This window comes from Puma concolor, chromosome A2 (genome assembly GCF_028749965.1).
Source record: "Puma concolor isolate L17-30 chromosome A2, mPumCon1.1.hap2, whole genome shotgun sequence".
Taxonomy (NCBI): Eukaryota; Metazoa; Chordata; class Mammalia; order Carnivora; family Felidae; genus Puma; species Puma concolor.
In genome coordinates this window covers 50,082,267-50,634,266 of record NC_141668.1, presented here as the reverse complement: position 1 = coordinate 50,634,266, position 552,000 = coordinate 50,082,267, and the positions used below count along the sequence as shown (strand labels likewise).

Below are 552,000 nucleotides of genomic sequence, written 5' to 3'. Positions count from 1 at the left end.
GGACATTATATATAAAACAAATTAAAGAAACTCTGAAAAGTAGAGGAAAAACAGCACACTAGCTAGGGACCTCAGGACCCAAAGACGAACACAGAGGTAAGTTCCTGGGTGTTTGTTTAGCCTTATACTCCCATACTGTGTACTAGAGAAGCCAAAAACTAGAACCCTGGGGCACCTGGGTGGCTCAGTTGGTGAAGCGTCCCGACTCTTGATCTCAGCTCAGGTGCTGGTCTCAGGGTTGTAAGTTCAAGCCCTGTAGTAGGCTCTACACTTTGTGTGGAGTCTACTTAAAAAACAAACAAACAGGGGCGCCTGGGTGGCGCAGTCGGTTGAGCGTCCGACTTCAGCCAGGTCACGATCTCGCGGTCCGGGAGTTCGAGCCCCGCGTCAGGCTCTGGGCTGATGGCTCAGAGCCTGGAGCCTGTTTCCGATTCTGTGTCTCCCTCTCTCTCTGCCCCTCCCCCGTTCATGCTCTGTCTCTCTGTCCCAAAAATAAATAAAAACGTTGGAAAAAAAAATTTAAAAACAAACAAACAAACAAACAAACAAACAAAAACCTAGAAACCCAAAAATGCCAAGAGACACAGACGGAACTCCCCCAGTAAAAGGCTACCCCCTTTAGGCAGAGGATGAGGAAAGGACAGCCTACCAAGACATTAGAAAATAACTACTCTGCTGTAGATAAACACCAACAGTCAAAACCTATGACCCCCCCCCCCATTCCTACAAAGGCCAAGCAAGGAGCCTAGACTTGCACACTCTATAGGCTATAATGAAACACCCCAACATCCTAATACCCCAGTACCCCTGTACCTCAATCCCACTGGTGTGATGTTGGAGATGGCAAAGTCGAGAGCCAGGACTTCTATCCCCACTGCTGAATTATAACAAGTACCCCTCCACACACACGTGTCCCCATCCCGTTGCTCACAGTGCCATTGGAGACTACATGGGGAACCTGGATTTCCACCCCTACCTGACAGTAATGAGACACCCCTCCTCCTCCCTGTTGAGATGCAGTCAGAGGAGAAGCCTAACTGAGAGTCAAGAGTCAGGACTTTCGCCACTGTCTCCTGTAAGGAGGCCAAGCATCCCCACTATAACACCAGTGGAGGCCACATAGGGAGCAGTAATGAGGCCCTCTTACCCCTCCCAGCTAAGGAAGTATCAGTGGAAGCCTAGTGGAGAGTTGTAGTTCCTAGTGGGAGCCTAGCCCACCAATAATGAGGACCCCCACCCCTACTCCCTCAATGTCTACATGGACAGAAGAGGGAACCTACACTTCTGCCCTTACCTGGCATTGACAAAGACCATGCACCCTCTATTCCTTTGCCAGGGCAGTGTCAGGGGAAGTCAGGCTCTGCTTTGTTTGTTTGGTTTCTGTTTAAAGATATAATTACCAGAGAGGCCCGTGACATAATTTTGGTAGCCTTCAATCACTCTGATATTTCCCGTTCAGATGATTTCTACATCTGGCCCAGTTCACCTGTAAAGAGTATAAATCAGTGGTTTGCAATCCCAAATGCATGTTAAACTGTCTTCAAAATACCAAAGCTCAGTTCTTGTCCACAAGCATTTTCTGGAGTAAGTCATAGAGCATTTGAATTTGGTTTTAATTTCTTCAAATGATTCTGCTGCACAGTGAATACTGAGAGCCATAGCCATAGTAAAACAAAAGCCATAAAAGATGCTTAGGAACTAATCATGCTGGCAGTGACAGTGGGCATAGAGGAAAAAAAGACAGGTATGAAATATACCTGGGAGGCAAACTGTTATTGCCAATTACTTCCGGAAGTTGAAGCACGCTTGAAAGAAAAATATTCTAGGTAGAGCCCTAGGTTTTTGGCTTGGGTGACTGAATAAATGAAAGTGTCATTGCCCCATGTGGGGAACGGGGTCATGTTGAGTTTGAGATAGATATGTCCAGGGGCAATTGGCCAGTTGAAGAATCCAAGTTAGAAACATATTTGGAAATTACGGGCTAAAAATGAACAAATCAGGAGACTATAGATGCTGGAGAGGATGTGGAAAAATGGGAACCCTCCGGCACTGTTGGTGGGAATGCAAATTGGTGCAGCCACTCTGGAAAACAGTGTGGAGGTTCCTCAAAAAATTAAAAACAGAAATACCCTATGGCCCAGCAATGGCACTACTAGGAATTTACCCAAGGGATGCATAGGGACATAGGGGCACTTGTACCCCAATGTTTATAGCAGCACTCTCAACAATGGCCAAATTATGGAAAGAGCCTAAGTGTCCATCAACTGATGAATGGATAAAGAAATGGTGGTTTATATACACAATGGAGTACTACATGGCAATGAGAAAGAATGAAATATGGCCCTTTGTAGCAACGTGGATGGAACTGGAGAGTGTGATGCTAAGTGAAATAAGCCATAAAGAGAAAGACAGATACCATATGGTTTCACTCTTATGTGGATCCTGAGAAACTTAACAGAAACCCATGGGGGAGGGGAAGGAAAAAAAAAAAAAAGAGGTTAGAGTGGGAGAGAGCCAAAGCATAAGAGACTCTTAAAAACTGAGAACAAACTGAAGGTTGATGGGGGGTGGGAGGGAGGGAGGGGCGGGTGGGTGATGGGTATTGAGGAGGGCACCTTTTGGGATGAGCACTGGGTGTTGTATGGAAACCAATTTGACAATAAATTTCATATATTAAAAAAAAAGGAAATTACGGGCTAATAGATGGTAATGTAGGTCATGAGTATAGATGGCATCATTATGAACATTTTATTTTTTAGTTTTTCATTATGAGTGTTTTTTTTTTTTTAATTTTTTTTAACGTTTTATTTATTTTTGAGACAGAGAGAGACAGAGCATGAACAGGGAAGGGGCAGAGAGAGAGGGAGACACAGAACCTGAAACAGGCTCCAGGCTCTGAGCCGTCAGCACAGAGCCTGACTCGGGGCTCGAACTCACGGACCGCGAGATCATGACCTGAGCCGAAGTCGGACGCTTAACCGACTGAGCCACCCAGGCGCCCCTCATTATGAGAGTTTTAAAGGAACATGATTGGGGCGTCTGCCTGGCTCAGTCATTAGAGCAAGCAACTCTTGATCTCTGGGTCATGAATTCCAGCCCCATGTTATGGGTAGAGTTAACTTAAAAAAAAATTTTTTTTAATATTAAAAAAAAAAAACAATAAAGGAACACGGTTGATGATAAAACTCCAGAGAACACCCTAAGGAAGAATTAGAGCTTGTGAAAACAGAGGGAGGGGCCAGAGGAGGAGAAAAACAGGGAGCAGGCATCAGAGAAAAGTCCAAGGCAGGAGAAAAATTCAAGGGGGGAGGATTTCACAGGGGGCAGTTATTATCAAATAAGTGGTAAGATAAGTGCAAAGATAAGTCTTTGTAGGCTTTTGCCACCGAGAGTTCGTGTTGGCTTTAGTAAGGGAGAGCAGATATAGTGAAACCACGGAGCCAGATCACAGTACGTCAAGGAGAGAATGACACGTGGCAAAATGGAGAAATCAAGGCAGTGATTACTGTCCACTTATTCAAGAAACTTGGCCTGTGAAGGAAGGAAGAAATGAGAGGGAAGTAAATTCAAACAGAGGCTTTTATTTATGTGTTTTCATTTGAAAGGGGAAAGACATCTGAGTTATGTTTAAATGCTAAGAGGAAGAAGTAAGGAGACTGAGTTGAAGGAGGGGATGCCGGTAGATAATAGTTTGGGGGTTATCACTGAATAATCCCCAGGACTCTTCCTCTTCAATTAAAAAAAAAAAATTCTTTCTCGTTTAGTTTCTATGTGAGACCTGTAGTCAAAAGAAAGCATGCAGAAAGCCTCAGTTAATAAAGCTGTGGATTTTCTTTCCAGAACAATCCTACAAACACAAGTATAGTGAGGTGTAATAACTTTTTTTTTAATGTTTATTTATTTTTGAGAGAGAGACAGAGCACGAACGGGGCTCGAACTCACAGACTGCAGTATCATGACCTAAGCCAGCGTCAGACACTTAACTGACTGAGCCATCCAGGTGCCCTAATAACTTTTAAAAATATAGATCAAGGGGTGCCTGGGTGGCTCAGTCGGTTGAGTGTCCAGCTTCAGCTCGGGTCACGATCTCACGGTTGGTGGGTTCGAGCCCTGCTCAGAGCCTGGAGCCTGCTTCCGATTCTGTGTCTCCCTCCCTTTCTGTCCCTCCCCTGCTCACACTCTGTCTGTCTGTCTGTCTGTCTCTCTCTCTCTCTCAAAATCAATAAACATTAAATTTAAAATTTTTTTCATAGAAAAAAAGAATTGATTACAGTTCTAATCAGAGGGACAAACTAGTTGCCAATTCTTGTTCGCTTATGGTTCCTGTTTTCTATTACCCGATGATACGAAAATGACCATGGGTTGAGCAGAAGCCCCAATCTACTCAATGACTTTCTGCCCTAAGTTACTCATCCCTTAGGGAAATGAATCTTGACATAGGTAACATTCTGGGTGCCCATTCAGATCAAAAGAATAACTTTTGGTCAAGCATATATTGAGACTATATTTATCCATTGTTCCAATTTTTTTTAAGAAGCACTTAAAAAAAGCATGCTTTCTGATCCATAGGTTGTAACACTAGAAATCTACCAGAAAGAAATAATCATAGAAGGATATGTTCATAGAAGTGTTATTTATAAAAGGAGGGACAATAAAAGTATACAAAAAGGAAGGACTAGACTAAACATATTCTGTTAGCTAGAGACTGTAGAGCCCTCTCCCCCAATATCTGTTCTTCCTTTCTTCCAGGATAATAGAATTTCTAGCTGGAGACGTGGCTAACTAGCATAAAAACTGAATTGCCCAGCGTCTGTTGCAGGTAGGTTTGGCAATATAACTAAGTTCTGGCCATAGGGACATAAGCATAGTAGAAACCAAGAGAATTTAACTTCTGTCTTGTTAACTCATTGTTATTTTGTGGTTTGGGTCACTCACAGACAAACCGAATGCTAACTTATAGATACATACACGTTTATGAAAACATTTACTTATGTATTTATGTATTTATTTCTTTAAATGCTTATTTATTTTTTAGAGAGTGCGAGCAGGGGAGGGGCAGAGAGAGAGGGTGACAGAGAATTCCAAGCAGGCTCCCCACTGTCAGCACAGAGCCTGACATGAGGCTCAAACCCACAAACCGCGAGATCACGACCTGGACATTTAACTGACTGAAACACCGAGGCACCCCTATGAAAACATTTAAAATATTGTTTCCTAAAAATGTTTACTAGTACAGGAAAATTCCCCTTATATAATGTTAAGTGAAAAAAAAAATCAAGATTCAAAACTGTTCTTGCAATGTTTTGCAATTTTGTATTATATTAAGTATATACATATATGCATAGGAAAAAAGTAGGATTAAGGATGTTTTTTTCTTCTCTCTGATTTTCTTTACCTTTCCAACCTCACCATCCACAAAAATCAATTCCAGATGAATAAAAGAGTTATGTATGGAAAGAAAAACTTTAAAGCTATTTGAAGAAAATATGGAAGAGTATCTTTGGAATAAGGAAAATTTTTTTTCTCTTTTTTTTGAATGTCTACTTATTTTTTATTTTTATTTTTTTAACTTTTTTTAATGTTTATTTACTTTTGAGAGAGACAGAATATGAGTGGGGGAGGGGCAGAGAGAGAGGGAGACACAGAATCTGAAGCAGGCTCCAGCTCTGAGCCGTCAGCACAGAGCATGACGCGGGGCTCGAACTCACGAACCATGAGATCATGACCTGAGCTGAAGTCAGAAGCTCAACCGACTGAGTCACCCAGGCGCCCCGGAATGTTTACTTATTTTTTAAAGAGAGAGAGAGCACGAACAGGGAAGGGGCAGCGGGGTGGGGGGTGGGGGCAGAGGATCCAAAACGGGCTCTGCACTGACAGCAGCAAGCCTGACGCAGGGCTCAAGCTCATGAACCATGAGATCGTGGCCTAGCCAAAGTCCGATGTTCAACCAACTGAACCACCCAGGCACCACAGGAGGAATTTTTTTAACAAGTCACAAAAACACAAACAATAAAAAATGTATTAATACATTCAATAGCATTATAATTAAGAACATCTGCTCATCGGGGCGCCTGGGTGGCGCAGTCGGTTAAGCGTCCGACTTCAGCCAGGTCACGATCTCGCGGTCCGTGAGTTCGAGCCCCGCGTCAGGCTCTGGGCTGATGGCTCGGAGCCTGGAGCCTGTTTCCGATGCTGTGTCTCCCTCTCTCTCTGCCCCTCCCCCGTTCATGCTCTGTTTCTCTCTGTCCCAAAAATAAATAAAAAACGTTGAAAAAAAAAAAAATTAAAAAAAAAAAAAAAAGAACATCTGCTCATCAAAATATAGCAAAAAATAAAGAAACAAGCCACTGGGAAAAGATGTTTGCAACACATAAAACGATCAAAGGATCAGTATCCAAAATATAAATATATTTTTAAAAGTTTTTATTTTTAAGTAATCTCCACACCCAATGTGGGGCTCAAACTCACAGACCCAGATCAAGGGTCATATGCGACACCAGCTGAGCCAAGCCAGGTACCCCACCACAATAAATTTTTTAAATCCTACAAATCAACATGAAACACATAAACAACCAATAGAAAAAGAAGTAAAAGCTAAAAAAACAGGCATTAATAGTCATGAGATGTATATTAAAATCACAATGAAGAGGTGGAGGAACTGGAACTTTCTTACCACGGGTAGAAGGAGTGTAAATTAGGTCAACAACATTGGAAAATTCTTTGGCATTACCCAGTAAAGTTGCCTAAACTCAGTAATTCCTCTCTTAAATATTCAGTTTAGTGAAATGCATCTATATGTTCATCAGGAGTCCTATGCAGGAAAAATCATATTATTGTTCCAGTGGCAAAAAACTGGAAACAATCCAAGTATCCAACAGAACAGGGAAATACATAGTGGTATATGCATAAAAAGGAATGTCATTTTAGCAGTGAGAATGAATGCAAATCACTGTTCTCACTAACATGCGTGACCCTCAAAAACAATGTTGAGTGAGTCGCAAAAGAAAAAAATACCTTTTTTTTTTTTTTTTTTTTTAGGTAGGCTTCATGCCCAGTGAACAGGGCTTGAACTCATGACCCTGAGATCAAGACCTGAGCTGAGATCAAGAGTCCAACACTTAACTGACTGAGCCACCCAGGCGCCCCAATAGAAAAAATAGAGCTCAGAAGAGGCAGAACAAAAAGTATTTCTTTGTATGATTATATACACATGTAGTAAAACAATGTTAAAGTAAGAGACTGATTAACACCAATTTTGGTGTAGAGGTCACCTCTGAACAGGAGGAAGGGGAGGCAGGATGATTAGGAAGAGGCACATGGCAACCTACAAAGCTATTAGCCAAATTCTGTCTCTTTCTTACAAGTTTATTTATCTATTTTGAGAGCGAGAGAAAGAACAAGTCAGGAGCTGTCCACTGTCAACACAAAGCCTGACTTGGGACTTGAACACAGCAACCGCGAGATCATGACCTGAGCCAAAGCTGGACACTTCGTCGACTGAACCACCCAGGTGCCTCAGTGAAGTTCTGTTTCTTAAGCTTGTGATAGATACGAGCAATCGTTTTATTCTTCTTTAAATAATAATGTCATTGGGGCACCTGGGTGGCTCAGTCAGTTAAGCGTCTGACTTCGGCTCAGGTCATGATCTCCCAGCTTGTGAATTCAAGCCCCGAGTTGGGCTCTGTGCTGACAGCTCAAGAGCCTGGAGCCTGCTTCAGATTCTCTGTCTCCCTCTCTCTCTCTGCCCCTCCCCCACTCACACTCTGTATCTCTCTCTCAAAAAAAATAAATAAACATTAAAAACAATAATAATAATGCCATTATTAAACATATATATATCATACACTCTTGTGGGTATATTTTATAATTTAAAAGAGTTCTATAAAAGGAACAACTTGGAGCTAATTTTTTTTTTTATTCTTTTATTTTGAGAGAGATAAAGACAGTGAGAGTGGGAAAGGGGCAGAGGGAGAGGGAGAGAATCCCAAGCAGATTCTGCTGCCAGCACAGAGCCCGACACGGGGCTCGAACCCACGAAGCCGTGAGATCATGACCTGAGCCGAAACCAAGAGTCAGATGCTCAACCAACTGAGCCACCCAGGTGCCCCATTGGAGCTAATTTTTAAAAACTAAGCACATATCCCTAGTGTGCCTGAGAATGTACATTTGTTAAGGTTAGGACACCCTTCATGGGGATCATTTACAGGTTCAGACAAATTATTCAAAGAAATCAAGGTGTTTTATATATTCTTGGTCACAGAGCATGACAATGAACAGAACTTCCCAGTCTCATTTGCAACTAAACATGGCTATGTGACTAAATTTGGGCTAACAGGCTATGAGCTGAAGTGCTGTGTGCCACTTCTAAATCTTTCATTAAGTTGGACCTCCTTGCCCTGGACATTTTCTTTCTAATTCCCCCATGTATTGAGTTTGAACCATGTGGTTGAAGATAATACTCAGGGAGTGATGGAAAAAAACCTGCATCTCTGATGGAACCTGGGCCTCTGTTCTTATGGACCAGGATTACATGGATAGCCCTGAACCTCTTACCTAGACAATACATTTAAGTCCCTATACCCGGAAATCTTTTTTTGCAGCAGGAAGTTGTCCCTTGATTAATAAAGCCATTGTCCTTCATTGTCCATGTTCCTTGGAAACATCTGTAAATAAGGCATGACTCTGAAAACGGAACAGTGCACGTGTGGTATCATCATGGAAAAGAGCAGCTGCTTCCACGCCTTAGAAATTTCACTTTCTCACTTCCTAGGAGTTCCAGGCCCTGACACCCTGGGACAAGTTGGCTAAAAACCACAAGAGACCAAAGCTGACACCAGAATGCAAATTGATTAATTTATTAGGTAAATTAAAACAGCAACACCCACGCAGGCATAATTAGCACATTCCATCCCCCTACAACCAAGCTACACGGAAAGCTAAGTCATCAGAAGTTGTTTCAGTGACTTGACAGAAAAGTGTAAAGTTCATGTGGTAAACTCGTTCTCTCCCCCGAGGGAGACCTGACGGGAATATAGAAGATGGCTTCCTGAGCATAAAATCAAAACAAGAGGAAACAGGTGAGGTAAGTGTATAGCGATGATCCTTTTACCTTGGAAACTGGAGTGACAGGAGTAAAATAAAACCCCAAAATCTCTTATCTTTATCTTTTCATCTGAAATGGCGTTGCAGCTGTGAGCAAAAATAGGTCAAAGGCAGAAGGTAAGGCTTCCTTTTCCTGACCCTAACCCTGTATCCTCCCACAGATGAACAACTGACACATTCTTTTTTTTCTTTTTAATGTTTTACGTTTTTTTTCTTTCCTTTTCTTTCTTTCTTTTTTTTCTTTTTTCTTTTATTTTTTTTTTAATTTTTTTTTTCAACGTTTATTTATTTTTGGGACAGACAGAGACAGAGCATGAACGGGGGAGGGGCAGAGAGAGAGGGAGACACAGAATCTGAAGCAGGCTCCAGGCTCCAGGCCCTGAGCTGTCATCACAGAGCCCGATGCAGGGCTTAAACTCACAGACCATGAGATCATTGGTAACGGACTGAGCCACCCAAGCGCCCCATTGACTGACACATTCTTAAGATGTGATAATAACTTCAAACTGGTTACACTGCAGTTTTCTGAGCCCTCAAGCTATCCTTCAGGTTTGTTTGTTTTATAGCTAAACTCCTGGATTTTTTTATTTTATCTCCTTTACTAGTTATCAGGGCATATCGTGATAGCCCTGAAGTATGTAGAACATCCCATGAATTCACTTTCTAAGAAAACAGTAATTATAACAGTAATAATAACATCTGTAATTTTTTGAATGTGTACCATATGCCAGGCACTGTAAGTTCTTTACATGGATTAATTCAGGTTTTCCTTTCAACAACCCTAGGAAGTAATTATAATTATTATTTACATTTTAAGATGAGATGATCAGAGCATAAAGAGGTCATTAATTTGTCTAAGATCACACTGGACTCAAAAACCAAGCAATCTGATTTTAAAGTCCATGCTCATTTTCTGTCTCAAAAAAATCAGGTCACCTTCCCATTAACAAATTAAACCCTGCTTTTTTTTTAATGTTTATTTACTTTTAAAAAAATTAATCTTTATTTATTATTGAGAGAGAGAGAGGACTGTGAGCAGAGGAGGAACAGATAGAGAGAGAGAGAGAGAGAGAATCCCAAGCAGGCTCCATGCTGCCAACACAGAGCCCTATGCAGGGCTCGAACCCACAAACCATGTGATCAGGACCTGAGCTAAAATCTACAGTTGGATGCTCAACCGACTGAGCCACCCAGGTGCCCCTAAACCTTGCTTTTCTGTGAGACAGAAAAACTGATGAGGCCTCATAGGGCTTTGTTTAGTATATTTTTGAATATTTGTTACTTAAAAAATATTCAGTGCTATAGCTAATCTACCCTGTCCATAAAAATACACAAACAACTTGCACTTTCTAGGGTTGAAAAATGAAAATCCTTCTTAATAACTCCTTCCATACTTTTTTACTCTTCTATTTGTGAACATTTTGTCCCTAAAATGATTCCTGACTGCAGCTGTATCAAGAATGGTATTCTGGTGCACCTCAGTGGCTCAGTCAGTGAAGCGTCCAATTCTTGGTTTCGGCTCAAGTCATGATCTTGCAGTTCTGTGAGTTTGAGCCCCTCATCAGGCTTTGCGCTGGCAGCTCAGAGCTTGCTTACGATTATCTCTTTCCCTCTCTCTTTGGCCCTCCCCCACTCATGCTGTCTCTATCTCTCTCAAATAAATAAACTTCAAAAAATGGTATTTCTTAAGACATTCATTACAGCAAAAAGATACAAAGCAAAAGCAGTGAAGGTAAAAGGTACATGGGCAAAATCCAGAGGAAACCACATGCAAGTTTCTAAGAACCATCCCCCAATGGAGTCACATGGGATACACTTAATTCCCCAACAATGAGGTCTGATTACATATGTAAAATGTTGTCTACCAGGGAAGCTCATTAGAGATTCAGTGCCCAAAGTTTTTACTGGAGGCTGGTCACATAGGCAGCCACTACCCTAGGACAAAATTCTAGACTCCAGAAGGAAAGCAGGTGTTCAGCATTAACCACATCATCAGTACAAGCACTTTAGGTTCAGTGAGCCATTCTTATTAGTTAGGATGGTGGGAACCCTTCCCAAATCCAAGATCCCAGGCACTCACCAAGGGCTAACCTTGTAAGGATACTTTTCAAAGGATAGCATTTGGTCTGCGGAATTAACTCTTTTTTGAACACCTAAGGAAGCACAAATAAAGGCGATCTGGTAGAACACGTTTAAGGCAAAGTCCTTGAGGGAGAGCCAAGAGTCTGAATCTGCAGCTCCCAGATATATATATTGTCAAGTCCAAAGGTTCTGCAGCCAGACAGTGAATGAGAAAGAAAACCAAAGATGGGAAAGCAAGCAGGAACCTGACTGAATTAAAGCCCACTGATGGTTTTGATCAGAGGCGATTGGTCCCAAATGCCGCTGTGTGCCCAGGGTACCCCTCCTGGTGCACAGCTGAATCAACTGCTTAAAACTACAGAGTCAAGTCTGGCAAATGCTCTCCAGATGCCCCAGACCATGGCAAAGACACATCAGGGAAGAAAGCCTGAGGCTGGTCACTGAGGTGAGTATTGTCTTAGAAAGCCAGGGTCATGCCAGTTTTGGGGGCCTCGCCCTTCCCACTGTTCCAACTTCTTTGGTACCAGGCAGAGTCTAAAGTCTCTACAGTGTTTGACACATATCTAAGCAACCGTTCTGAGTATCACAGAGGCTGACTTCCGTGGACAGTATTCCCATAACATATAGCCAACTGTTCCTACATCTGTCCGTGCTTGGCAAAGCTCTGGAAAAACTCTGACAGCAGTGTGATCTGGGAGAAAGGAAGTCCTCCCATACAACTCTAGCCAGTTATATGTCCCAGCAGACAAAGCTTGGATCCAGGCCTTTCTGCTGTGCCAGGATGCAAACTGAGAGGGCCACTGGGACCCTTTCAAGAGAACTAATTTGACTCATTAGGGAATCTAATAGTCCCATATGCAACATAACTTCTTTCATTAGTCAGACAAATAAAGGATACTCTTGACCAAAAGATAAGTCAGTGATTCCCAGGGAGCTCTTATTCCTTTTCCTGTCCCCTAAGCCTGCTAGGGATAGTGTCATACAATTTAATCATAAACCATCTTTTTTTCTGTGGGCCTATCTCAGGCGTGATGGGGCTGCTGATAAAGATAATTTATCTGTCATCTGTTCCCACTCATGCTTGGCACTTGACACTCAACCATGCACCTGCAAGATGCACCTGAACCATGTACCTGCAAAATATGGTGAAATAGCATAGACCACCAAATGGTTTCCTTTCCTACAGAGCCCTTATACCTGTAGCTCATACTTGTAAGGCATTTTAAATCCAGGTCCAAGTCGATTTCCCCCTACCCTACACCGATGACGAAGGATCCATGAACCAAGTGCTAGAATATTTCAGATTTCGGCCATCTTCTTTTTTTTAATAGGCCATCTTCTTGGGGCGCCTGGATGACTCAGTCGGTTAAGCGTCTGACTTTGGCTCAGGTCATGATCTCACGTTTCATGACTTTGAGCCCTGCGTCAAGCTCTGTGCTGACAGCTCAAGAGCCTGGATCCTGCTTCAGATTCTGTGTCCCCCTCTCTCTCTGTCCCTCCCCCTGCTCACACTCTGTCTCTCTCTCTCTCTCTCTCTCTCTCTCTCAAAAACAAACAAACGTTTAAAAAAATTAATAAAAAGAAAAAAAGAATTTAAAAAAATAGGCCATCTTCTTAATAGAGGTGGCACCACTCACTTTAAAAGTATTTTGACGCTTTACAAAAATTTTTACAAGCATATGGTAAAATTCAAGCAGCATGAAAGGACAATGAAAGCGAATGTCCATCTCATTTCAGGTATCGTCCACCTCTCTAGAGTCAACCGTGGACTCATTTCACACACGTATATGTATATGTTCTTGTTTCTATTCAAACACAAGCTCAATATACACATTGTTCTATTGTGTTCTATTGTTCTATTGTTTTTGTACTTTGGGTATATTTCACGGAGATCATTTCAAATCACGTGTACAGATTTATCTCATTCTTTAAAAAATTGTTTTAAACGTTTATTTATTTTGAGAGAGAGAGAGACAGAATGTGAGCAGGGGAGTGGCAGAGAGAGACACACGCACAGAATCTGAAGCAGGCTCCAGGCTCTGAGCCGTCAGCACAGAGCCCAAAGTAGGGCTCCAACCCTCGAGCTGTGAGATCACGACTTGAGCCAAAGTTGGACGCCCAACCGACTGAGCCACCCAGGTGCCCCTATCTCATTCTTTTTAAAGGCTGCATGATATTCTATTGTATGGATGCACCACAATTCATTTAACTAATTCTAATTTTTTGCCACTGTGAATAATGGTGAAATGAACATCCTTAAATTGACATATTTGAAGAAGATGTGAGTACACATGGGAGGATAAATTTCTAGAAATATAATAAGTGGGTCAGAAAGTATATACATTTTAGAATTTAATGGTTATTGTCAAATTGGTAGAACCCCTTTACAAGGGCTTTGGCAGTATCCATTAAAATAAAAGATGCATACACATTTTACATGGCAGAATATTTAATGTCTGTAGATGTGCCTCATCCTCCCATTCTTGTTGTGATTCAACAGCCTCCCCTAACTGGCAGTACTAGAGAAAACATGGGTACTTTTTCTCAGCAGTATTAAGGCCCTGGTTCTCTTGACTTGGAAATGATTGCAGGTGAGATCATTCCACAGCATGCCTCAGGCCCCTCTGCTCAAGGAAAGTAGCCCCCCAGTTCTACAGGACTCCTGAGGTCTCCTGTTCTTCTGCAGCCTGGCATTGGGAGCGGTGCCACTGGAGATAGTGGTAGGCTTGGCACTGCAGAAGTAGTCCCCATGTACAGCGAAGAGCATCATGGAGGTAAAGAAGGTCTTGTAGCCAATGTCAGCAGGTTGCTTGGCAGTTGATATGTTGTCCCCACCTAGGACTCAGCTCTGGACATGAGAGTGGGCACCATGTGCCCAACACAGCACAGATCCACTCCACTGAGCCAGATACATACATGTATGTATATAAATTCGAGTTAGTTAACATATCGTGTAATAATGATTTCAGGAATAGAATTTAGTGATTCATCACTTACGTGTAACACCCAGAGCTCTTCCCAACAGTGCCCTCCTTAATGCCCCTCACCCATTTAGCCCGTCTCCCCACCCAACACCCCACCAGCAACCTTCAGTTTGTTCTCTGTATTTAAGAGTCTCTGAGGGTTTGTCTCCCTCTCTGTTTTTATATTATTTTTTGCTTCCCTTCCCCTATATTCATCTGTTTTGTTTCTTAAATTCCACATATGTGTGAAGTCATATGATATTTGTCTTTCTCTGACTGCCTTATTTCACTTGGCATAATATACTCTAGTTCCATCCACATTGTTGCAAATGGCAAGATTTCGTTCTTTTTGATCACCGTGTAATATTCCATTGTATATATGTATACCACATCTTCTTTACCCATTCATCAGCCGATGGACATTCAGGCTCTTTCCATACTTCGGCTATGGTTGATAGGATGCATACACTTTTTAAACATCATAGTCAAATGGATTGTTTTTCCTTATCCTCTTCCATTAAAATAAGAAATGCATGCATTTTTTATATCATAGTCAAATAGATTTTTTTTCCTTATACCACTCCAGTTGCTCAAAATTATACTATATTTTAGATTGATTAACAGACTGTGGCTTTATGTGAGTTTTGTTTGTTTTCCTGGAGTTTCTAATTGCCTTGCTTTCTATTTTTTTTTCCTTTGTGAAATGGAACATGCCTTCTTCACCACATCCAAATATCTTCCAACACCTTATTTATTCTATGTGTAGCATAGAATTTATTCCTTTTTAATTACATTTTTAATATATATATATATATATATATATATATATATATATATATATATTTAGTTTCCACTGAATAGTTGCTCTAATTTGGAAAAACGTATTTCTAGACATGCAGCATTAGCAGTCATTTGGAATTTCTGTTGACTAAAGACTGGGTAGTTCCATGTTTTCTGTATTCCAGGTCATTTTCTTTCTGATTTCCCTCTTTGTGTTTTCTCAGGTACAATGAGTAACTTCTCATGAAAGGGAGCTCTGAGTCCTTGAATATCTTTATCTTGTTTTATTGCTCACTTGACAGTTTGACTCCAAGTTTCGAACTCCAGAAAGTCTCTGTGATTCCACTAGACAGATTTACTCCTCCTGCCACTGATTGTATCTGGGTTGTGGCTTCCTTCCCTCTGTTTAATCCATCACATTGTTCCATCTCTTTTCTGACTTCCATAAATTAACAAAACAAAACAAAACAAAACTGTCATCCGTTGGTGAGTCTCATCCTACTCTCTTCATTCTTGTGATTTTATTTCCTTTTTTGATTTTTATTCCTTTACTATCATATGAATTGCATCCAGATCAAACAGTGCAGTTTGCCATTCGAATGGGAAGCTGCTCCCTAATCCTTCTGATTTTTTTTTTTAGAGCCTCAAAATAATTGCGTTGGTTGTTATCATGGACAAGGATTCACCTGTCTACTTTTTTCCACGAGCAAGTAGCCCGTGGTGAGATCTAACCACTTGTGTAGTCATGTAAAATTGAACTATATGGGTGGGAATAAAATGTCATCTTTTGGAAATATTAAGCACTTAGCATTTCACAATTGTTTTAAAGTATTACCACAGGAGCACCTGGGTGGTTCAGTCGGTTAAGTGTCCAACTGTGGCTCAGGTCACGATCTCGTGGTTTGTGAGTTTGAGCCCCCCGTCGGGGTCTGCACTGACAGTGCAGAGCCTGCTTGGGATTCTCTCTGTCTCCCTTTCTCTCTGCCCTTTCCCTGCTCTCTCACTCTCTGTCTTTCTCTCTCAAAATAAATAAATAAACTTAAAAAAATAAAGTATTACCATAGACGTTATAGGAATCTACTTGACTATCAAAACATTCAAGGAAATAACTGAATGAATATTCCTTTTAAGCATTAGTAACAGCCTGACCTTGTTGTAGCATTGATAGTGTATGATTCGGGATGAAGTCATATTAGTGTGGAACTAAGCGGGCGAGTGGAATGAAATGATGCATTATTTATGTTTTGTTATTATTAGCAATCCATTATAAACATATAACCTATGAGCAGTGGTGTGCTAGTAAATATTTAACAGCCAACTCTTCAGGGGTAAAAAAAAGTACGTATAAATATGTTTATTATAAATGTGTATAATATAAAGGATGCATGGCATACAATTTACAAATAACAATAAAATCATAAATAACAAAAACTTTTATTGTAACTTCCACATAGCCAATGGGTTCATAGAGAATGCTTTTGTTGAGTTTTGCTAAATTTTTGTATCTGCAGCCAACCTATGGTTACGGTTGGACTATGATTTGGCAAATGGAGTTGCATCTCAATCTGCTCTTTTCCTAATAAATCTATTGTCATTAGATCTGACCCATGTCATCAATTGTTCACTACAGCTTTGCTTAACAACTGGCTTGCGGAATTATTGCAAATGTAGCAATCAGCCCTTGCAAATTGGCACAAGTCAACTCCAGTACACCACTCCCTATGACCTCCACTTCTCTGACCTAGGGATCAAAATGAGGACCCATCTACGTTTGTTATCCAAATAATACTTCTGGGATATTGTGAAAATATCTTTCTTCTCCGTAATGCCTGCTCTCTAACCATTCTCCATCTCCTACCACAAGAAATCCATACCTCGGGGACTGGATGGTTAGCCCTACTTAGAGACCTCCAGAAGAGAAAACTAGAAATTCAGCTGGTTGATCAAGGTGGCATATTGGGCTCAGGCTAGGCTGTTGCTGGTGTCACAGCCACATGGTGGCACTATTGAAACACAGGTATCACAGCTGCCTCAGTACCCCTCCATACACCCATCCCATCCCCCAGCTTGCTCCCAGCCTTGCAAAACTTGACAGTGAACCAGCCTACATCTCCTCTAAAAACCTAGCATCCCTCTCCCCTTGCAGACATACTTCCCTTCAGCACAGGAAATTCCATCCATGCGAGCAAGAGCAAGCCTGTTGGCATGCTGCCTGCCTAAAAGTGACATAACAGGCCTTTCCTGTTGCATCCATCCCAGCCACTTCTACTTGTTGACCACTGGTTTTTAGACCCTGTCATCTATATGTCACGGGGAGCCTCCCTGTCTCAGATTTACCTGTGATGTAAGTAAATATTTGAATACCAGTCCAGGGCCTGGGAAAGCTCGTGCCCTTTTTCTAATTTATATGTCCTTACTTGTGTCTTTCTACCTTTCACTGTCCACTGTATATCCACGTAGGCTGCTGGGTTCTGGTCTATATTAGACCCCAGTGGAAAAACTCCACTCTTTATCATCTTCCAGAAGAAACTGAACAAAACTGAGGACTTTTGTATTTGGGCAACGTCATCGAAGTGATCCCAGTTTATATGAATTGGCCCGCCATGGGCGTATGCCTACCATGGACCAGTGTATGATCAGGAGGATGGGATAGTCTAACCAACTAGACCTATACCACATGCCAACTTCTATGATGGAGGAGTGTAAGTGGCCGCCCAGAACTGTGAGAAGTGAGGGAAATGGAAATTTCCTCCAGAGGAAATGGGGAAATAGTACCCAAAGAGCAAAGACAGCAGTGCCGAGAAAAACAAAAGCAGCAAACACCTACTACCAGGAGAGACCCGGCCCTTCCTCCGGACTAGTTCTCTCTTTTTGGGTGTTTTTACAATTCCTGGAGAATAACAGGGAAAGTTACACTCTGTGGGAAAGAATGGTAAAATGGAAACTTACTTAACATAGAGGAATCCCGAAGGATGTCCTTCGAAGCATTCCTTTGACATATTAGCTTTTCTTTTACGAAGCTTAAATTTTCGTACACTTGGCATTCTCTAAGTCGGGCACACTTTTTGCGTGCTTTCAACCCCTCTGACCTGTGGCAGTACTTTAAGTTTTTGCCTAACGTGATAGGACAACTTAGAACCTTCAGTGGAAACATCAAATCAGAAGATGACTCGTGCTGCTTCGGCAGAGGCAAAAAATAATAATTAAATAATCTCATTGCCGTTTCCTCGCTGCCACTATTCTAGCTTTATAATGTTGTGTCTTACAGGCTTTTTCATCTCTAGAAATTCTGTGTCCAAATATGAGACTTAGGCCTTGGAATGCGAACTATTCCGATAATGGGAAGCATTAAAATAGTTCCCTTTGACCTACTGAGTTTGTGGAATACCTATGGCTGTTTGAGGGTCTCACCACTGGAAGGCTACCTTGTATACAGGTTGTATCTCTGTAGCACAGACACTTCTCTTCCAAAACAGACTACGCGCTGGGTACTCATACTCCTGGCATAGATGAAGAGTCTCCTTTTAAAAACACATGGCCGGGCGCCTGAGTGGCTCAGTTGTCGAGAGTCAGACTCTTGGGTTTGGCTCAGGTCATGATCTCACGATTTCATGGGTTCGGACCCCATGTGGGGCTCTCTGCTGACAGCACAGAGCCTGTTTGGGATCCTCGGTCTCCCTCTCCCTCTACCCTTCCTCCACTTTCCCTGTCTCTGTTTCTTTCAAAAATAAAAAAACTTAAAAAAAAAAAAACACACATACACACATGGCGTGGGGCACCTGGGTGGCTCAGACAGTTAAGCATCTGGCTCCTGATTTCGGCTCAGGTCATGATCTCATGGTTGTGAGATCCACCAAGAGTCCTGCGTGGAGCTCTGAGCTGGGCACTGGGCGTGGAGCCTTGCTTAAGATTTTCTCTCTCCCTCTCCTTTTGCCCCTCCCCCGTGCTCTCTCCCTTTCTCTCTCAAAATAAATAAACTTTAAAAAGATGGCGCTTAGATTGTTTTAATGCAATTTCCAGATTCTCACCTTCCACTTGTCTCTTTCCTCAACAGACCTCCTCCAGAGGCCTGCCAGATCTTTCCATGTTCAATTCACCCATTTCCCACCTCACAGAAGAGTTCTCTTCCAACTTGAGTCTTATATTGGCGCATTGCTCTGGGCTCTAAAAAATCTGGGAGGAACCTCCAAGTGGATAACAAAACTTGTACTGCCTCTGAGGGGGCAACCTCCCAGGAAAAAGCCCTGAAGTCTTACTTTATCTAGGCAACAAACTCTTGGCAAGTCTCCACGCCTTCTCTATCTCTCCTCTGTCTCTGTCCCGGTGAAATTAAGATTCAAAATGATATTATCCCAATCATTTAAATATTATAATGATAGACAGTAAGTCTGGTTTAGCTGATTGGTTTGACCACAAAGACTGGCTTCAAAAGCAATACATAGTGGCCCCTGGGTAGCTTAGTTGGTTGAGCGTCCAACTCTTGGTTCTGCTCAGGTCATGGTCTCACGGTTTTGTGAGTTCGAGCTGCCAGCACAGAGCCTGCTTGGGATTCTCTCTCCCTCTCTCTCTGTCCCTCCCCAGCTCACACTGCCTCTCTCTCTCTCTCAAAAAGAAATAAACTTAAAAAAAGTGATATATATCTATGACTTATCCTCAAAAATTTTATATATATGTAAATAAATATATGAATATATATAATAAATATATAAATAAATAAAATATATACACAAATAAATATAGAAAATGACATTTCAGGGGCGCCTGGGTGGCGCAGTCGGTTAAGCGTCCGACTTCAGCCAGGTCACGATCTCACGGTCCGTGAGTTCGAGCCCCGCGTCGGGCTCTGGGCTGATGGCTCAGAGCCTGGAGCCTGTTTCCGATTCTGTGTCTCCCTCTCTCTCTGCCCCTCCCCCGTTCATGCTCTGTCTCTCTCTGTCCCAAAAATAAATAAATGTTGAAAAAAAAAAATAAAAAAAATAAAAAAAAAAAAAAAGAAAATGACATTTCATAAACTGAACGAGTGAAACCGACATTTCCAACGACATGATAAAAAGTAAAAGTGTATATTCAAATTACAACACACCAGGAAGTACATTCTTCACAGTGACTTAAACTTAAGGTAAATATGTTTAGATATCAATGTAAAATGTTGAAGGGACCCTATATTTTTCAAAATTCTTTCAGGCTTACATATGCAAAGAATTTTGAAGATCTGTGGTCTAAAGCACCAGGAAACTACCTCAGCAATTTAAACTCTTCATTAGGAAAATATAACCATATAACTTATAGCTATAATTAACTATGAAAAATGTCCTGTTTAAAGAAGGATGTAAAAGAATTAACATCTTAGTAAAAATTCATACTTAACTAAGCTAACATTTTTCTTATGTTGACTTAATTTTTTTTACTCTTGAGTCTAATCAAATGTGGGTTTCACCCTGTTAAATATAGAATTTGGCCAGAGGACATACTAAAGCTTTCCGTCCACCATCTTTCAGCCTGTTTGTTTATGCTAGGTGGGAAGTGACTAGTGCTTAAACTCTATTTTCCTGATGTTTAAGCCTATGAAGCCTATATTTGAACCCCCACAAGACCAAAACTTTCCAATTACAGTTCTCCTGGTGGTGGTCCTCCCCACACACTAAATATCAAAAGAGAAAATAGCAATTTTTCCAGACTCTGGTAGATCCCATGCCTTTTTTGACCCTATGGAAAAGAAAATTCCAAGAGCGCTGCTAACTTTTACCTTCCCTCTCCTATCTCTGTGGCTTAGATATCCTTAGGGTCGTTTAACACAATACGATGCAAAATTAATTACTGAGGTTTGATTCTATTAAATTGCCAGATGGGTTTACTGACCCAGAGCCAAACTGGTTTTTCTACGAACTCGAATTTTCCTCTCTGTTTCTAATAACTGAAAGACGTTGAAACATATAAAGACATTGTAAATCCTTAGCAGCACAGTTTTCTCTACAAATGTACCCTCTTACCCATTAATTAGCTGCCAAGTGAGAGCAAAATTTAGCCAAGGACAGAGAGATCCCTGAGAGCAGGAGAGAGAGAGGAGGCAAGGTGGTTACAAAGGGCAAAGGGATCTGTTTGGAGACAGAGTGAGTGTTCCAGGGACACGCTTCTTATTGCCCAAGCTTGCCTCTGGCCTGGCCAGTCCTGGAGGACAAGGCCTTCTTTAGTCACCACATTTAGCCTGGTGTAACCTTGGTTTGGGGAGAAATAGTCATTTCTTAATATGCATTTGGAGCTGAAGGTTTCCTTTAATTTTATTTTTCTTTGTTTAATTTTTGTTTTCTAGCTGCATTGTGGGCAGAGCCCTTAAAAAAGTAATAAATGGGCCCAACTGTATCTCTGGGTACAAAGATCCAGCTTTCAGAAAGATACTCTCGTTATAGGATTTGAGGGGTTTTCTCCTGTTTTCACAATACATTCAATGTTATGGCTGTTTCATCTACATTTTGCATTTGCATCCTGTAAAGATTTTCCTGTCCACTTATTTGGGGAATAAAAACTCCATCAAGTTTGTTGTTGTTTTTTTTTTTTTTTTTTTTTTTTTTTCAAGAAAATAATACCCAGGGGCACCTGGGTGGCTCAGTCGGTTAAGCATCCGACTGCGGCTCAAGTCATGATCTCATGGCTCGTGAGTTCGAGCCCCGCGTCGGGCTCTGTGCTGACAGCTTGGAGCCTGGAGCCTGCTTCAGATTCTGTGTCTCCCTATCTCTCTGCTCCTCCCCTGTTCACGCTCTCTCTGTCTCAAAAAATAAACATTAAAAAAAAAAGAAAGAAAAGAAAAGAATCCCCAAAGGGTAATTACGTGTTTCCTGTGGTGACAGGAACATTTTCTAGTCTCATCAGCAGAGACTGAAGAGCACAGTGAATAATTGCCAATGATGACAAAGCCATAAATAAGCAACGTTAAGAAGGTGTGGATTCATTATCAGTAGATGATGCAATGGTGAACTTGTTATGGAGAAGAAACAACTTAATTATTCATGTGATATGTTTTAAAATGATAAGAGAACCACTGGTTTGTCGAGTAACTCTTCGCCAGCTCAGATTAAATGAAGATTTAAGCGCAGTTAAGTTCCTGCACATTCACTTGAGAGTAGACAGAATCTTTTAAAAATCTCATACGAATAAGAACACGGAGGTCACTGAGAACTCGCTGAGACTTTGTCTACACAAAGCCTCAAACTGGCCTGTTTTGAGACAACGACTTGCAAATCTGTTTTCAGTATCACGAAGGAACAACCTTCATTTTTAAATATCGGCATGGTCTATTTTGTAACTCCTCTGCGGCCCTAAAAAGATTCCCTCAATTCCTCCATAGGCACTGCTGTTGGTAGTGCAGGTACTATTGAAACCTTCTGTTTCCCCTAGACTTTTAAGGTTAAACTAATAAATATTAAATTATATTCTGACTTACTTCTTCAAGGTCCCAAATCTAGTTTCCTTTTAAAGAATGAGAGGATAACGCACCAAAAAGCAAATTGCAAACCCACAGAACTGACGAGCCACTTTAGTACGATATAAGATGAAATGTGGGACAAGAAAGTAGAGGCAAAAGAAAACGAATGTCTGGGGAATAGATCTTGTTTGGAACACAAATTCAAAGCATTTCCTTTGATGAACTTCTGATCAAGATTGGCCGAGTGAGTTCGCTCAAAAGGAACATCTCCTCCGTACAAACCACTTCCTGCCCTCCACAGCATGATAGAATGTTTAGCAAATTCTGCTGAAAAGTCACCACCAAGCACCAAAATGAGATGGGTAAAATGGAATACAAAATATAAAATGGTGTGCCTCTATGTAAGTGTAGAGAAATAAGAAAAATGGTAAAGTTAAATGTATATGTTTTGGTGTCGAGAGAGGTTCACGGTATGTTAAGTAAAAAACAATTTATGGAGTAATGTGTGTAATAGGATTCAATTTCACAGAAAGCAGGTAAACTTAAAAATCAATTTCTCTTTTCCTTTTCTGCATGTGTGTGTGTGTGTGTGTGTGTGTGTGTGTGTGTGATGAACAAATTGCATAGGTTTGACGGTAGTACGTAATTTGCAGAAAGATACCTGTCACTCTTTTAACATGTTTACCCTGGACAGATAGCAGGGATGGAACAGCAGGTGAAATCAGTTTTTTCTTTATAAAACGTTGTATTGTTTCAGTTGTTACCACCAGCCTGTATCATTTGTATAATTTGGAAACCTCCAAACTAAGGAAACTGTAGAAAATTACACAGGCTCCGTTTTACATGGTTCCTAGTTCAGGATTCATCTGCAAATTTTCTAATTACAAAAGTAATCGATATTCACTTTAGGAAGTCTGAAAAATATAGAAAATCACACACACACACACACAGAGAATAAATCTCATCAATAATCCCAAACCCTAAACATAAACATTATGAATACTTTTACATAATTATTGTTGGTCTTTTTTTTTCTATGTGTGTCTATGTGTTTGTGTATTTTTTTTAAAGTTGCACACTGTGCATAACCCACCTTTTAGAAACCTAACAAAAGTACGTTTTCCCAATAATCAAATCCTTTAGCAGTGATTTAGTGGCCACGATATACTACAAGTGTCGCTTAGGACTAGATTCGACTATAACAAAATGACTGATTGATTTTTAATTTTTTTAACGTTTTCATTTATTTTTGAGACGGAGAGAGACAGAGCATGAACGGGGGAGGGGCAGAGAGAGAGGGAGACACAGAATCGGAAGCAGGCTCCAGGCTCTGAGCCATCAGCCCAGAGCCCGACGCGGGCTCGAACTCACGGACCGCGAGATCGTGACCTGAGCTGAAGTCGGACGCTTAACCGACTGAGCCATCCAGGCGCCCCTGATTGATTGATTTTTAAATGTGTACACTTTTCTCCTGTTTGTTTGTCATAACCCAGGTTTTTAAATTTTTTTTTAAGTTTACTTATTTATTTATTTAGAGAGAGAGCAAGAGAGCACGAGCAGAGAGAGAGGATCCCAAGCACTTCCCACACCATCAGTGCAGAGGCCAATGCAAGGCTCGAACCCACAAATCATGAGATCGTGACCTGAGCTGAAATCAAGAGTCAGATTCTTAACCGACTGAGCCCCCCCCCCCAGGCGCCCCCAAAATAACAGTGACTTAAACACAAAAGTGGGGGGGGCACCTGGCTGTCTCAGTTGGTAAAGCATGCAACCCTTGATGTTGGGGATGTCAATTAGACCCCCATGTTGGGTGGGGATTACTTAAAAATAAAATCTTTAAAAATAAATAAATAAACACAAAAGTAGGCAGATCACAGATGGTGGATTGGCTCCAAGAAGTCAAAACTGGCTACATAATGGCAAGGGCTGGTGCAAAATGAAGATGTGGATCCTCTGGTTTAAAAACTAGAGGTTGCATTAAAAAGACTAAAATACAAAGATTCTTCTTTTTCTTTTTTAGGGCACCTGACTGGCTCAGTCAAGGAAGCATGCAATGCTTGATCTCGGGTTGTGAGTTCAAGCCCCACAAACAAGACTCTTAGGGTGCCTGGGTGGCTTAGTCGGCTGGGCGTCCGACTTCAGCTCAGGTCATGATCTCATGGTTTGTGGGTTTAAGCCCCACGTTGGGCCCTGTGCTGACAGCTCAGAGCCTGGAGCCTGCTTCAGATTCTCTGTCTCCCTTTCTCTCTGCTCCTCGCCCACTCATCCTCTGTTTCTGTCTCACAAAAATAAACACTAAAAAATTTTTCTAAAAAGATTCTTATTTACTTCTGAAAACTCCCTCTTGACTTGTTATGGTGTTTTTAAATTTTCTACATAATGGCATTCTGAGTAACAAAATAGAGAAAAATTTAAATTGCTTGTATGAATTTTACCTTTCATCTTTATATTGAGCAATGCCAGTTTTAATTTTTTTTTTTAATGTTTATTTCTGAGAGAGAGAGAGACAGAGCATGAGTGGGGGGAGGAGCAGAGAGAGAGAGAGACAGAATCCAAAGCAGGTTCCAGGCTCCGAGCTGTCAGCACACAGCCGGATGCGGGGCTCGAACTCGTGAACTGTGAGATCATGTTTTATTTTTAAATGCCAGTTTTATTTTTTTTAATTTTTTTTTTAATTTTTTTTTCAACATTTATTTATTTTTGGGACAGAGAGAGACAGAGCATGAACGGGGGAGGGGCAGAGAGAGAGGGAGACACAGAATCGGAAGCAGGCTCCAGGCTCTGAGCCATCAGCCCAGAGCCTGACGCGGGGCTCGAACTCACGGACCGCGAGATCGTGACCCAGCTGAAGTCGGACGCTTAACCGACTGCGCTACCCAGGCGCCCCGCAATGCCAGTTTTAAATGCAAACATAAGAACACTTAAGTTGTATGTGGAATCACCGAAATCACATAATGCATATATCATAATCTGTGCAAGTATTTGTACTTTGTTCTTACCAGGACAGTGACAACATCGCACAAAATCAAATCAACTGGTTTTCTTTCACTTCTTGAAACACACACCTCCTACCAACACTCTCTACCTTCAACTCACTGACGAGTAAGAAGGACTGAAAGGAAAAGGAACTATGGGTTGCCTATCTGTCTTCCTTTTCCTTTTCTGTCATCATTTCCAGGGGAAGTTGTTGACCACTGCAGGGAAGTAATAAGAGTCAGAAATGATATAGCAGCATTCCTTGCTTGTCACGTCCCTAGGAATGCCACTGTCGTCTTTCCGCATAGAAAGTTCTGGTTCAAATGAAAGTGTAGCCTCTCAGGGATGTCTGAGACCCGGCTTAATCAGTTGTAGATGTAACACTCTTTCCTTCAACTCACTGAGTCTTGGTGAACTCCTGGCTCATTGTGGGACCCCAGGAATTCTGAGCTCTTGGGGCTGCATGCAAACAGTACAACAAGGAACAGGAAACAAGCATATGGCACCCACCATCTTCTCACCACGCACACGCTCTGTTGCTCTCTCAGACATCAGTTAAAAAACACAACTTCAGGGACGCCTGGGTGCCTCGGTCAGTTAAGCACCCAACTCGTGATTTCGGCTCAGGTCATGACCGCATGGTTCATGAGTCTGAACCTCGAGTCAGGCTCTGTGCCCACAGCCGGCTTCGGATTCTCGGTGTCCCTCTCCTTGCTCCTTCCCCCTTGCGCACATGCAATGTCTCTCTCTCTCTCAAAAGTAAATATTTGGGGCACCTGGGTGGCTCAGTCGGTTAAGCCTGGTTTCAGCTCAGGTCATGATCTTGCAGCTTTGCGGGTTCAAGCCTCGCGTCAGGCTCAGCGCTGGCAGCGCAGAGGCTGCTTCGGATTCTCTCTCTCTCCCTCTCTCTCTGCCCCTCCCCCACCTGCGCTGTCTCTCTCTCTCTCTCTGAATATAAATAAACTTTAAAAATAAAAAAGAGAATCTCAGTAGACCATCACTCCATTTAAATAAATACATAAATAAATGCGTGTTAAATAAATAAATAAATGTTAAAAAATTTAAAAAGAGATAAAGAGGGGCGCCTGGGTGGCTCAGTCGGTTAAGCGTCCGACTTCGGCTCAGGTCACGATCTCGCGGTCCATGAGTTCAAGCCCCGCGTCGGGCTCTCTGCTGACAGCTCAGAGCCTGGAGCCTGTTTCAGATTCTGTGTCTCCTTCTCTCTCTCTGACCCTCCCCCATTCATGCTCTCTCTCTGTCTCAAAAATAAATAAACGTTAAAAACATTTTTTTAAAAAGATAAAGAAAGAAAACACAACTTCAAAAACAGAATTATTAAGAATTTTAAGATAGGGACAATAGAGCATTAAGCTAAGCTGGAGGTCTTCTAAGCCGGGCTCCTTTCATGCCCATGAAGGTGGCATGTTCAGCCAAGTCTGCGAGGACGCGGACTCCTTTTACCTTTTTCCTCCTTAAGACTCGGTGTGTGTAGGGTTTCCACCCTCAAGGTCATCTCATGACCTGAGTAGTCCGCTGGAGTTCAGCATGGGCAGAAAAGAGAAAGGGAGAACTGCAAAGAGCCAACTCTCCAGGCTGAATCAATGCCCTCAAGGGACCTTCTCAGAAGCCCAGCTCTGCTTGTCTTTTTTTTTAGCCAGAGCCTAGCCCTGAGGCTATGCTAACTCTAAGGGCTGCTGGAAAATGGAGTCTTTCTGTTGGAGACTCCACCACCCTGAATGAAATCAGGCTATTACTAAAAAATAAAGATTGGGGCGCCTGGGTGGCGCAGTCGGTTAAGCGTCCGACTTCAGCCAGGTCACGATCTCGCGGTCCGGGAGTTCGAGCCCCGCGTCGGGCTCTGGGCTGACGGCTAGGAGCCTGGAGCCTGTTTCCGATTCTGTGTCTCCCTCTCTCTCTGCCCCTCCCCCGTTCATGCTCTGTCTCTCTCTGTCCCAAAAATAAATAAAAAAACGTTGAAAAAAATTAAAAAAATAAAATAAAATAAAATAAAAAATAAAGATTAACTGATATGGATAAGCTACTAATTGTCTCTGCCACGCCACCATAAAGATGTAATTTATTTCATCAAGGCTTAATTTTTATTTATGGGGATCGTTTCTGATTTTTCACCATGATCAACGTCATTTACAAACTTTAAAATTGTATATTACTCTAAATTTAAACTCATTCCTAGATAGCTAGCACATTTCTTTGGAAGAACCTTCCCGTTATTAAATCGAACTGAACACTATGTACTTAATTAAACTTGCAATGGTAACAACAGCAGGTTCGGGTTGTTTTGGTTTTTTTTTTTTTAACACACAAAAGGAACAATTAAACGTTTATATTGATATTTGTCCTGACATAAACACTGCATGTGGCAAGGAATAGCCAGCTAAAGATAAAGACGTGGGAGCCCCTGGGTGGCTCACTTGGTTAAGTGTGCTGACAGCTCAGAGCCTGGAGCCTGCTTGGGATTCTGTGTCTCCTCTCTCTGCCCCTCCCCCACTTGTGTGTGTGTGTGTGTGTGTGTGTGTGTGTGTGTGTGTGCGCTCTCTCTCTCTCTCTCAAAAGTAAATAAATATTTTTTTTTTTAGAAAAAGATAAAGACACGTTAAATGATGTGGCTTTTATGGTCCTCTAATCCTGTACAGAATCATTAATTTATGAATGTCTAGGGGCTTCTGGGTGGCTCAGTCAGTTAAGCGTCCGACTTCGGCTCAGGTCATGATGTCGCAGTCCGGTCAGTGAGTTCGAGCCCCGCTGCGGTCTCTGTGCTGACAGCTCAGAGCCTGGAGCTTGCTTTGGATTCTGTGTCTCCCTCTGTCTCTCACCCTCCCCTGTTCATGTTCTGTCTCTGTCTCTCTCTCTGACCCTCCCCCGTTCATGTTCTGTCTCTGTGTCAAAAATAAATAAACGTTAAAAAAAATTTTTTTAAATTTATGAATGTCTAGATGACACAAAGCAAAAATGATATAAGCAGGTCCTGAAGGTTGCTGATCTTTTTGAAGAACACTTACGGCTACCTGAATCAATCTGCTGTCAATATCTGGATTCGTTGTATCATCTTTATGCTAACACTGTTGTTAATATCTGTCTCCAATATTGAACATCAGGATGCTTTCTACGATCTTTTGTTAATGTTACCTAATTTCTAATATTGAGTAGCTGATTGTGTAGTGTCATCTTGCTTTAATGTTATCTGCTTGAAGCACACCCGAATACCAAACCCAAGTGAGAAGGCGCTGTTGCTCATTTTCACATTAGCATTAGCATAGCATATAATCAGGCTGTTCTTTCATTGGTGAAAACTTGTTTTTTTTTTTTTTTTTTTGTTCCGTGCTGGTAACTCAAGACTAAAATAACTTGAAAGTTCTTAGCTCATTTGTTTGTCACATCTTTGCCAAGCTTATCAAATGATTTCCAGATGAAATGAAAAAGATTTTTTGGCCTCCAAAACACTTTTATTCGAAGTAAATAACTATGAAAGAATTTACTTATTCTATTTTTTAACCAATTCTTAAATAACAAGAACTTGTAATATATTAAAACAGAATGGCCTCTGCATATTCAGATCCGAATGTGAAGTTTTCCTGAATGAATTTGGGTACAATTAGGTTTCAGAAATGGAACCATTAAAATCTGAGTATTATGAGCAAACTATTATTTATAGAGTATGGTTCTACATACTCTAACATTTTGTCCTTTACATATAAATATCTGGGTACATGCACCATCTGAGTGTATAAAATTAAACTACCCGAACACCTTTAAAAAATTAGAGTAAAATGTAAAAAATGGCTATAAAAAGAAATTCATTAGAGATTTCAAAATATCCGTAAGTGCTAAATAAGGTTTCCAGAAATCGGTGATTATGCTGAAACGTGTCACAAGGGGAACTGTTAACAAGTGTTACTTTGCCAATGGTAGGAAGATTGCCAACCTTTAATTGGCTTTAAAGTTGGTGTTCTATCAATGGTGTATTGTAAAAGGCAATAATGCCCACATTTATGATCTAAGTCTGAAATGGGAACTCTAGATTTGACTAACTGCGGCACTATACGCTAGACCTTCTAATTAAAAATATTCAAATGCCTGCCTTTTCAATTTGATCAGGATGTTTATTATCATGTTTTTAACAACAGCAACGAAACAAAAGATGTTTGTCCATACTTTACAATACACAATGACCAGTCAACTACCCCCCCCCCTTGTTATGCTATGCATTACCTATTTTGTTCTAATGAAAATAGCTCTAATGAGAATAGCTCTTTCTAAGGCTATTGGGAAGGGGGGATTCTCCTGAATGGAACAAAAATCTGGCATGGCACCATTCTTTGGATTCTGTAGAGAGGGTGTCCTCATTAATAAATGCAAATGAGAGATCATATTCTCTTTAATAAGCGGATTCAATAATACTCTGCCCATTGGCTTCTGGATTTCTTTTTTTCTTTTTCTTTTTCTTTTTTTTTTTTAAGATTTATTTATTTTTGAGAGAGAGAGGGCAAGCAGGGAAGGGGAAGTAGAGAGGACAGAAGATACGAGGCAGACTCCATGCTGACAGCAGTGAGCTCAATGTGGGGCTCGAACTCACAAGCTGTGAGATCATGACCTGAGCTGAAGTCGGACGCTCAGCCGGCTGAGCCACTTAGGTGCCCCTCTGGATTTCTAAGTGTGAATTCCTCTGGATTTCTAAGTGTGAATTCCTAACTGCCTGCTAGGACAGTGCGACAGAACTCCTGAATAACAAGGTGAACAAACAAATGCAAAGTCAATTTCCAGTCAAACCAGTAGGAGGGGAAACCCCAACAGAAAGATCACTTTCAATATGCAGGAGGTTTCAGAGGGCTGGAAAAAGATCCAGAGAGGATTTTTGAGGGAACGCTGAGCAGCTGACATTCAGTCTTCAGCTGACTAACCGGGCAGTTTTGTCCTGCTGACTTGAATAGCTTTGTGAATTAGGGAGAGTTTGCAGCTTTTCTGACTCTTGCAGGTTACTGATTCATCAGACTGCCTTTCTATACCAGCCACTTGTTTTCCACTCTCTAATCTTCCTCCTACCCCATGTGACAGCGCACACTCCATATTTTAGCTCCTTGGCCATAAGAAACCAGCAAGGCACATTCAAGTGACCATAGCTACAAGGCCCCTGTGGCAGATACTGTTGGCTGCCTTCCCAAGGTCATACCTCCTCTCCCGCCTTCCTCGCTGGCAGGACCGCCTCCCACAGTAGGGGCAGACAATGCTGAGTAGTTGCATTCTCAGCCTCTCTTGTGACCTTAGTCCTGGCCTGTGACATAAGGGCAAGTCTGTTGGGAATTTCTGGGAAAGAAAAAGAAGTTTCTCCATACTTCCCTCCCCAGTCTTTCTGGTTTTGCTGTGATTGCATAGAAGGGGTGAAGCTTGAATGTCAGAGGACCATCTTGTGACAGTGGTCAAGAAATTGCATGGGTACCTGGGTGGCTCAGTCAGCTAAGTGTCTGACTTCAATTTAGGTCATGATCTTGCTGTTTGTGAGTTCAAGCCCCACGGCAGGCTTTGTGCTCGTAGGGCGGAGCCTGCCTGGGATTCTCTCTCCCCCTCCTTCTCTGACCCTTCCCCATTGTGCTCTTTCTCTCAAAGTAGAAATTAAAAAATGTATATATTTTAAAAAAAATTTTTAAATTAAAAAAAAAAAGAAATGCAGAAAAGCCAGCTTAGAGATCTTTGAACTTCTGTTTTGTGCCAAAAATAAGTTATTTTTTAAATTATTTTTTAAATGTTTATTTTATTTTTAAGAGAGAGACAGAGAGAGCGAGCACGAGTCGGGGAGGGGCAGAGAGCAAGGGAGACACAAAACCCAAAGCAGGCTCCAGACTCTGAGTTGTCAGCACAGAGCCTGACTCGGGGCTTGAATCCACCAACCGTGAGATCATAACCTGAGCCAAAGTCAGACACTCAGCCGACTGATCCACCCAGGTGCCCCTAAAAATAAGTTGTGTTTAAAGCCACTTTAATTTTTATTTATTATTTTACTTCCACCCAAAAGCACCTTTACTAATTTCTTTTTACTATTTTTTTTTTAATTTAAATTTTATTTTATATTTAAGTAAACTCTATACCCAACCTGGTGCTTGAACTCATGACCCGAGATCAAGAATTGCTGGCTTCACTGACTGAGCCAGCCAGATGCCCCTAATATTTATTCTTAATATCAATATAGCTTGCCAACGTGAACAGACAGATTCTGTGATGATTCGAATTGCCTTTCAGACAGTTCATGGTATCTACTTGGTTATTTCTCAATCTAGTTTCTTTGATGCTATAGAAAAACAGTCTTCGACCAAAGGTATACAATGCCGTTTATTGAACTTTAAGTAAAATCTGAATGGAACAATGGTCTGTGAAACAATGGCTTATCCTTCATGACAAAATTCACCCACCGCAACACTAAGTCAATTTTGATATTTCTTTGTCTTTGATACTTCTGTACATATAAGGCAGAATGCCCGTGGACATAAAAAATGTTTCTCAGAAAAGATGTATTTTTTTTTTCAACATTTATTTATTTTTGGGACAGAGAGAGACAGAGCATGAACAGGGGAGGGGCAGAGAGAGAGGGAGACACAGAATCGGAAACAGGCTCCAGGCTCCGAGCCATCAGCCCAGAGCCCGACGCGGGGCTCGAACTCACTGACCGCGAGATCGTGACCTGGCTGAAGTCGGATGCTTAACTGACTGCGCCACCCAGGCGCCCCAAAGATGTATTTTTTTTTTATCATTGTGGGTAAAATAGCTCGTGGAATGTAACATGGAAAAGATGAGAATCATAGCTACCAAGAGCTGCAAATAGTGATAGAAATTCAAAAAGAAAAACCAAAATTGATGTCCGTATTTTGTTCACACGACTCATTCTCATATAACCACAAATTATAATAAAAATACCAGTTTTTAAACCTGGAGTTTTGTGGTCACCTTAGGAATGTTAGCAAAAGAAATCTTTGCATCTATTTTCAGCTAGGAAATTTGGCAAAACCTACTGTCTCCCATAAGCATCACAATTATTCGCTTAGTCAGAAGAATAAAATATGGAAAGGATATTGAATGTGTTTGGGAATTGGCTTCAGAGTCAGAGCTCTCTCTCCTGAGGTCATCGCTGAAGTCACGTGGAAAAAGTCACGGTAATCTACCGACTGAGCCACCTAGGTGCCCTGCAGTAGATATTATTGACAGCACGTGAATCTCCCTGTGAGCTTGGAAAATTTGAGTTAACCCCCCAGCAGCATATGGGGTTATATCACTAAGGAGTAGGCTCAACTGTTGGCCGCAGAGACCCAAGTATAGTGGTTTAAACATATTGTCTATTAGCTCTTTTAAAATACATCCAAACGGTACAAACTCCCATGACAGTAAAAATAGAGTTGAAGGTGCGCCTGGGTGGCTCAGTCGGTTGGGCGGCCGACTTCGGCTCAGGTCATGATCTTGCAGTCCGTGAGTTTGAGCCCCGCGTCGGGCTCTGTGCTGACAGCTCAGAGCCTGGAGCCTGTTTCGGATTCTATGTCTCCCTCTCTCTGACCCTCCCCTGTTCATGCTCTGTCTCTCCCTGTCTCAAAAATAAATAAAACGTTAAAAAAAAAAAAATAGAGTTGAAGCAAAGATAGCTTTTCCTCTAGGGAGAAAAAGCATAAAATGTGTAGACCCAAACCTGTATTTGGTTCTACCTCTGGTACTTACTAGCTACACTGCCTCAGGCAAGCTGCTCTCTGAGCCCTAATTTTCTCTTGAATAAATGGGAAGAAAAAAATGTGCCCGGCAAAATTATTGTGCCGATTAAATGAGATAATAAGTGGGAGCTTTTTTATAACATATCTGCTGGAAAATGATTTTTTAAAAATATTTACTTACATTAGAGAGAGAGACAGACAGGGTGCAAGTGGGGGAGGGGTAGAGAGAGGGAGGCAGCATCCTAAGCAGGCATCAAGCTCCAAGCTATCAGCACAGAGCCCTACGTGGAGCTTGAACCCACAAGCCATGAGATCATGACTTGAACTGAAGTTGGATGCTTAACCAAGTGAGACGCCCAGGTGCCCCTGGAAGATGATTTTAAAAGAAGAGTCCACCAGGGGCATCTAGCTGGCTCAGCTGGAGGGGCATGGGACTCTCGATCTCAAGGTCATGAGTTCAAGCTCCACATTGGATGTAGAGGTTACTAAAAAAAGTAAATAAACTTAAAAACAATAAAAATAGGGGCGCCTGGGTGGCTCAGTCAGTTCGCTTCTGACTTTGGCTTAGGTCATGATCTCACAGTCTGTGAGTTCGAGCCCCACATCGGGCTCTGTGCTGGCAGCCTGGAGCCTGCTTCGGCTTCTGTGTCTCCCTCTCTCTGCCCCTCCCCTGCTCATGCTCTGTCTCTCTCTGTCTCAAAAATAAATTTAAAAACATTAAAAAAAATTAAAAAAATAAAAAAATAAAAATAAAAAAATAAAAAAGGAGTCCACTGAAAAATAGAAAATAAAATAAGTAAAGTAAGAAAAATAAAAAATAAAAAAATAAAAAATAAAAAAAATTTAAAATAATAAAATAAAATAAAATAAAATAAAATAAAATAAAATAAAATAAAATAAAATAAAACAAAATAAAATAGTCCAGGACTGAAGCTGCACTTAGAAGATCTTCTAAGGATCAGCACTTCATGTTGAAAGCAAAACTAATTGGTTCTATGATCTCAAAATTATCTGCAATGGGCTGTTGACTAGTCAGCACCAGGTGCTCTTGTTTCTTTCTGGGAGGCCCAGAACTTTTTCTGCCAGAGTGGTCAAGTTCTCTGTGACGGTTAATTTTATGTCACCTTGGCTGGGCCGTGGTGCTCAGATATGTGATCAAACATTCTAGATGTTTCTGTGAGGATGTTTGGGATGAGATTAGCATTTAAACTGGTATATTTTGCATAAGAGATTGCCTTCCATTATGTGGGTGGGCCTCATTTAATTAGTTAAAGGCCTGAAGAGAACAAAAGACTAACCTCCTCCAGGCAAGAGGGAATTCTGGCAGCAGAGGGACTTTGGATCTGAACTACAACATCAAGCCTTTCCTGGGCAATCAGTCCGACGATCTTTGGACTTGAATTGCAGATTTTGAACTTGCCAGTCTCCATAATTACTTGAGCCAATTTCTTAAGATAAAGCCTTTTCTCTCTCTGTTGTGTGTGTGTGTGTGTGTGTGTGTACTAAACTTTCTCCAGCAGTCTCAAAATTTTGTTTTCTGTGGTGCCTGGGTGACTCAGTCAGTTTAGCATTCGACTTCAGCTCAGGTCATGATCTCATGGTTCACGAGTTCGAGCCCCACATCAGGCTCTGAGCTGAACCCTCAGAGCCTGGAGCCTGCTTTGGATTCTGTGTCTCCCTCTCTCTGCCCCTCTCCCACATGTACTCTCTCTCTCTGTCTCTCTCTCTCAAAAAATAAACTTAAAAAAAAAATGACCCCTCTTGAGATGTGTCATTAAAACATCACTGTATTTGAACATCCAGATGGCCAACTGACACATGAAAAAAAATGCTCAACATCAATCATCATCAGGGAAACACAAATCAAAACCACAATGAGATACCACCTTATACCTGTCAGAATGGCTAACATTAACAACTCAGGCAACAACAGATGTTGGTGAGAATCCAGAGAAAGAGAATCTCTTTTGCACTGCTGGTGGGAATGCAAGCTGGTGCAGCCACTCTGGAAAACGGTATGGAGGTTCCTCAAAAAAATAAAAATAGACCTACCCTACGACCCAGCAATTGCACTACTAGGCATTTACCCACGGGATACAGGTGTGCTGTTTCGAAGGGACCCGTGCACCCCCATGTTTATAACAGCACTATCAACAATAGCCAAAGTATGGAAAGAGCCTAAATGTCCATCGATGGATGAATGGATAAAGAAAATGTGATACACACACACACACACACACACACACACACACACACACACAATGGAGTATTACTCGGCAATCAAAAAGAATGATATCTTGCCATTTGCAACTACATGGATGGAACTGGAGGGTATTATGCTAAATGAAATTAGTCAGAGAAAGACAAAAATCATATGACTTCACTCATATGAGGACTTTAAGAGACAAAACAGATGAACATAAGGGAAGAGAAGCAAAAACAATATAAAAACAGGGAGGAGGACAAAACAGAAGAGACTCTTAAATATGGAGAGCAAACAGGGTTACTGGAGGGGTTGTGGGAGGGAGGATGGGCTAAATGGGTAAGGGGTATTAAGGAATCTACTCCTGAAATCATTGTTGCACTATATGCTAACTGACTTGGATGTAAACTAAAAAAATAAATTAAATGAACATTTTTAAAGAAGAAAAAAAAATCACTGTATTTGATATCACAAGATAATGACCCAATACCAAGAATATCGGTTATAATGAGCCTCTGTTAGGATGGTTAAATGGGGAAAGAATGAACTTTTAGCTGGGTATAACTGTGCCTTGCCTATTCCAGCCTTGTTAAGGACAGACAATGCCTTCACACATAAAGTAGGGGTAATATAAGTAAAGTATTATATTAACTATATGTTTTATTCATACTACTTTTCAATATTAAGCTGGTGATTTCCTGGAATGCTTATGAATGTGCATATTAATTGCATTTCTAAAAGTGTTCTGCAGATTTTAAAACACAATTTATTAGCAAATATAGTCCACAGCCACAAATACTAACTACTTCCAACTGTGAATGTGTCAATTCATCATTCCTTGACACTTTTTCATCACACATTTTAGAATGGCATTCTCAGTGTTTGGTTGGAAAAACTTCATGTTGGTGCTAAAATAAAATTATTGAGCATGAATGTGATTTTCCTATTATAAAATATAAAATTATACATGTAATGATGACTCACTTATACAGGCAAACTAGAGTTTTATGTAGAAGAGAAAGAAGTGATATCTTCATTTATTATTTCTCTACTGTGAAATATGTATTTTGTGACTATATGCAGGCCTTTAGATTATAAAGTAATAATTAATTTCCCACTAACTATAATAGATGTCTTTTGTGCATTTAGGTGTTTTTGATCACTTAAAGCTTACCGCTTTATTTTTAACTTTTGCATTCTAAACAGCTGAAATATTTTTTTTTATTAACTGAAATGGTTTTATGAATTGTCTCGTTAATCTTCATAATACTACCCAGAGCAAAATTGGGAATCAGTCATAGTTTGGGGGGAACACAATGTTAATGTAACATTATTTATATTTATTAATATAAGTATATATGTTATATGTAAAATACACATCTACTCTGAGTATGCTTAGTTCTTCACATTTTTACTTAAACACAGGATAAGTAACAGAGCCAAGTAAATGAATGTCTTTTATTCATTTTTATGCCATTGGTAACTCACATGTAAAACTTAGTGTTTATGAAGCTCTAAAGACCCTGATGATTAAATTTATATAAAACATACACAAAATAGGACTATATTTTCCCTATGTATATAAATGCATAGAAAAATCTGGAAGGATACATGCTTACCTGATAAAAATGAACACTTCTGGGGAAGTAGGGCTGGCATCAGGATGGAGGTAATGTTCTAAGAGGATTTTAGTTTTGTCTATAGTGTATATATAATTTACGATTTTAATAATTAAAAGATTTTTTTAAATGAAAATTTTTAATGTGATTGATTGCTAGCAGTTTATTTGTCATGCCCATTACCTGAGTCCCTATAATCCTACATTCATAGGTCACTAGATGACCCCGGCCATCTAGTGCATGGATATGTAGACTCTTCATCACAAAGGAATGGGCATTGTAGAGATTTGTTCTACACGAGGCTCCTGCATACATAGATGTTAGCTGAGAAAGAATAATTAACACATCTCTCTCTCTCTCTCTCTCTCTCTCTCTCTCTCTTAAGGCTCTGTTTGCAGGTTTGTTGAGAATAATCATGGTTTAAATAACAGTTATGTATTCAATGTCTATTCTTTTTTTTTAATTTTTTTAATGTTTATTTATTGTTGAGAGAGAGAGACAGAGTGCGAGTGGGGGAAGGGCAAAGAGAGAGGGAGACACAGAATCTGAAGCAGGCTCCAAGCTCTGAGCTGCCAGCACAGAGCCTGACGTGGGGCTTGAACCCACAAACAGTGAGATCATGATCTGAGCCAAAGTCGGATGCTTAACCGACTGAGCCACCCGGGGGCCGCTCAATGTCTCTTCTGTGCCAGGACCAGGGTAGACACTGGACATCCAAAGAGGCATAAAAGTGATCGTGCCCCTAAGGACAGGTGGAGAGACTGGGGAGACATACATAAAAGAATACAAATACAGTACATATGGTGAAAGAAAAGCTAATGAACATCTGAGCCCAGTGAATGGGGAACACACGGGATGGGGTAACAAATGGTGCTGAGGACTGAGGTGAAGAAGGAATTGGGAAAGAGTTGTAGTGATAGTTAGATGGATTCTTGAAACATAAGAAGGCAAACAAGAAAATCGGCACGACCAGGAAAAGAATTGTTAAACTCCCTAATCAAAGATCACTAGGGGAACCTGCTGATCGTCCAAAACTGGGTCTACACATAGTGAGCAAGTCACAGTACCACCATTAGGGCATCTCAAAAGGTAGGAGTTAAGGAAGGTTGCTTACTTAGAAGTTGCCATTTTTCATCAGATGGGTCTTACTTAGGTGGCAGCTGGTAAGTGTGGTCTGAGCAGAATTTGGTGAGAATTTGTAAATGAGGTGAGCTGTTGAAAGAGCCAGTGGTCTCATTGATAGAGTACATGAGCCAAATTCATTGTTGATCTCTGGTCTCACTTAGAAGATGTGAATCAGAAGGAGCTGGGGTTCAATCAGTTCCATCTTAGAGAGTGTGCGTGGCATGTTTAGCATATACGGGTTAGCACAGTAGAGTTTTGTGATCATGATGCATTTTTCAAGTCACATTTCGGTGTCATCTTAGGACCTATTCATGCAAATGTACAGGACGTGAAAGGCCATGGCCTGATTACAAATGTCGCACGAAAGTAATTACTGAGATTGGGTGTCAGCCTCAGGGCCAAACAGTGCTAAGCGTTTTCTGTTCCTCATTATCTAGCAAGTCCCTGGGTCTTTCCTGGTAGCAGGTCAGCCATGGCTTCGTGTGTGGCAGGAGGGCAAGAACAGGTCTGTGAGCATTCTGATATCAGAGACAGAGAGATGTGTCCGGACAGGTTGCCAAAAGGAGGAAGGCCTGGGATGAGGATCTTAAGCCAATAAAAGAGAGAATAAGGAATAAAGCTTAAGGTGAACAAGTGGGATTCTTGGCGATGTGGTTACATATAACACCAGAGACCAAGAAGACGGTCAAAAATCCACACACCAGATAAGAACTAGATGGTCTTCCAAATCTAAAACTTAATGTACCAAAATCATAAAGAAAGGGGGGAAAAGCATAAAGGTGGAAAAGGCCGAGGTAGAACAATCGGACATAAGGATAAGGAGGTGGTCATAAAATATACAACATTTTATCAAGGGCGACTTGATACTCACTGATTGCAACGTCCCCCGATGGGTGGTCATCTGCCCCCTCTATGAACTACTTTGAAAGAGGCCATATACTTGTGTGTGCGTGTGGACAGTTTTAATCATTATCTGAGCTGAAACTGCATCATCTGTAATTTCTGCTCTTTATTTCTGCCTCGGCCACTGTACAGCATATATCTTGTCTTCCACCCAAGAGGCCTGCATGTTTTTGAAGAAAGTAATCAATGTTATCAACTCACCAAAGTGTTCCTTCTTCCTGGCTGACGTCCATTTAAAAAATTCCTTTCTGGGGCACCTGGGTGGCTCAGTTGGTTAAGCGTCCGACTTGGTTTTGGCCCAGGTCATGATCTCACTGTCAGTTTGAGCCCCGCGTCCGGCTCGGTGTTAACAATACAGAACCTGCTTGGGATCCTCTCTCTCTGCCCCTCCTGCATTCTCCCTCTCTCTCTCCCAAGATAATTAAATAAACTTTAAAAATAAAATTAAAAAAATTCCTTTCGTTTTTATTCTGATATTCTGTGCACAGAGAAATATTATGTACAGATAGGAATAAATTGTAAACGTATGTATAACTTTTGACTTCTTATAGTTTTGATATTAATAGATATTTTCATAGCTCATACATTTTTTACTTTAGGATACTTTTAGATGGATAAGAAAGTTACAGTAATATTATAGAGTTTCCATTTATCCCATACCTCACTTTTCTGTTATTAACATTTACTAAGGTACATTTGTCATAGAAAATGAACCGATATTATTAACTAAAGTCCACACTTTGTTCATTTCCTTTAGTTTTTATCTAATGTCTAAAAGTCCATTTTTCACATGCCAGATTTCTAATCCTGGTCAAAGAGGTGAACAAAAATAAGAAAAGCTGGGGCAACCTCATGGACAGATGTGAGGTTCACACCCAGGAGACTATTGAGTAAAAGCTATAAACTTTATTAAATTAACTCATTTAATCCTCCCAACAATTTAGGAGGTAGGTGCTCTCATTATCTCCACCTTAAAAAAATTTTTTTTTAATCTTTATTTAGTTTTGAGAGAGAGACAGTGTGAGCAGGAGAGAAGGAGATACAGAATCGGAAGCAGGCTCCAGGCTCTGAGCTGTCAGCACAGAGCCTGACGTGGGGGTTGAACTCACGAACTGTGAGATCACGACCCAAGCCAAAGTCTGACCCTTGAATGACTGAGCCACCCAGGTGCCCCTCATTATCTCCGTCTTTAAGAGGCTCGAAGAGATAAACTTACCTTCCCAGAGTCACATTGAGCCAAACCTCCAGTCCGAGTGTGTCTGACTCAGCAGCATAGCTCTGTCCCTCACTGGTATATTTCCAAAAAAAAAAAAAAAAAAAAAAAAAGGTATTCTGTGTCTGGAATCCATGATCCACTCATTGTTCAGATAAGATGGCAACATGAGGGCCATTTAGCCATCTTCTACCTGTGGATTTACTTATTTAACACACATAAAAAAATGTTTTTACCTCCTACTATGGAGAAGAAATGGCTGTATTTTGTAGGAGGGACTTTGGACAGAAGCAAAGACTAGGGAGACGGGTCCCGATGGTAACCATGAGTGTGAAATGTAAACATTTTAGTAGTCAAATTCTTTACTGCAATTGACAGGCTTCCGAGAACAATAAATGTAGGGAAATTTTGTTTAATCATGTGATTGGAGTTGGCAATAACGAATGCCCCTAAATAGAAAATCAATAGTATCCAGGTCCATAAATGTATTATTTCTACTTCTGTCTAAAGTGAATAGGACATTTATCAAGGGTCAGAGGTAAACAGGTGATGCTTATGAACCTCAACGTTGAGAACCACTGGCTTACTAAGTTCTATGTGAATGAGAGATTGTATAAAAGAAAGTCCTTTTTAAATCTTTGGATATAAATTGTCCACTTAATTGTTCATATAATGTAATTGTAGTATGGTAAACACGTAGTGATAATGTCAGCCACCATTTATTGGGCCTTAAGTGCCTGACATTCATTTTCTCATTTCATCTTCAAAGGCTCTGTTAGGAAGGTATTCTAAACACAATCCCACAAAGAGTGAACTGAAGCTTAGAAAGATTAAGCACTTAATGTCAGTAATTTAATACTGAGCCAAGGTTTGAGCCTGGGTCTGTTTGATGCCTGGATGGGGCCTGTGGTTTTGCCTGTGGTTCTGCCTGTGGTTCACCTGCTCAAACAGGAGCCTTAGGAGTTGGGGAAAATGTGATGACCAGTGGTCGACCTTGAGGTTCACCCTCTACGTTTTAGAAATGAAGATGTCCTTCAGAGAAGAAACAGAAATGTCCAGCTAGTCCTGGGATGTAATAATGTGCCATGGTATGAAGGTTCTTTGGTCCAGATGCCAGCTAAGCTTTGGGGCACCTGGGTGGCTCAGTCAGTTTAAGTGACTGGCTCTTGATTTTGGCTCAGGTCATGATCTCAGCTCAGGTCATGATCGCACAGTTCGTGAGCTTGAGCCCCGCATGGAGTTCTGCACTGGCAGCATGGAGCCTGCTTGGGACTCTCTGTTTCACTCTCTCTCTGCCCCTCCCTTGCTTGCACGCTCTCTCTCTCAAATATAAATAAATAAACTTAAAAAAAGAAGAAGAAGAAGAAGCTAAGTTTCTCCTATGTGTGGATTGATGAGTTATATGATTTATTCCCATAAACCTATAATACGGTTTGTTCACATCGATAGGGCAACCTGTTGGATATATCCAGGTATGAAAAAATGAACTTTACCTACCCATGAGGGTAGGAGGAATGTAAAAAAGAATGGGGAGATGGAAACATAATACACAGGGAGAAGAAGGAAGACAATACGAGGTGGTTTTGAAACCATCCAGCTTTGTCTTCCTATACTGAATAATGATGATAATAACACTTTTTATTTTTATTATTTATTTTTAAAAAATTTTTTAACATTTATTTATTTTGAGAGACAGAGTGTGAGAGGGGGTGGGGCAGAGAGAGAGGGAGACCAAATCTGAGGCAGGCTCCAGGCTCGAGCTGTCAGCACGGAGCCTGACGCGGGGCTCGAACTCATGAACCACGAAATCATGACCTGAGCTGAGGTCGGCCGCTTAATGGACTGAGCCACCCAGGCGCCCCATGTATTTTTTATTTTTTAAGTGTTTATGTATTTGTTTTTGAGAGAGAGAGGGCACAAGCAGGGGAAGGGCAGAGAGAGAGAAGGAGACATCGAATCTGAAACAGGCTCCAGGCTCTGAGCGGTCAACCCAACACAGGGCTTGAACCCACAAACTGCGAAACCATGACCTGAGTCAGAGTCAGATGTTTAACCCACTGAGCCCCCCAGGCATTCCAGCAAACGTTTTTTAAATTGAATTAGAGCTGGCATACCATGTTACAGTTTCAGGTGGCCCATTTAGGTCCACAAGTCTATACAACATGCTACGCTCACCGCAGATGTAGCCATCATCGGTCACCATACGACACTACTACAATATCATTCACTGTATTCTCTCTGTTGGCAAATACTTTTTGAGTACTTACCACATGCAAGCATTTACATGAGCACTTTGCAACTCTACCCAGTCCATGCCATATAGATAGACAAAATAGGGTTGGAAGAGGTACAACGTTCTCCCAAAGCCAGTCATGCCTGTCCGACTCAAAAGCTTAGAAAGTGTGACATTTCTTAATCTATGTACGTATCACCCATGGTTCCACCACGGGTCTTTCACACCCTCCTCCAAGAAGGCATTGGAAATAAAGGTGTGGAGAGAAGGTCTGTGGAAGATATGATGTAGAGTTTCTCTGGACAGGACTCTGAGAGAGGGTGTGGGACAGGGCAGTTGAGAGCTTGGCACAGTTTGGCTCCTGTAGGGTTGGAAATATGTACTCTGTTAGCTTGACTCTAACTATGAACTTTGTGTTTTCCTTGCTTGTGTTTCTTTGTCTTCAGTTTCCTTTGGAAAATTCCAGCCTGCTTTGCTGGGCTGACAGAAACAACGTGCTTTTTGTTCATGCTTGAGCCAGAGAGTCAGGAACAACAATTTCTCTGTCAGGGTTGGAGGAAAGGTTGGAATAGGATGGAAGGTGGTAGGGGGTTAACCATGGACATCAAAGGGAGAGAAGCCCAAAAGGGAGACCCACATGCACATACACTCCTGGCTCCTTTTCTCCGGTATTGTGCCAAAGGGGAAGGCATTGCAAAGGGGCAAATACCATGTTGCTTAATTTGTACTGTGCTCCCTCTTGACTGTAGATTCTCTCCGTCAAACAGGCATCCAGTGGAGCGTGTGTAGAGGTTCTTTGGGGCACCCTATAGGAGGGGTCTCCACTGTTTCTCTGATTTGGGATAAACCAGCCTGATGCATTTTCAAGCCCATCAACCCCTTCTTCTCTCCGCCGTATAACCCTACTGACCCCCTTGACGCTGCTCTTGCCCCACAGGCAGTTTCTCTTGAGTGGGGTACCGGTGAGATAGCTCCAACCTGCCTATCTTTGTGATTGCACACTTGACCAGAGAAATTCCCACGTCCTTGCCATACCTGTTGAGAATCTGACTAATTAAAACAACAACGACTGCACTTTAATGGACGCATTGTGTTTTACTAGCTAAGCCTACAATAGTGCCCTCTCTGAGGGCATTCTTTAGCATTCTTTAGCCATTCTTTAGCAAAGGGGCAGGCCACTCTTCGCTCTTCGAATGTCCCTTCTCTCCTCCTTGTCATCACTCTCCAAGTCTTTTTCCCTCTGCTCAGACAGGCATAGAGGGTAGGTACGCAATTCCAGGGCATGATCCTGACTTCAGCCGGAAAATGGCTCTCTTCTTCCAGGCACTCCCCAAATTTATGAACCTACCAGTGGTCCTCTTAGTGTCCCCTTCACTTGGTCCGGGTGGAGGGTGGGAAAGGAAGAAGCAGGGGGAAAAGCACGGTGGAAGGAGGGAACTCATAATCCTAGTATATCTCCTAGAAGTTTAGTTTTCGTGTATAAGCTGCTGGGTGTTTGGGGTGCTAGCTGGCATAGCAAAAGCTTTGCTTTCAGCAAGTTCCGAGGGCACACATCTGAAGGCTTTCTTCAGAACTGAAGGTAGGAAGTGCAATCGCTTCTTGTCCTCGGTTCTGGCACCTGATGTTCTCACCTTTGGGGCAATCAGAAGCAACAAGAAAAATCTTACTCAGCAATCAGAGGTGACAGGAAGAATCTTCATTAACATTCCAGTATGTGTTAAAGCAACAGTAAAGATGCAGAGATGTGCTTATCTCAATCGTAGAGCTGATGGACCATGGAGTAGTAAAAGCAATGACAACTCTAGCCCACAGTAGCTGTTAAACCAGTGGGAGCCATTACCGTTTGACGATCTCTAATTTAAAACCTGTATGGGGCGCCTGGGTGGCGCAGTCGGTTAAGCGTCCGACTTCAGCCAGGTCACGATCTCGCGGTCCGTGAGTTCGAGCCCCGCGTCGGGCTCTGGGCTGATGGCTCAGAGCCTGGAGCCTGTTTCCGATTCTGTGTCTCCCTCTCTCTCTGCCTCTCCCCCGTTCATGCTCTGTCTCTCTCTGTCCCAAAAATAAATAAAAAAAAAAACGTTGAAAAAAAAAATTTTAAAACCTGTAGGGCCAGCTACGTTCTAGAATTCAGACGTTTGGGGATTTTAAAACGGTAATTGTATATATTGTGTGGCTATTCCCTCCCGAGAGGTCTGGAGAAAAACCCTCTCACCAAATACATTAATGTCTCTGCAACGAAACGTAGAAATCATCACAAGAACTGGTTAAATAAAGACTTTAAATAGCCTGATGTCAGTTCAAGCGACGATGCGCCCTTAAATGAGTTCAGACCGGTACACGGTTTTGGCATCTACCGAGTTTTGAACAAGTTGTCAGCTTCCAGAGTTCCTTAGATTTCAGTTTTAGATAAAGGACTGTGGGTTTGAATTAATCATACCAGGTCATTGTTCCGGGAACTGGAAAGCAACAAGCCAAACCACTGGACTATAGCTTATCCTCGCTGCTGATTCCCAACAATGCTTCATTAATCTGGCCCTTCACAAAATAAACTGTGTTCACTTGACCCATTCATATTTTACTGAGCTAGCCTAAAACAATGCCCTTTCTAAATGCAGCAGCTGTTCTGCCATTCTGGCACAAGTATTTGCTGTCTGGTAGACATGCCTCTCGGACGACTGTCATGGTGCAGAGATTCAGCAAAATGGTGCCTTGCTGGTTAACATTCATACAACTCTGAAACATGCCTAATTATTACCAGGGAGTGTCGGGCACAAGGCTGAGTTCGTTGGGAATTTGGCCAACCTTAAAGAGGATAGAGTACACCTCTTAGTTACCAGTCCCTTTAAAGGGTTACGTTCTGGCTACTGCCCGTTGATAATAAATGCCCCGGACCTTGGCCAAGCTCCAGGCAATCAAGGATGCCTTCTGCTTTTGAATGGCCACGTTTTTTTTCTTTTTAAGTTCTAAAAAAGGTAGAGTAAAAACTATTCATCCACAGAGTCCCCGGACTACTTGAATTTATTGTTACCATGAGATATTTACTACCAATTAATTGACTCATTTAAAATAATACACTGTAGAAAGCTTCATGTGATGCTAAAAATATTTTTAGTATTAACTTATTAGAGCAATAAGAGAGATATTTTTAGCACAATTTAAAAAGTGCCCTAGGGCTTTGGAATTGAAAGAGTATGTTCATAATTTCCACGGGGTTGGCATGAAATATAATTTTCAAGAAATGCATGGGATGATAAACGCTCAATTCAGAATACTAGTTCTCTCTGCAGGGAGGGGAACGCAATCTCTGAGGAACGTATAGGGGCTGACAATTGCACCGATAAAATTCTATTCTTTAAACTGGATTAAGGGTACATGGGTATTTATAATTCTTTACGTTTTTTCAATGTCTAAAATATTTCATGATAAATATTTGTATGATTTGCATGAACTCATCCAGGCTAGGGCAAGAGAAGCACAAAATAGACTTCCTGTGTCAAATATCTTGATACTGATGAACGATTTGCTATTCAGCCATCCTTCCAAGGATTTGCTTAGTGTGTCCTACAATGTTTGTTTCATTTTGTTTTTTGTCCTTCAATGTTTCTTGATCACTGAATGCCCTCCAGGCTCTGAATTCTTTGTAGGGGTTACTTGGGAGACAAAGGGAAGCATCTGTGGAAAAGAATTATGTTTGGAATGTGAAGTGTGACATTTTATCCTGAGGGAGATTGAAAGGACAGTAGAAACTCCTGGTCTGCTCCAAAGCCCGCTGCTATCACATTTCTGCCCCCATCACACTTCTCCCCCCAACAGTCTGCTCTTGCACGGCTCCTCCTAGCCTTACCTTTGTGTGCTGCAGAAGTTGGTCATTCGTCATGCTCTCTGCCATTGCAAATGAGGCACCATTATTACAGGGGAGTGGCCTTTCCCAGAATCCCAGGCTTTTTTCCATAAACATTTGTATGCAAAGGAGCCAGAGTCCCATCCGTCAGCTTCACCAGATGTGGGGAATCTGATCATTGGTCTACTTTGTCTGCAGAAAAATCTTCTTGAAAGCAAATGTTAAGCAAACATTATGAAAATGCTTATTTAACATTGTTTATATAAACTTTAGTATATTAAACAGTTTCTCATATTAACATTTTGCTCGCCTTTTAGATATTATCCCAGTAATTATGTGACATTCTGTTATGAGGGTAGTGCAGATAAGAAACCTCTTGGATATCATGTACACACATGTTATGTATGTTTGCAGTGTGATTGTTCTTAGAATCTTGGGGACGTATATTTATTTCTCTAAAGTAAAATATGCTACATTTGAAATCCTCAAATAAACTTACGATTTCCAAAATTTGTTATTTCATAAAGAGGACAACTAGGTTGTGTTGGTGATGTTTATCCTCTGCTTATGGGCTGGTATTTGGGGGAATGGACAGCTCTAAGGCCTTCTGGCTCAGTAGCTGTCTCTGCTATGAATCCACCCCAAAAGAGGTGTTGGGAATAATAGCAGGACCCGAAACAAAGAAAAAGAGGAAGTCAAAGTCTGGTAAGAGTATCTAGAAATCTCTGTTGTCACATTAAACAGAGTAAAGGAGGGGCACCTGGGTGACTCAGTCAGTTAAGCATCTGACTTCAGCTTAGGTCATGATCTCACGGTTGGAGCATCGCATCGGGCTCTGTGCTGATGGCTCATGGAACCTGCAGCCTGCTTTGGATTCTGTCTCCCTCTCTCTCTGCCCCAACCCCCCATCCCAACTTGTGCTCTGCCTGTCTCTCTCTCTCTCTCAAAAAATAGACACTAAAAAGGGGTGGCTGGGTGGCTCAGTTAGTAAAGCGTCTGACTTCAGCTCAGGTCACGATCTCACCGCTCATGAGTTCGAGTCCCACATCCTGCATCGGGCTCTGTGCTGACAGCTCGGAGCCTGGAGCCTGCTTCGGAGTTCGTGTCTCCCTCTCTCTGCCCCTTCCCCAGCTCACACTCTGTCTCTGTTTCTGTCTCTGTCTCTGTCTCTCTCTCTCTCAAAAATAAACATTTAAAAAAATAGACATTTAAAAAAATATTAAACAGGTTAAAGGAACGAGAACTAGGGTCATGGGTCCTACAAGGCTCTGGTTTTGGTAAATAAAACCAGGACCCTGGTTTTCTTGGTTCCATGGGCCAAGGCCTGGTCAGTTTTTGCTAATCTACAAAAGTGGGGAGGAGAAGGACCAATCTGTAGCTGTGGAACCTGGAGTAAATTCACTTCTGTTGGAAAAGCAATCCAAAACTATGTTCTTTGAAGGATAGGGTGGTTACATTATCCCAGGAAAAGGAGACCCTAGTGTTCAATTCTGAAATATCATAATGGTTCATGTTTCTAAGGGTTAAATTAGCCAGAGTACATTTGCTTATAGGCAATGGCTTTGAAAAGAGCTGATTTTGGGGCGCCTGGGTGGCGCAGTCGGTTAAGCGTCCGACTTCAGCCAGGTCACGATCTCGCGGTCCGGGAGTTCGAGCCCCGCGTCAGGCTCTGGGCTGATGGCTCGGAGCCTGGAGCCTGTTTCCGATTCTGTGTCTCCCTCTCTCTCTGCCCCTCCCCCGTTCATGCTCTGTCTCTCTCTGTCCCAAAAAAAATAAATAAAAACGTTGAAAAAAAAGAAAAGAGCTGATTTTAAAATGGAAGCTTTTCTAAGACATTGCAGACCTGGTGACCTCGGAGTAGTAATCTGATAATTTTTTTTTTTTTTTAGTGCTCCAAACTGGATTGGGAATGATAATAACAAACCTATATAGCACCTTAGCATTTACAACTTTCTCCCGTCCTTAAGTGTATGAGAGAACTCTGGGCAGAGAATTAATCTGGGTAGGTAAAGGTACTCAATACAGAAGTTCTGATCTGGCTTTGATGGGGACTCTAAGCTGAATAACATATACATTCATTTATTTTATTAATATTATTTGAGTTTCCCTCATGTGCCAGGCACTGTGGAAGGCATGGAAACGTTGCAATAAATGAAACAAAGTCCCTATCCTAATGCAGCCTACATTTTTACAAATGAAAATATGGCATATTGTAGCAAGTGAGAAGTGATAAAAAGAAAAACCAAAGCAGGATAAAGAGCTAGAAAAGTAAATCAGGGGAAGAGGGATCTGTTTTGCCTAAGGTAGTAAGAGAAAATCCCTCTAAGGTGGTGACATTTGAGCAGAGGCTAGAATAAATCAAGGAAGTATGCTATGTGGCTGTCTGAGGGAATAACATTCCAGGCAGAGGTAACAGCACATGCAAAGCATATTCTGAAGCAGAAGTATATGTACGTATATTACTTTCTGTTATAGAAAATTTTAAACATATGCAAAAGGAGAGAGAATTGTCCAATGAACTCCAAGTATCCATTACTCTGCTTCCAACCAATTGACCAGACTCCGCCACCGCCCCCGCCCCCATATTGGGTTATTTGAAAGCAAATTCAAGCCATCATATAAATACTGAGTATGTATTTCTAGCGTAAGAACACTCTTCTTTGACATGCCACAATACCACAATCATACGTAAAAATTTATCAATAATTCATTAATATCGTCTAATATTCTCTAGTATTCAACCTTTTCCAGATTGGTTCATATATATTTTTTTTCTAGTTGGCTTGTTAAAATCAATTAAAAAGAATTTTTTTTTAATGTTTATTTTTAAGAGAGAGAGAGAGACAGACAGAGCACGAGCGGGGAAGGGGCAGAGAGAGAGGGAGACACAGAATCCAAAGCAGGCTCCAGGCTCCGAGCTGTCAGCCCGGAGCCCGACGCGGGGCTCGAACTCACGGACCGTGAGATCATGACCTGAGCCAAAGTTGGATGCTCAACTGACTGAGCCACCCAGGCGCCCCTAAAATCAATTTTTAAATAAAGTTATCAGAGGTGTAGGAGAAACAGCAAAGAAGATTGTGTGGCTGGAAAAAACAGAATTCAATACCTCACAAAGGGCGACAAAAGCAGAATCAGAATCAAAACATCAGTTCAAGTAAGTGAGAGAAGGCTATCAGTGGTCAAGCAGATAAAAGGAGCAGGCTTTCATTTCTATTTAGGAGGAGTGTCGCCCTGTGGGCCTACCTCCACGACACTAGGGGATGAGATTGCCCCACCCTTGAGGTCCTTAAATTCCTTGCCCTGAGAACCTTTTCAAAGTGGCCAAACAGGAGACAATGCCCTTTCTGTTCAGCACTAAACTTAATTCTCACACTAACCGTGCAAGATAATAATTGTTGTTTATAAGAAATGAAACTAGGGGAGCCTGGGTGGCTCAGTTGGTTGAGCTTCTGACTTCGGCCGAGGTCATGATCTCGTGGTTTCGGAGTTCGAGCCTCGCCTCAGGCTTTCTGCTGTCAGCACAGAGCCGATTTGGATCCTCTGTCTCCCTCTCTCTCAGCCCCCTCCCCCGCTCACTCTGTCTCTCTCAAAAAAGAAATAAACATTAAAAAAAAAAAAGAAAAAGAAAAAGAGGGGCGCCTGGATGGCTCAGTCAGTTGAGCATCCGACTTTGGCTGAGGCCATGATATCACCGTTTGTGGGTTGGAGCCCCACAACGGGCTCCGTGCTGACAGCTCAGAGGCTGGAGCCGGCTTCAGATTCTGTGTCTCCCTCTCTCTCTCTGCCCCTCTCTCACTTGTGCTCCGTCTCTCTCTCTCTCTCTCAAAAATAATTATTTTTTTAAAAGTGAAACTGAGGCTCAGAGAGGTCAAGAGAATGGACTTGAGTGCTGGCCTCTGTGGCCCCAAAGCTGATCTCAACTTTCCAATATTACGTCAAATATTCATCTGTTTGTTGTCTGTTTCCTCCCTGATGAGAATGTAAGCTCAAAGAGGCAAGGACCTTGTCTGCCACTGATTGTCATTTTCCTGGGCCCAGGAAAGTGTCTGGCACACAGGTGAGACTAAAAATGTTAATTCAATGGATGATGTATATGTTACATGACCGTGAGTCTCACAGGGGTCAATTCTACAAATTTCAGTGTCTTCATGGTTCAACATGAAACTTTCCATCCTTCTCTACCTCCTTCAATGCCTTCTGGATCCACAGCTCTGGGATGGCCTGGAATGTTGTCAGGGTTGCGCAAGCAAAGAGAGCTCAGGATTGCTCCCACGTGAGATACTATTTTTACCTCCTAGGTCTCGATAACATCAAGCATTGATGAGACTGTGGGTTTACAGGAATTCTTGCATACCGCTGGTGGGAGTGTGATAGAATTACTTTGAAAATCGTGGGCACCAACTTGCGAAATAGGGTCTCATTCCTAGAGACCCCTTGAGAGAGAGAGAGCCAGCAGGGGAGGGGCAGAGAGAGGGGGGACAGATCTGAAGCAGGCTCCTCGCTGACAGCAGTAAGTCCGATGGGAGGCTCAAACCCACGAACCGTGAGATCGTGACCTGAGCCGAAGTCGGACGTTTAACCAACTGAGCCACCCAGGCACCCCGGTATCATTTTTATAAAGCATAAAACAAGGAAAATGAAACAATACAAAGTTTAAAGGGCTATACATATGTGCCAAATCCTTTTTTTTTTTTTTTTTAAGTAGGAAATATAAACACAGTTCAAGATTGTGGTTACTTCTAAAGAGGAGGCAGAGGAATGAGGCAGGTAGAGGCAAAAAACTGATAACGTTCTAGTTCTCCTTTTTTTTTAAAAATTTTTTTCAACGTTTTTTATTTATTTTTGGGACAGAGAGAGACAGAGCATGAACGGGGGAGGGGCAGAGAGAGAGGGAGACACAGAATCGGAAGCAGGCTCCAGGCTCTGGGCCGTCAGCCCAGAGCCCGACGCGGGGCTCGAACCCACGGACCGCGAGATCGTGACCTGGCTGAAGTCGGACACCCAACCGACTGTGCCACCCAGGCGCCCCCGTTCTAGTTCTCCTTAATTTTGTGTGGTGTATTCATGCTTTACTATGATGCTTCAAGGCTCAGCTATAAATTATGTGGCTTCCATTGTATGTATCAGATGTCGAATAATTAAATAAACAAGCCAGTTCAGGATGGAGCTGTGTCTTAGGGCTCGTGTCTGTCATCTGCACAGCCGTCTGCTGGATGCTGGCAGGAGTGTACCTCTGGTATCTGGAAGCTGTTGTTTACTGCATCATGGGTGCCAAGAGGTGAGCTGAATCCGTTAAGTGAGAAATGACACTCACTCAAACTTGGAACTCCCAAGTACATATCCAGTAATTACACACCAGAGAGCAGACTTCATTCAAGGAGAGCATTATTTATTTGTATGTAAGCATTCCCTTACTGTTCGACAATGTAGTGATCCTGCCAAGAGATACCAGGGATCGGAATGTACTCTTTTTTTTTTTTTACGTTGATTCATTTATTTTGGGAGACAGAGAGAGTGCAAGTGGGGGAACAGCAGAGAGGGGGAGACAGAGAAAATCCCAAGCAGGCTCCGCACAGTCAGCGTGGAGCCCGATGTGGGGCTCGAACTCACACGCCATAAGATCATGACCTGAGCTGAAGTCGGACTCTTAACTGAATGAGCCACCCAGGTGCCCCTGGAATGGATTCTTTAATAAACATTTTTCTTCATGTCATTGTGCTGCATAAAGCTGAAAAGATCACGCCTTAGATTCATGTAGCCTCTCCCACATAGATAGGGAGGCACACGAGTTCTCAACTACACATGAAGTATCATTATAGGAAAGTCACAGATTTCATCACTCTTTCTAGTCATTTTAGGAGTCTTGCAATCTGTAAATGGGGTAACTTCATTAATTCTAATTAAAGGTCAGAAATGAAAATCAAAAACACACAGAGAGGCTTTTCCTTAATGAGGAATTTTAACAACATGTGACCTTAGCTGTGTGACAAAGACCATATTTGTATTGCAGTCTAAGGTGTGGGACTATTTTGGAGAGTATTAAAAGTGCTCTGAAAAGGAAATTTCTTCATTATTTTTAATAAGTTTTAAGTAGATAGGAGAAATGGGTGAACTGTTTTGTTTTTTAGTTTAAGCAAACTGAATTTAAACATTTTTTTTTTTCAACGTTTATTTATTTTTGGGACAGAGAGAGACAGAGCATGAACGGGGGAGGGGCAGAGAGAGAGGGAGACACAGAATCGGAAACAGGCTCCAGGCTCCAAGCCATCAGCCCAGAGCCCGACGCGGGGCTCGAACTCACGGAGCACGAGATCGTGACCTGGCTGAAGTCGGACGCTTAACCGACTGCGCCACCCAGGCGCCCCTAAGCAAACTGAATTTAAAGAGTCTGTTAACTGGGGCGCCTGGGCGGCCCAGTCAGTTAAGTGTCCAACTTCGGCTCAGGTCATGATCTCATGGTGGTTCATGAGTTCAAGCCCCGTATCGGGCTCTGTGCTGACAGCACAGAGCCTGGAGCCTGCTTCAGATTCTGTGTCTCTCTCTATCTGCCCCTCCCCTGCTTGCTCTCTCTCTCTCTCTCTCTCTCTCAAAAATAAATAAATGTAAAAAAGTAAAACTAAACTAAAAATAAATAAACTAAAAGTAAAATAAACTAAAAAAATTTAAAAAGTCTGTAAGTATGCTTACTCTCCTTGTAATGAAAATGAAGATTTATAAGTCACCCTGAAGATATGATCAATGTGAATAAGCTCGTAATTTAGACACTTCTTTTTCTATGTTTATGTTTTCACTTGTGTGTCTTTATCACATGAGCAGATAATTGCTAAATCTTGACCTTAATTTTTTCAGATTAGACACAGTGTCCATCACTGATTCAGGCTACAAGGCAGTTTTCTTACAAACTTAATAACAGCTTTTAACAAAACAAATGAAGGAGTTTTGTGTGTGTATTACATATATCACATATGCCTACACATATATAAATGAAAAAATATATATATTATTTAATTTTTTTAAATGTTTATTGTATATTTGAGACAGAGACAGACAGAGCATGAACGGGGGAGGAGCAGAGAGAGAGGGAGACACAGAATCCGAAGCAGGCTCCAGGCTCTAAGCTGCCAGCACAGAGCCCAACGGCGGGGCTTGAACCACAAACCGTGAGATCATGACCTGAGCCAGAAGTCAGACGCTCAATCTACTGAGTCACCCAGGCGTCCCCATGAAACTATATTTTAAAAAATACTCTAGAACATTTTTACTGAATGTGAGGCATACACTTTGGGCCTTTCAGTATAGATGGGAATTTGAAGATAGACGTAGAGGAAAGAGCATGTTAGGTGGAATGTACAGGGGGGAACACATGAAACATATTCCAGAAAGTGTGGGTCCAGTCTGAGTTTGCAAGAGGAAGTGGTAAGGGTTGAGAATGGAAAGTTAGATTGGAATCAGGCAGTGACATCCTTGATTGCTGTGCTGAGATGTTCTATATAGGATTCACAAAGTCCCAGAAGATAAATTATTAGATGTCTGTCACTCAGCCTCACTCAACTCTTCCGTTCCGTGATGTAGACCTGAGCCACCGAAATGACTAACTTATATTCCCCGTGTCTGTCCATTCCTTGAGCTGGTTAAAGGCGAGAACAACAAATTGCGTGTGGTTGGAGCAACACAGAGATCTTGTATCATTGAGTTCAGGGACCTTGTCTTATTCATTCAGTCTTGCACGAAGGTTGGCATGTGATTAGTGCTTAATAACTGTTCTGATAGTTATCTCGTCGATCACTTGGTAGAAATCATTAAAAGAAAAACCAGAGCCCATATATTTCCCTTTTTTTAATTACATTTTTTAAATTACAAAAGGACACTGAGTAGACATAACCAAATACAATGTACTGTATTGGTTTGAAAAAAAAAAATAGGTGCAGAAGGGCATTTCTGAGACATTTGGGAGATTTGAATACAGTCCAGATATATGAGGATATAATGGACTCATTACTCATTTTCTTAGGTGCCTGAAACTAACTTTCAAATGTTCAGCAAAGAATATACACACATATACACACACACAGGTAAAGAAAATTCGTGAGACCATCATGAATTGTTGAATCTGGTTGGAGGGTATGCAAATACTTATCTTTACTATTCTTTTAATTTTTGAAATTCTTTTAATCTTTGAAATTGTTCCTAAGTAAAAAGTTACGAAAATTGTTAATTTCAAAAATATACCCCATCAGTCGGGGTTCTTGGCTCCTAGAAGGAAACTAACTCTGGCTAATTTAGGGAAAGGTTTTTATTTAAAAGACAGTGAGTAGCTCACAGATCCTTTGGGAAGATTTGAAAGTCGTAGGCCGGCTTGCCCTGTGAAGACCTCCTCATCCTGCCCCTGCCAACCTCACAGCTGGTTCTGCTAACCCTCTGATGCTACAATTACTGCCACTCTTCCTCTGGAAATAGAATGTCGCTGCCACCAAGCTGCTGCCTCTCCTGGGCCCGAATGGATTCTGGAAGTATCTGGCTGGTGTAGCACGTGCCCTGACTGCAAGGAAGCAGGGGAAAGCATGTAGCTTGCATTTCAGTTTCTAGAGTGGATGCTTGGCCTACTTCATAAGGTGGGGGATTCTCCAGAAAGAGCAGGTGGTTCAGATGTGGATGGGCCAAGGACAATCACAAAAGTCAACTGTTTCTGCAACTGATAAAGAAGTCTAGAGGGGCACCTGGGTGACCCAGTCGGTTAAGCGTCAGACTTCAGCTCAGGTCATGATCTCAACGGTTCATGGGTTCAAGCCCTGAGTCGGGCTCTGTGCTGACAGCTCAGAGCCTGGAAACTGCTTGGGATTCTGTGTCTCCCCCTCTCTCTGCCCCTCTGCCGCTCATGCTCTGTCTCTCTCTCTCTCTCTCTCTCTCAAAAATAAATAAACATTAAAAGAATTAAAAAAAAAAAGAAGTCTATACTATTAAAAGTGAAAGTTATACTACTCAGAGGAAGTCACAATTTGATATGCAGGCATACATGTATGTATGTATCTATCTGAAGTATTGATAACATATATAGATTTTTAACATAAACAATAATAATGGTAATAGCTAACATTTACAGAACAATTGCTGCGTACCAGATACCATTTTAATGTACACATAAATGAATTAACTAATTTAATGCTCATAACGACTCTATCAGATAGATAAAAATAAAACTCAAGTTCCAAAGGTTAAGTAAATATTCAAATTATCAATGTTCCCAGAGCTAGTACGTGATGAAGCCAGGTTTATGAATCCAAATAGAGCCTATGCTCTTTAAATATGGCCTCTTTGGGGGTGCCTGGGTGGCTCAGTCGGTTGAGCGCCCGACCTCGGCTCAGGTCATGATCTCACAGTTTGTGAGTTCGAGCCCCGCATCGGGCTCTGGGCTGATGGCTCGGAGCCTGGAGCCTGCTTCCAATTCTGTGTCCCTCTCTCTCTGCCCTTCCCCCGTTCATGCTCTGTCTCTCTCTGTCTCAAAAATAAATAAACGTTAAAAAATATTTAAAAATACAAAACAAAACAAAAAAAAGAAGTCTAGAGGGGCACCTGGGTGGCCCAGTCGGTTAAGCGTCAGACTTCAGCTCAGGTCATGATCTCAACGGTTCATGGGTTCAAGCCCTGAGTCGGGCTCTGTGTTGACAGCTCAGGGCCTGGAGCCTGCTTCGGATTCTCTGTCTCCCTCTCTCTCTGCTCCTCCCCTGCTCACACTCTGTCTCTCTCTCAAAATAAATAAAGATCAAAAAAAATTTTTTAAATATGGCCTCTCTGAAACCTACTGTTGTAGTGGTTTTTTGATTCATATATCAATATATCATTGCTTGTCTACTTCATTCTTTTAAAGGCTGCATAATGTGGGCATATCAAAATGGATGTAAGTATTCCTTTATTGATCAACATTTAGGTTGTCCTGATTTTTCCCTATTCAAACAACATTTCAGTAAATGTTTTTGTGCACATTATCTTTGCGCTTATGTGTAAGTATTTCCAAGAATCCTAGAAATGCACTGCTGGGTCAAATAGTACAAGCATCTAAAATTCTATAGATACTGTCAAATTGTCTTCCTAAAAATTTTGTTCTAATGTACATCCCACCTCCCTAACATGAGTATCTCTTTCTCTTATCAGTCTCTACATTTGTGACTATTTAATGGCAAAAAGTATTTCTTTTTTTTTTTTTTTTTTTAATTTTTTTTTTTCAACGTTTATTTATTTTTGGGACAGAGAGAGACAGAGCATGAACGGGGGAGGGGCAGAGAGAGAGGGAGACACAGAATCGGAAACAGGCTCCAGGCTCTGAGCCATCAGCCCAGAGCCTGACGCGGGGCTCGAACTCACGGACCGCGAGATCGTGACCTGGCTGAAGTCGGACGCTTAACCGACTGCGCCACCCAGGCGCCCCTGGTTAGTCTTTTTCTTGATTTGAGGGTGCACTTCATATAAAAATCCTTTGACGTGTATGCCACCAATGATTAGACCTTTGTCTAAACTAAGACCCTAGGAACATAGAGAGCAGTGGAAATGCCGCGTGTGTGTGGGTGTGTGCGTGCACGTGCACGCACACGAGTGTGCATACTTCTCTGTGATTAAAAAAATCAATCTAGGGTATAATCTGAGCAAGGCCTGTAGTCTAGGTAATAGTATCATGCCAATGTCAATTCCCTTCCTCTAACATTGTGCTATCTAGTAAATTAAATATTACCATTGGGGAAAGCTGAGTGTTTTAGTCCGCTAAGGCTGCTGTAATAAATTAACGCAAACTGGGTGACTTAAAACACCAGAAATTTTGGGGGTGCCTGGGTGGCTCAGTATGTTCAAGCGTCAGACTTTGGCTCAGGTCATGATCTCACAGTTCATAAGTTCAAGCCTGGCATCATTTTGGATCCTCTCTTCCCCCCTCTCTCTGTCTTCTTTCACTTGTGCACTCAAGCACGCACACGCTCCCTCTCTCCCTCTCGATCTCGAAAATGAATAAACATTTAAAAAAAAAAAAGCCACAGAAATTTATTCTCACATTTCTGGAGGCTAACATGAAATCAAGGTGTTGGTAGGGCTGCTCTCTCTGAAGACAGCCCTAGAGGAGGATAGAGATTTTAATTGATCCAAATAGAGGAGGATGTTTCTTAGCCTCTTCCCAGCTTCCGGGACTTGCCAGTAATTCTTTTTCCTGGGCTTGTACAGACACGTTCTAAGGTCTGCCTTTGTTGTCGTATGGTATTCTGTGTCTGTGTTCAAATCTCCCTCTTTTGCTAAGGACACCAATTATTGGACTAGGGCCCACCCTAATCCAGTATGACTTCATTTTAACTTGATTATACCTAATAAGACCCCATTTTCAAATAAGGTTGCATTCATTGGCACCCCGGATCCTAGGATTTGAATTCATATTTGGTGAGGGGCACAATTCAACCCACAACACTGGGCGAACTACTGGGTCTCTGTACCATTGTTTGCAACTTCCTCTAAGTCTATAATTAATTTAAAATAAAAAGTAGGGGCGCCTGCGTGGCTCAGTCGGTTGAGCGTCCGACTTCGGCTCAGGTCATGATCTCACGGTCCGTGAGTTCGAGCCCCACATCGGGCTCTGTGCTGATGGCTCAGAGCCTGGAGCCTGCTTCTGATTCTGTGCCTCCCTCTCTCTCTCTGCCCCTCCCCTGTTCATGCTCTGTCTCTCTCTGTCTCAAAAATAAATAAACGTTAAAAAAAAAAATTAAAAAAAAAAAGAAATTAAGTATAAAAAAAAATAAAATAAAATAAAAAGTAAAAAAAAAATATGTCAATCATATCTCAGTAACAAAACAAAACAAAAAAACAAAACAAAGCCCTCTCTGGAAAAACAAAACAAAATTATTAACAATTACAAATAAAACAAATGATTAACAATTACTTCTTTAGAAGATTTTATTTAACACATCAATACTTCTTGCTTTCCTTGGAATTACTGTGTGTGATTTTCATAATTTATTTGATTATAATTATGTAATTTTGTAATTCATTAAAAATTTTTAAAAGATGTTTTATTATTTATTTTTGAGAGAGAGAGAGACAGAGTGTGAGCAGGGGAGGGGCAGAGAGAGAGGGAGACACAGAATTTGAATTTGAGCTGTCAGTACAGAGCCTGATGTGGGGCTTGAACTCACGAATCATGAGATCATGACCTGAGCCAAAGTCGGACACTCAACTGACTGAGCCACCCAGGCGCCCCTAAAAAATTTTTTAATGTTTATTTTTTTATTTTTGAGAGAGAGAGAGAGAGAGAGAGAGAGCATGCATATGAGCAGGGGAGGGGGAGAGAGCGAGGGGGACAGAGGTATCCAAAGTGGGCTCTGCACTGTCAGCAGCTAGCCTGAGGCTGGGCTTGAATTCATGAACTGTAAGATCATGACCTCAGCAAAAGTTGAACACTCAATCGACTAAGCTACCCAGGCGCCCCTTAAAATTAAAAAAAAAAAAAATTAAAACCTGAGAGTAAAAGCACCGTCCTGCCCTTAAAGTGCTTCGAACTTAGAGCTTAGCCTTTTAGAAAGATAACTTCAGTAGTGGTGCACCTGGCTGGCTCAGTCAGTTAAGCGACTTGGCTCTTGATTTCGGCTCAGCTCATGATCTCATGGTCATGAGATCAAGCCCCGCACTGGGCTCCTCGCTGACAGCAGGAGCCTGCTTGGGATTCTCACTCTCCTCTCTCTCTGCCCCTCCCCCATGTACACGCATGGGCTCTCTCTCTTAAAATAATTAAATAAACATTAAAAAAAAAAAAAAAAGACGGGGCGCCTGGGTGGCGCAGTCGGTTAAGCGTCCGGCTTCAGCCAGGTCACGATCTCGCGGTCTGTGAGTTCGAGCCCCGCGTCGGGCTCTGGGCTGATGGCTCGGAGCCTGGAGCCTGTTTCCGATTCTGTGTCTCCCTCTCTCTCTGCCCCTCCCCCGTTCATGCTCTGTCTCTCTCTGTCCCAAAAATAAATAAAAACGTTGAAAAAAAAAAAATTAAAAAAAAAAAAAAAGAAAAAAGAAAGATAGCTTCAATAGCCCCGTGATGGGATGGTGAAGGAATGATTGAAGCTAGAAGCTGAAAGACTAAATAAGAGATGCACAAATTTATCAAGATGAGAAGAGCTGGGGCACTGGTGGGATGCAAGGAGGGGATGAATGTGAGAAACACTCAGAAAGTAACATGCACACGATTTGGTGACTGATTGGATACAGTGGAGGAAGTGAGACAGAGGAGGTGAGGAAAACTCTCAGATTCTTGGCTGGAAAGACTGGGTAACCGGTGATGCCATTCACGGCAGCGATGTGCTAATGAGTCTCCGTTTGCCCCACCAGCGCCCTTCTCCACTCTTTACCCCACTGCTTTGTGGCCCCGGGAGCTGACCTCTGTGGACATGGTCACCTGTGCTCCTTTGACCTTTGGTTTCAGGTTGGGTTTGGCCAATGGGTATCAGTAAGAGATCATGAAGACAGACATAGTGGTCATGGGTGTGGCCACAGCTTCTGTCTGGAAGCCCTTTCTCCACCTGCAGGTAACATCTCCTTCCCCAGCACCTTTAGGCCTGATGGGGGATAACTGCTTCCCTCTGTTGCTAGAGAATCCTTACGGAATCTCTCAAACACTTTACTAAACTCCCTTCAATGACTTCTTTAGTCTATTATCTGTTTCCTGTGGGACTTTGAGTTTATGATGTTTGTGCTGACTTTACGATGACGTACGAGTGGCAATGTGTACATGGGGTTGATGTCAGCAGGAAAGTCTGGGCTGGAGATCTGGTCGTTATTAACACAAGTATTAGTATATTTGGCAGTTGAACATAGGTAATAATAACAGGAGAGAATTGAAAGCTGAAGGTACAGCCAGCTGGACTCTGAGAAGATCAGTATTCAGGGAGGCATTTGCAAAGTCAGAAGCGCGCAAGTGAAATTGAGGACGAGTGTTCAGAGAAACAGAAGAAAGACTGGGATCCAATTGCATCACGGAGGGGTGGTAGGAAACAGTTTCAGGAAGGAAGGCGTGGACAATAATATCGACAACAGTTTCCTGTCCGTTGAAAAGTATGTGGGGTGAGGTCTGAGAATTGAAAATCAGGTTGGGAAATCTGAGGGTTATTGATGACCTTATCATGGGACTTTGCAGTGGACCTGTGTGGGTGAGCACATTGTGTGAAGTGAGGAAAGAATGGTGAGTGAAGAAATGGGGGCACAAAGTTAATGAACATGTAGAATATGAAGGGACGCCTGGGTGGCTCTGTTGGTTAAGTGCCCGACTCTTGATTTCGGCTCAGGTCATGACCCCAGTGTTGTGGGATTGAGCCCTGCATTGGGGTCTGGGCTGACAGCACAGAACCCACACGGGATTCTCTCTCCCTCTCTCTCTCTGTCCCTCCTCCACTCTCTCTGTCTCTCACTCTAATAAATAAAACAAAATAATGAACATGTAGAGTATGAATATTAGTCCATGGCTCAAGTCTGTCAAAAAAGCTAATAATTCATTGATCTAGTCCACCATTTCAATTTCTATTTTGGGTTCCTCAAGCCCAGTTTTGTTAGGATTTTGGAATATTACTCAGTACTAAGATGGGGCAGGGATATTTGGAGACCGGCAAGGTTAGACAGGTTGGGTGGTTTTGTCCACTGACAGGTACCCTTTTACTTTTCCCCAGATCCAGGGAAATCCATTTCCAGAGTTGGGGAAAAGGATGCTGTCTGTTCTCGCTCCACGTTTATTCCCCGATCCTTGCCTTCTTTTCAAGCTATTTTCTCTATATCCTAAATCCTCTCCCTGTTTTGGGGTTTGAGATCTTGGAAACAAATGCCAGAAAGATTTTCCTTCTATATCTCTCCCCCATGGCAACAAACCTATGGGTTTGATAGTGGGCAACATTTGGGAAGGTGGCAAGATATAGAAGGGGGAGACACCAAAAAAAAAAAAAAAGAAGAAGAAGAAGGTTAATATTTCAAATATATTTTGTCGTATAGATTGCTTTTTTTAAAAAAAATTTTAATGTTTATTTTTGAGAGAGACAGAGCGTGAGCGGGGGAGGGGAAGAGAGAGAGAGAGAGAGAGAGAGAGAGAGAGAGAGAGGGAGAGAGAGAGAGGGAGACACAGAATCTGAAGCAGGCTCCAGGCTCTGAGCTGTCAGCACAGGGCCCGACATGGGGCTCGAACTCACAAAGATCGTGACCTGAGCAGAAGTCAGATGCTTAACGAACTGAGCCACCTAGGTGCCCTAGATTGCTATTTAAAGAACTTAAGTTGGGAAGGGAAGAAGAAAAATAGCATAATAGTTGGATATGGGATTAAAAAAAAAAGTTCTTCTGGAATGACAGCAATTGTGATTTTATTTTATTTTTTTTTTTAAATTTTTTCAACGTTTTTTATTTATTTTTGGGACAGAGAGAGACAGAGCATGAACGGGGGAGGGGCAGAGAGAGAGGGAGACACAGAATCGGAAACAGGCTCCAGGCTCTGAGCCATCAGCCCAGAGCCCGACGCGGGGCTCGAACTCAGGGAGCGCGAGATCGTGACCTGGCTGAAGTCGGACGCTTAACCGACTGCGCCACCCAGGCGCCCCCACAATTGTGATTTTAAAAAGCACAAGAAGGGTCGCTTCTCTATGGAGATTTCCCCATGGCCGTATGGAAATCTACAATGACAGTTTCATTTGTTCAAGCTCACAAGTCTTTTTTCTTTTTTTAAATGTTTGTTTATTTTTGACAGAAAGAGCATGAACTGGGAGGAGCAGAGTTAGAAGGGGACAGAAGATCTGAAGGGGGCTCTGCACTGACAGCAGCGAGCCTGATGCACGGCTCAAATTCACGGACTGTGAGTTCATGACCTGAGTCACCCGGGTGCCCCATGCTCGGGTCTTATTTCGAGATCCCCATACTTGTATTAAGTCCCTCATAGTCACAGAGATTAATATTGAACTTAAGCTTCTTTTCTTTCCCTGTACAAGACTGCTTGCTGCCTGAGGGTTAGGGGTTGTTGAGCCTGGGAAAGAGTTCCTGAAGAGGAGGAAGAAGTGTAGAGAAGGAAGGATTCTAGAAGGGGAATTTTATCTACTCTCAGCTTCTTAGAACTTGCTTTATTATATACTAACCAAACTCAAAAGTCAATTTTCACAATTAACCAATAAAGTGTACTACAAATCACTTTCTAAACATGCTCAACATAGGTACTTAGTAATAATTTCATTTTTCCCTTTGTCCTCATGGCAGGATCAGCATAGCCGTGGCCTCATCTGGGAATAAAGGCATTTCTTTCATCAAGGAAAGCCAATGCTAAATGGCAATAAATCATTGTTCATTGAATCCTACAACCTAAACTATATGTTACAGAAGAAATTCTAGCCCCTAGGCATCATAATTAACATCAAATAGTAGTACAAGATTGCAGCACAACAAAGAGCTACATGGCAATAACCCTAGCTGGTCAGAAATAAATTAACTCACTGAGCAATTACTTAAGGGGAAGAAGGAAAAATAATCAAGACAGTTTCTACCTATGAAGCTAAAGTAAGGGGCATAGTGGTTATATCAGTCTGGGTCCAATCAATAGAGGGAAACTACACAGTGATTTGAACAGTGAAACTTAAATAGAAAGAATTCTTGGGGGTGCCTGGGTGGCTCAGTCGGTTAAGCGTCCAACTCTGATCTAGGTCACGATCTTGTGGTTTGTGAGTTTGAGCCCGGTGTTGGACTCTGTCCTGACAGCTCAGAGTCTGGATCCTGCTTTGGGTTCTGTGTCTCCCTCTCTCTCTGCCCCTCCCCTGCTCACGTTCTGTCTGTCTCAAAAACATAAACATTAAAAAAAAAAAAAAAGAATTCTTGACTCTAACAAGGGATTGAATTAACCAGGCGAATAAGGTGTAAAGGGAACTAAAAGGATCATAAGAAAAAATATAAAAGGAACAGACACTATCCCCATGGCTGAGACACATGCCCAAGCAAGAGCACCTCCGGGGCCGAGATCAGGAGATCTCATGGAGAGGGCATGGATATGAGTCATTGAAGGAAGAAGTTTCACAAAGAAGTACCTGTATTACTGAGCTAGTGGAACTTGCTGGAAACTCACTCTCTGGAACTAGCCAGAAATCCACCTTTTGGAACCTGCTGGACAGCCACTATGTAGAACTTGCTGGAAATCTGCCCTCTAGGGTTGTAGAGAAAAATGTTCATGAAGTATTTCAGGACAGGAATGAGGAAGCAGAATTCTTGTCTACTGCAATGTCTCTCCAGCACTTTCTACTGACAAAGCTTTGTATTAAGCCAGCTGGCAAAGAAAAAAAAAATTAAAGGACTTAGGTGCACTTTCACAAAGCAGGGAAAAAGGGAGAATGTAAAATGGACAAGCAACAAACTGGTAATTGATGTGGCAATAACCCACAAACTCTTTCCCCCCACTCCTAATTTTAAGCCCATCAAAAATGTTTTGTTCTATGAGTAGGATGGGTATCAATCAGGGGAATGACCAAATTCTCCAATACAGATAAAATTTAAATTCCTTTTCATGGATTTTTGAGTTCCTGGCAAATCATGAGATGTGGTCAGAAACCAGGTTAGCACCCGTGGGACGTGAATGGATATTAAGATAGATTCGCCTGTCTAGAGCACATTATGTACATTCTGGTATTAATGCAACCTGTTTTGATGTGATGGGGGCAGCGTGCAGAATGAAGGGGGGGATAAGAAAGAGTGGGGAATGATGAGGAGGAATATTGACAATTCTTTTCAAAAGTGAGAAGTTTGGTTGTGAAGGTGAAGGCAAGAGGCAATAGCAGTTGAAGGAAAATAAGGAGGAAATTTTGTTTTTTAAGATTTTATTTTATTTCATTTAAGATTTTATTCAAATAATGTCTACACCCAACATGGAGCCTGAACTCACCATCCCAAGACTAAGAGTTGCACGCTCCGTTGACCAAGCCAGCCAGGCTCCCCTGGAATCAGGAAATATTTAAAAAATTAAATAGAAGAGGCATGCCTGGGTGGCTCAGTTGGTTAAGTGCCAGACTTCACTCAGGTCATGACCTCATGGTTCACGGGTTCGACCCCGCGATGGGCTCTGTGCTGACAGCTAGAGCCTGGAGCCTGCTTCAGATTCTTTGTCTCTTTCTCTCTCTCTGCCCCTTCTTGGCTCACACTCTGCCTCTCTCTCTCTCTCAAAAATAAATAAACATTAAAAAAAAATTAAATAGAAGAGACAATGGGAAGGACCTTGTGGAGACAGAGGGCTTGAATATAAGAGAGAAAATACAGAGTTCCTGAGAAGGCGGGAGGAGATGAAATCTGAAGTAAAAACATATTTCAACCTAAAATTTTGATTCAGCTTTTGTTAAAATTTAAAAGTTCAGGAGATTATATTAATAACATTTTGTTCTTTTACTTTTTTGAAAAAAGGTTTATTTACTTATTTTGAGAGAGAGAGAGAGAGAGAGAGAGAGAGAGAGAGAGAGAATCCCGAGCAGGATCCACACTGTCAATGCAGAGCTGGATGCGGGGCTCGAACCCATGAACCCTGAGATCATGACCAAGCTGAAGTCGGGAGCTTACCAACTGAGCCACCCAGGTGCCCCAACATTTTCTTAAAATAACTTTTATTTGTTTTGTTCGGGCGCCTGGCTGGCTCAGTTAGTAGAGCATGTGATTCGATCTCGGGGTCGTGAGTTCCAGCCCCGCATTAGGGGTTAGAGATTACCTTTAAAAAAGTACCTTTATTAACTTTCATTACCACTGATATGCAAGCGAGCCCAAAAAATAAAGGTGTGTAATTTAAAACACTGAGAGGAAAGAATCTTCTTGACATAGTATCTTAAGAATTCAAAGAATTCTCCTCTCAGTAAGGAAGAGAGGAGAATATTTACTTCCAGTGACCTCCAGTTTCATAAGGATCAGAGAGCACTGTTAGGAACTGGGTGGGGCAAATGTCTTACTCAAGTATAAATCTCTACAGGCTCTGTTTCTTTTCTTTTCTGTTCTTTTCTTTTTAAGGCTTATTTATTTATTTTGAGAGAGAGAGAGAGAGAGAGAGAGAGGAAGAGCTTGTGTGCGTGCATGCGCACACGTGACCAAAGGAGGGTTAGAGAGAGGGAGAGAGAGAGAGAATCCCAAGTGGGCCCCAAGCTCAGCACACAGCTGGATGCGGGGCTCCATCCCATAATGGCAAGATCATGACCTGAGCTGATTTCAAGAGTCAGACGCTTCACTGACTGAGCCACCCAGGCACCCCAGGCTGTGTTTATTAATATCATGAATTACATAGTTTCTCTCTTTATAGTGCAAGAAACTTCCGAAGACACTCATTTTATTCCTTTAACTTGTTAATTTTTAATGTTTTTATGATAAATGCTTTTCTTTTATTAGTTGAAAGACAATTTGTATGTTCTACATCGTATATAATTTTATTTGAAACTTGAATAAAGTTATCTTTAAGTGTTGCTTAGGCTAATAGAAACTCTAAAGACTCTATATTTCTTTTTTTTCTTATTTTTTTAATCTTTATTTATTTTGAGAGGAAGAGAGAGACAGGGTGGGAGTGAGGTGTGACAGAGAGTGAGGGAGACACAGAATCCAAAGCAGGCTCCAGGCTCTGAGCTCTCAGCACAGAACCTGACATGGGGCTCAAACCTATGACTGTGAGATCGTGACCTGAGCTGAAGTTGGACTCTTAATTGACTGAGCCACCCAGGTGCCCCAAGACTATATATTTCTAGAAAATAAATTCTAAGTATAATCAGTTACAAAATAATTGTCAAGAAAGTTTGAGAATGAAAATGCTATAAAAGGGGCGCCTGGGTGGCGCAGTCGGTTAAGCGTCCGACTTCAACCAGGTCACGATCTCGCGGTCCGTGAGTTCGAGCCCCGCGTCGGGCTCTGGGCTGATGGCTCAGAGCCTGGAGCCTGTTTCCGATTCTGTGTCTCCCTCTCTCTCTGCCCCTCGCCCATTCATGCTCTGTCTCTCTCTGTCCCAAAAATAAATAAACGTTGAAAAAAAAAAAAAATTAAAAAAAAAAAAAAAAAAAAAAAGAAAATGCTATAAAGGATACAATGCTGTACCTAAAGACTGCTAAGGTGGTTTTAGGTGCCTAGTTTAATTTTTAAAGTTTTTTTTTAATTATGTATGTATGTGTGTGTGTACATATTTGTTGAAGTATAGTTGACATACAATGTTACATTAATTTCAGGGGTACAACATAGTGATTTAGCAAGCTTATAGGGGCGTCTGGGTGGCTCAGTCGGTTAAGCGACCGACTTCAGCTCAGGTCACGATCTCGCAGTCCGTGGGTTCGAGCCCTGTGTCGGGCTCTGGGCTGATGGCTCAGAGCTTGGAGCCTGCTTCCGATTCTGTGTCTCCCTCTCTCTCTGTCCCTCCCCCCATTCATGTTCTGTCTCTCTCTGTCTCAAAAATAAATAAACGTTAAAAAAAAAAAAACAAGCTTATAGATCATACTATGCTCACGAGCATAACTACTATCTGTTACCATACAATACTATTATATTACCATTGACTGTATTCCCTATGCTATACCTTTCATCCGGGTAACTTATTCATTCCATAACTGTATCTCCCACTTCCTTTCACCCATTTTGTTCATCCTCCCACCCCAAACCCCTCTGGCAACCATCAGTTGGTTCTCTGTATTTATGTATTTCTTTTTGTTCATTTATTCATTTTTGTTGTTGTTTTTTAGATTCCTTCTATAGTGACATCATATATTACTTGTTCTTACTCTGACTTATTTCACCTGGCATAATATCCTTTAGGTCCATGCATGTTGTCACAAGTGGCAAGATCTCATCCTTTTCGATGGTTGAATAGTATTCCACTGTGTGTATATGTCACATCTTCCTTATCCATTCATCTATCAGTTGATACCTGGGTCCCAAAACATTCAATTTTAAGACCAAAGTTTTTGCTTAGTACTCTCAGACATAACTTTTGTGGTAAAGCATATGACGATTCCAGAGTCTATAAACACATTTGTTATGGGAAATTGCACTTCATTTGTAAGATAGAAAATCGAAATATTGGATAGGATATTGAACATATGTTAACAAAATGAGAATCCATGGACTTGGAGTTGGATAAGAAGGGAAGTATTAAAAGGAGAAAGCTGGATGGATTAGAGATCTCAATGAGTTTGAGAAAGAGAGTGGGCATATTTGAACAAGCAAGTTAGAAGAATAAAAGGTTGGGGCGTTGGGGTGGCTCAGTCAGTTAAGCATCTGACTCTTTTTTTTTTTTTTTTTTAATTTTTTTTTTCAACATTTATTTATTTTTGGGACAGAGAGAGACAGAGCATGAACGGGGGAGGGGCAGAGAGAGAGGGAGACACAGAATCGGAAACAGGCTCCAGGCTCTGAGCCATCAGCCCAGAGCCTGACGCGGGGCTCGAACTCACGGACCGCGAGATCGTGACCTGGCTGAAGTCGGACGCCCAACCGACTGCGCCACCCAGGCGCCCCAAGCATCTGACTCTTGATTGCAGCTCAGGTCTCGATCTCAGGGTCCTGAATTCAAGCCCTCAAGGTTGTTGTCAAAGAGCAAGATGCTTAATTTTGAAGGTTAAGGAGTTACAGGTGGGGACAAGGTTCAAGGTATGAGCATGGAAATAGGTATCTGGAGTGGGGTGGAGGTTATTGGAGATGAGGGGGTTCAAGAAATTAAAAGCCCAGGGGCGCCTGGGTGGCTCAGTCGGTTAAGCATCCTACTTTGGCTCAGGTCATGATCTCGCGGTTTGTGAGATTGAGCCCCGCGTCGGGCTCTGCGTTGACCGCTCAGAGCCTGGAGCCTGCCTGGGATTCTGCGTCTCCTTCTCTCTCTGCCCCTCCCCCACTTGTGCTCTGTCTCTCTCTGCCTCTCAAAAAGAAATAAATGTAGAAAAAAAATTAAAAAAAAAAGAAGAAATTAAAAGCCCAGCCTGTTGGCCTTCTAATTTTGATCTCATCCAAGGAGACACCAAACGGAGAGGAAGACTGCACGAGGTGATATTCTTCACTGAATGAGGAAGAGTGACTTGGAGATCAGCAGATGACAGAAACAAGGACAGAAGAGAGGGTAATGGCTCCTTGGCACGCACCCCAAAGGAGCGAAGGTTTTTTTTTTTTTTTCAACATTTACTTATTTTTGGGACAGAGAGAGACAGAGCATGAATGGGGGAGGGGCAGAGAGAGAGGGAGACACAGAATCGGAAACAGGCTCCAGGCTCCGAGCCATCAGCCCAGAGCCCGACGCGGGGCTCGAACTCACGGAGCGCGAGATCGTGACCTGGCTGAAGTCGGACGCTTAACCGACTGCGCCACCCAGGCGCCCCTGAGCGAAGTTTTTTATAAACAATTGGGAGAGTAGCAGAAGAGAGGCAATGTGGGTAAGGAGTAAGCACATCAAGACCATCTCCTAACAGAGTAAGAGAAGATAACCCTATTGACAGTGTTGGAATCCTCTGTTTCTCTATCCAGAACCCACCATTATTCAAGTCCTATCTTAAAAAGCCCTGTTTTTAAAACAAAGGTTTACAGATGTATTGATTAAAAAAAAATTTTTTTTTTTAATGTTTATTTCGTTTTGAGAGAGACAGAGAATGCGAGTGGGTTAGGGGCAGAGAGAGGGAGACACAGAATCCGAAGCAGGCTTCAGGCTCTGAGCTGTCAGCACAGAGCTCGACGCGGGGCTGGAACTCACGAGCTGTGAGATCATGACATGAGCTGAAGTCGGATGCTCAACCGACTGAGCCACGCAGGCACCCCAAACAGTTGTACTGATTTTTAAGGAAAGAATCGTTTCTAGCAAAGGGAATCTTTAATATAAACTCTGAGGAAAATCACCGTTCCGAAAGACGAAAACGATTTATTTTGCCTGGTTTTCAAAACTCGTAATATTTCTATAACATGTCTATTGGAACTTAGTTTTTCCAATTTTCAAACCATGTTGTCCCACCTATTCGTCAAATTTGTGCCCTTTTAATTATTCTTTCCAATAAGCCCTTTGTCTGCCTTCTCAGATCCTGTTCACCTTTCAAGGCCTAGTTCAGTTTAACAGAGTCTTGCTAATTCAAAATGAAGTATTTTGTATCGTGCCTTCTTTCTCCTTTACTTCTCAAGGTCCATTTCTTACCATGCTTTATTCTGTCTTCCCAGAGCACCTGGCATAACCCAGCTCACATTCTGTATGACCAAAAAGCATTTATCAAGAAACAGCATAACAAAAAGAAAGAAAGAAAGAAAGAAAGAGAAAGAAAGAAAGAAAGAAAGAGAAAGAGAGAGAGAAAGAAAGAAAGAAAGAAAGAAAGAAAGAAAGAAAGAAAAGAAAAGAAACAGCATGGTACGGGGGAAAATGGATGAACTTTGAGAGTTACAGATTTGAGTGCAAGTCTGGTTTGCCCTTTTCATGATCATGGGCAAGCTGTTTAACTTTTCCGAAGCTACATTTCCCTGCATATTGGGGTGATACCGTATAGGATTGCTGTGACGAGTGGAGGCAACCGAAATATCCAGCAGAGTGGCTGGTCAGCACTGTGTACCAAACAGATGGCGATTGTTTTTTGTTAACGATCTTCTCCCTGCCTGACTCCTGTGCCCAAGCTCTTATATTCTGACTTGGTCTTCTTCCTTCCATGCCTTCATCAAAATGCTTTACCAGCGGTCTACCTCCTCCACGAAAAGTATACTGCTCACGCAAGACTACACTGAGTTCTCTCATCTCTGAGTATCTTTTATACCTGTTTTATTGTCATATTTTAGAGTCACCCACATTTTCACAGATTCATTTATTTTCTTCCCTTTGTTATCATGAATCCTTCTAACAGAGGAATGGTGTCTTTTAGATATTTGCTCAATCTAAACACGGGACAGATGGTAGGTGATAGATTAGGAGAACCATCTAGAAACTACTTGAAATTATAACTGCTCCAGAAATATTATGAGATCCTAAGGGGTTTACTTTCCAATAATTCTTGGAACAGGTCTACAATCCCTTATTCACTGTTTTGTAGGTAAAATGTTCTCTTCACGTTTTGTGGCAAAACCTGTCTTGACCTGAACTCACCTGAATGCATCATAGCAGAGTGGCAAAGCTTGATCTGAAAAACCTGATCTGAATTGAAGACTGTGTGCTTTATCCTACTTTGTAGTGTGGTAGTCATAATTTTTCCTCAAAAAATGTTAACTTGATTATGATGTGCTGTTGCAGACCTTGTGCAATGTCATGGAACATAAAGCAAGTACATTTTTCGGAAGTCTAAAAAATTTCTGAATTCTGAAACCCACCTGGCCCAAAGGCTTCATGTGTGGATCCATATCCCTTACGGCCCAAGTACACTGCTGTATCTACAATAGGCTAATTTTTAACAATTCAATTAAATACCGAAAGGATATATATTTAGCTTACTGGGAGAAACATGGTCTAAAAATTCAAGGGGCCATTATTAACTGGATTAAAGCAAGTTACAGTTTCTAAGCAAATACCTTCATGGGGAAAATAAGGTCTAAAAATTCAAGAAATTATCAAAAATAACAAAATAAAGTAAAAAGACTTGCATAAAAATGCTTTCCAATTATGGCTTTTCTTTTTTTTAAAATTTTTTTTTCAACGGTTTTTATTTATTTTTGGGACAGAGAGAGACAGAGCATGAACGGGGGAAGGGCAGAGAGAGAGGGAGACACAGAATCGGAAACAGGCTCCAGGCTCCGAGCCATCAGCCCAGAGCCCGACGCGGGGCTCGAACTCACGGACCGCGAGATCGTGACCTGGCTGAAGTCCGACGCTTAACCGACTGCGCCACCCAGGCGCCCCTATTTATGGCTTTTCTTAAGCACATTGTTTTTCTGATTTCATTAACTGAAAATTGGTGACAATTAGAAATTACATATAAACAAGTAATGTGGTTAAAAAAGAGTGACACCTCTGAAAAATTGTGCTTATAAAATTTACTACTATCTTTACATTTCTTTAAAAAGATTTTTTTATTAAAAAATTTTTTTAATGTTTATTTATCATTGAGAGGCAGAGCATGAGAGCATGAGAGGGGCAGAGAGAGGGGGAGACACAGAATCTGAAGCAGGCTCTAGGATCCAGCTGTCAGCACAGAGCCTGACGTGGAGCTTGAACTCACCAACCGAGAGATATGACCTGAGCCGAAGTCAGATGCTTAACTGACTGAGCCACCCAGGTGCCCCCAAAAATTTTTCTTTAGTGTTTATTTTTTAGTGAGGAAGAGAGACAGGGCTTGAGTGGGCAAGGGGCAGAGAGAGACGGAGGCAGGGAATCAGAAGCAGGCTCCAGGCTCCCAGCTGTCAGCACAGAGGCCGACGTGGGCTCGAACCCACCAACCTTGAGATCATGACCTGAGCCTAAGTAGGAAGCTCAACAGACTGAGCCACCCAGGCGCCCCTACTATACTTTCATTTCTTAAGGGATGCAGTTATTTCCACTACTAGAAGACTGCTACTGGTAACACTAGTGATCAGTGATATTATCCCACCAATATCATCATCTGTAAAATAGGAGGTTGGTACTAAATGACCTATAAAGTTCTTCCGAAATTCTACCATCAAGTATGATATACAACAGAACCAAGTTCAAAGGTTTTTATAGGAAGCAATCGAGCAAACATTGAGAACCTGTATTATTGAAGGTATTGTAACCTTTTTTTAATTTTTAATGTTTATTTTTGAGAGACAGAGTGAGAGTGGAGGAGGGATAGAGAGAGAGGGAGACACAGAATCCAAAGCAGGCTTCAGGTTCTGAGCTGTTGGCACAGAGCAGGAGGCCGGGCCTTGAGATCATGACCTGAGCCCAAGTCAGACACTCAACCGACTGAGCCACCCAGGTGCCCCTGAAGGTATTGTAATCTTAAGCATGTGGAAGAAAAAAATGAAAGACTATGACAAGATTCTGTATGTTCTGTATTTAGAGCATTTAATGTGAGGTAATTATCCTTTCTTTACTGGAGATATTGACGATTTTAAAAGGGTTTTATAGCAACAGAGGAATATGATGAAATAGAACAGAAACACTTGCTTCCGTGGAGTTTGGATTCAAACTGAATGCCTGCTATAGGAAGGTAAGAGACATCACAGTCAAAAGTGATTTTAGAAAATATATTTGAACAGAAAACACAGGACAAAATTTACACACACACACACACACACACACACACACACACACACACACACAATAACACAGATAATAAAAGCAGGTAACCACTCATAGAAGTGCGGGCAGAAAGAGACCACTGCTGGGACAAGAGGAAATAGAATCCTAGAGCATTGGAAGTGTATCGCGTCTAGAACCGAGGTCTTCCAATGAACAAAATCTCAGTCAAGCAAGCACAGGACTGGACCAGGAGTTGGACTAGAGCCTTCGAGTTAGGGGTTGCAGTCCGAGCCCTGTGGTCCGCTCCTTCACTTCTCTCGTTTCCCTACTTTGTCATCTATAAAATAAACGGATTCATTTAGACAGGATTTTTAAGAGCTGGGCAATGCCATGGTAATAGTCCATGTAACTTTGCACTACCCTTTCAACCTAACTGGTAAGTTACCTAACTTTCCGGTCAAAGTAATAATTAAATGAAAAACGCAAATCCAAACGGACCCTGTTTGACTAGGTCTGCGAGCGATTCCTGTGAGGCCGAAGAAAGAGGAGGAGTAGCCGAGCCGGGTTAAAAGGCCGGTCTGGAGTTTGGATCCGCCCGCAGAGCTGGTGAAAGGTCACGTTTGCAGAGACCTCGTTTCAGCTGAATGGCCCGGCCCACCAAGCGCGGCGGTGGCGGAAGGGGCGGGCCCACAGCCGGAAGTGACGTATCGCCGGCTTTTTGGCACTGAGGGGAGGTGTAGCCGGTCGGCGGAGAGAGGTAGTGGTGGCGGAAGAGGTTCGGCGGCTGATGGCGGCACCGGCTCGGAAGCCTCTCTAACGCTCCCTCTGTCTTGGGGCTCCTCGCAGGGTAAGTACCTTCCCCGACCGGCTCCAGCGACTTGTGTGGGGCCCCAGCTGGAGCTCTTTGGGGGCTCGCGGTACGCTCCTCAGCTCTTAAGAGTCTAGGGGCCTGGCCAGTCTCGGGAATGATCGCCGTGGTGACGACGCAGCCAAATGACGATGCTTTCCTTCCCCAGGACAAACTTTTCCTTCTGGACTACGGTTGTAACGGGGGTGTGGGCAACTTCGGTTAGCAGTGGGGCTGGGAAAAACGACGGGTGGCCGCCCCACACGGCGGGGAGGCCCCGGGATAGGCCTTCGCGATTTGGGGGGAGCCCTGGGGGACGTGGGCACTGTGGCGGGGGCGAGTGACACGGGGGACCCCCGAAGAAGAACCTGTCTTGCCCGAGGCCCATTCCAGGGTGTGCTCTGAGGGCAGTATGTGTGCTGCCGGCGTAGGCGAGCTTGGGAAAACAGGTCGAGTCCGAGGCTTGGGTTTGCTCGGGTGGGGTGAAACCCAGGTGTTTTGGTTTGTGTCGCCGTTGGAGAAAGAGGCGCAGACTCACTGCGCCGCCTCCGTTTGCGGGCGGGGGGCGGAGTTAGCTGTTGGGGCCGGATCGCAGCCTTCACCTGGGCTACAGGTCTGGTAAACGTTTCTTTCGTCTGTTTATGGGTGGCTTCTACGCTTAACGTTCCGAGGGATCTCAAAAAAAAAAAAAAAAAAAAAAAAAAGTCTTAAGAGGGCCACATGTCTTCTTTTGCTTAGGCAACTTTTCTTGATTTCACAACCCCCCCTTTCCTCCACCCAACACCCTGCAGGCTAGCAAGTTGTGGTCTGGTTCCGACCGGTCTCCTCGCCTGGGGCAATCTTTGTTTGAATTGGGTGTGGGTGGGGTTTTGTGCGTGTGTGTGTGTGTGTGTGTCGGTCTGTGTGTCTGTGTCTGTCTGTGACTGTTGATACATTTAGTTCCCTTTTTAATGATAGGTTTATTTGAAAACACGGTGGCATTTGACTTTCTGTATAATAGGTTTTAAGGCTTCAAACGTTGCTTAGGACAAAGATTTACGACAAGGATTTAGACGGGAAATCTTACTCAAGTCTGCGTTATACTCATTGTAAAAGTTCTACGAACAGCGCGAACTGTGGCACTAATTACGATTTTCGTGCTCCGTTCCAAATCATTTAAAGAGATGAATTCAATAACATGTTAATCCAAAAGTGGGACGATTGCCCCTCAAAGTCCCATGCAGGTAGAGAGAAGGGCCTGAGGTCAGGCCTTTGTTTTGTTCTTAAACTTGGTTTCTCGAAGTATTGATTACGTTAGAAATGACTTATTAGGTCTTTTCAATTTATTTTTTGCAACTTCAAACAACATCCTGTTGTTTTTTCTTGTAGTCACATTGAGTTGTATACCTGTTTACAGTTAATGCTGTAGCCATTTTAATGTTAAATATGAAACATTCTAACGATGCTCATGTACTTTGGGGGAATACATATGTGAGGTTTATTGGATTTTAGTTTTTTGGATTTTGGATATTACTAAGTAAAATTTTGGCTGTATGCTCTTCTGGCTTTTAAAGTTTATTTTGGCTCAAATCCTTACAGAAAGATAAAAATTCTCTTTATATGGGCCAAGATCATAGCTTTTTTATTTTCTCTCTTTCTCTTTTTTTTTTAAAGTTTATTTTGAGGGGCGCCTGGGTGGCTCAGTCGGTTAGCCATCAGACTTTAGCTCAGGTCATGATCTCACAGTTCGTGGGTTCCAGCCCCGCATTGGCCTTTCTGCTCTCACTGCAGAACCAGCTTCTCCCACCCGCCCCCCTCAAAAATAAAAATAAAATCTTTAAGTAAGTTTATTTTGAGAGAGCGTGAGCAGGGGGAGGGGCGCAGGAGCGAGAGAACACCACGCAGAGCGGTGCTGACAGTGCAGAGCTAGTCGCTGGACTGGAACTCACCAATCGTGAGATCAGGACCTGAGCGACATCAAGAGTTGGAGGCTTAACTGACTGAGCCACTCAGGTGCTCCAATATAGAGTTTTTTAGAAACCACCTTTAAAAACAATCTACGGAGTAAATAAAAGTGGTATGAGTGACACCTGGGCAGAGTGTAGTGGTACTCAGCTGTAAAGAATTCTAGAGATAGGGATGCTGATTGTAAGAGTGCAAATTAACAGATTGTTGGCTTTGCTTCTGCCTTCCAAAAAGATTTCAGATAACATTTTTCTGCTCTATAAACCAGCTGATAATCTTTGAACTAAAGTATGAATAATTGGAAACTATTAGAATGTTAAACAGTTTTTCCTTCAGATATTTGTGTGTCCTATGGGACTGAAGTTTGGAGATAATTTTAAAAGTTCATATATTTTTAACTGAAGATTTTAAAGACTTTTTTTTTTTTTTTTTTTGCTGAGTTTGTCATTCACTATATACAAGGTGTTCTATTGCAGGTCATACATGGAGTTTTTATTACTGATCTTTACTTACAAACATACGCAAAAGGAGAACAAACAGTGGAAGGAACGACCGTTTTGCTAATCTTGTTTTATCTCCTCCAAAACATTTTTCCCCCTGGAGTTTTAAAAGCAAATAAATCCTGGACATCAGGATATTTCACTTATAATTAGTTTAGTGTCTTTAACTTGATAAGGACTTTGGGGGAAAAAACCCCACAATTACCACAATCATATCACACAGAACAAAATTCAGAGTATATTTTCTAGTTCGCTTGGCTGAGGCTTACATTTTGGACTAATCCAGCAAAATAAAATAAGTAGCAGAAGCCACTGGAAAAATACTACCACAAAAGACAGATTTGTTTTGGGCTTGAAAAAGTTCCAGCGGGAATAAATACAACATTGAAGTGCTTCCACCTCTTCCCTACCCGCCCCCCCATTTATTTTAGCTACTTAACTGAGTGCCCACTGCACGTTGTCTTTTCCTTAGATATTGATGAATCCCCAGAATAACACAATTGGATTTTAGACCAAAGACTTAATAGTATAAAGTTTACAGCATAATTCATACAAAGCGACTCTAGAGATGTTCGGGAATACAGTAGGAAACATGGAAGAGGTCACTGCAGGCAGCAGGTGTATGCATTTCAGACTTGGTTTCCCAGCTGAATGTGTTTGGTTCTTTAATTCTTGAGTCGAAAATTTTTGCTTAGCCTTCGTTTGCATCTTAGCGTACCCACGTTTCTGGAGATGTACTTTAGAGAATGGGAAGTAGAATTTGGTCTAGTCCCGCTGCTTCCATTTCCCTTTGTGTGTAGGGGGGGCTATATTTCCTCTCCAGCTGAGGTGCAGTTTGTTCTTTTCCTCAGGATGTTAGTGAAGCTACACTTCCCAAGCATTACCACAAGGTGATGCAGTGACTGCACATTAACCTCTCCCCTGGGCTTTGTGTCTCTGCGTGCGTGTGTGTGTGTGTGTGTGTGTGTGAGAGCGGGTGTGCATGGATATTGTATAAATCTGCCTGTGAATCATCTTGATACATTGACATTCTCAGTGAATTTCAGCATTTTTTAAAGCTTGCCCATCTTTTCATTTCTTTATCTGAGTAAGGAGTGAAACAGGACTTCTATGGGAAATCTTTATTTTATTATTTGAAATGGATTAATTCATGTGGTAATTACATTCAGATTACATTTACCCTTGTTAAGTTTTTATGACTAGGAAATATATTGGAATTTAATTTTTAAAGTTTGAAAAACTAGTAATGAGAGTGGAATGACTTGTAAAACATTTCTGTAGTTATAATTGCATTGAAATTTTTGAAAAGGGAGGAAGGGGTGTTGGAGAGAGATTAAGGTTATTAGGATCACAAATTATCTTAAGATTTATAATCATGAATATATTTAAAGTCTGATTTAGGGTTTTCTGTTAAAAACTTGAATTTTGGGGGGAAGGTTTAAAAATGCAATTTTATGTTAATATGTTTATTTAAAACAGTGAAAACAATGCATTTATCTATACTAGTAAAATATCAATTAAAAGTTGTCTTCACACAGATTCCTCTTGAGTAAAGACTGTTGTGTGTACTTTTTGAGTCCTTTTTGATCAACTTATAAGCATATAAACAAACATCCATAAATATATAGATCTGTACCTTCTTGCTGTTTTTCATCTTTTCAGTGAAGTAAAAGTGTAAGATTGATTATGGATTTTTAAGACACTTTTGTAGTTGAGGTTAAACAAAAGTTTAAACGTCACTGCCTTGTTTTATAACATAATCACAGCTTTGTTAATTCAGTTTACTTTAGGAAACATGTTAAATTTTAAGAAAAAGTTTCATTCTTAAACTGCTTTTAATTAAAAACATGGCAACTCATTCTAATCTAGCCTTATTTTCTCCTTAATAAATACCCTCCTCAGAGAAACCGAAATATTCATTTTCTTTGTAGAAAAATATTACTGATTCACTTGTCTCAGTTTTGGTAGGTGAGTCTGCTAGAGGTTGGTTTCATTGATTTAGCTATAGCTTCTCTTACTGATATAACCAGTACTGAACAATATTTCAAAACTGGAATTGATGGGTTATTTTTTCCTTCTTTATGAAGCCATTGACTTGAAAAGAGATTATCATTAGTGACTTTATTAGCACCATGACATCCCCCTGAGCCCAAATTAGGTCAGACAATTCAAATTTTTTTTTTTTTCAACGTTTATTTATTTTTGGGACAGAGAGAGACAGAGCATGAACGGGGGAGGGTCAGAGAGAGAGGGAGACACAGAATCGGAAACAGGCTCCAGGCTCTGAGCCATCAGCCCAGAGCCTGACGCGGGGCTCGAACTCACGGACCGCGAGATCGTGACCTGGCTGAAGTCGGACGCTTAACTGACTGCGCCACCCAGGCGCCCCTAGGTCAGACAATTCAAAGCAGCAAAGTAAATAACACTTCATTTATTTTATGCAGAGTTCCCAATATTTGTAAGTAAGTGCTACCTTTTTTCATTTTACTGAAGGCTTTGGCATACCAGCTGGGGAATACTAGTTAAGTCCTTCTGTGAAATAGGGCTGCTGGTCATAAAGCCTTTTTGTTAGTGCAGAGATCTTACCTAGAAGGATTGCTACTGAATGCGCTCTCCTTACCTTGGAATCCTGGCAGAGCTCACAGCTAGCTAACAGTCAACCAGATTGGTATTCTAGCAGTGGCCTCTAGGTTCACCATTGACATTCTCTTTATGAGATGTCCAGTATATTCAGTAAAGCAGTACTTGAATAGAAGTTGAGCAGACACAAGAAGAAAAGTGCATATTTTCTGAAGTGTTTATTATTTTGAAACTTCAAAAATTTGCTAGTATTTCAAATAGGTCAGCAAAAGAAACATATTGTAAAAGCATGTTGTCTGAGATCTTCTTAGCAATAAAGAGTTTTTTAACCTTTATTTTTGAGAGACAGAGACAGAGCATGAGCATGGGAGGGACAGAGAGAGCGGGAGACATAGAATCCAAAGCAGGCTCCAGGCTCCGAGCTGTCAGCACAGAGCCCAACATGGGGCTCGAACTCACAAACCATGACTTGAGCTCAAGTCAGATGCTTACCGACTGAGCCACCCAGGCGCCCCAAGACTTTTTTAATAGTTAAAATATGAGTATAGACTAACTGCTGTGTTTGCCCTATAGAGACTTTATTGATTGTGAAGTAAATGAGATTAATTTGGTTGGCAAAAATCTTGCCTCTTTTTTCCCCATCACGGAGATTTCTGTTGTGATGACTAAGAAGCAAGTACCATAGGGATGTTGTCTAGTTCATGTGTACTGTAGAATCAATAATAATTGTACTGAGTCTGTGACACACGTATAGATGGCTTTTACGAGTAAATTCTCAGTTGTATCCTTTTTCTCAAAAAGTCGAGTACAAAATATGGAAAATATTTGTGTCTTGCAGATTTTTATAGTTCATTTTCACCATCTCTCATGCTTGGTGTTCACTAAGCAGTGAACATTCACTGAATCTGTAATAGATTTTCAACAGCTATGTATTTCATTGGCACTATACGTTAAAAAACAAACAAACACAACAACTTAGTTTTTGAGAGAGAGGGCGCAGTTGAGCAAGGGGCAGAGAAAGAGAATCCTATGAGGAGCTGAGAGAGAGGGAGGAAGGGGTGGGACTGAGAGAAAGCGGGGATAGTGTTTTACTCAAAGTGGAGTTCGAGCTCACCCAATGTGGAACTTGAACTCCTGAACTGTGAGATCATGATCTGAGCTGAAGCCAGATACTTGACGACTGAGCCACCTGGGTGCCCATAAAAAATAACTTATTTTTAAATCAGTAAATCTATGGAAAGAGCCAAGGTAGGATTATTATACCCAGAATGAAAGGGTATAAAATCAGTATAGGCTGAAAGGAACAGATAAGCTGAGTTGTGTCAAGTAGACCAGCTGAGATTTTGTGTGATTTGAGATATCTGAACAAGCATGTACCAGAAGTCCTGAATGAAGACAGGCTAGGTCTGGGCATTTGTGGAAATGAGTGAGAGGTGGTAATGAATACTTAAGATTACTTGGGGAGGGGTGCCTTGGTGGCTTAGTTGGTACAGCATGAGACTCTTGATCTCTGGGTTTGTGAGTTCGAGCCTCTTGTTGTAGAGGTTATTTAAAAATCTTAAAACGTCTCCCCAAGTAATCTTTATTTTTTAAAGAAAAAAAAAAATGCATGCACACACCCATACTTCCCCAGATCCTGCTTTCAGAAAGTCATTGTCATCTTTTCATTTTTTTAAAGTTTTTTATTTATTATTTTTTATAATATTTTATAATATTTTATTATTTTTTATATTTTATGTTTATTATATCTTTATAATTTTTATAATTTTTATTTATATAATTTTATATTTTATATTTATAATAAATTTTATAATTTATTATATTTTATAATTTTTATAATTTTTTATAAAATTTTTATAATTTATTATTATTTTTTATATATTGTTCTTTGAGAGAGCGTGTATGGGTGGGGGCAGAGAGAGGGGGGGACAGGGTATCCAAAGCAGGGAGCCTGATGTTGGGCTCCCAGCTCATGAACTGTGAGATCATGACCTGAACTGAAGTTGGCTGCTTAGCTGACTGAGCCACCAGACACCCCTAAAGATTTTATTTTTAAGTAACTTCTGTAACCATTGTGGGTCTCTAACTCACAACCTTGAGATCAGGAGTCACATGCTCTACGTACCGACTGAGCCAGCCAGATGCCACCCAACCCCCCTTTTTGGAGAGCCCCTAATGATTTTAATATGTAGCTCAGGTTGAGAATGTTGGTCTAAGGGATCACGAACATGGGTCAGGAATGCAGACACAGAGAGGTTAACATCAATTAATAGGGGCCTAAGACCTAGAGGAGGATGGGTCAGATTGAGGAAGAAAATTACTAAGTTCCAAGGTTCAGCATAGAAACACTTCTGGTTCATTTGCTTTTGCTTGCAAACGAAACAGTGGGCTAGGCTTTCCAAGAGAGTTGAGAGTTTTTGATTTTGGTTTTAACGTTTTTTTTAATCCTTATGTAACTTCCTGAGTCATTTTATAACTTGTTATTTCCTGGTTGTGTTTTTATATTTAAGCACATTTAAAAAAATTTAACCACATTTTTAAAGACGAGTTCTAACTATATATCTTGTCAATAATTATGGCATGCAAATTCTCATGTAATTTGCATTCAATGTTATGCATTTTCTGAAGGTGTAAGGTTTTTTTTTTGTTGGTTTTTTTTTTGGTTTCATTCAACTTACATGATTTACTTGTTACAGATTCACAATGACATCCTTTCAAGAAGTCCCCTTGCAGACTTCCAACTTTGCCCATGTCATCTTTCAAAATGTGGCCAAGAGTTATCTTCCTAATGCACACCTGGAATGTCATTACACCTTAACTCCATATATTCATCCACATCCAAAAGATTGGGTTGGTATATTCAAGGTAAGAACTTTCTGTGTATTTCTTCCACTTAGGTATTCTGTTTTCTATTTAAGTAGGTTGATATGTAGCTTATATAAGCCTCGTCTTAACTCTGCATTGAGGGCCTTTGTTACAGTTGTAAACTTAAACGTTTTGTAAACATGAAATATTTAACAGTACTGAGTAGTATACAACAAATACTGGGAACTTGAATTTGCCAGACTCACCTCTCTTTGATCAAAAGGTTCAGTGTCACTCCAGGTCTTGTGAAAACTTTTCAGAATCCTTTTTTTTTTTTCCTTCTGTTTTCTCCATTCCTTACCTGAAAAAAGATCTTTTCCTTTGAGTTGTTATATCATTTACTGTCTCTTCCAGTCATTTGTAATTAGTGTTAATTATACAATTCTATAGCCATGTTACTCTACTATTCACTTGCTTAAATATTGTTCATATTGTCTTATGCTTTTATAAGAGTTTTCTGTTTTACATGACTAAATAGTAAACTCTATGATGGCAGGTATCCTAGTCCTTAAATTTTGCCATTTTTTATAATATTTGTGAATTACATTGAGGTGATCATTATGGTGGTGCTTTACTGTGCTACAGATTTTCTGGCAATTTCAACTCTTTACAATGTAGTAGAGAACTAAAACAAGAGAATCTCTTCAGGGTGCCTGGCTGGCTTAGTTGGAAGAGCATGTGACTCTTGATCTTGGAGTCGAGTTCAAGCCCCACTTAGAATGTAGAGATTACTTAAATAAAATTTTAAGTCATTTGAATATTCAAAATGTCATAAATGTCAACAGTAAAACTTTTCTACTGGGTTCCTCTAGATTCTCCCTCAGAATAAATTTATTTTAGATCTGATTTTAATGGTTCTGAAATTTTGATTGGTGTGTATAGGTTAAGCAGCAAACTAGAAAAGAAGAGTTGCTGCTAGAATTAGGGACATTGAGGGTATCTAGAAGTGAAAAATGGTTGTACAGAGTGAGGAGGGCAGAAAAACTATTGAACAAGGGGCACCTGGGTAGCTAGTTGGTTAAGCGACTTTGAGCCCTGCATCGGGCTCTGTGCTGACAGCTTGGAGCCTGGAGCCTGCTAGTGATTCTGTGTCTCCCTTTCTCTCTCTCTACCTGTCTCCTGCTCATACTCTGTCTCTCTCTCTCTCCCTCTCTCTCAAAAATAAACATTATTTTGTTGAATTTTAAAGTTTGGCATGCAATGACATTTCCTTTTATTATTAGAGAGTGTGTGCGTGGGGGAGAGGGAGAGAGAATCTTTTATTATTTGTTAAATAATTGATTAATTTTTTAAATTTACATCAAGTTAGCATACAGTGCAACAATGATTTCAGGAATAGATTCCTTAATGCCCCTTACCTATTTAGTCCATTCCCTCCCCCCCCCCCCCACAACCCCTCCAGGAACCTTGTGTTTGTTCTCTATATTTAAGAATCTTTTATGTTTTGTCCCCTCCCTGTTTTTATATTATTTTTGCTTCCCTTCCCTTATGTTCATCTGTTTTGTATCTTAAAGTCCTCATATGAGTGAAGTCCTATATTTGTCTTTCTCTGACTAATTCGCTTAGCATAACATCCTCTAGTTCCATCCATGTAGTTGCATATGGCAAGATTTCATTCTTTTTGATTGCCAAGTAATACTCCATTTGTGTGTAGACACACACACACACACACACCCACGCACCCCACCTCTTCTTTATCCATTCATCCATCAATGGGCATTTGGGCTCTTTCCATACTTTGGCTATTGTCGATAGTGCTGCTATAAACATGGGGGTGCACGTGCCCCTTCAAAACAGCATCCCTGTATCCCTTGGATAAATGCCTAGCAGTGCAGTTGCTGGGTCATAAGGTAGTTCTATTTTTAATGTTTTGAGCAGCCTCCATACTGTTTCCCAGAGTGGCTGTGCCAGCTTGCATTCCCACCAGTAGTGCAAAAGAGATCCTCTTTCTCCACGACCTCACTAACATCTGTCGTTGCCTGAGTTGTTAATGTTAGCCATTCTGACAGCTGTGAGGGTGGTATCTCATTGTGGTTTGGATTTGTATTTCCCTGATGATGAGTGATGTGGAGCATTTTTTCATGTGATGGTTGGCCATCTGGATGTCTTCTTTGGAGAAGCATCTGTTCATGTCTTTTGCCCATTTCTTCACTGGATTATTTGTTTTTTTGGGTGTTGAGCTTGATAAGTTCTTTATAGATTTTGGATACTAACCCTTTATCTGATATGTCACTTGCAAATATCTTCTCCCATTCTGTCACTTGCCTTTTAGTTTTGCCGATTGTTTCCTTTGCTGTGCAGAACCTTTTATTTTGATGAGGTCCCAGTAGTTCATTTTTGCTTTTCTTTCCCTTGCCTCCGGAGACGTGTTGAGTAAGAAGTTGCTGCAGCCAAGGTCAAAGAGGTTTTTGCCTGCTTTCTCCTCAAGGATTTTGATGGTTTCCTGTCTTACATTGAGAACTTTCATCCATTTTGAGTTTATTTTTGTGTATGGTGTAAGAAAGTGGTCCAGGTTCATTCTTCTGCATGTCGCTGTCCACTTTTCCCAGCACCACTTGCTGAAGAGACTGTCTTTATTCCATTGAATATTCTTTCCTGCTTTGTCAAAGATTAGTTGGCTAGAGGGAGAGAGAATCTTAAGCAGGCTCCCCATTTGGTGTGGAGCCCGCAGGGCTTGATCAGTGACCTTGAGATAATGACCTGAGCCGAAATCAAGAGTTGGATGCTCAGCTGACTGAGCCACCCAGTTGCCCCTTCAGTTTCATTTTGAATCCCTCCTGCCTTGATTTTGCCTGATAGAGGAGTCATTTACTATTTTTTTGTTTTGTTTCTTAAGTCAAATTCCAAAATGGAGACACATTCATTGCAACATTTTATGAAATCAGTACCTGTTTTGATTTTATGTGAGCTAAGAGTATCAAGTTAAACTGAGTGAGAATTGGTGTTTTGTGCAAGAATGGGTCAGGGAAGAATACAGTAGGGAAATAAGATTAAAGGAAGGGAGGGGCGCCTGGGTGGCTCAGTTGGTTGGGCCTCCACCTTGGGCTCTGGTCTTGTTCTTGCAGTCCTCTAGTTCAAGCCCCGCCCTGCGTCAGGCTCTGTGCTCACAGCTCAGAGCCTGGAGCCTGCTTCAGATTCTGTGTCCCTGCTCTCTCTCTCTGCCCCTCTCCCACTTGTGCTCTGTCTCACTATGTCTCTCAAAAATAAATGTTAAAAAAAAATTTAAAAATTTTAATGTTTTATTTATTTTTAAGACAGCATGAGTGGGGATGGGGCAGAGAGAGGGGGAGACACAGAATTCAAAGCAGGCTCCAGGCTCTGAGCTGTCAGCACAGAGCTCAACGCAGGGCTTGAACTCACCAACCGTGAGATCATGACCTGAGCCGAAGTCAGATGTTCAACTGACTGAGCCACCCGGGCGCCCCTAAAAAAAATTTTTTTAAAGGAAGGGAGGGGCATTTCTGACAGGAAAGTGGTATAAGCAAAGGCATTAAGTTGAGAATGTTATGAGTACAGGTTAGTTTGACTGGAACATATGTTTCATTTAGGGAAGTGGAGAGAGATAAGTGTGGAATTAAGCTTTAGTCTGTTAATGGAGGACCTTCAGTGTTAGTCTAAACTGTTTGTAGGTTTGTTATGGGTAGTGGTATGTCTTTGTATATGTAGGTATTTAGGCTGGTGTATGATAAATTGCATTTCAAGAAGATGAATCTTTCCCTTTTTTCCTTCAGACTGCTTATTCTGATTTTTAATTTAAAAAATTTTTAGTTAATGGCCTGTTGCCTAAGCCACAAGCTTATGACTTTCCCTTCAAATTTAGTCAAACACCAGTTCCATCCATTTTACTTCCTATTTATTTCTTTATTTGTAATTTCACTGCCGTAGACTTATGCCTCCTTATCTCTTTACAGGACTATTGCAATAGGTTACTTGTTTTCTCTGCTTTCATTCTTGCCCCCCCCCCAATCTATTCGTCAAACTACTCTATAAAAACTATAATATAAAATGAAAATCTGAGCATATCTTCCTTTGGTTTTATTTTTTATTTTTTATTTTTTTAGAATTTTTTTTTTTTCAACGTTTATTTATTTTTGGGACAGAGAGAGACAGAGCATGAACGGGCGAGGGGCAGAGAGAGAGGGAGACACAGAATCGGAAACAGGCTCCAGGCTCTGAGCCATCAGCCCAGAGCCCGACGCGGGGCTCGAACTCACGGACTGCAAGATCATGACCTGGCTGAAGTCGGACGCCTAACCGACTGCGCCACCCAGGCGCCCCTTCCTTTGGTTTTAAACTCTTAAGTGGTTCTTTATCATCTATGGAATAATGCCAACATTAAATAACTTTACCACTGTGCCTTATAAGGCTTCTTTATATGATTTGATTGAAAACTTATTTTTTTGTCATTGCCTGCTTTATATTTTGTGCTTTGGTAATGCTAAACTATCTCTTGTGTACTCCAGGGACTATAACTTTTCTTTAAGAAATAAATATATAAATGAATACAATTGTGTAGAATGCCCTTGGATTATAGAATTCCCTAGATAATACTTTAAAACTCCATAGTAATTTCAGGCATATAGTAAAAATTTCAGAATCTATGGGAAGACTCAAGAAATCATGTTTAATAAAGTGGAATTGCCATGTTTATTGCATGTTTTAAACACTTTATGCATACTGCAAATTGCCCTCTAGGATGATTTTGATAGATATGATATTGACAGGCAAGCAGGGAGAAAGTGCCCAGATGGTAGCTCTAAGGGAGAAGGAATGAAAGGAAGGTGTGTGCGGTATGTTTTGAGAAAGTGTTAAGGAATTTGATTTGCCTGGGACAGGTAACAGTTTTAGAAGATAAATGGGGGGGACATCTGGGTGGCTCAGTTAAGTGTCCAACTCTTGATTTTAGCTCAGGTCATGATCTCACAGTTTGAGATTGAATCCTGCTTTGGTCTCTGTACTGACAGCTTGGAGCCTGCTTGGGATTCTTTTTCTTTCCCTCTGCCCCTCTCCCCTGCTTGTGCTTGCGTGCATGCTCTCTCTCAAAATAAATAAACATTAAAAAAAGATGAATGGTTGGTTTGGATTACGTTATGGATTTAATATCTGGCTGAGGAATAAAGTAAAAAGAGTAATAAAGTTTAGAGGTGAATTTTTATTTTGGAGGGTTGAGTGAGATTAATTGGAATTAGAAGAGAATGGAGGCAGGGAAAATGTTTAGACTATCCTAATTTCCTAGGTGGGATAATGAAGGCCGACGGTAGAAAAGGGAGTCAGTTGTAGGTAATAATCCCTAAGTAGAATCCATGGGGGTTTGTCAGCAATTATTTGAATGAATTTGGAGTGGAACTCATTCATGGCTTCGGTATATTCAGTAAGGAGGAACAAGGTTATGTGTTAAATAAGAGTTGAGGGGACTTGAGTATGCAGAAGATTTGGTTCTGCTACTGTGGAAGAATGTCCTAGGGAATTGGAGATTGCTGAGCATCAGTTTTAGGATTTTATCCAGAAAGGTTTAGCACCCAGAATTATGAGTGAAGAATTCCAAGGTGGTAATCATTGAGATTGCGATTTGGAGAGGTAAAGGTGGGGGAGAGAATGGGAAGGGAATTCAAGAAGACAAAGGATACTAGGGTGGATTTAGGTGCTCTGTTGATATGATTAACTGATTATGAAGTTGGGTAGGGAAATGAATGAAGCTAGTCAAGGGATGTAGACTGGGTTGGAGATTTTTATTTTTTCCTTGTAGTTTCCCTCTCCTCTGTATGGACTGTTTTTGATTATAACTAAAATAAACACGTAACATTGGTTTATTTATACTTTGCAAAGATTTTTCATCAGAACATTATAGTTCCCATTTTACAGATAATGGAATGGAGGTCCAGAGAGAAGTGACTTACAGTTATTCATTAAACTTTGGAGCTGAATCTTAAACCTCATGTAAATTGGCATTCAAGAATTGTTCTCTGGGGGCGCCTGGGTGGCTCATTTGGTTAAGCAGCTGACTCTTGGTTTCAGCTCAGGTCATGATCTCACAGTTTCATGAGTTCGGCCTTGTATTGGGCTCTGGGCTGAGAGTGTGGAGCCTGTTTGGGATTCTCCCTCACCCCCTCCCACTCTCTTAAAATAATAAACTTTAAAAAAAAATGTTCTCTGGCAGTTTGAGAGATCTGGTTATCTAAAATTAGCAACAGAGTTCCTAGTAAGTTCAACATGCATTTTATGAGTGATAGAGTTGAAGTAAAAATATAGGAAAAGATTTAGAATTATACCTCATGCTGTATTTTTATTGTAAATGCAACATTAATTGCAGTAAAATATATGTCACATTATGTTTGAGTTTTGTTTTATTTATGTTTGTGTTTATTATTTGTTTTAATTTTTAAATTTATTTTCGAGCATGTGAGTGGGGGAGATGGGGGCGGGGGGTGGGGAGAGAATCTTAAGCAGGCTCCATGCTCAGTGGGGAGCCCAATATGGGGCTCGATCCATGACCCTGGAGTTGTGACCTGAGCCAGAATCAAGAGTTGGATGCTCAACCGACTGAGCTACCCAGGTGCCCCTAGTTGTTATGAATTTGATTTGGTTTTAGTTGTACAAATATATAAGCACAAGGAATTTACATTTAGATTTATGCTTAGTACAAATTAAATTACCTTATAATTAAAATAATTTTTAATAAACTAAAGGTCCATGAGGTTTTTTTTTTTTTTTTTTTAAGACTTGAGAAGGAGACTTAACAGTTCTCATGTTTCAGATACTTTTCTAGGTGAGGAAATTGGGAGTGCAGTGATCGTTGTTTCCAAAGTCTTTTTAGGCAGACCATGCTTCCCAGTAAGATACTGTTTTCACGCATCACACTGCCAACCAGGTTAAAAAAAAAAAAAAACCCTTAATTTCCTGGCGTGGACAGTGAACCTGAGCAGTGATTTTTATGCATGAATATCTTGTTTCAAGCTTTTGTTTATTTTTCCTTGTTTCTCCTTTCCTTCTCATACTTCCTTTTCATATTCTCTTCTTTTTGCTTTTTCTGCTTTTCTGCTTTGGTCTCCCTTGAACCTTGTCTCATTTTTGTTTTTAAAAAGTATTCTCCTAAAAATAAAATAATTGTAAAATAATCATAATGTTAGAAAACTTGGAATAAAGTATTAAAAAAATTAAGATGATCAGCAGTCTTCTTGCCCAGCTATATTCCTGTCTAATAACAGTGGCTAATACTATTAATGTTTAAGTATTTCCTTCCAGTCTTTTTTTAATTAAAGGAAGACTTTCACTTTTTCTATTGCATATATTTGAAAGTAGTTTGAATAATATTGCATGCCCTTTTTTATGCCCTGAATTTTTTCACTTAGGATTATAATCACTTCTTTACAAGATTTTTTGACAGATTTTTAAAGATTTTAATCTATATCCAGCATGGGGTTCAAACCCACGGTCCTGAGTAAAGAGTTGCATACTCCACCAACCACACCAGACAGGCACCCTGATAGTCCCTTTCTTTATCTTTTTCTTCTTGTTTTTTTAATTTTTAAAATGTTTTTATTTATTTTTGGGAGACAGAGTGTAAGCAGGAGAGGGGCAGAGAGAGAGGGAGACACAGAATCTGAAGCAGATTCTAGGTTCCGAGCCATCAGCACAGAGCCTGATGAGGGGCTCAAACTCACAAATCCTAAGATCATGACCTGAGCTGAACCAACTGAGCCACCTGGGTGCCCCTGTCACTTTCTTAATATAAGTAGCTTTGTAACGTTTTGTCTTATGGAGGGACGTTTATACTGGTTGATACTTCTATTTTACAATCAGCATTACTTTCTCATGTATATTTAGGCATTTTTGGAGTTCTTTTTCTTTTAAAAAGGGAGGATCTTTATTCTTATAAGTGATTTTGGGAAACTACAGAATATACAAAAGAAAGAAAATGCATGTCCTTATCCATTGTACCCCCACCTTCCCCAGAAATACCTGTTGTTAAGTTTGGTGTATATTTTTCTAGCTTTTAAACATCCATAGGCTCATTTTATACTATTTTGTAGATTATATATTTATCCATATGTAACTAACAAATTTATTTTCAGTGCCTTTCTTACTCCCAACTCTTAAGTCTGTCTTCCTTTACCTCTCCCCTAAAATCAGTCCCTCTGAGTCTGTTTCTCACTTTACAAGTGCTCTTTGTATGCTGTCCCTAATGTTTGTCTTTTGTTGTGTTAAGGTTTCTCCAGAATTTATTAATATCTTAGTTTTACTAGGTAATCTTGATGTCCTTCTGATCTTTACGTTCCGTCTCAGAATTTCCTTTATTGTCCGTGCTTCTCATCCAACATATTTTTCTGAAATGTTAATCCTATTTAAAGGGAAAACATGGGCACCTGGGTGACTCAGTCGGTTAAGTGCCCACTCTTGGTTTCGGCTCAAGTCATGATCTCACGGTTTCTTGAGTTCGAGCCCTGCATCCGGCTTGGTGCTGACAGTGCAGAGCTTGCTTGGGATTCTCTCCCTCTTTCTCTGCCCCTCCCCTGCTTGCTCTGTCTCTCTCTCAAAATAAATAAATCAGTTTAAAAAGAATAAAGGGAAAACATTTGTGGTTTTTTTTCCTTCCATGTTATCCTTGTTTCTTTTCCTTTTTATGCTTTTGTTTTGCTGTTGCATTAGTAGAAGAATTATGCCCAGTACTTTGGTAATTCCTCAAACTAAACTATGTGCAATAACGGTTGCTTTGGTTCCTTCCTTAGTATAGATATGCCCTCTTAACTTGATTCAAGTGCAGCTCTTAGAAGCAAAGTGTTTTGACAGTCATGGGAACTTTGTTCCTTTGTTCTAAGTTGTTGTTGTTGTTGTCATTTTTCATTGTTTTAAAATTGCTGTTATCAATTCTAAATGTATTTTCTTTCCATTTGCTGTTAGTAGACTAAAAGGCAAATTCCCTTGCATTTTAAGGGATTGAAATCTGTAGTCTGAGTTGTGAAATCTGAATTCCAATCATGTTTTAACCACGTGACCAGGAAAATAAAAACAAGCTGTGACTTGGACACTTTGTTGTCTGACTTTTTAAATTAGATATTTACTGTTCTTATGCACTTGTACATAATTTCCAGAGGTGTACTGTGTTTTTTCCATTGTGACCTGCTCTGCTGTATTTTCACATGAGTTTAGGTGCAAGCCATACCTATCCTAAAGGAGCCTGTACTTTGTATCTTTCCAGATAGAGAGACTTTTACATTTATTTATTTATTATTAAAAAAATTTTTTTTTTTAACTTTTACTTATTTTTGAGAGACAGAGAGAGACAGAACAAGTAGGGGCAGAGCAGAGAGAAAGGGAGACACAGCATCCGAAGCAGGCTCCAGGCTCTTAGCTGTCAGCACAGAGCCCGACGCGGGGCTTGAACCCAGAAACCACGAGATCACGACCTGAGCTGAGGTCAGTTGCTTAACCGACTGAGCCACCCAGGCGCCCCTACATTTATTTTTTTATGTATGCCTGACATGGCCCTTCCAGAGTGACCTAAGATCCATTGTTCAGTGTTTCTTACTCAAAAGGAGTTTAAAATACAGTTTTATACTTTATACTCTGGGTTGCATCTTGACCGTCTCCTCAGTGGTCTCAGCAGGGGATACCTGTGACATCTCGTAGCACTGTCAGCTACTTCTCTTGAGAAGAGTTGCCCAGACATAGAGGCAGTAAAGGAAAGCAAAATGTTAGATAGACTTTCTAAGTTACCAGTGTAGGCAACCAATAAGGAATAGCCTGAGCTATTGTGATTCACTTGGAGAAAACACAGCAAAGACCAAACCACTCAACATCTCTTTTGTTACACATATTTTTCTTATATGATAATGGATCTCATTTCTCCCATTTTGTTTTTCTTAGCTACAAACAGAGCTTTCGCTCTTTGCTGTTTCTCTTTTGTCAACTGCACTTCTTTTAAGAATTATGTGGTTACCGACTCAGTGTTGAAAGTGGTGGAATTTCAGAAGGTATGAAAGTATTACATATCTTGCCAGGAAAGGAGTGAGTAGTGTCCTGGTGGTTAAGAGTTTAAACTTTACGTTCAAATCCTAACTCTGCTATTTCCTAGCCTTTTACTAGTTTCTTAATTTGTAAGATGATAATACTTACTACAAAACAAACATTCAGTAAGTCTCTGTTAACTGCTATTCCCAGTGCCACTTGAATCAGATACCTGTAATTGTGATGTTTGCAGTTTTGTGTGTCAGTCATTCAGAAGTTAAATGGCACACTGTTTTTCCTTCTCTTGACTACCTGGTCCAGGTAGAGCCTGTTCACTTAGGGAGCTTCCTTCCTTCCTTCCTTCCTTCCTTCCTTCCTTCCTTCCTTCCTTCCTTCCTTCCTTCCTTCCTTCCTTCCTTCGCTCTAGATAAGTGTTTCTTTCAAGATCAGTAAATGGAGACAAAGAATACAAGCTTTGATTTGTACCAGGTGTATCTGTTGGGGGAAGAACTTCAGATGGGCTCTTTTTTAGGAGATGGTGAAGCATTGGGGGATCTAAAGTGAGGGGAGAGAGCATCATAAAATCAAGATCACTGTCCCTAATAGGCTCTGTGTCCTTGGGTATTAATGAATGGTAACATTTAATGAATACCAGTGTGCTCAGCTCTGTGCTGATTGCTTTATGGGAATTATTTAATACACAGCCCTTTGAGATTGTTACCATCATCTCCATTTTAAAGAGGAGGGAACAGAATAACTTGTCTGAAGTCATATAGCTAGTAAGTGCTCTTTCTGGCAGTCTGACCTGAACTTCCTGTGGTCTTAGTCACTGTAATATACTGTGCTTGCAAAAACTACCGTTTATGGAGTGCTTACCGTGGGTCAGGCACTCTGTTGGGTGTTGCTTTTATGTTCATCATCTAATCTCATTCTTCTAACAGTTCTGAGAGAAAAAATAGCAGCCTTTAAGTGAAGTAGATCATCATGGATTACTCAAACTTCTCATCTATAGAGACGAATAGCATCTTTCAAATGTTTTCAAATGGTTTTCTTGACTGTGACATACAGAAAGAAAGAAATGTGATTTGACCTAGCAAAGACTTGTACGCAAATACACTGGAAATAAATTTTCAGGAAGTGTAATTTAGCCTTCATGCACTCATACTTCTAATTCTGTATAATTAAAAAATAAATAGGGCTGTGAACCACTAAATTGATATTACCACTTCTTACTGGATTGTGACCTACAGTTTGAAAACATTCCTTGAGAGACTAAAGATTGCTAATATTCTTCTAGTTTCAGTGTTCTGTAATCTATAATCCTAGGTTTATCAGAATTATAGAACATATGTATAATCTAACCCTGTGGATGAGGCATAATTTCTTATATTACCTGCAAATAGATATCTAGTATAGGCATAGCTTGGTTGGGTTCCAGGTCACTACAGTGAAGTAAGTCATGATTTTCTTTGGTTTCCCAGCACATATAAAGATATGTTTACACTGTATTGTAGTCTGTTAAGTGCGTAATAGCATTATGTCTAAAAAAAATGATGTATATCTTAACTAAAAAATACTTTATGCTAAAATGTTAACCATCATCTGAGCTTTCAGTGATTTATAATATTTTTGCTGGTTATGCCTTGATGATTCATGGCTGCTGACTGGTCAGGGTGATGGTTGCTGAAGGTTGGGGTGGCTGTGGCAATTTCTTAAAATAAGACAACAAAAGGGGCACGTGGATGGCTCAGTTGGTGGAGCATGTGACTCTTGATCTTGGGGTTGTGAGTTTGAGCCCCATACTGGGGAGTGGAGTTTGCTTAAAAAAAAAACCAAAAAAAAAAAAAACCAGTGAAGTTGGTCACATGCATTGACTCTTCCTTTCACAGTTTTTGTGTAGCATGCAGTGAATGCTGTTTGGTAGCATTTTACCCACAGTAGGACGTTTTTCCAGATCTGGAGTCAATCCTCTGAAACGCTACTGCTGTTTTATAAACTAAGTTCCTATAATATTCTAAATCCTTTGTTGTCATTTCAACAGTCTGCACCATCTCAAGAACACATTCTTTGCTCCTCCATAAGACGCAAATCCTCACCCACTCAAGTTTTATCATCAGATTGCAGCAATTCAGTCACATCTTCAGGCTTTACATCTAGTTTTCCTGTTTCCGCCACATCTGTAGTTACTGTTTCCACTGAAGTCTTGAACCCTCCAAGTCAGCCGTGAGGGTTGGAATCAGCTTCTTCAAGCTCCTGTTTATGTTTTGAGCTGTTCCCATGAATAACGTTTTAGAATCGTGAATTCTTTCTAGAAGGTTTTCCAGATCCATCAGAGGAATCGCTATGGCAGCTATAGCCTTACAGAATGTATTTCTTGAGTAATAAGACTTGAAAGTTGAAATTCCTCTTGATCCATGGGCTGTAGAATGGATGTTGTGTTAGCAGGCATGAAAACAACATTAACCTTGTATATCTTCATCAGAGGTCTTGAGTGAACAGCTGCTTTGTGAGTGAGCAGGATTTTGAAAGGAATCTTTTTTTCTGAGCAGTAGGTCTCAATAGTGGGCTTAAAATTATTTAGTAAACCATGTTACGGACAGATGTGCCATCGTACAGGCTTTGCTCCATTTATAAAGCATAAGCAGAGTAGATTTAGCATAATTCTAGAAATTTTGAGACGGTAAATGAGAATTGGCTTCAACTTAAAATTACCAGCTGCATCGGCCCTTAACAAGAAAGTTGGCCTGTCCTTTGAAGCTTTGAAGCCAGGCATTGACTTTTCTCTCTAGCTCTGAAGCCCTAGATGGCTCCTTCTTTCAATATAAAGGCTGTTTCATCTACATTGAAAATCTGTTGTTTAGTGTAGCCACCTTCATTAAATATCTTAGCTATGTCTTCTGGATAACTTATTATAGCTTCTACATTAACATTTGCTGCTTTGCTTTGTGCTTTATATTATGGAGACATTTCTTTCCTTAAATCTCCTGACCCAACTTTTGCTAGTTTTTTTTCTGCACTTTCCTTACTTCTCTCAGCCTTAATGGAATTGAAGATAGGATAGGGCCTTGCTCTAGATTAGGCTTTGGCTTGAGATAGTGTTGTGGTGGTGTTTGATCTTCTATCCAGACCACTAAAACTTTCTCCATATGAGCAATTAGGCTGTTTGGCTTTCTTACCATTCATGTGTTCACTGGAGTAGTACTTTTTTTTTTTTTTTAACATTCATTTTTGAGAGAGAGAGAGACAGAGCATGAGTGGGGGAGGGGCAGAGAGAGAGGGAGACAGAATCCAAAGCAGGCTTCAGGCTCTGAGCTGTCAGCACAGGGCCCCACGGGGGCTCAAACTCAAGGAGTGGGAGATGATGACCTGAGCTGAAGTCGGATGTTCAACTGATTGAGCCACCCAGGTGCCCCTGGAGTAGTAGTTTTATGTCCTTCAAGAACTTTCCTTTGCATTCCTTTTTTTTTTTTTTTAAATGTTTTATTTTTGAGAGAGAGCAAGCATGAGCAGGGGAGGGGCAGAGAGAGAGAGAGAGAGGGAGAGAGAGAGGGAGATAGAGGGTCGAAGTGGGCTCTGTACTGATAGCAGTGAGCCCGATGCAGGGCTTGAACTCACAAACCCTCAGATCACGACTGCGTTGGACTCTCAACGCATTGAGCCACCCAGCCACTTCTCCTTTGCATTCCTAATTGGGCTGTTTGGTGCAAGACACATAGCTTTTGGCTTGTCTTGGCTTTTGACATACTTCCTTGCTAAGCTGAATCACTTCTTTGATTTTAAGAGTGAGATGTGCAACTTTTCCTTTCACTTGAACATTTAAAGGCCACTGTAGGTTTATTAAATGGCCTGATTTCAGTATCGTGTCTCAGGGAATAGGGAAGTCTGAGGAGAGGGAGAGAGTAATGGGCCAGTTGGTGGAGCAGTCAGAACATACATATTAAGTTCATTATTTTATATGGCTGTGGTTCATGACACTCCAAAATAATTATAACATTGAAGACCACTGCTTACAGATCACCATAATAAATACAATAGTAATGAAAAAGTTTGAAATATTGTGAGAATTACCAAAAATGTGATAGTTATGAAGCGACAAATGCTGTTGGAAAGATGGTGCTGATAGACTTGTTTGATTCAGTTATCCCAAACCTTCACTTTGTAAAAACAACAGCTACAACAAAAAAAACCCAAATGTAGTATTTGTGAAGCACAGTAGAATGAATTATGTGTGTACTTGTTTTAAACATCTCTAATACTCAGTATTTAACACTGTACAGTTTGTCTAGAAAATATAGACTGATATATGTAACATAGACATTTTGTAAGTTGAAGATGTTTTAGATATAGGTGGGACATAGGTTTTCTATATGTGTATATTAATGTCTGGGCAATACATGCCTTTTTACAAAATTTACCAATTGGCTGCAGGTAAGACTTGATATGAGAGATTAGTGAAGTTTTAGTTACCACGTTAATGGGGAGAAGGAAATCTAAACACACTGAAATTTGAGATCTAAAATAGTAAGTTTTAAAAACTTAACGTATAGTGAAGTTATAAAGAGAAACATGAGTTGTTATATTTGATCACGTGCATACTAAGATTTTCCTTGAGAAATTGGGTATCAAATTGTATTTTTAATACATAATAGAAACTGGACTGTTGCATTTACATAGGTCTTTATAACACTATGTTATAGCTTAATAAAAATCATAAAAATTTGACAGGCTTGTTAAAATACCCAATAATTTGTAAACATAGCAACCCATGTTTTAATTTTAGGATGCAGTAAAAGACAATATGCTATATCACTCTAGTATTAAACTACTTATAATCTCTGTGTTCTTATTATTTTCCTTTAGGTTGGATGGAGTACTGCTCGTGATTATTACACATTTTTATGGTCTCCTATGCCTGAACATTACATAGAAGGATCAACAGTTAATTGTGTATTAGCATTTCAAGGTAAGAACCGAAAACTGCACAACTTGATGAAATTAAATGTTTTAATTTAATTTTTATGCCATTAAAAATGTTGTTCTCCATTGTAATGGTCTACTTAGGCATGTCCAACATACCAAAGTTGAATTAATTAGTGTCTTTGTTTAGCAAAAGTCATAAGAATATAAATATGAGTGTAGGATACATATTTTATCTAGGCATTTAAAAGGATTTTTATTTTTGCTTGGGGCACCTGGGTGGCTCAGTCGGTTAAGTGTCAGACTTCGGCTCAGGTCTTGATCTTGTAGTTTGTACTGCACATTGGGCTCGCTGCTGTCAGTGCAGAGCCTGCTTCGGATCCTGTGTGCCCCTCTCTCTGCCGCTCCTGCTTGTGCTCTCTCAAATATAAACATTTTTTTTTTAAGTTTTTTTGCTTATTTTTCATTGAAGAGTGAGTGTCTTTCCAGAGCCCAATGTGGGGCTCGATCTCACAAACTGAGATCATGACCTGAGCCGAAAACAAGAGTTGAATGCTCAATGTTCAGTCATTTTTAATGTGATTAATTTTCTTCAGTTAACTTAATGAATTTGTTACAGTGACTAATGATTTCACTGGTGGTTGGTTTACCATGAAGTTAAAATGCAGTAAATAAAGAGAAAAGTATCCAGTTAGTTAAGAGCATTTTCATGGGAGCTAAGCATAAATGCAGTTGTTTTCCAAGCTTTTAAAAATTTACCAGGTGAAATATTACTTTGAAATTCAGAAATAAAAGCTTCTGCCTGCCTAAAACTCATTTGTTATATAAAGTCAAGATAGTCATGAAAAACTTAGTCATAGAGTATTAGAGCTAGAAGAGATTTTAAGCACAATCCAAAATGACCTTGCTCATTTTGTGAATGAGTCATGAGAATCTTGAAATGCAAAACTCAAAACAACTAACACAGATATATAAATGTAATTCTTTGCCCAAATGAACTCTTGTTGTAATTCAACTGATTGCTTTCCTATTTTCTTTTCAATGTTATTAACCTAATGAGAGATTTTTCTAGATAGCTTTAGATTTCAGCTCTGAATAACTACATCTGGTATCTCAAACAACATTTGAACCATTTCTTAGTGGATTACCTTTGTGTGATTTATCAGACCTTGAGTATCTAGTTTGTAGAATTTTTAAGTTTATTTATTTATTTTGAGAGAGACAGACACAGCGTGGGTGGTGGAGAGGGAGAGAAAACTTTGAACAGGTCCATGCCTTTTTTTTTTTATGTTTATTTTGAGAGAGAGAGAGAGACCGCATGTGCACGCACATGTGCACAAGTGGGGGAAGGGGCAGAGACAGGGAGAGAGAGAATTCCAAGCAGGCTCCATGTTGTCAGCAGAGAGCCTGATGTGGGGCTTGATCATTTGAACCATGAGATCATGACCTGAGCCAAAACTGAGAGTCGGATGCCTAACCGACTGAGCCATCTAGGTGCCTCTAGTTGATAGAATTTCTAATGTCACGATACTAGAGCCGATTAGTCAGACTATATGTATTTTTTCTATTTAAACTTTTTATGTAAGTCTCTTGGCCATTTGCAAAGTTACTCAGCCATGGCTTAATAAATTTGGTTGTATATACTAGGAGGGTGGGGTTTTTAAAAGCTTTTAAAAATATATTGCTAGAGCTACCCTTATTTTTAAACTATATATTTTGAAATAATTTTGGATGTAAAGTGGCAAAAATAGTACACAGAATTTCTGTGTACCCATTGTCCAGCTTCCGTTAATGTTAACATCTTACATAGTACATTTATTTAAAAAATTAGGAATTTAACATTGGTGCACTGCTAGTGACTAAAGTATAAACCTTATTTAAATTTTATTGTTTCCAGTAGTGTTCTTTTTTCTGTTCCTGGATCCGATCCAAAATTCCACATTACATTTAATTGTCCTATCTTCTTATCTCCTCCAATCTGTGACAGTTCCTCATTCTGTCCTCTTTCATGACTTTTACAATCTTATTTTTTATTTTATTAAAACATTTTTTTTAAGAAAAAAAAATTTTTTAAACGTTTATTTTTGAGACAGAGACAGAGCATGAATGGGGGAGGGTCAGAGAGAGGGAGACACAAAATCTGAAACAGGCTCCAGGCTCTGAGCTGTCAGCACAGAGCCCGATGCGGGGCTTGAACTCACGGACCGCGAGATCACGACCTGAGCCGAAGTCGGACACTTAACCGACTGAGCGAGCCACCCAGGTGCCCCACATTTTTTAAGTTTTTTAAAATGTATTTTGAGATAGTGTGCACAAGTGGGGGAGGGGAGAGAGAGAATCCCAAGTAAGCTCCCCACTGTCAGTGCAGAGCCTAATGTGGAGCTGGAATTCATGAACCGTGAGATCCTGACCTGAGCTAAAATCGAGAGTAGGACACTGAACTGACTGAGCCACCCAGGCACTTCTGTGTGGTGGTGTTTTTTCATGATTAGATTAAGGGTATACATTTTTTGGAAGAATATCGTATAAGTGCTGTTTTATAGTCACTCTTCAGTGCGTTGTATCAGGGAGTACTTGATGTTCCTCTCTCATTCCTGGTGATGTTAATCTTTTTTTTAATTTAAAAAAAGAATTTTTTTTAAAAAAACGTTTATTCATTTTAGAGAGAGAGAGGGAGACTCAGAATCTGAAGCAGGCTCCAGGCTCTGAGCTGTCAGCACACAGCCTGATGCGGGGCTCAAACTCACGAGCCTTGAGATCATGAGCTGAAGTTGGATGATTAACTGACTGAGCCACCCAGGTGGCCCTGGTGTTGTTAATCTTGATCACTTGGTATCTGCTGGGTTTCTCTACTGTAAAGTTAGTATTTTTCCTTTTGTAATTAATGAATACTATGGGGGAGTTAGTTTGAGACTAAGGAAATACCTTGTTTTTCCTCAAATTTTCACCCTCTAATTTTAGTATCAGTAAGATCTTGCCTATAACAATTAAAAAAATTTTTTTTTTCATGTGTGTTTATGTTTTTGAGAGAGAGTGAGAGTGAGAGAGTGAGTGTGTTCAAGCAGGGGAGGGGCAGAGAGAATTTTCAAGCAGACTCTGTGCTGTCAGCTGAGACAGCCGGATGCAGGGCTCGAACCCACAAACCGTGAGACCATGACATGAGCTGGAACCAAGAGTCTGGCACTTAACCAACTGAGCCACCCAGGAGTCCCTAGCTTGCAACAATTTTTATTGTTGTGTTTCACTAATGGTGCTTTTCTATGCTCATTCCTTGGACATTTACTAGTTGGAATTACTATGTTGAGTAGTTGTCTCTTTCCCCATAAGCTCATAGGTATTTATTTTTTTCTATGGAATAAAATCTAATACTATCCTTTTTTGTTGTGCAAATTATTCTAGCTTTCTTTGGCCATTGGGAGCTCCATCAGGTGGGCTCGTGTGTTTTTTGACATTCCCTCCACCCCCTGCCACTTTGAATTCTTTTTTGGGAACTTCTTTCTTGCAAGCACCACAAGTTGTCCCAGGCTTTTCTTGTATTTTCAATGATCCTCTCTCTTTTTGCTTAGGAAGAGAGTTAAATATTTTTTTAAAGAAGGAAATCAAGTGAAGTAGATATAATAATGAGGTTGAAAATTTCAAGTTATGAAAGACTAGATGTAGTGATTACAAATTTCTGGGTAGTTATGAATATTCAAGATAAGGTGAATGTATTGATCTTTGTGTAGTCATTTCACCACCACTGAATGCTTCCTTCTTATAAAGTCATTGTGGGGGATGCTAGAATTTTTATATATATTATATATTTGCCCTCAGTATTTCTGAGTTCTTGATAGGATATAAAGCAAGGTAATTGAAAGTACTATGGAGTGTGGTAGGTATGTATGTATGTATTTTAACTGTAAAAAATACTGGGAGCTTTGGAGAAGAAGAGGTGAAGTTTAATTTTGAGCAGGGATAATCCAGCAAATCTTAAAAGGGGGTAACAGTTGAGACGAAGGAAGAAGGAACAAATATCAAACCTATTCATCAGATAATGGGCTAGATGGTGTAAATATGTTATAGATTGTAATTCTGAGGTAGATGGCTTCATAGCTGTTTTACAGATAAGAAACTGGGACTCAGGGAGGTTGAGTTACAATGTCTAGTAGTACAGCTGAATAAAGCTGTGTGATTCCAAAGGTTATTTTTTATTCTGCAAAAGTGGACTTCATCTGCCTTTCTTTTATACAATTCATGTACAGCACATTCCTTCCGTTCAATATCTTTCTTTTCGTGGAATGAGTGTCAAATTTGAGGGAAGATTTCTTTATATGATATATTCCCACCTGCAACCTAAACAGGGTCAGGAATGAGCAGGCAAGGTGTGGCAAGGTGTGTTAAATGGGGGGAAAAAACCCCATTAATTTCATAATAGGAAAGTTAATCAATTTTTTAATTAATTTTCTTTTAGGATATTACCTTCCAAATGATGATGGAGAATTTTATCAGTTCTGTTATGTTACCCATAAGGGTGAAATTCGTGGAGCAAGTACACCTTTCCAGTTTCGGGCTTCTTCTCCAGTTGAAGAGTTACTTACTATGGAAGATGAAGGAAATTCTGACATGTTGGTGGTGACCACAAAAGCTGGTCTTCTTGAGGTTAGTACCAACAGTGAACTAGTGATTTATAGATAATTTAAGAACAGGGCTCATGTTGGCATTTAAAGAATTTAAAAGAATAACCTGAAAATCAAATGGTTTTTAAATAATAAACTTAGAGTGTTGTTTTTGGAATACTTTAAAAATCTTCCTGTCAGTTATTGATTTCACTGTGGAAGGGTGAATCAGGGAATATCCCTGTCTCTTAGGTTGAGCATTTTTAGAATGATTTCCGTGTTCATTTTATCAAGTAAATAGCCTGGATTAACCATAATTTAAAGAGAGAAGGTGAAAGCCTTCTTACATTCTTTTAATTGACTATTTGGGAGTCATCTCATTGGCTCTAATAGAAATTTACTGTGCAGATGGTCTAATGTCTTACGTCTTAAATTTTAGTAATTATTGAAGGAGAAAATAGAACAACATTCTTACTTTAAGATCTTTTTCAGTATCTTTAAAATCTAAGAAACCAGAATGTTACATTTGAATTTCTGAAAAACGGCTTATTTAGTTGGTTCGCTATGTATTTTTGGTTAATTTACATTCATGTTTAATCCGGCAGGTCATTGCTTTTTCTTTATAGTCAGGTGGATTTTTAAAGTTTATTTATTTATTTTGAGAGAGAGAGAGAAAGACCACATGAGGGAGGGGGAAGAAAGAGAATCTGAAGCAGGCTCCGAACTGTCAGCGCAGAGTCTGACATGGGGCTCGAACCCACAAATTGTGAGATCATGAGCTGAACTGAAACCAAGAGTCAGACGCTTAACCAACTGAGCCACCCGAGTGCCCCAGATGGATATTTTTTATATGTAAATATTTTATGCCTTTGATTTTATTGATTTTATATCCTTATCTTCAAAAATTGAGGCTAGAGAAAAAACACAACAGGTCATAGATACAATACTTTCATTAGGTAGTCAAACTGAAGGAACCATTTTTTATTGTGAATTCTTCATATCTTCCCTTTCCCTTCCAGAAATTCCTTTCTTATCTTAAATAAAGAAATGTAACTTTTATAGGGTGACTGAAACATTTTGTGGTGACAGCCGCCTGATGATCAAGGTTTTTAGCCTGGTATTTGAATGCTAGTCAAAGATGCTGAAACCAGCCCAGCTCTTAAAAAGAATGCAGTTAGTGTTTATATTGCAGCTTTTTGAATACTTGTTAGACCACCCTGATTTCAGGACGTCCAGCAGAAAAACAGACATTCAGGCATCGGTGTCTCTCTTATGTTCCTTCTCTAAGTTAATTGGGATGTCGCACAATTTATTCCACTTCTTCCTACTCATAAGGGGTACTTGATAAAGAAAATTGAAATTTCTGTCTCTTAAATGCTGAGATAAAATATTTTTATATCTGACCCAATTTTTTTGATAAATATTTTGAATTTCCACATTCATCAAAATCTTTAATGGTTTTATCTAAAACTACACAAAAATAGTACAAATACATGAGATATTATTTGTGGCACTGTTGTTGACATTGAAGGGTTATGTCTTGTGTTAATTTAACAGGTGAACCTTGATTGAATTTTCGATTTTTTAAAAAATAGGTCATAGTTATCTACCATTATTCCCAAAATATCTATCTATTGGATGTTATAAAATTATTAATTTTCTTATTTATGATAGTGGTAGTTGTTGAAAAGGAGACTGTCTTTAGGAGATGCTTGCTCTGAGTAGTTAGGGGTGAAATGTCTGCAATTTCAAATGGTTGTAACAAAAAACAAAAACATAAGCAAGTGATAAAGGGAGATGGAGCTAAACATGGTGAAATATTAATAATCAGTGAATTTAGGTGATGGGTGTCAGTTATAAAATTTTCACTATTTTGTGTGCTTGGAAGATTTCAGATACAAAATTGGAGGCAGGAATTAGACTTGTATACATTTTTATCTAATTTGAATTCCTTTTTAAAATTTCTATTTAACATTCAGTAAACTCTTCAAAAAGTATATGCCAGTTAAGTGTATCACTGGGAAAATTGGTTCTTTCATAATGTTTCTGTTGCACCATGTCAAGATATGTTTTCACTTTTAAGCTGCCAGAAAATTTAGAGCCAGAAATTGGTTTTCAGAATATAAGGTATAAAGGAAGTTTAGTGAATAAATAAACTTTTCTTTTTTGAGGGCATTTGATTGCTGTTATTTTCATTTGGTCTGATGGAAGAGGTAGAAGGGTCATTCTAAAAATTTGCTGCTCTTCCAACTTTCATAAGACCCATTTTAGAGTTTAATCAGTTTGATTCCATGACCCTGGAGAAACAAATTTAGTGTACCAGGAGAAAACTTTATTTTAGCTAAATGTATGATGCCTCCTTTGCAGAATTTTCCCTCTGAGTCTTCATTATTCCCATTTGAATCAAAGACTGTTTCTTGTAAGAGAAAAGTTAACTATTTTATTTACTACTATTTTACGTCCTTTAATTAGTAATTTTAGAATATTGGAGGTTTTGCTGAATTGAGTTACTGTTAGTGTGCCCCCCAAAATCAATTATGTAATTTATTGTTACAATCTGCATTTTTGTCCTAAAATTTGCAGTTTTTTAAAGTTTGTTTTAATTTAGCTAAATAGAGCAGCTGTTATTCTTTAGTACCAAAAGTTTTAAGAGTAATGCCATAGGTGATGGTCTTCTATAACACACAAGGGAGTTCTTAGTACATTCAAAGATCTCTCCTAGCTTTACATTTAAGAAGAGTTATGAAATAGATATGTGATTTCACTCATGTAGAATTTGAGAAACTCACCAGATGAACATAGAGGAAGGGAAGGAAAAATAAGATAAAAACAGAGGGAGGTAAACCATAAAGAGACACTTAAATACGGAGAACAAACTGAGGGCTGCTGGTTAGGGGGGTGGGTGGGTTAAATGCGTGATGGGCATTAAGGAGGGCACCTTTTGGGGGATGAGCACTGTGTGTCATATATAAGAGATGAATCACTGGGTTCTACTAAAGCTAAGACTGTACTGTATGTTAACTAACTTGAATTTAAATAAAAAAAAAAGTGGTATACATTTTCTTCTTGATAAATACTCAAGAAAAACCCAGAATTAAGTCACTTAGAAAACTTAATATGCCCTGTTTTTGGTACTAATTTGAAAATTGATTAGCAGGCAACTTCATAATAAAGTTTATTGATTTTATACCTTTTAATGTTTCCTTTTTTGCCCAAAGAAGGTTTAAATTTGATTTATGAGTTTTTATTTACATGTATGATTCATGAAGTAAATCGTATGTAAAAGTTCTTTTTGTGCATTTCTTTACTATTTTTTTGAGATGGAAAACAACTAATCACATTTTAGGATTATAAAAAATCAATGTGAGTTTTTTGTTTTATAGTTGAAAATTGAGAAAACCATGAAAGAAAAAGAAGAACTATTAAAGTTAATTGCTGTCCTGGAAAAAGATACAACACAACTTCGAGAACAAGTTGGAAGAATGGAAAGAGAGCTTAACCATGAGAAAGAGAGATGTGACCAGCTGCAAGCAGAGCATAAGGTTAGTTGTGTTTTATGTCACTGTTTGGAGTTGATAGTATATTGCTTGAAACTCCACTTTTTCAAGAACTTAAACCAGTTAAAGTGAATAAAAACTACCTGTTTAAAAAAAAAGCATTTAGATACATACTTAGAGGAGAATAGGTCTGTTCCTGTCAGTTTTCTTCCACAGCTTCTTTTATGTTATAAATGTTTAAAATACTTTTAGCTTTTTTTGGTACCAGACTTGATGAGGTGGTTCCTGACAACTGTTTTTTTTTGTTTTTTTGTTTTGTAAATTTATTCATTTATTATTTCTGAGAGAGCACACAAGCAGGGAAGGGACAGAGAGAGAGAAGGAGACACAGAATCTGAAGCAGGCTCCGGGATTTGAGCTGTCAGCACAGAGTGCCCATGTGGGGCTCAAACTCATGAACTTGAGATCCTGACCTGAGCTGCAGTTGGTTACCGACTGAGCGACCCAGGCACCCCACTGTGTTTTTTGTTTTGTTTTTTAATGTTTGTTTATTTTGACAGAGAAAGAGAGCATGTGAGTAGGGAGAGGGGGAGAGAGAATCCCCAGGCTCAGTGTAGAGCTTGACGTGGGGTTCAGTCCCACCTGCACGAGGTTGCAACCTGAACTGAGATCAAGAGTTGGATGCTTAACCAACTGAGCCACCCAGGTGCCGCAACTGACAACTGTTTCTATATGATTTATATCTAATTGTAAAATAATTGATCAGTATTTGGGGGGGGGGGCGGTTGGAAGTACAATTAGGAGTGATAAATGCTGATTAAGGGGAGAATAGAACAAAATAGTTAAAGTTACTTTTCCAAAAAGTGGAATTCAATGAAATGTAGTATTAGGCAAAATTTTGAAATCTTTGATGTGAGCAGTGCTATAAATTATCCTAAAAAAAAAAAACCCACATAATTAAAATTGGCACAATTTCTTGAGGCAAGAAAAAGAAGTATAAGTATAAAACAGTGTAGTTTCATTAGAGATGCAAATGGATTTAATTTAGGGTGGCTCAGTTGTGCTCAGCTGAGCATCTGACTCTTGATTTCAGCTCAGGTCACGATCTCAAGGTTCGTGAGTTTGAGCCTCACATCGGGCTCTGTGCTGACAGTGTGGATCCTGCTTGGAATTCTCTCTCTCCCCTCTCTGCTCACTCTTTGTCTTTCTGTCTCTCAAAATAAACATTAAAAAAAAATGATATAACTTAATAGTTGAAAATAAAAAGCAATCACCTGGTCATTGACCTGTTATTTTCATAAGAAAAGTAATTGGTTAGTTTTTCAAACACAGATTGCGATGATACATATCACAATCTCACAACTAGTTGGATATTCTTATGTCTTTTGACATGATTGACCCTAAAGATGGGATGTGTTCCATTCTCTTGTCCAACAAGGCCTAGAGCAGTTAATTATTACTTGAACCAACAGTACAATGATTTTCAATAATTTTTATACTCCAGTAGAGTAGTTGTAAATTGCACACCTGAACAGAGATGATACAGAAATAGGGCTTAAATTCTGAAAAACTTTCTCTTGACTTGTAGTTGTTTGAAGAGTATTCTTTTGAGTTAGAGGGTGACCTATCAAACAATGTGTACAATTCTAACTCTTCCTTTAGATATCTGTAATGTCTCTGTTATTACCATTTGCCTTTTTTGTTTAAAATAAGCAGTTATTCCCCCAGTTTTACTATTAGTATCTTGCAGTAAAAGCAGGTATACTGAATTAAAATATGATAAGATACCAAATGTGCCTACCTTGATTGTTAGGACATTTCAGCTAAATTATGTATCCAGTTATTTTAACTCCCTGGCTGTTTTGTATAGTTCTTATTCTTTTCTCTCTATTCTTTACATGTTTATTTCGTTTGTGCCTGGGTTTGTCGGTTTTCCAAAGTGGAATGCCAATCTTTTTTTCTTTCACTCAATTACAACAAATTAGAGGGGTGGAAGTGAGATGGAAGATGATATTCATGAAAATGGCCCATCACAGCATGTACTTGGCCCATAAGATCAAAAATGCCCTGAAATGTGGCCTTTGAGGTTTCAAATCTGATCAACTTGAAATCCAAGGGAAGAATGGATGATTGGAAGAATAGGAATGGTGGAATGGTAGGCTTTCAATTGTGTGAGATTACTCATGTGCATCAGGTCGTGCCTCTGGTTCAGTCGAGTATTAGCTGAGAGTTAATGCTGTCCACATGACGAGGGTTAAGCGCTACAGATAAGACTATTATAAGAGAGCTTATTCTGACATACTTAGATTGAGAAAGTGGTAGATTGAGGGCAGGGGATTAATGAAGCAAAATAAAATTTGTAGGAGATTGTGGCTCTTGTATCTAGAAGAGGTCTTCAGAAGTTTTTATGGCAACTCATAAGTCTTGATGACAGACACTAATCTTGGAGGGGACTTCTTCCCTGCTACTATTCTTGTGTTGGTATTGTACTCTGGGAAGATGAAACAGGTAGAAGTGATATATTTTTTTTTTAATTGTATTCTATACTATGAAAATGGTAATTAAAAAAAGGACCTAGAACGGTGTTTGTTACATAATAGATTCTCACTACATGTAGCTATTATTTTACTAGTTTTCATAATGATGATCTAGAGAAAGAACCAAAATGTGAATAAAATCTAAATATGAAATCCATGCCATTTTCCTCAGATTCTAGAAATGATACTTATATAATGTTGAAAAAAATTTCTTAGTCATATGTTGGCAATTGCCTGTTTATTTCTGGGGATGAAATAACGGGCTTGTAGGGAAAAATAGTTCCTTTTCTTTTCTAATCACGGGGCTTTTCAATGAATTTTTTTTTTTTTTCACCTCCGGAATCAGTCTTCCTCTAATCAGGCAGGCCTGCTGGGCAGCTAGATGTCGCTTGCCTTAGTTGGGTGGCTTATAAAATCCATGACATTTCTTGGCACTTGTTTTAAATCTCTTTTGTGGTGTGAATTCTAAAAAACAATCTTGATGCTTGTTAAGAATTGTCTTCTAAATGTTTTCTCTTTGAGGTCCTGGGTGTATGTACTGCTGAATATCTGAAGGGCTATTACGATGTATCATCTACAATTTCACTTAAAATTTTAGAATGGACAGTATGGAACAGAATGATCTGTAGCACCCTTCAGTTTCTTCATGATAGAAGAAATTGTGTTTTCATTGTTTTATAAAATAAGATTAGCTTGTTAGCCATTCAGTACCTGACAGATACTGAGTTAAATGTTTATAAAATAAAAACTTTGATCTTTTACAAATATTGACTTTTTTCATTGTAAAATGCCAATAGAAACACTCCTATTTTGTAAATTAAAAGAATTGGATGTGTTAAGGTTATCAAAAACAGATTGGCTTAAATGTTATGTTTAATTATGTTTTAGATTATTTTGTGTAATTGGCTGCTTAAAGGAATAAATTAGGATTACAAAGTAGGTTAAAACTGAAACCAACTAACATCTATAAATAATTATAAAATACATATTATATTTCACCTGTATTTTAATGTGATCTGTATGTGTTCTGTCATTCATGGGTACCCTAGATTTAAAAAGTAATTATTTTCATAATTAAGGATAATTTTTACATTCATTTCTAATTCACCTCTAAGTGTAGATTTTTCTCTCCTATAATAGGCTGATTAATAAAAATAAGTCATTATACTTAATGCAAGCCAGGTGCAGTTCCTAGTGTTTACTTATGTTAACTCATTTAATCCTATAAGGTGGGCATTGTTACGTAGGAATTTTACAAAGATAGCACAGAGGTGTTACTTAACCTGCCTAAGATTGAACAGTTTGTAAAGTGGTAGAGGCAGGCTATGTGTCTCCTTCTAGTACTCTTAATGACGCTCTATACTTTTGCCTGAAAGGACTAAAGATTTGAGCTTATCTAATTGATCTTTTTTTAAAAACAGCTTTATTGAAATGTGATTTATAACTGGCATACCATAAAGTCCAACACTTTACAATAGACAGTTCAGTGGTTTTTATTACATGTATAGAATTATGCAGTCATTTCCATAACCTAATTTTAGCACACTTTCATCACCACAGAAGAAACCTGTTACCTGTTGGTGGTCATTCTCTATTTCCTTTCCCCTCAGTCCCAGGCAACCACTAAACTAAATTTCTTTCTCTGTGGATTTGTGTATTTTGGGCATTGCATACAAATGGAATCATGTGTGGCCTTTTGTGACTGGTTTCTTTCACTTAGCATAATGTTTTCAAGGCCCATCCATAGTATGATAATTATCAGTACTTTATTTCATTTTATTGTCAAGTAATATTCCATTGTATCGATTAGTCTTTTTTTACCCTAACCTTACATTTTTTAGACTTACATAAAAATGAGCAGTTTCGGGACGCCTGGGTGGCTCAAGTCAGTTAAGCAGCCGACTTTGGCTGAGGTCATGATCTGGTGGTTCACAAGTTCAAGCCCTGTGTCAGGCTCTGTGCTGAAAGCTCAGAGCCTGGAGTCTGCCTCAGAGTCTCTCTTTCTTTCTTGGCCCCTCCCCTGCTTACGCATGTATGTGCTCTTTCTCTCACAAATAAATGAAAAAACATTTTAAAAAATTAAAAAAATGAATAGTTTGTAGGTATATTCATTATGTATTTGAAAATTAGAAGATTAAAAACTGAGGCTCAGGAAACCAAATGATAATAACGAGTCTTGTTTTTCAAATAGGACTAAATAAAACAAACTATGGCTTTAAGTTTTGTAGTTTTCTTTTGGAGCCTAAACTATGAATTGAGTTTTTTTAATAAGATACATTTTTTTTTTTAATGTTTATTTTTGAAAGAGAGAGAGGAAGACACAGAATCTGAAGCAGGCTCTTGGCCCTGAGCTGTCAGCACAGAGCCATGTGGGGCTCGAACCCATGAACTGTGAGATCATGACCTGAGCTGAAGTCGAACACTTAATTGACTGAGTCACCCAGGCACCCCACCATAAAATATATTAACTTGAATGTTGATAATATAAGATGTACTTCAGTGTATTTTTTGGTATGATTTTTAAAATAATTGTGGATAGTAACCCTTTACCACATGGTTGATTTGCAAATATTTTCTCCCATTTTGGAAGTCACTTCTTATTTATTTATTTTTTTTAATTTTTTTTTTAATGTTTATTTATTTTTGAGACAGAGAGCATGAACGGGGGAGGGTCAGAGAGAGAGGGAGACACAGAATCTGAAACAGGCTCCAGGCTCTGAGCTGTCAGCACAGAGCCCGACGCGGGGCTCGAACTCGCAGACCGCGAGATCACGACCTGAGCCGGAGTTGGACGCTCAACCGACTGAGCCACCCAGGCGCCCTGGGAGTCACTTTCATTTTGATAATTTGATTTGTTGTGCAGAAGCCTTTTAGTTTGCTGTAGTCCACTTCTTTATTTTTCACTTTTGGTGTCAAATTCAGAAAATTCCAAGACCAGTGTCAAGGAGCTTCTTTCTCGGAGTTTCATGGTTTCAGGTCTTAAGTCTTTGAGTTGATTTGTTGTATGTGGTGTAAGGTAGTAGTTCAGTTTCATTCTTTGGCATGTAGCTGTCCACTTTTCCCAACACCATTTAGAGAAGAGTTTGTTTTTTTCCCCGTTGTATATTCTTGGCTCCTTTTCCGTGAATTAATTGACCATATATGCATTGGTGTATTTCTCTTTTCTTCTGTTCCCTTGATCTGTGTGTAAATATGTTACATATCTATGTGTAATAAGCATTATAATGGAATACACAGAAATCATTCAGTTTCATTAAAAGACCGTGTAAGTAAAATTATACTGTCCTATTTTTTTCATATTCCCTTATTAATAAATACACATGAAATCTAATTTAAAAATTATTTGTCTGTGGATGGGGTGCCCGGTTGGCTCAGTCAGTTGAGTGTCTGACTTTGGCTTAGGTTATGATCTTGCGTTTGTGGGTTTAAGCCCCGCATTGGGCTCTGTGCTGACAGCTCGGAGCCTGGGGCCTGCTTCAGATTCTGTGTGTCCCTCTCTCTCTGCCGCTCCCCTGCTCATGCTCTGTCCCTCTTTGTCTCTGAAAAAATAAAATAAAATGTTAAAAAAATTAAAAATTACTTGTCTGTGGAATGTATATGTGTTCAGGAAATAACTTAAACAATAAATTTATTTGTAGGCTAGCTTCCCTTTTAGCTCTAACCAAAAAATTTAATCCTTTGAATCTGGTATTATAAAGGTAGAGTATAAGTGTATTTGCTCTTAGCAGATTTTCGACAGAAGTAGTCTTCTTGGAAAAGAAGAATAGTTATTCTTGATGCAGATTTTTTTAAGTGAATTTGTTGTTGCTCCTCAAATAAAGTATGTTTTTCTCAAGATAAATTTGTTACCGAAGAGATTATATGAATTTTTAACTTTTAAAGATATTTTAATTCAGAGATCTAAAATAAACTGAAGGGCGCCTAGGTGGCTCAGTCGGCTGGGCATTGACTCTTGATTTTGGCTCAGGTCGTGATCCCAGGGTCATGGGATTGAGCCCTCTGTTGGGCTCTGAGCTCAGCATGGAGCCTGCTTAAGATTCTCTCTCTCCTCTGCCCTTCTCCCCTGCTAGCACTCTCTCTAAAACAAAAATAAAAAATAAACTGAAATAAACATGCTAAAATAACTTATTTCAGATTAGTTTACAAAAACAAATAACCCAACTGTAACCTGAACAGGTTGTATTTATGGGGGCAGTGTTAATGAAAGAGGAATTGCCTAATTATCATTTATTTTGTTTTTTATCCTGTCATTTTAATGCCGTGAAGATGTTATTAAACATTGTTAATTATATCTTTGGTATGTTTCTAGAAACCAGAGAAGATGCACTTATATTCTATGTAGATAACTGTATATAGCTCAGTGTTTTAGTTGATTTCAGGAAGCAGAGTGTTTGAGAAAAGCCAGATTAAGTCAGATGAGTAAGGTTCATTTTAAAATCTAACAATTTCCATAAAAAACATAATCCTTTAAAATGTTTATTTTTGAGAGAGAGAGCATAAGTGGGGGAAGGGTGAGAGAGAGAAAGAGAAAAGAGAATCCAAAGCAGGCTTCCTGCTGTCCTTGCAGAGCCTGATGTGGGGCTCAAACTCATGAACCTTGAGATCAACACCTGAGCTGAAGTCAGATGCTTAACCAACTGAGCCACCCAAGGGCCTCAATAACATAATCCATTTGCCAATAATTTGCTGTTTAGAGCATTCAGGTACTAATTTACTAAATTTTACCACTGTATACATTTGAATCCAGAATACTTTTTCGAAATAGTTGTCCATGATAATATTTATTTATTTTGAGGGGGGAAGAGAGGCAGAGAGGGAGCGAGAATCCCAAGCAGGCCCCAAGCTCAGTCTGGAGCCCTATGTTGGACTCGATCCCATGATGGTGAGATCATGACCCGAGCCAAAATTAAGAGTCAGTTGCTCAACCCACGGAGCTACCCAGGCACCCCAGTTGTCCTAATATTATATCTGTTTTTTTTCAGATTGTATTCATTTGAAATCAGAATTTGGTGTTTTTTTAAACATGAGAATAAGTATGTTCTGTTACTTCAGATTTTTTTAGTGTGTGCTTAGCCACCCAAGTGGCTGGCTTACTTATTTATTTTTATCTGGTTCATATTTGAGAGTTGACTTGAAGGAATTGCTAATAGTGGCTCGTGGTAGCAGGGATTCTTTAATCTCAGAGGAGGGGATGAAGTCGGCTCCATGAATTTGAAATGTCCAAATCCCTTAATCTCCTTTTGTCTCCATTGTTGTAATTGTTCTTATCTTGGTACACAGTGTAGCAGACTTAATCTGTTTAAGTTTTACTTTAATATTAGAATTATGTTTTGGGGCATGATTTGCAAATATTGACTGAATATTTATCTTAAATTTCAAGTGCTTTTCAAAGATTGTGTTCTAAATTCTTTTTTAAAAAGTTGGTTTTTGAAAGAAAGCAGGAGTTTTAGTTTGTGTGTACTACTACAGACTTTAATGTCATTTTCATGCTAAGAAGGACCTAGCCATATTGAGATGCTATATGCTTCACTCAGACATGGGAACTAGAGGCCTGAAAAAGAATCTCAAGCATTTTCATGCCTTTAGAAAATTGGTATGGATGCTGAGAAGCTATTAGGTGCTTTAATGGGTACTGGAGAAAGATGTTAAGACTCTTCAAGTTACATTAGAATTAATTTGTGACTCACTGTAGAGTTAACTTGGCTCATAGGTAAAGCAGTTAGTTAATATTTTGCATTTAGTTGCTTATGAATCTTCTGATTCTTGGCCCATACATTTTTTAGAATGCTGTTTACCTGATATAGAACTTCATTAGTTACAGATTCAGAAACTAGTTTTTGCTTCTAGGCAATCTAATCTTTGTTTTAGGAAGAAATACCTAGATTAAATCTGTAAGCTATTTACTGTGCAAAAAGAGCATTTGGTAAAACCAGCAATACAAAATTAAAAAAAAGAAAACAAAACACAGCTATTAGAAACCTCTCTGGCTATCTTTATAAATGAGCAAGACAAATAAATGAAAAATGTGTCAGATTTTGCAAGAATCCTTGGATATTGACAGCAGTTTACAGCAGAGGGAATGAATATTATTTGCTTTCTGTGGTCATTGGAATCAGACAAGCATTTAGTTTTTTTGTATGACAGTCTTTAGTTAATGTTGCAGATTCAGTAAACATTTGCTTTGAGCAAAAATAAAACCAAGAGAGTGTATCTGACCATTATTGTGATGAGCTCTTTAATGAAGATGCAACATAGCAATTTTCATATTCTTAAGTAATCTCTACACCCAGTATGGGGCTGGAGCAATTTTTATATTTTAGTGATATATTTAAAGTGGTGTTTCCCTTATAAGTAAAAAATTTGGCTGACTTTATGAAAAAGTTGTTTGTAAATACTGTATAACATTTGTTACATTTAAATTGTAAGACTGGTGCTTTCCTTTAGCCTCTGCTGTTGCCTAGATGGGTGGTACTTTTATATGTGGAAAGTTAAAAGTATTTTTTAACAAAACCAGTTTGTTTTAATTTATCAGTTCTTTGAGGTATAGTTTTCCATAACAGTACTTTCATATGCACTGATACATTTGATTCTCATGATTTTATAAAGTGAGGGAGAAGAGGCTTTATAATCTTCATTTTACAGACATAAATTGGGCTTAGTGAGGAGCTTGACCAAGTTCTTATAAGTTAAATGTCTGGATGTGTTAAAATTTTTTTAAACTTTTAAATTATTTGTCCAAAGTGGAATATTCTATTTTAAATAGAAGTAATTTTTTTTTTTTTAACTGCATTTACTACTTTTGTATTTCAGTTTCTTTGAGTATTCAGGCCTCTGAGCCACAGTGGCAGGATCATTAGGAACCTTGCTTTAGACTTGTATCTTAACTTAGTGCTTTGGTATAATTATCAGTGGCACTTAGCGATCTGTGCTGTAATAAGTTGTTAACCTTGGTAGTATCATTTGAAACCTGATTTGTCACTGGAGTAGCATTGAAAAACAGGATGTCAAAAATGAAAGTGACCAGTTTAAAATGTTTTCTCTCATATTTTGTTGCCTGCCCTCTGGTGGAGAAGTTTGTGAAATCAACAATTGGTGGTTGAGAAGTCTGGAAAGGAAATTAATAATTGTTTCATTTGGTATATATAAAGTTGAATGTATATTTCAGTTTCAGGTTTAGTTTTTAATCTAGTTTATAAACTTTAGAGGGGACAAATGTGGGATTAACAATTTAAGAATACATAGATTTCTTAAAGATTTGCAAATTTGTCATAGAAATTTTGTTTCCCAAAATACTCCTTGTTGTTTCTAAGGGTCTTGTTGAAGTATCACAAAGTTTAAGAACGGAAAATGAAGAGTTTAAGAAGAGATACAATGATGCTACATCCAAAGCTCTCCAGCTTGAGGAAGATATTGTGTCGGTGACACATAAAGCGATCGAAAAAGAAACTGAATTAGACAGGTATTTCTGATGGTTTTAAAAAATAAGTTTATGTTCCAAAAATGTTTTAAAGAAGGTTTTTTTGGGTCTGTATTAATGTTATTTTAATTCAGTTTAAAGGATAAACTCAGGAAGACACAGTGTGAAAGAGAACAACTGGAATGTCAATTGAAGACCGAAAAGGATGAGAAGGAACTTTATAAGGTAGTTTATTCTTTCCATTTCTTTTTTAAAAAAAAAAAATTTTTTTTTTCAACGTTTATTTTTGGGACAGAAAGACAGAGCATGAACGGGGGAGGGGCAGAGAGAGAGGGAGACACAGAATCGGAAACAGGCTCCAGGCTCTGAGCCATCAGCCCAGAGCCTGATGCGGGGCTCGAACTCACGGACCGCGAGATCGTGACCTGGCTGAAGTCGGACGCTTAACTGACTGCGCCACCCAGGCGCCCCTATTCTTTCCATTTCTATTTGTTATCTCTTGCTGTGTAACTTGTATCTTAAGTGATCCCAAAACTTAGTGGTTAGGGATTTGGGAGCAGCTTAGCTACGTGGTTCTGGCTCAGGGTCTCCTGGTCAGTTGCAGTTAGTTAGGATGTTGGTAAGGGCTGCAGTCAGCTTAAAGGCTTGATTGGAACCAGAGGATCTGTCAGGGTGGCTCATGCAAATGACTTTTGGCAGGATGTCCTTCAATTTCTTGTTGTGTGGCCTCCTCAGTGGCTGCTTGAATGTTTTCACAACATGGCAGTCCGTTTCCCTTGGAGTGAGCTATCCAAGAGAGAGCAAGGAGGAGGTCCCAGTGCACTTTGTGACCTAGCCAGCGAAGTTGTATGCTGGTGCTTCTACTTTGTCTTATTCATTAAAGACAACTCACTTGGTACAGTCAACACTTAAGGAGAAGGGAATTGAGTTCCACTTCTTGCAGAGAGGAAGTATGAAAGGATTTGGGGACCTTTTAAGACTACCCCATGGTGTATAGTCCCTAAAAGTTTTCAGGGAATTTGCTGGTATTTTAGTTGCTTAGCAGGTAATACATGATAAGTCAAAGAGATTTAATACTATAACAAGATACTTATTTATTAGAATTTATAAAACCTAATTGTTTTCCCCTTTAAGAACATATAAATCTTAGAACATTAATTTATTTCTGTGATGATCATTATGTTTCAGAGTTTGACTTTTAGAATAATCTTCAGAGAATGTCATTTTAAAAAATAATCTTTCTGGGGTGCCTGAGTGGCTCAGTTAAGTGTCCGACTTCCACTCAGTCATGATCGTGTGGTCTGTGAGTTTGAGCCCCACATCAGGCTCTGTGATGACAGCTTGGAGCCTGAAACCTGTTTTGGATTCTGTGTCTCCCTCTCTCTGCCCCTCCCCTGCTCATGATCTGTCAGTCTCCATCTCAAAAATAAATAAACGTTAAAAAATAATTTAAGAAATCTGACAGATCATTACCTTTTGAAATTGTTCTTCATTTTTAAATGATTCTGAAATAGAATGGTTAGCCTAAATATCAATAATGTTGTGGATATAAATTGAGACATGTTTATCTTAAGTGTTCTTATCTTAGCAGTTTTTTTTTTTTTTAATGTTTGTTTATTTTTGAGAGAGAGACTGGGTTATGGGGTAGAGAGAGGGGGAGACACAGAAGAACAAGCAGACTCCAGGCTCTGAGCTGTCAGCCCAGAGCCCGACGGAGGGCTCGAACTCACGAGCCTCGAGATCATGACCTTAGCTGAAGTCAGACGCTTAGCCAACTGAGCCACCCAGGTGCTCAGCAGTTCTTGAAGGCAGTTCCAGATGAGGAATTTCAAGAACTTTTTGAGTTTAGTCAGTATTATTTGGAGAGATTCAGTCTCTTGATTAGATTAGAAAAGGGCTCGCTTATGTATTGTGGTATATATTTGATTAGAGAAAAACCTACACCTGTGCATATATATATTTAGTATTTGAGACCTACAATTTGCACGTAGAAACTGGAATATGATTTGTATTGCCAGTGGTTTTTTCCTTTTTATTTGTGGTGGTGGTGGTGGTTTGTTGTTGGGTTTTTTTTGTTTGTTTCGTTTTGTTTTTGGTTTTTTTTTTTTTTTTTAGGAAGATAAAAATTAAAAAAAAATATTGAATCCACCATGCAACTTAGAGCAGAGAGCATGGATGGGGACGTTTTACATGCCATGGATTATACTCATTTTATTTCTTGAATAGCTTATCCCCAGAGCATGTGTGTGTGCGCATGTGTGTCACTCTCAAAACAGGAAGAAAAATAGTGATGATTCACTTGTAGGTGGTTTTATGATTTGACCCTTTATAAGAATTTATACCTCAAAGTAATGTTTGATTTTTGAACAAGATTTTGTGAAAAAGGGAAATAATACAGATACCTAGAGAAATTGATGTAGTTGGGTTACTGTTGACATAGTGTTTTTGCAAACACTCTCCAAAAATGCAGCTTAAACTTTTAAAGTTATAAAGCATTTTTTAACAAAGTGAAAATCTGGCATCTCATAATTTTTTACTCACTGTTACTGTGAATTTCACTGAGAGGATTTCAGGTTTTTTGCCAGGAAAAGACCTGAGCATTATTTCTCTGTGGATAAAGTGCTTTCCGTGTCGTTTTCTTGTTAACACAGTGGGAGATAATAAGAGAAACACAATGTCTATGTCTTCGGTCACTTCAATTCAGTAATAAAATGAATTCTGAAGGCAGACTAGTTAGTATTGGGAAGGGTTTGGGAAGATCCTAAGTAAACCAGTGATGGTGGAGAGGTGTAGTGAATGATAATAACAAGGACAAGTTATTGGAAAGAGAAAAGACCTATCCTTAAAATGGTCATTTTTCACACTGCCTTTCTTTTCTTTCTGTTATTAGAATAGGACTTGTGGTGTTTGTAGAGGATTGGTAAGCACATTTTAGGGCAAATCCAAAATTTATTTTTCCTTTACAGCTCTAAATTGTTTCTCCCTTAGGTCTTGTGCTTTTTTTCCACTTTCTGTGTCTGTTTTACACCTGAATGACAAGTCCTTTGCTAAAAGACTTCGTATCTGGAAGGAAGAGAAAGAATGAGGTGTCTTGGGGATTTATTCTTTTATAGTGTGATAATATCTCCAGTTTTCTGTAAGCATTATCAGTAGGGATCAAAGTGACATTGAACTCTTCATTTGAATACACTCTGCCCCAACCTCCCAGCATTCCAAACAGTATTTCATTTGTGTCCCCAAAACTGGAAGTAAAACTCTTCCTTAGAGACTTTTGTTTTGTCGTTTTTCTTTTTTATGGAAAGGAGTCTCCATTTAGTGTGATAAGACATCGTGTTCTACTTTTAACCTCAGAAACATGCTTTCCTTTCCATATTGTTTATAAAAATAACCAGAGAGATTACTTTTGTCTCTCTCCTCAGCCCCCCATTAGATCATATGACCCATCCCTGTCCTATCAGAATTTAGAGGAATTGATAAAACACTTGAGCTGGTAATTACGAAAATTAGATAGTGTTTCTAAAGTGATGCTGCAAAGGTCTTGGCTGGTGACACCTTCAGAGAATCTGGAATACTTTGCTATTTTTATTATTATTTTTTTAACGTTTATTTGAGAGAGAGCAGTGGGGAGGGGCAGAGAGAGACAGAACATCCCAAGCAGGCTCTGTGCTGTCAGCACAGAACCCAATGTGGAGCTTGGTCCCGTGAACTGTGAGCGAGATCGTGACCTGAGCCAAAACCAAGAGTTGGACACTCAACTGACTGAGCCACCCAGAGACTCCTGGAGTTTTTTTCCATCCTTGTGAGCAGGAATTAGTGTTTCATTAGTCACACATTTAGAGTCAAGTGTGAAAAGTATGTCAATTCATTTCTCTCTGGTACTCTTAACCAAAGCAAGATACTCTTTATAGTGAAAACAAGATATCTATACTCTTTATAATTCCAGTTATGGAATTTGACTTGTGCATCTGTTAATGGGCAAACTGCTGCCAAAGTTCCTGGGAAAATTAATATAGTTGAGTTAATGAATCAAATGTATTTTTAGGCACACAGGAAGCAAATGACAGTACTTCTCACCAGCCAGAAATTGAATTGCTTAAGATGTTGTTCTTGAATGTACCCCTTTAGTTTTCCAGAATCTCGCCATACCTTTGTATCTGACTATATAACAATAATTTGTTCCCCCAACAGCAACCAAATTGATTTGCATTTTTAAAGAGAACTTAAAAATCTTAAAAAAAAAAAAAAAAAGCATTAATCGAAGGAGAAAACTTCAGAGATGAGGTAATATTGTTAGACCTTAGATATAATCTCTATGGAAAATTTACAACAACAAAAAAGCTTAGAAAGGTTATGTTCTGTTCCCACATATTAGCTAGTTATTTGGTACAACTTGGGTCTCCTGACTCCTGATCTAGTAGGTCTTCCCATCACTTGATCATAATTGGGCTAAACAGTGGTATTTTGAAATTTGAGTAATTTAGATTATGGAGTTAGGATATTCTTGACATTTTCAAGCACTGTTAACAGGTACATTTGAAGAATACCGAAATAGAAAATACCAAGCTTGTGTCAGAGGTCCAGACTCTAAAGAATTTAGATGGGAATAAAGAAAGCATGATTACTCATTTTAAAGAAGAGATTGGCAGGCTGCAGTTCTGTTTGGCTGAAAAGGAAAATCTGCAAAGGACATTCTTGCTTACAACTTCAAGTAAGGTAAGTATTTTTGTGATACGTGTTTGAAGATTGTAAAACCTGTGTCTATTAAATGTATGCGATATTCTTTGTTTTTTATTTTTAATCTTCCCTTTTCCCAACCTTTTCTTTTGAAAAAGTTCAGTTTTACAGAGAAGTTGGAAGAACAGAACAACGAAAACATGTATCCTCAAATATTTTGCCATCTTTATCTCCCCATTTGTATGACCTTTTTTTCCTCTGAGTCATTTGAAGTCAGTTGCAGGCATTATATCACACCCTAGATATTTTAGCATGTCTTCCCTATCTACAGTTGTGGTTCATTATTCTGTATAACCATAAAACCATGATCATACCTAAGAAATTTAACGTTGATAATACTCATTCATAATACAGTTTTAGTATAATCAAATTATCCCAAGTATATATATATATTTTTTTCAATGTTTATTTATTTTTGGGACAGAGAGAGACAGAGCATGAACGGGGGAGGGGCAGAGAGAGAGGGAGACACAGAATCAGAAACAGGCTCCAGTCTCGGAGCCATCAACCCAGAGCCTGACGCGGGGCTCGAACTCCCGGACCGCGAGATCATGACCTGGCTGAAGTCGGACGCTTAACTGACTGCGCCCCCCAGGCGCCCCCCAAGTATATATTTTTTATAAAGCGTTTAAGTTTATTTAAAATTTGTAACAGAGACACAGAGAGCATGAGTAGGGGAGAGGCAGAGAGAGGAGGACAGGGAGAGGGGAGAGAGAGAATCCCAAGCAGGTTCTGCACTTTCAGCACAGAGCCTGACATAGGGCTAGAACTCAAGAAACCACGAGATCATGACCTGAGCCAGAACTGAGAGTCAGATGCTTAACTGACTGAGCCACCCAGGGGCTGCCACCACGCCCCCCCCCCCCCCCCCGCCACTATATATTTATATATAACCTTTACAATTTCTTGACCTGGTGGTAAAGATCCACACATTCATTTGATTATTGTTGTGTTTTTGCTCTAATCTAGAATAGGGTCCCTATACACCTTTTATGATACTGATATTTTTGAAGAATTCAGGCTTGTCTGAGAAGATGGTTTGTAATCTAGATTTATTTATTGTTTCCTCAAAGCTAGATTTAGGTCATACATTTTTGGCAAGAAAAAGCCTAAATAGATGATGTCTTGTACATTATTTTGCATCAATACCAAATGTCACATAATGTTGATGTAACATTAATCATTTGTTTAAAGTTGTGTCTGCCTGAATTCATTATATGGGTGCTTTCCCCCTCTTTGTGATTATTGAGTAATATGTAGGGTAATACTTTGAGATTATGGTAACATCCTGTAATGCCAATAGCTTTTCACCCAGTATTTTTGATCCCTTAATGATCCTCACCTGCATCAGTTATTATTAAATTAATGATTACAAAATGGTCACTTAAAAATTTTTCTTTTACACTTATTAGTAGGTATTCTTTCTTAGTTTTTTTTTTTTAATGTTTATTTTTGAGAGAGAGAGTAAGCAGAGCTAGGGAGGGGCAGAGAGAAAGGGACACGCAGAATCGGAAGCAGGCTCCAAGCCCCATGCTGTCAGCACAGAGCTCGACATGGGCCTCGAACTCAACAGACCATGAGATCATGACCTGAGCTGAAGTCGGATGCCTAACTGACAGAGCCACCCAGGCGCCCCTATTCTTTAAATCTTTTGATTGAGTCTTGTGTTTGGAATATGTTAAATAGTTGCATCATTCAAAAGTGAAAATAATTACAAAAATATTTACTGTCTCTTCCCTAAAAAAAACCTTTTTTTTTTTTTACATATACACATATGTAAAGATTTCCCATTAGTTTTTAGTTTATCCTCTTTTTGCAAAAATAAGCATGTGCATACATACACACTCTTAAAAATAGGTGCCATGCTATATACATACTTTTTTGCACCTTTTTTTGTCATTTAAAATGTGTAGTTTAATGGTTTTCAGTGTATTCACAGAGTTATACAACTAATACTGCAGTAAATTTAGGAATATTTTTATTACCCCCCAAAGAAACTGTACCCATTAGCAGTTACTCCATATTCTCATTTGCTTCTCCCCCTCCCCCCATCCTAATTAATCATTGATTTACTTTTTTTTTTTTTTTTTGGATATATAAAGAGCTTTATATTTATTTCTCATTAACCATGAGAACATGACCTGAGCTGAAGTTGGCCGCTTAACCGAATGAGCCACCCAGGCACCCCTAAAATTTACATTTTATAAAAAATTAGAATATTTATAACAGTGTTCCAAAACCTCTTAAATTTTTTTTATGGAAAATCTGGACATCTTGTATGAGTACGCATATAGATCTTTCTCATTCACTATAACAGCTATATAGTATCCCTCGTTTAATAGCTGTGTATGTAATTGTTTTTTAGTTGTGTATAGTCCTTAGCTTTTATAAGCATGCCGCTTATGCAAACATCATCCTTGTACAAATATCTAGGCATGTGTATATATAAAAAAAAAATTAGTTATTTTCAAATTGCTTTTCAAAAAAATTAATACCCCAGCATTTGTATTTACTAGTGTTTGTGATGGTAGCACAGACTTCCATCGTGTGAAGGATATATAATAGAATTTATAATAAATTCTCATATTAGATATTCTATAAATATTATAAATATTTTAAATAATTTTAAATAATTTTTCATTATTTTAATATTGTACTGAATCCCTGTAAAGCTAAATTTAATGTCCATACCTTTTATTAATTTTCTTGGAAACTCATAAAAATAAAATTGCTAGATCAAAACCTGTGTGCTTTTTCAAGGTGTTGATGAATGTTATAAAAATCTGGTGAAAAACTTTACACCAGCTACATGTACATAAGCCTAACCGTTCATGAATTTGCTAATTTCCCTAAAGTCATCTGAATATTGGAGTATTCCTGTTTTTTAATCTTTGTTAATTGAAAGAAATTGATGTTTGTTTTAACTTCTTTATTTGTTGATGAGTGGAGTATTTTTTTTTTATTTTTTGTATGCATAATGGCCATTTCTGTCTTTTAAAAAAAATTTCACGGTAGGGGTGCCTGGATGGCTTAGTTAGGTGTGTGACTTCAGCTCAGGTCATTGTCTTCATGGTCATGTGTTCGAGCCCTGCGTCGGGCCCTGTGCTCCCAGCTCAGAGCCTGGAGCCTGCTTCCCATTCTGTGTCTCCCTCTCTCTCTGCCCCTCTCCTGCTCATGCTCTGTCTCTCAAAAATAAACAATTTTTAAAAATTTCATGGTTATGCCTTTCTCCAATTTTTTGGGTTTTTTTATGGTTAGAGTTTTTTGATTTGAAAAAATGCTGATTAGAAAATAATTTTATATTCCAAACATTTTCTTCTACTAGTTTTATTGTTGCTCTTTTGCTGATGACATTTACATAGTTAGATCTGTTAATGTTGTATCTACAAATATTTTCTTCACCTCAGTGTACATAATCCTTTATATTTCCTTCTAAGGAGCTAACAGTTTTTTAAAAATGTTTATTTATTTTGAGAGAGAGAGAGAGAGAGTGTGCGCATGTGAGTGTGGTAGGGGCAGAGTGAGAGGCTGACAGCAGAGACCCTGATGCAGGGCTCGAACTCACGAACTGTGAGATCATGACCTGAACCGAAGTTGAATGGTTAACGAACTGAACCACCCATGCGCCCCAGGAGCTAACAGTTTAAAAACCAAGAATGGATTGCACTTTTTCTCAGTTCATATTATTTGTAGTACAAAGATAAAAAATAGGAAACTAGATGTGTTGGGCTCATAATGTTAAAGGAAATAATTTTACTATGGCAATTTAAACTTTTTTTCTCTTTTTTTTTTTTCCTTAACAGTAATTTTAACTTTTTAAGATACTTTTAGGTTAGGTAAGAGGTTAGGCTGATTACTTTTTTATCTTCCCATTGTCTCAACTTTGATATTTGTGTATCAAATGTTTTATTTTTAGAACTAAGTTTTCAATCTGCCCTGTGGTTTCATAACGATATGGTATATGAATATTATATCGGATATGTTTTCGGTTAGTTAATAGGAAACTTAACCAAAATTTTTGTAATTACAGAGAAGTTTTTGAAATTATTTTTATTGGTAATCATAAAAAGTGTGAGTCAGTAAGTAGTTCTAGCTGCTAGAGATTTTGGGGGACAGGAACTTTCATTCAAATTTCTTTTTAACCAGGGATTTAAATATTGGGCATGTTGCTTATCAACTTAAGTGTACATGTGTTTAATGTGGTAGAGATACTGAGTGCATTGGATTGTTATCTGGGGATTCCAACACAAAGTCCTATCATAAGTTTTTTTTAATAGACTTCTGTATTTTATTTTAAGTCATGAGTAGAAAACCAGTGTTTAATTTAAAACTTTGATGTGTTGAAATATGAGTAAAACTTGTTTCTGCTACTGTTTTTACTTTAATGGTTTCGTTGCTAACGTATTTATTTGCTTTTCTTCAGGAAGATACTTTTCTTTTAAAGGAGCAACTTCGTAAAGCAGAGGAACAGGTTCAGGCAACTCGGCAGGAAATTGTCTTTCTGGCTAAAGAACTTAGTGATGCTGTAAATGTGAGAGATAAAACAATGGCAGATCTGCATACTGCACGCTTGGAAAATGAGAAAGTAAAAAAGCAGTTAGCTGATGCAGTGGCAGAACTTAAACTAAATGCTGTGAAAAAAGACCAGGTAAAGTGGGCTAATTTTGAATTTTCATTTTGATCAAAAGCTCACTAGAACTTACAAAATAGATTGGGTTATGTCAGAATAAGGTCAGATTCCTGATCACAGAAATTTAAATTTCCATTCATTTTGTTTAGTCATTGTAACTTCTTGGGTTGAAATTAATGTAAACTTTAAGAAAAACTTAAGTAGGCAAATGCTTAATGGTTAGTAAGAACTGCTCTGTTATTAAACTTTCTGATGTCAGGTATATATTGCTTTGTTTGGAATTTTTTATTTATTAGCTTCATAAAGTGGTATTATGGTTATTTAACAGGGTAATACTTATTCCTCAGGAGGGGGATTGTTCTTCTTTAGTTTTTTAATGAACTTAGTCCTAAGAATATAAAGCTAGATTTATTAGGAGCTAATGTGGCTCTGTTGCCCAAACTCCAAAACAAATAAAAACTAGAAGCCAGAAAGAAAAAAGTGAAAAGGAAGTTGGGATTTACTATTACATGTGAGATAGGAGATTTTTATCTTTTATTTTTCTCATAGGAAAAGTCTGATACACTAGAACACGAACTGAGAAGAGAAGTTGAAGATTTGAAACTTCGTCTTCAAATGGCAGCAGATCATTATAAAGAAAAATTCAAGGAATGCCAGAGGCTCCAAAAACAAATAAACAAACTTTCAGACCAATCAGTAAGGACAATTGAATTCTTACCGAATAGTTCCTTTATCAGTATTTTTGTTTACAAATCAAATTTATAGTAGCTAAAGTTTTATTTATTTAACTAATCTCTACACCCCACACGGGGCTCAAACTCAACAACCTCAACGTCAAGAGTTGTGTACTCTTCTGACTGACCCAGCCTGGCACCCCCAAATTTATAATACTCTAAATATCAACCTTTTGGATATAATTTATCTCTGCATGAATTGAAGTGATTGGCCTAATGTTTGTAATGATATATGTTTAAATTTGAAATTTTTGTGTGCTGGAAACCCAAGAAAGGAAGCAAGGGCAGCAGCAGGGGAAAACAGGGAGGGAAGGCCCTCTTTTTTGACCGTTTCCCTCTAAGTTCTTGTTAAATGTCTTCACTTAAAAACTCTGTACATATTGAATCCCTCCTGTGACTGATGCCTGTCCTCAGTGGGGTTCACTGTTGGTTATCCTCAGAGTCAAAGATGGTTTCTCGTTGTCATTATTGGGTTCTTCCATCCTACTCATAGCCACTAGATTAGGAAGAGTTAATGTAGCTAATTATTTTGTATTCCATCTGAGAGGGTAAGCAGATTTAATGAAAACAAAGAAATTGTTTCTGTTTTGGTGTGTGATTTATTTATTTGAGAGGGCATGCTGCATGTGCCATTGGTGGGGATGGAGGAGAGAGAGAGACTATCTCAAGCAGGTGCCACGCTTCGTGCAGAGCCTGCTGTGGGGCTCAATCCCATGACCTTGGGATCGTGACCCACGGCTAATTTTTTTTTTTTTTTTAATTTTTTTTTTTTCAACGTTTATTTATTTTTGGGACAGAGAGAGACAGAGCATGAACGGGGGAGGGGCAGAGAGAGAGGGAGACACAGAATCGGAAACAGGCTCCGAGCCATCAGCCCAGAGCCTGACGCGGGGCTCGAACTCACGGACCGTGAGATCGTGACCTGGCTGAAGTCAGACGCTTAACCGACTGCGCCACCCAGGAGCCCCGTCCCCACGGCTAATTTAAGAGTTGGATGCTTAACTGAGCCATCCAGGTGCCCCTTGGTGTGTGTTTTAATGTGGGTCCTTAAATTGTACTTAAATATAAGGTTTGCTATGTAATGGAATGCTGGAAGTAAAGAAACACATTTAAAACCTGCGGTTGAAAATGATACCAAGTTATCTCTGCAAACAAAATGTGCTATAAAGACTTTTATTTGTATACTGTATTGATACAGATGATATTTACACAGAAATGCATGTGGTAAGCTAGGAATGCTTTTGTGAAAAAATATACTTTAAGTATGACCCACATGTACGGGTTTTGGTTGAGGCCTGTAAGTATATTATGACTTTGTAGTAGATGACTTATGAGATTTCTGTGATTGGCTTGCTTTGGTAGTAGTTTGATTATTTGGCAAGGAAAACCAAAATAAAGTTTTTGTTGTAACTTTTAGGTCAGTTAGTAAAGTGATGGGTGTTACCTTTAGTCTTTGCTGGTCTTTAAGACACAATAGCAGCTTTGTAGACTTCTCAGAATTTCTTTACGTGACAATTACTGAAGGAAGGAAATATAACTCATATAACAGTTTGTTACATTTTGAATAGGCCAGTAGCACCAGTGTCTTAACAAAGAAAATCGGAAATCAGCAAAAAGTGAATGATGCTTCAATAAACACAGACCCAGCTACTACTGCCTCTAATGTAGATGTAAAGCCTTCTACAGGTAAAAATCTTTTAGCCATTTTGTGTAGTGTCCTGCCTTGATGAGTATTGATACTTATTTATACTGCCTTATTCCAAGTGTGTGAGTCTTAGGGAGCTTCTGAAAATTCTTATGAGAGGATTAAGGCAAAGATAAAGTAAGGGGCTTAATAATAAGAAAGTCTTACATGTGAAATACATAAAATGAGTGTGAACTAGTATTTATCTTCATGAGAATATTCATAAGTATTAAATGAGCTGGAGTTTGTAAGCTTAAATGGTTACAGCAGTTAGGCTATAGGATAGAAGCCAATAATTGAATTTTTAATTAATATTCCACTAAATCTGTGGAATCTCGAGGCATTTATGGTAATTCAGTTGTATAGTTCTGTTGCAGGGGGTGGGGTGGGGATTAATCTCCTGTTCTATTTATGTTTCTCTCTTTTTTTTTTTCTTTTAATTTTTTTGACCCGGGTACTATGTGGTTAGTATACCTATTGGTGGGCAAGTTAAATTTTTATTAGTTTATTAACTTCTAGAATAGATTAGGAAGATCTGGTGAATGTATGAACATGACAATTTGAATTAAGTCTAGGTTTTCACTTGTCCTAATTTCTTTTTTTCACTTTATGTTAAAGATTGACAATAATGGAAGTCAGCACTCCAGTATATAAAAATACATTTCCTAATGTAGTGTTTGGGGTAATTGCTGTTTTAGACTTTTTAAATGTATTGTAAATTTCCCATGCTATTAAATATTTAATCAGGTTCAGCCACTATATAACAGGATCCTGACTTCCATTTATTTACACTTTTTGTAGTATGTAGAGTGGTGTTGTGTAAGTTACTTAATACTCACTGAATAGTAATGAAGGACTAGAAAAATAATTTAAAGTGTTTTCTCAGAGTATGGCTTTCTGTTTATCCTGTGTATTCAGTTACATGAAGAGAACAAGCATGCCATTTAAGAACTATTTTTAGCTGATTAAAAAAATCACTTTTCGTTACTGAATGTGATCTTGTTTCTGGCCAGACTGACATTTTAAAAAATCTCATGTAGAGTTTATACTATCTTTATTTAGTGTATGATTAGATGTTTTTAAATAGATATTTCTCTCCTTCATTGTCCCATTTATTGTATCTCACAGTATACTGACCTTTAAGTTATTTTGAACAGGAAGGTAATATGGGGGCAAAATAATTTTTAATATTATTTTCTGTTTTGATAATTGATAATATTATTTTCTTGTCTAATAGCTGAGACAGATTCTGACATTGTAACAAAGGGACAAGTCTGTGAAATGACCAAAGAAATTGCTGACAAAACAGAAAAATACAATAAATGTAAACAGCTCTTGCAGGTAAGCTGGCTCTCTTGTGTGAGATTTATCAGATATAATGGCTTAGCTTACCTATATTTATATTTATTTATAAATCTTGGGGTTTCTTTTTCGTATCCATATACTGGTATTGAGTTTCACTTTTGAGATGATGAGAGGGGTTGTTCTGTGTACCTGCACACATAGGCCTGTATGTAAAATTATCCTAACATCATTAGTGTCCTTTCTTGATAATGGGCAAGTGATTAATTGAGGCTGGATAGAACTTGATAAAGGGAAGTGCTCTTTTTATAGTCCCTGTATTAATAGCAAAGAATTTTACCACATCTTAAATTGACCAGAATTATAAAGTGGGAAAAGAGAATGTTAACCAAATGAGCTATTGCTTTTATGGTGTTACTTATGGTGACTATTTTAAAACTGTATTCTTCATACATTTCAGTTTTACAACTGTCTTGGTAGCATTCACTCCCGGAGTATTTCAAGGACAGAGGGAAAATGCTTCTCATTTATACCTGATTTGGAGAAGGGAGGCAAAGGCATTTTGTGTTTGTGATTTTTTAATTTTTTGTGAGTGTGTGTATTTTTCTGTGCATGTAGAGAGGAAAGAGATATTTAGAACTATAGAATAATGTTCATACATTAGTTCAATGTTACTGTAGTAATTAAAATATTTTGTTACTGCCTTCTAAATAGTACTTAATCTTTTAAACTTTGAAAGTTTTTGTTCCTTTCTTCTGTAGAAGGATCGATGAGAATAGTTTTGTTAAAAGTAGTTGTTTATGAGGGACTAAACTTTTTTCATCAAGTCTGAAACAATTCAGGATGCCTGTTTTTTAAAATGGTATCATACAGTATTACTGAAAGGATGATAGAATGTTCCTAAGCCAAAAACTTCCTCAAGGTACATATTTTTTCCAAGTTGTGTTGAGGTGCAGTAAACTGCATATATTTGTTGAAATCCAATGAACTGCTTATATTTGTTTAAAAAAATGTTTTTTAATGTTTATTTTTGAGAGAGACAGAGCTCAAGTGGGGGAGGGGCAGAGAGAGAGAGGGAAACACAGAGTCCCAAGCAGGCTCCAGGCTCTGAGCTGTTAGCACAGAGCCCGATGCGGGCTCAAACCCACAAACCCTGAGATCATGACCTGAGCTGAAGTTGGACACTTAATCAACTGAGCCACCCAGGCGCCTTGAGCTGTATAAAATCTGCAGTTTGATCAGTTTTGCCATACATACAGTGGTGAAAATATTATAGTGCCAAGATAACATTTCTATTACTTGCCAAAGTTTTTATGTACCCATTTGGTATACGTGCTGCTGAAATGAGCAGTTCTATTTGGAACTCATTCCTCCCTCTATTGCCACCCCCAGGAAACTGTTGGCTTGCTTTCTGCCACTGTAGCCTACCTTTTATACAGTTTGTATAAATGCGGTCATATGGTATATACTCTTTTTTTTTTCCTGTCCTCTTTCAGCATAATTATTTTGAAATTTATCCATGTTGTTGCTTTTATTGGTAGTTCATTTTCCTTTTTATTGGGAGAGTTCAGATCTTTGCTGTTTTAAACATTGAGTTCATTTTATTACTGAATTGTAAGCTTTATTGTGGGTAGAAGTCTTTTGAAACATGTTTGGGAAATATTTTCTCCCAGTCTGTAACTTGCCTTTTCATTTCCTTAACGGTGTTTTTAGAAAAACTTTTGATTAAGTACAGATTTGTCAGTTTGCTCTTTAATGTTTTGTGCTTTTTATGTTCTTTTTTTTAAGTTTATTTATTTTGAGAGATAGCAAGTGGGGAAGGGGCAGAAAGAGGCAGACAGAATCCCAGGTAGACTCTGTGCTGTCAGTGCAGGGCCTGATGGGGCTTGAACTCAAGAGCCGTGAGATCATGACCTGAACTGAAATCAAGAGTCAGATGCTCAACTGACTGAGCCACCCACGCACCCCTCTGCTTTTTATGTTCTAAGAAACACACACCTATAATCCAACTTGTAAAGATTTTTTTCTTCCATAAGTTTTATAGTCCTGGGTTTCACTAAATTTAGGCCTGTTAACAATTTTAAGTTTATTTTTGTGTGTGGTGTGAGGTATGGTAATGGATAGTAAGTTGATCTAGGATTAATTGCTAAAAAGTTGCTTAGAGCATATTTTTAAACTTTTACCTTGAATATAAGACATTCAAAATGAAATTGCCAATTTACCCTTTTGTCATGGTTTGTAACTCCTTTCTTTTAATATTCTTGGTTGTAGAGAAGAGCATTGTATAAGAAGTCAACCTAGATAATATCTTGGTTAGGAAATCCCAGAGTTTTGTTTGTCTACATCTGGAAGCAGCGTCATTATAATCATATGATTCTTTTTTCTTTTTTCTTTTTTCTTACCTCTCTTTGCAAAAGTTGTATATGCTTATTGTGAAATCTTAGGCATTATAGAAATAAAGAGTAAAAATGGTAAAAGGTACCATCATGATCCTGATTCCAAGTGATGAGAGCTATTCATATTTTGTTTATATTTTTCTACACAACATGATATAGAGTCATATAAGATTGTGCTAACTTTTAAAACAAAAATAAGATTATACTGTATATTTTGTTTTTGCAACTTGCTATTTTAAATTAATGTATCTTGTTCCTTATTAATGTGTGGATCTACTTTGTTCTGTTACATATATACTATTTCATTGTATGGACTTAAAATGATTTTTCCCATTGTCTACTGACATTATTTCAGTTTTTCTATTGTTAGTGTTAAAATGAAACATTCAGTACATATCTAAATATGTTCATAAAGATAATGGCTGTATCTGTGTTTTTAAAAGTCTTTGGTAATTCTAATTTCATTTAGGATGAGAAAACAAAATGCAATAAATATGCCGATGAACTTGCAAAAATGGAACTGAAATGGAAAGAACAAGTGGAGATTGCTGAAAATATAAAACTAGCACTAGCTGAAGTAGAGGACAATTACAAAGTAAGTCAGTATTTGTATAACATGAGGCAGGTGCACCTGGTACTTTTGCAGATGTGTTAGCTATAATTTTTATCAATCTGATGTGCAGTTTTAACATAGATAATTGGGATAGTATTTTTGTGTATAAGTAAAAATGTACTACATGTTTAGTGGAGTATAGTTAATTAACTATGAACTGAGAAAATGAATACCCATACATATTACCATTGTGGCTTTAATTCTGTTCATTTTGATGGCTGATTAAAATGATATCTTTTAATTGCTTCATTTCTAAGATGAAAAGTGATCATTTCATTATCATATTTGTTCATTAATAAGTTTTTTAATGTTTATTTATTTTTAAGAGAGACACAGAGTGCAAGTGGGGGAAGAGCAGAGAAAGAGGGGGAGACACAGAATCCAAAGCAGGCTTCAGGGTCTGAGCTGTCAGCACAGAGCCCGATGTGGGTTTCTAACCCACAGACTGCAAGATCATGACCTGAGCCGATGCTTAACTGACTGAGTCACCCAGGCATCCCCCTATTTATTCATTTAGAAACAAACATGGGTGTATGTAAAATTATTTTAGGGCCTCAGGGCTCCTGGGTGACTCAGTTTGTTGAGTGTCTGACTCTTGGTTTCAGCTTAGGTCATGATCTCATCGTATGTGGATTCGAGCCCTGCATTGGGCTCCACGCTGACGGTGTGAGGCCTGCGTGGGATTCTCATTCTGTCTCTGTCTCCCTCTCAACCTCTCTCAAATATATTGAAAAAAATAATTTTAGGGCCTTGACATTTTTGTGGGGATATAATAATATGATTAGTAATTTTAAAATTTATATGAGTGTTATTAAATGAATCACCAAAATGTGTTACCTGTGATCCTAAAAAGTACTGCAGAGTGATGTAATCTTTTTTTAATTATGTCATTAGGAGGCCACATGTTTATTATTATTTTTCTTGTTTATTTTGAGAGAGAGCGAGCGTGTGCACAGAAGAGAGGGCAGAGGGAGAGGAGAGAGAGAATTCCAAACAGGCTCCAAACTGTCAGTGCAGAGCCTGACCTGGGCCTTGATCACATGAACTGAGAGATCACGACCTGAGCCGAAATCAAGAGTCAGATGTTTGACTGAGTCACCCAGGCACCCCAGTAATACAATCTTAATTAAAATTGTTTTTGCCAGTGTGATAATAGGCAACAAACAAGCTTAAATACTAAATTATATTTGTAAGAGTGTTAGAGAAAAAAAATAGCAGGCTGTTTAGCTAATTAATAAGTAGGAAGATATTTTTATTCTAAGGAATAAAGTATAATCTTACATATTTTGGTATCTATATGTACATGTAATTTGCATATTTTGTGTGACTAAAGATCAGGAAGTTTTGAATGATTTAACTTTGCTATAGTGTAGCTAATTCTACTTACAATTTTTAAATGTTCTTAAAGACACCAAAGATTAGGTTTCTCCCTGGGGGCTGGAGAGGGTGCACATTATATACTAAGGTAATTTTACTGGTGGTCTTTTTTTCGATCTTGATCTATTGTCAGAATGAAATTTTCAGACTTTTAATCAATGAGATTATTGTTTCTGGAATCTCTGTGGATATTGTTTTCAATGACTGGCAACTTTCCTTATTATAAAGTGTGAATACTGAATTTATGTGAACTTTATCTTTGCATATTGACTAGAAAAAAACTCATTTAGTAAAATTAAAGCCTACTATATAGAGAGAGCACTGTGTTAGCTTTTATCTGGGTGATCACACAGGTATGGCACAATGCTGTCTATGCTTAAGGAGTTTACAGTCTACTAGAGATTGCTAGTGGTATCATGGTGATACTCACAACTCCTTGATATTCGTGACCCAGCTAATCATCTGTCAGATTCATGGGAAGTTAAATAATGTTTTTAGTTCATTAATGATCAAAGTGAGCATCAAAATTAATGTTCTAGATTATGCTGCTGGTAAAGGTGCTTGGCTTTTTGTTTAATGCCCTTTGACTTCTTTTGCACTGTTGAGATAGTACTCACTAAACAGATACTCGTTGGACAAAGCAAAATGGGATGAAGTTCTATATGAATGATAAGTCTAAGAAGTACCTTAGAGCTGTTTTCAGGGGAATATTTAGGAGTTAAACATGGAGAAAACAGACCCTTGAAAGAGAAAACTGGAGGGGAGGAGAAGCAGAGCTCGGGAAAGAAAGAAGCGGCATTCTAAGCAGATAGAAAAGCATTAATATACAGGTTTGGGGGTGAAAAGTGCAGAGCATAGTCTGGAGATTATGAGCAATCTTGAGTAATAAGACTTCAATGTCTGTAATGGAGTAGATTGGACTTGATAGATTGAAGCCACGTTTTGGGGGGCCTAAAATGGAATTTTATTGCTATTTGTTGTTAAGAATTTTCTAGGAGTAAAGAAAGGGACCCAACTATAGTGAGTCTTTGTGAAGTAATTTGGTAACACTGAGGAGATTTACAGGTGGAAAGAGTTTTTGAAGGTGAGAAAATCAGATAGAAATATTAGAGAATTACTTGATAAAGGCCACCCCTTTGGGGACCGTCCTTGATCACTTACTCTTGAATAGGACATGAGTCTGTCAAGGAAATCTTTGAAAGGCATCCTCAGGGAAAAATTATTTGAAGGATAGTTTTGTGTTTGTATCCATAATGCTTATAATGCAAATGGGCGGTGGTTAAATGAATGAATGACTTAGACTGACGATGGTGGGAAGAGGAGTAGGAAGTGTAACATAGCTTCCTAGCTTCAGTCACACTGGGCTCTGAGATTGGTAATATCTGTTAGCAAAAGTTAGAAAAGTAGGTTTGGGACCCCTTGCCCTCAAAATGTAGAAAGACAATAATGAAAACATGTCATCCGTCAATTGAAAAGACAGATTTGAGGGTGCCTACGGTAGTTCAGTTAGTTAAGTGTGCGACTCTTGATTTTGGCTCAGGTCATGATCTCACAGCCCACATTGGACTCTGTGCTGACAGTGCAGAGTCTGCTTTGGATTCTCTCTCCTTCCCTCTCTGCTTCCCCACCACCACTTGAATGTGACCGTCCTTCTCTCTCCCGCTCTCCTCCTGCCCCAAAATAAGTCAATAAACTTAAAAAGAGAGGCACCTGGGTCGCTCAGTCGGTTAAACATCCAGCTTCGGCTCAGTCATGATCTTGTGGTTCACCATTTTGGGCCCTGTGTTGGGCTCTGTGTTGACAGCTCAGATTCTGTGTCTGCCCCTCCCCTGCTTGCTCTGTCTCTCTCTCTCTCAAAAGTAAATAAACACTTAAAAAAGAAAAGTACTGTATCTATAAAAAAGATTTGGAACTTGGGGAAGAAAGAGGTGTGCCACATTAGTTAATAGTTGTGATTTTTCCCATGGGGATCATAGTTGAAGGCATAGAAAAAAGGAAGTTTTTAGGGGGAATATAGAGAGAAGAAGCCAGAGAAGAAACTTCGAGAACACTCACATTTAAACAAATTTTGGGGGGGGGGGGGATATATCCAGAGATGTCAAAGAATAAGACCCAAGGAAATACATGGGTTATGGTAATAGTAAGTATTTTGATAGAATGGTATAAACTAGCTCTTGATGTGTAGGGAGAGAGTGGATAATGAAAAAAATGATTTCTTTTTTCAGCTTCAGTTGGCAGAGAAAGACAAAGAAATAAATGGACTGACGACACATTTGGAAAAACTCTCCGGGGAGAAGGTATCGAATGGTGTACTTTAACATCTTTCATGAGACAGTGAATGATACTACAGCTTTATGAAGACACACATTTTATAATCACGTGAGGGTGGCTAAAAAAAGTTAAATTAAGGGCGCCTGGGTGGCTCCGTGGGTTGAGCGTTCGACTCTTGATTTTGGCTGGGTCATGATGCTAGGGTCATGGGCTCGAGCCCTGCTGAGCTCCTCGCTGAGCATGGAGCATGCTTAGGATCCTCTCTGTCCCTCTGCCCCTCTCCCCTGCTCTGCATGCTGCGCGCTCGCGCTCTCTCTCTGTCAAAAAAAAAAAAAAAAATTAAAGTTAGGATAAAGAAAAGACTGAAGCAGATCTTAGTATGCTTAGGTGCAGAATCTTTTTGGTTAAATAATATTTTTAAAATACTTTATGAGGAAAAGGCTGAAGTGTTTAAGTTTAGCTTGCTCTTTGTTACATATATTGTATTTAATAATAAAGAAATTTTAGGATGTTTAAATTTAGAAAGAGTAAAAAATTTAAAAGTTATACATGATACTGTCTTTATCTGGTTTTCTTTTGTGAAGGAAACATTTTAGAAGTTATTTAATGATTTATAGTGTAACTTACCAGTGAAACAGAATGTACACTTATAATGTAAAAAATGCTACGGTGCAGTATTTCACAAAGTATTGTTTGAGCTCTTTTGGGGGCCCCTATCCCCTTTTAGAGGTCTACAAAGTTACAAGCTATTTTCATAATACTAGAGTGTTATTTGCCCCCCACCCCCACCCCCCCGTGTTACATTTAAACATGCTGGTATGTAAGCAGTGGTGTTAAAACTGCTGGTGTGTTAGTTTTTGAATCAAGGCAGTTGCACCAAACTCCGTTGGTGTAGTTACCATACATGGGAGGACCCTGCCACCCCACCTTTCCTGTGCCTGTTATCTCTGCCCCGCAGCAGCATCTGGGCAATGCCAGTGGCTGCTGGTTTCTCCTGGGGCCAAAACAGATTTCCCAGCCGCCAGCGGCCCAAAAGTCTGGAGAAAATTTGCTTGCCATTCTTGCTGTTGGGCAGCTCTCCAGTCCAGCGGAAAGGCTACGTGTCATGAGGGAAGCCAGGCTGTGAAGAGCCGGGTTGCTTCTGTGGCACGGGCAGAGCTTTAGAAAGATGGTCCTCGAAGTGCACCTGGTAATTGTTGCATGACGAAAGGTAATTGTCGCATGATGATCCTGCCCTGCTGCCCCGAAAATAAAAATGGATTCGTGTTGGTCCCTCCCCCCTCCCCCCAACCACACACACTTGGGCACTAAGGGAGGTCGGTCGGTTGTCCCCCTCCCCTCCTTTGCCGGGACTTGGCAACCCCAGAGAGGAGCCGCTGTGCCCTGAGTCCCAAGAGGGTCTCTGAGGGCTCCCTGCCTTGCAGCCTCCAGCAGGGGCGCCTCTGTAGTGTGAGGGCGCTGGGGCTCGCGTGGGAGGCCATGTGGCGCGGCCATTCCCACGGGAATGGCACTAGCCGCAGACTTGGCACCTCTGCTCTGGATCCTGGGTTAAACTTGAAGTTGTGTTTTAGCTGGCGTGTCTTGGCTCATGGTCCGTGTGAGTCGGCTCTGTCAAGTCGCCATAATAAAGCTTTGTAAGGTGGCAAAAAACATGTTAACCGTTCATCTTAACCAGTGCAGTAAAGGTTAAAACCAAAAAGCCTGATGATGAAACAGTAAAATAGTAATCTTTTATTTTCAAAACGTTTTTTTAATCTTTGTTTTTGAGAGAGAGAGACACGGTGTGACCAGAGGAAGGGTAGAGAGAGCAGGAGACACAGAATCCGAAGCAGGCTCCAGGCTCTGAGCTGTCAGCACAGAGCCCGATGCGAGGCTCGAACTCATGAACTGCAAGATCATGACCTGAGCTGAAGTCAGATGCTCAACCGACTCGGCCACCCAGGTGCCCTGAAACAGTAAAATAGTAATCTTAATCGAAGCTTGATCTCAGGGTGTGCATGTCTTTTTAATATTCTATGTGATGAAATGGGAAGTACCCCCAAAGTGCTTCTGCCTGAAGTATGATGGTTATCTTAAAGTGAAGTACTTGTGCAGTTGTTTGGGTTGTGAGCTGAACTAGCTGCTTTTTTCCTAGCATATCGTTTCTGTATTAAAGAACGACTAATGGGGCGCCTGGGTGGCGCAGTTGGTTAAGCGTCCGACTTCAGCCAGGTCACGATCTCGCGGTCCGTGAGTTCGAGCCCTGTGTCAGGTTCTGGGCTGATGGCTCAGAGCCTGGAGCCTGTTTCCGATTCTGTGTCTCCCTCTCTCTCTGCCCCTCCCCCGTTCATGCTCTGTCTCTCTCTGTCCCAAAAATAAATAAACGTTGGAAAAAAAAAAAAAAAAGAATGACTAATAAGGGTACCTGGGTGGCTCAGGTGGTTGTCTGACTCTTGATTTTGGCTCAGGTCATGATCCCAGGGTCATGGGAATGAGCCCTGTATCGGCTTTCATGCTGAGCGTGGAGCCTGCTTAAGATATCCCCACCCTCTCCTCTCCCCGCCCCACTCCTTGTCCCTCTCCCTCCCTCCTCGTTCCTCTCCCCTGCTTATGCGCTCTCGTGCACTCTAAAATATATATAAAAAAAATGACTAGTAGACAAAATATATTGTTATTTTAAAGGTAAGGTATTTGGTAGGTGTTTTCTTGAAAAGAAGTGACCTTTAAGGAAAAAACAAATGATAGTATTTATTGCCAGTGATAAAATTCAGGCTTTTAAGCAAAAACTAGAACTTTGGGTAACTTGTATCTGCTACCGTGAGCTTGATAATTCCCAGTGCTTACACACTTTTCTGATGAGATGGGCAGTAATATTAAGACTGATTTTTAAAAAGTGTTCAGTTAAATTGGCCAGCATTTGGAAGATCTACATGACTCAGTGAATCAGTCAAGTTTCCCAAATGACCAATGATGATACTACAGAATCACCCATGATAAGGAGGCCATTCAGATCTTACGGTTGAGTGGCGTTGCTGTGTGACAGTTGCAGAATTCTGACTTATCTTTTTTTTGTTGTTTTTAAAGTTTATTTAGAGAGAGAGAGAGAGAGTGTGTGTGTGTGTGTGTAAGTGGGAGGAGGGGCAGAGGGAGAGAGAGAATCCCAAGCAGGTTCTGTACTGTCCGCACAGAGCCCAGCACGTGGCTTGATCCCATGAACTCTGAGATCATGACCTGAGTTAAAATCAAGAGTTGGATGCATATCCGACTGAGCCACCCAGGCTCCCTGAATTCTGATTTTTCAAATCCATCATTTTCTGTTTGTCCCTTAGCATTCTATAAGGAAGAAGAAGAACCTTCGGGGTGTCACAGAGCTTCCCTACCCTCTCCAGGCATGGCACTGTCTTAGCACATTGGTGTGTTCACCAATTGGAATTGTTTAAAAATTTTAAATCTGGGGTTTGAATATAATAGCATGGTTAATTAAATCATTGGTCAGATGATTTAACTCAGTCTCCATCTTCCCTCCTATCCCTGATGTAGAGGGGGGCTGTTAGTAAAATTTCTAACTCTCTGTAGTCACGTGCTTGGTTCTTCTGGTGGAACTGTCTGAGGGCTTCCCAGGAGTCACCTTGTTAGCATAAATTATATTAGTCTAAAGGGACTTACTATGAATGACAGAAGACATTGTTGCTATTCAGGAAATTCTAAGAGTTTTAGGAGATCTTTGCTAGGAACCAGGGACAAAGGCCAAGTACATTTTTGTATCTGTGTGTGTGTATGAATATATTTTTAATTTATATTTAGGTGTCTGTGTCCATCTGTCTATCTTCCTGACAGTCATGAGTATGAACTCTTTAGTCAGTGGATTGGAATTTGTTGCTCTTTGGTTTTGTTTTAAATATTTGTGTATTTTGAGGTGAGCGTGCAGAGGAAGAGGGAGAGACAACCTCGGGCAGGCACCACACTGAGTGTGGAGCCCAGCATGAGTTGAGATCATGACCTGAGCTGAAATCAAGAGTTGGATGCTTAATGGACTGAGCCACCCTGGCACCCCTAGAATTTTTTTTTTTTAAATGTTTGTTTATTTTTGTAAAATAAAGTGTGAGTAGGGGAGGGGCCAGAGAGAGAGAGAGAGAGAGAGAGAGAGAGAGAGAGACAGAATCTGAAGCAGGCTCCAGGCTCCAAGCTGTCAACACAGAACCCGGTGCAGGACTTGAACTCACAAACCACGAGATCATGACCTGAGCCGAAGTCGGAAGCTTAACCGACTGAGCTACCCAGGTGCCCCGGGCACCCCTAGAATTTATTACTGTTCTTAATTTGATGTTTCTACAGTTCTAGATTTGGTCAATGGAAGCACTTTGAAACTGGTTTCCTGATATTCACCTGTATCAAAAGGGTGTTGTTGATTTTTTGAGTACTTAATATCTTTCCAGCGTTGCAAGATACTCTGGCTTATCTTTGTACCCTTCTTCCTCCTGCCTTGCGGAGGTTGTAACAAGGTTTGAGGGAGGCATATGTCATACAACAATGGGAACAAACAAACACCCAGTCATCACGCTTTTGAACTACAAAAGGATCTCATCGTGTACCCTTCTTAACTCATTTTTGGTTTGTCCGTTGTTGTGTTTGTTCTTTTTTAAAGTTTATTTAATTTGTTTTGAGAGAGACAGAGATAGCATGAGTGGGGAGGGGCAGTAAGAGGGAGAGAGAGAATCTCAAGCAGGCTCCATGCTGCCAGTGCAGAGCCCGACATGGGGCTCAAACCCACGAAACTGTGAGATGATCACCTGAGCTGAAATCAAGAGTTGGACACTTAACTGCTGACCCACCCAGGCACCCCTGGAATTGTCCTTTTTTTTTTTTTTTTTTTTTTTTTTTGTAATAAGAACAGAGTTTTTGGCTTATTATTAGAGATGGTATTTAGAAACCAAAATATGGGCCCTCGGTGTGTCCATGATTCCTGGTGCTCAGTGCCTCTAGATCTTTTCAGTGGACAGAACTAAGAAATGTTATTTTAGATATCATGAATTCTGGTCCAACTCCGCACAGTTCTTCTCCTTCCTCATTTCCTGTCTGTATGTCCCGTCTACCGTGAGAATTCTGGTGTCCAACAATACCGACACTTGTATGCATTTGCCAAACCCAATAATCCACAAATATTACTATGAGACAGAAACCTATTAAGTAAGAATAGAATTTGAGGGGCATCTGGTGGCTCAGTTAGTTAAGCATCCAACTCTTTTTTGACTCAGGTCATGATCTCAACAGTTTTGTGAGTTCAAGCCCCACATTGGGCTCTGTGCTGACAGTGTGGAGCCTGCTTGGGCCTCTCTCTGCCCTTACCCTGCTCTCGAGCGCTCTCTCTCTCCTCCTCCCGCAAAATAAATAAACCTAGAAAAGAAAAAAAAGAATTTGAGATTGAAGTTGTTTTTCCTGCCTCTTACACTTTAGAGTATTATGTTGAAATAGTTTTTTCTTCCTCCTCTCTCCCCTTCCTCTTTGCTTTTAGTGTGTGGGAACACAAAATGAAAAGTGGGTTATAAAGATTCCTGCAAAGGGACACCTGGGTGACTTAGCGGTGGCTCCTGATTTGGGCTCAGGTCATGATCTCACTGTTTGTGGGAGGGAGCACGGAGCCTGCTTGGGATTCTCTCCCTTCCACTCTCTGCCCCTCCCCCATTTCCATGTGCTAGTGCTTGCTTTTTCTAAAAAAAAATAAATAAAAAAGATTGCTGCAAGTAAACAATTAAAGATAATTAAAACAATAGCACAAATGAAGAGTGAGAAAATGATTTTTTTTAAATTTCTGGTATGAGTTTTGGTCAAGCGTATTGCAAAGTTAAAACAATGATGCTTTAATCATGGGGCACCTGGGTGGCTCAGTCAGTTGAGTGTCTGACTCTTGATTTCTGCTCCGGTCATGATCCTAGGGTTGTGGAATTGAGCCCTGGGTCCAGCTCCTTACTGAGTGTGGAGTCTGCCTGGGGTTTGTTCTCTCTCCCCTCTCCCTCCACCCCCCTCTCCCTTTCTCCCTTCCCCTTTCTCCCCCCTCCCTCCCCTCTCCCCCCTCCCTCCCTCCCTTCCTCTCTCTCTCCCCCCTCTCCCTCCCTCTCTCCCCCCTCTCCGCCCTCTCCCCCTCTCTCCCCCCTCTCCCTCCCTCTCTCCCCCCTCTCCCTCCCTCTCTCCCCCCTCTCCCTCCCTCTCTCCCCCCTCTCCCTCCCCCCTCTCCCCCCCTCTCTCCCTCCCCCACCTCTCCCTCTACTCCTCCCCCTGCTCACTCTCTTTCTGTAAGATAAAAAATCAGTGATGCTGTAATCAGAGCTGACAAGAAGTTGGGAAGAGATGTATATATATTACAAATGCTTCAGACAACTTTGAGATACGGATTTATTTTCAGTATTGTGAATAAGAAACCCAGCTCTAAGTGTGTATTGTGCTTAGAGATATTTGCTAATGCTAGAGAGAAGCAGTCAAGATACTTTATATGTTTTACAAGTATAAAAAGACATTTTTATATGAAATATTTATATATATGATACATATATAAGATTGTTTAGAATTTATATAATGGTTATATTACGTACCTTACAATTAATATTTCTACATTAAAATGTGTTTGAGGGGCACCTGGGTGGCTCAGTCGGTTAAGCATCCGACTTCAGCTCAGGTCGTGATCTCAACGGTCCGTAAGTTCGAACCCCGCATCAGGCTCTGTGCTGAGAGCTCAGAGCCTGGAGCCTGTTTCAGATTCTGTATTTCCCTCTCTCTGCCCCTTCCCCGCTCATGCCGTCTCTCTCTCTCTCTCAAAAATGAATAAACGTTAAAAAAATAAAATAAAAATAAATAAATAAAATAAAATGTGTTTGAAGTTTTATATAGGATATAGTCCTGAATGATTATAACTGCTTGTATGTTTTATTATGATATAAATGGCTGAAATCACATAAAATAGCATTGTAACTGTAATATACTGCACTAACAAATTTTCCCCAAACTTAATGGCTCAAAGCATTTGTTATTTCACAGCTTCTGTGAGTGAGGAGTTCGGGTGTGACTTAACTGTGTCTGCTGGCTTTAGACCTCTCACAAGCCTGCAGTTAGGTTGTCAGAGGGCTCAGTCATCTCATGGATGTAGATTTGTTTCCAATCCCACTCAGGTGATGTCAGGATTCAGTTCCTTGGTGGTTATTAGTCCAAGGGACAGACACACTTCCTCTGCTGCCATCTTCCATGCGGTCACTCCTCTCCTGTACTCTTGACTCAGGTGAAAGGTTACTCAAAACACAGGGTAACCTTTAAAAATGTAAAGCTGATCACTTCCTTGCTTAAAGCTCCTTAATGGGCCTGTTGTGCACTTAAGATTAAACCTTAACATGTGATATTTTGTATGACTGGCCTCCATTTCTCTCTCTGTTCCCATCTTAAGCCACAATGTCCTGTTTCACTATCCTCCATTGCAGAGTCTCTCCCAGTAGTTCTCAAACTTGAGCTTGTGTCAGAATCCCCCGTAGTGCCTGTTAAACCCTAGATTCCTGGGTTCCATTCCCAAAGTTTCTAATTCAGTAGGTTTGTAGTGGGGCTTGAGATTTGTGTTTCTAAGTTCCTGGTGCTGCTGGTCTGGGCACCACACTTTGAGAACTGTTCTAGTCACTCAGTCTGTACAATTCACCAATTGCCTTGTTTTCTCAGGGCCCGCATTCACGTCCTTTGTCAGGAATATTCTTGCCTACAATTCCTTATTATTTTGTTAGACTTTTTTGTAAGTTTAAACCTAAGAGGGGCCCTTGGGTGGCTCAGTCAGTTAAGCATCCAGCTTCAGCTCCGGTCATGATCTCATGGTTTGGTTTGCGAGTTTAAGCCCTGCATTGGGCTTCGTGCTGAGAGTGTGGATCCTGCTTGGGGTCCTGGCTCTTTCCTCTCTCTCTCTCTGTTCCTCCCCCACTCACACTTTCTCTCTCAGGATAAATAAGTAAACTTTAAAAAAAGAGTTTAGGGGTGCCTGGGTGGCTCAGTCGATTAAGCATCCAGTTTCGGCTCAGGTCATGATCTCATGGTTCATGGGTTCGAGCCCTGCATTGAGCTCCACACTGACAGTATGGAGCCTGCTTGGGATTCTCATTCATTCTCTCTCCCTCCCTCCCCCACTTGCACTTTCTCACTCTCTCAAAAATAAATACAAAAAAAAAAAAAAGTTTAAATATATGAGAATAGAGAGAATAATAGAATGAACTGTTGTACTCCTCACCCAACATCAGTAATTGTTATTTTATGGCTGTCTTATCTATGCAACCATAATTACCTTTTTCCCCAGTGATTTTTTTTTCAACTATATTCCAGAATTCATATTACTTCCCTCTGAATATTTAAATATTCTTTTCTTGATTCATCCTTCAAGTCCCAGATTTACTGACTCTTCCTCAGTGAGGCCTTCTTTGACCTCCCACTCTGAAGTATATACCTTTATTGAATTCACACCTGGGACCTGTTACTTTTATTTCGTAGCATTTAACATAATTTGTAATTAATGTTTATTTCTGCCTCTGCTTAATTGTAAGATACATGAAGATAGGAATTGTCCATTTTATTCACCATTTGTAGCTCCTAGTATAGTGCCTGATACTTGAAGTTAAGTATTAGTTGAATTAATAAATTAATGGGGCAAACATAATTTATAGCTTTTGCTTATAAAAACATTTGGTGAAAGAAATGTACTGGAATCAGCAATTTTATTGTAAGTACCCTGCCCTGTCAGGGTGCAATAGAAGTAGGACAGTTTGGGGGCGCCTGGGTGGCTCAGTCGGTTAAGCGGCCGGCTTCGGCTCAGGTCATGATCTCGCGGTCCGTGAGTTCGAGCCCTGCGTCGGGCTCTGTGCTGACAGCTCAGAGCCTGGAGCCCGTTTCAGATTCTGTGTCTCCCTCCCTCTGACCCTTCCCTGTTCATGCTCTGTCTCTCCCTGTCTCAAAAATAAATAAAAACGTTAAAAAAAAAAAAAAAAGAAGTAGGACAGTTTGTTTTCTGCTTCTGGTCTCCCTGAGTTACTCCTGATTTTCTTGCTGGTGACACTGTAGTTTTATGTTACTTAAAAAGTCTGTATTTATAAGAATTTCTGTTTCCTATTTTAACAGCTTATTTAATGTTTATCTCCCCAATGTTATCTCAGAACCATCAGAACCCCTACCCTAGTAGGGTACAAGGTTAGGACTAAGTCCCTTTTGTGTATCACTAAAACCTAGATCCACACATAGTACCTAGAATGAACCAAGTGATTGTTGAGTGGATAAATGAAAAGTACTTACCACCATCTATTTATTTTACATATTTTGTGTATTGTAGTTTTTCTTTGCCCTAGAGTATAAACTCCATATGAGTGGGAATTTTTGTCTGTTTTGGTTATTCCAGAATCCCTAGTGCCTACCACATAGTACTCCCTAAATATTTATTGAACATGTGTGTGAATAAAAGAACTAATAGTATGAAGTAGTAGCTCTCTTAAGATTAAAAACCCTACTAATTTAGGGATGCCTGACCGGCTCAATCGCTAGAGCATGTGACTCTTGATCTCAGGGTCGTGAGTTCAAGCCCCACATTGGGTGTGGAGTCTACTATGAACAAATAAACACATACATGCATGCATGCATACATACATACATACATACATACACAAATAAATAAATCCCTACCAGTTTAACTTCATTTAGGAACTTAATAGCTTAAAGTATCTTTTCATGTCATTCAAAAACTATTTAATAGAATTATCATTTTCATATTTTCATACTATTTCAAATATTCTGCATAAACGCCTTAGTAGAAACATAAAGGGGGAGAGTAAAGAAAATAAGCAAAAGCAAAATGGCAAATAATGATTTAAAAGAAAGATTGTGGGAAATACAAAAATTTTTTTTTTTAAATTTTCTTTTTTTTTTTTTTTTTTTTTCAACGTTTATTTATTTTTGGGACAGAGAGAGACAGAGCATGAACGGGGGAGGGGCAGAGAGAGAGGGAGACACAGAATCGGAAACAGGCTCCAGGCTCTGAGCCATCAGCCCAGAGCCCGACGCGGGGCTCGAACTCACGGACCGCGAGATCGTGACCTGGTTGAAGTCGGACGCTTAACCGACTGCGCCACCCAGGCGCCCCTACAAAAATTTTTTAAATTAAAAACCATTTCAGAATATTTAACATCATATACCTATTTTTTTCTGAATCATTTTGTGTTTCCAGACGGTTTGCTTCCTACCTGACAATGGAAGAGTAGCATATATACTTAAAATTAACGGGAGATAGCTGTAATGAAATGTTATAATAATAGCACGATTAAATAATCGTGACCCCACACAACTGGTCCTAGAAAAGTCGTAGACTACCATGTTTCCCTTTGTAGCTATAACTTAGCAGCTATCTAGGAGTGATAAAAGGAGGTTATGAGAATTCTATAATACCTTGAACAACTTGTTCAGAGTTGTAATTCCAAATATTTAATGTCTTTCCTCCTCTACTTCTGATTGGGTCGACATGTGGCATATAAGAGAAATATATTACTCATCCTGTTTAACAGTTGGGAGTACCAGAGACCTCCTTAATTCGTTGGGTAATTTGTAAAACCAAGGCTACTGTGAGCCATTTTGGGGCCTTGAAGAAGAAAAAAAGATGTAGGCATTCTAGCAGAGGCAAACCAGCTAACCACACTTTTGTGCCTTAGAACTATAAAAGAGGATTCCTAACAAAATCTATTAGTTAAATTGTGGAGGCTTTTATTTTAGGAGGATTCTAAGTCAGCCATTAACACTGTTTTGCCCAGGTGACATAGCTGTATCCTGTCATGCATGTCTTTGAAGGTAGAGGAGGTCTTGGAGGAGTTCTGAGTTCTTGGCCATTTTTCTTTTTTTTTGTACTTCTTTATTTTTGAGGGAGAGGGAGAGAGAGGGGGAGAAGGGGAGTGGGAGAGAGGGAGAGAGAGAGAGAATTCCAAACAGGCTCCGCACTGTCAACACAGAGCCTGACATGGGTCTCAAACTCCCGAACTGTGACAGCGTGACCTGAGCTGAAACCGAGAGATGCTTAACCAGCTGAGCACCCAGGTGCCCCTTGACCATTTTTGTTCTAAGGGCCTTTTGATATAGTCTGGTGAAGTCTGTTTTCAGAAATAGTTTTAAGTGATTAAAGCAAAATATACAGAATCACAAAGGAATCAAATTCTAAAAGTTATCAAAATTTTCAGTTTATGATCTATGTGACAGGTAGTATATGTGCTTATTTTAAAATGTTAAGATTTAGCATGTCTAATAATTACTAATTTCAAAGTAGTGAAATATAAAGGCTGTTTTGAGATGGCTGCAGTGACTGTAATATGAAGTGAACATATCTTTGATTCTGTAGGTGACAAAGGTATTGGAACCGTTCTCTACTGTGGTTTTTTGGCCTTCATAATCGAAGAAAATGCTAAATTTCAGTTAGAAGTTAGTGAAAAGATACACATTTATTTTCCCCATCTAAATTGATTTATCTCTTGAATTCTAAACGTGGACCCTTTGGGGGGTGTTGTAAATGCAAATTTAAGAATCTTCTCTAAGTCAACAGTTCAGTCTTCCAATTTACCAAACAGCCTACCTATAACTGTCTTGTTCATATCCCTGTGTTCTCTTCACCCCACCTCCAGTTTCCGTCATGAGGAATCAAAGTTGCTTGTTACTGGACCTTTTCTTACCCTGCATCCTATTTGCAGGGGATTTATTGCATCTCTGATGGTAGAGGAGAGGGGTATTAACTTAAGAGTGAACTCTTTATTGTGTTGGAATCTCTGAAGTTGCTTGACTATACCAATGAATGCATAAATCTCTTGTTGAAACCCTTGACTCCATATAATTTGCTTAAACTTTTGTAGCAGTTGACCCGGTCTAAACCTTTTACTCTTTCCTGTCCTTTTCCTCATTTCTTGAATCCTTTTGGAAATATTTTTTGGGGGTGCCTGGGTGGCTCAGTCAGTTAAGCATCTGACTCTTTATTTCAGCCATGGTCGTGCTTTCATTGTTTGGGAGTTAGAGCCCCGCGTCAGGTTCTGCACTGACAGCTCAGAGCCTTGAATCTCAATCCCTCCCTCCTTCTCCCCCACGTCTCCCCCCTCCACCCCTCTCTCCCCCCTCCCCTCCGCCCCTCCCCCCACCCCAGCTCTCTGCTCTCCACAGCTTGGTGTGCTCGCCTTCACACGCATGCATAGGTGTGTTCTCTCTCTCTCTGAAAAAATAAAAAAAAAAATTTTTTTTTTTTTTTTTTAATTTACTCTCACTTTTTCTCTACTCACATTGCACTTTCACAATACTGAATTACGGTGGCAGCGCTTCTGGGGTTTTTTGATTCATGGCAGAAGATGAGGGAACCTCTATTGAGGTCCTGCTGTGTTCTAAACACTCTACTCATTTCTCAGTAGTCCTCCTAGGGCTGGAAAAGATAGATTCTTCAGGGTTATTAGTGCTGGAGAAGTCTGACTCCAGTCTGCCATATGATTTGTTTCTAATTTCTGCTTATTTATTTCTAATTTCAAGTATGCCCAGAATAGCTTTGCTAGAATAACCTTAGTAAGGACCATTTTACCATGTTATTACTGTTCAAGAACAGTTAGACCCATTGTAATAAACTGTATGACAAAGATTTGGCACATCTGGCCTTCACTTGACTTTTTAGCTACATATTTCTTGCTCTTAACATGCAACCTGTGCTCTAGCCACATTGGTCACTTAACCAATCCTGCAATATGATTATTATTTCATGTATCTTCTATACTTAAAAAAAAAAATTTTTTTTCTAACATTTATTTATTATTGAGAGACAGAGCATGAGCTGAGCATGGGAAGAGCAGAGAGGAGTAGACACAATCCAAAGCAGGCTCCAGGTTCTGAGCTATCAGCACCGAGCCTGACACGGGGCTCAAACTCATGAACTGCGAGATCATGACCTGAGCCGAAGTCAGACGCTCAGTCGACTGAGCCACCCAGGCACCCCCATGCTCTTTTCACAGGCTTAGGACAGCTGGTAATTGCTGTATCTCTTCTCATCTCTTCTCTGCTGTATCTCCTAAATTGACTTGAATTTTTCATGTTTACCAGTTTCTCTTTCTATGATAGTGACTTTAAGAGTCTTATCTGTTTTCTCATAGATGACATTCAGCAAAACCAGCTGAGTTTTGCTTTACAGATAAACTTTTCCACTCTTATATTCTATGTTAAAATTTCTGGTTGATTTTTTAAATGACTCTATTGATGTACAGTTTAATGAAACCCACCTATTTTAAGTGTAACTTGATGAATTCTGGTAAATATATATAGTCTTGTAATTACCACTGTATTCAAACTATAGAATGTTTCCATTATTGTACAGACTTCCTTCATGCTCATTTTTAGTCAGCTCCTTCAGTTATCCCCAGTCCCAGACTGTCACTGATCTGTCTTCTGCTACTGTATAGTTTTACCTTTTCTAGCATTTCATGTAAATGCAATCATGCAGAATTTATCCATTCACTAGTTGGACATTAATCCTTTTACCAGCTGATGGACATAGGGATTATTTCTAATGTTTTGCTGTGAATAATGGTGCTGTGAACATTCTCATCTCTCTGTGGGCATGTGTTTTCATTTTTCTTGGGTAGATACCTACAAATGAATTGCTCTCTTATATGATGGATTTGTTTTTAAGAAACAGCCAAACTGTGGGGCGCCTGGGTGGTTCAGTCAGTTGAATGTCTGACTTCGGCCCAAGTCATGATCCCGTGCTTCATGGGCTCAGGCCCATGTCAGGCTCTGTGCCGATAGCTCTGAGCCTGGAGCCTGCTTCGGATTCTGTGTCTCCCTCTCTCTCTACCCCTCCCCTCTTGCCCTCTATCCCTCCCCTCTTGCTCTCTGTCTGTCTCCCTGTCTCCCCAGAATAAATAGACATTAAAAAAATTTTTTTTAAGAAACAGCCAAATTGTTTTTCAGAGTGACTGTACCATTTTGCATTCCCACTGGCAGTGTGTGAGCATTTCAATTGCTCTGTAGGCTCTTAGTACTTGGTATTATCAGATTTTAATTTTAGTCTTTCTGGTGGGTATGTAGTATTAACTCATTATGGTTTAAGTTTTAATTTGATTTGATGATTAGTGGTGATGGGTATCTTTTCATGTGCTTATAGGCTATTCATATATACTTTTTTTTTTTTTTTTTTTGAGCAAGAGCATGAGCGGGGAAGGGGCAGAGAGAAGAGGGTGGGGGGTGAGGGACAGAGGATCAAAGTGGGCTCTGTGCTGATAGCAAAGAGCCCAGTGCAGGACTTGAACTCTCAAACCATGAGATCATGACCTGGGCCAGAGCCAGACGCTTAACCGAGTCACCCAGGCGTCTCTTGATTCTTTTGTAAAGTGTTCATATCTTTTACCTGTTTTTTTTATTGAGTTATCGTTATTGGTTGTATTTAGTTTTAAGAGTTCTTTATGTATTGTACGTACAATTCCTTTGTCATATATTTTGGAAATACTTACTCCCAATATGTAGCTTTCTTTTTCACTTTTAAAAATACTATCGTTGAGGGCCTTCTCAGTGGCTCAGTCAGTTAGGTGTCAGACTTTGGCTCAAGTCATGATCTCATGGTCTGTGAGTTGGAGCCCTGCATCAGGATCTCTGCTGTTAGCAGAGCCCACTTCAGATCTTGGGTACCTTGCCCTGCCCCCATCTGCCCCTCCCTCCCCCCCACCCCCAACTAAGCATTTAAGAAAAATATATATCTTTGAAGAGCTAAATCTTCTCATTTTGAAAATAGTTTAATTTAGCAGTATTTTTCTTTTTTTTTTTTTTTTTTAAATTTTTTTTTTTTTCAACGTTTATTTATTTTTGGGACAGAGAGAGACAGAGCATGAACGGGGGAGGGGCAGAGAGAGAGGGAGACACAGAATCGGAAACAGGCTCCAGGCTCTGAGCCATCAGCCCAGAGCCCGACGCGGGGCTCGAACTCACGGACCGCAAGATCGTGACCTGGCTGAAGTCGGACGCTTAACCGACTGCGCCACCCAGGCGCCCCCTTTTTTTTTTTTTTTTAAATTTTTTTTTTTTTTCAACGTTTATTTATTTTTGGGACAGAGAGAGACAGAGCATGAACGGGGGAGGGGCAGAGAGAGAGGGAGACACAGAATCGGAAACAGGCTCCAGGCTCTGAGCCATCAGCCCAGAGCCCGACGCGGGGCTCGAACTCACGGACCGCAAGATCGTGACCTGGCTGAAGTCGGACGCTTAACCGACTGCGCCACCCAGGCGCCCCTAGCAGTATTTTTCTTAATGGTTCATGCTGTTTGTGTCCTAACACATTTTTGCCTCATTCAAGGTTACAAAGAATTTTCTTTTATTTTCTTCTACTAGATTTATAGCATTAGCTCTTATGTTTAGATTTATGATCTACTTAAAGTTAATTGTTTTGTATGGTATGGTATATAATCAGGATTTGTCCATTCCAGTTCTTCTAAGCTTATGCTTAAAAAAGCCCATCCCTGGGGCGCCTGGGTGGCGCAGTCGGTTGGGCGGCCGACTTCAGCCAGGTCACGATCTCGCGGTCCGGGAGTTCGAGCCCCGCGTCGGGCTCTGGGCTGATGGCCCAGAGCCTGGAGCCTGTTTCCGATTCTGTGTCTCCCTCTCTCTCTGCCCCTCCCCCGTTCATGCTCTGTCTCTCTCTGTCCCAAAAATAAATAAACGTTGAAAAAAAAATTTAAAAAAAAAAAAGCCCATCCCTGTCCTTCATTGAATTACTTCTGCATCTTTGTTGAAATTGAATGGACTATGAATATGGGTATTTTGGGGCTCTGTCCTTTACTGATTTATATCAGGGGTCAGCAAACTAACATCTACAAGCCAAATATGACCCATGGCCTATTTTATAAATAAAGTTTTATTAGCATATGGCCATGCCCATTCACTTAGGTATTACCTCTGGCTGCAACAGTAGAGGCATATTTGAGTAGTTGTGACAGACTGTTTCTTACAAAGCTGAAAATGTCTATCAGGCCCTTTATGGGAAAAATTTGCCAGCCCCTAATCTGTATGTTTAGTCATAGGCCAACATTGTTGTCTCCTGATTTTATAGCTTCTTATATCATAAATCTTGAAATCAGGCATAAGTCTTTGTTTTTTTTTTTAAATGGGCTATTTTAGCACCTTTGTATTTCAGTCTTTATTTTCGAATCAGCTTGTCAATTTATACAAAAGCCTGCTGGGATTTTGTTGGGATTGTATTGAATGTATAGATCAATTTGGGAGGAGTTAATAGCATAAAAATGCTGTTTTCCAGTCCATAAATGTGGTATATTTCTTTCTGTTGAGGCTTTCTTTAGTATCTCAGTAAGTTTGTGGTTTTTAGTGTATAGGCCTTGCACATTTTTAAATTAATTTATATCGGAATATTTTAATATTATCTATTGATGCTACTATAAATGGTATCTTTAAAAACTTCATTTTTCAATTGTGTGTTGCTTATATATAGAAATACAGTTGATTTTATGTATTGACCTTGTATACTGCAGTCTTGGTAACCCACTCATTCTCCTAGTTTTAGTAGATTCCTTAGGATTTTCTACATATGTAATCATATCTCCTATGAATAAAGATGATTTTACTTCTTCCATTCCAGTCTGCTTTAGTCTTAATCTTGCCTTAATCCACTGTTTAGTATCTCTAGTATGATGTGGAGTAGAAGTGGTAGAGCAGGTGGAATTATTTAGTTTCTCACCATTAAGGTTCACTGTAGGCACTTTGTTGTTGTTCAGTCTGGCTATTTGAAATGTCTTTTTTCATATTAAGGAAGTTCCTCTTTATTTCTGGTTTGCGGAGATCTAAAATATATATATGTGAGACTGTTGAGTTTTGTAAAATGTTTTTTTTACATCTATTGAAATGATCATACGGGGTTTTTTTTCCATTAGTCTGTGAACATAGTGATTTACATTGATTTTTGCATGTTAAGCGAACTTTGTTTTCTTGTGATAAAACCCACTTGGTCATGTTATTTTTAAATATCATATTTGATTTTTTTTTGTTTTGAGAAAGTTGTGCACGCACACGAGCAGGGGAGGGACAGAGGGGGAGAGAGAGAATCTTAATCTCGAGCCTGACGGGGGGCTCGATCTCATGACTATGAGATAATGACCTAAGCTGAAATCAAGAGTCAGATGTTTAATCAACTGAGCCACCCAGGCACCCCATGTTTGATATTTTAATGAAGATTTTTGCATCAGTATTTATGAAGGATGGGGTCTGCAGTTTTCCTTAATGTCATTGTTTGGCTTTGGTATTAGAATAGTGCTGGCCTTATAGAGTAAGTTCAGAAGTGTTTTTTGAAAGACTTTATATGGGTTTGGTATTTTTTAAAAATAAATTTCTTAAATGTTTGATAGAGTTTACTAGAGAAGCAGCCTGGTTTGTTTTTTGTTTTCTGACTTTTATTGACAGCTAACTTGTAAGAGCTGCCCAGTTTCCTCTTAGCTCAATAAAAAGAGTATCATCGTGGCACAAATTTGAAAATACATTGGGCTTTTTTATTCTGCCTTCTGATGTTGGAAGGGACAATTATGCGTAGTTGAGAGCCACCTGTATTCTTTGAACATAAAAGGGAAATAATTTTATTTTATTTTGACCAAATGTTTAATGCTGCCCCTAAAATATTTCATTGCTTATTCACCTTTGGTTTTGTTAATTTTAGGAACTTAAAATGAGTCTAGAAAATCAAGCAGAAAGGAAAACAGAAGGTCCGAATTCCCAGAGTCCTCGGAAGATCTCACAGTGTCTCAGTACATGCTCAGAGCAAAATGGTCATGTTGCTGCAGTGCCAAATGTACAGCCAGTTCTGCAATATGGTAATCCTTATGCCACACAGGAAACCAGAGGTTATTGAAATATTTTTGGCTTTGGGTTAACTGAATATGAAGTTTTTGGTTTGCATCTTCCTGAGATTAGAGAACTATTAGTACAGTTAACTGTAATAGAAATCTTATTTATTTATTTATCTATCTGTTTATTTATTCATTTTAAAGCTATCTCTAGACCGAGATTCTTTTAATTTTTTTTTTTCAACGTTTATTTATTTTTGGGACAGAGAGAGACAGAGCATGAACGGGGGAGGGGCAGAGAGAGAGGGAGACACAGAATCGGAAACAGGCTCCAGGCTCTGAGCCATCAGCCCAGAGCCTGATGCGGGGCTCGAGCTCACGGACCGCGAGATCGTGACCTGGCTGAAGTCGGACGCTTAACCGACTGCGCCACCCAGGCGCCCCTAGACCGAGATTCTTTTAAAGTTTATTTATTTTTGAGACAGAGCACCAGCAGGGGAGGGACAGAGAGAGAAGGAGACACAGAGTATGAAGCAGGCTCTAGGCTCTGAGCTGTCAGCACAGAGTCCAACGTGGGGCTCGAACTCAGGAACCACAAGATCGTGACCTGAGCCACCCAGGCGCCCCAGAAACATTATCTTGTAACCAGTAGTTTTAATGTTTAACTAGGGTTCATCTAGGAGTGCTGCAGCGTGAATGAGTAGTCTTTTTGCTTATTACATGTAGTTCTTATTTTAAAAAAATCACTTGGGTTAAAAGACATCATTTTTGTGATGCCCTAAAATGGTTCTTATATCCTGTTCGTCATAGCTATACACAAAGATTCTCATTTTAGTACCAAGTTTCATTCTACTCTTCCAAAATTTTATTTCAGATGGAGCAGATGGTGCTTTTTACCCCGATGAAATCCAAAGGCCACCTGTAAGAGTACCTTCTTGGGGAGTGGAAGATAATGTTGTCTGCAGCCAGCCTGCTCGAAACCTTAGTCGGCCGGATGGTTTAGAAGACCCTGAGGATAGTAAAGTAAATTGAATTTCCATTTTCTGAGCCTGTCCCTTTTATTTTTTGTTTCCTGTAGAGAGGTTTGTGGAAGAAGGGAGTGTGTGTGCTTGTGTATACATGTGATTGCTTACTTAATTTTTGGAAAAATCTGCTTTTATTTAAATTTGAAAAATCAACCATCAATATGCGTCAGACTTACACTTTAGGATTTATACTAAAGTAAAAGATTAAGTTCAGAGAATGGCCTCAGAATATCATAGCTATCAGTTTAATCTTTAAAAAATGTTTTTGAGATATAATGGACATATAACATTAGTTCAAGTATACAACATGATTCCATATTTATATATATTGCTAAATGATCACTACAACAAGTCTAGTTAACTTTCATTATCACACATAGTTACAAATTGTTTTCCCTTTTGTGATGAAAACCTTTAAGATGTGCTCTCGGTGGCTTTCAGATGTATGATACATTATTATTAGCTATAATCACGGATAGGTTAGTCTTAATTATCACTAAGTAATTTATTCTTTTGAATGTAGATGTACTAGGTTGGAAGAAGCAGTGTTAATGACAATATTATGCTTCAGTATGTGTCCTTTAATTTTAACATTTATGCCCCATTTTAAATTTTAAGATGGACTATATATAGCTAGAAAAAGAGCAATCTTTATATATATATAATATTTAAAATATATATTAAAATATTTAAAATATTTTAATATATATATAAAATATATATATATAATTATATCACAATTTTCTTCTTCTGAGAAATAATTCTTTTAGACATCATCAGTATTTAATATTTTAGCAACCCAATACTGATTATTGAATTCGTTTATGTAGCATGTCATTTTTACTTTTACTTCATTGAAGAGATTTCTTCACTATTTAATAATAAATTCTTTTCCTCATAGCAGCTCTTTTTGGATTTCCTGTGCATTAAGATGAATTTAAAAGAAATGCTTTATTGTGCTCTTTGCAAGTACAGCAGTATCATGACCTGTTTCTCATTTAATCTAGTTTGCTGCATTTAATTGCTATTAACCTTTGCAGAAACTGATCAGTGTTCAGACAGGCATGATTTTAGCCCTGGTGCTCAACACCCATAATGGAGAAAAATGTATTTCTCCCGCCTGCCTTTTGGCCTTCTATGTCCATTACTGGGAATAATTAGAAAAACTGTCAGAACTTTTGTAGCCTATTTAAGGTCTAGAGTATAATCTTACTGCTTTTTCACACCTTTACTTCACATTTTGCATATTTAATCTGATCATTCTTGGCACAGATGTTACATGTGACAAGCCCTTCACTTCCATAGTCATCTGCTTCAGTTTAATTAGGAGAATGTTCTTTCTGATCTGTGTGCTTTGCCCTTCTGCAAACCCATGAGAAGCAGTGTTAGAGTCTTGTGCTCATTTGCTGACATGCTTAGATTTGGTAATGAGATGGAAGGACTCTTAATAGGCAACACCTTGGGGAATTGTATTTTGCAATCAGAAGATTTTTCACTTTAGACAGAAACTAATTTTTATGTACATTTAGACTTTTCAAAAAATCTTGTCATTACAACAATCACTTGCAAGTAAAGTATTTTAATGAATAATTTTTAGAATATAGAAAGCAGATTTGAGTTGACCTATTCCTTTTCTGTGGTTCCCTGCCCAGGGAGTAATTAACAACCACAGGACCCTGGAGTCAGGGTTGAGGTTGCCTGTTCTCCAGCCTACCTCAGTCATAAACTTGCCATATCTCCTCCTCCCTTCTGTACCAGAAACTGGTCAGCTATAAGATCAAAGGCCTTTTGTGACTCCCTTTTCCCTAATAATTGTAGTAGCAATAACTATAGCATCATAATTATAATGGTGCTTGGCTGTTTAAATATATCAACTCATTTATTCTTCATAGCAGTCCTGTGAGGTAGGAACTATTATGATCTTTTCTTTTATAATGGAGGAAACCGAAAGAATAACAGGCTTGCTTCATCACACAGCTGGTTAAGGGTACAGTCAGATGAGGATTTGAACCTCATCAGTTTGGCTATAAGAGCTGTGGTCCTAATCACCTATCAAATAGACTAAACCAGAGGTTCATGGCATGACACCATATAGGCGAAAAGAAATACTGAACAATTTCCTAATGAATGTAGTAACCATTTGAAAAAAATAACGTATTCTGAATTGAAAGAAAAACTCATATATATTTTTTAAGCTTATTTATTTCTTTTGAGAGGGTGGGGGAGAGAGAGAGTCCTTCTATGAGCATGGAGCCTGATGCAGGGCTCTGTCTCACAAGTGTGAGATCATGACCTGAACTAAAATCAGGAGTCAGATGCTTAACTGACTGAACCACCCAGGCTCCCCGAAAAATGCATATTTTTATTTCACTTTTAAATAAGCATAGTTATTAATGGGATATATGTGGTTGCTGACCACTGTACAGCTGCTTAAACCTCAGAGTCAGATTGGACAAGCCACCTTCATTTCCTCATTCACATTGATTTTCACAAAGCACATGCTTTGTTTCATCAACTGCCAAAAACCCACCTTCTTCTCAAAGATAAGGTGTCACTGAAAGGAATGTAGCACTATCTAATGTTGAAATTGTGGGCTATCTTGAACTAGTTGTTCATGTAGTATCTGACAATTAACGTAGAAAATTAAAAATCTCCCATAGTACTCTGTGAATTTGATGTGGTGCCTTAGCAATAGAGGAACCATGTAAGCCCTTGATACTAAGAAATACAGTATGTGGACCAACAGTATTGTATCTCCTGGGAGTTTGGTAGAGATGCAGAATCTCCAGCTTCACTCTGTACCTAGTGAGACTCAGACTGGATTTAACAAAAATCCTTTCATGATCATATGCTCAGTAGAGTTTGAGTTGCATTGGTCTAAACATCCTAAGCCCATCATTCAAGACAGGAATACATTTTCTTCCTTTAACACACATCCTACTTTTCAGTTGTTTTCATGCCTTTGTTCACTAAACTCCTTGGACTGCCTTTATTCCTTTTCCTTCTCTCTATCTCTGAAAGACTAAAGCCCACACATTCTATTGATGTGTGGTTTGTTTGCAGCTTTTCATAAGATTCCTTCACTGTGAATCCTTGAACTGAAGACAGTTTTGTTGGTGAACATTTTTTTCCTGATGAGTGATTCTCAACAAGAGTCTGTGACTGAAATTATTAAAACTACATTTTGAAAGAATCAGGGCCTCTTTCCTGTCTGTCATGGTGCATTTGAGTTCTGGGTTGGTAATTGTCTTTTTTGGGTAAATACCTAATGTGTGATTACTGGATCATAGGGTGTTTCTATTTTAATTTTTTGAGGAACCCTCATATTGTTTTCCACAGTTAGCTGCATCAATTTGTATGCCTACCAACAGTGCATGAGGAATCCTTTTTCTCCACATCCTCACCAACACTAGTTGTTTCTTGTGTTTTTGATTTTAGCCATTCTGACAGGTGTGGAAGTGATAGCTAATTATGTTTCTGATTTGCATTTCCCTGATGATGAGTGATGCTGAGCATCTTTTCATGTGTCTGTTGGCCACCTGAATGTGTTCTTTGGAGAAATGTTTGTGTCTTCTCATTTTAAAAAAAAAAAAAAAAATTTTTTAATGTTTTTTTTGGGGGGGGGGGGGAGAGTCAGAGGCAGGGGACGGCAGAGAGATGGAGACATAGAATTGGAAGCAGGCTCCAGGTTCCGAGCTGTCAGCACAGAGCCTGACATAGGGCCCGAATTCACAAACCGTGAGATCATGACCCAAGTCAAAGTTGGATGCCCAGCCAACTGAGCCACCCAGGCGCCCCTCTTCTGCTTGTTTTTTACTTGGATTATTTGTTTTTTGGGTTGTATCAGTTCTTTATATATTTTGGATACTACCCTTCTATCAGACATGTCATTTGCAAATCTCTCAGTAGGTTGCCTTTTAGTTTTGTTTTTTGTTTTTTTTTAGAGTGCGAGCAGGGGAGAGAGGCAAAGGGAGAGAGAATCTTTTTTTAAGTCTACTAGAAATTTTTTTATGTTTATTTTTGTAGAGAGAGAGCAGCAGAACATAAGCAGGGGAGGGCAGAGAGAGAGAGGGAGACATAGAATCCAAAGCAGGATCCAGGCTCTGAGCTGTCAGTCAGCACAGAGCCCAATGCAGGGCTTGAACTCCCAAACCGTGAGACCATGACCTGAGCCGAAGTTGGACGCTTAACCGACTGAGCCACCCAGGCACCCCTATTGGTAGTTTTTTGATTACCGATTTAGTTTTATAGCTGGTTATCAGTCTGTTAAAAGTTTCTATTTTTTCTCATTTTAGTTTGGGTAGGTTATGTGTTTCTAGGAATTTATCCCTTTCTTCTAGGTTGTCCAATTTGTTGGCATGGAGTTTTTCATAATATTCTCTTAGAATTGCTTGTATTTCTGTGACGTTGGTTGTTTCTCCTCTTTCATTTGTGATTTTGAGGTTGTTTTTTTTTTTTTTTTTTGAGTCTGGCTAGAGGTTTATCAATTTTGTGGTTTTTAAAAATTTTTTTTTAATGTTTTTATTTATTTTTGAGACAGAGTGTGAGTGGGTTAGGGGCAGAGAGAGAGGGAGACACAGAAGCAGAAGCAGGCTCCAGGCTCTGACCTGTCAGCACAGGGCTCGAACTCATGAGCTGTGAGATCATGACCTGAGCCAAAGTCGGACGCTCAACCGACTGAGCCACCCAGGCGCCCCTATTTTATGTTCTTTTGAGAACCAGCTCCTGGTTTCATTGATCTGTTCCATTTTTTTTTTTTTTGTTTCTGTATCATTTATTTCTCTCTAATCTTTATTATTTTCTTCCTTCTGCTGGTTTCAGGTTTTTGTTTTTCTAGCTTATTTAGGTGTAAGGTTAGGTTGAGATTTTTCTTGCTTCTTGAGGCAGACCCATTATAAACTTCCTTGTTAGGACCACTTTTGCTGCATCCCAAAGATTTTGGACTGCTCTGTGGTCATTTTCATTTGTTCCCATGGAATTTTTAACTTCTTTCATTTCTTGGTTGGCCCCCCTTCATTGTTAGGAGCAGGTTATTTAACCTCTGTGTATTCTCTTTCCTGATCTTTTCTTGTGTATTGTAGTCAGAAAGGATGCCTGGTGTGATTTCGATCTTTTTTAACTTGTTGAGACCAATGTTTTGTGGCCTAATATGTGGTCTGCTCTGGAGAATGTTCCGTGTGCACTTGAAAAGAATGTATGTTCTGTTCCAGGATGGAATGTTCTGAATATTTAAATATTTATGTTTATATATGTTAAATCTATCTGGTCCAGTGTGGCATTCAAAGCCACTGTTAATTTTCTGTTTGGATAATCTGTCCATTGAGGTAAGTGAGGTGTTAAGGTCTTCTACTGTTATTCCATTACTGATTAGTTAGTTCCTTTATGTTTGTTATGAACAGTTTTATGTATTTGGGTGCTCCTATATTGGGCGCATTTTTATGTCTTCTCGTTGGATTGTTGTCTCTATGAATTTGACTATTGATCCCTCATATAAGTAGAGTCATGTAGAATTTGGTTTTTTTATTACTGGCTTTTTCACTTAGCATAATATCTTCAAGATGTATCCATTTTGTGATGTGTCAGAATTTCCTTTTTGAGGCTAATTAATATTCCATTTTGTTTATCCATTTATCCATTGATAAGACATTTGGGTTGTTGTCACTTTTTGGCTAATGTAAATAATGTTGCCATGACCATAGGTGTACAAATCTGAGTTCCTCCTTCCAGTTCTTGTACATGTATACCCAGAAATGGAATTGCTGTATCAAAGGGTAATTTTATTTTTGTAATCATTTTGCATTTGAATTATGATTGCATTTTGAATTTAGTATGATTAATCTTATTTTATTATGATTGTCCTCTTTTATTGTCCAAGAGATTAACCCCTCTTAATACTATTTCAGACATTCAAGTTATGTACTTTAATAAGAAAGAATTACACTGTTTTTATTTTATTCTATGTTTTGAGTTACTTTTTATGTTTTAGTAATCTGTACATCCAGCACGGGGCTCAAACTCACGACCCCACAATCAAGAATTGTATGCCAATCGAGCCAGCTAGGTGCCCGAAGAATTTTTTTTTATGATTTATTGTTGTTTTTAATGTATGTTTATTTTGAGAGAGAGCATGGGGAAGGGGCAGAGAGAGAATCCCAAGCAGACTCCTTGCTCTGCAGAGCCTCGCATGGGGCTCGATCTCATAATTGTGAGATCATGACCTGAGCTGAAATCAAGAGTTGCATGCTTAGCCAACTGAGCTACCCAGGTGTCCCCACTAAGAATTTTTTTATAGGCTAGATTTTGAGTTGGGAATCGCATGAGAAGATTTTGAGTTTCATATGGAGCTTCAGTTTACTGTAGCTTGTTTGCTTTGTTTTGTTACAGAAATAGTATTGTCATGGTGAGTCTAAAGGCAGATGAACAATGTAAAGTGGTTTAGATGTTTCTGGAGATTAAAATGCTATGAAAAATGTTAGTTTTTAATTATTTGCAGTTTTTCATAAATATCTCTCAGTTTGGTATTCCCAGTAAAATTTGCTTACGAGATTATTTTGGCAGTTTAGGTAACAGACTAGGTGCTGGTATTTTAATGCCTATTTACAAATTGTTTTTGCATTGACAACTTTCAGTACTAAACTGTTGATTATTTTAGCAGCTTGGGGAAGGAATCTTTCTCAAATACGTGATTCTCTCTGCCTTCCTAAAGAATACCTAATCTTGATGATTCAAGTTTATTAATTGAAACATCAACAGTAAACAGTGTGTTCATGTTCTGTTACTAAAGCTGTGTGATCCACTATTGAAATGTTATTGGATGTTTTGAGTTGTCTGCTTTTCTTTTTACTGGTAGCCATTTTTTTGTTGTTGACAGTGGGCCTGCCTGAATAGCCTTACTTCCCAAACTAATTTGTTATATTTAATCTAGTATGGTTTTGGAAACTAATTAACCAGGCTTGATGAGTAAAATAGAATAAATGCATTTGTGAGTGAAAATGTCATTTTCCATGTCAGGATCATAAGACTTGGTATGAATTGGCTACTCAGAGAACTTACAACCTATTTTCTGGTTTTGAATTAGTAGGTGATTTTTCTTAGTTCATGAGCTCTTATGTCTCATTATAACATCAGAATTCTACTCTTGAATCCCTTTCCCCTTTTATTAGGTAATAGGTGGTTAGAAGATACAGAATAATAGGGTTATCATTGCCAAATTACATATGGCTTCAGAAAGTATAAAGGTAAGAAAAAAAAGGTATGCGTTGCTTCGCACCCTTCTACCTGATGTTGAACGTGTCAGATTAGGTTGGTCTAAGTCTAGCACTTGAGCAACAGACTCTGTTGTTAGCTGGTTCATGGGAGCAGTGAATTGGTATAGGCTCTAAGTTATTCCAAAACAGGGAAAAAAGGTTATGAGATTTTTGGTTCCATTATATTTTTGATCCTTAGAAAGTTGAGTTTTATTAGAAGTATCTGTCATCAAGAATTTTGATAGTGGAGCTTCAAGACCTTTCCTTTTTTCTTTTCCATTATTTTCTTAGACAGTATTTGAAAATAGGTTTTATGCTTTTTTCCGAGATAATTGGGAAAATTGTGTTCATTATCATTTTATATGTACTTCTTTAAGCAGATTCATTGTTCAAATATTGCTGCTGGAAGCCCTAAATCTGGCAGCTAATGTGGCACAGAATTAAAATTTATTGTCCTAAATACTAGGGTTAGCAGATTCAACTACTGTATCATTTTACTGTACCTACAGATTTAAAAGCTATCTAGATTTTAGTTACTTGAAGACTTAATATTCTTGAAGTATATTCCCCAATTTCTCAGTCCCTCATTAGGTTATATCTATTTTGTTTTTGTGCAGTGAGCAGTTTCCTCTTGACTGTGACCACCAGGGGATTGAAAAGCATGTGCAGACTCATTATGATCAGAATGTTTTAAATTTTGACTCCTTTTTATTGTGAGTTAGTAATACAGTTTAGCAGTTAAAGAAAAAATCACCTCAAATAGGCCACTATGGAGACCACAAAGTATCACTTCCATGCACCCTCTACCACACTTTTCTGACCAAGAGCTACTTTGAGTTTGGGTCAAGGTCGATCTTCAGCTTATCAGTAAATGTAACCTCTTAATCTTACTGAAGATTAAAACTTGTTTTTCTGTGTTGGTATCTATTTCCTAGTTTGAAAACTATGAATAAAGGAAACAGGGATTATCTTAATGTTACCACACTGAAAAAATATGTACATAGTGTAGTATTTAACAGGGAATCATATGTAAACAAAAATATTTTCTCATGTGATGAATATGAAAAAAAAAAAAAAAAAGATCTCCCTTACCCTTTCTTGGACTGTTTCGGAAGCAATAATCAGAGTAATAGCCAGGTAACCTCTCCTACCTCCCACTTCTGATGAAAGAACTCAGTTTGTCTTTTGTTTCCTTAGAATTTCACACTGTATACACTTTGTTGGTACCTTTTCCCATGACAGACTCGATTGCTTAGCCCATTTGTAGTGGCTCTGGAACAAGCATAACTACCCAGCAATATAAGGACTTTCATCAGTGCCTGGTATACCTGTTTACGTATTGTTCATGACATGAGAGCAGTCAACAGCTGCTCAGAGGAAGAAAGCACATGGGCACTTTATGGCGATGTGGTTGGCTTTTGATGTGACGTGAGTCTATATTTAGCTGTTGATGTAGCTCATGCACATCTCTAAAAAGTGACCACAGGGATGTGGGCATGGAAATCCAAGCCAGCATTTGCTTTGATTCAAACTCAGATTTACAGGTTTTTAGCAATTTTCCTTGGCAATCTGTCAGACACTTAATACTGAATTTCCTTCTTTCACAACAGAGTTATGAGGCCTGTAGTTTGGTACATTCTTTGCTTTATCATAGTTTTCCAGTTTGATTTGCCTGTGTGTGTGCCCCCAAGAACATACACATGCAAAGTCGTATTTTACTAGTTTTCCTTGATAATTTCTGTGTATCATGTGATGGGATGTAGGTTACAAATTCATTGAATAATAGGAAACAAAGCAATCTTAAAATTTTTATGAAAGTGGTGATCTAGTCTCGTGTATGGAACAATAAAAAGTCAAAAGGTTACCTACACGTAATAGGTTTAAAAAAGTTTATGGATCCGTACTTTATATACAGGTGTGGTACATTCTTCCACTAAATACTGCTTTTATTTCACGAAGACTTAGTCCATACTGAATGCTTTTAATGTTTATTTGGGGGGGGGGGCGGGCACGGGCGAGGGGCAGAGAGAGAGGGAGACACAGAATCTGAACGGGCTCCAAGCTGTCAGCACAGAGCCCGACGCAGGGCTCGAACCCACAAACTGTGAGATCACGACCTAAGTTGTGAGATCATGACCTAAGCTGAAGTTGGATGCTTAACCGACTGAGCTACCCAGGCGCCCCATGGTGAATGCTTTTAAAATTGACTTTTAAACCTTTATGTGAAAACTAATTGGTAACGGAAGTAAAATTTTAAAAAGTATAATCTTGATTCCTTTGTACTGTGCTTGAATTAAAGAGCATTCAGTTTCTCTCTTCTCAAAAGTTGCAAAATTATGTTTTGCCTAGGAAGATGAACATGTGCCCACTGCTCCCGATCCTCCAAGTGAGCATTTACGTGGGCATGGAACAGGCTTCTGCTTTGATTCCAGGTAATTTTTCTTTCCCTTGTGTAGAGCTTGGATTATGTAGATGAGTGGTTCTCAAAGTATGGTCCCTAGAAACTTGTTAGAAATGTATATGATCGGGGCTGTACCTGGACCTTCTCAACCCCAAACTCTTGGTGTGGGTCCCAGGAGTATGTGTTTTAACATGCCTTCCTGGTGATTTGGATGCATGCAATCCTTTAAGAAGCAGTGCTCATGAATACTCGTAGTGGTCAAACTGAATGAATACTGTAGGTACATTATAAGTTCTGTTAATCTTTAGAGTTTTACAAAAGGCATTTTCTGTTAAAAATTGAGGAATTCTTGTCACTAAGCTTCATTTTACATAATGTGATTGCATTTTGGGGCTTTTAATGGAAAAGTTTTTGTCAGTCTAATTGTAAAACTCCATTGAGAGGCTTTAACAGTGGTTTATTACATAATTGTCAATAGCAAGCGTTTAGAAGCAGAGGTTTCTGAAGTGAAGACTTTCAAGGTAAGTTTAGTGTGAAATATCGGCTTACGTAGATAAATGTAACATCTATCCTGAAGATTATTGCTGTTTAGAAATTTTACTTTTTGGAAATAGTAATTCTTTCATTTTTCTGTTTCTTCAAGCTTTGATGTTCACAAGAAGTGTCCCCTCTGTGAATTAATGTTCCCTCCCAACTATGATCAGAGCAAATTTGAAGAACATGTTGAAAGTCACTGGAAGGTGTGCCCAATGTGCAGCGAGCAGTTCCCTCCTGACTATGACCAGCAGGGCTTTGAAAGGCACGTGCAGACCCATTTTGATCAGAATGTTTTAAATTTTGACTAGTTACTTTTTATTATGAGTTAGCAATATAGTTTAACAATTTAAAAAAATCACCTCCAATAGACCACTATGGAGACCACAAGGTATCCCTTCCACGTACCCTCTACCACACTTTTCTGAACAAGCGCTGCTTTGGAGTTTTGTGTTACTAGGGTCAATCTTCAGCTTACCAATAAATATAATTGTAACCCCTGTTAATCTTACAGCTTAAGAAAACTTTTTCTGTGTTTGTATCTTTATTTATTCCCCAGTTTGCAGAACTATATGAATAAAGGAAATGGATTGTTTTAATGTTACCACACTGAATATATATGTGGAGTGTGTGACTTAGCATAATATTTACAAGTTTCTGTTGACCTTGTTGATTGAGCATGACTACTAAATATTATGTAATAAAAATAATTTATCATAAGTGTGGCAAAATAATTATTTGAATACAGAAACTTCCATAATTTAACCCATGAAAGGATTTTTTTTAACTTTCTTTAAAAATGGAGCTGCATGTAGAATCAGCTCACATGCTTGCAGTATAGCAAATGCTTTTTGATATTTGAAATGTTTGCTTTAGGAATAGAAGGCATATTTTGCTACTTTTATGACCAAAACATTTTAGAATGACTTGAGTGATTATTTTTAAGCCATCTTGAAGTTGTATTTCTGTCTAATGGGAAAATGGAACAAATACACCAGTGCAGTTGTTTCATAACAACTGTTGCATAGAAAGGATCTACTAAACAGTGGTGTTTGTGGCATAAAATCACAGAAAGTGTATCCATAACTTTTCCACATTTTCCTGATGGAGAATTTTGAAAGAAGATTCTAAGTGATTGAAAATGTGATGTATAAATGCAAATCAATGTGTTCATTGTGTCTCTATGTAGTATTCTCATTAACATTAAAGAGGACACATTTTTGGAGATGTGTAATTTCATTGTCAAATTTATTTACGATAGCTTTTCATTAAGTGTAAACATCATTAACATCTTTTTTTTTTTGGTTTGGGCTGTTAAGTTTCCAAACAGTGTTTCTCTTAAAATATGAATGGTAAGAATTTACTGTGATTTTGCTGCTTTTGTAGTTATCAAAATGTTTAAGCTTAAGCAAGGTAGCTGGGATGTTAACCTTATAATCGGCGTGGTGGCATTTCGGTGTGCTGTGTGAACTGCATTCACATCGTGTTGCTTGTGTTGGTTTCTGAAAGCCGAAGTTGGAATCCTTGAAAAAGAATTGTGAGTGCAGGGCAAGACGGGCTGTGGCAGACTAGAAGGCAGCAGTAGCCGAGACGCCCGCGGCTCACCTTCCCGGGAGGCGGACGTGCGGGTAAAACACGTTCAGTGGGGGTAGTCTCACGCCACGTCCGTTCGTTACGGAGCAAGCCAACCTACGAGTATCCTCCCCGTGTTAGGGTGGTAAGGGACACTACTGAAAATACAGAGCCCTGTTTGTTTTGGGTCAGAGGCAGTTTATTTTAAATGATTTCATTTACATTTATAAGCAGCTTTTCTTGACAGCAATTTTGATTAAGTTGCCTTCAGTTCTAAAACAAACCTCTGTTGCTTTCAAACTTAATGTGCTCTGTCCCCAACAAAACATATGAAAATATAATTTAAAGCACAGTTTTCACAGACACAGTACGATACATTCACTATACACGGTATAACAAAATATTCCCATCCTTACCTGTTTAGTAATACTGTCACAAGGAATAAGTAAATAGAAATTGAATTTGTTTTATAGTTGAAAGAAATTTAACATGCACAATGACTATTTTATGACTGTTTAGCTGTTGAACTACTGATCCAGCCTACATTTCTTGCACTAGAAGGAGCAAAGCTAAATAATGATTGCTGGCCTAAAAAAATTTTGGTCAATTATAGGTAGATATGAAGTATCCAAGCAGGGCCTTCTTATGCACCAACTAGTTGCTTCTCATTGTCTGGATCACCCTTTTTGAACCTAGAACACTGTATATTCAGGACCAAGACCACTCTTCAGAGATCTGAGGAAATTTTTCGAGGGCAGTGTCTTTAGAAATACTTTAAAATCCCTCATTATGAGGGATCGACAACTGAAGAATATAGAAGCTTACCCATCTGGCCAGTCATCCTTTCAGACTGTGTGAAGAATTGAGGAGGGACACCTTCTTCCCAGCTGTAAGACTTTCATCAAATGGGAACATGGAAAGTTATTTTGTAAGCAGTTCGAGTTTGCTTTTCACCAGTTTTGTGGGCAGTTAGCCATCTCAGAGCAATTTTTATTGCATAATGAGGCAGTTGGTAAACTCTTGCATGTTTAAGGAATAGCACTTGGGAGAAAAGAACACTCAAGGCATGATGGTATTGTTGGTGAGAAAAACTTCAGGAATGGTCCAGACGTAGGTCACTCTAATGGGTCATATTAGTCACTCTCTGACCACCTGCCACAAGAAGCACTTAATTGTCAATAAGGCTCAATTTCGTGTTTCGGCAAAATGTTTTATAAAGCTAAACAGACGTTGCCAATGGGAACACAGACCTCTACAATGTGATGGGAAAAGTGCCTTCAAAAAAAAAGTCTAAAAACACAATGAGCGTGAAGAAGAGGCAGTTGGGGGGTGGCGTGGGGGGATCTTACCAAAAATGTTCTTTGAAACGTGCTTGTAATTTTCTTATTTGCAACCCATAGGTTTGTTAGGGCAGTGGTTGCAAGAATTGGCAACACATAAAACATTAAATCTGTTGGCAATAGAGAACTACAAAGTGCTTTAAAACTTCACCTAAAGATGAAGATAGAACTAAATTTCACACACACAAAATTTGCACTTAAGTATTTCAAAGTGTTTTCTAACAGATTTCAGGGAAAAGTATTTCACTAAACTTGTATCTTGGTCCACAAATATCAACAGGCATTAACTGAATCCCTTGCACCCAGCAGGCACTCCATGAATGTGTGTGAAATTAATGAGTGAACTGAATAGACTATTTTGTACAAAAATGCCATTTATAACACAAATGACTGGTAAGTCAGATGGCAAGATTTTCAGCTTTTTAAGGGGCAGAAGGATTTGCAAGATAATATAAAACACAGAAAGCACACCTTTTACGTATGTTATTTAAATATGAAAATACTTTTAGCATATTATGTTAAACATTCTTATTTATATTTCCATTACCTAAAGTCTTTCTACTCACAAATACTAACTCCATTATGTAAGGCATGGTAACCAGTCTGATAATGAAGGTATTATTTTGGTTTTGAACATAGTGAGTTGATGTGTTGAAAAACTTCAATCACATTACAATCTTGGGGGAAAAAAAAAATCTCAGTGCCAGCCCCTCCTCCCCCCAGTTGATATCACTGCAATACAACCTAATAATATGCAACATGCCCTCAATCTTATTTTCTTTTGGGGGAAATGTGCTGAAGAACCTAGAGCTTTTTCTGTTTAGCACCTTATATCAAAGTAATGAAAATGGGTATGATGATGACATGTGCAAATGTACAAAATCATTAACTCTACAAAGATACATCATTCCAAAATTACAGAAAAGTTTTAAAGCATGCATTTAATTCTTTAAAGGGTTGCTGAATGCTTCCCCTGCAAAAAGGTGGCTGTTTTCAAAATCAGCAACTGCTGGTGAGGGTTTCTTGGCACAGTTGGGGACCAGCATGTTATTGCTGCATCTTCCTGATAATCTCAGCCGACACCGGGGGGTGGAAATTGATTGTGTGGTGCCGCAGGCCCTGAGCTGTCTTGTAACTCTTACCACAACGACATTTGAATGGTTTGCGGACGCGGATCTGTGTTCTGTGACCATTCTTAGCGTGGTACTTTATGCCATTCACATTCTGTGGAGAAGACAAAACGTCACCGATTAGATGCAACCAAGATGTCAGACTGGGGAAAACCTCGGTGTGGGTCTGGATTACAATGGACGTCTCCTGGATGGCAGGTGTGTACAGGGTAGGCTTTGCCTGAGCTCTAGTGCCAGCAGCCTGATGTGATCGTGGGCCGTGCAGAGTGGGTCATTTACTCTGACAAATTTTACATAGACTATGTATTCGAGACTGTAGAAGGAAGCACAGTGAGTTCCTCTGCCTAGAACTGTACTTCCTTTCTGGATCATTTTTTCCATTTGGAAGAGCGTTAACAACAAACAGTCATCTAAACATAGCCTCAGGATGACCAAAAAAACTGTCTTTCGAAAGAAGACACAGGGCAATAGAGTTCAAGATCTATATAAATCCCTGGTGCGGAAACTCACCTCAGTGTTTTGCTTCCAGACGGCTGGAATAACCTACCTTACCTGGAATTTTCGTCCATTTTCTACTTTGCATTAAGGCAGGGTCTCTGCCCCAAATCTTGCCCCAAATCATGCCGTGACCCAGTTGTGTGTGTTAAATAAGCACCCGTTGGGGCGCCTGGGTGGCGCAGTCGGTTAAGCGTCCGACTTCAGCCAGGTCACGATCTCGCGGTCCGTGAGTTCGAGCCCCGCGTCGGGCTCTGGGCTGATGGCTCGGAGCCTGGAGCCTGTTTCCGATTCTGTGTCTCCCTCTCTCTCTGCCCCTCCCCCGTTCATGCTCTGTCTCTCTCTGTCCCAAAAATAAAACGTTGAAAAAAAAAATTTAATAAAAAAAAAAAAATAAATAAATAAATAAATAAGCACCCGTGGACAGACTGAACATTTATGTGCTGCATTCCAAACATAGGTTATGGAAGTCTCAACAATGTAAGAGTTCCAAAGTTCAAGCTGGCGTGCACATTCTGGATTTCTACTAAGATTCCATGCTTTGAATCACTCTACGGACTTAATTTCCTATTGCTCAGTCCCAATTAAGTGGGGAGAAAACGGGCATTGAGTGATGAAAGATTTAAGTAAAAATAAATGGCCTAAAAAAATTAGATGATTAGGTGATATTAGAGCATAGGTTCTCAACTCCCAGGTCTGCCACTGCCAGATTTGGGAGTAAGGGAGGACACAAGAGCGAGCTTGAAACAAAGACGGGAGAACAGGTCGTCAGAAGAGTGGGCCGTTTCCTAAAGTATCACATGAATCTGATTCCACTGAGCCTAGTCCTAAACCCAACTCAGATTCCAACATAGCAGTCTTGAACTTTACTCATCAGATGCCCTTCCTGAGCTCCCAGGTACAGGGACAGCCTGCTGTTCCATGGGCATCTAGGACAGTGCCTGGCCCGTAGTAGATGCTCCATAAGCATCTGTGAGTGGCGAATTTGTTAGAACGTGGTTCACTATTCTGGAATAAGTTGAGTTGCCATTAAAATGGGTTCAGTGATGATTATTACTATTTACAGGGGTGCCAAACAGCAATCAGTTGGCTGTGTTCAGAGCCTGACGGTACTCAGACCCGAATAAATACAATATGTGACATGTGCCCTTGATATAAAAACTAACTTTCAGTTCCCCGCAGGCCTTGATACTCTACATAAAGGAGAGGATGAAATCACTTGGGGATTTGATAAGGAAGAAAAATTAAACGAGCTGGGGTTGGAGGGGGTGGTGATGTTAGAGTGGAAAGTAAAGCCACCTGTAGCAGCGTGGTGACACCAACCAGCCTGAGAGCTGAAATGGAAATCACTCCCCCACTGGACTCCGCATGGCCGCAAATACAACGTCCAGGATGAGTCAGGTGGGAGTCACATCTTTAAAGTCCCTTTATTAAAGCAATCTGTGTCGAGGGTAGGTAATTGTACAAATGTAGAAAATGCAAAGGAACATAAAAAAAGAACAGGTTAATCACTACTGAACATCTGAGCTACCTCCTTCCAGCATTTTCCCCATGAGAGATCTATCATAGGAGATTGGAGTCTCCCATCATTATGTATTTTTTTTGAAAGAAGGATTTTGAGGGCATCATTTTATTCCATTGCCCTACTGTTAGAAATTTAGTGTTTCCTAAATTTGTGCTGTCATAGTGTGATGAACATCCTTGTATATCAATCTCTGCATCCCTGACGATGTGCTTGGGATGCATTTCTAGGAGACTATGGAGCTAAGAACATGGACTTTTTTTTTCTTTTTCTTTCTTTCTTTTTTTTTTTTTTTTTTGAAGTTCTGATTATTTACTGCCAAGTTGCTTTCTGGAAAGGTTGCCTGTTATACCCCCACCAGGGCTTCTGATGGGACAGGAGAGGGAAGGAGATTTAGATCCGCTGAAGAAGAGAAGGGCTGATGTGGCCTTCCCGGAAACCTCGAGCTCACACCTGCCTGGCTGTGTATCTGGACATTAGAGGCCGCCTTCACGCTTTCTTCACGATGCTGAAACCACTAAAGTTCTCCATGTAGCAGAGGGACCCTTCCAGAGAAAGTGCAGGGGACAGCTTGTTCTGTTGCCTATTTCTTAAAAATACCCTTAATTCTAACAACTCTAATATTTAAACTTATCAAAGGCAAAAAAACCTCAAAGCACCACAGCCCATCTTTTAAAGCCATTCCCAGTTACAAGCCTGGGGGGTCCTCTCTCTCTTGCCTGCAGTCAGAAGGAGAGTGTGGGTTGCACCAAGGTGGATGGGATCAGTTATTCCAGGCCTGAAACGTGTCTGGGACAAATCCAAAATCACGTTACTGCTCTGGGGTCCTGGTGGTTGGCTGGGGGCGGGGAGGGGCGTTGTCTTCTTCCCCATACATTTTGCCTCTGCTCCTTTATCCTCAGAGTATCTACTTGTCCAAGCCCTGTGATCGATGCTGAAGGGTCTATGAGCTGTGTGGACCCTTGGGGTGAAAAGCTAGTAAGTGCTCTCTCCAGTGGTATGAACAGAGCGAGCGGAAAGGTCAGGGGATCGAACTCCAGTTGGGGAATGAGCGCCGGGAAACTTGGTACAGCCTCCCCCAGAGGAGGTGGCATTTGAGCCGTGCCTTGAGAAGTGAGGGGAATTCAAATGAGAAGTGCTGATGGAGAGAGGAGGGAAAGGGAGCACCCCAGGCAAAGGGATTCATCCGGGAAACAACATGGAGACTCGGCTGTCCTGCCGGGCCCCTCTCCCTTGCCCAGCTCAGCATGAAGTCTAGAAAGTTAGGAACGGCACCTCTCTGTTCTGCAAATGCTGGGAAGTGGCTAGAAGCACTGATCTGGGGTCGGTGCCCAAGCGGCTAACGGGTTAGAGACTCCCTGCCAACAGCGGACGAGTCTGAAGAGAGCCCTGGGAATGAACAACAAGATGGCACCACTTCTGGATTCTGCCTGACGCCACAGCACAGCCGCTCATTAAACCTTCCTCAAGCCAATACCCAATCTGACCGTCGCGCAGTAAATAAGAGGCAGGAATTACACCAGAGCTCACCACTGCCCTGCGGCCAGTAACTTCCCAGCAGGAAGAGTCAAACCGAAGCTTGAAAGGAGTATGACCACGCTTCCTCAAGCACCCGGTTAGAAGCAGTTACGTGTTTGTTCTTGGCCCACGTAGCATTGCTTGGCATTCTGGCCCCGAAAAGGAAACTCACACCTCCCTCATGGAAATCAGGACCACTCATTGCCACCCGGGGTCATCTGTCAGCTGGAGGTACTGAGTCAGGCAGCCTCCGCAGCCCAAGCTTCACTCAATTTTCTTTTGGCCTTCCGTGCAGAAAGAACACTCAAGTCCCCAACCACCCAGATGCAGACAACTACAGGGGGAATTGCTGGAAACCCAAGAGCAAAATTACAGCAGAAGAATAATGGTAGGAAAACAAGTGAGGTGGGGAGGCGGGGGGAGGCTGTGGAGAAGGAATGAAGGGTGCAGGGAAGCCTGGAGAGAGGGCCATCTGGAAAGCAGGCAGGAATCAATGAGCGAGTTCTCGGTCTAGCTTTGTCCCCTTTGAAATAAATAGAGCAGGAAAACTCTCTTTCTGCCACGCAAGAGCTACCCTCTGGAAAAATGGGCCTGGCAATCCCTTGGCTTTCTGGCCTCCCGAGGTAACAGCCTCCTGGCCTTTCCTACTCTGCCTTCCATGCCTCTGACGTAGAAAATGTGTGTCCGGGGGCGCCTGGGTGGCTCAGTCGGCTAAGCGTCCGACTTCGGCTCAGGTCACGATCTCGCGGTCCGCGAGTTCGAGCTCCGCGTCGGGCTCTGTGCGGACGGCTCGGAGCCTGGAGCCTGTTTCAGATTCTGTGTCCCCCTCTTTCTCTGACCCTCCCCTGTTCATGCTCTCTGTCTCAAAAAAATAAATAAACGTTAACAAAAAAATTAAAAAAAAAAAAAAAAAAAGAAAGAAAATGTGCGTCTGTAACTCTGAGTCATGTTCTGACCCCAACAGCTCCCCTGTCCTGATGGGAGATTCTCACACCTCCACCTTGGCGTTTTCATTTTACACAAAGCATATCTGGACTTTTCCATGATAAAATGCTAACAGTATAAAATAGGTGAAACCTTGGCCACTTAGTCTTGTGATTCATTTGTGTTGCATGCTTCTATATAGTGGCTGGCACAAAAAATACTGAAGTCGTTTTCTTTTTTAGTGTTCAGGGACATATTTAAGAGCAATGTGAGAACTGCTTATGCTGTTGCACATCTTTTAAGCCTTTTTATTAAAAAAAAGGTCAACCTGCTGAGCTATGGGTAAATTCGCATATCATCAAATGTACCAAGTATGTTTCTGATTTTTATATTTCTGTCTCACAGCTGGATCTTAAAGAGTTGCTGACACTTGGCAGAAGTGTTGCAATTTTTTTTTTTTAAAGTGTTTGTTTATTTAGTTTTGAGGGGGAGAGGGGCAGAGAGAGGGAGACAGAATCCCAAGCAGGCTCCACACGGTCAGCCCAGAACCCGATGTGGGGCTCGCACTCATAAACCGTGAGATGGTGACCTGAGCTGAAGTCAGACACTTAACCGATGGAGCCACCCAGGCGCCCCGAAAAGTAAAAGACTTTTTAATCAAGTATATATCATCAGCTAAGAATGTATAGATTTTAATATTTATATAATAAATATTCTTCCTTCCTAAAAAAAAAAAAATTGTTTTTTAAGGCGCCCTCTGGACTGACACCTGAATGTTGTGGGTGTTTCTCATTGTTTTGTCCCTTTGAGTTTACTTAACAGAAGATCTAGTGCCCCGGGCTGTTCATGACACCCAGCCAGGCTCTCGGAGACACGGGTTCCACATCATCTATATAGAGAGGGCACTGAGGTGGGCCATTAGTGAGAAAGATTTCAAAGCCCCCTTTTCTGCCTTTCCTGCCAGTAAGGGGGGGCTGGTGGGGGGGGGAGGGGGCAAGAGCTCCCTCCCCGAAAGCTAAATACCCTAGCACATCCACTACTTTTACGTCAAGGCCGCCTTCTGTGAGCCACCTACACAGCCAACCACTGAGGCAGGTGCTTGGCAAACAGGTGACACACTTGATATTCTGACTGATAGGACATGAGTTTGAAGACCACCGGGAACACGATCCTCCTACCAAAAACACCCCTCTTTCGACCTGCAGCTCCCGCGCAGATGAGCAAAGGGGAAACCCCACCGAACTGCCAGGGACCAGGGGCCCGCGTGTGCCCAGGCACATGTCTCCGGGAGGACCGGGCACTCAGCCGGCACGGGAGAGGGGGGCGTCTCTGCCCGGGCTGCACGCTCGCTTCGGAAGGAGGAGCTGCTACCCGACGTGGGGCTTGTTTTTCCACGCAGTCATGCCCGGTGGGGTGGTGGTACCGCGTTTACCTTGTATCTCTTTTTACATCCAGGAACCGGGCAGGCAAAAGGCTTCTCTTCCCCTCCGTTCATGCACATCGAGCTGAGGATGGCTTCGGAGCTTATGGCGCTCTCCGTGGTCCAGGACTCATCGCTGTCGGACTCCTCGTAGTCGACCTCCTCCTCGTCGTACTCGCTGCCTGCAGGGTCAGACAAGCGCAAGAGCCGTCAGCAGCGGTCCTAGGGCTCCCTCCAGTTTGCTCCTGCCACCCGCAGGGCAGGGAGGAATGGGTGACCACACGGGGGCCACTCCTCCTGCCCTGGGAGAACATTCCAGGCACAAAGGGACTGCCCTGGGGGCAGAGAGACCTGCGTTTCCACTAAGAGACCAGATTAAGAGCTGCCCGACGACTCCTGGCGGGCAATTAGCTGAGCAAGAACTTGACCGGGACGTCCTGGAAGGACAGTCCGTGACTCCAAAGGTGCCGGGAAGGCTCTGAGGCCCAAGCCGAAGACGCCCAGCCACGGCAGACACCCCTGCCCGAACACGTACACACCGGCTACGCCTGACGTTCCAATGCACAGAACTCTGTCCCCAGAAGTTCACGCGTATTAGCCTCGTAAATGCAAACACCTGCGGGGGGGGGGGTTACACTTGACACTGAATAGCTATCTACGCTTCAGTGGGACTTAATTTCAGATCTTTTCCTTTACAGCTCGAGCTGAGAGGACTACGAGGAAATCTGGAACTAAAAGGGGGTTACCAGAAGCTAGGGAGCGGGGGGCTGGGGGGACCCGGAAACACCTGAAGCTCCAAACCCAACTCATGTCCCAGTACAAGTTGCAGCTCATGGAGGACCAAACACCTCCCTGCCACACCTGTCCCCAGGGTCCTGTCTACACCTGTCTTTTCACGGCATTCCCTGCGAGGGCGGGCTCACCCATCCCAGTCAGACTGCTCGGATGGGAGGAGGGGACTCCCCTGTGTTCCTGACGTTAAGAGCTCTGTTCGGAATTGAATCAAAAATGTGCTTCCCAGACTTCTGTTCAGGACGGTGGGGACGGAGAACCACTTCAACAAGCAGCCGCTTTTTGCTCTTTTTTTAATGAGGCCCAAAGCCATTTATGTCGAGCTTTTGCACAATACAACCCCGAAGGACATAATTCTAAAGATCATAAACAGTGTAAAATAATATGTTGACAAGTCTTAATGCATTTACAAGCCCCGTGGAATAAATAGGAATTATAGCACAACATTAATAAGAATTATATGGTAGCAATTACAGTTGTGAAATTCATCCCCCAGGTGTGAGGCTAAATTGCACCAGGGGCCTGCCTGGGTGCTCCGTGGTCTGTCTCTGCCACATCAATTATTTCAACACCAAATATTGGCATTTTTATTGGGTTTCATTTTAATAGGCATTAATAAGATTGTTTGAAGAGCCAATTGAGCCAGGCACAAGGACGCCGGCCTCTGAAGCTAACACTTAAAAGGATCCACGAAGGAAGGAAGGGACTTCAGGTTGATGGCGCGCCTCTTGTGTTTCAGGCACGGCCGATGCATTATCTCATTCAACCCTGGAGAGGACTGTTGCTTTCGAAACAGGAGGAAACCGAGTCCGGTGAGGTTCAAGAGCTTATGAGCTTTCAATGAGCTATTAAGGGACACTGCTTTTTTCCCCCACCGTGCCTCCCGGCCTCCACTGCCAGCTGCACTCCCTTTCGCTGGTTCTTTATCATCTATCACTCTGGAGTCCAGAGCAGTCTGTTTTGAGGCCTATTTAGAAACTCGGCTGGCACAGAAAAATCAATTTGGCAAAAGGTTTGGAATTCAACTTTCAACTGGGTTGAAATAACTCTGGGTTTCGGTAACCCTGCTGTATTGGCCTGTAGCCCCCAGGAATAAGAGACCCGTTTGGAAATGCTTCTACGAGACAACACAGGGGTACATACTCCGCCGTGTTTCGGAGTCTGTGAGCAACTTCTGAAATCTGTTTTTAAGTAGGGCATTGTTTAGGACATTTTACTCTTAAACAAATGCCACATGCTGGTGTCCTTTAAATTGCTTGTTAGAAAACTATAAATGCTATTTCACAAAGCTCCTCCAGCAGGCCTTCGGAAAGTTCGAATGACTAATTTACCCATCTAATTGGGCTAATTTGTTAACCTGAATACCAAGAACCATGCGACATTTACAACTGGGGGGGAAAACCTCAGACCAACTGAGGGCTTAATGAAGCCCAGCAGAAGAGAAAACTTCAAGACTCCGCTGGATCAAAGGGAGCCAGCCCCTGAGGGGTGGAGGCTGGGGACACAGTCGCCTGGAAACCACGCGGCATCCTGCAGGTAGGGGGGCCACACAATTCATCATCCGAGCTGGGGCGCCTGTGAGGGGAAACGCCAGCCCCGGATGACAGGCGTGAAGGGGCACTGTCCCTGGCTAACTGCCCACCCCCCCACCCCCTGGCAACGCACCAGTTCACCACAGGGACCGCTGGGGCGCTCTGCGAAATTAACCGGCTCCCTTGGTAGGGGATCAAGAAGCACCTGTTTACACTGAATTCTATCCTATAACAGACATCAGTGCACGTCTTGGCTGGGCATGTCAGCTGAGTGACAAGCTACTGGCATCCGCTTTCTCTTCTGTGAAAGGGACACAAATCTCTTCCCTGCAGTTTAAGGATTACAATTAACGCCTACAGAACATCTGCACATAGTAAGTGCTCAAAAACGTGGAAGACAACGTAACATCATTTTTGTGATAACGTTACATGAACACGTTGCATATAATACGTTTAGAAAGGCCTGTTGTGAAATCAAGCAAAAACTAAGATGATTCTGAAAGACATGGGGGGGCGCCTGGGGGGCGCAGTCGGTTAAGCGTCCGACTTCAGCCAGGTCACGATCTCGCGGTCCGGGAGTTCGAGCCCCGCGTCAGGCTCTGGGCTGATGGCTCAGAGCCTGGAGCCTGTTTCCGATTCCGTGTCTCCCTCTCTCTCTGCTCCTCCCCCGTTCATGCTCTGTCTCTCTCTGTCCCAAAAATAAATAAACGTTGAAAAAAAAATTATAAAAAAAAAAAAAAAGACATGGGAATCTCCACTAGAAAGATAAGCGCATTGTGTGGACTTCTCAGTGTGGGCAGAGCTAAGCACCTCCCCATCTACAGGGAGGTCTGTGAGCCCAGGTCTGGGGGCTTGTGTGAGCCCTGGTCTGCCACTGACAAGCTGTGTGGCCCCGGGCAAGTGACGTCACCTCTCTGATCTTTAAGACTCCTCACCTGTAAAATGGGCTAATGCTACTAACCAGCCCTTAAGGCTGCGTGAAGCATAGCTGAGTTCCTGTTTTTCTTTTTTAAATTTTTTTTTCAACGTTTATTTATTTTTGGGACAGAGAGAGACAGAGCATGAACGGGCGAGGGGCAGAGAGAGAGGGAGACACAGAATCGGAAACAGGCTCCAGGCTCCGAGCCATCAGCCCAGAGCCTGACGCGGGGCTCGAACTCACGGACCGTGAGATCGTGACCTGGCTGAAGTCGGACGCTTAACCGACTGTGCCACCCAGGCGCCCCGAGTTCCTGTTTTTCAAAACAATATACCAACGGGGCGCCTAGGTGGCGCAGTCAGTTAAGCGGCCGACTTCGGCTCAGGTCACGATCTCACAGTTTGTGAGTTCAAGCCCCGCGTCGGGCTCTGTGCTGACAGCTCGGAGCCTGGAGCCTGTTTTGGATTCTGTTTCCCTCGCTCTCTCTGGCCCTCCCCCACCCATGCGCTCGCATGCTCTCTCTCTGTCAAAAATAAGTAAATGTTAAAAAAGAGTTGTTTTTTTTTAAATTTAAAACAATACACCGAGAACAACGCCTGGCACAGGATAAACATTAAAGGAGTATTTGGTACATAAACAAGTAAAACATTATAAAAACAGGTTCCTCATTTCGCCCACCGTTCCCTCGCTCTTGAGGGTACAGAAGTGTGTGTGTGTCGGGGGGGGGGGGCTCTGTTGCTTATCTTAACTGTACCCGAAATGCCACCCTGTCGTCCAACAGAGCTGTGAGCAGCTGGAAGGCGAGGCCTGGTCCTCAGCTGCTGGCCGTCTTTCATTCTGCAGCCAGGGGACCTGCGGCAGGTGGGGACAGGCGCGCTCTGCTCCCAGGCCACACGCACGCACGTGCCAGCACCCGCCTGGTGCTGACATCTGGAAGACGTGCCAGCAGGGCCCGGGGTGTCCTGCAGAAAACATCTGCAAACGGCCACCGCCCTTCGTCTGCTCTTGAACATCTTTGCGCCCTAGGAAGAGCGAACCCGAAACTAAAGTTACCTCCGGAGTTACGAAAACATTTGGGCCAAGCCCCTCTCTTTCGTGCTGTATTCATTTCCTCGCATCTTTGCATGGAGAAAAAATAAGCCCCAGGGCGGTTCATTTGTCATGTGTGCTGCATCTGCGATTTTCAAAACGAACTTCATGAGTTCCTGGTAGCTTCCAGACCATTGCCGGAGTTGCCCCGCCCGTTATGGGAAGTGGGGCGTGGCAAAGCTGGTTCTCCCAGCAGGGGCCGCCCGACAATTTGGTCCTACATCCGATCAATTAAACCTTGTTGAGTATGAGCATGTGGGAATGTATTTATTGGAAAAGGCATGTGTGCACGAACACGTTACTGTACAAACATACGCAAATCAAAGGATGAGGATAAAAGAAAAAGTAAATGTATCATAATAGAGGGGCGCCTGGGCGGCTCAGTCGGTTAGGCGTCCGACTTCGGCTCAGGTCATGGTCTCACGGTCCGTGGGTTCGATCCCCGCATTGGGCTCTGTGCTGACAGCTCGGGGCCTGGAGCCTGCTTCGGACTCTGTGTGTGTCCCTCTGTCCCTCCTCCGCTCATGCTGTCTCAATCAATGAGTCAATCAATCAAGTTCTGCTGGGGGACACTGGGTCATGGAATCAGAATCCTGGAACTTACGGGCCACTGCACCCCACACTCAGCTGGCCCACGGCGGTCTGTGCGGAGGGCTTGCCTTCTCAGAGCTACCTGGCCCAGGATCGTAAGCGGCAAAAGGTTATGGTTCTCCCTTTCGTCTTCATCTTCCTTTCTTCTCCCCACTCTCGCTCTCTCCTTTCTACAGGGCAGCCCCAGATCCTCGCAAGGGCCCGTTGAAAGGGGCGAGGTGCTCAGACACAAAACAGGAAAACACCGGCCACGAACGGACAGCCCCTCGTCAACTTCATGCTTAGAGGGCCCCGAGGAAGGCTTTCTGACAAAACAGAGCGAAAGCTTACGGACCCTAATTAAGAAGAACAGGTGAAAACTGCCAGCGGGTTTGACGGATCCCAGTCGTGGCGCCCCTGTGCCCTGGGTTGTGCTACCTGGGAAACAGCGCAAGAGAGAACCCTCTCGGAGACATTTCCCCTGCATTTTGAAACAAACATCGGTTGGCCTGATCAGGTGTCCAAACGTGACGAACCCGTTGTTCCCTATTAGAAGAGAGTACACCCTCCCAGATCTGCATCTCAAAAGGGAGCCCAAGAACGAAAGACAGGCTGCTGAGCACTCTGGCGGACGCTAGCCCAGCCACCTCTCTGTTACGATGGTCACTGCCTTTGCAGGTCCTCTGGCTACAACACTCCATGGCACGGAGGGCCTGTCCTAACACGGCCTGTTCATTTCAGTCCACCGGTGGGCCGCAAGGGAAGATTTTGGGGAGGCATTTATGACACAGTAACAATGCCTGCTTTCTGTTGGCCTCCTTTTGCTTTTAGTCATTTGCTCCCCAAATTCTGGCGCTTCCCCCCCCCCACCTAACCTCCCCCCCCCATGCCTAAACCTCTCTGTGTTTACTTGGACTTCTTTTTTTAAATTTTTTTTTTTTTCAACATTTATTTATTTTTGGGACAGAGAGAGACAGAGCATGAACGGGGGAGGGGCAGAGAGAGAGGGAGACACAGAATCGGAAACAGGCTCCAGGCTCTGAGCTGTCAGCCCAGAGCCCGACGCGGGGCTCGAACTCACGGACCGGGAGATCGTGACCTGGCTGAAGTCGGACGCTTAACCGACTGCGCCACCCAGGCGCCCTACTTGGACTTCTTAATGAGAATCGCAGCCAAGAACGAGCAGGTTTTGTTTTTACACGCGTCGTTCTGGAACCAGAAGGAGTGGGGAGCTGCTCCTGCCGCTTAGGGTTTGGGTGCCTCCTGTGTGCCTGGTGCTTGTCCCGCAACCAACCTTCTACTGCCCCAATTTAACAGAGGGGAGAGCAGGGGGTTCAGGAAGTGACAGATGTGCCGAAGGTCACCTGGCCAGAAACAGGCAGACTGGACGGGTGCGAGGGTACTTGGTCCCAAACCTCGTGCTCCTTTCTTTTCAAATTGAACATCCCCTGCGTGACGGATAAAGACGTGACACACGAAACAAGGCCCTGGAGAGACCGGAGAGGAAGGACGCATCGTCGTGTGGAGTCACAGCCGCTCGTGGGGTGCACACGGGAGTGTGTGGGAAGCACTGGGCTCGAACACCAAGTGGTTTCAACACTGCCTTCCCAGGGTGGTCACAGTCGCGTCTTCCAAAGAGGAGCTACATGAGCTGGTTTTTCAGATTCTCCTCTGTCTTAGATACTATGACTTTTAAAATGCCACCGGTCAATGTGAGAGTTTCTCCAAGAAAATGTCATTTCACCGCGCCCTGCCCACATAAACAGTGGCTGCCAGTGGTCTGCCTCGGGCTGACTTTTCTATCGCCACCATCCACACTGCACAATCCCCACGCGGGGCCTGCGGTGGGCAGGACAGCAGCCAAGAGAGGCAACCCCGAGCGCCCCATTTTGGCATCTCAGTTTGGGGAGGAGCACAACTTAGCAGAGAGGGTTTCGTGATAAGGCAATTACCATTCTGCAGGACTGCCAGAAAGATCCTACCGGTGGTTGGCAAAGGAAGTAAAAACCAGAGCCTTTCTCATGCATCACATGAGAAAGCAAGGTGGTCCAGAGCCTCTGCGCGCGCGCGCGCACACACACACACACACACACACACACACACACACACACGCGCGCGCGCGCGCAGATTCACCCACCTGGACCCACATCACTGCCCGGGAGCCCTGCTGAGTGCCTCTGGCAAGCTCACTGTCACTCGCCCCAGGAGCCACTTCAAATCTTGTCTACTCCCCTCCAACCTCTGCCCATCTGTCCTTTGCTTACCCCTTTAGCCTGTGCGCATGGCCTGCTCTCCATTGGAGCACCTACAGTGTTCTCATTCCTTGTATTCATAAACATAAAACACTGACACACAGATAGATGAAAACAAGTCAACCTTTTCCAGAAACCCAGCATACCCCATTTTCCCTATAATGCAGATCATTAATATTCATGCACAAGTGCTAACTGCAGTGACAGCAAATTAAAACTCTCCTGGGGTGTCAAATTCTGGCAAATACATTAGCAAAGAGTCGCCTGCCTTATAGATTTATCATTATAAATTAGCTTTAATTGGTACTGACCCAATTTATAGAAGCTACAGCAACAATCGTCTAAATAATTGGCAACATTATGATGACCATGGAAGACACGCTAATGGCTGGGGACTATGTGTCGAGCCTCGAAAGTTCTTGACCTCCTTGCTCCTGGCCTCAGTTTATTCCTGGATGTCATTCTCCCCCAACTGCTCCTTAACTATGCAAATGGTCCTGGCTCTCCAAGCCAGAAGCAACCTTTCCCTCATAGGATTCAACACTTTCTAACTTACTTGGAGGTGCCTGGCCATTATCTTTGATAATGTGCCCAGTGCTGTGCTTGCACTTAAGGAGCCAAAGACATGAGCTTGTTGGGTGAATTAATGAGGGAATATAGGGGCGCCTGGGTGGCGCAGTCGGTTAAGCGTCCGACTTCAGCCAGGTCACGATCTCGCGGTCCGGGAGTTCGAGCCCCGTGTCGGGCTCTGGGCTGATGGCTCAGAGCCTGGAGCCTGTTTCCGATTCTGTGTCTCCCTCTCTCTCTGCCCCTCCCCCGTTCATGCTCTGTCTCTGTCCCAAAAATAAATAAACGTTGAAAAAAAAAAATTAAAAAAAAAAAATGAGGGAATATAATTCTCCGGCTCTAGTAGAAAGGGACCCCATATTACACAGCTCTTGACCTCCCACAGTCTTAAAAAAAGAAAAAGTGAGGGGCGCCTGGGTGGCTCAGTTAAACATCCGACGTCGGCTCAGGTCATGATCTCAAGACTCATGAGTTCGAGCCCTGCATCAGGCTCTGTGCTGACAGCTCGGAGCCAGGAACCTGGAGCCTGTTTCAGATTCTGTGTCTCTCTCTCTCTCTCTCTGCCCCTCCTCCACTCACATTCTGTCTCTCTCTCTCTCTCTCCTTCAAAAATAAAAAAAAAACATTAAACAAATTGTTTTTTAAAGTGAATATATTATCTTACTTGCCTTTTAAAACCCTCTAATGACTTCCCATATCAAGGAGCAACCCGATGCCTCATCATGACCTTATTCCATGTCATAGCTGCTTGGAACTTTATTATCCGAAGGACTTCTTCTCCCACCCTGGAGGGGTCCCCTTGCCAACTGAGGGCTCCAGCTGGGCATACTTCTCTGGGTCCCCAATCTCCCAGCTCTTCATGCTGGCTGGAGGAGAAAGAAACTGCCCCCCCAAAACAAAATATCATTTCCTCCTTTATTGTCCCCAGCTCTTGGCTATTTTTCAGGACAAATGGGCACCGAGAAATGACATCTCATACATGTGAAACTAACGTAACGTTGTGTGTCAACCATAAGAAAACATGGCAATGTCTCTTCAGTACAGCCCAGATTTCAGCAATACCCACCATTAGGAATTCCACTCTTTTACCTTTGGGGAAGAGTAAAAGGACTTATTTTCCCTTAGCCTTCGAGTGGTTGCTCAAGAGTCATAGAGATTTAACCTAAAAGTTTTCTGTGACAATTGGCTGCTCTGGAGACCTACCCCCGATGCAGAGTCGTAGTGTTTTAAAAATGCAGACTGGGGGCGCCTGGGTGGCGCAGTCGGTTAAGCGTCCGACTTCAGCCAGGTCACGATCTCGCGGTCCGTGAGTTCGAGCCCCGCGTCGGGCTCTGGGCTGATGGCTCGGAGCCTGGAGCCTGTTTCCGATTCTGTGTCTCCCTCTCTCTCTGCCCCTCCCCCGTTCATGCTCTGTCTCTCTCTGTCCCCAAAATAAATAAACGTTGAAAAAAAAATTAAAAAAAAAAATGCAGACTGTGACCCAGAAGCGGGTCATACAATCAATTTGGTGGGGCATGAAAGAAATAAAATAAAGACAGAATGGAATAGAAGGTGTCAGAGTCTAAGAAGTCTTCATAAAACTTGTCTCAGGTGTGCATCTCAATTTAAAATACAGTTCTTAACTATGTGTCACGCTAAAACAAGCTTAAGGCTATTTTTGACCGTTAGCATCTCAGTTTATAGCACTTCTAACTACAAGAACCATTTCATCCAGATTAGAAAACCACCAAAGAGTTTTAACCAACATTTAAGTAGGATGTAAGACAGGCTAAAAGAGAAGAGAAAGGTCATTTTTGGCGACCGTCACCAAGGTATTGCGTCAGCTGGCAGGAACCTACAATCTACCTGAGAACGTGGACTGTTGGCAAGCCAACCTCAGGACCATCTGGAGGGCACACATAGACGGGGGGCCAACAGGTGAAATAGGAAAGTGACAGGTGTATACAATGGGCACCAAGTATGAAGACAGTTCGTCACAAAACGAAAAAGATTGTGGTACCCTTTATGACTGCGTCCCACCATGATCTTGGTCAATGCTCTCAGGGACAATCTCTGTTTTCAGAGTAGGTGCATCCGGTTCTAAAGAATGGCACAAGTCATTCACAGACCTTGTGCTGAACTAAGAAGGGTCACCCACGGTACCCTGGACTCTGCCCGGTCTGTCATCAGGTTGCCGAACAGAATGGGTTCTCAGAGTTTCGAATCAGCCAAGCTAAGTAGGGCAGGTAGCAAGCACAGGCCTGTGAGTGGTGAGTGGGCCTTCTGGAGCCAATGCTTTGGGCCAGACCCAGAGAATCACAACTGCCCTGAACCAGGAAGGAGCTGGAGCCAAACTCAGGAAGGAGAGACCTAAGTGTGTCCAAGGGCAGTGGGGAGATCCGCCTTCCCCATCACCCTGATCGGCTCACTGGGAAATCACCGTCCCAGGGGAAGTTCTCCTTATTCCCCGCAGCATCCCCAGAACCGAGCACAGCGCCTGGCCTCAGGGCGCCTTAGCTCGTCTTTGTAAAATGAACGAAATCCACAGGAGAGACCCCTGCACCGGAAGAACATTTGCTGTGTGCGTAATGTGCACATCTTGTACTTCGTGATTATGCTTCTTTAAAATACGCCATCTGTGCATGACATAACGAAAGGATGCATGATGACGACGTTAGGGATGACCTTGGATCTGGGGATCTGCGAGACGCACATCCTCCAGTTAACCCTGATGAGCACGGCTGCAAGACCACACCCAACCCTGTGCAGAGGCTGTGTGGGAAGGCAGGTGGCTCAGGGGCTTGGGAGCAGGCTGCCCGCATTAGGATTCTGGCTCTGCCATCGCTAGCCTTATTTCACCTCTCTCTACCTCCTTTCTGTTATCGGTGAAACTGAAACAACACTAGGGTTGACCTCACACAGCTACCGGGAAGACCGTACGGTTCAGCGTGGATAAGGTGATCAGATTAATTTCTGGCACATAGTCGTGTACATATTAGCACTAGCTGGAATTATTATTTTAATCAGTAATTAAAATTGTCTAGACTTGGGCGCCTGGGTGGCTCAGGCGGTGAAGCGTCTGGCTTCGGCTCAGGGCATGATCTCACGGTCCGTGGGTTCGAGCCCCGCGTCGGGCTCTGGGCTGACAGCTCGGAACCCGGAGCCTGCTTTGGATTCTGTGTCTACCTTCTCTTTGCCCCTCCCGCACTCATGCTTGCTCATACTCTCTCTCTCAAAAATAAATAAACTTTAAAAAAGTCTCAATTTGAAAGAAATGACATAGGCTAGACAAAGCCTAACAAGAAATCACCTGGTTACAGTCATCTGCCTAAAACGCACAGACAAAAATACCTGTACTTTGCATTTCCAATACAATGGATCGAGGTACTGATTTCTAACGCTGTCGGGGGGAAAAAAATAAAACGCTGATTTGGGATAAGACCGCTGAACTGACTTTTGTTAATTGGTTCACCGTACTGGAGACCCGGGGATGAAAAAGACAGACTCTCTGCCCTCGAGGCGTGCAGTGAGGATGCGGGCACCCCGGTGGTCTGTCCTCACACCTCAGACTCCTCCGCTGGGGAAATGACCTGCTTCTAAAAACATGAACTCTGAGGGTCCCTGGGTGGCTCAGCTGGTTAAGAGTCTGACTCCGGCTCGGGCCGTGCTCTCCTGGTTTGTGCGTTCGAGCCCTGCGTCAGGCTCTCTGCCGGCAGACGCACTGAGCCTGCTTTAGCTACTCTGTCTCCCTCCTCCCCCTTCTCCCTTCCTCTCTCTCAAAAATAAAAAAACATTAAAAACATTATTAAAAACATAAAAACACGAACTCGACAAACAGTAGGGGGCGGGAGGATCTTTTGAACCCAGCACAGCCTCTCTGTGCAGTACAGGCACCTGCGACAGGTGACGATCGGTTCGAAGGGTCTTGCCTTCGAACTCCGAAATACGGTGTGCTGTGTTCACAGAGCGCACACCTACAGACGGGGTGAGTGTTTTTGTGCCGAGAGAGGGCTCGAAGAAGAGGGCTGGGAAGGAGAGGATGACGGATACTGAGGAAAAGCCTGCAATCACTGAGCTGAGAAATAATTAGGGTCCGCCCGCAGGAACCAGTTTCCACTGCACCGGAGTAACGGTCCCTTTCCAGACACAGCCGATGACAGGGAAACGCACCACCGCAGAAAATAAGTTATTCCTCTGGGGAATAATGTCATGGGAGTCACTGAAAGTTCACACAAATCTCCGAGATCTCCCATAAAAGCTCAGTTTCACACTTCGTCCCATGTGGAAACTACAGCCTGTGCCGCGTGAAAAACGAGTTTTATGAGAGTACTTCTGATTTTTAAGAAGGCTATTTGGCTTCGTAACAAGGCAGCTTCCTGAAAGCACCAGTGATGTCGTTTTTTTTACATACTGCCCCTATCAGGCCGGCTTCAGACTCATCAGGGCCGCGTTAAAATCCGGCGGAACGTTACGCGTGGGACAAACCTTGACAACAGCGATCGGGAGGGAGGAACTGCAGGGGCAAGAACTTCCCAGCCAAAGAGATCGTTTTGGACATGTTATAAAAGCGAGTCAGACTTTTTCCACTCCGGACATGATAGGACATGATAATAAAGGCTCAGGTGAGAAGCAGACAACGTGGCCTTGTCTGTTCCTAGCTCCGCCCATAGCTCCACCCACTCCCTACGAGCTGATTTACCAGGCTTTTCCTAGGCCCGGGGGCGGGGCGCCATGGAGTGATTCCCCCTCCCCCCATGGCACTTTGCTTTTTATTTCTATTTCTTTGGCAATATCTCACAGGGTCACAAGAGGACACCGTGGAGCCCGACAGCGTGCGTCCCGGCGCTGGCTCCTTCAGTGACTCACTAGGTGACCTTGGGCCATTCACTCAGGTCCCTCCTGGGCACAGCACCCACGGCCGAGGGCTAAATGAGTTAATACACACATAGGTGCTTCAACCAGTACCTGCCATTTAGCAACAACTATCTGCTGTTGGCGTTTTCACGGGCTGAGCAGACATGTGACTTCACAAACTGAAACGTCCATCAGGCCAATGGACGATGCTCAGCTGCTTTTGAAGATCTTGGGTCACTGACAGACCCCAGGAGCCGCAGAAGTCAACAAAGCTGCCCACTGGCATGCGCATGGCCGTGGCTGGCTCCTGCCCCCTTGCTCAGCTCCCTGGGCTGGCTCCCGTGCTCCTGCCTCTCGCCCTTGGCTTGCTCTGGCCTGCTTGGGTTTGACCTACGCTGGGACGTGCTTCAGCAACCCTGCACCTGGCCACCACACCTCCAGATTCATCCACGCCGAGCGCGGTTCATGGTCAACCCCATTGGGGTTTCTCTAGCCTTCCACCCTGGACATACATGTGGAATGGGTTGCTCCGGCCTGACTCCCTCAACTCCCCTGACATATGACGTGTTGTGTGACAAAGACACGATGCTACTTCCTCAGAGGACGACGACCTTCTTCTCTAAGGTGGACACAGCTGATTTGAGAAATGGCTTTGAGCTTTCCCTGTTGCCGAGACACAGAAGCATCAACTCTGGCCACGGGAGGTGGCCCGGTGATAAGAGCGAGGCCCCGGGACTCGGACTGCCAAAATTCACGTCCTGTTTGCGGGATCTTGGGCGACTTACCTCCTTTCAGGCCCCAGTTACCTCACTGAAAAATGAGAACCGCATGGGGCGCCTGGGGGGCTCAGTCGGTTAAGCGTCCGACTTCGGCTCAGGTCACGGTCTCGCGGTCCGTGAGTTCGAGCCCCGCGTCGGGCTCTGTGCTGACAGCTCGGAGCCTGGAGCCTGCTTCAGATTCCGTGTCTCCCTCTCTCCCTGCCCCTCCCTCATTCACGCCATGTCTGTCTCAGAAATAAATAAATATTAAAAAAAAAAAAAAAAAAAAAAGAGGATACAGCAGTGTCTATGTGCCCACTGGTAAGAACTGGGCCAGGTCACAGAACAGGCTTTCCACAGGGCCCGGCAGAGAACAGGGTGGATGGTCACACGCACTGGTAGCACGAGGTCTTTCTTCCTTGCCCAGAAGAGAGGGGGGTGGACTCTTTTTCTTTCCTCCATCTTTGTCCCCTCTTCAACTACAGGGTCTCTCTGGACACAAGCATCATTAGACTGCAAATCCCGACTCGCAGGCTGCCTCTCCTCAGCGTGTTTACGGCAAGTCACGTCTAACAGAACGACGCCATATAAACGCCACGGGGCGAAAAACAAGAGGCGTCCCCCTGGTTTAGTAACAAGACTAAAGGTTTATGATTAGCTATCTATTGAAGGCTGGAAACAGGAATAGTCCTGGCCCCAATAAACCACATCTATCGGTCCCCAGGCAAGCAGCAACAGACATAAGGAAAGACCTGTCATCCCGCCCAAACCCTCACACGGAAACGTGACGGGTGATGTATTTACAAGCCGGACTCCGAAATCACCAGGTGCTTCAGTTCTGTTCTGCCTGAACTGCCCGTGGCCAGTCGGATGGGAATCTGTCTGTATGACAATGGATGAAGATGAAGCTGTTATTTCGGAGACTTTAGACATCTGTGTCCTGATGGCACCAACACGGAGGAGCAGACGCCGTGGCATTGGCTTGGCTTCTCCCATTCTTCGCGCCCGGCCTCCCCCGCTTCCGAGATACGTTATCAAACCGAAGCAGGGGCTTCTATTTGGGTCACTTCCTGGTGTGCTAATCCCCCGAGAGCGCTGACGGGCTGCTTTCTGGCCTCTTTTCCAGAATCCTATCCAGGAGAGGGCAGGCCAGGAAGATGCCCCACCCGCCATCTTTGACATGTGGTAGGAAGTAGGCTTTGCCCATAAAAAGCAAAAACAGAAACACAGTGACAAAAGACCAAGGTCCTTTTGCCCATTTTCTTCTCTTTTAGAGCTGGGAAACGGCATTTCTAGCAAGATCTGACCCTCTGTGCAAGATAAAGGAGAAATGGTGAATTTCTGGGTCTCCTCTTCCGAGAGCCTCCACTAACGGGCCCCACCTCGCTAATCTCATTTTAAAAAGCACCCCTTGGGGCGCCTGGGTGGCGCAGTCGGTTAAGCGTCCGACTTCAGCCAGGTCACGATCTCGCGGTCCGGGAGTTCGAGCCCCGCGTCAGGCTCTGGGCTGATGGCTCAGAGCCTGAAGCCTGTTTCCGATTCTGTGTCTCCCTCTCTCTCTGCCCCTCCCCCGTTCATGCTCTGTCTCTCTCTGTCCCAAAAATAAATAAACGTTGGAAAAAAAAAATTAAAAAAAAAAAAAAAAGCACCCCTTGCCCCAATTAGTTCCCCTCCCCTGGGACCTTACAGGGGGTGTTCACTCCTCTGACCCTCCAGTCTCCCTCGGCTCCTGCTCTTCTGCCCCTGTTCCAGCCTCTACCTGTGCCCCTTTCATGTACATCTTTCAGCTGTTTTCAGTTCCAGAAGAGTCCGGACTTGGCTTGTATGCTTCCCACCTACACTTACAAATCCCGAGTACACCATCAGTACCTACTTTCCGACTGATTTTATTTTATTTTATTTTATTTTATTTTTTTAAATTTTTTTTTCAACGTTTATTTATTTTTTGGGACAGAGAGAGACAGAGCATGAACGGGGGAGGGGCAGAGAGAGAGGGAGACACAGAATCGGAAACAGGCTCCAGGCTCTGAGCCATCAGCCCAGAGCCTGACGCGGGGCTCGAACTCACGGACCGCGAGATCGTGACCTGGCTGAAGTCGGACGCTTAACCGACTGCGCCACCCAGGCGCCCCTCCGACTGATTTTAAAATGCCCAAGCTGGGGGCACCTGGGTGGCGCAGTCGGTTAAGCGTCCGACTTCAGCCAGGTCACGATCTCGCGGTCCGTGAGTTCGAGCCCTGCGTCAGGCTCTGGGCTGATGGCTCAGAGCCTGGAGCCTGTTTCCGATTCTGTGTCTCCCTCTCTCTCTGCCCCTCCCCCGTTCATGCTCTGTCTCTCTGTCCCAAAAATAAATAAACGTTGAAAAAAAAAAAATTAAAAAAAAAAATGCCCAAGCTGGACCTTTAGAGAATGTCATCACTGAGTCACAAAACGATAACATTTCAAGCCTGGAAAGGACCTCCGATATTCTGCGCCGACCTCCCCTCCGACAGAGGACTACCTGCATCGATGCCCGGGGAGGTGACCTGTCCCCGGGCACATACTCAGCGCGAGTCCCGACGGGGGCGAAAGTCTGCCACCCAGGTCTGAGTCTCCTGTCTGGTCAGCGGCTTCCATGGGCCGAGGAAGTGGGAACCCCAGCCCTTGCAAGCCAGGTGATCGAGACCTCCGTCACCTCACAGATCCTGAGCCGTAAAAGCTGTTCAAAGCGTATGACCAGAAATGGGCTCGGGACACACACTCAGTCTTCTGATACCACGTCTACCCAAACAGGTTGCCTATCTACTTTTCAGAAGGTGATGCTGCAAGAATTAAGTTCTTTCCAAAACTACCAGCCGTTAACAGTGCTTCCTAGGTAGCTCTGACGGAGTCCAGGCGCTCCCCAGCCATGATCTGCACACACAGAGGCAGCTTCGTGGCTATACAAGGGATAAGAGGTTTAAACCCTTCTCTTAAACGGTTACTCTAATATCAAGGTAGAAGTTGGGTCCTGAGGGGAAAATCAAGGTGAGAATTCTTCTTTCTAAGTTCTCGCATCACTGAGTCACTTCACGGCCCCGTCCTCCTCCTCCACTGTGTTTGATTTGTGGCCAGCGCTAAATCCAAATGGCCCGTTTTTCAAATCAGCCCTGGCCCAGAGACATAAAGGTCGACCTTGAAGAAGCAAACCCAGTCCTGCGTGCCAGAGGGGTTGTGGTATTTGTAATTCGACTATTACAACCCTTAGCTTACCTCCCATTTTCCAGCGGGGGGTCTCCTACTTCCTCCCTGGCATTGTTTTGCTCCGTAAGGAGAATGCACTTGATCCAAAGACAAACCCAACGACCCTTTGCAAGGCCTGTAAGTTCTACGTCATCCACAGATTTCCTCAGGGGCGAATCTGTGTGTCACAGACCAACAAGGGATGTGTTTTCCAGTTGCCTCAATGAGGATGAATGGACAGATATTCAGCAAACCTCTGGGGAGACGCAAGGAAACCTCTGGAATGGGCATTATCATCGGAGCCCACGCCACCGGCACGGGTGGCATTTGTAAATTTCGGGCTCTTTCAGGGGCACAATCTTCAAGTTTCAGCCGTCCACGAGACACGCTTTGTAGGCCTGCGGTTTTCTGGAAAGTCAACGCTCAGCAAGCCAAACCCCAAATGTAAATGATGTGACGGTCTCCTCAATCTTTTGGAAGCGGGTTCTACCTGAGCTGACTATCAAACGGTGATCCCGTGACACGCACACACGCAGGTCATGGGATCAAAGACGGGGACAAAAGTCGACTGGTGCTATCCCATGCGCCTTGTCCCGCAATTCTCCAGAAAATCCAGCTGAACTACTTCGAAGGGGCGAAGGCAACTTGTTGTGATGTCATCACGCGAGGTGCCGTTGAGGCTTTATAGCTCGAGTGCCCACAGTCTCTGGCAGTCGTTCTGCATTCTTACATAAACGCGTCCCCCAGCACCCCCAAACTCCACTCTCCACAGAAACGGGCTTTTCAATAACGAACAGCCGGCTCTGTTCCACAGAGCACAGGAAAAACATGATAAACCCAAGTCGCACGGCCTTGGCTGTAAACATATTCTTACCCAAGATTTCTGTATAAACAAAACACGAGCTATTAACCACTTGCAGAACAACAACCAAAAAATGCGCCGGGTTTCCTGCAATTAAGCTGCAATGTTTTACAGTGTCATTTTATTTATAACTGAAAAAGAGTAAATAAATAAATATATAAAAAGTCCAGCAGACCCCTCCCGCCAAAGGCTTATTCTGCAAATTAACTTTGCAGTAATAAAACGTGTGCCAGCTGGAATCCTTCCCCGGTGCTCTGTGGCACAGACAGCCAAAGCAGGTATACGGCTGAGAAAAAACAAAGTAGGGCATTTTCCACCTTCAGCCAGGGATGTTAATTGAACTTTGGCAAATGTTTAAAGATTTCTCTCTCCATGTACAAGAAAGAATTAAAAACAGTTGAGCTGGGGAAAATGAACATCTGTTACTGCCTTACGCTCACAACCACAATGAAAAACATTCGTAATTAAAGCGATTTTGCTTCCCTGCTCGTTAGATCTGTAATCTTGGGTTAAAAATATAAATGCAGAGGCTCCTTATTGTCTTTGGGGCTTTCTTCTCATGGCTGCTTGTAAAAAAGGTAGTTTACGCTGGGCTGCATTTTTTCCCGTCGGAAGAACAATACCAGGAAACAGATTTGCGTGGAAAGATAGGGGATGACAACAGGCAGCACCTACGCAATCGAGGCTCGTTTTATGAAGCTATGAAACAGTAGTCAAGAAGTGTTTTATATTTGGGAGTTAAATACACTTTACAGCTGTGTAAAAAACCAGAGCCATTTTGGACTGAACATAAACATTCCAATGTCTACGAGGTTTACCTCTTTCTGTTGAGCAAGCCGGGCAGGCTCCTATCAACCTGGAGGAATTTGTGTGTTACACACGACGGCGCCGAAAAGCCTCCCGCACCAAGTCATTTCCCCTTCGACACGCAGACGTTTCATCAAGAAAATCAAATGTGCTTCCATACGTGCACCATGGCTACTGAAATAACCTCCTAACTGAGACGCCAGCGGCCTCTGGTCTCGCGCCCTCCAACCCGTCCTCCTTCCTCTGCCAGATGAACATTCTCGGAAATCACTGCGATCGCGAAGATCATTCTTCTCTGATTGCATTACTTGCCTCTCGTATGAAAAATGTCTCCCCGCTGCCAACTCTATTAAACACGAATTCCCCAGCCTAGCGTTTGAGGCTGTTATATCTGTGTGTACGCTTTGTGAACCCGGTACAGCCACCAAACTGGTGCATCAACTGTGACAGGTCCCCACACCGTCTCCATGCTATCTGGGCACGGTTTGGGGGCTTGGAGTCCACAACACCCACTCCATCATACATACAACGCTTACCTGTCCTCATCCTTGAAGGCCTATCCCAAACGCTACCGTTCCCCAGGTAACTACATGGTAACTGAATTGTTCCCAAGTGGAAGTGACTGCCCCTTTCTTTGACGACACTTAATTTTAGGCTCTTAGGTTCCGGGTCTTAGAGGAGCTTGATTCGTACACTTGTCTTCCTCTGCAACTAGATTCTCCTCTCCCAGAGGCTAGTGATTCTTTTATTCACCTTTCATCCCCTCCCTGCGGCACGCGGCACTGGGTCTTTCAGGCAGAGCCATCAGACCCAGTTCTTTGGGTGTCGTTCTTCTAGAGAGCTGGTGGAACATTTTTTGGCTCTTGTCTGATGCGTTGCTGCGAAGGTAGATGCAGATACTTTGATCCACTGTTGTGTGAACTAGAAACGATCATACTCACTTTCACCAACGCAAGGCGTGATTTGGTTGCACAGATTGGCCAGGCGTGGATTCTAACTGGAATGGCAGCCTTCATTAGTCCCTTTTCTTGGTCAGGCCAAGAGGGGAATTCATTGTTAGCCATCAACATTGCTTTGGAAGGATCTTAAAACACGGCGTGAATGAGCTTTTCTCAAGTTCAGCACACCTTGCCTGCTTAAAGGTCTAGGGCCCCTGCCGGAGGAGGCTGGCCCCACCTTGGAATGTGTCCATAAGCTCCAGCCAATTGGGGCCCCATTCCCACACCACGGAACCCACTCGGGTAAAGGTGATGGGAAAATCTCCAGGGCGAGAAGACCAGAGGGCAGAAAACTGGCATACTCTTAGCAGAACATGGGGCTTTGTCTGAGGTTTTGGAAAATAAGTCGAGATGGTCTTCTTTCGAAGCGGTATTGGTTCAGCACGCTTCTCCGTTCCCTTGCCGCCCCCCTCAGGAACGAAAACCAGAAGTGCCGAGGGAGCGATGATGTTATTCCTGGCCTCCACAGGAACAGGAAGTGCCATAAATCTCTCAAGAAAGCTGAGGCTCATGGGATTTCCAGAACCAATCCGCCGATTTACGAGGATCGGAGCATTCGGACAGACATCCGAGCCTTAGGTCCTTATGAAAAGCATCAGCATGTGGGAACATTCCCGTCACTTAGGAAAAGGCTATTCTTTCAAGGTTCCCCACTTACTAGAATACGCCTGACATCCAGGGAAAAACATCAAAGAAGCATAGGCCAGTCAGCAAACCTTTAATCTGAGAATGACTTCTCTGGGAAAATTGCAACAATAAAAAGGAGAGACGGCGCGGCATGACACGGGTTTTGCATCTGGGTGGGAATATCGCTCAAAGAGTCCCCAAGTTATCAAGACTGGCCTTCACAAATATGAAACGGCAGTGGTTCGCACACAACGTCCGTGGCCTGATGCTGGGCTGGCGGGGCTAGGATCACCTGGGAACTGCCGAGAGCTCCCGATTCCTGGCTCTGCCCTTCAAATCTGACTAAACCTAGAGTGGATTCCGGGGAATCCATATTCGTAAGATGCTCGCGGGTCACTGGCAAAAATTTGGGAACTACTGAAATACAGTATATCGTGATAGAGGTAGTCGATGATTTAAGATCATGCCTTGCTTCTAAAAGAGAGCCCCGGACTGTATATTGCCCCTGCAAACCTGTTCGTGCCCCGCCATACCCAAGAAATGGCACCATCACCCACTCAGCTCCTCCGGCGAAGAATTCAGGACTCACTCCTGCCTTTCCCTGTCCATCCACTCCTGTAACTCCCATAAGGCTCCACCTCCAAGCACTCCAAGCCCCTCCACACCTCCACCCTATGCTCTGGTCCTGTCACTGCCACCTCTCTTGGAAGGCTGCGGTCGATACCAACCACCCTTCAGCCATTCTTAGCCCTGTCCCCCAGAATCAGCAGGATCATCTTTTAAAAAACATAAAACGAGCCATGACGTTCCTGTTTAAAACTCTCCAGTGGTTTCCTACCATACTGTGAAAATAAGGCAAACTCTGGCCAACTGGGCATTCTTCCCCCTCAGTACCCATCTGAACCAGCCAGCTCACCCATCCTCTTTCTTTTTCATCTAAGATGTATTTTTAAATTTTTAATTATTATTATTTTTTTAATTTACATCCAAGTTAGTTGGCATATAGTGCAATAATGACTTCAGAAGTAGAATCCAGTGATTCGTTCCCTAGATATAATACCCTGTGCCCATCCCAACAAGTGTCCTCCTTAATGCCCCTTGCCCATTGAGCCCAACCCCCCCATCCACAACCCCTCCAGCAACCCTCAGTTTGTTCTCAGTATTTAAGAGTCTCTTATGTTTCAGAGGGCCTGGGTGGCTCAGTTGGTTAAGCATCCGACTGCGGCTCAGGTCATGATCTCATGGTTCATGGGTTCGAGCTCCGCGTCAGGCTCTGTGCTGACAGCTCAGAGCCTGGAGCCTGTTTCAGATCTGTGTATCCCCCTCTCTCTCTGCCCCTCCCCTGCTCCCACCCTATCTCTCGCCCTCTAAAATAAACATAAAAAAATTTTTTTTAAATAAAAAAGTCTCTTGGGGCGCCTGGGTGGCTCAGTCGGTTAAGCGTCCGACTTCGGCTCAGGTCATGATCTCACGGTCCGTGGGTTCGAGCCCCGCGTTGGGCTCTGTGCTGACAGCTCAGAGCCTGGAGCCTGCTTCAGATTCTGTGTCTCCCTCTCTCTCTGACCCTCCCCTGTTCATGCTCTGTCTCTGTCTCAAAAATAAATAAACATTAAAAAAAATTTAACAACAACAAAAAAGTCTTATGTTTTGTCCCCCTCCCTGTTTTGATATTATTTTTCCTTCTCTTCCCTTATGTTCATCTGTTTTGTATCTTAAATTCCACATCTGAGTGAATTCATATGATATTTGTCTTTCTCTAATTTTGCTTAGCATAATACACTCTAGTTCCATCCACGTAGTTGCAAATGGCAAGATTTCATTCATTTTGATCGCCGAGTAATGCTCCATTGTAAAAAGATACCACATCTTCCTTACCCATTCTTCAGTCAATGGACATTTGGGCTCTTTCCATACTTTGGCTACTGTCGATAGTGTTGCTATAAACATTGGGGTGCATGTGCCCCTTCGTAAGAGCACACCTGTATCCTTTGAATAAATACCAAGTAATGCAATTGCTGGGTCGGAAGGTAGTTCTATTTTTTATTTTTTTGAGGAACCTCCATACTGTTTTCCAGAGTGGCTGCCCCAGTTTGCATTCCCACCGGCAGTGCAAAGGGTTCCTCTTTCTCTGCATCTTCGCCAACATAAGATGAACTGCTTCTTAAAATTCAGAGTCAATGTCGTCGCCACCAAGAAGTTCTCCATGACTCTTCACTTCAAGGCTGGGCTAGGTGTCCCTTCCTTATAGGTACAAGCCAAGTTTGCCTCCATCAAAGGAACTTAGCATCCTGTGTGGGTCTCATCATCTCTCTCTTCCCCACTTGTCTCCGGGCTACTTGAGGATGTGGCTTATGGGTTTTATCTTGGCGCATACACTTGGCACACGGTAGATGCTCATGTTTTTTTTTTCTGTGTATTAACAAGAATAATTCTCCCAATGATTCCTGGGAAATAGTTATTCTAGAGGAAGGGCATGTACTGAATATTTCTGAAGGGCACACAGATGCATCACATCTCCTATTTCACGTCTCCATGAGTCACAGAGGAAAGGAACCAGAGGCTGCTTTGGGGAAAGGCACACCTGGGTTAAGATCCAGGTGCCTACGTGTACTAAAATCCACCCTTGGGCAAGTTACTCAACATCTCCGACTTTCAGTTTCCATCCAAATAGAAAATGAGGATGTGAAAAAACATGCTTAGCAAAGGGCACAGCACATTCTAGGTGTCCCCACACAGTGACTAATGTTGTTAGTTTTAGTCCTCCAGGTGGGCATACCGCAGGCTAACTCGAATGTCCTTTACCAAGCTGCGGTTGGGGTCAGAGGGTCTTCCTTCAACTTGCTTTCATAACTATTTTGTTCCATAAGTCAGATCTCCTGATTTGTCTTCCTCCTTAGGTGATCTCTGTTTTAACATCATTTCTGGGGTGCCTGGCTGGCCTCGTCAGTAGAGCATGCAACTCTTGACTTCGGGGTTGTGACTTTGAGCCCCACGTTGGGTGTAGAGTTTACTTACACACACACACACACACACACACACACACACACACACACACACACACACACACACACACACACACCAAAAAAAGACCCACATCATCATTTCTGAAAAGAAAAGTCTACCAGCAGTAGAATTCAGTCATCTGATTCCACTCTACGCAGAAGAGAATCTGCCGGGGGACACCTTACCCCTTGTGCCCTTCTCCCTCCGGCATGAACATTCCTGCTGTCCAGTGTCACGAACGCTATTGTCATCACACCCGCCCAAACCTTGCTAAATACCTAAAGTGGAAGGAACACTGGGTTAGGAGTCTGAACCCTTTTTCTCTCTCTCTGGGTAAGTCTTGCCAGCCTGGTTTCTTAAAATGCCAAGCATTAAGCTGCTTTTATCTCACTAATGAATAATTAGCTGTGGCAAGCAAGAAAGTAAACGGCACAGCTCGATCATTCTCAAAAAGAAACTGTAATAATAAAATCCCAGATAGCGTAAGTAGGGTTAAAACGGGAGGGGATGGCAAGGCCGTGTAGATGCCAATAAAGCAGAAATCGCAAGCTGGGTGTCTTTCCTTGGTTGATGGGGGTCAGTGGGAGAGTTTCCATTACTCTTTCGGGAGAGAGGTGCGTGCACGGGTGTGGATGGCTGGTCTCCACAATGGATGCTCTATGTTTGAAAGCCCTGAGAGACTAGAGGCAGTCTTTCCCACTGCTGCTTTGTAGCTTGGAAATCCCAGCTAGTGATGACTTTATGGGTTTGTACGGTCTAGACAAGCGGGTTACTCTTTGGTGAAACTGCTCCTCGGGGAGGTTACCGTAAAAATTCCCATACTACTAATTACCATTCCGAAGGGCAGGCTACCGAGAGGACGCTGGGCTTTGGCAGAGGCTGAGGTTGGAAAGCCAGTACTCCCAGATTTATCACCGACTACGTTTATTTTCTCCCCTGTCAAAACAGGGACAGGAAAGGGGGACGAGAGCCCTAGGGAGACAAATCAACTCTAGGTAACCAGGAGGACCAAAAAAACCCAAACCAAACCAAACCAAAACCCCACAAAAAAACAAACGAAGGCTGCCCGTAGCTGTGCCTGAGGAAGCAGAGCTTTCTTGGAGAAACAGGGGGATGCTGACCCTCTCTCTGCTTTCTATTTTCTCCGTAAGTTATTTCAGCTTTTCTCTGCATCTGTAGATCTTTGGAAGAGAGGGTGTAAAGACACAGTGTTGTGAACTGCGTATGGGTGTAAAATGCTTCCCGAAATATCAGAGCCGTGGTGCGAAAACCCCGAGGGACTCACAGCTATTTTTTTTTTTTCCCCGAGGACTGAGCCAAGACACCTGTCGAGTAAGCCTCGGACTCTGGTTGACGGACTCTTTGGGAGGAAACACGGGCTCCTGTGAAGGGGAATCAAGGCCTGGGCTCCCAGGTGTCACAGCCAAATGCAAACAAGTTCTGGTAGATCATTTTCTCCGGAAGCCCTTCCAGACCACGCCTGCCCCACACAGGGGCCCTCTCTGCCCTCTGCACCCCTCCCTGCTCTCTTACGACCTTGCACGGATACAGTTTTCTCACCAGTATCTTATTTGTTGTGACAGTTTCTTCTCTTTCCCACTGAGTTGCTTAGGGTATAGACTGCACCTTTTTCTATGAGTGTTTCATTCTGATGAACCCAATGATGCTCTTACGTGCTAAGGGCTCAGCTAAGTGCATGCTAAGTGGATCACTGATAAAACAAAGGAGAAATCTCTGCCCACCCTCCCCCCGCCCCCAACAGGCAAATAGAGTGGGGCACCTGCGTGGCTCAGTCAGTTGAGCATCTGACTTGGGCTCAGGTCATGATCTCACAGTTCACGAGTTTGAGCCTGGAGTCGGGCTCACTGCAGCCATCACAGAGCCAGCTCTGGATCCTCTGTCTCCCTCCCTCCCTCTCTCTCTGCCCCTCCCTTGCTCACACACACACACACACACTCTCTCTCTCTCTCTCTCTCTCAAAAATAAACATTAAAAAAAAAAGGTAAATAGAGAAAAAGCATTTTTCTTCCTCTTGGTGGTTAAGCTCCAGTAAAAAACCTTGTGTTTGTTCTGGGGATGGGAGTCTAGGCATGCTCTGAGGTCTGCAGGCCCAGAAGGAATTGCACGGCCACGGTCTGATGAGGTCTTGGGAACGGAGAACTCCAAATCTAACACAACCGGCTATGAAAGCCCACTCAGTATTTTGTAGTGGCTGGAGTGTGATGGAGACGGAAAGCACCAGAGTGGGAACGGTGGCCTCTGTTTTGGCCCAGTGTGGCTACGTGACCTTGAGTCTGACACTACCCTTGCATGAGCCTGTATCACATGGCCATTCAAACTTTCTGACCGTGATTCAGTAAGAAATAACATTTTATGTCACAACGCAGAAAACAACACACACGAGCATGAAACTAAGTTTCCCCAGACAATACTTACGGTTACTGAGTGTAAATTACCCTATTTTCTATTTCTTCTTTTGTTGGTTTTTGTTTTCAATGCTGGCGATAACTTACAATTACAAAACAGCCAAAATGATCGCTACTACATCTGATGCTGTTTTATGCCATGTGGTCTTTCCTCTTTTGCTTTTTCCTCTGTCGTGGGGAGGAGTTTGGAGCAGTACCATACCTCCTAATTTCAGGGGTGTTAAGGAACCACGACTTCCATAATAAGGCACCACCCACCTGCCACTCTCTTCCAAAAACTCTCTCCGTGGGGCGAAGGAGGGAACGGGCTGCTCTAGCGTCTCTGACCATCAGGTTATTTTACTTTGCTTATTTTTAAAGGTTTATTTTTTGAGGCACCTGGGTGGGTGGCTTTGTCAGTTGGGCGTCCGACTTCGGCTCAGGTCATGATCTCATGGTTTGAGCCACCCATCGGGCTCAGCGCTGACAGCTCAGAGCCTGGAGCCTGCTTCAGATTCCGCGTCTCTCTCTCTCTCTCTCTCAAAAATAAACATTTTTTAGGGGCGCCTGGGTGGCGCAGTCGGTTAAGCGTCCGACTTTAGCCAGGTCACGATCTCGCGGTCCGTGAGTTCGAGCCCCGCATCAGGCTCTGGGCTGATGGCTCAGAGCCTGGAGCCTGTTTCCGATCTGTGTCTTCCTCTCTCTCTGCCCCTCCCCTGTTCATGCTCTGTCTCTCTCTGTCCCAAAAATAAATAAACGTTGAAAAAAAAAAAAAATTAAAAAAAAAAAATTAAACATTTTTTAAAAAGTTTACTTTTTTAAAGTAATCTCCACCCCTGACGTGGGGCTCGACTTCACAACCCTGAGACCAAGAGTCGTATGATGATCCTCTAACAGAGCCAGCCAGGCGGCCCTCCGACCATCATTTCAAAGGGACTAAGGTAGTGTAACTGGGCCCCTCCCACCCAAGCCGTAGAATCTCCGTCCTTTCTCAGCAACAAGCATCAAAATGGTTTGAGGCCTCCCCAGTTTTAAAACATTTATTTTTACCAATTCATCTTCGTTAGTCTCCCATTCCTCTGAATATTCCAAACACGTTTGTACTGAACGAGAAAGACCATGGAAGATGAACGTGTCACGGCTAATATATTGCTTGCTGTCACTGAATAAGTTGAGGCCATTCAGAGTACTTCAGAGACAAGCACTCTGAGTTGTTTTCTTCCCGATCATATGGCCACTGACCTCGATCCCCTTGGGCCAAGCCAGAGGATAAAGGCAAATCTCTGAGAACCCAATTCGCCCCTGGGTGTTTGCCAGAACTTCACCATCTCTTTCTCGAGAGGTTTCAAGGGACCATACTACACGCTGTTTGACATTCAGCTAGCATCAATCAAGGGCACGGTTCGTGGTCCCAGGTGCAGCCAAGTGAACTGACCCACATGGCGATCAAGTCCAAGACCTCAGTAACACCATGCTGTGGTCACTGGAGCTAACTTCAAGCCACAGAATTCCAGATGAACCCAGGGGAAGACGGTTTACTACGAGAGTGTGAAGAATCAGTACGCAGAGCTGATTCTGTTTCGTATCTTTCTCTGTCAATGAGAAGAACCAACAACAACTATTAATTGGGCACCTGAGTAACTACATGGTTTATTACGTTAATAAATTCAGGCCACTCAGAACACTTTCTAGACATGACCTTGACACATCACTCTGAAGGAGCCATAAACTGCCATCTTCTGGAAGACGACAAAAGAGGCAAAACGTTCTGAGAAAACACCCGTTCGCTTTTCAGTCCTGTCATCTTTCCAAAATATACAATTATATAATAGAAAATACAGACAAAGTGAAGAGAAATTCTGGGAGGCTGTGAGATGCTATTTTTAAGAGGCACCACTACCGTGAACATGAAGCTCCTTTCAAGTTTATATATAGCATAATTCATTTTCCAGTTTGGTCTCCTTGCTGGATAGAACTAAAGGGACGATGCTCCTCAGTCTGCCACATCGATAGCTTTAGCTCAAGGGCTCCCACGTGGCAAAGGACAAACTTTCTAGGCCTGGCAAACCTTCCTCTTCTGATGATGCCGGGAAACAGTTCTTTGTTGGGAAGCAGAAAAGGGAGGGGGGAAAAAAAGGAATCCTTTTTTGGAATGTGTGTTACTGATTCCTTTTTGGAAACACGGCCCTATGGATTATTTATAAATATGTTAACTGGGTTTATTTAACTTTTAATTTGCTCCGTACTCGCCCAAGTGTCACGTATTAATTACCAATGGCGTCCGTATGCTTCCGTAATGCACACTTCCTACGTAGCTATCCCAGAACCTCTGGTTTATTTTTGAAACGATTTTTAAAATCCCAATTTTTGTATCTGCAGTTACTTCATAATTTTATGGTTTTAGTTTCCCAAAGGGGCTTATTCCTCTCCCAGGGGGTTAAAAAACAACAAAAAAAACAAGACCCCAAACCCACGAACCCTTCTAGGCTGAGGTGGCATCGTCCACAGGTCGTGCAAGGAACCCATCTAGCTTGTCACAACCAACTCCAGGCCCCTTGGGCAGTTCACGCACAACGGAGGTGCAACATTTTCATTTTATGCTTTTAACAGTTAATGATTTGTCAGGTTTTGTTAGTCTCGAGGAAATAATTTCTTTTAGGTGCAACGTAGCATATTCTAAATCACACACGCGTATGTTACTGAAGCCAAGTGGCTTTACTCGAACAATGTTTTCAAAGACTATTTCTTGGTAATGGCAGTGAAATACTGTTCACGGCACCTGCGTGTTCTACCAGAATGAACTTGATCGAGTTGAATTTTCGGGAGACTTTCAACACAATAATGGTCTAGAGCTTTATTTTAGAGAGTAGCCACTGCCGGCGGTGGTGAGGGGGCCTGTTGAAGACACAGGGTCATAACTGTGTCCCCAAACCATCATCCAAAGTTGCGTGACTGACAGCGGTCTTTGTCATTGTTAGTGCACCCGAGGTTAGCCTAAATAACACCACACGGTTCTGCCTGGTGGCCAGAAACTAGCCAACAGCAGCCAGTGGAAAAGCATGTTGCGGTCCTTTCCACCGCTGAGTTTAAGAGTCAGTGCAGGGGCGCCTGGGTGGCTCAGTCGGTTGAGCGTCCGACTTCAGCTCAGGTCACGATCTCACGGTTCGTGAGTTCGAGCCCCGCGTCGGGCTCTGTGCTGACAGCTCAGAGCCTGGAGCCTGTTTCCGATTCTGTGTCTCCCTCTCTCTCTGCCCCTCCCCCATTCATGCTCTGTCTCTGTCTCAAAAATAAATAAACATTAAAAAAAAAATTAAAAAAAAAAAGTCAATGCAACTGCTTTCTAGTCAAGCTTTGTGACTGAAATTTTAACTATGCAGTTACATAGCCTGTGACGTATCTCATACAGAAAACGCCTTTTTCGCTATTTGCTACAAGGGAAATCTGCTTTACACGTGTTTTTAAAAATATTATTTGGGGGGCGCCTGGGTGGCTCAGTCGGTTGGGCGACTGACTTCGGCTCAGGTCATGATCTCACGGTCCATGAGTTCGAGCCCCGCATCGGCCTCTGTGCTGACAGCTCAGAGCCTGGAGCCTGTTTCGGATTCTGTGTCTCCCTCTCTCTCTGACCCAACCCCATTCATGCTCTGTCCCTCTCTGTCTCAAAAATAAATAAATGTAAAATAAATAAATAAATAAATAAATAAATAAATAAATAAATAATTATTTGGTATTCCTTGTTATTCTGGTAAGTCTGAAAAAAAAATGTATCAATTTAGAAACTAAAAACTCCCCCCAGACCCAGGTTGTAAAGAGACATCTTAGCTAGTAGACAACGGCAGGCACTGTCTAGCTACTTTATCTATTTTAGCCAAAGTTATTCGACAGGAGGAAAAGCGAGTTCTTTCAGAGCGACTTGCTCTCAGGCCTGGCACCATCTGGAACACCTTGGCTGCCCTTTTTTGCCATTAGGGAAAAAATAATAATAATAATAATAATAATTGGGTACCTGCGTAGAGACATAGCACGTCATGGCATTGTTAAATCTCAGATTCCTACACGGCTGTCCCCCAACCAACTTTACTTTCTCGGGGGTCGTTTCGTTTTGTTTTTTTAAGAGTATGAAACACATCTGCGACCTGATAAGATCAAGCCAACTCGTGGCTGCTCTGATGGATATAAATTAACACCAGCAACCAGGCTCCCGAGGAGGAACTAAGTTAACTCTGGTGGCAAGGTGCTAGAAACCTCTCCATCCCCGGCACCGGAGAGGCTCCAGCCGCCTGACGTTTCTCCCTTCCTGTCAAATACCACTCCCTTCTTAGTGCATTTCCAAGACGTGCGCAGAGAGATACTGTACTTCGGTTGTCCTTTTAGCAGGAACACATTAGCTTAAAGCGTTCCCATTTTCCTGCTGAGTCTGTCTGTAATGCTGTGCCGTTGGATGTGCCTGGGGATCATTTTAGTCTGAAAAACCGGACCCACATGGAAAAGACATTAAAACAAGTTTGCTGCCGTGATACCCACGAAGATGAAAGGGCCTCTCTGATTTTCATACGCTGTGTTTCAGGTGGGAGGGAAAAGAAAACGGTTCTTTGGAAACGCAGGCATTTGGCCGGGCGACAAATTCATCAGGTGTTAAATCCCCATCACCTTCGCGGTAGAGGCGCACCTCGTGTCTGTTTGTTTATTCGTGTTTCCAGTGGAATCTGCACCGTTTTCCCGGCTTACAATACATTGCTCTCTTTAGCATTCGTATTTCGGTTCTGGTACTTGCTTCCAAAGGAAAATTACTGAGACGTGTGCACTGATGGGTGTTGGCATACAAGTGAGCTCTGGATCTTGGCTTGAAGAGACTGCATTCTTTCTGGGGGGTTGGGGGGGGGGGGTGTGGGCAGCAGAGTCGTAATGTGTGCCCTTTAAGACAACTTTATCTTGTGATCTTTCCCGATATTTTTTTGGCCGGCGCAGAGACCCCTGCTGGGACAAAGAAAAAGCAACACTGACAGGGAGCCAAAGCCTCGCCGCGAACGGTTTCTAGCACGAGGTGAAACAGGGCTGTCAAGACTTTTAGGATGTCTTGTGGGAATTCTTAACAGTGGACATATTATTTTTATTGGGTTTGATTAAACAACGCAGTTCATAGCAGAGATGACATTGAGATGTATAACTAAGCGGGCAGGGTTCAGCAGGGCATTGCTAGAATGGCAGGCCTCAAAAATGGCTTCTTTAGCGAGCGTGAGTTACAGGTACCTTCTGTCGCCGCGAATAGCACATCTGAAGGTAAGCAAGCTGCCATTAAGTCGCTGCGCATGATGGAAACCGGGTCTCTTTAGAGGCAAAGATTGTTTTATTTGACCGCACTATTGATTTCCTCACGGTGCCTAAGAAAGTTGAGGATAAGGGATTCCACTTACTGTCCATCTTCAACGGAGAGGAAATTCCAGAGATTTTCGCACTCAAAGGACCACATGTATTTACTTCCCTTGTTCTTCAACGGATTGTTTACAGCAGAGGAAACCACTATTTGCTCGCTCAAGGAGGGGGTGGAAATTGTGGGGTCTTGCCTCCTCACTTCTGCCCGGGCCCCAAGTCGTCTAACGGAGGCAAACACCCGGTGCAATGCACAGATCTCGAGCGTGTAACTGGTAAGTGGGATAAACGTATGCCTCTGTGTAACCAACATCTCAATCAAGACACGGAACAGGCCTTGATTCTAGAAAGTTCCAGAGGTCCAGAAAGTTCTCTTGTGCGTACACCCCTCTCTCCACTCTCCTGGGGTCCAATACTGTTCTGATTTCTGTCACCGCGAACCGGTTTGCTTGTGCTTGAACTTCCTGTGTCCGTCTTCGTGTCTGCCTCCTCGCAGCCGGTGCCATGGTTTTGAGATTCACCCCCGTTTTTCGGCGAAACATTACTTTGTTCCTCTATGTGGCTAAGTGGTATTCTACTGTATGGACAGATCACAGTTTGTTTATCCATTTACCTCTAAGTGAATTAAAAGTTTGGGGCTACCGTGAATAAAGCCGCTCTGTACCTCCTTGTACTTGTCTTTGGTGGACGTGTTTCCGTTCCCCTTGGGCAAATTCCTAGCGTGGGATTGCCCGGCCAACACCGTTTTGGTTCTGGAAGAAGCCCTGTGATCTCTGCAGGTCTGGCCCTCCTCAGCCGGTGGAGAGGCAGTGACCTCTGACGCTCTCTCCCCTCAGAGCAGCTCTGAGGATGTTCTCTGCCCTTCATGGGAACGAGGGCAGGGAGTTTCCAACATGCTCTTGTCAAAATCCACGTGGTCCTAACGGCTTTGGGATGACCTTTACGTGGCCCTGTGACCTAGACATATCTTATCAGTGAACTGTTTAGACCTTCCACATCTTAAAAGGCACTGAAAACGGAAAAGAACCTCAAAGAAGGTGGGGCCGAGGGATGCCTGTGGCCTCTGGCTGCAACGGTGGTTGGGCCTACGTGGGCATATCGGGCATATCGTTCAACAAGAAAGGGCACAGAGCTCAATAATGAATGTGTGCATCTGTTAGAAACATCCAATATTCCATTTTTTTAGTGCTTTGAATTTCCACAATTAAAAGGGCTATTATTACTTCACTTACTAAAATAACAAAACAAGGGGTGCCTGGGTGGCTTAGCTGGTTAAGCATCTGACTTCGGCTCAGGTCACGATCTCATGGTTTGTGGGTTCGAGCCCCACATTGAGCTCTGTGCCGACAGCTCGGAGCCGGGAGCCTGCCTCGGATTCTGCGTCTTCCTCTCTCTCTCTCTGCCCCTCCCCTGCTTGCGCGTGCTCTCTCTCTCTCTCAAAAATAAACATAGGGGCGCCTGGGTGGCACAGTCGGTTAAGCGTCCGACTTCAGCCAGGTCACAATCTTGCGGTCCGTGAGTTCGAGCCCCGCGTCGGGCTCTGGGCTGATGGCTCGGAGCCTGGAGCCTGTTTCCGATTCTGTGTCTCCCTCTCTCTCTGCCCCTTCCCCGTTCGTGCTCTGTCTCTCTCTGTCCCAAAAATAAATAAACGTTGAAAAAAAAAATTTAATAAAAATAAACATTAAAATTAAAAAAAAATTAAGATATGAAAATCTGTAAACCTGCTAACTCTTTGCTCCTGCCATCCTTGGTCATAAGATGGTTTATCTCAAATGCTCCTGTGTTAATACCATATCGGGTCATTTGTGTCTCCAGATAGGACCCCCCCGTGCCCCTTCCTTGAGAGAACGCGCCCATGCCCAGAGCAGGTCATTAGCAAATACCACCTGTAATGCACATTCCTGGAACCAGCCTTTTCTGAGGTTAGTGCAGACCAAAAATAAACACACACAGGCAGTCCTGGCCGGGGCCGGCGAAATACTGTCTGCCCGAGAAGGCAGGGTTCAGTTAAGAGCAGATAGTGTTTTCTTTGTTTTGAACATGCCATGCAGCCACTTCGAGGAGCCCTAACCCACCTGCCAGCGTCCGCCATTCCCACCATAGACAGCCAACAGTTCCTGAACACATTGGGCTTGTTTACCGGGGCAGAGCGTCTTGCTGCCGAGGAGGGCACTTCCAAAGCCAATGTCCTTTCTAAACCGGTGGCTTAAGTAGAGTGTTCACACAAGTGGTTCTCTCCGTCCCTGTCTCTGTGTCATTAATCTTCCCAGTGAGGTGGGCATTGCCTCCAACGTGCAGACCCGGAAATGGAGAAGCGGGAAAGTTTAAGGCCAATTCTGTCTCGAGCAGCAGAACCAAAATCTGAATTCAGATCCGCCTGACGGCCTGAGGCTCTCACCCCTTTACTTACACGTTCCCTGAGGTTTCAAAAGCGACCCAGAGAACCCCAGATACACTATGATGTGTTTTGTCAACATACCCAAGTCTGATTACGAATTCCCCAAGCTGACATTCCAGAATGATCATGGAGTATAAAACTGTCTGCCCCAAATCGCTTTCCCGCTGATCTCACCTTATTCCAGCTCCTTCGGACTTTACATTTGACTTACAATATCTAAGACATTTTGTGGGTGTGACTACACAGCTCAGAACTGTGCTAAAACAGCACAGAGGGACTGACGCCACATGTTTCTCTCTTGTCTTGGTCACTCCTGAGAATTTAGGGCATCTGCGATTAAGTCATGTTCATTATGTGTCCGTCCTGCACGTGTACAACTGGCTTCTACTAAAAGATGGAAGTTCTAATCCACTAGGGCTATGGCTATGCTTTTCTGTATCCACAATGCCTGGCACAGCACTTATAAAAAACCAGATACTTAGTAAATTATGTCAAATGAAAAGATGCCCAATCCACGGGGTGCCTGGGTGGCTCAGTTGGTTAGGCGTCTGACTTCGGCTGAGATCATGACCTCGTGGTTCGTGAGTTTGAGCCCCACTTTGGGCTCTCTGACAGCGTGAAGCCCGCTTCGGATCCTCTGTCCTGCTCTCTCTCTCCCCCACTTGCTTTCTGTCTCAAAAATAAACATTAAAGAAAAAAAAATAAAAGAAAGAAAAGATGCCCAATCCTAGTGCCATGGAAAACAGTGGCTATGCCATTTGGGAACCACTTGAACTTGGGCAAGTTATCATTGAAGTGAGGCTCAATTTCTTTTGTCCTTAAATTGGGGTGAATTTCTTTTGTCCTTAAATTGGTCCTTAATCATGGTGAATATGAATGCTTTTGTGCACCATAAAATGCTATAAAGATATAACCCATTATTATTATTATTACACATCACCATTGATTTGATGGTTTTCTTCCAGTCACGAAAGAGTTTTGTTTAGGAACGTTTCTTATTGAGCTGTGGAGTTCTAGAAGAATAATGAAATACTTCTTCATTGTTGCCATCCTTACTCTGCCAACACTTTGAAGGGCAAGAGGAGATTCAAAACAAGGGAACGGAAGCAGAATTAGCGTAAGATTGGGCCATGACCCTCAGGAAGCAGGATAAAGGTTTTACGAGTCAATCAGAAAAGAAGATGAAAGAACAATCAGACCAAAGTAGTATATAAACAAACAAGCAAAGCAGCCATGGGCCAGGAAAGGGTGTGTTAGTGACCCTGAACATAACGCAAGCCAGATAATACGGCAACATCTTGTCATTCTCCAGCAACAAGACAGCACTTGTATATGAAAGGGAAATGTCAATCAAGGCCATTTTCTTTCTTTCTTTTTTTTTAAATTTTTTTAAGGTTCATTTATTTTGGAAGGAGAGAGAGAGAGAGAGAGAGAGAGAGAGAGAGAGAGAGAGACAGCGTGTGGGTGGGGGAGGGGCAGAGAGACAGAGGCAGACACAGAATCTGAAGCAGGCTCCAGACTCTGAGCTGTCAGCACAGAGCCTGATGTGGGGCTCGAACTCATGAACCGTGAGATCATGACCTGAGCTGAAGTCAGAGGCTTAACCGACTGAGCCACCCAGGTGCCCCAAGGCCATTTTCTTAATAGGAAGATTTGGGGAAATGTTTCTTAGGCACTGTCTAGATATTCAACTCTTTAGGGCAGAGCCTGTCCATGAGAAAAAGCCACTCATGTGGCTTCAGGAATTCATAAATAGGCCACGAAGTTCAGTCATGCTGAAATATTTCCCGTTGCTTTTCTCATTTTCCACCATTAAGCAGAATAGATTTCCTTCTTTGAGGTTTTTCTTTCTATTTCATCCTCTTCCTTGGATGGGCAGGGGGAGGTATGTTAGTTTAGACCTCACCTTAGTCATCTCAGAGGTTTTCTGTTTCTCTTAAGCCTACTTCAGTTTATTTTGTCTTCCCAAAACGGCAGGCGTGGGGAGAGTTACCTCGAAGCCATTTATTTATTTTTTTCAAGATTTTATTTTTAAGGAATCTCCACACCCAACTTGAGGCTCGAACTTACAACCCAGAGACCAAGAATCCCATGCTCCACTGACTGAACAGCCAGGCGCCCCCACCTCAGCTCCATTTAAGTAGTTTCTAAATGTCAAGCAAAATTTTATTAGTTGTACAAGTCTATGTTGTAATTCCCATCCTTAGAGAAAAATTAGTACTTTCTTAAAAGATCTGTTGTGTATCAGTAACTCCTGGAAGTTTAAAAATCTTATAGTTTGAATAACTTATTGCAAAAGCCACAAAGGAATGTTAAGGATCTACTGTAAGGCCATACAGCAGGAGACACAGGAATATAAAGTGAAATAACACAACATAAAAACTCAAATTAGGCATTAATACACATAATCTGTGACTTCACAGTCATTTTAGGGAGCCTAAACAAGAAAACAAAAAAAATGGGCTTAATTCCCATGGGCGCCTTTCACCGGTTTAATATTTGCATTCTGGCTCCTGTTTCCTGAGTGGGCCAAAATATATATACAAATATTTTCCAGGAGAAGACTATGCAATGCTATTATAACCAGAAATCCAGCCAACTCTTTCTGTGGCTTCTCCCTCCATTAAGACATAAGCGAGCATCTGTTCAGTCCCATTGGACCCATCTCTGGAGTTCTATCAAGTAGACTACAGTAACCTTTCTCCAGGCGAGGTGGAAATATGTTAACCCAAGCGAGAAAACACGCGGCTGACAACTAGACAGATCACATTTTAAAAAGTAGTTTCCCTGGGAATGCAGGCTGGTGCAGCCACTGTGGAAGACAGTATGGAGTTTCCTCAAAAAACTAAAAATAGAACTACCCTACGACCGAGCAATTGCACCCCTAGGTATTTATCCACGGGATACAGGTGTGCTGTTTCGAAGGGACCCATGCACCCCCATGTTTATAGCAGCACTATCGACAATGGCCAAAGTAGGGAAAGAGCCCGAATGCCCATCGATGGATGAATGGATGAAGAAGTGGTACGTATATACAGTGGAGTATTACTCAGCAATTACAGAGAATGAAATCTTGCCATTTGCAACTACGTGGATGGAACTGGAGGGTATTATGCTAAGTGAAATGAGTCAGTCAGTCAGAGAAAGACAAAAATCATATGACTTCACTCATATGAGGACTTTAAGAGACAACACAAAAAAAAAAAAAAAAAAAGAGAGACAACACAAATGAACATAAGGGAAGGGAAACAAAAATAATATAAAAACAGGGAGGGGGACAAAACATAAGAGACTCTTAAATATGGAGAACAAACAGAGGGTTGCTGGAGGCGTTGTGGGAGGGGGGATGGGCTAAATGGGCAAGGGGCATTAAGGAATCTACTCCTGAAATCATTGTGGCACTATATGCTAACTAATTTGTATGTAAATTTTAAAAAATGAAAAATAAAACAAGTTAAAAAAAAAAAAGTAGTTTCCCAACTTGGGCTATAGGTTAGAATTATCTAGTTTGGGAGAGCTTTTAAAAATGCCCAGTGTCTGAGCTGCACCCACCAACTGAATCAGAGTTTCAGGGATGGAGCCCAGGCAAAAAGTGGTTTAAAAATCCTTGAGGTTGGGGCACTTCGCTGGCTCAGTGGGTAGAATAATGTGACCCTTGATCTTGGGGTAGTGAGTTTGAGCCCCATGTGTAGTGTAGAGTTTATTTAAGATTAAAATAATAATAATAATAATAATAATAATAATAATAATAATAAATAAATAAATAAAAATCTTCCAAGTGATTTTGATTTCAGCCTGATGGAGAATCACTGTTTTAAGAGATTCAGTGGGAGGGGTGCCTGGGTGGCTCAATCGGTCATGATCTCACGGTTCATGAGTTCAAGCCCCACATCGGGTTCTGTGCTGACAGCTCAGAGCCTGGAGTCTGCTTCAGATTCTGTGTTTCCCTCGCTCTCTGCCCCTTACCTGCTCATGATCTGTCTCTCTCTCTCAAAAATAAATACACATTAAAAAGAAAAAAAAACAATTTCAATTAAAAAAAAAAAAGGAGATTCAGTGGGTAGATATGGGGGTGCTGGGGAGGGGAGAAATTACTTTCTTAACGAATCTATAGACACTGATAACCAATACAATCTGCAAAAGTTAACCCAGGCCTTTCCTACGGGATGATCTCACTCCTCCCAGAAAAGATAGTTAAATTAATTTGAAGAAAACAAAATTCACTAAACTCTTTTTTAGCGGGGGGAAGGAGCCATCAGTAATTCTGTCCAGATCTTCCAGTTATATGCACTGAATAGTTGTTTTAGTTATAAAAGTAAAACGGACTCAACTTTGTAAATAGGGGGAAAAAAAAAAAAAGAAAGAAGAAAATATCACCATTTTCCTGTCATTTTAAGGTAACCACAGTTAAGTTTTTTTTGGAGTAAAAAAATAAAATCGGGACCATGCACATATGGTTTTGTAATCCAATAATGTGAAAACCTTTCCTTGTCATTACACAGTCCCCCACAACACTGCTGTGAATGACTGCCGAGCAGTCCATTGTTTGAAACGGCCATTATTTATTGGTGACTGATGTTTGCTTTAGGTTTACTCACGGACACAATTAGGACCGTGATCCCTCCGACACGAAGTATGATTAGCCTGATAACTACCGAAAGGATAAACCACTGGTATAACACGTAAACAGGTGGTGGGTGGGGTGGGAGGGTCTTGATAGGTCGCATTTGCCGATTTGATCCGTGTAAATACTCCCACCATGGCCAATTTCAAGATCGTCCTTCTACCAGCTGGTTTGCCCCCTGAACATGGAACAATTGGCTCTCTGGAATCAGCTCCAACTCATCCTTCAAGAAAACCCTGGCTAAACTAAACTGGCCAGTTCTCCAGTTGTGACATGTTGTTTGAATGGTACAGTGGAAGTTCTGTGGATGAAGGTGAGCCGTAATTACAGTCATCTTAACACTCTGTTGTATTTTGGTTTGGGAGCTGTCAGGTTGGTAACTGGGGCAGCTAGATGGCTGAAGGTCTAATAAGAGTTCTCTAAACGGTCTTAATATGGAAAGTTCTAGTACACTGGAAAGACCACCTTTTTTTTGAATAGACGGACATGGGGCTTTGCGAAGTTAACCTTATCATGCTTCTATGTGTTTAATCTGTATATGGGAATGATAATGTTGTCTCAATAGAGGTGGTGTTGGGATTAAAAACCTCACTCATAGGGCCGCCTGAGTGACTCAGCCGGTTAAGCATCTGACTTCGGCTCAGGTCATGATTTCACTGTTCGTGGGTTTAAGCCCGCATCGGGCTCTGTGCTGATGGCTCCCTCTCTCTCTGCCCCTCCCCCACTTGTGCTCTGTCTCTCTCAGAAATAAACAGTAAAAAAACAACCTCATGCATAAAGTATATAGTAAGCATATAATACAGTCAGCACTCCATAAATGTTAGTTGTCTTTCCCCCTTAGTGATCATACTCTAGATGTTCTTCTATGACAGTGTGAATTCTGTTGACACTTTATTTGCAGGGAATTTAATTAAGTTGATCTTTAAATTATATACCTTTATGATTTAAACCAGGGATTGGCAAACTATGACCCGTGGGCCAAATCTGTTTTTTTAATAAAGAAGGTTTTACAGAAACTTTCAGTTTTAAAGGAACACACCATGTCCGTTCATTTATGGAGTTCTCTAGCTCAATGGCAGAACTGAGTAACTGAAACAGAGACCCCGTGGCCTACAAAGCAGGAAATATTTACTATCTGGTCCTTTACAGAAAAGGTTTGCTACACCCGTGATTTAAACCATTCTAACCTTTCCTTAACTGAATACTTTCTTTTTCATAATATGCATCTATATTTAAAGAAAACAAAACAGAGAGAAAATGAAAAAGATGAGGAAAGGAAATTTTCCTAGGATTTAGAAATTGCAAAATAAATATTAGGTCCAAGAGCACTGGAGAAATACTTGAAACTGTAGGATGAAGCTCAGCTCTAATTCAGTCAAGACGGTATAGTTAAAAGAATATTTTTATAAGTGAGATTTTCTACAAGGGGATTATTACTCCTGGACCTGGAATACACCTTGAATGTATATAGAACTTGGAAGAGTGAATTTAGGAGGCAGAAACTTGGAATATTATTTATAACTTGGCCATGAAAGTGAACGAAACCACATTAGTCAGGCAATACAAGCTGATCTCTCTAACTACAGGTAAAATAACATTTCAAACGTTGAAAAATGTACACATTCAAAACTGTACAGGGTAGGGGTTTAAGCAACCATTTCCCCTAATTTTTGATGTTTACACGGAATGTTCTTCAAGCAGCAAATAAGTTACCAGTGATTGTGACAGACTGAACATGACACGTCTTTACCACGACATAAATTAATTCTCTCAGTGGGAAATTGTTAAAATAGGCAAGCTGTCAGAAAGATTTCTTTATGTCTGAAGGAAAGGAAATGATTCCATTTCTTCCAAACATTCTTATATGAACAATAATAAACTCTCACTTTTAAACTGCCTATTTTCATTGGGTCCTATGGCACTGGTTACTAATTGGGGCAGTCATGGTTATCTGCTGTTGGCCACGAATCAGTCCACATGAAGTCAGGTATAAAACACTCTCCGGTACAAAACTGCCCCCATAATTCATGTTATAAATGAATAAATATCCATAGAAACACCCAAAAAAAGAGGATCGCAGACTTACACTACGCTCTCATAGCATTTCTTAGATTCACACAAAGATCCTGGCAAGTAAATCTTCACAGAATAAAATATGGTGGCTTATCTAAAGAAGGGATATAGGGTGGCTTATTAAAGAAATGGGCAAGTACCCAACACATATGAGTGACCCTGATTCTGTTCCTGAAGCATAGAGTTGAAAACTCCAGACCACAGAGATGAACATTTATTGGATGCCGGGTGTATACGTAGGCTCTCACATTTAACACACACATACCTATATAATGGGTATTATTAGTGATCTGTAAAGGGAGACGTACAGGTGGGAACTCTGATGGGTCCGCCTCAAATGCCCTAACTTCGAAATGCTTAATCCTGACAGGACACAGGGTATCTGTTAGCCATGAGCCCCCCAAAACTGCCCTTACAAAGGAGGTCCCATGACCAGAGTCAACTAAGTTTGGGAAACTTACTAAATCTTTCCCTTGGAGAAGAACAATATATATTAAAGCCCCACATTAAAGAAATCAGTCTGCTTTGGTTTAACCCATCAACTTCCCCCATCTTGTTAGGAAATGCCTTTCTTCCCGCTACTATTTCGTGAAAGTCAATATTCTGAAACACACTTTGAGAAATAGCACTGTAGTCCCCTCCCTTGCTGGGAGATGGCCAAAAGAGAAATCCACAAACTGTGAGAGAAAATAAACATTTTTACCCACAGTCAAGGGGGTGATGCTACAGAGATGACGGTGTGATTCCAGGTGGCTTCTCTTTACTCTTAGGATCAACCCATGGTGCCCTGGCTCCTGTCCAAAGCCCCGGCCTCATCCCACACTGGTCAGCGGGCCTATTTCAGTACCTGGGACCTGCCAGGCTCCTCCTCATAGAACTTCTGTAGAAGGTTGTTCCCTGGCTGGACGTTCCACTTGAGTCCTATTTATCTTTCAGGGGAAGCGTTTTCTCCATTTCTGTCTGGGTGCCCTCCTATCACTGAGTTCTATATAGCACTTGTCATGGTTACAATGTTCCATTTATTTAACGCCTGCCTAAACTCCCACTGTGGAGAAGGAGGAGGGAAATATATCGCAGGGCGATCCCAGGACGCCCTCTGGTCTGCCCCGCCTCCAGGCAGAAGGGCAGTCTGGGAAAGAAGTTAAAGTCAGGGAAGACACACTCAGAAGCCTGGTGGTCACGGGTCCAAATTCCATCCTGCGATTTAGCTTTATTCACTAATGAAGTGGATTTTGATCTCTCCTTGGGCTCCTGTTCTACTTTTCCAGTTGCTTCTACATTTGGGAGGGGAAGACAAGAGTGTGCTTCCTCACCGCCTACAACGCCCACATCTCCCACTAGGGCCCAACTGCCTTCAGGAAGCGGACGAGGTCTCCTTTGGCTCGCTAATTATAGCTCAGTGTCTGGCAGGTAGAAGGCACTCTGATTGGTTTTGTTTTTTTACATTTATTATGGAAAATGTTTAAAATAAGCAAGCATAGGGAAAATCACATAACGAACCCCTGGGTAGTCATCAGCCGATGCCAACAGTAATCAACGTATGGCCATCTTGTCTCATTTACTCTTCCACCCGACCGAAGCCAGTCCAAGACACTGTGTCAGCTCATACGTCGCAAATGGTAAAGGCTTGAAAACATATCTATAGAACCATTATCACCTACATACTCCCAGTAATTCATAAATATTTCTTCAGCGATAAACAGAAGACTAAATCAACAAACTCTACAGAGACCAGTAAAGGGTCAAAGATGGGGGTGGCTCTGAATCATCATCTGTCCTCAGCCCCCTCCTGCCCCCCAGCATATCAGACCTCAACGCGCACGCACACATTCCACACGCTCTTCCCCAGTAACTCCAACCCCACCCCCAAGATGGCAGGGCCAAGCCACTCACCCGTTGGGGTGCTGCTGCGGAACGAAGAGGAGGGGGTGATGGGCGGGGTCACAGGAGGGGTAAGGCTTCCACTGCTGTGGCGTGGTGGAGTGGACACATTCCCTCGAGACACCGAGCTGGACAAGGTCAGCGAGAGCTTCGGCTGAATCTTCTTCTTCAGGGACTCCTGCTCTCGGCGGGCAGCATCTGTCATGAATCTGAAGCAACAACGGAGGGTGAGCAGCCAGGACCATTTATGGAGCGTGAGGAATGAGGACAGTTACCCAGAGTTGGACAGATGCCCCACCCTGGGAAAGGGGCTCATTCATAGGTCTCGAATCTCAGAGACTCACAACAGATTCCCTTCTCCTACACGACGGAATGATCTCTAGCTCAGCGTCTTCAGGTTCCTCACGGCGGGGGGGGGGGGGGGGGGGGGGGCGTTTCTTCCTGAGGCAAACCCTCCTTGTGGGAAACGTGTACACACAGACTATGTCTGTACTCAGGGCAGTGCCTTTGGTGACAAGACTTCCTCTCTCTTGGAAGGTTCTCTCTTGTCTTTCGACTCATAGAAAGCCCACCCATCTCACAGTTCCCCAACCTTCCCAGGGGGAAAGGGCTTCCTTCATCTGTAGATTGGTAGAATTTACTGTTCATAGCACTTCACTGCCACCTCCCATCTATGACCCCCTGAAAATGGATTCTTTTTTTTTGGTCTTACTCCAGTTCCTCATACTGTTATTTGGGATTTGAAAATTGTCTTGGCAGACGGAAGGTCTTGTCTCCCTAACCGTTAGCTGAAAGGGAAGGACACCCGTCCCCACAGATCGCTGCCAGCACACCACCAAGTCAATCTCAGTCAACAGAGTGAGTAAATCTGCCCAAAGCAGATTCATGAAGAAGGGAAGAGAGCAGTACAAGGAGGAAGCTCACAGCTGAAGACCTGTTTATATTGTGATTTTATTACTCATAAAGGGAAAGGTGACTGATCATTTCACTTTGGAAACGTCAAAGTTATCCCTTCAACCCCTCTCTTACGTTAGTCATATTCAAACTTCGTTCTTTTCTCACTGTATAACATTTCATAAGTTCATGTTATACGAGATTCAAAACAATCTACGAAATGGTATCTGTCGCTTAAAGAGCAAACTATTTTTTTGGATTATACATTTTTTTTTTTTTAAGTATAGGCTCCATGCCCAATGTGGGTCTTGAACTCATGACCCTGAGATTAAGAGTTGCATACTCTACTGACTGAGCCAGCCAGGTGCCAGCAAACTTTTTTTTGTATTACCCGCAGGTGGGGCTTTGTCAACTGCATTTTTAAAAATTGTGGCAGAGGGGCGCCTGGGTGGCTCAGTCGGTTAAGTGGCCGACTTCAGCTCAGGTCATGATCTCACAGACCGTGAGTTCGAGCCCCGCGTCGGGCTCTGTGCTGACAGCTCAGAGCCTGGAGCCTGTTTCAGATTCTGTGTCTCCCTCTTTCTGACCCTCCCTCGTTCATGCTCTGTCTCTCTCTGTCTCAAAAATAAATAAACGTTAAAAAATTAAAAAATAAAATAAAATAAAATTGTGGCAGAAAGCCTAGTGCATAGAACACATGAAAGCTTTTAGGCAATAAAAGAAGCACCTATGCCCACTGCCTTGGCCAAGAGGACCTAACCAGGCCTCTCAAGTCCTCCCTGTACCCCACCCCCATCATTACGTTCCATTTTAATACAATTCATCATTAATTAATTCCATCGCACTTAAACACAGTGTTAATTACCCAACACATTGCACATTCTGTCTACAAAATTTCTTAGTATCTGCCTTCATTACACTAGGGAGTTTTGGAAGTCAACAGATAGTCCCCATGCCTGGTTAAAAAGCTTTAAACACTCAATGAAACAATATTACAGTATTGTTACAACGTCTTACAATGTCTACTTTTGTACTTGGAACATGCATGGCTCATTTCTTGAACGGCCTCTGCAATACAATAAAGATATATACTAAACCAGATATTTATGACGATCTGAACGGTAATAAAGCTAAATGCTTTGCCTTGAGCTCTTTGGTTTTGTGCTACAAGATGGCAATGGTTTAAAAAGAAATGAAGGACAATGCAAAACAGAATTGTTTGTGCCTCGTATCCAGTACTCATTTACTTTCAGATGCCAAAGTTGGCTCTATTGTTCTTAAAACTGCTTCCCCACCCCCCTCAGAAACCTCTAGTCAAAATATGGACTCTCAAAATATGGCAACTACTCAAAATAAGGAAAAAGAACAAGTGCTTTCCTCTATTATTCTAAGTAGAATTACTAAGTGGCACAGCACCAAGCTTCTCGAATGGGGGTTCACAGTATGCCCGGGAGCGGGCACAACCACGGGACGGACATGCTGCTTCCTCTAGAAAGACCAATTGTTCTCCATGTAGGGATTTCAGGTCAGTTTTTTAAATGGTAAAAAGAAAAGAGACTTTTTGAAGTAGACTCTATGGAGAGACTCTATGGAGTAGAAGGTAAAATGTACATCTTGCACCTTAGTTAGGAGCATGGGACTTGGAGCCAGGCTGCATGTGTTACTTTCTTTTTTTTCTTTTAATTTTTTTTTTTTAAGGTTTTATTTATTTTTGAGACAGAGACAGAGCACGAACAGGGGAGGGGCAGAGAGAGAGGGAGACGCAGAATCGGAAGCACGCTCCAGGCTCTGAGCTGTCAGCACAGAGCCCGACGCGGGGCTTGAACTCACGGACCGTGAGATCATGACCTGAGCCGAAGTCGGCCGCTTAACAGACTGAGCCACCCAGGCGCCCCTGCATGTGTTACTTTCTATGTGACTTGAGGCAAGGTTGATAAACCTCTCTAAACCTCAGCTTTATTCTCCGTAAAATGGGACTAAGGACCATCGGCAGAGGGTTAAGACACATCTCTTCCTTTTCTGCAGGAGACTCTGATCTTTGGTTAGCTCAGATGGTAGGCCAACTATGCTAGTAGGCAAGCACTCCCTGTGATCACACTGACCCCCGATTGGTAAATCGCTTCTCGACTGGGAGGAGTGAGAAACCATTTATTCATTCGTGACAGGAAGCCACAGCTCGGGCTTCCTGCGTGCGGTGATCTTGTATCTAGACCATTCCGGCGGGGAACTGAGGAGTATGCCCGTGGAGGGTTATGGGACTTTTGGCTCCTCTTCTGCCAGGGCAGCCCCCACCCTTGCCCGCGGGGCATCCTGACTCCCTGCCTCTGTACAGACCACTGTGTGCCAGCGAGGACTCCACAGAAGGCCCGATGCTGTCCTGCTGGCCAGCTGTGGCCCTGCCCACTGTTCCTCTGAAGAGACCCAGCGCCCACTCCGGCTTCCAGTCGTCTTGAGAGTCTGAACGTTCATCACGGGAGAAAATCACCCACTAGCGGACAGGATAGCGCTGACTTTAGGAGTGCCTGTCATACAGAAGTGGCTCAAAAACACAGAAGCTACTGTCATTTATACAACCCTGTGATACGGTTTTAGCTACATATTCGGTCTATCTTCCCTAACTCCCAAGTTTCTTGCGGATGCGTTGCACGTTCGTAGGTCTGAGCTTTTTGTGTTTGTGCCTGACGTATAGAACGGGCTGTGGCTGGGCTGATGGGGAATCAGCCCAGGGAGTGCACATACGGCGTTAGATGGAAACTCTTGTCAAAAGAGGGAGGGAGAGAGGAAGGAGAGAGGAAGGGAGGGAGGCGACGGGCTTCTCGGTGTCTTCTCTCACCCCAGTTAAATAGTATCAATAGCTCATGCTTTTTATTGTACAATATTCTCCTACAGCTCAGGCATGAAACAACAACCATAAAAAACCACAACAAGGTCCACACATACCCCCCCCCCACCTTCACCCCCACATGAGTTTGGTCAGCTATGGACAGCAATCTATTTTCGGCTTATACCTGCTAAGTGCTTTCTAGAAGTGAGAACGAGACATCATGTTAAAAGCATTAAACATGAAACCCATAAAGCACTTCTGCCAACCTTCTTCTCCCTCCCTCCTTGGATTGGTGGTTGTGAACTTGCTTGCAGCTATACTCATAAATCCTGGCAACCCTGCCATATTAAGATACACAGCTGCAGGGTTTATTCCCGGTGACGACACACACGTGCACACGGGTGTACAAACGCCTTGGGAGCATTGGTTACGACTCACCAGTTTCTCACTGGCAATATTGCACTGCTCCTCTCTCTTATCAACCACGACATCACCTATTTTTTGAGACTTATGAAACCCTAAAGTGTTAAAGCAACGTTCCACCAAGATGGCCGCTTGTCAAAAGATGGGCAGATTCCCAACGGCAAGGAATCACTCAGGGAGACGAGTTCATAAAGAACCTGATACGGCAGAGGAAGGCCGTGAATACAGTCAGGGGCTAAAGACTCATTGGCTTTGACCAGAAAGCCAGACAAATCCACTCCCCACCTTTGAAGGCAGCTGCACTCTGACAAGCGTCCTTGAAGGATCACAGCCCAGACCTTTCTGCGGTCCGTCTTAGAAATGTCCCCCTGTATTCCCATTGCTGACAGGGAATTCCAACTTGGGAAGTCATACCACCCTGTGGTCTGGTGAGTTTTTCTCAATGGGTTTTGACGTGCTGGGTTTTTCACCTTTTCTGAAGCCTTCAGTAATAGCTGCCAACATGGGGGTCTTCGAGCTGGAAGAAACCTAGAAAAGACAGATCGCCTGGTCTAACCCCCTCATTTTTCACATTAACTGGGAACGGAGGTGTCGCGGCCTGTTTAAGGTCACTTTGCTGGCGAGGGGCAGAGAGCTGGCAGCAGAGAAATTCAGCCTCAGCGCTGAATCAAATGGTCCTACTCTGCCAGGCTGCTATGGGCATATCAAAGAACCCTGAGCTTTCTGGTTTTTGCTTCAGAGCCTTGGTCTTCAAAGTTGCAAGGGCTTATGGAACCAGAGCTTGGGGCTTGGGGAAATGCACAGGGAATCCCTCTGGGGGGTTCCATGTTGGAAGTGAGGTGGCTGGGAGAATAGAAGGCTTCACCCCTCCATGTCAGCCACGTTCTGCTGTGTGGGGCTCCTTGGCTCCCGGGGGCCCTGGATTTGTAACCTCACCAAGCTGTGATGTGGGGAAGCTGGCCGTGTCCACCTCCTTGAATTCTTTCTGCTTTGCAATGGGAACTGTTCTAATCTTGTAGAAGCTGTGTGCTATTGTGGGCTCATACAGCTCATCAGCTCGTGAGAGCTGATCATTAAACGTTCAGGGATTCTTGTGAGCCAGCTGTGAAACATACCCATTATTAAAAATTAAATTATACGAGCTTATAATTAAACAAGTATATTTTTAAAAGGTAATACACAAAGCCTATCAGTTCTTAATTATTTTATTCCATTTTACTATTATCTATGTCGTTGGGGTCATTTACATTAATATCCTGTCTGCTATAATTTCCATCTAATGATAATGGTGCTCCCATACACCTCTTCCCAACTCTGTTCAATGACATCATGTTGGTAGCTTGAAACTGTCCATACTGGGAGTATTTACACCACGGAAATTGGCAAATATTACCAATCAGGGATTTTTTCCTCTCTAAAAGTCATTTATTAAAAATCTGTCAGAGGGGCACCTGGGTGGCTCAGTCAGTTAAGCATCCAACTCTTGATTTCGCCTCAGGTCATGATCTCACGATTTGTAAGTCTGAGCCCCCCATTGGGCTCTGCGCTGACAGTGCGTAGCCTGCTTGGGATTCTCTCTCTCCCCCTCTCTCTCAAAATAAATAAATAAACTTAAAAAAAAAAACTTATCAGGGGGCGCCTGGGTGGCTCAGTCGGCTGGGCATCCGACTTCGGCTCAGGTTATGATCTCATGTCATGAGTTCGAGCCCCGTGTCGGGGTCTGTGCTGACAGCTCAGAGCCTGGAGCCTGCTTCAGATTCTGTGTCTCTCCCACTCTCTGCTCCTCCCCTGCTGGTGCTCTGTCTCTCTCTCAAAATAAATAAAGAAAAAAAAACTTATCAGAATACCTTGTAATTATTTATTTTCTTTTTAGTGTAGAAAAGAGCATTTGAACTAGGCTCCTTGCCTACTCACTAATGGAGCCAATCACAGAAGGGATGAAGAATATATATAAGGAAGGGTTCCTTTCCTTTCAAAAATTATAAGAATACATCTCATTAAAATACACTTATGTAAACATTTTTATGGATTTGTGACATTTTTTTCAAATTGTGGAAAATACACATACACAAATGAGAGCACATAATCCACATGCGCAGTTTATTTATTTATTTTGCAACGTTTGTTTATTTTTGGGACAGAGAGAGACAGAGCATGAACGGGGGAGGGGCAGAGAGAGAGGGAGACACAGAATCGGAAACAGGCTCCAGGCTCTGAGCCATCAGCCCAGAGCCTGACGCGGCGCTCGAACTCACGGACCGCGAGATCGTGACCTGGCTGAAGTCGGACGCTTAACCGACTGCGCCACCCAGGCACCCCACACATGCGCAGTTTAAAGAGCAATAATAAAATGACAGTCTATAGGTTCGCCACTCAGCTTCTTACCAGAACTTCTGAAGTTTCCGTATACAAGTATGGTTGATTTTTGAGGGTATTTTCCTCCAAGTATTGCCTTTCTACACATAGAGAAAACGGAATATTTCTCAAAGAAAAAACACGGTCACCTGAGAGTTCATTCACTGTTGACTAACAGCCTGGAAATCTGTGGTCAGCCAGAGCCGTGTTTTCATTTTGAAACCGAAACTGCCGTAAGATTAATTTTAACTTTCCTACAAATCAGAAATGCCTAAGTTACTTTAATTTAATATGGTCATTTGTAGTAATATTTGTTATTGCTTGGGGAAGTACATATTCCTTAAGTAAATTTTCAAGACTCCATTATAAATCTTTTAAACCCTTCGACCACAATGTTCATTCAGTCTGACATGTTAAATGTGGAAACATGAATATAACACCACAGGGGGAAAATGTCAAACTGCTAGTCCAGGGAGACCAGTTTCAACCACAAACTCAGGAAATTTACAGATTTCACTGGAACCTGGACAGAAACCCCACTGCCACCCACTCTACGGCCAAACACCTGAGCCTAAGTGTCCTGCTGGGGAAAAAAACCACATGGCTTTCCCCGGCTCTGGAGAACCCAGGGATGGAAATGACCACTCGAAACTGGAGGCTCTCTCGGAAAAACTTGAAAAGAATCCAAACTATGAGATGCGTGGTGTGGTTTGGCTGTTATTATAAGACTCTGGAGAGGGCGTGTGGTCCAGAGGCCTGAGTCGTGCGTCAGGAGGCTTGTGCTGGGGCGAAGAAGCGGGTGGCCTCCGGAAGTCCCAATGCTCTCCGCTCTGGCCCTGGGTTTGTCTACTTGTTAAAATTGAAGCGTTCTGGTGTTATGGGTATATGTAATATATCACCCCTAAGTTCCTTCCCAGCTCCAACAGTCAATGATTTTAGCAATAGCACTGTGCAGTGTTCTCCAAACGTTTTTACCACAGCCCGATACGAGACAGATCTCCTATTGGGAGCCCGTACACATACGTATAATTAGGTCTGCAATTGGCAATTTTGAAATATGCAAAGCTCTGAAAACTGGGAAATTTGTTTTTACAAGTTTGGCAGCGAAATTAATTGGGAGACAAACCCTGAATTGAACTGCTTAAAAGCTACTACACTATTGATGGTATTTAGTGTGAATATTCATACGCCTCCCTACGCGAATGTTAATGTATTTATTTGATTTACAAGGGCTGCCTCGGACTTTTCAGGGAGTGTTATGTAATATGCAGCACTTGCTCTGTATTACCTTTCTGAAATTAGAAAAACTGCAAAACATATCTGGACACACAAAGAATTTTTATGTAATCCGTCTGAAACAAAAATGTCATGAAACAACCCTTACTCTGTGTAAGATACCCTGATATTTTTCTATTCTATTTCATTTTAACAAAATCTCCTGGTCATGACCACAACACTGATTTCTCGACCCACAAACGGGTCACGGCCCCCAACTTTGAAAATATTAGTGTGGCAGTTAAGAGGGTGGTGGGCTTTGGAGGTAGACCATTGAGATTCTAATCTCTGCCCTATGCTCTCCTGCTGTGTGACCCTGGGCAAGTTACCTCTCTGTGCTCCAAGTTCTCTCATCTGTGAATAGTGACATCTAATAACAAGGCCTATTTTACAGCGTTGTGAAGACAAAGTGAGTTCATACACCTGACGCACTTGTGACAGGGCCTGGCACCTTGACCTTGCTACATTTCAGGTTCCTGGCACATAGTGGATATGAACACGATCTGTTCTGGAAATTCTAATTCATAAACCTTTCCTCTCTGCCACTTATGCCGGCAACTGGTCACTTCTGGGCCGAATTACTGAATAAAAGGATAGGTAGTGCCATCATTAATTCTGCTGCTTCTGAAACCAAAGAGCCACGCTTATGCTTACGGATGGTGCACATGTTTATTACGCTAGTGTTGCAATCACAGGTATATTTGAGAAGGTAGTTACCGTGGCTGGAATACAAACAGAAAGTCCTTCTCCTGAGGGACAACAGGCTTTGGCGGGGGGGAAGGGAGCTATCTGTAAACCCATATGCTTCCTCTTTACTTTTCTGCCTTGATTTCTTAAGAAGAAATGAACTGCAGAAGGCCTTTCCAGCCGGGCAAGCAACAGACCATCCACAGAGCCGACACAAAGACGTCTCTCGCTTTCTTTTTTTTTTTTCAAAGTTTATTCATTTATTTTGAGAGAGAGAGAGAGAGAGTACAAGCAGGGAGGGCCAGAGAGAGAGAGAGAGAGAGAGAGAGAGAGAGAGAGAGAGAGAGAGAGGCTCTGCACTGACAGCGTGGAGCCCGGCATGAGGCTCGAACTCACCAACCGTGAGAGCATAACTTGAGCCAAAACCAAGAATCAGACGCTTAACTGAGTCACCAGGTGCCCCAGAAAGACATCTTTCTATGGAGCTCAAGCCTGCCCTCGCCTTGGGAGATCCATAAAGTTGCACTGGTCCACAACCACAGCCTCTGTACAAGGCGCCACATCCAGCTACCTCATTGGAAGTCCCAAGCTTTGTTCTGCTGTTTCAATGGCCCCTTGGGCATGGCCATTTTTCAGTGAAAACAAATTTCTGAAACCCAGAAAGCCTTTGAAGAAAGCTGCTGGGAGCTGGCACATAGACCACGAGATTCCAAGCACTCCCAAATCTGGCTCCAGACAATGGGATTTCTGACCTGACGAGGACCCAATCCATCTTTCCAGGGGAGAATCCAACTTGTACATTACCAATCCAACTTGTACATGACTTTTCTTTCCTCTGACTACTGACTGCTACATGCGCTCCAGGACAAAGACGGACAGAGAGCCAGTAAGGAAGGCCGTGGGAAATGACCATGGGAATAATGGGTACATTTCAGCCTGCGATCATGTGTGGCCCACATGTCAGAAGATCTGGCGGCCGCTCTAGGTCTCCAAGTAACAATGGCTTTCGAAATACACATCTGCTAATAAACTCACGAGGCAGGTCTTCACATTTTCACAGCAACTTAAAGCCGCAGTGCGGCTGAAGGAGTACTTGCTCGACACAGCTGGCCAGTGAAACATAACCTGGAAGCAACAAGTGGAGTAATCCCTTGTCCACTTGGCCCCTTTACGAACAGAGGGGTCTTCTCTGGTGATCACTGAGAACTTAAATAAATGTGGTTCCTTTCAGGAGACAGAAGTCGACCGAATTTAGACTCCCAAGTAATGCTAATTTCAGAAAGTTTCTAATAATGTTTCGAATTAGTAAGCGTTTCACTTCTCATCCCAGAGCCACTTTTGACTTCATCATCTGAAGCCGATGGGGTGGATTTTGAAGCTTCATTAAAATTTCTGCAATGTCACCAGAATTCTGAGCCTCTTTTAACACGCTGCTATTAAAAATGTAGTGCTAAATAATAAAACTAAAAGCAGCACCAGGAAAAAACCCATGCCATCAGATCAGATCAGTTTAGCACTTAACTTGTGAGGCTTTTCTTGTGTGTGATTTTCATCTGATATTCACATGGGGGAGGGAGTACTTTGTGAAGTACATAGCCAATGAATCAGATTTTGTTCTTGGGGACCAAACCAAGCTGACAGATTTATTGCATTAAGTAAGACTTTTCTCTCTATTTTTCCTTTTACTTTATATCTGACACATACAGGATATAATTCCCGGACTTTGAGGAGCTCTGGTCTAATCTGCGCAAGATAAATTAACATTGAAGGCAAGCCAATTTCCTATCAGATCTTGTAGCTCATTTTTCTTATAAACTTTCACTTTATTTTTGGGGACAGTGAGAGGAAAAGAGAGAGGAGAGTAAGGCAAAAAATAAAAAAGAGGTGATTAAAAAAAAAAAAATCTACTCCTGCGATACCTGGCTGGCTCAGTGGGAAAAGCATGGGACTCTTGATCTCGGCATCATGAGTTTGAGCCCCTATTGGGTGTAGACATTACTTACTCAAAAATAAATACATTAAAAAAATCTATTCTCTTGACATCATATTTTATTTATTTTTATGTATGTATCTATTTAAAACAATTTTTTTTTAATTTTTTTTTTTAATTTTTCAACGTTTATTTATTTTTGGGACAGAGAGAGACAGAGCATGAACGGGGGAGGGGCAGAGAGAGAGGGAGACACAGAATTGGAAACAGGCTCCAGGCTCTGAGCCATCAGCCCAGAGCCCGACGCGGGGCTCGAACTCACGGACCGCGAGATCGTGACCTGGCTGAAGTCGGATGCTTAACCGACTGCGCCACCCAGGCGCCCCTAAAACAATTTTTTTTAATGTTTACTTATTTCTGAGACAGAGAGAGACAGAGCATGAGTGGGGGAGGGTCAGAGAGAGGGAGACACAGAATGTGAAGCAAGCTCCGGGCTCTGAGCCGTCAGCACAGAGCCCGACGCGGGGCTCGAACTCACAAACCGTGAGATCATGACCTGAGCCAAAGTCGGTCGCTCAACCGACTGAGCCACCCAAGCGCCCCTGTATGTATGTATTTTTAAAGGCAGCTACAGTTAATTTACTTCTCTATGGCATCTAGCCCAGATATTATAAGCCTTTAAAAAATATTTAATAACTAACACTGGTCTGCCAATTTCTATATTGCCAAGTGGTGTGCCTTATCTAACTACCATCTACCGTCTTTGGCCTCTTGTTGAAAAAAAAAGGTCATTTTAACATAAAGTAGAAGGAGGACATAATCTTCAAATAAAATCATCCTTTCTTGAGATTTTTTTTTAATGTTTATTTAATTCTGAGAGAGACGGAGCACAAGCAGGGGAGGGTCCAGAGAGAGAAGGGGACACAGAATCCGAAGCAGGCTCCAGGCTCTGAGCTGTCAGCACAGAGCCTATGTGGGGCTCGAACTCACGAACACGAGACCATGACCTGAGCTGAAGTCGGATACTTAACTGACTGAGCCACCCAGGTGTCCCTAGAAAGACTGTTTTTTTATTCTGAGATTATGATAACAATAGCACACAGGAAAAAATGTGCCTAAAAACTTTTGACATGCAGACAATATATATTGAGTTCTATCATTATTTTCTAATCATATCATCTGTACACTAGAGTGTATTGTTTATATTATTCATAATTTTTCTCTAGATGCAAGTTAATAATAACATCCAATTTTATCTTCTGTCACTGCCATTGCTAAAAATTCCACTTCAAGGAATGTGGACAAAATGAAACTCTTACATTTGGGAGGAATCATATGCAATCTGCTGAGCAAAACGAAAGACGCCAAAGAGAAGAGACCCAAACCCAGTAGTTTCTCCAAGGGCTGGGAGAAAGGCGAGAAGAGCAGGTGTCCTCCTTTGTCAGGGCACACAGAGGGGCCGTGGGGGTGTTGGAGGCTCCCTGCACCCTGGCCCCGCTCCCCCTTGGCATGTTGAAGACTAGAAACATCCTCATGAACAGCATCATTCAAAGGCTAGCAGCTGTTCTGTGAATAGCACTTAGGAGTTACTTTTTTTTTTTCTTTTTTCGCCAATAATCTCTTCTGGAATCTTAGCACTCAAATGAAATTCATGTACTGAAGGTGAATAACGGGCCTAACGCACAAAATCCCATTCCTGCGTACCATTACTCTGTACCTTCCCGATAAATATTGGGTATTTTCTCACAAGGAAGGAGTAATAAAGTCCATCTATCTTAACGAAAGCTCTGGTTCTTGGTTCCAGCAACCACTATTTTAAGCCACAGGTCAGCATAAATTATCAGCGAAGCAATTAGTTTTGATTTACTTTAGCCTGAATAGAGTAAACCATGGTCTTTTTCATCGCCAAGGCCAAGAATAAAAACCACTTCTGAAAGCGACATCCACAAATCTTTGGTTTGGAGGCCAACTGGAATATCCCTCGCCTGGCAGCATTTCTCTCACCCTTCCATTTCTCTTTTACGTTCGTCGAGCTGGGAATAACTATGGCTGTTTCTTACACATGGTTTTCATTGCTAATTTCACATCTGTGTCAAAACCAATGAGCAAAACGAAGAAGCTGCATTTTATGAGCTTTGGTGGCACAAAACTACAAATAGCTTTGGAGGGTTTTGTTTTGTTTCTGGTAGTAAATGAAATGAGTTATTTGAGGTTTCCACGTGAACGGCTAATGAGAGGATACATAATTCTCTCCATGAGCAGGGAGAAGTTTCAAACCTAAAGAACAAAACTGGATTTAGGGTCTCTGGAGTCATAGTTCTAGTATCACGAACAGTTGTGAACACGGCCTAGTGGTTGAAAGTCTAGTCTCTGGAGGCAAACTCCTAATCTGATTTACTAGGTATTCGAACTGCAGCAAAGTACTTACCCTCTCTAGTCCGGGGATCGTGATTTATACAACAGAGGTAACCCTAACACATACCCTATGGGGACTACTGTCGAGATCTCATTAGATATATGCATGGAAAACATAATACTCAAGAGGCGACTCAGAGTCTTGGTTTGTCCTTGGGCGTTGGCCCTAAGCGCTGGACTGTCACCCAGAAATTATGAGAAACTGTTTCTAAATGTAACACTCCTTTGACTGGATAATCCCTGCATCAGAGGACATTTTGCAGGGGGGGAGCTATGCAGTCCACAGATGGGCTTAGATAGATACATTAAGTCTGGGATCAAAAGCCTCCATTTCTTTTTATCTTTTTAAAATTTTTTTAAAAATGTTCGTATTTATTTTTGAGACAGAGAGAAACAGAGCAAGCGAGGGGGGAGGGGCAGAGAGAGAGGAGACACAGAATCCGAAGCAGGCTCCAGGCTCTGAGCTGTCAGCACAGCCCCAGACGTGGGGCTCGAACCCACGAACCATGAGATCATGGCCTGAGCCAAAGTCGGACGCTCAACCGAGTGAGCCACCCAGGCGCCCCAAAAGTCTCCGTTTCTAAGGAGAAGTACTTCTCTGATGCTGCCATGACCTTCCGCTTGGGTGAGCTCTTCTAAACAGGTGACAGTCAACGTTTAGCTGAGAACAAGGGACTCCAGCACCAAAGGATGGTGGACTGAGAAAGGGGAGATATGAGAAGACTCTCAATGTCAGAGGAGATCTCAAATGGGCAGGATTTGTTTATGCCAGGGATGGCACATACCAGGCCACTGGTGCCATCTATAACCAACTCTGCCCATGAGAGGCACCGCTAATTGATCAGAGCCCTCTTCCTTGTGTTGTTTTTGCATTCCACCTTAGAAACGTCTTCATTACCAGGCCTGACGTGGTCACTAGCCACCGATGAAGGGAATGCATAAAATGAAGGTCTGTGCCATATCTGACTTGTACATTTTCCCCTGTATACACTGATATTGATAGGGAAAAATCTGCTATAAGATGGCCGACAGGACTGATAGGGAAATTCCAGTCCCCGCCCCAAGACTCACCTTCTGGGTTCTTCTTCCTACCCAGCTTGCCGTGCGCAAGAAATTACTACTAATGGGGAATGCAGAAGTAACAGACTATAAATTGTTCCTTCTGCTTAGGCTCCGAACTCAGGCCTTTGGAGAGTGATCTCCTCTGAGCCCAGCGTATGAAATAAAACTCCTGCCTTCCAAGATCTCTGAGTGCCGCTTGGTTCTTGCACCAGGTGATCCAGACCAGGTTCCATAACACTATTTCCACTAATAGCCCAGCCTAGGCATATCCTAATTCATTTGGACCACCCTGTCTCCTGTCTCAGGGAATCAGGCCTGGCTGGCTGCATGTGACTCCTGATCTTGGGGTGATAAGTCTGAGTCCCACATTGGGTGTAGAGATTACTTCAATAAATAAAACCTAAAAAAAATTATCTGAGAGAGAAAGCCACGTGCGAGACAAGAGCTGTCTCCAAAGTAAGGCACGCATGTTAAGCATACAGTCGGATAACTGCATATATTCGTGAATATAATCATAAGGCCAACTGCTCACTGAAATTTATTTTTGTATATTTGTGACTCACTTATACACAGAGTAGCAGTCAGTAGATTAGCATTGTTTAGAAACGGTGGAGTCAACAGCAACTTTACTTAAAAGCATTAATCCGGGGCGCCTGGGTGGCTCAGTCGGTTAAGCGTCCGACTTCAGCTCAGGTCACGATCTCACAGTCCGTGAGTTCAAGCCCCGCGTGGGGCTCTGGGCTGACAGCTCAGAGACTGGAGCCTGCTTCCAATTCTGTGTCTCCCTCTCTCTCTGCCCCTCCCCTGCTCATGCTCTGTCTCTCTCTGTCTCAAAAATAAATAAACGTTTAAAAAAAAAAAGCATTAATCCATTTAGGCAGTGAAATAATTTGGGAGGCAAAGTCACTTCTACACATGGGTTGTCCTTTACAAAGTACTCACCTGAGGGTGTCACAAGCTTACAGACCTCAAGTTTTGTGGGCCTCGGGGACCGATTTTTTTTTTTTTTCAAAGTGATGTTTTTCTTTTTGTGGCAAGAGCTCAGTTAAGCTGCTTCTGGACTAGGATTTGATCTTCCCTGTTTTCCAGGAGGCTGGCATCTGATAAATGTGTTTACGTATTTGGTTCTTCAGAAAAACACTCACATCAGGGGACTGAATTATTTTTTAAAAAATCAAAGATAGGAACTCCCATGTCTTCCTGCTTAATCAAATCCAATCAATGAGTTCGCGGATGCTAAAGATACTCGGTAAACTGTAAGCTGTATGTAAACACCAGGGGAAGGGAAGATGGGTCGACTGACGATAGTGGGAATTTATACTTTTTATTAGAGATCATTTCAAAAGCACTCATTAATACTATCTTGCCTTCTTGTTTAAGCTTTCTCCCGCCCACTCCCTTTTCAGACCAATGATTATTGATCATTCTTCTCTATACCATTCTGTGCTCACATAATCTCTTGAGAAACACATAGGGACAAAAAAATGGAAGAAGAGAGAGAAGGGGAAAAAAAGGGAAAAAAAGAAAATTTTCAACATAGTCCCTGGGAAATACCTACTGAAGATGTAAAAATCGAATGAGATGGTTAGCACATCACAATTGCAGGGTCTCTCTCTCTCTCTCTCACCCCCGCACCCCACCCCCCCAAGCCATTTTGCTTGCAAAGTTAGAGCGTGGTTATATTATACCCAGTACATACTACTGAATGACATAATGGAAGTTTACTCATTTGGAAGCTCTGAGCCAATGGTTCCCAACTCTTTCAGCTATGGGGACCCCATCATATAGTGTCAGTGTGCCACTTTGACTATCATAATGGTATTTCTAGTGTCCCTTAAATTGTGTGTGTGTGGTGGGGGGGGGGGAGAGAGAATAATACAAAACTACTATTCAGTATTGCTTTGAAATGAATTTGTATTTTACAAGATCCCCTAGGCACCTTTCCTCCGCAAGTTCCACCCCAAATGGGGAATTTACAGGTTATTCTGGGGGAAAAAATTCAGGTGTGTTTGTGCGTTTAAAATTTTCAAGAATGTCACTGTATTTAACTGCTAATGAAGTGTTTCTTGGAGGGGGGCCCCCAGCCCTTCTGCTGATTTACAATGAAGGGCCTTCATTTGCATGCCAAAAGCATGCACTAATCCTTAGCATCGACCGGGACGGTTCCCAGAAATACCTACGCGTGCCCCCACAATCCTGTTTATCCTGCTGGTTTATTTCCCAAACCTTTTCTTACAAAGACTACAGGCCCCATTTCAAGCAGGCCAACCTGATTATCCCAAATCCCTAATTAGTGTAATTAAAGCTTTAATGGATTGCAGCCAGGATATAAACCATGCAAACCCCTTTCTTAAACTTGTTGAGTGTGCAAGGCTGGTCCAAGCCAGAGGGCTTCCTGTTGAGGCCCTGAAGGCCCTGGACGCCCCTGCACCCTACACCCAGGCCATTTCTGATGCCCAGGGAGCCTCTTCACCGGGTTCCCCCAAATAACCAAGCTGCTCCCGCACGGTATCTACTGAAGAAACGGGCATTTTCATTAAGGAGACACCTCTCCACCCTTCCACTGATACTAGCCTCACGGGGATTTTTCCCCTGTCACAATGCCCTGGAAAGCAAAGCTAATCAAAATAATTCCAAGCAACCTAGGAGAACCTTGTTAGTTCCTGCAGAGGACTCTTGTATTAACTCTTCACAGAATCGCTCAGAACTTTTCCAATAACCAAGGCCTGCAGCTTAAACCTATACTTTTTTTTTTTTTTTTAAGGTGTTCCCTAAAACGTGTAAACTTACATCCTTAAAATGGCTCTGGTGAGTGTTCACGTTCTCTAAGCTCCAGATGGATGTTTGCAAATTAATATTAGAGAGGGGAAAGGAGAGAAGGATCTATGATTCAAAATAAAAGCCTTTTCAGTGTATACTATGCTAGATGCCTTGTAATAGCATCTAGTTATTCTAGAATCCTCATTACAAACTTATCAGGGGTTATTATCAGTCCTCTTCTTTCTTTCTCTTTCTTTCTTTCTTTCTCTCTTTCTCCCTTTCTTTCTTTCTTTCTTTCTTTCTTTCTTTTCTTTCTTTCTTTCTTTCTTCCACTCTCTCTCTCTCTCTCTCTTTCCTTCTTTCTTTAAGTAACCTTTATGCCCAACGTGGGGCTTGAACTCACAACACCAAGACCAAGAGTCACATGCTCTACCGACTGAGCCGGTCAGGCACCCATATCGGTCCCATTTTACAGATGATAAAGTTGAGCCTCAGAGACATTAGGTAGTTCGCCAAGGACCCACAGCTAATAAAATGCTATAGGAAAGATATAAACAAAAATGCTAAAGATATGATGTCCAATCCAACAGCCAACAGTCAAACGGGGCTACTGAACACTTGAAATGTGGTTAGTGAAATTGAGCAACTGTTATTTCCAATTTTATTTGATTTTGACTGATTTAAATTTAAATAGCTACATGTGATTAGCGGCTACCATATTGGGTAGCAGAGAAAGAGCACATTCTCATCATCAAAGACAGTTTTACTGGGCAGTGTTGCTATAGAGGATAGGGTTCCGAATATGAAATGGTGGCGGGACACCCAAGGGGTGTAAGCAAATAGCTCAGCAACTGACATCAGGAGTCATCCATTTCCTTCTAGAGAAGGAAAGCAGGAGAGCGTGTAAGGGAGAAGAGGGACCAGGGTCGAGAAGAGAGTATGGGGGGAAATGCCCACAATTTTAGAGAGTAGGGGGAAGAGGAGCTCCCAGAGTTACTGAGGGAAAGAATTCTTACACTTTTTTCAGGCTTAATAATCAATTTCTCCTCTTACATTTTTAGATGGGGGACAAATATATTAAGGCTGAAGATCTGCATTTTTTTAATGAAAAGACACATTGGCTTATTCGTTCTATTGTTCTGTGCAAAAATGTCTTCTCTTTGAAAGGCATGGTATTTATACCTTCCATCTCAGAGCGGGGAACACTATGTGCAGTGAAACATTAGGGCAGGACACTGCCTCACGTGGCTTTGACGCAATTTGCAGGAAGTGGTTCAAATGCAACTGCAAAACGTACACGAACCTCCTTAAATCGGGAGATCCCCAAAACCTGCTGAAATAAGAACTCTGACGCAGGTCCCTGCTGTGAAGGGTACTTTTACGATGATTTTTGCCTCCCTCCCCTTCTTTCATTTGCCTGGGGGATTCTTCATCAAGTTATCTGATCCTGTATTTCTTACTGCCTAACCAAAGTCACTCAGAGAAAAAGCCTAATCCTCTTCCTTATAGGGATTGAAAAGACGGCTCAGGAAGCCTTTGCGGTGAGGAATGTTAGTTTGGTGAGATCTGAGATGAGACAAACTCTGTTTTCCCTCGGAGAGGATGAGAAAAATCTTGGGCCAGTTTACTCCATACTTTTCATCCTACAGAATAGTAGAGACTGGAACTCCCACAGACTTCAAAAGGGGGTTTCTCACCCACCCCGGGGAATAGAGCTGGGTGACACAGAGTGGGGGGGGGGGGATAGTGAGAAAAGCATTAGCAAGGTGATAAATGAGCCTCCTCACATTAGGTTAGAGTTAAAGCAAAAACCTTGAAATTTCGAGTTCTGAAAAGCCCATTAAAACCTCTCCAACTTTTTTCCTATATAATTTACAACAGGGCTTTGGTGACTACTCACAGTGCAAGTGGCCCTACAATGCACAATGCGGAATCTGGAGAGAGGAATTCTGGGAGTTAAAATGCGTGAAGTGTGCAAACAGAAGGCCAGCTCTGCCTATTAATACGGCGGGGGGGGGGGGGGGGGGGAGGGGGAGGGGGGGAGACTGGAGGATGCCAACATTAAACTCCCCTTCTCCCCTCCTCACTCCTGACTGTAGCAGATAGTATTTGCAGTCATGGTGCTGAATTTACATACAGCCGGCTCTTGGCCCATTTGTGCAATTAACCACATTTTCTCTGTGCTGGCATCACTCCCTGGGAGAACATGAGGAATTTGCAGGGAGGCATTATATCTTTCCGGATACCTGGGAGCCATTTAGTGGGTAATTCACTGAATGGAACCCCAGTGCCTTTGAAAGAGTTAACTCACCTCCTGAGGGTCCCCGAGAATGTGCTTCATCATGCCTAATGGGACCAAAGGGAGGTCATTACAGAATAGTTTATGTGATTTTTGTTTTTAAGTAACCAAATTGACTTTCTCTGATCTCTCTTTATGTTACATTTTCCACCACAACATTGCAATGCATTATTAAGGCAAAGAAAAAACCAAAAACTAGGAGTCCCCACTGTTTGGGCAAGTAGGATGGGTGAGAAGAAGGTGTTTTTTCCTAAGGACAGGCAGAGTAGAGACAGCAGGTGGAGACTTCCCTTGTGAAGAGAGCCTGGGGCGGGGGGGGGCACTGCGGATGCTTGGGGCATGGTCAGCGCTCTTACTGCAGGCAAGATCTGTGTCCAGCTCTACTGCGTGCTAATTATATGCCTGTGATCAAAATTTTAAGTTGCTCCGGGCCTCAGTTTTCTTATCTGTAAAATGGGAGTTTTACCTACTCATTTATTTCCACCAGTACTGGAAGAATGAAAGGTGGCTTTCCAGAATACATGAAGTACAATAAAAAAGAATGAATGGTAAGGGCAGAAGAAATAAGGCAAAACAAGGCCGGGGACATAGCACAGAGGCAGGAATGGGGCTGAAACAAACTGGAGTGTTACGCAGCTACCGCGTGGACTGAATGAATGTTCCTGAAAATCCCCGCAAATGGGAAAGTTCTGGACAAACGCAAGGGGTTGCTCCCCACATTCCCATCCACTGAGCACAGGACTACACGTGCCAGGATCCATTTAACAAGCACCTATGGAGGTAACTGGGCTGAGGGAGACACGGAGGGGAGGGAGCCGGGTCCCTGCTCCCCGAGGCTGTCCCCTCTCTGGTAGGAGGAGTCTGAGGGGAGCACAGATGATCTGAAAGCAGCCTGTGGGGAGAATGTCAGCAACAGGGGGGAGAGCGCTGTGTATGGCTGGGCTGGGGTCCTGGAGGGAGAGTAAGAACTGTGCGCGCACGTCACCCCAACTCCTGTTGTCTCTCCTGTAGGAATTCTGTGTACCTTTTCTTTCCAGACTGCATTTCTGGCTCTCACGTGGTCAGGCAGGACTGCCAGAAAGCAGCCCTCACATCCCTTGCTAAAACATGGAAAATCCTGCTGGTCAACCGAAGAGAAGAGGGGCGTGTGGCCAACGTTGACCTCGCCATTCTTACCCAGTCCCCCGGACAGACTAGACGATATTAGCTTTATTTTCACACGGGCTTCTTTTAGTGCCTCCTGCGTCTGTCGAACCATGACCCCACCTCATGCTCAACGTTCCTGTAGAAAACGGGCGTCGAAATTTCCCAAGACATGCACCGGGCTCCTCTGTCTTTTAGAATCTCCCCCTCTGGTGTGCTAATGGAACCCATTTAATTTGTAGTAGTAACCAGAGCACCGTTTACTTTAAGTGAAGAATTTTAGCTGGTGAAGAAATGAGCCCCAGCTCTTAAGCAAGGATTAGACTTCGCCTCGGTAACCAAGAAGATGCCAACCGGCAGCCATTTTTAGCTACAAATTACCGTTAAGAGTTTACTATCAGGATGATCCCTTCAAGCAGGCCCTATTAAAAAAATAATCACCATCTGCTAGACTCCCTTCTTTTTTATTAAACTGGTCATTAATTACTGGTAACAACTAATTTCGCCTAGATTTTATTGAGTAATTATAAAATAAACCGGGGAGGATATCAACCTTCCTGCCTTGCTGAGGGCAGGGATTCTTTACAATGCTACATTTCAAAAGGGGGTTGTAATGAACCACCAAATTCCATTTAATATGGTAATTATAATTCTCAAAATTCATCCTTCCTGTGGTTAATGAGTGCCTTCTTTCAGCTTAGCTCAGCCTGACTTCAGCGTGGGTCATTAAATAGCAAACTAGTTTTCACCCACTGGTAACAATAGATCTTTCATGGGTTACTGCCTAATTAATTGAGGTGCAAAATTCGATCACTACAACTTCTTAAAAATTTCATATTCCGGGTATCATGTAACAATACAACATTATCGTAATTTTTTTTTTTTAATTTTTTTTTCAACGTTTATTTATTTTTGGGACAGAGAGAGACAGAGCATGAACGGGGGAGGGGCAGAGAGAGAGGGAGACACAGAATCGGAAACAGGCTCCAGGCTCTGAGCCATCAGCCCAGAGCCTGACCCGGGGCTCGAACTCACAGACCGCGAGATCGTGACCTGGCTGAAGTCGGACGCTTAACCGACTGCGCCACCCAGGCGCCCCAATCGTAGAGTAATTAAAACCGGAGTTTCAATGTTTTGATTAGAACAGGTTGACCATCTTGGATAAGGTAAAGTGCAACGTTTTACTCATGTTTTTCAACTACAACATTCAGGTTAAAACATTTGAAACAAGCCATTAATTTAATAACATGCTCATCCAAAACAAATCATAACTCATTTCTTTTTACTGCAAAAGTAATTGAGTAATGAATAATGAAAACCATCCCACTGAAAAGGGCAGTAAATATGTTGACTTTATTATTAATACTCAATTTTGGTTAATAAGGCAGCTATTAAATCTGAAACATGATGGACTTGATTTATTGACTTTTTCAAGATAACAGTGAAATATTATCTAGTAAATTCCGGGGTTCTTGCAAGAGAAGATGTGGTCATGAAACAGACTGGAATTTAACTGAAATTTCAGTTCACATTTAGAACTGTTTGACCTCAAACCTCTTTTCCCCATACTTCACATGCTCCTTCAAAGAGTTTCAAGTGTGTGTGTGTGTGTGTGTGTGCTCCTGAGTGAGAGTGAGCGAGCACGAGACAGGTGGGCCAGGGGAGGGACTGAAGAGCCTTCCATACCAATCTGCACCCTCCCGAGCTGGAATTCTCTGGTGAATCAGTACTGCGTTGGTCATTTTGAAAGGAGTTCATAAAAACTACCAACACGGCATTAGTTACACCTAAAAGGTCTCAACAGCATGTAGGTGATGACTCAGGGAAAAGGAAAAAGAATTCACTAAATGTAAAGGGGACTAATGGAGTTTTTTCCCCTCGCTCCAGTAAATTGAATTATAGTTGATTCTTCACTTATTCACAGTAGGTATGTTCTGTAAAGTTACTGCAAACACTGAGTTAGTGAATACTGGAGCCCCGTGTCACAGCTTTTGATTCTTTGATTCAGGTTTACAAAGACATTTTAGCTAGGAGGAGAATCCACAAATAACGAATCTGCCAATGATGAGGACTGACGGCACCTTATACTACAGGCTTATACTATTCATTCAACCCTACATCGTATTTCCTCATCCACTGTAATTCTCCTCTCACGCGTAAGACTACTCTGCCTTATGACAGGCCCTTCATTCAATGGTACGAGCCAGAACACACACTTTATCCAGTAAAGCCCGAAAATTTTAATAAAGCCTGAAAAAGCCACAGCTCACAAACTGGCAGTGTATGCAATGCTGACCCAAGATGTAAAAATGAGATTTGATAGGACAATCCAGGCGTCCGGGAAAATGAGCAGCTCTAGGGGCGCCTGGGTGGCTCAGTCGGTTAAGCGGCCGACTTCGGCTCAGGTCATGGTCTCGTGGTTGGTGAGTTCGAGCCCCGCGTTCGAGCTCTGTGCTCAGCATGGAGCCTGCTTGGGATTCTGTGTCTCCCTCTCTCTGCCCCTCTCTCGCCCATATGCGCTCTTTCTTTCTTTCTCCTTAAAGATAAATATATAGGGGTGCCTGGGTGGCGCAGTCGGTTAAGCGTCCGACTTCAGCCAGGTCATGATCTCGCGGTCCGTGAGTTCGAGCCCCGCGTCGGGCTCTGGGCTGATGGCTCAGAGCCTGGAGCCTGTTTCCGATTCTGTGTCTCCCTCTCTCTCTGCCCCTCCCCCGTTCATGCTCTGTCTCTCTCTGTCCCAAAAATAAATAAACGTTGAAAAAAAAAAAATTAAAAAAAAAAAAAAGATAAATATATAAACTCGAAAATAAATAAAATAAGCCAACAGGATTCTAGCTGGCAAGGGACAATAAAAATCAAATTCTTCCATGAGGGAGTTGCTCATGTGCCTAAGCGTGCTGGGGGCAGACATAAGGTGGTAAGAGCTACAATATTAGATGGTATTTGTGGGATGTGTTGGCTGTGAGGAGGCCACTTTAATTACTTGCATAGGGTTTTTCTTGTGTGGTTAAGTTGGACATAGAGGCCTCTTGCTTTGATATATGCCTTCTTTTCAGATACGCTAAGATCCTGTGATGGGTTTTGGAAGGACTTAAATAGTCCTTCCGGGCTCATCTGCCTCTCATAACTCATACAGATCTCCCTGCAAAGGGGCCACTGTATGAGCTGATGACTGTCCTTGTTCTAGGTTTCACAGTTGAGTTGGTTGACCTATCCTTCAGCCTGTTCTAAGGAGGCCCTGCCTATGCAGTGGTGGCAGCAGTCACCTGTCCACAAAGGCTCCAAAACCGAGACAGTGGGGGGCCCAGCCAACACATTTGAACTTGTTAAATATCCTTTTTTGAACCTCTCCCTAACACCCAGCTGACTGTGTAGAGTGCAAACGGGGAGAACTTTAACATATGAAATGTACATAGCTGAAGAACCCATGAGCTAACAGGGCTACTTGTACTTGGGCAGCCAAAGGGGGTCTTGTTGTAGAACGGACTAGCAGGGGTCGGACGTTGATTCAGGTGTCTCTGGTCCCCAAAGAAGATGACGCCTCCTGAGAATGGTGGCAAAGCAAGGATGACACTGGGGGGTGGGGGTGGGGGGCGGGGAATACAGCAGAACATGTGTTCCACAGAGAGGATGCTTCCTGCTGCAAGGAACCTCATCGATGCAGAATTTATTACCTACAAAACTGTTGGAACAGGGTGGTTCCAGGGTGGCTAATTAATGCAGTAGCACCCAGGAGTCAGGTTCCGTCCATCTTTTTTTTTTTTTTAACGTTTTTTTTTTTATTTCTTTTTTTTTTTTTTTTTAATTTTTTTTTCAACGTTTTTATTTATTTTTGGGACAGAGAGAGACAGAGCATGAACGGGGGCGGGGCAGAGAGAGAGGGAGACACAGAATCGGAAACAGGCTCCAGGCTCCGAGCCACAGAGCCTGATGCGGGGCTCGAACTCAACGGACCGTGAGATCGTGACCTGGCTGAAGTCGGACGCTTAACCGACTGCACCACCCAGGCGCCCCTTATTTATTCTTGAGACAGTGAGAGACAGAGCATGAACAGGGGAGGGTCGGAGAGAAGGAGACACAGAATCTGAAACAGGCTCCAGGCTCTGAGCTGTCAGCACAGAGCCCGACGCGGGGCTCGAACTCACGGACCGTGAGATCATGACCTGAGCCGAAGTCGGCCGCTAAACCGACTGAGCCACCCAGGCGCCCCTCCGTCCATCTTTTTATCATCCCTAGCATGTTCGTTGCTCATCTGGTTGCAAGAAGGGTGCATCATAACCCAGTATCACATATTTTCATGGAGATGCATTCTTTTTAAAAAATAATGAGGACCTTTTCCAGAGCGCCTTCCTTCACCTTCCAATCTAGTGCACATCCCATCATGTTTCATTGGCTAGAGCTGCACCGCAACATCAACTGTGTATCCGTCAGTGGCAAGGAAAATAAGTTGCCATCATTAGTGTAGAGCAAAGTTTCTGATTCGGGTCTGGGGAAGAACCAAAGCATTCACACCTCTTACAAGTTTCCAGGTGGGGCTAATCTTGTTGGCTTGAGAACCAGGAAGCTTAGACTTTTCAAGATTTGACCACCTGACCAAACTTCGGGCTCTTCGAGCAAATAAGGAGAGGGATAGTTTGGGGGTGGGAACCAACAGTGGGGAGCTCCTCATGCTCTTTATGAATCATATGATGTCTGTTGCAACACTGGTGAGGGTACGTGCAAGCAGGCAGCTTGAAGAAGCCCAGCGGCTTGCAGTCCCAGTTTTCTAGACGGGAGCTAAGACCACGCAAGCTTAACATCCACGGAAGGTAAACTAGAGCTTATCAAGTTCATGGTCATCTTGCTTAAGAGTTTTAATCACTAGATACACCAAGTGCTACTTTCTTTCTAAAGATTACACAGGAAGATGTGGCAGTTACTGATGTCATTCTCGAAGTGTCTCTGGCTCTCCAGTTTCTGGGCACAGGACAGGGCATGGTCATGTGACTGGATTTAGCCAGTGAAATATGCATGGCAACGATGGTTCACACGGAGGAGACTTCCCACTGGGGTCATTACAGCACACGGGTCAAGGTTTATCAGACTAGGTTACTGAGTAAGATGAACAGAGCATTCCTACTGAGCCACACCGGACATACACAGTGGGCAAAAAATAAACTCTGTTAAGTCCTTGAGTTTTGGAGATTATGTGTTACAACAGTACAATCAAGCCCATCCCGGGGCGCCCGGGTAGCTCAGTCGGTTGAGTCCCCGACTTCGGCTCAGGTCATGGATCTCACGGTTCATAGATTTGAGCCCCGCGTCGGGCTCTGTGCTGACAGCTCAGAGCCTGGAGCCTGCTTCGGATTCTGTCTCTCTCTCTCTCTCTCTCTGCCCCTCCCCTGCATGTGTTCTCTCTCTCTCTCTCAAAAATAAATAAACTTAAAAAAAAAAAAAGCCCATCCTATCTAATAGAAAGTATATAAAATGTTAACGCTGTATTTATTTTTATCCTTTTAGCTCAAACACCCCCCCCCCCTTTAAAAAACCCTAATTATCCTTGAAGCCCTCGCTCAAGTTACATCTCATATTTCATCATCACTCTGGCCAACATTTATCTCATGTGGACACCAATTCTACAAGAAAATCACAAGGTTCAGCAGCTGGTTATTTTCTAGTTGCTCGTGTACAGTAAAGCCACTTCACTGATTAGACTGGAGACGTTTGAAGGCAGGGATCATGTCACAGACATTGTTGTATCCTCTTGAGCAGAGGAGGGAAATTAACAGCTTACAGACAGAATCGAGCTGAAGAGTGGAGCTGTCAATAGTTTAGAGTATTTGAACCATTCCATTCATTATTTCACACAATCAGGCCGTTATTGAGCATGTCTGGCTTGTACAGTTATGTTGAACATTTGCGAGCAGGGTTGCAAGCAGTCGCTTCATTAACTGCTGCAATTTTTACCACCCACGGAAATCTCCATTTCTCTGACTCTATACATTGACTAATATTGACTATATACTAACTAATTTGACTATATATTGGCCTGTTCACTGTATCTTTCCCAAATGAACTAAGGGGCGGAAGAGAAACAGCGGTGCCTGTAAAAGCCTTACCTTTTATACAGCTCCTCGGAGCTCCTTGCTATTTGCTGGACGGGACGCTGCCTGATTCATGAATTGTTGAGTAAAGCCAACTAGATCTTCAAATTTACTCAGATAAATTTTGTTTTTTAACACAAGTTTCGTTAATATCTGTCATCTGACTTGGGACTTTGTGAAGTCATGCAGCCCAGCCGTCTAAAGATTTTTGCTTTCAAACCATAGAAAATATTCGAGTTCTTAAAAGCAGATGTTAAGAGGCCCACCCGTTTAATAAATGATGGGGGTAGTATTGAAACAGAACCTAGTAAGGGGCAATGCTAAAAACTGAGGATAGGTAGGGTGGACGGTACCATCAGGATGCGATTTTTTTTTTTTTTTCAACGTTTATTCATTTTTGGGACAGAGAGAGACAGAGCATGAACGGGCGAGGGGCAGAGAGAGAGGGAGACACAGAATCGGAAACAGGTTCCAGGCTCTGAGCCATCAGCCCAGAGCCCGACGCGGGGCTCGAACTCACGGACCGCGAGATCGTGACCTGGCTGAAGTCGGACGCTTAACCGACTGCGCCACCCAGGCGCCCCCAGGAAGCGATCTTAAATTATACTTTGCAGAATTACAACGTGTGTGCTCTCAGCAGAGAGAAATATTTTGGACCTCTCCAAGTTGTGAGTAGGATCCAAAAAGGGGAAATTGGGGGTGAGAAACCAATATAAAGATCGTAAGTCAATCATGTAAAAACCTGTGATGAGAGTTTAAAAAAAAAAAAATCTATCATTTAAGTTTTCAAAGTTAATAGATTCAGTAGGTCTGGGGCAGCACCTAAGAATGTGCATTTCTTCTTTTTTTGGTCAATGTTTATTTATTTTGAGAGAGAGAAGAGAAAGAGAGAGAGAGATTGAGCAGGGGAGGGGCTGAGAGAGAATCCCAAGCAGGCTCTGAGCTAACAGCAGGGAGCCAGATGTGGGACTCAAACTCACAAACTGTGAGATCATGACCTGAGCTGAAATCAAGAGTCGGTTCTTAACTGACTGAGCCACCCAGGTGCCCCAGAATGTGCATTTCTAACACGTTCCCAGCTGATGCTGATGCTGTTGGTTTGAGAACCACCGGGCTCAGACTACTCAAGATGCAAACATGTCAATAACGCACCGAAGCAGCATATTTTGTTGTCAAAAACATAACCCACCAGTGCTGGATAGAGCAAGCATGAGGATACATTCTATGATAACAGGGCAACAACATAAAAATAACTAAAATAAGGCCACAATTGCTAGAAGGCCTACAATAGGTTTGGGTGAAGTCTGAGAAGAGAGGAATGTGTTAAGGTTACAAAAGGCAGGAGCAGGCTCAGTTTTGTGCTATTTGGTTACAGGAGCCACTCACGAAGAATGTGGCTTCCAGAGAGCTGAGAACATTCAGCCCAATTTTACCTCTGCCTTTAAAGGAATCATTAAAACTAGCTGATCCATTCAAGAGACACAAATTGGGAATAGGCTCTCATTCTAAATACCACTAAAGACAACGTGTGTAGAGGAAAAATCACTCCTTGTTCCCAATAGTTGAGTTTACTGCGGGCTAGTAATTGCTTATGCCTTAGTTAGAATCCTCCTTGACTGCCACCCTTCAAAGCCAACCAAATGGAGGTCTTGAAGGCAGCATAAATAACTTAAGGGAAGTATCTCTGGTATTTGAAGAACCAAAAGCCTGTGGCCCTAAGACTAGACCAGGGCCTTGTCATTCTTGTAAATGACATCCAAGTCATTTACAAAGTAAAGGTGTCAGAGTAATGTTTTGTACACCGAGTCCTTAGCGTTTGCAAAACTTCAGCCTCATTTGGCAACTGCTGCCTCTTGGGAAGCAAAATTACTTCCATCATTAAAACTTCATCAAGTAATAATTTTATTACAGTTGTTAACATAAATAACTGCAGTAAAGGAGTACAGAGTGATCGATTGGTTCTTGATAGCTCAAGGGAGTCATTATTTAGCTCCGATACAGACAATCGGGGCAATATTTATTTGAATCGCAGCCTACGTATCGACTATCCACTTGGGCGTGTTTTCATTTGTTTTAGGTTTAGCACATTCCATAACTGAGCTCTCTAAGCAGGTCTGCTTCAAAAATAAGGTCTCACATAACAGCTGAGTCTAAATGATGATGTGTCATATGGCATGTTAAATATTTTTCTGATTTCCTCTGCTTCCCTTCCTGACACCGGGGGGGGGGGGGGCGGGGGGGGGGAACTGTTCTAATAAAATGTAAAATGAAATTCTGCTAAGATGTGAAAAAAGGAGGGAATGTGTGCATAAATACGAAGCCCCCTCCCTCCCCCCCGCAGTCAGGAGGAAGTGTCTTCAGCCTGTCTGATCTGCTTCAGTAGCACAGGACAAATTTTTCATTAGATTAATGTCCCCCCTCACGGTTCTACACTAACAGAATAAGATACAGCCTGCTAAGATAGATTACCATAATATAATGATTGAAGGGAAAATATATGGTGTAATACAGAGAGGTCTAAATACCTGTAAGTGGAAAAAAGCATAAATGACTGTTTTAATTAATTTCCTAATGTAAAACACAGCTGCAGTAATGTTGGCAAGTCTCACCCGCCTGTTTTAAATTTGTGACATGAAATCATGCCCCTTAATTAAGTCTTAATGCACAAAAATATATTTTATTTACTTTTTATGGAATATCCGCATTTAAAGCTTTCTATTTATGTGTGTAAACGCTTTATAAATTACTTGAAATACTGAAGAGAGAGAAAAAAAAAAAAAAAGAACCAACCTCACTACCACTAATCGGCAGTTACAAGGTACCAGTTTTGGTTTCCATAATGAAATGCCTTTTCGCTGGACGCCTGCTGCTACGTGAACTAGCTCTAGGCTATTAAAGTAATGAGTCCGGACAGAGTCCTCCGATCTCCTGCTTGGTACAAAACTCAAGGAAAAGGCCTTTGCCCACAATTCCTAGTCTGTTTACCAGACTGCAACCAGACTGACTGCAGGGACACTATAAAGCCTCTGGGCTTCCCCTGCCCCCTTCCAGCAAGTACGCCTTTTTTGCTTTTTCCAAGCGTGGGCTATGAAAACATGGTATTAGAGAGCCCTCTGCAGGCCAGAAGTTTTGCAGGCGCTTCCCAGCACAACTTAGACTTGCAAAAAGGGAATCACAGTCGTCAAAACTGCGTACTTCAGCTCTCAACAGAAAGATGTTTGTCCTAACAGCAGAGGGACATGGGCTCTTCCAAAAGACTCCCTTAATACATATCACTTTTGTCAACTCATGCTGCCTCTCACAGAAAGTTTCTGTAAGCCCCTGGGACCTCTTCCTCAAAACACACTGCAGAATATGAGGGACAATATCAATAATACTGCCACAGTAGTTCTTAAGATTATCCATGAAGGATATGGGGCTCTGAGGAGCTCATGTAAAAAAAAAAAAAAAAAAAAAAGCAATTTCTAGCACATCTGGGCTTTAGGGGCTAAGGATACAGGGAAGAAGAAACTAGAAGTTAGTTATGTGGCTAAGCACCATGATTCCCTCAGCCAAGTTTTCCTTCTAGTGAATGAAGTGTATGCCTAGCAAAATCCAGTGAACTTCTCAAGTGTTTTAGGGAACTTAGTGTAAATTTTTACAGGGCATTTTATATTGTGTTTTAAACTTTTTGGATAGAGCAAATGTAAATCATTACTGAAAGAAATCCACATGTAAAGATAAATACGAGAAAGTGTACCGAAGGCAGAACAAAAATTAAAAAAAGCTCTCATTTTCATTTAGACGGTACCTTGCAAACCACATTTTATGTTGGTTATAAAATACTCTGAAAGTCAGCAAAATAACCAACAACTTTTAGTAGGAAATTTTTTTCATAATATTTTCAAGTCAGCAGAAGTACTAACAACTTTTAATAGTGGGTGATTTTTTTTTCGTAATAGTCAAGAGAGTATTAATTTAAAAGAGGAAGTGTTTGACCACAATATCTCTCTTTATTGAGTCTATTCTGTGCCATGTAACTCCTACAGCTCCTGGGGCACCGAGAGATACAGCCTTCTAATAATTCTCAAAGGGGCTGGGGCTGGCTTCTCAAAGTTCCTCTCTCTGGCAGGAAAACAGTATGGTCTGTAGTCATGTGCAAGCCAGGGTAAGTGGAATAAATGGGAAGTCATGTGATGATCGAAAAGAACCTTATATTGTACATGTTAAAAGTTCCTCAGTACGTTTACTCAGTTAACAGGATCCTTTTGAAAGACCCGCAGGCAGTCGAGAGGCGGCAGTGGTCTCGGGCAAGGACCGAGGCCGTAATTGTTTGCACTAAATCTCTAGAGGAGTCTCACGGTTTCCCTGGGGACGCTGGTGACAGTCTAACTAGCCAACCGCACATTCTCGGGTGGCTTGGCATATCTGACTGCTGCTTTTCCCAAGGACATGCATTCGGTGGTGGAGGTTTTTCTCGTCTCCTCCACTCTGGGGTGTAGACGAGACCAGCATGTTCCTCGGGTAATGTCAGCAGACGTCTGGGTTCCAGTAAAATGACTCCTCCAAACGAGAACCCCCAAATTAAAATGCTGAGTTTCCAGCTCTGTTGAAGTCAGAAACAAGTGCTCTCAGCATGAACTGTCAACAGCCAAAGTTAAAATAGGGCAGCTGCTAGTTCCTGGGGAATCGTCTCCACACACCCCATCCCAACCTCGCAGAGTTGAATGCCAGTTACTCTATCAGGCCTGGAATCCGGCTGCCGGCTCGGCCTCCTCCACCGGGGGCTTATCTCCCACGGGAGGCTGTGGTCGACTTGACTGAACCGCTCGCTTCTCAGCAGATGTTGCATTGCCAGCAAGGGGAGCGCGACCGGGCCTGGCGCCGCGGACATTTACAGTCATGCCTCCCGCCCCTGCTCCCCACGCCACCCCCCCCCCCCCCCCCCCCGCCCCCGAGCCCCGTCCCACCAAGGCCTGGCCTGTGAGCAGACTTGGCCCACGGGGAGAGGACAGGTGATGAGGATTAAGCCGATCGTATTTGCATATCCTCAGCAAAGGGAAGGAAATTAACACCACAGTGACATGATTTAGTGGCTGAACTTAAACCCGGAAAAAGCCCTAGACCAATTTCTGAACACCAGGAGACTGGGGGAAAGAGATATAAGATGCAAGACATCTGGCAGGGATGGGCCAGTCCAGGGGTCATGTAAGAAACAGAAATCCATCAGTTCGGGTCCAAAGTGTTGTTCAAAATCCACCCACAAATTAGGAGCGGGCTTTTATTCCTGGACACGAGAAACGCCTCCTTCACCTCACTCTTGCCGGAGGGTGTGTGTGTGTGTGCTGTTCCGGGCCATCGCTATCTGTGCAGGTGGCTCTCACAGCCTTGAAGGGGTCCTCAGTCACACGGCCTGTCATTTGCTTGCAGCCAAATTCACAAACAGTCTGACAATTAGCTATTTCGGAAACTGAACATTTTTTTGGACTTTTCACTAACAAAGACACTTGTTAAATCTCTCACAAAAGTTGGGTGAAGGAAAAAAGAATGAATTAGCACCTGTGAAGTATATATTTTCATCTTTCTAAAGTCCTTTTCTTTTCGCAAAGCCAGGAAGAGGGGCGATTTTTTTTTTTTTTTAAATAAGTGTTTGGACAACTGTGCCCTCCGATAATGGAAGAAGGCAAGAAAGAAGGCAGCTAATATTTCAATTTGCGGGCATATTAAAGCACCTAGCAAGCCAGATGCCATTAAAAGTATCTTCTTATTTTTACGAAGCCAGTAAGGTACTGTGTGCGTTGTCTCGACAAATCCGCGGAAGCGGCTTTCATTTGTTTTTTGCTCAGCTAATGAGTTCAGCTCTAAGGAAGCACAAACCTAGAAGTGCTTAGGGCACATCACACTACCCACCATGAACACAATACTTTACCAAGGTGATGTGCCTAACTCTACAGCGGTCAGACTATTTTAAGGCAAACGCCGGAACACATGTAAAAAGATGGGGCTCTCCTCTTCCACGCAAGCTGTCTTAAGCGGCCGTAGGCATGTAGTCCACGATGCCGCCATTCCATTACTCAAAAAATATTTTAGACCTCCTCTTGAAAACAGCTTTGGAAAATGCCTGGAATTTTGTGCAATAGCACCGAGGGCGGTGAACTCTTTATCGCTGTGGAGCCAAAGGCCATTTGTAATCAAGTTTGGAGAATAAAGCCGGCTGGGTCAGCCCCCAAGTCCACTAAAGAGTAAAACGCGCACAGCACAACTCACCCAAAGCAAACAAGGTGTGGCCAGATAGGAGTCTAAACTTCTGTGGGTTGCAAGCTGCCTCTGAAGGCCATGTCAAAAGGAAAAGCTGCGGGCGCCCGGGTGGCTCAGTCGGTTAAGTGTCAGACTTCGGCTCAGGTCATGATCTCACGGTTCGTGAGTTCGAGCCCCACATCATGCTCTGTACTGACGGTGCGGGGTCTGCCTGGGATTCTCTCTCTCCCTCTGTCGGCCCTCCCCCACTTGCTCTCTCTCCCTTTCTCTCTGAAAATAAAGTTAAAAAACAAAAAGCTGCGAGCATGTTTCATGTTTTGAAAAATGGGACCTTCACTGAAATACACCTACAAACATGTCCCCGTATGAGCTTTAAAGGACAATACTCATTTGGATGGATCATTCTGGTGCATGTGTGTGGTAGAAAGTAAGCAAAAGGCCCATCACCCGAGTCCTTTAAAATCACTGTAGCCTATCCTAGATCTAGGAACCTCTACCGAGGTCAGCTAGCTATAGAGCATCTTTCTTTTGGGTAGACACTTGACTCTCTGTAACTTAATACGTGTGTTCACACATACATACACACATGAGATGTCAGTTTAGTTATGAGGAAAGGTATACGAGAAACTTTGGGAACCTCACCACGACCAGCCTGGACAGTTCCCTGAGGTATATATGGAACTGCATGCTGGGGAGGAAGTGGACCACCGTGCATGTCCCCCAAAAGGAGAGAGAAGACACCACTAGGGCAGACAGAGTATGGACAGCTGGCCCAGACTCAAGATGGAGAGTAGGGATGCTCTGGAAACAGCCCGTGACTGTTAGAAGCACCTCTGTATCCAGCTTCCACGAAGCATCGCTTAACTTTGAGGGGAACAAAGGCTACACATTAGGATTATGAAACAGAGGTACGGCTGCAGTCTTGCGTGAGGCTCTCTACCTTGGCATGACCCACGACTGGACCTGAAAGCTAGCCCTAACAGGAAAAGATCTGCCCTTGGAATAGGCGGGATGCATCTTCTGTGGCACCACGGTCAGGAAAGATGGCAGGACAGAACTGCTGAGAACTTGGCTTTCACCTTCCCCTTGGCCTCCTCTTTGGACTGAACAACCACTGGGTTCTTGGAAAATCTGTGTATGTGAAGAAAATCTCAGACTTTCTGTTAATAGAACACGTGGGTGCTCTACCAACTGAATGGAAAAACTGACGTGTAGCCCCCTCTCAGCACCGCAGCGTCACTATTTTGTTATCTTTTGTTCGCGACCTCGTACATTTTAGGCATTCCACAAATATTTGTCAGTAGAGATGAAGATCTTAGGATTCTCACAACAAAGTGATACAGATCGGAAAAGCGTCACAAGACCCAGCTCACAGACAAGGAAACTGAGGCACAGAATGGCTAACAGAAGTTAGCCAGAACAAGAGAGTTCAAGGATCGCTCAGGCTGCTGTTTTTCTCAGTCATTCCATACTGGAGACTGGGGATTCGGCAGAGCCCAGGGTTCGTGGCAGGGGGCAACAAAGAGGTAGGTTTCCCGAAAGAGGGCAGACATCGGCAGCATTCATATCGACGGAACAGCAGCCTTGCCCTCTTCCTGAAGGCATCAGACCACACTCTGTGGGTTGTGGGGGAACAAGAGGTCTCCCAGGGAGATTTTCATTTTGTAATGGACCTACGTCTTCCTTTCATCTCCATGGTGTTGCCAGGGTCGAAGAACTGAGTGGAGGGGCGCCTGGGTGGCTCAGTCGGTTAAGCTTCTGATGTGGACTCTGGTCATGATCTCAGTTTGTGAGTTCGAGCCCCATGTCGGGCTCTATGCTGACAGCGCGGAGCGTGGAGCCAGCTTCGAGTTCTGTGTCTCCCTCTCTCTCTCTGCCCGTCCCCTGCTCACACTCTGTCTCTCTCTCTCTCTCTCTCTCAAAAAATAAACATTAAAAAAAAAAAAAAAAAAAGAATCGAATGGATTTTTCCACAAACTGATTCGGGGAACCCCCGAGGGCTCCTAGTAGTTGAGGGAGGCAGGACAAAAGGAATGACTAGGAGTGTGACCCTGACATGTGCTGTTCCCCCAATACCTAAAAGAGTAGGGGTCTGTGATGAGTGGCGGGGACTGCATCGGGAGACCAGAGGCTGTTTCCTCTCCTTGGGAGGGTAAGGTTCCCAGAGGCAGCAGATACAGCTCTCTCCTGCTCACTTGAAAATTCCCTTGGGGGGCGCCTGGGTGGCTCAGTCGGTTAGGCGTCCGACTTCGGCTCAGGTCATGATCTCGCGGTTCGTGAGTTCAAGCCCCGCATCAGGCTCTGTGCTGATGGCTCAGAGCCTGGAGCCTGTTTGAGATTCTGTGACTCCCTCTCTCTCTGACCCTCCCCGTTCATGCTCTGTCTCTCTCTGTCTCAAAAATAAATAAAGGTTAAAAAAAAAAAAAATTCCCTTGGGGAATCCCTACCCCTGTGCCCTCCCCCGAGCCTCTACTTACAGTATTTACTATGGAAACGAACGATGAAGCGCTCACCGCCACAAGGGTCCTTTTAGAGACATGTTAAACGGAGCATGGGCTCCAGAACCACTCTGCTGTGTTTGGAATCCCAGCTTAACCTTCTACTCTGTGTGACCACGGGCAAATTCCTCGACATCTCTGTGCCTAAGTGTCTTCATTTGTAAAATGGGGGCAGTGGAACCTTCCTTGTAGGATTGTTGTAAGTTGACATAACAGAGGTAAAGTGCTTAGATCAGCGTCTGCCATATACAGACACAATATCCACATACGTATGCGCTCAACAAACGTACTACAGTATTCTAACTATCATACGACCACACGCCTCCTTTTACAAGTATTGAAATTTTACTGCCTTTTTTTTTTTCTTTCCCCAGCTGTAAGCCTGCCAAGGGCAGGGACCATGGGGGTCTACTACATAGTCATCAATCCTGATTTCTTGTTGAAATAAGACCCTCGAAAGAGTATCTGCATTAAAAAAAAAAAAAAAAAAGAACTATGGAGAAAGGTTACAAAAAGGAGTAATTCATAATGCTTGAATTGGGAACACTGTTTGCGTAAGGGATCCTCAGCGCCCTCTAAATCATTCCAAAGGCTAATTAGTATTCTACAAGACAGTCAGACCCAATTCTGGAAGTAAGAGTTTCTTCCCTGGAATCAGTGTTCAGGGACCCTACAATGAAAGATTCTCATGTTGCAGGTTATTGATAAAGTGAAATAATAATTGAATCTACAAGGCCCTTGTGCGACATGCCGTCATATAACTTTGTGTCAACATGTTTTCATGTTATCTGAATAGTTCGTTTGTATTTATTTAATCATATATTTACTGAAAAGCAACACAGACTTGTACCAAATTGTGTCAAATGGTATGTGATTGCTATACTTAAAGTGTTCAGGTTATTTTGAACAGAGGGATTTATTTTCTTCTTGTAGCTCTTGGAAGTCTGGACCTATCTGGTTTCAGTTAGGCCAGAGTCTTTGGCCAGCATTTTCTGGTACATTTGAAACTGTTGAACAATGAAAAGTAAAAACATGTAATTGCCAGCACAGCTTAAGCCTAATGCAGATATAAACACAGTTAAGAGCACTTTATTTAGGTTCTGCTTTATTATTCTTAACTTTCATAGTAATTTTCAATCACAATGCATTAACAAATTTTTATTAGGTTTCCCAATGGAAAGCCAGTTGCAGGCAAGGCCTTTTATGACTCTCCCTAAAAAACTTTGCAGTTGATTTTAGATTTACCTTCTAACGCAGAAGAAAACAATTGTTAAAATCTTGCCTTTGTTAACTTTTAATTTAGTGTGCTCTAAAGTACACTAATTCGTTCCTTTGCTCTTTGCTAATGTCCTCCCCTGCATTGTGCAACTAGCCTCCTCAATCATCTTTGAGTTACAGCCTTTCAAACAGAGCACAGGGCAGTTAGCAACAGGAGGGCAGGGGCAGTGTTGACCTGAAGGTTCTAAATCTGGAACCTTCTGGAAGGGTGGGGGCTGCTCAAGGTCGGATTTAAACTGGCAGCTCAGTTTCCTTGCCACTCAAAGTATTCTAAGCACCTTCTCCCTCTGGACTCTTCTTCAAGACTTACAAATAAAACAGTCTTCTATGAGCCGACTCCTTTATAGGAGCTGCTACGTTCTGTTTTATGATTTACTGAGTGGTTAAAGTATTTCTCTGTGATTTAGGGTAGGGTGGCTCCAGCAGACAGCCAGGCATTGCCTGGTGGCCTGTGGGATGGCCAGCATCTTGTGTGCAGTGGCCAGCAGGGGGACGGAGACGTGCCAGCCACCCTGAAAACTCGGGTGGCCGGCAGGCCAGGGAGGCCTCTAGCAGCCATGTGGAGGAGATCCAGGCCCGTAGCAGGAAGCGAGGGTCATTCTGGAATCTTCAATGAAAACACTCACTACAGGGCGCACTACAGAAGAACCACTTTCACTAACTAGTACGTTAACCACAAAGAAGTCCCTTAGCTTGCCAGTTCCCAACACCAGCTTATTGAGTACATGCAAAGGTTTGCAGGTAGGGGAGTACAGCGTTTGAGAGTTTAGGCGTGAGCTGTGTGACCTTGGGCAAAGGATTTAACCTCTTGAATCTTAGTTTCTCAAAATGAGGTTTGTCATACTTGCATACCAGAGGGATGCTGTAAGGACCAAATGTGACGGGGCATATAAAGCTGTTAGCAAAATACATAGTCAACCCAGACACTCAGTAAACGGCAGCATTATTTTTTCTCAGAAAGGATAACAGCGATTTTTTTTTTTTGGATAATAGCGATTTTTAAAAATTCATATAGCACATATGGAAAAAATTCTGAAAGACAGCAAAATGTCAACAATGGTTATCTCTGGGTGGTGAGATTATAGGAATTTTTCCTTCTTTGTGTTTTTTTCCTGTAGTTTCTGCATTTTCTATTACTATTACTCTTATACCTATTACCTTTTGAGTGTGAAGTTACTATAATTAAACTGTACCTTACATGAAAATAACAAAGAAATGGCTACGAAGAACAACAAGATGAGAAAATGTTATTGTAATCCTGACCTTTGCCCTCCTGAGTAGCCTCTGGATCATTCCAACTTTATCCTCCAATTTCCCCAGAAAGAACACATCACAAGTGGTCACACTGATGTTAATGAAATAAGGCACATTTGTAGTGACAGAAAAGGGTCAATATGAATCTATATTCATATTGTAATACGTGCGTGTGTATATGTGTGTAGATATGTCTGTGTATGTATGCGTATGTGTGTGTGTATATATATATTCACTTTTTGATAACTTGGTTTTGAGATATATTTAAGGAAAAAGGAAATGTCAAATTTATCTTCATGGCAAAAAAACCATGATTTAATAGTATTCCAGATACTATTTTTTGTAGAAAATATTCATATGATTTCTATTCTATATTTATTCTTTCAAGGAAAATGTTTATCCCTTACCACTGCAATACAAATATTCCGCCTAATATTCTACCATAAATTGAAAGCAAATTATAAAACAAAAAAAAGAAAAGAAAATGCTAACTGTCGAGAAAAACACATGCTAAATCTGAACATTCAAAACCAGGGCAATGGTCACACATCCAACGCCAGCATCTCAGAATCTTCAAATATATATGAATAGGAATTTGAAGTTGTCCTATCACTCTGCTCTGAGGAAAGGAAGGTGTTAACAATCACCTCTTTACAGAATGTGAAACCAGACCTGATGACATTAAATGACTTTGGCTACTGACCCTCGGGTAAGTTTGTGGTAAAGGAGAATTTCTCAGGAGAGTACTAGTCTTCTGGAAGGCCATCTGCAATGAGATTAGATGTCGGGCATGGGCTGGCAAACATTTTTTTTTTTTTTTTTTTTTGCATTTATTTTGAGACAGAATGTGCATGCACGAGCAGGAGAGGGACAGAAGGAGAGGGGGAGAGAGAGGATCCCAAGCAAGCTCCACAATGCCAGCACAATGCGAGCCCGATGTGGGGCTCGAACTTATGAACTGAACCAGATCATGGCCTGAGCCAAAACCAAGAGTCAGAGGCCCAACCGACTGAGCCACCCAGGAGCCCAGCAAACTTCTTCTATAAAGGGCCAGACAGTAGGTATTTTAGGCTTTGGGGGCCAAATGGTCTCTGTTACTAGGTAACTCCTCTGTGATAGTGTGACAGCAGCCATAGGGAATTCCTAAATGAATGGGTGTGGCTGTATTCCAATAAAACTTGATGTCTAAAAGGCAAGGGAGGGCCACGTTTGGCTTCAAAATGTGCTGGCCCCGGGTGTACGGGAGCAAAGAGAACCCCAAGCAGGGTCCATGATGCCAGCGCGGGGACCGACTTGGGGCTCGAACTCACAAACCGTGAGATCGTGATCTGAGCCCAAACCAAGAGTCGGACGCTTAATCTACTGAGCCACCCAGGCGCCCCATAAAACCATTCTTTAAAGGCTTTTTTCTTAAGAAGAAAAACATGATTATCACAGTATAAGAAAAAACTCTGCTTTGGGGTGAGACAGGTTTGAGGTAGCCTTGGGCAGTATATGTACCGTTCACGCATGAGGGTGAGACTCAGGGGTTTGGGTGGCTTGCCTAGATGTGCTTGGGAAGAATTCTCCCTGAGTCATCACAGGCTGAGTCCTGAGCAGAAACTCCTTTGATGAAATAAAAGCACGGGCTGTTGAGATTTTTTAAAAAGGAGGTAAGGGAGTGATAAGTCTAGGGAAGAGGGGGCAAGGACAGAGGAGAGTTACATGGGTACGGAGAACGAGAAAGGAAAAGAAAACCAAACCCAAGGGTTTGGAAGGCCATTTGGGGTTGGAGGGGACAAGGCAGTTCGGTACCTAAGGCATTTCCCCCAAGTGTTTCTCAAATGCTACCCTGGATCACATGATGCACAGGGTGTGCCGGCCCACGGGTAACTCGAATGCTGTTTGAAGTTCAATGGGCAATCACGGTAGAGAAAACCCCAGTGTTGGCTAGGCCACGTCATCATGTAGTACTTTCTGATGACTACTGCTACGTAGAATCACAGACCCCATCACCTATGATGCAGTTGCAGATGGGAAAGAGGGCACGTGTTGTGCCCTTACTCATGTCTGAAAATCAGCCTGAAACACTAAAGGAAACTTAATTCCCAGGATAAAATCTAGGCTTTTTTTTTTTTTTTTTTTTTTTAGAAAGAGACTTTAAAAATGAAAGTTTTGGTCACACATGGTGTATTCCAAACCATCTTAATATGTATCCACTTGCTGCAAACTCCTTGGACGTTTAATACTAACCTACATGACACGTTTTTTACTCTCCTTTATGCTGCTGTTTGCTTTTCCTGTAGGCTTCACGTCCAACATGGGCCTTGAACTCACGACCCTGAGATCGAGAGTAGCACGCTTCACCAACTGAGCCAGCCAGGTGCCTCTATGCTGACGATCTTTTTGATATGTTCTGTATCAACATGAGCGGGCTAAGCCAGATGTGTGCAAATCTGCTCTATAAGACCTGGTAACGACGGCTGTCATTCACTGGCCGGGAGTGAAGGCCAGTGAAGGCCGGGAGGCACTTCATGAATGTTACCAGGGTGGACACTCTCAACAATCTTATGATACAGATATTATTATTTCCATCTTCCAATGAAGCAAAGTGGGCTGGGGGATGTCAAGACGTCCACAGTGGCCCAGGTCCCTATATATAGTGATCTGGGGTTCAAACTGGGGCCTGACTCCACAATTCAGTAAGCCATACTTCCTCCTCCTCCAAGTGTGAAAAATTCTAAAGTGAGTGAATACCAACCAAAGAAAGAAGCCATAGACCTCCAATTCTTCGGTAGAGTTTTTTGTTTGTTAAGTTCATAGCACTATGCCCTTCACACACAAAAACCTTCAAAAAGCTCCCACACCTATTCCGGTGTAAGAATCAATGAACACTGTGGGGGCCTCTGAACTCTCTGGAAAGAAATGCCTTTATTCACTTAGCACTGGGGGAGGATTCAAAAAGTTCCCTGGATGATCTCTTATTCTTTGCAGGTCAGAGGACTTCTCCGGGGACAGGCTTTTTTTAATTTTATTTTTTAATGTTTAGATTTGTATCTTTGTTCGGTCCTTTCCTCTTTTCCCCTCTTGCCTCCCAGCTTGGACTATTCAGACTCTCTCTCCTTTTCCCTTTCCTTAATACTCCTAGAACGTAAGGAGTATTTCTATTTACTTCCCTCTCTTCTCTAATTAAAATATTCCTAGACCATAATATTCAACACAATCACCTACTTATCTTCACGTTCCCATTTACTCATTACCATGGAATTGTTTTCTTCATTTGTGTATCACACACGTACAAAATTCCAGCTGCATCACGGCTAGATGAGCTTTTGCGGGCTAACCTGGGGCCCTGGTCACTGTGCAGAATACTTTTTCTACAGAAGGTGTCTTTTTTATTTTTTGGCAGTTGATTTATAAATGGACGTTTGCAATCCAACCCACTGGTCAGGTAGGGGCTGCCTGTAAACCGGAAGGGCATGAGGTAGAAGGCGCCATTTTTGATTGGTTTAGCATTCTGAGGCTATGCTCCTCAACCACTCCCCACACAGTCACGTCATGATCAGTCCCAGTATTGGTCCCACGTGCTGACAAAGAGCTCCTCCCCGGCTTTTGTGCCACAGGGCCAGTCAGTGGATTCACAGGCAAAGAAACAAGTCCAAGGCGCCGTGTGGGCCAAGAGAAGTCCACACTTCCATTTTAACTTGGTAGAAAGCAGGAGTGCAGAAGCAGAACAGAGACCAAATAATCACCGTTAATAAAATAGTCTCCATTCTCAAAACTCTACCTTCTTTCTTTCCCATCACACCTGACTGGGCGGGGGCAGCTGTCTGTAAAAGCTTCTGCTACTATTCCAAAGAAGAGCCATAGTTTGAAGAAGACATTAAGCGAAAAACTCCATCACACAAACTCCTGAGTAAAATACCCAAAGAAAAATCCACACCACCTTTCTGCTCTGGTCTTGGCCACAGCTTCTGTTCCAGGAGCTATGAATACAATTCCATGCCACAAACACTGAATGAGTGCCTACTTGGGGCTGGCTCTGGGGTCATCACAGGTTAGATATTAAAGCAAATATGGGCCTGTCACCTCAAGGAATTTACCGCGCGACTGGGGAAATACATACAAAACTCAATATAACTCAAGGCGTACATAAACATCGCAAGGCTACTAAATGCTCGCTTCCAACACTTCCACTTTGGAAATTTCACTGTTTGTTTGCAGTAAACATATTCAAATTCTCACTCTTATAGTTTGCCTTTACACGTGGCTCAAGACGTTCCTGGTAAAAGTAGGCCAGCGAGGATCAAAATACCTTTTATGACGCTCTAAAGGCGGTGGTTGGGGGTTTAATAAAGACAGCACGCACTCCATAGTCAAATGGACAAGAGATGTAGCATAGGGGGCTGGAGTTCGGACCGAGAAGGCACCAATGACAATCATTAGCTGACTGATACCTACCAGGCAGATATTTTCCCAAAATAACATTCCAAGCACTGAGAAGGTAAGAAGCAACGGAAATACAAGCTCCAGAAAACGAGCAGCGCTGCCTCCATAGTAGGAAACAACACACAGTAAAATCTCTTCTGGACGCCCCTTTGGGATTCTCTAGTTTACAAAGTAACACGTGAATATTACATTTTGTGTTAGGAAGAGGTACGAACAGAAACAGGTAGTCTGGCTACAGACTTCTCTTCCTTAGATTTTAGAAGCTCTGATCTCTGAGTCACATTTACGACAATAGAGTTGTTCTAGCAAGCCACATTTGGCCGAACATTCTTAATGGCCGTGGTGCTTACGGATACACTGTATTTTTTGCACACTTGCGGACAAGATGTTGGCTTCATTTTACAGCCGACATCTTGTCCACATCAGGGGAGCTTTCTCACACAGACACGCATACCATGGGGGCTACCTGCTGAGTTCTGGCAGGCTTGGCAGCCTGCAGAACATAATGGGAAGGCAGTTGGAATGGAAAAAAAAAAACAAAAAACCTTCCTGGGAATTTTTTAAGTGGTTAAAAAAAAAAAAAAAAAAAAAAAAAAAAGGCATACCGTGTCCTAATGTCCCACACTGTGAGCTGGCCCAGGAAAGATAACCCAGGAAATGAGATGGAAAAACTGTGCACAGGTTCCCTGACAGACGAGGCATTTTGCAAACCTCTTGAGGAAGCCACGCCCTTGAAAGTTTCGCTTTTTAATTAGCCACATGGAAGTTGAAAGAGCTGGAAATCATCATTAAGGCCACATGGAGATCTTAACCAGTTGCACGCCCCCGTCCTCAGAAGCCGGTATGCTCATTTGAGAGTTCAGGCACATGTTCAAAGGAACCAAGCTGGAGAAGAGTCTTCCCTGGGGAATGTTCCCAAGAGTTGCAGCGAGATAAGAAGTACCAGAGAAATGGCATCTAAATGCGGCGTTTTCGTTGTCGACTTTGGTGTAATGCTTTTCCTCTAGTAAATTATGTGGCTTAGCAAAGCAGAATGCACATCATTTTCAAAGTCAGAAAGAGAAGACAAAAGAGGAAATGTAACAGCACCACCTAAAGGGCATTTCACAGCAATAGGAATGAAACAAAGGTTAAAAAGCAGTAAGGCCTTTTCATTTTGCCTCAAGGCAGAGGGTGCAAGATTGCCATGAGAAATGTGGTTTGACGGACTGGGCACTGTGGGACAGTCTCTGGAGTGGTGATATTCTGGTCCTACATCCTGTCTGAAAAACTGGACAAAAATCAATCCAATCCACAGAACAGATCCTTCTGTAAAGTTCAAACTCAGCTGAACGAACACAAATCGTTCACAGACCTAAATGTGGGAGCTCAAACTATAAAACCCCTAGAAGAAAACACAGGAGTAAATCCTCCTGACCTTCGGTTAGACAATGGTTCCTAAGACGGGGCACCAAAAGCACGAGGAACAACATTTAAAACAGTTAATTGGACTTCATTAAAACAAAAACTCCTGTGTTGCAAACAACGCCATCAGAAAAGACACTCACAGAATACGAGGGGAAATATTTGCAAATCATGTATCTGATAAGGGACTTGTATCCAAAATATAAAAACAACTCTTATGGCTCAATGATAAAAAGATAACCCGGGGCGCCTGGGTGGCTTAGTCTGTCTAGCATTCGACTTCGGCTCAGGTCATGATCTTGTGGTCCCTGAGTTGGAGCCCTCTATCTGGCTCTGTGCTGACAGCTCAGAGCCTGGAACTTGCTTCAGATTTGATGTCTCCCTCTCTCTCTCAAAAATAAATAAACATTAATATATATATAATTTTCATATGCTTATTGGCTCTTTGTATATCTTCAGTGGAGACATGTCTATTCAAATCCTTGCTCATTGGACTGAGCCCCATTTTTACGGCCCAACTTTTAAAACGAGCAAGGATTTGAGTAGACGGGTCTCCAGCGAAGATATACAAACAGCCAATAAGCATATGAAAATAATGTTCATCATTAGTCATTAGGGAAATGCACAAGTAAACCACAATGAGATTCATTTCACACCCACTAAGATGGTTATAGTCAGACCGACAGGAAATAATAAGTGTCAGAGAGGATGTAGAGAAATTGGAATCCTCCTACATCGCTGGTGGGAATACAAAAATGGTGGAGTTGTTCTGGAAAATAGCTCAGGAGATCCTCAAAATGGAACTGTGTCTCAACTGATAAACAAAATAGGGTCTATCCATACACGGAAATGTTATTTGGCAATAAAAACAAAGTACTGATGCGTGCTGTAACATGAGTAAATCCTGAAAACACTATGCTAAATGAAAGCAGCTGAGACACAAAAGGTCACATACTGTGTTACTCCATTTGTGGACAATATCCAGAATAGACAATTCTAGAAGTAGATCAGCACTGGCCTTGGGCTGGGAAAGTGGGGGGAATGAAGTGAAACTAAAGTGCATGTGGTTTCTTTTAAGGGTGATGACAACAGTTTACAATTAGGTCGTGGCAACGATCACACCACTCTGAACGCACTAAAGCCATTTAAGCGTATACATTTTTTTTTAAAAAAAAAATTCTTTTTAGAGAGAGAGTGTGAGAGAGCATGCACAAGCAGGGGAGGAGGGAGTAGGAGAGGCAGAGAGAGAATCTTAAGCAGGCTCCGTGCTCAGCACAGAGCCCAGTGGGGGACTTGATCTCCCAATCCTGGGATCATGACTGAGCCGAAATCGAGTCAGATGCTCAGCCAACTAAGCCACCCAGGCGCTCCGAGTGTATACTTTAAATAGGTGAAACGCAGGGTACGTGAGCTGTATCTCAATGAAGCTGTTCAAAAAGATTCAAAGAGTTTTCAACTGCTACCCAACAGCAAAACTGAAGGTATTATTTATTTATTAAACAAACAAACAAACAAATAAAATCTTCATGGCCTTTGTGAACCTGCCCTTTCTAAGCCCCGACCACTACTTTCTAGAGGAAACCATTTTAACTGGGCAAGGTCACACAGCTGTTCGCAGAAGTGGGACCAGAACCCGGACTGCCCAAGGTCCATGCGGGCCAGGTACTAGGGTGAGGGAAGACTGTCTAGAACACGACTTTTTAAAAAAAAAAATTTTTTTTTCAATGTTTATTTATTTTTGGGACAGAGAGAGACAGAGCATGAACGGGCGAGGGGCAGAGAGAGAGGGAGACACAGAATCGGAAACAGGCTCCAGGCTCTGAGCCATCAGTCCAGAGCCCGACGCGGGGCTCGAACTCACGGACCGCGAGATCGTGACCTGGTTGAAGTCGGACGCTTAACCGACTGCGCTACCCAGGCGCCCCTAGAACACGACTTTTAAGGAGGTATCACTCTCAGTGCCCTGCTTGCCTGGCCAGGCCTTGGTTCTACCCACACTCTTTCCACATCGCCCCCCTAGGAAGTTCAAAGCAAGACCATCCGTAAACAGGAATACTCGTGTTAACGCTTCCATGGTCATTCCTCATTTGTTTTTCCCTACAAATGTCCACACAGAAAACAAAAGGTTTTTCTTTCCTTTTACTTTAGGGAAAAGAGAGATGACCCAAAGAATGAGAGGTTAGGCAGGGCTTGGAAGGAAAACCAAGTGAGAGAAAATACATGCTTGCCAAGAGGACATGTTTCCGCTGGTGACCAGAAGAACAACATGGCCTATTTTAACTATTTCACTTAGCACGGTCTTCCTTTGGAAGCTCCACCAGTGTTTCGCCAACCCTCTCGCTCATCTGTGTCACCGTGCTTCTTTTCCATTGGTTGAACTTTTTTGTGAGTGCCATCAATAAGGATTTCCATTACGGAAAATACAGCTTATCAATGGCCGTAGTCTGTTACCGTAAAAACGCTGAATTATTGCTACTGAGCAATCCTTTATTTTTTATTTGCACATTTATGCATTCTCTCTAAGGTGAGCTCAGCACATACCGTTTGCATGTCGCTTGGTTTGTATCCGGTGCACAAAGTCAGGTACAAAGTGTGCTTCAAAGAGTAGGTAGGCTTTCGGCTTTATTTTGCCCATTTGTTTACTTCTACTGTGACTGATAACAGATGATGGCAGTAAAGATTAAAACGCTCTCCCACGTCTATCCTGATTACCTATCCTGCCTGTCGATGGCATAAAATGGCTCATAAGGCCAGCCTTTCTATTTACATGTCCTGATTTATTTGCTGTTGTCAAAGATTCCCCATTTATTACCCCCTCCAGAAGGAACTGCATGCTTTAAACATTCTCATACCACTTCCTGCTTTAATCATAGCCAAATATTTGACATCACGGACATGCTTGGTGACTCCAAGTTTCAGGATCCCATTACACAGCAAGTTAAATAGGGGCCCGGGCTTTAATGTTTTAACGTTTAGTTTTGCTCTCTTTGTTTCTCCAGACAAGCAGCTTCCTAATTCCTAAATCCTCCCATGAGGCTTTGCCAACAACGTGAGGCTGCCTTCGTGTACTTCTATGACTTCTATGACTCAGTGTCTTGCCAGCTACTTCCTGGGGACGGCTCTTAGCGACTGATGAGACTTGGCCATTAGAAAGAAAGCTCTGGTACTCAAGCCATTTACTCCACAGGGAAGCAGTTAAGCTTAATGGTTAACAAGGACTCCGGAAGAGTAACTCACAGACAAAGTTTGAAATCCCAAGCTACCACTTACTAGCTCTGTGCACATCACTTACCCTCGCTCTGCCTTGACTTGCCTTTACTGAGAAACAGGAACCAACAAATACTCCACGGGGCTGCTTTAAGGATTAAATGAGGTGCGTAGCAGCTACTCAATAAAGGCAGTGGCTAGTTTTTGTTGTTGAACTTTGCCTTCTGGATGCTTCTATGATGTATTCTTACCCTGGTTTGCTCAGAGGTAACCAAAATATGCTCTCTCTCTTCCCAAAGCACGTCTACTACGTGGAAAATAAATTGTTGACGCGAAAACACTCAAAAATCAGTGAATAGATTTACTGCTTACAAATCAGAAAAAAAAAAAATTAAGCAATCCGTGTTCTCTCTTGTTTTTATGGATATATAACAATGGAATCAATATGCTATGAAAAAGCTTTATATCCTGTTAGGAAATCTCATTTACCTGACTGAATAGGGCTGTCCGTTAACACTGGCTTTTTTATCTCTTTGTTTCTTTGGAATTCGAAAGCAGCACATCTTACCATAAACATCCAAATGTTATAGAATTACCTACAACGTAAAAAGGGAGCTTTCACAGTCCCATCCCAACCACTGTCAGTGGCTGGGGAATGGCGGTGGCATTTTCCAGTGTATTCTCTTTACCAACTTTTAAAATATATATATAAAAGACTGTAGCACTTTGCATATTTCTTTTTCTTTTTAAACGTAGCAATGTCTCTTGGACATCTTTTTAGGTCATTATATGTGACTCCACCTCATGGTTTTATTATTTTTATTTTTATTTTTTTTAACGTTTATTTATTTTTTGAGACAGGGAGAGACAGAGCATGAACAGGGGAGGGTCAGAGAGAGGGAGACACAGAATCCAAAACAGGCTCCAGGCTCTGAGCTGTCAGCACAGAGCCCGACGCAGGGCTAGAACTCACGGACCGCGAGATCATGACCTGAGCCGAAGTTGGCCGCCTAACCCACTGAGCCACCCAGGCGCCCCCACCTCATGGTTTTAAATAGGATGAATACACTCAATTTACTGAACCAATCTCAAACTGAAGAGCATTTTGGTTATCTTCAGGTTTTTGTCTATCACAAACACTTTCCCAGCCAAATTCTTTAAGAATAAAAAATTTTTTAACGTTTTTTTATTTAATTTTGAGAGAGAGAGAGACAGACAGACAGAGTGTGAGAAGGGGAGGGGCAGAGGGAAACGGAAACAGAATCCGTAGCAGCCTCCAGGCTCTGAGCTGTCAGCACAGAGCCCAGGGCAGGGCTCGAACTCAGGAACCGCGAGATCATGACCTGAGCCGAAGTCAGCAGCTTAACTGACTGAGCCGTGTAGGCGCCCCCTTCACATGGCCTGACCTCTAGACGTAGGCACGCGGCTTGTCTTGTTCTTCCCTTTTCAACATTAACTTTTCCCTGAAATAAAAACATCCCCCCCCCCAACCCCCCACCACCAAAGCATCTGTGTTTGTGGTCAGATCCTCTGGAAACCTGTTGCTCTGCCCTGACCCTGGCATCTGTCGAGCAGTTCTTTGCCCTGTGGCAATTTCCATGGAGTTCCAGAGCACATTAATCTCAGCTTCGCCCCTCAAGGGTGCTGCAGCCTCTGGCAAGTTACTAATTATCGCTGTGCCTCAAGCACCTCACCTGTGAAATGGGGATAATGCGGATATAAGGACTGAACAAATTAACCCAGTGCAAAGTGCTTTGATGAGGTGTGACAATAAGCGGTCAATAAAGAGTAGCTAATGTTGTTAAGAGTTACGTGGTTGCCTTTAAGGATTCTTTTTGAAAGACCTGAAGATTCTGATTTCTGCCCCCATGTGGAGAGTGCTTCCTCACGCCGGTTTCCGGAAGGGCATTCTGCCTCTTTCTCCCCCATCACTGTTTAGCCAGAACCCAGACGCTTGGGCCACGTCTCTAAAATACCCCTACTGTTTAAGAGCCAAGGAGCAGCTGGCTATGCAGTGTGGTTCGAGGAGCACAGAGCAGACCTTTCCGCTCCAAAACACAACAACAAAATGTTACAGTTAGAGATGCATCATTTGGGACCTTGGGAGCTCTTTGGTTATCAGAAATTCACTGCTTCGAGTATCAAGATTCTGGAAAGAAGACTGTTACCAGCTCACAGCTTAGCAAAGAGGAATTGACAGGGAGCTAAGTCAAAACAGGTAGAAATAATGGCTTGAGGTGGGGAAGGACTGAGACCCAGGGCTAGAAATAGTCTCGAAGGGGAAGCAGATGGAAGGAAAGCCTCGCCTTCCGGCCTGTAGGTCAGAGGCCTGCCTCCGCTCCCAGCACTTGGCCAGCAGCAAGCCAGGCTTATGGGACTCTGGATCTGGAGCGAAGGGGATGAGCGTGGGTGGCCCTGTGCCCTGGCCAGCCAGCCGGCGACCCGCGGCCGCAGTCCTATTTCCTCCTTCACATCCCTCTTACGGCAATTTCAGCAGTGGGTGGGTTTCGGCCAGAAATCACGGTGGCCTTTTAGAAGTGGGATGGTCCTGCGTGTAACGCCACAGGCTAAAGGTCACTTTGCCGTCAGCAACCCTAACGTGTTGTTTTTCTTACATTTGGCACTCAGCGTAGGAGCCCGGTTTTACAGTTATTGGCCTGACTCCCAACTTCATGAGAAAGTCTCGGGGGTTCAGATCTGCTTTCGTCCCCGGCTTCCCATCAACCAGGCTGACACACGGTCGATTCCAGATGCAGAAGCTGGAGTCAGGGGTTCTGCTTTCCTATTTGTCTGTAACTAGTCCCGTCTTTTTTTTTTTTTTTTTTTTTAATTTTACCATTTTATTATTATTATTTTTTTTTCAACGTTTATTTATTTTTGGGACAGAGAGAGACAGAGCATGAACGGGCGAGGGGCAGAGAGAGAGGGAGACACAGAATCGGAAACAGGCTCCAGGCTCTGAGCCATCAGCCCAGAGCCCGACGCGGGGCTCGAACTCACGGACCGTGAGATCGTGACCTGGTTGAAGTCGGACGCTTAACCGACTGCGCCACCCAGGCGCCCCTATTATTTTTTTAATTTACATTCAAGTTGTTGGCGCATGGTGCAACAATGATTTCAGGAGTAGACTCCTTAGTGCCCCTTCCCCATTTAGCCCATCCCCCCTCCCACAACCCCTCCAGGAACCCTCTGTCTGTTCTCCATATTTAAGTCTCTTCTGTTTTTATATTATTTTTGCTTCCCTTCCCTTATGTTCATCTGTTTTCTCTCTTAAAGTCCTCATATGAGTGAAGTCATATACTTGTCTTTCTCTGACTCATTTCGCTTAGCATAATGCCCTCCAGTTCCATCCACGTCGTTGCAAATGGCAAGATTTCATTCTTTTTGATTGCCGAGTAATACTCTAGTGTGTGTGTATCACACTTCTTTATCCATTCATCCATCGATGGACATTCGGGCTCTTTCCCTACTTTGGCCATTGTCGATAGTGCTGCTATAAACATGGGGGTGCATGTATCCCTTCAAAACAGCACACCTGTATCCCTTGGATAAATACCTAGTAGTGCAATTGCTGGGTCGTAGGGTAGTTCTATTTTTAGTTTTTTGGGGCACCTCCATACTGTTTTCCAGAGTGACTGCACCAGCTTGCATTCCCACCAACAGTGCAAAAGAGATCCTCTTTCTCCGCATCCTCGTCCAACATCTGTCGTTGCCTGAGTTGTTCATGTTAGCCATTCTGACAGGTGTGAGGCGGTATCTCATGGTGGTTTTGGTGAGTATTTCCCTGATGATGAGTGATGTGGAGCATTTTTTCATGTGTCGGTTGGCCATCTGGATGTCTTCCCCTGTCATTTTTTTTTTAAGTTTATTTATTTTGAGAGACAGCGTGTGTGTGTGTGTGTGCGTGCACACACACACACGGAAGGAGGAAGGGGCAGAAAGAGAGGGAGGGAGAGAATCCCAAGCAGGCTCCATGCTATCATCACAGAGCCCGACGCGGGGCTCAATCCCACGAACCACGAGATCATGACCTGAGCTGAAATCAAGAGTCGGACACTTAAGCGACCAAACCACCCAGGCGCCCCTAAACCCATCACTTTCCAGCTAAGGTTGAAAAGCCTGTTCTCTGGCTACCATGGCCAATGAGGAAGGCTCTGAGGGCAAAGGCAGGCAGCAGACAGACTGGCGATGTAGATGGGGACCTCCAGGGCGATGGCAGCGAGCAGGCCACCATCTCCTGGGAAGAAAGCCAATTGTTGCCAGCTGTCCTCTGTCCTCCTCATTCCTGCTCACCACCCAACACTGTACCAGACCTGAAGGAACCACCATTGGAAATCAACCCCGGCACCACAAAGTCCTCTTCAGTTTATTTCTGGTAAGTTCCCTGGAAGGGCTGGTGAGAAAGGCAAGACCCTTCTGCTGTGGCCACCAAACACTTCCAACCTCTCACACTGCTCTCTCCTTTTTCTCCCCTTGGGATCAGTCCCCTGCTGACAGCTCACAACCTCGGGAGATCTACAACTCCCTCTGCCTGGTCCCCTCGTGCCCTCGGGTATCCTTTCTGTGCCCTAGACCCACCTCAGAGTCCTTGCCTCGGTCTAATTCATTGTCTTTCTATAGCTTGCATTTCCAACACACAGCACACGCTCCCCCAGAAGCCCTGTCTCAGAGTTCACCTCCAGTCTTTCTACAGAGAAAGACCACAAGCACAGCTAGGCTTTCACCAAAAGCTCTCTGAAGATGACGGTGATTTGGCTGGAAACCCTCAAGTCCGATAACGGCACCAAGATACCAGCGATGGTCCACGCCAGCCACTGACCCTTGGTCCCTGTAAGGGCAGGCCCCAGGAGAGGCCACGTAGATCTTGGGACTTCAGCGGGGTTTTTCCACCAATGCAGCAGCCCTTGAAATTAATTTTCTATTAAAACCTAAGCCTCTCAGTCTGATAAACAAACTGCACATTCGCTGTGGATTCTGTATCTGACCTTTTACACTGGTTTTGTCAACAAAATTTACTGTATTCATAAATACTAATGTTCTCATTTGGTTCCCTATCTTTAGTATACTGTAAATTATCAGCAAGTACATAAATGTCTTGGCCTGGTAATATAGTGGCCTGAAATGACTTCCTTTTTCCTTTAAAGATGTTGCATGTTTTAATGGTAGGTGTTTCTAATTAACTTGAAGTGCCATAAACTGCCCACGTACGAACCAGAGACAAGTGAGTTGCATTAAATTAAAAGTGCAAGATCTGACTAATGTTAACAAATTAGGCATGCCTTCAAGACGCACAATTTCTCTGTTTGCAGTTGTCATCTTATTAATGCAGAGGTAGCAAGGCTCCCGGAGCAGCCGTGCCAAATGAACCTTTCGAAATTAATACTTTTGGCAATCGGTTAGGAATAAGATTTCAAGCTTTAAAAAGATTCCCGCTCAGGCATCTCAGTATCTCTTCTTCCTCCATAAATGAGCTCGATTTTGGGATCTGATCTTTTTGCCAATATCAGTCCAAATTAGCACTGTAAATATTGAAATCAAGTGTTACTACTTGGCCTAATTTTCTTTCGGCTTGCAGTTAATCTTTATTCAGCCCTAATGAGTATTTATTGTATGACCCTGACAGCTTGCTACCGCTGTGATAAATTATCTGACTCAAGTCCGATTAAAAATGCAACCCTGAGTGCTAATTATCTCAACAGACCTGCTTAATAATAGCATTTCGTGTCAATTACGGAATCTCAGCATGGGTGTCAATACAACAAATGCACAGGCCTACCTTAGATGCTGACTTCCCATAATGCCCTTTTACTTGCCATATGTAAATCAGGGCGCTTCTGTACCTGCGGTGACCTTTTATTAGCAAACTGTCAAAATGATAAAACTAGCCACAGCAAAACCCCCACCACCATACAATTAGGGGCTACAGCTTAGGACAACAGGAGGTCAATCAGACATAGCTAATTATGATGCGTCTTACTTATGGCCTGTCCAGCAGGAAGAATGAGCCGTTTTTGAAGTTTATGCCAGCTTAAGCATGGCCCACAGGAGGGAAGCGACTGGAAAGCAGCAACTTGGGAGGTGGAGGCACAAAACTGCACACTCCTACGACTCTTCAGGGCATCTGGCATCAGATGGGAGGTCACTTTCAGCTCGGTCGCTTGCTTACCGTCACTTGGAATAAATCGCTTTGACTGAAAAATGGAGCCAACACCATCCACCCCACTGCCTGGGGTCTGGGGTGAGGATTAAGGGGTAACACGTGTAGAAACACTGAGCATGGCCATCGCACAGCGGGTGGTGAACACCCGTTCGCTGTCTCTGTGTTCCCGTTCCCGTGATCGAGATAGGATCAGCCACAAGTATCATTTATGAAGTGCTCGCTCCGTGCTCGGCACAAGGTCTCACGTGTATCCTGTCACTCAATCTTCCTCCTTTACGACAGTGAGGATGTAAGAGAATAGCTGAGCTGAAAGTTACCTCTACAGACCATTTACTATAGTCTTAGATACAGATGCCCTCAACTATTCAGGATCAAGGATGAGGCTCTTTGGAAAGATCATCTGGGGCGAGCACTGCACGGCCTGCCTCGGCCATAGCGAAAGGAGCCGCATTTTACTGAAATGGGCATTCGTTCCAGGTCCTGCGCCGTGGGGAGCGCTTTCCTTTGTCGAAGCCACACTGTATCCCTCTCATCATCTTCCCTTTGGAGACCAGGGAATAGGTTAGGAGAGGCTAAAGGACTTGCGTAACAGCCCGCAACGGGTAGGCTTCAGAGCCCAGGCCCGAGTGAGCCAAAGGCAAGGCTCCCATTGGCCTAAATAGGTGGGACCCCACGGTGTATGTTATTTACTGGGACAAATGCTTTCAGTAGAAAGGTTGGGAGAAGTTGACATTGGCCTGAGAATATCGCCCGACCCTGTTATGGGGCATTTTAATCACAAGGAGCAATAAATAATACATGGCTTTCTGCTGTGACCAACCCACAAAGCAGCAGGGCGGGCCCAAGCCCCAACACGTGCCTCTATCTTTTCACGGGGGCTTTTCTGGGGGGTGAGGCAAGAGGGGGCTAGTTCATCACGTGGCCTGAAGCATTTTCAGCCTTAGGTGGTCATTTCGGGGCACAAACCTCCTCTCCCCTGGCTTTTGCGATTCCAGGGAGGCTTTCTTTTTCAAGTGGACATCTCACCGCTGTTCAATTCCGCCACACGGCCACCTTCTTGCCTCACCTGCCTGCCCTCCCTGAGCCAGCCGGACAAGAACCCAGAGCACCGTAGCGGTTCGGAGCATAACTTGAGGCAACCTCCTCAAAAATGGTTCCGAATTTTCCCAGACCAGAAGGACACCATCCCAAGAAGGGACCCCTAGGAAAATCCAGATGTTTCCATTCTCTACATCTGGGCCATGTGGTCTGCGCCGAAGGGACAGAGACCTCGTCCTGTGCAGTGAGGGGGCCAAATGGTGTTTCCCCAGTGGCCACACCCAAGATGGCTTCCGAGCTGGATTCGAGGCTGTGGGAAACAACGCGGGGGAGAGGAAGGCAGGGTAGACGCCTCCACCACCAGCAGGAGGCCGCGCGGCCGGCTGGCTAATGAGACCCAGATGAAGGTCTCCTGCGATAGATCCGGGGAGATGCAAGAAAGGAATGCGGTCATTTCCTTCTGAAATAATGTGTTCTCTCTTCCCCCGACACCTTGGGCCTGCTTCATTACTTCCTTCACATGCAATCTCAAATTAGGGAGCCAGGCTTTCCCCTCCGTATGATGCCAAGTTAGTGCCACGAGGGTGTAAATCAAGTGTTTCATAAACACTGTGTGGGCTGATTTTCTTTCCAGTGGTGTTCCAGTCCTCCCTCTGTGTGCGCCTTCATCGCTTCCCCCTCAAGCAGGTGTGCCTGCATTTTGCTTTGATGAGTGCTGCTGTTATTTGGGGCAAGCTACACGGCCCCTTCTCCAGGGTGTTAGCACGGACTCCGTGCTTTCCACAGAGACACCTGGTGGCCCAGCCTTCCGCATCCTGAGGCCTCTCCGCACCTTGCCCTGTCAAGGGAAACTCGGATTTGGGCTGGGAATGACACCTCGCGGGCTGAAGTCTGCGCCCCGATTTTCACACTTCCTCTGATTCCTATGACACGATGCAATACTGATGTGGAAATTACTTTGTACCACATCCCTCCTTGGCGTGTCCTTAAACATACGTTCAAATTCCACATAAGGTTTTGCAAAAACTATGGAAACATATCCTCTACAGACAAATTTAGCGTGAAAGTTACTGCCCCACTGGGCAGGGCGCAATTGATACCATTTAACTCTCTCTCAACACTACGAAGGGAGCTAAATCTTTCCAAACACTTTAGTAATAAGGAATGTAATATATGTGTCTGGTGTGCTGCTATTAGAGTCCTACTCGTAGCCTCTGTATTCCAAATCGTTCTATGCGTGAATCCAGCTCGATAGGAAGTGTGGCTCATAGGTGGGGGGAAGAGTGCATTAGGTTTTAACAGGTCTTTGCTTGCCTGCAGACCGATCCCTTAATTTTCTGAGCATCTTACCATTCGCCATTTGGTTTCCGATTTTGAAAAATATGCCTGTCGACATACATCTACTGAAAAAAAAAATTAAGTAATCTGAAATACAAACTGGGACCTAAGTGGTCGACTATAATTTGTTTTGTATGTGGATGCCAGATTTAAGCAGCTATTATCAAATTTTTCATTTTATAATGTTGACCACATCTTAAAAATTAATTATGCCTGCTATTTATTTCACAGTCCTGGTCTCAGGCCAACATAACAGCTTCTTGAACTCGCCTTAAACATATGGATGCGGGATTTCATTTATTGTTTTTGGTAAAGTCACGTTTTTCCAAAAAAAATCACACAGGGGTCACATGAGAATCTTGGGTGCTGTCATTTGCCCGAAGCTGTTTCCATTAGCAACAATATTCATAAAAACACATGTCAGCAGTTAGCGCTCCAGCAATCTGAGTAAAGCCAGCCCTAGGGAGCTTCATTTCTATTTTGGGGCCTCACTGTCCTTCCAAGGGCTGAAAAAGCTTTTGGATCATTTCGCTCTGCAGGACACCCCTTGCCTAGCTTCTAGTTCTCGAAACCACACCCTTTTTGGAATCCTATCATCAGCTATGATGGGACTCTTAACACATGTTAGAATTCAAGAAATAATCTTTGACACCGCCCCACTATGCCCTGGCATCTTAAAACTATCACAACATGTACAAGAAAACAGTCCTTCCACCTCGGATCTTTGGGGAAGTGTTCGAAAATCGACTTTGGTGCTTTCGGGGTACTCAGCTGGTGAGGTGGGGGGAGCAGGGGGAAGAAGCCTTTGAAAAATCTTCCAAGGCCAGAGTTTAAACTCACCGCTACTTACTGGACACACTTCTAACCAAAGTAAAACAAGAAGGCATTGTTTCAAACAGAATTATATGTGTAGGTATCGGCTTTATAAAAAACGATGACAGGGCTAGTGCATAAAATATCCAGTGAAGACCAGTATGGGGAGCCATACCCAGCGCTAACTTTCTGGACTGTGACGAGCAGTCCTGATTATCCGCATGGAGCTTCCGTGTGGCATCTTCCAACCTCTGACCTTGAGGTCGACCAGCAGGGCCCTCCGTACCTCCTCTCTCAGTCCTAGGGTTCGCGGGTCCCTACAAGTCAGACCTTCCCAGCAACCCCCTCCCCCCACACCAGGCCTGATTACACCTGTCAGATTTTTATGGTTATTTGATTCCCTCCAGACCAGTAACCAACACACATCAGGGGTCTGGTTCATCGTGGTACCCTTGCCAAGGGATCTCAGGGTCGGCAGCATCAGCACGGCCTGCCCGTCTGGCCGAAATGGACTCTACCCAAGAGTTATATAATTTGTACGTGGCACTGGTCTGGAACTGACAGACCGTTCTTGGAAACATCTAATTTCTCAGAGCTCACAAGTGATCAACGAATCTGGGATAGGCCTCAGAATGTCCACAACTGTAGCCACTTGCCACAATCTCACTGGTGGAGTGCTTACTCTACTTGGGTAACCAGGAGATATGACTAAAATCTGCAGTAAATTTATTTAGTCTGGAAGGGAAATCAAGGGTTCTAGTTCCCACACACACCAAATAGGGATAAATATTTTTGAAGAATTACAGAATTATATAGAATAAAGACTCTCTAATATGCAATTCGGAAGGCACTTTGGGATCGGGCAAGGCTTCACGTTCAGCACAGCCAACAGGGACTGGGGATGAAGCAGCCTCTGTGTTACTGGACATCCTACTGAGAAAAGAGTCAAAGAGTCTCCATGGTCCCCCTAACAACCAACCAAGTCTCCTTGAGAATGTGGAGTACTCCGTGCTCACAGGGCTGTGAGTGTCTTCCAAAAGACAACTGGGAAGATTAGAATACAAATGCCCGGGTGGCACATCATTCCTCCTAGACCAGAATCTCTAGAGGCTGGAGCCAGGAATTTGTGTCTTTAAGATCTCCTTAGGTGACTTGCGGGGAAGGGCCATAAATGGGAGCGATTTGTTCTAGGCCACCGGGCGGCTTCAGTTTTGCTGCCGTTTAACTTCTATCACATAGATTTATCTGTGAATCCAAAGACAAAGAAGGGTTTTGTTGACTTGTCTCATGGGTGGTGCCCATGTGCTTAGTAAACTATCTTGGTCTACACCTTACTCCAGTAAGCAGGGACAGATTATGCCTACCGACGAGCGTCACTGCCCTAAGAAGCGTGCCCAACAGCTGTGTGTTTAGGCTCTCTCTGGTCCTGAGAGATTTTTAAAAGGCTTTCTTTCCTCCCCACTATCCCAGTTCAGTACCTCAAAAGTACCAATCTGGAGTCTAAGGTCTTGTGATAGTTTTAAGATGTGATAGTTTCAAGATAGTGGGAGTTATCAAAGATGAGTTCTTGAATTCCAACATGTATTGAGCCCAATCATAGCTGATGACAGGATTCCCAAAAGGGTGTGGTTTTGAGAGCTAGAAATTAGGCAGGGGGTTTCCTGCAGAGTGAAAGGATCCAAAATCTTTTTCTGCCCCTTAGAAGGACAGTGAGACCCCAAGGCAGAAATGAAGCTGCCAACAAATGCCACTGTCCTAAGAGGGAAAAAAAGAATTCAAAGCGTTCTGGGTAGCCATGCTATCTCATGCCCACTGCGTTTCATCTGAAATGGTTCTGTATTTTTTGCTTTCAGTAGAACTTGCCTGAAGTCTGGGTCCTTTTAGAGTAGGATCACAAAACAATTTGTTCTCCTCTCTGAGGTGAAAAGAAAAGCCTCATGTCTGTTCCACGTGTCACGTTACCTCATAAAGCAAGTGATATTTGGCATTTTGATTACCTTCAGAGAGTCTATGCTTTGCTTGCGTTCTAGTAGGGTCGATTATTCAATCACTAAGCCTGAAGATGCTCATATCATCCTATGTTTGCAAAAGAGTTTTAAGTGCTTTCAAGTGCTTCCAAGATTTAAAAAAAAAAAAGTCTTGTCTTCTTTGTCTTCTGTTGACAAGTCAATTTCATTTGATCATTGGATGCACTTCTGCTAACGGATTTAGAACCATTACTTAATAGTAGCTGTCCATAAAGAACAATCTAATAGGAACAATTAGTTTACTAAGAATCCACCACTCTTCTGTTTTTGGCATTTGTGGCTCATAGAAGCTTCTGCTTCTTTCAAATGAATCTGCCTTAATAGGGCATTTATTTCTGGACATTTCACACAACTTAGTCAAGTCCACATTTCTTAATTTCTTCTTTTTGATCCATGGTGATCTGCAAACCAATGCCAAAACTACAGAATTCGAAATGTAGCAAGTTTACTATCCCCCCCCCCTTCTATTTGGTTATTTACATCCATAGTGACATAAGGTAAGAAACTGCCATTGCCAGCCACTCCTCACTGGGGATCAAAGCCCTGGAACGCTTGATGAAAATTTATCAGGCCTCTGCCCACGGATTCCCACCTGGATGCTGACCGTGCCCGCTGCCAGTGCTGCCTCGAGATGACAGTGGTGACTAACACCCGGCCCTGCCTGCCCCCTCCAGGCCGGGCATCCGCTTGCCCTCCGATCTCTCTTTCTTCACTTTACCGAGGGCTTTGGTCAACTTGTAGCAGAAGCTGCCAAGGAGGCCCAAAAGCCTGAGAGGATGCTGGGGGCCAGGGGGCCGGGTACGAGAGGCCGGCGCGCCGATGACCGTGCCCTGCGCCGATCAGCCGGTTGGTCGGTGACAGGCAGCTCACGGATGTGGGGGCACCGGTGACTGAATGGACCCAGGGAGGCTGGGCAAAGATAGAAACTGCATGAGGTGCTCCAGCTTATCGCCACAAAGGTGGCCAAATAAAAACTACCTGCCAGTATTTGGTAAACTTTGCATGGAAGGCGGTGGTTTTATTTTTTGCCCCTCACATGAGTCTCATCTAATCAAACAAATCTGGTGATAAGTATTACAGACCTGAAGGTCCTACCTAATGAAGCAGTCTTCATCTTCTACGTTAATTTCCCCCACCACACTGCAATGCCTACGGAAAGAGAACCCAAGCAGAAACCTTAGTAATCGTCTCTCATTACGTCGACGGGGGATGACTTCGCCTTTGTACATCTGTGCCCTTTCAAGGGGTTGGAACAATCCCGACGGCCCCGTATTCTGGAGATCAACATCAGGCACGTAGGAATATTTTTGGCCAAGGTGTGACGAACTGGAGCACAGCTCTGGTCTGTACAAACCGATCATCGCCAAGGGCTTGTGGACAGTTCTGCAACTTGCAAAGTGTGGAAGAATCCAGCTCAGCTTTACCCATCGGTTCTCGCGACAGTAACGTTCACCGAACTGGAGTCCCTCCTGCGAAAGCTACATCCCATCTGCTTGGTGATTCAAAAAATGGAGACTACAGGATTTAAAGCCGGTGGTGGAGCTTTGGGGCTCTATTTTGGAAGTTTTCTCCCCTAGACCCACCTCACAATTGTGCCAGTGATCAAGACAACTTGGCGGTTAGATCACTAACTACCATCTGCCCTTAGAAGACACCCAGTTTCTGAACACCTGGAAGGCCAGGACATATGCTAAAATGGGCACCCACAGATTTACAAGCCGGGACTCAGCGGGCCCTGTTCTCAGCTGCATTCTCCCATAAAAGCCGCTCCCTCCACCAGTTACATGCTTCGCCTCACTACCCAGATTGTTAGTGACTCTGCTTTTTTGGGGGAATCCTCCGATTCAACAGTCATTCGGAAAAATTCTGTAGGACAATACAGCTCCTTATCAGGACTCCAGGAGGCCCAGAAGAGTTGGGGGGAAAAGGAAGCCTTTGTGGTAAAAGGCAACTCTCAACAGAAGTACCCTGGTTGATGGTGCCGACCCCTGGGTACCATCGGACTCCCACGATCCTCTCTGTAGTTGGGCCCCCCCAACACTGCAGTTTTCTCCTTTTCCTCTTTTGTGGCTGAGGTTCCCACAATGGCAGCTTTCAGGCTGCAGGTGTCATCTCAGAATCCAAATTGCCTGCAGGGAAGATGTTGCAGGGAAGATGCATGCTCAGGGCATGAAGAACACCTTTGCCACATGGGTCCTGACCCATTCGATGGGCTCTGTGGCCATTTAAATTTTGACCTCCTGGCCAAGGCCAGTCTTCAAGAAGCTCTATCTCACAGCTTTGCCAGCTTCATAGGATGTATATCAGGAGCTTCAAGTTTCACCTTTAGATTTAGGCAAAACTACCCCCCATCGCCTCCTATCTCCATCTTAGAAACTTCCTACGATTTCTAACTACAGGTGTCCCTTCCATTTACTAGACACTCTGCATCAGACCCACTGGGGGTTTCCTTGCTCTTCATGACACCCTTGACATAACCTCACCCCACACCCCCCACTACACCTGTTAGACACAGGTATCCTTTTGAGTTTCACAGGCATCTGTTAACATTTCTGAGGTTCAAGTTTTTGTAGTGTCATCATGAACACAGTAAATAAAATTACACACACTAAACTGTTTTGTAATCTACAAAGTACCGTAGAAGTGATTACTTGGTCGCCCAGATCTCAGTGTAAGACTTCTCTTTATTTTGCCATGTTGTTGAGTCTATATACTCTGAAGTCATAGTAGGACACCTGGGTACCACCCTAGATGGGGGTTAGTGAATCATTTGAGGGCCTAAATATGCAAAGCTGCTTTAACTTCAAGATGGTCTAGTGTTTTTTGTGAAAGAGAGAGAGAGAGAGGAAATCCTATGAGGGATGGGGGAAGGGGGCAGAGATGCAGAGAGAGAGAGGGAGAGAAGCAGGGCTCACCAGAAGTGGGGCTCTAATTCATGAACCATCAGATCATGACCTGAGCCGAAGTCAGGTGCTTATCCGACTGAGCCACCCAGGCGCCCAAGATGGTCCAGTGTTCTTAGGCATGCTTAGAGCATCTGCTTGGACTCTGTCCCTACCAAAAAGGGCTAGGATTGTCCAGTGACCCTCCTCTAAGTGTGATGAAAATATATCTATGGAAGACAATCCATGAATGGCTAACTGTCATGACCATGGAACCGCTGAGTAATTCTTAGATAGGCATACATTGTACTAAAAATAAATCGGCTTTTCATGACAATGTCAACCTACAGTAATTAAAAACCATAGATCAAACCTTGAGCGGGACTTATGAAATCATTTTAACTTTGAACGAAACTTAGTTAACAAAACTTGAACTCTGTATTGTCCTACTCAGTAGGACTATGTGCATTGAGCTAGATATTTTATTTAATCCAATACCTAGCCTACGATGTGCCGCACAGAACTACACTAAGCAGTTGTCTCAGTACCCACACATTAATGGTTATTCCAAGGCCTGACATAGGACACGATATTACAAATCAGTCCAATAAGTTTCTATTAAAAAGGCACTGATGGCTCAAACAATCTGAATTTCAATCATAAAAAAGACATTCCCATTGCACACAAGAGGACTTATCCCTTAATTTTCTGCAAATGCAAAATAAGGCTGTTACATTCTCCTTTTAAAATGGCATTTAAATAAATGGTTGTATGTGTTCCATAATCTTGCCCTTATTTTTATGATTGTAAACCACTTACACTGGACTTAATACTTCTATTTATTTACCCATCTTACTCAGGAAGTTTGGCTCAGTGCCTGTCATATAGTAAAGGCTCAAGAAACAGTTATTATTAGTATGATGTCCATAACCTCTCCTTCAGTATGGTTTTTCATTTGAATCTGGGTTTGATAACTTCTTTAGGAATAATATTGTAACTCACCCTTTGATAGCTTAAAATGGTCTTTACCCTGAATTCCTGGATATGTTAATTCCGCTAAGCTAAAAGAATACCACTAGGAGCCTGACAGGCCTCTGACTATTTAACAATGCCATATTTGCCAGGTTCTAAAGGCATCTGCAACCACAGCAGATGCAAATACGAAGTGAAAGCATGCATTTGAGATGTTAAAGCAAAAGCCGCATGCTTACTTTTCTGATTCTGGTCATCTTTCCCAGGCAACCACACTTGGCTTTGTAGCTATGGGAATCTGAAGGTGCCTATTCCTACATAACGAATTAGGTCACTCAGCAAACATCCAAATTCGGAGACTCGAGTTTCTCAGTAAATGCTTTTAGAATGAAAAACTGGTTAATGATAAGGCAAGCGGTGTGGGTGCTCCCAGGAGCTGCATTATCAGCAATTCAATTCAACATGACCGCGGGTTTGTATTCAGTTCCTGGGGCATAAATAAAACAAACAAAAAAAAACCAAACAGCTCCTGCCTTCAAAGGGCCCGTAGTCTAGCAGGCAAGGCAGTACACAGATAAACACAACCACGTCTACACAGAGGAGTAATTAACTGTAAGGGACAGGAGGAGTCAGGGAAGTCCTTTTGGAGAAGTTGGGTTTTGAGGAAACAGTTGGAGCTTATTAGATAGAAAACAGGATTAGGACATTGATCCTGGCACCCAGCGAAACGGTTCCTATGCCTCACCTGGGTCACCAATCCAAACAGGGGCCCTTTGCCAATGCAGACACAGCCCATGAGCACAAAATTACAGTCTAATCCACCAATTCTCTGTTTACATTCTTTCCTGGGTCTCGTAAGTAACACCAACAGCTGAAATACGGATCTGGCTAAAAGAAACCAAATCCCTTTAGGCCTTCCCAAAGTGCCTGAGCTTTAGCTGGGAGTGGACTTGTCTCTCTCGACTATGAATCACCGAGGAAAAGGGACTGAAGCAAACTGTAAGCAGCCACAGGGCTGGGAGAGCGAAACAAGCATGTTCCCCTTTCATTAAAATCAGATGTTATCGACTTTAGTCTGTTTTCTTCTCTTCCTAAGAACAGACGCAGAAATGCATTTAAAACATGTTCAAAACATGTTCAGGAAAAAATACATTAAGATAGTTTTATTCTTATGAGAGTACAAACATGGAAGGGATTTGAAGGCACCTGCTATCAATATTCAATATGAAAAGTCTTACCTATTTGATCCCTTAAATGTTACCAAATGGAACCACAGCCTGATCAACAAAGAGCTTCATATATTAAACAAAATCATCTTTACTAGAGAAAAAAGGGGGCAGGGTTTTTTTTTTGTTTTTTTTTTTCCTGCTCTAAAGGCAGTAGCATGGGATATTAGTTACAGTATTAGCACAATCCTGACCTTACTTTGTTTTAAGAGCATGGAACAGATATTTGATGATGCCTTAGTTCTACTAAACTCACGTTTTTCCAGCTGGCAAACATAATATGAAAAGTTAAGTCACGTAAGGCTATGTGGCCCCGTGTCCTAAAAATACTCTCCACTTTCTCAATTTTTCAAGCCCCTCTAATCCAATGTGCAGGTGGATAAATTTTAAGCTTGAACTACATTTTGAGATGTGGGCCCTGTGTTAACTTCAGCCAAGAAGTAAAAACTGTCCAAACCCAATTCTGGCATTCATCTGGAAGGTAACATTTGAGATTAAAATTTACGTGTATAAAAAGGATTTACAGACTTAATGCTGAATCTAAAATGGGCTGTTTTAGTTACCAAGGCAAATGACAAATCCAGTCCTTGGACATCGTACTTAGCCGAAGTGCCTGCAGTTTATTACAGGCTCAGCTTTGAGAGGGAGAGGCTGTGGCTGGGGTGTGTGAGCTCAGAACTGACCTAATCAGAACGATCTAGAGCCTCAGAATCGCTAAATAGAGCTCCAGTCCGGTGGCAACATGTATACACTCACATTCTTTTGTTGGGGGAAGGAAAAAAAAAAAAAAAGATCAATGTAACTTGAACAAAAGTGGAAAACAAAGACTGAGAATGAGGTGTGAACCCCTTTCAGATCAAACCAAAGATCTGGAAAAAAAAACGTATCTGGTATCTGTCGTAAGTTAGGGGCTGAGTCTGAGAGGAGGTAATGATCACTGTTGCTTCAACGGCCCCGGGAAAAGATGGACTCCTTATCCTGGACAACCATAACGCAGCTGGCTCCTCACTGAACATTTGCCCAAAGGAGCCACAGCAACAATATTACCACCACCCCAGCATGGCGACAAAGGTGGTAGACCCTGGGGCTGGGTGCTGTGATCTCCGACTCCTGCCCCCTACTGGAGCCCTGCCAGGCCCCTCTCCACAAGTGGGTCTGCTCATCCCTCGGCCCTTCCGGGCAGGCTGTCCAGGCTCCGGCAAAAACGTGTCTTTCGATACTTCTAACTGCAGGCATTCCAGAGGCTTCGGACAGACATCCTTCGGCCCTGCGGTAGGCAGGTAGCCCACCTCGTTATAGCTCTTGGAGGCACACACATGGGTTCACAGGTGCCAAAGTGTTTCTTTTCCCTGCTTCCCTTCACTGAAAGTTCTCCACCTACCCTGCCCAGCCTGGCTTGGAGGCGGGTGAGCTCCCCATGATTACACACAACGTTGACCAAGATGGCCCTCGAGAAGCTCAGTGCCTGTGGCTACCTGTAGAGGGATGCTAACCATGGAACAGGACATGGTGGGGGGTGAGTATGACCACTGAGTCTTGGGACACTGACGTGGGGCGGTGGCTTTGGCGGGACCTTCCTGTCCACCTGCACTATCAGTCCTGTTCTCCACTCCCTAAAGAAGACGCCCAGCCTCGCACGCTGGTGGTTTTTCACTATGATTGGTCAGCCCATATATGGAGGCCAAATTCAGCAACTCAAAGAGAGGTGGCTTAGGGCATCCACCTGTCATAAGTGAAAGTGATTACTGTGTGAAAATCAAAGGCACCAAAGTTGAGGGCCATGTGGAGGATAAGGCAGGCTTGGCTCAATCTCTGAGTAAGATCACTCTCTGAGCACCACACTTAACTTTTCAGGCTCTTGTGGGACTCTCTTAATGGACTTCTCCTAACTTCATGACAATTAAGGAGGCTGGCCAATAAATTCCTGTGGTTTGGCCTACCTATACTTCTCAAAATATATATTAGTCTTTTACATATTCAATGTCGGTTGCCGCCAGATTTGTGAAGTAATAGAAAAAAGTGGTAATAAGTGAAACATCCTTTGTAATTCCTGTGAAAATCAGGCCAACATGCATTCCCTGAATTCAGTGTGTTTTTAGAAAAAGAGGTGTAATTTATATCATTTCATTTATAACGGTGCTAAGTTAAGGCTCTTGGCTGCTTTTGACAGAGATCTTTCCAATCGGACTGCAATGATTTGTTTCCCTGAAACGCTTTCAAGTACGCAAAGACTTTTAATTAGCTTTCTAGAGTGTTTTCCTGATGGACATCACCTCCCCAAAGCCCTATAAGTTTCCTGGCTTCTAAAAAAGAACAAGAAGTTGACTCATGTTCTTCGAGTTTCAGGCTTTCTGTGGGTCAAGAACAAATTGTATCTTGACACTGGGTGCAAATGCCAGGAGTTCATGTGGACAGGAGTTCCTCTCCACCCGCGCACCCAGCCCCCACGCCCACTCAGCGACTTGTCCACACTTTTTACATACTACAACTGATTCCGAGGGTGTCACTAAAAGGCATGTTTCTACACACACACAAAAATGTCAGCTAGCAGTGGTAGTAAGATAGAAGGCCACAGTTAGGCACGATCTTGACTTCATGCAGCACTTCCTAAAGGGTTTCTATAGTCAAATACAGGTGGGAACCCCGAGGCTAAACAAAGTTAATCAGATAGCTTAGTGAAAATAAAAATTCTCAGAGGCTTTAATTTGCACCGTGAATCTTTCAAACTTGCACCACGCACACGTACCTCCGACGCACAGCATCCCCGAAACTTAAGTTGGCTATAGAATCCCTCTGAAGAGCGTCTCGTGGGATGTTGTGAGGAATTCACTTTGGGACACGTGGACTTCATTTACCGAAGTCATAGAGCACAGGAGGAAATGAAGAGATGAACTTCTGTTTGGATGGGGGTGGGGGGCTGTCACATACAGGAAGTAGTGGGAGGGCCAGCAAAGTCCTTGAGGAGGGCACAGGAGATCTTTTTAAAAAAATTTTTTTTTTCAACGTTTATTTATTTTTGGGACAGAGAAAGACAGAGCATGAACAGGGGAGGGGCAGAGAGAGAGGGAGACACAGAATCGGAAACAGGCTCCAGGCTCTGAGCCATCAGCCCAGAGCCCGACGCGGGGCTCGAGCTCACGGACCGCGAGATCGTGACCTGGCTGAAGTCGGACGCTTAACCGACTGCGCCACCCAGGCGCCCCAGGGCACAGGAGATCTTAATGATCGAGGATCAGGACCCTTTACTCAGCGCTGAGAGCTTCAATGATGAAGCAGAGTATAAAGTGATATATGGGCTAACACCTATTTAATTTGGATCTACCCTCTGCCCTTCCTTCATGTTCCCATAAGAGCAGATGATCAGCTAGTTATATAAAACAAGGGGTCTTCTGACTCAATTACTCTCACTGATTTTACCACGTGCCCAAAGACCCCTATAAAGGTCAAGCTCTTTGGGTTTCCGACTGAGGCATTCAAGAAATATTTTAACACGGGAATGCTATCAGGGAGGGTAATGTATTGAGCTGTGATTAGCCAATGCCCTTGAACCTTATAAGCAGAGGTCTTTATGCCCTAATGGCCCTCTACTTGGAATGGTAAGTTATGCACCTCATTCTCTACCCTCAACCAAGCCTCTCAAAGCTCCTGAGGGGGGACCATGTTTTTCCTCACAAAAATGCTAAAGACTGCTTTCCGGAGGAGGGGGCCTTGTGTGGAAAGGCGCACGTCCAGGCAACACTAGGAAAGTTATGCTAAGGAGAATGGGTGAAAAATGCAGTCATGCCGGACTTCACCCACCCCACCATTTTCCTTAAGGCTAGGCCTGACTGTAGGTGACACCTGCCTCCATGACACAGGGCCAGTGTGAGGACAACATCTGCAAATTGTAGATTCCACCACTTGGGGGCCTGGAGACCAGAGGGGCAGTGAACTCTGTTGGGGTTCTGTTGCTATTTCTGAAGTAGGAGTCCATGTATTCGAGATCCCACAGAGTCAAAGCCTCACAAGAATCATGGAAAATTTTTAATTTTTGATCTGACATACGGATCTCCCTTGGTTCTCTCCTGGGTAAGTGAACAGTATTTCAATCCTCAAAGCACGCCGCCTGTGACCTTCAAGGACACCAGCTTACCCTTGATAACACTTGGCCACATCCATTTGAGAAATTTCTAGCTTTGGTTTTCTAAATAGTAGGCCTCATCTGGCACTGTAGAAGGGGTTTTCAGTGATTTATAAAATAAACCAATTTTGTGCTTTTTATTTTCTAGGAGATGGTGACACGAGGGATCACGTTCAAGGTGGGCTCAGAGACAGTGACATCTTGGGCTGGTTTGCCTTACAAAGATATTCCTGCAGGATTTCGAATTCTGCAGCAGGCATGAAGTATTATAAATTTCCAGAACTTCAGATATAAAGGCATAAAAAAATGAATAAAAATGGACTCAAAAATAAATCCAAATGGGGCACTTCAGGTTATCTGGAGAACTATATTTTCCTCCTTTGCCCCAGCTCCATTGTTGCAACATTCTATCATCTGGAAGATCCTATTTTAAGACACTACCTTGGGGCGCCTGGGTGGCGCAGTCGGTTAAGCATCCGACTTCAGCCAGGTCACGATCTCGCGGTCCGTGATTTCGAGCCCCGCGTCAGGCTCTGGGCTGATGGCTCAGAGCCTGGAGCCTGTTTCCGATTCTGTGTCTCCCTCTCTCTCTGCCCCTCCCCCGTTCATGCTCTGTCTCTCTCTGTCCCAAAAATAAATAAACGTTGAAAAAAAAAAAATTTAAGACACTACCTTAACAAATGCCCCTGCTCTCTACTCAAGACTAGTGCAATATTCCAGTAAGATTAATGAATTCACAGGCTGTTTCTAAGGATTTAATGGCTTCTTAATAGAATAGGGTGCACACACAGCCAGACTACTATGACAAACCATAAAAGGTTCTTAGTAAGAAACCTCAATTAGTTAATTAAAATTTGCTAATTGAAAATTCCAAGAATAGCATGTAAAATACCACAGACCTCTAGGTACAGTAATAAAACACGAATCTAACAAGCCCCCCAGACAAGTCCTACAGATCTACGCAAGAGGAGAACTCGGTCAGTGAAATAAGGAATGAGGGGACAGGTCATCCCACCGAAACCTTGCGAGTAGTCGCGTATTTCAGGAATGAGAATTGCAAATTATTATTTACCACAAAGAGAGCAGGTACCAGGAAGGGGGGGGGGGCATCTTTATTAATGTACTCGTACGTTCCTTCCTCCTCCCCCTCCTTTACAGACTCATCTCCCCGCGGTGGCAGGAAGCCATATTTAAGAGATTCGTGGGGTTTTACCCATTTTGTATATTTTAGCATCTTGTCTTGCTCCTAAAGGATGCACTTCATATCCAGGGTGGTTCTACAGGAAAACGCTCAAAATAAACATCACTAAGGTGACTAACGCATTGTTTCTATTAAAGAGCAGTTCAAATGTCGAAGGGAAGGGACGGCAAGTAGATATACACCATTTTTTTTTCAAATGCCACGCAACCAGCTCCAAGCCCAGGGGAAAGAAGAGTGACAACAGAGCTGTAAGAACCCCCGTCGGCCGGCCAACCCAGCCTGTGTGGTAAGGCACATGGCTGCCGTCCCACCAATCTGCAAGCCAGACTTCCCCGCTCATCTGAAGGGTCCCTGGCGCGGTGCAAAATGGCTCCAGGGAAACCTGAGGCCCAGCCCACGTTCTCCGACTCGTTCTTGTTACAAACCAGGGGGTCCCGTTCCACGTGACTCGTCTTTACTCATCGTAACGCATCAACGAGCAAAGCGAGGTCAAGTGTTTTACCTCTGAATCCAGTCTTGGAATTTGGTTTTGCGGTCTGGCCTGCACCGGACCTGTCCTGCCGTGTCCCAGTCAGGTCTCCTTCCGAAGGACTTTGGGAGCAGAGAATGGAGGTTTGTGGGAGATGGGCGGTGGGGTAGGGAGAATCGGGGAAAGAGCTGGGATGCGACCTGGTAATAGAAATCAGCACACTACTAATAGGAGTGACGGTGGTTGTTACCAGGAGTAGAGGAGTCATGGGAAGGTTAGCACAGCACTGGTGGTGGCAGAGTTGTGACTGTAGCACCAACGTCGAAAACGCCGGCAACCACTTGGGGAAGTGCCCACGGAGTGTGCAAGACTGTTTAGACTGTTTCATTCATTTTTCTTTTTTTTAATTTTTTTTTCAACGTTTTTATTTATTTTTGGGACAGAGAGAGACAGACCATGAACGGGGGAGGGGCAGAGAGAGAGGGAGACACAGAATCGGAAACAGGCTCCAGGCTCCGAGCCATCAGCCCAGAGCCTGACGCGGGGCTCGAACTCACGGACCGCGAGATCGTGACCTGGCTGAAGTCGGACGCTTAACCGACTGCGCCACCCAGGCGCCCCATTCATTTTTCTTTATTACACTCCCTTTACTGATGTTTAAAAAGTTGTGGCCCTGAGGTTAGGTAATCTCACCGCCACACAGGGAGTAAACAATAGACTTAAGCTTTTATTTTTAAAACTTCTTTTGAGAGAGAGAGAGAGAGAGAGCGCGCTCGCAAGCGGAGGGGAGGGGCAGAGAGGGAGAGAGAAAGAGAATCCCAAGCAGGCTTTGTCATGAACCGTGAGATCATGACCCGAGCTGAAATCGAGAGTCAGGCGCTGACTGGACTGAGCCACCCAGGCGCCCCTGAACATTTTAATTAGAATGTTCCCGATGCCTTCTAGTCTTCCTCGGCATCCTCTGGACAAATCTCAGGAAACACCTCTAAGCCATTCATTTTTCCTTTCCTTTGGCATGGGATGCCACTCTTTTTTCCCCTGGCTAGCCAACTCCTATTTATACGGCAAAGCCTAATCACCTTCCTCCTCCTCCATGAAGCTTCTCTGATTACTTCAATTCCCCTCAAGTCATTGCACTGACCTTTGAACTATTAACCCAGCCCAATACCCTGCGACACAATGTGCATTGTTATTTAAGTTTTCAGGTACGTCCCCTTACTTGGGTGTAGGGGCCACATTTTATATTTGTCTCTCCTAAAGTACCTGGAACTTGTAAGCATGCATTATCTTTATTTCACAGACGATAGTCCCAATCAGTGCAACAAGGTAAGGAGGGCCCACAGTAGGGCTAGGGCGAAATACCGATGACTTTAGCCAGCATAAAAATGCATTTAAATTCCCCCAATTCTTCTCTTCGGAAAAGGTATACATCTGTGAGTAACCTTCTAACAGAAAAAGGTAAATTTCAGGACACGATATCTTCCCAGTTCATTAGACCTGTCTCTCGCCAAACAGACTTTCACTGGAAAATTTTATACAGGTGACAAGTCAAGGGTCTCGTTTAAACCAGACGACTGAATGTACCCAAGGATTCCAGGAGTGAGAATTTACTTGTCTGGAAGAAAAGCCTCTTGTTTCTAAGTGCTAGTTTATATTGTGTGTGTGTGTGTGTGTGTGTGTGTGTGTGTGTGTGTGTGTGTGTGTGTGTGTGTGTGTTTAAACGTTTGAAAGATAGAGAGATCGTGTACAAGTGGGGAAGGGAGGAACAGAGTGAGAGGGAGAAAGAGAATCTCAGGCAGGCCTGAAGGGGACGGGGGACGGGGGACGGGGGATGGGGGGGGGAGGGGAGGTCTAACTTCACAAACTGTGAGATCATGACCTGAACTGATTATCAAGAGCCATTAACTGGCGGAGCCACCCAGGTGCTCTGTGAGGTGCTTGTTTTCAACTTGCATTTCTTTCTTCCTGGGGGCATGGCACTTGTCCTGCAGAGGACGTTTCTTCTGGTTACTTTCGTTGTGGGCTCACTTTGGGCAAATTAACCTGGCACCAGGAACGTGGAAGAGACGCGGCGTAAATACGTGATGAGCATCTAACACTTTCGGGTTCTCTTGGCTGGTCTGTTCGCCGATGCACAAGGACGTCGTGCTGCGGTCTGAGGTGGACCCTCAGCACTGCAGCGGGTGACAATGGTGGGGTCGGCGCGTGCGCAGTGAGAACTGGAGAAGTCGGGGAGAGCGTGAAGCTGTGGAAGGACAACCTCTGGAGGGACAAAGTTTCCAGGAGGCAGTGCCTGCGCCTCTCCAACTTAAACTGGACCTGCTGCTTGGGGCCTGGCCACAAAGCCCGCTGCGAGGGGAGCAAACCACAAGGAAGGAAGGAAAAACCACAAGGAAAGGAAGAAACCACAAGGGAGGAGTTACAGGGGAGCCCCCAAAGGCGGGCAGAATGGATGGCACACAGAGCTAAGGACGAGAAGTCACACGGAAGCAGGACGGACCACAGATAACGCAAGAAACACTGGGGCTCTAAAAAGGAACGTGTGCGGGGCGCCTGGGTGGCTCCGTTGGTTAAGCGTCCGACTCTTGATTTTGGTTCTGCTCATGGTCTTGAGTTTTGTGAGTTCAAGCCCCACATCCTGCTTGGGGTTCTCCTTCCCTCCCTCTCTCTCTCTCTCTCTCTGCCCCTTCCTCATGCTCTCTCCCTCTCTCAAAATACATTAAAAAAAAAAAATTAAAAGGGAACGCGTGTGAGAAGGCAATGGAGCAGCCAATTGGGTAAATAAAGGCTCACTGCAACGGAAACCTGGCAATTGAAGATGTACTGCTTAAACTTTCTTACTGTGAGAAACTCAGAGGACGAGAAAAGCTGTCAGCCACCTATTGCCTACTGTGTACCAGGCACTGTTCTAAGTGCTTTATGTGTATTACCTCACCCTTTGTACCTTCCACAACATATACCAGTGGGGAAACGGAAGCAGAGGCAGGCCAAGCAACTTGCCCAAGGCTACAGTTTACCAAGGGGAGAGAAGAGATTTATTGGGAGTGGTTTTCTGTTTGTCACCACACATGTCCCTGGGAACACTGGGGAAGAGCTTAGGGCATTTAGTTTTCAGAAAATATCCTCCCTAAAGAAAGCTGACAGCGAGGGCCACCGATGGCAGGAAAGAGGAGGCTCGCCTGAATTTGTTCTTGGGTCAATTCAAGAATGGAATGCTGGCTTAGATCGGCTCTAGGATACAGATCCGTCCACCAGACGTTTCATATCCAACCAGGAAACGTCATCATTAAAAGAGTTTCAGGAGAGGGGAACCTGGGTGGCTCGGGCGGTTAAGCGTCTGACTTCGGCTCAGGTCATGATCTCACAGTTTGTGAGTTCAAGCCCCACATCAGGCTCTGGGCTGACCGCTCAGAGCCTAGAGCCTGCTTCGGATTCCGTCTGTGTCTCTCTCTCTCTCTCTCTCTCTCTCTCTCTCTCTCTCTCTGCCCCTCCCCTGCTTGTCTTTTTTTCTCTATGTCAAAAATAAACACACACTAAAAAAAAAGTAATAAATTTCAAACCTTGCTTCTTACACATCAATTTTTGGTTGATATGAATTCCTAACCGTCTTTAAAATTCACCACAAGATGGGTATTTTCACCGAACTTCTTGAGAATTACCATATGTAAGACTGGTTACACTGAAAAGGAAATGCACGTAGACAAGAAGTAACAACTTCTCTTCAAACTTTTCTGATTGTAGATGTGCTTAACTTTGTTGGCCTTATGTTAGAAAAGAGTCAGGATGATCATTATAACCTTATAACTGTTTGGGAAAACGACGGTGAGGTTCATGGTCTGAAGTGTTGGGAAAGCCAAGCTCACAGTACCTACCCAGCGCTTATGAAAAGTTTATCTGACTTGCTCTAACGATTGGGTGATTCACTGTCTTCTCCAATCCCCGAGAGTCCAGATTTGCTTTTCTAAAAACAGAAGGCTTTCACGCTAATCCTGGACTCTCCCAGAGACAAGGGGCACCGAAAGGATCAGAAATGGTTCCACGAGTTAGATGTGGAATCCCATCCTGAACGCAGAACTAACAAATCCATGAAAGAAAGGCAGAAAGGCTTTGCCAGGCCATAAATTAATTACCTTTAATGGCCAGGCTTAGGGTAAAAGCAAATAGACATACAAGCACTTCCCTATCTGCTGCTTTCATTTTGGTATTTAGCACTAGAGTTAAAATCACTTTTAATCAGCAAGAAAGGCAGTTGTTTTTAAAACGGTAACATGCTGAAGAGAGAATTTCCCCTGATATCGAAGGGAATTTGAACTTTGGCCCTGGTTGTAGAATGATCCTATGTGTGCCTGTCTGGGATAAACTGCAAATCTTTTTTTTGTCTCCTTTAAATCAACAGGCTAAAAGTTCTCCAAAGGTTAACATAAATGATTCCACCCGCCATCGTTTCTTTTAAAACATCACTGTACAGGGTTAACATTTACCTTTAATTTAATAAAGGAAGCAAACTGAACACAGCAAGCTTTCACAATCAGGGAATTTAAATTTCAAAGTATATGGCGCCTTGAAGTGGAATTCTTTAGGACTGATTTTCTATAAATCAAGATGAACACAAATAATAAGACAAGATTTCCTGGGGAATATATTCTCATACGTACTATGTACACTTTGGCATAGAACATTCTGCAAACTCATTTCCTAATTGTGAAGTCAATGAGATTTTAGGAGTCCAAAAATAATCGTCTTCCATTATCACAGCTCAATTAACTCCAAATTCGAAACAGTGTGGCTTCTGGGCTACACTTCCACCTGTTAAGAGGATCAGGGCTAATTTTTGGAAGAGAAAAGAAAGCTGACTGTTTCATTTCAAATTCTGTCCCTGTTCTGTCGTTATTCATATTGAATTAAAATGGTGGCACAGGAGTGGTTGTGAATCCTGGGGTCTTGGGCAGTGTGCCATAAATTGCACCGGTCAGAACATACAGGTCAATGTTTGTAAATGACTCCATTTTATTTTTTTTTATTTTTATTATTTTTATTTTTTTTTTCAACGTTTATTTATTTTTGGGACAGAGAGAGACAGCATGAACGGGCGAGGGGCAGAGAGAGAGGGAGACACAGAATCGGAAACAGGCTCCAGGCTCTGAGCCATCAGCCCAGAGCCCGACGCGGGGCTCGAACTCACGGACCGCGAGATCGTGACCTGGCTGAAGTCGGACGCTTAACCGACTGCGCCACCCAGGCGCCCCAAAATGTCTCCATTTTAAACAAACTAAGGTGGACTCATGCTCAACTGTAGGTGAGCAGTATTTTCTCTTATGCTCACACAACTTCTTATGATGGACAATGATGCAACATATGAACCGGTTACTTGTGGACCTGTAGTATACTGATGGCGATTGTGAATTTCTTTAGCACTTCATTCATACTCTTCCTCCTCCTCACGTTTTGGGATTTAGGAGAAATCTGTCTTCCCTCAGGAATGTGTAATGAACGTTAGCATCCAATATGCACATGGTGACACAAACTGGAGACTCACTGGTAAACAGCATCCGCTTCTGAGCAAAGGTGCTATGAAAATAATCTCAGAGGAAAAAACTAAAAAAAAAACATTTAAAAATAATAATAAAAAAAAAATCAAAGGAAAAAACCACGGGCACATTAAATTGAAGCCAGCAGCAGTCAATCTAGAATAATGAAAGTTTATAAGCAGCCATTGTGACAAAATGGGAGTCCACATCTCCGTGACCTCTATCTTATGGGAGGAATATTATGTGGTCATTTTAAAAAATAGTAATTTCGAAGATGTGGCAATATGGAAAAGCCTCATGAAATGACACAGGTAAATATATATCCCAGTTATAACCTTATACGGATGTCTATAAAATTAGATTGAGACTCAAAATTAAAAGGAATACATACACATAAAATACTGTGCTAAAATGGTACAGTATAAATGACCCTCTCTCAGTCCACTATCTTTAAAGCAGACCTTAGGATTTCTTTAATTAAAAAAACAAAACAAAACAAAACAACTTTTTTTGTGGGGCTTCCTGGCTGGCTCAATCAGTAGAGAATGCAAGCAACCCTTTGATCTTGGGTTTGTGAGTTTGAGTCCTACACTGGGTGCAGAGATTACTTAAATAAATAAACTTAAAAAAATATTTTGTGGTCCACACAGTATAAAGGGATTTGGTTTATCTGTTTAATTCAAAGGAGTCAAGCAGAAGATGACTAAGGAAACTAGGGGAAAAAGGTACCAACCTATTCTGGTTGTGAATCTTTTTTTTTTTTTTTGGTGGTTGCAAATCTTCATGTTGGCTGGTTGGGTCACCTCAGGTGCCAATGGTGATAACTTACGGACCTGTTAGTCCTTAAAATAGTAGCTAAAATGCTCAAGCTAATTTCAAGCAAAATCACAGAGAGACAAAGAGAGAGAGAGAGACGCTAGAGACATTCCCAGTATATCTTGTGGTCTGGAATTTATCGTGGTATCTGTGACTGAGTGCACGAGTATGTTTGCATGTGTTTCTTTTTTCTAACATTATCAGCATGAGAACGACTAGAAACGTGCTGTAGATTTTTCAGAAGTCAAGACAGCTGTGACAGCTACAGGGTTTCATTTATAGACACTGACACTGCACATTTCAGTACATATCAGACTCAAAGGTTAAAATATGTACATATTGTTCTTCAGCATGAAATCTACACAAAGATCATATCTAGACAGTACCAAAATGTTGCATTTCTTATTTTCTTCAAGTCATTGTACACCCATAACTTTGTTCCATATATATATTTATATAACACAAATAAGCCAACAAAAAGTCTGGTATCTAATGAAAAATGCAGCCATTCCACATGCAAAATCTAAGAAAACATAGATCTGAATATGTTTGTTGTTATAGTCAGATTGTCTCACACAGCACAAGTAAATTTTCCTTATGGCTAATATTTAACACACAACCATGCCCATCACCCAAGTCTTCTGACATCTCAAAATTACTATTTGAGATGAGTAAGGGCCATGGATCACGACATCCTTAAATTTCTCCAAATTTGACTACATGATGAAGACTGGCGAATGTCTCCCTGTTGAAAAAATTTATATTTCTATGTGATACATCTTTTTGGGGGTTATTTCAGTATATTCAGTTGAGTGCTGATTAACCCTTCTTGATCTTTAGTCCTGACAAGAAATGAAAGATGCGGTGTTTTATAAATCTTTAGATTTACCAAAATCTAATGTGCTCAAGACTAATGAAAAACGAAAGAGAAAAACAAAGCCAAAAATCATAAATCCTTCCCAACTAGAAGGCATTCCTCCTTTATCCCTAAAAGAAATTCATTCCCGCACATCTTGTTTGAATTTAACTTCTGAAGTTCGTCTCGTCCCATCCCTAGAACAAGTCAGGCAGCAGGGGATAAAGATAGGACTACATGAAATAAAAACACATGACCGATGTGGCCACTGCACACACGAAAACAGGAGGAGACAGAAAAATACTATCGAGTGATGTGTCGCTTGGATACATATATTTCTGTATTTTGTCACGAGTGTTCGATCGGAAAGCTACTGCAAGTATCTGGATTCTCCTTCCCCTGCTATTACAAAACATGGAAATGTCATCAGAAAAAAGCTAATGCTTTAGGAGAGGCACACTGGCATCACTTCTCAGTTCTAGAAGATTTGCTAAAAGAAGCAGTAGTCAACGCATTAACACTATACAATACATTCGGCAACTCGACACGGGAAGGTGAGACTCCTGCTAACACAAGGCCAGGTTCTTCCGAGAAGGTGCCTTGCACAGATGCGGGGTTGGAGTTTAACTTGGGGAGAGCGCTGTTTTTCTTTTATCCCCACCCGCTCTTTCTTAACCCCGGCCTTACATGATTTATAGTATTTTTATTGCAAATGCAGTAATGAAACCTCACTTTGTGCAGATTGAAGCGGGGACGAGGGAATTGCAGTGGTTTGGCGAGGAACGGAGGTGGAGAGTGAGACGCAAAATTCTATTCCTGTCACAAGTGAGAAAAACATAGTTCAAGGCTGACCCTGGACACAGTCATGTACATGGGCGGTGGGGGAGGAGGGACGGCGGGGGGGGAGGGGGGGTCGCTGGAAGGCAAAGGACACCGATAGTGCTAGTGTGTGGAATGCGGCCGTGCCTGTAATGAGATGAAGCTCACACACTGCGTTATGCCTCTTCTGAGCCTCTGTAAACACAGAGACAGAGATGGAAGACAACACAGTCCGCCACAGTCATCACTGGTGGCCCAATGTCTCTGGTGGGAGAGGCAGGTTTACTTCCATGCTTTTATATTAGTTGAACCTTTTGGATAAACAAAATTCTTCGGAAACTCTCCAGGGATAATCCCGTGTGACCTGCCCGTGGTACCCTGCTTAGAAAGTTCTTTCCAGTTCTTAATTCCTTCAGAGGTCTGGGATTCTGATCTGGTAACTTGCAAAGAAGCAGTGCAAGCAGTAAAGATGAGGCGGTGGCCTAACCTCCCAGCTGCTGAAGTTCAGACCGGGGAAAAAAAAAAAAAAAAAAAAAAAAAGAGAGACATCGAAAACTGAAGGGACATCCAGGTTGACTGCAAGATGGTGTGGAACTCATAGGCCTAAGGAACTGGGCCAGTCAGGGTCAACCTCTAAAAGCCAAGGGATTTGAAAAGATCCAATTACCATTTCCTATTAGAGTCTCTCACCATAGGCTTCTGGAGGAGGGGAGAGACGTGGAAGCTGGAGGGAGTGGCTGTCGAAAAAGAGATGGGAACAGAGATCAGCCAACACGCGTTCTCTTTTTCTGCCCTCTTCCATCCACTTCCCTCCTGGTGTAGGGTCTTTGGGATTTTCACAGACGGATCACAAACGGGGAAAAGGAAGGAACAGATCTGAGGGCAAGATGATCTTTGATTCCTTGACAATCACACAGATGTTTATCTAGTCATTCCGTTTCAAACAAGGGATTCTCTAATTTTACATGAATGATTTGATCATTGTTCTGCAGGGACTCAGGCATGCGTTTTGGCTTCTATCTGGATCTCCTATTCACTACCCCTTTGAAAGGAAATCCAGAAGACAGCTCAGAAATTATAGCCCTCCTTCAGGTGATGAAAAGACCTAGCCCTGTTCTAGGTCATGGCCCTGTGTGCATGAAAACCCTGAGACCGATCGCTCCAGTCATTCACAGACACCACGTACTGACATTTTCCTTAATATTCAACTGGCAGAGTTTTAAAAAATGGTCATCCTTCACGCAGGCAAGGAAACAGCAAAACAGTAGTTTCATTCACCAATGGTAAGAATAAAAAGGACTGCCATCCTTTATGGAAATAATGTGATAATCTCTATCAGTGGTAAAGTGTCCACACTCTTGAATCTCCATTCTAGAAACTTGTCAGAGGGAATACTGGCAACCTTTGTAACAGTGAAAAATAGAAAACGGTCCAATGGCTGTTGGGAAATGGTGAAGTAAGTTCCAAGTATTAATGCTGCCAAATGATTATTTAAAAAAATATTCAGAGGCGAAAAATGCTCACAATAATAGTTAAGAAAAGGAGATGACAAGATTCTACGTATGGTAGGATTCTGAAAAAACAGAACACAAGGAAATAAATAGCACAAGGAAAAAAAACTAGAAGAACATAGCCCCAAATGTTAACCATTATTAACTCTGGATGGAAAAATTTAAGTACTTTCACCATTTTTATTTTACTAAATTTCCACACTGATGAGATGTTACTTTTCTTTTTTTTTTAAATATGAAATTTATTGTCAAATTGGTTTCCGTACAACACCCAGTGCTCATCCCAAAAGGTGCCCTCTTCAGTGCCCATCACCCACCCTCCCCTCCCTCCCAACCCCCATCCATCCTCAGTTTGTTCTCAGTTTTTAAGAGTCTTTTATGCTTTAGCTCCCTCCCTCTCTAACCTCTTTTTTTTTCTTCCCCTCCCCCATGGGTTTCTGTTAAGTTTCTCAGGATCCACATAAGAGTGAACACATATGGTATCTGTCTTTCTCTGTAGGACTTATTTCACTTAGCATCACACTCTCCAGTTCCATCCACGTTGCTACAAAGGGCCGTATTTCATTCTTTCTCATTGCCACGTAGTATTCCATTGTGTATATAAACCACATCTTCTTTATCCATTCATCAGTTGATGGACATTCAGGCTCTTTCCATAATTTGGCTATTGTTGAGAGTGCTGCTATAAACATTGGGGTACAAGTGCCCCTACACATCAGCACTCCTGTATCCCTTGGGTAAATTCCTAGCAGTGCTATTGCTGGGTCATAGGGTAGATGTATTTTTAATTTTTTGAGGAACCTCCACACTGTTTTCCAGAGGGGCTGCACCAGTTGGCATTCCCACCGAGAGTGCAAGAGGGTTCCCGTTTCTCCACATCCTCACCAGCATCTATAGTCTCCTGATTTGTTCATTTTAGCCACTCTGACTGGCATGAGGTGATACCTGAGTGTGGTTTTGATTTGTATTTCCCTGATGAGGAGCGAAGCTGAGCATCTTTTCACGTGCCTGTTGGCCATCTGGATGTCTTCTTTAGAGAAGTGTCTATTCATGGATAAAGAAATTGTGGTTTATATACACAATGGAGTACTACGTGGCAATGAGAAAGAATGAAATACGGCCCTTTGTAGCAACGTGGATGGAACTGGAGAGTGTGATGCTAAGTGAAATAAGCCATACAGAGAAAGACAGATACCATATGTTTTCACTCTTACGTGGATCCTGAGAAACTTAACAGAAACCCATGGGGGAGGGGAAGGAAAAAAAAAAAAGAGGTTAGAGTGGGAGAGAGCCAAAGCATAAGAGACTCTTAAAAACTGAGAACTGAGGGTTGATGGGGGGTGGGAGGGAGGGGAGAGTGGGTGATGGGCATTGAGGAGGGCACCTTTTGGGATGAGCACTGGGTGTTGTATGGAAACCAATTTGACAATAAATTTCATATATTAAAAAAATTTGGGGCGCCTGGGTGGCGCAGTCGGTTAAGCGTCCGACTTCAGCCAGGTCACGATCTCGCGGTCCGTGAGTTCGAGCCCCGCGTCGGGCTCTGGGCTGATGGCTCAGGGCCTGGAGCCTGTTTCCGATTCTGTGTCTCCCTCTCTCTCTGCCCCTCCCCCGTTCATGCTCTGTCTCTCTCTGTCCCAAAAATAAATAAACGTTGAAAAAAAAAATTTAAAAAAAAAAAAAATTTTTTTTTAAAAGGATAAAAAAAAGAGAAGGGTCTATTCATGTTTTCTGCCCATTTCTTCACTGGATTATTTGTTTTTCGGGTGTGGAGTTTAGAACAAGCAATCCTAAAATTCGTATGGAACCACAAAAGGCCCCGAATAGCCAAAGTAATTTTGAAGAAGAAGACCAAAGCGAGAGGCGTCACAATCCCAGACTTTAGCCTCTACTACAAAGCTGCAATCATCAAGACAGCATGGTATTGGCACAAAAACAGACACATAGACCAATGGAATAGAATAGAAACCCCAGAATTAGACCCACAAAAGTATGGCTAACTGATCTTTGACAAAGCAGGAAAGAATATCCAATGGAAAAAAGACAGTCTCTTTAACAAATGGTACTGGGAGAACTGCACAGCAACACGCAGAAGACTGAAACTAGACCACTTTCTGACACCATTCACAAAAACAATCTCAAAATGGATAAAGGACCTGAATATGAAACAGGAAACCATCAAAACCCTAGAGAAGAAAGCAGGAAAAAACCTCTCTGACCTCAGCCGCAGCAATTTCTTACTTGACACATTCCCAAAGGCAAGGGAATTAAACGCTAAAATGAACTATTGGGACCTCGTAAAGATAAAAAGCTTCTGCACTGCAAAGGAAACCATCAACAAGACTAAAAGGCAACCAACGGAATGGGAAAAGATATTTGCAAGTGACATATCGGACAAAGGGCTAGTATCCAAAATCTATAAAGAGCTCACCAAACTCCACACCTGAGATGTTACTTTTCTAAAGAGAAAAATATGTTAATGAGATAGTGAATCAAATGGATGAAAATTACAAACAGTGGAATGTGCTTTTTGGGTATTACGTTTCTCAAGTTGGGATAGATTCAAAGGAATCCTAGGGGTACCTGGCTGGTTCAGTCAGTAGAGCATGGGACTCTTGATCCTGGGGTCATGAATTCCAGCCCCATGTTGAGTGTAGAGATTACTTAAAAAAAGAAATAAAATCCTAGGGGTGCGTGAGTGGCCCAGTTGGTGAAGCATCGACTCTTGATTTTGACTGGGGTCATGATCTCATGGTTTGTGAGATCGAGACCCACAGTGGGGACTCTTGGAATTCTCTCTCTCCCTCTCACTGCCCCTCCCCTGCTCTCACATGTGTGCACTATTTTGAAAGAGCAAGCATGGACATGCATGTAGGGGAGGGGCAGAGGGAGAGGGAGAACCCAAACAGGATCCATGCTGTCAGCACAGAGCCCCACATGGGGCTCGAACCCACGAACCTTGAGATCATGACCTAGGCTGAAATCAAGAGTCAGAGGCTTAACCCAATGAGCCACCGAGGCACCCCAATGAGTAAACTTAAAAAAAAAATCTGAATTCCCACTGTGGGTAAGGAAGGGCAAAATAAACGCCTATACATCCTACACTGAAACATGTTTCTGGATGATACTTTGGTGAAATATGTTAAGAGTTCAGTTGTGCACATCTTTAGACTCTGCAACTCCCTGGGTGGCTCAGTCAGTTAAGCGACCGACTCTGGCTCAGGTCATGATCTCACACAGTGGGTTCGAGCCCTGTGTCAGGCTCTGTGCTAACAGCTCAGAGCCTGGAGCCTCCTTTGGATTCTGTGTCTCCCTCTCTCTCTGCTCCTCCCCAGCTCATGTGCTGTCACTCTCTCTCAAAAAATAAACAACAATTTAAAAAAAAAAAACTAAATGTTCATCAAGAAAAAGATGATTAAATTTATAGTAAACCTATATATGTAGGCTAATATGTACCCATTATAAAGATAATATAGCCATATTTATTAATGCATAAATAGTTCCACAATGAAATTTGTTAAAAAGGGGAATTATAAAAATGGGATATAGGGTATGGCCCATTTATGGATTATATATTCTGTTTTTTTCTGTATGAACACATTTTACTATGAAACTATTTACGTTAACAAATACATATATTCTATAGAGAGAGAATAAAACACAAAATCTTGGAAGACTATAGGCCAAAATGTTAAGTGTATTTCCTCCTGTGCATGGTGGTAGGAGGACAGGTGATTTTTGTTTCTTTTATAAATTATATTATATATACATCATTTCCAAGTGGGGGCACCTGGGTGGCTCAGTCAGTTGAACGTCTGACTTTGGCTCAGGTCATGATCTTGCGGCTCATGAGTTCGAGCCCCGCGTTGGGCTCTGTGCCGACAGCTCAGAGCCTGGAACCTGCTTCAGATTCTTTCTCTCTGCCCTCCCTCAACTCACACTCACTCACACACACACACACACACACACACACACACACACACACACACTCTCTCTCTCTCTCTCTCTCTCTCTCTCAAAATATAAATAAACATCAAAACAATAATAAAAAAAGATTTCAAAGTGGTCTAAAGAACACTGAACCAAAAGCTTGTAACCTCACCCCTAGTTTAAGAATTAAAATGATAATGACACAGGTAAAGCCCTGTCTCCTTCCCATGGTACCTCTGTCCCCAGGGCTAACTACAATCCCAGGTTTTGCAGTTCCTCACTCCATGCACTTCTTTCCATTTTGATGACATCTGTACGTATACCTAGGTCCAATGCTTTCATTCTCAAAAAAATAAAGCTGTTCTCATTTTTTTTTAATTTTTTTTTCAACGTTTATTTATTTTTGGGACAGAGAGAGACAGACCATGAACGGGGGAGGGGCAGAAAGAGAGGGAGACACAGAATCGGAAACAGGCTCCAGGCTCTGAGCCATCAGCCCAGAGCCTGACACGGGGCTCGAACTCACGGACCGCGAGATCGTGACCTGGCTGAAGTTGGACGCTTAACCGACTGCGCCACCCAGGCGCCCCTCATTTTTGAAAAGAGAAAGCTGACACAGCTGTGCCTCCTTAGGATAGCTCTGGGGAGTGGATCCAAAGATACATCCAAGGCATCTGGGAGTTCAGTAGGGTAGATGCTACAGGCCCCGTCTGGTCACATCCCTCCCCAAGGCATGGGTAGGAATGGCTCAGCGACACCTGTGGAGGTCACCACCCATTCTTGTGGATTCACATTAGCAAGAGTTTTTCAAAACCACCCATTATGGCAGAGCAATCTAGAAAAAACAAATGAAAAGACCAAATTTTCTACATAGTTTATAATTTTTTTTAATGTTTATTTATTTTTGAAAGAGAGCGAGCACACAGGCAGGGGATGGGCAGAGACAGAGAGGGAGACACAGAATCCAAAGCAGGCTCCAGGTTCTGAGCTGTCAGCACAGAGCGCTACGCGGGGCTCGAACTCATGAGCTATGAGATCGTGATCTGAGCTGAAGTCGGGAGGCTTAACCAACTGAGCCACCCAGGTGCCCCAGTTTATCATAATTTTTTAAACATGTGGATAAACACTTAGAAAAGCATTGTATCTGTTGATGAAATCGAAGCCTTATGTCTTTGTTTTTTCTCATTATTTTAGCATTTTTATAGAGAAAAAATAAAGAGGTATGATGGATTGAAAATGAATTGCTCAAAAAACCACTATTCAACCACCAGAATACTAAACTGAAGTAACTGACAAAGTATTGGTGAGTTAGCAAAAACAGCTAGAAGTCTCCTACCTTGCCTACAGGACAATGGTGTGGTTCAACCACTTTCAAAAACTGGCTGTTTTTAACAGCTAAATACATGCACTACCACGCTTCAGCAATTCTAATAACATACCTAAGAAAACTGAATGCTACACCCACGAAAAGACTGGTTCAAGAATGTTCATGAGCTCTACTTAAAATAGCCAAAGACCATCAAGCGAATAAATAAATTTGGTAAGTCATCCAACGGGATACTATGTAATGAGCAAAAACAAAACTTGTACTGATACATATGGATGAAGCCCCAACATTGTTGAGCCAAAGAAACCGGACAATTAAGTGGAAATTAAACAAAAGATCCCCTGAAATTACTCAATTTTCTTTACCAGAACAATATTATCTTATACATAATAGAATGAGTCCCTTAATTCATGTTCACATAATAAACTTATTAACAGATTGGAGAGACAGCCACAAAAGCTCTGTTCTTTTGAAGTGAATTAAAAAGAGGCTTATAGCAGGTAGAATTCCAGAGCCAGGACCTAGTCTTTTTGTATTCAACACCTTTTAGGGGTCACCAGGGTGCTGCGTAACCTAGGGAATTAGAAATTGAAGGGCATGCAATAATTTTTAAACTTTGAATTAAGATTTGATGTTATAAGCAAATATGTGCATGCGCCTTTAAAAATCTAGAAAGTACGACCTTGATATCTTAGCCCTAAAGAAATCTATGCTAAAGACCAGAAAAAACATTTTTTTTAAGGGGTAATGAACTAAGAGCATAATGTACATTTATTATTAAAAGCATTCTGGCTTTGAGTTTTCAAAAATATGGCTGCTGTCTAGCCAAGATTAATGTAATATAGAAACCAGCTTTTCATCATACTTGTATGGCCCAGGAGAACTGTCCATCACCGAGTCTGGTCGGTGCAGAACACAACAAAGCGGGCCATAAAGAGCGAATGTTCGCATGGGTGCAATGGAGAACAAGCGTAAGTGACTTTGCAGCGTATCTGCTTCAAATTCATCCGCTCCAGTAATAATGAAAATGAAAAAAATACATCACGTTGGCACCAACGATGGATTCTATTTTTCCTGGAAGCCTACAGGACAGAGGCATCTGTAGCTGACACTGTCCCAGAATACCGGAGCACCTTCTCTAGGTATGAGGACCATGACACCACTTCTCCTTCTCTGCTAACCTTAGTTTGGACAGATGGCAAACTTGGGAAGTTATCTGATGTAAAGAGGCACACAAGTTGCGAAGGTGATGCTGTGTTTTCCCATGAAGAACAACTAACTGCTGCTCAACCCTCTCATCCTGAAATCGAAGACGGAGTCAGCGAAGTCAGGCACAGGCAAGAAAAGATGTCCAGAAAAGACCCTGCTGAGAAGGCAGGGACAACTCCAAAAGCCAGATCCAATTTCTGGCCCCGGCACGCTGAATCCTATCTCCTTAAAGGAGAGAGGGGAGTTGGCAAGAACTGATTGTATGCTAGCCCCACCATCTGTAAATTACATGGGCCCACGCTGTCACCGAAACCTGCAGGGAAATTTCAGTGATCACAGAAGGTGGAAGCCGCTGGGAAGGCTTCTCTGCAAATCCTTCTGCTTGTCGAATATCACGTTTATGGCCTTAGCAATGGTACAGAGTGAATTGATTGTCAAGGAAAATGCACTAACTCGTACCGGGCAAGGGAAAAAAGCCCCCGGGACGGGAATGACATGAGTGCAATGGTCAGTGACTAAATTACCACCTGCTTAGGGTAGAATGAAAAATTCCTCGCTCTTGTTTGGTTTTATCAGCAAATGAAGACAAGGACATAAAATACAAGCTAGCACTTAAATTATCCAAGTCTGGTCACTCCGCAGGATCTGCATATCCGATTAAAGAATTCTACGTGTGTAAATTCTGAGTGGTAGGTTTTTTTAAAAAAAAAATTTCATCTTTATTTTTGAGAGAGAGACAGAGTCTGAGTGGGGGAGGGGCACAGAGAAAGGGAGACACAGAATCCCCAGCAGGCTCCAGGCTCCGGGCTGTCAGCACAGAGCCCAAGGCGGGGCTCGAACCCACAAGCCGTGAGCTCGTGACCTGAGCTGAAGTCAGATGCCCAAAGGACTGAGCCACCCAGGCGCCTCTGAGCTGTAGGTTTTTATTTTTTTTTTTTTTTTAATTTTTTTTTTTCAACGTTTATTTATTTTTGGGACAGAGAGAGACAGAGCATGAACGAGGGAGGGGCAGAGAGAGAGGGAGACACAGAATCAGAAACAGGCTCCAGGCTCCGAGCCATCAGCCCAGAGCCCGACACGGGGCTCGAACTCACGGAGCGCGAGATCGTGACCTGGCTGAAGTCGGACGCTTAACCGACTGCGCCACCCAGGCACCCCTGAGCTGTAGGTTTTTAAAAGCAACATTTAAGAGACAACAGAGGTGGAGATTAGTGGGGGACATGGCCCTCATCCTGGACATGCCTGGATTCCATCCAACTTGGAGAGAAATCCTCTCACTTGTCACCTTAGTACCTGGGCATTCCAGACGAAGGCCAGGAAAAAGGCTGTAGAACAAAAAGATTTGGGAGTTCAAGTCCCAAGTCTGTCATTTACTAGCTGTGTGAACGTGGGCGAGTCAATGAATTTCCCTGATCCTCGACCAAAATGAGGTAAGGGCAATCTCGTATAGTAGAATCCACGAACAGTGGAGAAAATGTGATTTCATAAAAACACAAACAAAAACCAGCATACGTAAGTACTGGTGAAGTTCTTTGTGAAACAAAAGGGGTTACTATGCACATGTTAATTTTTTTTTTTTATTATTTGTTTTCGCCATGACCTACTCCACAGAGTAGCCTGATGACATCCAAACGGTGATATTCTGATGGAAAGCAGAGTCAGAGTATGAGAAGTTATCAGGACATAAAAGAAAACGCAAAGGCTTTGGAGTTTCATGAATTTGGGCCTCAGCCTACCTCTAAAAGCTCCTTAGTAACTGTGACACCTAACTGAGGTGTTCTTAATCTGGGTTCTGGGGACCCACACAGGTTATTGGTAGGATTCAGGAGATCTGGGAACTTGGATTAAAAAAAATAATAACTGATATCTTTACTTTCATTAACCTCTGAGACGTGGCATTTCTTTCAATAGCGAATCTAGACAACTAGTCACGGTATTTTCCCAGTACCTATGACTCTGCATCCATAGAATCACAGATATTCTGATATCATGGTATGACTGTAACAGAGGTCTCAACACAATTATACTCATCACTAATTTTAAATTATGGAGGCTATTGAGCCAGAACCTCAGCTTTCTTTTTTCTTTTTTAAACGTTTATTTATTACTGAGAGACAGAGAGACACAGAGCATGAGCAGGGCAGGGGCAGAGAGAGGTGAGACACAGAATCCGAAGCAGGCCCCAGGCCCCGAGCTGTCAGCACAGAGCCTGACGTGGGGCTCGAACCCACAAACCGTGAGATCACGACCTGAGCCGAAGTCGGACGCTCAACCGACTGAGCCACCCAGGTGCCCCCAGAACCCAAGCTTTCTTAATTAAGGCCTTGAGAAAGAAGCACATGTTACCACATCACACATTTGTGATTTTAATATTTTGAGAAGTGCATTTCGATATAACTCGTTTACTTTGTAATCCTATGTAGTTTGGCTTATGAGTTGAACAACACTTTGAGAAAGAGTACACAGTTCTCCAAAGGGCTCCAAGGCATTAAAAAGGCTAAGAGCTCTTGTAACTTTCTTTGCAATTTATTAGGTATAAAAGGGAGAGAAGAGCTGTGACACGGGGTCATTGTGAGACTTCAGATGATATAGCAATAGCAAAGTGCACTGCCCAGTGCCCCACACATAGTAGGTGCTCAACTAATAGAAGCTACTCTGTGTTGAAAATGACAAGCCAAGCCGAGTAATTACACACTTCATTCTTAACATGACAATCTCCACAAACTTTTGCATTGGTCTTTTAAGGATTTAAGGCCACGGCTTTCTTATGACTGGACTCTCTTTCACTGGTCAGGCTGGATGATCTTGTGTTGCTTGGGACGACACGGCTGTGTGGCTGTCCGAAGTCCACATTGCTATTGCTGGAAACAACCGACGCACAGAGCAGGGGTGAAAATCTACACTGTGGCTGAGGAGGGAGAGGTCTTTCTGGGGACATGAGGCTGACCTCGTTGCACTACTTTGAGCCAGCGGGCAAGGTCTTGGCCATGGTGGCGGAAATGAGAACAAGTTATTTAGAAACTGGGAACACAGAGCTATTTTAAAGCTTGCCAGCGAAGGGGCCTTCAAAGGCAAGACTGGTCTTTAGGCTCAGCATAATGAATCTCAATGTGAGAAAATTAAGTAATGTTTCAACCTGAGTCCCAAATCAACAGTCTCAGCAATATGAGAGTATCCTGCAAATGGGAGTGTGCTAGAGCTACGGAGAGAAGATTCATGGCCTTCTTAATTAACTCCGAGGTGCTGCACATAAGGGGAAAACGATAAATCAAGTAGATTACTGCCAGCGATCTGAATTTCCAAATGAAATAAGAGAGGTATAGCGCCGTGAGTCATTTTGTAAATGTGTATGGTGGTGGGGGGTGGGGGGGGGGGAATCTCCAAGGTCATCCCGTATGTTAAAATTTGCCACTATGCACAACAGTCCCTCGATTTCAAGTATTTGACATATATGGTCAGGTATGAAGAGGCAGGAATTAGGAAGATGAGTAAAACACACAATGGGAGGGTAACACAATATACACGCACACATAAAACTGTGATGGTCATTCTCACATTTATTCAAAACATATTTATCGAACACCTATGTGTAACAGGCACCGTTCCAGAAGCTGAAGATACAGTGCTGATCAAGATAGACAAACTGCCTGCCCCCATGGAGTTCACATGCTCCATGGGGGAGACAAGTATTGAACAAAAACAATGAAATGGTTATTTCAGGTGGCGTTAAGTACCACAGAGAACAAGAAAGCAGAATGACGGCAAAGGTGGATAGGGAACTATTTCAACTGGCCAGGGAAGGCCCGCTGTGCAGGTAACATCTGACCGACACCTGACGGGAGGAGGAAATGAGCTGTGTGAAGCTCTGATCAGGGGGAAAGCATCCCAGCAGAGGGACCAGAGCTGGGAGGAGGAGGGGCTGGGTGCGCCCAAGGAGGAGGGACTGTGGTTCTTGCTGGGGGGCGGACGGGTGGGGAGATGAGAGGCAGGGGCCACCCAATCAGGGAAGCCTTGTTGGAATACAAGTGAAACTCCTGACCACGGCCAAGTATGACAGAAAGCCACTGGCAGGAGGGGAGGGTGAGCTGACTTAGATTCTACTAACACAGAAATACAAGCATAGAAATACTGGCCTGTAGAATAAACAGGGACTAATCTACCTTGCAGCATTGTTATTGGTGGCGAGCGACACAAACACACAAGCACATCTGGAAACAACTCGACTGTCCAATGGGTAGTGGGAGAGCGGAAGTGCTAAAAAACCGTATCTTAGAATTGTATGCAGCTATTAAAAAGGAGTTAGACCTACGTGTAACTCTGATGTGGAAAGATATTAAATGAAAACCAAAATAAAGAAGCATGTGTATTACATACGTTTGTATATTACATATATTTTATAGGTCTGTTTGTTTCAGGCTCCCATTTTTATAAAAGTGCTACACCCAAATCTCTACATACATGTCTGCACCTGAGGAAGAATGCAGACAGAGATACCTACCATGATGTTAACATGGTGACATTGGGTAGGGGTTTAGTGGGGAGTTGGAGAAAGAAGAGAGAAGCTACTGATCTAAAGCTTATTTATTTATTTTATTTAAAAAAAAAATTTTTTTTTTCAACGTTTATTTATTTTTGGGACAGAGAGAGACAGAGCATGAACGGGGGAGGGGCAGAGAGAGAGGGAGACACAGAATCGGAAACAGGCTCCAGGCTCTGAGCCATCAGCCCAGAGCCCGACGCGGGGCTTGAACTCACGGAGTGCGAGATCGTGACCTGGCTGAAGTCGGACGCTTAACCGACTGCGCCACCCAGGCGCCCCTATTTATTTATTTTAAAAGAGAAAGAAAGAGACTGACGGACTCCCAAGCAGGCTCAGCACCATAAGCATGGAGCCCAACACGGGGCTCAATCCCTCAAACCATGAGATCATGACCTCAGCTGAAATCAAGAGTCAGGGGCTTAACCAACTGAGCCACCCAGGCACCTCGAGAAGCTACTGACCTTACATGTACACAAATTTGAATTTTATATGATTTAATGGTCACAGCAGAGTGTGTTAACACTATGATTTGGGAGGCAACTTAATCAAAGATGCAAACAATTCATTCTCAGAAGATGGGGAAACTTCATAAAATAGGTAGCATTAAAAGTTGATCTTCAAGAGCAGAGGTGTCATAGCCAGAAGAGAGAGAGAGAACGCAGCAAGCTGAAGGCAAAACATGGAAGGTTTTCGTACATGGTGCTGATGGGCTGACACCTTGAACAGACCTTTAGATGGCACCTGGTAGTCAGGGTTTCAGTGGAGAGAACAGAAGCAGGCAGGGAGTTTAGGGAGTTCTTAGAACAATCTGAAACGGGCCCTAATAAAGACAGTAGCAAGGGAAGCATTCAAGAGGTGATTAGGGTGCAGACATTACAAATTTGGCACCTGGTTATTTGGAAAAGGGAGGAAAAGAGATTGCTAGCAGGTAATTAACTCCAAGCTTCCTAGAGTAATGAATGGGCAGGTACCATTAAACATTATAAAGCCAAAAAGGAGCATCGGTTTTGGAGAAAGAGGTGAAATGATGGACCCAGCACTGGGTGAGTAGAGCCCATACTGAACATTCATGTACCAACCAGTAGTGGGCAGTCAGAAATGCAGATTTAGAGGAAACCTGGGGTGAGGAGGTGGGGAGTCCTCTCCACAGAGGCAATAGGTACACTCGTGGAATGGAGTGAATGCAGACGGAAAAGCAAAATGCTGAAGACCCAAGTTAGGGAGAAGCCTCCACGTGTGTAAAGAAGAGAAGAATGAGAACACAACAAGTTAACGGGCACGAGAGAGGAAAGGGTTCCAGAAACAAAGCAGCCAACGGGAATGGATACAGGCAGGCCAAATAGGTGAAGTTGTCAAGGAAGATGCCATAGTCATCCATGAAGAGAAAATAGAAACGGACAGGGAATTCTTAAGACTGACAAGCCCTTCGGATCTATGTGCGGTTACGAAAGGAAGCCAGAGGAGAGGCGTTTCAAGGCCACAGGGATGAGAGGTGGGTGCGGAGTCAAGGCCGTGGTGCCAGCTTTGAACAAGGGAGAAAGGATGAGGAGAACATGGACGAAAGATCCAGATGAATTTGGAGAGGACAAGTGAGAAGTTGAGTGGGGACGCAGAAGCAGCCGTTATCTTCTCAGCACGGGAACTGAGAGCATCTGCTGACAAGGGGATCGGGAATGCCTTTAGGAACTTGTGTACAACGGGTACATTCAAACCGACTGTGATAAGGTTAGCAAGGTTTTAACGTGGGCTGAACACGAACTATGGGATGGCCTTGAGGGCCCGGCCAGGGTCAGGGAGATTATGTCTGTGGCGGGACACAGGTAGGTGCTTTTCGATAGTGACTCCCAGAGGCTAGCCTGAGAGGCACTTGTTGGTTTTATCTGACACTGAGAGATTGGAGACAATGAGTGAGCAAGCTCAATGAGACGAGGGAATGAATCTCAATTGATACATTCAAAGTTAATGTCCAGCAACCAGCCTGAATGGGGAGGCAAGGAACGAAGGTCTCGGACCCTACAGGACTCAAGGTGAATGTGGTTCCAGGGAGAGGCTGAAGAGGCGACAGTGGACACTCTGATCGACACAGAAATGTCACAGTTGGAAATACTGAAAGTATAGCAGCTCTTGCTTAGGACGAAGTTCAGGAAATGGGTTTCTACAAAGGGAGAAGAATAGAAAATACAAGGCTATTACTAAATGGTTTCAAAGTCACAGAATCTCTAATTGCAGTAAGTTTGAAGATTTTGAAAAAAATGTAATGCAGCTTTGAACTGCACTCAAAGATGCATAAAAAAGATCAGTCATAACAGTACTATATATAGAAGACCCTAAAGACACCATCCCAAAACGACTAGAATGGGCAGATGAGTTCAGTAAGGTCACAGGACACAACTGTTGCATTTCTTTTCTTTGTCTGGAGAGAAAACACAAGCAGAGGAAAGGGGAATGGGGAGAGAAAGAGAGAATCTCAAGCAGGCTCCACACTCAGCATGGAGCCCCATGTGAGGCTTGGTGCCACAACCCTAGGATCATGACCCGAGTCAAAATCAAGAGTTGGATGCTCAACCAGCTGAGTCCCCCAGGTGCCTCTAAGAAATCTGTTGCATTTCTATATACTAATAATGAAGTAGCAGAAAGAGAAATAAAACAATCCCACTTACAATTGCACCAAAAATAAAATACCTAGGAATAAACTAAACCACGGAGGTAAAATACCTGTACTCTGAAAACACTAAATAAAACATGGATGAAAGAAACTAAAGATGACACAAAGGAATCTATGCTCGTGGATGGGAACATAATATTGTTAAGATGTCTATACTACCCAAAGCAATCTACAGATTCGATGTAACACCTATCAAAATATCAATAGCATTTTTCACAGAAAACTGGAGGTATCCTATCATAGTTCCAGACTTCAAATTATATTACAAAGCTGTAGTAGTCAAAACAGTATGGTACTGGCACAGAAACAGACACATAGATCAATGGAACAAAATAGAGAGTCCAGAAATAAACCCATGATTATGTGGTTAATTCATCTCAATGGAAGAAAGTACGCAATGGGGTAGGGAGCACCTGGCTGGCTCAGTTGGTAGAGCATGCGACTCTTGATCTCAGGGTAGTGAGTTCAAGCCCCACATTGGGATAAAGCTTGCTTAATTAAACAAACAAAAAACAAAAACAAAGACAAAAAATGCAAGGGGAATAAGTCTCTTCATCAAATGGTTGTTGGGAAAACTGGACAGCTACATGCATAAGAATGAAACTGGACCATTTTCTTACACCATACACAAAAATTCACTCAAAATGGATTGAAGACCTAAATGTGAATCAGATTTGAAATCATAAAAATCCTTGAAGGGCACACCGGCAATAATTTCTGATCTCAGCTGTAGTAGCATTTTTCTAGATAGGTCTCCCGAGGCAAGGGAAACAAAAGCAAAAATAAACTATTAGGAATACATCAAAATAAAAAGCTTATGCACAGCAAAGGAAATCATCAGCAAAACTAAAAGACAACCTACTGAAAGGGAAAAAATATTTGCCAAGGACATATCCGATAAAGGGTTATTATTCAAAATATATAAAGAACTTATAAAACTCAACACCCCAAAAACAAATAATCCAATTAAAAATAAGAAGACACAGGGGCGCCTCGGTGGCGCAGTCGGTTAAGCGTCCGACTTCAGCCAGGTCACGATCTCGCGGTCCGTGAGTTCGAGCCCCACGTCAGGCTCTGGGCTGATGGCTCGGAGCCTGGAGCCTGTTTCTGATTCTGTGTCTCCCTCTCTCTCTGCCCCTCCCCCGTTCATGCTCTGTCTCTCTCTGTCCCAAAACTAAAAAAAAAAAATAAAAAATAAAAAAAAAACGTTGAAAATAAAAATAAGAAGACACAGACATTTCTCCAAAGACAACAAAGATGGCCAACAGACACATGATAAGACATTCAACATCACTGATCAGGGAAATGCAAATCAAAACTACTATGAGGTATCACACCTGTCAGACTGGCTAAAATCAAAAACACGAGAAACAGCAAGTATTGATGAGGATGTAGGAATACTTGTGCACTGTTGGTGGGAATGCAGACTGGTGCCGCCAGTTTCCATACTGTGGAAAACATAATGCACGTTCCTCAAAAAATTTAAAATAGAATTATCATATGACCCAGTAATTCCACTACTGGCTATTTACCAAAAAATATGAAACACTAATTTGAAAAGATATATGCATCTCTATGTTTATCGCAGCATTTACAATGGCCAAGTGATGGAAACAGCCGAAGTGTGCATCAATAGATGAATGGATACACACACACACACAGAGGAATATTACTCAGCCATGAAAAGAATGAAATCTTGCTATTTGCAAGAATGTGGATTGATCTAGAGGGTGTAATGCTAGGTGAAATAAGTCAGAGAAAGACAAATACTATGTAATTTCAACATATATGGAATTTAAGAAACAAACAAAAGAGACAAATCAGAGGCCAGACTTTTAAATACAGAGCTCTGATGTTTACCAAAGGAGAGGAGGTGGGGGGATGGGTTAAATGGCTTATGGGACTTAAGAGTACACTTATCATGATGAGCACAGAGTAATGCATGGAATTGTTGGATCAAGATATTGTACACCTGAAACTAATATTAACACTGTATGTTAACTATACTGAAACAATAAAAAAAAAAAAAGATCAGTCGTAAATACTGATGGGTGGACGCAAGAAAGACTAAAAGCATGGCCTAATGTGGAGTTGTACATGCATCCTGCTTTAAAACACTGATTGCCCTAAGAACAAACTGCAGACAACAAAGAAGTTAGTTATGCAAGGAGGCCCAGTGCCTAACAAGCAAATCATATCACCAAGGTCTGCCAAGACTCACCTCTCTCACCATGTGTTTTATGCCAGCAGTACGAGCTAATTCCGCTGCAGCGAGCCAAAATGTCATGTAAGGGCTCTTTCCAGCTTCCCAGTGTCCCTTGAGAGTACATGGTTTTTTGCAGAACACAATGAGCAAGCCAAATCAGGTTAGAGATATTACAAGGAAAATCTGGCAGGCAGCCATCTCGGCTTTGTTTCAACCGATGTTCGTAAAAAAAACAGGTTAAGAAAATGGTAGCACAATGTCTGGTGTTTGAGATCTAACAGCATGCAACATGTTTATGGCATGCATTAGCCCACAAACTTCAGTATGGGGCTGGGGCACCCAGAACTTCAGATCTGGTGGACCAAGGAGGGAAATACGAAAGCAGGTCTTATATTGTAATGAATACGGACTGCTCTCAGAAGACCACAAACAGGTGGTTTCATTAAAAAAACAAACAAACAAACAAACAAACAAACAAAAACCCTACTGCCTTTAGATTAAAAAAAAAAACCAAGTGCTTCAGTCTTGTTTGTATAAAATAGAAGGCCGGTGCACACTTGGCTAATTACAGCATTTTTTATGAGGGTATGACTGACTATAATCTGGCAAAAATGAGTCCAACTGAAACAGCCAGAATGATGGTTTGGGAGAATTAGGTGAGGTTTTGGAGTGGGAAGAAAAGTGGGAAAGAGGAAGAAAGCTTTCAGTAAGCAGTTTATATTCTGGTAGGAGGATTTAAAAGAAGTATCCAGACTGATTTTATTTTTATTCAAAACAGCCTTTTAGTGTATTTTTCCTTTGAGTTCTTAAACATATTTATAATGACTGCTTTCAGGTCTTTGTTTCCTAAAACTAACATCTGGGCCAAATCAAATGTTAGGGAGGGTCTGAATTGACTGCTTTTTTTCTGTGTCTAAGATTTTTCTGTCCTTCATGTCTAGTAATTTTTTATTGCATATTAGACATCGTGATATCTGATTCATTCCTATGAAGACTACTGACTTGTGCTCTAGCACGCAGTTCAATTTCAGGATGATTATGTTGAACTTATATAGGCCTAGATTTATATCTTCTCAGGGCCAATCTGTGCAAAGCCCAAAGTGTTTCCCTAAGAACTTCTAACTTCTCAGGACCCATTTCCAAACAAGATCTTGGAGAGACTTGGTTTTAGGTATTGTTAGAGTGGCTCTAAAGCAGGCCACACTCCAGGACAAAGTCCTTATTTCTAATATCTCAGTTAAAAGAGTAGGATGTTAACCAGTCACTTCCATGCTGACTGGGCTAGAATGCCCTGCCTACCGGCACCATCTCACCTCTGGTCTCACGGTTTCACTCTCACCCATGTAGTTGCTGCTCTTTGCTAAGATTCAGTCTTACCCCAAATAACAGCATGTACAGTCCACTCTCAGCTATGGACTCAAGAAAGACCCTCATACAGACTTCTGTGGCCTCGTTCTCATCTCCAGTCCCCCTGTGCTACAGATTTCAGCAGCTTTAGTTGCCCCCAACACTGACGGACCTCTTTTCAGGACAGTGGGAATGTTATGCTGTGTTTATGTTCTAGCATACTCCACTGCATACGGCAATTGTCCTCAGAATAAGCCAAACGACCAGAGAGCTTGTCTAATGTTTCCTCTCTCTCAGGGATCAGTCTTTACTACCTATTATCCAGAGCCTAAAAACCATGATCTCATAAATTTGTCCAGTTGTTTATGGCAGGAGAACTAGTGATATTTTAGAATATTTAGTATATTAGTATACTAGTATATTTAGTATATTTTTAGTATATTTAGTATATTTTTGTGCTGCATCCCATAGGAATGCTGAATAAAAGCACAGCATCCATTCTGATCATGTAGCCTTCTCAGTGCACATGGGTAGCAGAGGCTCCTGGTTTCTTACAGAAGGGTCCCCAAAGTTCCTGGACATTTATTCACTCTCTTTCACTTATCCACATATTCACATGCATTCATTCACCCATTCCATAAACATCAGGAATCTATTATATGCCAGACACTATTCTGTGGATTGGGGACACAGTTGTGGGAGACAGAAAATGTCCCTGCCCTCATGGAGCTTATTTCCCGGTGGGAGTGGTTCTGGTCTCACTCCAAAGCAGTGCTTCCCCTCTGCAGTTGTTCCTCTAATTACTGACTTGATGGGTGACTTAGCATGAGAATATAAAAAAAAATAATTAAAAGACCTATACTTATGTAAAAACTACATCCCAGGCAGAGATGCATGTGCTTCATATGCACAAATTAATACTCATAAGAAGAAAGTGTCATGAGAGAGGAGGAAACAGAGGCTGAGATTGTCAACCTGCTCACAAAGCTTATGAATAGTAGAGACAGGTCTCTATGTAGCCTGACTTGTCCCATTTTTTTAAATTTTTTTTTTTCAATTTTTTTTTTTCAATGTTTATTTATTTTTGGGACAGAGAGAGACAGAGCATGAACGGGGGAGGGGCAGAGAGAGAGGGAGACACAGAATCGGAAACAGGCTCCAGGCTCTGAGCCATCAGCCCAGAGCCCGACGCGGGGCTCGAACTCACGGACTGCGAGATCGTGACCTGGCTGAAGTCGGACGCCAACCGACTGCGCCACCCAGGCGCCCCTTAAATTTTATTTTTAAGTAATCTCTGTATCCAACATGGGGCTTGAACTTAAAACCCGGAGATCAAGAGTCATATGCTCTACCAACTGAGCCAGCCAGACGCCCCACTCTACCCATACTTTTAGCCACTGCATTGCTCTCTTTCAAAGATGGAAGAGAATTATATTGGAGACGGGGGAAATAAAGTGATGGTTTCTAAGTAAGAAAATAAAAATTTTATCTTATTTTTTTAATGTTTATTTTTGAGAGAGAGAGAAAGTGGGGGAGGGGCAGAAAGAGGAGACAGAGAATCCCAAGTAGGCTCTGCACTGTCAGCTCAGAGCCTAATGCGGGGCTTGAACCCACGAACCGTGAGATCATGACCTGAGCTGAAATCAAGAGTTGGATGCTTAACCAACTGAGCCACCCATGCACCCCAAAGTTTTATTTTAATAGAAGCCAACTAGGTGTTTGGGAAGGCTAGGAGAAGGAAAGGGATCACTAGTAAAAGAGGCACAAAAAATTTGATTGAGTTACCATAAAAGGGCACAATTTTATTTTCCTTTGTCCCAGTGGACCATGAGGAAAGAGAAAATAGCATTCTGTATTTTGAATCAGAAAACGAAAAGAAAGCTTTCCTGCATAAAAGCCTTCAGGGTTCCTTGGGGAAGTTGAAGATGTAAGTGAAAGTGATCTAACTGTAGCCACCTCCTGCTGGTATATGCAAAACTAGTCCCATCAGATGCTTCCAGAAAAAGTGCTCTGGGATCAGCTCCCTATGAACAATAGATCATCCCTCTTAGAGACTTAAAACGTATAGCAGCAAAGGAAGGAAAAGATTTGATAAATACAACGGTTTTCTTAGCTGCAGATTTAACTCAAAATTTACCAAACTTAATTGACCACAGAATTCTTTATGAGTAAATGAGGTGTGTGTGTGTGCGCGCGCGCGCGCACGTGAGGAAGAGAGAGGCAGACAGACAGACGAAACGACACCTCAGAACTGCTGTTCTATGAAACCCATTTTAGAATTTGCTATTTAATAGCAAACACTAAGCTAAATAAAATTCCACTTTCAGAGGAGGTCAAACCTAACGATTGCTGTGCCCAGCCACGCAGGGAGCCTTACAAAGAGAATTTCAGTAGAGCTGTAGTTTAGGTGCAAGAAAATATCAAACTTTTATTAGGTAGTAAATAACAAGGATTGACTGCAAGAAGGTACCAATTTGCGCCTAGGCAGGATATCCCTTTACAGCATTCGCCAAAGTGATACACGTATTTTTAAACTTTGGAAACTTCATCTTCAGAGGAACGTTTTGTAGAAAAGATAACGCAACTAACAGCCACGGCCATGTAGGTTACCTCGTCTGTAAGTTAGCTCCGTTACCCATTCGGGGGAGTCACCAACGCTGAGCGTTAGATGGTTTCCCCTAAAGTCACGAGCTCCGCCCTTTCTCTCCTCTGGAGATGGGAACATGTTCCTCCCCTGCACAGCTGAGGCCTGCTATGCTAGGATGTGCCTAGCACCCTCGCTCACTTTCCCAGTAGTGACGTGCCATTTAGGCCTCCCTGGTGGACCTCGCTCCTAGCAGGCTTGGCTCCCGCTGTCTCCTAAGGTTTGATTTTATTAGGCTGTGACCCTCCGGTTATCTACAGCATGGCAATTACTCTGATTCTTAGGTCTGTGTCCCCTCTTCCCGGCTGTCCAACCGTATTTTTCCAGCCTTAGCTTTCCAAATTCCCTCTGATCTTCCAACAAATCAGCCGGTACAGTGATGAGGAACCCAGATTCTGGAGTCTGGCAGTGAAGGTTTGAACACAATACTCCCCTGCATACCACCTGGGGACCTACGACAAGCCACTTAACTTCTGTGTCACCACTTCTGCACCTGCACAGTGGAGATCATCACAGTACCTACTTCACGTGGTTATTGAGAAGACTCAAATAATGTAAAAAAACGCTCAGCATCGAGTTCCAAGCATAAGAAGTGTTACATTCGGGGGCGCCTGGGTGGCGCAGTCGGTTAAGCGTCCGACTTCAGCCAGGTCACGATCTCGCGGTCCGTGAGTTCGAGCCCCGCGTCGGGCTCTGGGCTGATGGCTCGGAGCCTGGAGCCTGTTTCCGATTCTGTGTCTCCCTCTCTCTCTGCCCCTCCCCCGTTCGTGCTCTGTCTCTCTCTGTCCCAAAAATAAATAAAAACGTTGAAAAAAAAAATTTAAAAAAAAAGAAGTGTTACATTCGTTCCTTCTAGTACTGTATCTACATTATTCTCTGATTCAAAATCTGTAGCTTTTCTTCTTACCCTTTATACTTTCCAGGCATTTGCATGTTATACAGACTAAGTAATTAAATTTCCCATGCATGGACTTCTCGTTGATCCTCACACGACAAAATTAACGGAGTTTCGTGTCCTTAAAGCTCATATCCGGCTCCCCCCGCCCCCAAACTGTTCCCATAACCCTACTAATTCATTCAGTCTCTCTCATTCTTATTAAGCCACTTACATTTTACAGTTTGCTCAGGTGTTATAACAGACCCGCTTTTCAAGGAATTCAAGATTTGTTCGACACGTTATGTTCAAGAGTAAAGATATTTGAAATAGGTGTAGTTACCTACAATTTAAAAAATCTTAAATTCTCTTTTAATGTTTACTTATTTTTGAGACAGAGACAGAGCATGGGTGGGGGAGGAGCAGAGAGAGAGAGGGAGACAAAGAATCCGAAGCAGGCTCCAGGCTCTGAGCTGTCAGCACAGAGCATGACGCTGGGCTCGAACCCGCGAACCGTGAGATCATGACCTGAGCTGAAGAGATCGTGAGATCATGACCTGAGCCTAACTGACTGAGCCACCCAGGTGCCCCTAAAAAAAAATTTTTTTTAATAAAATAAGTATAAATAAAGGCTCCAGTTTCCACTCGGCTCTTTTCTTTTTATAATCCAAAGAGCTAGCTCCATTTTTAAGGACCCCAAACTCTGTAGATTTCAGTCTTTAGCAATATTCTTGCCAAAGAAAGTTTCATCTCAATTTTGAGACGTTCAAACGTACATTAGAGTTGTATAAACAGGTATATGAGCAGAGAGATTTTTTTGTCTTCGCTGCTCAGCAAAATTAGACTTTATTTTCCCCTGAGGTTTGAGGGAAAAAAAAAATCTTTATTTGTTCAACTTTATTTTTTTTTTCAATAGTGCTCTTTTCTGCTGTTTTCAGGATATTGCCGTCAAGCTTTCTTTCCAATTACCTAACCCTTGTGGCTCTCTTCTTGACTCTTGTACTGGCTTCATGTGAATTTCAAGGTTTCCCTTCTGTGTCTAAGGGCCCTAAGGCGCCTTTTAGCATATCTTTCCCTGGGGCCAGACTTGGCTTCCGCCTTGCAGCTATTCATTCATTGCTCAGCCCTCTCATTTACTAGGTGTTTATCTATCACCTACAAATACCCAGAGTGTCTATCAGGTGTTAAGTACCATGTTACAAATGTGGCACTGTGCACAAAGGGATCTCGAGGGAGAAAGGTGGTTAGTAACCTGGGCAACCGTCCATGCACAGTCCTTCTCTTAACCTAGAGATCACCAGCAAACCTATCAATCCCCTTGTACGTCTACTCTGTGTCCTCTAGGGCAGGATATGGTGAATTCGGAGTTAAGAATCTCACGTTCACATCATTGTTTTTCCTATGCCAAGACTTTGGGATTCAGGCTTATCCCACTGTCCAGTTTATGCTAAACTATCATACTTGACTCAAATTCTCTGGTGGTTTTTGGGTGTGGCCCTTGTCCCTATTGTCTTTTTTTGTAGTCCTAGGTCACACCTGGCAGAATATTTCTTTGGTGAGTATGATGCCTCTGTAATGAGTAAATCGCTACAGCCTACATGTCTGACAACATGATGAATGACTGAATACAAAAAATTCATACATTCCAGGGGCGCCTGGGTGGCTCAGTTTGTTAAGCGTCTGACTTTGGCTCAGGTCATGATCTCATGGTTCGTGAGTTCGAGCCCCATGTCGGGCTCTGTGCTGACAGCTTGGAGCCTGGAGCGCAATGCTGCAGATTCTGTGTCTCCCCGCACACCCCCCCCCCCATGCTCTCTCGCTCTCAAAAATTAATAACCATTTTAAAAAAACCTTTTTTTAAATCTCACACATTCTTATTGGATTAAAGTTTGGTATTTATACCTGTATAAATGTAGGTAACTTATTTTACCTAAAACAGGAGCCACACTAATCCTATTCAATGTCACAGTCCATAAGCCTATAGATCCTACTGCCCAATACTAGTAGGCTACTTAACCTATGTTACGTACACATAATTCTAAAGTACAATTAAAGCCTTTAAGACCCATGTTAATCCTGGGAAACCAGTTTTCTGAGAAATTCAGACAAGCATATAACACCTGTATTTGTATCTGGTGTGATTTTGAAGGTATTCTACTTAAACCATTTCAAAAATTATGGGCACTAAGAAACTGTAGATACTTTATCTCACTTCCAGGCAAGGCTGATAAGCAAGAAATCCAAAGGCAATATGCAAATAGATGTTTATGTTAATGAATCCTTTTAAAAACCTGCTTTGTAAAAGAAAGTGGAACTGAGTACACGCAACTCTAACTCAAAGCTCTCTGAAGATTTAAGTAAGTTTTCCCCCCAAAATGCGTCGAAGTGAAACAACACAGATCATTCATTCCCCATTTTCTACTCCAGACCCTGAACCTCAGTTCTGGAACCTAGAGACTGAAACCACTCTTCGCCTCATATAAAAAAAAAAGGGGGGGGGGCAGTTGACAGAAATACATGCACTGAATTAGGAGCAGAGTATCTCATTCTCATTAAAAACCAGTTTTGCTTTTATGTTGCCTTTTTCTCTTTGGGGATGTGTGTTTTCTTAACATGAGTTGATTTTAGGTTGTCTCCAGAAATCACGGTCTCCTTAATCACTTACGTTGGCTGAAAACACCAGGTCCTCCGTCAGACTCGTATCAAGTTCTAAGTGTTCTCTAAAGTCATGCTCACACGGTCAGTTTCAGGAAAAACTCCTGTTACTCCACACAGATGGGGGTCGCTTGTTGAGAATGTTTTTACTACAAAGGAGCTGCTACTAAATAACTTTCGGATATTAAATTATTTCAGTTTGTTATATGCAGATATATTCTGCTATTCCAACAATGTTCTGAATTCATAAAGTACCCGTTCACCTGAGGGTTTAAAAGGTTCACTCAAACATAAATCCATTAATCTCCCAAACTGCCCTATGAAGTCAAAAGAGCATAGTCTAAGTCTGCATACAAAATACTTCCAGAATGAGCTTATAAATCAGTCATGTTTTCAGCCATATGCACAGAGAACTACAATCCTACATCTTTGCAACAGAGAAACAAGAAAATGCTGTATAGAGGTTGATGTGAAATAATCTCCAGTAAATATTTGAAGACTGGGAGAAAGCAATTTTTTCTACCGCTAAAAAGATGCATTTAAAAAATAAACACGTGGTAGATACGAGGTTGCTATAAATTCTGAAAACGGCTTACCTATTAATGTAACTGAGGGCAACATAGGTTGGCTGCTGTAATTCTTGTTTTTCTAAAACACGTGGATCTGTATCTGTAACAAAAACACATTTACGATTTTTCAGCTTTTGCATCAGAATATACGAGGGTACCTAACGTAATCGAGGTTAAACAGAGAGAAAGATTTAACATACCTCGTTTTAAAGAAAACCCAGACAGCAAAGCACAATCATTTGTCCTTTCATTCATAAATAACAAGATATTACATTACTTTTCAAGGGAATTCCAAACATCAACAGTGATAAAATGTCCATCTGTCACACAAACTCTTGCACAATCCCCCTCATAAATATTGGTTTTCACTGCTTACAGTTACAATGTTGGCATGGTTTGGGGAGGGTAATCGGCCTAAGAAAGAAAGTCTCTGTTAATTATGCTCACTTGAATGCTGGAACAAATTAGTTGCCATTGGAAAGCTCCATCAATTTGAAAATCGACTGAGTATTGTTCTTGTTCACTGAACACTTTTCTGGGTTTGGATTCACATTCTGGAGGGTAGCTCTTGTCCTTTTTAATTATATAATGAGTTTATTATAACCTTTTCTAGACTCTCAATCAGGAATGCTCATGCTGGCTCAGAATCCACAAATCTCACATTCATCAGAGGGGCTTTTCCCCCCGAAGAGAGAATTCAACACCATAGCAACCTTCTTTAATGGTGCTTCTCCAACATGGCACGCACAAAAAGTGCACTTTTCACAACCAGAAGCGTATTCTCCAGCTTCTCACGTCGAACAAAGACTGCGCTCAACACAGGCAAAGGCGACGTTTGTATGGGGAGACTATAAAAGGGGGAAAACTGAACACAGCTTATTTTCCACGAAAAAAAGGTCCAGGCATTTCACACAGATTTCTTTTTCATTATAACCTCATTTAAAGCCATCTCGTTATTAGAACTCTTCCAGCTGCACTTGGGCAATAACACCTTCTTTGATGTAATGACAGATGTTGTTTCAAGCACCTTTGTACAGGAAGTGTTTATTGCACGTGGTAGATGTAAGATACACGCACTAACCCCAAAGCACATTAACAGGTGACGGGGGTGGGGGTGCAGACGTGGTGGCATAGAGCACGGGTGGCAAAAATGATAGCATAACAATCCACTTCCAACGCTTTCTGACTCCCAGGCTCGCACTGGGAAGTGGTGGCAATTTTATTCTTGGTGCCAAAGTGAAGAATCGCATGTTCACTTCATTGTTTTTCCTATGCCAAGAATTTCAGACACATACTACTCTGAACTCCCACTTCCTGGGTCTTTGCCACTGCAGGTCCTCGAAGCCCAATTCTGAAACAAGAGACAAAGCTTCTCTGAATGGCTCCATCAAGTCGGGTCTCCGGGTTTTGGCAGCACGAGTGAGAACAGATCAATAACTCTGCATTTCCTCTCCCTCCCACAATGGTTACATAAGCAACTGAGGCTGGTTGCAGATCACGCGCCTGCAGATACGACCCACGACCCACGGATCTCTAAATACCGGCAACCACTCTTCAAGGGAAGCTTAGTGTTCAAATACAACCTCTCCTCACACTCACCCAAGTTGGCTGTTACCCCCAAAGCATAGCTGTGTTTCTGAGAAATGCTCTGGGCACCTCACCTGTGTTCACTAGAGAGGAGTCAGTAGAACAATGCTCACCAGGGTGCTTTATCCCCCAGAAGAGTCCATTGGAATGCTGGGCAGGCTATGTGTGCAAATGGTGAGTGACAGACCAATCCTGCAAGGTCTCTGCAGGTGCTTAACGAGGTTAAGAAGCAAGAGATTGGAAACAAAAACCACGAAAATCAAGAGGAAGATAAGAAAGAACAAGGCAATGATTGCAAATGTCTGGGTGGAAAATCTCCCAAACGCTCGCAAAACGGTTTGACCTCACGTGGAGCGCCTGATGACAAAGGTGCTGAGATTTTGAGACGCGCGCGGGCCAGAACTTGATTCACTAAAACCCATTCCTTCAGAGTCATCTGGTGCCGGATTTCATAAGGTGTATCGTTTTGAAAGAGAAGAGTGCCATTCTAAAATATGTGTTTTTTTTTTTTTTTAATTAATGTTTGTTTATTTTGGAGAGAGAGCGCGAGCGCGCACACACATAAGCAGGGGAGGGGCAGCGAGAGAGGGAGACACAGAATCTGAAGCAGGCTCCAAGCTGTCAGCACAGAGCCCGACGCGGGGCTCGAACCCAGAAACCATGAGATCATGACCTGAGCTGAAGTCAGACGCTCACCGACTGAGGCACCCAGTCGCCCTAAAATGTGTGTTGAAAGGGGAAAAGAGTTAGGAGGCCAATGAACATTTTTGTATCTTCCACCGTTGCCTTCATTCTTGTTAACGGACATTTGGTCTGTTTTCTCACAAACCATCCTCCGGAGCTTTCCTTTGTTTCCAAGTTATAAAAGTTCTAAACGGTTTTAAACATGGCTCCTCTCTAAGCCACCTTGGCTTTCACTTTTCTTCTCCTAGCGTGTGAGCAAGTATACACACAAACATATAGTTATAGCCTTCTTTTCCTTGTCACACATGCTGATGCCTCTTTGCAGAAGGCGAAGAAACACCTTATATAAACTTCTTCCGTTCCCTGATGCTCACATGAATGGTGTTGGCCACTGACAACACAAATTTCACCTTATAATCTTTCACAGAAAATCAAGAATGTTTGCATGCCAGTTGCAAAGCAAGGTTTTGAAATACCGTTTTCTTACGGTGTTTCACTACCTTCCATAACCTATGCTAAGCTTAATGCTCACATACCCTCAAATTACCTAGTGGCGAAATGGACTTCCAGAAGCTTCCGAACGCCACCATCTTCCACGACAAAAAGGCCATCTGGAAGCACCTCAGGCAGGATTCCCTTTTTCTCGGAGGCAGACTCTGGTTAATTGACAAGAGAGCAGACCTTCCAGACAGACATCTACCAGGCTTAACCACATCTTTTTCAGATTAGATGTTTCCTTGGGCAAGCTTTGGAACATTCATTAAAGCTTCGCGTTCTTAAAAATGAAATGAGGCGCTTGGTGCCCAGAAATCAGGAAGAGGCCTACACGAGTGCTACTGGAGGAACAGGATCAGCTGCTGGTCGCAAATCAACCTCAGCTCCGTCCCTCGCTTCCTGGCTGGCTGGTGCGCCGTGATCGTGACTCACCGTTTTATGGATTTAATTACGCCGTTGAGCCCTTCACATTCAGTAAAAGTAGAATAGCTGCCTTTATTATTTCTCTCTCCCTGGCAGAAACGTAACCGCCTGCTGCTGGAAACTCTCTACAGGAAAGGGTTAGAGCAAAAAGAGACGAGGATTGTCACACAGGATGACGACGCGCTCCTCGGGGACACGGACCGTCCATTGTCAGAAGGGGCTGGAGACAGCAATGCTATCCACTGGATAGGACTGAAGGCAATAAAAAGATCTTCCCTATTCCGTGTGCCACGCCACTGAGAACTTTTTTGCACATAAGCTGCTGCAGGAAGAAATGGGATATGAATGGCAATGGCTGTAGCCCACAGTTGCCCAGATAGTTCGCTGGCTTGTTTGTTTACGGTGCCAATAAAAACCTGAAACTGGAACATCGGCTACCACGGCCCAGAGATATAATCCACCTTGGTAAATGGGCTGTGGGATCGAGGCACTTGATTTTTTCTTTTCCTCCCCCTGCCGCCGCCCCCCCCCCCCCCCCCACAGCCGCAGGATGGTCCACAAGCCAGCAACTGGCAGGAAGGCAAACGTTTTCTATAATGTGGCTGTCTACGGCCACAGACGACAACACTCTACCACTTTTCTGGCGCTAAGCAGTGACAAGAAGAGAAACCCAAATGTTTTCAGCAGGGCAGCGGGGGAGCCAAGAAAAAGCACGGAGGGATTCTGCTTTTCTGCCTCATACCACCCCCTGATGCCCACTGACTGATGGCTAAGAGAAATCGAATGTAAAGGTTTATAAATACCCAAGTGATAAAAACCTATCCGCCTCCTTCAGCTTCATGGAACGTGGCATCTTCTAAAATAGACGGCAATGTGCCTCTTCCAGGGTTCCTACCTCGGGCTAGTAGTTTGAACGCTCAGGGGTACGGGAAGGACTACGCACAAAGTGGAAGATTTGTGTAGCTCGTTAGGATCATAGTGACTCCTGGCTTTATAGATTCAATTCAATGGCCGAAGGGCTCAAGGTCACGGCACTAGCTCCCACTACGTCTCAAGTGGCGACGAAAATGGCGAGGCAGATGGCAGAAATAAGGAAAAGGACAGCATTCAGACCCTTCTCAATAGAAAGCGGAATTAGAACACGACGAAGGAGGGGCGCCTGGGGGGCTCAGGCGGTTAAGCGGCCGACTTCGGCTCAGGTCATGATCTCGCAGTCCGTGAGTTCGAGCCCCACGTCGGGCTCTGTGCTGACAGCTCAGAGCCTGGAGCCTGTTTCAGATTCTGCGTCTCCCTCTCTCTCTGACCCTCCCCTGTTCATGCTCTGTTTCTCCCTGTCTTAAAAATAAATAAAACGTTAAAAAAAAAAAATTAAAAAAAAACACGACGAAGGAAAGGCCATGGTGGTCAATCAGTACGGCTCATGCTCATTGGCCCCGCTGTCTCTGGAGTGGGGGACCAGTGGCAACTGAGTGGATTTGTGGCCAATGTGGGGATTTTTATAGCACTATCTTCAAGCCAAAATAAAGCCATCGAGGTTGTTTGTTGGGTTAACGGAGGCTTAATTAACAAGCTCACGGGCCTTGGCTATGCCTTAGCTAGCATACTCTGTTAGGATTTTTATAGGCCTGAATTACTTACAAATTCGAGAAAGTGAGGAACCAGCGGTCCTACCTCTCCCCAAGACTGACGAGGCCTCGATCAGCAATGAGCTGTTTCCAGGCTGAGAGGGGCACCAGTGAGCCGAAGAGGCAGTATCATGCCCCCCTGAGAGGGCCCCCTTCACATTTGGCGTTCTCCCCAAACCAGGATCTTGTCCAAGAGTCTATAGTAAGAGTGGGAGGCTGAGAGGACGTGGGTGTGGAAGCAGTGAGGGACTAGCAGCGCTTAAGACCCTGGAGACGAATAGGCCCACGCAGTCAGACGCAGGATTCAGAAGATCCGGGCTGGATCCACCACTTTTCTTTGGGCTCCCTCAGTCATAATTAATGGGCGTAGCCTGTGCTCCCTCTTCCCCTAACAGCTGAACTCCTAAAAGACCACAGAGTGTTAGTTTATTCAGTGTGGCCTTCCCCCACACCCCTGGCTGCATTCGCCACATCCCTTCTGTGCCCCACTCCCTCGCCGGGACCCACAGAGGCATCATCCGGGTACATCCTGCCCCCCTTCCACACTTCTCAGAGGTGAAAACCTGTCTCCTCTTCTCTTATCTCTCCAGCGCTCAGCTCCGTGGCTGGCAAGTCTGAGAACGCACAATTATTGGAGGGATACACCAGTTTTATGGCCAGAAAGTCGAATTTTGGGTCAAACGTGGCAGACGGATCACGGGCATTTGTTTCCTTCATCACCCAAGGTCCCACTAAAGTAGAACTACAGGAATAGAAAAAAATCTCCGGAGGGAGAGAAGAAAGAAAGGGGAGAGGTCAGCAGACCAGTGATTTCAGCGAGGATTCTGGAAGGTGGGAAACCCCTGCAGGAGTAGAAAGTGACCCAGAGAGGAGAAGCAGCTACACTCTCAAGTGCCTGCCGTGGGAGAGACCCAGGTGCCAGGAGGTGGACCCGCTATGGAAGCCCTGAGTTGGGCCTGGCCTGGAGGCACCTGGAGACTCACAAGGCAAGGAAGGGACAGTTCAGAGCAGAAAATGGGAAGTTTGTTTCAATGGTTAATTGTCCAGAGGCACTGAACCAGGAAATCAAGCACAGCAGAGGTAGAGGTGAACGGGGGAGGCCACGGCTGAAAAGGGGATGCAAATAGAAATAGGCCTACCCTGTTGCTCCCAACCACCCCAGCAGCTGGCTGGTGGAGTCCTCTGATTAAGTGGGCTCAGAGAAGAGGCCACCAGATGCTGACATCCGGCAATTCCCTGATTAAATGATCCCCCCTGCGGTTAAGCCCATGGTCAGTGAGCCTCATCCATGTCTCCATCCAGAGCCTCTTATAAGCTTTTTATTGCCTCGGTCTTAGATATGAGCCAAGAATAGTCAAGGAATGGCCATTGGACATTCGGGTGAAAGTCATGAAGATGAATGGGAGATACCAAACCAAACGGTCGCGGGGGTGGGGAGATATGGAGACAGGAGCAAGGGCAAGACTTGGGAGGTCATGTGACATACCTACTCGCACAGACCCAGTTAATGGCAGGGCAAGGACCAGAAGACCTACACACTGAGTCCCATTAGGCGGGTATTCTGACCATCAAAAATGCCTCTCCTCCTCGGAAGTCAACGCATTGCTACTGTCCAGTTGTAACACTGGACTCCAGGCAGACCATCTTTCTAGCTTTCTCAAAAGCCCAGCACAGTTCTATTTTAACGTTCGCACCACTTTCCGCACCGATTTTGATGAACCAACAATTTACAGAGACCAACTTTTAATTCACGGCTCGTTTACTTCAGCTGCTGAAATAAATATTGCTTTCTTGTTGGAAATGGTCCTTTCAAAAAAACCAAACACACACACACACACACACACACACACACACACACAAACAACCCTACAATGCACATAACCAGCCTTTGAATGGATCAACTTTTCCTCAGTTTATAGACACGTCATTTGAAACTTTTCCTAAGCCATAATTTCCATTACAGGGCAGTCAGTGGAAATTACAGTGAGATTCTTGCCTTCCTAAATTCAATGTGAAATCCAGATGCAGTTAAGTGTTGCTGTAAACTTTATGAGTGAAATATCTGAAAGTCAGGGCCGCTGTGCAGCACAGTAATACCACCTATTAAAAAAAGCATTCATGTACACGTTTGTAGCTGGAGCTTTCCTCTCCGAGTGGGTAAACATTATTCATCCAAGAACCACTGAGACAATGCTCTAGAAGGCTGATTCATAAACAAACATGGCATGTTGCAGCCCTCCCAGCTCCTGGCATGGCCAGAGGGTTCAGGTTATTAGAAATAGTCCTGACTGGGATGCTTTCTAACTCTTTATCAATGTCATTGAAGACTGCTTGAGAGTCAGAGCTAGTTTTCCCTAAGTATGAGACATGTAGGCCTTATATCTATGACACTATCATTCCGTGCTCTTTGACGGTGACAGAGGGTTATCTATCTACCCAAGCTTTCACCTTGTTACCTGTGACAAGAGGGCTTGCTGGAGACCATCATGGCTGTCACGTATGCCTGTGAAGTACACAACCTATACTTCTGCACCCAGCAGCCCCGGAGACTAAGGTGCTGGGATTACACAATAAAATTCTTTCAAGCGGGAGTAAGGCCAAAACTGAGCACCGTGCATGTGTGCATGCACACATAAAGATACAGGCCTACTCTCCCCAGAAATGAGCCTGATGTTGGATCCAAGTAGTATGCTACACAAAAGACCATCAAGGAGCATCTATGTCACTCCTGGACAATGGAAGAGCCTTTAATAAGCAGGTATCTGCAAGAGAAGACAGCTGCTGATGGGTAAGGCTAGGTGACAAAAGAAAAAGCAGGGAGAATGAGGCTCTGAAGTCCTGTCTTCGGGGCTGGGAGGGAACTCTCTGTTTATGGAAAGACCCCTCCATTCCCTTTGTTTAAAATTATTTGCCAAAGGAGACCCTACCCATTTCTCCAAGGCGTCGGCCTATATACGACCTCTACCATTGGTTGCACTAGACGTATGTGTAAATCTGCTTAACTTCCCATCAAAACGGATGCTCCCCTTAGGGGACCAGACCTTAGAGGCCACACATCCTAAGCCCACTGCTCTGTAAATAATCACTGTTCATTATGATGTACGCTGAACACATAAACGCATGCCTTGGACATGCAGAAGACAAAAGACACAAATAGAAGCACCCAGCTCAGACAGTTCAACCAGTAGAGTCAGACGGGAGAGGAACAGAGAGCCACACATAAATGCCTGTGCCAGTATATACAGATAATGTGAAAACTGTACCTACAATATTCAGAGGGCTCCAAAGGGATGCAAAGTTAGAACAGTGCAGATAGGGCTGATGTGGGAAGGGCTCACTTATGAATGGCCTTGGGTTTTGAGGGGAGGGAGTCATTCATGGGTAAGGTTAGGGGAACTATAAAAGTGGCATGGAGTTTGAAGCAGAAGGCACAGGTAAGAAGTCTATGGGTACTATGGAAAGGCAGTGGGGCTGAAGAGCCATATTCATTGGTTATAGGACATTTACGGAGAGATTCTGGAACAGGGGTTCTGTCCACCACAGGGATGTTTGGTAATGTCTCCCCTGGAGACAAGGGGGTCGGGGTGGGGGGTGCTACTGGTATCTAGTGGGTGGAAGCCAAGGATGCTGCTTAAACATCCTACAATGCGCACCATAGGACAACACCCCCCTTTTCTCCCTCCCCCCAACGAAGAATTATCTGGCCTAAAATGTCAATAGTGTCAATGCCGAGAACTACACGGATATTATAAGAAATGGAATGGTTGCCCCTCTGTTCCCTGTGGATGATAATTTCTGTTAATTTCTGTTGTCTGAATCAGGAGGCCAGAAGGCTATTAAGAAGGTGCAAAAGAAGGATACCAGAGATTATTTGAACTTAGAGAAGAGCTCTTTATGGAAACAAAGAAATGGAATTCATTTCAAGAAATACATGCTGAACTCCTGCCCTATGCTAGTTGCTCAAAGGACATCCTAAGTCAGTCGATTCACAACTGAGCAAGAAAAATGACATAATTCACAGTTAATAATAACCCAAGACAGACTGTGCTGTATGCCAGTATAGAGAATCCTACCAACTGTTGTGGAAACAAAACAGGATTCTCTGAGAATCAGAGAAAGTTCTTGAAAGAAAATTTTACACGAGCTTTGAACTAAATCTCCAGGCAGCAAAGGCACAAAAATGGTGAGTCAATAGAAAACAGTTGGAGCAGATGAACACGCGCAGAGCCTGGCCAGACATCCAGTGTGGCTGGAACTCTCTTGCAGTTCATATGTGGCCCCCATCCTGGAAGGTCTGAAATGCTCGGAGGGTTCAGCCTTCATTCTGTGGACAACGTGAGAGCAGCTGAAGATGTAAACCGATACGGTCTGTGTTTTAGAAGAATAACCGGTGGGGGGTGGGGGGTGGGGGGTGAGGGGGTGGAGAATGGAGGAGAAAGCAGAATACAGAAACAGAAGATCTGGTGACAGTAGAAAAGGAAAGACATAATTTTTCTTACGGTATAGATCTGAGTGCCTCATTATCAAAAGCAAGGAAGTAATTCGAAAGTGAAAAGGGTTTGACACAAAAAAAAGGGAGGTCTGCTTCTGATGTGTGGGGAGACATTTTGCAGGACCAAGAAGCCTGGCCAGACAGAAACGGAGTGCTAAAGATCCCATCACACGGCCACACATTCCAGCAGGCACTTGAACCAGAGTAGGTCCCTCGAAACCACGATACACAGTAAAGACCCAGCTCTGACTAAACACTTGGTTATCACAGAACTCAGCCAGCTAATCAGTAAGCCTTGACGGAGGCCCTACCAGGGATAAAGAAATCCTCTCCAGTTTAAAGAAAAGCCAGAGGCTGTACTGCACCAGAAACCAAGTAACTGGTACCTTTCACAGAAAGTACAGCAGGAGTTGGGGGTGCTGAGTCACAGAGGGCCCAGAGTCCCAGTATTTTACACGATCTGGTACCGGAGTCTCTAAGGCTCGCCGTTGCAGTCACCCCTGCTCTCGCTTCTTGGTATTGCTCAGGATTCTAACGCGAGCCCACCCAAGTCAAACCGCCTCAGTTCAATACTAGCTGTATAAACCTCTTTCACTTCTTAGTATTCTTCCATCTGTAAAAGCCTGATCAAGATAGTACTTTTGCCCTACGGCGCAAATGGGGGAATTAAATAAGCAGTGTTAGGTGTAACGACTACTCAATTTTTCAGCCCATGAAGTGTTTTGCAATTAGACTCGGCACGGTTGTGGATTAACTCCATTTTACAGTCAGGGGCAGATTGATGCCTCGGAAACCTAAGAACTCATCATTTACACACACTGTGGCAGGAACTGCTGGCTGCCATCCAAGTCATTTTCTGCGGTTCCTCCACAGTGGTCAGGAACACCGCTGCCTGGTGGAGGCCCACATTTCCCAGCATTCCGGGAGCAGCCATGTTGACGGAGTCCTGGCCAATAGGACGTAAGGTGTCTGGGAAGCCTCCTCAAAAGCAGGCACCTTTCTTTGGGGGGTAATTTCCCCCTCCCGCTGGCTGGAAGAATAACTGGAGCCCCTGCTGCACCTACTTTGGATTCGAGAGAATCCTGGGAATGGAAGTCACGCCTGGCGGAGGAACACAGCAGGAGCCTGGAGCCCTGATCCCATGAACCCCATACCACTCCGGGACCGACCACCTCCAGATTTCTTGAAAGTGAGAGAAGTCAACTCTTCCACTTAAGCCATTTATGTTGGAACGTTTTCGTGAGCTATGTGCAGCCAACCCAAATCAACCAGAGCACAAAATAACAGGAATGCTAGTTTGTTTCGTTGGACCCGAAGTTCTAATCTGAAACTTTAAATATTTTTTGTTCTGCCCTCCCCCCCCTTTTTTTGGATTAAAAAAAAAATCTTTAAGAATTTCTCATACTAAATTCACGGAAGGAAAATCAGAGTAAAATCGTACCTGCATCAACGCAGCATCTGTGGCTCTCTAACGGGGATAAAGAATGGGAGAACGAGGAGGAGGAAACCGTCATGTCAAATTATAGTTTCGTTGGTGGCTTTAGGACTTTCTCCAGAATTGGTTATTAGCGGGCAATAATGAAGCAAATTGCACATGCGTATCACTTCTGAGTTATGAACAATGCAACCAGCAGTAACCTTTGAAGCTGTCAGGATCTTTTCAGGCAAGCAATTAAAGTGAAAAATGAGAGTAGGCACAACTCCCATCACCCAATACCACATGTAATACCACCACCTACAAACACTGACACAAGAGTGGAACTCAGTCTGAATATTTATTAATGCAGATCTGTTCCCATTTGTTCCTCTTCGCCCCTCCCCCCACAACCCATCCCACCCCCACCTGCCGAATTTTTTTTTCTTTAAAGGGCAGCTCTCACACCATGAATTGCATTCACCTGAAACCTACATCAACGGGGACATCTCTCCCGTTTGCACCTGAAGAAATTTCCTTCCCTCTCCCTTGACCAAAACATAAATTTAGGACAAGCTTGGATTCTACAGGAGAAAAAGTTGATAAGGAAGTGAGTCCCAATTAGGAAATCAAGATGAAAACAGCTGGTATTTACAGAAAGCCAAATATATGGCAAGTATTGGGTGCTGAGCACTGAAGGCCTCTTCCCGCCCCCAAAAAGGGCCCCAGTTCTCAAGACCCGTGAGGGTTTCACTTCTCTTGATCAGTAATAAAAATGATCTCGTATAAAAAGTATCTGCTTTTCTGCTAAGTGTAGGAATCTCTCACTGCTTCTATAGGTTCTATGATTTAAATACGGAGAAGGGCGGGGCGCCTGGGTGGCTCAGTCGGTTAAGCGTCCGACTTCAGCTCAGGTCACGATCTCGAGGTTTGTGAGTTCGAGCCCCGCGTCGGGCTCTGGGCTGATGGCTCAGAGCCTGGAGCCTGCTTCAGATTCTGTGTCTCCCTCTCTCTCTGCCCCTCCCCCGTTCATGCTCTGTCTCTCTCTGTCCCAAAAATAAATAAACGTTAAAAAAAAATTTTAAAATAAATAAATAAATACGGAGAAGGGCTCTAAAGAAATGACAGGGATGAATACGGCGGTGAGCCAGTTGGAAAAGGTCTAAGCTGAGAAGAAACCCCCATGCTACAGTTGTGAAACCTGATGCCTATGGGTCCTATAAAAAGTTGGTATCATTTGGTTTCATTTCTTTATCACCAAGTACCTAGAGACCAATGGTTCTCAGCCAGAACTGCATGTTAGCATCACCTGGGTAGCTTAAAAAAATTTGGATGCCCAGGACCCATCTCCAAGGATTCTAATAGGTCACTGGGGTTGAAAATCACTAACATAGACTCTGAGATGGCTTAGAAATCAGGAAAGGGATAGAGAACTGGTTGGGAAAGTCATTAAAGCAAACAGTTTGCATTTTTCCCCAAACTAAAAAGGCAACTGTGAAACTGGCAATGAATTATTGAAAGTGACTCAAAGGTTTTTTTTTTTTTTTAATTTTTTTTTTCAACATTTATTTTTGGGACAGAGAGAGACAGAGCATGAACGGGGGAGGGGCAGAGAGAGAGGGAGACACAGACTCGGAAGCAGGCTCCAGGCTCTGAGCCATCAGCCCAGAGCCTGACGCGGGGCTCGAACTCACGGACCGCGAGATTGTGACCTGGCTGAAGTCGGACGCTTAACCGACTGCGCCACCCAGGCGCCCCGACTCAAAGGTTTTATAAATAAGCCCAACGTCCAGTAAAACCTTTTAAATTCAGACTTCCTTGGACTCTGGTCTCCCCTCTTTTACTTTCTATACAGAAAGTGTTAAGCCTTAATAACTATGTTGACAGGTTAATATCTTCAAGTATTTTTAAAACCAAATCACAACCAACCAAACAGCAATAATCCTTGAATCGTGAGTGATTTTCATCTATTCATAAGAGCATTGTGGTAAGACTTCTGACCAGGACCTTTTTTGGAAGGGGGGGGGGGGGTCATTGATTTTTTTCACAGTGTGGTCCTAAAATTAATAAGACTGCATCACTTGAAGTATTTTGCAGCTCAGATTTTCCCATAATTCTGATTGGCCCGACCAGTGTGGTTTTCCTGCACTGTCATTATTCACCTCAGATACAAGCCCAGGTCACAACCAAGCATATTAGCTTTGCATTTTGGAAGCCAGTTAAGGCAAGGATTTGCCAAAAGGAATCACCCTCTTTACTTCTCATCCTCCAGGGAAGGTGAATCAGTCCTTAAACAAATAAACAAACACGCACGCACGGAGACAAAGCTGATGATCTGGACCTAGTGACCTGGTCTGATTGGCGGAGCTCTGCCTGGCTGGCTGGCAATGGGATCCCACACACCGCAGCCTCTGTGCCCAGACTGCAGCCAGGAGCGCAGCACGCAGGCTCATGGGCCACCAAGGTGATGAAGTTGTCAGGGATTCATTTTTCCCCATTCTATGCAGGCTCGGCCCCTTGATTCTACTTGCTAATGATGGGGGGTGTGTGCCGGGGTGTAACTCCGATCCATCTTGTGATGGTGTGAATCTGGGCCCCTGGCATGGCCCTGGCACCTGGCCGATGGCTCCTGGCTTCCTGGCTTTTGTGGAGGGACTTTTGGGAAGCAACTGTGGACTTCCTGTTTTTTGTCTGGTTGGTTGGCTTTTTAAGATTTACTTGCATTAGACAGGCACCATCATGTGGTAGCTACGGGCACAGTTTTCTGCTTACTGTGCCGTCTGAGCAAGCTTCACAGCCCAAGTTTAAGTTGTCTGATATGGAAGACAGTGACTCATAGTTTCTATGCATTATGAGGTTATTATAAGGATTACAAGAGATAAGTCATACACAGCACAGAGCACAGTGGCTGGTACATGCTAAGTACTTAATAAATCATAGCTGTTACTATTATTTCGGGCAGTCAGGTCTGAAAGCATTTACTGTGTACATCGTGGACTACATTTGTGAACGACTGTTTTTAAGTAGTGATAACAACTGATAATAAAAGGTATCATAACCGTTAGCACATACCTACTATGAACCAATATGGAATGGGCAGTCCTCGTAAGATCTTTGCAAGGGAAATCTCTCCCCCATCCCTTTCCCAAAGGAAAAGTCAAGGCTCAGAAAAGATCCCGGTCCCACAACTAGGTGACGAAGCCTCAGATTCAGGCCTGACTTCCAAGTGCATGCCATTGACCCTGACCACCACCTGGTCCTCTCAAATTAAATTGCTAACCGGCTTTCCCTCTCATTGCCCCCGCCCCATCCCACAGCAAACTGTGCCTGCAGCTCTAGGGAACGAAAGGAAACGAAAAGAAACGAAAAGAAACGAAAAGAAACGAAAAGAAACGAAAAGAAACGAAAAGAAACGAAAAGAAACGAAAAGAAACGAAAAGAAACGAAAAGAAACGAAAAGAAACGAAAAGAAACGAAAAGAAACGAAAAGAAACGAAAAGAAACGAAAAGAAACGAAAAGAAACGAAAAGAAACGAAAAGAAACGAAAAGAAACGAAAAGAAACGAAATGCTCTGCATAAAAGCAGTGGCAAGCTTTGGAAGCAATGAAACACAGGGGCAAATTTTGATGGAAACTGGAACCTATAGGCGTCAATGCGGTTAGTACACCCGCATCTCCTATTCAGTTCCTCCTCTGGGTGCCTGATCTTAAAGAACACAGTCTTAGAACCAGAAGACACAGATTCTAGTCCTCGTTCGAATTATTTCTAACCCACAGCGTTTAGTTTGCTGTGAAATGGAGAGAATGATAGTGCACCACACCCTCACAATCTTGGGGTGAGAATCCTGCATTTTAATCGAACTATTACCGCAAACTCCAAGGCCCAGCCTCTAGCTGCCAACCCAAAGTGGCCCTGGAGTTCTTCTCCAGCAGGAATAACCTAGTGCAGCCACATATTTACTGGTCTCTCTGGCAAATACTGTATGGAGAAGAGAAGGCTTGACCTATATACGTTAAAATAGTGACCATGGTCATTTGTATAAAGAACTTGGATTTCATTTTCCTTTCTTTGCCATCCCTGGAGCTTCGAGAGAGTGTGCATAGGCACCTGTGTTAATTTCTCCTGGAAGAGTCAGGAAATTCTCCAATTGCTTTTCCAAAGAGCCACAGGTCTTTTTCAGAAGAGACTGAGAACTTACTGGCTAGCTTTCAAGCTGAGCGTATTAAAAGCCATTGTGACTAACTAGAAACAGTGTGATCAATTAACTTGCTCTGCAGATAAAAAGGAAGGCTCTTCAGTTTATAAACCAAGACACATTTAAATGATTTTATCGCACATCAAGCCAAATACAAGATTCTGTAATACTTAAGTAAAATAGACGTTATCAAAGGAACTTGCAAGACATCGGATTCCTCAGAGAGGCTCGGGGGACTTTGGGGATTTGGTAAACATTACTATCAGCTGGGCTCCAGAAACAAAAATGGAAGGGAAAGACTCGGATGGATTTTCTCGGCTTATCTGAGATGACGTTTAATACTCTGGATATGGGTTCAATATCATAAAGATATTTAAAAAGGAATGGCTTTAAGTAGGAATGCCAAGATAACATCTAGTATTTTTTTTTTTTTTTAACTATATGTTAGTTGCTGAAATCTACAGCCACGCTGCCTGTTGGTGTTCTCTCCTCCCCTTCATCCACCTCCACACTCTAGCCGACAGTCTAGCTCAGGGTTTTCTCAATATCTGCACTGCAACATACAGTAGGACATAGATTTTAAATTATAATCAGTACACGTCCCGCACAGAAATATACAAGTTTCACAAAACATCACGCAACTTTACTACGCTGCATTTGCACGCAACATGTAATGCACGGATAATACTTCTTTTAAAATGTTGGGACAATCCACTAAATTGCTTTTAGGATCCACTGATGGGCGCCAAATGGTAATTACAAAAATGTTAATCTTGCTAAATTACGAATCAGTATCATGCCTTAAGCCCACCCCTCCACGTGGCTCTTTATTGCTTGTGGGATAAAAGACTTAGTTAAAATATAGAGAGGATCGTTCACAATTTGGCTCCAAACTGCTCTTCCTTAGTTTATGCACCCTACCCTCTAGCAACTCCCAACTCCTGCCCAGTCTCTGTAGGCACCTTGTTCACGCCCCACCCCTGCTGCTCGGGTTACCCTGTTTACCTCTCCAGATCCGCTGCCTGCCCTTCTCTGCCCCATTCTGTGCCCTGAGCTGGTCCCCCCAGACTCTCTGCCCTCTGGTCGGGGTCGCCAGTGGGAAGCCCCAGTAAGAGATTAGAGAGTGAAAGGAGAGAGAAGGAGCCTGCTGGTAAGACTCTGTAACACAGGCCTACTCCTCTACTTCAAACACCTCCTCCCCACTTCTGCTGTCATCCTTAGACTCATCCCCCAAAGCCTACCACAAAGGTACTTTCCCTCCAAAGCATTCTGGGAAACCACCTGGTAGAGTTCGCCTCAGCACACACGTCTAGTCAAAGGATGAATTACACTTTCAAATGTTTACGTTCCCCACAGACTGGTCGTCTTCAGAGCCTGCATCCTGTTTCTCTTTGTGCCCAGCACTTAGCCAGGAGGCTGGCAAGAACCGATTACTGAAAAGATCAACAAATGAACGAAAGGTAACAGGATTAATTATTTAATAGCATCACGCTTGTATATCACAAGGTAGTATTTTCTAACAATGGTGTCTACAGAGTTACTTCACCTAAATTCCCATTCTGGGGTGCGCTAGTCTATTTCTGCTAAATGTAACTTCTGGGACCTGGCTCATGACCACTGCTTACCGTGTGGTGAACAGGCTATCTCTAGCGGTGACGAACTAGCTCCCACAATCCCCCATCACCTGGCAGGGTGTTTTCTGCTTATTATGCTAATTAGATTTTACTTGAAAGATGTAATTATTGCTGCAACCCAAGGAAATAATTAATGGCCAATTTTAGTGAGCAAAATATTCATTAATCAAGTCAACAGACAAGAGACCTGCAGAGTTTAAGAAAGGTCCTTGAAGAGAAAAAAAAAAAAAAAAAAAAAAAGAATCACCCAGAGATTTCTCCTTTCCATAAATATAGGTTAAATCTATTCAATTAGAGCCTCCCAAAAGTTTACATTTCAGATTTAGTTCAACGAGTCCTAATGAAGTCTAGGTTTTAACTTTCGGGTTCTAAAATGCATTGCCCAACAGAATAATTTAATCACTTTATTGCATGAAAAGGTGTGATTAAAGAGGAGGTAGCATTCATCTACTTGGTCTCTTTAAAATGTTTATTCATTCGAGGATTTCTAAACACAACAAACGTCAGCCTCTGTTTTCTTATGTGACAGGCAGGCAGGCAAGGATCATAATGAGAACACTATTCAGTTTGTTGGGTGTTTACATCATCTTTGTCCCTTATAAACAATGAGCCTTTTAAACCTGAGGGTTAGAGGACATTTTAAGCTCTTCTAACACCTTGGTAATCACAGCCCAGGGAAATATTTGCAACAAACAACAACACAGTGATCCAGAGATCAGATCAAACCTACACTTACTATTAAAAGATATTTCAATCCCAAGGAGCATTGTCCCTCATAAAAAATGATACACAAACGCCTTCCAGCCTGTTCCCCACAACCCTTCTCCTCAATGCCCTTTTATAATATTCATGTCCTCAGATTTATGTCGACTGTATATTTACTAGACGTGTCTCCCCATTACATTATCAGGGGCTTAAGAGATGAGAAGAGATAGGACCTGGAAAGCAGCATACAGTAACTGACAATCAATTTTATTTTTGAAACCAAAACAACATTTCCAGGTTTTCCTTTAATTTTAAATGCTAACAACCATATTCCAGCCTTCACATGCTCATAAAGCTGTTTAACAGTCCAGAAAGAAAAAAATAATAATTTTGTTTTAAATAATGTTCACCGTCCACGTCTTAATAGTCTGGACACTGAAGCATTTTTCATTCAGAGTAACGATCTCCAGGAGTAAAAATAATATAATTATAACTGAACTACTTGGTCAGCTAAATCACAACCAGAAATGCGCTGGTATGTATTTCATTCGCTGTGTCAAAAAATCTTCATTCTGGACCATCAACAGAGCACTAAATTTTGATCTGTCATTGAAAACAGGTCGCTTCTATTTCTGGCATACAGCATGGTAACAGGGTACAGCAATTGGTAAAGACAGCTAATATTTCACATTAAATCTCCCCACCTGACCTTCTGAATCAAAAAAGGGGAGACTCATGAATAAGGAATTATTATACAAACATCCCCTTTACTTCTCTAAAAAAAAAAAAAAGTCTCTCAAGCAAAAGCGTGGAAAGAAAGGCCAGAATTCTTGGGAAGAACTGTGTTGTTGATAGGATGGCCACTGAAGACCAATGAAGGACGTGGGTTCTATCCCTGAGCTGCTTCCTCTTAAAAACACAAGTGTGAGCTCTAGGGGTCCAGGTGGTCTTCAAACCAAGTCTGAAGAGGCATTTCCACTGAAGGAATGAGGGATGAAAGGCCATGCCATCCACCTCGGGCGTGGCCTCGCAGGCCCCTTGGAGTCCACGGTCATTGAGAACTGAGACGTATACAGGGGGATGAACATTGTAGAAGGAAGCCTGTCTCCTGAGGCTCTCCTCCACCAACTCGTTTTGAAATCACTCGTGGATCCATAGTGAAACCACGGTTTTGCCTTTCTTTCAGCTTTCCTTTAAAGAAGACTTTCAGAAACGCTTTGCACAGACTTATTACCCCCCAGCTCAGTCCTCGGGGAGAGTGACCCCTCCATTTGCTCCCACGTCACCCTCTGGTGACCACCACCCTCACACTCATACTCACCATCTTGTGTGAAACCGCCTGACTGACTTTCTCTCCCACAGGGCCGGCGTTTCTCACTGGGGGAGTTTTATAATGTAGTCTACACCTGGCTATCGCCCAGAGCTTCTGATTTAATTGATCCGGGATGAAAGACCCACTAAGTGAAGGCACCTGGCTTTTTAAAAGCTCCTCGGGTGATTCTAATATGCAGCCAGGGCTGCGAACCACGCCTGTGGTCCAGCTCCGCAGGGACAGGCACCGTGGCTCGTTCACCCTTGATTCCTCCACCCCAGGCAGGCCAACCACGGCACCCAGCGAAGAGCCTGCTCACTGCACATTAATTAGATAAATCAAAAGGTGGTTGCCCAATGACTGGAAAAGAAACGTGGGGGTAAAGACAGGAGGGGCATTTAGCACGGGGTTCTCCAGTAACAGAACTTTGCACACTTTAGTCTGCGTCGGATCAAGGGGAGGGCCCTGGGACAACTCAGGCTGCTGGGCTCCACTCCCAGGGCTTTTCTGATCCTGGAGCTTTGGGCCGGGGCCTGAGAATCGGCATTTCTAAGGGCTCCCAGGTGGCATAGATGCTGCCGGTCTCAGGATCCCACCTCTAGAACCACTGCACCGAAAACCGCCAAAGCAGCCTAGTAATCTCCGGGGACCCACAGGAACACGTGACAACCCAGGTTGCAGGCATCTGATCGTGTGGCCAAGGACAGTGGAGGGACGGCGCAGGTCTGTAAGCCTATCCGATGGCTAGCCACAGGCCAGGGCCCAGGAAACCGCCCCTCTGGACTTCCAATTCAACGGCCAAGCTTTAATTTGCAAGGCGTAAGCATCCGAATCATCTGTCACGTGCTCACTGCCATTCAGAATCAAGGCGTAGCCAGTAAGAACAATATAAACCCATCAGCATTTAAATAAAAAATTACAGAACACTTTCCTAGAAATAGGCCCAAGATCAAGTTTTCCCAGAGCACCAGTGGCAGGCTTAGGCCAGGAGACAAACCCACGGCTGCTTGTTAAATCAACTCAAGCACTAGATTCTACAGCTGTAAAAATACAGTGGTTTAAAATCCAAAGCTTCTAATAGCCACCCAAATAGATGCTGTACTAGAATTACTTAAAACTCTCTCTCTCTCTCTCTCTCCAACTACTCTCAGTTCAGAAATTTCTTTCTTAAGAGACAAAGGTAAGGAATAAAGAAAATGCCCAGTGCATTAGGTTTTCCCACAACCACACTGGTTACTGGTTCCCAGAAATGGGAAGGAGGTATTATCGCCAGGCCTTACCACCGCTCTCCAGTCACATGAGCCACAGAACAGAGACACAAAGGGAATTGTGACCCTAGCCCGCCAGGGCTTCTCCCTCCATATCTAGATACTGATCCTAGCTAGTGGTCATGGATCTGGGGGTCAGAAAACCCAATATGTGTGGGTTGTGAAAGAGTTAATCTGTGAGGAGTTCTAGAGCACAAGTAAACAGGAAACTCTGGCTTCTGAACATGACCTCTGTCAAAAGGAAGCATAAAGAGGGAGGCCTCACCCACGCGATGACTATAAAACATTACATGTATATACGGCTACAGCAACATCGTGGCTCTATGAAGTGACATAGTGACCAACCGTAATGTGGGATGCTGGCACAGAAAAGGGACAAAAATGAATAAAGTATGCACTTCAGTTAGTTATCAATTTGGTTCATCATTGTGACAAAATATACTACACAGCATTGTGAGATATTAGTAATATGGGAATACTGGGTGTGGGAATATAGAATTCTATACCGTCTGTAATTTGTCTGTAAATCTAAAACTATTCTGGGGCGCCTGGGTGGCTCAGTCGGTTGAGTGTCTGACTCTTGATTTCGGCTCAGGTCACGATCCCAGGGTTGTGGGATCAAGCCCCGCGTTGGGCTCTGAGCTAAACATGGAACGTGCTTGGATTCTCTCTTTCTCTCTGCCCCTCCCCTGCTCTTGTGTGCTGTATCTTGGGAAAAAAAAAAAAAAATCCACAACTATTCTAAAATAAAAGGTTGCTGTTTAAACAAATTAGGGGCTGCTGTCCTGAGCGAGACATTCGCAAGATACACAGGTGGGTGTCTGCATTATTTTCTATTTGTTTAAAATATTTTTGAAATATTTTAAATATTTCGTAATTTAAATATTTTAAATTTAAAATTTAAAGTTTAAAATTTAATAAATATTAAATAAATTTATAGATTCCATTTATAGAATTTTATATAATATTTTATAAATATTATATAAAATATATAATTTATAAATTTATTTATAAATAATATAATTTTATAAATTTATAAATAAAAATTAAATAAATTTAAATAAAAAATTTAATAAATATTAAAAATTTAAATATTTTAAATATTCCATAATTTAAAATATTTCGCAACTGGCCACCGTACAAATTACATGTGCACACGCTCCCTTCTCCCCCAGAAAAGGACTGCTGTTTGTTTAGACAAACCGCTGTGCGGGAAGCAGGCCTGAAACACACGCTCTCACCGACAGCCGCCTCGGATCCTTTCAGACTGAGTCCCTGCGGACCCCTGGCTCTGTCACCACGGAGGGGACACCACCCGCCACACACCTCAGGATTATCCCTGGAGGAAAACCGTGGAGGACGTGAACTTGGTCCCGGGTGCTGCCCCTGCTCCGGTCTCTGCCTGGCCTCTCCCACCGACCGCCCTTCTTCCAAATTCTGTCATACTCACATTCTCTTGGACCCGATGTCCGGCTAGATGCCTTCAACTATTAGCTGAGGGGCTGCCTTAGGATGCTGCTCCTCCAACAGCAGTGGCGGTTTAGCGAGGGCAGGGGAGAGCCCTGAGCCCACGGGAGTGGACTGAGTGGTGGAATTTCAAGGCACTGTGATGGCAGAGGGCCACCTGTGCCTTCAGACCAAGCTTCTCTGCTTCACACCGGACTGCATCTGGTCAGGGGTAAAACCCATTTCCCTTGCCCCAGGGGCCTCTCTAACTGAGGAATGATTCCATGCCAGGCCAGAACTCCTGATGTTGCAGAAATTAAGTAACCTACTGGTTCTCATGTTTTCCAACCTCCGAAGGAGTTAGAAACAGGTGGTGAACCCGCCAGGATGGGAATGCAGGGGAAAGGGGGCCGAGAGGCCTGGGCAGAGCCCGTACACTGCATTCTAATCCCTGGAATCGCGGACGTTCCCGGCTGCCCACATGTTCCCGAGGCTGGCTATTTTCGCTCGGCTGTTCCAGCGCCAAAACCAAGGAATGTGTGTGTGGCGGCCAGCCTTCCCCCGACACCTCTGCCTTGGGCCTCGCCCAGACCAAATGAGTGAGGATGGGGCGGGGGGGGGGGGCGGTGGGGAGGGCAAGGAACATCATTTGGGAGTTCAATAAATAAAACTGAAAACTTACCGGGTTGTTCTCTACCCCACACAAGTCGGCATCTTGTACCTACTGGCTCCTCTTTCCCCTCACCTGTGCCATTATCCCACTCTGAGCTGTTCTCTCTCTACCCCACAGTGGAGTCAGATCCAACCTAGCCCGAAAGGGCCCATTAAAGTCCTAAATGCAGCCAGGGTTTCTCTGCTTTCTTTCCCCCCATTCATTCTTTCGCTACAAAATATTTATTGAACACCTACTATGTGCCGGGTCCTGAAAATCCCTTCAGGGTGGAGCCCACATTCTGGGAAGGGAAAACGCCAATGAGGGAATAAGGGAGTACACACAACTACGCGTACGACGTCAGGAAGAAACCTAGAACGGAGGTTGGGAGGCTGGAAGGACAGTTCTGATCTCTTAACTGGCACTTCAAATATACCATTACTTAAGCTGGTTGACGGTTCTGTGTTGCCGCCCCAGCTAGGTACCCCACGTTCGAGAAGGACAGGGGCTGTTTGGGGCGTCTGTGAGCCCAGGGCTGTGTACTCTAAATGTGCGGCCAATTCGGCTGAATGAGAGAATTTCTATAAAGCAGCCGATTCCTATTTTCGAACCTTACCACTTCTGGCTGCAAAGGAAGAGTCAGGAAATTAATCGGTCCCGGTGGGGTCACACGTGGTGAGTCACGGGGGCCGCACGGATGGAGCACACTCCTCCCCCACTTCCTGGGCGCCTGGGCGCCTGAGTGCGGCACTGACGTGTCACCAGTGAATTGGCCAGATGTGATTCCTGCCCTCATGGTGTGTACGTTTTGGTGGAAGACAGCCAAAGATAACCAATAGGGAAGAATGTCAACGCGTGGCCATTTCTTTGAAGGGAGCAGGTTGGGGGATGAGGAGAGCAACAGCAAAGAGGTCGGGAAGGTTGTCTGGAGAAAGGGGACGGATGACAAGGAGCCGGCCAGGCAAAGGGACGGGGAGAGCGAGGCTCCCGGTGGAGGGCACAGCACGGGCAAAGGCCTGGAGGTGGGCGTGTGCTAAGTGTGCTCAAGGAGCTGAGCGCAGGGTCAGGGCCCAGAGAGGGGCGGGAGCCAGCTCACACAGGCCCTTGTGGCACACTGAACACAGTGTGGGTTTTACCATAAGTGTCATGGGAAGCCACAGAAGCAGGAGACAACGTGAGATTTGTATGTTAAGAAAATTACTCTAACAAGATATCCTCAGAATCAGGGTGACCATGTGTTACTGTTTGCTGGGGACAATGTCATTTTATTAATAGCATCCCCTTTCATTGCCCAAAGTGTTTACAGATCAGAAAAACTTATATGGCCATCCTCTCCAGAAACCATTATTATAAACAGTATATCTATATCTATCTCTGTATTTTTTTGTTGAGAGAGAGAGGGCGCAAGTGAGCAAGGGGTGGAAAGAGGGGGGCAGGAATCGATCCCACATGGGGCCGAGAGAAGCAGGGCTCACCCAGGTCTCGTGTTTTACCCGAAGCGGGGCTCAGACTCACCAACTGTGATATCATGACCTGAGCCGAAGTCAGATGCTTAACCACTGAGCCACCCAGGCGCCCCGCGATTCAGTACTGCATGAAACCTCATATTCTCTGGGCCCATCAAGTCCCCCTCAGGCCAAACATTCACAGTAGGAGATACAAAATATTCTATAGTGACAGGCCACGCCTATCCTCCAGCCAGATAATTAGAAAAAGGGCCTACTGTATTCTGGTTTTTTTTTTTTTTAAAGAAAGGAAGAAAAGAAAATTCTATAAACTTCTCTCCACGATGTCATCCATGTTTCCCAGCTGCCACGCAGGGAAGACTTTTCCGCAGATCAAATCTAAAATTTTCATGGCTTGGCCGGAGTCTGTCCTCACTCGATATGGACAAACAGGGTCAGTGACGGCTCCCTGTACTGAGAGTCCTGTTCTCCAAGAAGCCTGCCAAAGTCACCTCTGAGGAGCTCCAGGTTACATAACCCCTGTTTCTCTAACCTCTCCTCTCAGGTCTTATTTTTCAAATGTTCAGTCATCCTTGTGGCTCCTCTGCTTATCCTCGCCAAGCTCTTCACACTGACACAGTACTTCTAAAGTTATATTCCAGAAGCGCTCTGCTATTTCCCCTACCAAATCTTTCCAGAAGCTTCCGATCTGCTCTCCTGCACATCTAAGCCGTGGACTGGGAAACTGGAGCCGGTCCGGCCATACCATGCCGGCCCTCCTGTCTTGCTCTCACCTGTCCTCCCTGCACCAGACCACCTAAAGAGAGGATTAAGCATAATCTTACCGTGTCTGGTTTACAAAGCCATGCATGGGTGACAACCTCTACCGGCTTGGATTATGTCCCCCTTCTCCTATTCCATTTTAGAACCACAGAACGTCAGGGTAGAGGCCACCTTAGCAACGCTCTTTTCATTTAGCAGATTTATTTAAGGCTGAGCTAATAAAGAGCCCGCGGAAGGGCTGGAGCTCGCCCTGGACCGCAGCTCGCCCTGCACTGGAGCTCACCTTCTGCTTTCCCATCCCTCCACTATTACAAGGAAATGTCACTGCCCTCTGATTGTTTTCTATCGACCTGTGTATACATGCCCTTTCCTGTCTCCTTCCTTGACCTAATTTGCTTCTTGAGAGCAGAAAACAGATTTAATGGGGTCTTTGTATTCTTCACAACATTGTATCTTCCGTGTGGCCGGGACTTCACATATTTGCTGTCCAGGGCATGCAGGGGATTCTTAAGGCTCCTCCTCTATTTTTTTTTTTTTTTTTTTTTTAAAGGATACACACCGTTGAGCAAGGGTGATGTTATCAGCCTGTCGGTGGGCACAGGCTCTGGGGACAACCAGACCCAGGTCCAAATCCAGGTGGTGCCACCAGTTTACGAGTTACTAGGTAACGGGCTACGGGAAAGAGAAGTCCATCTTTCCTCATTAGAAAAAAAGGGGCGAACAGACCTCCTACCTCGCGGTGAGGATTAAAGAAGCACACCAGGGCCTCAGCATGTGTGTTCTTCCCTGAGCACCAGCTTCCCTTGTTTCGTTTACACAAGCTCCTAACGTTTTTCTCTCTAGGTTAAGCTTTTGCGGAAGGAGAAGGAGGGGAGAAGAGAGAAACCCACCCCCAACGGTACAATTGCTAGAGACGCTATTTTTTTCCCCATCCTGAACTACTTAAAACCCCCCCTCGGATGAGAGACAAAACTACGCTGTCACCCACATCCTTCTGCACATTTTTTCAAGCGCTGAGAACACCAGAGTGGGGGGGGGGGGGGCGGGGGATTCCTGAGCTTATTTGTGACCTAAGTAGGAGTTAGGAAAGTATTTAAATTTAGAGAAAGGGCTAAGAAAAGCCTCCTGATGAGGTGTGAGCCAATGGAAAATTGCACAGGGAAAATTAATAGGAAAGGCAGTATGTGGGCTAATACTGCAGCAGAAAGAAAGGGGTGAGGCAATCCCGGGGCCTTGACTGTGTCTTCCTGTTATGATTTATAAACTGAGGGAAGCCCAGTAGGAATTCTGACACTCAGGACTGATACCATACTGACATCTTGTGGCTGCAAATATCATGACACTTAGGTGGCCCCAAAGCAAAACGGCCCTGCATATTAATATGACTACCATCTGTCCATTTTGCAGCATTTAAAAAACTTCAAATGTTGTTTCAACCACAGGCTCGCTGTTTTCACACCATGGAAACAGAAGCGAGGAAAGGTAGCTGCTCAAGTATCAAGGAACACGTATGCTGGAGACACTGGCATTTGGGCTCCAACTGGGTCAGTGCTGGTATTTCTCATAAATGTCACTGTTTTCAAGCACGTGCAACTCTTGGCTGAGCAGTTCTTCTTATCTGGCACCTGAGATTTCGGGTAGGAGAGGTCCTAAAACTTAGCGGTTGTTTTAAAAGTGAAATGAAAATGGCAGCTGGAGCTTTCAAATACCAACCCCCTCCCTCCCCCTTCCCCAATGAGATCTAAGAGAGGAAGGAAGGAAATAGAAAAATAACCCGGTTCTTCGGAATTTCACAATTAAATTTCTCTTTGCAACCATACCCAAGGAGCAACCCGGTCACGGATGCATGCCCAGATCCCTCCGTCCTGCAGAATCCCACGTTGTATTGAGTGTCTAGCTGCCTTCAAAGCACTTGGGGGTTCTCAGAGAGCACACGGCCCAAGGGGAGGCAGATGGGGGTCCCGGTACCAAAAAAGCAAAAGAGACGTGGAGAAAGGCCAGCATGGGCCAGGAGAGTTCTGGTGTGGGAGACGCCAGGAAAGGCTTCTGTGCAGTGTCTGTGTTTTCGGATGAGAGCTTGGTGCAAATAAAGACGGGCATAAAGGCATTTACAGCAGAGTGGTTAAAGTCACGGGCCTGGGGATTCAGAAACAACAGGACTCGATTCCTAGGCCCGTTACTTCCTAACTACACATCTGAGCATGTTACCCAAGCTCTCAAAACCTCATTTTCCGCATCTGAAAAGCAGGGACACTAACTCCTTTCATACTATAGTTCTGAGGAGAGAACGCAGTAACGTGCCAAGTGATGGCTCCGCACACACTAAGGACACACAGATGATAATGATCATTGTTAGCAGCTGGAGGGAGCGGCAGGTGCAGGGAGCTGGCCGCAAAAGCAGGAGTGTGTGCCAGCACGGTGGGCGCATGATGGTCAAGGACAGGAGTTGGGGGGCGGGGCTAGGCTGGGGAAGCGGAGGTTACTGAGCACTGGGCGGAGGCACCTGACCAGCTCGTGCCTTTTCTGTGCTCCCCAGGTGTTGCCTGACTCAACACCACCTAGCTTTTTCATCGCTGTACCCTCTCTCCCCAGAGGTTATTTTGGCTACCTGAGGGCACGGGCCACGTGTCACAACGCGTGCAGCAGAGAGGGCTGTGCACAGCGGATGCCGGTGCCTCACTATGACGGGTCACTTTGGGCAAATGAATCAAGCTCTTCTGGTCTCAGGTTCCCCATCAGTAAAATGTGAGTAAAGAACAGTGCCTGCCTCCTTTGGGTGCTGCGATGATTAAATGAGATAATAAGTGAAGAGACAGGAGACAGACTCAATGAAGGATGATCACTATCAGAGCCCCACCTGCTCGCTGTCACTTCCTATGAAATCCAGGCTGAAGAAATGCCTGGGACAAGGCAGAGAGGATTGCACAATATCTCCACACAAATATGTTGTAAGGGATTTGTTAAGAAAATTAGGTTATCGTCCTATTCTCCACATTATGTAACTTCTCAGTTCTAAAGCACAGCTCCAGAAACACACTGCAGTGGCCCAGCCCTTAACTGCTTTTCCAGACTAAATCTTTGCAAATTTCCACCAAAATAATGAAGTCAGCACCACCTCGTCCCAACCATCCTAACACATGGGTAAATGATGTTACAATAAGATCATCTAGCCCCCAGATCTTTTCCTAACAAGGCTCTAATGATAGAAAGGGCCCCAAAGTACCTTCTTAAAAAAAAAAATAACATGTCTTTTCGTGCATCATAAAATGATGGTTTAATTGTAGAAAAAAGGGGAAATGTAGAAGATTACAGAAAATAAAAGTTACCCATAACTATCCAAAGCACAGCTAAGTTTGTGCACTTTGCTATATTCTTTTTTTTTAATTTTTTTTAACGTTTATTTATTTTTGAGACAGAGAGAGACAGAGCATGAACAGGGGAGGGTCAGAGAGAGAGGGAGACACAGAACCTGAAACAGGCTCCAGGCTCTGAGCCGTCAGCCCAGAGCCCGACGCGGGGCTCGAACTCACGGACCGTGAGATCGTGACCTGAGCTGAAGTCGGATGCTTAACCGACTGAGCCACCCAGGCACCCCTGCTATATTAATATGGGGTCAGTTTTATCTTTCCATGTAGTATAACCGAAAGATCTTGTTTAATATTTCACTCTTCATAAAAAAAAAAAAATTACCGAGCACCCATTTAGTACACAAAGCTGAGCTCGACACTAAGAGGTATCATAAGACACGTGAGATGAAGCCCGTGTTCTCCCAAAGCCTGTGCTTTAGCTGAGGATATGTGACAACACACAGGAGAAATAAATAACGGTCTACGCTAATGCTTGGAAAAAGGAGTAGTAGAAACAAAAATGTCTGTAAGGGGCTCAAAAGGGAGATAAGAGGACCATGGTCTTGAGACGGTTTCATGAAGGAAGAGCTGAGTCTGACCATGAAGCACTACGATTTCACAGATAACTTGGCATTGCTAGTAAGTCTACTAGTTTCTCCTCCTTCTCCCAATATACAGAATGATAGTTTCACTGAAATCATTCCCATTGCCACGCCTTGGCTATCACGGACACAACCGAGCTCCTGCAAAAGCAATTTCTGAAAATGCCATAATTTCAAAGCACTTTTTATTTATTTAAAAAAAATTTTTGAGACAGAGACAGAGTGCAAGTGGGGGAGGGGCAGAGAGAGAAGGAGACCCAGAATCTGAAGCAGGCTCCAGGTTCTGAGCTGTCAGCACAGAGCCCGACACGGGGCTCGAACCCACGAACCGTGAGATCATGACCTGAGCCGAAGTCGGACGCTTAACCGACTGAGCCACCCAGGCACCCCTCAAAGCACTTTTTTTTTTTTTAATTTTTTTTTCAACGTTTTTTATTTATTTTTGGGACAGAGAGAGACAGAGCATGAACGGGGGAGGGGCAGAGAGAGAGGGAGACACAGAATCGGAAACAGGCTCCAGGCTCCGAGCCATCAGCCCAGAGCCTGACGCGGGGCTCGAACTCACGGACCGCGAGATCGTGACCTGGCTGAAGTCGGACGCTTCACTGACTGAGCCACCCAGGCGCCCCCTCAAAGCACTTTTTAAATTTGGTTTTTATTCATGAGGGAAACTCGGAGCTTCGAGTGGACATCAAGAAGTTACCTGAAGAATGAGAAGTGAATTCCGAAGGTCCGGATTCCTGGTATCTAAATAATACTCGATGCAAGAGATCACGTGCACCACGTTAGCGAGAATAAAATTTGTTGGGTAGGCACAACCCTATTACACGTATGACTTTCAAGTTTGGAACCACTTTATCGACCTAACTTAACCCCTGGGGAGAGAATTTAATGATTAGCCCGCCTTCAACCACTCATTCACTCAGAAAACACTCATAAGAATTTTGGGGTGTCTGTTAATAAGTCCGGAAGGGGGCTAGATGCCGGAGGTAATGGCGAAGGGAACCAGACGGATGGTGTTCCCGCCCTCCTGAAGCAGAGAGGTGAGTAAGAGCGTCTCTCCCTCGCTCAAAAATGAACCCGTAAACATTACAAACAAAACACAAAAACCAAAAGGATATTCAAGCTCTAATCTGAGTGCGTGTCCACACTCCGACTCATGCTACTGTACCATTTAATGATTCAAAAAGAAAAACAGGTCATTTGAAAATAACACTAGCTCTGGCAAGCTGGGGGATACTGTTAGAGCAGATTGGTCGAGAGCCCAATCTGGGGTTTAGGATTCTACTTTGAAACCATACCCTCAGCTCCTAGACCATCATTTCTGGTTTGGTGGTATATTTAGTCTTGGATGGCCCTCACACCACCAGATGTTGGACTTGTGTGAAATGGAAAGTTTTCCGGCCAAGTTGCTGAAACCCTCAATTCTAGACCAGCCTTCCACAGCGGCTACAGGTTCATGAGAGGCAGGGTGGGGCGGGGGTTACTGTAGCCAAATGCACACGGTGACTCTTCCGAGCTTTGGCACCACAGTTCCCACGAAGAAGGCAGGGTGGTTATAGGTCAGTGACTCACAAGTACAGTGATCAGATCCTTTGTTGTCCAGACCACCGGGACACCCTCTCAGAGCGAAAGGGGACACGATTAATAATCACGCCAGGCCAAATGTGTACAGCGGGTCGGGCCAGGACAAAGCAGAACTTACTGTCGCCCTGGTCATGAGGATTTCTTCTACCCTCTAGCTTAAGGTCTAGATGACAGCCAGTCAGGAGGCTTTGTTGGGTCTGGTCCCAAGCTTACAATCTCATCCGGTTGCCAGTAGCAACAAGATACTTCTAAAGAGGAGGCTAAGGAAGAGGGCTCCGAGGGAGGACGAAGTCAGTACAAAAAGCATTCTTCTCTGGAGCCCGGAGCTAGCCTCAACCACCTGCTCTAAGCCTTAGAGTTGGGTGGACTGTAGAGGCAGCCTGGTTTTCTGACCCTGTCCCAGACCAGGGCCAAGAGAGTATCTTTGCCCAGAGAGGGATACGAAAATAGAAGGGGAATGTGGCACCGACACAAAAACTTCTCACCTGCAGGGCACCAAACTGACAGTCTGTGGCACTTGTGGCCCAACAAGAGTCCTGATTTGGAGCCCCGCTGTGGGCTCCTTCTCCGCTGGAGCCCCGGGTCCCTTCGATAGACTGCAATGCCTCCAACACGTGCACGAGATACAGGTTGAAAAACGTATCTCATTGTAGGGGAACCGGACCCACAGCGTCAATATCATTAGTGTTATGATGGCCAGCACCACGCAAATGCTTTTTTTTTTCCCAAGCCTAAACAAACACAAGTGGCCTTTACCATTTGTGCGTCTGTCGAAAGAATAATTCTCAAGGCGACGGGCCAGCTTTGAAAGACCCAGTATCCCGCCCTTAACATAGAACGCTATACCTAGTAGTCACTTACCAAATGTTCCCTCAACTGAACAGAACCAAATAAAGTATTTTTTCCCGAATGACCGACATTGGAAATGGGGACCAGTGGCTCCTTAATGCCGACTGGTTAGAAAGAGATGTCTACAGAGTGGCTGAAGCCGCAAGACTTACTATCCACCCTTTACCTCGGTTTTCCACTGCATCAGGTTAGAAACTGATTTGATTTGCTGCCCCAGATGGGTTTCACACCTTCCCCCATATTTGCCAGTGTGTCTTTTTCCATTACCCATGTTTCAAAACAGACTCTTTAATTTATGAGCATTTAGGGCTGGTGAAAGTCTCCAAGCCCCGGGCTCAGCACAGACTCAGGCCCCTAAGTAGTAACAGCTGAGTGGGCTCGTGTGTGTGTGTGTGTGTGTGTGTGTGTGTGTGTGTGTGTGTGTGTGTGTGTGTGGGGACTGTCTCCTGTCCCTGGATGGATGGACAGGACTACCGACCCCATCCTCAAGCCAGTCTCCGTGGCCCTTCCACAAAAGGCGCACTTAGAGAGTAGTATTGCTTCCATGGGAAAGAAGAAAATCCTCTTTCTTTGTGTGGGATGCCAGAAAAAAGTGGTTCCTAAATGCCCGTCCCTATCCTGTTTCTGATCTCCAGTAAGAGACAAGACACGTCAAGGACTGTTCTTTATTTGCAGGTCATACTCTGGTTTGGTTATAAAAATATCCTATCTTTTGTGAAACGATTTGTGACAGCAGATGGTATGATTTTTTACAGTCTTTTACTGACACAAGGAAAGTTAGCATGACTATGTGGATAAAGTTTTTTTGATAAAAATTGTACTGGCCCGTGAAATGCAAAAGTGTAGGAAACGCTGCCTTGGACTCCATGCCAGGGCTCCCGAAGAACAGGAAAATGGCCGGGTGCCTGGCTGGCTCGGTCGGTAGGGCACACAGCTCTTGATCTCGGGGTTGTGAGTTTGAGCCCTACGTTAGGTGTACAGATTGGTTAAACAAATAAATCTAAAAACGAAAAAAGAACAGAGAACTGGTAATGGAGGTGGAGGGGGTGGGGAGAACATTTTTCCCTCAGGACTTCAATCCAGGGCAACATAAGCCATACGCTGTAAAGGGGAAGGCAAGCAGCAAGGATGTCTTCAAGGACCTACTCTGCAACAGGCTCTGTACTTACATTCTCTCAGTTAATCCTCGTAACTACTCTGCAAAGCAGATACTGCGTTTTCTTCTTACTGCGTTTCTTCTTAAGGTGAAGGACTTAAGCAGGGGGCATCAATGCAAAAGACTCATCCAAGGTAATGGCCATGTAAGTAGTGGGAGGCTGGGATTCAGTCCCAATGCCCGTTTTATTTCCCTACAGTATGGGGTGTGAAGCTGAAAGAAAGGGGCGTCAGCCCTTGATTGCACAAGCACAATAGAGCTTGCAAATTAATCTTTGAGTAGTGGGGGGGGGGAGCCTATTTCTGAGCATATTGCATTATAAAATCCAGATGATCGCAAAGACATTACAGTGGAATTTTGTCTACCCTCCGTATCTTCTGGTTTATTGGAAAATCTGGTCTCTGGAACTGCAAAGGTCCTGGAAATGACCTTCATCAAAACAGGCCCAAGTTCGATACGAACCAACAACCTAGTATCAGATGTGTCTCTGCAAAGTAACATTATTCAGCCAAATCTAAATTACCCCAATCATCATCATCCCTTTTTTTTCCTAACCTTTGGGTATTTCATTGCTTGTTGCCTTCTCGAAAAAAAAAAAAAAAAAAAAGGCTAGGGTAGGCTCAAATGATTGTTCCTTAGAACTATTATAGTTTAAGTGGAAGGATTTTGAAAAATCCGAGGACCAAGGAGTTCACTCGAGTATTATCTGGGGATCTACTTTAACCGTGTTATTGCTACTTTCCAAAATGGTACAAATCACATTATGGCTGTATTCTTAAGGTCCATACAGTATTTGATATTAGAGTAATAGTATCAGTGCATGTAATTATCACAAATAATGACAGGATTTGCCATCTCAATTGGAAAACGGCTCCTTTGCCTCAACGACTCCATCAAGTGGTGGTGAATAATGCTAGGCAAGCACTCATTCATACAACAAACATGTAGAGTGTCTATTAAATGCCAGCCATCGCTCAGGGTGATGGGGAAGCAGAAGTGAACTAAAAATACAGACAAAAACCCATGCCATCATGGACCTTTCATTCCAGTTGGGAAGAGACGGATAACAAACAGTGAAAACTGTACTGCTTGAAAATAAAATGGAAAATTTTCATCTAAAACAAGAGCTTTCACTTCTGACAGTTTTCTGGGTACACAGATACCCACGAGTTGCTCAATTGAAAAAAAAATTAAGCTTATATATTAAATAACCTCTACATCCAACACAGGGCTCAAACTTGCAACTCTGAGATGAAGAGTCAATGTGCCCTTTTGACTGAGCCAGCCAGGCGGCCGTCAAGCTTCTTTTTTTTTTTTTTTTTTTTTAATTTATTTTTAATGTTTATTTATTTTTGAGACAGAGACAGAGAGTGAGCAGGGGAGGGGCAGAGACGGAGTCACAGAATCTGAAACAGGCTCCAGGCTCTGAGCTGTCAGCACAGAGCCTGACGCGGGGCTCAAACCCATGAACTCTGAGATCATGACCTGAGCCGAAGTCAGACGCTTAACTGACTGAGCCACCCAGGTGCCCCAAGCTTCTTTATTTATTTATTTTTTTAATTTAATGTTTATTTTCTTTTTGAGAGAGAGCGCGTGAGCATGAGCAGGGGAGGAGCAGAGAGAGAGAGAGAGAGAGGGAGACACAAAATCTGAAGCAGGCTCCAGGCTCCGAGCTGTCAGCACAGAGCCCGACTCAGGGCTCGAACTCAAGAACCGTGAGATCATGACTGAGCCAAAGTCAGATGCTTAACCAACTGAGCCACCGAGGTGCCCCTTTATTTCTACATATTAAGAGAAAAAATTATTTTGCAAAGTATTTAAAACAATACACCTAACTCAAAGCAAAATCATGCAAACATCATCTGTTAATATCCATGTTCCTGAAATACCCTCCTTGCGTTTTTTCACTTGTAGGGGTTGGAGTAATTCAAGGGACTTTGCTGAATCCTTTTAGAGGATGGCCCCAGGGTAGAAAACCCTTTCCCAGCGTAAGACTCTCTCGCTTGCGAGGTTAGTCCCGCCAAGTCAATGTTACCTCCTATAAAACCAACCATTCATTTTTATGCTGGACTGTTAAATAACATGGCCATGTCTTATTCAGAAAACTTTGGCAGAAACTTATGAAATATTCTAAGAACGAAGGCCAAAGGGTGATGATGAGGCAGTGCGATCGAGACTGAGTGTCTGATTCACGACGCTTCTCTTTGTTGTTAGGAATTGCTAACAGATGAAAAGACAAGTCCTCTAAAAATCCCCTCTTAAATAATCACCTATCACGTACGTGCAACAGAGCACACTGGGCTCATCTGGGAAGTTACTACAAAGGCAGCTGCTGACTTTCAGTACCCTAAGCAGGCGCCTGGCGGATAAAAAGGGCTGCAGAGCATGGAAACACCTAGGCAGAGAGTGGGAGACTACAGTGGGGAAATCTATGAAATTCCATGGAAATAAGTCACTGTATGAGATGAGGACCGTTTTTTAAAAATGTGAGGCAACTGAGACATAGTTAGTTTTCAACCTGTGTTCAGATTTTTTCCCAACATTTTCCAACCTAATTGTAAAAAAGCAAAAAGGAAACAAAGTGATGTCACTTGTTAGTTTCACTTGAAGTCATCAGAACCAAGTTTGCTGCCAAGGCGGCGAATTGTATGTTTACCTAAGCACCGACTGGTGTTCCTTTCGAAGTGGAGGGAAGATCACAAGGGTGAGCTGGAAGACTGATTCTAAGTAAAGCACATATTCCTTGAAAGTCCCACAAAGGCGGTGGGACAGAGCCCTCCCTGGTGGAAGCGCCGACCCCAGGTTATTTCCCGTTGAAAGCACTTTTACTTTCAAGATCGAACAGACAAGACAGCAAGACAATCACGCAGCCTGACTGCCTTACGACAGGATGCAAAAGCATGAGATGCAGAGAACACGGACGAGGACGCTGTGGGTTTTGCATCTCTAGATTTAAATCTCAGCAAACCAAGAAGGCAAAGAGCCCTCCGAGCGGTTGGCACAGGGTAGAGAATGTTTTTAAAAGAATTGAAGAGGAGTGTTCAGTTTAAATATACATATATAGAAGGCAGCCTCAGCCCCGAGCGTCGTGTGGCCGAAATTTTACAGGCTTGTGGAAGGCAGGCATGGAGTACAAACAAATCAATGTGGACAGGAGTGAGAGATAAACAGTTTTAAATGTCGCGTACAACTAAGATGTTTCTGCAGCTAGGTTCACTGCCAAAAGGAGAGACTTGGAAAATTTCAGTCTGGCTCTCGCAGTTGTGGGGTTTTACCACACCACCCAAGACAGAGCGGTGCCTTCCTCAGAAAAGCAACGATGCCTCGTGCAGGTAGAACTCCAAGGTGAGTGGGTTTGTTACAGACGACGCTGCCTAAGTCAGGGCTGTTAATACGTCCCAGTTTTGGCTTTCCTTCTTTTTTGGAAGGAAGCGAGGAAGGTCTTGTAAATTTCACATTATCTATTTGTCAGTTGGAGACTTCCAGTGCTAAAAAAAAGGGCATGAGTTACTACGAACCTTTCTGCTATTTACAATGCAAAGTACAGGTCGTCAGTCACCATCTTGACTTCAAAATAGTTTTCACTGATCTCTGTGTTGGTTTAAAACTTAAACTTTAAATAATGTCTCCCTCTCTTTTGGTGTAGGGGGAGAAGAGAGGAAAAGTTTTGATTTCTGTTTTGGTCCTGACCAATGGTATTTCGTAAACATTTACTACGACGATTGTCAAGTCTGACCTAAACTGTTCCCATGATGAGGATATGAACCTTCATCGAGCACTTGGGATTCTCTCTCTCTCTCAATCTCTCTCCCTGCCCCTTCCCATTTGCACGCGCGCGCACGCGCGCACACACACACACACACACACACAGTCTCTCTCTCTCTCTCAAAATAAATAAATAAACTTAAAAAAAAACACAGAGAGAGGGAGGATGGATGGTGAGTGGGTGATGGGCAGAACAATAAGAAGGCATTTTGTGGGAAGACACCCCCCTCCAACTACCGCACCCCTCAGCCCCCGACAGCTTCTCAGGATGGGAAGCAGAAAGCAGGGCAAATAGTGACCCCGTGAGACCTCATTGTCGTCACAAGCGCTGACTGTAGAGTCTGCCACTTGTACGTGTATGTGTGTGTAGGCAGGCCTTTTTCCACTTAGAGACTGGGCTTCTTTTCCCCGACAAAGATCCTCCGGGGAGAGGCAGGCATCTCGGCTTTGTCACACGGGGGGACTTGCAGTAGGAGAATGCGAATGCTCTTCCCACATGTGGGAGGCTCCGCTTCTCCAAGAACACTCGGGAGTACCTCCCATACCCGGAAGTGAAGACCGGGGGCTGGTTCTCTAAAATTTTTTTTTTTCAACGTTTATTTATTTTTGCGACAGAGAGAGACAGAGCATGCACGGGGGAGGGGCAGAGAGAGAGGGAGACACAGAATCGGAAACAGGCTCCAGGCTCTGAGCCATCAGCCCAGAGCCCGACGCGGGGCTCGAACTCCCGGACCGCGAGATCGTGACCTGGCTGAAGTCGGCCGCTTAACCGACAACGCCACCCAGGCGCCCCAGGGGGGCTGGTTCTCTAATCTCTGCAACATATCTACGAGTACGCGCTGGGTACGGCCCATGTAAAAGTTCATCCTGGATTTGTAAAAATAAAACCTGTGAAATACACTATTCACAGCATGGGCCCCTCCGTGTGCTTACACACTCACTCACCTTCTCCTTTCCCTCTTCTTCAACCTGCACACGGGCACTGAGTTCTCTGTAAGGATCCATAAAGAGTCGCCACATTTTGGATAGAAACCGAAGAAAGAAAACACGTACTCCTGGAGAGAACTAGATGAGAACTAAATACACAGACGGGCCATTTTAAAAATTTAAAAAGAAGGTTATTGGGCATTCTTCGTAAGAACCACAGAAAATAAATACATCGTATAAGTTTGGGACCCGATGAAAGAGAAAGAAGAAATGAAGCCCGGCTGTGCTCTGCTGAAAGCATTCTCTGCTTTGGTGTGTTTGTAAACAGCACATCTTACTTTGCTAGTGTGGACGACAGCTTGAGAGAGCCTGGCCCACTACCTCATTCACCGATCGGGTTTCCTCTTGTGTTTGTGATAAGTGAAACCCGACCTGCACTTTAACGAGAATCTGTCTGATATGTTTAGAATATGAGGTAAAGCTGCCCTCGAAGCAACAGAACTGCCTCTGCGCTTCATGCATTGCAGGCGAGGTCTCAGAGCCAACACAAGGAGACTGAAGCTTTAAATACTGGAGTTTGGATAATTCTGAGCATAGCGAGACTCCATGACCTGGCTAGTGTCATGAGCAGGTTAGAAGGCGGCGTGATCACCAAGGACCCATTCTTGGATTATCTGCAACCCAAACATACGTTCTTACTACGTCTCTATGCCATGCCTGGCACCTCTCGTCAGCTCCCCACCGGTCTAAGCATCCTAAGACCAGGTGTGGGCTCAGCATTTCTTTTGGTCCTCGACTCATCCATCTTTCTTTCCTTTTAAAAAAATTTTTAATGTTTATTTATTTTTGAGACAGAGAGCATGAACGGGGGAGGGGCAGAGAGAGAGACAGAGACAGAGAGAGAGAGAGAGAGAGAGAGAGGGAGACACAGAATCCGAAGCAGGCTCCAGGCTCTGAGCGGTCAGCACAGAGCCCGACGTGGGGCTCGAACCCACAAACCGTGAGATCATGACCTGAGCCGAAGTCGGACGATTAACCGACTGAGCCACCCAGACGCCCCTCCATCTTTATTTTCTAAAGATGTCACTGCAACACCTTTCACGCTGAACGTAGCCCAGGACCTACCTAAGTGTGGGTTATGTTACAGTCACTTAAGCACACTAGATGATAAGCTTCTAGCTCTCCTTTTCCATCTTTACCCCTACAACATAGGAAAGTACTTGCCACTTAGTTGATAAAAAAGGTGACTAGAAGTGAAAATCAGGAGACTGCTCAGACGTTGACTGCACTTCTGTTATGGGATCAAAAGTTCACAGAAGTGAAAACATTTCCCAAGAGTTGAAGACTCTGGATGTGGAGGCTGCTGTGTGGTGTGGAATATAAACTTGAGACTGGCAAAGTGGCAGGGGACGGTGGGAAGAGGGCTGGTGACGGCAGCAGATGCTGGGGCAGAGGAGGGGCAGCCGGGTGGTTCTGATTATTTATGAGACGCCAGGGACCCAGAACTTGGCCTGGGGGACACTGGGGCTGCACACAGAAGCCTTGCCAGACCCCCGCAAAGTTATCTGGCAGGGGGCAGAAGCCCTCAAAAGGGAGGATGTTCTACTAATGAGCAGCGAGGGCTTGGAACACTGAGGTTAGGGGAATTACTGTCATGTGACCACAGAACACCCCCCCCCCCCCCCCCCCCCCCCCCCCCGCAACCCAGCCAACAAAGTCAAGAATACACCAGCTACATGGTTAATGCTGTCCCGAGGGCTTGACGAATGAATTCTTTCCAATGCCCATACTGCAATGATTTACCTCTTTCCTTCCTGATTTTGAAATAGCCCTGATTTCTAAATTTATAATGATGGCACTCTACAGGGACTTTTAATTCGTTTTAAAATCAGCTAGTCCTGACGCATAAGAATACCAATATCTCTCCCACTATAAAAGGATTTCTCTTTCACTTGACTGTCTGAAATAAAACATGACAAGATAAATTTCAAATTGGTTTGTGCTCCACGGCTTCAAGGCAAAACACAAACCACACACGCAGACAAAGTTGATATAGATCTTGGTGGAAGTGACTGATTCAATGAACTGAGAAACTGTAATTCTGTTTGCACTGAAAAGCGTCTAAAGCCAAGTCCACCCCCCAGAGCAATGCTGATGAGTTCTCTGGGTTCGGGGGGGGGGGGGGGATTTTGCTCTCTTTAGCCAAGACCTTTACACACGGTGTCCCATTGCCTTTAAAACAAACAGCAGGGGGAGGAATGTTCTGAAGCCCAAAGAAATACTTTCAGTTTCTTTCGTGACCAAATAAGTATATCTTACTGCTTGTCACTGTGAATATTAGTAGGCAGTCTTCGAGGGTGGTCAGTTACCCCTGAAAACTGAATTTGAAGGAAGGTAACTAACATATATACAGCGATTTGTGATTTATGTAATGTAGCATGTAATATTCACGACATCCTTGTAGGGAAGATATTCTCATTATACCTAACCCTGCCCCGTTCCAAAAAGGATTTACAAAAGAGACAAACTTCTTTCCCTTCATTCACAGAGGAAAAGAACAGGGCCAAAACCTTGAAAGTGATCGGCCAATGCTCACACACCCAGGTGTGTGGTCAAGTTGGACCCAGGGTCTTCTGAATTCAAATGCCAGGATCTTTCTAGAACAATCCACAAATGACACCATCGCCCCCCTTAAGGGAAACACGGAACTGTATGAAATATCAAAAGAGAAATCACCCTTCCCCTACTCACTCAGAAAGAAATTTGTTACCGAATAAAAGGTAAACATGCGATGGCTTCCTAAGAAGAAAGAATGATTTTTTTTTTTCTTCACTAGCCTGGGTCTTAATGAAATATCATCACGGCGGGTGAGGACAGGGAAACTTGCAACAAGAAGCAGAGAACATGAGGGCTGAACAATTACTGTCCTCAAATTGCCATATTATAGACATGTCGACCCAATTTATCTGTTAAGCAGTTGAAAAAGATCAGGGTGGCATTACTCTCAAGTAAAGTAAAAAAATTAGAAAAAATAAAAGAAATTTAAGGGATTAAAAAGGGCATCATCAAAACTAACTTTCTTAGCATTTCCTGAGACATTAAACTCTTAAAAACGAATGAGCCACTCCATTAAGGCCTAGAGTTCCTCTCCCTAATTGTTGATTTTGTTTCTTGTTTCCTCTTTGGGAAGGAGGGAACAGGAAGAATAAACTGGAAGGTAAAGTATAGACAGAAATTATGACCTGCTGCTTAGAAATTGTTAGCACGTGCTCATTAGAGAGTACACAGAACGACAACAGGTAAGTCAAAAAATATATAACCTGATGCTACGGCTCCTTCTGGGTTTCATCCCCACCGAAGCATTCAAGTGTTGTCCGAGAAATTCTCGGTATCAGTTTCTAAAGTAACAGCAGCTGAAACTCTGAGAACCGACCACAGGCATGCGCAAGAGTAAACACGTGAAAATAAAGAAAAAAGGGAAAATTAAATGTGGTTGCCACACCAAGCATCTCTAACCAGATGGAGGTGTATTTCTAACAAGGTCAGCAAGCAGATCATCTTTTCGTCTAACCATGCAGCTCACAGAGTCAGACTGAATCCCTCCAGCCTCCTTGTAAGTGCACGTATGTGAGATGATCGCTAACCCTGCAACTCCACTCAGGGAATTTCCACTGTTTCTTTGTCTCCGTGCATTTGTGTGTAAAAACGGGGGGAGGGGGGGGGGGGGGGGGGGAGGAATAAAAGTAAAACAAACCTTCCCCAAACCAGTTATGTGATCATGTTGCTCTCTGCAACAATTACGATTCTATTATGGACTAAAGTCCGCTGGGGAGAGCAGCCCAGCCCGGAATGAACTCCAGATTGGAGTCCACTTGATAAATATTTATGAGCAGGCCACGGACATGGTAACAAACGGAAACCTATCTAGCCTTCTGAAGTGAAACATCTTCTTGTGGGTCATGCTGTTAACAGGGACATTCATAGTATTCAAGAATAGCAGTAACAGAAAGTTCTCCTTCTTACTCACTCCTATCTGGTATCATAGTCCTGGTTCATTTTTGGGGAACAACCAGGATTCAAATAGAAGTGGTAAATTAATGCCTCCCCTCCCCTCCCCCCCCCCCCCCACCCCTACCCCCTGCAGGCAGCTGTGGACTCAGAAGACACCTCGATAAAGGCTCTGTAGTTTACAGACAGCAGGATCATTTCTGGAGGGCCTTCTGGCTTCCATGTGGTCAACAAGTTATTCTAGAACCTGCCCAACAGGGGGAGGAATACTGCCTCACAATGCAGGCCCGTGGCTCCCATCCTCCTTTATTAGACACCTAGAGATGTCTAACTCTGTTCTGGCACTCTGGGGAGTGGCCTGTTGGGGGTGAGGCTGTGTTCCTGGAGACGGACGGGCAGTATAGTCAGGAATACAGAGAAGCATCTGGAAAGAATATACATAGCTATATGGAAGACAGAGAACAGCCTAGCAACTCCCATAACAGAACAAACTCTCTCTAGGTACAGCAGGAGCCAACAGGCACAAATAGCTTCCTTTCCACTCGCCTATGTGCACCGGTCAGCGGCCCAAGTGACTCTGGGAAGATTCTAGACCTGTGGGACAAGAGCACACGGCTGAGCAAATCCACAGTAGGGTATACAGAGAAAATCAGTCTGCTGAGAGGTTCACTGGGGGACGTGCAGACCTTGCATACCCTCTGTCTAAAACACAATTATGACTGTAAGACAAAGCAGCCAGACTAGATGGTCTCAGATACAACAAATATTATGCTTTCTTGCAAGTGAACTCTACAATAAGATACAGAAGCTGAGGAATTTCAAGAAAATATCTAAGGGATCCGCTTAGTGAGAAGGAATCTGTGACTTTTATTTTTCAGTCCTCCGGGCAGGACGAAGGAAGCCAATTTTAATTGAACTCTCAAGCGGTCTTCAATGACCGACCTGTGCAGCACTGCAAAGGCTTCAACACGTTTGGACCTCGGCCTCGTTTTAGGATTCGTACAAAATGTTCTGAAAATGACTCAGGAAAAGAAGGGGAGACTGAGATAAAAGTGGAGAAGGAGATCAGAGTCTCATTCCCAAATTCAGTAAGTGGTTGTGTGGCTTTGGACAGGTCACTTCCCTTCTCGGAGTCTCAGTTTCTTCATCTGAAAGAAAGGGAAGGAATTTTCCGTTTTTTATTTGTCTGTGTCTATTCCTTTTACCTTAATTTCATCAAGAAACCGAGCCCAGGTCACCACACTCGGTCAAAACGAGCCCTCTTTCTAAATTCTTCTACCGAGGATCGTTAAGTGTACAGAGTTAGTTGGGACGGAGAGGTGACCTCCATTCAAGTCTTCTGAATGAACCCTCAAATCTCCAGGACGCCTCCAGCAACACGCAACTTTTTTGCCAGCTGGTTCACTCCATTTGTGGAGAGCGAAATTGTCACCAATGTCTTCTGACGATATCCCTCCCCGCAACTTCTGCCCCTTCCTTCCTCTCGTCTCCTCAAGTCACATGCGCGTTGACAGTGCTTGATTAGGAACAGAGAGATTGGGGAATTTTAACTTCCGACGTCACAATGTTACAATCTTAAATGGGGGAACAAAAAGACTTTTCTTCCAGTGGAAAAAGTCCTGAAGCTCAGCTAAGGCTTACAAATTGTATTAAGCAACGGAGGGAAAAAAAAATCCAACTAGCAATGATCCACGAGGTCAGCATCACACACAGAGTGGGGAGAATGGGAATTTTCCATGCAGTGGGACCGTCCACATAGATAATTCAAGACCATAATCATTCCCAACCCCCGAGTTTATGTGTTGTGGATTTTCTTTCCACGGACCTATTCTAATATTGTCAGTGTCCATGTTTCATTTCGCGGGCCCCAAACAGGCTCAACCAAGGAGCTTTGCAGCTGTGCTTTTAAACACCAGATCAACAGACCCAATGTAAGGAAGAACGCTGTCTCCACAATGCCTAGCAGATAACAAGATGTGCTTGAATTAATTAACGTAACTCACAGATAAACACTCATTTTTCAGGGATTTATAGTTCCAACACTAGGAATCTATGCAGATTTGAACTTGTTAAGCAAATGATTCATATAATTTTATTTGCATAACTGGACTCAAAGGAAGGAGAAGAGGAAAAGATAAAAACTGTACTATTGAATTTGTTATTGTCTTTCAAACATTTATAAATAATGTAGATAATCTCTCCTTTTTTAAACAAAACTGTTTAACATCTGCTTTTTATAATATTGTTATTTCTTGTGAAACTCTGTTTGAAATTCTTGTTCCCAAGCATTACTTGCAAATATCAACTGAAATTCCCAAAAAAGAAACATGTGCACACCTCATAAGTCCAGTAACTTCTTGAATAACTGAAAGCCTTAGTCCAACCACACAGAATTCCAGATTACCTGGAGCTTGTCCTGCCACTGGATTTTATTTTAAAAAGTAGGAAGTTAAAGAGCTCACCAAAGCCCACACCCAAAAAACAAATAATCCAGTGAAGAAATGGGCAGAAAACATGAATAGACACTTCTCTAAAGAAGACATCCAGATGGCCAACAGGCACGTGAAAAGATGCTCAACGTCGCTCCTCATCAGGGAAATACAAATCAAAACCACACTCAGATATCACCTCACGCCAGTCAGAATGGCCAAAATGAACAAATCAGGAGACTATAGATGCTGGAGGGGATGTGGAGAAATGAGAACCCTCTTGCACTGTTGGTGGGAATGCAAACTGGTGCAGCCCCTCTGGAAAACAGTGTGGAGGTTCCTCAAAAAATTAAAAATAGACCTACCCTATGACCCAGCAATAGCACTGCTAGGAATTTACCCAAGGGATACAGGAGTGCTGATGCGTAGGGGCACTTGTACCCCAATGTTTATAGCAGCACTCTCAACAATAGCCAAATTATGGAAAGAGCCTAAATGTCCATCAACTGATGAATGGATAAAGAAATTGTGGTTTATATGCACAATGGAATACTACTTGGCAGTGAGAAAGAATGAAATCTGGCCTTTTGTAGCAACGTGGATGCAACTGGACAGTGTGATGCTCCGTGAAATAAGTCCTACAGAGAAAGACAGATACCATATGTTTTCACTCTTATGTGGATCCTGAGAAACTTAACAGAAGACCATGGGGGAGGGGAAGGGGGAAAAAAAGACACAGAGAGGGAAGGAGGCAAATCACAAGAGACTCTTAAAAACTGAGAATAAACTGAGGGTGGATGGGGGGTGAGAGGGAGGGGTGGGTGGGTGATGGGCATTGAGGAGGGCACCTGTTGGGATGAGCACTGGGTGTTGCATGGAAACCAATTTGACAATAAATTTCATATTTAAAAAAAAAAAAAATAAACATTAAAAAAGTAGGAAGTTACAAAATATATGTTATTTAAAACAAAAGACTTGTTGAGCATTCTACAGGTCAGTTTACATCCAGCCTAACCGTCTGTACTTGGAACACTTAAAGTCTGACACAAGAACAGCAAATGTTCATGATGAACATTTACCTCTGCCTCAAGTCCTTTTGTGAAACAAAGTAAAATATAAATTTTCTTTCATATCTAAAACCCTACTGCTTAGCACACTGATTACACTTTCATAGTGAAATGTTTGTGTTAACAAAAGTAATACATGGTGGTCAATTGGGAGGCGGTCTATATATTCAATTTTAAAAGATTCATGACTGTACAGTATAGGGATGTAAGACTGTAGAGTCTTAAGGGTTAAAGAGACCTTAGAGCTGCATCTAACCCTCCTTAGTGTAGAAATCCTCCAAGAACATTCCAATATTAAAAAAAAAATTTTTTTTAACGTTTATTTATTTTTGAGAGACAGAGAAAGACAGAGCGTGAGCAGGGGAGGGGCAGAGAGCAAGGGAGACACAGAATCTGAAGCAGGCTCCAGGCTCTGAGCTGTCAGCACAGGGCCCGACGTGGGGCTCGAACCCACGAACCGTGAGATCATGACCTGAGCTGAAGTTGGACGTTCAGCTGAGGGTGCCACCCAGGCTCCCCGAACATTCCAATATTTTAAAAAATAGTTTGGGATCAGAACTATATTGGACACACACACACACACAATCATCTCATTACCTCACAATATTCTTATGAGACAGACAAATTAATCTTGCAAACAGGGAGAGAGAGAAAGGCTCAGAAAATGAAGAAGAGAATATGAGGAAGCAGAAAAAAAAAAATCAGAAAAAAACGTCCCCGGTTTTTGCCAATTTTTTCCTATGGTCTAAGAGCCAAGGATAAACAAGAAAGAAATCAGACAAGATGAAAATGCGCTTCCTTCTCCGTGGCCAACACACACACCAGCATTCCATAATTAATTTACTGAGAAATATGTAGGAAGCCAAGCCAGCCCCTGGAGCACAAACCACGCACATAAATGTGAGCCTCCTCTCAGGATGTTACAGCACCACAGCAACAAACATATTTAGGATCTGCTCCCAACTTTGCACATTCAGGAATAATCGCACAACTAAAGAGAGTTACGAGGAATGCTAAAACCCTTCCTCCTAAGAATAACGAGTACGATTGTGTTTTTTATTTTAACTTAAAATTCATTAAGTATACACCCCCCTTTATTCCCCAAGGAGATAAATAACAGGAACGACTAAGTACCGCACAAAATACAGACACGGGATAAAGGTGGCAGTTTTAACTTTGAAATTCACCAATCTTGTCAGTTAAAGTCAGACCTAAAACATTAATTTATTCTGAAACATTAATTAACTGGAGCTTTTTTGCATTTAATTTTCTCTGGCATTTTGGAATCTATTCTAAGCCCTGTAGAAATGGCAGGTCTGATGTTATTAAAGTTAGCCTTTCGAAGAGTGCTCGAACTGAAGCCTCGAACACATTAAAAAATGCTGAGAGTCCAGATAATGCAAATCCGAAGTATTATTAAAGGGTATTCTTTACACATCATAGAAAAACCTTAATTTCATGAGAAATGAATTCAACTTTTAGGAAGGTTTCCATTCTGTATACTACCTGTGCCCCTCCAACTCCTCCGAAGAAAAATCTAATGCCAGTTTCTGTCCCTCCCTCCTTCCTTCCTTCAAGTGTCTATTGAGGGCCAAGTACACAGCAGGCAGGTACCGTTGTTCTGAGTGGAACAAGCAAGGTTCTGTTTTTGTGCTGCTTCCTGTCTAGGTGGGAAAATAACAAACAAGTAATAAACAAGACAGTATGTAAGAGTGCTGAGAACAATATAAAAGTAAAAGGGTGACGGGGCGCCTGGGTGGTTCATTTAGGTAAGCGTCCGTCTTCGGCTCAGGTCATGATCTCACGGTTCATGGGTTCGGGCCCCACGTCGGGCTCTCTGCTGACAGACCAGAGCCTGGAGCCTGCTTCGGATTCTGTGTCTCCCTTTGTCTGTCTGCCCCTCCCTCACTCGTGCGCTCTCTCTCTTAAAAATAAATAAACATTAAAAAAAAAAAAAAAGTAAAAGGGTGATATGATCAAGAGTGACCGGGAAGCCCTCTTTGAAGAGGAAGCACTACATCAAGTCTTAAAAATCAGAAGTTGGCCACACAAGGGTCTAGGGGTAAACGTCACAGACACAGAGATGACTACTGCCCCTGTGGGAAGGTGAGACTGAGCTGGGCACGCTTGAGGAGTAGGAAGGTCACAGTGGCTGAGCCACCAGGCAGGGGATAGCGTCCCCTACTGAGAGGGAAGCCTGGGGGAAGAACAGGGGTGTGTGTGTGTGAAGGGGGGTGAGATCATGAGTTTATGAGTGTGTGCGTGTGTGTGTGTGTGTGTGAGAGAGAGAGAGAGAGAAGGAGAGTATGTGTAGGGGAGTGGGGATCAAGAGTTCTATTCTGGACATGTAAAGTTTTAAATGCCCACTTAAAAGAATGGTTCTAATAAAAACAATCATTTATAGCAATTACATCATCAAGGGAGAATTTGGAATGGATGCCACTTTGTATGGCCACACTGGGTAGAAGACTGTGGTTCTCTAATAAGCTGTGTTCCATTCTGTGAGTCGCTTTAGATACTCGTTTTAATTAAGCAATATTTAATTTAATATGTCCCAAATTCAATATAGTAAGTCATAAAAAAAATATCCATTAAGAAAGTCCTTTCAGGGGCGCCTGGGTGGCTTAGAGTTGGCTAAGTGTCAGACTTTGGCTCAGGTCACGATCTCCCAGTTCGTGAGTTCAAGGCCCGCATCAAGCTCACTGCTGTCAGCACAGAGACTGCTTCAGATCCTCTCTCTCTCTCTCTGAGCCTCCCCTGCCTGTGCTCTCGCTCTCTCGCTCTCTCAAAAATAAATAAACATTAAAACCTATCTTTTAATGCCAAAGAGTCCTTTTAGAAACCACAAAGATTATTTCTATTTTACAGCTACAGTGTGCTCTTACAGACACAAATTCGTTCCCAGAATGCAAATCGACAAGTGACCTGGGCTTCAGTTTTACATTAAAATGTGTGCAGCAGAAGTCGTGTAATAGAAATTAGAGGCAAAAGACTTAGTCGTGCTCCGCATGCCAAGAACTAGCGTCTGGCTGGTCATGTCAGTGTGACAGCACGTCCGTGTGTGTGTTTGCAAGGATGAGAGCTGTTGGCTGACAGTGGAAGGAAGGAGAATTCACCTCCCTTCCAAGTCAGACTGTCCCAAATGATGACACTTCCTGACTTGGGATTCTACGAGTTTGAATGTAGGTGGATTTGGTGTAAACTGTTAGGGAAAAAAAAAAAAAAAAACAACAACAACAGGTGATGCGGACGTGGGAAAAATGAAACTAGACATCTTACTAAAGTAGAAAATTATGAGGCAGCACGGAATTCCATGAGCACATCTACTTCCCAAGCCTCGGCTCTCCAGAGCCAGTACAATCTCACTGCGTTGTTCCTCTTTACCATCCAACACATTCTTGTGTCTGAGAATCATCAGTCTGAGGGCAAGATCTACATACTTCAGATTATTTGAATTTAGAGGATTATGACTATCACGCACACAGGGGGCCAAAAGTTTTTATTCCGAGTGTCCTTGCCAACAGTTGGGAAAAGGCCGCCTTGCTCTCTATTAACAAATCCTCAGCGGGGAGAACTCCCCCGTAACATAGCTGTCTGTCAAGGGAGACTGCCTAAAAACCCATCATAAGCATCTCAGAAATGCTATTTCCCATACACCGACCAATGCTGCTGATGGCTGTGTTCTCTGAGAAACTGCTAAGGAGAAATTTTAACAACTATTGGACTTGCAAGGAAGGGCTCCCTTCTCGTGCTCTAGGAGACGAAGCCTCTCCAATCCGGGTTCAAAAAACCCAGACCGTCCTATGACGTGCTGCCTTCAAACGCGCTCAGTAGTCCAAAGGTGACGGGGTCACCTCGTGAAAATAAAGTCCCGGGTGCGTGAAAGAGACAGTCTTCGCGGGGGAGCAGAGAAGTAGTTACAGCCAAGAGGAAGGATGGGTTGAAGGCACGCAGGATGGGTGTTGAAGAACTAGGAGGGGTTCGTTGGGTTAAGAGGGTTGGGAGATGGAGATGACATTTCAAAGGCGGCGTTGACTGTGTGACAAGTGATGGCCGAATAAGGTGCCTCGTTGGATTACAGGGTAGGGAGGGGGGGAGGGGAGAGGACAGGAATGAGCCTAGAGATGACACTGTTGCCAGTGCCATGAAGGAGGGCCCTCGAGGTCCTGCTAGAACGTGACCGTTACCCTGATGGAAATGAGGACACACGAATTCTGAGTCGGGGGTGTGGACACGATCAAATGTGCATTTTAGATACAGCACTGGCAGCATCTGGAGCGTGGATCGGGGTAAGGCTCGGGGCTTGCAGTGTGCCAAGAACTGGTTAAGATAAACTAACAAATTAACTTATGTAAAACGGAAGTACTGATGCATGCTACACCATGAATGAACCTTGAAAATATTGTATGTAAAAGAAACCAGTCACAAAAGGCCAGATACGGTATGATTCCACGCATATATGGGATATCTAGAATAAGAAGTCCGATGGAGACAGAAAGCACATTGGTGGTTTCCCGGGGCTGGAAGAGGGAAGAACAGGGAATGGGGTCTCCTTCTGGAGGGACAAAGCATTCTAGAAAGTCCTAGGGGCGCCTGGGTGGCTCAGTCGGTTAAGCGTCCGACTTCAGCTCAGGTCATGAGCTCATGGGTTCGTGGGTTCGAGCCCCGCGTCGGGCTCTGTGCTGACAGCTCGGAGCCTGGAGCCTGCTTTGGATTCTGTGTCTTCCTCTCTCTCTGCCCCTCCCCTGCTCTCTCTCTCTCTCTCAAAAATAAACTTAAAAAAAAAAAACAAAACAAAAAAGAGTTGGGAAGGAAAAAAAAGGCCCGATAGTTGTACAACATTGTGAAGGCACTAAACACCACTGAATTGTACACTTTATTTTTTATTTTCATTTTAGAAGTTGTTTTTTTTCATTGAAATTTTAGTTAACATACAGTGCAATATTAGTTTCAGGAGTAGAATTCAGTGATTCATCACTTACATACAACACCTAGTGCTTATCACAACAAGTGCCCTCCTTAATACCCATTACCCTGAATGAAGGGTACCCTTTAAAGTAGTGACAATGGTGACTTTTACTTCAAAAATCACTACATCTTTGTAAATCTAATCATTCAAGACCCAAATAAGTGAACCTTCTTAGCCTGGGAGCATGACCATCTGTCCTTCCCTCCTTCCTACCCTCTGACACCCCCTCCGCCTCCTTTTCTTTATTCCCAGCTTGCGAGAGACCTTAGACAAAGTCAAGCAAATCCCGCAGTCCTCACTGTCTTCTGCAAAATGGGATGTGCACGAAACTGATCGTCTTATAAATTTTTCGGCTCTAATGACTGAAGGACAACTTACTGGGATGACGTAGGGCTTATGCACGGGACACCTCCAGCAGAGAGCGGGCACAGGGCATGAGAGCCCCCTTCCTCCAAAGTGTCTGCAACTGTTCTAGCCGGTGAGGTGATCTGCTGAAGATTTTTAAGAGTCTGTCCGTGTTCTCTGAAAGTTCTGCCTTGTGGCAGCAGTAGTTAGAAAGGAAGCTAATAACCTATTCTTCTAAGGTAAAAAAAAAAAAAAAAAAAACCCACAAAATGTATTTTTCCTTGGTTTTTAATTAAAATTGACCTTTCTGAATCTATGGCTGGAGGCAGCTATAGTAATGAAAAACGATGTCATTTACTGGTGATACTAACAGTGTGGCAGTACGATGAAAAAGGTTACAATCATCATAGAATTCCTAGGTCTCTGCACACCATCTAATTGTTGGGGCGAGGTCGGGGGTGGGGGGAGATACAGATTGAGAGACATTATAATCACACTTGAGCCAAGGACTGACCCAACCTCATCTGAAACCCATTTGGGGATTCTCGGGAATTCAGTCTCAGCTTTGCCTTTAATTCTTCCCAACAACCGGAAAAGCCAGGGGGAAAGGGTTCATTCGCCCAAAGGAGATGGAATTTTGACACTAGGGGTCACCAGCCTCTTAAACTGTGAATGAGAGGAGACCAGTGCCTCTCCCAAGGGGTGGGTGGGAAGGAAGGAAGGAGAAAGGCTGGGAGAAGGAGGAAGGTGAGATTTCGGGAGGCGTAAAAGAAACGGACTTTTCTTCTTCAAAGAAGGTGGGGGTGGGGATGGAGGAGGCGGGAGTGTGTCTATGGAAATGCCTCTGAATGGCTAAGTGCCTCGGAGCCTTCTCCCTAGAATCCAGAATGTTGTCTTCTGACACTGAGGAAGAAAGAGGCTGCTTCCTTTTTCTTCCTCAGCAAGTCAACCATACTGAATGCCAGATGCAGGGGCGCCTCCAGGAAAGGAACAACCTTCTAAGGGACACGTGAAGAAAAGCTCTGCTGAACTGGGATTAAGCTATTTCTCTAAAACTCCTCCTGTATTTTGGATTACCCCAAACTCGGGGTGCAGGAAGTGATTATATCCAGAATAAGAGATACCCGTAAGTGTAGCGACTACAGTGTAGACTTGAATTGTTAAGTAGAATGACGGCCAGTGCTGGGGTTCATGCTGTCGGGAACACTTCATAATAGGTGCGTGGGGGTTTTTGGTTTGGTTTGGTTTTGGTTTGTTTTTTTTTTTTACCACGTTATTAAACTCCCTACCCCTCCCCTCCGGCCTGGTTAATTACAAGCACTGTGACAGGTGTCCCTCTCCAGCTTTTTCAACACACGAGCAAATACGCAGCTCCTTGTGCCACGTTTTGTATCCACTTCTTAGTGAGTGCTTACTGGTGTGCATGGACCATCCACCCCGTTTGCTTTGCACAAAACCCTAAGGAAGTGAGTGCTGTAACGAGCCCCATTTTTATAGACAGGCAAACTAATTCTAGAGAAGTTAAGTGACTGCTCAAAGTCACTCAGCCTTAGAGATATCAAGTCTATGCCAGACCTGGGATCTTAACCGTTATGCCGACACACGGCGTCTACCTTATGTCAAATGATACAAAACTAGCTTGTTTTTAATGGCTGCGTGGTATTACATATAAAGAATCCTCCAAATTTTATTTAACCTGTTCTCTTACTGAGGGGCATTTAGGCTGCCCCCAGGTTTTCTCTACATAAATTCTACTCTGGTGAATTTCTGTAGCAGAGCAGTAGATAGACTGGCTATGTTAAAAGTAGCTATGCTTTTTTTTTTTTTTTTAACGTTTATTTTTGAGAGACAGAGTACGAGTGGGGGGGTGGGGCAGAGAGAGAGGGAGACACAGAATCCGAAGCAGGCTCCAGGCTCTGAGCTGTCAGCACAGAGCCGGATGTGGGGCTCGAACCCATGAACCGTGAGATCATGGCCTGAGCCGAAGTTGGTCGCCCAACTGACTGAGCCCCCCGGGCACCCCAAAAGTAGCTATGTCTTAAGTTTGGATAGATACGACCCTCCTAAATAGCCGACATAAACCTAAACTTCCAGTAAGAGTGTAGGAGAAGGCTCTTTTTGCCACACCTTCCCAAGCATCAGACATCACAGGTCATTTTAATTTTTGGCGATTGATAGATGAAAATTGAATCCAATAGTCATTTTCCTTGATCGTAAGCAAAGGTATTTTGATGCTTATTAGCCATCTGTATTTCTTACGTGACTGTTCATATCCTCCCCACACTTTTCTGTTCCATTGTCCTTCCTTACTGATTTGTGGGAGCTCTCTATAAATTCTGAACACAACACCATACATGTTTCATATACTTTAATTTCATTTATAGTTTCTTTTGCCGTAATTTCACAAAACTGAATTTGTTAAACGTTTTAAGACTCCAGGGCTCCTTGTCATGCTTCTAAAGACCTTCCCCACAACTATAAAAAATATATTGCTTTATATTTCCTTCTAGAATTTTATAGATTTGAAATGCAGTGTGTGGCATGAACCGGGGATCTAAATATATATTTTCCCAAAGAGATTGCCAGTTGACTTAACACTATGGTTGAGCCTTGAACAACAGGGGTTTGAACTGCAGGATGCACTTATACACAGATTTTTTTTTTTAACGTTTATTTATTTTTGAGACAGAGAGAGACAGAGCATGAACAGGGGAGGGGCAGAGAGACAGGGAGACACAGAATCCGAAACAGGCTCCAGGCTCTGAGCTGTCAGCACAGAGCCTGACGCGGGGCTCGAACTCACAGACCGTGAGATCATGACCTGAGCCGAAGTTGGACGCTCAACCGACTGAGCCACCCAGGCGCCCCTCATTCCCTGTAACTTCTAAATAGACTTTTGTTCTAATTATGATTTTATTCTTTAACTCAGAGTTTTAAAAATGTTCATACAAAAAAGCGTACATGAATATTCACAGCTTCATTACTCATAATAACCAAAAGGTGGAAATAACCCAAATGTACATCAATGGATGAATGGATTTAAGAAAGTGTTACAATCACACAAAGGAGGGGCACCTGGGTGGCTCAGGTAGTTAAAAGTGTGCGACTCTTGATTTCGGCTCAGGTCATGATGTCACGGTTCATGACTTCGAACCCTGCGTCGGGCTCTGTGCTGACAGTGTGGAACCCGCTTGGGTTTCTCTCCCTCTCACCCTCTGCCTCTTCCCTGCTAACGTTTTGTCTCTCTTTCTCAAAATCAACTTTAAAAAGTCTACTATACTCACATAATGGCATGTTACTGAGCCATGAAAAGAAATCAAATTCTGATTCGTGTTACAACATATATGAACCCTGAAAACAAGCTACGTGAAAGAAGCCAGATACAAAAGGACACATATTCTACGCTTCCAATTATGTGAACTGTCTACAGTCGGCAAATATTATAGAAGGCAGGACATGGCTGCCAAGGGCTGGGGACAGCAGTGAGTGGGAAGGGAAGACTAGTGGGTTCAGGACTCGGTTGGAGGTGATAAAAATGTCCTGAAATCACATAGTGTTTATGGTCGCATAATTCTGCGAAAATACTAAAAAAAACCACTGAACTGCACACTTCCAAAGGGTGAATTTTAGGGGGTATGAGTTGTATCTTTTTATGTTTGTTTAGCTTTGAGAGAGAGGGAGAGAGAATGAGTGGGGGAGGGGAGAGGGAGACAGAGAGACACAGAATCGGAAGCAGGCTCTGAGCTGTCAGCACAGAGCCCGACGCGGGGCTGGAACTCACCAACCGTGAGATCATGACCTGAGCTCAAGTCGGACGCTCGACCGACTGAGCCGCCCGGGCGCCCCGGGGAAGAGGAGCATTTTAAGACTTTAAAAAGTTGCTAGACCTGGTTAAGACTGTCCTTATCGCTGACATCTGGTATTACTGGATCTTATTTGAAGAACCTGGACTACGTATGGCACCTAACTTGTAACATGCACAGATTTTCTCTGGGGCCTGGTCCATAATCGATCTTTGTGACACAGGAGTGCCTGAAAAGAAGACGTGCCCTCCTTGTGCTGGCTATTCAAGTTTGCTAATGGAGTTACTAACATTTTCTATACGCTTTCTTTTGTTATGGGGTCTCTGGACAACTTCTGAGAGAGACACTATGACTGTGTTTTTTCACAAGTACTGTAATATTTTATTTTATTAAGTTTCTATTTAAATTCCTGTTGACATACAATGTCGTATTAGTTTCAGGTGTACAATATAGTGATTCAACACTTCCATACATCACCTGGCGTTCATCACAAATGCCCCCCCCTTAATCCCCACCATCTATTTAACCCACCCCCCACCCACTTCCCCTGTGGTAACCATCCGCGTGTTCTCTTTAATTAAGATTCTTACTGTCATATTTAAAAAAAAAAAAGTTTATTTATTTTTGAGAGAGAGAGAGTGAGTGAGGAGGGGAGGGGCAGGGTGGGGGGGACAGGGGATCTGAAGCAGGCTCTTGGCTGACAGCAGACAGCCCAGTGCGGGCCTCGAACTCACAAACCGCGAGATCATGACCTAAGCGGAGGTTGGACACTCAACTGACTGAGCCACCCAGGCGTCCCTTACTGTAATATTTTAAATAAACATAATGCACTTTGGATAAACAATGTCACTAATCTAGTAAAGTTCTACATTTTCTCCGGCAAACTGCCTTCTGAATGCAACTTTCCCCAGCTCCTTTTGTATATTCTCCATCAGTTTCACTTACAAGGACCACATCTCCCACCCTACTGTTGAAAAAAAAAAACGTCCAGAGATTCATGTGCAAACTCCCTGCCAAGTTCGGTGCCACAAAAGAGGGTCGTAGGTGGCACAGGCAATCAATAAAGACCACAAATAAGGACAATTAAAATCAACAAGTAACTCAGACTAAAACAAAAATCACAAGGAAAGAAATCACACCTAAAATTAGGCATTTAGAATCCCTACCATGTGATTTAGTGATAGAAACTAAACATTCTGGTGTGGCCTAATGGAAAAGAAAAACTACTGTCATTTTTTTTTTTTTTTTTTTTTTTTCCTGTTTAGGAGCTGATGCCCTGAATCCTGGAAACTGCAGGTTCATTCCAAGGGCAGGCCTCATGTGATGTTTAAAGGGGAAAAAAAATTAACCTTGTGCACACCTCCTATATTCAAGATCATTAATGAAAAACCAGAATGTTTAATTTGCTCTGATGTTTCTGCTTTCTGTCATTTTTGTATAGTTAACAGGATCATAATTTAAGTAAGTCACACATTGTAAATAACCTGGCTATATTATTCGCTCCTCCTTAGTAATTAGACCACCTTTTGTTACAGAGAATCCTATAAACCATTTAACCATGAGTGGTTGTAAACTGCTCGTATTAAAAATTGGGTGCTCCCTCTCCTAAGCTGAATGGCACCAAGGAAACCACGTACCTTTTTGTTTTGTCTCTACATCACTTTCATTTTACTGGAGTTTCTGGAATCGATTTGATAATCTGATCATTTCAATACAGGCATAAAGAGCTACCATAAAAAACTTTTGGAAGAAAGCGGTCCCTACCGACCCTGTCGCTTTATATCAGTGCAGAGGAGAGGGGAGTGTTGCACGGATTTGTAATCTACTCTCCAAGCCGTGTCTCCAGCCTTTTTCGAAGATGATAAAACCATTTGGCACAGCAAGAACTATGGACGTATTTTAACAAAGAAAACAACGAAGAAAAAAAAAACCCAGTCGTCTCTCCTATTTCACAAGGAGAGCAAAGCAACCTGCAGCTTTGTGTTATTTGAGATTACTTGAAATGCCGATCGGTCAGGATGTTAAAATCAAGCCTGCAAAAATCATGCTAAGGCTCCCAGTCTTAGAATAAAGGACACTCACAAAGAGGAGAAATCCTTTTTACCCAAACATAGAGGAAGTGTGGAGACTATTTTGCTTTTATTGTAGTAAAAAATACATAGCATTAGGTTTATCATCTTAACCATTTTCTTTTTTTTTTTTTATTTTTTTAACATTTATTTATTTTTGAGACAGAGAGAGACAGAGCATGAACAGGGGAGGGGCAGAGAGAGAGGGAGACACAGAATCTGAAACAGGCTCCAGGCTCCGAGCTGTCAGCACAGAGCCTGACGCGGAGCTCGAACTCACAGACCGCGAGGCGAGATCATGACCTGAGCCGAAGTCGGGACGCTTCACCAAACTGAGCCACCCAGGCGCCCCCATCTTAACCATTTGCAAGCGTACTGTTCAGTTGTGTGAAGCATATTCACATTGTTGCGCAAGAGATTGTACTACTTTGGTTACTTTAAATATTTCAGACACTCATCTGAACGATACGGTATCTGTGCATTTGTGACTGGCTTATTTTTGTTCGGCATAATAATGTCTTCGAGGTTCATCCATGTCATAGCAGGTCTCAGAACTTCCTTATTTTGAAAGGCTTAATAAGATTCTGTTGTATGTATAAGCCACATCTTTAGCCATTCATCTGTCAATGAACATTTGGGTTGCGGTGTTCAAACACCCCTTCAAAACCCAGCTTTAGGGGCACCTGGGTGGCTCAGTCCGTTAAGTGTCCGACTTTGGCTGAGGTCATGATCTTACATTTCGTGGGTTCGAGCCTGCCATTGCGCTCTGTGCTGACAGCTCAGGGGACTGGAGCCTGCTTCAAATTCTGTCTCTCTCTCTCTCTCTCTGTCCCTCCCCCACTTGCACTCTGTCTGTCTGTCTCTCTCTCTCTCTCAAACATAAAAACAAACAAACAAACAAAGAAAAAACCACAACAGCTTTCAATTCTTTTGGGTATACACCCAGGAATGGAATTGATGGATCACGTGGTAATTCTTCTTTCAGGTTTTTGAGGAAACTCCATACTATTTTCCATAATGGCTGCCCCATTTTACATTCCCAACAACAATGCACAAGGGTTCCAATTTTCCACGTCCTCACCAAATGCTTGTTTCTTTCTTTCTCTTTTCTTTTTCTGATAGTTGCCATGCTCATGCACGTTAGGTGACGTCTCATTGCGGTTCTGATTTCCGTTTCTTTCATGATTAGTGATGTTGAGCATATATATATATATCTTCTTTGGGGAACTGGCTATGCAGATCCTTTATCCATTACTTAAACAGGTTATTTGGTTTTTTGTTGTTCAGTTGTAGAAGCTCCTTATATTCTTGATGTTAGCCCCTTATTAGATATATAATTTGCAAATATGTTCTCTCATCCCACTCTGTTGATTGTTTCCTTTGATGTACAGAAGTTTTTAAGTTTAATGGAGTCCCACTTGTCTATTTTTGCTTTTGTTGCCTGTACCTTTGGTGTCATATCCAAGGCATCATTGCCAAACCCAATGCGCTAAAGCTTTTCCCTTTGTTTTCTTTTAGGGGTTTTATTTCTTCAATCCACATGAGTTATTTTTAAAGGTAGACCAGAAACTACAAAACATTATGTTGTCTGATATCAGAACACATTGCTGACAGAATCAGTTCACTGTGTCTTATCCTCATTATGCTTTCAACTCCAGGTTTCTAAATTAAGTGGACTGATGTGGTTAAGACTATGACAATTACAGTTAGGAAAAATATGCTTTTTCGGGGGTACAGTCAAGAAATAATCAAAGAAGTTTATTCTGCTAGCTAGCAAACTAGAACAGTACATAAAACAGTACTTTCAAGGGGCGCCTGGGTGGCTCAGTCGGTTGAGCGTCAGACTTCGGCTTGGGTCATGATCTCATGGTTCGTGGGTTCGAGCCCCGTGTCGGGCTCTGCACAGAGAGCTCAGAGCCTGGAGTCTGCTTCTGATTCTGTCTCTCCCTCCCTCTCTGCCCCTCCCCTACTCACGCTGTCTCTCTCTGTCTCTCTCAAAACAAACAAACATAAAAATAAAACATTAGAAAAACAAACAAAACAAAAAAAACAGTACTTTCGTATCTCCTATCAACGGCAAAAGTATCCCAAAGATCCCAAATGGGCTGTAATCCTAAATGACAGATTTCTACAGGTAAGAGTTTGGAAGGGAATCGCTTTTCTACCTTTCACTACACTACCAACCGGGTTGTAAGCAAAGGAGAGCAGAGTGGAAAAGACTGGAGTAGGCTGAGAAGACACGGGCTGGATCTATCCACACCTGGAAAGACTCTCGAGGGCTTTGTGGGACCCTCCCATCCCCATCTTTCCCACCCAACCCTCCCTCATTTGTTTTTAACCTGTTGAATCAAGCAAAAATAAAAAAGGACAAAGGAAAATCACTGTTTGAGTTCCTCCCAGGATTAAAATTCAATTTCTTCAGTTAAGGGAGGAACCAACATAATTCTTCATCTGTTCTCTGACTTTTCATATATGCCTTCCCAAATCCATTTTCAGATTTTTTTTTTTTTTAAAGATTTTACTTTTAAGTAATCTCTCCACCCAATGTGGAGCTCGAACTCAAAATCCGGAGATCAAAAGTCACATGTGCTACCACCGGAGCCAGCCAGGCGCCCCTTCCCAAGTCCATTTTGGAAAGTAAATGTGCCATAAATCAATTCGTACGGGAAAACAAAAGCTGCAAAAAACTGTCTGCCCCAGGGTATATATTCCTAAATATACTTAAATATACAAAATACTACTTTGATAATCAATACTATTTATCTAGAACGCCTTGCCTATGTGCCTTGGCATAAAACTGACCACACAATAGTTACAGGAACTGAAGAAATGCAACTTAAAAGAATCTGCCCTTGAAAATTTAACCGAACGCCACGGTCCTATATAATAAGTGATACAAAGCTTTTTAGCTAGTAAGATAGCAATGCCGTAATCAGCAATGGAACAGAAACGGGCCCCTTTCTGTGTGTAAAGAGAACACTGCACAGTCACTTTGAGAGACAGAATGGTAAACCGTACTGAGGTGCGGGCCCCCTGCCCCCTGGTCACACCGGAGACCCGGGGACCCCTCCCCCTGGTGCACTAGCTGACAGGATCTCTATTTGTGGTTTGTTTGAGTATGTTCTGGCCACACTAAAACTACTTGTAAATATTTCTACTGTTTCCCTTTAGGGAAACCCAAGGCTTGGTATAAAATGTGATTCTCTCATGCTTGGGGCCATTAGGGTAAATGTGCTTCGTGTATCCCACTTAAAAAGTTAACTCAGGAAGAGGTACAGACTCTGGGAGACACAGTCTGCCTTTCTTCCTGCTGTCTGGTTAATGTAGCAACTGGCTGCTCAGGAAGGAAGGGGAGGGAGATGGACGGGAGGGTTGAAAAGACGGCTGGCTGGCGCGAGGTGGGATTTACCCCCAGACTTGCCCACCGTCCTTCCCTGAAACAGGCGACGGGTAGCGAAAGGTGCCCGCGCTGCATTTGGAGTCGCAAGTCCCTGCCATCGGTGCTGACAATGTTCTACATCTCAATCTAGACGGTATTCACACGAGTACGCACGTAATACGTGTTGGTAAAAATTAGTGGGGTCCACTTAGGATTTCTATATTTTATGTCAACAAGGCTTTGAAAATTACATCTCAAGAGTTCCCGATATAGACTTAATACAGGGGTGGCACCAATTCATTCCCTTTGGGGTTTTTTTCTTCACTAAGCTTTTTCAATGACCTGCCCTCTCCAAATTTCAGTCTCTCTCCCTTCCAATAACCTTTATGCGGCGCTAACACATCAAGGCTTCCTAAAGTCCAGACCTGATCAAATCACACCCCAGGTTAAAGAAAAAAAAAAAAAAATCCCTGTTTTGTCTTGATGTCAGTTGCTCACTGTCTACAAACTCCCCAGCCCGGCACCTATGCCCACCCCTCACCCCGGGTCAGCCACGCGCACTGGCTCAACAGACTCCACGACGGTTGTCCCCGAGCCCATCCGCGGCCAATTCTCCACCCCACACTTCAGTGCGTTATTCCTTCTCTGCTTCCATCCCTGCCCAGATTTCCACCTCACGCTGTGAAAATCCTATCCCTTTCTTTCCAGATTCCTCCAAATGGATAACAGTAACAGCGACAAATGTTGGTTTACGTTTGTTAGTTAATAATGCTTTAATACTTTTTATCACATAGAATATAAGCTCCACAAAGTCAGGACTCGTTTCATCCACTGGTGTATCCCAGGGGCTTGGAACAGTGGCTGGCACAGAGTAGGTGCCCAGCAACTGTTGACTGATTTAATAATAATAACTTCCACGAAAAAGCGCCCGTTTCCCAAACACTGTGCTTTACAAGTATCATTTCTATTCTTGAAAATACCCTCGCAATACGTATGATACAAGCCCCACGATCTAGATGGGGAAACTCCAGTTCAGAGGTGTTAATGAACTTGCCCAAGGCCTCCCAGCTCAGAGCAGTCTGGATTCAATATCCTCGTCCTTCAAATTCTCAGGAAACGAGGTGCTCCCACTGTGGTACACGTCTCCCTGACACGGCAGTTAGGTAACAGCCTGTCCTCTCCTGCCAGTTCCTATTCTTTATGAGCAGACAGAATATTTACCAGTATTTACAGGATCCTCGGACGCACCCAGCCCAGGACTCCACAGTGAAGCTGGGGACTCCACAAATATCTAGTGAGTCACGAAAGGGCAGTTGATAAAGGGGGTGGAGAGAGGCTGATTTAGAGAGCCTTCTCAAAAAAAAAAAAAATTTTTTTTTTAAAGCTGGAGCACACAAAATACGTAAATGAGCGCGAATTAGTACAAGGAGGCAAGTTAATTAGACAAAGGAGGTGGTTCACACCACGTGTACAGGGCAGTAGACAACAGCTCCGGGCTAGATGGGGCTCCTGGGAATGCAAGCCTTTATCGTATAAAAATGAACTGCAAGCCTCAAAGGGCAACAGGCAGCTTATTTTCTCGTACTATTTTGGAAAAAAAAAAAACCAAACAAACTATTTAGGCTGGGCTGAAAGTATTATCTGAATGTAGGCATGAAATTTCACAAAAGAAGAAATCATTCCAAACGTTTTACTCCGTAACAACCACGTTCACCATATCACACGAGTGGATTAAACTAAAAACCAACGCAGCTCATGAAATCCAGCAAGTTCCCCTGCTTTATCCTCAGATGAAGCTCAGGTTACTATCTGGCAGTCACCAGCATGGCCGCAGACTGCCCCTCTGTCTTTCTTGTCCAAACGGGTCCTCGTGTGCATTCTCGCCTCCCGGCTCCTGAAACCCCTTCTCACGTCTGTGACCCCTTGCCTCCATAACTCAGGAACCCACCTAAAAGGACATTTCGGGGCACACCCATCTCTAACTTGGGGGCTACCTATACCACCCTCTATGAATAAATACCTATACAAAATGTTTTGTGCCTTTAAGGGACAAAAGGTTTGAGCGGCTATTCTAGAACATGCTAAAATGTTAAGTCAGTAAGTTCATTTCTGGAGCACTTGAAAAATCATACTAATTTGGTCATTTTTCTCCATTTCTCAACAACAGAACGTAAGATTAAAGCTAGTTCCTAGGGGCGCCTGGGTGGCGCAGTCGGTTAAGCGTCCGACTTCAGCCAGGTCACGATCTCGCGGTCCGGGAGTTCGAGCCCCGCGTCAGGCTCTGGGCTGATGGCTCAGAGCCTGGAGCCTGTTTCCGATTCTGTGTCTCCTTCTCTCTCTGCCCCTCTCCCGTTCATGCTCTGTCTCTCTCTGTCCCAAAAATAAATAAATGTTGAAAAAAAAAATTAAAAAAAAAAAAAAGCTAGTTCCTAATGAATCGTCACGCTGTGATCCTCATCACTGAGGTTAACTTTAATTTCTTTTTTTTAATGTTTGTTCATTTTTGACTGATGGAGAGAGACAGAGCATGAGTGGGGGAGGATCAGAGAGAGAGGGAGGTACAGAATCCGAAGCAGGCTCCAGGCTCTGAGCTGCCAGCACAGAGCCCAATGCGGGACTCGAACCCACGGACAGCGAGATCATGACCTGAGCCGAAGTTCGACACTCAACCGACTGAGCCACCCAGGCGCCCTGAGGTTAACTTTACAGTCCAGTGGTTACCGTATACCAGAGAGGGGTTTGCCACGGGTGGGGACAGGTTGAATTTCACTGGTGACCCAGGGCTTGGTAAAAACAAATGAATTGGTAGTATAAGATTTGAGTCACATAAGTACATCAGAGAAAAATGTTTTCATGATTTTAACCTCTATGTCCTGCCTCTATGAGGTTTTTAGAGATTTTACACTTTACCTTTAGACCTCAGTAGAGGCTAAAGAGAGACCCCGTGAATGAGCGTAAGCAGTAACAATGACAACAGCTAAAATTTACTAATAAGCATTTACTATTGTGCCAAGTATTATCAAAGCATTTGATATGTATTATCTCACTTACTCCTTAACCATCCTAGCCGTAAAAACATCTGGGCCTAGTGTGTTTGCTATGAAAAGATTGGGACTCCTACTTTTAATCATTGCAGCCTATTCAGGTTTTTTGTAGCTTCCGGAGTCAGTTTTAGTAAGTTAGAGATTTGTCTATTTCACTTAAGAGTTCAAATGTACCGACTGAATAAAATAAGATAAAAATAGAATAAAATAAAATAAAATAAAATAAAATAAAATAAAATAAAATAAAATAAAATAAAATAAAATAAAATAAAATAAAATAAAGTAAAATAAAAATGTACTGACTGGATTTAAATTTGTTCGAGGCGCCTGGGTGGCTCAGTCGGTGAAGCGTCCGACTTCGGCTCAGATCATGATCTCGCGGTCGTGTGTTGGAGCCCCGCGTCGGGCTCTGTGCTGACAGCTCAGAGCCTGGAGCCTACTTCGCCCTCTCTCTCTCTGCCTCACCCCTGCTTGTGCTCGTCTCTCTCTGCCTCTCAAAAATGAATGTTAAGAAAAAAAAAAAGATGAAAGCCTATTTAAAAAATTGTTTAAAATATTCTTTTATTAGATTTAAATCTCTGACCTCACTTCCCACGGGCAGTTTTTCCTTTACTGTGTTTATTTGTAGCTTTTCTCCTTTGGTTTTCCTTGATCAATCTGGGGAGAGGATGGTCAGCTCTATTAATCTCTTCAAAGAACCAACTGTTGGCTTTCTTGACCCTGTCTGGTGTACATTTTTTAACAATTTCCTCTTAATCCTGGCATTTATTTCACTATCTCCTTCCTTGTATTTTCTGTGAGTTTAGCATGTAGTTCTTTTCCTAACTTAGGTTGGATGCTTCAGTCAGGGAAGCAGAACCACTAAGAAGGAATCCATTACAGGAATTAGACCTTACTAATATGAAAGGTGCTGGGGAAGTGAGGAGGTGGTCGCTCTTTCCAAAGCCCCACAGTAGGAGGACCAGTCCGAGTCTGTGGGCAGGGAACTCAGAGGCCAGGCTCACTCTGCACCCGGGGCGGGTGCAGATGTGGGGAAACGCATGGTGGGAAAAATACGTGGCGAGGCCTCTGGATCCCCTGTGACTCTACAGTGAAGAATCTGGGGGCAGCCGGCCAAGGGTTAGAAGAGGTGAGTGCACACAGGAAGAGAAGGGGGACAAGTTAGAACCTGCCATCTTCTCTCCTGCTCTGGCCACTGCTGTGTCTCCGCAGAAGTCCCTTGGAGAATAAAGGCCCCTGCTTCTCTCACTCCGTGTCCCAGTCTCGTACAAGACCTTCCTTGGGCCAACTAACCTGGAACTACATAAGGAAGGAGATTCAGGGAAATGTAGTTCCCAGTTTTACCAATGGGACAACAGACCAAAATAAAAGAGATGCTTTCATCTCATAAATTTCCAGCCTTTTTGCAATTCTAAGTAAGCATGTAACGGAACACACTTCTAAGTACCATTCGGCTGCATCCCACAAGTTTTGACATGTAATGTTTTCATTATTATTTATTTCTAAATGTTTTATAATTTCTGTACCGGCTGCTTTGTCTTGTGATGTGTTTGGATGCATGCTTCATAGTTTCCAAACATGAGGTTTTCTCCAGTTAGCTTTTGTTACTGAGTTTTTTGGTTGTTGTTGTTGCTATTGTTTTTAGTGTAGAATACAACAATTTTATTGAACAAATGATTACAGTTTAAAATACTTTGAATTTTAAAAAATGAATTTACAATAATTTTTCCCCAAAAGAGCAAAAACATTGCTGATTTTAAATCCTCCTTGCTTTCTGAACAATATGCATTTTTGCAAATGCCCCGTTGTAAAATTTTAGTCCGTATCTTGTAAAAAAAAAAAAAAAAAAAAAGAAGAAGAAAATCTATATTAGTGACATGGCCATTTTTGAAAACTTTACCCTGGATAGTTTTCTTCACTTCCTGGTGTTCAACTCTGTTCCTTTTTTCGCTCTTTGATCAGTTATTACAATTGCTTTTATTTTTTTTTAAATTCACATCCAAGTTAGTTAGCATATAGTGCAGTAATGATTTCGGGAGCAGAATCCAGTGATTCATCCCCTACCTATAACACCCAGTGCTCATCCCAAGTATCTTCCTTTAATGTCCCTTGCCCATTTAGCCCATCCCCCCCACCCTCAACCCCTATTACTGAGTTCTAATTTGATCGCAGACTATTTGGTTTGTATGATGCCAGTCCTTTAAATTTGTTGCAAGTTGCTTTATGGTTCAATTTTCTTAAAATATTTTATGTACCCTTTAAAAGTATGTATTCTTCAGATGTTGGATACAGGGCTCTTTACACGTCTTTTGCATCATCAAGCTAAATACTGTGTTCATTGTGTTCTTCAATTTTTGCTTCTTGATCTACCAATGAATGACAGAGAGAGAGAGAGAGAGAGAGAGAGAATGTTAAAATCTCTCCCTATGATTGGGGCGCCTGGGTGGCTCAGTCGGTTAAGCGGCTGACTTCGGCTCAGGTCATGATCTCGCAATTTGTGAGTTCGAGCCCCGCGTCGGGCTCTGTGCTGACAGCTCGGAGCCTGGAGCCTGTTTCGGATTCTGTGTCTCCCTCTCTCTGACCCTCCCCCGTTCATGCTCTGTCTCTCTCTGTCTCAAAAATAAATAAACGTTAAAAAAAAATTAAAAAAAAAAATCTCTCCCTATGATAAAAGACGGTCTTATTCTTCCTTGTGATTTCAATAATTTTTACTTTCCATATTTTGAAGTCTTAGTATTAAGTGTATAAGCTTAGAATTATTTTATGTTTCTGGTAAATTGTACCGGTTGTGACCTTCTTACCACTAATAATACTTTTGCCTTAAATACTATTATTAATATACCACCTTTCTTTTAATAGGGCTCTGTCTGGCATATAATTTTACATACTTTTAATATGTATGTAGTTGTGATGCTTGTAAACAGCATATTGCTAGAATTTCTAAAAATCCAGTTCAATAATCTTTATCTATTAGCTAGGATAATTTTTCCATTTACATTTAATATAATTACTATTATATTTGAATTTGCTTCTATCATCTTATTTTGTGCTATTTGTCTTACCTATTCCTGTGTTTTTTAAAATCTTTGGATTGATCAACTATTTTATTTCTTTTCTGCCTCCTCCACTGCTTTAGAAGCTAAACACTTTGCTTCTAACCATTTAGCAGTTATTCTAGAAATAGTGAAATCTACATAATGAATCTAAATTTTAAATTGAACTTAAAATTTTAAAACCCAAGTCTTATCAATTTCTTTACCTTCCTCCAAAATAACAAGTTTAATCGCTTCATGACTGATATGCTACGTTGGCATATATTTTGTTTGTTTTTTAAGTTCCTAAGACAGTTAATGCTGGTTCCAATTTACCACTTTCTTTGTTGTTTGTTCCTTAAAATTCTGATATTTTTGAGAGTTCTTTCCTTCTTTGCAAAGTTCATACTTTAGAAACTCCTTTTGTGAGACAATCTGATGATGACAAATCCTTTCTCACTGATCTAAATATTATTTCATTTCACCCTCTGTTTTGAGAAATAAACTGAGGTGGGCACAGAATCACAGACTGACTGTGATTTTCTCTGAGCATACTGAAGAGACACTGTTCCACTACTTACTGCTTCTGTCCTTGCTGTATGTTAAATTGCTGACCTGTTCCTTTGAAAGCTACCATTTCCCTCTGACCACTTAAGATCATTGTCTTGGCCTTGTGCAGTTTTACTATGTCATATCTAGATACGAACCTTTTTAAAAAATTTTAATTTTGCTTGGAATTTGCTGGAAGTCTTGAATCCGTGGACTGATCTTCTTTCATTTCTGGAAAATTCACTCTTCTCCTTAGCCTTTCTTTTGTATTTTCTCTCTTTTTTTTTATTCTGAACATTAACTCAATCTTCTTTTCCAGTTTAAAACATTTTTTCTAATGTTTATTCATTTTTTGAGAGAAAGAGAGAGACAGAGCATGAGGAGGGGAGGGTCAGAGAGAGAGGGAGACACAGAATCTGAAGCAGGCTCCAGGCTCTGAGCTGTCAGCACAGAGCCTGATATGGGGGGCTCAAACCCATGAACCACAAGATCATGACCTGAGCCGAAGTCGGATGCTTAACTGACTGAGTCACCCAGGCGCCCCATCTTTTCCAGTTTATTAATTCTCTCTTCAATTCTGTCTAATCTGTAATTAAACTGCCTTTTGGGCTTTCAATTTCAGTTATATATATATATATATATATATATATAGAGAGAGAGAGAGAGAGAGAGAGAGAGAGAGAGAAATTATATTTGCCTCTTTCTCAAATTTTCTTTGTCATGGTAATAGTCTTGCTCCTTGGACACACTTTCAATCTCTTCTACTTTTAAACACCGAAAACATACTTATTTTAGATGTCGTGTCTGACAAATTCAATATCTAAAGTCCTTGCAGGTTGATTCTGCTGACTCCATGATGATGTGTTTTCTTGTGTTTTGTGATTGTTTTAATGGGAGCTAATATATTTTAGAAACTCTGTGAGGGTTCTTTATGGTCAAATTAAGGCAAGTTTCTCCGCAAAGAATTTGCCTTTGCTTCTGCTAGGTGCTGGGAGTGACTACCAACCCAGTACCGTTTTAATTACCAGTGTAATCTTTTTCTGTCCATCCAGCTAGCATGCATTCTAGCTAAAATCCATGAATGTCTTGAGGTTACAAATTTTCTGAATTTTACGTTTGCTCTGCCACATAGTCCTCAGGTTCAAGATAGAAAAGTTTCCTTGGAAGAACCTGGGTTTTTGTTACCCTGGGTCACCATTACCAAGAGAATGGAGCTTTCATGGCTCTAGTTCCATAAAGGGAGGATCTTTCGCTAATGACTGCAGTCAGCTTGGGCAGGTTCAGGGTTTTGCCTTCTGTGGCCCTGGAGGTTATGAAAACCTAAGAGCAAGTTTAAGGTAAATCAGTCTGCTATGCTCAACTTAACTCTCTGGGTTTCCAAATTTCCCTTGGTATTTAAACATCTGAGTGTTTCTTCCTGTCTTGCCAGGTCAGCAGTGTACTGAAAAATAATCCGTTCCATCAATCCTGTGAGCAGTATGGTATACAGGGGTTCAGAATGAAAGCTTTGACATCAAACTGCCTAGGTTCAAATTCCTGCACGGTACTTATTAACTAGGTAATCTTAGGAAGTGTTTTCAATTCTCTGTCTCCATATCCCCACCTGTAAAATGGTAGTAAGTACTTGCCTCATAGGAGGGTTTTTTTTTTTAATTTTTTAAAATATTTGTTTATTTTTGAGAGAGAGAGAGAAAGAGAGACAGAGTGTGAGCAGGGGAGGGGCAGAGAGAGAGGCGGTGACACAGAAACTGAAGCAGGCTCCAGGCTCTGAGCGGTCAGCACAGAGCCCGATGTGGGGCTCAAACTCATGGACCATGAGATCATGACCTTAGCCGAAGTCAGATGCTCAACCGACTGAGCCACCCAGGCGCCCCTCATATGAGGGTTTTTGTGAGGATTAAATGAGTTAATACCTATAAAGCGCTTAGAACATGCCCGGCCATAGCCAGCACTCAAAAAAAAAAAAAAAAAAAAAAAAGTTGCTATCATTTTCATTACAAGTTAGATGCTGGTGCCATACTGACACCTTACAGTGCAGAATCTGACTTTCTGCTCTGTAATATTATTCCTTTATACTACCATTTTATAAAATCAATGTCTGTAAAATGTAACTTCACATTCACATTTTTGCCACTGCATTCATTTTTATGAAACTTCTAAGAAAATACACAGTACACATAGATATATATACAATCATGAGTGACATCACTGAACATTTCTACTTATCCACTCTTGAAATTTAAGACAAAGAGAGAGCACGATGAAATTAAAGGGCATACATTTAAAAAACCCAGTGAGCAATTTCACAGTGTCTAATGGATGGCGTAAGGGTAAGCAACTATGCAGTAAGTTCATATGAGTGTGGACTGGGGCTTGTTCAATAGGATTAGCCCCGGCTCTTCCTAAGTTTTAGGAGATGGAGATACACAAATAAGAGGCCTAAGAGTTTTCAGGCCCAGAGTGGCTGTGTTTAGATGGAACAAGCCAACATAGTACAAAAAAGGCATATACTGTTCAGTCTTTAATCTTCTAATAGTCAGAGAGATGATTCTGTAAGGCAAGTATTTCTCGATTTTAGTATGTGCTCATTTTAAAAATAAAGCGTCCAAATCAATTTGTCATGGACTCAATTTTTAATTGAGTACTCCATTTACACTGCCAGCACTGATGGGTTCTTCAGTTACAAAGCACAGAATGAGTCCTCAAAGGGAAATCAGCTCCTTTTGATTTATCATTATTCTTAACGACCACAAAACAGACCATCGTTGGCTAAACTGGAATTTGGGCTAAACTGGAATCTGCCAGTTATTAGTTCATCATGGCTCACCTCCAAGTTCACCCTTTAACACCTGCTCTGTGATAATCAGCTACTAGACTCGAAGCATCTCTTCTTTACAGTGAGTTCAATATTAGGCTTTGCCAGTAGAGGGCGCTGCAAGGACACTGCAGTGGCTCTGGCATACGGTTTTTGCATCTTGGTCCCTTAGCGCTGCACATATAAGAGAACATCTGGTGATCCTCTGTGTTCCAGCCAGAAATCCAGAGCACGCAGCCCCTCAGTGACCATGCAGGGCTGTTCTGGGCCCAGCAACCACCTCCCCACGGCCCTGTTACACCTGCACACTGCAGTTCTGGCACCCACTGTACCCCAATTCCCTTTGCACTGTTGGCCCATCAGCCTCAGCTTGTCTATGCCCCGAGTGTTGTTTCCAGCTGGTCCAGCAACTGTGGGACGGCAGTGGCCCAGATAGCATGCAAACCTCTTGCCATCCCAGTGGGCTGTGTCCACACCCTTTCCGGTGAGGTCTGAACCCCAGTCGCGGGGAGGGGCCCCCTAAGCTTGCCCCTCCTTAGGTACTCTTCTTCAGCCCCAGAGGAGCCTTTCGTGTTCTCTTTACATCCTATGGTTACTCTCCTATCTTAGCTTAGTAATTCTTGATTTTAGATTTTTTAAACGTAATCTCTTTGCCCAACGTGGGGCTCAAACTCACGACCCTGAGATCAAGAGTCACATGCTCCACCGACTGGAGCCAGCCAGTCACCCCAATAATTTTTTATTTTACTCATTCCCTATTTGAACGATAGTGGGGTTTCTGTCTCCTGGCTTGACCCAGACTGATACAGTACCTGACTCTACATTTCGGAATTCATATAGAATTCACATTATTCTGTCATCATATACCACTCCCTCTTTCGATGCAAAAAATGGTCTTTCCATGTACGTCACAGCTAAAATGTTGGCCAACCATACTCCTCACATGTTCTGACAATTCTTGAATGATGACAGGGAATTTCTTATATCCTATGAAAGAATTCCAAGCTTAGCGCCTTCCCTACCCAAGGATATCAAGTCGAATTAACGATTTCATCCTCTTCAGAAACCCTAGTCTCTCTTCCTTTCACAAAGAAGGGATGGTCTTTTGTTTATCATTCCAAAATAACAAACAGAAGATCACACACCATGCCTTATGCTAAAGCGTTTTATTTTGACAGGAATTGGCAGGTCCTAATCACTCCCTGGGTAGCAGCTTGCAACTAATATACTAAGTCATTTAAAAATAACAGGTTATTTGCCCATTTATTTAATGCTCTTTGAGGGTCCATTACCAGTCAGATCCTAGACCAGGTACGATGGCATAAAAAGATGAATGCTCTGGTTCTGGACTAGAACCAGAACATGGGTGAAAAGGCGCATCTGGCTGGCTCAGATGGTGACTCTTGATCTCAGGGTTGTAGGTTCGAGCCCCACATTGGGTGTAGGGATTACTTACAAATAAAATACGTAGGGGCACCTGGGTGGCTCAGTCAGTTAGGGACCAACTCTTGATTTCGGGTTAGGTCATAACCTCACAGTTGGGGGGGGGGGGGTCGAGCCCTGGGTTGGGCCCTGCACTGACAGTGCAGAGCCTGCTTGAGAGTCTCCTCCTCTCTCTGCCCCTCCCCCACACGGTGTCTCTCAAAGAAACTTAAAAAAAATGTTTTTTAATCTTAAAAAGAACATAGGTGAAAAAAAGAACACAAAATAAGGGAGACTTAGCAGCGAAAAATGAAAAAGTTTCCCCAAAGAATCACCCTTGTAATCACTGTTACACAGTACTAAATACCTCTTAAGTATTACTGAATGCCCAATGCATTTGGGGGCGGGGGGGGAAGGATCAAATATCTTCAAGATCCTTCAAGAAGGATCAAATTTAAAAGTTTCATACCACATCCATTTGGGATCAGGGTCTTAAATGAAGAAGCTGAATTAAATTAAAAAATAAAACAAAACTACTTTACACAAATAGAAAGAAAAAGAATATTCTGTGTTTCATTTGCAATATTTCCCCATATTCCTTGGTAAGGAAAACAAGCAGACATCTAGGATTACAAAATTTTTTTAAGACATCCAATTCGCCAGCATGCAAATAACTTGACATTTTCCAACTGTATTTTCAGTAACATTTGAGATTCCCTCAGTAAATAGTTTCCGATCTATATGCCTCTCTTTGACATGTGAGGGAGGCCTCAAGAAATGCCACCGTCTGAAAGTCATCACAATGGAATTTCAAATGTAATGAACTGCATCCCGTGTCTACATAAAGGGCTTCAACAGGACTGCAAGAAATGTTCTATTCTTTCTCCCCCCAAAATAATTTTAAAAGGTCACACCAGTCTAATAGTGATAAGTAACTGCCAACAATTTTTTTAAAAGAGACAATATCACAAATTATAATTTTTTAAAAATAGAAATAACTGAGGCAAGCAAAATTTACATGCATCCAGAAAAACCAAAGATATAGAACTAATAATATCCCTCGATGACCAGACAAATCTGGCCATACAGTCTTATTTTCACCTTTTAATTTTCAGTTGGTTACTTTCCCACAAAAATATAAATATATTTCAACCAGCAGCATTGTCTACCTTAACCAGCCAGCAGGAAACCAACATAAAATTTAAAAGAAGGAAAAAAAATTTTTAAGAAGGAAACTATGTAAAAAAAACCCCTATTATATAAGCAAATGCTTTTTCAATTCTTATCCCACCACGTGAGCAGAAAGCAACATTTCTGGGAAGTGATTATGAACTAGAAAAAGGATGAAGAGAGATACAGTCCTACTCATCACCCACTTAGTAAAGAACTAGTTTTTTAAAGTGGAAAAAAATAAAGCAACGCATTCCAAAAAGTGGTTACAAAAGACATTCCGTAAATTTTCAAACGAACCTAATGACAGTTGAGAAAACAAACTGTCAGCAACACTCTAGTTAAACAGAACTTCCCCATACCTCACGCTTGCCAAACAAAATATCATAAATGTGGGATAAAACAGGAAGAGATCTTATCGGCTAATTCAGTTTCCTTTGACAGATTATGAAATCAAAGACCAAACAAAAAAAAATTTTTTTCCCTAAAAACTGCTCTGTTACTGACCTTATGAGCAAGTGGAAGAAATAGGGTGCCACTTGAGAGGCACCAGGAGATGACCATGCCTTGACAATTTCTTGACCAGCCCAACAGCATATCTGAAATGGTCCCATCAGAGATTCGTTCTACTGGATTATGCATCATATCTAAGAATCTGTAAGTTGAGCGGGCATTTACAGATCATTGGTCTGAAAGGAGTCAAGGAGCGTATCTGAATTACGTTTAGGTTAAGTTCTTTTAGAGAAATGACTGGATCTCCTTGACCTCTATAACCTCCGAGCCTGGCAGACATTACTAATGCACAAATCAATTGTCGTGTTTGTGAAAATGCCCAAAGAACCAGTCAATGACTTTCTCCCTGAGTACTGATACAGAATCCTCTGGGAGTAAGACTCTGGAGAGGTCAGGTCTTGACTAGTAGGAAGGGCCAGAATGGAACCAAGAAACATCATTTGGAATTCTTTCATATGTAAGCAGAGTGGAGAAAGCTCCAGGTAGAGGTGTGGACGGATGAGGGAGGCTGGGAAAGTGCCTCAAGAGAGCATTCTGGAAGGCGAGATGAGGGAATGGAAGAAACACGCTCTGTTGATTGCACAATGTTTCCCAGACCCTCCCCCGCCAGTGAGCGGACCATAAATGTCACTATCCTGTCCCAACATATGCGGTTAAGTCAGTGCAAGATGACTTAAAAATGTGGCAACTATGTTAAGAAGATTACCAAAGATGTTTTAATTCTTAAAACCTTGTTAACTAGGTTAGTAAAATCACAACAGTTTAATGTGACAGTTGAAAGTAAAAGAAGAATCACCAGAACATCTCATGACTTTTTTCCCCTAGGAAATTCTGTTAGATAGGTCCTCCTGTGGTAACTCGGGAAATGCAGAGTAAACAAAATGACGTGTTTTATTTTTGTGTTCGCTATACAGCCTGCGGCTATTTTTTCTGTCTCTTTCTTTCCAAACAATGTACCTTTTAGATCTGACACAAAAGACAGAAAGCAAAAAACAGTCGAGCTCCATCAAGCAAATTTTTACTTGTGACCAAAATACTGGACCAGATGGACCGCACACTTGCCAAGAGCACGGTTAAATGTTCACAGGAGGACCGCTAGCATAAGCATGGAACATGCTAGTTCTTCTATCTCTGTTTTTGTTTTTATTCTGCCAAGAACCAAGGGCTTAGCAATGCTGAGGAAATTACCCCTAGGCAGAGTCAGTCTTTTGCTTAGCACATTACCTAAGTGTTAACACCTTCGATGCAGTGGAATTCTAACACAAACAGTTATAGAAACAAATCTCGGAGGCCACAGAGTTTCACCGGGGGTGATTTCCAAAGTTGCTGGATACTAAAGAACACGGAAAAGGCTCTGACACAGGCTGGGTCCGGGCCGGGAGTAGGAAAGCATCAACAACAAATGACGGGAACCGTCCGACCCGCACACGATACGACGATCACTCCCCTAAAGGACCACAAGATCGCTGTGCTCTTCAGTTGTTACCATCTAAGCACACACACAACACTCTCCGGGGGATGGCTGCTCTTGCTGATTTTGTTCTCGTTGTTTTAAGACTCTAATGGGGAAAACCAGTTTGTGATTCCGTTTTATGACCTGAAGAGATGAATGGCCTTTTTAAGAAAGGCTTTCCCCCACCAACCCCCCGCTACAGAATCCATCCAAATGATGCCTCCACTCATCCAGAGCCAAGAGAACCGGCGGGTACCTACAGAACCCTGGCAGGGTTCCAGACGGCCTTCCAGACGGATAGTTCTGCCAGTTAACTCCTTTGTGCCCGCCTCACCCTTGAACGTGAGGGCCTCTCACAAGCTGCTGCCAGCCATCCTCAGCTGTGAAACCACCCCGATGGAATCAAAGGAGACGATGCTGGAATCTCCCCTTCAGCGAACGAAGCAGAAGGGCCTATCATTTACTAGGCCCGCAGCAGAAAGAGGGAGAAAAGGCCGGGTTCAAACAAAATTGAATGGGGACAGTCCTCACTAAAAATGTTTCCCTGCCACTTCAGTGTTGTCTGGAGGGAAGCTTCCCGGGGATGGTGACCTGGGCGTGAGCAGGACCGAATGCCACTGTAACTGGTTGTTGAACTTGTAGTCTGTCGCTCCCTCAGTTAGCAGATGCGCTGTGCCCGCATCCCCAAAAGAATCCCTTCACTGCTCCTGTCCTTTCTCTGGAGTCACCTCGGCCTCGCCACAATCCTCAACACTGAGACTCCGGCCAGCGTCTCATCAGGGGCTGCCCACACCATGGACCATGCCAGGCATGAGGTGATCTGATTACTGCCCATGGGGAACTCCAGAGGACAGGTGATGGAGAATGGGTCAGACACACCTTCTCTTGTTTTCTGCCTAGCTTAACAAAATTAAAAAAAAAAAAAAAAAAGCAAAACAGGAAAATTGGGTTTTGGTACTTTGAAAAACCTAATGAATTGGAATCAAGTAGGGAAATCAGTTTCAAGTAGTGAAAAATCTCAGTGTAGAAAAACACCGCAAGGGGCTTACAGGTGCTCGATCCGATCTGCCAACTTTACAGATGGGATAAGAGACTTTCACCCGCCGGTCCGCTGTGGCCACAGACTCCTGGTCTAGCGGCCCCTCCCCTGTCACTCTGCTTCTCCGGAGTTTCTTAGTTTTAAGACAAACTGTCCGCATTACTCTCAAGTGTGCTAGAAACTGGGCTAGGAGGTAAACAATAGGAACTGTTTTTCCATTAAAATGAAAGAAGGCTCTCTAATCAACATGTAATTGATCAGTCAACACCTATAACTTATCTAATGTACGCAAAATGAACTGGTTCCTTTAAGTTAAACATTGCCCGTGTCGTATGAATTATACAATTTACCTACCAAATAAAATCCTTCCTAAATTGCATAAAGGCACGCTTCCCCACAAACCTGGCCGAAGATCCCAGTGTCTGATTGCTACAATGCCACTAATGAGCTTTAACTCTACTATAACCAGGGCCACGTGCAGTTCTCATGAGCAGGATAAGTACAGAAAATGTAGAGATGAAACCTTCGGGTTTCAAGATACCTATCCCTACCTGCAACATAGAATAGAGAAGTAACAGGCCTAGGAAATGTCACTTTAAAAAAAAAAAAAAAAAAAGGAGGAGAGAAAACATGAGTCATCAATAAACAATCTGTTGACAATTTTAAAACCATACAAAGCGTTTTAGAGTATTAACAATTGCCCATATTTTCCCTTGGAATTGCAGGGAAGCTGGCTCTGATAGCAAAGACAGATGGCCCAGGCCATTAACTGAGTCATCCCTGTATATGGTTCCAAAATGCTGCCTGATATCATGGCAACCGCACATGAATGAATGTCTCACAAAATGTGACCAAGGCCTGCACTGGGGAAATCCCACGGGATTTACTCCATTTCTAAGATGTTTCCGGGGCTCTGAGAATCAGGTCCTCGGTTCACAGATGCTCACAGCAGGGGGAACTTCCACACCACCCAACCTGCCTACCGTACAAGGCAGACGTGGGGGACAGTGTCCCAGCGACTGAACCAACAGCGCATTGGATGGCGGAGTCCGGAACAGAACCGGCTCTCTGGGCTCTGAGGCTCAACGCCTTTCCTCTCCTCTCCCTGCCGAATCTTTCCAGGTTTAGAGAAAACTGAAATTGCTCACCACTCAGATGTGTTCACAAGGAGACTCACGCTTCATGATTACCCTCTTTTTTAATCTGGAGACCCGAGTACCACACATACATTAGATATTTGTGTCACACGGAGTTTTTCTTGTCTTAACGGAACATGAAACATGGCGCGTCCCACTTTCCACTTCACCAAAGATGGCCCTGAGGACCAGCGTCTCAGCCTCCCCAGCCCTCTAGCTCTCCGCCCGCCAGCTGGAGTTACAAGACCAAGGAACAGTGTAGCCGATTTGTTGACCAAGGCTGAGCCATGCCCCTAAGGTGAGACGGTCTGTAGGAGAGGCCTGTTTTTGTGTGTCTGGATCGCATCTGAAATACCTGAAAAGCTTCTCTCCATGCCCGAACTGGAATCACAGAGGAAATAAAACTGTGCCTCGTTGTCTCCCATCAGACGCAGGGCTTAAGCAGACTGTAAACTTCACAGTTCCACCCACCTTGCAGATGACCCAACCACCTTTGATGATGCCGCCACTGAGGGAGCCAAAGTCCTGGGCGTCTGGATCACGTCTAAACGCAAACCAATCGGGAACCAAAGCTACATGCTCTAACAATTAGTTTCCAATTTAAGTCACTGGGGTCTTTTCCTGGGCATTGCTTTTGTCTTTCTGTACATAACTCCACAAACAGAGGGAAACGAACTTATTTTCAACCCAGCTGGTTCCCTGATAACCATGTGCGGAGGCCCTTAGTATTAGATTTGGGCACTGTTTTCTCTGGGCAGCGGCTCGACGCTGGGCTCACAGCACTCACGGGGCTATGAGAGGAGCCGTTTGCTGAAAACCTCATCCACCCCAAATGTTAACAAACTCACACTAGTCCCCAAAGAAGTCCCCGCTGGCCCGGTCTGTCTGGCCTGTGGGTTTCTGCACACCTAATCTTGAGGCCCGCAGGCCTGGAGTGAAGCCAGCACTCAGGCTTCTCACCCACGGACACCCCTGCGTCACCTTCTCTGAATGCGTTTCCTTCCCTGCTCCCTGCAAAGCGTACTTTGAAACAGTCCCCTCAGATGTGGAGAGCTGAGCCCTGGCAGTCATCCCAGGAAAGGAGAGCTTTTCTGTTGCTCTGTCCTTGATTGATCCTCCAACAGCTGTGAACCTTTTTCTTCGTTTATTTTTAAGCGATTAAAACTACAGCTTGGCATCCTTGTGGTCATCTGTCTACACTGCATCGGGGGGGGGGGGGGGGCTTTCTCCTGAAGACCGCACGTTATCGCTCTGAAAGAGAAAAGTCTAGAGGCACGGCACACTCCTCAGGAAAATGACCCGACTGGTTTTCATGCCTGAAAAAGCCAAACGCTTGGAAATGAGAAGTTGAAAACGTCCATGTGGCCACATTTTTCCTCTCCTTTGCTTCCATGTCCACATGGAAAAGAAGAAAAACTGTAGATGTTTGCAAAGGTTTTATGAAATATGAGCTTTGGCTAAGCAAATGTTTTTGAAAATATTTGGACCATCCCAAACGGAACAGATGTTTTTGCAAAATTTTCCACCGTCCCGTCGCTGCAGTCCTCTGCGTGATTCTGCCCCTCGTCCATCCCCCCGGACAGGCTATCAGTGGCAGTGGGTCTGGAGAAGGTGCCCCAAATCACCTGGCCTTTCTTACAGTTTTGAACAAGCCCCTTTTTTCTCCAAGCCCATTGTTCCTCCTACCTGCCGAAAGGACGCTCTGGCATTTAACAGCGTGGTGGGCCAGAGTGGGGTGTGGAGGGGGAGGAAGATGCCAGATTCTCTCCATGACATTCACCAACAAAGCCTAAAATTTCACAAGTGCAACACTTACTTCTCACTGTGTCCTGAAGCCCTAAGGTCATCCCAACCCCCCCCCCCCCCCAATAAAAGCATGAGGTCCTCGAGGGCACAGACCTATGTTTCTATTCATCTTCGTGCATCCAGCATTAGCCTACTGCACGCACAGAGCAGACACTCAATAAATTGGACTGACCAGAATTAAAGCTACGAATACCCTTTGTGAGCACGGGGCCATGACCCGCAGGCACCTTAACTAGAATCGGCGGCCAGGTAAAAAGCGAGATGAACAGAGAATTCCTATGTTGGTAAATGCCTATGCTGGTAAATGTCTGAGATGGAATTGGTTGGTTTCCCCACCGTATGAAGAGCCAGTCTCCCCGTATGCAGTGATATGTCCTCGATGTCAGCAAGCAACGCGGTGTGACACAACGGGTTCCAAGCTGCCTGCAAAACCGAGAGTTGAGACCACAGGAAAGCCCAGACCCCAAAAGAGACTGGGAGCATGCGTCAAGGGCCGGAAGGGCCTGCAAATGTTTCCAGAAGAGTACAGATCACACCGTGCTCCTTTTCAGCTTTCCCGACCAGGATGAAGATACGATAGCTTTGAAGGTCGACATACCTCTGTCAACCACAACAGGGAGGGAGGGTCTACGATTTCACTGCTAAATTCAAATTCTCCCGAAAATCCTGCCTCGACTGTCCTGAAAATAAAATATCTTTAATCCTCCTCCCAAACCCACTTTTACAATTACACTTTCATTTCTTTTCTTCCAAATAGGACCATTTGGAGAGGTTTTGGGTTTTCAATAAATGTATTAATACACAAATGTTAATACTTTCCATAAATGTATTTTTAACCCAGCTCCCAACCTGCCAAGATTTCTGCCAAACCTTTCACTTACAATTTGCCACCCACGTACAGACCCCCAGATGGACCTTCCATCCAGTGACAGCACTTCCAGCTGATTAAAGGGTTTGGAGGTGATGACAAAAATATGCGCGGTTTACAAAAACAGGCAGCATGGAAGGGCACATCTGTGATCAGAAAAAGCACAAATTTGCAGAGGAAGCTGCTTTCGATTTGCATTCTGACTGCCGCTTTCTGAAGGAGAGGGTGGCTGTTCCAGATGGTCACATGGCACGGCGTCCGGAGGGATTCTACACTTGGTATGTTCTTAGTAGCTCTTACTCCAAAAATACGGAACAAAACTACCAACAAGAAAAAGGAGCTGATTGTAACTTTTTTTTTCTCGTCAAGAGACAGAACATGCTAAAGAAGAAATTAGCGATCCTATAACCTTGGCAGAACAATCCGAAAACGCGAGAGCGCACAGGACCTGGATTGCACACGTCTTCTGCTCTAAAATCTGCCAAAAAGAAGAATTTCCGAGAAGATGCACGTAGGAAACACATATTGCTTGCACACACTGAGTCCCACTACAGATATGGGGGACACGCTTCAAACACAGTTTGTACCTCAACCCCGCATCTGTTAGACCCGCCCTGGAGCGCTATCCCAGCTCGTTCATTTCAGGGAGAAGGTGTGATAATGTTGTCAACCAGGGTGTAAAACTGACTTAAAACAAACTGCTATAATCAACTTCCCCCAGACCCACTGAACTGTATGCATGGTAGTGTGTACTAAATAATTAATGCAATTAAAGAAATGGCATGAGCCCACTACAGAATTTAATCTGTTCAAGCTGAAGAATAAAGTTCATTGAAAATAATTGTTACCATATTTCCTTATGGCTATGACTCTATGAGGCTCCATGATTAAACAGCATAAAACAACTCCTAAAATCTAGTCTTCAGTATAAACTGTCAGTGCTTCACCTTTGAGATAAATAGCCCCAGACACGCAAATTTTTGCATATACTTTTTTAAAAAAAGCCTAGACGTAATTGGAGAAATGAGAAAATAAAGAAAAACAAAACAAAGAACATATAAATCACCCTTCATTCCCTTCTACCCCACAGAAAACCTACGGGTAATGTTTTGGAAGTAAAGATATAAACACTTAACAGCAGCTGTTTCACAAAGTTAAGGTTGGATTACGGGATAAGGGAAGGATGAACTTACCTTTCTTTGTACCATCTAATTTTTTTTTTTTTTTAATCACACGCATGTATTGCGATTTTAATTTTTTGAAACTACTTTACAGGCAGATATACACACCTTCCAGACTTTTCTCTGGGGACATACTGTTAAAAAGCTAAAATGGCAATTACACTGCGTGAATGACCGAAAAAAAAAATTACATTTAGGAAAAACAGAAAGACAACCTTTCTCCCCTAGTTCCCCATTCATTCCCAACCTCAGGGAAAACTCTAGCTGTGGCCCCACTATGAAGATATAGGACCTTTATAATTAGCATTATCTGTAGGGGGGGAGGGGAATGTGTGACCCCTATCTTTCTTTCACCCAAAATACAACCCTACTGTTTTCTAGATTTCACTTCTGGGGGTTAGAGAGGATCGGCTGGGTCCCCTAAGTTTCTAAACGAGCAACCAGTGTCTACAAAAATTACATACACAGAGCTAGTAATGCCAGAGTCTGGCTGGAGACCCAGTGTCGGGACTCCACCCGGTCCAGTGGGGGCTGTTGCTGGCGGGGCTCTTTCCTATACACTGTTTCATTTCTAAGAAGGAAGGTGAGTCCTCAGACGGTGCAGTGACTTTCGGCTGCCCCTTGCCCACCCAGCCACACCAGAAGGCCCAAGGTTAGCAAATCAGAGTCATGAACATTCTCCCCACCGGACTCTTTGAGCCTGAATCTTTGCATTTTGCTTTCTTTTCATTTTCAATCAAAGCAGGTTAGCTGGGCTTGGTCTCTTAATGGTTTTGCCTAAAGCGTTCTCCCCTCCACAGCGGACACTTTTACAAGGTGCACTGAAAACCACCAAAGTCTACTCCCTTTTGAGGACCCCTGAATCCTCACACCGCCTCACACTGAATGTGCTATGTCCCTGACTTCCTGTCTGCATCATTCTCCCTGCCTGGCGACCCCAGGAGGGATGACCGCTCTGCTGTGGCCGATTTCAAAGTAACTGACCTTCCGCGCGCTCGCGCAGAAGGCCCTGGACGTGCAAATTCCTCTCTGCTGCAAAGGGAGAGAAGGTTCAAGAGCAATCTCATGATTGCATGGTCACAGGGATTGATAAGGAGCAAAACAGAATGAAATAATCACAACTGGAAAGAAATTGCTTATGAAAAAAGAACTCAGATGCCAAATAAACCCAATCACTTATGTTGGGAAAGATGCGCGAAAAGAATAGGTTCCTTCGGTTAAAAAAATCAGAGGTAAATCCCCTCCCACGTAGTCTATCACTTTCTATGCCTTATAAAAGTATAGTTAAGTAACGGTATTATACAGGAATCACTGCAAAATTTCAAAGTGCCTCATGTTTACCCAGGCAGGGCTGTTTTTTCAGGTTCTGGGAGAGGATGTTTAAATTATTTGGCCTAAATACATTACTTTGCCCCAGATAAGTTAACAAGTCCGTGTCATGATGTCAAAAGAAGGGCCATTAAATGTTAGTTCACTGGACGACGCTCACTTGTGGCTAAATTTAGTAATTTTTTCCCTTTTTTTTTTGGTGGTAAAATACACAAAACATAAAATTCATCATCTTAACCATTTTTAAGCATACGGTTTAGTGATACGAAATACATTCATAATGTTGTGCAAACATCACCACCATCCACCTCCAGGACTCTTTTCTTCTTGTAAACTGAAACTCTATACCCATTAAACAATAACTCCCTATTCCCTCAGCCCCTGGCAACCATCATTCTAACTTTCCGTCTCGGAGTAATTACTTCTTTCAAAGGAATAATTCCAAAATTGGCAGGGGTTAAAAATGTGTAGGGCTTAAAAAAAAAAAAAAAACAGAAATAGAAATACATGTATATATATACCTACACACACACATGCAAAGAAAGATTTCTATCCTATGGAACACGCTTCGGGTATTTGTGGAATACAAGATTCATGGCTTATTAAGTAATAAATATGTTAGAAGAAATGACTAAGCTACTGTCCAGTAACCAGGAGCTTATACAAGAATATTTAATTACTACAATCTTTACATTATGCATGCTATTTCTACCTTGCTCACTGTGTGAAATTATTTACTTTTCAGCTGCAGTTGGATTGACGTTATTATACAGGGCATCGTTTTAGGACAAAGGCTTCCGCCCACTGGAGTATCCGCTGCGAATCCCGCGGGCCCAGAATGACTTTTTAATGACTGGTTCAAATCTCTATAGAAATGTCAACCATTAACAACAATATTACCATACAATAACATCTACCCCTGAATTATGTCCTCATTTTCTAAAAAGAAATTGGCTTTGAAGGGACAATGTGAGTCTGGAAATAAAATCTGCTTTTAAAGAACTAACTCTTCTCAGAAACCAAGCAGGGCTGGCATGGATGGGGGGGGGGGGGGGGGGTGGCAGGGAGTCAGGGGGATGGTTTAGAGCATATAGCCTTTGGAGCCGGGCTGATCTGGGTTCAAATCCCATCACCTCGGGGCGCCTGGGTGGCGCAGTCGGTTAAGCGTCCGACTTCAGCCAGGTCACGATCTCACGGTCCGTGAGTTCGAGCCCCGCGTCAGGCTCTGGGCTGATGGCTCGGAGCCTGGAGGCTGTTTCCGATTCTGTGTCTCCCTCTCTCTCTGCCCCTCCCCCGTTCATGCTCTGTCTCTCTCTGTCCCAAAAATAAATAAACGTTGGAAAAAAAAATTTAAAAAAAAAAAAACAAATCCCATCACCTCACTTCAAACTTTTGGTCTGGCAAGTCACAGAATCTCTCCAAGTCTGTGTCCTCAGGTGTCAAGTGAGTAGGGATGATTATCTGAAGTGGCAAATGTCAAGCTCTCATTTGGTAAATAACTTCTCTCATTACTGTAACCCAGCATCTCAGGTGGTAGCAGAAGGAGAGACTTTTCCTTCATAGAAACTTCTGCTCCACAGAAGCTCATTTATTCACTTAAAACAAGCCATTGGCTGGACAGTGAACTGATCTACCCCCAAGAATATACGTTACTGGTTCAATGAATGAGAAAATAATTTAAAAATACACATATTTTTACCCTTATTGATTTGGAAGGTGTTCTTCTAGATCTTCTCTATGCACCTATAAATTTACATTACAGTTGATTGGGTTTTTTCCTCCAAAACAGGATTATGCTGTACATATTGTTCTACAAATGAATGGCTTTACTCAATAATATAGAGAGACAATATCAACCTCTTTAACGGCTTCCTATAGTGCGTATACTTTATGTAAGCGCTCCCCACATTCAGGGATATCTCGGTGAATCCAATTTCCCTGCCATTAAGCAAAAGTTGAGCCAAGTGGTCTCACGAAGTACTTGACTGATTTGAAACTTAATCTGACACGAGCTATCCGGAACGCAGTGACACCACACCATAAATAAGGCCACACAACAGAACGGGAGGAATGAGAGATAGAGAACTTCTGCGGGCCTTCTGGGCGGTTTTTTTTCTCTCTGAGTCAAAATGGATGCACCGTGGAGGAATGCATGCCTTCTCCCCACTCTCAGTGCAGAGACAAAGGTCACATGCTTAAACGTACATGTTTAGGATTCTAGACTTGGTTTCACTCAAATGGCCTTGATTGGATGGGGTCCCTCCGCAGTATTAAAACTGCTCTAATTGCATTCTTCAAGCCAGCTGAAGGCTGACAGCTTCCGCTCCCGGCTCATTATCAGAGCACTTCAAGAGGCTCCATTATGAGCGGAGCACCTGGTCCAAATTTATTTCAACGGCCCAGGGCAAAATGGGAAGGTGCTTAATGTTCAACCACAATGGTGACATTTTTATGAGATATCCAAGGTTCAGAAACAAATAAATGAAAGGTTTGAAAGGAGCACGAACAGAAACTGTGACAATAAAAATTCAACATTAATATATCAATTTTAAATCATATACCACCCATACACTTGGGGTAAGGCCAAGGGTTCAATGCAGGCTAAACAGAAAGAAAAAGAAGGAAAAAAAAAAAAGGCCAATAGCCAACTCCTCCCACGACAGGCTTCGCTAAGAAGGCTGATCGTAGGTTTAACTTAAGGACTTCAGAATGAGATCCGGAATTCTGAATCCTGGTTAGGATAACAATTACATTGTCTATCTGCACCGACGTGAGAAAGAAAGGAAATTCAGCCAGAAGTGTTAGTTCTAAATATATTGTGTCCGTATCTTTTCTCTGATTTGCTTACACAATTGCTGTGTTTCTCCACTTAAAATAATTCCCTTTTGGAAATGAATAAGTTAAAGATTCTTTACACAGATGTTTCCATAAGAAAACACTGTGCAAATATGCATTTAGAACTTTTTAATAAATGTATAATAAATGTCTAATAAGAAAGATTTCCCAGGTAGATCATGGCAGGTCCAAAGTAAACACTGCATCCTATTACATAAATCCCTATCTAGAGACTTCTTGTCAAGCGGGATTTTGCTCTCCAGGCTGAGTATTTGCAGAGGACTTGGTATGCAGACGACAAGCAATTTTAAAGCCCCGAAACCCAGCTGCACAGCATTAGTGAGCTCTACCCTCCACTAAGAATCCGTTCAAAGAAATGTTTGAAATAAATATTTGTGTTCTCTCACTAAACACAACAATGACACTCATACTGGAACCTAAGAAAATGATGAATGAAAAATTATAGCACTGGCACTTTACAATGGGAATGCTGACTTAACCGGAACTACACGGATTTACTAAATGTTTAGTCTCTTAAGACAAAAAGAGGAGGATAATTAATCAACTACACTTGGAAATGTTTTTCAGCTATTAGATGCTTTTGGTATTGCAGTTTTCTCCTTCTCAAGCATTTTCCTCATTACACCGACCATACAGATGAGCAAACATTAATTGGCCAGACTCTAAAGGCTTTAATTATTTTACTGATTTAAAAAGGCAATTAGGCAGCACCTATTTTTCACATATTGATTATACCTACTCTGGGTTTTAGATCTGAATGCATCAGGCCACTAGAATAACCACACGCTGCTATTTGAGCCTTTTATTTACTTTTTCCAACAAATGAATATATGCACTTGAAATTAATTACCTGATAGAATCAGGTACCAAAAAAAAAAAAAAAAACTACAAAAAAAAAAAAAAGAAGTGGCAAAATTCCTTTAGGATGAATTCTGTATGTAGGCCGCCCAGCAAAGTGACCACTTGTGTCACTGCCTGCAGGTTCTCCAGTGTTAGGTTTTGGAATTTGGGAGTTTAGAAGAATCTTCATCCGGGTGTTCAGTAACAGGGTGTTTTGTTCGGTGCTGATCTAGCCTTCCCCGTGCCTTTACTGTGTTCTGCTGTGTCTTTTGAAACTACTTAAGGGGGTGGAGCTCTAGGAGACCACAGGGAATTTCCAAGCGCACCATGGAAACCAGAGCCGGCATTTGGATCGCGCACATCCGGGTCCCGGTTTCTCCTGCACTTTGACCTTTCTCGTTATCCTCTCCATCTACGATCCGTCTAAAACCCACTTATAACACAGATCAAAACAGCTGAGACTTGCAGTCTCGGGGCTGTTCAAGGCGGTACTGGTGAGGCACACATTCCCAGTCTTTCCCATCTTTCTGGGACCGGAGGACACACAGGGGTCTGGAAAGCCTCTACGCGACGCTGTGTCAGCTGAAAAAATTTGAGAACCACTGCCACAGAACAGATGGTCTTCTAGCTTTCGTACAGCCTCTCAGCTCTACTTTGGGAGGTCACCGGAATGATGACAATGCACCATCTTATGGGCACAGTGGTGTGGTGGAAAGAGACCTAGATTCAGGTTAAGAAGACGTGGCTGCTCGAGATGACATTGATTAGCTATACAACCGGATGCTCCAAGCCTTTCTAGCTTTTGTTTCTCCATCTATAAAATGGGAACAATCATGCCTGCTTTATCTATCACAGAGAACTGCCGAGACGATCACACACACACGTATGAGAACGCTTTGTAAAATGGAAACTAGTATACAAATGTCATTATGCGTGCAGAAGCCATTTCCTTCATTCAATCATCTGCACTGCCCTCTTGTGGTGAGAGAGCTGCAGTGCTACTCAAAAAGCAAAATCACTTCGTGAACCCAAGATTCTATTACCGCCAGATTATTTTTATGTAACTAACTCTTGATCGCTGAGTGGAGAAAGGGGCACTTGACATAGAATATAAAATGGAAAGGATCTACTTGGGTCTATTTGTTTTCACCTTGATGCCATGGCAGAGCCTGAATTTCAGTGACATGGAACGGAGAGAGTTTAAGGAAAGAATCCTCAATTTGTGAACGGTAAATCCAGACCCAGAAAAATTGCTGGAGAGTTCATCTGTGGGTTAGCAAATACTAAAATTACACCAACGACGGCAGTCAGCTCTCAAGCAAATCAATAAATGCTCGTGGATGGACTGAGTAAGCACTCAAATGTTTCATTAGGAAGTATTGAATGGTTATCACTATGCAGCAGGCCCCGTTTTAAATGCTTTGCTCCTTATAATCTCATCATGGCACCCAGTGTGCTGTTAACAACCTTTATTAACTACAGCATCGGTTTACAAACCACAGTGAGCACCACAGATCAGAGAAATGACCTATTGATGAGGGACGATATCAAGAAGAAATTATATGTTGGGAATTGGGGGGAAAGCCAAGAGAACAACACAGGGAGAAGTCGTTGCAAGGCGCTGGAGGAGGATTTGCATTCCTCTGACCTCCAGGCTGCCGAGAACAGCTGGAGTGTGAAACTCGCTCAGACTCAGCTGAGTGTCCCCACTCCTCCGTAAGCTGAGAACAGAGTGCTCCCCACAAGGAGAATGGCTGTATGATGAGGGAAAATGCATGCAGATAAGTAATCACAACTGGAAGACAGGGCAACCTTGTCTAGCTCCAACTTGAAGGAAGGCTGGGGAAGGAGTTGGGGAGCAGTCTACACCCGCAGAGGATGAGCATGAGGGGAAGAATTCAAGGGAATCAAGGGGTAGCAGAAGCTTGCGAGGTGTGGTCATAACCAGCACCGATAAGGCAAGTAACTGTCATATCCACTGGCTTAGGGAGGTTGGTTTCCGGGACTAAGAAAGGGACCGAGGTTTAGAGAGCACAGGGCCCATGCTCTGGGGTAAGCTGGGGGGGTGGGGCTGGGGCTGGAGCGCTGTCATGGCCTTGGTCAGGAGCCTGACCCAGTCTGGAGAGGGATGCCAGACAACCTGATGCAAGAGTGACACTCAGGGACTTAGTAAAATGTCAAGGTCAAGGAGCGTGAAGTACTCGCAGAGAAAGATTCGATATGCGTCTATATTTTTTTCTTTCCTTATTCCCAAATAAAAAAAAAAAAGTTTAACGCAGATTGAGCTTTTTCTATTTCTATGTATTTCTATGTGTTTACATACAACATTCTTATAATGACAAAACTCTGCACTCTTATGCTTTCTTAATAAGATTAATACAGTTAAGCTCCTCTTAATACATATACCTGGCTGCTAATGGACCTTAATAAATGTTTACTGAATAAACTAATGACCAAAGGTAATATTAAGGGGCTAGACAAGTTGACTTCAAAACTTACCTTCAACCTAAAAATGGTATGTTTTGAGAGAGCAGGTATGTTTATTATTTACAAGCCCCTATGCTATTTTAGAATAGAGTATGTTTGAGAATTATGGGAAAATATATGGAGCCTTAAAACTTTAGGGACCGCTAAAGCATTCTTTAGGTCTCTGACAAAACAAAGTGAGATTTGGTAGAATTTTTCCAGAAAAAGCACGCCAAAGGATCGCCTCCTTTGAGACAAGGCGCCTGTGGATGTGTGTGGGAGGGCGGCGAGCGTCCCTCACCTTGGCCGCCCTCGTACATTTGACTTCTCTGCACCATTCAACTGCCCTGCTGGGCATTCCTCATTGAAGCCTTCCCTTCTGGGCTTCCCATATGTCCTCATCCATTGGGGTTGCTCTAACGAAATGCCATACTGGGTGACGTATGAACAACAGAAATTTACTCCTCACCGTTCTGGAGGCTGGGAAGTCCAAGATCAAGGGGCCAACAGATTTGGTGTCTGGTGAGACCCCGCTTCCTGGTTCATAACCAGCACCTCGCAGGGCAAAAGGGGAGTTTAGGGAGCCCTGTGGGCATCTTTATAAGGGTCCTAATCTACTCATCGCATTTAGAGAACTCCACCTTCACGACCTAATCACCTCCCAAAGGTCCTACCTGCTAAGACCATCACCTTGGAGGGTAGATTTCAACATCTGAATTGGGTAGGAGGATGTAAGTATTCAGACTATGACACCATTGTTCTCCCACCTCTGGCCATTCATTTTGTTCCGGCGGTCTCCCCTCTCTGTGGAACTTTCGAGTATTCTTGTCCTACAGGATCTTCCTGTGTGCGCCTCTCATTCCACACGTTCTTTCCTCCCCTGTGGTTTTAATCTCTGTACAATAACGACTCTCAGATCTCTTTCTCTAGCATCAACTGCCTCTCAGATATGTGTACCTGGTGACTCCCCAGGTGTCAGTAGGTTCAAAATTGGAGGCATCATGTGTTCCCCTGCACCTGGCTGGTGGCTGTGATCCACCCAGCTGCCCCTCGGGGCTCCTCCCTTACCCCTCACAGCCCCCCGATCACCGGGGATCACTGGTGTCCATTCCAGGTCCCAGTCGCGACAACCATGACTGGGGCTCTGGCTCCAGTGCCCCCAAATCTACTCCATGCTCCACAAGATGGCCAGGGCCAGCTTCCCAGATGATAATCTGATCACCTCATCCTGACTCAAGGCCTTCCTATAGCTCTTAAATAAAGTGGAAATTCCTTAAATTCTGTTCAAAGGCCCTTCCGGTGCTGACTATCGCTGAGGGCTCCGGCCACTCTCCCAAATTAAGTACTTTTTCTTATCTACTTTGCATTCGCTGCATTTCCAGATTAAAATGCTTTCCCTTATCCATCCCTCTGCCCTCCGACCTGGCAACAAACCCCTCCACCTGGCCAATGCCCACCCCTCCTGCATCTTTTTAGTTGCAGGGAAGTTTTGCCTGAAGCCCTAACTCTACATTCTAGATGCCTCCTTCGGGTCTCTTCACCTCCCTCGGCACAGCCCTATGCCTGGTCTGTAATCTCCTACTGACTTCTTAGCACTCCCACCTCACTTGTTTATAAACTCTTGCAAGGCTCTAAATTCTTTAAGCCTGTTGCCTTCACATCGTGCCCCTGGAGCACAGCACAAGGTTTACTTATCACATGAGAGGTGCACAACCAATGTTTACTGAGGAATTAATGAGTAATTGTTACTATTTTTACTCATGAGTACTTGGCCTCTGAGTTGCTCGTGCAAAATGGGAAGGCCATGGGCTTTAGAATCGGACAGGCCTGGGTTCCTGTCCTAGCGCCACAGCTCGCAAGTCACGTGATCTCAGAAAGCGTAAGGAAGCCCTCTAAGGCCCAGTAGCCAAACCTGGAAGGGCAGAGCAAACCATTCACTCCACAGGGCTGTTGTGAGAATTTAAATGCACATCACGTAAATCACCAAGGGCAGTGCATTATTTTCTCCCCCCAAAACTCAGTGCTACAAACTTGTTTATCACTGTATCAATTAACACGATTGCTGCCTTCACCTTCAGGCCATCAGGGACCTTTCCGAACTTCTTTATGTGAGCGGTTATTCCAAGAAATGAGGCTTGCCCGTTGGCCCGGCCCATTCGCTAAGGGCCTGGCGTTATCACTCAAGTAAATTGCTAAGTCTCGTGCCTGGCAGCCTAAGAATTGTAGGTGTTGCTTCTGCGTCTTGCATGTTACGGTAGCAAATCTAATATAAGGACAATAGTTTGCTCCTTCCCAGGATGACTGAACGAGAGCAGAAAACAATGGAGTGTATTCTGATAAGTATATTGGGCGCTATAAGGAGTACTGAAATACATTCCAGTCTTGTACCCACCACACTGCAACCCTCTCTGCTGCCTGCTCAAGGTTCTGGAAAAGCCCCCTTGCTGCTAGGGGCTGCAAGACATTCTTGTCCTTGTAATGGTTTATTGGTGATGCCTTCAAGGGTATATCCTGTTTTCCAAAGGGAGGGAAGGAGGGAGAGAGGGATGGAGAAAGGAAAGGAGGGAAGAAGAGAGAGGAAGGAAGGAAGGAAGGAAGGAAGGAAGGAAGGAAGGAAGGAAGGAAGGAAACCTAAACCTTGCCCATCCTTGTGAATTTTACAGAATCTTGTTTTGCTGATTTTATGGCACAACCAAGCTTTTCTATCCCCTCGAAAGACAAAACAAATTAACATATGAAACCCTTTTCGCTCTGGCCAACTAGTGGCTTTGGAACCAATCACAAAGTTGTGTAAGATGACTTTTTAAATTAAAACTTTTAAGCTATCCAACAAGTCGTGTACATTGTGGCAGCCGAGCGCTCACTTCAAAAGTTTGGATTCTGACCACAGCCTCCCGTCCAACCCCCCTCGAATTCCAACAGAATTAATCCCGGCTTCCTGGCCTACGCTCACAACTTGAAGAGAAGTACCACACGCTAAAAACCATAAGGGCTCCTTCAGTCCTTCCCTGATGTGACATGAGAAATCCTGAACTCCTGGGGCGCCTGGGTGGCTCAGTCGTTAAGCGTCTGGCTTTGGCTCAGGTCATGGTCTCACCGTTCCTGAGTTCGAGGCCCGCGTCGGGCTCTGTGCTGACAGCTCGGAGGCCGGAGCCTGCTTCGGGTTCTGTGTCTCCCTCTCTCTCTCTCAGCCCCTCCCTGACTTGTGCACATGCTCGCTCTTTCTCTCAAAAATAAATAAATATTAAAAGAAAAGAAGAAGAAATCCTGAACTCCTGAGGGTGACCCAACTCCCCATGCTCCCCAGGATATCGGGTAAGCGTCACCATGCAATCACCATGTCTCAGGGAGGCAAAAAAGGGCTGGCCTTCGAGCAAGTCCCGGCAACAACTTCTCAGTTCAAAACAAGAGAAAATGTACGTTCTGATTCAGAAGGGATGTCTGTCGTCTTACCCAAGGGGGCCCACTTCATTTTGTACCTTCCAAGGAAGGCTCACACATCACATAGTTCAAGTTTTGTCCTAGAATTCTTACTGATTTTGACCTAAACTAGGACTTCATGTGGCTGACTGGCATAAACTCCGCAAGACATTAATACTGAATAATTTTTAAATGTCTTCTGATACGTATCATAACCATGTTTATAACATTCCCTCCTGGTTTTAAATAGATGGTCCAACACCTAAGTACAGAGTTATTTCCTTAGGAAAGGAGCTGGACAAAATGCGCAGTAAGAAATCGTCTTTCTTATTTAAATGCTTTCTCTTTAAAGAATATAACACTTGAGGTTTTTACATGCAGCTTAGGTCTTCATAAGCCTACAGATAGGTAAATGGAACACTTAAAACCTATGCCTTTATATATCTTCGTCCCTCAGGACTAGGACCTCATATTCAAAGTGTCATCCCGAGTGATTTTTTATGACCATGTTATAAACCCCTCCAAAAACAGGGTTTACAATGGAAGTGTTGACATCATGTTAACTATTGCTCTGCAAACAGAGCCCAGTAATCAAGGCATTTTATATTTATGAGGCAGGTAAAAGTCTGTAGCCATTAATCACAGAACCATATTGACAGATTCTAAGCTTGAGGTCCAGCAAAATTAATGTGTCCCATTTCTTGCATCATCAAGACCAAGAAGCAAATTGGCGGGCATTTTTGTAATGGTGAAGGCCTTGACATTTTTACAAAAACCAGGGAAGCAGCCTTGCTGAGACATTTCGTTGTATTTTCACCTGCTGTGGTCAGTTTTCGCACATCTGCCAACTAGCGGAGACGAGTTCTCTTTCCCACAGATAATTCATGAGAATGGTGTGGGTCTGCAAAAACATGGCCTATAATGCAGGGCCACCACAATCATGAATTCTATGCAGCGATGTGCCTAACCTGCATCGAGGCCACACCAAATTGTGATCAATTGCCAAAGGAATAGTCCACTCCTAAATTATAATTCAACATTCCTATATAAAACAATCTAGAATGTCAGCACTCTGTCTTTATGACATCATGCCATCCCAATAATTCTGTTTTACAAGTAAATTCCTATTATACATTAATAAGGGCTGTTAGTGGCTAAACATCTTGCCTCCCCAGTAATGACTCAGTTGAAGGCAATTAGGGAAGCCAGGTGCAGCTGAGCTGGGTACTCATAAAAGTTTTTAAATTTTACTATTTCCGCTTGATTTTGGGGGAGTGCATTCCAATCTGCCCAAATTAAAGAGGAAGCTAGGGCCACGCTTTCAGCTGGTGTGTTCTGACCATTACCGATAACTCCCTTTAATATTTCTCTGCTTCTTAGAAGCCGATGATCTGAGGAGTTCAGGTTCCACCCAGAGCATCAATATTTCACGGCCTGTCACACACACACACACACACACACACACAGGCACGCACACAGGCAGTCTCAGAATAACAGAACAGCACCTTCCTTTAAGACTTTCTGGGGCAGCCCAAGGTAGTAAAATTGATGCATGAAAGAAAGAACTTTACTCACTTTGTTAACATGTTTTTGTTGTAATTAGCTTGGGTCAGTGAAGGAGACATCAAATTAAAGTTTTATGTCATAATAGGAGCGATGATTTTCCCATTACAAGAAAATCAATTTCCTTCTACAAACTACAAACACTACATAAAAGAATTAATAAGTGTAAAGACTTAACACATCTGAAGCAAAAGAAAAGGTGACCTCTGCTGATGACAAATATCCTTAGAAGCAGAATTTTAAAGAGTTAACGACTTACCCACAGTACTAGCATAGGGGTGATGTGCTCTGGGAAATGTGCCCGCCAGGATGGCATGCAGAAAATATGGATTCCTTCATTTAACCTTTTATGTTTTTCTTCTCTTTACTAATTCACACTAGTCATTTGGAGTTAATTCATTTTTTTAAAAAAATATTTGAATGTAATAAACATCAGTTTATAATACCAAATCTCTAATTTACCAAGGTTTTGTTTTTTATTTTGTTTCGCAACGAGTTATATGGAACTTCTATATGTTAACGATCAGATAGACAAAGGTAACTATGTGACCGGCTGTGCTAATCCAAGGACCAACGTGATCCCGAAAAGCTGCATAAATCCTGTTACTGACAATGAGACGGGGTGTCATTTTGATTTCAAGAACACCCTCGCCAGAACCATCCTAAGAAGCAAACTTGGAGGGATGGCTTGGTCCAAAGGCCTCCTTTTAAAAATAAAAAAAACGTGTTCCATCTAATTTCAGAAGGCAAAATGGATATGATCACATCTGAACAAGGACAGTCTTTAAAAGTGATCCCTGATTTTCTTTCTTGGCTTTTTGGGGGTTTTCCTTTTCGTTTGCTTTTATGTTTTTGAAAAATCCATATTTACCAGAACAGGTTTAAAAAAAAAAGTGGTGCGGCACTATTTCAGAAAATAACAGGGTTCAGCATTGCATTGTTAGTTTGCATTAACAACCAGTTTCCCCATTTTCTGGGGGGAAAGCCACATATACTGAGACCCTGTGCACACACTTAATCGTCTCTTGCTTTTTAACAGAGAAAATTTTACTGAGGCCTTGGTTACTTAGGATATTACACTGCAGAATGTAATCATTTTACATATGATTTTTAAACTTACCAGCAGGGAGAAGGCCAATTGTTTGTAAGAAATGAGAAGTATGTCTTTGTCATCTTTCTTTCCTTTTCCTTGATCAACTACTACTCTCTCATGAAAGAGCTTCTAAAAGTCATCAGTATTCTTGTATATTCTTTTTCTCCTCCCCGATTTTTTTTTTTTTTTTGGAAATCTTTTTAAAAAATTTGTTTTAACGTTTATTTATTTTTGAGAGACAGAGCATGAGCGGGGGAGGGGCAGAAAGAGAAGGAGACACAGAATCTGAAGCAGGCTCCAGGCTCTGAGCTGTCAACACGGAGCCCCACGCGGGGCTCGAACTCACAAACCGCGAGATCATGACCTGAGCGGCAGTCGGATGCTCAACCGACTGAGCCACCCAGGCGCCCCTCTCCTCCCTGAAGTTTTCCCTGGTGGGAATGTGGGAGATAAAGAGATGGCTTTGACAGGAGTCTTGATTTCACTCAAGCAGTTACCCAGGCAAGCCTGCTTCCCAGGGGCTATGGCCCTGCCACCGACTGAATTACATCCAGAGCCCCTCCTATAGGTTAGATGCCCTAGGATAACAGATAGAGCCTTGAAAACCAGAAAGGGCGTCGGGGCACCTGGGTGGCTCTCGTCAGCAGGGCGTCCGACTTCAGCTCAGGTCATGATCTCACAGTTCATGGGTTCAAGCTCTGCATCAGGCTCTGTGCTGACAGCTCAGAGCCTGGAGCCTGCTTCGGAGTCCGTGTCTCCCTCTCTCTGCCCCTCCCCCACTTGTGCCCTGTCTCTCAAAAATAAATAAATGTTAAAAAAAAAAAATTAAAAAAAAAAAAAAAACAAAACCAGGAAGGGTGTCTCCAAACATGCCCATTACCAGAGCTTACGGGACACATCCGGTGCAGTCTGGCGCGAAAGAGGCTGCCATTTGCTGTGAAAGGGGGGCAATCATGCAAGTGGTAGCCAAGCGCAGCTTCAACGGATTGGTGTTCCCAACGTTTCATCACCTTTTAAAGCCCAGTTGCTTCATTTTTCTACCCATCTCTCTTCCATGTTGCTAAAACCTTCTTGCTGTTGTCGTTGTTGCCGATTCTGAGATACTTCTCCGTTAGCAATCAGTTTCCCATCAGGTTCCCTAGGTCTTATAAGGAAATTCAGCAATTCGTTAGTGATTGCTATTGGTGGCTCCCTCCTCGCCAGCAAGGTACAGCGAGGTTGCAGGTAATTAGGCCTGGAGGCTCCATCGTGGAACGTGTTTCTCTGTTCCCTAATTACACGAGGAAACCTCAGTAGGTTCCAGTTTTAATAGGAGTGCTGCCTGCTGCAGAGATCAAAGCTGGAGGTGAGCGTGATGAAGTCTAGCCAGATTGGTTTAAGGACTGTCTCCTCTTCCCTCTACTTCCAAACCCTCCCCTCCCATCCCCCAAAGGGAAGGGGGCCTGTCTCCGTTTCTGGGGAACGGTCTTCTTTCTGACCCTCCTCTGCGGGAACACTGTTATTTGCACCTGCCACACCACCATTACTGCACGAAATCACTATTTGCATTCTTTTGCCGCATGTGTTTCTTTTGTTAGCAGGGATGGTCGTTTATATGCGTTAATACAATCTCAAACTATCCAGGGGCTTGATTCCCATGTCAATCCCTGTCTCCTAGGTCATTTTCATTTACCATCGCTGATCTAGAAAATTGGTCAATTTATTAGCACTGTATATATTCATCATGTTGCCAACCACCACCACCAAGAATGAAAAATTTTTCAACAAGAATGAAAATGCTATCCAAAACCCAGATTCCATTTGGATACATTCCAGTGAGCAACAGTGAAGACGAAAATAATACAGAGACGAAAGCAATAATAGTATTGGATATTTAGGGAAGCTTAAAATAAATTTAACCAGCTACGGCCTCTCACTTACACGCACACTAACCAGTTTGTCAAAACTGTGCTTCTGTAAAAGAAGAAGAAAAAAAGGAGGGGGAGGAGGAGGAGGGGAAGGCGGAGGAGGAAGATGAGGAGGAGGGGAAGGGGAGGACAAGAAGAGGAGGAGGAGGGGGAGGTGAGGGAGGAGGAAGAGTAAGAGAAACAAAAAACTCAATGTTGGAATTACACTATTGAGACCAAAAAGCCCATTTTAGATTTGGGTCCCCAAGAATGTAACCACCGGGAGCCCCAAATCCATCATGGTTCCAACGCCAATCAAGAGTCAGAGCTCCAGAGTCAGCCTACCAGGGCTTTGACTCCAACATCCATTGTGGATAGTGGGCAAGTAAGCCAACCTCTCAACTGTCAGTCAGTTTAATGACTGAACCTCCTTCATCAGGCTGCAGTGAGGACTCAATAAGGCACTGCCTATATGTGGTGACCTTATTAGCTCAATGAACCTTCACTGTCCCCATCACCTTCATCCTGATGAACAACAAAGAGCCCTACTTACCAAAGATGTCTATGTCTAGTCAGAATGCGATGTGAATACTGGGGTTTCTCCCAATTTCTTCTGCAGGTACTTTACTTGCCCATACTTTCCCTTCCTGTTCAAAACTTTAAACATTACCAAATCAAGGCATAAGAATCTACAGTTGACTTTTAACATAAAGTCGAAGCCAATTTACTTGCCAAAAGGAAGGTTATTTCAGGGTTGCAATGCATCTGGAACATCTAACATTTTCTATTCTATGTAGATGAAGGGTAATAGCTAACTAATGTGAATCACCCTGTCTGAGCATCACAACACCCTCTGAAACAAGTATTATTACTCCCCTACCACAGAGGGGGGAAAGACCTACTCTTTGACCTACCTACGGTCACAAGGCTAGTCAGTCATGGAACCCGACCAAAGCCAAGTTACCCAACTTTTTTTTTTTAATGTTTATTTATTTTTGAGAGACGGAGACAGAGACAGAGCATGAGCAGGGGAGGGGCAGAGAGAGAGGGAGACACATAATCCGAAGCAGGCTCCAGGCTCTGAGCTGTCGGCACAGAGCCCGACACGAGGCTCGAACTCACAGACAGTGAGGTCATGACTTGAGCGGAAGTCGGACACTCAACCGACTGAGCCACCCAGGCGCCCCCAAGTTACCCAACTTTTAACCCTACTTCCTCATCCCGTTTGTCCTCCTCTTTTCCTATTCAAGTCACTGTTTTTATCTTATTCCATGGATTTTTGTGTGTGTGTTTTAGCTTTTTATTTAAAAAAATAATTCAAACTATTTTCCTATCAGGTGAAATAAACATTATTACAATTATTACAGACTTTTGAGAATTGTACTTTATATTCTATCAGCCTAAACTTCAAGTTGTCATTATGTCTTAAATACAAGTCCATGTTTTCATGAATATTTAATGTTTCCCTCTAACAGCCATGTTATTTTTCACGATTATTAAAAACCGCAGTTGTTAAACTAGGTATTCATGAGGCATTTTTCCCTTGCCCCAAATATGCTACCATAACAAGTTTACCACTAACAACATTCTTAAAATAGTTTAGATTTTTTTTAATTTATTTTATTTATTATTAAGTCCACTCTTAGAGACAAGGGAATAAAGTTTTAATTTCTTGCGTGCTCTTAAAATCAACTTAATACTAGCCTGAAAAAAATGAATCCTGAATGAAGATCTCACTGTAAATTTACTACATGTATAATAAGATCAAAGGGAAATCCGTTTAATGTAAAATTTGCTTATTACTTGTGGGTTTTAAAATGCAGAAATACACCACAACATCCACATCTCTGCCTATGTGTGTGTGGCCCAACCAGGGAAATATTCTCTTGTTTTACATTATGAGGGTTCTCGACTCCCAGTTGATGGAACTTATGAAACCCAGCTTTTACCCTAGCATGCCAGGAGGCAAAAACCTTGTAAAATCAGCTTAGCAATAACATTTCATGAAGTTCAAGTGTTGTTACTACTCCAAGAAAAAATTTTTTGCTAGAATGGCTTCATTATACAAGTACATAGCAACATGCAACCTCCAGTTAGAAGTTAAGATTTTGGGATTTCTTTTGTCCTGTCATCGGGGGCATATTTAGAGTATTAAATATGGCCCTATGTGTATATAAGTGAACACCAAGTTACATATATACAAAGGACACCCCGTGGATAGGAGTTAATATTTAAATTATCAACTTTAGCTTCAAATTATTATTATTTTTTTTAATCTGGCAACAATATTCTAAATTCTAGTATCCCGTTGTATGGGAAAGAAAGTGGAGTCTACCAATTATTGCCATAGGAGAAAAAAAAGGAAATAAAAAGATCTCATTTTTCAAAAATGATACAGCCCAAGGGTGCCTGGGTACCTCAGTCGGTTAAGTGTCCGACTTCGGCTCAGGTCATGATCTCATGGTCCGTGAGTCTGAGTACCACGTCAGGATCTGCACTGACACTCAGAGCCTGGGGCCTGCTTCAGATTCTGTGCCTCCCTCTCTCTCTGACCCTCTCCTGCTCACACTCTGTCTCAAAAATGAATAAATATTTGTTTTTAAAGTATAAAGAATCATATCTCCTGATTTTAGCTTTCAGTTAGTTAAAATATAGAGTTTGAGTGAACTTTGCTGTCATATTACGTGCTCCGAAAGTGTTCTTTAAAAATTATAAGGGGGCGGGGCAGTGTTTAAAATACTTCATAGAACTGTTTTTATAAATTTCTATCTGGAAACTTCCATTTGTAGGCAAATAATCAATATTTATTCATATCATTTTAATCCCTTCATTAAAACCGGTCCCTTGAAGGATTTCATTTGAATGTTTATTTACTTTCAGAGCGAGCACGCAAGTGCACACGAGTAGGGGAGGGGTAGAGAGAGAGGGAGAGAGAGAGAATCCCCAGCAGGGGCTCAAACTCACAAACTGTGAGATCATGACCTGAACTGAAATCAAGAGTTGGATGCTTACCCGACTGAGCCACTCAGGCGCCCCCTTGAAGGATTTCTACAGGATGTTCTAGTTACCGCGTGTATTTGGAGAAGAACATAGACGGGCACGTCTTCTCCAAAAACATTCTTCAATGTGATGTTTCACTATCTGACTTACCACCCCAACCCACCATTAGTCAGAGTCAGTGATGGTGGCATTGCAAACAAAACCGGACTGATTACGTCACTTCAAACCCAATTCTTTGAAAACCCTGGCTCTTCGTCTGTCATCACTTAGATACCTTCTTTCTGATTTGCTAAAAATTTCTCCTGGCATATAACCATTTCGCAAGGATAAGATCCATTCAGGTCTAGCAGGTGGTGTAAGCTCACCGGGTTGTTTTGCTGGTGAGCTGCTAAGCTAAGCAGGACCCAGTGCATGCAGGGCAGTGAAGGAAGTGAAGGAGCTCTGTGACATATTCCCCTTCTCTCTGAGCCCAGAGCACAACCCCGATGACAGGTGCCGCTTCCCTTCTTTTCAGATGTTGTAGCTCTCCCCCTCCCCCACATCCCACCAGGGCAATGTCTACAAATGGGCCAATAACACAGATACCTTTTAGAATGGCCACTGACCACAGAGTAGGGGGTGGGGAGCAGAATCGGGGGGAAAGCTTGAATTCAGTGCACGGTAAAACTTGCTCCTTCCCCTTCACTATCCCCATACATTCATTCGCGAATATGTACCCAGCACAACTAGCACATAACAAACGTGGAGACACCTGCGAAGCCGACCGAGGTCTGCCCCCTGATGGAACTGCCATTCTTGTGCAATGGAAGCAAGAGACAGATCATAACCACGTAAACACATAAGATCACGTCAGACAGCGATAAATGTCCTCGCGTTGCAGAGGTGCGAAAGTGTGTAAATATCCGAAATACGGTAAGACTAGGAAATACGACAGTATACAAAAGTCAGTAATGTAATCATTTGAAGGAGAAATCAAAGTTTCATCTGCATCTATGATGGCAATCGATGTTCATAGTTTTCTCTTTTCATCAAGAAGGAATCCAACAGTGGATAGCTGTCTGCCTACTCACTATCCATCCCTCCCTTTCTCCATTAACACGGATCCCTAACGTTCACCCAGAATGAAGGCGACACTTGTCGGTCTCAGGGTTCCACAATTGTTAAGTGGCAGGGTGGAAAGTGAAGGACCAGCCTGCCCGAACACCAGGGGTCATGCTCTTTCCAGGCCCGGTCTCTTAGCCTGTTGTCTATAAAGATAGCACTATGCGGCCTGAAAGGCCTGAAGAGGCTGCGACTGGCCTGGGTTTCTGTTCTAGAAGCATAAACTAACTTGTTTGTGACCCTACACGTGTTAATAAACTCTTTCTAGACTACCATCTGCTAAAAAGCGGCCACCTAACAGTCACGTAGGAAGAACAAATCATTCGGTACAGAGCACATGGAAATTTCTGGAAAAAGGAAACAGGAGCAAGCAGATCCAAAGCCTCTCCTTCCACATGGGGACACCACCTCCACCCTCACTTTCTTCATGTATCTGCTCACGGTCTTTTAACAAAGCCCTCCACTCCTATTGCCTTAGGAAGGCAGAAGAGAATGAATATCTAGAAATATATCTGAAGTCCCAGCAAGAAAGAAGCCGATGTAGGAAAAACCAGCACCCCAAAGAGGCACACAGTCCTTAGACTGTGGTCTGGCATACCCCTGACATCCTCCTGTGTTCCCAAGAGTTTGGCATCTCCCAGTTGAGAAGCTCCCTTGAGAAACTCAAGGCCAAACTTCTCAGACTGGTTTTCAAGGCTTCACCCAATCTACACATCAATGCCCAGGATTCTTCATTTTCATCCACACCCGTCTCTTCACCATCAACCACACCAGTCATTATACGCAGTCATTCACCTGTCCAGACCTCCCAGGCCAGACCCCCATCCCAAGGTGTCCCCTGCCTTTCTGCTAATCCTCAAGCTGCCTGTCCTTCCAGCAGAGCCTCCGCCACCTTCCAGTGTGCACTGAGGGTTCCCTTCTCTGAACCTTGGATCCCCCTTGAGATGCTACCCTAGGCCGCCAAAACAAAATACTGCAGGCTGGGTGGGTGTAAGCAACCCCAATCCATTTTCTCACAGTTCTGGAGGCTTTACATCCCGGATCGACGTGCCAGCCAGTCTGGTTGCTGGGGAGAGTATAAGCTTGTAAGACACCTTTTAAAAGAGAGAGAGGTTTGAGCCGAACGCACACAGAGTCCACGGTAAAATGAAAGGGGACAAGGCAGGGACTGCGTCCGCTTTTGGGACTGGGGAAAGCCCAAATCAGGGGAATAAGAGAGCCATAGTGTAGGGTTTGCAGAGAGGTTTTACGGTGAGGAAAAAAATTATATAAAACAGGCAATAGTGTTGTTGCAACAGGATATAACAAAAGGCAGTCCTTGGTGTTAGTCTCTGAAAGCCACGGGCACTTGACTGGAACACAAAACCCAGAAAGGACCTTTACTTTGCTCCCTTGTCATACAAACAGTGGAAACCCTCACAGACATAATAATGCAAAACATCAGTCTCCACTAACTGAGCTGAAGAAAAACTCTCATCGGATCAAGCATGTTTTTCAAGCGCATTAATGAAATGATTTCTAGAAGGACTATACCTTCCACATAGTCCCACATACTGCACCGGATGATGGAGGTATCAGGAAAGTATTAAATTCGCAAAATTCAAGAAATCACGGCTCAAATCTGCTCTGGACAACTTCTTGTCTTACTAGTGGGCAGTCAACAAAAGCTTTTGAAAACTCTGCCATTATCAATTACTTTGTTTTTAAAAATCTAAAATCACGTCTCTCAAGCAGACTCAGAACATTCTAGCTCTTCAGTGTGGAACCGCCCACGAACGCCGAGAAGTGGGACTAAAACACTGACTTACACTGCCCTCTGCTGGTACACTGACCACATTTCAAGTTCCTTAGTTTACAAAGTTGCCAAAAGGCAGTCCAGTATTTTGAACCAGCAGATTCAAGGCTAATTACTAAAAACAGGTTGTGGAAAATATTACTAAGTGGCTTAAATACCATCTGCACCACATCAGGCACACATTCCTAATGAAAAGGGCACATGTGCGGGAAGAGGTGTTGCCAAATCACATCTGCTAACCTAATATAAAGCTTTTTTTTTTTTTTTAAACCCAACTCTTTAAAATATGCATTAAATTCACAATAACGCCTTTAAATTGCCCCACTTTCCTACCTACCCCTGTCATGCCAACCAACTTCTCAGAAAACAAAGTGAGTAAAACAAAAATTAAATGTTGGCTTCACCGCTGCGTTTCAGCCTCTGCTTAAATCAGCCCAGCAATAAATAACTGCATGTTACTGCAGTTTACAAAATTCATTTTCTAAGTATAGACTTTTTTTTTTCATTTAGAAGCTGCTAATTTGCCAGAATGTTGCTGGAAAACATGCCATTTGTTTAAACACACACACATCAGCCTCCATTAAAATGATTACAGCATCATTCAAGAGTCTAAAGCATTTATTAGGTGTCTCTAATCCACAGAACACTTTACTAAGCCCTGTAGAAATGAGTTAAGCCAAATCCTTGCCTCAGAGTTTGCTGCCTAAAATAGATGAGCTAACGCAGATGGGCACAATGGTACAAACAGCACAGGTACACGAACTTCAGCGAGTGTACCTACGTTTTGTCCTGAGGTACCCAAATGGGAGAGTTCTGGAGCTGGATGTTCATCATGAGCGGGTGAGAGGAAAGCAGTTATTTAAAATTGCACAGAAATGCCTCTGGAAGGAGGTGGGATTCCAGGGACCTCAATGAAAAGGGAAGGAGGCTCGCGGACACGGGAACAAGTCTGAGAGGTCTCCAGCACAGAGAAGTAGGACAAGGACATGAAGGAAGTAAATCTTAGAAATTCCATGACACCCTGTGGCCACATAGCAGCTTTCCTTAACTAAGTCCAGGGTACCATGTGCTTCTGCACAGGCATGATGGACTCTAGGCTCCCAGTTTGCCGTGGCCTCAGAAGCATCCAAAGAGTTCCAGAGGCAGGTGCAAAGGCAACCCCAAGTCACTAGCTTGCCTTAGTGACGTACTTTACAGGCCATATATCTATCTCTCTCTCTCTCTCTTTCTCCCTCTGTTTCTCTCTCTCTCTCTCTCTAAAATAATATATACATATACACATATATGTATACATATGCATACATACATATATGTATACATACATATATGTATGTATGCTTGTGTGTACATACATATATGTATATTTCATATATGTGTATGTATACGTATACATGTATATACATAGGGTATGTATATATATGTATATATGTATACACATATATGTATATATGTGTATATGTGTATATACATATATGCATGTATATATGCATATACATGCATATATACATGCATATATATGCATACATATATATAAGTATATATAAGTATATATATGAGTACATATGCATATATACATATACACATATATGTATACATACATGTTTGTATACATACATATATATACGTATATATGTGTGTATATATGTAAGTGTGTGTGTGTGTGTGTATATATATATATACACACACACATATATAAGTAAGCTCTATGCCCAATGTGACGCTTGAACTTACGACCCTGAGATCAAGAATCCCATGCTCTACCAACTGAGCCATACAGGTACCCCTACATGCCAACTCTGAGAGCTTAAACCTTCCCTTCATGCAGACAGGCAATGCCTTAATTTCTCCCACAATTCTATGGTACATTTATTTTACTTACGAAATATCTCACCATAGCCCAAGCCTCTTTATAAAATATTAACACAATGAATTCCCATAGCCAATTCCATAATACAGGCACTATTATTTTTTTTTTTAATTTTTTTTTTCAACGTTTATTTATTTTTGGGACAGAGAGAGACAGAGCATGAACAGGGGAGGGGCAGAGAGAGAGGGAGACACAGAATCGGAAGCAGGCTCCAGGCTCTGAGCCATCAGCCCAGAGTCCGACGTGGGGCTCGAACTCCCGGACCGCGAGATCGTGACCTGGCTGAAGTTGGACGCTTAACCGACTGCGCCACCCAGGCGCCCCCAGGCACTATTATTAAATTCCCTATTTTACATATGAGGAAACTGAGGCACACAGAAGCTAACGCTTTACCCAAATTCACGCAATTAGTAAGTAGCAGAGCCAGGAATCAAACTCAGGCATTCTATGAGTTTGGGCTCTTAACTACTATGCTGTGTCATGTAACATAGTGCATGTTTTAATCTCCAAGTGGAAACAAGAATACTGTATAGTCAGGATAGAAGGAGTTTTGCCGAGGAAACAATCCCCAAGTCCACAAGGCTTATTTCTTGCTCACATTTCATGACCACTGAGGGCTGTCAGTCACCACACAAGAGGGACAAGGGGATCCCAGAGACCCTCACACAGGCAATTATATTTCTCTTGCCCAGATGCACCACACATCACTTCCTACTCAAAACTCACTGGCTGGAACCAATCGTATGGACCCAGCCACCTTGATTCAACCGATCATGTGCCACAAGCCCAGCCAAGGGGCTGGGAAGTGTGCTCTTACTACGCGCCCAGAAGGAGATGGAAATGGAAACATTGAGCAAACCATCGTAAAAGACTGCCACAAAACAAGGGACGACTATGACAGTAATGTCACACTTTTGGTAAACAAAGATGACATCACTGCCCACTGACATATGTCAAGGCATTGTCCTACATGCAGTAATGGATTTGCATGGAGGCAGGCATCCAATCCAGTACCGCGGGTTCATTCACGCCTTCCCTGATCCATTCCGAAAGCGGTTACCAAGTAGCACTACCCAGTCTTTCTGGGAAAGCCCACATACACATACACGCAGTGTGCAAGCACTTGATAATAATGGCAAACAAAGGTACAAGGATACTAACCGAATACAGATAATGCACACGTGGGAAAAGATTAGCAATCAAAAAGTCATATGCAGTTTGAAGGAAGTAAGTCTTTATATGGATTTTATGATGGAAACCCAGAGCCAAAGACAAACATCTGAGCAGGGAGAGAGAGGCTGGCTGGTAGCCTAGAGCAGAGAACATTTTCTAGAGCGAATGCTGTTCAGAAATTTTATCCTATGGCTGGGCAAATAAAGAAACCGACGTGAAGCCTGGTCCCATGAACTTGTCCCACCAGCTCCACGTTATAAAACACTGAATTAATATCCGAGTTGGGACGAAACCCCAACCTTCTAGATTTTTCACTGACGACTGATCGGCGAAATGCAATAGCATGCTGCCTGAAAATCAAACTTTTACGACACAGTGGTCAATTCACAAAATACACTGGGCACTGGAATATGAAATAAAATCATACTGTCACAGGAAAATAAATGTGCTCACTTCTGAAAGTTGAATACGAAATTTGAATTTTTTTTTTTAACGTTTATTTATTTTTGAGACAGGGAGAGACAGAGCATGAATGGGGGAGGGTCAGAGAGAGAGGGAGACACAGAATCTGCAACAGGCTCCAGGCTCTGAGCTGTCAGCACAGAGCCCAACGTGGGGCTCGAACTCACGGACCGCGAGATCATGACCTGAGCCGAAGTCAGACGCTTAACCGACTGAGCCACTCAGGCGCCCCTGAAATTTGAATTTTTAAAACAAATACTGGAAAAGAACAAACACCGAGAGGTTCAGATTTTGAAAAAAAAAAAAAATTGTATTTGAGCAGAGCTCGGTTTCTAGACTTTTCTTTAGATCCCTGAGCTATCTTATAAATTAAAGAATCTTAGAACTAGCAAAATGTATCGGGGCACCTGGGTGGCTCAGTCAGTTGAGCATCTCACTTCGGCTCAGGTCATGATCTCACAGTTCGTGAGTTCAAGCCCCGCGTCGGGCTCTGGGCTGACAGCTTGGAGCCTGGAGCCTGTTTTGGGTTCTATGCGCCCCCCCCCAACTTCTCTCTGCCCCTCCCCTGCTCATCCTCTGTCTCACTCTCTCAAAAATAAATAATCATTTTAAAAAATTAAAAAAAAAAAAAGAACTAGAAAAATATAAACCAAAAATCTAGTCCGGGCACATCTTAGAGAAGAATGTGGAACACAGACAGATGGATGTTGACTTGTTGAAGTCCATGCAGCTCATTCAGAATCAAGAGGAACTTGCACCCAGCTCCCCGGATTACCAGCTCTGTGCTCTTTCCACTGTTACACAACTATTCCTGAGTAAAAACAAGCACAAGCCTTGCACGGTGGCCCTAAACATTAATAAATGAACGACACGGCTGTCTTCAAAAGTGGTGACAAACCTAGATTTTGCACATGCACAGGAAGGGTCACTAATCCTACTTCTTCTATTTCAAATCTGAAAACACACATTTCCTATTGTATCACTTAACCAATCACTTAAAAACCGAGGGTAAGGCAATGTTTTTCAAATCCTGGATCAATCACGTTAGCAGGTCACAATCAGTACTTTTTTTTTTCCCCTTTTGAATAAGACGGAATACATATTTACTTAGGCTCTATTTTTATTTGCCAAATACAGGCTAATTTTTCTTGTTACAGCCTTTGCCCAAGATTCATAGGCCACGAACGAGTATGTTTTACTGCCATTTAAGTAAAACACTGGTTTTATGAGCAAACAAGTTAGGAAAGGATTCAGTTAAATCTCACTACCTATGAAAAGTAACGTGGCTGTTGCCCGCTCTGACTTCTCTCCTTAGGGACATTCTCCAGAGACAGAGAGAGCTGGAGGCGGGGGTGGGGGGGGGGAATTCTCCAGGAATGGAGAGAGCGGGAGGGGTCTGATCAACAGAGCTTTGGGATTCTGAGCTTAGAATTCCATCCTGCAGAGACGAGAGCCAGTGGTTAAATGGGATACCACCTGGAATGGGTCTGGGCATAGTGCTTTCGAGTGAAGACCAAGGTCAAGGCAAGTCAGTGAGTTACAACCCATCCTGCAGCTTTTTTTTTTTTTTTTTTTTTTTTTTGGTTTTTGGTCTTTTTAATCATGACATGTTATCAGCTGTGAAGAGTTGGGGACCTATGCAAACAAGAAATTTCCCTACAGGGGCAAAATTCAGGAGCACACCTACAGACAGTTTTCCTTCCGTATATACTCCTTCTCCAGGTGGATACCAGGTTCCTTGCCTAAAATATTTTCTTTTTACTGCGTGATACTCCACCATTTGGATAGATACCAAACAGAGGATGGCAGGCAAGTTTCTTATGGAAGTATTTAAGGATCTCCAGGGAAGGGCTGGTAGTTAAAAAAAAAAACAAAAAAACCATATTTAATAAATCTGTATTTTTCTGTTTGTTATGCTTTTTTTTTTTTAATTTTTTTAATGTTTATTTTTGAGACAGAGAGAGACAGAGCATGAACGGGGGAGGGTCAGAGAGAGAGGGAGACACAGAATCCGAAGCAGGCTCCAGGCTCTGAGCTGTCAGCACAGAGCCCGACGCGGGGCTCGAACTCACGGACTGTGAGATCATGACCTGAGCCGGAGTCAGAAGCTCAGCTGACTGAGCCACCCAGGCGCCCCTGTGTGTTATGCTTTTAATAATAGACACCAAAGAAAGGGGCGCTTAGGCAGCTCAGTCGCTTAAGCATCTGACTCTTGATTTCGGCTCAGGTCATGATCTCAAGGTCATGAGATCAAGCCCCATGTCAGGCTCTGCACTGACAGAGCAAAGCCTGCTTGGGATTCTCTCTCTCTCTCTCTCTCTCTCTGTCTCTCAAAATAAATAAACTTAAGAAAAAGAAAGTAAAGTTCAACATCTTATCTGCTGCTGAGAAGCTTGGGGTTTCGAATCAATTCCACCTTAAACCAGCACCACCATGTTATCTTCCCGCTAATATTTCCGCCCCCTTCCCTCGACGTCTTCCCGGTTGCCTCTCCTTCCCATGCTAGGCAGGTATTAGCAGTCTCTCTCACTCCCCAGAATTTGGCCTCACTACCCCTCGTCTCATTTTTAGCAGACAACCTTGCCTCCTACCGACGATGAACAGGGAGCCACTAGATGGCAACTTCCTCGGCTCTTTGCCTTACACTCGCAACGTTCTGGCGTCTACACCCTGCCTGTCTCCTTCCCTGCCGTCCTTCAGGCGCTCATCCCCTCCCACCTCCTCGGAGGCCTCACTCACCCCATCAGCATCTTTTCCCATCGGCACTTAAACCCGCCTACTTGCTCGTCTTTAAGACATTTTTTATCGTTTATTTGTTTTTGAGAGTCAGAGAGACAGAGCATGAGCGGGGGAGGGGCCGAGAGAGAGGGAGACGCAGAATCCGAAGCAGGCTCCGGGCTCTGAGCGGTCAGCACGGAGCCCGACGCGGGGCTCGAACTCACGAGCTGTGAGATCATGACCTGAGCCGAAGTCAGCCGCCCCACCGACGGAGCCCCCCAGGCGCCCCATACTTGCGCATCTTTAAATAAGCAGAGGAAAGCCTTTCCAGTCTCTCCTCTTCCCAGCCCCGATTCTGGAGAGCCTGGTGGACACAGATGCCACCCAGTTTTCCCCACACATCCCCCCCACCCCCGTGCTTTCAACCTCAGGTGCCAAGTCCACCAACTGGCTGTGGCGGAAGATACCCAACGACCTCATCTGAGCGGAGTGCAGCACACGGAGAGCCCGTCGACCCTTCTGGAAACCCCATTTTCCCTCAGCTTCTGTGCACGTGCTCTCCTGCTTCACCGCTCACCTCTGCCATCCTCCTCGGTCTCCCTTGGGCCCTCTTCTCCCGGGTTTCCCACTGTTGGTTTTCCCACTCTCCTGAGTGCGCAGAGTCCCCCCTTGGGGCGAGCTGATCGGCACCTACACTTCCACGTCCTCGCCGACGCGATGCTGTTGCCAGAATCCACATTTGGGCAGCTACCGGAACATCACTCATCCACGTGATCTCTCATCACATTCAATCACAATATCCCCCATTTCAGTCAAGGCCACCACCACCCACCTGGATGCCCAGGCTGGAGAGCAGGCATCGCTCTGGTTCGCCCCCAACCCTTCGGGTCAGGACCATCAAGCCCCATCCATTCTTCCTCCCACTGTGTCTTAAATCCAGTCACTTATGCCCGATGGTCAAGAACAGTCTGCCTGGGTTCAAACCCTGTCCCTGCCGTTTACGATTATGTGACTGGGCTGGTTTCTGGTCCTCAGTTTCCTCACTTGTCCAATGGGACAAAATAGCTTATATAGTCATAGCACACACCTCCAAAGATAATTTGGAGGATTAACTGAATGACTATACGCGAGGCACCCAGGGCGGTGGCCGCACAGTACGTGTGATGTAGGGCCGGTGATATCCCGGAGGTTGTTGTGGTCAGCGTTCATCACCACCCTGACTCAGGCCCTCGTCAACCTGGCACGTAGACACTCAAATCCCCTTCTGACTGGCCTCTCTGCCTCCAGTTTGCCTCTTGCCAACCCAGCCTCCACAGGGTGGCCAAAGCCGTCTTTCTGAAATGCAACCCTAACTGCGGCCCTACGCCGCTCACAGCGGTCTCCCTTCCTTTCTCCTTAGCAAGGCTCCCAGGCGCCTGCCCTCCCTCCACTCCCACTCCCCTGCCCATGACCTTATACTCCAGCCTTAAGAGGTCCTTTAAAGCCTCCAGGGTGCTATACTCACTCCGCCACAGGTCAATGCTCAGCCTGTCCCTGTGCCGGAAGAGTCCGCTCTTCTTCATTTTTCTATACTCAGCGCCTAGCTGCCTGCCTGGCTTGCAACAGGTGCTCAGGAATTACCAACTGACGTGATCCCTTTTAACGAAAGCATATCCAGATTCTACCTAGATTCTAGTTCCTTTGAACTTGGGAATGCTTTGCAATGTGTCCCACTGGGGATAAGGGAATGCTAGGACTCACAATTCAGCATTTGATGGTAACCGATGTTGAAAAATGATGATGATGATGATGGCAACCCCTAACGCTTACTACACATTTACGACGCATCGGGCGCCATGCTAAGCATACCGCACCGTACTGCATCTAATCGTCAGGAAACTCTGAGGACAGTACTTCCTACCCCCAGTGCATCTGGAAGGTCCACAAAGGAAAGTCCCTTAATGGTGCCCAGATTGCTCTTCTGAAATTGTTCACCAAACAGAGCTAAATGTTCTTCACTAAATGTGCCCCCCCCCCCCCACCTCTCTCTCTGGACCATGGTAAGCAGCCATGACCTACTCTAACTTTGCCCAATAAGCAACAGGGCAAAGTACAGACCAGAACTGAGGGCCGCCAGCCCCACTTTCCCCTGACTTGGTTCTTGCTGACATGTTGGCCAATATGACTTTAGAATAATGTGGGGATTATTTGCATTAATGGAACTGAAACCCTCCACTTCTATTCAAAGAGTATAGTATACTTTGTCCAAACGTCCAATATATTGTCTCTTACCCTATAGTCAGCCAACACACCTCCACCTAAAATTTCAATGTTAAAAGGTTTGGGACTTAAAAAAATGAAACAAAACAAAAAACTTACATTCAGACTGGCTGAAAAAAAATTGTATGTAATTTTCTCTGTCGATTCACAACTTCCAGCAAGACTAAAAAGCATTTTTTTTTTTTACAGTTAATAAATTCCAGTTTAGAAAGGTTAAATTTTCTAAGCTTTGGAAACTCACCAAAGCTTAGGAAGAAAGAGGGAGTATTTGTGTACGACGGAACAGCTTTTTAACATATTTGCAAAAGCTACCCCACGACAAAAACAGAACTGATGAACGAGAAAGGGGTCTTCGCTTTCCTGCAAAGAGTTTGGCTTCTTAGTCTCCAAGATTTTGGTGCTTAGACCTCGACTTGGCCGGCCTCAATATTGGGAGCAGCCAAGAGAAGTTTCTGTGCTCACTAAAGGAGGAGAAGAACACTAAACATCCCGTTCTTTTTAATAGTTCTGATGACATATATCCAAATACTTAAAGTCAAATTTTTGAGAGATGTTTGCTTTCTTCTGTTAATTAGTCTGAAATCCAATGTTGGAAGGAAGAGAAATGGACAGTGTGTTCCATATTCCCCATTTACTAAAAGGGAGAAAAGGCAAGTTCTAAAGAGAAGATGAGGAGAGAAATCCATCAGCGTTAGTAAATGAGAGTAATTCTTCTGTTCATAAATCAAGTTCAAAATAAACCATGAGCCAGGACTCCTAAAACAACACATGAGAGCATTTCCATAAACCACCACCGCTGCGTGAACTGTGGGTTTCAGATTAGCATCTTTGGGCTTGCCCCAAACTTCTGTAAATCCTGTAAATCCACATGAAACACGTTCTCTTTCTCAAACTACCAATTGTTCAGGTAGAACTTAGGTACATGTAACTAACAAGGTATATTTCTTACTGAATGAGGAAGTTCCCGGCTTACGGACAGGAATGGGTACGTTCAGAGGCATGGCAGTTAGGTCTCAGCACCCACACGTGAAGGATGACTCCACAAGCTTCCTCTACTTACTGTCCTATATTTTAGAGACAGCATGTTAGGTCCTAGAAGCAGCATGACGAGTTTCCTAGGAAAGAGCTCAATTTAGCTTCGCTTGCCACAGAGGTGTCTTTATTCTCTGACCTCTCTGGTCACAAACCCAGAGGAGTAGGAGAATGGAAAAGAAAACAGGATCACAAGATCATCACCAACATGCACTGCTTCTCAAATCTCCTGCCAATATTCTGAAGAGCAGAGGTCTGCCTGGAAACGAAGAATCATGAGACTAACTAGACCACGTTTGTGGGAAGTGATCCTGGCTCCACCACGAAGCGGGTGTGGGGCGTCCGTGTGGAAGCACTGCGATCTGTGTTGGGTTAAAAAACCAGAACTAATGGGGTGCAGGTGGTTAAGCGTCCAGCTTTGGCTCATGATCTCGAGGTTCGTGAGTTTGCGCCCCGCGTCAGGCTCTGTGCTGGCAGCTCGGAGCCTGGAGCCTGCTGCGGATTCTGTGTCTCCCTCTCTCTCTGCCCCTCCCTCCCTCTTACCCTGTCTGCCTCTCTCTCAGAAATGAATAAATATTAAACCAAATTTATAAAAAAAAAAAAAAAAACAGAACGAATGAAGCTAACCCTTAACCAGCACATATCTACTTTCTGGATAAAGATAAAGCTCTTACTTAATCTAACATAGAGCTGGTGTAGTAGTTACTTAGAGATTATGTAATCTGAGCACTTAAAAAGAGAAGTAACACTGAAGTGACTTGTATGGAATTCCGCATTTTCAGTATTGTTTTGCAGTGCGATGTTTAATGACTTAATGAACTAACCAGTCAATTCCCCCAATTTCACAGGTAAAGACAGGGGTATTGGAAACATAGGAGTTCCCCTTGTCTTCTCACCATGCCAAATTTTGCAAATAATACCACAACTGTGACTTCAAACGCAACTGATCTGCTATGCCTGCCACAGCAGCCTGTCAACATTTTGACTATGCTATATGAAGCACATCTGTATCACAGACACAGGGTTATATGCCATATTTTATACAGTATTTATTTATATATCTTACATTAAATTTTTTTTTAACATTTATTTTTGAGAGACAGAGAGGGGCAGAGCATGAGTGGGGGGGGGGGGGGTGGCGGTGGAGAGAGACACACACACAGACAGAACCTGAAGCAGGTTCCAGGCTCTGAGCTGTTTGTTACCACACAGCCCGACACGGGGCTCGAACTCACGAACTGCGAGACCATGACCCGAGCTGAAGTCGGATGCTCAACCGCCTGAGCCCCCCAGGCGCCCGCATTATATTACATGTTATATGTTTATTCCACCATAAGAATATCTAACAAAACTGAGGTGCACAAGATGTTTTGAATAAGAAATCACAGAAGATACTGACATATTTAAAGTTTAAGCCCACTTAAAGTGCGTGCCTGGTATATTTGGCAATCTGCAAAAGACCAAACGCATATCTGACTAATGAGCTGCAATATCACCTTTTTTTTTTTTTTTTTTTAAGCTTGAAGGGCATTAATAGGCCAGGGATCCTTTAAGATGTAGAACTTTTTGTTTTGAACACAGCAGGCCTCAAGGGATAAAATCCTAATTTTCTACATGTTGTCTTATGAACCACAGATGGATAACTGGCACCTCATCAAATATGTCTCAGTGACTGGGGTGGGCAGTGGTGCCGCTGTGGGTGGGAAGCAGGGGGCCAACACCCTCCCCTCCCGGCAGGTGCCTCCTCCCACCCTCTTGCCTGTGCAGCTCCCCCGAGAAGATCATCGGGAGGCAGGCAGCCAAGGGCACAGCTTAGTATGGGGTCAGTTATGAAAAGGCAGGGAGAGCTAAGAGATGGGACAGTGGGGGGACGCCAGAGGCCTGGGAGCTGTACAGACGGGGCCCAAACCCATCCCAGCTCCAATCCTCGCTGCGCCCCATCCACGAGCAAGGCCCTCTCTCTTGGGCTCTCAACTACAACCACGGAGATAAGGGTGTCTTCCTTGTAGGACTGTTGTGAGAAATGCATATCACATTGCAAATAAAACGGTGGATAGCAGTGCCTAGCCCGTGGTAGGGCTCGGTGAATATAAATGTTCCCGTTTTTCCTCCTTCTGGCTTGAATAATTCCCACAGGCGGTCTCCAGATCATCTCTTAACACCATGACTTTGGCAAACTGAGTAACAGATATGCAGGCACGAATTAAAAAAAAAAAAAAAAAGATATGAACCCATCGCACAATATGCCTATCATGATGGGATACTCGTGATATATTATTGGTTTCAAAGAGGTCCTTTCGAACAAATGTTCTAAAAAAGGTAACATAGTTAGCACTGAATCAGCCCTTTGAAAAGAATATACACGTCCATACCTCCCACCTATGGCTGCAAAAATGAGCACGCTCACAAATTGGACCCTGCGTGGTGCAATGGTTGATTTTAACTTTTTTTCCTTTGGCTTATCTGTGTTTCTAATCTTTCCACAATGAACGTACACTATGTATTTCTATAAAAGGTAGGGGAGAACAAAGTGTTCGTAAGAGAATGGGTCAGGGCACTGAACCGAGCCCAGAGTTAACAATACATGCAAGATGCCTGCGATGACCTAAATCAGCACACAAAGGTCAGGTGCGGCCAGAGGCCTCTCCTGGCAAAAGAAAGCAGACTTGACTTTGAGCCCTAGCCCAGCTGTCTCCCCACCGTGGCCCTTGGTGAGTCATTTATTGTGGGCTCTGTTTATGACTGACCGATTGATGGGATTGGATCTGACCACAGGAACACTCACAGGGATGATCATCCCTTCTCCTTGTAACACCGTAGCTTGGTGTCCAGCTGGTCCCCTCCTAGCTTTCTTCCCACCTCCCTGGCAGCTCCTTCTCTTGTCTCCTTTACTGGTTCAGCCAGTCTCTTAGCTTCTTATCGTCCCAGTACCTGGGACTCGACCCCTGACCTCTTCTCCCTTCTATGTATTCTCACCTCCAAGGAGATCTCATTCACGCCCTGACTTCAGTTGCACCGATACCCCCAACTACTCCTAAATGCCTACCTTTAGTTCCGACCTTCTCCCTGAAATCCAGACTGGAGTAGTAAGAACTGCCCACTGGAGGTGGGCATTTAGAGATCTCGTAGGCATCGCTAACTTGGCGTGGCCCAAACCAACGTCATCTAGGGCCTCCGACCCTAGACCTGTTCCTCCCTCCCGGTCGCCCTCATCACGGTTAACAGCAACCAAATCCTTCTAGTTGCTCAGGTCAAAAACTTTGGAATCACCCTTGACCTCTTTCTTTGCCTCATGCCCTAAACCCACACCTGTCGACCCTACCTCTAAAATACACCCAGAACCCTGCTACCACCCCAGGCCAGAACCATCACCTCTGTTCTGGGTTCTTGCAGTAGCCCCCTAACCCGTCTTCTGCATCCACCCTTGCCCCCTCCAGTCTGTTCCGAACACGGTGATTGGAGTGATGCTTATAAAAGTGTCCATTCATCGTGTCATTCTTCCGCTCAAACCGGCAAATGGCTCTCCGTGTCCTGTGGGGGGAAAATGCCAGAATCCTCGCGCCGGCCTACATGTGGACATCCCTACCTCATCTCCCTTCCCCCTCTTCACTCACGCCGGCCCCACTGGCCTCCCTACAGCTCTCCCTCCCTACCTTCTTATTTCCTTCAGGCCATTACTCAAGTGTTTTCTCACCGAGCTGATTCCCCAGCTGATTCCCCAACCGTGCTATCTCAGTAGCCCCCTCCGCCCCCACACGCTCCCGATCCCCCTTCCCTGTCTTGCTTTCCTCCACTGCCCCACAGAACTTACATTTCACCCACCTCATCTATGCATGGTCGGTCTCCCCACAGCTAGTGCACAAGTTCCACAAAAGTGGGCATTTTTTCAATTGTTTTGCTCCTAACCGTATCCCCGGCACCTAACCCAGGGCCTGGCACATAGTAGGCACTGAATACATACTTGTTAAATAAATACACAGGATTAAATGGATTCTGTCCTTACCTCTGTCAGGGTTATATAAGAAACACAGAAAATAAGGAACGCGAGGGGCGCCTGGGTGGCGCAGTCGGTTAAGCGTCCGACTTCAGCCAGGTCACGATCTCGCGGTCCGTGAGTTCGAGCCCCACGTCAGGCTCTGGGCTGATGGCTCGGAGCCTGGAGCCTGTTTCCGATTCTGTGTCTCCCTCTCTCTCTGCCCCTCCCCTGTTCATGCTGTGTCTCTCTCTGTCCCAAAAATAAATAAACATTGAAAAAAAAATTTAAAAAAAAAAAATAAGGAATGCGAAAGGAACTACTAAATAAGGTGACACTTCGATTAACTATGTGAGTGCTATTACTGTCATCATTCTTGTATTGAAGACGTGCCCCAATCCTGTCAGAAATGGCCTGCATTAGTCATGCTTGAACTATGGTTCTCCACCTCCCTTTTGCTTATCTATTTCAAGTAGAGCTTAGTAACTGAGAATTCCCACAATACTAAGACTCAGGAAAGGATTAGGTTCAGAGACCCATTCAATGTCTAACACTGCCAATGATGATCTTAATCACAAATTGGGATTTTTGTCTTCCCTTAGAGAAGACTAAGAGGACAGGGAAAGGGGGATTAAAAGATTAAGTATGATCACTTAAGAGCATGAAGAGTGCCCAGTCTCCCTTCATGGTGTCAGAAATACTGCTGAACCTCCACGCAGCTCAGGGGAACAGGACCCTGTCCTTGACTTTGGTTTGACCCTGATGATACAATCAAGTCTCATCCAGGGTGGGTTTCTATGGAAATTCTCAACGTTTATTTATTTTTGGGACAGAGAGAGACAGAGCATGAACGGGGGAGGGGCAGAGAGAGAGGGAGACACAGAATCGGAAACAGGCTCCAGGCTCTGAGCCATCAGCCCAGAGCCCGACGCGGGGCTCGAACTCACGGACCGCGAGATCATGACCTGGCTGAAGTCGGAGCTTAACCGACCGCGCCACCCAGGCGCCCCTCTATGGAAATTCTCAATGGACGAAAGCTTGGGTTCAGCTTAACGGCCTCCATCTGGAAAGCAAGAGTATACAAAATACTCCATGAACTCTAGGAGATACCGAAAATAGCATGTTTCATTATAACCTACCCATAATTACCCTTGGAGGCACCAAACAGAAATGATACAGAGTTAGAACTCTCTTCTAAACATAAACGTTTCACGGCCAGTAGAAAACTCAGCTTGAAGACAAATTTTCTAACCTATCGTCCATCTTGGCTAGAATGATTGTTTAAAACTCCTCTCCATGGGTTCTGACAAAACCATAGCCCTTTAGAGGCCAATAATAGTATCTTGTACTTGCAAAACTAACATTCAGGTACTGCAGCTAAACTGCAAAGCATTGTAAATCCTGGCGAGGAAGGCAATTAACCTAATTGGGCTGAACGCATAAGGGTTCCCAAGGGGGTAAAACTACATCCTGGGGCACCTGAGCCCAGCAATATGCCTGCTAGGGTTAGGGCAGAGGTGAAGTGAGGCAGTCCCATCATGCTCCACCTTTGAGTTTTAGAAGAGGATTTCCATCATCTTCCCTGCGGCCCCTTTTAGAAAGAAGCACCCTGTGGGGTGCCTGGGTGGCTCAGTCGGTTAAGCTTCCGACTTCGGCTCAGGTCACGATCTCACGGTTTGTGAGTTTGAGCCCCGCGTCAGGCACTGTGCTGACAGGGCCTGGAGCCTGCTTCTGATTCTGTGTCTCCTCCTCTCTCTGCCCCTCCCGTGCTCACGCTCTGTCTCTCTCTGTCTCTCAGTAATAAATAAACATTAAAAAGAAAAAATTTTAAAAAAGGAAGAAGTGCCTTGTAAAATTATATGCTATTAAAAACCCTACCATCAAAGTTGGAAAAAACGGACCGCTTTAAGACTTAATCAGCATTAACTCTAAGATTTTGCTTGTCAGCGACATGTCAAGCCTGACTTGCTCCTCTCCTATCATTACACTGGGACTGCATTACCCCACAAGGAGGTAAAGAGTCAACCAAAACGAACTAAAGGAGCTTCCACAGAAAAAGGTTTCATCCCTCACTTTATGTAAGTGACTAATTATTGAGGATATAGCCTCTCATCCTCATCAACCCTGGCTTTTGCTTTTTTCGCCTTCATTAAGCACAGAACAAAAAAAAAACCAAATTATTTTGCATCTGAGCTCTCTTCCAGGCCCAACAATGCATTTCCCAAGAAGAACCAGATATCATGGGACACTGTCTCCAGGACCCACGGGCAAGCCCGTCATCCGTTCTGCTGGGACCCAATCAAAGCACACGAGGAGGTTTTCAGCAGATATCAAGAATAATCTTCCCTGTGGAGGGCGTCTTGGAGTTTCCCTCAGGGTTTGAAATTCTTCATTTATTACGGTGAAACTAGAGAAAATGAATCAATGCGCATCAGGCCACAGGACGACAAACACAGAAATGCTCTCATGTTGCTGGCATGACCCGTTTCTCTTCCAAAGAGCAGTGGTTTTTGTTTTGTTTGTTTCCACTTGCTTTTGACTCCACACTGGGTTTGCTCTTTTCCTCACACCCAAGTCAGGAAATCTGGACCTAACGTTCCCCGGTGCATTTATTTCATGTCCCACCTGGTCATTTCCCCGCCACGGTCAAGGAGAATCAGTGAATAAAGACCATCTTGGTACAGCATTATGCCGGAGAATGTGAAACAAGCCGGTGAGGCGAAATCGCTTATGGTTTTCATACCAGGCATACCTCTGAGAGGCTCGATATAAATAACTCCTTTCAGCTCAGAACATCGCACATACCATGATGAAATACCGTACTCTATGTGAGCCGGAGACACGAAGTTATCCCTCGCTTAGGACACACAGGTTCACAGGCTTGTGTTTCCACGGTCCACACAAGCCCACTGGGCTAGCACAGACGGGGGCTGGAGAAATCTGAGGGTTCTGGAGGGTTTCCGGGTGAGCAAAGCTATTTAAGTTACACCCCAGTTGCTTTGTCTCAGGAAAAGGCGACTACAACTGGATGGCTGCAGCAGAAGCATCTGGACTTCGGCAGTTCCCCATGACTCGAGCAACAAACATCACCTGAATCAGTCACCTGAATCTCCCCGTCTTACAGGCGTGCTTTTTCATTTGTCCCTCAAACACCGACCAAACCACAAACCTCCCTCCCAGGAGAGTAAGTTTCCAGCTCCTACTGAGGGAAGTCTCTTGAGGCATTTCTCCTCATGTGCCGAGTTCTGCAACCAGTCTCTCGAAGCGCTTCTGTGTATCTGAAAAGGCACCTGCATACTACGCCAAGGTTAAACCGTAGCGGGGCTGAGCCGCGTCACCTGCAGAGAATGCGAGCAAGAAGAGCGTTCATCTTTGTGTCAGGTGACCCGGGGTGAAAGAAGAGGGCTGTGGTGGCCTGAGGGTGTTCTTGCCACCCAGAGTCACGGAGCTTCTCACTCCAGATCGATGAGGAACCTCAACTGGGGAGGTGTTTCATGGCGTATGGCATGAAGCAGCCAGGATTCCAGGGATCCAAAGCTCGACTAGCTTCTCAAGCCCAAAACTACAGGGTAGGAGTCGATTCCTACACCAGGGCAGACCAGCAGAAACAAGATGAGACAGAAGATTAAGTAAAACACGGGCAACCCAAGGAGGAGGAATAACGGACAACGAATGCCCTCAGGGGTTACAGCATCATGGGAGCAGAAGGCCACTCTTCAGTGGTTCCAAGAAAAGAATACAAAGTCGCCATTCCCAGCCCAGGACACACATCTCTCAGTTTGCTGGCAGACGGTGCATACAAAGCTCCACTCTCCAGACCGAAGCAGAACTGAAACAATATCATAGGGATGATCTATTGAATGAGCAGCGGCCTGCAAATTAAAACGGGGAGACGTACGATCAAAGGCTTTTATGCCACATCTTCCGCGAGCACATCTCACTTCACTGAGCTAGGTAAACACCTCCTCTATAGGGGTTAGACAATGCCCTCCCCGGGGCTGCAGGGCTTCACTTGGGTGGGATGCAAGGACTCCTTTCTTCAGGGGACAGGCTTTTTCCGAAGCCAGAAGGATAGTTAACCTGAGACTACATCTCAATTCTGCAACTGGTTCTCTGCACCATCTTAATCGTGCCCGTTCACTAATTCAACAAATATTTACTCAGCACTTACCCTGTGCCAGGCACTGTGTTCTCAGCACTGCTTTTTCCTAGTGGACACAGTCATACCGGGCCCAGTTCATTTCTTGGTTGGGTTAACTTTCCAACCTCTCTTCATGTTTACCTTTCCAGCGATGCCAAACACATTCAGTTTCCAAGGTCACCAGCATCCTACTTTCAAACTAGGAGCCTCCCCCATGATGCTCCTTTTTTTACATTTTGGTGGCAAGAGAGCCCACGCCCTTGGTTTCTGAGCTCATCTCTCTCTAGATAATCAAACCAGCTCACGCTCCTTGCCGTCCCTCGTTCCTGCCAGTTCTCTCTGTCCCTCTACCATTCGCCTACTCAGTATCTCATTGGTCTGATCATCCCATGAGATGCCTTGATCGGGAATGCCTTATCCCTTTCCTTTTTCAGGCAAATCTGGAAATCCTGCCTTTCCTACATGATCCATCTGGTAATAAACTAAGCACCTTCTCTAGGTGTATCAATTGCTCTCCATGAAAGAGCGTCTGCAAGGGACACTTTATAAAGCGCTTCCAACTACGTCATGTCAATCAACCCTCAACGACACTGTTGAAACAGCGATTACCTAACTCACTTCGCACACAAGGAAACCAAGGTGTGCACAAATTAACCAACGTGTCCTAGAGGATACAGCAAGCAAGCAGCTGACGTGGGACCCAAACCCTGTCGATCGGCTGCTACATCAGAACCTTTTCCATTCATTATTCAGCCTGCCAAACCCTGCTCGGGAAGCAGCCATGTGAAACAGGTAGGATGGACAGTACTTCCCTTGCCCCATCTGCGGATGGCCAAACTGGGCCAGAAAGAAGGAAGAATGGGCGAAGCCAAAAGAGACAGGGATCTGAGGCCTGGGATCTGAAATAGCCTAAGTGAATTTACGAGTAGGATCCAACGAGGTGTCGTCCAGCAAGAGCCTCCGGTGAAACTAAATCACAAAGCAGAGCAGGTCCTTCTTAAGGAACACTTGCTCACCACACACCTTAATTAGGAAAAAGGCAAACACCCATTTGGCTCCTGAAGAGTTAGCATTTAAAAAGCACGATCGAGGGGCGCCTGGGTGGCTCAGTCGGTTGGGCGTCCGACTTCAGCTCAGGTCACGATCTCGCGGTCCGTGAGTTCAAGCCCCGCGTCGGGCTCTGGGCTGATGGCTCAGAGTCTGGAGCCTGCTTCCGATTCTGTGTTTCCCTCTTTCTCTGCCCCTCCCCCGTTCATGCTCTGTCTCTCTCTGTCTCAAAAATAAATAAACTTAAAAAATAAATAAATAAATAAATAAGTAAGTAAATAAATAAATAGCTAGCACGATCGAGAGAAAACCACAATCAACGACAACCAACTACAATTAGAGAGCTTAAGAGAAAACCCAGAGAGCAAGGATTCCAGGATTCTCCAAGAAGGTGCAGTCCCATTACCGAGTCGAGAAAGGGATGTACTTTTGCCCCGATGTCCTGGAAGAGTACGATGCCTGGTCCCAGAGTTGGCCAGACGGCTACCTGAGCTCATACCCTTCACCCAGGAGCCTGGCCGGGCACGGCCTTTCAGATCCACTCCAAATCTGTCTCCTGTTGGTTCTTGTGAAGGGGTCAGTAGCAAAGACACTTGGAAATACATTTTTTAAAGAAGTAGAGTAGGGGGAACGCTTGAGCTCTATCTGACAAGACGTACAACCACCCTCACGTTGCCTGCAGCTTCCCGGAGGCCCTCCTGGAACAGACGACTACACCTGGCGGAGGAAAGGAGGGGACCAATGGTCACTCTCTCGGCCTGTTTCGTGTTTGGTAACGATCCAGGAATCCAAACAGTCACAGATAAAGGAATATCCTCTTACTCCTCTATTTAGCTAAGTACTGCTAATTCAATGAAATTCAGTAATAATTTCTTTCAAATCCACTGCTATAAGCCTGCCTGCACCCTTGCCAACTCCGATTCCAGGCAAAGAAGTTAACACACAGAAAATACTCATTTGCTTCCGTGTGTTCAGCCTCTGACTACTGGAGGTATTTCCCTTCAGTGTTTTGTTTGTTTGTTTGTTTCATTTATTCATTCATTCATTCATTCATTCATTCATTCATTCATTCATTCAGCTTTTTACTGACGTGGAACGTAGACAGGATTATCCTTAGATGGAACACAGGCTTTGCGATTAAATGTAAAACTAGGACTCTATAAAATATCATTCGTCCTTCTATATGACGGCTATAGATATGTCTTTGACTGAGTCACAGCACTTCTTTGAGGAGGTTCCTTATTAGTAAAAGAGGGATAAGAGAATCTACCCCACCCACCTTTTAAAGTGCTTTTCTGAAAGCCAAGTCAAACGATGAATCTGAAAGTGCTTTCTAAATATTTTCAGCCTGGACACCTGTGGATCAGAAAACCTAAGAGCAAAAAATGTATTTACCCTCCAGAGACTTCCAGAGCACAGACTGTATCTGTGCATGTTATGAGCATGTGCACGTGTGTTATCGGCAAGGGTCCTGGTAGTGGCTTTGTGCCCTCCACTATTATCATTACCAAGTACCACTGTATCTCTGCAAGCATCCAAAGTCAAGGTTGAGGGGCGCCTGGGCGGCTCGGTCAGTTAGGCATCCGACTTCAGCTAACGTCATGACCTTGCAGTTTGTGAGTTCGAGCCGGCCGCGCATTGGGCTCTCTGCTGTCCTTGTAGAGCCCCCTTCGGATCCTCTGTTTCCCCCAAAACTCTCTGCCCCTCCCCTGCTTGTGCTTTCTCTCTCTCAAAAATAAACCAACATTAGGGGCGCCCGGGTGGCTCGGTCAGTTGAGCATCCGACTTCAGCTCAAGTCATGATCTCACAGTTCGTGGGTTCGAGCCCTGCGTCGGGCTCTGTGCTGCTGACAGCTCGGAGCCTGGAGCCTGCTTCGGATTCTGTGTCTCCTCTCTCTCCTCCCCTCCCCCGCTCGCACTTTGTCTCTCTCTCTCTCTCTCTCAAAAATAAAAAAACATTAAAAATTTTCTTAAATAAATAAACATTAAAAACAAATTCAAGGTAGAAACAAGTTGGGTAGCACCGCCTATCTGACCCTGAATCATATGGAAATTACGGCGCTAGAACATCTAATTCTCAATCATTCCAATTCCAGAGCCCTTTTTTTCACTTTGCTCTTGTTCCAAAGGCTTGATTGGTGGACAAGATACTTAAAACGTCCCGCACTTATGGTTCTGTGATCATAAGGTATCATCCCTCCACCCAGCTGGTGGCAGAATAGTGTCTGGCCAAGAGGATTTAAAACAAGTACCACTAGGAAAGACCTGCAAGAAACCTTAGGGGCCTCCAAGTGGACAACTGACAGGAACCAAAAGCTAGTGACAGAGAAGTCAATGACCCAACAATCGAGGGCAGTTTTAGGAGTTTCATCCAATGAAGCAAAACTTGGACCAAAAAGCTCATTATTCAAACCAGATGCTGTTTTTGTAATATTCATTTCAATGATGAACGGTTTCAATTTTATTTTGAATATGTAATAGAAAGCAGGCAGATCATTACAATAAAGCCGCACTTGAAATTTGCAAAGTTGGTCTGAAAAAGAACTGAATGTAGAAAACCTGTTTTCAAAAGTTTATTGCCAAGAGCATTTTTTTTCTTTTGTAATCATGTGACAAAAGAAATGCAATCGTGGGTTGAAGCAAGACCAGTTATGCACAGCAATGAAATTACCCTTTAATGATAATCAGCCCCAAATCTTGATTACTGCCAGCTCGAATTAATCTGGTCATAAGGCATACAAAGTACTGCGTTCATCTATCTCAAACAAGCACGAAGGATGGGCCCCTCGAGTTGAGCAGCCAGATAAGACAGGGAAGCAGGGAAAGGGAGGAGAGAAGGCCAATCACCTCGAGTGGCAAACAAAGAGCAGAATGTTCATAGAAATGTTTACTGGGGCACCTGGGTGGCTCAGTCGGTTAAGTGTCTGACTTCGGTTCCGGTCACGATCTCATGGTGCGTGAGTCTGAGCCCCGCGTCTGGGGCTGTGCTGACAGCTCAGAGCCTGAAGCCTGCTTCGGATTCTGTGTCTCCCTTTCTCTCTGCCCCTCCCCTGCTCATGCTCTCTCTCTCTGTTTCTCAATAATAAACATTTAAAAAAATATTTTCTAAGTGCAAGTTACTTTTTAGAAGAAGTCTGACAATGATCTTCCTCTTCAAGATTATTCTTTGTCCTGTCCAAAGAATGATGAGGAACAGATCTCATCTCCAGGAAACAAGTGAGCATCCGTAGCCAGGTGAATCCAGGGAGAAGGTGAGAGCAGACTGTGGGGAGCGGAGCCCAGAAAGAAGACTCTGGCCTTGGGCTGTAATCCCAAAAGCAAAGGGGAACAACTCTCCTGCGTGGGGCTGTTCAGAGGTGACAGAGCTTGCTGTAGTTTCTGGGTTCAATCCAGTACCCAGAGTACAATCCAGTGAGATGCTACCGTAAGAACAATGCAGCCTGACCACCAGCGGCCCGCGTCTGTTGGCTTGCGGAGACTGAGCTGGAACACGTTAGACATGGAGAAGATCAACGCCTTCATTTCACAAACAAGCAGACTCGGGCCCAAGGACATAGAGCGAACTCATGTGGGACCAACTAACGGCCAAGTCCGTTCTCCAACCCACGCCTCCTTTGTGGGACTCCCTACGCACCTGCTCAATCCCCGAGATGACGAGGAGGCCCTAAAGAGCAGTCACTAAGGACCGCTATTGTGGAGCGATCACTGCATTCCGGCACGGTGATGGACAGACACGCTCCTCTTCTGCCCGGAGCGTGCTCATCTGGTGATTCAACACCAGACAGGTGCAAAAGATCTATATTCATACTGGAGTTATAAACCCTATTTATCAAAACCCACTCTGGGCCAGACCCCACGTTGAGCACCAGCGTTCATTTGCCTCTTGTAAGGCTCACAACCCAGGAAGTGTTGATAAACTCATTTTACTGAAAAGGCAGCCAAAGCAGGTGACGTAATTTGCTGACGCTCACACCGCTAGGTAAGTGACAATCCTGGGATCAGACATGTTCTTCTAGCCTCTTGAAGGCACTGTGCTTTCTCCTATCCGAACAGCCCTCAACGTTTGGCACAAGAAAGAACTCCTCATTCAACTGATTCATGAGAGCTGCACAAGAATCATTATGCAAGAAGGAGACAGCTTTGGGGCGTGCAGGTGGCTCAGTCATGGCTCAGTCAGTTAAGTATCCGACTCTTGATTTCAGCTCAGGTCATGATCTCAGTTTCGTGTGTTCAAGCCCCGTATAGGGCTCTGCACTGACCGTGTGGAGCCTGCTTGGAATTCTCTCTCTCTCTCTCTCTCTCTCTCTCTCTCTCTCTCTCTGCCCTTATCCAGTTCGCACTCTGTCTCTCTCAAAAAAAAAAAAAAAACAAACTTCAAAAACATTACACACACACAAAAATAAAGTAACAGATTCTGAACAATGATAAGGGAACTTTTAAAATTGGGATGTAAGCATGAGTCTTTTACTTAGCTAAGGAGAGAAGTTTCTTGCAAAATCCTACTCTTTCCTTTTAAAAACTCTTTGCTTCACAGATCCCTAGCTATTTATCACTCTTCTCTTCTCTTTCAAGCAAAAGCTCAAGTCCCCACAAGCAGAACAGAAGGACAACGAAAATCTTAACCAGCAGCACTGACTTTGCACAGAAACAGTCACCAAAGTCAAGAGCCCGTGGACAAGACCATGGAGGACTTCATTCTCCCAGCTCGCAGCCTTCTTGTGGCTGGCCGGGCTCCACACGTGCTTTCACCTTCGGGCAACCACCTGCCACCTTTACCTTCTGGAAACATGGGCACGCGGCCATGCTAGAGATTCCTGCTCTCTGACTGAACACGAACACCTCTCAGCTTCCAGTCTGAACACAACCCTGAAGACCAGCCTCACTACGGGTTTGGTGCTGCTGATGTCTCTGCAATGTGTAATCTTCTGCCTATAGGGAGGCTGGCCTGTTTAATAAAGCTAGAAGATTCCAAAGAGGCCTATTCTTTTTTTTTTTTCTTTTTTAGAGAAGGTCTTTTTTTATTTAAAAAAAATTTTTTTAACATTTATTTATTTTTGAGAGAGAGACAAAGCATGAATGGAGCAGTGGGGGGCAGAGAGAGAGAAGAAGACACAGAATCCCAAGCAGGCTACAGGCTCTAAGCTGTCAGCACAGAGCCCAAGGCGGGGCTTGAACTCACAAACAGCAAGATCATGACCCGAGCCAAAGTCGACTGAGCCACCCAGGGGGGCCAAATTTTGTTTAATGTTGATTTATTTTTGAGAGAGACACAGTGTAAGTAGGGGAGGGGCAGAGACAGAGAGGGATGCACAGAATCTGAAGCAGGCTCCAGGCTCCTACCTGTCAGCACAGGGCCCGACGCAGGGCTCGAACTCACGAACCGCGAGATCATGACCTGAGCCAAAGCCGGATGCTAACCGGCTGAGCCACCCTGGCGCCCCTGAACCTACACAGACCAGACGAGAAGCACCAGCCAGGCAGATGGGGCACGGTGTGCTCTCGACAAAACGCAACCAACCTCATTTTCCTAGAGACGTTTTGAAGTTTATTTCCTGGCAGTTTCAGGTTCTGGGAATACAAAGATGATGAGAGCTCCGTCCTTGAGGAGCTCACAGTCTGGTGAGGGAGACAATACCTTGAAAAGATTAATGGCAGTTATCAGGTGATAAGTGGAGAACACAGAGGACACCAAGTGCTATAAGCAAACGGGACAGAGGGACTAGGGGGACTTCATCAAAGAAGGGCCACATGAACTAGCTTTTCAAAATGAGTAGGGAATTTTCAGGGCAACGAAATGGAGGTTCAGGAACACTGCAAGCCGAGAGGACAGGGTGTTCAAAGACTCACATTTATGAAGGCGCCTGCAGCCCGAGGAGTGAAGAGAAGCAGTGTTTGTATGGGAGGGGAGGCGGGGAGCTGGTAAAGGAAGCATCTCAGAGACTATTACAAAGGGTCTCTATAGGCATCTTGGAGTCAGTGAGGGTTTTAAGGCATATTCAGTTGTGGTTTTGTTTTTTAAGAAAGTAATTCTGACAGAAATGCCAGTGTAGACAGGGGTTTACACTAGTGCTGTGCAATATGTATATATTATATATATATTATATTTAACATATATGATATATAATATATATATAATATATATATTAATAATATTATATATATGTATATATATATATATATATAAAATGTGAGCCACAGAGCCAAGCCACATATATAATTTTAAATTTTTTAGTAGCCACATTTAAGGTAAGAAAAAAACAAGTGAAACTAATTCAATGATATATTTTAACAACCCAATCCCAACTATTATCATTCGACATGCAGACACTATATTTTTTTTAATTATTAATGAGATAGTTACGTTCTTTTTTTTTTCTTGTCTTCTAAATCTGGCACACTCGGCCGCACATCTGAATTTGGAGAAGCCACATTTCAAGTGCTCAGAAGCCAGATGTGGCCCGAGGTGACTATAATGGACAGCACAGCTCTAGATAAACCAAATACAAGACCCACTTAGGAGGCTGCAACCGAGAGTCCAGACAAGGGATGATAAAGGTCTGGGCAGATATTTCAGTCCCTGGACATATGCTAAGCTGCCATTGGAGTGCCATTTTGCAAATCTGTAGCTTCCTTTTTGTTTTGAATCGGCTGTAATTCACATGCTTCACAAATAAAAACGGTATAGCCGTGTGTCGAACAAACAGCACGGCTCCCAACCTTTTTCTGTCCACCCACCCCTCCCCACCCCACCCCCACCCCCCATTAAAGGTAAACATTTCTACTGAACTTTATATGTATTCAGATGTACCTTCGGGGAAAAATTACCAGAGCCAAATTGCTGGGTCAAAGGGTAATTGCATTTGTAATCTTGAGAGATATTGCCAAACCGGCCTTCATAAGGGTTGTGCTATTTTGTAATCTCACAAGAACTACAGTGACAATTTTTCCACATCTGGTCAACGGTATAGAATCATCACACTTGAGAATTTTTGCCAGTCTGATGAAGTGAAAAGTAATACTCCAGCATGATTTAAATGTGCATTTCTCTTATTACGTTAGAGTTTAAAGATCTTTTCTTTGGTATAAAGACAATCTGGATTTCATGTTCTGTGAACATGTCCTTTGCCCATTTTTCTACTGGTCTGCCAGTCATTTTCTTATTCATTTGTAGGAGCTCTTTATGTAGAGATTAACCCTTTGCCCATTACAAATACTTTTTCCCCTGATTGTCATTTGTCTTTTGAATTTACTTTTTGTGGCTTTTACCAGGTAAAATGTTTTATCCAAATTTACCAGTCTTTTTCATTTATGGTTTCTGAATTTTAAGTCACAGTTAAAAAGGCCTTCTTTGTTATAAAGGAATTTACCCATGTTTTTTTTTTTTCCAGTCCTTTTAAGATTTTAAGCAGATATGAATATATACTCATGTTTTGAAATGTTTGTTACAAATCATTTTTCACTTGTTCCAACGGAGGTAGACCGGACATCACGTTTTGAAATGTTTGTTACAAATCATTTTTCATTTGTTCCAACGGAGGTAGACCCGACATTTTAGAACTGCCTCCCTGATTTCTCCCTCCTTTCTTTGTCATAATTCTTCTGAATATCAGTGATCATCATACAAAATGAACTAACCAAGGTAGAGTTTATTTGAATGATATGAGATATAGAACCAACCTTATCTTTCTCCAGACACCTACCCACTTGGCCCAATGCCATACTAAATATTTATTTCATCATTATCCTATTGGAAGCATAATTTTTAAACACTTTTCTATTTGTGTAGACAGCAACCTGGACTTTTATAAACTCATGGTTCTAATTCTTTAGTCTAGACACTACAGAGGTAAAGACAATTTATGCTATTCAGTTCATTTATGGGAACTGCCAAGTTTCATGAAACTGCATTCATACAGCACCGTCCTTCCTCCCACATAGTCATCAATATCTTTTCAGCAGATGCTTGCCTTGAAGAGATACACAGATGCAAACTGCCATTGAGAAGTTTACCATTTAAAGGTGTGAAGTTATTTTTCACAAATAATTTGCTTAAAAGGCAAGCAGTATACCACAATGAAAGTTTAGCAAAATTCTGTGCCTCTTGATCTTAGGGTTGTGAGTTCAAGCCCCACGTTGGGTGTAAAGCTTAGTAAAAAAATAAAGGAAAAGAAAAGAAAAGAAAAGAAAAGAAAAGAAAAGAAAAGAAAAGAAAAGAAAAGAAAAGAAAGGAAAGGAAATCATCAGATTTTGGGGGCGCCTGGCTGGCTCAGTTGGCAGAGCATGAGAATCTTGATCTCAGAGTTTTAAGTTTGATCCCTATAGGGGTGCCTGGGTGGCTCAGTCAGTTAGGCAACCAACTTCAGCTCAGGTCATGATCTCACAGTTCGTGGGTTCAAGCCCCGCGTCAGACTCCGTGCTGACAGCTCAGAGCCTGGAGCCTGCTTCGGATTCTGTGTCTCCTTCTCTCTCTGCCCTTCCCCCTCTTGCACTCTGTCTCTCTCTCAAAGATAAACGTTAAAAAAAAAAAATAAGTTTGACGCCTACAACGCGCATAGAGCTTACTTTAAAAAAAATCTTTAAAAAAAAAAAAGGTTGGCAAAACTCTTATCAATCACAGAATTCTGGTCAAATTCATCTTATATGATCACCAGTGTGCCATTCAAAAGATTTATGAAAAGGAAAGGAGAGAAGAAACAGGCCGTTCAGAAAATACCTGGTCCACCTCAGGTAGAAAAGTGAAAAGTGGTATTTTTTTCAGTTTTCAAAAAGGTACATACAAATATGGAATGTTCCGTGAACTGGTTTGTCATCTTTACACGGGGCCACATCATCACCTCTGTAATGTTCCAATTTTAGTTTGTGTGTTGCCAAAACGAACAGAAGAAATAATATTCTTTGACAAGGGCTTAACATTCCCAATTATTTCTAGTCAAACGCTGCCAGTAAACTGGAATTTTTAAGGTAAAAACGAGAAAGGTATAGTATTCTATGGTAAATGCCCTTCTACTCCAACATTGATTCATATCGTGCGTATCAGCACCTTGTAATATCCAATCAGTGCATACTGCACATATTTCCCTATGGCTTGAGGTTGTAAGATTAGTTATTACGGTTAGTTTCGAAAAGATTTACACACACGCACGCACACACACACACAGAGTTATAAGCAGCGTATCCTTCAAAACTAGCAAGGGGATCAGTTCTAACAGGGGATGCTGGATGCTCACGTATGAGATATGAATCAGAAAGCTTTACACGGGATAAGAGTACCAGAAAGATAACACAGCCAAAGGATCCTATACAGGAAATAAAGGAGATGCCGGGGAAGTGGCTCAGGAGAATCCTATGGAGTAAGAGCTCTCCCAGGCAGGAACGAAGCATAGCTTCTAAGACGTCTGTGATGTTTCTAAAACAAACAGCTGGGGTGGAAGCCCAGAGCCCTGCGAACACAGATGCTGAGGCTGCACGCACGCTACTTCTGGGGTGGCCTCCCTGTCTCCCACGCCCCCCTCCCCTCAAGCTGCTGCCTCCCACATCAGCCTGCAGACGCCCCATCTCTGGCCCTGAGATGAGTCTCGACCTCTAAATTTGCAAATGCCTAATGAAGGCAATTCTAAGTATCAAAAACTTACCACTAATGCCCACGGCCCCTCCCCTCCAACAGACAAAGCCGTATCTTGTTTCTCCATTGTAAAAAATATTTTTTGGATGTTTATTCATTTTTGAGAGAGAGACAGAGCATGAGTGGGGGAGGGGCAGAGAGAGAGGGAGACGCAGAATCCGAAGCAGGCTCCAGGCTCTGAGCTGTCAGCACAGAGCCCGACGCGGGGCTCAAAGGGCTCGAACGCACCAACCGGGAGATCGTGACCTGAGCCAAAGTCGGACGCTTAACCAACTGAGCCACCCAGGTGCCCCTACTTCTGTGTTCTCTTAACTCATTCCCTTCTTTCCTCACTCCCCCCTTCACAAACGATTCTGCAAACAGTTGCCAGATACCTTTCCTAAATGGTACCCAAACTTCCAGTGTTCCCCATTACTTACACGACAGCCTGAAATCATGTCAGTGATCAGTTCATTCATTCAACAAAGATTTGCTGAGCCCCCCTGTTGGCCAGGCACTGTTTTAGGCATTTGGGAACATGGTTGAACAACAAAACTCCTACTTAATCGTATTTTTTTCCAGCCCTTCACTCTACCTGTCTCCTAGATAATGATAAACATTACCTATAAATAAATCTACACTAGAATATTCTAGTATGGGTATATATTCAATGATATCTTAAAAAACCAGGAGTGAGCAAGACAGATGCAGTCTTTTCTGCATGTCCCACTCTGGCCTCCTCTCAGCTTTCCACTCTGAAAATGCCTTCTCCTTTCCTCACCCTCTAAACCCTGCCCACCCTGAAATGCTCAGTGCAAACCCTCCAGCTTCCCTAAAGATTTTCCTGGGCACCTATGCCCCCAGCAGGGGCCATCAGTCCTTCTTGTCACATCCCTTATCTCGTAAAGTACGTCTGGAGTGTGTGTGTGTGTGTGTATGTGTGTGTCTGTGTGTGTGTGTGTGTGTGTGTGTGTGTGTGTGTGTGTCTGTTTCTGTGTGTGTGTGTGTGTTTTCTTTTCATGGTTTCATGAAACTCGCTAATTAGAACAGAGATCTCTGAAGACCAGATACTTGTTCTCTCCTGTGTACTTTCTAGAATTCCATAATCACAGAACATTACTGCCAGAGGAAATATCTGACACCGGTTCATCAAACCCAACTTGCTACTTGAGAAAGCTGAGGCATAGGGAGGCTGAGTGCAGTAACAAGCGCTTAAAAAAAAAAAAAAAAGAATAAATATTAATCGCCGGTGGTCAGGCATCCTTTTCTTTGTCCCTGGGGGTGGAGGGAGATGTCTGAATTCCCGGATGTATGAAGTTCTTCCTTCTTGGAATCCATGCACATGCTCCCAAGCTGTCTGACAATTTGCTGAGAGCTACTGCCCGGCTGAGGCCTAACTAACCTGGAAAAACCTGGTGGATTTGCCTGGTGCTACACGGTTGCCCTCTTTCTAACTTTCTTTAAAAATTTTTTTTTAACGTTTATTTATTTCTGATACAGAGAGAGAGACAGAGCATGAGCAGAGGAGGGGCAGAGAGAGAGGGAGACACAGAAACTGAAACAGGCTCCAGGCTCTGAGCTGTCGGCACAGAGCCCGACGCGGGGCTCGAACTCACGGACCGCAAGATCATGACCTGAGCCGAAGTCGGACGCTTAACCGACTGAGCCACCCAGGTGCCCCTCTAAGTTTCTACTGCCCGCAGGTTGCTGGAGATCTCAGTGATGCTAAATAATGAAACCTAAAGCCCACAGATTGTCCAGATTCTGCATTGCTCTCCCCTCTCCACCCTCAAGAAATCCAGGGCTTCCTTTATCCTGCCATATCAGTGTTTTACCTTCCACGCTGGCCAGAGAGCTGCCCCTGCTGGGAGCCAGAAAGCTTTCTGAAGGAGGCAGCTGCCAAGGACAGGAGCACGCAGGTAGGGGTTAATGGATACATAATTAAAAGTACCTACAAGTGCAAAATCAGAATAGCCCTGTGAGAAGTATAATTTGGAACAGGCCAGTGGAGACCAGATGTCATCTACAAAGCAAGGAGGTGTGGCATGATATACAAATGACAAGGTGTTTTTTTTTTAATTTTTTTAATGTTTATTTTTGAGGCAGAGAGAGCATGAGCAGGGGAGGGGCAGAGAGAGAGAGAGAGAGAGAGAGAATCCAAAGCAAGCTCCAGGCTCTAAGCTGTCAGCACAGAGCCCGACACGGGGCTCGAACCCATGAATCGCAAGATCATGACCTGAGCTGAAGTCGGACGCTTAACTGACTGAGCCACCCAGGCGCTCCTAGAAATGCCAAGATTTTTAATATGAGCTCCATTTCTATTTCCCTATCTCCATGTGATTTCCTCCCTACTAGTCACAAGAAATTCAAAGAGGCACATGTGGTCTTCTCATCCCACTCCACGTACCTACTAAAATGGCAATGGGTGCTCAGTAATGTGTCCTAAATCTCCTAAAAGTGAAGGGCCAGTTTATCCTTTGCTTGAGCTGAAAAAAGTCAAATTTAACAAAAGTACAGTCATGCACATGTGGTCAATGTAGATAAGAGTGGCTCACGTTTGTATGTTTCTCTGGGGGGCCAAGAAGAACTGATAATACTTAATTGGCCACAGATTATGAAGCCCACGTTCATCAAATTAGACTGGAGGTAATTGCCCTTCAGATGTTGTTTTAGGCAGCTGTTCTGTTATTCACAAGCAAATCTGTGCCCTCAATTTATAATAATCTCTCGATGTCATGGTCTTTGGCATAGCTGAATCCCACAACCTCGGAAGCCATCAATAGTTCCCAAACCTGCAAGAATGGTTTGGTGGGAAGAAAATCTTGGTTTTTAAGATGAAAGAATATTCCTTACATTTATGAAAACCTTTGAAATATACAGACTTCCTACCTAACACCAGCTAGCAAATAGCCTTGCTTGTTTCTATCTAAGCAAATGAACTGTTAAAAGCAGGAAAAAAAAAAAAAAACATATCATAAGCTTCAAAATTTTCCGATTGTAGCTTCTTTGGGGAAAGAAACAAAGATTTATTCCCGAGTCCAGACCAAATGACATCACCCTGCCAGAGACACAGCGGCTGCCCCAGGGGCGGTCTCTAACGTGCCCCCTCCCGTCTCCACCCCTGCAGCTTTCCCTCCCACTCCTCCCTTGCAGACAGGACATCTTCCATCCAGTTTGGACTGCCCACCGGTGTCTGGAGCAAGCTCTGCCACTCAGCTTATGTGATAATCTGAACCTCGCTTACCCAAACCAGGCCACCATGACCCAGGTCGAACTAACAATAACTCCTGACCCAGACCGCGGACTGGAACTCTTCCCGGTCTTCCCTGCCTTGAGCGGGGACTGATTCAGGCAACCGGGGTGATGCTGGGCCAGCGAGCAGTATTTCAGGAGGCCTCCCAGGTCTTGCAGAGGAGGAGGGGACAGAGCCTGGGGGCCCGACATGTCAGGGCAGCTGGCCTTCTATTAGCCACAGACCTGAGCAGATGAAACGCTAACGTATCCAAGGTCATGTCAACCCTGGCGCACCACCCACCACCCCCTCACCCACTCAATAACACAGCATTCGTGTGTTCATTCCTTCCTTCCTTCTCTATTTAACGAGTCCCTGTATAAATGTAGGCAGATACATCTCAAAATTGCAAATCTAGTAAAATTCTAGTTAGCATGAACCCACTGAAGTAGGAACTTCCATTAACTGGAACGATGGGGTTCCTTCATATAAGTGACATTCAAGCCACACTGAACATACCAAGTTACTGATATTCTCTATCTAAAATTACCTCTCCCTTTTCTCTACCAGAAGAACTCAACTATATTTATACTGAAAAGATACAGATGTCATTTCCCTAGGAAGCCTTTTCCAACTCCTCCAGTCTTCTTAGAGGGCTTTCCAACTACATCTCCCACCACACCTTCCTTTACTCTCTCCTCAAACTACACTACCCTTTTCTCACCTCCTGCCTTCCATGTTAAGTTCCTTTCTGCCTCAGGGCCTTTGCATATGCAGTCTACTGTGTCAAAATGTTCCTGCTCATATTCCAACTCATGACTGACCCCAGCACCACAGCCCCTACTGCTCCCCACCCCTCATATCTCAGTTGAACCAGGAAAGCCATCCCTGAGCCCCACCATTCACCCTCATGGTCTCACATGCCTTTCCTTCCTCGGTTTATTGGAACTGTACTGTTAGAACTGCGATATTACTTGATTAAAGTCTATTTCCTCAGTAGACTATAAGCTCCATATGAGTAGGGACCATGACTATTTTCATTTAGCATTGTGACCAGTGACTAGCACAGTGGCACACAGTAGGCACAGTAAGTATTAGCTGAATGAACAAGTGACCTTCTCTGTAGTACTTGTGTCCCTGAATTCCAATTGCCCCGTTTGAGTATTAGTCCCAACCTGGCCACTGCCAGCCACCCCAGAACCAAATCCTTTTCTACAATGTCTTTAAATGGACATTTATCCAGGGAAATGAACATTTATCCCTATCACCTACACCTTATATGTCCACATCTAGGAACAATGGGGGCTAAAAACCAGGATCTTCAGACCCCAAGGTTGATGATCCTCGTGTATACTAAGGTCATGAAAAACGGGCCTTAGAATATAGCCGGGAGCACCTGGGTGGCTCAGCTGGTTAAGTGTCCGACTTTGCCTCAAGTCATCATCTCAAGGTTCATGAGTTTGAGCCCCACATCGGGCTCTGTGCTGTTAGTGTGGAGCCTGCTTAGGATTCTCTCTCTCCCCGTCCCCTGCTTGCACTCTCTCTCTCCCTCAAAATAAATAAATTTAAAAAAAGTTTTCTTAAAAAGAACATATACAAAAAGAGGGTGCCTGGCTGGCTCAGTCGGTAGAGCAGGCAACTCTTGAACTCAGGGTTGTGAGTTCAAGCCCCATGTTGGGTGTAGAGCTTACATTGGAATATATATATATATATATATATATATATATATGTATATATATATATATACATATATATACACACACACACACACACACACACACATATATATATAAATTCAGTTTATATATATATGTATATATATTCAGTTTATATATATTGTTTATATATGTATACATATATATTCAGTTTATATATGTATATATATTCAGCTTATATATATGTATATGTATATATACACGTATATATATGTGTGTGTATATATATGTGTATATATATATACACATATATATATGTGTGTGTGTGTATATATATATATATATATATACACACACACACATATATATACACATACACACACACACACACACACATATATATATATATATTCAGTTGATGTCCCGGCTGTATTGACCACTGAGTAGGACACAAACAGGGCAGCTGGAGACAGCAATGTACCATGTGTAGCTTCTCAGTTAAGGGCTAAGTTGTGTCCCATCTCGCCACAAAGTTGTATGCTGAAGTCCTTGCCCCCCAGTACCTCAGAAGAGTGACTGTATTCAGAGACAGGGCCTTTAAAGAGGTGATTGCATTAACTGAGGCCCTTAGGGTGGGCTGTAATCCCATGTGGCTGGAGTCCTTATCTCAGAAGAGGCAACTGGGACACAGATACACACAAGGGCAGAGCACGTGAAGACCCAGAAGGGAGGCAGCCTGCTGCAGGCCCAGGCGAGAGGCCTCCGAGGAAACCAGCCCTGCGACACCTCGATCTGGTACCTCCAGCCTGCAGGACCGTGAGGAAATAACTGACTGCTGTTGAAGCCACCCAGTCTGTGGCACTTTGTTATGGCGGCCAGAGTACCCAGCCCAGTGCTCCAGCAGAGTTCTTGACAGAAAGGAAAGGAATGTTTGCCAAGTACCCACTGCCCGCCCCACCCTTTGCAATCCAAGGTGCAAGGTCCCTGCTGCTGCTGTACCTCCTTCTTTATTTGACAAACGAGGACACTGAGGCAGAGTCACAGAGGCCGCCGAGCCATATTCTGACTCCAGGGCTATCTGCTTCCAAACTCCACATCCTGGTTTGCACTAGACCTTCAGAGCCAAAAGACCAAAGTAGAGTAGTAAATCGGGAAGCAGATTCTCATTTGCTTCGTTTAGCCCTTAGAAAACGGGCAAGATCACCATTTCAGCTAAGTTGGAGAGCCAGATGCATCTGTATGCATCACCCAAATAAAGCGATTCAAATACTGTGAAACAGATGTGAATAGGAACTAATTTTGCTTTTCAACGAGCATTCTGAACAGATCAATACTACAAAATGCTAAACAGCAAAATGTCATTACAATTTAAATACACCTGCCCAGCTGATTGGTTCAAAGAGGCACTTAACAGTAGCTAAGAATGTATTTTCCTCTTCCTAAGAGCGGGAGTCTATTATGTAAAATAAAGTCATGAAAATTTTAATTTCCCTGCATCAAGGACAGAACCTGGTGTAGCCCACAAACCAAGGAGAAACTGAAAGAAACAAAATGCAGCTGAATGCTTAATCAGCTGTCTGTCACTTTCTGAATAGTGACTAATATTCTAATTATTAGTCACCATACCGCGAAGGTGCAATTAGAAAACAGGGACGATTGCTCTAATTTTTTTTTGTTGTTGTTAACCCACAATTTGTGAGGCCTTCAGGAAAATATGATTTAAGTCCCTATCGTCTTATAAAGGAAAAGATGATTAACAGTTAACATTCAGTTCCCCCCACCCAGCATCTAAAAAAAAAAAAAACCTTTGAAGTTGTATTGACAGATATGACTAACAACTGTAATCACAGAAATAAATTTGGTAAAACGATAATTTATCTGTCACAATTTACTGAGAAAGAAAAAAAAAAATGCCGCACAAGCAGCCAAATTGTGAAGTTAAATGAAAGCCAAGATAGAACCCAGTTTTTAATGAAATGTAGAGCATTATTAATTGGTCTCCTAGCAACGGCCAGGCTAAAATTACTTAACATGTCTGCTCAATCATATGCAAATATGAGCGTTATCCCTTAAATGTTGATTATAGTTGGTCTTTTCAGATGCAAATCCAATGTGTAAAGTGAATGTAAATGTTGACAATGCTGATACCCCCAAAAAAAATACTGATTAACACCATTCTGGGTGCTCAGGAGAGTTGAGGATCTTCCCTTCCGAAGGGCTGCAGGGCTGGCTTGGGACACCATCTTCCCGCACCTGTACCTCACCGCTGCCCTCACACCAGCAGCAGCATCAGAGAGGACAAAGAAAAATGAAAAGGGGCAGGGCCTTGCTGACTGGCGCTGCAGTGAGTTCTCATAAAGCTAAATGACGGATGCACGATGTTTTTGGCTGACAGCTCAACTGCATGATGCAAGGGGCTTGCCCACCCAAGGCCAAGCTTGGTCTCAAGTGTCTCAAGTTTGGTTTGCACATAAAGCCAGACCTTGAGGGGACTCCATCAGGGCTCAGGTAGTCAAATTCCCTTCAGAACTGCCAAATGAGACACTCTTCAACTGTACTCGGGCCTTGTCCTGCTGTTCCAGAGCTGCTTGGGAACAGCCACGTTCCACTGGCAATACGTAGGGTGCTTTTAGGGGTCGAAAGTGTTTAGCCCAGTCATAGTCCCCGTCGGGCTCCAAAGCCACCTTAATAACACATCACTACTACTCCAAGCTAAAGCGATGTGCTTGCCACACTTAACACTTATTCATGCAACAAATATTTACTGCATAATTACAATTTGTCAGGCGATGATCTACGTGCTGGAGAGGCAGCAGTGAGTAAGAAAAAAATCCCTATCTTCACGTGTCTTAGCGGAGGGAAGAGACAAGTAAACCAAGAAACGTGTAAACAATAAAATTTCGGGTAGCGATTAAACAAACAAACAAAACAGGAGGAAAAAAAGTTAGCCCAAGGAGGAGAAGGGAAAGGGTGGGGTGGGGTGGACCACAGCACAGAAGGCCTCTCGCAGGGTGACTTCTGCATAGATGTAGAAGAAAAGAACCCAGGTCCAGGAGGGGAAAACAAGCCTGCACCCTGGGGCAGAAATGAGCTTGGAACACCCTGAACGCCAGCGTGGTTACTGACAAGGAACAGGAAGAGTGGCGGAGTGTGTGTGTGTGTGATGTGAAAAGTACAGCTCTGAGTTCCTAGACCACCTTCCCACAAGACTGCATCCCTAAGCCCCAGCCCTACAGTATTTCACGGATGCCACCTGAGGGCTATACTTCAGGACTAAAAGATAGAGCATAAGCATAGGCAGGAGGAAAGAGGAGGGAGTCTATTCCAACCATTTTTCATTTCACTTATTTATTTTGAGAGACAGCACAAGCAAGGGCATGGCAGAGAGAAAGAACCCCAGGTAGGCCCCCCAACTGTCAGCACAGAGCCCCATGCGGGGCTCAAACCCAAGACCCAGGAGACCGTGACCTGAGCCGAAGTCAGATGCTTAACTGACTGAGCCACCACCCGGGTGCCCCTGTTCCCCTGAACTCTAAAGGTACTTTCCTCTCTAGGTCAAGTCTCAGCCCTCTCCAGACCCCTGAGAAATCGAGGCGCCAATTGGAAAGTACAATCTTGAACGGTTCTCCCTTAGAGGAAGTGAGGTGGATTTCTTCTGGCCGAAGCCCTCTATGTGCAAGCCTCTGAAGGTTGGGGACTAGGCAAACAGTTTACTCCAGACCCTAAACCAAGACTCCAGGATATGCCAGACAACAGTCAGAAGCTCGGGACGTATATTCCACAAAGTCCTGATGCTTGCTTAGATGGAGAGTTGACAAAGATCACAGAGACAGTTCCATACTAAGTGTAGGATCCCCAGACCAACCTTATGAGTGTGGGGCCTAGGGCCGGACAGATTCTTCTTCGAACACATCACCCTTTGGCCTGAGTCTGTGAAGGCTTTAAGAGTTAGTATTAAATGCAAATGACCTTAAGGGAAACTTAGATGTAGTCCACCTGGGAGTGGGCGGGGGCTGAGTTTGGGGCACACAGACGCCCAGGTAAACGTGTGGAAGTGGGGTGGGGCTTAATCTGTCTGGCGGAGCACGGACCTGCTTTGGGAATGGTGACGACAGCCTGGCTTGCAGAGGGGCCACATGCTGGTCTGCGCGACACCACACTGCACCAGTCTTGCCTCGATTCATGTCAAACCTGAACGAGAAACATCACTAGTACTGCGTTCGGCCCGGAGTCTAAACAGAAAACAACAGCGCTAAGCAGTTTAGTGTCATCAAAGTGGAGCTAAATGACAAAGAGACAGAAACGTGGAGCCGGCCACTCAGTTAGACGAAGGACAGCCCTCTATATGCAGCATCATCACCTCACAGCTCAAGGAAGCATAGTAAGGTCTGAGTTACAGATCAAACACATTGTACGGGTGACTGTCGTCCTGGTCACCGAGATGTTCCTTTTAGGCCGCTGGTTCCCGAAGCAGCCTCCGCAGTTGGCCGGGCACTTGCCAGAAATGCAGAGTCACAGGCCTTGCCCCGTACTTACTAAATTAGCAATCTGGCAGTGAGCCCGGAAATCTGTTCTAACAAGCCCTCCAGGTGATTCCATGCCTGCAACATGCGAAAGGCAGTTTCTGAGCCCATTTCAGCAAGAAGGTATGTCTCTGAGTTTTATACTTAGCACCATCTTGCTATAAATTATTTCAACCAACAGGAAACCAAGGATAGCTGCCCTGCACCTTCGGCACGTGGCATGCAGTCAAAATAAACACACTAATTGTGTGAATTCCTGACACAGTGACTTTTTCCAAAGAATGCACCACTCGGAGCACAAGATGCTGATTTACTGATTTCTTAAGATAACCAATTTTTTCCGGCTGAGAGAGGAATGAAAAAAAAAAAAAAAAAAAGAGGGTTATTATTTAGGAAAGTCAAGTTTGGTGTAGCCTTTGGAGAGAAGCTTTGAGGATCACGGAGTTCTCGGATCGGACGCTTGTCTCCCTTCCCGGACCCGCTCCCTCACAGTCAGGCCTCCCCACCCTAACAGGAGCTCCCTGGGGGGACGAGGGTCTCCGATTCACTATGAACACTACAAAAGCCCTTGCTGAATGAGGACTCCCTCTCATCGTTATGTCTTAGAATATTAAACCTTCTAGCGTTCCCGGCAATAAAAGGGATGTCACGCAGCAAACGTTTATCAAAAACATAATGCAGGGGCGCCTGCGTGGCGCAGTCAGTTAAGCGTCCGACTTCAGCCAGGTCACGATCTGGCGGTCCGTGAGTTCGAGCCCCGCGTCGGGCTCTGGGCTGATGGCTCAGAGCCTGGAGCCTGTTTCCGATTCGGTGTCTCCCTCTCTCTCTGCCCCTCCCCCGTTCATGCTCTCTCTCTGTCCCAAAATAAATAAACGTTGAAAAAAAAAAAAAAAAGACAATCTAGAAGATATTTCAAATATAAGATAAATATACACGAGGAAACCTACAATCAGAAGGGTGCGTCTCGAGTTTCATTGTGCAACAGAATCACTTGTGATGCCCGATAAAATCGGAGGCTTCTGGGACCCACTACCAAACACCTTGATTTATGTGAGTTGGGGCCCAGGGTTCTGCCTGTTGACTAAGCATGCCCAGGTGATTTTGATGCAGGGATCTGTATTTAAATTACTGACATGGTAACGTCTCCCATTTTCAAGGGGTATTAATAAGGGGAATGCGAAAGGGATTTTTTTTTTAGGAAAATAAAGCAGTCCTACAACAAAAGGACTACAAGTTCCTTTCCTCTGTGTGTGTGTGCTAATGTCAGAAAACCGTAGTTGAGAAAAAGTTTGTACGAATCTTCCATTAATGCAACCTTTTAATAAGCAACTTTTTTTCTGATTACAAAAGTTACACATGTTCTTTGTAAAAAAAAATAAAAAAAGCAAAAGGGAGAAAGCAAAAATACCCACAACCCCACCTCTGAGATACCTTGGTACATTATATTCTTCCAGATAACTTGCTGGTTCTTTCTACACACACACAGACACACACACTTCTTGTGTGTGTGTGTCTCTCTTTTTCAAAAACTGGTGAAATCAGGAGCACCTGGGTGGCTCAGTTGGTTAAGCATCTGACTTCAGCTCAGGTCATGATCTCGTGGTCTGTGAGTTCGAGCCCCGCATTGGGCTCTGTGCTGACAGCTCAGAACCTGGAGCCTGTTTTAGATTCTGTGTCTCCCTCCCTTTCTTCCCCTTCCTCCCTCTCTCTCTCTCTCTCTCTCTCTCTTTCTCTCTCAAAAATAAATATTAAAATTTTTTTAAAAAGGGGGGTTGCGCCTGGGTGGCTCAGTCGGTTGAACATCAGACTTTGGCTCAGGTCATGATCTCATCATGGTTCACGAGTTCGAGCCCTGTATAGGGCCCTGCACTGACAGCTTAGAGCCTGGAGCCTACTTTAGATTCTGTGTCTCCCTCTCTCTCTGCCCCTCCCCTGTTCATACTCTCTCTCTCAAAAATAAACATTAAAAAAATTTTTTAAAAAGAATAGGGGTGCCTGGGTGGCTCAGTTGGTTAAGCATCTGACTTCAGCTCAGGTCATGATCTCGTGGTCTGTGAGTTCGAGCCCCACGTCGGGCTCTGTGCTGACAGCTCAGAACCTGGAGCCTGTTTCAGATTCTGTGTCTCCCTCTCTCTCTGACCCTCCCCCGTTCATGATCTCTCTCTGTCTGAAAAATAAATAAACGTTAAAAAAATAAAAATAAATAAATAAAAAACAGTGAAATCAGAGTTTATGTAGTTATTGTATTATGTTTTTTACATGTAACAACATTGTCAACATCTTTCTACCACTCCTTGATTCTCTTAGATATAAAATGACAGGATCTATAAATATTCTCTATTGGTTAAGAGTTTTTAAAAAAATCAAGATATTAAAAATCTGTCTATGTGACCAGTACATAAATATCCACAATGAACACATAAATACAAATATTTGTGTCATTTGTACAAGTATGCTAAAAATCTCATTATTGTTTTTATTTAAGTGAGTTAGCATTAATAGAGTTTATTAGTAATTTTTATTAGCTCCTTAGCTCATTTTAATGAATGTGTACACATTGCTTAAAGGCCTCTAGACATATATATGCAATATATTAACACAAGAAGTATTCACTTTAATGAAACTTATTAGACCAAGGTTTTTCTAATGAAATTCAAAGGGAGCCAAAAAGGCTCTACTGGAACAAAACTGAGATCCAAAAAATAAATAAATAAAACATTTTTAACTTGCCCGCAGAGTCATAAACTTTAATTCGATTCAACCCGGAAGCGGTCGAAACATAAATGGCATTTCACGGAATACACTCATCGTAACGTGAAAGGTAAATTCTTGCGTGTTTCTGGGATAACACACATGAAGTTCTAAGGTAGTATGCCAATGTTTCCCAGAGTCTAGTTTCTCTGAAACAGATCTAGCTCTCTGAAACAGTGCTTGCTCCCCATTTCTTAGCCTGCGAACATACCCCTCAATCTCTTGAACACAAGAGATCGGACAGAATGCAGAATCTATGTGTGTTAAGCCAAAGAACAGGGAATAATTTAACCTCTTACCATCTGGTCTGAGAACTGCTTTCCAACTGAATGAGATCCAAGGGTCCCTTACTATCTATGATCATGAAAAATCCAAGTGATATGTTCTTCATGGATAACTGTTCTCTGAGAGTGATGGGCATGGTCCCGCCTGAGGGATATCATCACCACTGCTCGGAGAGCTTTCTAGAAACAAAGACTCCCAGACCTCTCATCAGAGATTCTGGCTGAGTTTTTAATATAACCACACAGGAAGGTCTGAGATGCCCTGACCTGTCACAGTGGTTTCTAAGCCAATTATTCTTAACATTAAAAAGCGTTCATTAGTTTTCATAAGCCTGGGAACTCTAAGTACAAAATGACTGAGCTGCAGGTTGGTGACTCGTGTGGTCACAAGGATAGAAGGCCCTCAAAACTGTCCTCCATCACTGCAACAAAAACCAATCAAGCTAAATGACCACCTGAAGGGGCGCCTGGGTGGCTCAGTCAGTTAAGCGTCTGACTCTTGATTTCCGCTTAGGTCATGATCTCATGGTCGTGGGATTGAGCCCCCTGTCGGGTTCTATGCTGACAGTGCAGAGTCTGCTTGGAACTCTCTCTCTCTCTCTCTCTCTCTCTCTCTCTCTCTCTGCTCCTCCCCTGCTTGTGCTCTCTTTGTCCCTCTCTCAAAAAGTAAATAAACTTTTTTTGTTGTGGTTTTCAATTTCTAAATGACTACCTGAGGGTCCACAATGAACTAACTTTCCCCCTTGGTACCCGAGGTTAGGGAAACAGCCAAAGATTGCCAATCTCCTTCTAAAACATTTTTTTTTTATTTTACCACAACCTCCTCTCCTTACATAAATAATCTCACAACATACACTAGAAGATTAGACAATGTTTAAATATCCTCAAAATCATAATTATCATCTCTTTTCCTATTAACAAGCAAAAGGGGCCGATACTTGGCCCCTACAGCCTGCTCTTTGCACATGCTGATAAAGCTCTGGACACAGCATTCTTTTATTCATTCAACAAATGACCAAAATAAGCCTTTCTCCGCACCAACCACAGACCTGCAGAGCTTACCCCAGAGCGCTCTCCTGCAATCTGCCTAGAGTTCTACTACCGTTCCTTTAGAGAGTCAAATATTGCCTGATTTTTCTAACCTCTGGCTTGGAAAACTGGGCTGTCGCCTTGCCACGGGCATTCTTTCTCCAGAGTTTTTCCTCTTCTGTGGGAAAAGCAAACGCACAGCTCTCTCAGTTTACTACTGTTCTGCGTGATGCTCGAAATCCAATGGGATTAAAAAAAAAAAAAAAAAAAAGATCAACACACAAGCCTTCCAATTACGTGTATAAAAGTCTCACCTGGAACATACGGGTCAGAGACTGACCACATAAAATACTGATTAAAACAAAACGCTCTTTGATCATACTGGCCCCATGATCAGATGTTTCTTGGCCAAAACATTTCTTAGTGGAAATCCCAAGGAGAATATCATTATATGTAATATTCCTACTATAACTGATGAAATGGAATGTAATAAGTGCTCATTTTGAAAACATGTGAGTTATTGGTCACTTGATTACCATTAGAGAATACTAATTAGGGTAAACAGCATGTGGCAGTCTTGGCCTGAAAGACAGTCAGCAACGAATTCATCAGGGAGACAGAGAATCAGCAAGGCTCAGCTAATTTATAATATGGACCGCAACACGAAATCGAGTTGTGTTCCAGAACCAGAACTCATTAACGGTGCAATGGGAGAGTAGAGAGCAGAGACCATTTTGCTTACAAGCTGGAACACTTACAGGAACAAAGATCGGGATACTCCTAGCTTAGGAGAAACCAAGACTGTCCGTAAAGCTTTCAAAGGAGTCAACTGCAAGGACGAGGAAAGATTCTTAAGGGTGGTAAGCAGAGGATTAACTAGAAGTCATAAAGTGAAATTATCGCAAACGCAATTTGAGCTACGCATAAGGAAGCAATTTCCAGCCATAATTTTAATTAGGAGCACAGAATGATCTTCTGTGTAATGATGGCCCTTCATCATTACCATTATTCAGAATTACCCTGCCTCCATATGCATAAACATAGTGTGGAAATGAAACATAGATGGGGAAGAAAGGTCAACCATGATCAATTTTTTTAATCCTCCAACTGCAGGTGCAATTTTCCAAATAAAATACCCGAAGACAGTTAGCTCTCAATTTAGATTCAATTTACAAACAGTAAGTCCAGAGAGCCGCTACTCTCTCCCACCCTCAACCCCCAACCCATCTCTGGTCCTTCACACTACACCCAAATATGGAACTTCCTGCTGCTGCTGCTGCACAAGAATCTTCACAGATGTACATGGAACCCTCGAGAGAATCTGCAAGCGGAGGAAAGGGAGAATCCATAAAAAGCAGACCCCACTTTAACCACAGAGGCCAACTCCCAAGCAAGGAAGGCTGGGTCTCCTCTGCCCAAAAAACACCATACTCCAGACCTCTCATAGCGTTCACCCACCTTTAGTTTACCATTTAGTTAGTAAAATGGGAAATTCGTTTGGCTTCGCCCTTTGAGAAATGCAAATGATGTTATAAGCAGGCCAGACCGTATCAGTTATTCGCACCACGAGGCAGAGTTGTTCTCCTACGACCAGCTGTAACTGGCCACCTTGAAGAGACGCGAGTTTTGAATGGGAATGGTTAAAAGGGGAAGAAAGGTAAAATTAAGTTTGGTAAATGAAGTGCTATAGGGATATAGCAGGGAAAGGGCGCCACAGTGGGGAAATAAAATTAAAGAACCATAAAAACACCTGCTGCCCAGATAAAGGGATACAGACAAAGAGAGAAGATGACAATGTACAAGTTGTGTTTCCTTCTTCAAATCCACCAGGAGGACCCAAGAAAGAAAGAGAAAAAAAAATTTCCCCCTTTTTCCTTACCAGCAGCAACTTGCTTTCAGGACCCAGAATTCAACCTAGCATTGCGCCTTCTGTATTACAGGCACTGGGTAAACATCACACAAACGTGTGGATGATACTCCTCCCACTGAAAATGAAGCAAGCGAACTATGAGCTATCCTGTCGGCAAGCGACAGCTTTCCCAAGCGAAAACCAGGTAAGTTGGCGAGAGGGAGACTAATGTGTTCCTTAGCCAGTAACATCATCGATTGCTTCTGAGAGATGCCGACTATCTGAAACACAAACCTGCATGTGATACGGCACGCACACAGAGACACAGGTGCGAGAGAAAACCGAACAGGAAAGTTCTAGTCCCAGTGCTTGCGCTCCCTCAAACTGGAGAGCCCTTTCTCCTCGCCAGGCTATGTACCTGACAACAGAACTGGGTTGCTACCACAAACATTAACTAAAAGGCAGATGTGAGACAGAGCTTGCATCGTAGAGCGGCACGAAATCTACTGTTGAAGACATAGGGGCTGCTCTACACGTTAGGAGTTTTACAATTGTTCTTATGTCAGTTAATTGCCTCTAAGAGCAAACAGCACCCTGCCATGTGCTCATAACTACATGTGCTTTGGCTATTTTCATAAGGGCTGGTTTGGATTTATAGCAAAATAACTTTACTCAGGCCTTTCTGCCAAAATCTTATCTGATAAACGCCCCCCCCCCCCCCGCACGTGGACATCTGGGGACGGCATTCTGAGGCACTGCTCCCAAAGAACAGGGAGGAGGTGTTTTGGAGGGCAAAAGCGAGCTTCAAAAGAAGCAACTGCCTTTTAAGTCTGATCAATGGTGAAGAGTGGGAACTGTAAAATGCCTCTTCAAAACTCAACGGCAGGGGTGAGGCGAGGTGACGTTTACAGCAACACCAGGAACAAAACACTTATAAACAAGCTGGTGGTATTCTGGCTAGGTAGGTGGCACGGGCATAAAACTCTGTTTGTAGCTACGTATCTAGGTAGAAGTCGGTTATCAACAGATTCATCTCCAGTCCTCTTCCTGTATGAACGTCTTGTGCTATTGTACTGCCTCTCTTTTTAAAAAAAAAAAAATTTTTTTTTAACGTTTATTTATTTTTGAGACAGAGACAGAGCATGAACGGGGGAGGGGCAGAGAGAGGAAGACATAGAATCGGAAGCGGGCTCCAGGCTCCGAGCCATCAGCCCAGAGCCCGACGTGGGGCTCGAACTCACGGACTGAGAGATCGTGACCTGAGCTGAAGTCGGACGCTTAACCGACTGAGCCACCCAGGCGCCCCTGTACTGTCTCTCTTATTTGAAGCAACACCATGCAGTGAAGTTTCTCCAAGCTGCTGAGATTGGCACCTGTACAAATACCTGTTTTCCATTCTCCCGGTTTCACCTCGGGAAAAATAGTCACTTTTCCAAAATGGCTGGGGTAGCACTGCCAACCTATAATGCTGCTATGGAACCCAAAAGCCTAACACCAACAGTGATCGCAACCGTGTCAGGGACCGAGTGTTGCAAGTTCCCTATGGGCAGGTACCGCGCTGGGCCTCGTGCACTTATTACCTCGCCTAACCCTTCCAGCTCCGTGAAGAAGGTGTATCTTCTGACTTTACAGGTGAAGAAACTGGGGCACAGCAAATTTAAGTGATTTACTTTGAGGTAATACCACTAACAATACCTGGCTGAACTGGGATTCAAACCCAGTTTTCCGAACTCTAAACCCAAGCCCTTGTCCACCATCCTACACTTTTTCCTGTTCTTGTGATCTCTTAAATGGGAAGTCGGCCTCCCTTGAGAAGGAAAACCAAAAGAAAAGACATCATCTGGATACAGACAAGGATCTGACCTGTGTTCTCCAGCAAGGAGGAGTCTGGAAACAGTAGTGTGTTTAGAATCAAGACAGAATCAAGACAACACCCTCGGTTGAGGGAGGGTAGGCTGTGTACCCTGAGCAGGCAGTCGACCTGTGGTATGACTGGGCAGCTGAAATGCACCAGTGCTTATGCCAGCCGTGTCAACCCATTTGAGGCCTGGGTGGCTCAGTCGGTTAAGCATCCGACTTCGGCTCAGGTCACGATCTCATGGTTCGCGGGTTCGAGCCCCGCGTCGGGCTCTGTGCTGACAGCTCAGGGCCACGAGGCTGCTTGGGATTCTGTGTCTCCTTCTCTCTCTGCCCCTCCCTCACTTATGCTCTCTGTCTGTCTCTCAAAAATAAAATAAAATGTTAAAATACCATATGATCAGACCAATGCTGACATAAGCATGAATTGTGCAGGACCAGGGGTCTTCTGGGTGAGGAGGACAGAGGGACTGCCAGGAAGGCCTCACCTGAGGCGTTAAATCATGAGATAAGCCATGAAGGAGCCAACAGAATGAAGCAGGAGAGCGGGAGGGCCGTCCCCCTCAAGTCTGCAGGAGATGAGGCCAGAAGCCAGAAAATAACAATGGCCAATGCCGCAGGCTTACCCTGTGCAAAAGCACTTGGCTGTCCAACAGCCCTATAAGCTAGCATCCTGATGCCACCTTACCAGTGTGGCAGCCAAGGCACAGAAAAGGGCAGTGACTGGCACTAAGCAGCTCAGCAAAGCAGTGGGGCTGGGACTGAAACTCAGGACGTCCCATCCCAAAGCCCACAGCGGGACCCTGTGCTGCAGGGCCTCACAGGGAAATGACGCGACGGAAAACCACTCTTCCAGCTATATGAAAAGTAGGGGAGAAGGGGCAGGCCAGAGGCACAAGGCCGATCGACACCAAGATGCAGCACGTTCTGCGCAGCCAAACGCCTCCACCTCACTGGCATCTCCTCTGTCCTGCTGCCAGTTGCCCGCCACAAACCTGTGGCGCTGCAAAAGAAGACGGTGAAATCTACTTGGGGAAACTGATCTGCAGCAAACCGGAAATCATCCCTTTCCCCACTACTGTGAGGTCCTCGATAGCATTTATCACAAGCATCGGGAATCCTTCTTTGCACGTCTTCTTCTTCCCTTGAACTTGGTAAGCTCTAGATGAATTATGCAGAAGTCGTCTTGGGGTGTCCCCAGGATGCAGAGGGCAATGCTTTCTGGATGGTGTCCTCCCCATCTCCGCCGTTGCGCTTTCCCAACAGCCATCGCATGAGTGGTATCTACAGTGGAGCCAGGAGCTCAGGATGGCCACCTTGGATCCCTTTTGGACCATCTGGCAAGTGGGAGGGACTTGGTGACAAGCAAGTGAATACTGTGTCGGTACTCTGGAAATGAAGAGAAACTGAGTACCCAGAGGATACGTTTATTGGGACTTAACAACATATTGAGCACTCTTCCAAGAACTTTACATGTGTGAACTCACTTAATCGTCATGACAACCCTATAGGGTAGATTCAATTATCACCCATTCTCTTGATAGGGAGACGGAGGCATAGGCAGGTTACACACCTTGCCCAAGGCCACACAGTAAATAAGTGGTGGAACCAAGACGCCATTCTAGGTGATCTCACGCAGAGCCCAGAGACTTAACAACTATCCTCTACCAACCACCTCTCAAGAGGAAAACGAAAGAGAGGAGATCCATATTCCAGAACCATACCAAGTTCATATCACAGAGCAAGCAGACGTGGCCTCTCCGTAGGGCTTACGTGTTTACTAACAGGAGAGAGTGAAACACAGAACAGCATCCGTTTTCAAAGTCCCGATGCTGATAAGAAGTCCCAATGGAAACGGAGCCAGAAGCTACTCTCTTTTCTACAGCTCTGTGAACAGACACAGCCAACTCAGAAAAAAAGCACAGAGAACAAGCTCATAATGGCCTAAATATAAAAGCAGAGCTTCAAATCCAACCTACTATTAATTAATTTATGTATTGCCACTAGGGAGGAGGCAGTTAGTATTAAGTTAGATTAAATTATGGAGAAGCTTCAGCATTGCTGTGACTATTTCAACAGTAATTATTAAGTTGCTATGCCTTCCCTCCCTAATAAAAACCCCTTTATTCTCATTCTCAGAATGCTTTACCATTCACCTGTCGCCAGCTTCTTTTGACAGGCATGACAAGCTTTCAGATTAGACTAAAGACACTTTTCAAAGGGAACAAAGAAATCTGATTTGTAAATCCTAGTAGGCCTCTGATCCGAACTTGGTCTCCGAAGGGTATTTGTCTCCAGTTCTCTCCAAAGGGTCCTGGGTCTCCCTGCTGTGCCAAAGGTACACTGGCCAAGACCGTCAGGCCCTGAGGGGACTGTGGACGTCGGGAACAGGGACAGGGGCACTGAATTAGCAGTCCAAAGACCTGGGCTCACTCCTTAGGGGCTCTGTGACTCTGCCCTCCATCTGTCTATCTATAAAAGAGAGGCACCTATACTGCCTCCCAGAGTCGGCAGGAGGCTCAAAGACTATCCGAGTGTGAATCAATTAATCGATAACTAATTAGTTGGCTAGTTCATTGACTAGTTCATTAGTTAACTGACTGATCAATTAGGTCCCAGCAAACCTAAAATGGAAGGGCTGAGTTACTAGTCCATGGCCCAGCTCTGAGGACCTCTGGTCCTCGTACTCCTGCTTCACTATCAGAGGCCAATTCCCGACCGCCTAGAGCGACACCTCAACCTGGTTCATGTTTCTGCCACAAAACGCCGTTTTTGCTTGTCCCTGTCAGCATCTGAGTACGTGAAGGGCCATCGGCCTGTCCCTGAAGTGGCCAACCCTTTCAAAGAAAAGACCAAAGGAAGTTCTGAGCAAGGGCTCACTCCTTCCCCAGCACTTGCTAGAGGACCAGAGACTATTTAGGGATCACTCTTCCTGTTGCCCCACACTCAGTTATTTATTCATCCAGTGTCTTTGCTGAGGGCCTACTATGTGACTAGGCCCCGGCCATAAGGATGAAGACAGCACCCTGCCCTCAGGGAGCTCAGTGTGGCCGCGGAGGAGCACAGAGAGCGTGCTGGCCGTGGTGGAGGGAGACAGAGGCCACGGTTCTTCCAGGAAAGGGAAGGAGGTGGGTAGCAAGACCAGGAAAAGTTGAAGGGCTCCCATAAAGACCAAACGAGGTCACTATAAACCCTAGTCGCCCAGGAAACACAGAGAGCAATGTGCTTAGGTGTCAAAATAGACGAACTCTAACAGAGATAAAAATATTATTACACATTTATATTATTTACAGCATTTTTTACACATATTACACATATTACAGCATATTACACAATTTATATTATTACAGCATTTTTACTGCAGCCTAGGAAACCCAGGCCTGTCTCCCCTCACCCCAAACGCCAGCGAGAGTCTGCCGTGTGGCTCTGAGGGGAGGAGAGACCATGCATGCCTTTAAAAAGTTCTACAGGTGATTTCACTACCCAACCCCCCAATGGATTCTATTGGCTCTTCCAATATTTTTGGAAGTACACACAAACAATAACAGTTCTACAACACGCCAAATTAACACAGAGGTGATCTGGCAACACCTATGTGGCGACTGGTGGGAAGAAAAAATCCCTTTGCTTTCTTTATATTACATTATTATGATAAGAATAATTCTTATCTTTTAAGATTATATGATATAAGAGACCCTACAGTGTTATGATTACTATATTACATTATTATGATAAAATGCTAGGGAAGATATTAAACAGTGGATTTTTATAAATACTCCGAAATACAATCTTTTGAAACCGCTGAATTCAAGAGGTTTACAAAGGGAGCCATACAAGTGAGGTTCAAATATAATTTGAACTGTTACAACTTTCTGAATGGTTGTAGGAAATATTAAATGTTTTACCACAGTAAGAACTTTATAGCCACGAATATGCGGTAGCACATGTGAAACCCATTCCCAGCACGTAGTTTTAGGAAGCTCTCAGTTAGGTTATGTTATCCCAGCTTCTAATTTGAGGTGGAACAAAAATTCACAGGCTTAGAAGACGCAGCCACAGCCTGTATCCCGTTCCACTGAAACCCCAAGCCAAATGTTAAATAGAAAGTTGATCTAGACACAACTCGGAGACACGTGACTTCGAGAAAGTTTAAGTTAACAGACAAGATGAACAAGCAGCTCCCACATAGGCTGACGACCAGAAAAGAAGCTTTAAGAAAAGAATTTTTTAAAGGCTCAGCTTTCTGAGCTGTAGAGGTGGAGTCAAAGAACTTGCCCTACGTTCTTTAGGTACACAGGGATGGAATGCCAGAAAATTCCTGTAAGGTGTTGGTAAGAGGCCAACACGACTCAAAGCAGGCCAGTTCCCTAAGTAAAAAGGCTGTATTTAGAGTAATGTCAAGTTAATTCCAACAAGACTCTCCGTGTAACTTTTATGTTGTTATACTATCTGCAGTCCCAAGATCAAACTAGACTTTCTCAACAAAACATGCTTTAAGAACTGGAGGCTTCATTATAATTAGACACAGACCAGGCTTTGCTGTTCCTTGCTTGGAAAGTCCCTCCCAATACTTGTGTATGTTGCTAACTCATCCATATCCTTCCAGTTCCAGTTCAAGGGCTGTCTATTTCCCTGGCTAAGCCTTCCCCGACTCCCTCAGGTACGGCTTCTTCCTGTTACACCTTGAACACACACACCTTCCTTAGAGCAAATGTCTCACTGAATTGTAAGTTTTGGCCAGCGTGTCTGTCTCCCCATTACAGGTAGAGACCACATCCTTTGGTGGATGATATTCCACTGACCACACAGTACTAGGTGTATACTATGCTTAGTTACTCACTGAAGGAACTAATAAACGGATGAACTTTCTTCTACCCTCTAACAATCACTAAAGTAGCTCTCTGCATCAAGGAGAAGAAACATGACTTATGTCCAGTCTTGGGAACTGCAGACAGATCCTTTAAGTACAAGGAGAAAAATGATACTGTCCATAAAAGGAAACTACTATGGTATATTCTCATCAATGAAGCCAGAGTGGCCCTTTAAAAACATAAGCCAGGTCTTATTATTTTATTATCTGCCTTTCCTACTAAAATGTACGCTCCAGAAGGGCAGAGTCAATTTCATTCACTGCCGAATCCCCCCGGGACCTAAAAAAAAGTACCTGGAGAAGGTGCTCTGTAAAAGAAAAAATTATTGAATGAAGGAATGAATAAATACATGAACAAATAAACCTCTGAAGAAAAACTTGCTGGGTGGGAGGACTAGGAGAAGGGAAAGAACTTGGAACAGATTCTGCACTGCTAAGCATGTTTACAAATTGCTTTATAATCACTAATTAGCTTTTCTAAACCACATCCCCTCGGATGCAGGCAGTCCTCTCCTCCCAATTTGAAGATAAGGGAATCCAAACCCAAGGTCACACGGCAAATCAGCTTCAAGTTCCATGCTTAGCCCCTAGCTGGTAATAAGAACAAGATTAAAGATACTGCTGATTTGTAAAAGGCTGAAATATTAGAGGAAATAAAACAGCTGAAGGCACGGGACCAAGAACGATTTGCACATATTCTCAGCACACTGCATCAAAAGAAAAACAGACTGTTCTGTCTGGAATCGTAAGTTCTCAGTGTGGGTGCACTGCATTATTCAGTCATCAATTTCCACGGCCCTGAGAGGCAGACATTTGCAGGAAACAATGGGAGCTGCAGTTTTGCTCCCGAGTCTCAGGCCCAGGCTGCCAATCAGCAGTGACACCACTCTGTCACCGGGTGTCGGGGCTCGCTCTCACCAGGGCCTGCACAAGCTCTTTACAGAGGATGGACAGGAAGGAGAGAGGAGAATAAAACACCTACTTCAAAAAGAAAGAGAGAAAGAGAGAGAGGAAGAGAGAGAGAAAGAAAGAAAGAAAGAAAGAAAGAAGGAAAGAAAGAAAGAGATAAAGAAGAAAAGCGTTAAATCAAACAGTAGGATAACATCAAAAATAAATATATATAATCACAGTTGAATCACAGTATAATCATCTAGCAGCAAATACGCTCATTTATATGACAAATGAGACTCTAAACTATACCCCCACCCCCGATAAAGGAAAATGGACAGATGGATAAAGAGTCCTAATCTATTTCAGGTTTTTTTTTTTTTTTTTAATCGAAATCAAATTTACTAAAAAATTACACTTGCTTTCCCAGCGCTATTACTCAATTCCAAGAAGGGAGAGTAAAATATAAATTCTGATAAAACCTACAAACTAATTTTGGTTGGTCTTTTTCAGTTTCCTTTTTATTTAGCGTGGGAAATGAGACCAACCTCCTGTCTTCTTCTTCTTTTTGTTTTTTTTAAACATTTATTTATTATTGAGAGACAGAGAGAGACAGAGAACGAGCAGGGGAGGGGCAGAGAGAGGGGGAGACACAGTATCTGAAACAGGCTCCAGGCTCCGAGCTCTCTGCCCAGAGCCCGACGCGGGGCTCGAACTCACGAGCAGTGATTTCATGACCTGAGCCGAAGTCGGATGCTTAACCGACTGAGCCACCCAGGCGCCCCTAACCTCCTGTCTTCTGATTTAAAAATTATTTTCCACTGTAACACACAAACACACTCAATACTGCAAGAAGGACAGTGGCCATCGTGAGTCTGCGCTGCTGGGTGGGGAATGCAGGAACCAAGAGCATTACAAAACAAGAGAGCCCCCATTGTTAATCTTCTTTAAGCCTTGTCCACGTTTCCAGCAAGTAGAAAGACCAAGGAAAAGGTAACGAAAATGTTGATGGCACCGTAAAGTCTTGGAGGCAAGCTTCAAGTGCACAATCTTTGCTTCTCCAGATGAAGGTCTGACACTACGAGGTGACGCTTCCCAAAATACTGAAAGCACACACTGGAACACATGTTGAGAAGGAGACAAGGAAAACCCAAAGCTGAGGATAAATCATATCCTGACCCTGCAGCTTAATCACTCACTTAAACTCATCCTTCAGTAATGTCAGATGAAGCATTTTAACCATTTTAGCACAGCGGGTTCTTGTAGACACCCAATAAACATACTGAAAACAGTTTGGTAATAATTCATCTTCAGAGGAGCACAAAAAGTGAACTGAAGCTCTGTCAATATTAACCTTTTAAAACAGCTTTATCGAGGGAGAATTTGTACAAAATAGGGGCTCCTGGGTGGCTCAGTCTGTTGAGCGTCTGACTTCGGCTCAGGTCACGATCTCACATTTCGTGGGTTCGAGCCCCGCGTCAGGCTCCGTGCTGACAGCTCAGAGCCTGGAGCCTGCTTCGGATTCTGTGTCTCCCTCTCTCTCTCTCTCTGCCCCTCCTGGCTCACACTCCCTCTCCCTCTCCCTCTCTCTCTCTCTCTCAAATAAATAAACATTAAAAAAAATGTTTTTTTAAGAATTTGTACAAAATAAAAATCATCCGTTTTTAAGTATGCAGTTTGATGATTTGAGGCAAATATATACAGTTCTGTAAAGACTACAATAAAGAAAGAGAACATTTGCATGGCCCCAAAAAAGCTCCCTGGTGCCTATTTTGTAGTCAAGCCCGCCCCCTCCCTGCCTCCCAGGCCCCAGGCAATCACTGATCTGTCTTCTGCCCCTGGAGTTTTGCCTTTTCTAGAACGTTTTATACATAGAATCACACAGTATAAGCCCGTGTCTGGTCTGGCTTTTTTCATGCAGCCTGATGGTTTTGAGCTGCAGGCATGCTGCAGTGTGGATCATCAGTCTGTTCCTTTTTATTGCTGAGGAGTATTCTGTTTCTTCCTGTCACTCGTACATTCTTCCTAGAAGCCCCAAGAGAAACCCTGTGCTAACACTCCAAAAGCTATTTCTTCACTTTCCTTGATTTTGTCCTCCAAAGAAATGTCAAGATGGCTTTGGTCGGTCACTTGACTCCTCTCCAGAGGGCCATGTGGGCAAGTCAACAAGAATTTAAGCAAAGAGCTGGAATTGACTACATAAGCCGAGGAAAAGTAGCCAGAAGATGAGAAGTCAACATTCTGATGAAATCTCTTATCTCTTAAAGATTAGACCAACACTAAGTTAGAGAAGGCCATTCCCCCACTTATCGATTGATCAGTATTTCTCCATTGTAGGGAATACTGACTCCCCTGACGGACGGCCACCTGTCCGCTGTGAGGGTACCCAAGTTATCCCCAGGGTACTTGACGCAGGATATTCAGGTGTTTTGCATGAGTGAATTTTCAGATAACTGAAATTTATCTTATTAAGTGCCGTTAAGTACTAATTAAATACTAAAAAGGCACTAATTCCATGCCTTATTGAACAGAGCCTACCGAACATAATTAAACGTTTACTTGATGATGCAAAATCATCATTACATACAGTCTGACTGCTGTGCTGAGCTCTTAAACAGAGATGTTCTCAGGGGTTACCAAGTTCGGCAGACTTGTGTCTTCCTATTTGAAATGACCTCAAGACCATTGTCTCTTTTTTTTTTAAGTTTATTCATTTATTTATTTAGAGAGAGACATGGAAGGGGCAGAGAGAGGGGAGGAGAGAGAGAGAATCCCAAGCGGGTTCACACTGTCAGCACAGAGCCCGACGTGGGGCTCGAACTCACACACCATGAGACCATGGAGCCAAAACCAAGAGTCAGACACTTAACCAACTCGGGAGCCACCCAGGCACCCTGACAGTTGTCATTTTTAAAAAGAAGTTGCCAAGGCGCCTGGGTGGCTCAGCCGGATAAGCGTCCAACTTTGGCTCGGGTCATGATCTCATGGTTCATGAGTTCAAGCCCCACTTCAGGCTGTATGCAGACAGCTCAGAGCCTGGAGTTTCCTTTGGATTCTGTGTGTGTCTCTATCTCTGTGCCCTCCCCCACTCATGCTCTGTCTCTCTCTCTCTCTCTCTCTCTCTCTCTCTCTCAAAAACAAATAAACATTAAAAAAAAAAAAAAAGAAGTTCCCATCTTCTTCCAATAATATTACTGGGCACTCTTGATACTATGTTCTTGCTGCTAACCTACTCTTATTTTCCCTTAAAAATTAATCATAAAACATTTGCATGATTCAGAGGTTTAGAGTGTAAGTATCCAAATACCCTGCAACTTAGGAACTGTTCAAAACTGATATATGTCTTTCAGATCATTTTTCCTCTACTAGTAATATATATATACATATATATGTATATATACATCATATATATGTATATATATAATATATATGTATATATGCATCATATATATGTACATATATACATATATATGCATATATGTACATATATACATATATATGTATATATACATATATATGTATATATACATATATACATATATCATATATATGTACATATAATATATATGTATATATAATATATATGTATATATATGTATATAATACATGTATATATGATATATATGTATATATAATATATATGTATATATGATATATATGTATATATATGTATATATACATTATATATGTATATATATCATATATATCATAAAAAGTTTGGCTACCTTCCAAGGCATTTGAAAAATAGAGAAGAGAAATCATTCACCATCTACTATCTTAAACAGTCTTCACAATCTGGTGAATTTCCTTCTTTTCTTTCTTCCTGTGGAACTCGTTTTTCCCAACTATTTGGAAGGACCTATGTAACTTGGAATGCCACTTTTATAATCACAGCTTATCAAATGTATTTCTTTAATTTGTAACCACCACTTTTTACAGGCTGCATTGTAGAACAAGTGAGTGTACGAGCTATAGAACCAATCCTATCTCGTTACTCATTTAGGATATTTCCAATTCCCTGCTACCATGCATGGACTTCAGAGAACATTTTATGCATTAAAGTCTAACTTCCTGACTTAAAAAAAAATTTTTTTTTAATGTTTTATTTATTTTTGAGAGAGAGAGAGAGAGAGGGGGGGAGGGAGGGAGAGAGAATGAGTGGGGGAGGGGCAGGGAGCGAAGACACAGAATCTGAACCAGGCTCCAGGCTCCGAGCTGTCAGCACAGAGCCCAACGCGGGGCTCGAACTCACGGGCTGTGAGATCGTGACCTGAGCCGAAGTTGGACACTTAACTGACTGAGCCACCCAGGTGCCCCCTAACTTCCGGACTTTTCATCTCAGAAAGCATATCTGAGTATTCTGTGGCTGGCGAGCAACTCTTGTATCACCAGAGTGAAGTCTAAGAAACTGTCTCACTCATTAACTCACCCATTCACCTATTCATTCTTTTAAAAAAAAGAAAAACATACCAAGTTTCCACTTGGTGTTAGAGATCGTTGTTTTTAGTATTCGTTACAAAGAGTGAGACGTGGTCCCGCCCTCCCCAAATGCACAAGCCGGCTGTGGGGACAAACTCACTGCACTCGGAACAATCAGAGAGCAACAAAGGAACAAAGCGCAGGTCACGGATTTGCTGCCCAGCTGCACTGTACTGACGATACAGCTTCCGAGTCTGTGGGAGGAAAATTCTAGGCTAACGCGGTCAGAGATGGGCAGGTGAGGGGCCTGAAGGACAGGTGCGCCCGTCCCACCCACTTATACCGGCTTTGTTCTGACATTAACGAAAAGGTGATATCCGAATCTTTTCCTCCCAATCCAAAGTCATGCATAGCAAAAAATGAGAACTCGTCCTCTCCTGGCATTAATCGCCGTCCCTGCCATTTGCGGTGAAGGACTCAAGACCCTTCTTGTGATAATCAGGGTGCATTCACACACGAGCTGGGCTGTGTTGCCTCTGAGCAGGCTCCCCTCCCCGGCACAAGCTCTCCTATTTTGGCCACCTGAACCAGACAACCACACTCCCTTTCTTGCTCTGTCAACAAATACATGAAAAATCTTTTTTTTTTTTTTTTTTTTTTTCCCTTAATGCCTCATCGGACTGGAAATAGTGCCAAAGAGGTATGTCACCAGGGTCATGAAAAACGTCCATGAAGAAGAAAGGGAAAGACTCCTCGCTAACTCATCTACTTCTTTTCTCTGAAGGTCATCTGTGAACGGGCAGGCTCAAAGGTCCCCACTCCACCCAAGTCCCTCGGACATATGGGGCCCTGTCCTTGTGGCCTACTGCGTGCCCCCCTCGTTGGTGAATTTTTCCGTGTAAGAAAAAGGGAGAGGAAAAAAAAAAAAAGAAAATAGGGAGAAGGGGCACTTGGCTGGCTCAGTTGGAGGAGCATGTGACTCTTGATCTCAGGGTCATGAGTTCGAGCCCCACACTGGGTACAGAGATTACTTAAATAAATAAATAAATAAATACTTTTTATTTTTTTAATTTTTATTTATTTATTTATTTATTTATTTTTTTTTTTAAAGAAAGGCAGACTGCCACGTGCAGCGCCTCATTTGGATGTGTCTGGAGTCTTGGAAGCTTGACTACCCTACGTTCTCCTACAAATGGACCTTGAGAGCTTGTTTGGAGGTTCTAGCAGGGGAGCGCAGCTACTCATATACCCTTGACCGAAGAACGGTCCTCCTCTATCGGGCAAGGTCGTCCTCGTCGACCGAGCGCGCAGCTTCGGGAGGGACGCACGTGGAGCGGTGAGGGAGGAAGGGGACACCCGCCTAGCCAGCCAGATCAGCCGAATCAACCCTGGCGATCAATGGGGTGACAGATGTCGCAGCCAGATCGCCCTCACATCCAAAGAAAGACTTTTTTATTTTTTTTTATTTTTTTATTTTTTAAAAAAAATTTTTTTTTTCAACGTTTATTTATTTTTGGGACAGAGAGAGACAGAGCATGAACGGGGGAGGGGCAGAGAGAGAGGGAGACACAGAATTGGAAACAGGCTCCAGGCTCTGAGCCATCAGCCCAGAGCCCGACGCGGGGCTCGAACTCACGGACCGCGAGATCGTGACCTGGCTGAAGTCGGACGCCCAACCGACTGCGCCACCCAGGCGCCCCAAGAAAGACTTTTTTAAAAAAAGAAGGAAATAGGGAGAAGAATCGAGTTGCTAATTGGTAAGAGTGGAAATAGAGAAGTAATGGGAAAGCCTGAACCTGCGGGTTTAAACACATTTCCACACAAGCAACACATTTTTCTTCCATTTGAGTCAGCGGGAACGAAAAAAATTCAGGGGCACCTGGCTGGCTCAGTCAGTAGAGTGCACGACTCTTACTCCTGGGGTCATGAGTTCGAGCCATATGTTGGGTGTAAAGATTACCTATAAAAAATAAAATAAAATAAAACCATTTGTTTGTTTAGAGAGAGAGAGAAAGAGAGAGAGAGAGAGAGAGAGAGAGAGGAGCATGAGAAGAATAGGAGGGCGGGGGGGGGGGGGAGAGAGACTCTTAAGCAGGCTCCACAGTCAGTGCAGAGCCCAATGTAGGGCTCAATCCCATGACCCTGGGATCATGACCTGAGCCAAAATCAAGAGTTGGACCAACCGAGCCACCAGGCGTCCCTAAAATAAGATATTTTTTTAGAGGAAAAGAAAAGAGAAGAGAAGAAAAAGCTCACTTATCTTTAAACCTGGAATGTGCCTCAACAAATGTATTTGCTACAGCATCTGATATGGCAATGAGCTAAGTAATAACTACACAATTCAGTCATTCTTTGTAGTCATCTTGTTTTCTTCCCACGGTCAATTATCTTATTTCATTCTCTTCCCCACATGTTCCTCCTCTGATGCAATAAACACACTGTTTGTAAAAGGTGAACGTTGATTGGAAAAGCACCTTCTGGTAGCACCCTTGACAGCAACAGCAGAGCAAAGCGACTGCCCACGTGGTCACAAAGGCCATGTGTCAGAGCACTGTGCCTTCTCTGTGCCTTTGCCAGGAGCCCCGCCACGAATATCCCCTGGATCCTTCAGGAAAGGTCTGCAGCTTCCTCAAGGAACATCTGGACTCTTCCGGAAAGCAAGGAATCGAGTAAGCAGAGTGAGCGTCACACCAAGGGGAGACGATCGCCCCACCTGGCAAAGTGGCAGGTCTGCAAACGTTAGAGGGTGACGTTTGCGGGGACCCTGACAGGACTTCCATCCTGTCAAAGGGTGGGTGAGCACCCCAGGAAAAGTGAGCGAGGTGAGCAAAGATAGGCAGGCACAGCTGTGGAGCTGCCAACAGTTTGGCAGAGTTGGCTTGAAAGAGTTGCTCCCAGGCTTGGATTTCACAAAGCCGGACTTTAAGGGCAAGGGACGTGCCAAAGCAGTGCCCAGAGAGAACATGATTTACTATCATCGTCTTCCTTTCATCAAAGAAACAAGACTCTCGCCAAAGAAAAGACTCTCTCGGAATAAAGAACGTGAACGGCACGCTCAACCTGAAGAGAAAGGGGTCACTGCCTTTTTTTCTCATTTTGCTGCAGACCCGTAGAAATGGGTGTCATGAGCTGGCACAGGTCTGCACGTGGGGGTGAGATCACTACCGAGCTCAGGATGGGCTTTTCCTCTCCGATCAGGCAAGGAAGCGGTCTCCAGGTTCAGAGCAGAGAGAGATCTGGGGGGACCCAAGTAGGGTCGGCAAAGGAGGCTCGTATGGCCATAAGGGCACATGCTTCTCTTACCACAGGCCGCCAGTGGGCCAGGGGGTGAGGCACACTCACAAACAATTTTAAACTACAGCACATAGATTCAATACAAGGGGCCGTTACACATTTCACGTACAAAGAATTTGTACTAGAAGTAAAACTGTTTAAATTTAAGTAGTAAGGTTAATGGAAAAAAAAAACCATGATGTGATTTATACAGAAGAATTGAACGGATCGTGAAAACAGAGACAGACTGAAAGGAAATACTTCCAAATGTTCACAGCAATAGCCCTGGGAGGGGACATTATGAATGCACTTCTTCTAGGTCTTCTAAATTTTCTATCATTCATGTTCATATTTTTCTGTATTTTCTTCACTTTCTACAATTTTTTTTAAGCCAGAGGATAAAATATTTTTACTTGTCTAAGTTTGAGGGTCAAAACTTAATTTTTTAAAAACCCTGCACTTTGAAATTGTTATAAATTTGCCACAGTTCAGTAAAGGTTTGGGAACAATATTCGTTACCAGTAAAAAAAAAAAAAGAACAAAAAACAAACGAAAAAACCCCACAAAATTGTGGCTCATGTTGACATACACTTACTAATTATTTTTCTATTTTAGAATATCTATCGCATTATCATTTTACTCACAGATTTCCCAAAACAAATCAGCAGGTTCACATCTGTATGAAGTTTCATTCTGACGTGAAATGGGAGTTTCAATTTGACTTAATTATCACAGAGGTGAAATCTAGCCAGATCCGTTGATTAATCGGATGTTCTCTTACGCACAAAAAGGCTACAGGTCAGCTAATGATCAGTGGATTTAAAAGGATATGAATTAGCTTTGATGAACTCATGACAAGGTTGCCAAAACTTTTCTATGTGGGATTTTCCCACGTTTGACCACATCTCTCCAACAATTTTACTAAGATTCACCCAAATACGTAGAAGTTCTATACTTCGTATAAGGTCCCCAAATTATGAGCTTCCAAAATGGCTTGCTTGGTTACTCATAAAATCTTGAGTCTAGTCCCTAGAATAAGTTGGTCCTCTGACCCACAGGTAAGCCATCCACCAGTTACCCCACTCCACTACCTACCTATTAGCACATCTTTTTCTCTCCCAAGCTTCACTGCTAATTCTTATAAAATGCTCTATGCGTGTAATACTCTATGCAAGACATCGTATTAGTTCCCTCTACCTCCCACTGACTCAGGGAGACGGGGAAAAATCAAAGGCCACCTAAGTAAAATAAATCTTGATAGAGTCTTCCTTTACAACAGAGAAGGATAAAGATAAATTCTACTCAGGAAATATAAGAATGACAAGAGTACATGTGGCGAGTTAATGAAGAACGACAATAGTTGGGGAAGCAGTGACCGGAGAAGGGGTTATCGATACAAGAAAAGGATTTGGAAGGTCAAAGGTGTGAAAAGCGGAGACCGTGAGAAAAATGACACTGCGGAAGCACAGTAAAGACACACAGATAAACAAATACGGGTATACAAAGATGACTGGGATAAAAAGGTTTTCAGAACGAGTAGGACGACGTTTTGTAAATCTGCACAAATCCATGTTGCATTTTCACAACTGCAGGAACAGAGCCGTACGGGTAGATCGAAGCAGAATTTTTAACGTTGTACATCATACAAGTGTTGAGCTATGGCTAATTTCCAACTTCCAGAGGCCAATTTCCAGTTTATGACAATTTTGCCTTTGATTCAGAAGCAAAGACAGCGAAAAATGCTTGGGCAGAGAACAGCCTGGGATTGTCTCCAACTGAAGGACACAGCCTGGGATTGCCAGGCCAGCAGTCCCACCCCCACCGGCCCCAGTGTAACAAAAGAGAAGGAAAACCAACCTACTGAGCCAACCTTAGCTCCCCTTCTCCACTTCCCTCTCCCATGTTCACCGACTCCTACACAGCACTAGTCTCTGGAAGCTAAATGCAGCCTGGTCTTCCCACACCCCTTTCCTATGCACACACAGTCGAAACATCCACCCTACTAGACCCTGGTCAAAGGTCACCCTTACGTTTGGCCTTCTTCCAGTGACTACCCCTCACCCATGCCCCGGCCCCTCCCACTCACCTCCACCGTAGCCCTGTGAGCGGTATGGGGCCACCAATAACCCCCAAAGAGATCTTGGTATGCTCATCTTTGAGCACAGTTCCCAACACAGTACTGGCCAGGGAGTGGCCACTCGGAAAGTGTGTGCTGAAAAAAAAAATCATTTAATGGAAGCATTGGTCTCTTCTGTAAATGAATTGAGCCTAGACTGAAAGCATCCCTCTTATGCTGTAAAAGAAAGAAAGAAAGAAAGAAAGAAAGAAAGAAAGAAAGAAAGAAAGAAAGAAAGAAAGAAAGAAAGAAAGAAAGAAAAAAGAAAAGAAAAAAGAAAGTAACAGTGTTTTCTTAAAAGTTTCTTTTCCTAAATTCTGCATTCAGGTTATGACCTAAAAAAGAAAGAAAGGGGCGCCTGGGTGGCGCAGTCGGTTAAGCGTCCGACTTCAGCCAGGTCACGATCTCGCTGTCCGTGAGTTCGAGCCCCGCGTCGGGCTCTGGGCTGATGGCTCGGAGCCTGGAGCCTGTTTCCGATTCTGTGTCTCCCTCTCTCTGCCCCTCCCCCGTTCATGCTCTGTCTCTCTCTGTCCCAAAAATAAATAAAACGTTTAAAAAAAAAAAAAAAAGAAAGAAGGGACTTTAATTTTTCTGTTGGGGAAATTTTCATTGTTAATAATCCAGATTATAGCTTTTTTTTTCAATTGTAATAAATGGGGGGGGAGGGGAGAAAGATTGGTTAACTACAGATGAAAATACCAGCAAACTCTAGCTAAGGCAAACCTGGCCCACCATAATCTCCATTCTGACCCTCTCTTCACCATTTGCGGCCATACTGAACAAATCTATTCCCTCCTCCTATGTGGGGCTGTGTTCTCTCCACCAAGCTAAGCATTTTGACGATATGACTCTTCCTCACTCAAGGTTTCCAGAGCCTTCATTTCCTGACCGCCCTTCTCTAGAGACCTATTTCACTAAACGGGACAACTGGGATTGATGTGGTCTAGCAATGACCACGGTGGGGTGACCACTCACCAAAGCCAGGATGTAATACCTCTATTAAGTCGGCTTTTGGAGGCCTGCAACAATGTGGGCTCAGGCTGAGTTTCTGAGGAACTGAAAGCCTAGAACTTTTTTTGCACAGCATAGATCCTCTCTTGCCACCCCCTCCCTCACTTGTCTCCCTCCCATATTCCCCCTGGAACAATCAACATGAAAATCTAAAACAAGTTCCCATCAAAATTTTACTATGAAAAATCCAGGGAGAAGGTTGGGAAATGTTGAGAATTTTGAGCATCCGGTCCTTTCATAAGGGGACGAGGGAAGGATATGAATGACAGCCCCTACCACCGGCTTCTAAGGTTTGGGACATTGTCACCCTGCTTGACTTCCTTCCACCCATGAGGATATCTAGCTTGTATAAGGGAGAATCTGCAAAGCACAGATGAGCTTTTGCTACAATCCCACAATCAGAGCTGTCCAACGACAGAATGACCAGAATGGACCTGAAAAGAATTAATGCGCCCCCGATGATCACAGTATTTAAATTTTTTTTAATGTTTGTTTATTTTTGAGACAGAGAGAGACAGAGCACGAATGGGGGGAGGGGCAGAGAGAGAGGGAGACACAGAATCCGAAGCAGGTTCCAGGCTCTGAACTGACAGCACAGAGCCCGACGTGGGGCTCGAACTCACGGACCGTGAGATCATGACCTGAGCCGAAGTCGGACGCTCAACCAACTGAGCCACCCAGGAGCCCCTGATGATCACAATATTTAAGCACAGCAGTGGCCTATTTGTCAGGATTCTTACAGAAGAAATCTTGTATGGGGTTGCTGGACAAGTCTGAGCGCTCTCGTGACCATTCCAGTACGTAAAATTTGATAATTACACAGCCTCTTCAAGATCCCTGTGCAAACTAACCTCATTTCCAACACTCTGGTGCCCCGGAGTGAGTGCAGGACTCAAACATCCACTCAACAATCAACCAACCACCCAAACCACATTTACTGAGTATCTCCCAGATGCCTGTTATTTCTTATACAGGTGAAAATAGATCCTGTTCACTACCCCTATCCAACTGCATCCTTTCTTATCCTGCTTGTACCTTATTAGTTTACCACTGAGCAACTTTAGGATGCTGATGATAACATTAAGCCATTATTTATGATCTGCCATTCCTACCTATCATTTATTAATTATGGTACTCAAGAATTTACCGATTTCCAAACCTCCGTAACACCAATGACTACAAACACATTCATTTTTCTCACTAAGGTGAACCCTACATACTGAAACAAAAAAATGGTGCTCCCGTGATAGAAAAGAATGGCCTATTCTCCCCAAAGAAAATTATATTCAAAATAGACAAAACACACTGGGGAGAGCAAGAGCCAAAACATTCAAAAAAGAAAGAGCTTAGAAGCAGATACAGTAATCTATTTGCAACTGCTGTCTGCCCTCGATCACGAAAACTAAAAATAAAATTGGCCTGTGGTTTACTAAATTTGGTTGCAAGTGCTTTTCCCACCAAACCACTCTGCAATCACATCAATCACTAATAAAAATGACTGGGAGGGGGACGGGAGAGAGGCTATAGTAAAAATATACTGTGTATTTTCTGGAATGGATGATGAAACAGAATCACTTCTTGTCTCAACTATTTTAGCACCTTCTCGTTTTACTCAATTTCAGACCCATTAAAGGGACCCCGCAGTTGGGCAGCACACCAGGAGAACTCATTTTGAGAGAAGATTAAACCCCGCCCCAGTAATGAACTGTCTTCGGTTACTGTACACATCAGTCAAACCAAGTAATTCTTTCTGGGTTTAACCCATCTCGTAGGGCTCTGGAATAATGCATCGCTTTTTGGAGAGAGGTGCAAGTCCATTAATTACCAAAATAAGCTGCCACAGTCTTCGTGCTTCCCCTATAAAGTGTCTTTTAGTTTTGAGGCAAGAGGAGAAACTCAGATGGGAAATGAGCAATTTGGGAACCTCTTACAGCCCTCTGGCCCGCAGTAAGTAACCCTTTCTTCCTCTTTCAGAGTCAATCAGCAAAAGTTCTGAACACAGAAAGCAGGGCCTGGCCACTCGTGGCCATGCGGCAAACAGAAGCCCCACCCAAATTCTGAATTATCGCACGAAGCAATGACCCGGGCAAAGGAGACCAAGAGAAACAACCGCACCCAAGGTGTGACAGTCTAGGATGCGGGTTGTGTGCCCGTGTGCCCGTGTGTGGAACCACAGAAGTACAAACACATGCAGCACTTTTAGAGACTGTGCTACGTGGCAGTGAAGAATAGGGTCCCCGGAACCCAGCTAGCTGGATTCAAATTCTCACCCCGCCACCTCCTGGGTTGAAGACTTGGTCCAAGGTAACTTCACAATGCCTCTGCTTTTGGCCCTGCAAAGTGACCATACGGGTACCTAACTCCTAAGGTGGCCGGGAGATTACACAGGCTGATACAGGTAATGTCCCAAGTATAGTACCCAGCACGTACAGATAGACCCTGGCCAGACACAGCGTTGATTCAACCCAAACCGTCAATCACGCTAGCACACTGGCACTTTGTGGCCGCCAAGGGCTGGGCCGCCGCGTGCTTGAATACCAAATCACCTAGATTGTTCAGCCGCAGCCATCACTCCTTAACCGAGTCTTGTCGTGAAAGGTTCTCTTGGCCTTGTTTCCTCTCCCAGGCATCAAGTGTCTGTTTTCCTCAGAATCTGAAAGTCACTGGGTCAAGGCCATCAAGGCCTCTTTTCACACAGGGCAATCACAGACTGAGAACACTCTGTGCGGCGGCGGTACGGTGGTCGCCCGGCCAATTTCACGGGGAGTCACTTCGTGGCTTTGGCAGAGTCTGCCACTGTCTGCTGCAATAAATCTGGAGCCAAAATATGATTTGTCTATTTGGACTTGTGTACAGTTTCTGAGTACAAGAGACTATTGATAAGGAATCTAAGAAAGAGGAAAAACTGCTTGCCGATTCCCCTGAAAGCACAAAATGCTCATTCACGGAAGGGAGGTAGGCAGTTCGCTCACTATAATTCGGGATTAAGGCCGTATCTTTAGTTTCCAGGTGCTAAAACGCCAATTTCTGGGCCCTGCCCCCCCGAGTTTCTACGTTAGGAGGTCTGGGGCAAGAGGGCAGACACAGTGTGGAGAAGCTGCATTTCTAATACAGTCCCAGTAGATACCGATGCTGCTGCTGTGGGTACCACACTTTGACAACCGCTGCATCGTCGGTAGGAATGGCTCCCCAGCCGCACGGAAGTTAAGTTCAGATCCTAGGACAGAGCACACTACCAAGCAAAGAAGGAGTTATTCTCGTCAGGTAACTGTTGAGTGAACGTATGAGTGAAACAGGTCCATGAGTAAGTCCTCTTCCGTCAACACATTCCCCACATTTTGTTCGTATCAATGCTACTCAACACTGTATATAAATCAAGATGGCCGTCAGTATCCTTCAACCAACCACAGTGGATTTTAAAAACAGAAAACAGATGGGGCGCCTGGGTGGCTCAGTCGGTTGAGCCTCCGACTTCTGCTCAGGTCACGATCTCACAGTTCGTGGGTTCAAGCCCCGCATCAGGCTCCGTGCTGACCGCCTGCTCAGAGCCTGGAGCCTGCTTCGGATTCTGTGTCTCCTTCTCTCTCTGCCCCTCCTCCGCTCACGCTTTGTCTCACTCTGTTTCTCAAAAATAAATAAATGTAAAAACAGAAAAAAGACTGTAGCGCACGCACACACACACACACACACACACACACGCGCACACACACACACACCCTGTGATGATTTGCTACATGTACCCCAACATCTATACCCTCCTCCTTCCTTTTAACGAGAGAAGCCCCAGAGTTTTCACTGGGCAAATGGTTGCCTGTTTGCAAACTACATTTCTCTACCTCCCTGAAGCCATATGTGCCCAATGATGACAAGTCCCTCTTCCCCTAGGCTGAAGAGTAGGCAAGGCGAGAGGAAGCCAGCTTCAACTTTAGAGTCTAGGACAACACTCTGAAGCAGAGGTTGGCAAACTTCTGTAAAGGGCCAGACGCCACATTTTTTGGCTCTGTGGGCCATCTGGTCTCTGTCGCAACCATTCAACCCTGCCATTGTAGCACAAAAGCAACCACCACAAACAAGATGAAAATAAATGGGTATGGCTGTGTTCCAATAAAGCTTTATTTATGGACATAAAATTTGAGTTGCATGTAATTTTCACATGTTAAAAAACTTTTTTCCAACCATTTAAAAATGTAAAAACCATTCTTAGTATGTGAGCCACACAAAAACAGAGTACAGGCCAAATTTGGCCCATGGGCCATAATTTGCCAGCCATGCCCTAGAGGATGATGGAGGAACAGTAGAGAAAGAAGTTGTCCTTAAAGGGCCTCATGGGACAGAGGTACTGCCCACCCAAACCACTATCTACTTCTGTTAACAACACAGAAGGAAGCTTCTGTCTTCTTTGAGCAATTGCGTTTCAGGGTGCCGTCTAAGAAAGCTTAGCGTGTAACTACAGACCAGGCAGCTACATATATAAAATCACATTTGTGTGGGAGAGAAGTCTGAGATATTAGGACCGTTCAAGATGAACAAAAAGTTAAAGAATGGAAGAAGAGTCCTTTTCTTAAAATCCCTGATGTAAGCTTCAACTCCATGTTTCTTGATAACCTTCTAAGACAGCAGAACTGACAGGAATAAATATCTATCTTGGTTATTGCAGCAGAGATCGCCTGATGCCTACTCTCTCCTTATTACTTCTGAACAGAACCCTAGACAATGTATCCAGCAGAAGAATTACACTTCTCAGCCTCCCCAAGCTTAGTTGGGAGTGGGGACCCTGGACCTAAGAGAAAGAAGGCCACACTGAACATGAGTGCATGTACACACACACACACACACACACACACACACACACACACACACTTCCTAACACTGTCCAGGCCCCTCCCCAAAACCATAGCTCATGAGGGACCAAGAGGAGGTAAACAGGCCTCTCCCTTCCCATTCAGGTCAATAGGCTACCTCCCATTGTTGGCCAATATACTGGAAGCAAAGCTCATGCCTGGGGCTTCCCAGAAAGCCCTGTTGTCCTTCGTCTAAGCCTGGAAATCAGAAGCCTTAACTAAGAGCTCTGGAACCATGACGTAAGGACGAAGAGAAGGGTAGGGATCTCGGCTGGCATGAACATCCTTGGGTCAGTGACGAAAAGCAACAAGCTAAATCCAGAATTCTTTTGCCTGAGCTTTTACCTGAGCTACTTTGGGTCAGGTGGTCCCAAACTGGATCCCATTTGCACAACTAAATAAAGATAATACCTGCATCAGTACAGTGCACAACTCAGAGAGAAGATTCTCAGCTTAAGGAAGCATCAGTCACGGGATCGAGATGATGTCTTACAAGGGGAGTCTGGGGAAGCCAGTTTTGCATGAGGGCACAGTCACCCCTGGTTTACCCTGACCCTATTTATACCTCCCGGCTGGTGCTCTGTGGAGGCAGCCCTGTCACTGACCGCAGCTGAGCATTCATAGGACGTGGCCTCGGACTGGGCCTAGTGACCTCGCGCATTCAAAGAGGCGTCAAGGAGGGCGGACTGCTCAGTTGGTTGAGGCGGAGAGGAAGCCTCTGAGCAGATGCTACCTGAATGGTAAGGAGCAAGGCAAGGGTGGTGGGCAGGGGTGGGGGTGGTGAGCCTTGTGAGCCACCGAGAGGTGTTTGGATTTTTCTCTTGCTGGAATGGGGAGGCTGGTGAACAAAATAGGACGTGACCTGGAGGCAGGGAGACCAGTGAGGAGGCTGCGGCACTCGCTGCAGGAGGGTCTCGGTCATCGGGCCCCTCGTCAACCCCAAGGACCAGTTCCACTCACCACATGGCACCCTTCCTGGCGTGTATACAGCCTGTTACCCTGGATATTGCATGCAGACCTGGGTCACTCCTAACGTCACTCCTAACGCCTAGGCAATTTAAAAAAATTTTTACCCAATTTTTAGCCCTGCTATTCCGCAGTCATAAAAACATAATAAATTAGGGATTTAAAAGTTCTTTTAGGGCAACTGGGTGGCTCGGTCGGTCGAGTGTCCGACTTCAGCTCAGGTCATGATCCCGCGGTCCGTGAGTTCAAGCCCCACATCAGTCTCTGTGCTGACAGCTTAGAGCCTGGAACCTGCCTTGGAGTCTGTGTCTATCTGTCTGTCTGTCTGTCTGTCTCTCTGCCCCTCCCCTGCTCATGCTCTGTCTCTGTCTCTGTCTCTGTCTCTCTCTCTCAAAAATAAATAAATATTTTAAAATTTTAAAGTGTTTTAAGCTTTTAAGACTGTGATCTTTTAAAAGCAGCTACTTCAAGGGGCACCTGGGTGGCTTGGTTAGTTAAGCGTCAGACTTCGGCTCAGGTCGTGATCTCACAGCTTGTGGGTTCGAGCCCCGCGTCAGGCTCTGTGCTGACAGCCCAGAGCCTGGAGCCTGCTTTGGATTCCGTTTCTCTGTCTCCCTCTCAGCCCCTCTCCCACTCATGCTCTGGTTCATTCTCTCTCTCTCTCTCTCTCTCAAAAATAAACAAACATTAAAAAAAATCTTCAAAAAGAAAAAGCAGCTACTTTAGTTTTGTATACAATAGCAAAAAGATCTTAACAGAGACGGGCTGATACTGCCCCAGGGTGGTGAAAACTGGTTCTGGGGCGGGGTCATGGAATCTATCTCACTCTTTATCAGTAAAGCACGAGGATGCCTACAGTCCAAATATATATAGTACATCTGTAGTATTAAAGTTTCACAGATGGGGGGGCGGAATAGGAAACGATGCCTAAGATAGTTCCTGAGGAGGGGGCTTAATGAAAAAAAGGGCTGAGAAACACTGATTTACCTAAACACCTCATCTGAAACATAATAGGGACGGAATCCCCACTACCATTCTCTCTCCCCTCATCCTGCTTTACTTCTCTTTCCAGCACTTACCACTACCTAACATGACACGTTTTGTTGCTGCTGCTTATCTGGGTCCCCCGTCTAGAACGTAGGCTCCGCGAGAGAGGAAAGAGTCGAGTCTTTGTTCACTGCTGCATCCTCAGCCCTTGGAGCAGTGCAGGCACACTGGCTGTGTGAAAAGTAGGCTGCTGGCTTACGTGTCCTCAAAGGCTCCTCCTGCTGTAAAGTTCTGTGATTCTAAGATGCCCTCAATAGCATTGTTAGCCACAAATCGTCATTTCTGATCCCTCCCAGGAGGCCGTTCCTTGCATACCAAAAGCATCTCATGAGAAGGTGGCCTTATTTATGATCCGCACCCCCAAGGACCAGCTGTGTTTTAGGAAGCCTTCGGTGTATTTATCAAAGCAGCTCCACCATCAAGAACTTCAGTGTAACAGAAGCTCATGCTGCATCAGGGGGTGATGAACAAGCCTACGGGATTTCTGAAACAATCAGCAAGATACAGACCTTTCTGACTCACGCCCAGCTTCTAACCGTCAAGAGGACGTGGTATGGCTGCTCGGCCTTTTGGCTAAGATCAAGTGGAGAGGGGGAGGTATTGAACTGAAGTCAGTAGGAGTCTTTCTTAGAAAAGTTCCTGGCTTGTCTGTGTACAGCAACAGGCAGGGGACCACAGCATCTTCAGACCTGAGGGAGCCCTCAGAAAGCATACATTTCTGCTGTGGAGTGCCGCTCTGGATCTCCAAGTCCAAGTTTGAACTCTGGTTATTTTTAGTGACTGACAGAAGGCAAGTTATGTACCCACTTGAAAGCTCATCTCTCTCATCTGCAAACTGGGAATAATACTAGGCACACCCTACGGGTGCATTAACTCGTGGAAAGCACTCAGAACCATAGTAATGCCTAGTACACAGTAGGCATCCGACAAATATTAGCCAGTATCACTATAAGCAGCATTTTGGTCTTCACATTTTTTCAACTTGAAAAATCTTTTCATCTAAGAAAAGTTGACCCTGGGGGTGCCTGGCTGGCTCAGTCAGAAGAGCGTGTGATTCTGATCTTGGGGTCATGAGTTCGAGCCGCCTGTTGGGTGTAGAGATTAAATTTTAAAAATTCCTTGAAGTTTTTTTTTTTAACTTAAAAAAAGAAAAGTTGACCCTAAATCCCTGGATAGAGGGGATGCACACTACGATGCAGTTCTATGGAAATCCTAGAGCCCCAAGAAGCACTCTTGGAAAACCAGCGATTAAAGCTCAATACAAGTATTTTACTCTCCAAGAAATGGAGATTCAAGGTTGACGTGACTGGTCAGAGTCCCGCTAGAACTCCAGTCTCAACCACGGACCCCTCTAGTGCCATGTTACCAAGTGCCTCCTTGTTATCAAACAGGTGCAGAATGTGTGTGCTAATGGGACTTCCCCACTGTCCGTGGAATGAGGGGTCACGAGTGATATGCAGAGACCAGAGTGCGGAAAGCAGTACAACTGACCTTCACAGACAATCATGGAAGTTCACCATGGCCCACAGTGCAAAGCAGGAAGTCCCAGACGGAATCCCTAACAGAAGGTAATGCAGCCTCTGGCTTGAATATTTCCAGAGAACCCACTGCTCTTTCCGATAGCCTTTGCTAGTGACTAGCTACAACAGCCAGAATTACAAGCAGTATGTAACTATCTTTTTCTCCTGAGGACTCCACCATTCCCAGGGCGGTATGGTGAAGGCCTTGGAGTTAAGTAGGCCTGGCTATGTAATCTTGACGGTTACTTACCCTCCTTAAGGTTCAAGGTCTCGACCTAGAGATAGATAATAATAGAACCCCTCTCTTGGCCTTCCTGAGTCAAATGAGAGAATACATTCAATTGGGTTTAATAGTCCATAGTTGGATTCAACAGTCCTACAGTTGGAGCTAAATCCTATTAATTATTATTAAGATCCTATTAATTATTAATATTTATTATTAATAGGATTCTATTATTATTATAAATCCTATAATTATTATTAATTATAAATCCTTCAGTGTATAAATAAATCCTACAAATCCTATTAATTATTATTAAATCCTATTAATTCTTATTAATAGGATTTATAACAGCCACCCACATTTTCCCCATTCAACTACTAGAGTATATATCAGCTATTCAATAAAAACAAAACTCTCAAAAGCAAACTTACCTGTTGGTCCAGGGCGGGGGGGGGGGGGGGGGGGGACCTGCTAGCTATCTACCCAAACTAGGCCCTCCCATACTCCACAGTAAAAAAATTACTATTAGGCCTTCCTGGGAGCCTCTGCAGCTACAGGTGGCCACGCAATTAGGTTCTCACCAATGCCACAGGAGTGGAATGACCCGTCACCCTTGAAAGCCTTGGCCACAACACATTGTATGTGCAATCTTTCACACTCTATTCCTTCGCCCCAAGGTGAATACAAAGATTCATCCCCAGGGAAGGACCCTAGGGAACTCAGCCTTTAGGATACAGAAGCGGAGTAGACTTTGAGAGAGCAGAGAAACAACATGGAATGAACCTGAAGCCCTGAATGACTGCATGCAGCTGAGGAGCCTGCCTATCCGCCCCGGATCCTTCTGTGAAAGAGACACAAACATCTCGGACCTTTACTCCACGTGATGTATGTTATGTTGGGCCTGTTTGTCATAATAGCGGAGTGTGTAATTCTAGTGCGACCGCTCCTTGGGAGAAATGACTTAGCTGAAAACTTGTAATACTTTTGTACAAGCTGATGATAAAATCACAGCCACAATCTGAGAGCCAACTCAGGGGTTAGGGCAGGCATTAGAATATTAGAACAAAATGTTCTTTACGTCTGGTAGACTCATCGTGAAGATCGGCCTGCATATTGTTTTCAACTTCTCTGATGTAACAGAGATGCTCCCGCTTTGCTGAGTGTATAGAAAGTGTCTGATTAAAGGCAAAGCGTGGAACTAACTCAAAACCTTTAAACTCCTATGGCTTCAAAAGTCTTTATTTCCAGGCAAAATGTGAAAGTGAAAAAAAAAAAGAATGACTAATTCTGTTTTTAGGAACATTCTAATCTGGTCCTTGGAGCTGAAGGTTTATAGCAGAGGGTAACTTGCCTGGATACAATTCGGTGGGTATCAGTTTACGTTCCTACATCGTAAACTTAGTGCTATTGCGGAATGGGGACAGAGAGATGAAACACAGAGCCATGAATCGTGCCTTTCGCGGACTCACAATCTAGTGAGGAGAAACAGAAATGCTGAAATAACAATGCTGGAATGCTGTCTGTAGTACCTGTCGCACCAGATAATAAGGGAGCATTACATTATCAGCCACACTTCTCATTTCGCAAATGAGAAAATTGTACTTTCAAACGTTGCCCAAAGTCACAGAGCAGCTCAACCAGAACCTGGGGGGGTGTCTGGTACCAGGAACCACTCCCTAAGCCCTCAGGAGGTGTGATGTACAGTGGAGGGAAAGGAGGTTTCCAACTGGCAGGTCAGCCGTTTTCCATCCCCTGGGACACTGGCTCAGAACTGGGGGGAAGAGAAAGGTCACACGATCCAGCCATAAGGTAGTCCCAAAGCTTCTCTGAAGCCCTCTGTGCTGGGAAAGGGCCTCATAGGTAGGGTCCCCAACCTTCCCAGCCTTGCCGCACAGCTCAGGAACTTATAAGACGGGCACATGGGGCCACCCAAATTAAAGTCTTTGGATTCTTACGTAATCTCATTATGGAAAAGATTCCTCCCTAACCAGAGAAGGAGATTCCTCTGTTTTTTGTGACTAAGGAGAAATCATTTAGAGTCACACGCTCTATCAACTGAGCCAGGCACCCCTATTTTTACTTTAAGACTTAATTTCCCTGTGTGCAATGTTTATCCATGCCTTCTTTTTTAAAAATGTTTATTTTTGAGAGACAGCACGTGCTCGCACGTGCACATGCAAGTGGAGGAGGGGCAGAGAGGGAGACAGAGGATCTGAAGTAGGCTCTGCACTGACAGCAGAGAGCCCAACGCACGGCCTGACCCCCATGGACGGTGAGATCATGACCTGGGCCAAAGTCCGATGCCTAATCTACCGAGCCACTGAGGCGCCCCAATGCTTATTCATTAGTCCCAATCAATGTATGGCTCTCACATTCTCTGGAAGGTGTAGGGGCAGCAATCTCATGTTTATATAGGATTAGAATCACTGTCGGGCGAATTTCTATCTCTGTAAATTTCAAATCCTTCTGGACTTTTTCTATTTTTTTTATTGCATATTCTAAAATGCTTACTTATTTTGAGAGAGAGAGAGAAGGAGAGAATGTGCATGCAAATGGGGGAGGGGCAGAGAGCGAGAATCCCAAGCAGGCTCTGCACTACATGAGCGCACAGCCTGATGCAGGGCTCAACCTCAGGAACCCTGAGATCATGACCTGAGCTGAAAACAAGAGTTGGACACTTAACTGACGGAGCCACCCAGGCGCCCATGGACTTTTTCTATTTCCAATAAATGACCTCTGTGGTAATGGATTACTGTTTACTCACATCCCTACCCCTCCCTTGCTCTATCAATTCTGTGCATGGTCACATGACTTGATTTGGCTAAAGGAACACGATGGACGTAACATGGTAGAGGTCTTGATTTTTTTATTTTTTTCTGATGGCATAATTTTATTTTATTTTTTTTAAATATAATTTATTGTCCAATTGGCTAACATACAGTGGTGCACACTGTGCTCTTGGATTTGGGGGTAGTTTCCTGGGGTTCATCACTTACATACAACACCCAGTGCTCATCCCATCAAGTGCCCTCCTCCGTGCCCCCATCACCCATTTTCCCCTGTCCCCCACCCCCCCATCCACCCTCAGTTTGCTCTCTGTATTTAAGAGTCTCTTACGGTTTGCCTCCCTTCCTCTCTGTTTGTAACTATTTTTTTCCCCTTCCCTTCCCCCATGGTCTTCTGTTAGTTTCTCAAGACCCACACTTGCTTGAAAACACATGATATCTGTCCTTCTCTGAATGACTTATTTTACCCAGCCTAATACCTCCCAGTTCTCTTGATAGAGGTCTTTAAATAAGCTTCCACGACTGGTGTGGCACGTGTGCTCTTGTGGTCCGCCATGAGGAGAGCGTGAAACTAGGAGCTGCTGCCCCTTCAGCCTGGTCTCTAAAATGAACACGTCAGCTAACCTGTGCCCAACCCGCAGCGGACCAGTCGACTGGCAGCCTGAAGCAGAACCACTCTGCTGAATCCCTCTGCAGACCAGACAGCGTGGGAACAACTGCCCACCGTGAGAGCCACTGAGTTTGGGGATCATTTGTGATGCTGCATTATCGTGCCCGCAGCTGACCAATGGCATCACCATTTTATATCAACTGGCAAGGCTAAATTACAGGTACACATCTACGGATTTCCGGGCAACGCACGCTCTTTGATTTTTCTCTTGGACCGCACAGGCACCCTGTCACCCAAGACACGCCATTTCTCGACTACTGGAACGAAGATCCTGGCAGGTTAGAGTGTCGTAGATGGGTTCACAGACCCTCAATAAAAGCAAAAGCTCATTTTGACTGTGAAACGTTTATGCTAACATCTTCCCATACGATGCAGACGTAGGAAACCAGAAGCTATTTTTCACAGAAGACATACGTAAAATACTACAATTTCGGAATAAAAAGGGTACTGATGGTAAAATAGTATCTTCAGGCTCATGGTCTCTCTAATCTCCCTCAGTAATTCTTCTGTCCTTCTGTCAATATGTTTTAAGTTACTATTGTCAAGACCATTGTCTCGTCTCTTCTCCCCACAGCCTCCCCATCCCACCCCCTGATTCTGGTAACACTCCTATCACTAAAATCTATGCAAGATTTCACAAAGCTCCTGAAAAACATTTTTTTTTTCAACGTTTATTTATTTTTGGGACAGAGAGAGACAGAGCATGAACGGGCGAGGGGCAGAGAGACAGGGAGACAAAGAATCGGAAACAGGCTCCAGGCTCTGAGCCATCAGCCCAGAGCCTGACGCGGGGCTCGAACTCACGGACCACGAGATCGTGACCTGGCTGAAGTCGGACGCTTAACCGACTGCGCCACCCAGGCGCCCCGTGAAAAACATTTTTTAAAGAAATCTGTAGGTCCCCACAGTTTAGGAACTGCACCAAACAGGACTTTTTCATGCATCATGATTACTGATAAGCCTGGTTTTCACTCCCACTTCAATATAAAATAGCACACACTACATGAATTACATCAGCCAAATGAATTAGTCCAAAATTTTTATTTCAATATAGGTTTTGAAATACGAATGAGACTTTGGGGATTGAACAAAAATTCCAATGAGATGTGCAAGCAAATGAGATGTGAAGAGATCTAGAGGCCAGTTTCCCAGATCTCTATAGGGCACTTTGCAGGCAACAACAGGGTCCTTGAGTGATTTGAAAGTTACAGAAAGCATAGCGGAAACGATAATCATAATGAAGCTGCACAACATTCCATGTCATTTGGAGCCAGAATTAATTTTTTTAAAGATTTTTAAATTTTCAGTACAATTTACTCCCTAACGTGGGGCTCGAACTCATGACCCCAAGATCAAGAGTCGCATGCTCCACAGATTGAGCCAGCCAGGCGCCCCGTGACTGGAATTATTTTAATTCCATTTGGTGACGCTGGCTGATACACAGGTCTACAGGTGGATGCCAATGGTTCCAACCCTATTCCCCACCACGGTCTTCCTTTCTCCATCTCCTGCCACCACATCAGCCTCCTTGCTGCTGCTCAAACATACAGACACTCCTGCTCTGGCCCTTTGTCTTCGCTGGTCCTTCTGCTGCCTGGAACATTCTTCCCCCACAGACCCAAATGGCTCCTTCGTGCCCCTACTTCATTCAGGTCCCTTTGGAGACGCCTCCCCCTCGGAGGCCAGCCCAAGCTACCTTATCTCAAACAGGCCTCTCACCCTCTCTCTTCGACTCACTCTATTTTCTCCTCACAGCATTATGACTTTGAGGTTCTTATGTGTTTGTATTTTTTTCTTGCTTCTCCCATGAGCGTGGACTGTGTGTAGTTCACTACCATGCCCCAGCTCCTGGAGAGTGCCCATAGGGTTCACACGCAAGAAATATTTACTAAATACATAAACTGGGAGTTTTAGAAGTTGCTGCATGGAAAAAAAAAAAAAAGAAAACATTTAATTACTTATTAAATCAGTTTGTTAGACAAAAATCTTTCAATACATAGAATCCATGGGGATAGAGAAGGAAAATAACTAAAAGGACCCTCAGCAATAGAGTTGGAAACCATATTTTCTTAAGTTTATTTATTTTGAGAGAGAGAGAGAGACATGCACACATGCACAGGCAGGGGAAGAGCAGAGAGAGGAGAGAGAGAGAGAATCCCAAACAGGCTCTACACTCTCAGCTTGGAGCCGAAGGTGGGGCTCACGCTTGCGAACTGTGAGATCACAACCAATCTGAAATCAAGAGTCCCATGCCTAACTGACTGAGCCCCCCAGACGTCCCCAAGCCATTTTCTTATCCAACTACTGAGAAGTCACATAAGCCTGGACCAGCTGCTTAAGTGTATCAAATCCCAGTACACTCTTTAAGGGGGTATAGGACTGAAAAATATTTCAATCATTGTCAAGTACCACTTAGAAACAAAGAAGTTAAATATTCTCTGCAATCAGTACACAACTCAACTATTGCCCCTCGACCTTCTAAAACAAGGCCTATCTCAGAACTTCCCTGAGAAGCTTCCAGCATTTGAGTATGTGACATTTCAAGGACTGTTCTTAAAGAGGTGCACAGCCACTCGACCAGGAGAGCACAGCATTTGGTTAGATTCCTATAGTCGTGTTCTTGGATTGCTTCATAAAAGCCCTACAAATCCTTCCGAATGATTCACAATAAACCTTTACAAACAATGCATACAAAATCATGCCCTATTTTTCCACTGCTTAGTTGGTACAACATGAAAAAATTATGTTTTCTGTTTATATAGCTTAATAAACCTCTCTAGACTCTTAAAATGCCTTTTCTCCTAACTGCAAAATTATATTTATCAAATATGGAAGCATTTTTCTAATCACGTGATCTAACGTCTCAAAAACTTAAATCTGGATAAACAATACTAAATTAAGGCTGGTATATTTTGAAACAGCAAGAATTTGTGTGTGGAATGTTTTAACAGCTCGTAGATTCCTACGACCACTCAGTATGACTTCTACAAACACCAACCAAAACTCGACCAGGGAAATCAAAGTTCTCAAAGTAAAAACGCTTAACAAAAAACAGGAATGTGTAACGTTATTTTGATTCTTCCTCCATCATATTATGGAAACATAAAGAGGACAGAAGAATCTGAGGAATGTGGCACCAGCAGCAGGCATCACGGATGCGAGAAGATGGTCCAATAATATCGGTGTTAATATTTACAGGATGCTTCCTTAGCTGCCCTTCGTATGCATGTTTTAATTTAATCCTGCACTCTGAGATAAATACTATCTTTATCGGACAGAAGCTGAGGTCCAGACAAGTTAAATATCCTTGGCCAAGGTCACACAGCCGGTAGGGTTCAGGGCAGTCCTGCTTACCCACTCCCCAGTAAAGCCTCCAGCATGGCTTCCTCCAGAAGGCAATGAAGGGAGCTACCTAGAGAGCTTTCTTCTCTTCAGAATTCACCAGAGTTCCAACAGCTAGCATACCAAACAGAAGTGGTACCTCACAAAAGCTTGAGATACGTACTATTATTTCCATTTTACTTTTTTTTTTTTTTTTATTTACTGATTTTGAGAGCGAGCAAGAGACAGCACATGGGAGGGGCAGAGAGAAAGGGAGAGAGAGAATCCCAAGCAGGTTCCGCGTGCTGTTAGCACAGAGCCCGGTGCGGGGCTCAAACTCACGAACCCTAAGACCATGACCCGAGCCGAAATCAAGAGTTGGTCGCTTAACCGACGGAGCCACCCAGGCACCCCATTTTAGAGATGAAAAACAAGGAGGCACAGAGAGGTTACATACTTGACTGAAGGAAAAGTCAGGATCCCCAGTGAGGTAAGTAGCTTCCAGCAACCACAGGCTGGACCACTGTTCTACTGCTATTCTCTCTACTCCTCTTGGCCAAGCACTCTCGCCCACTCATGACTTTAACCTCCTGGGCTTCTTCATCTGTGGAATTAGCTAGTTGGACTAGACGACCTCTAAGTTTCCTTCTGGCTTCTCAGGGACACGGTGCTCAATTCATCCGCTTGAAATCATCCTTTTGCCACGATGAAAACACCCAGGATAGAGTATTTCAGTGATCCTGCTTTTTTTTCCCCGGGGGAGGGAAATGCACCCAAATCATGATCCTAATATACTTTCAGGATTAAGGCTCATTTTTTTAGAATTTGGTATCAAAGAAAACTTGACATCACAAAGTTTTCATTAAAAAAAAAATAGCTAACCATTTCCTGAAAAGAAATGGCAATTAAAAAACAAAACAAAATCATAAGCTACAATTCCATTACACCTGCGGTAGTCTGTATAGCTTCTTTGCTGGAAACAATGGTCTTCAAAGTTTACTGTGCATCTCAGCATTTATACGTATTCCATTAAAACACATGGCCTATCATCAGTATCTTATTAAAGACGGTGATCAGCGGTGGTGGAAGAGTTTTCTTGCACAGTGTTTTAAAACCATCTGTACTGGTTGCAAACCAATATAAGATATATTTCGTATAAAAAAATCATAGTTCTTAGCCTCTAATAAGGACAAGATCTGTCAACAATGGCCCGCACTCCAACATGACAGCACGGGGCTGGAGGTGAGTAGTAGTCCTCTTTGTAAGCAAAGCAAGGGCTCTCTTTAGTTGGCCAGAGTCCCCACCACTCCCAAGTAGGTTGAACTTGTCACTTTACACACACACTGTGTCCTGAGGGCATGAAGTTTGAGAAGTTGAGGACACAGGTTTTGCAGCTTAGGCATTTCTGCTCTAACTACACATCTGAGATGGTATCCCATATTCAAAACTGCTAGGGGTGCCTGGGTGGCTCAGTCGGTTAAGCATCCGACTTTGGCTCAGGTCATGATCTCATGTTCGTGGGTTCAAGCCCCGCATTGGGCTCTGGGCTGACAGGTCAGAACCTAGAGTCTGGAGCCTGCTTCGGTTTCTGGGTCTCCCTCTCTGCCCCTCCCCTGCTCATGCTGTCTCTCTCTCGCTCCAAAATAAATAAACATAACATAAAAAAAAGTTTGTTGTTTTAATTTTTTTTTTAACGTTTATTTATTTTTGAGACAGAGAGAGACAGAGCATGAACAGGGGAGGGTCAGAGACAGGGAGACACAGAATCTGAAACAGGCTCCAGGCTCCGAGCTGTCAGCACAGAGCCCGACGCAGGGCTCGAACTCACGGACCGCGAGATCATGACCTGAGCCGAAGTCGGCCGCTGTTAACCGACTGAGCCACCCAGGCGCACCAAAAAGTTTTTTTTTTTAAACCTGCTCTACATTCAACGCTTGCCTCCAGTCAAACTCAAAACTGCAGCTATAGAATGGAAACCCCAAAAGGTCACACCTCTTTAAAAGTGTTATTCCTTTTTTTAAAAATCCACAATCTTCGCAATGCTAGTGACTCCATCAGTGGGAACCAACGGGTTCCCAACTTTGACAACAAATTAGAATCTATTTTGACAAGGGCTCAGACCCAGCTCACCCCAGGTCAATCACATCATAAGCTCTGGGGGTGGAGCCAGCTGTCCTTATTTTGTCCGGGTTCACCCATGTGATTCTGAGGACAACTCACGTTGTCATACAGGGACTCATAAATTAATAAGACTGATTGCCACAAACCACAGATAAGAAGAACTCTCGTTACTTTGCAACATAGGTTACGTCGACATGTAAGATGCCCTTCACTTTCTGGGTTTTGACAAAATGTTATTTCTTTCTTCCAACATCTAATGTGAAATGTGCACATAACTTAGTAGCCCTTAGCCAAATTTCCTGTCTGGTGTTCACACATTTTAAACAACAAATATTTTGGTGTGGGCCCCTGGAAGTGCTGAAGTGAGGCCAACGTACAAAAGGGAGTTTCCAGCTCAGGCAGAACATTGAGACATATTAAAGCACACACTGTCAAACAAAGAGTTGGTGCCAGACTCCAGATGTCTAGTGTTAAAAATATCCTATCAAAAGATCTCCTCGGTAAAGATCTGAAATTGAAACTATCTATAGAGTGCTTGGGGCCGATGAAATGCCCGTGTGATATCTGCTGAGTCCCGAAGAGGTATTTTAGTCCACAGTCCACCAGCCTGTCCATTATCTCAATGAAGTGAGAACAGCAGAGGAAAGGAGGGGCCTGGAAAAAGTTAATCTAGAATTTCTGAGGTGAAGGCTTTCTGTAACACACACCGAGCTTACAAAGAAACTCCAAAACCCCGTTTCCTTCATTTGATGTTTGATACCTGAAGACGCACGGGCATAATATAGGCTTATTTATGCTTATTATCATGGTGTGCAGTTTACTTAACAGTAAGCTGTACAAATACGTCTTTACAGATTTCCCTGCTTCTGCCATTACTTAGATAATTACACCAGGTACTGACAATCAGGCAGCTAAATTAGCATTCGAGAGGCTTTCATGGGATGATTTAGGTAAGAAAAAACTGGTGCGTCAATTCTAAGTCCAGATGTGCTGCTGTGCCAGCTGTTCAAGGCCTGGTGATGGAGTAATATGACCTAAAACGTGCTCTCTTGGGAAAGGACACCAGGGAAGTGTCCGGGAGAAAGGGCTCTTAAGCACACCCAGGACGACTAGGGCTTTGGCTCTAAATTCACAGTGTTTACAACCGGGTCCCGTTGTGTGATAACCGGTCCAAACACAACTTTAAATTCACACACGTGACCATAATGCCAATGCTTTAATTTGGAGATCTGGAGTCAGAAGTTTGTGTGTGCAGTGTTAGGTATTATGTTTCTCGGGAGTCCCCTACCCCAGGTAAATAAGGATCCGTGAGGGAGGGGAAACCAGTTAGCACCTCAGACAATACGGTAATTGCAACCACTTTAAAACTGCTGACTTATTATTTCCGTCGTGATTGCGACGATGGGATGCTCAATGGGATGCTCGTGGACCCTTCCAACCACTGTAAACTCCAGGAGTCTGGAAACATTTGGCCTTCTATTAAAATGTAAGTATCTTTTAACTTTATTTATTTTTGACACAGAGCGAGAGTGCAAGTGAGGGAGGGGCGAAGAGAGAGAGGGAGAGAGACAGGATCCCGAGTAGACTCCACACTGTCAGTGCAGAGACCGACACAGGGCTCGACCCCACGAACCGTGAGATCGTGACCTGAGCCGAAATCAAGAGTTGGACACTTGACCGACTGAGCCATCCGGGCTCCCCTAGAATGTAAATATCTTGTACAAGGGCACAGCTTAGGCTGTATAGAGCAGGTACTAAGGAATAGGAGGACACCTGAGAGCAAAGCCTACCCCACACTCCCCTGAGCCTTTTTCTGGCTATGTGCTTCATGCTATGTTATTTGCTCTATGTCTCGGTCTGTATCTAGTGTCAAATGGGACTCATGTGCCATTCTTAAGCAATACATTAAAAGCAATTAGCCTGTGCCTCACTAGTAGGTGCTTCCTAAACAGTAGATATTGTTACTATTTGATACAAACAAGAAGACTGTCAGAATTGTCCCCATTGGAAAAGCTAAAAGGTAGATGGACTCAAGATTCAAAATCCAGTTCTGTCCAGCTTCACAAGCCAAGTGACTCCCCACCCCATCCCCCCGCCTCCTTTATACCAAACTGCCCTAGCAGAGAGGTGAGAGGAAGCAAGGTACACTTTTGTCCTAGCATTGTTGAAGCCCTAGAATGTTCTAGACAACCAAATATTGTAGGTAAGGCAAGAAATAATTCAACGAAGCTTCTTAATATTCTCAACATGGAACAGGCCTAACCAAGTTCAGTTCCCAAGTGTGAAAATAAAGACATGGATTTTTTTTCCAAATCTCCTTAAAAAAAAAGAAAGTCTTCTTCAAATTTCCTTAATATAAACTGCCTTGGACTAACTGGTATTTGCATGGCTCCCATAAATATATACCTACAAACACGTAAATATATTATTCCTCATATATGAATGCTTCCAAGATGTTTTTGACCGCCCCAGGTTACCCCTGCAAGTTATTCTTCTCACAGTCCAAAGCACTTCTCAATTTTCGTTCGCATTTCATTTCTGAAAACACATCTTGAGGAAGAGCCTAGGAAGATAACCAGGCCCATCCACCAGGAAGGGGCTGTGTTTTGGCGGGAGGCAAAGTTTACAAGTGGTTACCATGGAGTATGGCGGGCAGGCACTACGGGACAAAGGGGGAAGAGCCAACTATAACGATGCACCTATCTGAGGTGGGAGAGGCTTTCTGTTCTGCTGGAAAATATTTCTGTTTTATAATCTTACCAAAATAAACATTCTGGTTCGTATCTCACTAGATAAGGTATTTAACTAATACAGTAGCATATTTAACTCCAAATTGGAAGTACTCCTAGGATGGGGTAATATTTATTTCATAGGCTTACAGTGAGGGTAAATTAAATATTGTATGAAAATTGGGGTGCCTGGGTGGCTCAGTTGGTTAAGCATCCAACTCTTGATTTTGGTTCAGGTCATGATCTCAAGGTTCAGAAGTTCAAGCCCTGCGTAGGGCTCTGCACTGACAGTGTGGAGCCTGCTTGGGATTCTCTCTCTCCCTCTCTCTCTCTCTCTGCCCCTCCCGTGTGCGCCTTCTCTCTCTCAAAATAAATAAAGAAACATTAAAATAAATATTGTACGATAATTGGTTAATACAGTCTTTGGCACAGGGTAGTGACTCCCTAACTGGGTTCAAGAAATAATTCCATGCTTTGTGAGGCCGGTAGATTTAGACCCTCTTTATGGGGAAAAAAAAAAAAGTTACAAATATAAAATTATTACAAAAGTTATCATTTATTTAGATTAAGAAATCACAACACAATGCAAAATTTTTAAAGCTACCATTACCAAAACATCACAAAATCCGGAACAAGAAACCAGTAATGAATTAACCACCTGACACGCTGCTGTATATATTTCTTTTGGGCTTCATGTTCTTCGATTACTCCTCATGGAACAATGATTTATGTTAATATCATTCCCTATGAGGACATTAGTATTTTCTATAAATCACTCTTTCCTCAAGTGTGGGTGATCCATACTTATTTTTAATTATTGATAATTCAGAGAAGTTACTTTCTGCCTCACGGCTCCTTATTAGTAATGCCATAGAAATTTTTTGGATCGTTGTCAAATTTGTGAACACTTTTATTTCCTTTCGTATACGAGCCGTAAGAATTCAGGGCATTTCAAGTTTTCTTGTGCATTGACTGACTCCAAATATTCTCTGTGTTGATGACACTCATTAGCCAGTTTGTTGTCAATATTCTTTGTTGTCGATACAGACGCACTTGTGTCAAAAAAGCAAGAAACTTAAACACAGAATTTCCATAAAAAACATAGTGCATTTATAAATGTACACTTATACCTCACATTGCATTATATATAATTATATATAATTTTATGATATATAAATATATAAGTATATACAAACATACAATATATATATGTATACTATAAATATTATACTTATATATTATATTGCATCATGAAGTATATTCCTAACAAAAGGAACTTCCAACCTAACCACACTTAGATAAGAAACAAACTCCCTGCTTAGAACTTTACACATTTAACAAACACAAGAATTTTCCAGACTAGCTTCTGGCTCCATACATTTCAAACTAATTCCTACTGGTAGATGTCAGAGTACACATTCATACTGCAATACTTCCTCCGGCCGGCCCTGCCCCTTTGTGGGAGGGCCCCAGGCGGGCTGGCACAGTGGGCAGTGTTCCTGGGGAGTGACTCCCATATGCAGGTGGCTAGGAATAACTTCACTAGACACAGAGATGACCATGAATCACAGAAATATGTACCATTACGCCCAAGCTAAGTGTGTCCCCAATTCGACTTCCCCCTAGCTGTATCTCAAAAAGACTCTCCACCCCAATGTCACTGGACCCAAGGAGATAGGTGACAGGAGGGATGTCAGAGTGGAAAAGAAAAACTTTAACCAACCGCTGCTAATCTTACTTGTTCAAATTTTACAAGCTACGAACCCACGATCGCACACTGCTAGGGCTCCAAGCAGGATCTTGGAAAGGACTGTGTGGATCCTGGTAATGTATTCAGACGTGATAAAACACGTGTTGTCCAAGCGCGGGGCCCTGGGGCTTGACCTTCATTGGCTTCATAATAAATCTGCCTCTGTGGTCCTTACTATTACTCATTGTTTATCTCAGTCCGTACTTATCTAGTCTCTCCAAATAAATTTCAACTCCTTGGTGACAGGAAGTACTGTCTCAAGTACAAACATATAGTAAATACTCAAAAATGTGTGCGGTAGTCCTCACTATACATAGTGATTTTGACGGAGTCAGAAAGAGAGCAAGTATATGTATAATATAAATGTATATATGTATTATGTACATACATATAAATATACGCACACACATATATATGTACACACATATGTGGGTGTGGAGATATTCACACACACATATAAATATATTTAGATATGTATTATACACATATATGTATTTTACATGTTATATGTGTCATTTATCTATATAGTATGTCTATACATCAATTCTCTATATAATATCAAAGAGACAGTGAGTTGTTCCATGTTAACGACATGGCATCCAGATCTTGTCCCTTCAAGAGATCTATCTCAGAAGAAAATCACCATTATAGCCTGGCAGACAATGAACAGGGCTTCCTTTAGGAGGCCAGTGGGTGAACCAGACAAGGGCCACTCTGGCCATTTGGAGACTATCAATGCTGGACAGAGAGTCTGTAGTCAGTGACCCAAGAAGAGTCACTTTTACTCCTGCCAAAGTGGAGAGAGAGCTACTGGGAAGCCTTCATCCTTAAAGAGAATATCCATTAATGTGGTCCCTGCTTGCAGCTGGCCTTTTAAAAAAAATAAATAATGGGTGAAAATGACTGCAACATTCCAGTGCTTAGTGCAAGGGGAAAATATAATTTTCTTTAAACTGATTTAGCACATTAAATGAAAGGCTTGTTTTTTTCCAACAAATTTCTGACATTTGCAGTTTCTGATTTTCAGATTCTAAATAAACAACATGTGCCATTCAACACTTGAGCGAGGTCAACATGGAACAAATCTATTGCCTCATCATGAAACAAAATGTATTATCTGAAATCCAGCAACTTCAGTAGTACACAGGCCCTATCAGCACTGTCAAGGTCTGAGGGCAGGGATAAGAAGGGGGTGGGAGAGAGGCAATATAAAGAATTGTGGGGTGTGGTTCTTGTCCTGACAGCAAAAGCTGGAAAAAAGGGAGGATTTTTTATTTATTTTTTTACATTTTATTTATTTTTGAGAGAGAGAGTGAGAGAGCACAAGCAGGGGAGAGGCAGAGAGAGGGGGAGACACAGAATCCTAAGCAGGCTCCAGGCTCTAAGCTGTCAGCACAGATCCCGACGCGGGGCTCGAACTCCCAGACTGCGAGATCATGACCCGAGCCGAAATCAGACGCTCAACCGACTGAGCCACCCAGGGGCCCCTACAAATTAGGGAGGATTTTTAAGGGGTCTGATAACTGTCCTGTCTCTCAGATCTCAGTCTTAAACACAAGACCTTTGGCTTCCAGACAGTTCGAGGAAAGCCCCCTGCATCAAGAGTCACCAGCCTGCTGTAGCCTTGAGGCTTCTTCACTGTCATCAGTGGGAAGCATCGCCATCAGTTTATATCTCTAGTATTGTCACAGTGGGAGAGGTCTCCAAAATAGACGCATTCTAAAGGAAGCTATTTTCCACATATGGAGCCTTTTGTCAACCCAGTCAATCAGTTGCAGGCAGTTTTTCTGTCTATGCATCTCAGTCACACATCAGAAAACACGGACACTACAACAAGAAAACAATCAGAAGCTTGTGAAACTTAGGAGACAGAATGTTCACTAGCAACGTCCCATAAAGGGTGATTTGACTATTTAGAGGTGAGAACCGGCTAAATGGAAAAACGATTTTGGAGAATGCTGTGAAGTTTTGGATTTAGGGTTCCTCCACACAGCGTGTGATACGTATGCACACGCATGCACACGCATGCACTTGAAACCTTGCCTGGCTCTGTACCTGGGACCTTCTTGTGAACCATGGGTGGGAGTAACAGGGCATCACACCGCCAAGCCACAAGGTGTAGGCAAAGAGCAGGGCAGGCAGTGACAAGCCTTTCATTCATTCATTTAGTCATTCAGTCATTCCTCCCCCCCACAGGAAATGTCCTCATGGGAATGTGCCCACAAGCTCCAAGCACAGTGCCTCTTTCTAGTCCTGGCTTTTTCCAAATAAAAAAACAGGCCACAAGGAAAGGCCATGTTGGAAGCCACTGGCCTTGACACCACTTTCCAGTCCACAGTGGCAAAGGCTTTTGCCCGCATCTAAAGTACCTCTGGCCACGAAGAACAGAAAGTAGCCAGAGCCTTCGACCCCAATCTGGACGATTGGATGTCTTCCCATTTCCCATTTTCAACCTTTCCTGGGAAAGGCCTGACGATTTCACATGGTTGTAGGTAGACACAACCCACCTTCTGTTCACCTCGAATGTAGACTTTCACAGTAGGATTGCAAACATACTCATTTAGTAAATACACAAAATGCAAAAGAAATTGGCTGACTGTGCTGTAAATGAGTACTTTACACAGGCTAGTTCACTTAATCTTCATCAGCCACTGCATGGGGTAGGTGCTGTTATTGTCTTCATTAAACAGAGGCAGAAACTGAGGCACAGTGTCACTGAGCAATTTGTCCACGGTCAAATGGCTGACAAGTGTCAGAGGTGTATATTCAAACCCAGGCAAGCAGGTTCACTATGCTACCCCTCAGATGATCCTCCCTTCAAGAGTTCAGAGCTACTTTAGTGGGGATAATAAGGGCTTACTAACCTATTACATACCCATTTATTTAGTATATTGGGGTGCCATTTTAGAAGATAATGCAAATACTATTGTTGGAGCCCAATTCTACACTACGGGTAGTACAGTAACTACCTTATTTTTCTAAGGACTTTGATTTCTACTAATTAGATGGTTTACAAATCTACCATCTGACATGAAGCAGCATGGATTTTTTTACCTTGGTTTTGGAAATGAGGAAACTAACAAGTAGAAACTCACAAGAAACCTGCTGACATTCAGGGTCAAGAACCACCAAGTCATAGCTACAGTGAGTCACTAGGTCAACAATATTTCATCTCCTAATGGGGCCTCTACAGAAAAATCTGAGTCAACAACAGCAAAGCTGAGGCTCCTAACATCTGAGGAAAGTTCTAAATGAGCCGCTAGTTTAATAACAAGAATAACTGAATTGGGTCAGATTTCTCTGTTACAGTTTAAGAGGTGTGGTCTGCCTCGGGGCCTTTACACTGTCTGTTCCCTCCGCCTAGACCTTGATGTTCCCCTCGTGTCCTCATGGCTAACTTCCTCCCTTCTGGCAAGGTTTTGGCTTACCTCTTAGCTTCTCATTCTCAGTGAAGCCTGTCCTGACCAGCCAATTAAAAATGCTAACAATTCCTCCTCTCAATCCACCTTAGCCTGCTCGTTCTCTTTTCCATACTGCTAACCACCTTCCAACATCCTACTTAACTTATTCTTCTGCTCATTGCTTACTATCTCCCACCACTAGAAAATAAACTCCCCAAAGGATCTTTGCCACCAAAAAATACCAAGAGCCTAGAACTGTGCCTGGTACAAAACAGATGCTAAATATTATGACATAAATAAATTCAAAATGCAGAGGAACGTTTACAAATATACCAAATAATCAAATTTAGTAAGAATGGGGACGTCTAGGCGGCTCAGTTGGTTAAGCGTCCGACTCTTGATTTCGGGTCAGGTCATGATCTCACAGTTTGCGACATCGAGTCCCACATAGGGCTCTGTGCTGCTGGGATTCTGTGTCTCCTCTCTCTATGCCCTTCCGCCCCCCCTCCCCCCACTTGGCATGCACTCTCTCTCTCTCTCTCTCAAAATAAATAAACATTTTTTTTTTTTTAATCTAGTAAGGATGATTAAATACTTGCCTTTCTGAAACCAAAAGCCAAAAGATTTCTCTGCACCGGGATGCATGGACAGAGCAGGCATTTCATGAGTCTGTGACATTGACCTTCAGTGCTAAATTTAGTGCCCTTGGTGTTTCTGAGATTCCTAGCTACCAGTTCAGCTTCACCTATCCAGGATGTGCACGTCAAGAGTGTTCCTACAAACTCAAGTACCTACTCACAGTAAGAAGCAAACAAATCTTGATCAGCTTTTCCCGTCTCCAGGAAACAGAGCTGGGCTATGAATGAATTGAGAGCAAGCTGATAGAGAAACACTTCACAATTGCAGGGCTATGGGATTTCTAGGCAATTTAAGTTGAGGGGAGGGCTTCAGCTGGGATATGGGGTTGTACACAGAGACAGGTGCTCCAGGACCAACCTAGCGATGAAAGGCAAGGACAGGGGTGCCTGGGTGGCTCAGTCGGTTGAGCGTCCAGCTTCAGCTCAGGTCATGATCTCACAGTTTGTGGGTTCGAGCCCCGCATCGGACTCTGTGCTGACAGCTCAGAGCCTGGAGCCTGCTTCCAATTCTGTGTCCCCCACTCTCTCTGCTCCTCCCCCACTCATGCTCTCTCTTTCTCCTTCAAAAATAAATAAAAACATTGAAAAATTAAAAAAAAAAAAAAAAAAAAGGCAAGGACAAACTCTGGAACACAGGTGCTGCACTCCTCCAGGAAGAAGAGAGCTAAGACAGAGGACGGTGAAAAATCACACTTCCCGTGGCTCTACATAGCCCCAAATCCTTTTTCCTATGGGTACAGGAAAATGGTTAAAAACAGGAGCTACACGTACATATGTAACAGAACAGAGACAGCTATTCTAAACTTAATGCACTTAATTAATCTGAATTAAAAAATACAATTTTAATGAAAACTACGGGCCTCGGGCACTGAAGGCCTTGAAAAATCTGTCAAGCGAGAAACACGCCACAGTCCCATAAGTCTTCATTGCATTATTGCTTAAGAATTTTGACTAGTGCTTAGATAGTAATAACTCAGAAGGGTCCCCAAAATGGAACTACTACCTGAACATATTTCTAGTACTCTCACGATCGCTAACTACAAGCTCCGCGCAAAAATGAAGGATAATATTAACATAGATCTTTTAATAGTCCTTTCAAGCATCTTTTTAATGTGGCCACTCAGTAACAAGGCCGTGAAATCAGTAAGTCAATCAGGAAAAATAAACATCTGCCTCCAAAACCTTATAGCCCAAACCACAAACAATAAATACCACTTAACAATACACACAGAGCTTTCACTAAATGCTTGGTCTGCTATATCTGCACTCAAGACCCTTCATCAAGTGTATTTATGTGACACTGCCTACTAATCAGGTTGTTTTTATTCTTCCTGAGGTCAGTTCTTACTTGCGCATATAGGGCTGTTTTTGAAAGCCCCCTAAGGGGCCTCTCCTCAACAGAGGCACCCAACAGTTGAAGTTCATCTCTTCATTCAGGGAATTTCAAGTGTTTGTTCATTTTAGCATTTACTTTCCATAGAGTTGGCTGGTTTTAAACTAATTCCAAAGTACAGTCATGGGTAGTCTTGCCACACAGTGTGCCTAAGTCATAACTATTGTTATAAATTTAATTCTTCAATATTTTCATTAAGAGAAAAGAACTAGCCCTTTGGGGAGGGCCCTTAAAAGCTGAGTTTCAGAAAACTTTACAGAACCTTTAGCCCTCTGGGAAAATGTTTACCCAATACTAACAACAATTTCTGCAAACTTAAAAAGCTTTTTTGACCCACCAACCATTTAAAACCATCTTCTAATTGATTACAAGCTAAATCCTCAAGAAGGAAAACCGCCTTTAATAGATTTTAAACTTATATTTTCTTTTAACCAGCTAGTCCAAGCAGGCAGGCAATGTGGGAAAAATTTAATTACTCACCTTAATTACAGTTTATCCTGAAATAACTCTTAGCGAAAGTGAATGGGATATGCAATGACAGCCCTAAGTGGGGAAATATTATCTATTTATATATTTATATAATGTATATTTCTTATGTATATTGTTTTCTATGTATTATTAAAGCAAGGGAAGTAAATTAACTGACAAAATTACTATTGGAACTTTGCATTACTTAAGTCTTACTATTATTTTGAACTGCTATCATGAAAAATCTGATTTATCCTTAAAGTACCTGCGGTTATGACTATTTAATCATGCTATGAATCAGCAAATTTGTTAAACTCCTGCTTTTAAGACTACCAAAACTTGCCTAATCTCACACCTCCATCGGAGGAAATGGCGTTAACTATCATGTGGATGTTTTAAAACTTTGTAAGTTTCAAAACCTGGACAATTACTCATCAGGATTACCTCCTTAAAGACATTCGGCAGACATTTTCAATGATTATTCCCCATTCCGGAAGCCCCTGCCCCTCTTTTCCTATGCTAAACTAGCATTCAACCCTTATTAAGCACCACTGTGTGCAAAGAGAAAGCACTATACCAAGCAAAAGAGCAGAAGGCTCGGCCTCATTTTATTCGTGCATAAATAAACACAGCAGTCGTGATTTATTCTCACAACTTTGTAGGAACGTGAGTTGCATCCACACGGCTGAATCCACAGCATTCATTTGGAAAGGGCTTTCTGGGGTTAATTTACAGGTTCTCCGGATCAGACAGCCCCGATGGGGCATCACGCGGTCCCCTCATCTTCCAGCCCACACGGGACAATTCGTGGGCGCCAGCCACACCTTCTGCAGGTGGCTGGACCGCCGGAGCCAGATGAGCCGGACCCATCTCCCCTCGCAGGGACTCCGGATAGGAGTACGGAAATGCGTGCAAGGACTTGTGCGAATTCAAGGACTTGTTGAAGGGCCCCGGGGTCCTGGGCAGGAAGGGAAGCGGCCTGCCCGCGGGGGGCCCCCTCCCCCGCGGCCACCGAGTCCCCCACGCCCCGGGCGCTGCGCAGGCCGCCGCGCCGCCGCGGATCCCGGGCGTAGCCGGCGCACCTCGGGCCTAGCACCATTTGAAAGGCAAATCTCAGAGCCGGGGCACATTTAAATGCCCTGCCGCGGCCCCGGGGGATTGCTCTCCAGCACACACAGCCGCAGGGGCCTCCGGGGCCGCCCGGCCTGGGGCGTTGGGCGCGGCCCGCCGGCGCCCCCGGGACCTCAGCCCGCAGCGCCCCGGCGTCCGCGCCAGGCCAGGGCAGGGGCGGGTGCCCAGGGCCCCCAGGCCCGCGTCCCTGGCGGGGCCGAGCGAGCCCCGCGGCGCCGGGAGAGAGGGCTTGAGCGGCGTCCTCCGCCCGCGGCCGCCGGCTCCCGCCCCCTCCCGACGCACCACACCTAGCAACCCGCGCTGACAGGACGCAGTGGCGGCGGCGGCGGGAGGAGGAAGCGGAATGGCTGCCGCGGTGGAGCCACCCCCGCCCCCCCGCTCCCACCTCCCAGCGGCTGCAGCCGCCGCCGAGCCCTGACAGCTCGAGCCGGGGCGGAAGCGGCGGGCGGCGTGCAGCGCCCGCCCCCCGCCGCCCCCGGCGCCTCGGGCCGCCCGGACCACCGGGCCAACTAACTCCGCGCCCCAGCCCAGCGCCGGCCGCCCGGCCCAGCCGCGCCCTCCGCCCCGCGCCCCCTCCCCCGGCGCCCGGCCCCGCCGCCGCATCTCCCCGCCGCCCGGTCCCTCCTCCCGCAGCCCCCGCCGCGGCGCACCCCCACTCCCACCACTTCACCGCCGGCGCGCACGCCCCTCGGAATCCCCCAGCCCGGCCGCCCGCCGGCCCCGGCACCTCGGGGCGCCCGCCCCCCTCCCCCACCCGAGCCCGCTCCCCGCTCCCCCCCCCGCCCCAGGCACCTCGCGCCTCCGCATCCCGTCACCCCCACGCCCCGGGCTTGCACACACCCTCCCGCCCCGCCGCCGCCTGCCTCCCTCCTGGCCACCCCTGGCCATTCTGGGGTTCTCGCCTGGGCAGGAGTTTCCGCGCGCCGGGCACCCCCGCCCACCCCCGGGCCATTTACCGATGTGGTTGTCCTCGATGTGCTCGATGAGGTCGGCCAGGGTGGGGAAGTGGAGTCCGCAGCCCCCGAATCGGCAGGTATTGGAGAAGAAGGAGGCGGCGGCGATGCCTGTCATGGTGCTACATCGAGAGCCCCCCTGGTGTCGGCTCTGCGAGCGCCGGGCCGGCGGGCGGAGGGAGGGAGGGAGGGAGGCAGGGTGGGGTGAAGAGAGGAGGGGCTGGGGGAGGGGGAGAGAGGCGGGGTGAGGGGAGCGGAGAGAACGGGACGGAGGGAGAGGGGGCTAAGGCGATGGAAGGAGAGCGTAGAGAGACCGGGAGGCAGAGGGGAGGCGGTGGCGGCGGCGGCGGCGTCGGGAGCGGGGGGGGGGGGGGGGGGGGTGAGGCCGCTGCAGCTGGGAGGAGGGACCAGGGCGCGCGGCAACAGCTGTGCGGCCCCAACCTCGGTTCCTGGACTGAGGCCTCACCTGCGAGCTCCTGCCACCAACTTTATCTCTCTCGGCCTGCCCTTCACAGTTGGTAATACGTGCAATCTGTTTGGAGCTTCCTTGGTTATGTATATTACATTCGTGATATATACACATCTATTAATTACACACGCATCCCCGCGATGAGAACTCAGGGAGCTACCCAGGCCCCACTCGGGGACATTTGTTTGCACTTGGCCACCTGTCTAGGTGTGACACTGACATTCACAGGGGACCCAGGAAAGGTAATTGTGTGCACCTTACTCCTTAAACCTTTTTTTTTTTTAAGTCATTTTCTCTGGAGGTTTGTACGAACTAATTGATTTTAATGAAATTTCCCTCTAGGCCAAAAGAAAACCTTAGCTTTATTTAAATTTCAAAATAGATTTCTTGATTGTCAAGTGCATCGCCCGTGTTTTACATATGTACCACGTTTGTTACACTCCCTGCTCCTTTTGGGAAGACAAAAACTAAAATGATTTCATTTTCCCCAATTACAGCACCCCACTGTCCCAGGTCAGTTCTGGGAATTGACCCATCTGTCACCCTGGAAGCAAGACTCTTCAGCAGAAAGAACAGCACAGTGGTTAAGGCTAGGAGTAAAGTCAGGGTCAAGGGACATATTTACTCTTCATCTGAAAGAGAAAAGACTCCTGCAATCAATCTTGATTACACCGACCTGTGAGCATTTAAACCATAATGTTGACCAGTGAAGCACTTAAGTTGAATTTGGTAGCTTCCCTGAAAACCTGCATTTTGCTAAGAATTGGTTCCTTTCTCGTCCCTACCCCACCCCACCCCATTGCACTCATATTTTTACCTGCAAAGCGTGTGATTTCCAATGGCACTTTTCCAGGTGCCTAAAGAACATTACACATTAGCGGCAGTCTATGACCCAACAGTGCATTTTTAAATTAATACAGGTATACTGAATTTACCACTTTTCCTTTCTTAGGAAAATTTCACTTATCTCTGGTGCAGACACACACAGAAATAGTATTCCCCTCTCCCTAAACTGTATTCATCTCCAGTGTTATCACTAACAGTAAGATTGTTAACACTTTTCAATTGAGTTTTTAGAGTAAAGGCACCACAAAAGTTTTACAATCGAACAGTCATAGCAGTTGGGGACGATTGGTTCCCTCATCCGTGGCATCTCCTCTTCTCGCCCATTCCTTCTTGCCCGGCTCACAAGGTGACAGACTTGTGCTGAGATGAGAGTTGGGTTGCATGAGGCTGGGGCAGTCGTGTCATTGAAGTTCAGTCTGGTGCCAAGAATGGTTCGCTGGGCCCATTGGCGGGTGGGGGCAAGGCCTGGGAGGGCCTGATAATGAGCCAGCGACCCGGTTGGCTGGAGACCGGAGCCAGGGCCAGACAAGGGTCTAAAGAGCAGGAGTTAGAATTCTAGATCTTGAATTAGAATTTTGGCAGCTGTGGCTTGCATTCAGCGGCCCAGTCTGGGAAGGCCTCGGGCTGAGAGCAGGCAGAATATCTGGCAGGCACACACCGCATCAAGTAACAGGACAGGGAGGGCAACGCGATGCAAAGTTGGCACCCAAACTGCTGCCGGCTTCTCTCTAGAGATAAGTGTTAGGCACCACCACCATGCAGGATCTAGGAATTATCAAGAGCTTCGGAGAAGTAGCGACTCTGTCCTCTGGAGAAAAAACACTCCGTGTGGAATTATTAACTCCGGGCAAGAGAGTTCAGAGGTGGAAAGTGCCTGAAATGTGCAGGTAAAAGACAAGGAAGTAAGAGGCTGCGTTTCACGAGTGCACCAAGTGATAGGCCATGCTTAACAAATAGAGGTGTTTTTTTTTTAATGAAATGAGCCAAAGTAACATAAATCAAATTTTTACTTTTTAAGATTTAATTTTTTTTTTACCTTAGGCCATTATTCATATTATTTATAGTCCACTCTATTAATTCTTTTTATATGCACTGAAGCTCTGCTTATGTGACACTCTGCTCATAATTTTGTTTTAAATCGGCACACTCTAGGTATTTCTGGCCTTTATATTAGATACGTGATCATGAGCTATTAGAGCTGGGAACATACTCAGTCTCTCAGACCCACTGATACTATAGATATGGTATATTGAGGTCAAGGACATGGAGTGAGTTCTCCCCAGGCTCACAGTTTCCTCTCTGTATTCAAAGTGCATTCAGTAAGGCATCAACAGACAATAAAAGAACATACAGTTGACCACAGGCAAACTTTAAAAAAATTACAGTAGCTTGCTTACATTATGCACTTACATTTAAAAGTGTTTATTTTAGGGGTGCCTGGGTGACTTAGTTGGTTAAGCATCCAACTTTGGCTGAGGTCATGATCTCACAGTTCGTGAGTTCGAGCCCGGCATTGGGCTCTCTGCTGTCAGTGCTGAGACTGCTTCAGATCCTCTGTCCCCCTCTCTCTCTGCCCCTTCCTCTCCGGTTTTCTCTATGTCAAAATAAATAAACTTTTTAAATTAAAAAAAAATAAGTAAATAAGTAAAAGTGTTTATTTCGGGGGTGCCTGGCTGGCTTAGTCAGTAAAGCATATGACTCTTGATCGGGGGGGGGGGGGGGGGGGGGTCACGCGTTCAAGCCCCATGCTGGGCCTAGAGCTTACTTAAAAAAAAATTTTTTTTTTAACTTGAAAAATAAATGTGTTTGTTTTAAGGGTGTCCCCTCAGATAAAGTCAACACTAGGCTATAAAAATATAGAGAATAAACATTTCAACCTTAGTGATATCCAAGAGAAAGCGATGGCTGATATACCTCTACATTTACAAAAAAATATTTGCCTGATTTGAGTGGCAAAAATATTTCAAAGGAGAGGGAGAGTGAGAGAACTGAGGAGTTGGATGGGATAGTGGCTATGGCCAGAAGACTTCCCTGGGTTTTTAACTCCTTCTTCTTGCACACCCTTTGCTTTTCCCCAGGGCACTGTGCCCCCCAACGCATAGGCCCAAAGTATGAACTTGGTGGCCACGTAGCTTGGTATTACAAATGATATGGGATCCGGTAGCAGTCTCCCTCAATCTAGCACGGCCATGGTCCACGGGCTGATACAGCTGCCAGCAAAGTGTCAATCCATTGGTCTAACGGAGCCAAGTGAAGCCACCAGGGAATTGTGCTTCAAATAATTGGCCTCCACATATGCGAATCAGTTAATTTAGGGATATTCTGATCAAAACCGTATACTTCCTGTGCCCTGAGTGGACATCTGTTAGCATGACAAGAGGATGCCTATGAACATTGGGTTGTGTTTTAAATCGAACTCTCCATACTGCCTTCGATTCTAGCTTCCTCGGGTTTTCTGGGTCATTCCCCAGGTCCCTTTTAAGTTGCTTTTCAGGTTCACTGGATGTAAACAAGCTCATAAGTGGATTGAGGCATTCCTTTTACTGCCACCACTACATAGACTAAACAGATCATGAGCTCAGGTCTTCTTCAAGTCATGTCAGTCTGTGATCACTAAAAATGGCAGGGGCGCCTCGGTGGCTCTGTTGGTTAAGCGTCCAACTCTCGATTTTGGCTCAGGTCTGATCTCGCCATTCGTGAGTTCAAGCCCTGCATCGGGCCCTGTGCTGGCAGTTCAGAGCCTGGAACCTGCTTTGGATCCCGTGTCTTCCTTGCTCTGCCCTTCTTCTTACACTCTGTTTCTTTCTCTCTCTCTCTCTCTCTCTCTCTCGCACGTGTCCGCAAAAATAAATGAACATTAAAAATTTTTAAAAAAGAATGGCAGCTCTTGGGGCACTTGGCTGACCTAGTCAGCGAAGCATGCAACTCTTGATATCAGGGTTGTGAGTTCGAACCCCCACATGGGGTTAGAGATTACTTAAAAATAAAATCTTAGGGGCGCCTGGGTGGCGCAGTCGGTTAAGCGTCCGACTTCAGCCAGGTCACGATCTCACGGTCCGTGAGTTCGAGCCCCGCGTCAGGCTCTGGGCTGATGGCTCCCTCTCTCTCTGCCCCTCCCCCGTTCATGCTCTGTCTCTCTCTGTCCCAAAAATAAATAAACGTTGAAAAAAAAATAAAAAAATAATAATAAAATAAAATCTTAAAAAAACAAAAAAGCGTGGCAGCCCGTGGCTGTCACTTCTGTCAACAGCAACCTTTGCCTTGACAGGATGTTTTCTTCAGGCTTCACCTTCTTCCATGGAGGAGGACGTCCATCCCAAATTTTCTTTTTTAACATTTATGCAACAAGTCTTCGAGTTTTTTGTACCGATTTGACTCCAGCTCAGAAACGAGCCAGCTTGATCTGCTCTTTGGTGATTAACTCCCATTTTGCCTAGATCTAAGTGTTGGCCTTAGAATGAGTCATGGGGGTTCTCCAGTTGGATGCCACCAGCGACCAATCCTCACAGGTGTTACCCCTTTAGCTCTTTACCTGGCTGCTTCTGCCTCATTAACTATATACATGGTTCCGGCATTTCCATTCCCAGCCCCTTGCAGGCTTTCTTCAGAACTAAATCAATGAGACACTCAACCAATGACTGCAGTTCTAATTGAGCATCCCGGCTTCGCTCTCCTCCTGCGGTCTGCTACACTGCCTTCCAGACAGTAGCTCCAAATCCAAATCTGATGGGGTTTGGCCACCCAGCCTGAGCTTTAAATATGGCCGTAAGAGCCGCCAGCCGCTCATGATTTCATTCGTTCCTTTAACATAGTTTGATGGAACAGCTATGTGAGGCTTTTGCTGCACGATTCCAGAAGGCGTTATTTACATAGGCACCTGCATGGACAGTGACCCCAGGATTTGTACTTCTGTGTAGCCTGATCCACTGTGCAAGATACCAGCCTGTTGCCTTGGCCACCCTTTCCTCCTTTTCCCTTTCCCTCCTTTCCACCTTGGGCTCGCTCAGGGGATCACTCTTGTTGCCATTGACTATAATCAAGTCACTAAGGCACCACTGCTTGAAAAACACTGCGCAGCCTTTTTGCCCTGACATGTGCCTTTAGGTATTATTGATCCTTACCCAGCAATGCTCGGTGTTAAAGATTTTCTATCCCTTCAAAGACTGCCGGCACCTTTTTTGTCCTAGCTTTTTGAGGTTTCCTCAGCTCCCACTTTACAATTCTTTTGCTCTAGAACTCAAACAAGTGTCAGAGAAGACTGGGCCAGAGGCTCGAGTTGGGAATACAGCTCCGTGATCTCACGTCCCCTGCTAGAGTCCCTTAGCATTAAGCCTCCCCATCAGAATAAGCTTTCTGCTCAATGCTCTCCATAATCCGATCTCTGCAGAAGCCTTCCAAACTTTCCTCCAGCAGTTCCCTCACATGTAACGGCAGTTCAGTATGGTCCCAACCAGTTTTCCAAATGCACTCACTGTACAGGCACAGGCCACTTCGCCTTTGCACGTGTTCTGTCCCCCCACCAAAGACGCATCAGCAGATCAGCCGGTCACCTCCTGCAAGACTTTCCTACATCCTGCCTCCTCTTTCTTCCTGGCTAAGCTACATGCTTATTATCTGTGCTCCAGCCAAGCTCCCCCTGCATTTGATTTTTTTTTTTTTTTCAGCTGCTGGCTTACTGGTCTTTCTTCTCTAGACCAGTGGTTCCCAAACCTTTTTAATCAAGAACTCCATCAACAACAACAAAAAATTTACACCTTGATCCCATAAATATTTACATTCTTATTTATAAATTACAGAAAGGCACTCCTATTCAAATATAGTATGTACATTATAAAACAAGTCAGACAGTTTAAGAAGATTACTTTTTGGGGGGCGTCCAGGTGGTTCAGTCGGTTGAGCATCCAACTTTGGTGCAGGTCACGATCTCAGTTCCTGAGTTGGGGGCCACATCGGGCTCTGTGCTGACAGCTCGGAGCCAGGAGCCTGCTTCAGATTCTGTGTCTCCCTCTCTCTCTGCCCCTCCCCCACTTGTGTTCTGTCTCAAAAGTAAATAAATAAACATTTTTTTTTAAGAAAAGAAGGTAACTTTTTTTTTTTTAGGGAAAGAGCACATGTTCAGGTGAGGAAGAGTAGCTGAGGGAAAGAGAGAGAGAGAGGGAGAGAATCTTAAGCAGGCTCTACACTCAGCGTGGAGTCGGACGTGGAGTCAATCCCATGACCCGAGGATCATGACCTGAGCTGAAATCAAGAGTCAGACGCTCAATTGACTAAGCCATGTAGGTGCCCCTTTTTAAAAAAACGGAACTGGAAGGTCTAGTATCTTCATCCCACACCCCGGTATATTGTCGGGTCCCCCTCCCAGGATGAATGCATTCTGCTTTGGAGGCCACTAGTCCTACTCTCCTTGAGAAAGGAGACTATCTTTCATCCTGCCCCCACACAGTGTTCGGTACAAGTCATACGGGGGTATAACTCAGCATGCGATAAGGCAATGCACGAAGATTTCAGTTTTCAGTGCTGAAGCAGTTTCTAACAATTTGCTACCCTTCTTCTCTTATGTAGCATCAGGAAAAGATAGTCTTCCATCATCTCTCAGCTTGGATAGATGACAACTGTTATACCTTGCCACGATCATGGCCTAACCTTCGGCGAGACTTTTTTTTTTTTTTTAGGTCTAGCACAGTGTCACTGCACTGTACCCCTAACAGGCATTTATGAAGTGCTTGTCTCATTGGTTTTGATGACACTGGTTTCCTAGTCTCTGCTGATGCAGACAAAGCCATTCAACTGGACAGAGATAAGCGGGGAGGCATTGAGCCATGACGGGAGATCTGACACTTGCTCTCCTTTTATTTGACTGACTAGGACACCTTTCCTTTCACAGATGTTCAAGTTCATGATAACGATTGTTTTAAATAACAATTACCACCATTCGTTGAGTGCCTACTGTTGTGTCAGGCATTAGACGAGATATCTTGAACATAGATCAGTTTTTAAACCCTACGTTATGCTCCAATTATGGGTAAGAAAGAACAAGACCCAGGAAACTAAAGCAACTTCCTAAGACCCATAAAGCTAATGAGTTCTAGAACTAAAATTTGAACCCAGGTCTGTCCGACTCCAGAGTCTTTGCTGTTAACATAATATCTGTACCCGAATCGGGGTGTTATAGATAATTTTCCTTCTCTCCCCTTGAATCCGAAGAAGCTGGCCTCTTGACCACAGGCAGGACCATGCTCACATCCACCACAGACGTTTAAGATTGAGGGGCAAAAGTGGCCCAGTTTGCCAAAGGCACTTAGTAGAGGGCACTGAGGGTCAGGATGGGGTATTGATGGTGGAGAGGCCTTGGTGCCTCCACCAGGTATCGACACTCTTGGCTTGTCTTTTCCCTTGCCTTCTCCTCTGGAATGCCCTTTCATTCCTGTTCCCTGATGTCTTCTTTTAAAATCGAACTTAATAGAGAAGAAAGACTTCGAGAAGATACCCTTGTTTTGCTCATTGGCTGGTTCCTGACTTACCCTTTATGGTGTACCTTCCCACCGTTGATCTTGAGGTGGAGCGGAGAAGGTAGGCATGACCCATCCCGTGGAAAGGTGACTCTGTTTGCTTTGGTCATCCTCTTTGTCTTCGTCCCCTGTCTGTGTCATGACTCTAACCACGTTGCTTTTCAGCCAATTGTTTGGCATCATCATATTTCCTGTTGCAGTTTTAGTTCCCGGAGCCGCAGAGCCAACAGCCCTGCCGACCGTCATCTCAGAGGCCTCTGCATCACAGGCCCTTCTTTTCTAGGGCTGGACCCATGCGGAGACCCCTTTTGCCTTTGAGAAAACAGACCCAGATTCCAGGAGTACCTCCAGGAAGGCCGTTTGCCTTGGTTGTGTAACTAAATTTACCTTTCTATAATTTTCATCCCATTATGCTTTTGCTGACATAAAGGATCCTTCTCTATAGCACCTCAAATATTTCTCAGCTTTTTATTTATCTTGGAAGTCTCAAACTCAGAAGCCTTAAGAGCCAGGCAGGGGAAATGATGAGAGAAGACAGCAATGTGTGAGTGCACTTGTACGCATCGTGTGAACGGTGGGGACAAGGGGAACCTGGAGAGCACTGTTCTCCTAAAACAGTGGCAGGCAAAGTCCCATCTGCAGGCCACATCTGAGCCACTAGCTGGCGACCTCCGTTTTTCCTTCCATGCCACAGTGCAAAACTTAGATCACTTTTATTGTCCCACTAGCCCAAGAGTATTGACATTAATTATTTCTAAATTTCTCACCACCGTGAGATTAGACGCAATCTAACTCTTGGTGCAAATACTTCAAAAAGGACCCTTTGCACCTTAAACAGATCTCCACGCTGATGTCAGAGCTGCCCAGGTAATGGTCATCGTATCAAAGGGAAGAATATTTGCTAAGGGCTTTTCTCCAGGCTAGAATACTTCTCGGTTCTCCATTGTCCTCTCATGTTTCCCAGTGCAGATGAGAGTCTTAAGAGAATTAATTTTCAACAAGCCGAGTATGTGAGTCGTCCCAATGTATCTAAAATGAGGCCTGTATATATAAAGATAATACTTAGGAGCACCTGGGTGGCTCAGCTGGTTGAGCGTCTGACTCTTGATCTCAGCTCAGATCATGACCTCAGCTCAGATCTTAATCTCAGCGCCCTGAGTTCAAGCCCCGTGTTGCCTGCTGCATTGGGTATGAAGCCTACTTTAAATAGATAGATAGATAAGATAATAGTTTGTAGTGCCTGACCAGTCTCCAGCTATACTTTAAAAATAAAGCACGGGGTATCTGACTGGCTGGATCAGTAGAGCATGTAACCCTTGATCTCCAGGTTGTGAGTTCGAGCCCTACATTGGACATAGAGTTTACTTAAAAAAATAATAATAGTACCGACAAATAAAAGTAATTAACAAAACCTTTTGGTGGGTAGGTTTGGTCTTTCCAGTCCCTGAATGCCCTCAACTGGGTCTGCAGTTCAAAGGCATTTTGCCTTGAAGCTGTTAGTTGTCCTTAACAATGTGTAATCAAACATTTTAGACTACAGTTAATCTTTGGTGTCAGAGCTAACTCCTGACTCCAATTTCTTTCTCTTCCCTTTCTCCCACCACCCCTACGTATACCCCCTCCCCAGTCCTACACAACACCCATCTTTCTCCACCTGCTTCCCTCACGACCCACACCCCCCAGTCGTTTGGTATGGCGTTTGAGAAAGTTGCACCAGAGAAGAGAATTTAAGAAAGAAACACAGGAAGAAGGAAATTGGGACAGAAAACCAAAAAAAGGGCAGAAGCAAACTTCGAGAACAGCTTTCTGTGTTTTGTCTCTCAGGTTCGCTCAAAGTCCTGCAGCAGAGAAATGCTCCCTTCAGGCAACCCCCACTCAGTCTCCCAGCCCTCTGATCTGCAATCAAATTTGCATCTTTCTTGTCTTTCTTACTCGGTTCTCTTGTCCAAAGGCCCAATCGGGGGAAAATTTCCGCATCAAAAAGACCTAGATCCCAACGGTAGCTCTGTCACTTACAAGCCAATGACCTTGGCGATGACAGTTACTTCAATCTGTCTGAGATTTCTTTATCTACAAACTGGATGTAACAGCACAGATCCTACGCAGCTCCTGGAGACGGGATGAGATGCCGCCTGTGAAAACACCCTGGAAACTGTAATATGTTAATCAAAGATGAGGCATTATCATTATTATCTCTGAATCCAGTGCTGCAGATGCTATGGTGCGCGGTCATCTTTTCGCCAAATGTCCTTAGATTTCTTGGAGAAGGGGGTGGGTGTTACAGTCTGGTACAGCAGTGAGGCAGAACTTTATGTTTTAGGAGGGGAGCTGGCATTTAAAATGGCCATATATTGCTACTTCTAAGATATCATGAGGACGTGAAATCACTTTGGAGCAGACCTACTCTGTTCTGGAATGAGCCACTTGAGTGAATCCTTTTATTTGTATAAGCACAGTAAGAGTAAGCATCCATTATTCAGGGAGAAGCGCAACAGTTGTTTTTGTTTGTTTGACTAGAGCTTGGGGCTTCAACTCTGCAGGCGGATGGGGTCTTGTTGCAAAGTGAATGGTTCAGGAGGAGGGCAATGTGCCCAGAAGTTTCCATCAGAATTAAGCTCTGGGTTTTTATTCAGTGGTTATCTGGATGGAGGCCAGCTCTCTTCTCATTTGAACAAGGAAGCATGTGGCCCAGGTGATGCTAGCAGACATCCTCCATCCCATGAGGGGCTCTGCCTGAGGATGAAACCAACATAGAGGAATGCAGAGTTGAGAGATTTTAGAGAAACTGAACTGGAGCTCTGATAGAACTGTGCCTGAAGCCCACGTTAGTCTTAAGAATTACACGAGCCAGTGACTCACCCTTGTTGTCTAAGCCAGGTTATTTGGGGCTTTATGGTACTAGATGCTGATGGCAAAGTCATCCTAAATGGCACAGAGTTTGAAGGTTTCTGGAGAAAGTGCAAACGCGTTACATAGCGTTCAGTGAGCTTACTGTAAAGAAGTTGCCAAGTCTCCTAATCTTTCCCACTGAGGTTCCCGGTTTTGAGAGTGCCTCTGGTGGGCTGAGGCACGCTGCCTAAAATAGCTGATGGGAGGGACATTGCTGGAGGGGGTGGATGTCAACCACAAGGCCTGAATTGTTATAAGGGAAGGCAGGCTGGAGTGGCCCTAGCATATGGATATGGATAAAGCTATCACTAGGTTGATGGACGTGAATAACTATGGTCCGTGATTATGCCCACGTTCAGTTTTTAGTAGATGCCGCCACACCGTTTTCCAAAGCAGATTTACCAGTTTGCATATTCGGTGTCAATGTTTGCAAGTTCTCAGAGCTTTCTGCTTCGATTCTGCCCACAGGCTAATAAACGAGGTATTCTGATTTTACCAGAGCACAGCAGTTTCCAAACAGCAAATATAAAGGTTGCTGCCAGAATGAGACATACTAAAAAAGGTACACACACACACACATACACACACACACACACAGAGCGAGAGAGAGAAACACACAAAAGCATAATAATTCAAGTAGCAGAGCAATTTGGGGTGATGATTTAAAGGTAAATACATTTCAATTATCTTAATTAAGTCATAAACAGTGCAAGTGTAACCCAAGTGCCTAAGGAATTGCTGATTCTAACAGTTCTCTGTGAACGGGAGGACCTCCGCCCTCCATCAGAATTTCCCTTCATAATGTATATAGTGGGCTTGGGGAAGGAGTGTGTGATGTGTGTGTGTGTGTGTGTGTGTGTGTGTGTGTGTGTGTGTGGTGAAGGGAGAGGAAATGGCAAGAATGGTGGTTTTCTACACAAGTAGCAGCCAGTTAAAAATATTCCATTACAGGGACGCCTGGATGGCTCAGTCGGTTGAATGTCCGACTCCTGATTTCATTCAGGTCAGGATCTCCTGGTTCATGGGTTTGAGCCCCACATTGGGCTCTGCACTGACAGCTGTGGAGCCTGCTTGGGATTCTCTCTCTCCCCCTCTCTCTGCCCCTCCTCTGCTTGACCTCGAGCTCTCTTTCTCAAAATAAATAAACATACATTAAAAAAATATTCTGTTCCATTAAATTATTTAGTAAATGCTGATGAAACAGGCACCCAGGTTCCAGAAGATCTCCACTAATACTTGGTAATTTTTTTTTGTTAATTGTTGCTTGAAAGAGTGTCTCAGTTATCTGAAAAAGTAATTACATTAGACTTAGTTAACCAGTGGCACCAGCTTGTAAAACATGAAGGGTTTACTTGAAAACAGTGGAGACAATTGATATACATTTAACTATTTAACACAATAGTCTCATTTAAATATGTATTTACTAAAAAGCAAACATTCAAACTGACACAATTCTGCATGTTCATTCAAGTAGTACCTAATTTAATACTACATTATCTTTCATGGGCTCCATCCTTGGGGTCGGGAGTGGCAACCCCATGAAATGATTTCTTCGTTCTCAACTCGATGTCTTCCACCTCCTACTGTGTAGGCTTTCAGATATGCTAGGTGAGTGGTATTATTATCTGTCAGTACTATCTGCCGGCCTTCAGAAGCTAATGAACAGACCTGAGGAAATTCTGGCTGCTTCTGTGGGCTTTTTTTCTGCTCTATATGTGGTCGTTTCCAGCAACTCACATTTTCATCCGTTCAGAGACACCTTGTGGCAGACATTCCTAGGTACCTATCCAGTGTTTATTCTTGCCTTGCTCCTGAACAGATTTTGTTAAGGGAAACAGTGTGTCCTGATTAAACCCAACATTCCCAGGCTCCCTGGAAGATAGGGGTAGCCCCGTAACTAAGTTCTTGTTATTGAGATATGAGTGAAGTCATCGGGTGGAGCTTCTGGGAAAGCCTCTTAAGAACCATACTGACTCAACCACTGGGCACCATTTTCACTTGGCCCTTCTTTATTTCTGCTTTCCAAGAACACAATGTGATAGCTGGAACTCTAGCAGCTATCTTATGAACACGAGGACAGGGGGGTCACACTCTAGCATGGTATTCTGGAACTGCCACCTCAGTCTGGACTGCCCACCTCTGGAATTCTCACTTTGTGAGACAAATTAACTCCTGCGTTATGTAAACCACTGCTTCTCTGGTTTCTATTACTCACAGCCAAGTGCGATTCTGGTATTCTAAATATTCATTCAGCATAATCCTTTATTTGATGTGTTCAACATTTTACAATTGTCTTTGAACAGAAGCCATTCAACAGAGATGGGTACAACTCATTTAGGTTCCCTGGACTGGATACTGAAAGATTAAGCTTTAAAGGCTCCACCACCAAGCTGAATTATCCACTATGAAACCAGGGACTGAGTGGAAGGACAAATCCTCTACTCCGAGGTAGTGCTGGGAAGTCCACAGGGTAGAAGCAAAGGTTGAGGTCTGAGAGCTGTCACAACAGAACTCTCAGCCTGTTGTCATGGCAGCAAGGAAAGAGCCATGGCAATATGGCGGAACAAAGACGAGGCTTCCTCCTGCCTTTACACGGGGTCTTGGAGCCCTCCCTGTTTAATCAGGCCCCCCTGAATCTAAACATCAAGATCTCTTGGCAGGTGTAAATTGTTCTGTGATCAATCCATAGACCCCCCTCGGTTCATCTGCCTTTCCCACCTGGTTAAACTTGGGATGGTTTTTCTAGCTCCCCTCCCCACCCAATACCACCACCAGTAGTGAGAGGCTGTGAGAGGAACAACAGAAAAGATCACCGTGGAGGGTACCATTCCCACTCCATCTATAGACCCCTCACGCCATTTTCTCCGCCCCTCTGCTTCTATTTTGTTTCCCCATACCATCATTTGATTAATAAAAGTAGAATGTCTGTCAATAAAAAATGTTTGTAGACGCCAAAGCAGGTCAACGGCATACTGAAACATTTTTGTAAAGTACAACTTCCAGGGGCGCCTGGGTGGCTCAGTCGATGAAGCGTCTGACTCTTGACTTCAACTCAGGTCATGATGTCACGGTTCATGGGACGGAGCCCTGCGTGGGGCTCAGCCCTAACGACGCAGAGCCTGCTTGGGATTCTCTCTCCCTCTCTTCCCCTCCCCACTCCCCCCCCCTCTTTCTCGCTCTCTTTCAAAACGAATACATTTTGTTAAAAGGTAAAACTTCCAGAAGCAGTTTTATAGATGCACCACTCTAAAGCCAACTCAAGATTCAGGCAGGAAGAGAGAAAGGAATTCAAACTTAAGCAAGTCTGACCTACTAGCCTGGCAAAGAAATGAACCTACTTCCAAAACAAGAACATTTTCTACATTCTGCCAGTTATTAAGTTAATTACCTGCTCCATGCCCCTTAGCACTACTATCATTTTGGTAATGGTGTGGCTTTAAACTTTTCACTCTTTTGTGGTTTCTGAAGCTGAGCTGGAGCCAGCTTTTCAAACTACTTTTAACTCAAAGAGCCCCTTCGGCGTGTCATAGATGTCAATGCGATTGGCGGCAGGTGTTCCCCCAGGCCACCGTGCTAGGGCAGAGGCAGAGTGCTAATGAGGACAGAGGCTCCTATTCTGAGTCCCAGATCCCACATCTCTCCTCCTTTGGACCCAAACGAGACAGGGAAAGGCTGAGGGCCCTGTAATGGCTTTTCTTCCTGCCGGTTCAACATTGGCCCCTGGCAGCCTCACCCAAAGGGTCCTGTGGCTTTTGTAGAGTCTCTGCGCGGTCATGGTGCCACTCTGCTTTGGCCCCTGCCCTAGAGCGACATCAGGGTCATCCAGGCCTTTTCTACCCTGGGAGCACAGATGGGGGGGTCCCAGCAACACGGAGCACCTAGGGCTGTCCCTGGACCTGTCGTCTTTCCAGACATGCTTAGGTGGTCCCTTTTCTCTGACTCCCCCGGCCATACAGGATCTGTCACTGGGCAGATGGACTAGTGACATTTGTCTGAATCCCTTTGGGGGGGGGGCACCTGAGCTCCATACCTCAGGTCGCAATAGCACAACTACTGAGCATTTGAATCACTTCATCCTTCTAAACTTCAGTTTATTTACCTGGAAGATGGGACTAAATAAGGGTACCTTGGGGTGCCTGGGTGGCTCAGTCGATTAAGCATTTGACTCTTGACTTCGGCTCATGTCGTGACCTCTCGGTTCGTGGGTTCATGCCCCGCGTCTGGCTCTGAGCTCCCACTCTCTCCGCCCCTCCCCCGCTGGTGCTCTCACATATAAATAAATCGTTCTTTAAGCGGTACCTTTACATTGCAGCCATTATCACAACAGCCACCTTTTTTTCCATTTACTACACGAGGTGTATGGCTTAATGGGTAAGCATACAGCCTGCAACACCAAATCACCTGTGGTAAAGTCCTGCCTCTGCTACTGAATTCGTGAACGACCTTGGCAAGTTGCCCGAGTGCTCTGTACCTCAGTTTCTCCATCTGTAAAATGGGACTAATGACAAACCTGCCTGATGGAGCTCTCCTGGAGATTAAGGGAGCTAATAACATACTGTGGAATTAACATAATGAGTGCCACAAGCTTTGACAAGCACAGTGACAAGCCGTGTTCACCTTCACCACAGAAGAATCATTATTCATTCCTATTTGCAGATAAATTGAGGTCTAGAAAGATTAAATGATTCAAATGTTAAGCACCTGCTTTTGTGTGCTTTTTGAAAAAATATTTTTAGGGGTGCCTGGGTGGCTCAGTTGGTTAAGCGGCTGACTTCGGCTCAGGTCATGATCTCACATTCGTGAGTTCGAGCCCCGTGTCGGGCTCTGTGCTGACAGCTCGGAGCCTGGAGCCTGCTTCATGTTCTATGTCTCCCTCTCTCTCTGCCCCGCCCCAACTCATGCTGTCTCTCTCTGTCTCTCAAAAATAAATAAACATTAAAAAAATTAAAAAAAAACATTTTTAACATTTTTTCATTTTTGAGAAACAGAGCACAAGCAGGGGAGGGGCAGAGAGAGGCAGACACAGAATCCAAAGCAGGCTCCAGGCTCCGGTGTGTCGGCACAGAGTCCGATGCGGGGCTTGAACTCACGAGCCATGAGTTCCGACCTCAGACGCTTAACCGACTGCACCGCCCAGGTACCCCATACTTTTGCCAGCTTTTGAGGACCTAGGGGTTTCTCTCCTCTTCTTCCTTTGCTTTGAGAAACGCTGGATCCAAAAGGTCAGGGGTCAGCAACACCTCACTTCCCTGATGTCAGGCCTACAAGCCATTTCTTCACATGTCCAACCTAACCTGAAAATCCACCCACTCACGTTTCCCAGAGCTGACTCCCAATGGCCCCCACAGTGAGGCTCCTTCCTCCCTGGACCACGTCCGTCGGGCGGGGAGGGGGGGGGCCCAGGCTCCTCAGGGAAATGCACTGGGCCAAGGGAGGCACCTCACTAGAGAGAGAGGAGCGCCCTCTCCGCTGAGGGAGGCCTCCCGACCAGGCACAACATCTTGCTCGCCTTGGGTGCTCACCACACCGCGGTGTGGGAGCGGCAGCGAACTGTGCCCTTTTTCTGCAGTTCACGCTCAATAATTAGCTTCAGCTTCACTACCTTAGATTTCCTGGTCGAGGCTCCTGGCTCACAAAACTAAAGGCCCCTTCTGACACTTTCTTCTCAGCACTCTTGGAGAAAGCAGTGTGAGTCCTCCCTTCTGAATGGTCTAATTCTGGACGTGGAGTTAGTGTCTATTTTTTCCACCACGACCTTGGACTTCTTCTCCCCGCTTCCAGCTGACCTTCAAGTCTGGCTGCTCTGGAGCATGACACATTCTCGGTTCTCACACCCAGCAGCTAATCGCTCCGGGGACTTTATTTATCTACTCTTCCCCCAGGTTCAGAGGCCCACACCTGCAAAATGTCAGGAGAGCTCAGTGCTGTCTCTTCATCTTGTCCCCCAAAGAATTTGGTGGGGGAATGGATTTTCCAGCAAGTACAGTTCTCCAAACATGTTCCACTTTGGAGACGCCGGCTGTGAAACTGACTAGCCCTTCTCGGTGGGCCCCTTCCCAGACGCAATTGCTATTAGTAAGTTTTTGTGTTGCTTTCCAGAAAAACAGGCCTGTGCACACATTCTTTGGAACCAGTGGGTACCATGATATACACGTTGTCTCGGACCTTGATTTTTTTCATTTAATAGTGAATCTTGGAGCTCTTTCCATATGAGAACATATAGGTGTTTTTCCTTCTTTTTTTTTTTTAATTTTTTTTTTAAACGTTTATTTTTGAGACAGAGAGAGACAGAGCATGAGCAGGGGAGGGTCAGAGAGAGAGGGAGACACAGAATCTGAAACGGGCTCCAGGCTCTGAGCTGTCAGCACAGAGCCCGACGCGGGGCTCAAACTCACGGACCGTGAGATCATGACCTGAGCCGAAGTCGGCCGCTTAACCGACTGAGCCACCCAGGCGCCCCAGGTGTTTTTCCTTCTTTAAGGAATAGTGTTCCACTATATATGAAAGTACCTATGCTTGTTTCCTATTGTTTCTGTTACAAATTACTACAGACTTATTATTTTACAGTTTTGGAGGTCAAAAGTCCAGAATTGGTCTTGCTGGGCGAAAAGCAAGGTGTTGTCAGGACGGCGCTCCTTCTGGAGACATTAGGCAGAATCCACTTTGGTGTCTTTTTCAGCTTCGTGAGGCCACCCCGTTTTTTGGCTCGTGGCCCCAGTTAGCCGTCCTGTCACTGATCTGTCATCGCATTTTGTTCTCACTCACTCTGACCCTTTTGCCTCCCTCTTGTGATTACATGAGGCCCACCTGGATAATTCAGCATCTTCTCCCCATCTCAAGATACTTAACTAAGTTACATCTGGAAAGTCCCTTTTGTATTTAAGGTAACATATTCACAGACTCCAGGGATTAGCCTATGAACATATCTGGGGGGGGGCATTGTTCTACCTACCACAGTTTTTATTATCTGCTTGCTCCGTATGGACTTTTAATTTTTTTTAATGTTTTTATTTATTTTTGAAGGAGAGAGAGAGACAGAGCGTGAGCGGGGGAGGAGCAGAGAGAGAGAGAGGGAGACACAGAATCCGAAGCAGGCTCCCGGCTCTAAGCTGTCAGCACAGAGCCTGATGCAGGGCTCGAACCCACAAACTGCAAGATCATGACCTGAGCCGAAGCTGGACGCTCAACCGACTGAGCCACCCAGGCGTCCCAACCATGTGGACTTTTAGATTGTCTTTTGCTATTTTTATAAGCCCTGCTCCAGTGACTATCCTTGTAGATAGGCCTTATAGCGTGTGGCAGAATACAAGCAATTCCTGGAAAACGAATGGCAGTTTCAAACATATTTTAAAATTTTGAGGGGCGCCTGGGTGGCTCAGTCGGTTAAGCATCCAAATTTGGCTCAGGTCATTTTCTCATGGCTTGTGGGTTGGAGCCCCGCATCGGGCTCTTTGCTGACAGCTCAGATTCTGTGTCTCCCTCTCTCTCTGCCCCTCCCCCACTCAGGCTCTGTCTCTTTCTCTCTCTCTCAAAAAGAAATAAACATAAATAAATAAATAAATAAATAAATAAATAAATAAAATTTTGATAGATCTTTGTCATGGCAATTTTTAAAAACTTTATTTTACTGGAGATATTCTGAATGCACAATTATCATAAAACCATTTAGGAAGTAATAATCATTTTACTCTCTCTCTTTTTTTTTTTTAACGTTTATTTATTTTTTTGGGACAGAGAGAGACAGAGGATGAACGGGGGAGGGGCAGAGAGAGAGGGAGACACAGAATCGGAAACAGGCTCCAGGCTCTGAGCCATCAGCCCAGAGCCTGACGCGGGGCTCGAACTCACGGACCGCGAGATCGTGACCTGGCTGAAGTCGGACGCTTAACCGACTGCGCCACCCAGGCGCCCCATTTTACTCTCTTTTGAGTGAATCTATCTATGATTGCTCTCATCTATGATGGCTAAAACTGCATCCTTGACTGTGACAAAGGCTCTGACTCGCAGGCAAGGGGTTTCAGAAATATGGACCTGAATTCATTTATATGGTTAAAATCTAATACTATAAAGCTGTGGCTACTGAAATGTAAAGTTAATGGAAATTAAATATAATTAAATATTCAGGTCCTCAGTCGCACTAGCCACACTTCAAGTACCCAGTAGCCACATGTGGCCAGTGGTTATCACATTAGATAGTGTAGACAGTTCCATTTGACAGAGTTAGTAACAATGATCTTTTGATCCTCTGTCAAATTAGAACCTACCCCTTGCCTAGACTGCATTTAAGTCAATTCTATTAATCCAGTAACATTTATTGAATGCCTACCTTGTACAAGACACCAGAGGATGATTTTTTTTTTTTACAGGTCCCTGTCTCAGGTAGGTCACAAATCAATAGAGGAAGACAGAAGCGTTTCCTGAACTTGCATCGGGAATTCCAACTGACTGTAACAGAAAATGACCCATACAACAGTGAGTTCCAAGGCAATTGATAGGAGCAGGAAAGAACATGTAGTCTTGTGAGGGGTCCTGGAGACAAGAATATAGAGGTTCTTTTCCCATCTTTAAAAAATAGCTTGCTCATTGTCCATTTTTCTAACACTGTTGAAATATTGAAGTGTTCATTGGTATTTTATTTGTCAATAAAAATGAGAAAGCATCTCAAAGGCTCTTAATAAGGCATTATAGAGGTTACAGCACGGACTCTGGAGTCAGGCTGCGTGGCGTTTAAATTCAAACTCTGCTATTTACTAGCCGTGGGACTTCGGTCATCTTCCCTGACCCCTTCTGGCCCTTAGTTCTCATCTGTCAAATAAGTACATGTCTCCCAGGGTTATTGTGAGGTTTAAATGAGTTAATGTCTGTAAGTGCTTAGAACAGGGTCCGGCGCTTATTGAGGACTAAATGCCAGCCATTGCTATCATTTAAACACGAATAACTCTAGTGCTGAAGTTTCAGCCCCAGGATAGAATTTAAATGTTCACTCGGTTCTGGATTGCCCGTGGAGGAGTTCAGTGGTCTGCAGGAATCCACCTGGGTCTCGCTGGGCAGTGAGACAGATGTGACATACACATGGCTGTTCTGGCTCAGGTCCGGGACCCCACCTGCCCTCCCTGGACCCTGCATGGGACAGCGGCACTAAGGGAATTTGCAACCAGAGAGACTGGCTTTCCTCTCTGACACAGACAGAGGGAATTCCACACTCATGGCAGTAGGCTGTGGCCTGGTCATTCACAAATTTGGCCAAATTCTACCTCTCCGTGTTCCGTGTGCTGATTTATAATTGGGACAAGTCATATGTCCTTTTCTTGATTCTGATACTCTCCCTCTTAAATTCTGAAAGACTACCTTATCTCCACTGCCTGAAAATGCAGATCTCTGGGGTGGTCACAATGGTAGCCATTTTGGTGGTGACTTCTTTTGGGTTCCTCCAATATTCTTGCTCCTTTCCCTCTTTCCGCCCATCTCTGAAATGTCTAATACCTACCAAAACTGTCCTCACCAGACCATTGAAAGAAATAAAGGCTGGAAAACACTCAGCAGATACAGAGTACTACATAAGGGTGAAATAATAACGCTTTTGAGGGGCACCTGGCTGGCTCAGCAGATGGAGCGTGTGACTCTTGTTCTTGGGGTTATAAGTTCAAACCCCACGTTAGGTGTACAGACGACTTAAAAATAAAGTCTTAAAAAAATGTTTTGAAGTATAAAAATGTACATTTTGCTGATTTTATTGTAGTGTGAGTTACCTGACTCCTTTGTATTGAAAGCCTACTTCTTAAGTACTAAATTCGTCCTGCAACCCTTGTGAATACATATTATCAAAGCCATTTGTTGTCCTAACCACTTAGCACCTGCTTATAAGTGCCTCGGGTTGTTGTTTATCCCTGTACAACTGTCAACTTCGATCTTAAAGCCAAACTGCAGAACTGTAGATTGTTTGCACCAGAGAAAAAATTATAAAAAAATGAGCAAGAAAATAAAACACACCATGCTGCTCGTAGTTCCCTTAGTGCAAATTAGCTAAGAAGCTCTTCAGAAAAGCAGGAAGGATGAAGCAATTAACAGGTGGCTCCATGACACTCTGTATCACTTCTGCTCTGAGACAGATTTACCCTAAAGCTAATGACCTTTCAGGGCCCTGAAACTTGCATGGGTCCCCCTACCAAGACCCTGGGCCTCCTGCTGTACTGTTTTGTTAAAGCGCCCCCCCCCCCCCCAACTGTTGTATAAGCATCAAGCTCCTAGAAACCTAACATCCTCTGTTGGTGCCCTAGTAATTACTATTTTTTAAAATATTTATTTACTTTGAGAGAAAGAGGTGGGGGGAGGAACGGAGACAGGGAGAGAGAGAATCCCAAGCAGGCTCCGTGCCGCCAATGCAGAGCCCGAAGCAGGGCTCAAACTCAGGAACCGTGAGAGCCTGACCTGAGCTGAAACCAGGAGTCGCCGTTTAACCGACTGAGCCCCCCAGGCGCCCCAGTGCCCTAGTGATTCTTACACACGGGCCACTAACAAAGAGTTAATTGCAACGCGTTCTGGGCTGAGGGTCATTCTCTGCTTTGCTGAAGATGGTGAACTACTTGGTCCCATTGTTCATGGACTTGCTGACCCAGGGCCTGGGACTCTGCACCTCCATGAGGCAGCCCTTGTGGGCTGAGAAATCATTCCCTGAACGTCATCCCAAACTTCTTTAGAATCCTGGGGACTTGAGAAGAGCAGCTGAAGCACCAGTGAGAGAGGAGGACATTTTGGGACATTCTTCCTTTAATTCAGGGTTTCTTGGGGTGCCTGGGTGGCGCAGTCGGTTAAGCGTCCGACTTCAGCCAGGTCACCATCTCGCGGTCCGTGAGTTCGAGCCCCACGTCAGGCTCTGGGCTGATGGCTCAGAGCCTGGAGCCTGTTTCCGATTCTGTGTCTCCCTCTCTCTCTGCCCCTCGCCCGTTCATGCTCTGTCTCTCCCTGTCCCAAAAATAAATAAACGTTGAAAAAAAAAAATTTAATTCAGGGTTTCTCAACCTTGGCACTGTTGACATTTGTTGGCCAGATAATTCTTTGTTCGGGCCGGGGGCGGTGGGGGGTGGGGCGGGGGAGTCTGTCTTGTATATTATAGAATGTTTAGAAACATCTGTGGCTTTTATGTCATAGATACCGGTATCAATTCTCCCCTTCCTACCCAAGTTGGGACAACCAAAAATGTCTTCAGACATTGCCAATTGTCCCCTGGGGCAAAAGCTCCTCTGTTCAGAACAGCTGCTTAATGGAACATTCCAACAAATTCCTGTAAGATGGAAACTTCCGTTTTCTCTTGAACAACATGGTGGGCATCCTGCTGTCCACTGGCAAGACTTCCTCCGATGCAACACAAGCAGGACTTTTGGCTGGTAGATTCGACATTCAAAAGCCAGCTGTTTATTCACAGATGACATGATCTCATACATAGAAAACTCTAAGGAATTCATACACACAAAAAAACCTAATAGAGGAGTTCAGCAAAATTGCAGGATATAGGATCGATATCCTCAAAATCAATTGTATTTCTTCATGTTAGCAATGAATAATTGAAAATGAAGTTAAGAGAACAATTCTGTTTATAATAGCATCAAAAAGAACAAAATACTTAGGAATAAATTCAACCAAAAAACCAAGGTGTGGACACGGAAAAGTATGAAATTAAACATTGTTCAACGAAATTTTAAAGCGTCTCACTAAGTGGAAAAACATCTCATTGGAAGGCTTACTATTGTGAAGATGGAAATACTCCCCAAATCGATCTACCGCGATACTACCCAACTGGATCAGCTTAATTCCTATCAAAATCCCAGGTAGCATTCTTTTTGCAGGAACTTGCAAAATGATCCTGAAATTTATTTGGAAATGTAAAGAGCCTCGCATAGTCAAAACAATCTTGAAAAGAAAAAAGAACTTGGAGGGGCCCTTGGGTGGCTCAGTGGGTTAAGCCTCCAACTCTTGATCTTAGCTCAAGTCATGATCTCACAGTTCATGGGTTTGAGCTTGTATCTGGCTCTGTACTAACAGCTTGGGGCCTGCTTAGGATTCTCTCTCTCCCTCTCTCTCTCTGCCCCTCCCCTGCTCATGCTCTCTCTCTCTCTCTCTCTCTCAAAATAAACATTAAGAAAAAGAAGAAGAAACTTGGAGAACTGATTCTTCCCAATTTTAAAACTTACTATGCAAATTTACATTAATCAAGCCAGTGTGGTATGGTGTAAGGATACACATAGATGAGTGGAATAGAATTGAGAGCCCATATTTCTTTTCTTTTTTTTTTTTTTTAATTTTTTTAACGTTTTTATTTATTTTTGAGACAGGGAGAGACAGAGCATGAACAGGGGAGGGTCAGAGAGAGGGAGACACAGAATCTGAAACAGGCTCCAGGCTCTGAGCTGTCAGCACAGAGCCCGACGTGGGGCTCGAACTCACGGACCGCAAGATCATGACCTGAGCTGAAGTCGGCCGCTCAACCGACTGAGCCACCCAGGCGCCCCGAGAGCCCATATTTCTTAATAAAACTGGAGGAAAAAAAGAAAAAGAAGAATTGAGAGTCCTAGAAATAAACCCTTACATTTGGGGTCAAGTGATTTGCAACAAGGGTGCCAAGGCAATTCGATGAGGGAAATAATAGTCTTTACAACAAATGGTGTTGGGAAAACTGCCTAATAATAGCTAGATGAAAAGCATAAATGGACTTCAACCTCAAGCCATATATATACAAAGAGCAATACAAAATGGATTAAGTGCCTAAATATAAGAGCCCAAACTATAAACCTCATGTGAGAAACATACAAGCAAGGCCTTCATGACCTTGAATTATGCAGTGCTTTCTTGGATTTGACTCCAGGAGCACAAGCAATAGCAGAGAAAAAAAGATAAGCTGGACTTAATCAAAATTAAAACTAAAAAAAATCTGTGTACTCGAAAGGACATCACCAAGAGAAGGACTAGGGCATCCACAAAATGGGAGACAATGTGTGTAATTTGTATATCTGATAAGGGATTTGCGTCCAGAGTATATAAAAAAAATTCTTACAACTCAACAATTAATGAATGCTCCAATTTTAACAGAAGCAGAATACTGGAAGTTGTATTTCCCCAACGAAATGGCCAATAGGTACTTGAAAAGATGCTCAAAATCATTAGTTATCAGAAACATGCAAACGAAGGGGCACTGGCTGGTTTAGTCTGTGGAGCCTACAACTTCTTAATCTTGGGATTGACTTCGAGCCCCATGTTGGGTGGAGACATTATTTTTAAAAATATAATACCATCTTTAAAAAAAAAAAAACAAAACAAAAAACAAAACAAGACATGCAGGGGCACCTGGGGTGGCTCAGTCAGTTAGGTGGTCGACTTTGGCTCAGGTCATGATCTCATGGTTGGTGAGTTCAGGCCCGCTTTGGGCTCTTGACAGTGTGGAGCCTGCTTGGGTCCTCTGTCTTTCTCTGTCTCTGTCCCTCCCCCAAGCACAAGCTCACTCTCTCTCTCAAAAATAAATAAACATTAAAAAGTAAAAAAAAAACCAGACCTTAAAAAAAAAGGAACATGAAAATCAAAATCACAATGAGGTACCACATCACACTCAAAAAGTGTACAGCCACTTTGGAACAGCTTAACGGTTCCTCGAAATGTTAAACATGGAGTTATAGTGACCCTGCCACTCCACAACTAAGTGTTGAATTGAAATATGAGCATGAACGGTGAGAAGTATGAATGAAAATTGAACATACATGCCCTACAAAAACTGTACGTGAAGGTTCACTGCAGCATTACTCGTAATGGACAAAAAGTGTAAGGAACCGAAATGTCCATCAACTGATGAATGGGTAAACCCAATGTGGTATGTCCATATAATAGAATGTTATTCAGTGATCAAAAGGAATGAATTATTAATACACGCCACAACAATGATGAGCCTTGAACACGTCATGCTAAAAGAAAGAAGTCTCCCCCAAATGGCCGCATATAGTATCACTCCCTTAAATTAAATGTGCATAATAGCTAAATCTATTGGGTTTTTTTTTTTTGTTTGGTTGGTTTTTTTATTATTAAAAAAAAAATTTTTTTTTTCAACGTTTATTTATTTTTGGGACAGAGAGAGACAGAGCATGAACGGGGGAGGGGCAGAGAGAGAGGGAGACACAGAATCGGAAACAGGCTCCAGGCTCCGAGCCATCAGCCCAGAGCCCGACGCGGGGCTCGAACTCACGGACCGCGAGATCGTGACCTGGCTGAAGTCGGACGCTTAACCGACTGCGCCACCCAGGCGCCCCAATAGCTAAATCTATTGTGACAGAAAGTAGGTTAATGGTGGTCCGGGACTGGAGGAAGGAGGCAATGGGAATGCTGATGGTTTACTGTGGGGATAATAAAAATGTTCTGGAAATAGTGGTGATGGTTGTACAACTTTGTGAATGTACTAAAAACTGCATTGTATACTTAAAAAATAAACTAAAAGAGGGGCGCCTGGGTGGCGCAGTTGGTTAAGCATCCGACTTCAGCCAGGTCACGATCTCGCGGTTCGTGAGTTCGAGCCCCGCATCGGGCTCTGGGCTGATGGCTTGGAGCCTGGAGCCTGTTTCCGATTCTGTGTCTCCCTCTCTCTCTCTGCCCCTCCCCTGTTCATGCTCTGTCTCTCTCTGTCCCAAAAATAAATAAACGTTGAAAAAAAAATTTAAAAAAAAAATAAAAAACTAAAAGAGAAATTAGAATGTAAAAAAAAAAGGGGGGGAATCATTTGGAGAGAAACATGATCGCTATAGGAACTTCATCAGAGAGGGCCTTAAGGAGAGCGGAAGGCTGTGGGAGACAATAATCTGGCACATCTTGGTGAGAGTCAGAGAAGTGCCTTAACATCTTATGACAACAGCTGCATTAAGTCTACCAGAGGGAATAGGGCTGCTGGATGATCGGCCTCCTCCCTCTCTCCCCATGTTGTCTGGCCTCTGAGTTCGTCTGCTAAAACCTTAATATAGCACAGGAAGGAGTCACTGATACAACCCACAGAGAAAGAGCCAGAAAAATACAAACTTGCTTATAAAGTCTATACCGGGTGTCAGGAGGGCAGGTACAAAGGGTTACATGCCTCCTTCATTCCCCTAATGAAGACGAGGCTCCCATCCAGGAACTGGAAACAGACTTTTTTTTTTAATTAATTAATTAATTTTGCGAGAGAGAGAGAGAGAGAGAGAGAGAGTTTGCGCTCAAGAGAGAGCAAGGGAGGGGCAGAGAGAGAAGGAGAGAAAATCCCAAGCTGGCTCCATGCTGTCAGCACAGAGCCTGACTTTAAATAAGATTATGACCTGAACCAAAACCAAGAGTCAGACACTGAACCAGCTGAGCCACCCAGAATGCTATAGACTGAGCGGCTTTTTTTTTTTTTTTTTTAATTTTTATTTAGTTTTGAGAGAGAAAGAAAGGAGTGTGAGTGGGGGAGGGGCAGAGAGAGAGGGACACACAATTGTCTCCAGGCTCTGAGCTGTCAGCACAGAGCCTGATGCGGGGCTCGAACTCATGAACCATGCGATCATGACCTGAGCAGAAGTCAGACGCTTAACTGACTGAGCCACCCAGGAGCCCCAGACTGGGTGTCTTTGAAACAGAAATTTATTTCTTGCAGAGAAGTCCAAGATCACGGCCCTGGACGATTCAGTGGTTCATAGATGGTGCCTTCTCATGTGTCCTCACAGGGCAGATGAAAGAGCTCTCTCAGGCCTCTCTCTCTTTTTTTTCATGCTTATTTGTTTTTGAGAGAGCACGAGTCGGGGAGAGGCAGAGAGAGAGGGAGACAGAGCGCAGGCTTTGCGCTCAAGTCAGCAAGCCCAATGCCGGGCTCACACTCATGAACCGTGAGATTATGACTTTAGCCAAAATCAGATGCTCAATGGACTGAGCCACCCAGATACCCCCTGAGGTCTCTTTCACAATGGCACTGATCCCACAATTGGGGCTCCACCCTCATGACTTAACCTCCCAAAGACCCCCACCTCCAGACACCATTGCCCTGGGGGTTTGATTTCAACACGAATTTTGAGGGGCACGAAATTTCAGTCTAAAGCACAGATCTTATTCCTGCTTTGTACACGTTGTAGGAATTTAACTGCCTTTGTGGTTTGCCCCCATTAATTACATTATACTCGGGACTGCCCTCTGTGTGGTTGATTTAAAATAGAGACAAGCAGGGGCGCCTGGGTGGCTCAGTCGGTTAAGCGGCCGACTTGGGCACAGGTCATGATCTCACGGTCCGTGGGTTCGAGCCCCGCGTCGGGCTCTGTGCTGACCACTCAGAGCCCGGAGCCTGTTTCGGATTCTGTGTCTCCCTCTTTCTCTGACCCTCCCGTGTTCATGCTCTCTGTCTCAAAAATAAATAAATGTTAAAATAAATAAATAAATAAAATAGAGAAAAGCAAAAAAAAAAAAAGCCACTGGAGATACAATACAGATCTCCACCCAGGGGAACTTACATTCTAGAGATTAAATGACAAGCTGTTTCCTGGGGTTTACATACTCTCATTAACTTTTTGTGATAGCCTTATGAGATCACAACTATTATCATGAGGAAAGTTAAAGCTCAGGGAGGCATCACTACCTGTCTAAGCTCCCGCTGTAAAGGAAGGGCTGCAACTTGAACCCCAGCAACTAACTCTGGGCACTGAACACTTAACCACAAGTCCCACAACAGTTCTCAAACCGTGTGCCTAGGTGCTCCAGAGAGGCATAGTAAAGGCCACTACAGAATCACTTCCATTCTTTTTTTTTTTTAAATGTTTATTCATTTATTTTGAGAGAGAAAGAGAGCTGGGGCGGGGCAGAGATAGAGAGAGGGAGGGAGAAGATCCCAAGCAGGCTCCGCGCTGTCAGCCCAGAGCTTGATACGGGGTTTGAGCTCACGAACCGTGAGATCATGACCTGAGCTGAAATCAGGGGTTGGATGCTTAACCGGCTGAGCCACCCAGGCACCCCGAATCCTTTTCATACTTGAGGTAAACCAAAGACATATATACTACATGAACTACTGCTATTAAATTGTTTGGAACTAAACTAATAAGTAAAACCATTAGCTATTTCTTTGGATACAGGGACACTGTAAAATATTACTAATATTATTAGCGTAAGATTAGGCTGAAGGCACTGTGAACTGAGAGAGTTTAGGAATTTCTGCATTCTGATATTTACACGTCTGGTACTCCCTCTAGACTGCAAGTTCTTGAAGGCATCTTAGCGCATAGTAACCACACCAAAAATGTCTGTTGAATGAATGAATGAAGAGGAGACTAGAACTAAAGGACAGGTGTATAAGCGACTTAGAGCCAAGATATAAATAACAGGGGCAACAGAAAGAAGAAATGGCAGAAGGGGATGCACATATGGGGAACAGAAATTATGTGGGGAGCATAGTAGCCAAAGGCAGTGTAGTTCAGTAGATAAGCATGAATTCTCTGAAGTCAGGCTACCAGGGTTCGAGTCTCAGCTCCACCCCATACTAGTGCTGCAATCTTGGGCAGGCAGCTTACCTTCCCTGGGTCTCGGTGTTCTCATCAATAAAACGGAGTTAAAATAAAATTGCTGTCACAAGCTAAACGAGGCTGCTTAGGAGAATGTCTGCATGTGGCCATTATTTCTTACAGGGCTGTTTGAGATTTTTGGCTTCTATTCAGCCAGGTTTATTTTTTCACGAGTTAAAAAAAATTTTTTTTTCTTAACGTTTATTTTTATTTTTGAGAGATGGCACGCGAGCAGGGGAGGGGCAGAGAAAGAGGGAGACACACGATCTGAGGCAGGCTTCAGGATATGGGCTGTTAGCACCGAGCCCAACGAGGGGCATGAACTCACGAGTCGTGAGATCGCGACCTGCGCCAAAGTCAGATGCTTAACTGACTGAGCCACCCAGGCACCCCATATGTTTTCATGAATTTGAAATCATCTTGACGGTAGGAGGAGAGAACAGCCACGCTGGTGGCAGCGAGGGTGGCCCATTGCCCCAGTTTTCCTGGACTAACATTAGAGATGAGCTGTTTGGTGTCCACACTGCGATAGCCCTGAGCAAACTGGGACACCCTAGTTGGTCACCCTGGTGGCAGCTCATCTCAATTTCTGCAGGGAATTCGACTGTAGGCTTACTCCTGGCTCTGGAGGGGTCACTTCACTGGTAGGCCCAGCAGAGGCAACAGGGAGGGATTCAGGTTGTTTGTGGCAAAGCGACAGGAGGGAGTAAGTGTGCAACTGAAGGCAGGAAGGCATATATGGTTTAGATTTATGTCAGCACTCTTAAGAACACAGGAGAGTATCCTTCTACGAGGCACCATGTTGTTCAGATGGTCTAAGTCTTTAAGAGTTTTCAGAGAAGGGGAAACAATAGTTTTAATTAAATTTTGTAGATAACTCAAATATTATTAAAAAAATTCTTTTTAATTTTTATTTATTTCCGAGAGAGTGCGAGTGGGGGAGGTGTAGAGGGGGAGACACAGAATCCGAAGCAGGCTCCAGGCTCTGAACGGTCAGCACAGAGTCCAATGCGGGGCTCGAACCCACAGATCACGAGATCATGACCTGTGCCCAAGTCGGACGCTCAACCGACTGAACCACCCAGGCGCCCCTAGATAACTCAAAGATTATTGAACCACGTGAATATATATACCAAAAAGTATTCCTTTACTCCTATCCCTTAGCCAATTGGTTCCCAACACACGAAGTCACCCTTCCAGAGTTCCTTTAGCCATATATAAAACCTGCAAATAGGCATTCCCATTTCACCTTAATTCTGGCATCAGATGACCTTAAAAGTGGGTGCAGGCATTCTGGTCAGTGGAGAAGATATTCTTCAATAAATGGGCAGCTAAGAGCCAATCTCAAAAAGACTTCACTTCAGGATCTACCGACAAATTGGGGTTTGGGACCGCAGAACTGAGACCAAATGGAGATAAAGGTGACATCTGTATCTCTTCACCCTCTTATTTTCGTTTAAGCACTGCAGTTTTTTGCTTATTTGTTGTCCAGATTGACAACCACTTTTCTATAGGTTGGTTCTGTTCTTTTCAATAGTGTTCTTGGAGTTCATTTCATTTTCATTCCCTTTGTCACATTATGAGCTCAGGATGTTTGACAACCACCCCCTCCCGTGCCTACAAAGTGACATCACTGTCCCCTGTTATCTCAGTTTCTCACTGGTGGTTTCCCTTGTGTTATAACGGATTCTAGATTTAGGCACTTGTTAATTCCGCTCCAAAAGTTGTGTGGCAGAGAAAGAAGATGCTGTAGGCGTAGGCTACATTTACCCAAACATTTTTCCAACCTTCTTATTCCATCACTCCTCCCCATCTTCTGCTTGCCATTCTTATGTCCTCTCTCTCTTTCTCTCTTTTTTTATGTTTATCTCCTTCTGACATCTCAAACCTTCCATCTGAGTTCACTTACATTCTGACTGCAGTACCTTCTTTAGAATTACTCTGAATGAGAGTCAACTGGTAATAAATTATCTGTATTTGTTACTTTAGAAAGTCTTTATGGAAAGCTATTTTCGCTGGGAAAGAAATAAAATATATTGGCAGCGATTTTCTCTCAGCACGTGGAAAATATAGTTTCTGGGGCACCTGGCTGGCTCAGTCAGTAGAGCCTGCGACTCTTGATCTCAGGGTTGTGAGTTCAAGCCCCATGTTAGGTGTAGAGATTACTTAATAATCTAAAAAGAAAGGAAAAGAAAAGAAAAGAAAAGAAAAGGAAAGGAAAGGAAAGGAAAGGAAAGGAAAGGAAAGAAAAAAGAAAAGAGAAAAGAAAAGAAAAGAAAAGAAAAGGAAAGGAAAGAAAAAAGAAAAGAGAAAAGAAAAGAAAAGAGAAGAAAATAGGGGTGCCTGGCTGGCTCAGTCAGTTAAGCATCCTACTCTTGGTTTCAGCTCAGGTCATGATCTCATAGTTTCATGGTTTCATGATTTCATGGGTTCAAGCCCCATATAAGGCTCTGTGCTGACAGAGCTCTCTCTACCCCTTCTCCACTCACACTGTCTCTGTCTCTCTCAAAATAAATCAATAAACGTAAAAAATATAATTTCTATTAAATATATATTAGACCTTACCACTCTATATTCCATGACTTTTAATCTTTTCCATTTTTCCCCACCTGTTTTCTTTTGCTATGTTCCAGATACTTTCTTCTGTCTAAAGCTTCTGTTAACCTCATCTATTGCATTTTTAACTTGAGTTGCTAGTTTTATTTCTAGACATTCAATTTAGTTCACTTCTAAATATGCTAGATCACTTTGTGTGGTTTCTATATCTGCAGACATTATCAAGCTTGTCTCTAATAATTCCAATACCTCAGTTATTTGTGGGTCTGTTTGTACTTTCTGTTATTTCTGCCGTTCTTGCTCATGATTGCCTAGTTTCCTTGTGTACTTGGTTATTTTTCATGTGTGCTTCTTCTTGCCTTTGAAAAGTGATATGTGGGGGTTCTTTAAGGCTGAGAACAAAGGTGCTGCTTCTAGAGAGTATTACCTTTGTTATTGCCACATGAATGACTGTGTTGTCCGTCTAGGAACACTCCGCTAAATTTACCACTCAACGTTCTTTTGGACCACCCACGTGATGTGAATATGAAGTAAAAATCTTTGTGAGGGCCACTTGGTGGTTAGAAAAAGAAAATCTTCAGGGGCACCTGGGTGGCTTAGCCAGCTAAGCATCCGACTCTTGGTTTTGGTTCAGGTCATGATCTCCGTGAGTTTAAGCCCAACATTGGGCCCTGTGCAGACAGTGTCAGCCTGCTTGGGATTCTCTCTCTCTCTCTCTCTCTGTCTGCCTCTTCCCCACTCATGCTCCCTTGCTCTCTCTCCCTCTCTCTCAAAAATAAATAAATAAACTTAAAAAAACCCTGAGGGTGGGGTTTCCCCCCCACTGCTCAGCCCAGTATGAAGGCGACTTCCCCTGCATTCCCCTGGGGTTGGGGTTAGTGTCAGTCTTATTTCTGGTTCCATCTTACCCCGTGGCCCCTTCTTATTGTGGGGGTTTTCTGTTACAGTCTCCACATGGGGTGGGCTTGGGGCTTTGATTTCTTTTTCACTCCAACAAGTAGAAATTCAAAGCTGCTGGGATTGACAAATTATCTCTGGACATAAGAGGCTACTGCAGACTTATCTAATTCTTTGCTTTTGCTTAGATAGCTTTCTCATTTGTCAGATCTTCCTTGTCTTAAGGGATATGTATTTTTTAATGTTTTATCTAGCATTTTTAATTGCTTTCAGTGGGAGGGTTGATCTGAGTAACCTAGCTAGCCATGATAAAAAAAAATGGTAGTATAGGGGAGCCTGGCTGGCTCAGTCAGTAGAGCATGTGACTCTTGATCTCTTGGTCTCAAATTCAAGCCCCAAAACCGACTTTTAAAAAAAAAGCAGTATACACGTCTATTTTTTAACCAGCTACATACTTCTCCTATTGTATGCATATGTCAAAGTAATTTAACTACCCTCTTATGATGGACATTTGTTTCTCGTCTTTTGAAATTATAGGCATTACTGCAATGAATGAATTTCTACATCCACTATAGCACTATCTATATAAAATCTCAGATATATACATACATTTGTTTTTCTGTAGGAAAAGTACTCAGAAGTAGATTTCAGAATCAAAAGGTATTATACATTTTGACTTTTTAAAGAAATGTTTGCATTTATTTTTATTTTTTGAGAGAGAGAGAGAGAGAGAGCAGGGGAGGGACAGAGGGAGAGGCAGGGAAAGAATCATAAGCAGGCTCCAAGCTCAGTGTGGAGCTCTATGTGGAGCTCAGCCACAAAATCATGACCTGAGCTGAAATCAGGAGTTGGACACTTCACTGACAGCCACCCAGGCTCTCCACATTTTTACTTTTGAGAGCTATTGTTAAGTTTCACTTCAGTGCACCAGCAAATGTGTAAGAGTTTCACCATAACCTTCCTAACTGAGTGTTACAACGCTGGGTTTTGGAAAAAGCAATCCTTAAAGCTATGCTCTCAAATGCTATCTTGGCTCGTCTGGAAATTGTGGCCATGAGATTGTGATCGTGGTGGGAACTTGCTTCATTTGGACCAAAACTGCGCTGAAAATCGCCCTAAGGTGTGGGGCTCCTGGGTGGCTCAGTCGGTTGAGCGTCCAACGTCAGCTCAGGTCGTGATCTCACAGTCCGTGAGTTCGAGCCCTGCGTTGGGCTCTGCTGACAGCCTGGAGCCTGCTTCGGATTCTGTGTTGTGTCTCTCTCTGCCTCTCCCCTGCTCATGCTCTGTCTCTCTCTCTCTCAAAAATAAATAAACATTAAACAAAAATTAAAAAAAAAAATCACCATAAGGGGAGTAGTAACGGAGGGCCCAATCGTATCTTCAAGCCCCATAGTATCTTGACTTAAAGAAAACAAACTCTAAGTCCACAGAGCATGGAGATCAAGTTGGAATTTAATGGCAATACCAATTTCCCAAAGACCTAGTACAGAGAGACTTGAGCCAGATCTGAGCTAGTGGGCAAGGAAATGTGACTTCATCACTGAAGTTGTCAAGATAACCCTGACACTATGGGATGAGCTTTGTCTCTTTTGAAAAATGTGTGGTTTTTGCCTAATCCAGGCAACAAAAGATAATTATTAGGCAATATCTAGTGTTATGGGCTGTAATGTGTCCTCCAAATTCGTATGTTGAAGTCCTAACCCTGTTACCTCAGAATGTATTTGGAGATAGGACCTTAAAAGAGCTAACTAAGATTAAAGAAGGCCATTGGGGTGACCCTATCCCTTTTAGTGTCCTTGTAAGAAGAGATTAGGACACAGACACACACAGCAGAAACACCCTGGAAAGAGACAGGGAGGAGAAGATGGCCATCAACAAGCCAAACAGACCCCAGAAGAAAGCAATCCTGCTGATAACCTGGGTGTCGGACTTCTAGCCCCTAGAACTATCGTTAGTCATTCAGTGTGCAGTACTTTGTTATAGCAGCCCTAGCCAATAAATAAATGAGGGATGGCCAAGGAATTGTTTGCGACATCTGATTTTAAGTTGCCTAAAGCTTTGAGTTAAAGAAAATATGGGAGTGGAAACTTATTTGATGGCTTACTTGCCCGTCTCTACTCCATTTTATTTTATCAAAAAAAATTTTTTTTAATGTTTACTTATTTTTGAGAGACAGAATGTGAGCGGGGGGAGGGGCAGAGAGAGAGGGAGACAGAGAATCGGAAGCAAGCTCCAGGCTCTGAGCTGTCAGCACAGAGCTCGACGTGGGGCTTGAACTCACGAGCTGCAAGATCATGACCTGAGCTGAAGTTGGACGCTCAACAGACTGAGCCACCCATGCACCTCTATTTTATTTTTTAAATAAAGTTAATTTATTTATTTTGAGAGAGAGGGAGAGCACCGGAGGGGCAGAGAGAGAGGGAGAGAGAGAGAATCGCAAGCAGGCTCCCCACGGTCAAGGCATAGCCTGACACGGGCTTGATCTCACGAACTGTGAGATCATGACCTGAGCCAAAATCAAGAGTTGGATGCTTAACCGACTGAGCCACCCAAGTGCCCTCTATTCATTTTAATATACTTCTAAGGAATCCATAAAGTCATTCACTATTGAGATAATTGAAAAATTTTTTTGAAGCTTTCGGAACTGTGACACTTTCTTATCTTTGCTTTTTATGAAATCAGTATGATATTAAGTGGCATGGCAGATATATTGTAACTAATACTTTTTCAATATGGTGGTAGGTTACATAGAGGCAGGGCTTCCTCCTTTCTATGCTCTGTGCTCCCCCATAATGGAGTGTAGTATCCAGAGTGGCTCTTGTCCCTGCCACAGATAGACATTCAACGTGAATCCCTCGCTACGTGACTGGCGGTGACAGTGGGTAGATTGTACATGCCTCTGTGGATGAAGGCAATCTGAGATTCGAACCCGGTCTCTGAAAGCTCTCTGGGAGACCAGTGCCTAGACTCGGTAAGCCAAGAGTTTTGAACTCTCCGATGTGCCTCTTTCAGGAAATGGGTAGAATTTGGCCCAAAAGGCGGCGATAGGAGATGTACACTGGGATTGTCAACAGCATACCTGTGTACCGGTAAGTTGAAGAACACCCCTTTTTGGCACAAATTCCAAACGATTTACATATACTTATTGAGGTAGAAAAATAATGTATTTGCTTATTAAAATTTTCTCTTGTTTGTTTTACAGGCTGCTTATGCTAAGAAAGAAAATAATGTTTTACATTTCTTTGAGGAGGATTTTCAAAAATCTTTATTTGATATTCTTCTGGCCAAAGGAATTTACTTGCGTGAAGCATGGAGAAAAGGCTCAATGCTTGGCATCTGTTTTTCCTTTATATTTTGAATTTAATGGCCTCTTGAGTCACTCTGTTGGCATATTCTTTTGACATGTGCTCTGGATATCCATTCAAATTACTAAAGACCTGGATGAAAATAATTTCTTGGTAAATCACTCATATTATACACTGACCTAGTTGCCATACCCATGATTCCCCAGAACCCATCATAGTTCTGAGAGCATTTAGTGATTGTGCATATTTAAATGTAGAAAACAAACTTAAATAAGGACAAACTTTGAGAAATTAAGATCCCTAACTTCAGGTACTTCATTAAAGAAGAAAGGAAACAAAGAGAGGAGGGGTACCTGGCTGGCTCTCTAAATCTCAGGGTTGTGAGTTCAAGCCCCATGCTGGGTATAAAGATTATTTTTATTTTTATTTTATTTTATTATTTTTTTTTTTTAATTTTTTTTTCAATGTTTATTTATTTTGGGGACAGAGAGAGACAGAGCGTGAATGGGGGAGGGGCAGAGAGAGAGGGAGACACAGAATCGGAAACAGGCTCCAGGCTCTGAGCCATCAGCCCAGAGCCCGACGTGGGGCTCGAACTCACGGAGCGCGAGATCGTGACCTGGCTGAAGTTGGACGCTTAACCGACTGCGCCACCCAGGCGCCCCTAAAGATTATTTTTAAAAAGGAGAGAGAGGGGTGCCTGGGTGGCTCAGTGGGTTAAGCGTCCAATTCCTGATATCAGCTCAGGTTATGATCTCACGTTTTGTGGGACTGTGCCCCATGTTGGGCACCATGCTGATGGCGTGGAGCCTGATTGGAGTTCTCTCTCTCTCTCTCTCTCTCTCTCTCTCTCTCACTCTGCCCCTCCCTTGATCGTGCTCTTTCTTTCTCTCTCAAAATAAATAAACATTTAAAAAGAGAGAGAGAGAAAGAGAAAACACACCATAATTGCACCAAATAATTTGAGATTCCTCTCAAACTTCCACCATTGTTTCACCTTCGTTCATGTAAACCTGAAGGAAAAGTCTGTAAGAAATATTTTACATTGCAACAATATTAATACTTTTTATTTTTGAAATGATTTCAAAATTCCAGAAAAGCTTCAGGAACAGTTTAAAGAACTCCTTTATATCCATTCATCAGCGAGCCTAATCAGGAATCATCAGTTTTTCTAGTAACATCCGTCACAGCAAAATGGCAATACGGTATCAATATGGTGCCATGTCCTGCCTTTAGTTGTCATACCTCTTCAGTCTCTGTCAGTCCAGAACTATTCCATGATCCTTCCTTGATTTTCATGATTATAACATTTTTTTAAATGTTTATTTTTCTTGAGAGAGAGAGAGAGAGAGAGAGACAGAGTGCAAGCAGGGGAGGGGTAGAGAGGGAGACACAGAATCCCAAGCAGGCTCCAGGCTCTGAGCGGTCAGCACAGAGCCCCAGGCGGGGCTCAAACTCACCATAAGATCATGACCTGAGCCAAGGTCAGAAGGTTAACCGACTGAGCCATCCAGGCGTGCCCGTGACTCTAACATTTTTTAAGACAACAGGCAAAATATTTTGTTGACTATTCCTCATTTAGGGTTGTCTGATGTTTCCTTATAATTAGATTCTGGTTATGCATGCATTTTTGGCAGAAATATCATGAAAGCAATGTTAACTTTTCCTTGCATCCTATCGGGTGACACATAATTTCAATCTTGTGATGTTATAGTTGATGTTATACTTGAATAAAGTGTCTGCCAGTTTACTTCACCGGAAAGCCATTCTTTGCCCCTTTCTAAATGTCTTTGGTGGAGAGATATTTTGCAATGATGTAAATATTCCATTTGCATCTAACTTTCACCCACAAGTTTTGGCATTCATTGACATTTCTCGTCTGAATTAATTATTACTAAGGGTGTTGCTTCCTGCTCATGCTCTGTCTCTCTCTCTGTCTCTCAAAAATAAATATTTTTTTTAAATTAAAAAAAATAAGAGTGTTGCCTAAAGGTGATTTTCTATTTTTTTTTTATTTCTTCTACATTTAATAGTTGGCATTCTGCTATGAAAGAGCCTTTTCTTCTCCCTGTTTATTTATTCATTTGTTTGTTTAAATCTGTATAGACTCCAGGATATTTATTCGATGGATTATAATCGGGTCTTGTAACTATTTATTTATTTTTATTTTTATTTTTTAAAGTTTACTTATTTATGTTGAGAGTGGCAGAGACAGTGCATGTGGGGGAGGGGCAGAGAGAGAGGGAGAGAGAGAGAATCCCAAGCAGGTTCCACACTGCCGGTGCAGAATCCGATGTGGGGCTCGAACCCATGAACCATGAGTTCATGACCTGAGCAGAAACCAAGAGTCAGATGCTAACTGACTGAGCCACCCAGGCACCCCAGTATAACTATTGATTTTGATGTTCAAATTGTTCCAGATTCACCTAGTGGTTGGCCCTTCAAACTGGCTTCCAAGTCTTTTTTGACGTACTCCTCTTGTTTTTTGAGTACTTCGTTACTTCCTGACATTAAATTATTCTTCATGTTCATCTTGTAATTTTGCTGCCCCAGCCCTGAAATCAGTCGTTTTTTCTAAGACCTCTTCTAACTGTTTATGAAAAACGGTCTTTAGAAATCAAGATCTGTTAGGTATGCTTACTGATAGGGGCTACTGATGCCTCCGGGATCTCTCAGTACAGAACTATGATAGAACACAGGTGTATCTATATTCATTTTTCTTTCAGCTATGTATCTTGTAGAGAGAGGCGGGTATATATCTACAGGTATATCTACAGATATATATAGGTGTCTCCATTTCTATGTATATAAACGAGTTCACAATAGTACCTCCACTTGAGTTCAAACTCAATACCATAGTGTTCATTATCCTTCTTTTTTTTTTTTTTAACGTTTTATTTATTTTTGAGACAGGGAGAGACAGAGCATGAACATGGGAGGGTCAGAGAGAGGGAGACACAGAATCTGAAACAGGCTCCAGGCTCTGAGCTGTCAGCACAGAGCCCGGCGCGGGGCTCGAACTCATGGACCTCGAGATCATGACCTGAGCCAAAGTCGGCTGCCCAACTGACTGAGCCACCCAGGCGCCCCATCTTTTTTTTTTTTTTTGTTAAGATTTTATTTTTAAGTAATCTTTATGCCTAACATGGGGCTTGAATTCACAACCCCTAGATCTGGAGTCACACATCCCACCAGCTGAGCCAGTTGGGCAACCCTCTTCTTCCATCTTATATTTATAATTTCCTTTTCTGGTAGCAAGAAATCTGGCTCCATAATCATCAATAGATCTACCTCTTTGCTCAATTCATCTTTATGAAAATAATCCTCTAACCTGCTGTACCAGCATCTAGTCAACTACTTTCCGGCTGTCCTTCCTTGGACCCATCTAATAGCTTTTTAAATTAACATTAAGGAGGGGAAGGAGGGAAAGAAGGAAGGAGAGAAGGAAGGAAGAAGGAAGGAAGGAAGGAAGGAAGGAAGGAAGGAAGGAAGGAAGGAAGGAAGGAAGGAAGGAAGAAAAGAAAAAAGAAAATACTGGTACACACAGGGATAGTTTTCTCCTAACTGTTAAGAAAAGCCAGCAATATTCAGACTATTCAGATTCATCTTTTTTTTTTTTTGTAAAGGAGATTTATTATCTCCCTAAAGCCATACATATTTTTGAACTCCAAGATAATTAAGCTAAAAGCCACATTATAGTGACTAAAAAATCATTTTTAGATGATTTACTTCCAAATTTACACAGGACTGAAATCTGAATTTTTTTTTTAATTTTTTTTTCAACGTTTTTTATTTATTTTTGGGGCAGAGAGAGACAGAGCATGAACAGGGGAGGGGCAGAGAGAGAGGGAGACACAGAATCGGAAACAGGCTCCAGGCTCCGAGCCATCAGCCCAGAGCCTGACGCCGGGCTCGAACTCACGGACCACGAGATCGTGACCTGGCTGAAGTCGGACGCTTAACCGACTGCGCCACCCAGGCGCCCCTGAAATCTGAATTTAGAGAGGGTTCATGTAGTTGGTGAAGTTTCCACTCTGAAAAACTTTTTAGCAATGAAGTCAGCAATTCTCAAACCTGGTTGTGCGTCAGTCACCTTGGGAGGTTTATAAACATAATTTGCTGACCCTGACTTGTAGAGATGCAGATCAAACCGAGCTGGGGTGGGGTCTGGACAGCACTAGTTTCAAAAACTCCCTAGGTGAGTCCAACCCAAAGCCAGGATTAGCATCCACATGGTAGTCCACAGCTCCTTCAGCCTGCACACCACCTCCCCAGGAAACCTCCCCAACCCTAGGCCGAGGTTATGTGCTCCTATATCCCTCTGTATTCTCTTCGTATCCTTGTATTGTATCCTTTATCCTTTTGCACTGTATTTGCCTGGATGCTTAGTATCTAGCTGTAAACTCTATAAAGATAAGGACCTGCCATTTCACTCATTGAGTTCAGCTCCTGGCATGATGCCTCACACATAGTAGGTGCTGAATTAATGTGTGTTGGAGACATTAGTAAATGAGTACATAAAATTGGACTTAGAACTTTCCGTCATACTGTTTTCTGTTCCAGTGTAAAGGCTATAGGTACAGACATCGAGTTAGGAAATTGGTTTATTTGTATCCTTTGGGAATGACTGACGTTGACCTCTTGTGAAAAGATCCTGGTCTAACTGCACAGTGAACATCTGTAAAACTGGCTAAAAAAAACAGCAAGTAAGATATTTGATGTTTAATGTGATTATTTGGTCTTATTTTGAGGGTTAGACACACTCAAGAACTTTTTTTTAGGCTCATCTATTTGCCTAAGCAGAGTGTGAATCTGGAAGGATCTGACTAAGATAGTAAGTAACAATCATACTGCCTGCAGGGTAAAGCATAAACGTATCTATTGTCCAGGGACCTTCACAGTCTCTTCCCAGCAAGCCTTTCTAACTTCTCCCAGTTGACTATGGGTGGAAAAAGTAGTCAGACATTTTGAATCCAGAAACCTCAGAGTTAAATGGCTGTATCAGAATATTCTGAGAATCTCGGGTTGGCTTCGTAACGTCTCTGGGCCTCAGTTTCCTCACCTGTAAAACCGGGGAGAGAGGCTCTCTTATGGCTGATTTGAGAGTTAAGTAAGATACTGCACAAGACCGTGCTCTGTACACTGGAAAAGCTTTGTACATGCAAATGCTGCTTGTTTTTAGCTGCCAAAGAGAGCTACCGATAGATGCCATACTCACCTAGTTTCCCCATCTTGTACATCCCTTAGCCTAGAAGGCTCTTTCTTCTCATTTCTGTCTATCCAGACATTATGCTCAGCAATTGTTAGTGTCCTTCCCTTCCCTCTTGAGTTGTGATTTCTAACTAAGTCTGGGCAGGGGAACCCAAGCAGTGACTGGGGAAGGATGCAACGTGGATTACCGGGCTCTGTAAGTGGAGAACAACAGGGTAGAAAGGAAAGAGCCATCCCCGCCCCCTCCCCCATTTGCTCACTAATTTCAAATGTGCCGTTTACTTTTAATTATTCTCACAGTACTTCAAAGCATATTTTGTAAAATTAATAAAGTCTGAGTAATTTGAAACCTCTCCCAGTTAGCCTGCCAATACATCTTTGCTGAGAAATGCTGGAAGTGGAATTCTGAGAGAATGGTTTGATCTATGGTTCAGGGACAGAAGGATTACTGAGGAATTTTATATGTTCTCAGAGTGCCTTTCTATTTCAGGAGGAAAAGAAGACAAATTCCATTTCACAGAAGCGAGTGGAGCTGTACCAGAGGGTTGCTTATGGAGCGAAGAAGTGAATTTTCACTCTAAACCACGCTGGCTGTGTTCATAAATATTGAAGGTGGAACGAAAACGATTTAGAAAGCAGAAACAATGTTTGCGATCGAATTCTAAGAAACTGATGCAGACATGTGATTGAAAATATTTCAGCTGTGTGAAGGCCTATATTAATTTCTGCATGATAACATTTGTTTCCAGAGTTTCCTGCCGAGATTAGAGACTTATTCCAGCACGTACCAGCATAATGTCATAGAAGATTGACTCTGTGCGATGCTCTGTGACGAAAGGTCTCAAGATTAAACCAGCTTGGTAAGCCATGCACGCTCTTGTTTCTTTCTTAGAGATTCACAATGCCTGTCTGCCTATTAAAACTCTGAGCACTTCAACAGTAAAGATCCTGTTTAATTTTGTTTAACTCCGTCATCCCCAAATTTCTTTGACTGTGAAACCTTTTAAAAAGTAATTATTATTGCACACTCTTACCAACAGCTAAAAACCTCGTGTCCTCCGGGGGTACCCGCCGGGCAATTCTCTATTAACATGCATGGGTTAAATATATTCATTTGCCCAGCTAGTGCCCAGACTGTCCTTTCTGGAATGGAGTTGCAATAAGAATTACATACATTTTTGCCTAAAGCATAAAGCAATTAGCCATAAAGGATTTGTTGTGCTGGTGGGGTTTTTTTTGTTTGCTTTTTTTTTTTTTTTGGTAACAGCTTTATTGAGATACATAATTCACACACACAACTCGTTCATCTAAAGGGTACAATTCGGTGCCTCGTGGATATTCCGAGTTGGGCAACCATCACCGTAGTCAGTCTTAGATTATTTTTATTTGCTTCATGTCCTTCATTACTTCATTATTTCATGTCCTTTGGCCGTGGTCCCTCGTCTCCTCCCCCTCACCTCAGCCTTGAGTAATCACAAAGCGACTTCCTATTTCTATAGATAGTCTATGTATATAAACGGAATCACACAATATGTGGCTTATACTGGTTTCATTCACATGGCATGATGTTTTCAAGGTTCATCCGTGTTGGGGTGTGTGTCAGCACTTCGTTACTTTGCTTGTTGCTACCGTAATGGGAGATCGGCAGAAGACCAGGAATGCAAAGTAATTGATGGGTGGGATTGGTGAATTCTCATGCTGAGGATGAGAGTTTCTCCTGAGGCCGCCAGGATGAGCAAGCACCCTGGCTAGGTTAGAAAATGCCCTAGGGCGCCTGGGTGGCTCAGTCGGTTAAGCCTAAGCGTCCAATTTCGACTCAGGTCTTGAGTCGCGGTTCCTGGGTTCGAGTCCCGCCTCCGGGCTGACAGGTCAGGGCCTGGAGCCTGCTTCGGATCCCATCTCCCTCTCTCTCTGCCCCTCCTTTGAGCTCTCTCTCTCTCTCTCAAAAATAAATAAACATTGGGGCACCTGGGTAGCTCAGTCGGTTCAGCGTCCGACTTTGGCTCAGGTCACCATCTCACAGCTCATGAGTTCAAGCCCCGCATGGGGCTCTGTGCTGACAGCTCGGAGCCTGGAGCCTGCTTCAGATTCTGTGTCTCCCTCTCTCTCTGCCCCAACCCACTCACCCTCTGTCTCTCTCAAGAATAAATAAACATAAAAAAAATTTTTTTAATAAGTAAATACATAAACATTAAGAAAAATTTAAAAAAGAGAGAGAGAAAGGAAGGAAGGAAGAAAGAAAGACAATGCCTTGCCAGGGGAAGGAGTGCCATAGTCTTTCCTTCTTTCCCTATCTTCTCATGCTTTTGGCTTCAAATCTTTTCACACATGTTGGATTTGCCTCCTCTGCAAAATCTGTTTCCTGAAATTTTTAAAGAACAGCGACGCTGTTCTTTGATATGCGGGGCTTGAGGCCTGTACCTATTTCTTGAAATGAGTATCCGAAGTCAGAGAAGCTAGTTTCTTGCTTGTTCACTGACTTCAGAGGGAATTTCCACGAGGACTTGCATGGAGCTTCAGCTAATCCTTTAAAAATGTAAAAATAGTCAGGAGAGAGAACGCTGCTTCTCTCCTGAGGCAGCTGCTAGAATCACTATAGGGATGTTATATTTTGCAAAGTGTCTCACAGCAATTTTCAGTAATTAGCTCCTGAGAGCTCTGGGGGTGAGAGGAGTTCTTTTCCTTAACCAAGCAGGTAAAGCAGGACCTGGGCTCAGAATTTACAACCCCGACCCCATTGTGCTCTCCCCAAGAAGAGAAGAAGCAAAAGAAAAGAGGCGGGTGGGGGCGGGGGCGGGGGCGGGGGGGGGGGGGAGAGGAAATTTTGATCTTCCCTGAGCACCCGGGATTTAGATAGATTTTATGCAGGTTGCTTCTATTTTCCTATATTGTGACTGTCACTTGCATCCATTGCCTGCTATTTATTCTTGATGCTTGACTATAATGGCCCTTTTTTTTAGATTGTAAAGCTCAAGGACCCCAAATAACTAGAGGGGAGGGGTTTTGGAGGTGGTCCTGTCACTGGCTTAAGGAGATCCTAAGATAGATCTGACTGGTCACTTCACTATAATGGTCTATACTTAGGCTTGGTTACATTCAGGGGAGTATTGATTCTGAGGTGCGGGGCCATGGAACTTACATGCTTTATTCATTCATTCAGCCTCTGAATGCTTTAATGCTTACAGTTTCTAGACAATAAAGACAGCAGCTGCCCTCACGGAATTTATAATCCTGCTCACGTTCTAATAAATCATAGTTGTCTCATGTCTCTTGTGGATTCCACAAAACAACCAATGATGTCTCAAATTAGCTCCTTTCTGACCTGAGCTCTTTAAAGAGATCCCAGATGAGCAAAGAAATTGAGGCTCAGCAAGGTTTACTGGGAGACAGACCAGGACTGACTCTCAGACTCTCTGATTCCACATCCCACTCTTTTTCAATAAATCAGTGCTCTCCAAAAGACTGAGAAACTTTGGCGTTGACCACAGTCTGGGGGATGCCCAAAGGAACATTAACAGGTGACAAGAAGAGTGTGCTAAATTCAGCCGTACTGACAAAGGCATTTTTGTGCCTTGAATCTTGTGGCGTGGTGGAAAGCGTGCGGGCTCTCATAAATCCG

At 43.3% G+C, this 552,000-nt stretch overlaps 2 protein-coding genes, 2 long non-coding RNA genes, 2 other non-coding genes and 1 pseudogene across 7 annotated transcripts in view; 2 read left to right on the top strand and 5 right to left on the bottom strand.

The window, feature by feature from the left end:
• Positions 1-13,647: 13,647 nt before the first annotated feature.
• On the bottom strand, positions 13,648-42,292 carry LOC112866365 (cytochrome c oxidase assembly protein COX14-like; annotated as a pseudogene).
• Positions 42,293-72,955: 30,663 nt separating this feature from the next.
• On the top strand, positions 72,956-163,897 carry TAX1BP1 (Tax1 binding protein 1). Of its 2 annotated transcripts, none has more exons than XM_086693713.1 (18): positions 72,956-73,111; positions 80,832-81,000; positions 95,806-95,908; positions 100,313-100,500; positions 103,841-103,999; positions 113,802-113,950; positions 114,043-114,133; positions 118,436-118,621; positions 123,066-123,290; positions 123,822-123,968; positions 125,575-125,692; positions 126,928-127,031; positions 129,858-129,983; positions 133,604-133,675; positions 151,339-151,492; positions 152,340-152,488; positions 162,087-162,169; positions 162,782-163,897. In XM_086693713.1, the coding sequence occupies exons 2-18, from the start codon at positions 80,839-80,841 to the stop codon at positions 162,981-162,983; spliced, it is 2,418 nt and encodes an 805-aa protein (XP_086549839.1). In that variant the 5' UTR covers positions 72,956-73,111; positions 80,832-80,838; the 3' UTR covers positions 162,984-163,897. The 2 variants fall into 2 exon arrangements, with proteins under 2 accessions (XP_086549839.1, XP_086549833.1); XM_086693707.1 differs by having other exon boundaries at positions 151,339-151,522.
• Positions 138,108-138,208, bottom strand: LOC112867105 (small nucleolar RNA U13). Its single transcript, XR_015248651.1, has one exon. It is a non-coding gene; the product is annotated as a small nucleolar RNA U13 (small nucleolar RNA).
• A 524-nt stretch (positions 163,898-164,421) lies between the features above and the next one.
• On the bottom strand, positions 164,422-508,546 carry JAZF1 (JAZF zinc finger 1). The gene is made up of 5 exons (XM_086693724.1): positions 508,184-508,546; positions 316,380-316,452; positions 214,167-214,363; positions 172,606-172,775; positions 164,422-166,808 (listed from the first exon to the last, which is right to left on the bottom strand). Exons 1-5 carry the CDS (start codon positions 508,296-508,298, stop codon positions 166,632-166,634), a joined length of 732 nt encoding a protein of 243 aa, XP_086549850.1. The 5' UTR covers positions 508,299-508,546; the 3' UTR covers positions 164,422-166,631.
• LOC147583168 (uncharacterized) lies at positions 419,707-420,702 on the bottom strand. Its single transcript, XR_015245982.1, has 2 exons — positions 420,535-420,702; positions 419,707-420,474 (listed from the first exon to the last, which is right to left on the bottom strand). It is a non-coding gene; the product is annotated as an uncharacterized LOC147583168 (long non-coding RNA).
• LOC147583167 (U6 spliceosomal RNA) lies at positions 443,640-443,744 on the bottom strand. The gene has a single exon (XR_015248636.1). It is a non-coding gene; the product is annotated as a U6 spliceosomal RNA (small nuclear RNA).
• Positions 508,547-548,810: 40,264 nt separating the features above from the next.
• Positions 548,811-552,000, top strand: part of LOC147583166 (uncharacterized) — a 5,304-nt gene continuing 2,114 nt past the window's right edge. The window contains exon 1 of the long non-coding RNA XR_015242898.1: positions 548,811-549,241. This is a non-coding gene — a long non-coding RNA (uncharacterized LOC147583166). The remainder of the gene's footprint in view (positions 549,242-552,000) is intronic.

What these genes read in the sequence shown, in the direction of transcription:
- TAX1BP1 (XM_086693707.1), top strand. Translation starts at nt 80,839, where the DNA reads ATGACATCCTTTCAAGAAGTCCCCTTGCAGACTTCCAACTTTGCCCAT. An exon ending in AAGTAGAGGACAATTACAAA is followed by an intron (nt 129,984 to 133,603) that starts GTAAGTCAGTAT and finishes TTCTTTTTTCAG; the next exon opens with CTTCAGTTGGCAGAGAAAGA. An exon ending in AAGACCCTGAGGATAGTAAA is followed by an intron (nt 152,489 to 162,086) that starts GTAAATTGAATT and finishes TGTTTTGCCTAG; the next exon opens with GAAGATGAACATGTGCCCAC.
- JAZF1 (XM_086693724.1), bottom strand. Translation starts at nt 508,298, where the DNA reads ATGACAGGCATCGCCGCCGCCTCCTTCTTCTCCAATACCTGCCGATTC. An exon ending in GCCCTCAGTTACATTAATAG is followed by an intron (nt 214,364 to 316,379) that starts GTAAGCCGTTTT and finishes TTGTTGCTTCAG; the next exon opens with ATTCATGACAGATGCTGCCC. An exon ending in GATGTAAAAAGAGATACAAG is followed by an intron (nt 166,809 to 172,605) that starts GTAAACGCGGTA and finishes TCTTCTCCACAG; the next exon opens with AATGTGAATGGCATAAAGTA.